General features: G+C 37.4%; 5 protein-coding genes, 3 long non-coding RNA genes and 3 pseudogenes across 29 annotated transcripts; 6 read left to right on the top strand and 5 right to left on the bottom strand.

Moving 5' to 3' along the window:
* The first annotated feature begins 20698 nt into the window (after window positions 1–20698).
* Window positions 20699–92850, top strand: ABCB4 (ATP binding cassette subfamily B member 4). 4 transcript variants are annotated; one of them, XM_074340681.1, is made up of 29 exons: window positions 20898–21030; window positions 21188–21270; window positions 25213–25267; window positions 28463–28613; window positions 34829–34886; window positions 35934–36125; window positions 37220–37391; window positions 39117–39241; window positions 41776–41947; window positions 44043–44156; window positions 45251–45361; window positions 45584–45709; window positions 48651–48854; window positions 49218–49235; window positions 49302–49388; window positions 56738–56899; window positions 61243–61419; window positions 63976–64122; window positions 65845–65949; window positions 66398–66475; window positions 67784–67867; window positions 69112–69315; window positions 73312–73412; window positions 82954–83094; window positions 85908–86064; window positions 87072–87269; window positions 89022–89228; window positions 92005–92151; window positions 92595–92850. In XM_074340681.1, exons 2-29 carry the CDS (start codon window positions 21194–21196, stop codon window positions 92799–92801), a joined length of 3777 nt encoding a protein of 1258 aa, XP_074196782.1. In that variant the 5' UTR covers window positions 20898–21030; window positions 21188–21193; the 3' UTR covers window positions 92802–92850. The 4 variants fall into 4 exon arrangements, with proteins under 4 accessions (XP_019605321.2, XP_019605320.2, XP_074196782.1 ...); XM_019749762.2 differs by having other exon boundaries at window positions 20699–21030; window positions 49218–49388; XM_019749761.2 differs by having other exon boundaries at window positions 20724–20992; window positions 49218–49388.
* Window positions 92851–94815: 1965 nt separating this feature from the next.
* On the bottom strand, window positions 94816–148622 carry CROT (carnitine O-octanoyltransferase). 3 transcript variants are annotated; one of them, XM_019749764.2, is made up of 18 exons: window positions 148414–148622; window positions 147646–147736; window positions 143971–144106; window positions 138342–138466; window positions 136716–136897; window positions 136438–136562; window positions 129578–129686; window positions 120563–120656; window positions 120089–120214; window positions 118475–118576; window positions 109644–109727; window positions 109456–109563; window positions 109099–109229; window positions 102181–102304; window positions 101094–101172; window positions 100909–101002; window positions 100668–100787; window positions 94816–95833 (listed from the first exon to the last, which is right to left on the bottom strand). In XM_019749764.2, the coding sequence occupies exons 3-18, from the start codon at window positions 144083–144085 to the stop codon at window positions 95713–95715; spliced, it is 1839 nt and encodes a 612-aa protein (XP_019605323.2). In that variant the 5' UTR covers window positions 144086–144106; window positions 147646–147736; window positions 148414–148622; the 3' UTR covers window positions 94816–95712. The 3 variants fall into 3 exon arrangements, with proteins under 3 accessions (XP_019605323.2, XP_019605324.2, XP_019605325.2); XM_019749765.2 differs by having other exon boundaries at window positions 148423–148561; XM_019749766.2 differs by having other exon boundaries at window positions 148183–148553.
* A 41246-nt stretch (window positions 148623–189868) lies between these two features.
* Window positions 189869–207956, top strand: TMEM243 (transmembrane protein 243). 9 transcript variants are annotated; one of them, XM_074340678.1, is made up of 6 exons: window positions 189869–190017; window positions 190742–191041; window positions 204962–205012; window positions 206048–206152; window positions 206812–206917; window positions 207356–207486. In XM_074340678.1, exons 2-6 carry the CDS (start codon window positions 190964–190966, stop codon window positions 207394–207396), a joined length of 381 nt encoding a protein of 126 aa, XP_074196779.1. In that variant the 5' UTR covers window positions 189869–190017; window positions 190742–190963; the 3' UTR covers window positions 207397–207486. The 9 variants fall into 9 exon arrangements, with proteins under 9 accessions (XP_074196779.1, XP_019605316.1, XP_074196780.1 ...); XM_074340679.1 differs by having other exon boundaries at window positions 189901–190017; window positions 190745–191041; XM_074340677.1 differs by having other exon boundaries at window positions 189903–190080; window positions 190745–191041.
* DMTF1 (cyclin D binding myb like transcription factor 1) lies at window positions 207781–253032 on the bottom strand. Of its 8 annotated transcripts, XM_074340669.1 has the most exons (19): window positions 252891–253029; window positions 250922–251060; window positions 241733–241855; window positions 240472–240588; window positions 238565–238687; window positions 233528–233622; window positions 229829–229943; window positions 228161–228237; window positions 223496–223653; window positions 222356–222388; window positions 221335–221444; window positions 219249–219477; window positions 217855–218006; window positions 216345–216605; window positions 213509–213594; window positions 210900–211055; window positions 210019–210381; window positions 209316–209460; window positions 207781–209101 (listed from the first exon to the last, which is right to left on the bottom strand). In XM_074340669.1, the coding sequence occupies exons 4-19, from the start codon at window positions 240578–240580 to the stop codon at window positions 208992–208994; spliced, it is 2322 nt and encodes a 773-aa protein (XP_074196770.1). In that variant the 5' UTR covers window positions 240581–240588; window positions 241733–241855; window positions 250922–251060; window positions 252891–253029; the 3' UTR covers window positions 207781–208991. The 8 variants fall into 8 exon arrangements, 7 of the variants coding, with proteins under 7 accessions (XP_074196770.1, XP_019605308.2, XP_019605310.2 ...); XR_012498868.1 differs by lacking the exon at window positions 250922–251060 and having other exon boundaries at window positions 210192–210381; window positions 252891–253032; XM_019749749.2 differs by lacking the exon at window positions 250922–251060 and having other exon boundaries at window positions 252891–253031.
* Window positions 228561–238543, top strand: LOC141573193 (uncharacterized). The gene is made up of 3 exons (XR_012498870.1): window positions 228561–228658; window positions 230743–230945; window positions 234338–238543. It is a non-coding gene; the product is annotated as an uncharacterized LOC141573193 (long non-coding RNA).
* Window positions 228917–229817, top strand: LOC109457095 (fatty acid-binding protein, brain; annotated as a pseudogene).
* A 42-nt stretch (window positions 253033–253074) lies between the features above and the next one.
* LOC109457094 (uncharacterized) lies at window positions 253075–322275 on the top strand. 2 transcript variants are annotated; one of them, XR_012498869.1, is made up of 5 exons: window positions 253075–253225; window positions 256599–256730; window positions 312789–312907; window positions 318045–318120; window positions 320449–322275. It is a non-coding gene; the product is annotated as an uncharacterized LOC109457094 (long non-coding RNA). The 2 variants fall into 2 exon arrangements; XR_002138958.2 differs by lacking the exons at window positions 253075–253225; window positions 256599–256730; window positions 312789–312907 and adding an exon at window positions 291116–291317.
* On the bottom strand, window positions 256072–256272 carry LOC141567014 (U2 spliceosomal RNA; annotated as a pseudogene).
* On the bottom strand, window positions 256159–257810 carry LOC109457099 (PC4 and SFRS1-interacting protein; annotated as a pseudogene).
* LOC141573194 (uncharacterized) lies at window positions 299194–332504 on the bottom strand. Its single transcript, XR_012498871.1, has 3 exons — window positions 331715–332504; window positions 309419–309662; window positions 299194–299599 (listed from the first exon to the last, which is right to left on the bottom strand). It is a non-coding gene; the product is annotated as an uncharacterized LOC141573194 (long non-coding RNA).
* Window positions 332505–332663: 159 nt separating this feature from the next.
* Window positions 332664–501126, top strand: ELAPOR2 (endosome-lysosome associated apoptosis and autophagy regulator family member 2). Its single transcript, XM_019749771.2, has 22 exons — window positions 332664–333016; window positions 419469–419589; window positions 439263–439458; window positions 442479–442626; window positions 445386–445472; window positions 447327–447432; window positions 448476–448628; window positions 449227–449315; window positions 458290–458470; window positions 462302–462430; window positions 466605–466695; window positions 467375–467477; window positions 468630–468767; window positions 470269–470532; window positions 471152–471325; window positions 473440–473629; window positions 474873–474969; window positions 475532–475633; window positions 484538–484664; window positions 489551–489729; window positions 490742–490907; window positions 500511–501126. The coding sequence occupies exons 1-22, from the start codon at window positions 332825–332827 to the stop codon at window positions 500568–500570; spliced, it is 3093 nt and encodes a 1030-aa protein (XP_019605330.1). The 5' UTR covers window positions 332664–332824; the 3' UTR covers window positions 500571–501126.
* Window positions 501127–502019: the final 893 nt, after the last annotated feature.

Here is a 502019-nt window from a genome sequence, read left to right as displayed (position 1 = left end):
AACACAATGAATGAAATAAGAGACCAGCAAACAGAGAGACCATCAACAGCAGAACAGATCAATCAGAAGACAGGAACATTGAAATTATCCTATCAGAAGAGAACAAAGGAGAAAGAATGAAGAAAGCCTACGTGATCTATGGAATACCATCAAAAGAACCAATTTGTGAATTATTGGAGTTCCAGAAGGAGAAGAGAGGGTGGAAAGGTTATTTAAAGAAATAGTGGCTGAGAATTTCCCAAACATGGGGTAAGATTTGGATATCCAAGTTCATGAAGCTCATAGGTTACCTAATAGAATAAATTTAAAGAGATCCTCTCCAAGATACATTATAATAAAATTGTCAAAAATTAAAGACAAAGAAACTTAAAGCAGCAAGAGTGGAGGGAAAGGATATAACTTACAAGGGAACCCCCATAACGCTATTAGTAGATTTCTCAGCAGAAACCTTACAGACCAGGAAAAGGTGGGATGATATATTAAAAAAGAAAAAAAGAAAAGCCAATCAAGAATACTCTGTCCAGAAAAGTTGTGCTTCAGAAATGAAGAACAAAAGCTGAGGGGATTCATCACCACTAGGCCTGCCTTACAAAAAATGCTGAAAGGAGTTCTGCAAGCCTAAATGGAAGGATGCTAATTAGTAGTAACATTAAAACATATGAAAATATACAACACACTGGTAAAGCTAAGTATATAGTCAAATTCAAAATACTTTAATATTGTAATATGGTGGTGTGTTAATCATTTAACTCTAGAATAAAATTTAAAGAACAAGAGTACTAAAAATAAAAATAAGTATAGCTCCAATAATTTGTTAAATATGCAGTATAAAAGAGAGAAACTGTGACATCAAAAACAAAAGGGAGCTATAAAAGGTTAGATTTTTGGTATGAAATCAAAGTTGTTATCAGTGTAAAATAGACTGTTATATCTGTAAGGTGTTTTATGTAAGCCTCATGTTAACCACAAAGCAAAAACTTACAGTAGATTCACAAAACATAAAAAGAAGGGAATCGATGCACACCACTATAGAATATCAATTTACAAAGGAAGGCAACAAGAGAGGAAGAAAGGAACAAGGAAACTGTAGAACAGCAGAGGACAATGAATAAGATGGCACTGGTTAAGTCTTTACCTATGCATAATTACTCCTAAAAGTAATTTGATTAAGTTCTCCAATTAAAAAACATAGAGTAGCTAGATGGATAACAAAGCAAGCCCCAACTATATGCTGCCTACAAGAGACTCACTTCACCTTTAAGGACACACATAGGCTCAAAGTGAAGGAATACAAAAAGATATTCCATGCAAGAAGAAACCAAAGAATCAGAGGTAGCAATACTTATATCAAACAAAATAGGCTTGAAGTCAAAAATGGTGACAAGACAAAGGTTATCATGATAAAGAAGATAACACAATCATGAATAAATATGCACCCCAAAATTGGAGCACCTAAATACAGAGGGTGCCAAAAAAATGTGTACACATTTTAAGAAAGGAAAAATTATTAAAATTATGCTGATAGTAACCACTTTGAGCACTTCCTGTAATTGCAAAAGTCAAATATGACATGTATTCATCTTTTATTGATATATATTGTTACAATTTTAATACAGTTTTCTCCTTTCTTAAACTGTGTATACATTTTTTTGGCATCCTCTGTATATTAAGCAAATACTAAGAGGTCTGAAGGGAGAATTAAACAATAATGCTATATGATAGGGGACTTCAGTATCCCATTTTCAGGAATGGATAGCTCACCCAGACACAAAATCAATAAGCATTGAACTTGAACTGTACTTTAGACCAAACAAATGGATTAACAGACATATAGAGAACATTCCATCCAACAGCAGCAGAATGCACATTCTTGTCAAGCACACATGTAACATTCTCTAGGATAGATCATCTGATGGGTCACAAAACAAGTCTTCGCAAATTTAAGTAGATTGAAGCCAAATATCTTTTCTGACCACAATGATATGAATGTTGAAAATGATAATGGAAGGAAAGCTGAAAAATTCACTAATGTGGAAATTAAACAGTACACTTCTGAACAACCAGTGAGTTAAAGAAAAAAATCAAAGAGGAAATGAAAAATATCTTAAAACAAATGAAAATGGAAACACAACATACTAAAACCTGAGACACAGCAAAAGCAGTTCTAAGAGGGAAGTTTATTAAGATAAATGACTACATTAAGAAACAACAAAGATCTCAAACAAGCATCCTAACATTAGACCTCAAGGAATCATTCAAAAAAAATAAGGTCAAAGTTTGCAGCAGGAAGGATTAGCAAAAATCAGAACAGAAATAAATGAAATAAAGAGTAAGAAAACAATAAGAAAGATCAATGGAACTAAGAGCTGGTTTTTTGAAAAGATAAACAAAATTGAGAAAACTTTAGCTAGACCAAGAAAAACAAAGAAGACTCAAATAAAATCAGAAATTAAAAAAGACATTAGAACTGGTACCACAGACATACAAAGGTCCTTAAGAGACTACTGTGAATAATCACACACCAACAAGTTGGATAATTTAGAAGAAATGGATAAATTCCTAGACACATACACCCTACCAAGACTGAATCATGAAGAGATAGAAAATATGAATAGACCAATATTAAGGAGATTGAATCAGTAATCAAAAACCTCCCAATGAAGAAAAGCCCAGGAGCAGATGATTTCACTGGTGAATTCTACCAAACATTTAAAGAAGAATTAATGCCAATCCTATTCACACTCTCCCAAAAAATTGAAGAGAGAACACTTCCCAACTCATTTTATGCGGCCAACATTGTTCTGATACCAAAGCCAGATAAGGACACTACAAGAAAACTACAGACCAATATCTCTGATGAATATATGCGTTGATGCAGAAAATTCTCAACAAAATACAGCAAGCTGAATTCAACAGCACATTATAAATATCATGCACCATAAACAAGGGGTATTTTTATCCCTGCAATGCAAGGATGGTTCAACATATGCAAATTAATAAATGTGATAATACCACATTAATAGAATGAAAGATAAAAATCATATGGTCATCTCAATAGGTGAAAAAAAATAAGTTGACAAAAATACATCCTTTCATAATAAAAACTCAACAAATTGGGTATAGAGGGAACATACTTTAACACAATAAAGACCATATGTGACAAGCCCACAGCTAACATCATACTCAATAATGAAAGGTGAACAGGAACAAGACAAGGATTCCTGTTCTCACCACTCTATTCAACATAGGACTAGAAGTCTTAGCCAGAACACCCACGCAAGAAAAGTAAACAAAAGGCATTATAATCAGAAAGGAAGAAGTAAAGTTGTCTTTGGAGGTGCTATAGTTAGATAGATAGATAGATAGATAGATAGATAGATAGATAGATAGATAGATAGATAGATAGATAGATAGATAAATATCCTAAAGCTTCCACCAAAAAGTTTTTTCTCTAGCTTATTTCACTTAGCATAATGTCCTTCAGGTTCATCCATGTTATCACAAATGGCAGAATTTCTTTCTTTTTATGGCTGAATAATATTCCTTTGTGTGTGTGTATCACATTTTCTTTATGTATTCATCTGTCGATGGACACAAGTTGTTTCCATATGTTGGCTATTGTGAGTTATGTCACAATGAACATGGTGTTGCTAATTTCATTTCCTTTGGATATACACCCAGAAGTGGGATTGTTGGATCATGTGACAGTTCTATTTTTTATTTTTTTAGTAACCTCTATTCTGTTTTCCACAATGTTAAGCCACCAAATTTATGGTAGTTTGTTACAGTAGCCTTAGGAGACTGACACAAACTTCAAATCAGGGGAGGTAAACAAGATGCTTTTATTTTTTTTTTTAATATGAGGGTAATGAGGCTGTGACTTGGGCTGGTTAGAACAGAGAACAGGTGACTGTGAGAGACATCCATAGTCTAGATGTGAAGGGTAGAGGGATGATGAAAATTGGCTAGGAAAATGCTGCGACATTGCTGGAGATGAGGAACTGTTTTAGGAGGAAGATGATTTGTTCCTGTGGCTTGAAGGTAATGTAATAGTAGAAGGCATTTGGATGTGTGGCCTCAGGTATTCACTGGCTCCCAGTGTGTGCTGTTTGCTTGAGTTAAACTCTTTTATTTTCCTAGTTCCATCCTAGGATTATTCGGCTATGTCCAACTCTTAACAATGATGCCTCTTTCTATTTGGTTCACCAGAATTAACGTCTGAATTTTGGCCAAAATGTGTTTCAATCTGTTTCTTGACACACAAAGCAGCTATTTGTTCCCAGGTTTCAAAAATAAGTCTTTTTTATTCACTTTTCTTACATCTCTGTTTCAGACGCCTGCTCCCAATTGTGAACCTTTTGAGGAAAGAACTGTGTCTTTGCATCACTTTGTTCTTGTGTTGGCAAAATCCTTAGCATATGGTAAAGTTTCAAATAAGTGTTGCTCTTTTGTCAAGTTTTTTATTTAGTATATATCTTCCTCTGGGTCAGTTTTGTTTTATCATAAGTTAACATCTGAAAAGGTCTTTGTTACTGTAAGATATATTATGATGACTCTTATCTAAGGCCATATAATTGTACATAAAATACAGGAAGAGGCACCCATCATGACTATAAGACCTGTGACCCAGCCTTACCCATTCTACAGAATAAAGGGGAAGGCCTTATGGGAACTGTGTCCATAATTGTGTAAAAGGAAAAAATTTGTTCTTAAGAAATTGGAGTAGTTTGCTAAGAGCATTGTAGCAATGTCAGTCTTCAGTTTGATTTTGTCCTATAGTTACTACATGGCATCATTCAGGGAAGCTGGATGAAGAGTACATAGGACTCCATGATTTTTGAAGTGAGTACATAGGACTTACTTCCTGTAGGTCAATAATTATTTCACAACAAAAAGTTAAGAAAAAAAAGAAACAGGAGAATCAGATGGTTAAACTTTATTAAAGCATTTGCTGCTTTTGAAGTGATAATAATTTGGACTGAAATGTGAAAAATGAGAAAGAGTAACCCAGGAAGTGGTGGGAATGGAGAAGACAGGCCCTCCTAGGGAAGGAGGAATAACATTCCAGGTAGAGGAAAGAGCCTATTCAAAGAGCATGTTGTGGTTGGAGCTGGCTGAGCAAGACACAGAGAGGCATGAGACACCTGGTAGGGTAAGCAGGATGCTTGCTTGCCTCTGAGAGCCATGCCTGACAAAATGGAGTTTGGAAAATTTTAAGCTGAGGACCAGATCCTTAACTGTGATGACCCCTCTCTCTCAGAACCCGGCCACCTGCTACAATAAGAGCCCAAGACACGTGGGAAGGCCCCGTGACTTGACTCAACAGAGCTCCCAGCCCATAGCCCGCATCAAGTGCCAGGCACGTGAATGGGTATCTAGCCAATCAAGCCTTCAGATGACGGTGGCCCAACAGCATCTGACAGCACCCTGAAAGGAAATGAGAACCACCCAGCTGAGTTCAGTCAGCCCACAGAACTGTAAGGCATCATAAAAACCGTTGTTCTAAGCCAACTGATAACTAGAACAAGTAGTAGCCCTTCTTAGTCCCAGAGCTTGTAAAGGACTTTCACTTACCTTAACCCTCTTGATCTTCAAAAGTTCCCTTTAGCGGTTAATATCACAAATTTATAAAAAACTCACTCAACTCAACTCCAAAAAAACAAACAACCCAATTAAAAAATGGGCAGAGGACATGAAAAGACATTTTTCTAAAAAGGACATACAGATGACAGACGTATGAAAAAATGCTCAACCTCACTAACCATCAGAGAAATGCAAATAAAAACCACAATGAGATACCACCTCACCCCAGTCAAAATGGCTATCATCAATAATCAACAAACAACAAGTGCTGGTGAGGATGTGGAGAAAAGGGAACCCTTGTGCACCATTGGTGGGATTGCAGATTGGTGCAGCCACTATGGAAATCAGTATGGAGGTATCTCAAAAATCTGAAAATAGAACTACCTTATGATCCAGCAATTCCACTCCTAAGTATCTATCCGGAGAAATCAAAAACTCTAATTCGAAAAAATTTATGCACTCCTATGTTTATTGCAGCACTATACACAATAGCCAAGACATGGAAACAACCGAAATGCCCATCGGTAGATGACTGGATTAAGAAACTGTGGTACATTTATACAATGGAGTATTACGGAGCCATAAAGAAGAAAGAAATCTTACCATTTGCAACAACATGGATGGACCTAGAGAACATTATGTTAAGTGAAATTAGTCAGACAAAGAAAGACAAATACCATATGATCTCACTTATATGTGGAATTTAAAGAAAAGAATAAGTGAATGAACTAATCAGAAACAGTTTTGGAGACATAGAGGAAAAACTGAGGGTTGCCAGATGGGAGAGGGGTGGGGATAAGGGGGAAGGTGAGGGGATTAGAAAACAGTCAGTAACCACAAGATGGCCACAGGGTTTTGAAAATTAATTTGGGGAATGTAATCAATAATGTTGTAAAGATTTTGTAGGGTGTCCGATGGACACTTGTCTCATTAGGGAGACCACCTCAGGGATGATATAGATGCCTGATCACCGCACTGTACACCAGAAGCAGAAGCTGAACAATAATGAATATCAACTACAAGTTTTTATGTGTGTGTGTGTGTGTGTGTGTGTGTGTGTGTGTATGTATGTATATGTATATACTTACAAAATGTAGAGTACAGCATTAGGAATAAAGACAGTGGAAATGTAATGGCTCTGTGCAATGTCAGAGGGGTAGTGGATAGGAGGAGGGGGGTTCACACAGTGTGAGGGACATAAATGATAAACTTCTAAGTATTACTTTGTCTTGTGCACCTGAAACTAATAAAAAAAAATAAAAAATGTAAAAAAGAAAAGAAAACAAAAAAAACGTGAAAACAGCCAGACAATATGTAAACAAATAACAGGGGTTGTTTCAAAAAAACTTTATTTACAAAAACAAGCAGTAAGCCCATCAGCCACTGTTGAATGACTCCTGCTCTAAGCCATATATTTTAATAAAAATGTACAGGATAAACAATTAAAAAAATAAAGGTTCCCTTTAGCTATCTAGGTGGGCGTCTGGTTCACCATTTTACTCCAACACCTCTATCAATTCCTGGCAGATTGAAAGCCCTCAACAAAAATATTTGTTAAAAGGAAGAAAAAGAGATGTGTTGCTCTTTAAAAAAAAAAAAAAAAAGATGAAACAAAATATTTTCAGAGAGCACCTTCTGCAACGATAGTCCTTTGTTCCACTTGGAACTTCTAACACAAAGGTGAAAGACCTCGCCACTGGAGTCTGGAGAAATCGGAATAGCAAAGAGAAAAGCAGGAACGCTTGCGGATATGTGCAAGAGGCAAAGATACATGATGAAATATTTTCACCTGGACTCTTTCAAAAGATCCAGTTTGGGTCATTAGGGAAAGTGACCTTTGAGTTAGAAACTGAACATTTTCACTTTATCCCCTGGGCAGTTAAATTCAAATGTTTTCCCTCTTAATGATTGTCTCTTGGTGTATAGAGACGTACCTAGGTTCTCCAATCAGAAAAACCTGGGTTTCTCTTTTGGCTTCCAGTTTGTTAACATGTATGATTCTTTGGGCAAGTTTCTTATTTACTCCAGGCCTTTATTTCCTAAGTGCCAATTAAGGGATTCCAATAGCTTGAGCACTAAATATTATAAAGTATTTAGGACACTTCTCAATACATAGAATATAAGTAAAAAAAAAAAAAAAAAAGAATGCTTTCACTTCATATTTTTCTTGCTCTTCAATACTACCAATTCTCTTGCGTGAAAAGTTTTAGTTTGTAATTTATTCATTTAACAATTATCTTAAGTGCCTAGTGGACTGGATACTGGGAGCTTGGTAATAAGTCAAGGAGCTCACAGTTTAGGAGACAGGAAATATGTTTAGTAAGGTGTATTGGTTCCTTGATGCAAGACTTCTTGGGGAACCAAGAAGAAAACCCTCACTTCTCCTGAAAGTTGTTTGAGGGTTAAAAAACGCTTCCTGGAGAACTGAGTATGTACTTGTCAAATGGACAGTAGACAAAGGGTATGGATGGGGAGAACAGTGTAGAACAGCATGGAAGGCTAGTATCGGAAATGACTCAGGGTGGTCAGAGTTTCAGGTGTTGGGTGTAGGGAGGAGTGGATGGTGGTCATCACAGGAATGATTCTGGGAAGTCAGGTAGGACCCAAGCCGGAAGGGTAGACTCAGTTTTATTCTTGCAGTGGTTTATTTGAAATAGCGTTGAGCTATACTTTACTTCAGAGTATCCACATTCCTAAAAATGTACCTGTGCAGTGAGATTTTATAAAATAAATAACATTTAACTTTTTATATTCATTATAAAGATGAAAATATAACCCTTTTACAAACTCTATAAGTAAAGGAAGAAAAGAACACAGTTTAGAAACCTAACTGGCAACTCCTGAGCATGTGGGTAAGCCACAAAAGAGTTTCTGTGGCTGTAGCATTTCAACCACAAGAGAGAGGCACAACATCCTAGGATCTTAGGCCAGAAATAACACTATCCTATTTGGGGAGGAAAGGAAAAGGCAAGGTGAGGGAAGGAAGATTTTTTTTCAGTCAAGAGTTAGAGATAACTACTCTCATATTTTGTTGTGATAATCAACCCAGTTAGCAGTTGAGGCTTTCCTATTCGATCAGAATTTGAGTGTGACAGTTTTTCATTTCCAAAAGAGTTCATTGACCCTCTTCAACTCTCTGTTATGCAAAATATGTCTATCAGTGTGGGCAATGACCCCACCACTCCCACTCTTTATAGAGTTTAACTCAATGACTCAGGCAGGATTTATCCATGGATTTTCTACATTGCCTTAGGAAAGTGCCAGTTCCAGCAAAGCTATGGCTGAGACTACCTCAATTATTTGAAAAATCCTATGGCCACAATCTTCTATGTCCTTAAATTAAAAAATGGTATAAAATTTATTTGGGGTCTGAGAGTTGAGGTCTGTAACATGTGCATATAAACAAAATCTGGAGAGAAATATGCCAAAATGGTAATGGTTGTGTTAGAGTGAAAAAAACAATTTTTGGATCCTCTATGAGAACAAATGCTTAAAAGGGTGTTGAAGAGTGTTGAAGGCTAAATACAAAATACTGAATGTTTCACACAATTTGCATTCATGAATTAGTCTTTTGCATATAGTTCCATTCTGAAAGCAAATTTTTTGTGTAGCTGAATTTTTTATCATGCGTTTATTAGGTATTAATAGATGAAATTAAATTTTGAGAATTTGAAATGAACTTGAAATTTATACCAGAAAGGCTGCTTTAGCCAACAATTTTACTAGCTTTGCATGTCAAGGCGAAGGTCATAAATTAGCTATACAGATTCTTTGCACAAAACTCCCATATACTTTCTACACCTCTTCAGGCTTATGTTTCACACTGTATTTTAATTATTTGATTATTTTCCCCTCTGTTCATAGCTATTTCGCATACCTGAAGGTTGGGTCTCTATCTTATTGTCTTTACACAATATCTTGACATAGTAGGTGCTCTCTTCAAAAGTGTTACAAGAATCATGAGTAGACGCAGCAGGGAAGGAACTGGTAGAGTTAAAATATCTTTTGCCAGTTTCCAGATTCTTCTACCTTGAGACAGGTGCCCTTTGTCCTTCCGTATTTATTTGTTACCCTTCTCTCCATACCCCTGTATGCCTTGAGCGGTTGACTTTTGTAGATTTAGCTGAGAGGTGCCTGGGAGACAGTTGTAGGGGATCTGTGCCCTTCTCTACGTGACACTCAATGTAGGTTCTGTTAACTGCTCCCTCACTTCATCATACTGGCCTAGGGAAGGCAATACCCCACCCCCATTTTTGTAGCCCCACCATACTTCACTATCCATTATGGTGTGTCTACTATATACCTTACTTTTGTAGTTACTTCATTAAATCCTCCTTGAATATTCTAATATGAGTATGTATTCCTTTCCTCCTGGGACTTTGACTGATAAAAGCCAGTTTGAATCATTTCAAGAAGAATCCACCATTCTTGGCAAGTGTAAGGGTTGCTTTCTAAAAACCTTCTCAATAACCTCTGTAAGTCTAAATTCCTACTTAATGTATAAAACCTCTTACATATCTCACCACATCCTTATCTGCCTTTTGCCTCAGTCAAATTAAGATCATATCTTTTGTTCCAGGGCTGCACTCTTCACCTCCATTATTTTTTGCATTATTTTCCTGCTCTTAGAATTTTTAGAATTACTTCTCTTATAAGTAGCTTCATGTATACACTTAAAGAGAATACGTATATTGTGTTTTCAACGGGTATTGTGGGGTCTGGGGAAAGGGCGCAAACACAGGTGAACAAATTTTTTTACTTTAGAACTCTCAAATTGTGTGATGTGGATTGTGACCCTCTGAGAGAGCAGCATGGTAACCAGCATCTCTCAAACTTATTTGACCATGGAGCCCTTGTTATCTACTAAGCACCTGCTGGCATTCTGTAGGTCACAGTTGGGAAAGCCTTGTTCTAGGGTTATACTTCTAACCCCGTCCTTCTCTTTCTTCTTAAATATTTATTGAACAAGTGAACAAATATTGACAAAGTTGGTCAGAACTCTAAAAGAAAGGAAGTAGAAGACAGGGTTCCACAATCTTTTCCTTTTAATCCTTTGGTGCCTGCTGTGTCAGAATCTTCAAAGATGTGTGGCGTGGGGTGGGAGGTAGCCACCGCTTCTTGCAAGGTGTAGTCTAAGATACTGATTGACAGTACCTGGCTATTGATTCAGAGGTCTTCCCTAAGCCTTTAAGCCTAAATTAATTGTAGGTGCACTTTCTCCCCTGGGATTTCTGCCTTGATTCCTGAACTAGTTGGGGATGGAAAATGAGTGGGGAAGAAAGAGGGAGCGTAGTATTTATCAGGTGCTTGCAATGTGCCAGGTACAATATTTGGTTCACCCTCATTCCTGAAGAAGCTCACAGTCTAGTGGGTAAGAAAAGATGTAAAAATAAGTATAATTAATGTAGTATAACATACCATAACATAACAGTATAACATAACAGAACACAACATAAGGCTATGTGAATAAATTGCTTATACTCTGGTTTCTTTAACATTGCCTTACACTCTATATACATAATATATATTGTTACGTTAAGGCAAGGTCTATAATTATTGGCATTTGACTTCATATTTTGTTGTTGAGTAAGCTTAAGGCAAGACTGAGACAGCTGTCCACCTATCTTCATGTCTTATGAAGAAAAATATACGGATTTTTATAAGTAGCCAAAATGGACTAGATGTTACTAAGGAGGTGAGAGAGTGTGGTGGAGGAAAATGAGCAGTTAAGTTAGAGAAATCTTTATCTTCTATTGATGAACAAATACAAAGATTGGCTATTTTTATTTTAGAATCTTTCTTTGCCTCTGTACCATATTGAAGAAAATGGATTTAAAGTATTAGGCAGCAACTCTCAAGAAGATGAGATAGATGTATTTTTTTTTCCTATTCCTCCTGCTAAGTACAACTAGAAACACTGAACATTATATATAAAACAAACATAAGAAGAGTGAAAAGTGGCAAGAAGAAGGCAAACCAGCTAAGTACCTTGGAAAACGAAGAATGACATGGTGGTGAGTTCTCCACTTTTGGTTTTGTTTTGTGTTCTCTTGCTTTGTTCTTGCCTCATATATCCCAGACTTCGAGCTGTAGAAGGTGAACACCCAGAAATGCCAATGTGCACAGACAAAAAGGAGCCCCAACAAAAGCATGCTCTCTCTAGTTAAAAAATACAGGAAAGGGGCAGCCTAGCAAGGTAGAAAAACTTTAGAAAATAGCTGCTCTACTCTAGCCAAATATCATAGAAAAAACGGTGACATCGTCTAGACCCATGTCCAAAAAGGCCGAGTGGCAAGCCTTGACTTCCAGCCTTGCTAGGTCATGACAAAGCAGTCTCACAGCCTGTCTCCTGCCACAGTAGTGTCAGAGGAGGCTAAGTAGGGGGCTGATTTTTCACCACCACCACCCCAATAGGAATGAGGCAGCTCTCTCCTTCCCCTTTAGGGTTGTATAAGTGTGTGTGTGGGTACTAGTGGAGAATCAGGACTTTCACCACACAGGGCAGTAGCAAGGACACTTCCCCATGCTTGTGGTCAGTGGAAGCCATGTGGAGAGCTATAAAACTACACTCCTACTCCTCCCTGCCAGGAAGGTATCAGTGGGGACTTAGTGGGGAGCCAGAAGTCCCACCTCTGCCCCTCAGTGATAAGAACTCCCTCCCATCTCAGGTATCAATGGAGACCAAGTGGATATCCTGGACTTCTCCCCCCACATGCAGTAATGAGGTAGTAATGACCACTTTCCCTGCTGAAACAATGTCCAGAAATCAAGGGGGAAAAAAGGTGTAAATAAGATCCAGAATCTCATAGCATAATACTGCAAATGTCCATTTTTCAAATGAATATCACAGTACCAAGATGATTGAGATGTTAGAATTATTTGACAAAAATTTAAAAGCGCACATCATAAACATGCCTCAAAGAGCAACTACAAACATGCTTGAAACAAATGAAAAACATAGCAAATAAATAGAACTTACAAAGATGGACCAATTGGAAATTTTAGAACTGAAAAATACAATTACTAAAATAAACTCAGTGATGGGCTCAACAGCAGACTGGGAGATACAACAATAGAAAATGCTCAATCTGAACAACAGTGAGGATAATAGACTGAAAAAAAAATTAACAGAGCCTCAGGGACCTGTGGAACTACATCAAAAGATTGAACAGTAGTATCATCAGAGTCCCGTAATGAGAGGAGAAAAAGGGTAGAGCTGAAACACTATTTGAAGAAATAGTGGCTGAAAATTTCCTAAATTTGGCAAAATACAGAAAGCCAGATATTTAAGGAAATAAACAACCCCCAAACAGAATAAACTTAAAGAAATCCATGCCAAGACACATTATAATTTGATTTCTGAAAACTAAATATAAAGAAATTCAATCGATAACTAATAACCTTCCAAAACAGAAAGTACCAGGCCCAGTTGGGTTCACTTGTGAATTCTATCAAACATATAAGGAAAAAAATTATGTCAATTCTCTACAATCTCTTTCAGAGGGTATAAGCAGAAAGAATTCTTCCTAACTTGTTATATGAGGGCAGCATTACCCTAATACCAAAACCACACAAAGACATTACAGGAAAACTACAGACCAATATTTCTCATGAAAATAAATGCAGAAATTCTCAGCAAAATATTATCAAATAAAGTCCAATATGTGTACAAAGAATCCAATAATGTGTATAAACTGAGGGGAATGTAAGGCTGGTTCAACATTCAAAAACTAATTAATGTGATCCATGACATCAGCAGGCTGAAAAAGAAAAATCACATGATCAGATCAATAGATGCAGAAAAAGCATTTGACAAAAGCCAACACCCATTTATGATAAAAACTCTCAGTAACCTGGAAATAGAAGGGAACTTCCTCAATTTGGTAAAGAATGTCTACAAAAAACCTACAGTTAACATCATACTTAATGTTGAGAAACTCAAAGCTTTCAAGGAACAAGGCAAAGATGTCCCCTCTCACCACTCCTTTTTAATATTATGCTGAAGATCCTAGCTAATGGAATAAGATAAGAAAAGGAAATATATGGTAGATTGGGAAAGAAAAAATTAACTGTTCACAGATGACATGATGGTCTTTTCAAAAATCAATAAAAAACAAAACTCCTGGAGCAAATAAGCGATTATAACAGGGTTGCAAGATACATGGTGTATACCAGCAATGAACAAATGATATTTGAAATTAGAAACACAGTATCATTCACATTAGCACATCCCAAAATGAAATATTTAGATATAAGTCTAACAAAATATGTACAAAATCTAAATGAGGAAAAATAAAAAGTTCTGGTGAATGAAATCAAAGAAGAACTAAATAAATGGAGAGAGAGTCTATGTTCATGATAGGATACTCAATATTGTCAAGATGTCAGTTCTTTCCAATTTGATCTATAGATTCAGTGCCATCCCAGTCAAAGTCCCAGCAAGTTATTTTGTGGCTGTAGATAAACTGATCCTAAAGTTTATACGAAAAGTCAAAAGACCCAGAATAGATAACACAATATTGAAGAACAAAGTAGAGGACTGACCTTACTCGACTTCAAGACTTACATAAAGCTATAGTAATCAAGACAGTGTGGCCTTGGCAAAAGAATAGACCAATAGATCAAGGGAACAGAATAGAGAGCCCAGAAGTAGACCTACATAAATCTAGTCAATTCATCTTTGACAAAGAAGCAAAGGCAATACAGTGAAGCAAAATATTTTCAAGAAATGGTGCTGGAACAACTAGACATCCACATACAAAAAAAAAAAAAAAATGAATCTAGACACAGACCTTACACCCTTCATAAAAATAACTCAAAATGGATCATATACCTAAATATAAATGCAAAACTACAAAACTTCTAGCAGGTAACATAGGATGACCTTGGATATGGCAATGCCTTTTTAGATACAACACCAGAAGCATGGTCCATGAAAGAAATAATTGATAAGCTGGATTTCATTAATATTAAAAACTTCTGCTCTGCAAAAGATGATGTCAAGAGAATGAGAAGACAAGCTACAGACTGAGAGGAAATATTTGCAAAAGACATGTCTGATAAAATATACAAAGACCTCTTACAACTCAACAATAAGAAAACAAACAACCCGATTAAAACATCAGCCAAAGACCTTATCAGACATTTCACCAAAGTTATGCAGATGGCAAATAAGCATATTCCACATCATATGTCATCAGGTGAGTGGAAATTAAAACAACAATGAGATACAGCTGCACACCTATTAAAATGGCTAGAATCTGGAACACTGAAGAGCATCAAATGTTGGTGAGGATGCGGAGCATTCATTGCTGGTGAGAATACAAAATAGTACAGGTATTTTGGAAGACGGTTTAATAGCTTCTTACAAAGCAAAATATACTTTTACCATACAATCCAGCAATCACACTCATTGGTATTTAACCAAAGGAGTTGAAAATATATGTCCACACAAAAACCTGCACAGGGATATATATATAGCGGCTTATTCATAATTGCCCAAACTTGGAAGCAACCAAGATGTCCTTCAGTAAATGAATTGATAAATAAGCTGTGGTACATCTAGACAATAGAAATTATTCAGTGCTTTAAAAAAAAAGAGTTATCAAGAAATAAAAAGACATGGAGGGACTTCAAATGCATATTACTTAGTGAAAGAAGCCAATCTGAAAAGATTACATACTGTCTAATTCCCACTATGACACTCTGGAAAAGGCAAAACTACAGAGACAGTAAAAAGATTAGTAGTTACAGGAGTTGGGCATTGGGTGGGGAAGTAGGATGAGCAGGGATGAATAAGTGAAACACAGAGGACTTCAGGGCAGTGACAATACGCTGTATGATAGTACAGTGATAAATACATCTCATTACATATTTGTCTAAACCCATAAGATGTACAACACCAAAAGTGAACCTTAATATGAACTATGGACTTCGGGTAATTAAGATGTGTTAATGTAGGTTCATCATTTGTAACAAATGTACCACTTTGATGGGAGATGTTGATAATGGGGGAGGTTATGCATGTGTAGGGGGCAAATCTCTGTACCTTCCACTTACTTTTGCTGTGAACTTAAAGCCTTGGTATTAACAAATATTTTAATCTGTAGCCAAGTACAATATTTTGAAAAGCTATGGTTTTAGAATAACCTTAAAAGTAAATCAACATTAATGGCCTAAAGCACAGTGACCCTCGCTCGTGCTTATTCATTTAATCTCTGACCTTGGCACCCTGCAGTCCTCCCTGTCCATCCAACAGGTCCCATAACCTTCATAGAACACAAGGATTCCATTAGGCAATGTGACCTTGGAACCCTCAGTGTGTCATTACTCTACTGGCAGAAATGATATGACATTGTGATTGATAGCAAACTCTTCCCAACTGCTTCTTTACATTTTTTCATGGCACCTTTGTAAGTCCACCTTGGCTTAAGAGGGTGTAAGGAAGAGTTCATTGGAAAAGAGGGTGCTGAGTCAGCACTACCCTCATCTTCAACATCTTATGAATGCCTTTCAAGGTGCTGGGGCCAAATTAGTTAGGTGAATTTTATAATGAGCCAAAGAAGAGTGAGACCAAAAGAAATGATGTTTTAGGAGAAAATAGGTCAAAGGTGGAAAGCGATTTTTGTTTCGTTGTTTTCAAGTAGTGAGAAGGATTTTTAAAAGTTTAAGAGATAACATGGTTTGAAAGGAAGTAAAGACCGAAGAAATCAAGGTCTATAAACTGGGAAGTAGATGGAAGATTTAGGCAGAGGTTGAAAAGTATTGGTAGCAGAAAATTTGGAAACAGAATGTAGTTAAGTGTAGCCACACACAAATGTAATAGTCAAAGACAGCATTAACTGTCTATCTTCAGAGATGAAAAATCAGAGAATTGTTAGATAGCCCTAAATACAATTTTGTGGAGAAAAGATCATAAAGCATATTATCATCAAGCTAAAGATCAACTAGAGAGCAAATCAAGTCCATTAAACACTCTTCAGGGAAAAACTGTTACCAATTTATATTTAAATATAATGTATTAAATATAACGATATTATTGAATTATATACAATATTATATTAAATGTCGGGGGTGCCAAAAAATGGATACAAGTGGACACTCTGGTCAACATTGCTCAAGCAGTAGTTCACCGTAATCAGAAGTGTCTGGACACTTTGAGCACCTCTTGTAATTGCAGAAGTCAAATGTGACTTGTACTCATCTTTGGTTATCGGTATATATTAAGTATTACAATTTTAATAGTTTTTCTTTTCTTAAAATGTGTATACATTTTTTTTTTGGCTCCCTCTGCATATACTGTATTTCTAAATACTTTGGTAGATGGAGTTTGATCCTTACTTATGGGAAACTCTTTTGCAATATAAATTTTTTATGCTATAGATTAAAACTATTGATTTATTCAGTACATATTTAATGAGCCTTCTTATGCTGTGGGGACTAGATAGGCATGGTCTCTGCCTGGCTGTAGCATAAGAAATCCAAGAAATATGTGGTGTCCTGGAATCCAAATAAAGAAATTGTATTAAGGAAGAGTGAGAGATAAGTTTGTCAACCACTTGAATTTGTCATGTAAGATAAGGACAAAGACCAGACCTTTGGATTTAGTGATGTAAAGGTTATCAATGACCCTTACAAGAGCAGTTTTGTTTGTGTGAAAAGGTCAAACTCCTGATTAGACTGTGTTTAAGGGATAACCGGAGGACAGGAAATGGAGAAAGTGATGGCGATAACTCATTTAAGATGTCCTGCAAAGAGAAGGAGAGAAATGTGATGGCAGTTGGCAGGAAAAGTGGGATCAAGAGAGATTTTTTTAAAAAAAAAGATGGAAAAAGTAACAGAATGTATGTATGCTGACAGGAATGATCCAGCAGGGACGGGAAAATTGATGATGCAGGAAAGAGAGGGTATAATGCCTCCTTGAGAAGACATTCTTGAGGGGATGGGATCTGTAGTCTAAAAGTACAAACAGAAGGACTGGCTGCAAATAGGGGCATAGGTAGTCCATTTAGAGAAACAGGTGGGAAGGCAGAGTATTGGGTGCAGATGCTGGTAAGTGGGCAAATGTCATGGCAGGAGATTATGGCTCCCCTTCAGGACACTTCAATTTTATCAGTGAAATAAGAAGCCCAATACTTCAGCAGAATGTAAAGAAGATAGGGAAAGCATGATCGAAATTTGAGGAAAAAGAAGGTATGAAGTAATTATCTAAGAAAGTGGAAAAATGAATGAACTAAGGAAATAATTTATGACTGTTGTGCAGCAAGTGTTGGGATACACCAGAAAAAAAAAATCTTTGTTCTTATGAATCTTGCATCCCACAGAGTAAACAATAGATAATAAGCATACTTATTACATTAAGTATATAGTCAAGGGCCATTTAGGTTCATGGTGAGACCAATCAGATGGTTTCCTGTTTTTCTTTAGCATGTTCTGCTGTATGGTGGGGGCTTGCAATAAGTTGGATAATTTAAAATAGCCAGGATTGTTGTTTTACCAAGCGAGCCTGATAAGAGAGAGGGCAGGAGGGCTGCAGATGTTTGCAAGATGGGTTATGAAGGAAGAGAGCACATCAAGGAAGTGAAGAACAGTTAAAAGGTGGTAAGATCAGTGGATTGGGGGTGAGTGTGTTTAACCATCTGATACACTTGACCTATCTTCTCCATCCCCATTTTCTGCCCTAGGTAAGTTGTGGCTAAGAACACTGCCTGCGTTGGAATTCTAGCTCCATCCATTACAAGATCTGTTTTTTGTTCCACTTTAATTTTTTTTATCCCTGTCCAAAACATTTTTCCTTAATTACTACAAGTTCATAGTAAAAGCATTGCTATCTAGTATGGCAAATCCCCAAATAATTTCTCAAAAATAAAGGTAAAATAATTTTTCAGGAAAAAAAAAAGCTGAGGAAATTCATCACCAGCTAAAGGTAATACAAAAGAGTATTCTTCATGTAAAGGAAAATGATCCAAGATAGTGGCTCTGAGAAGTGGGAAGAAATAAAGAGCAAGAAAAGGATAAATGTATAGATAAATCTAAATGAATATTGACTATAATAATGTTATCATAAGGATCATAAATAGAGAAAATTAAAGTACTGTCCATGACAACAATAGTATATATGTCAGAGGTGGATAACTGAGGTTTAAGAGTTCTAAAATCCTTGCACTGTCCTGGAAGAGAAAACAATATCAATGATTAGTCAGAGATACATGTCATAATCTCTAGGACAGAGTTAACTATTAAATAGATAATAAAAGAACATATACTTAATAGTTAAGATAAAGGAAACCTAAACAATAAAATTATTTGATTAATCCAAAAGAAGGCAAAAGTTAAGATTTAAGCAGATAGAACTAATGGAACAAGTAGGAAAAGTAAGATAACAGAGTGGTAAAAGGGCATTAATTCTACATCAATGAGAACAAAGCAGAAGTATCTGAATATCCTACCACAAAGAGAAAGTTGAGATTTCTTACAACATGTCATCGAGAAATCTAGTTTATCATAGTGGCTTTAATATGGTTTTTGAATGAATGAATAACCACATGGATGCACCAGGTAGGGTTGTTTCACTGTTGTCAAACAGATAGAAAAGGAGCCCTTGGAATTGGCGCTAACACTGGGAAACACACACCATCACGTAGGTGTGACTCCTGTCTCCACAAGCACCATCTTGCCTGATATTCTTACTTGTGCCCTCAGAGCACTTCTTACAGGGACAGCTTTGTGAACTGACACAGAAAGACAGGCAAACACGTCTTATTCCTGGGTGTTTTTGTTCGTGTTTGTTTTGAGTTCAGAAGCTTCCTACTTCCTCACGTATGTGCCTTTTTTCGCCCCCAAGATTTATTTTGGGGGAGATGGCTGCAAAGGCTGTCATCTACCTATAGGATACTGAGTTTTATAATGTCCTCCAGTCATCACCAAGCTTTCTTTCAAATTAAACAATTCCAATTGCTTTAGTCCCAGAGTATCTTCAAATAGTGATCCGACCACCGGTTAGACTTGTGAAGAGGAGGAATCCTGATTGGTTGAAGAAGAGAATCCTCATGGTTATGGTAGACTGGATAAGGAGAAAAACATTTTGAGGAAAAATACTTAAGTAAATTGATTTCTATCACATAATTCCAGAACATGCCATAGTTTCAATCAACTCCCAGTAGAGTCTTCAAGTCCAGTTCTGCCTAGCTCAAGGTAACAACAGGCGGAGCAGATGGAGCTAAGAGGCACATTTAAGAATGGCAGCACCGCTTACTCCTATTCCAGCCTTTCCTCAATAGCCTCTTCAGATCTTTTAACTGTAATTGCAGTGCCTCCTATGTGCTGGGCACTTTATCCACGTTACGTCTAATGCTAATAACACCGCTGTTTTATGGTTTCAGAGACTGAATCAAGAATCAAACTGAGCAAGGCCAGAGAGCTAGGAAATGGCAGAGGTAAGATTCATACCAGGGTCTGCCCAACACCACCTCCTCTTATACCATGCTCTGCTTGGTGACTAATTGCTCCCGGGTTTAGACCCTTCCTTTTCCAAAGCCTGCAGAGAAATTAATCAGAAGGGATAAGAAAACTGTACAGGAGACCCAAGTGGGTGCTAGGTTTAGAGACTATTTAATATAGGGAGAAGTCCAAGATCAGAGCAAGGACCCAGGGGAGGGCACTGGAGGCCGGACTCTGGTCCTGCTGATGCAGCCCGAGGCGGGTCTTCATAAGGTCTCTGGGCATCTTGTAAAAAACGCGGGTTTTGACTCAGGCGATCTCTAAAGTGCCCTTAGCCCTAAAGGTCTGTCTAAGTATTAAATAGGCACTGACAGCGTTCCTCTTCCCCAAGGACCCTAGCATGTTTGTTCCGGGGCCTGGTTAGCCCCCACCATCCCTGCAGCTAGTTGGGTTCGGTGCCACCGGGACCAGACCTGGGGATGCAGAAGTGGGAATCGAGTCTAGTGCTCTCTTGATTGTCGAGCCTCCAAAAAACGGTCTCCGTAGGGGTTTAAAAAGAAAACTGAGAGCCGAGGAAGTGTGACAGTCACTTTTGGAGGCTCGGGTGGCCCGCAGGCGAATCTCTCCGAGCACCCGTGTCACCAGGCTGATCGCGGGCTTATCGCCCACAGCTGGCGCTGCCGGGCCCGGGCTGGCGCCTCGCCCGGGTGGGCGGTGGCCGTGCCGGGCGCCCCCTCCGGCGAGGACGGCATTCTGGTCCCCTCACCCGCGCCCGGCCCCAGAGCAAGCGCGGCGGGCGGCGGGAGCTGCTCCTGCCGGCCGGGGCCTTCGCCCTGGCGGCTGCGGGAGGCGTCGCTGGGGCCCGACGCGCGCGGGGGGCGGGGGCGAAGCCGCGCGAGCAAAGTCCAGGCCCCTCGGTCGCAGCGCCCGGCGCTCCCAGCGGCTCGGCCAGAGACGTCCGAGGTCCGAGGTGAGGGAGGTCCCCGAGCGCCGGGAAACCACGGGACGGTGAGCGCGTGGTGGGGACAGCGGAACCTCCACCCGGAGCCCCGGGCCCCGCGAGCTGTGCGCACGCCTCGGACCCCTCGGGCGGCCCTGCGAGGCTGGTTGTCCTCCCTGGGCTGGGGCAGGTGCACTTGGACCTGAAGCTGTGGTTTCTCCCTAGGCTGAGATGGATCTTGAGGCGGGAAAGAACGGAACTGTCGGACGGCCCGCGAGAGCAGAAGGTGATCTTGGACGGAACAGCAGGTACATGACCAGGCACCTCTTTTCCGTTATATGCGAAGCAGCGGGGCCAAATTAGGCCTCGGAAAGAAGCTGAGAAAATCTGTTTGATGCCTGTGGCCTTTGTTTTGGAGCTTCTTTGGAGGGTCTTGTTTGAGGTTCTGACCTTTCTCAAGGAATGTTGCTGAGGCCCCTTTAGCAACAGGCTCGGGAACGAGAGGCTGTCTTTGAAAGTGCTCGCTTCCCTTTGTGCGGGGTGACTCGATGAATATCTGTGTTGTATAACATTCCTTGCATTATATAACTCAAAACTTTTACAAATAACTTTCATAAACATCACATGATTTTTCATACTTATAGAGCATCAGACATCTGCTGATGGTTGTGCTTTTAGAACAAGGGTAGTGAAGCAAAAACTCCCTCCTTCCCCTCCTTATTCCTCTTCCTCCTTGTGTTACTCCCTCCCCCTCCTCCCAGCGCCAGGCCCGTGCCGTATTTCTCCTCTCTCCGCGGTGATGTGGAGAGGGGGCCCTAGGGCACCTTAATTCTTCCGCACCCTGCGCTTCCAAATCAGTTTACGTTCAAATGCAAGGGGGAAACATCAGCGCTTCCTTTGCTTGCTCGTCTTTCTCCCCGCGGTGGCTCTTTGGTTTCCGGGGGCCCTTGTGAAGGCACGGTACAGGCCTTAGTAAGAACAGAAATGACCCGTCAATACTGTGTTGTCTTTGTTTCCTCTTTTACTGTGGGAATAGTGAATCATTTTCGCCTTTAGCCTCGAAGAGTTTATGAGGCTGTTATGGTCTCTGAGTTCATACCAGGCCATCCAGAACTAATTGACCTGTGTCATCAAGTGATCACGCAGGGGGACACATTTATCAAGTTCTCCAGTGTGTCCTCAAGCTGCAAGGGGCCTGGTTAGCCAACTGAAATATGCCTATCTGATGATTAAACCGAACCATTCTTTTAGTCTGTTAACTTACTCATACAGTGATATTGCTCTGTTCTTTCCAAATACTATGGCTCTCATTCATAGAAAATTTAGTTTGCCATATAGAATTGGAAAACTGATGGATGGTAGTATTTGTACCAGGAAGATGTGGTATTCATCAGCTGGGATTGACTGTGAAGCTATAAATAGATGGCATTTTCAGGAGGAAGGCTATTTATTGCCCTGGCTGAACATTTGATGAGTGTACAAAGGAGCTATCCCTGCAAAAAAGGCAGTAACACTCCAGAACCTAAGGAAGTTCTCAGAAGTGGAGCTCCCAGCCTGTGTTGGAAAGAAGAAAACATTTCAAAAGAGAAATACAGTATGTTAAGAATACGTAAGATTATGAAATTAAATGTAATGAGACTAATTTTTTTTATAAAAAGCAGACCAAAGCTTATATGTTCAAAGGAAGTGAGACTCACTTCAGTTACCGGGGACAAACGGAGAGTTGGTTATATGCTTACTCCAATCCTGCTGCTATTGCCTGTGGCACATTCTTTTGGACATATTTGGTGACAGATTTTATGTCCTTTGATTTTAGCAAATATTCTAAATAATTTAAAATCAAGTTTAATGAGTAAAACTTTATCACCTACCTGGAAATTTAAGCTAAATTAAGAAAAGAATCTCTGCCCTCCTGGAGTATGGCAGACAGACATAAATAGTACACATACTAAATAAGTAAACTACTCAAATGTTAGAGGGTAATGAATGCTATGGGAAAACATTAATCAAAGCAAAGGAAGTTAGGAGTGCAAGGAGTAAGTAGTTTGCAATTTTAAATAAGATGGTTAAGGTAGGTCTTATTGAGACGGCAATATTTGAGCTCAGGTGTGAAAGAAATGAGAGGAGAGAGCTGTGTGGGTATCTGAAGGGAGAGCATTCCTGGCAGAGATAACTGACAATGTAAAGACCCTGCAATGGGAAAATGTTTAGTGTGTTCACAGAAGAACAGAGAGGCCAGGGTGGCTGGAGCAGAGCGAGCAGGCATGGAAGTGAGAAGGGTGGTCAGAGAGGCAACAAGGAAACAGATCCTGTAGGGCCCCCGAGGCCAATGTACGGTTTTGGCTTTTATTCTGAGAGAAATGGAAATGATTGTAGGCCCTTGAGCAGAGAAGTAGCACGATATAACTTGAGTTTTTAAATGATTACTCTAGCAGTTGTGTTGAGGACAGACTACAGTGGGCATAAATGGAAGTAGGGAGACCTGGACTATTGGGATAACAATAAAAGGGTGAGCAGTGATTGAATTCTAGATGTATTTTCAATGTAGAGCAAACAGGATTTCCTGACACCACTCCTCATAATCCTTCAGAAGAGTGGACTTTACTATTTTTAAATCAATATGTATCTTTTTAGCAAAAGAAGAATTTACAGTGGTTCCTCCCCCACTCCCCTATCCATGGGGAATCTGTTCCAAGACCCCCCTGTGGATGCCTAAAACCTCAAATAGTACAGAACTGTACATATACTTTGTTTTTTTCCCTATACATATAAACTTATGATCAAATTTAATTTGTAAAATGGGCACAGTAAGAGGTTAACAACCATACTACTAATAAAATAGAATAATTATAATAATATACTATAATAAAAGTTATGTGAATATTTCTTGTTCTCTTTCTCGGTCAAAATATCTTATTGTACAGTGCTCACCTTTCCTCTTCCTGTGAGAATGAGAATGTGAGATGGTAAATTGACTTATTAAGTCGAGAACGTTTACCTTTTCACTTAAAGAAAGCACTTTATGGCTTCTCTTTGGCATGTACAAAATGTCAGCATCATGACTCTTGTGCTTTGGGGCCATTATTAAATAAATTAAGGGTGACTTGAACACAAGCACGTGATGCTATGACTGTCGGTCTGATAACTGAGACAGCTGCTAAGTGACTAACAGGTGGGTAGCATCTAGAGTGTGGATGTGCTGGACAAAAGGATGATTCATGTCCTGGATGGGACGCAGTGTGAGATTGCATCACAATATTCAGAACGGCACGCAATTAAAAACTTACGAATTGCTTATTTCTGGAATTTTCTATTTAATATTTTCAGACCACCGTTGACTGTGGGTAACTGAAACAGTGGAAAGTGAAACCGTGGATAAGGGGGGACTGTAATTGATTTGGCAGACATTATTAACATATTCATCTTCCCTCTGTGTGTGAGCTCTGTCAGGTGACCGTTTCTCATTTATCCAAATATCCTTGTAGTACCTTGGACAGTTACCTCAGTTACTCGGTGATTGCCTTGCAGTATTTGTTAAACTGGATAATTTTGACAGTTTGTGGACATTGCTGTTTTATATATGAGGTCTGACAATTAAGTTTGTGAACTTGTTGCAACAATGTTGCTAACCTTTTCTGATATCAGAGGGATTATTCATTATGAATTTGTACCAACTGGACAAACAGTTAACCAAGTTTACTGTTTGGAAGTGCTGAAAAGGCTGCGTGAAAAAGTTAGAGGACCTGAACTTTTTGCCCACAATTCATGGCTCTTGCATCACAATGCACCAGCTCACATAGCAGTGAAGGAGTTTTTAGTCAGGAAGCAAAAAACTGTATTGGAACACCCTCCCTACTCACCTGACCTGGCCCCCAATGACTTCTTTCTTTACCCGAAGGTAAAGGAAATATTGAAAAGATGACATTTTAATGACATTCAGGACATCAATGGCAATACGATGACAGCTCTGATGGACATTGCAGGAAAAGAGTTCCAAAATTGCTTTGAAGGGTGGACTAGGCGCTGGTGTCAGTGCATAGCTTCCCAAGGGGAGTATTTAGAAGGTGACCATAGTGATATTCAGCAATGAGGTATGTAGCACTTTTTCTAGGATGAGTTCGCGAACTTAATTGTCTGACCTCGAATGAAAATATGATAATAGTTGAATATGATAACTACTTAAATTAATATTAATTGACTGGGAAACATTTTGTAATAGCTTCAAATTCAAACAATTATATTTTTCACAGCAACCAAGAGAAGAAAAAGATGAAGAAAGTGAATTTGATTGGACCATTAACATTGGTAAGCTGTGAAATAATAAATGTGAATAATTCTTTCCTTCATTCAAATTTGCTGTCTTGAATCAATAGTTATACAACCAGTACTTTAAGATTGTCTACACACAGTGATAGATTTTCTCTGCTGCACCTGTGCTGTCTTAGGTCGGTTGGTTCATTGTAGTCACGGTCCACATTCTCCCGGTGGATGATAAAAGAGATAGGGATAGGCTGGCTATGAAACAGAGCAGAGCTAACTGGTGTACAGGGAAATTGAAAATACGGCTTGTGTTTGTAGCATCAGACAAATAACCAATTTCAGAAAAATGCATCTCTGCATTTGTTTCACAAAAACTCCACATATTTAGCTTAAAATAAGCTTGCATATAAAGAAAGTGATTGTTAACTATAGACATTTTAAAACAGTTAAGAAATCTGTGTTCACATTTGGCTTCCAAGAGAATTGATTAAATATGGAGTAACGATTAGAGACTTAGTATACGTTCAACACAATTCTCAGGGGCTTTCTGCTCGCACAAGCCAAACTAACATATTTTTGGAAGAAATTTTATCTGTTTTTCATTTGTAATACGTCTCAGAGAGGGGGCCCAGGAAAGTGCTTGCCTACTTTGGGGAAGTATGATGTGTTTCAAACTATGATAGCCATTATTCAACAGCAAAGAAGTTGGTATTGAGTGGCATGTCAGCTGAAATCTTCAGCTTAAGTCAATGGGCAAAAAGACACCAAAATATCCTAGGTCTCAAATATCGCTGCAGATTTCTCATATCACCACAAAGCCCCTATTCATTCCCTTCTCCCTTATTCTTCTGATGTTTTTGTTTAAAAGTCTCAGTAAGCGTTTGTTTTCTTTAATTTAGTGCTTTAGAGAATACATTATAAAACTAAATATGGTTTTAATGCACAGATTTTAAATTGTCTCCTACAGAAAATAAAATACCACAAATCTTAAAGTAAAAGCATGGAAAATTTCATTTGAATTTAAAAGTTAAATTTAAATTAAATTTAACTGTAATCTTTTACAGACCCTAAGTAGATTATTTTTTTTGTGCTGAAAGAGGTTCAGGACAAAACTGTACTCTTTTTTTTGTTGTTGTTTCCTATTCCTCTCTTTTTTATTTTTCAGTTATAGGTGACATACAATGTTATATTAGTTTCAGGTGTACACCATAGTGATTAGACATTTATAAAACTGTACTCTAATGAAAGTTAGAAATGCATTGTTTTGTTGAAAATCACTGAAAACAAATCTAGCTTTACTTAAGATGTTGCTGTGAAATTCATCTAATTTTAAATTTAAGCTTAGAGACAATAAAATTTTATTTAAGTAGTTTGAAAAGCATTTAAAATGTTCCTCAATTTCATGTAAATGTTCCGTAAAGAGAACATTACATGATGACCTGGTCCTGAACTTGTAGCCATAGCTGAGAGACCCTACTGCTCTATTTCCCATCCCCAGGAGCCGCTAAATTGAACCTTGGGGACACCAGTGCCTTTTATAGCAGTTTTAAGGAGGCTTCACCATATGTTCTTGACTTTACCTGCTCCCCTTATTTCATTCCAAGCTCCACCTGGCTTCTGACCCTTTGTCTCTTTTGGCACTCTTGATTGCCCTGTGTGTTTGATGGTGGAATTTGCCCTTCTCATACTGAACTTCTGGAATTCTCTGAGGACAGTTTGCACACATCCCCCCCCCACCCACCATGTGTGTCTGACCTCAGCCTGACCTGGCGTATTGACCACGTCTGACTCAGCTTGAGCTCTCAGGGACCCCACACCGTCAAGTCTGACTCATCACCCATTCTCCTGATGCCTGTTCCTTGTCCCCAAAAGGGGGTTGAGGTGGGGTGAAGAAAACAGGTAGAGGGGAAAGATAAAAAAGAGGGGCGAGATGCACGGAACAGAGGGGAAGGTATAGAAATGGAAAAATAAGATAACTAAGATGTAGTCTGGAAGAAGAGGAAAGAAGAACAAAGAGAGAGCCATAGAACAGTCAATCAGAATGGGGAGAAAAAGTGAGACATTGGAGAAGACTAAAAAGACAGTGAGGGAAAAGTCTCTGTTGTATTATGACGCTGGTCTGTTGTATTATGACTCTTGGGTGTTGTGCACCTCACTGTGGCAGCTGGTGTCCCCCTCTAAGTGACAATACTAAGTACATTTTACATGGATAGTACTAAGATAAGGCCAAGATCCCTGGTGTGGCCCATGAGGCCTTTTCCACCTCTGCCTAAGGTCATCTCCCACACTTTGTACTGAGCACTTCAGGAATCCCACTGTGTGGAGTTACTTGGGCAGTTTGTGTTATTTCTAGTCACCTTGCTGCTCTAAGCCTAAATATCCCCCATTTCCTCTGCATTCCCCAGTTCATCTTCAGCTAACTCCCGCTGTCCTTCAAGATCCTGCAACCAGCATCGTCTCCATGAGCAGAACTTCCCTGAAGGACAGATAGGCACTCCATAATGCTTGTTACACTTCACTACTGGGCTGCCTTCTAAAACCTTGTAAAATGATCCTGGCCTCAAAGCTTATAGGGTCTGTTTCTCCTCTATTTGTCATTCTCCATCTGAAATATTCTGAATGTCATTTTAAAGGATGTGATGTGTGCATACCTAATGTCTACTCCTAGCTGTTGTTGTTGTTGTTGTTGTTGTTGTTTTTAATTGGGGAATATTGGGGAACAGTGTGTTTTTCCAGGACCCATCAGCTCCATGTCAAGTCGTTGTTTTTCAATCTAATTGTGGAGGGCTCAGCTCACTGGCCCATGTGGGAATCGAGCCAGCTTCCTTGGTGTTATGAACACTGCACTCTAACCACTGAGCAAACTGGCCACCCAAACTCCTAGCAGTTCTTGATTTACTACCTCAGGAGCTCTGGAAGATCAAACAATGTTTCTTAGTAGAACAAAGTCTTTATCTGCAATCATTATATGGCAATCATTATATTGCAATCATTCAATCAAATAAGATACTAATTAAACAGAGTCATACTGATTTCTTCACAGAATACAAAATAAGTAGAATCATGAAGTTAATCTGTCAATGTTTTAGATCAAAATTCTTTTTCTTCCCTAATACGTTTATTTGCAACTATTACCAATGTATTGACCTTACATGAAGATCAAAGAACATATAATTGTGAAAAAGAGAAATTCTTTCCCACAAGGTAATATAAGTATTATTTTGTTTCTCCTTTTTTCAGTTTCGGTACTCTGATTGGCAGGATAAATTATTTATGTCCCTGGGCACAATCATGGCCATTGCTCACGGATCAGGTCTCCCCCTCATGATGATAGTATTTGGAGAAATGACTGACAGATTTGTTATTACTGCTGGAAACTTCTCTTTTCCAGGTAAGCATTTCTCTACATTTTGTTAATGCCCAGTAATCCTTTCACCGCTAAAAGATTAGAAACTGATTTTGCTATTTATCGTGTACTTGTTTAGTGATGTAGACATGTGCGTGACTGCAGATATCACAGAAGAAATTGTAAAATTCTCAGATAATTCCTCAAATACTCATTTAAATTTCAAGAAATAGGTGTATGCTGTTTGCCAGGGTAAGGAAATATACAGAACGCTTTGCCTCTAAATAAAGAAGGGAAGTCTCTCTACTTGAGGACAGTGAAACTGTGACAGTGGAACTGTAACAGTATCTATGCAGTGATTACTGGCAAATTTCAAAATATGCCAGTTAGCATGCCAGTGCTTCTTAGCTGTGCTCAGCTTGTAGATCTGTTTCTGGTTTTCTTTTTTCCTCTCCCCACCTTTTTTGTTAAAGTCATAGCCGTTTCATGTCTCTAATTTTTGGAACTTGATATAACACTTTACCAAAGATGAATGGATTCAATATGAGAATGATGTTCTTTGAAATGCACCCAAAGGACTATAGTTACTGAAGGTCCAAAGGAGTCCCATAAGCTAATGCCATCTAAAGAGGAGCTGTGGCCAAATTCCACAGAGAAAGGAGGAGTTGCATGCTTTCTATCTACCAAGCCTGAGGCTTACTTCCTCCCCAGACTTCTTGTGGACACTAAACTGGAGAAGATTGAGTGGCACTTTGTTGGTACACAAATGCTGAAATATAAGGAAACAATACCAATAAAAAATACCAATGCAGCTTTCATAGCAGAAAACTTGAGAAAAAGTGGACCCTATCATTTAGATAATATTCAGTAAGAGTTTTCAATATTCACTGACTGAGAAGTACATATTTTGTTAGCATTGTAGCACTTAAGTGCAATTACCTGAGAGAATACGATTTCATGATTTATACAATAGGGTCTGTTTACATGAAAATTGATAAACATAAATGCCTTTTAGAAATCAAAAGTGTCCTTTGAATAGAAAAAAAACTACAAAAAGAGTTTATTTATTCTCAAGTACTATTGACTCTGAGAAGAACATCTTTATAAGAAAAATAACAAAAATAATAGTAATGTTTCATTGTATTTCTTATCTACTAGGTCCTCTTTCACTTAACCTTCACAAGAACAATCCTACACAGTAGGTAATATTATCCTCTGACATATAAGGAAACTGAGGCTTGGAGAGGATAAATAACTTGTCCAAAGTTACATAGTTGGTGAGGGTTAGGACAGAATTCAAATCTAGGTCTTTCATGCTCGTGACCGTATAAATACAGTATACTGCCAATGTAAATAATTGTGCATTCTCTTTTAAAACAAGGTGTTTGGGAAAGTTTGAAATGTATTACTCATGTTTAACCAGTGACCAAAACTTTAACATAAAAACCATAAAAATAAAATTGGAGTAATATACGATAGTTTAAAAAGACTTTAAGTAAATGAAGGGTAAGAATTTTCTATTTGTTTTCTTTTTACCTTTAGAAGATCTACAGATCTATTATGTGTTAATTTTTTATACACATAAAGTAGAATGATACTCATATTCAGACACATTCATCAAAAATTGGTTTCAATTCAGTGTTTAAAAAATCAGATTAACAGATAAATGGGTAAACAAACTGTGGTATATTATACAATGGAATATTATTCAGCCTTAAAAAAGGAAGGAAATCCTGACACATGCTACAGCATGTGTGAACCTTGAGGACATTATGTATGCTACGTGAAATAAGCCAGTCACAAAAAGACAAATGCTGTATGATTCCACTTCTATGTGTTATCTAGAGTAGTCCAATTCATAGAAACAGAAAATAGAATAGTGGTTACCAGAAACTGAGGGGAGGAGGAAATGGAGAGTGGTTTAATGCATAGAGTTTCAGTTTTGGAACATGAAAAAGTTTTGGAGATTGGTTGTACAGCAATGTAAATATACTATACTTAACACTACTGAACTATACATTAAAAAATGATTAAGATGGTAAATTGTATGTTTATGTGTATTTTATCACCGCTAAACTTTTTAAAAAATCAGATCAAAACAATGCAACATACTAATCACAGATAAGTTAGCACTTGTATCATTTTTATGCCTTGTTTTTAGAATACCAGCTTCTTTTTAACTTGTTTCTAATTACGCAACTGAATTGCTCTGAAGCTGGACGTGGCAGACAGATACCATGTGCTTTGCCCTGGGCCACATTCAATGTCTCTCTGGGGAATGGCATGAGCAAGTCACTTACAAACCTGTGTTTGCTGGAGTACTAAAGTCACCAGAGTTGCTAACTTAGTTTCAGTAGCCTCGAAATTATATGACCCTTGGTTTTCTATAGCCACATTTGTCATTAGGCCTATTGGCCATCTTGGGGGATTTGGAATGGGAAGTCCCTCTAATGTTATTAATTTCCAATGTCCACTCTTTGTTGGTTTGTAAAAGTAATAATCTCATACCTCTTTGGAGGAAACAAAATCTGTAAATGACATACTCACTCTGCATCTAGAGAGTTCATTGATATGTTTAGAGTTGTAGAGTTTAGCAATGATCATGGAGGTTGAGAAAAGACAGAGGAGTTAGCTGTACTTGGCTGAGCTGGAAGGCTCATCTCATAGAGATGATGTTTATTTAGAGTCTATTCTTCAGAATTGTTGGATTCTTGGGCAGCTAGATTTAATAGGAGCCAAATGAGAAGGGAATGTTAGAAGAAAAAATGGTTTAAATTACAAGAGGGTCTGACAATGATTTATTATGAACAGAGCCTGTCCTTGTCAACAGAATAAAGCCACTCCATGACAAGGTCATTCCCTCACAATGACTCAGTTGTGCAGAAACTATGCATAAAACATTCTGCATCCAAAACCTTAAGGGCAGAGTCAGAGGAACAGTTTTCTGCAGAGTATCATGAACTTGATATATTTTATGCCACGTCTATGTGACTGTAATAATCTAGGATATTCTATAGAGAAATGGATATACCTTGCTTGTCCTTGCATTGCCTTGAGGTTGAGAGGCGAAGACGTTTTCCCTGAGCCCCTTGTTACCTTAATTAACTGTCCATACTGCCTAACCTGCCTGGACAAATACTAGCTCTTTGTTTTGTGCTGAATATTTCCATATGACAAAAGGAGTCTTCGGCAGAATTGAGGAAGGCAGACATTGATTTATTTTGGGACTCAAAAGTGACAGCCAGGACACCGGGTGTTATGTCTTTCTAAGTAATCTTTAAGGTATAGAGTTATTATTTAGGCCCTTCACTCACTAGCTGTATGAGTGAAAGTTACTTAACCTCTATAATTCGTACTGTTCTGATCTTTGAAAGGTAATCATAGACTTACTGATAGAATTAAATGGAATGATTTATGTAGAGTGTATGGATCATAGTAAATTACCAGTAAATATTAGGGAAAACTAGCTGTAAGAACATGGAAATGAAACAACCACTCTAAAATTCTGTTTATCTATAAAATGGATGAATCCTATTGAGAGCGCTCTAAAATAAACAGGCAGGTTCAAGAATCCCCCATTTTCTTGTTATGGGAGGCATTCAGGTGGATGAGAGTGTGAGTTCTCCAGCTTCACACCTTTGAATCAAGTGGGGGTATTTTTAGAACTATTATCTCTAGACTCAGTCCGAGGTTCTAACTAATCGTCTTGGGTGGAGCCTGGGCGTCTTTATTTTTTTCAAGTTTACCATGTGATTTTCACAGGCAGATAGCATTGAGAACCCCCAAACCAGACAACTATTTGGAGATTGTTTATGAAATTGACTGAAGCATAATAGGAAGCATCTGAGAAGACCAGGTCTCCACCCTTTCCAGATCTAGAATCCCATGAGATTTTGAAATCTAGAATTCCAGATCTAGAATCCCATAACTTCTGGGAACACATCAACAAACATTTGTCTCACCTTTGTCCCCAGGCAGCAGAAACCCTTGCTTTCCGGAGGGTTCTGGAGCTCCTGACCAAGAACTGGATTGTCATTCTTGGCCTGGGACTCTGAGAAAGGAGCAGGTCAAATTTGGGATGCGCATAAATTCTTATTTCCTAGGAGGGAGTATCAATCTGAATTACAATATCCTCCTTGAGAGAATTTGAAAGTTTGAGGTAGGTGTTGGAGGAGAGTAGAACTCATTTAAGATTTCACCTGATTTCTAAGTTCAAGGAAAAAACTAGCCCTGTACCCATATAACCGGAAGTTTCCCAAGGTTTTGAACAATGATTCCTACAAATACCACAGCTTTAGGATAGCTTATCTGCCTCTAATTCCAGCAGCACAGTTCCAATTTGGCAAAGCAAAGATGCATATTTAGGAACTCAGGAAGGAAATGAGCACACAGAACTGAACCGATAAGAACAGAAGGAAAATAGGGAATGATTCCTCAAGGACCTGATAGCCAACAAAGAGCTAGATTAATAAGCAGAAACACTTTACTGGGAATATCAGTAGAAGTTACTATCCTGAGGGAAAAATTATACCTGGTAATTGATCCTGACAATACTTTAAGTTTTAAATAAATTTCAACCTTACCTCCCTTTGGAAGAAGTAAGGAGGACACAGAGCACTCAGGAAACATGACCTCTGGGTTTATTTATACATGATAAAGGAACAAAGATAGATTAGTTTCTCTCCTAGCATCATGGTAAATGGGAAATACTTACCCTGGAATGTTGTCTCAACAATGCTGTGGCAATATTTTATCCTATTATTTTGTGACTGCAGTATATGAACTATTGCCTTTTTATTTTTTCACTTTGTGTTTTTAAAAAGTGAAAAGTCATTACCACATGAATCAATCAGTATAGTATAGTGTTAGGACACTCAGCCTATTTTGAGTAAGTTACTTTATCTCTCTGCTCCTCAATTTCCTCGTCTGTAAAATGGAGATTTCTGAAACAGTCCTACCTCATAGGGTTGTTGTGAAAATTAAATGAATTACTCCACGTACAAGTTCTGACAATTAAGTTCACGAACTCATCCTAGAAAAAGTGCTACATACCTCATTGCTGAATATCACTACAGTCATGTTCGAAGTACTCCCCTTGGGAAGCTATGCATTGATGCCAGCGCCTAGTTCACCCTTCAAAGCAATTTTGGAACTCTTTTTCTGGAATGGCCATCAGAACTGTCGTTGTATTTTCCTCAATATCCTGAATGTCATCAAAATGTCTTCCTTTCAATATTTCCTTTGTCTTCAGGTAAAGAAAGAAGTCATTGAGGGCTAGGTCAGGTAATTAGGGAGGGTATTCCAATACAGTTATTTGTTTACTGGCTAAAAACTCCCTCACAGACAGTGCCGTGTGAGCTGGTGCACTGTTGTGATGCAAGAGCCAGGAATTGTTTGTGAAAAGTTCAGGTCGTCTAACTTTTTCATGCAGCCTTTTCAGCACTTCCAAATAGTCAACTTGGTTAACTGTTTGTCCAGTTGGTACGAATTCATTGTGAATAATCCTTCTGATATCAAAAAAGGTTAGCAACATCATTGCAAGAATTTCGTGAACTTAATTGTCAGACCTCGTAAAGTGTTCAAAACAGAGTCTGGCATAAAATAAATGCTTAGTAAATGCTAGTTATGAAAACCAGGAGAGGCATACTGACATTTTTATCAAATTAGCTCAAACTAATGGACAGTATATTTTCTTCTAATTAATACTGCTTTAAAACTACAAGAATACAGTTTTGCTAGTAAATAAGACATGGAATACGGGACAATCCACTGACTTGTCTTTGGGCAACTCAGTTTTCTTCCTTGTCTTTAAGTTTTCTTTCTTTACAGTGGGTGTATTTCAGCCTTTCTAGTACTTAGGTCATATGGAAGCATGTAAGGGAAAACACACATATATTAAAATAAAGTGCTTCGAGCCACTAAGACAAAAAGTGTCCCTTAAATCATGTATTTTCTGTTTGGACCATTTGTGTTTTCCTCCTCTGCCTTCTGTAGCTCCTCTCTGCTGCCTTAGGAAGCTGCTTGGCTGAAAGCACTGCACCACTAGGGTGGGGGAAGACCCTGGGAGGCTTATTCCCCCATGTGGATCCCAGATATCCTGCACCTAAACCATTGGGCTCTTTACTTGAATAAAGTGACCAGAGTACACTTGAAAAGTGAAAAGAATAGAGAAAAAAGGTTTTCAAAACCTGGCAATATCTATTAGTAGTTCAACCTTTCAAAAATGTCTTATTTTTGTTTTGTTTTGTTTTTATTTTTAGTGAATTTTACATTGTCAATGATAAATCCAGGCAGAATTCTGGAAGAAGAAATGACTAGGTAATTGGCTAATATATAAATATACTCTTTACCTTTTGTTTTGCTCTTTAACCTATTGTTATGATTTATACCACCCCCCACCCTGCCATTTAAAGTAAGTTGCATACATATGGCCCTTTACTAACAAATACTTCAGTGTGGTTCCTCAGAATAGGATATTCTCTTCATAACCACAGTACAGTTATCAACTTCAGTAAATTTAATATTGATACAATACTATGATCTACTCTACCATCTGTAATCCAATTTTGCCAGCTGGTCCCATAATGTCATTTATGGCATTCCCCCTCCTCTAATAGCCTTCTTAATAGAAATCTCAAAAGCCTGTAACATAATGTTTGTATGTTTATTTATCAATTAATGTTGCTGATATAAATGAGTAACTATTTGTATGCTGAAAAGGTTCTATCTGGAAAAAGTTTGTAAAATTATATGAAAAATTTATTTGAAAACACTGAAAAGGGATTTATTATTTTTAAAGATACTAACTTTCCTCTAATACAGTTAAGCCTTTACTCCAAATTAATTTGAATTCATGATATTTTATCATACTATTTAAAAAGATTTTCAAATTCTGCCAAATAGAAAGAGGCATTTTTTTAGTTCTATGTGTAAACAATATGAGAAAACTTACACTCAGAACCATTTCACGTGCTCAATCTTTGTATTCCTATATTTGCAATATGTGAATAGTAGTAAAAATTTTCAGTAAAAGCTATGCAGTTCTAGGATATTAATTATGAAAGAAGAATAAAATTGTATCTATTAATTGTCAATGTCAGTTTTCAATGATTCATTAACACCACTATTTGTTTTGCAGTTACCCACAAAAATTTATGTTTTCTTTGGCTGATAAGCAAGTAAATAGATTTGCTATTGTCCTCTTGTAATTTAAAAGAAAAAAATTTAATTTCTATTTGTTATAATATCCTACACAATCTTTGTGATAAGTTCAGTAAATTTATTAATTCCCAATTCTGAAAATGACTTCTGAAATATACGAATAAAGGGACATTATTTAAAAGAAACTTTCTAACTGTTTTCCAGATATGCATATTATTACTCAGGATTAGGTGCTGGAGTTCTCGTTGCTGCCTATATACAAGTTTCATTTTGGACTTTGGCAGCCGGCCGACAGATTAGGAAAATTAGGAAAGAGTTTTTTCATGCCATTCTACGACAAGAACTAGGCTGGTTTGACATCAATGACACCACTGAACTCAATACACGGCTAACAGAGTAAGTGTATTCTTAATGTCATACTTTCATAAAGAAGAAATTAACCACTGACAATGTGAAAATGTGTCATGGGAAGATTTTAAGTGAAAAAAAGTTACCAGATTAAGCATATGATACGTATTGGAAATAGACGATCTGACAGCCATTTCTAGCACTTACAGCCTATGCCACAGTGTATTTCACTCATCTGTTAGTTTTTCTCTTCAGTTATACAGTAGGTTTATTTGAGGACTGAGCTCTCACATCTTACATACTTGTTTATCTCTCATGAAGCTCATCACAGGGCCTGACAGGTGTTTACTCAATTAAGGTGGTTGAATGAATGAATAAATGATTGAAAGAATTGACAAAGAGACTTGTCTTCATAACTGTTGGCTTCACTTACTCCACAAATATTTGAGGGCCTACTATGTGCCAAGCACTATTCTAGATGTTCGTGATACACCAGTGACCAAGAGTAAGATCTCTGTCCTCTTGTTGCTTACATTCCAGCAGGGGGAGATAGATGACAAACTTTTTCTTACTGGAGATCCCGGTAACAGTGTAGTGAGCAAATGAGGTGAAAATAAAGGAAAGATCAAGGCATTTAGGACCTGGTTGGCCTCGGAAGGACTTCAGCACTCACTCTTAGTGAAATGGGCAGCCATTGCATGTTTTTGATTGAAGAGTAATCTATTCAGACTTCCAGTTTCAAATGATCACATTGGCTGCTGTATTGAGAATACAGTGGATTCAGAACAGGGCAAGTAGAAGTAAAGAGCTCTTCCCTATTACCATTGTAATGCCCTTCCTAACTTCTGCTTTTAAACAAGTTGACTCATGTTGAAAATGTTAATGCTTCTCTACTAGGATTAACGAATTTAATAGTATCAACTTTAATGATATTAACTTCTTAGGAGCATGAACTAATCCTGAATTTCTTCCTCTGTACAGTATTTAGGTGGGGAAAAATATCAGTCGAGAAGCTAAGACTCTGAAAGAGGCTTGCAGTAGTGTGAATAAGTTTTACCTGTCAATGTGTTTGTTAGATGTCTGCTTCACCTTTCTAACTGAAGACCTCCTGCCTGTAACCAATTAGGTGTGATCTTTTTTAGTGACATCTCCAAAATCAGTGAAGGAATTGGTGACAAGGTTGGAATGTTCTTTCAAGCAGTAGCCACGTTTTTTGCAGGATTCATAGTGGGGTTCATCAGAGGATGGAAGCTCACCCTTGTGATAATGGCCATCAGCCCTATCCTGGGACTCTCTGCAGCTGTTTGGGCAAAGGTGTGTGAAACTTGGGCATTTTCATATGTGGGAACCCATACATCCAAAGTTATATTTGTTGTTGTTGTTGTTGTCATTGTTGGTTTTAAGGAGGGCGCAGCTCACTGTGGCCCATGTGGGGATCGAACCGGCAACCTTGGTGTTATTAGCACCACGTTCTAACCAACTGAGCAAACCAGCCACCCCTCAAGTTATGTTTAATGTGCAGGATTCTAGTACTTGTAGTGGTGCTGATCTGTGTTAAATGTCAGTTGAAGCCACATTTAGAAGCATGTTGCTAATATGGAAGGAAGTTTAATAAGGAAGTTTATTTTTAATGTGTTTCAAAATGTTACATTTTTTGCACTGTTATTATTTCTTTGGGTAAATCTTCGGGTGTAGCAGTTTAAATTATATCTACGGTTATGTCCTTATTTAAGGCAAAACAATTTTAAAATGTAATATTCCTCCAAATGACTGTGTGAATGTAAAATATTAAATAAAGTTTGGATTTTTTCTGTTTATTTTCACTGGTCACCTTGACAGTTAAGTGGCACTCTGCCAATTTTGCCTTACAACAAAATACACATAACCTGTTCTACTTCAGCCAACGCTGCAGAGTTGACAAATTTTACTGGCAATTTTTGCTCATTCTGGGGTTGATGATTTACTTAATAAACTACTTGTATCTCTTTTATTTTGACCCTTCCTTTACCTTTCTCCTGCAATATCTTATTTAGCCATCTTATTACTTAGTAGAATGCCCAGGAGTAGATCTGGAAGTATTATTTTCATAGGAATTAAAAATCGTGACACAATAGAGGAAAGGATGGTTTTATTTTAGTTTATTTTGTAATTAGGAAAAAAAAAAATATCATAGTACAAGGTCAGACAATTAAGTTCGCGAACTCATCCTAGAAAATGTGTTACACACCTCACTGCTGAATATCACTATGGTCACCTTCAAAGTACTCCCGTTGGGAAGCTATGCACTGATACCAGTACCTAGTCCACCTTTCAAAGCAATTTTGGAACTCTTTTTTGGAATGGCCATCAGAGCTGTCGTCGTATTACCCTTGATATAATGAATGTCATCAAAATGTCTTCCTTTCAACATTTCCTTTATCTTCGGGTAAAGAAAGAAATCATTGGGGGTCATATCAGGTGAATAGGGAGGGTGTTCCAATACAATTATTTGTTTACTGGCTAAAAACTCCCTCACAGACAGTGCCATGTGAGCTAGTGCACTGTCGTGATGCAAGAGCCATGAATTGCTGGCGAAAAGTTCAGGTCGTCTAACTTTTCACGCAGCCTTTTCAGCACTTCCAAATGGTAAACTTGGTTAACTGTTTGTCCAGTTGGTACAAATTCATAATGAATAATCCCTCTGGTATCAAAAAAAGGTTAGCAACATCTTTACAACAAGTTTGCGAACTTACTTGTCAGACCTCATAGATGTGGAACTCAAACAGTTCCCAAAAATGCTTTTTAGAGAGTTATGTGTAGCTTTCCTTTCCTTGACTACTCTTGGGGGGACAGGCATCTCATATGAGGGTCGATGAGATCTAGCCTGTGTGGGGGTAGAAGGAGCCATTGGATCTGGTACAGTGAGTGTTGTTTGCTTCATGATTTCAATATTTGGTAAAGGACAGGATTTGGGGGAAAAAAGTAACTTTAAGGGTTGATCAGACTGTCTTTTAACTTTTCTCCCCATATAAAAGTCATGAATATTTCTCTTCTGTCCAGATACTCTCTGCATTTAGTGACAAAGAACTAGCAGCATATGCGAAAGCTGGCGCTGTGGCAGAAGAGGCTCTGGGTGCCATCCGGACCGTGATAGCTTTTGGGGGCCAGGACAAAGAGCTGGAAAGGTCAGGAAGGTTCTTTGTCCACTGGTTCAAAGAACCCACTTTTACATTTTGTTGCTCATTCTTTTGTGGTATGTGTTCACTATTTTCCTTTTCCTACCATTAAAACCTCCCCCAGAAAAGATAGGCACCCTATACTGATGGCTAGAGTTCAATGTCAGACTTTAACACAGGGTTCTTACCCTTTACATTTCATGGACTCCTTTGGCAGTCTGATGAGGCCTGTGGACTTCCTTCTTAGAATAATGATTTCACATACATAAAACAAATCCATTGGATTGCCAAGGAAACAAGTAATATTGAAGTTCAGTTACCAAAATATTTTTAAATTGTGATACAGCAAATATATCTCTCTTATGTTAACATATTAAATAATAAAAGCTAACTATTGGTCTTATAGCTACTGTAATTCCAAAGTAGGGATGTGGGTAAAAGATATTTGAATATATTTGCATCAGTTGTAACATGATGTGAAAATGATCTGGGGTTTCTATGGGCAACAAAGTCGGAGGTACTGTTAATACTACAGAGGTTTGTTGCCTGCATTGATAATGAAAGGAAATGCTAAATTTCAATCAGAAGTTAGTGAAAATAAGTATGTAATCTTTTCCCCATTCAAGTTCCTTGACCTCAGATCCCAAGTCAAGTACCACTGCTCTAAAGAAACTTGATACACAAAAATCTAAGTGCCAGAACAAAGCCCACTGGTAAAGCCTACTCCTTCCACTTTACATAAATGCCCCCAACCAGTTTACTTAAAATAATAACATCCCTAATATAGTCAAAGTATAATTCTGTGTGAAGTATTTTCTTTTGCTATTCTATGGAACTCCTGATCCTGACACCTCTTTGAAATAGAAACTCTTGGAAATTCTCCCGCATGAAAACCAAAGTTTTCCTAATTTCCTCCATTTCATTTTCTATTTTTCTCTTCTTTAAGCCCTCTTCAAAACCCCCATGTGCCTGGTTCTCTAACTTCTCCCTTTTTCTCTCTTACTGCTGCTTCCTGTACACAATAGCCCACACAGACCACACTAACCCTCACTTGGACCTCAGGATGTGAGTGTAATCAGTGCCGCTCCATTAGCTGCAGTAAGCAAGCCGCCTAAGCGAAGGTAATTACAGCATGTCCACCACTGTCACCGGAGCCTTGCATCACGTTGGGGCCGATGTAAATCTCCCTGCAAATGCCTTGAGGCCCAGCCCGGGACTAATCCTAGTGAGGGCCGGCATGCTGTTTGTCTCCCCCAGAGACTCGGCTCTGCTAAATGCGTGCAGAGCCCAACAGTGAGGAAAGTACACTGAAGAGTTGGGTTCTTCAATTAAAAAGACAAACTTTTTGGTGGCAGCAGACATTCTTTACAAACTGATACATGATCAACATCTCATTTGGTTAAACGGAAAAAAAAAAAAGGATGTTGTTTGTTTTATGTTAGAAACAGAAATACCTATTTTATATGGTATTTTCCCAACATCTCATTGTGTATCCATTGGATTTTTTTCCTGAATTTAGGGAGCCTAATTAAATTTTGCACACTCTCTGTGTTTAATGTGGAAAGATAGATTTAGTTTAAATTGATGTAAAAAACATGGTAATTTAACAGAACCATTGTAGACATTGGTACCTTCGTATCAAATCCTAGAAGACAGTAATATGAATTTTAATTACTTTTCAAAAATATGATAGTAGAATAAGCAATATTCAGAAAGAGGTTGAATTCTAAAACAATAATAGCAATAATAATAGCAATAGGCATTATCAGGTTTTGCCAACTATGTGCCAGCGCTGTACTAGCTACTTTCTATAAGTATCTGTCAGCCTCACAATTATCTTGCAAGGTAGGCATTAACTTCATTTTACAGATGATGAAACTAAAATCTAGAAAGACTGAGTAAGAACCCATATCCCACAAGTAGTGACCACTTTATAATCTTGTATCCTGGCTTGACCGTTGAAGGTCAACCTAATACAAAAAACTAAAATGAAACAAAGCAAAAACAAAAACAAAAACCAAACACCCACGCTTAAGTACAAGACCATGTAAAATTCCTGTCCCTCACCCCATGGGGCAATAGTGAAAGGATTTTCTTTTCTCTAGAGAAGAGAAATTGAACTGTGTTAAGAATCTAACTATTTTAAGAGTCCTGAATAGTATTAACATTTTGGTGCCATTCTTGATTGGCTTAGTTTCTCTCCTTCTACCTTGACCTTGATTTGTGATATGATACTGGCCATGAAGGTGATGATGAAGCTCTTCCAAATCCCAGGGGTGAGTTCAGTTCTGGAACAGCTACAGGAACTTTGGTTGTATTGGTGAGGACCAAGGGGGTGGGTCCAGGCCAGTAAAGAGAAGGCCCAAATTGGTTCTAGTCCTGGCTGATCCCAAAATGGTTCAGTTCCCTGAAAGCTGGGTCTCCCCAGGGGTTTCTTACTTTGATGGCTTTGTTCCTTAAACCTCTAACTATACAGGAGGTTAATGTGGCTCAGATTGTGGATTGATTTCTTATTATAACATTTTCCCCTCATTTTCTGATAGGTATCAGAAACATCTAGAAAATGCCAAAAAGATTGGAATTAAAAAAGCTATTTCAGCAAACATTTCCATGGGCATTGCTTTCCTGTTAATATATGGATCATATGCACTGGCCTTCTGGTACGGATCTACTCTAGTTATATCAAAAGAATACACTCTTGGAAATGCAATGACAGTGAGTACTTTTCCTAATATTTATGAAGAATCTGAAAATATTGTTTATCCATCTTCTTTTTCTTTACTTTCATATTCCTCCTTTTTGAAGGATGAGCCATGATTGTAGTATCTTTCCTTTTGGTAAATCTTTGCTCTGTCCTGTGGGCAGAGTTGGCCTTCTCGAATACACAAGGCATAATTATGAGTGTGGGCAAGAAAACAGCATGTTGTAAGACCAATTAAAAAAATGGATATAACGTATAAAAGAAAATAAAAATTGAATGAACTTATGAGTGAACAAATATGGATTGGAGCCATCCTCATTCTGCCCTTGAGTTTCATTATAGAAGAAAGTAAAAAGATTATTCTAGATAGGTCATAGTGTGAGAGAATGTTAAATTTACGTAATATAAAACATCAGCTCTCTGAAATAGAAGATGAAAAGTTATTTCAGTTTGTTTTTGTTTTTCAAAATGAAAATAGCTTTATTTTATGATTATAGAAACAAAATATACTATTTATAAAAAGGATTAGAGTACAATATTTTAAAAATTAGGAGTTACTTGGAATTACTTGTAGTCTAATAATCCATATACATTTAATGATAACTTTTGGTATATATCTTCCAGATCATTTTCTATACATACACGTGTTTTTTTCTTTCAAAAGTGGGATTGTATTATGCATTGCATTTTGTAACCTTGTTTATAAACTAGCAATATTTTGAGACCATTTTTTCCATGTCAGTGACAATCGGAACAACATGTAACCATTCAAATAGCAATTTTTTAAAACCTGCACTTCCTTATCTTTCTAAACAGAAGGTAATGAACACAATTTGGCCCTTTGCTGATGACTTAGAACCATTATGAAAATTAATCACTTCAAAATGTTTTCTAGAGTAGTATCTTCAGACTGCATTGAGGTGTTGAGGGCTATTTGGCTGGATGATGTTTCATAATTGCTATGTCTTTTTTTTCTTCTTCGTATTGTGGTCTCTCTGGTTATCAGTTTGGAAGCTCTCAACCTTTCTTCACTTCCTTGCTTGCTAAATTTAATGAAAAAGGGAGATTGAATCCTGACTTTACCATTCACCTTTTGTAACGAGTGTCTCCTCTCTGGCCTAGTCTCCTTGTTTGTGGTATGTGGACAGTGACATGTCCACAGCAGGACTGGAGAGGGATATCTATGACGCAGGGAGCCCAGCAACGCCCTATGCATAAAGCCTCTAGTGCATTAAGTTTATAACATCTATTTGGGTAGAGACTTTTTTGCTATCTTACTGGTTCTTATCTGTATTGCAGATAGTGGATAGATAATATGAGGGATATTTGAGTTCTGGGTACGTGAAGTGTTATTGCTACTGTCTTCTGAGAAAAGCCGAACTATGTATAGAAGCTTCACTATGCCCAGAGAGAAAGGGGTAATTTCTCTTCACTTATGCTTTCCTCAGTTAAATATGCAAATAAGCAGGATTCTTGAAGCTATAGTCTTGCCTTTTCTATATCATTGTATTTTCCTAGTGAACAATCATATGAAGGGAAATGTGTTAAGTTTTATATACTATAGTACAGAATAATTGTGTAAAGGAATTATTAATCAGTGCACACAGGTGTGATTTATTGTTTTATAATGTATGAAGTGTTACCTTTTATATTGAAAGTCATATCAAAATATGTATATAAAATGGTACTTTTTAAGGAAAATTCCATTGGGTCAAAATCTATCATGTTTCGTCTTGAACATTCTGTGTAATTCAATGCAGTTAGAGAAAATCATATAGGACTGATAATAATACTGATGGAAAATGCTTCCCTGTGGTGGCATTAGCTTCAGAGTAAAAAAAATAGGTTTGAAAATCTTTCCGATTCTGTATAAGTTCAGGAGAAAACAACAGATAGTTTGCCAAGCTAGACAAAAAAATGTTTTTGAGGTTGAAGAAACCCATTTGAGCAATGAAATGCTGTAGTAACCTTGTAAATTTTGCTCTTTGAAAAAAAATAATAATAAGGGGTAAACCTAAACTCAATCTTTTGTATACTGTGTTTCAAACAAACCATATTTAAGATAATATGAATGGGACTTACAACTTTTCCTCCTGTTCTTTTGCTCAGGTCTTTTTCTCAATCCTGATCGGAGCTTTCAGTGTTGGACAGGCTGCTCCATGTATTGATGCTTTTGCCAATGCAAGAGGAGCAGCATGTGTGATCTTTGATATTATAGATAATGTGAGTTATTTATTATTTTAATGCTGAAAAAGTCTCTGGGGCTTGGCTTTAGGTTAAATGTGGCTTTAGGTTAAATATCATGTGAAAATTAATTATATTAAATTAACAATCTCTTCTTAATAAGGAATGAAATAAAATGCCTCTTATTAATATTTCTAAAAGTTTCCCTTTAAAAAATATAATAACATTGATCTCATTTTGGAAAAGTACATATGCACTAGTGTTCTTAGTAGAGTTCAGAGCTAAGATGTTTGTCTTCCTAGTTTTTCTCCCTTTCTCTTTCATTTTGTAGCCAGACTGAGAATATCATGATTTCTATACAGGATGAATGAGTGGAAAAATTATTGTTGGGACCAAAATTGACAGTATGTTTTGCTGTGGGTTGCCCCCTTCAAAAAAAAATTGATCACTGCATGTTTGATATGACTTTGAATCAACTAAATTGAATAAGTTGTACTGACTGCAGTGAAATAAATAAAATAGTTTTGACATACGAAAGTATGCCATTGTGTGTATACAGATAAAATGCAAAGACAAAAGTGAAGTTTGATCGTTTAATCCAAGCAATTCTTCCTGTTTCATTGATCAAAGTCATGAGAAAATTGCTCAGCTTCTGAATATATTGAACATTTACATTGTTACTAAATAATTTGCTCTAACCAATTCTTCAGTCAGTCCTCTCAACCCAATCCACTACATTTATTATTTAGGAATATGCTAATTTTCACTAAATGCTGAAATATCAATTATAGTATTTTTTTGTTATTATACTTGTGTAAACATGCATATCTGACCATTTAAAATATTTATAAGGATATGCCAAAATCTTAAAGTGAAATATTCTGCAAAATGCAATGAATATATTCTTTTAAGGAAATGCCTGTTTTCTGAGAATGAATATTTCCTTAAACACACACACACACACACACACACACACACACACACACACACAATATCTTTACCTTGGGTTCTGTCTCATGTGAGAGAGATTACGTCATTCCAGGTCTTATTTTTGGGATTTGTTGAATCATATTCCTTAAAAATGCAATTGTTCGTTCTGTGATGGAATAGTCATTGAATTTTGTTTTATTTAGAATCCTAAAATTGACAGTTTTTCAGAGAGAGGACACAAACCAGACAACATCAAAGGGAATCTGGAGTTCAATGATGTTCATTTTTCTTATCCAGCTCGAGCTAATGTCAAGGTACTGTAAGTTGTATTTATAGGAATTCCTCATTCAGATTGATTGTATAATCATCTTAAAGAATCTAAAGTCTCTAATCTTTTGATATTTATATGCTTTTTCCTTTAGTGGTTATATTCCCTTACTTGATACTTTTTTTTCAAATTTAAAATTAAATCAAACAACTCCCCTTTTAGGTTTTTGTTTGTGAAGTGTGTTCTTTTTCTCTCTTTGCCCTCACAGATCTTGAAGGGTCTGAACCTGAAGGTTCAGAGCGGGCAGACGGTGGCTCTGGTTGGGAACAGCGGCTGTGGGAAAAGCACAACAGTCCAGCTCATTCAGAGGCTCTATGACCCTGATGAGGGTATGGTAAGTGGGAAGAAACAAGTTCTCCAAAGGGGGAAGCTGGGTATCAATTAGCCCTTTGAAATTGTTTTTTAGTAACAAATTTGCATGTGAATACAATTTTGGTAAAAGGACTGTGGAATTACAATGACTCTGGTTGATGCATTCAAACCCTTCGGCTGGTTTAACAAAAAGATACAAGATGATAAAAGCCAAAGAAGCTAGACAATGTTGTTTTTTGTTCCGACTAAGCTTTCCATCATCACTAAATCACTGGAAAATAGTCATTCAAACCACAGAGAAGATTATTTTCAGTGAGTTATTGGGTTTGGTCAGAAATATTCCATATCGAAATTGTTGACAGCTTGGTAATCAGGAGCACAAGAAATCTTATCACAGTAATTAATTTCATCAGAGACAGTTGAGTTTTCTTAAATGTTGGAATAGCTAAAGAGGAAAGTGGGTTAGTCTCTTAAGAAACTTCTGGGGACAAGGGGAAAGTAATAGCCTAGGGTATATATAATTTTTGCCTCTTAAAAATGTTGTTATAAATTCAAACTTACAGAGAAGTTGCAAGCAGGGAATGCAGATACTCGCTTCACCCAAATTTACTAATTTTTTATATTTCAGCCCACTTGCTTTATTGTCCTCTCTGACTTCTCATGTGTGTGTGTACATAATACACACACACACACACACACACACACACACACACTTTTTTTTCTGAACCTTTGAGAGCAAGTTAAGGACACCAGGCTCCTTGACTCCTACATAGTTCAGAATATATATTTTCTAAGAAGGACATTCTCTTATATGACAAAGCAATGATCAAAATCAGTAATTTAACACTAATACAATACTAGTCCACAGAATATATTCACATTTCTTCAACTGTACCAACTTTGGGACATCGAGTTTACCTGATATTAAAATGCATTATTATGAAAACAGAAGATCACAAGTTGCAAAGAAAAAATTTAAAAAACCATTAAAAAGCATTGAGATAAAACAAAGATTACAGGACTGAATATAAAATTTTCTAGGGTACACAAATTATTTATTTATTTAATAAAATTAATAAACAGTCTTGGAAAAATCTGATATTACTAAGGAGAAACATAGGCCCATCCTCATTTACTAAAGCAAACTCTAGGTTGGTTCAAGTGTAAACATTTTTCTTTATTTAATAAAACAAAAACAACTTAGCAAAGTACTAACCATTGAGGATATCCATTTGAAAATCCTTTTTGTTTTTTTCCCCTTTCTTCCACCTCCCACCTCCACTTCAAGCCCTTGTTTGTCAGTCTAGTTGTGTAGGACATAGCTCCCTGGCCCTGGCCCATGTCATGCCCCACAGCAGCTCATCGCAGCCCAGCTCAAGGGAGAGCTGTTGTTCACAATCTTAGCTGTAGAGGGCGCAGCTCACTGGCCCATGTTGGAATCTGGTGACTTTGACGTTAGGAGCACCACGCTCCAAACACCTGAGCCACTGGGTGGGACCCTTGAAAATATCTTATATTTAAAATTATTAGTGGGCTAACACATTTTCTAAGAACATATACATGTCAGCAGAGAAAGAAGTCTTCAGAAATTCTCTAACATGGAGATATTCATGGTCCACGTCATGATTTAACTATTTTCTACTATTAAAACAGTAGAAGAAATGCCCAGTGGTGTAGTTGATTAATTCAATTTTCCCTTAAAACCGGTCTCTAATAAAAATAGTAAAACTATAGTAAAAGAAAGCAATAAATTGAAATAAATAAATGATTTATGATATGTATGGGAAAACTATTATATTTAATATTTGAGAAATTACAGTTGACCCTTGAACAACACAGGTTTGTTCTATGCAGGTCCATTTATATGCAGATTTTTTCAATAAATAGTGTAAATGTATTTCCTCTTCCTTATGATTTGCCTAATAACATTTTCTTTTCTCTAGACTACTTTATTGTAAGAATACAGTATGTAATACATATAACATATGAAATATGTATTAATTGACTGTTTATGTTAATAATAGGCTATTAGTAGTTAAGGTTTTGGGGAGTCAAAAATTATAGGCAGGTTTTTGACAGTGTAGGGGTTCGGTGCCCGTAACTCCCACATTGTTTAAGGGTCAACTGTAATAAGAATCTAAAATAGGGTATGAATGTGAAAATATTTCTAGAATAAATATAGATTTGTAAAAAGTTTCAAGAAATATTCAGCCTTACATATAAATATATACAAGTGAAAACAAATATAACCTACCACCTCATACCTATTATTAGAAAAAATAGATTAAAACAATAAAACCCAGAGCTAGTAAATTACAATGAAGCAGATGTATTTTATATATTCCTGCTGACATTGTAAATTATTAAAATCTCTTTAGAGGATTGTCTATCCAACCTCTGTTCAGCAAATAATAAATACCACCAGATATTTTTATTTGCCACCAGCAAATAACAAATGCCATATATATATGAAAAAATAAATCATACTTTTCAACCTGGTAATTCTCTACTTCTGCAATGATTGTCCTTCCTTGTTCCTTGAAGGAAACAAATGTCCAGCAGGTAGGAACTGCTAAAGTAAATTATGGTGTGTTACATATAGTAAAACATCATAATGCCATTAAAATAATATGTAGACTATGTAGGTAACTGGACATTTTTATTCAAATTTAACAATGGTAAGCAAAAATAATAGCGTGCCAAAAATATATAACCCAATATCATTTATAGAAAATTATCCATTCATGAAAAAACTATATATGTAAGGTGATAAATATCAAAAGAAAGCATATGCTTTTTATTTTCATTCTTTCACATTGCTGTTTATTTTCAATTCTCATTTCTAACCACTGAAATAAGTTAAATATTAACTAAGACTATTTTCATAACAAATGAAAGAGTCTTGATGCTTTAGATATCAGAAGGTTTGAAATAGTTAATGAAAGTCTTTTTTTTTTTTTCAGATTAACATCGATGGGCAGGATATTAGGACCTTTAATGTAAGGTATCTGAGGGAAATAATTGGAGTGGTGAGTCAGGAGCCAGTGCTATTTTCTACCACAATTGCTGAAAATATTCGTTATGGCCGTGGAAATGTAACTATGGATGAGATAAAGAAAGCTGTCAAAGAAGCCAATGCCTATGAGTTTATCATGAAATTACCACAGGTAAAGGTTTTATTAGTGTTGTTGCCCTCAAAATTAGAATTTCACCTCATGTGACTGAGTTCTTCCTTCAAAGGTTAAGCTAATAATGTTTGAGATGCAAAGTTGTCCAACTTTGCTAGGTAAGACCCTTGAATTATTTATTTGGAGGTTTAAGGAGTATAACTGGGCACATATATCATATACAATTTTATACAAAGTATGAGTCAGTAGTTTTTTAAAAGTCAGTATTCATTTATTTTATTATAACTTATGACTCATTGGGATAGCCAAAAGGAAGCACCATGTTGTCTTCCTGAATTTCGAGATGCCATAGCCTTTTCTACTCAAAATACTTCAAGAGCTCCTCCATGTTTTCTGTTGTAGAAATTTGACACCCTGGTTGGAGATAGAGGGGCCCAGCTGAGTGGCGGACAGAAACAGAGAATCGCCATCGCTCGGGCCCTGGTTCGCAACCCCAAGATCCTTCTGCTGGATGAGGCCACATCAGCCTTGGACTCTGAAAGTGAAGCTGAGGTCCAGGCAGCCCTGGATAAGGTCAGTAGACACTAAATACCTGAAGGACCAGCAAATTGAAACTTTTTGAAAATTCTTGCCAATGCTTTGGGAGTCTACATTGAAAAACATAAACATGAGAGCAAATGAAACTCTCTTGTGGGGCTTTACTGATTTCTCCTTTCTGTTAGGTCACATGGCAGAAATGGGTGGCCCATTAAGTGGCTTGCTTTGACCAAAGTGAAGTAAGCTGAAATCCAGTCCTATGCAAAGAGCCACTTATGTTTGTTTTTTTCTTGCACATAGGCCATGCTTTGATCCAAAGTAGTTGTGTAAAAATGTACCCCAAAAATCTGGTTACCTAAACGCTGTCCTGCTGAAAAACAGTCAAAATACTTGCCTATTCATGAAGGCAAATGGATGCTTTTTGGGAAATAAATCTTAGCTTGTGTGTTTGTCTAACCCTGTAAAAAAGCCACACATTTTAAGGATGCTGAGCTCATGTGCCTTGCTTAGATATTTCTAAATCTCACACTATCATCTTTAAGCTGAAGCATCACAAGAGCCTTATGTTGGGACACTTTTGGTGTCAGTGCAGATGTCATCTCTAATAACAACACCAGAGTATAAAAACTAGAGTCAGATGACACCATATAAATGGATTTCAAACACATAAATATCATAATTATATTTGATTTGAGAAACTTTAGTAATAAAATGTGCAAATTACTTAACAGGTCCTACCCAAACTATCTCTTGTAATTTTAGAGACAAGCTGTATGAACCTCGTTTTCTCAGGAAAATTTATACCTGAATCCTAAGTAAACACAACTGCCATGTGTTCTATAAATTGTATAATTAATCAATGCTTCCTGGTTTATCAGATTGATATTTTGGTTCATCTTATATAATTTAATTTAATGATGATTAATGAGACAATGAAAATTATTCTTCACCAATTCTTACACTTACTTTCTTACTTTCATGTACATAAAGTCTCAATATTAAGGAACCAAGATATAATATACAGGAAACTGGCATTTGGTTGGTTAATTAGAAGTGACTTAAAGAAGAAATCATTAAAAATGTATAAATTAAACAACTAATTTTAACGTAAAATATATAAATGGGCATTCATGTGTCAACATAGACTTTTCAAGCATAAAGTCAGGAGGATAAGATAAATATTTATGGGGGAAAAAAGTCCCATTCAACCTTAGTATCCAGGGCTGAATGCTTTCTAGGATACAAATATTCAATATATTAGCCCTTGCTGTGCTAAAAGAACGGAATTATTAGAGATATTGTTTTTCATAATATGGATCCTACATGTAGCCTTGCGAGGTTTAACTCATATTTGGACAAGTACATCACTCAATTTTAGCAATCTGTGTTCTCTAGGATCATGGCCCACTCTTCAGATGATAACCTTTTGCATATCAATTTTTTAAAAAGCTGATGAATCACTCATCATTTTTTAAAAACCCCATGAAAAGCCATTAGTAGCTTGGGGTGATGGTTAAGAGCATGGGCTTTGGTGCCAGACAGGCTGAGGTTGGAGTCCTGGCTCTGTCCCTTTCTAGCTGCGTGACCTTGGACAAATTAACTAACCTCTCCATGCCTGAGACACTGCAGAAGTAATTTGGGAGAGGGGGAGAAATAATGTCATAGGATGATTGAAAAGACTGAATGAGTTACTGTATGTAAAGTTATTAGTGCATGCTTTGCACACGGGAAACTCTTGATATTCTTAGCTACTATTATTATTATATTGATTACCATTACCATGATTACCATTATTAACTTTATTGCTAAATCAGTTATTTATTGCTGCATAACAAACCATCTCAAATTCAGACATAAAACAAATAAGTCTGTAGATTGGCTGGATGGATGTTCTGCTGTTTTTCACTTGAGCATATGGCTGTATTTACCTGGAAGGCTGACTTAGCTAAAATGATCCAAATGGCCTCCTTCACCTGCTGGTTGTTGGCTGGGCATCTCATGTGGCTTCTGATGCTCGTACTTATATAATAGGCTAACATGGCTTCTTGACACTGTCCAGGCCAGTACCCAGAGGCAGAAGCTATAAGACATCTAGAGGCTTAGACTCCAGAACTCACAAAATGTCACTTTCACCATTTTCTGTTGGTCACAGCAAGTCACAAGACTAGCCCAGATTGAGGGAGGGAGGAGGCAGATTCTGCCTCCTGATGGGTGAGCTGTAAAGTATCTGTGACCATATTCTTTCACAGCACGCCCTCTGCTACAGTTATTTACATTCTCCTACATACAAAATAAATTCACCTCTTCCCACGACCTTCAAAATTTTCATACATGTTGACATCAGGCTTAGAGTTCTGACATCAGGATTGAAGTCCAGTTTCTGAAGATCTGTATGTGGTCCAGATATGGATGAGGTCCTTCATGTTAAGCTCATTTTGATCCAGAGACCTATGAACTAAAGAGATAAGTTATTTTCCACACACACCCAACATATAATGGTGCTGGAGGGGCAGGATAATCATAATAGACATTCTTGTTCAAAAAGGAGAAGAACAGGAAGCACATAGGAGTTACCGTGTTTCCCCGAAAATAAGACCTAGCCAGACAATCAGCTCTAATGTGTCTTTTGGAGCAAAACTTAATATAAGACCTGGTATTATATTATATTATATTATATTATATTATATTATATTATATTATACTCAGTCTTATACTATAGTAAAATAAGACCTGGTATTATATATTATATTATATCATATATCATATCATATATCATATTATATTAAGATCCAGTCTTATAGTAAAATAAAACTGAGTCTTATACTAATTTTTGCTCCAAAAGATGCATTAGAGCTGATTGTCCAACTAGGTCTTATTTTGGGGGAAACATGGTACTAGTCCATAGCAATTCTGAAATGCAGTCAGTTGCATGGTTCCAGTTACCCCACTGCTCCAGGGAAAAGGAATGCTCCTTGATTAATGCCCAATTCTGCCCCCTAATAGTGGGTGCCCCAGTCCATTGTTCTACTTGGTTTTGGGCTCCATGCTCTGGGCTCTTGGATCCTCCTTCTGAGAGGTCTTCCCTTTTCCAAAAGAAATGGCTTGCATCTGCAGCTGAGTAGCTTTCTAATAGAAATTTGGGACTAAGAGGACTCTGTACATTTTGAATTTTCTCAATCTCTTTTAGTCCAAGCTGATAGACTCTCGTAAAGACTTTGTTTGCTTAGAATCTGACAGTGGTTCACTTAAGCCACCAAAGTTACATCCACAATTTTTTTCAGGAGAAGCCTCTCTACTTTGGGCTGCATGTGATACTGCTGTGAGAAAACCCTTACTGAAGGGTCTTAGAAGCCCTTTTGTGTAGCTGAGTGTCTATCAGAATCTGCTTTAAATCTTTCAGATATTTTAACCAAAAAAACCTTATACCCACACCCTGATTTGATCTTTGACCTCATTTCACCGGATGACTAACAGTTCATTTTCCAACCCAGCAAGTACTGGGTCTTCTATGTTGCCTCTAAATTCACCTTGAAAAAAGTGAATCAGATCATCATTCTCTTCCCATACTTTATCATACACAGCCAGTGGAATCCAACTGGCATTTTCAACATTCTGTTTTAGAGATCTCTGGAACCTCCTTAGCTAAATGTACAAGTTCATTAGATAAAATATATTTCTTCCCAGTTACTGAAGGAAACATTTTCCCCCAATTATTCCAAGGTTACATAACACAAGTAGCCTTCTTTCCAAGCTCTAATAGCAATTTCCTTACTTTTCTTCCAGTCTCCAGTAATAATATCTTCACTTCCTTCCCTTCAGCCACTGACAGCCACTCAGATCGCAATCCCAAAGATTTTTGTTACAGTAGCGTTCCAATCTAATCACCAATCTCAATATCAGTGTCTTTAAGCCAGAACTTAGTGGTTTGGCTGATGTGGTTCCTCTGTTGGTTTTGCCTAGTCTCACTCAGGCAGCTACTTTTAGCTCAGGGTTAGCTGAGCTGAAACGTTCAAGATGGCCTCACTCATGTGCCTGGCAGTTGCCTGAGGGAGCTGGGTTCACCTCCATGAGGCTTCTCATCCTCCAATAGACTAGACAAGCTTTCTTTCACTGTGGTTTTAAGGTAGCATTCAAAGATGGCAAACACATAAACTGTAAGGCCTCTTGAAGCCTGGGTTCCAGAAATGACACAAGCGTCAATTTCTTCACATTCTTCTATGATCAAAATAAATCACATGGCCTGCCCAGATTTGAAGAAGTGGAGAAATAGACTCTGTCTGTGGATGGAAGTGGTTGCATAGTGTTTGTAGCCATATTTATACTCTACCATAGTTGCTATGAATAGTTTATAATCTACCTAATTGACTCCATACTTTGCAGAATAGTTAAATTGATATATTTTGCAGACAAACCAGCTTTGAAAGGGAAATCCTTCATTACTGCATCCCCTACACTGATTCTAGTCAGTCAATTGGTCAGACATTCTAAGTTACAAACCAACTTGTTCTAATAATGAAAAGTGGAATTTTGTAATTTATCTTTCCTCTGAAGAGCATAAGAACATACCACTATTATAGCTATTGTTATCCCTCCCTGATTACCTATCATAGAAGAATAATATTTTCCTTTTGGGGATTCTTTATACATTTATCAGTACCTCTCATGTGGCACCAACTTATTGTAGTTAGCTATTTATTTATATGCCTTCTCTTTCCTGAAAGGAATAAACAGCCTAAGAGGCAATATTAATAAATGATTCATATTTGTATCTCTATAACACTTAATCCAGTGCCTTTTGCATAGTAGAGCCTAAATAAATATTACCAGGGTCCAGCTCATTGAGATAATACATGTTTATAGTAAAAAAAAAATTAATGACCATATCACCTTCTGACTTAATAGATAGCAACTATTTATCAAAATAAATAAAAGGTTTTTCAATATCAGATCTTGAATACAAAAGCAAATTTGATATTTTGATTTTCTAGAGAAAGTCAATAACCACAAAGTTTTATGCCTACATGCATTCTCCTACTCATAGTGTTACCATAGAGGAGGGGGGAAGAAAAGAATCAAAAGATAGCCTCCATGGTGATTTTATGAAAGGATTCCAGAAAGTTTCATTTTATGTTTTTTTTCCTCCAGAAGTTCCAGAAGGCTAATGGGTTAGTACTCCCTTTGTTTGGGTTTTTCATCCCTGCACATCTAGTACAAAGTCCAAATTCCTTAATAGTTGGTGTCCTTGAATCTAGGATATTTATTTGTCAATGTCTTGTCATCATTGGGGTGTCTGAGAGATCTGAAATCAAATCCCTACTCTGGCCAAAATTTCTTGGTCAAGGTTCATAGTTACTAACTTTTAAATTCACAAATAATATACTTTGTTTTCCTGCACATTAGTCACTCAATCACATATCTGATTCTAATTCCTCTGGGTTTTTATATTTTCTTTTTTGTATTGACATAGCACCAACCTGTTATTATCACAATGATAACTTAGTCACTGTTAGCAATTCACTCATCACTCTTTGTGTTATGAATATAATTAGATTGATCAAACTCTTTCCCATATGTCTTATCATGCATGAACCAAGCCATGCAACCTCCACATCAGTAAATATTGATGAATGCTTCTTTAGGGCCTATACACTAAAAATCAAAGAATAGTCTTAAATGTTGCCCAGTAGGGCTGTGCTCAAGTCCCTCTTTTTATGGTGTAACTCTTTTATGTTTAAACACAGTTGATTCATCTAGTTATTTTAGAGTAGGAACTGAAGTAGAAACACCACATTATCTTTTTGCAAGTGGCTACGTGATTATCTCAATACCATTGATTATATAATCCATTTTCCCTATTGATAGGTAATGCCATATTTATCATATACTAATTCTTAAATGTTTTATAGCTATATTTCTGGACTCTCTGTTTTGTTCTATTGATCCAACTGACTTTTCATGTGATAGCTTCCCCTGGATTTTACTGTTTTAATTGCTGTAGCTTTTTATGTTTTAATATGTGGTGGAGCTAGTCCACTCTCATCACTTTTTCAGAATTTTAATGACTGCACTTTTTTTTAATTGAGTTATAATTCATATACCATAAAGTTCACCCTTTTAAAATATACAATTTATTGGTTTTTAGTGAGTCACAAGATTTTGCAACCATCACCACTATCTAATTGCAGAATATTTTCATCAACCCAAAAGGAAACCTTGTACCCATTAGCAGTTACTCCCCATCCCACACTCACCTTTGCCTTTGGCAACCACTTATCTGCTTTCTGTCTCTATGGCATTGCCTATTCTGGACATTTCATATAAATCAAACCATAAAATGCATGGTCTTTTGTGACTGGTTTTTTTCATTTAGCATAATGTTTTCAAGGTCATCCATGCTGAAATATGCATCAGAATGCCATTCCTTTTTATGGTGCAGTAATATTCCATTGTATGGAAATAGCACATTTTCTTTATCCTTGGATCAACTAATGAACATTTGGGTTGTTCCCACTTTTTGGCTATTATGAATCTAGCCTCTTGTTTTTAATTTATATGTTTAACTACTTAGGTGAATTAGGCTGTACTCTAATAACCATCCTAATGATGAGGTTTTATTGCCTCAGAGTAGGAGTGGTCTTAAGAAGCTATTAACCTAATAGAGTTAATGAATATCAAAAAGACTAACCATTATTAATGACATAACATGAATAATTTGATGAGCATTTTCATGCCCATTCATAAACCCACCAAGCCAACATGTGAGTTCAGTGAACTACTTAGAGGGGTGATTTTAGAATTTAGCATTCATAAAAAATCATCTGGGGCATTTATTTAAAATCAAAGTTACTGGCCCCACTCCAGAGATTGTGATTCAGATGGTCTTTGAACCGTGCAGATTCCAAGGTACATTTTCACCTAAACTGTCGGCACGCAGTCCCTCAGAATTACAGGTAAAATCAGGCACTTCAAAAGAAACCTGACAGAAGTGCTCTGGAGAAGGCTGTATGTGGCAGCAACTCCTGTAACATGTTTCTGCTCAAATTTCTAGCATGCCATCTAACTCAGAACTAGGGCTCCTCAGACAAGTATGAAAACACTGGAGAAGGGTCAAACCTTCTCTTGTGTTTCTTAAGTAAAAACTGACACTATTTAGGCTCCCAGAGTTATCCTCACACTGAAGGGACTGGCCTCCTGTCTGGTACAGCACGCAAGTCTCACCTTTCATAGATGAATGATGCCTTTGTGCCCTAATCACATCGGCAGGGTAAGCTACTGTCTCATCAATCGCAAACATGTCCCTCCAAGTGCTTATTTGCGCAAGTTGACTGACAGTGCCTCGGCCTTGTAAACCCGCTGCCCCACATGTTTCTCCTGTTCCCCTTTAGGCCAGAGAAGGCAGGACCACCATTGTGATCGCACACCGATTGTCTACAATCCGAAACGCAGATGTCATTGCCGGGTTTGAGAATGGAGCCATCGCAGAGCAAGGAAGCCACAGTGAACTGATGAAGAAGAAAGGGCTGTATTTCAAGCTTGTCACCATGCAGGTATCCCCTTCCCAGGAAGTGTGGAAGTGTGTCTGCTGTTTGCTCCTCAGCACTGGATTCTTCACATTATTAAAAATGTCATGCAGCTAACGCCATATCGAGAAATAAGAAGTATTCAGGAAGATGCCTAAAAGTAGACATTTGAGACTTTAATTCAGAACCAGTGAAGAATCCTGAAAGAGAGAAAGGCAAGAGAGGAGGAAAATAAAGGAAAATGCCCAAAACCCTTTGAACTTATTCCGTAGGACAGAGATTCTTAATTGCCCCGGGGAACGCGTTCAAACAGGTTTCTCCACAGTGATATTAGGGAGGGTCAGAGTGGTGGTAGGAGAAAGTAGGGCAATGCCAGAATCCCTAGTGCTTGGGAGAGGTTCTATGTGATTTTAAATGCTTCCTAGGTGATCCTAATAAAATCAATGGCTCTAGGAAGTGAATACAGGCATACCTCAGAGATATTGCAGGTTCGGTTCCAGACGACCGCAATAAAGTGAGTATCGCAATGAAGCGAGTGGTCATCTTTTTGGTGATGGAGAGTCTTGCCTTCAATTTGTAAAAAATGCACCATCTGTGAAGCATGATAAAGTGATGTGCGAGGAAATGAGGCATGCCTGTAGTTTGTTTTTCTTTAACAAAAAATTTTTTCACTCAAGTTCCTGAAGCAGGTGATATCTATAATTGTTGGTTTTTCTTATTGAACAAGACATTTTATCGTACTTACTCACTTGAGCAAATTTGCAAAATAAATACCCTAAAAAATTTTATCCTATAAGCATGATTCTTATATCTATAAAGGTGTATGCATTTGCTTAGCTATAAGTGTAACTCATATAAACATAAATTTTTTGTTTTTTCCCTTAACATTTCAGATCTACATCATGCAAATACTACCATTTTAATGGTTACTCAGAAGCCCATTATATTAATATGTAATAAATTGTTCAGGCATTTCTCTAAAATTGGATACTAGGTTTGTTTCTAGTATTTCTCTTTTATAAACATCAGCTTTGGAGCACATGTTGGTCAAAAACAAAAGTTGTCAAAAATTGGCTTCGTTTTCTGACAAGTAACTTAACTCCTCTTACGCTGTTTCCACATTTGAAATACTAAACCTACCATGTGAGGTTGTTATAAGGTTAAGAAATAAGGACCTGAATATACTAAGAAAAACACTTCAAAAGGGTGAATTTTACGGTATGTGAATTATGTCTCAATAAGGCTATTTCATTTTTAAAGAGAAGAACCGGACACAAAATAGATGCATGAGAAATGATTGCTATTGAAATTTGCAAAGTCCCCAGAGTGAAAATATCAAATGAAATGATACAAAGTTTTATAATTCTTGCCTCAATTTGCCAGAGAATGTTCTCCAGCAGGAGGGGATTAATCATAGTGTTTTTGCTAATTGCTTCTGTATGGCCTAGCCATCACAGGGTCTCTATAATTTCACATATGTGTGTGTGTGTGTGTGTACGTATATGTATATATATATATGTGTGTGTGTGTGTATATATATGTATATACATATATATGTATATATATGTATATACATATATATATATATATATATAATAAAATGTTCCTTTAATTCAGTTTTAGTTTTCATTTCATTAATGGTTACTAAGACTCTCTGGTTTTGCTATGATGACATGTTAGATCCTCAAATGAGGTAACCACTTTCTCCCTTGGCTGGCCTATTTCTGTGCCCCTGAAACAATGACCTTTCACTCCCCTTGGGACTTAGGCTGGGAGACTGCCAAAGGGATAAGGACAGCTCTGACCTTTCTATATCGTGTTCCCTAAGCTTTCTTTCCAGGAAAAAGTGGTACAATTAAAGACTGAATAGTGGCCTGGTGTGATAGAAAAGGCCTGCCACCAATTAAGCAATGGCTTTGGGTAACCCACTGGGTTTGGGTGTCCTCATTTGTTAAATGAGCAGAGCCTGCACTGAGATGACCACTGACGTTTCTGCCAGCTTCGGCATTCTATGATTCTTAGGCCCTTTGAACTTCACTGTGATACCCACACCTTTCCCACTTGTGGTTTGGGTTTTGCCTTACCTTTCACTTGTTGGTGCTGTTGGAGAGATGGAGGAAAGAGCCACAGTGAGCCTGAGGGTTTACTAAATGCTCAAGCAATTGCTGCTTCCTTTCTCTTCAAACTCCAAAGACCAACCTAGTGTTAATATAACCTCATCTTGGTTTTTGTTTCTAAGCAGGGCAATCACTGCTTTTCCATTAGTTGGCTCTTAGTTGTTTCTTTTAACTGTACGTTAATTTTTTTCAGATTATAAATATAATGCATTATTTTTTAAAATCAAAGCATTTTTAAAAATCCAAACATGAACATCTTAGAAATTTGAAAGTCCCCCATAACCCAAACTTCTGCTGACAGCTATTTGGTATTTGTTTTCCATCTTTGCTAGCCTAGAAGAGTTAAATAGTATCTTCATATTTCCTTAATTATTCATGAGATTGAGCATGTCCATCAGCCATTTGTATTTTTTCCTCTGTGAAAGAATCTTTTCCTATCTTATCTTAGTCCTTTTTTGGGGGGTTGGGTTGTTTATAATATTCTTATTGATTTATAAGAACTTGCATAAAAAGGAAATATGCTTTTCTCTTGAATGTATTGGAAATATATTTTTCTACTTTGTTCTTTCAACTCACTTTGTTGTTTGTTTGGCTAACATAAAAAAAGTTTTGAAAGTGTATGTAAGTAATTACATTTTTTTTCTTCCATGCTTTCAGGATTTGGGGTTATTCTTAGGATATTCACCCATATTTCCTTTCAATATTTATTGTTTTACTTTTTACAATTAAATATTTGAGCCAGCTTAAGTATATTCAAGTGTAAGAATTGAGGGCTATTGGTTTTAAATATACTTTTTATCACCTGGTGAAAAGAGCCATCTTGGCTTTGGAGCTCAATGACGTCAGTACCCACTAAGTGAGAGCTTTAGGTAAGGCGCAAAAAAAATATTATGAAAGAGAGGGGGATGTAATGTTCATTTGATCATAGGAGAAGGCTAAAATTAGAATGGGCTTAATGGAAGAAGTAACTATCCATTGAGATGGACTCCTTAATAGCATGGATGAGATTATAAAAGAAGGAAAAGATAAAGGGAGGTATTCATGAGAGGTGGTACAGTTTGAATTGCCATGAACTAAATTTTTGAGGAGCCAAGCTTGAACATGTGGTGAAGAGCTGTGGAAGATTTTTAAGCTGGGGTGTGATTTGAGCAGAGCTGCCTTTTAGGAAAATGAGTCTGATAGCAGTGTGGGAGTTGATGGACATGAGGATGCAGGGATCAGTTACAAGACTGAGTCTTTAGGTTAGGTTTCGTTGGGATATGATATTATATAAAACAGTTCCAGTTATAAGCAAATAAGGAAGTCCACCAAGCAGAACATACATATCTTTGTAGTGTGGTTCAAGTCACGTGGGCAATATTCAGTTAGATGCTGAAAGTACAAGTGGAAAGCTAGGATAAGGTAATATACAGAGATCATGAGAGTGTACTATAGGTGTAGCAAGGCATTAGCCATAAGATTGGGTAGGGCAGCAGGACCTGACAGGGAAAAGCAAGAACAAGACAGTACTACAAAGACTGAGGTCCTGGACACACCATTAAGATAGGTACTCAGACATAGAGGAAGCAAACAGGGAACCAGATTCAACATTAGACTCTCTAGCAAGATTGGCTTGACATTCTCTCAGCTGGCATTAAGCTAGATACCCTTAAATTACCTTTTCCTCCCCTTTAAGAAGAGAATTGATCCCAAAGCTGGCAATGAGGCTGAGCCTGCAGGTTGGGTCACCTGGGGTAAGGTGTGATTTTAAGTAGCACTAGGAGGAAAAAAGATGATTCTTCTCAGCCAATCAAGGAAAGCAGTTTAATTGCCGCCTGTGGGGGAGTGACCTTGTTTGTAGGTTTAAAAGCGAAACCTTGATAGTGCTTCTCTTTGTTCTTCTTCCCTTTCCTGGTGATCACGCCTTGTTCTCTGGATTTTTAAATATTGAGGAAATTTCTACATACCTGCTGAATGATGAAAAATTGCCCTTTAGTTTTTACAAAATACTTTTATACTCTAATTTTCATATTGTTCAAATTGAATTTAACCTTTCTGTCCTTTTTAACCTTTTAAACTTCCATATGTTGATATGCTTCTTCACAGTTTTCCAGCTAACTTTGATTAAGATGCTGTTGTGGAATCTAAAAGTCTTGACACATGTAATATTGAAAATGGCTTTATGGTTCTAAACTTGGAGTTTACCTAGATCTGGACACACACACACACACACACACACACACACACACACACTTGAACATTGTGTTCTTTCAGACATCAGGAAACCAGATCCAGTCAGAAGAATTTGAAGTTGAACTAAATGATGAAAAAGCTGCCACCGGTATGGCCCCAAATGGCTGGAAATCGCGCTTATGTAGGAATTCTACTCATAAAAGCCTTAGGAATTCACGAAGGTATCAGAATGGCCTTGATGTCGAAACTGATGAACTTGTAAGTTGTTTTCAATTCAATTAAACTTTTTATTGTATACTTTTGCTGTTGAAATTCTTAGCATTGCAAGTATATTGCAGGCACAGATGATTACTATGAGCTACTCTTCTTGAAAAAAGGAAATTTCAGATTTTAAATGTATTTGACAATGAATTAATAAAATCATTTCCAATTTAAAATGGATTTCCAATGGAAAAAAAGGATCCAAAAACTTAGTCTTTGTGCTAGATGCTTAAAATTGAAATTAGATATTTCATTTATCTTTGAGATCCAGAGTTAAATACAGGTATACCTCAGAGATATTGCAGGTTTGGTTCCAGACCACCGGGAATTGTAATCTTTTTAGAGGTGGAGGGTCTTGCGTTCAATTTGTAAAAAAAAAAAAAATGCAACATCGGTGAAGTGTAAAAAAGCAAAGTGCAATAAAATGAGGGATGCCTGTAAGACTAGCCTAAAGAGGCCCTGATATCTGCATACTCTATCAGGTAGGATTACATTTGGTCACCTATACTAGGAAACCCAGAATAATACAGATTTAAGCAAATTAAGAGTTTTATTTCTTTTTCAAATAAAAAAATCTTGGAGGTGAGATAACCAAGGGCTAGAATGGTGGCTCCATAGTGAACAAAGATTCGGGCTCCTTTCATCTTTATTCTCACTATCCTGGCATGGCACTTCCATCTTCAATGATATAAAGTATCTCCTGAAGTTCCAGCCATCACATCCATGTTCCAAGCAGCAGGAAGAAACACAGAGATTTTCTAGAAGTCCCACACAATACTTTTACTTACATGTCATTGACAATAACTTAGTTACATGGCCATACCTAGCTATAAGGGAGGGTACAAAATTGAATCTTTTTGCTGTGTGCATTGCCACTCTGAATTAGATTGGATTTCTCTTGCTTAGAAAAAGAAGAGAATGGCCAGAAACAGCAAAATTGTGCATTCTTTAACTTTTGTTACCTAAAGACTTGGGATATTATTAATTCAAGTTAGGAGAAACTTTTATAATGAAGAGGGAATCCATTCCAAAAAAAGATGTTTTCTTATTTCAAGAAATGGTCTGAGAATACATTTTGATGTTATTTATTGATAAAGGCTGAGTTGATTTTTACTCTTGTGTTATCCTGAAGAAACCAATCTTACTGAGAGTTCATTGAATCTGGTTTTCTCCGACCATAATATTATTTACTGCAGAAATTACAAGGGCTTTCTTAAAGGTTTCAATCTTGGTATATTCATAGAAAGAAGAATATCAATTGTAGTATGTGGAGCTGAGTTATCACAAGTAAGATACAGTTTCCCCCTTTTTGGCTATGGAAGGATCTACTTTTCAATTCCTCATTTACCTTGAGAGTCATGCTGCTAAATCTTTAGAGTCTGGTATTTTCGACATACACTTCTCTTGGAGAAATGCACAGTGAAGAGGGGGAGGCAGAAAATGCCACAATAACATTGTCCTAAGTACCATCATAGTGGCATAAACAGTGTGCCCAAGGGAAGGGAGAAATTAAGTCTTATTAGAGGGACCTGGGAAGACCTGCTTGTGTGAGTTGAACAGCAGCCAGAGAAAGGGCTCATTTATCAAGCTGGAGACCAGGACTTGAGGATAATGTTAATTGGGGGGGGGGGGGGGAACCACCAAAATACGGAGAAAATTGGTGGTTTGAAAAAAGAGGGCTGAGTAGAACCTACTCTTACGTTTTCCGTTTCATAGAGACACAAACATGACCTACTTAAATGACGGCATGGCTATGGGATTCCATAGGCAGCTCTTGTATCCGGTTTAATGTTAAGCGATCTCTATAGTCAGAATAGTTTCCGTTATGTGACCTGAGTCCTTCATGCTTGACCAGACATTGAGTTCAACATTTGCTGAGAATCTGATATGTGCCAGGCATTGGACTAGTTTCTAGGGATATGAAGACGTAGTTTTCACCTTTAAAAAGCTCACAGAGTAGAAAAGAACACATGTAAACAAACAAAAGAATTGAAAAAAAAAACAAGCTAATCTATGTGATAAGAGAAGTCTGCACAGGGAATACTGATAAGAGAAAAGGAGCATAATTTGGTTTTGTGAGTTGAACATGTCACAGAAAAGGCAGCACTGGGCAGGGTTCTGGGGGTGAGGAGACCAGGCCCATGTTCCAAGGGTTCATAATGGTCTCCTACATTTGTAAGGACATTTATCCATCTATGCACAGGTATTGTCTCATTTGAAACCCAACATCATCCCTGACTTGTGTTGGGACTTAAACTCTAGGGTATTTTGTGCCCAGACCCTGCTTCTGCTCACTCTACTGAAGCTGGAATAGAAATGGACTGATCACTCCATGAAGATTGCTTCTTGGGTGAACAGTCATACACAGCTTATGCTGTATAATCACTGAACATCGTTGATGTTTTATAATCTCCTGTCCTTCTCCCTAGTACAAAGGTTACTGTAGACTGGTCATTCTCTGCAGCTGGTTTGCAAGGTCCTTGAGGGTGATGCCATGTCTCTTCTACTCCAGTAACTGTTGCATTATCACCAGTCTATCCCGATATGTTCCAGGATGAAAATGTGCCACCGGTGTCTTTTCTGAAGGTCTTGAAACTGAATAAAACAGAATGGCCCTACTTCGTGGTGGGAACAGTATGTGCCATTGCCAACGGGGCACTTCAGCCAGCATTTTCAGTCATATTCTCAGAGATGATAGCGGTAAGTTTGACGAGATTACTAAACAGCTTGAATTCAATCAGTTCATCATTAAATCAGTTCTCATGCCAATCTTACCACTGGGTCCATCTGGGAGTAAAGCAGCCTCAAAATTAAGCCAAAGTTTTTAATTCCCGTTCGAGGAAAATTGTGAGGCAAAAGCAAAAGTCACCTTTTGAACCATTCGAAGTTATGACACAAATTATAAACTGTAAAATCAATGAAGGAAGCATTCTAACGAGTTGTCTTCATGTGGGTGAAACGGGTGTAAGGCAATTGATCTCCAGTCCATCTGTGGAGAGGAGATGCATGTCTCACAGGAAGGCTGGGAGAGAGTAGAGGAAGGAAGAGTTTAAGTCACAGCATTGACGAGGCCCGGCTCTGGGCACAGACTGGCCTCACTTCTTAATAGTTGTGCAAACTTGGGTGGAATGCTTTCCCTCTCTGCACCTCAGTTTCTTCATCTATAAAATAAAACCACCGCATAGGATGACTGAGGATGAAAAGAGATTATATGGATAACTATTTGGAAAGCATCAAAGAGAACCTCATAGTAAGTAAGTACTCAAAATGTGATAGCCACCAAAATCATTATTTTAGCAATTCTTCCAAGGCTCGGGGAGTCTGAGACTAAGGAAGAAAACTCATACTATCCAATTGTTAAATTCATCGGGGGGATATTTATAGGAAGTTGTCAGAAATATCTAAGGCTCCATAAAACCCAACATTTATATTCTATAACCTTAGTCAAACTCGAACATTATTGGAGAGATTTTCTTGTTAAAGATGAATTATTCTGCATCATGTTAAGAGTTTATTATGCTTGTGACATTGGATATTAGTCTTCAATTAAGACCTCAAGCCAAAAAATAAATAAATTAGAAAGACCCCTCCAAAATGTTTCTAAATTAACAAGTAAAGCAATCTTTGGTTCTTTTGCAATTCAAAAGCTATGTGGACTGTATATTTTTGGGTATCTCCTGTGTGCCAAACACTGTTCTAATTAAATCATTATTTTAGCAATTCTTAAAGAGATATATAACAGGAAACAAAATAAACCAAGTCCTGCTCTCAAACACTGTACTTTCTATTGAGATGGACACACAACTGCAAAGCAAAACAAAACAAAATGCATAGTGTATCAAGGGGGTAACAAGTGTTTTAAAAGCAGGAGGGGGCAATGCAGGGGCTGGAGATGGGGGTGCCGTGTCATGTAGGGTGGTCAGGAGAGGTCTCTCTGGACAGAGGCTGGGGCTGGGCGCAGGGAGGAGTTCAGGCAGAGGGAACAGAGTGCAGAGGAAGAGGGACAAACACCAAAATGTGCAACCACACGCAATCCATGTGCAGTGTTTCAACCTGTGCTCATAACCACATACTGTAGTCCTCAATCCAGAGACAGGAAGTAGAATGGAGGTTCCTAGAAGGCTGGGGGGTGGGGGCGGGGCGGGCAATGGTGAGTCACTGTTTAACAGGTACAGAATTTTGTTTGGGATGATGAAAACGTTTTGGAGGCAGAAGTTTGTCCAACATTGTGAATATACTTGATGCCACTGACTTGTATCCTTAAAAATGGTAAATGTTATGTTAAGCATATTTTACCACAATTAAAAAAAATACATTATCTCAAAGCTTAGTTTTTAAAATGCGATGCTCAACTCACTCTTTATGGGAGGAATAAACAAGGGTCCTGTAATCCAAGTGGGTGTTTTAAATGCTCTTTTGTAGATTTTTGGACCAGGGGATGATGAGGTGAAGCAGCACAAGTGCAACATGATCTCATTGCTGTTTTTAGGTCTGGGAATTATTTCTTTTTTCACGTTCTTCCTTCAGGTAGGTACCTGTGATTTGGACTTCTCGTCAAGTCTAGATTCCATTAGAGGATATAGATTAATTATCTATTAATCAAATTTTAACTATTTATTAATACGGACTGATTAATTATCAAATCTCAGAGTAAAATGAATCGCAAACACAATTGGCCCAGGGCTTTTAAAAAAAATTAAATTAAGTTGAAATTAAAGTTTTGAAAAAGAAATCTATTTAGAGTGGTTGAGAAGCCAGAACTGGACACGTTTAAAGTTTTTGGTTCTATGATTTGATTATATACAAATGATTTAGCCGGGTATGAAGTTTAAGTGGGGACTTTTAATTAGTATTTGGTCACAGACTTGAATAGTTGATTAATATGTAAGTAATGGAAAAATCATTGTGAATGTACCCACTTGTGTCAGAGTACTAGCGATGATCAAAAAGGTCAAGAGATTTTGTTCTCACCCAGGGCTTTACGTTTGGGAAAGCTGGCGAGATTCTCACCACGAGGCTTCGGTCAATGGCTTTTAAAGCAATGCTAAGACAGGTAGGTGTGTGCCTTGGAGAACGCCTTCTGTTAGGATTTCTGTCATTTTAAGCCTTTTCCTGTTCCTGTTGGTGTGCTGTAGTTCATGTTGTTTCACCTTCTCCAGCTCGGGGTATTCATGCATGGACTGTTCAGGGCCCTGCAAATTGTCCCAGCCCTTCAATATCCAAAGACCTCTCAGGGTTTTCATGGGAGCAGACTTCATGTAGGTAGCAGCTGGGCTCACTATGTGACTAACTCTATCCATGTGGATACTACCATTTCAAGAACTCGTATCTCTTCTTTGGAATCGATGCAGGCCCTGGTGAATCATTTGAGGCTCCAGGACACCTTTAAACAAAGGGAAAGGTGGTGGCTAGTGTTCATGTACCACGCTGGTGGTAACTGAGTTTTGCTTCTGTCTTTGTTGAGCTCTGTTTTCACATTAATTCACCGGTTAATTCACTAGTTATTACCTACTATGTCCCAGACAGTGTGCTGGTAGCTGGAACTAAAAAATACATCATCTGTACTCTTGGGAAGTTCAGTCTAGTGCAGGACATGAGGGGAAATATGAAACACAAATTCTCTCCTTTTACAGAAAAGGCTTCATAGAGAGCCAGAATAGTACTCATCTACTCGACAGGAATGGATTACATTCCTGTTCATAAAAGGGCACGTAGCAGGTATCATATTTTAGCAAATCTGAGTTTACAAACGTTTTTCCGGTATCTTTTAAATGGTTGCTATGTAGGGAAAAATATTTTACATATATGAAACTAAAGGGTGCTGTGGATGAGTAGCTTATAATTAAAATCATATCTAAGATACACTCTTTCCTTTTTATTTAAACAAAACAAAAACATGGTGAGAAACCAGGGCTGATTTTCTCATGCCTGGAATTTGTAAGAAAGAGCCACACCCCGCACAGCTCCAGCGCCCTTTAAGAGACATACCACTGTATCTGGAAAGAAGTGTCCGTAGTCCTTGCTGTGAGGATTGAGTGATGGAATGCCCATGTGCTCCCACAATGTCAGGCCAACCTGGCAGGGAGCACAGCCGCCATCTGGATAAGCCCTACCCCACCCCATCAGTGGTTCTGTCCTGGTCACAGCAGAGCAGCACCTGGGCTTGGATCCTGACGGACTCCAAGCGTGAGTGCTCGGGGCTGGGACCAGGGCTCTATGATGCATGTGAGGGCGCCCCTAAACTCCACTCCCCACGTTAAGTGTGGCTCTTTCCTCAGCATTGAGGTGTGGGAGGTTTCATCTGATTTTCTTTGCTTGTTTTAATTTTGAAGTAATTTAAAGGTATATTTTTGTGCCGTAGGACATGAGCTGGTTTGATGACCATAAAAACAGTACTGGTGCACTTTCGACAAGACTCGCATCTGACGCCTCCCAAGTACAAGGAGTATGTAGATTATACTACTATTTTTCTTCAACATAGTTTTAAATAAACGTATGACATTACTGCATCCATTCCGTTGCTTTCAGCTGGAAATAGCAGAAAACTCAAACTGGCCTAAATATTTAATCAAGAGGAAGGGTAAACATCAAGGTTGATAGATCCACTGGCTCAAAAATGTCACAAAGGACCCAGGCTCCCTTTGTGTGGCTGTGAGTGGCTTTCAGTCCTCAGTACTGGCTTCTTCCTAAGGCTTTTTCCCTCATGGACCTACGATGGCTGCAGCAGCAACCGGAGCGACATGCTTCCTTATTTCCCACCCAGGGAAAGAGAGCTCACACCTGTGCTTCAACCACCAAACAAACACCCTTCCCTTAAATCTGATTTGGGCTCATTTGGATCACGTAGCTTACCCTGAACCAATGTGATCATTCATCAAAATTCTTACAGATATAAATGCTCATCTTGGAGAACTTATCCAAAGAATTATCTTAAAAGATGAATTTTTTATATATATATATAAATGTCACTATCAAAAAAGTAGAAAAATCCTAGAGGTAAGAGTAATGAGTAGTGAAGAAAAATGGGATAAAATACATGAAATAAATGAAAACTTGCACTTTGCTTACCAATAACTGAGCCAATAACTGTCTCTGGGAAATGCCAGGCTCTCTCTGGCTTGGGCCCCCACCCCTGGAACTGAGGTCTGTTCCTGTGAAGCTCATGGTGTCCTCACAACACAGGAGAGCAGACAGTCCACTGCAGTGTCCACTCCAACAGCCCTGTTTTCTGAGTGGTACAAATAGTCATGTATGTTGATGTATGCTTTATAGTGGAAGGTCTCTTAGGATAGGTACCCTGTGTAACAGATGATCTCTTGTAGTACGTAACATTCCCCTCTTACATATTTGAAGCAAACGGTCTTTAAAATGACCAGAGTACACTGGGGTTGTTTTTCTCTGTAAACGTTGCTTTGGTGAAGAAGGGCATGTGCCCCAAAGCAGAGCAGCTGATTACTCAGTTCTGTAATGCTGAGCTCAAGTGGGCAGGAAAGGAATGAGAGTTGAAAGACATGAACAAAGGAAAACCTGCAGAGCCCCATGAGTTAAGCATGAGTTTATTGTAATGAAAGGGAACAAATGTGCACGCAGGCTCCAAACACGCTCATCATTCTGACCAGGAAACATAAAGATGCAGCTCATGGATTTGCCACTTCAAACACAACTGCCTCTCTGCTTTTCCTCTTCCAGGCCACAGGGACCAGGTTGGCTTTAATTGCACAGAATACAGCCAACCTTGGAACTGGTATTATCATATCATTTGTCTACGGTTGGCAATTAACACTTTTGCTGCTAGCGGTTGTTCCAATTATTGCTGTGTCAGGAATTGTGGAAATGAAAATGTTGTCTGGAAATGCCAAAAAAGATAAAAAAGAACTGGAAACTGCTGGAAAGGTGGGTCAAATAAGGCTTCAGTTAGTATAAGTGTTCTTTTTAGACATGTGTTTTATTTGAATTATTTACTACCACATGCATGTTTTAATAATTGTGTGTGCTCACTGAATCTAACAATTGTCAACACTGTGCATAAAATAGTTTACTGTATTAACAATGCCTAGAACTTGAACATGGAATCATGTAAAACTTTTAGCCTATGGAAGGCACTGAATGTCCGGTTAGTATAAAGAATTTCCGAATTTCCTAAGTTCCTTTTACCTGTTCCTTCATATCCTGATGCCATTGTTAGGACAAATGTCACCCCTATTTTACAGATGAGGAGTCCTTAAGGCAGAGAATATGAGTTGTTCAAGGTAGGATATTTGCTGGTACTTCAGAATTTTCTTGGCTGTGATTTCTATAATTGAGGGGGGCAGCCACCAGATGGCAGTAATGCTTCCATTTATGGTTCTAACTATATGGCAATAGGGCAAAACACTTAACTTGGGCCTTACTATGTGCCAATTATTGTTCTAAGTATTTATATGCACCAACTCATTGTATTCTTCTCAGTAATACTATAAGGAAGATACTGTGTTTCCCCAAAAATAAGACCTAGCCAAACAATCAGCTCTAATGCGTCTTTTGGAGCAAAAATTAATATAAGACCGAGTCTTATTTTACTATAAAACCAGGTCTTATGCAATATGATATAAGACCAGGTTTTATGCAATATAATATAAGACCCGGTCTTATTTTACTATAATTTTTGCTCCAAAAGATGCATTAGAGCTGATTGGTTAGGTCTTATTTTCGGGGAAACAGGGTACTAATGTTACACCAATTTTATAAATGTGGAACCTGAGAATCAAACAAGTCAAAGGCATGGTTGTCTTTGACTATGCAGCCCTTTTATATCTGTTTAAATGTATATAAATCTATGCAGCTCTTTTATATCTTTTAAATGTATATAAATCTACATATACAGAGGGTGCCAAAAATATATATATACACATTTTAAAAAAGGGAAAAACTATTAAAATTGTAATACTCAATATATACTGATAACAAAAGATAAATGCAAATCATGTACATACATTGTTTTGGTACCCCTGGTATTTTATTTACATGCACATGCATTTAAATGTTTAAATGTAGGTTACAGCCAGGGAATTTTTTACTGTTATTTATGAAAACATTATCCTTTATTGAAACATTCGGAAACGAAGCAGTAAATGAATATAAATTGTGATATAGATTCTATAACACAATGCTTTACAAAGGCCTTTCACAAACATTTCTGCTACTGGCCTTTGCTCCAGTTATGTCAGATGGGGCAGATAGCATCTCCACCTCACAGAGAAGAAAGCATTCAGAGGTTGACTTGCTCCAGATATGTGCATGTAAGGGGTGAGATTAGAATTCCAACCAAGCATATTTCCACTAAACCAATCATATCCAGTGAAATCCTTGCCGTTTCTCTCTCACCCAGCATCAGCTGAGTTCCATGCAGCGCTAGTCTCATCCCCAGGTTTCTATCAGAATTGCTTCCTTCTCGTGTTCACCCTGCATCCTCTCCTGGAGTCAGAGATCTCTAGGACAGTGCATGGTTCCCAGACTTAAGAAGCTTGAGTGTCCAAAGTTCTTGAAGATCCTCTTGGCTCCTGACTGTAGGTACTTTAGGGTATCATTTCCTTGACTTCTGTTTGTCACTACAGGCTGCTGAAAAAACACCCTGTAGTTTTGTTTCCTGTCTCCTTCTGAACCCTGCTTCTTTTCACATTTCAGAAGGGAAAATCGCCAGTAGGTAGAATGAAGATAAATTTTTCTTAGACTAGTTACATGAAAGAAAACACATTGACTCTAGTTAAAATAATAGTCTTAACTCTATTAAAAATGGCTAATAACACTGAAAGTTGCCAGAATTTTGGCAGGAGTAAAGCAGTTAGAATTGAGCAGTAGGGCAAACAAAACACCTTGGGTTACTAGTCTTGGCCTTGCTACTCCAGTGTGTGATACTGGAGAAGGTCCCCAACTTCTCTGATCCTCACTTTCTGCTTTTATGAAATGAGAAATTGTACCAGATAATGTCCCAAGTTCTTTTCAGCTAATAAATACTTTGTCATTCTAGGGATCAAAGAATGAATGACCAGTTTGAAATTAATTTTAGTACGGTACCTACTTGAACCTAATAAAAATTAAAAAAAAACAAAAAAACGAGAGGTTGGAAATTTTAAATGTTCATTATCAGCAATTCAGTGATAGTTCAATATTGTTTACTTAGTCAACTCTTGATTAAAACAGAATAAGGGTTAGAAAGAGGTCTTGGAAAACTCCCCACATCACTGCTTTTTCAAAATGAAAAGTTCTCATTTATTTGGGTACAGATTAATCATGGTTAAAGTACTCTGGGATTTGGGGTATCTTCCCGTTTTCATTTTTCAGAAAGCGTTTGGTAATGAGGGTATTGATTGCTGGCCTGGGAAGGGGGCTGAGGAAGCCGCATAGAAATCCTCTTGACTCAGGCTCTGCCTAATTACTGAGTTTAGGGGCCTGCTGACACTAACCCTCAAAGCAGTTAACCCACGATGAGACAATCAAGAGTTAAATGAAAAGTCATTAATAACTAACTCCTCTTTGTGTAAATTACAAAGCAGGGAGAGCAGAATAGCATCATGGGTTAAGGACATGTACTTGGCATAAGGTAAGGCAGACACGGAATCCATGTTTGCCTACTTATTAACTCCAGAGCTGTAGGCAATTTATTCGACTTCTCTCTGCATCAGTTTCAAATCTGTGAAACAGGACTAATAATATTTACCTCACAGGATTGTTGTGAGACTAAATGAGATCATGTCACTTAAATGAGGTAATACCTGGCACATAGTAAAAGCTCAATAAGTGTTCTCTGATTAGTATTACTGTCAGATTTTTCATTTATAATAAAGATATAAGGTTATTCAGACTAAAGTATCAAAGATCTTGCTTCCATCCTGTTACAGAAGCTGAGACATAAGGTAAAAAGTTGTAGAGCTGGTAAAACAAAAAACTAAAATTAAAATCTTAAGTTCCTTGTGCTAATGATTTAGATGACAACTGTAGATCTAAGATTTAGACTGTCACATTTATCTGTCACGGATAATGAACATTAGTCAAGGGTGGTTTGGCTGTCAGAATTAGAAACTGCTCTGGCTAGGTTGGGTAAAAGGGATGTGGTGTAAAGACACGTAGAAATGCAGGGAATACCCATGAAACGTTTATGTTTCTGGAAAGTTGCTGGCCGTTCTTCTTTTAGAGCCATAAGCTCTGTTGTCTCTGAGAACACATTTGTTCTGTTCCTCAATTACTGTATTTTCGGACCAGCTTCCTACACGTACTCTGGTGACCTTACTCTCTGAATCCACAGTTCTCAGTTCAAGCAGTTGCCTCCAAGTCCAGGAAAGAGAATCTGATTGGCTTAGATCAGTCAGGTGTCTGTCCCTGGTTTAATCAGGGATTTAAGGCTGGGTCATGTTACTTACAATTTGAATCTTTCCAATTACGTGTGAACAGTTTCTCTAGGTAGGGATATGCTTATAAAGGAACTGATTGAAACCTCCAGTGAGTCCTCAGAAATCACTTAACTTAATTCTCTAAGGTCCTACCCTATGATGAAAGCAAAGCCACAGAGGGATGTGACTAAAGCCTGTCAGGTAACTGTTTGGTGGCAGGTCTGGGAATAGAATCAGGCTTCTGATGCTCAGGCCACAATCCTTGCCCTAAGCTGGTCAGTCTCCCTGGAGATACAAAAACTTGCCCACCATACTTGGCACAGTGAGAGGTGCTCTTAAGATGGCCAGTTTTGTCAGAGTTTGTCTTAACACATTGTTATACTTTTGCTTTCAAAACTGAAGGCATTTAAAACCCATCACCAAAACTTTTCAGGATTCTTTTGACAGAGCCCTAAAGTTTATATTTTTCATTATTTCAGAATTAAAAGCCCCATTTCTAATCAAGATCTATTCTACATTACAGATTGCAACAGAGGCAATAGAAAATATCAGGACAGTTGTGTCCTTGACCCAGGAAAGAAAATTTGAATCAATGTATGTCGAAAAGTTGCATGGAGCTTACAGGTAATGAGCATATGATCACTACCAAGTACCTGGTGTTTCCTGTGGCTGAATTATTGTCCCCAAAAGATAATAAAACTCTGCTGCTCCAAACAATGATATGACTTATAAGAATGACAGTTTTTCAATAATTATCTCACTGAAAATAAGTAGCTTTTTGATGATACTGGGCCACAAGATTGGATTTTTACATATCTTGTGAAAACAATAGATTGGGTCTCCAAGAACTGAAAAGTATAGAGGACTAACTGTGCAAATGTTTTTTCACCAGTGCAGGCAATATTTTAAAAAAACAAACCAAAAAATCACACATCTGGGTGATTCAAGATAAACATTCTTTTAGGGAATTGCTCAAACCTTTATTTTCTTTGGATTGTGTAGACTGAACCAAAGGTGAGACTTGTTATTTGGTTAATTACAGTACAGTAGTCCCCCTTTATCAGCAGTTTCGCCTTCCATAGTTTCAGTTACTGAGCCAACCATGGTCTGAAGTATTAAATGGAAAATTCCAGAAATAATCAATTCATATTTTTTTTTTGAAGTATAATTGACTTACAATGTTATATTAGTTTTAGGTGTACAACATAATCATTTGATATTTATATACATTTCTACGTGATCACCATATGTAAATCTAGTTTCCTTTTATTCTATATGCTGTTTGTTATAACATATATTCCATATATTGGCCATGACTTTTTATCTTATAGTTGCAAATTTGTACCCCTTAATCTCTTTCACCTATTTCACCCAGCTCCCCATTCCCTTCCATGTTCCTGGCAACTACCACTTTGTTATCTGTATCTATAAGTCTATTCCTGTTTTTTTGTTTATTTGGTTTGTTGTTCGTTTGTTTTGTTTCTTAGATTCCTCGTAGAAGTGAAATCATATGGTATTTGTCTTTCTCTGTCGGACTTATTTCACTTAGCATAATACCCTCCAGCTTCATCTATGTTGTCACAAATGTCAAGATTTCACTCTTTTTTATAGCTGAGTAATATTCCCGTGTGTGTGTGTGTGTGTGTGTGTGTGTGTGTGTACGTGTGTGTGTGTGTGTACACCACTTCTTCCTTATCCATTCATCTATTGATGGACATCTAGGTTGCTTCCATATATTGGCTATTGTAAATAATGCTTCAGTTAACATAGGTGTGCATATGTCTTCATGAATTAGTGTTTTTTTCATCAGATAAATACCCAGAAGTGGAATTGCTGGGTCGTATGGTAGCTCTATTTTTAATTTTTTGAGTAACCGTCATATTGCTTTCCATAGTGGTTACACCAGTTTACATTCCCACCAACAGTGTACTAGGGTTCCTTTCTCTCCATATCTTCACCAGCACTTGTTATCTTTTGCCTTTTTGATAATAGCCATTCTGACAAGTGTGAGGTGGTACCTCATTGTGGTTTTGATTTGCATTTCCCTGATGATTAGTGATGTTGAGCATCTTTTCATGTGCCTGTTGGCCATTTGTATGTCTCCTTTGGAAAAATGTCTGTTCAGGTCCTTAGCCCATTTTTAAGTAGCATTGTTTGTTTTCTTGTTATTTAGTTGAGTAAGTTCTCGTATACTTGGATAGTAACCATTTATTGGATTAATTTGCAAATATCTTCTCCCATTTGGTAAGTTGCCTTTTCATTTTGTTGATGGTTTCCTTTGTGCTGTGCAAAAGCTTTTTTTTGCTTTTATTTTTCTTTTGGGTTTTGCTTTTGTTGCCCTTACCTATCCAAAAATATATACATATATTGCTAAGAATAATGTCAAAAGCTTACTCCCTATATTTTCTTCTAGGATTTTTATGGTTTCAGGTCTTACATTCAAGTCTTTGATCCATTTTGAGTTTATTTTTCTTTATGGTGTAAGATAGTGATTCAGTTTCATTCTGTTGCATGTCCAATTTTCACATCATTTGTGAAGAGACTATCTTTCCTCCATGGTGTACTCTGCCTGCTTTGCTGTATATTAGTTGACCATATATGTATGGGTTTATTTCTGGACTTTCTATTCTGTTCTATTGATCTATGTGTCTCTTTTTTTGGGCCGGTACCATACTGTTTTGATTACTATGGCTTTGTAGTATATTTTTAAATCAGGCAGCATGATACCTCCAGTTTTATTCTTTCTTGATGTTGCTTTGGCAATCCAGGGTCTTTTATAGTTTCATACAAATTTTATGATTATTTGTACTAGCTCTATAAAAAAAAATGCCATTGATGTTTTGATAGAGATTGCATTGAATCTATATGATGTTTTGGATATAGTCATTTGGACAATACTAATTCTTCCAATCCATGAGCATGGAATATCCTTCCACTTATTTGTGTCATCTTCAATTTCTTTCTTCAATATCTTATAATTTTCAGAGTACAGGTCTTTCACTTCCTTGGTTAAATTTATTCATAGGCACTTTATTCTTTTTGATGCAATTATAAATGAGATTGTTTTCTTAATTTCTCTTTCTAATAGTTTGTTATTGGTGTATAGATATGTAACAGATTTATGAATATAAATTTTGTATCTTGCAACTTTAGTTCATTTATTAGTTCTAGTGATATTTTGGTGGAGTCTTTAGGGTTTTCTATACATAGTACCATGTCATCTGCAAATAATGACTTTCACTTCTTCCTTTCCAATTTGGATGCCTTTTATTTCTTCTTCTTGCCTAATTTCTGTGGCTAGAACTTCCAATACTATGCTGAATAAAAGTAGATAAAGTGTGCATAACTTTTCTTATTGCTGATCTTAGGGAAAAAGCTTCAAGCTTTTCACCATGAGTATGATTTTAGCTGTGAATTCATCCTTATATAGCATTTACTATGTTGAGGTATGCTCCCTCTATACCCACTTTGTTGAGAGTTTTTAATCATTAATGGATGTTGAATTTTGTCAAATGCTTTTACTGCATCCTTCATTTTGTTAATGTGGTGCATTAACGTTGATTAATTGGAGGATGTTAAACCATCCTTGCATCCCTGGAATAAATCCCAATTGTTGAGTTAGATTTGCTAATATTTTGTTGAGGATTTTTGTACCTATGTTTATCAGGGATCCTTGTCTGTAATTTTCTTTTTTCTGTAGTGTCTTTGTCTGGTTTTGGTACCAGGGTAATGCTGGACTTTTAAAATGAGTTTGGAAGTATTTGTTTCCTCTTTGATTTTTTAAAATAGTTTGCGAAGGCTAGGTATTAACTCTTCTTTAAATGTTTGGTAGCATTCACCTGTGAAGCCATGTGGACCTGAATTTTTTTTGTTGGGAGGTTTTGATTACTGATTCAATTTCATTACTAATAATTGGTCCATTAGAAATAGAAATAGGTTTACAATTTCTTCATGATTCAGTCTTGGAAAATTGTGTGTGTGTAGGAATTTATCCATTTATTCTAGATTGTCCAATTTGTTGCCATGTAATTGTGGATACTACTCTCTTATCCTTTGGATTTCTGTGGTATCAGTTGTAATTTCTCCTTTTCATTTCTGATTTTATTTATTTGGGCCCTCTCTTTTTTTTCCTTGATGTGACTGTCTAAGGGTTTATCAGTTTTAGCATTTCAAGGAACCAGCTCTTAGTTTTATTGATCTTTTCTTATGTATTTTAGTCTCTGTTTCATTTATTTCTGATCTGATCTTTATAATTTCCTTCCTTCTACTAACCTTAGGTTTTGTTCTTCTTTTTCTAGTTCCTTTAGATATAAGGTTAGATTGTTTGAGATGTCTCTTGTTTCTTGAAATAGTTCTATATTGCTATGAGCTTCCCTCTTAGAACTGCTTTTGTTTCATTCCAGAGTTTTTGGAAAATTGTGTTTACACTTTCATTTGTCTCAAGGTATTTTTAAAATTTTCTTTTTGATTTCTTCATTAACCCATTGGTTGTTTAGTCTCCATGTGTTTATTTTTCCAGGTTTCTTCTTGTAATTGATTTCCAATTTCCAGTTTCACAACGATTTATTGTGGTTGAAAAAGATGCTTGATATGATTTCAGCTTCTTAAATTTATTAAGACTTATTTGTGGCCTAACATGTGATCTATCCTGGATAATGTTCCATGTGCACTAGAAATGAATGTGTATTCTGCTTTTGGATTGAATAGTCTATATATATATCAATTAAATCCACTTGATCTATTGTGTTGTTTAAAACCAATGGTTCATTATTTATTTTCTGTCTGGATGATCTATCCATTGATGTAAGTGGGGTATTAAAGTACCCTACTATTATTGTGTTGTTGTCAATTTCTCCCTTTATTTCTGTTAATATTTGCTTTATATATTTAGGTGCTCCTATGTTGGGTGCATAAATATTTATAAATGTTATATTCTCTTGTTGGATCAACTCCTTTATCAATATATAATGCTCTTCTTTGTTTTTTGTTACAGTCTTTGTTTTAAAGTCTGTTTTAAAGTCTGTTTGGTCTGATAACAGTATTGCTACCCCAACTTTCATTTCATTTCCATTTGCATGGACTATCTTTTTCCATCCCTCCACTTTCAGTCTGTGTGTATTTTTAGGTTTGAGGTGAGTCTCCTTTGGCAATATATAAATGGGTCTTGTTTTATTTTAATCCATTCAGCCCCCCTATATCTTTTGATTGGAGAATTCAGTCCATTTATATTTCAAGTAATTATAGTTAGGCATATGCTTATTGCCATTTTGTTTATTGTTTTCTGGCTCCTTTTGTAGTTTCTTTTGGTTCCTTCCATCATTATCTCTTCCCTTGATGTTTGATGGCTTTCTTTAGGATTATGTTTACATTCTTTTCTCATTTTCTTTTGTGTATTTACTGTAAGTTTTTCTTTGTGGCTGATGTGAGGTTCACATATAACATCCTATGTATATAACAGTGTCTTTTAAGTTGATACTAACTTAAATTTAAACATATCCCAACACTTTACATTTTTACATTTTTACAACCCCCCCCCCCCAATTTTGTATGTTTATGACACATTTTACATATTATTTTATGTATCCCTTAAAAGTATTGTACTTGAAAATTAAATTTACTACTTTTGTCTTTTACCCTTCATACTTGATATATAAGTGATTGACCTACTACCTTTATTATTTAGTTAGCTTTTCTGGTGTGGTCTTTACTGTTGTATGTTTTTTTCTTATTAATTCCTTTTCTTCTTAGCTTAGAGAAGTCTCTTTAACATTTCTTGTAAAGCTAGTTTAGTGGTTGTGAACTCCTTTAACTTTTGCCTATCTGGGAAACTCTTAATCAATCTTTCAATTCTGAATGATTTTAACCTTGCTGGGTAGAGAATTTTTGGTTGGTAATATTTTTTTTTTTTTTTCATTTCAGTGCTTTGAATATGTCAGGCCACTCCTTTTCAGCTTGTAAAGTTTCTGCTGAAAAATATTACTGATAGTCTTATGGGGTTTCCTTTGTGCACAACAAGTTGTTTTTCTCTTGATGCTTTTAAGACTATCTCTTTATCCTTAACTTTTACCACTTTAATTATAATGTGTCTGTTTCTCTTTTGGTTCATCTTATTTGGAGCTCTCTGGGATTCATGGACCTGGCTATCTGTTTCATTCCACATGTTAGGAAAGTTTTCCGCCAGTATTTTTCAAATTTTTTTCTGGCTCATTCTCTCTCCCTTCTCCTTCTGGAACCCCAGTAATGCTATTAATATTATTTGGCTTGATGTTGTCCCAGAGGTCCCTTAATGATTTTCACATTTTAAAATTAGTTTTTCATTTTGCTGTTTAGTCTGGGTGATTTCCATTGCTTTGTCTTCCAACTCATTGATTTGTGCTTCTGTTTCATCCATTCTCCTATTGAACCCCTCTAGTGTATTCTTCATTTTAATGATAACTTCTATTTGATATTTAATTACATTTGTATATCTTTGTCGAAGTTTTCTCTGTGTTCATCTATTCTTTGCCTGAGATCGGTGAGCATCCTTATGACCATTACTTTGAATTATTTATCAAGTAGATTACTTTTCTCCATATTCTTAAGATCTTTTTTTTTTGTTTACTTTTGCCGTGTTCTTTAATTTGGAACAATTCCTGTGTTCTCATTTTGCTTGATTCTCTGTGTTTGGTCCTATGTATTAGGTAAAATTGTTACCATTCTCAGCCTTGAAGGAGTGGACTTGTGTAGGTGATGATCTTTCTCATTCACCCTTGCTTTTGGTTGTCTCTCAAACCTTTGTGATTGTCTAGTCTGTATGTGTTAGTCTTGATATGCCCCCAATGTTAAGAGTGTATCAAGATCTGTCAGTGCTCCAATGGGAGGAATCTCACTTAGGACCTTGCTTCAGGCTGATTGGAAGCCAGACCCTCAGGCAGCAGCTTTTGTAATATGCAAACTTACACAGTCGTGTGGGACTGCAATCATTGTCTCTGCTGGCCTCCAGGCCAGGAGACCTGGAGGTGTCCAGACATGTGTTCAAGCTCCTTTCAGAAGTCTCATTGAGCTGTAGTGAAAACAACAGGGTGTGCAAGGATGGTGTCTCCCTGTTTTCATTTCCTGGGAACACCTCCTTAGCTTCTTGGTAAGTGGTAAACCTGAAGCTTGTCTCTCAGGCTGAAACTCCAGGCTAAGTAAATAAGCCTTTTCACAGGAAGACTGGGGTTGTGTTTAAGTCTGCTGTTTGTGCAATGCCCTCGGTGTGGCGACCTGCCAAGAACTGTCTTTTGGAGTTTCAAGTTCTCCTGGAGCTCAGTTATGGCAGCCCTCTTGGCCACCAGGGTCAGGTGATCAAGGGGTATGTGGATTTCACCCACCCTCTGGATTTAGCTAGGTAGCTGTAGAATGTAGAGAGTGGGGCTCGCTTGCTGATTTCAGGGAGGCTATGGGAAAACGTCTTGACAGCCCATGCGCATGGACTTTAGCAGTGCAGCTAGAGAGTGCTTTGTTTGTGCCCAAGCAGGCTTTTGGCTGGGTGTGGGAGACTGTTGCAACTGCTTGCCAGCCCCAGCAGGGCAGAGGGGAAAGTTTGCAATTTCTGACACTGGCACACTTTAGCTAAGGAGCAGGAGATTGCTGAACATTCAATCACCCACCCCTTCCAAAGAGCAGGGAAGTGTTGCAATCATTTGCACTCTTCTCTGGTTTCAGCAAGGTAGTGGGATTGTGTCACCACCATTCACCCACTTGAATTAGCAGGTTAGGTAGAACATAATGGTGTCTACCAGCTCTTCTGTCTCCAGGGAACTTTTCAACTGTATCCCTCCCTTCCAGTCAACAGTTTTAGGTTAACAAGTGACTCTCTTTCCCACATAGCCTGGGTACTTTTTCAACTGATGGTTTTGTTTGTTTATTTGTTTGGTCTCAGTGTGAGTAAAACTACACTGAGGTCTTTAAGAGGGGAGCCTATTTCCCAGAATACTTTGGGTCCCTTAGATGTGAACATCAGTCCTGTTGGTTTTCTAAGCCAGATATTTTGGGGACTCATCTCTCCAGTGGAGCTCCTAGGGTTTGGGGTGCCAGATAGGGGCACGAACCTCTTGCTCCTCTCAAAGTACCTGTCTGTTGAGATTGTTCCCTATTGTGTGCCATCACACCAGGGGTGGGATTTTTGTGAGAACATGTATCTGCCTCTCCTACTATCTCGATGTGGTCCTTTTATCTTTAGTGTGGAAAGCAGCAGTTCGTCTAATTTTCATATCATTTTCCAAGGGAAATGATTCATATATGGTTGTAAGTTTGGTGTGTTTTCTGTGGTAGGAGGTGAGTTCAGGATCTTCCTATGCCACCATATCAGACATATCAGACTTCACCTATCTCATAAGTTTTAAATTGAGCCTCCATTCTGAGTAGCGTGATAAAATTTCACGCCATCTTGTTCTATCCCATCCAGGAACCCAGGACATGAATCATCCCTTTGTCCAGCATATCCACAGTGTGTACACTATGTGCCCATTGTCACTTAATAGCCATCTTGGTTATCAGATAGAATGTCTTGGTATTGCAGTGCTTGTGTTCAAGGAACCCTTATTTTACTTAGTGGTAGCCTCAAAACTCAAGAGTAGTGATGCTGGCAATTTGGATATGAGAAGCTGGGAAGTGCTTCCTTTAAGTGAAAAGATGAAAGTTCTTGATTTAATAAGGCATTTTTGTCACCTCACATCATTACAAAAAGAAAGGGGAGTATAATACAATAACACATATTGAGAGAGAGACCACTATTCTATTTTATTACTAATTGTTTTTAATATCTTACAGTGCCTAATTTATAAAATAAATTTTATCATAGATATGTATGTGTAGGGAAAAACAGTGTATATATAGGGTTCGGTACTATCTGTGGTTTCAGGCATCCACTGGGGTTCTTGGGTTGTATCCCCAATGGATAAGGGAGGACTACTGTATTCTATTTGTCCTCTGGATGAGGACCAAATCCAACCTGCTATAAAGACAAAGACACATAGCCTGTTTCACTGGTTTATACTTGAGCAATTTAAGCAACTTCCAGTGGCATAATTTGCCACTTGTTTTCAACAGGGCCAGTTTTTATAAATGAGTATATTTTAGCACTAACAAAGTCAAGTACAACTTAGCTTGCAACTCTGTAGAGTAGAACAATAGTTTGAACACTTTCATATTTGAAAAAGGATAGTTGAAACACTCAATTTACTCCATCTCTTTAGTTATGTATACTTCATGCAGCTACATTTTTCTGTCAATTTGATGTTTGACATATAAGTATATATGTGTCATTACCTGTAACCTTATGATTTATTTTAAACTTCAAAAGAATTAAGGAATAATAGAAAGCTGGAGCTAATTTCTAACTTGATTATAATTTAGATTCAATAGCATTGTAAAATTTTCAGTAATATTAAGTTAAATAGCACATAAGTTAAACCATCCAAATCTGTAATACTTTGAATTTTCACTCTTGGCAAATGCCATCCCTCTAATCTGAGAGTAAATAAATTGTAGTCATTTGGGAGGATTTAGAATAATAAAGAAGCTATAATAATTGAGTAATCCATGAGGTCTAATTAGAAATGGTATAAAAAATTATATTGGTGATGGTGGGGAAAGAACTTCTTGCTCAGGGAAGAACATCTGAGGTGTGTCTATAGAAACCTCAGCGACCCTACTTTTTTTAATCTGAAACATGAATTTTGACATAAAAAACTATAACTAGTCACAGCAAACAAGATAATAATATTAAATAAATCACATTCAGACAATTCAAACTTTAGTCCTAACTTTGACATCTTTGATATTTTTTGACACAACAATCATGTTTATATCATAAGGGTTGAATATCTGGGTTATCAGATATTAACATGTAATAATAACAGCAACTATCATTTGAGCAACCACTATGAGCGAGGTACTATGCTAGACGTTTATGTTGTTAGTTCTCAAAACAATTCTGTATCATACTGGTTATTCCCATTGTACAAATCAGAAAAGTGATATATAGAAAAGTTAAGTCACTTACTCAAATATAACTGGAAGCAGAATAACTGGCAGTCAAGTTAAGCCCAGGTCAACTGGACTTAGAAACTGTGCTCTTTCCACAACTTAGTGCTAAGGGGGGTCAAAGAGATGGTTATGAATATGCTAATTTGCTTTTCAGGAATTCTGTGCGGAAGGCACACATCTATGGAATTACTTTTAGTATTTCACAAGCATTTATGTATTTTTCCTATGCCGGTTGTTTTCGATTTGGTGCCTATCTCATTGTGAATGGACATATGCTCTTCAAAGATGTTATTCTGTAAGTAACTTTAAAAATATTAAGGTTATTAAAAATATTAAGATTATTCTATAATAAGGTTTTAACAAGTCTATGCAAAAATTTAAAGTAGGAAAAAACTCTTGTTCTAAGATGACGTTGGAGAGTTGAATCAACCAACTGATCAACTGATCTTGTCAATATTCCAAGTTGAGTTTAATCATTGAGTGGGCTAAAATTACCTAGCTCATGAAAATAATCATAAACTAAAATTTTAGTAATGCGTTGAACGGTCAGGAAGATGGCAAATTTCCTTATTGTAAAATGATGGCAGAAATAAATCATAATTAGAAAGTTGCTGGTGACCACAGACTCAAAACAGAGGGTCAAGTAGCTTGCTATTTACCTGCAGCCAAAGCTGGCCTTGAAAATAGGATAGGAATGCTTGACTGAAGTCTAGCAAAGGCTCTCTCCATTACCAGGCTTGGTATGACCCTGCCAACATGTGCCTTTTAGCCTCTATTTTCTTGGTTTTCAAGACTAAATGATGGTCTTTCTAATTGATGCATTACTTTTTTCAAACTATGCTAAATGCATTCAATTAGGTTGCAGTCTAGTCTTGCCAAAGGGAAGCCATTCTTTTTAAGGTCACTTGGCATATTTCTGCAATGATGGATTTTAAAGTACTAGTGAACAAAATTTTGTTTTTTGAACAGGGTCAACACAAGGAAAGTGAAAGTGTTTAAGACTCATTCTTTTATTTACATCCAAAATTAAACTAACCATGAGAAAAGTATATCCCGCAGTGCCCCCCAAAAAATGTATACATTTTAAGAGATGTTATCCATGTATTTTCAAAGTTGAATTACAGTAACAATGTGTAGTATGACATTGGCTCAAAAGATGGCGTTAATCAAATGAACGTGTCATTCATTGTATTCCAATTTTAGCAGTTTTTTTCCTTTCTTAAAATGTGTATACATTTTTTTTGGCACCCTTTGTATATTCTCGTATCAATCGATATGCCAGCAGGAAACAAATGGCACTGCAAATGGGGTAACTGAAGAGAGTTTGCTAAAGGGTATATTTACAGAGGTGTGAGAAGTGTTAAGGAAAGCAATACCAAGGGGGGCTGTTAGCACCTCATCAGTTCCCAGCTGGGAAGTGCCGAGACTCTGAACCTAAAGGATAGGAGGAGGGAAAGAGTTCCAGAACACAGTATAGGGGCTTTCTGTCATCTTTGGTGGAAGGATACCAACAACACAACAATCCAACAAGAAGCCAACCAAATAAATACCCTGGCCTCACTCTCCCCCAGGCCTCCCATCCCCTGCTAGTGCCTTTCATTGCCAAACCCCATCAGAAGTCAGAGGACAAGAAAACCTCTTGCTGCAGTCCATGCAAGTCCTCTGACAGACGGGGATAGTACAAAATGGAGGTGGATAGAGTAGAAAGTGGTTTTGGAGGGACAAATGGAAATATTCAGCTCTGGGAATTACAACTTGGAGTATTTCTTATTGTCTAGAAATATTTCACTGAGGAAATTGATCCTGCTTTTTTGTTGTTTCGTTTTTACCATTAAAATGTTGCATTCTAGATAATTGGAAGACAATGTTTTAATCTTTCATACTAAAGCTAGATTACAGGCTGTACACTAAAGTTAGGCAGCTACATATGAGTTGTTCATCACTATTTTAAAATTTAGTTTTTGGTAACAACCTTACCAACTATTTAAGGGTGAGACTATACCCACCATGCCCATCCCCATGTACTTACAACACATTTTAATATCTTAGATTTAGGAAGTTTGGGAGATGAAAAAAATTTTAACTTCTCCATTATTCCGAGATAGAAAATTTCCTCCCCTCCCCTCCGCTTTCTCTGGGGGTAGTAAGTAGCTTTGTGGAGGTGTAGATCCTCAGAAGTTTTAACCCTTCCTAAAAGTTGTTATAATCTATATTCATTCTTTAAAGAATGTATAATTGGAAAATAGACCTTTAGCTTAGGACAATTAATTGTTTTCTCTGTGTAGTATCATTAATTATTTTAATTGTAAGAGGAAAGCTATTTCTAATGAAGACTTACTTTCCTAATAAAAATTCTTTACAGTGATTCTTGTCATTTGCATGGGAATGCGGAAGACACCACAGACTGGAAGTCAGGGCTGTAGATTCAATAGGAAGCATCACTCCTTGTCTGGTGCTGATCAAGTCCCTGAAGCTCTCTGTGCTTCAGTTCCTTCAGCTCTAAAAAGGGTGTATAACTAGTTTTTAAAATTACTTGAGACCACAAGTCAGGTTCAGTTATGAGCCACTTCCTGAAAGAGAACAACTTTGGAAAGTTCCATTAACTCTAGGAAATTAGAGGCTCCCAAAGGACGCCAGAAGGCAGGAGAGTTAAAGAGACACTTGGCAGCGATTTGCCTTTATTCTGGGTTTCTTTTGTTACTGGAATTTCAGGGGAATGTGTATGGGGTGTGGGCATGACTAAGGGATTAAAAAAAGAATCAGTACTGGTTAGCAATATGTCTTTAGACTTTCAGACATATGCAGTTAATTATTCCATGTTTCCCTGAAAATAAGACCTAGACAGACAATCAGCTCTAATGCATCTTTTGGAGCAAAACTTAATATAAGGCCCGGTCTTATTTTAATATAAATTATAGTAAAATAAGACCGGGTCTTATATAATATAATGTAATGTAATGTAGTGTAATGTAATGTAATTAACATAATACTGGCTCTTATATTAATTTTTGCTCCAAAAGACGCATTAGAGCTGATTGTCTAGCTAGGTCTTATTTTTGGGGAAACAGGGTACAAGCTAATTTTTGAATTCCTCTCTTTCTGGTCTAGGGTGTTTTCAGCAATTGTGTTTGGTGCGGTGGCTCTTGGACACGCTAGTTCCTTTGCTCCAGATTATGCTAAAGCCAAGCTGTCTGCAGCCCACTTATTCATGCTGTTTGAAAGACAACCTTTGATTGACAGCTATAGTGAAGAAGGCCTGCGGCCTGTGAGTTTCCTGCTGCCTGATGAGTTCTTGGTTAATTTTTTCCTTAAAGCTTGCTGTCTGCTCGATTATAACTATAGGATAAATTCATAGTGATTACACTGACATTTATTTATCTTTGTGATAGTTACAGGGCTAATATTTGGCCAACTCTTTTGGCATTTTTAAATTTCTTAGAGAGTTTCAAGGATTCTGAAGTTTAGCATATCAAAAGTAAAACAACAACAACAAGAAAATCCAGATGTACTAGCACTGGATAATTTCAGTGAAAGTTGTTAATCATTTCTGCATGAAGCTATATGCAAATAATTCTGTGTTTAAATGCAATGAATGATTTGGCTTTAATCACATTTTGTAATGACTGAGTTACAACTGGTTAAGAGGGCCACTTTATTCACAGTAAGAATAATAATCCTATGCTTCACTATCTCCAAAGTTAACTCAGACTTAAGGTCGGATGTTCTTTGCATGACACCAGCTGCTGCACATTTTAATGCACGAGAAGCAGTGTGAGGAAAGGGCTGGGGACGTACACAATCTTCCCAGGATTTTACCAGGTATTTCACGTAAGGAAATTTCTGTACCTGGTGAATGAGATAAAGAGAGTGAGAAAAGGAGGCTGCCAGGGCCTGAGACAAGGGCTGTCCACTGAGACTGCAGGTAGAAACTGTTCTAAATTCCAAGCCCTTGGGCCTTTGGCCACTGACTTGGCACCCACCTCAAAATCATCATTTGAGAAAGCTAATATTTGTCTTAAACGATCAGAAATCAAGGTTACGTAACGACTCTCTGTACTGTGACTACCTAATCTAACCTATACCCCCATCTCCCTTTTTCATTTTATATAATAACTTGCTATCGATATTGACTGGTACCAGCACTTGTACTGAATATGAGTTTTATGTTTCTCTACTATAGTTTTTGGTAAAGTTTCCTTGAAATAATACTTTTTATTCCAATAATTATGAGACCAATTCTAATAGCAATATTTTTAAAAAAATTTATTTTAGAGTAAGTTTGAAGGAAATGTGACATTTAATGAAGTCATGTTCAACTATCCCACCCGGCCAAACGTGCCCGTGCTTCAGGGGCTGAGCCTGGAGGTGAAGAAGGGCCAGACGCTGGCCCTGGTGGGCCCCAGCGGCTGTGGGAAGAGCACGGTGGTCCAGCTCCTTGAGCGGTTTTATGATCCTATGGCTGGAAAAGTGGTGAGCACACTTTCTTAAATTAGTCACCTGATTTAAGGCTATCTACTTCAAGTGGCTAAACCAATATTCCCATAATGAGAAAAACTGGACAAGACCTGTATTCCTCTTTGATACAATAACCACATTCTATAAACCTCAAACTGTCACCCATAGTCACACAAATATAAGGGAACAAGCGGGTAGAACATCTGGAATTTAGTTCAGAAAACACTGAATGTGAAGGTGACCTCTACACGGTCATGGGCCTTTTGAGCCAGCTTGATCCTAAGTAAACGTGGATCCTGGTTTAAAAGGTAAGCCAAACTCCTGGCAGAATTCTAAGCAGGCTCCCAGGATGGGCAGTGCCTGCTTATGCCCTCCCCATCTCCTTCTGCTTTGCCTTCTCTCTCTAACCCTGAACTCAAGGCTCTCTGACTTTGATCCTGACCTCCAGCCCTTTAGTTGGTTTTCATCATTGATTTTTCTGGTATCTAGCCCCTGGCTCTCTTCCACAAGTGAAGGCTTGGTTCCTCCCTTACTGATAAGGCCTGCCTCTCCAATTATTGGGATGGCATCCACTGACTAAGCCCTGGGAGCCTACGCTGGGAGTAGATAGTCACCAAAGTATTAAACCTTATTTAGTTGTTTCTTTTGGGGAAATCTTATGCTTCCACTATTACAATTACTCTGCAGGTATGAATACAGGCAAACACTCTGTAGGTCTGGTGTACTAATACTATGGTGGGAATTTCTTTCTTTATTGAGAGGTCAAGACTACTTGGACTTGTGTCTGTTCCTTCCCTGGTGACTTTACCTTGCAGGGAGCTGCACGCTCAGTTACTGCTTCACAAGGCTCTTCCGGAAGCATCATGCCCCCTGCTTATAGCAAACAAAAATAAAATACCACCGACAAAACCCTTCTCCCAAAGACACTGCCCTGAGAGCTTGTTCACGTTCCCTTGAACTTTTGTCTTTAGTCTTGTCACAAAGACAAAAGTTTAAGGCTGGGAGTTCTCAGGAGAAAGAGAGGCAGAGGTAGGACAAGAGTAACCAAGTTTCAGAATCTGGGGCTGTGCTACTGATCTGCTTTTTGTTCTGGTATGCCCGCAGGAGGGGGACAGAGTCCTGTTGAAAGAGTGGAAATCATTCAGAGGATAGCATATTTTTTTCCATCCTTTTAACACTTTATTTTGAGATGCAGTTGTAAGAAATAGAGCAGGGGTGTCCAAACTTTTTTCAACGTTTTTCACCAAGGGCCATATGTGGTAAAATACCCAAACAGCCGGCCCACTCACGTGAGGTGAAGTACGTATTGCCTCACCTGGTTTATTTAAGTAAACTAAATATATTTTTGGAATTTGCTGCGGGCCAATTAAAAATGGATTGCGGGCCGCAGTTTGGACACCCCTGGAATAGAGAGATATAATTGCAGGCTTCTGACAGGCACAAGGTACACTTGCCCAGAGGAGGGCAGATAAGGACAAAGACAGGACGTGGAAAGACAGGGCCAAACATGCTACCACTTTGTGCCAGTTACACTAAGAGATAGCTTGAACACCATAAAAATCATTTTGTTGGTTATATTGCCCTCCAACAATGTTAAGTGCTTAAAGGCTATGAGGCTGGGTATTTCACAAACTGCTGATGCCCACATGCAACAAAATCCTCCAATCCTTAATCTAGTAACTTACTGCTTAGTTGTGTTTTTTTTTTGTTTCTTTTTTTTTTTTCCTTTTTAAGCACTTCTTATTGTTTGTGGACTTTGGTTTTCAGATCCTAGATGGTCAAGAAGCAAAGAAACTCAACATCCAGTGGCTCCGAGCCCAACTGGGCATCGTGTCCCAGGAGCCCATCCTGTTTGACTGCAGCATTGCCGAGAACATTGCCTATGGAGACAACAGCCGGGTCGTGTCACGGGAAGAGATTGTGAGTGCAGCCAAAGCAGCCAACATCCATCCTTTCATCGAGACCTTACCACACGTAAGTTAACTGGTACCTTCTTAGGATGAAATCAGAATGTAGTTTTCCTCCACAAAACATTTCCTGAAGTTATACTCTAACAAAGTCTTATAACAGAATATGTCTATTTACTAGCACTGTGGCCTTGGATAAGACACTGAACTTCACGATACCAAGTTTTCTTGTGTCATGTCTATCTCATACAAATGTAGTGAGAGGCAAATAATGTGATGTCAGTGTAGCATCTCTCAGGTTGCAAACTGGTAGTTGTGGGATGCATTCCAACTGCAGCCATGTTTGGTTTATCCCTTATGGTACTTTCATTTTTAATTAAACACTTTATTTTGTTTTACTTTACCTACTTTCCTCCAATGACATCTTGCAAAACAACTATGACACTGACATGGATACAATCCACTGCTCTTCTTCAGATTTCCCCAGTTTTACTTGTGTGCATTTGTATATGTATGTATTTAGTGCTATGCAATTTCACTGCCTGTGTAGACTCATTTATTCATTGTCACAGTCAAGATACAGAACATTTCTATCACCACAAAGATCCCTCATGTTGTCCTTTTAAAGCCACATTCCCACCCTTACTCCCCCCAATCTCTGGCAACTACTAACTGTTCTCCATTTCTTTAATTTTCTACTTTAAGAATGTTATATGAACAGCCATACAGTATATAACCTTTTGAGATTAGCTTTTTTCACTCAGCCTAATTGCCTGAAGTTGCTGTATCAACAGTTCATTCTTTTTTATTGCTGAATAGTATTCCATTGTATGGATGTGCCAGTTTGTTTAACCAGTCACCTGTTGAAGCATACTTAGGTTGTTTCCAGTTTGGGGCTATTAAAAAAATAAAGCTGATATAAATTTTTGTGTGCTGAAACGTTTTAGTGTGAACCTAAGTTTTTATTTCTCTGGGATAAATGTCCTAGTGTGCAATTGTGGGGCCATATGGTAATTGCATGCTTAATTTTCTAAGAAATTGCTAAACTATTTCCCAGAGAGTGGCTGTGTGCCATTTGACATTTCCACCACCAAGTATGAGTGATAGTTTCTCTATCTTTGCCAGCATGTGAGAACTGCACCATTCTCAGAGGTGTAGTGACATCTCAGATTGTTTTGATTTCCTAATGGCAAATGATGTTGAACATCTTTTTATATACTTATTTGCCATCTATATTTCCTCTCTGGTGAGATGTCTCTTCATGTCTATTGCTCATTTTCTATTTGGGTTTTTTTTTCTGTTTTGACAGATTTTTATATATTCTAGTTATTAGTCCTCGGTCAGATATGTAGTGTGCAAATATTTTCTGCCAGTCTGTTGCTTTTTTCCCCCATCCTTTAACAGGACCTTTTACGGAGCCAAAGTTTTTAATTTTGATGAAGTACAATTCATCAGTTTTCTTTTCAGATTGTGCTTTTGGTGTCAAGTGTAAGAATTCTTTGTCTAGCCTCAGGTTCTAAAGACTTTTTTTTTCCCTAAAAGTTTTATGCTTTTATAGTTTATACTAAGTCCATGGTACATTTTTGGTTAATTTTGGTAGAAAGCTGTTTATTTGATTCCTTTGGAGAAGACATGTACTTTCCAGTCTCCAGGGTCCCCAACTCCCTATTACCTCATGGCTACTATGATGGTAGCCAAAGTGCAGTGAAGTCAATACAGACTTGAAAAATATCTAAGGTGAGAGTTCAATGAAATGATTTTCTTCAGCAGCTGATAAACAGGAGTAGTCCAGAAAAGATGACTTGAGATCCCTAAAACTGAGGGCAGGAATCATTCATTTAACATCTGCAGTTCCACTGGATGAAACTGAAATACAGCTTAAATTTATTTTTACTGTTATATCGCTACGATTAGAAGTCACATACACAAAATTTAAAACCGTCCATGTTGGTTAACCTTACAACTCTTAACATAGTCATTGACTTCAACCAAGTATTGATTTGACTGTGAATAGAAAAACTTCAAAGCTTCAGCTTTTAATTTAGCTGACATTGAATTTTAGGACCTTAATTCACATGATGTTCATACACTGAATTCAGTTCACTGTAAACTGAACTGACTCAGTTTGTACTTTTATTAATTCTATGCTTTTTTGGTTTAGAATGTCTCTCAATATCCAGCTCCCAACTTCTCTCCAAAGGTATCTTTACCTCCTCCTTCTCTCACCTTATCTGTACAATTTCTACTTCCTTTTTCTGGTCTTTCATAGCATGTTTTGTATACTACTCATTTGATACTTACTTGACCTTATATTGAATGCTGTATATGTATTCTCTCTTTAGATTATAAATTCCTTCAGGGTAGAAACAAAGCTAAATTCATTTTTTGTATTTCCTACAATTCTGGGCATAACAGGTACTCAGTAAATATTTAAGTGAATGAATGAGTTTAAGAGAATAAACTAGGCTCCATGTGGGTCACATGAATATATGAAACATTTTTAAAAACCTTAAATATTAACATTTAATCTTTTGAGGACTCTAGTAACATCAGGCCAATTGACATTATGGTAATGGTAGGAAAATTCAAAAATTTGTTGCAAAATACCATTGAGAACTAAAGTCACTAGTTTTCTATTTTGATTTTGAAAATGAACAGTCTGTTAAATGGAAAACATTAAACAGACAATTATGTAGTTGCTATAGAAACTTTTTAATGATTCCAAATATTTTTTCCTTATAAATAGAACTGTCAAATGTTAAAAAGTGAAAGTTTATTCAATATAGCATTAATAATTTTTCTGGATTAGAACTTTATTAATTTTATTAATGACTCACTTGCAGAAATATGAAACGAGAGTGGGAGATAAGGGGACTCAGCTCTCAGGAGGTCAGAAACAGAGGATTGCTATTGCCCGGGCCCTCATCAGACAACCTCGAATCCTCTTGTTGGATGAAGCTACATCAGCTCTGGATACTGAAAGTGAAAAAGTATGGCCTTCCACCTAATGTCTCATTTAATCTGTAAAAGAGAAGATTTTGTGTGTGTGTGTGTGTGCGCCATCAACATATTTTGAAAAAATATATAAGCACCGAAAGAAGTAAACAGAACATTAGATAATAGTTATTTTGATGTAGAATATTTTATTCTTTCCAGTATTTTTAGTTTTTCTAAAATGATCACGTATTACTTTTAGAAATTTTAAATACTTATGATGATTAGTGTTAAGAATCTATTTTTGTTATAATTAAAAAGAACATAACTTATGGAATATCCAATTATATAAATACACATGCATAAAGCTGAAGATTCAAAGAGATAAGAAAGGAAATAAGTTTTCTTGCTTGGATGGTAAAATTTTTAAATTTCCTTTAATGTTAAAATTTATTTATATAATTTTTAAGATAAGTCTTCTGTTCTGATTTATCACTAGATTGTCCAAGAAGCCCTGGATAAGGCCCGGGAAGGCCGCACCTGCATTGTGATCGCGCACCGCCTGTCCACCATCCAGAACGCAGACTTGATAGTGGTGTTTCAGAACGGCAGAGTCCAGGAGTGTGGCACCCACCAACAGCTGCTGGCACAGAAAGGCATCTACTTTTCCATGGTCAGCGTCCAGTCTGGGACACAGAACTTATGAACTCTTGTTATATACTAAATCTTAAAAATAAACTCAAATCATTCTCCAACTTTTGCTGACTTGTAAAAGAAGTTTTTAAGTCACGGTAAAATGTTGGTATGTCTTATTCCAGATTAATTTAGAACATCCAATTTGGGCTTTGGTATTACAACATTGGAAACTGCGAAGTTATAAACGACAACTTTCTTGATGAAATGTGAAAACAGCCCAGCTCTTCCTGAGTTATCAGAAACATCAAGAGAAAGAAGGGCAAAGTTCAGGTATAGAAAGCTGTAGAATTAATAGAAGTCACAGAGGGAAAACTCTTATGGTCCTAAATAGTTGGGTAGATGACAGGATGTTTTAGGAACAATTTTCCCAAGTACAAAGGAAAAATAAATCGTTCAAAAGCCTACTCTCTTCCTTGGTAGGTTTCCAAATTTATCCTATTGAGGAATTGAAGTTTTTAAAAATGCCTGTATCCCTGGCTTTATCATCAAAGTCCAAGAGTAACTGAAAATTTCCTTATACAAGGTAACTTTGCAGGCACACATTTGTTCCATAAAACAAGAAAGAGACATATTAAGTATTTCTTCTAAGAAATGTTTAAAACTCATGAATAAAAATTACACATATTATCTCGTTACAAATTGCTCTATTGGAAATATCAACAAAATGCTATTTCTATAGCAGCAGCATTACTTTTTACAAATAATTCTAATTTTCCCAGAATATGAATCCATTTCTCCTACCAAGAGGAAATATGTTTAAAGAGCAAAAAGAAATATCCAAGACAACCTTGGAAGCTAATCACACTGAAGTGTTTTTTTTCCATAATTTATTGCAGCAATATCAATTTTCATTGCTGTGACAAGTTGTTTAGTCAGTAAACTACTCAAACCAAGTCCTTCTATGTGTAATAAACCATATACTATATTACCAAAGAATGTTTCAAATGTGACCATGTGTATCAGCAGATGGCATTTCAGATTAATCAAGAGAAGAACAGGGCAAGGAGTACATTAGCACAGTGACGCAAGGTGAGCAGAATTCAGCCTGCTCTTGTTGCCACACTTGCATGACGGGGATTATGGGGCATCTGCCCCTGAAATTCTGATTCAGTAGGTCTTGGAAGAGGCCCAGGAATCTCCCTGTGAAAAGCAATCCAGGTGATTTTTAACTTCAGGCAATGTAGGGAAAACATGTTAAACCATGAGTAAAAAGAGGCTTCTCTGCAGGAGGTGATCAGTTTCTAAACTACCCAACTCTTTAGATATTATTTAAAAACAATCAACCGAATGATTCTACAGCGCCTGGCAATTTAGTCTACAAAATTGTACTCGTGAGGAATAAGGTCCATAGTTCACATTTCATCTTCCTATTCTGTAGTAACTTAAGGATACATCAAATGCCACAGAAGCCAAATCTGAATGTTTTCACAAAGAAATGGTAAACGAGTCTTATCAAATTCAGAACATATGAAAATTTAAGAAAAGGGACATACACAAACAGTACACTAAATATATTATAATCTTTATGTGGTAGATTGCTACAAAAATAGTCCCCAGTGAAGCATGTCCCCCTGGTGCCCAGTCATTTACATTTACAAAGTCATTTACAAAATGACTTTGCTATTCCTCTTATCAAAAGATAAGACTTATCCCCAACCCCTTAAATCTGGACTGCCCTTGTAACTTGTTTTAACCAACAGAATGCAAAAGCAGTGACATCATGTGACTTCAAAGCCTACGTCTCAAGAGGCCTTGCAACTTCTACGTTTCCCTCTTAGAACACTCCCACTGCCAAGTACATAAGTCTAGGCTAAAATACTGACTGATCAGACACTACGTGGAGAGTCCCAGCCACCAAGTCTCCAGACAGTGTGTGAAGCCATCTTAGATGTACCAGCCTCAGGCCAGCAGCCTGGTGACTGCAACTGCTTGAATAACTCAGGCAAGAGAGCAGCAGAACCATCCAAACGGGCACGATCAAAACTGACACAATCATGAGAAATAATAAATCGTTGACAAGACTATAAGTTCTGGGTGGTTTATTATACAACAATACATAACTGAGATCCGAAAGTATAAGGTCAAACAGGAATGAATCACTTATTCAAACACAAAACAAGAAACTGTATGATTCTGAGAATTTTACTTTCTAAGAGTAAAAATTACAAAATTGAAGAGGAGAAAAAAATCTGTAAAATCCTGAGATTCTGATAGTCAATATCTAATCCTCTTAAAGTCACTGACAACTATTTTTAAATACAAGTGCTTTAATTTTATATTCACAAGACTAATTACAATATAGTATAATGCATTTTGTTAGGGCTTTTTTGTGTCAGAGGGTGTAAACCTCCCTACTACAAATTAAGTCTCCTGTCTGTTCAACAGAAACTTTTGTTTTAATTCTGCTAGGTCACCATTAAATTGTAGTGGTTGTACCCAAACATAGTTGGCTTGTATCCCTGTGTGAACGTGGGAGACACTGATTGCAAGGAAATGAGCATCCAATCGTGTATTTCACACCCTCTGGCAACTAGAAAATGTTAAAGTGCTTGAAAGATACACTCTACAATGATGTTCAGAGAGAGAATTTATAACCAATACAGGTACCAACAAAAATAAATTGAAAAATTAGAGTAAGACTTGCATTGTTAAAAGTTGTAGATTTGCATTGTTGAGGCTTATCTTAAACTTTGCATAGTTCTATATTCACTATATCATAATTCGCATTACTGCTGCATCAGAGGAAGCTCAAAAATATTTCTACTTCCTATGTCTGAATAAATTTAGAGAGCATGATTCTATAAATTTCTATATTTAACAGGTTTCTCTCAAGTCAACATTCCTTCCTATGTCACGTCACCATCTACTCCCAGCACCCAGTTTAAATGATATATTTTGGTTATGTGCTTCATGAGTAGCCTCTAAAGATGAGCAGAGTTCATCAGCTGCATCATGTCATGGAAAGCACGGAAAATCAGCTCAACTAGCTTTTCTGCATCAGTCTCTGGACATGATTTCCAGGCTGAACAGGCCACAACAAACCTGTGAAGCACAAATAATAAATGATTAAGTGATATGCAAAAATCACAACACAAAAAAGGCTCCAAATGGTGACAGTGATATAGCCATGACCTTTCTCCATCTGGCTATTCCTATATGAAATATGAATTATTGATAACATTAGGTAAATGTAACCTGACACAATGGAAAGTAAAGCCATATTATACAAAATGCAAGGAACACCTAATTTACTATGTGACTAGAGACTATGGACAAACAGGAAAAAAATTAGGCAGAGCTCAAGAGTGCTGTGGAATAAGGTCTGATCGTATTAAACAAGCAAAAAACCCACCTCTTCCTAAAAAAGACCTTCCTTCCTAAAGTGCTCTGAATGGAATGAGGTGGAATACAAATTCATGTCATTGTTTGCAATGAAACTTGAACTATTTTAAAAGAAAAATATACATAGCACTTGAAGGGAGTTAGAAAATATATAATAAAATAGAGAAAGAAGAGGTGGAAAAAAGCTATTTCTAGAAAAGCCGGAGAGAAACTCTCTCGGGACCATCTTCCACCATCTCCTACTAGGTCCTCCTGATGAAGAAATCCCCTGGCTGGCAGGTGATAAAAGTGACACCAAAAGCTGAAGGAAACAGGCAAGAACTCTGCTTCCAGTGGGCTCAGAGCAGAAATCGGGCTACTGGCTGCCTTGGAACCCTCCTACTTTCCAGACACTCCAATTTTCTATAGCAAAATATGCACTAAGCTCCAGTTAAAGCCGAAATGTGCAATGTAAAGCTTGTGAACCTTGAATTTTCATATCACAAACTCTGGCCCAGTATACAATGATGAAACTAATGTCTGAGTGGATTATATTTGCTGAAAGAGATACAGGAACCTACAGAAAATCTTGCCTTGTTTTCATCAGTGATTCATCTCACTAGTCATTTTCCAGCTATATTGGGCACATAATTCTCAAATACTTAGCAAAATCTAAATATATTTCTTTGCGAAGATCAACAATTCCTATTTAAGTGTTAAATTTTTTAAAAATTCATTTATCTTTCTAAATTATAGAAATAGCTATCTTCACAAAAGAATGTACACAGATACCACTAACAAAGAAAAAATGTTTTGCTTCATAAGTGAAGAATCCAAGTTATGTTATTTTTGCCTATAAGTTGGTAAAGAATGTTTTATAATCCTTAGAGTTGGCAATGATGTGATGAAATAAGAAAGGATATATATCCTTATTTGTAATAGTGAAAAACTATAAATAGTAGGTAATCCTTAAGACCAGACATTATTCAACCATTAAGAGATCTCAAAGCATATTTAATGGCATTGGGAATCACTCGAAATATTAAGTGAGAAAGAACTTCACAAAAAGGACAGTAAAATAGTCATAATGTGATCTAAATTTTTCAGTATTTTACAAATTTTAAAAAATGAGCATGTAGTATTTAAAACAAAATGTAATTTCAAAAATGACCAATTTTCTTTAAATCATACAATTTTCACATCTCACAATGAATTAAAAGATCCCTTCCAGACAATTTCCATGCATTTCATTTGAAAACTATTTGGGGTATAGCCATAGTAATGACTCATAAATGTATACCTCTAGCCCTAACCTCTTTTCTAAGCTCCACACTCATATGTCCAATTGACTACTGACATATACTCTTGTATATAAATATAATAAATTCCTTACTAGCAGAAATCTCAAAGTCAACATGTACAAAAATTTTTTAAAATCATTTTTAATTTTTCAATTATAGTTGACATACAATATTATATTAGTTTCAGGTGTACAACATAGTGATTATTCACTTATATAACTTCTGAAGTGATTACCCTGATAAGTCTAGTACCCATCTGACACCACACATAGTTATTACAATATTTTTGACTATATTCCTTATGCTATACTTCCATCCCCATGACTACTTTCTAACAGCCAATTTGTACTTCTTAATCCCTTCCGCTTTTTCACCCATACCCACAACCTCCCTTCCATCTGGCAACCATCAACATGTTCTCTGTATCTATGAGTTTCTTTCTGTTACAAACATAATTCTTGATTCTACCCTAACGTGTCTACAAGCCCATTCTCCCCTAATTTTCTCCATCCCAGTAAATGCCACCATCACAATCAGCAATCCATCAGTAAGTCCTACTGGTTCTACCTCCAAAACATATCTCCAATCCCTCCACTTCGCTCCACCTTCATTATCACAACTATGTTGTTCAACTTACCATCTGTGCTTCCTAACTGATTTGCTCATTTCATTCTTGCCCATATCACTGTCTACCTAATTTAGATGCCATTTGGCAGGCCTTTGGTCCTTTTTACATGTAAATAGCACACGTAACATTCATACTTAAAACTGGTAAAATACTTCCCATCATGCTTAGGAGAAAGCCCAAACTCCTTATCGTGTTACAAGGCCCTACGTCAAATAAACAGCCCAACCACATCAGTATCTCCAGGAGTATTATTTTCAAAGCTCTCCAGGTCATTCTAATGTGCACTCAGGGTTGAGAAAACTGCCCTACATGATTTAGCTCTTATCTACCGCTTCTACTACTACCCTCCTACTCAATTGTTAATTTATAGTCATACTGCCTCTTTCTTTTCCTTATAAATGTCAGGCTTATCCCTACCCCAGAACTTGTATACTTATGTTCAACAACGTCACTGTGAAAACATTCCGAGTATACCATATTTACGAGGCATTGTTATAGAGCTGGGGATACAACAGCAAACAAATTGAAAACCTTGTTCTTGTTGGCCTATATTCTAAGAAGGGAGATAGACAACACACAGGTACACACACACTGGTGCTTTTAAGTGTTCAAATGCAGCAGGTCTGTGTGGGAAAGGGAGAAGTGCTACTTTAGATGGCCAGGGAAGGCCTCTCAGGTGATAGCGGATATCTGTATAAAGTAAGGGAGTGCTTCTTGCATATATTTCAAGGAAGAGAGTAGTAGGCCGAGGAAATCATGCCTGTGAATGCCTCGAGGAGGGGTCTTGCTTGGTATGTTCCAGCCACAAGAAGGTCAGTGTGGCTGGAGGAGAGTGAGGCAGTCGGGTAGTTGCAGGAGATAAGGTCAGAGAGGTGAGAGCTAGTTCATGTCAGGTCTCAGACGAAGACTTTGGAGTTTACTGTGAGGGAAATGGGAAGTCTTGGAGGGTTTTGAGTAGAAGAATGATAATGACTTGAGTTATATTTTTAAAAGGACCATCAGGCTGCTGTGTAGAGAATGGTCTGTAGGGAGGAAAGGTGGAAGCAAGAAGACCACGTAGGAACCTGTTACAACAACCAAAGCGGCAGAAGATAGTGGCTTAGCTTGGTGGCAGCATTGGAGACAGCAAGCAGTGATCAGAGTCTGAAGGGCTCTTTTCTTGGCTATTCATCCGCGTAAGTCCTTCTGATCCTTAACAGCTCATCTTCCTTGTCAGTCCTCAGACTCCTTACCTGACCACTCTATATAAAGCAGTGTTCCATCTCCTCACCAGTCAGTTACTCGCTATTACCACATCAACCGCTTATTTTCTTCACAGCTTTCATCACTATTTGAAGTTATCCTATTTGAAGTTATCCTTTTATGCTCAAGTAGAAACTAAAACTCTATTAAGAGGGGGAACTTGTCTCTCTCATGTTCCTAGTACCTGAAACAACCCTTGGCACACTGTAAGTTCTCATTAAGTATTTTCTGAATGAATGATTGGGAATTCTGCCCAGGATCATTAAACATGTTTTCGAAAAGTCAGAGAGCCGAGGTATATCTGGCCAAAACTTTTATCACTGCATGCATTATGGGATCCACTACGTGTCAGGGACTACATTAGAACGCTTACTTATTCTCTGTATATGGTGATCATTTGAGACCTCTGACTCTCTATTATGAGAAAGAATAATAAGATCCATGTTTAAACTTTATCATTCAACCTTTAATCTGTAGATCAATGTACACAAACTACATAATATGGGAATACACAATCCAAGGACTTAGATGCCAACAAATTCGAGTATCACTGGTATAACAGACGATCACACTTGACATGGAAGCAGATGGTAAGATTTTGAAAAAAAATCACTGACTATAAACTCTTTAAAAAAGGAAAAGTATGAAAATAATATATTAGAAACTGAAATATGTCATGCATATTATTCCAATTTTTCACATTCCATTGGAAGTGCCTCCCTCCAAACCTGCTTTCTTCTTATTCACCATAGTACTCAATGTAGCCACGTGACTTTTTTTTTATAAAGCCTCTTATGCTTTGAAAGACCCCTGTGAATAGACTGCCAGACTATGAACGAGGACCAAGCCTTTCTATCAATTCCATATTACCTTGTTCTCCACCCTCTCTTTCCCCTACCAGGTTTTAACATTTTCTCTTTTCCCCCAAAATTAAGTCAAACCCCATACAACTCAAATGAAATGCATCTGAATTGGTAAACCTTTTTTATAATATAAATTAATTTATCTAGTCTCTTGTCTTGGTCTCATGAATGACCACGTATTTAGAGGCTATGAAATTTTAACTGAATTTACCATAAAATACCTTAGGTAAAACAAGTATGTTAATGATTTTCGAGGATGGTGATGATGATATGATTACTGAGTCAATCTTCAATAGTGTTCTGCACAAAACACCTGAAGGACTAATTTGACAAATGTCTCAAAAGTAGGACAGAGATATGTATTTGTATTTACACATTAAACGTCTCAGTGGTAAAAATACTCATTAGCAAGTGATAGATGACAATACAATCAGAATCACAGTGTAGGGAAGACGTTCAAACAACAAAAATGATAGCTTTCTTACTCAACAGCATAGTCGGAATAAAAAGGGCAGCCTTACCTGTCATCTCTGATATTGTAGAAAAATCCCCAGCCATTGTGTACCATGGGAACCACTAATCCGTGGATTCTTAAATAACCAATCAGACTTGTTGACAGAACAAAGTTTCCACCTCCTCCACTGTGTAATACAAAGAAAAGATATTACACTAGGCTTATAGAAGTTTAAATTGTTTCTGAAGAACTTTTAATATTCAGGAAAACATAAACTGGTAAAGTTATAAAACAGTGCATTATATTACCTTTTGGAGAAAAGTGGGTCTGTAAAGAGTTCTGGAACAGGGAGACCTTCCTCTTTTGCTATGAGTGAAAGACCTAAAAGATGACGGTCAAATCCTACAATGAAACCCCAAATCGGCAGTCAGAAAATAAATTTTCAACATGAGAGAATTTTTTTTTTAAGACAGAATAATTCCAATATAAGTACCTTTACCAGTTGAACACTCTTGCATCATTTTATTATGTTTTGCAAAAGCTTGCAACATCTTTCGCTGCCGCTCAAGAAGCTGTATTAAAAACCAAGAGATACGGGATTAAATATATGGTGATGGAAGGAGAACTGACTCTGGGTGGTGAACACACAATGGGATTTATAGATGATGTAATACAGAATGGTGCACCTGAAATCTATGTAATTTTACTAACAATTGTCACCCCAATAAATAAATAAAAAAGAAAAAACAAAAAAACACACCAAGAGATACTTAAATAACTGTCCAGAAACCAGACAAATATAGAAAAGAAAAACCTGAGCTCAAAGTAATTAGTTTGAGTAATCTGGGATAAAAAATGCTTTCTAGATAGACCTTGAGACACATACTTCTGTGTCTTCCTCACTTCTTCCACTGCCTTTTCTTTCCTATACGCCCTGCATCTTGTTTATTTCCTTCTCGGAACTTGTGGGCAGCACTGAAAACAGGAACTTTCTTTATACAAAACAAGTGTAAAGAAAGAAGCAACTATGATTTCAAACTAAAGAATAATTGTACAAAAATGATAATGAGGCAGTTGTATGAAATTAAAATAAATTAACACATACATAACTATGTCTATCAAAACTAAAGAAACAAATGCAATACCAAAATAGCACTGAGAAGGAACTACCCGGTTGTCTAAACATTTCCAAAAGAAAAGTATAAAACAAAACATAAAAACTGTATGAAAACAGGAATCTGTGATTTCAAAAACACATTCAACCACATCAAGAAAAGCTTCCTTTAAAAGGCACTTTGGAAGAGTCTGCATTTTACTGGTGTTATTCTAAAGATAGATCAATAGTGGCAAAATATTCAAGGTATTGAAGATACTTTGACTACAAAATGATACAAATGGGCTTCTTCTCAGACCTTCCCTGTTTCCAAATTCTTTCCAAGAATATACTTCACTGGCAAATGAACTAAAGTATTTTACTGATCCAGGGGAACTGAGATAAAGAAGTTGGTTTATTCAAGGGCCACGTTTCCTTTAGAACAATTTAACAAACTTTGTGAATTTTTTTCTTTTCAAATACTCACACTGGTAGAAGGGTCCTGCATGGACTGGCACCACCTGACTGCTTCTACTGTACATGATCGCACAGTCTCTGTACGGCCATGATAAAAATATCTTGTCATAGCTGTTTCATAGCAGCAACCAGGGCTACAAGAAAAAAATGAAAACAAGAGAACGTATCATAAGAAAGAAAATGCTCTTATGTTATTACAAAGAGAGTTTACCTAATAAAGCTGGTTTGATCAGAGACTAAGTTCTACAATATAGACTACAGTTGAGACTTTCAAAAACAAAGGCCATTTTCAGGATCAAAGAGCACGCAGAACATGGTATAATATGGAATGCTTCAAAGGATTTGTTGCTATCAGTTTACATATATTGGAGTCTGTAGTAGGTAGCCTCTAAGATGCCCCCCAGTGATCCCCACCTCCTGCTATTTATGCCCTGACTTAACCCCTCACTTTGAGTGTGCGATGGACTTAGTGACTTAGTTCTAATGAAAAGAATATGACATATGGGATGTCACTTCTGAAATTAGTGACATCCTGTCTTGTTCACATCTCCTTATGCTGAGGAAAGCCAGCTGTCATACTGGGAGCTGCCCTACAGAGAGACCCAGGTGGCAAGAAACTGAGGGAGGCCTCTTTACAATAGCTTGGGAGCAACTGAACCCTACTAATAATCATGAGTGAGCTTGGACGTCAATCCTCTCTGAGAAGTACCTTCAGATGAGAACACAGAGCTGGCTGATACCCTGACTGCAACCCTGCAGGAGACCTGAAGTCAGAGGCACCCGCTAAGCTGCAACCAGATTCCTGACCAACAGAAAATGTGAGATGACAAATGTTTATTGTTTTTAAGTTTGGGGGCAATTTGTTACACAGCAACAGATAATACAGAGTACTTGGCCTTTAGTTCCTTCACGTAGAACATGAATAGCTGTAGAATGAAGTGAAAGCATGATTTAAGAAGTTCCCCAGAGTGACGACTGTTTTCCTGGGCTGGAGAATGATATAACTATTTTAGATACAAAGCTCTCTTACTTTCCTGGGGGTGGTAATTTAAAGAGAACAAATGGATTAAAAATAAAAGGTTGGAACATGGGCATTAAGAAGACTCAAACAGAGTTATTGAGTCTCGTCTGTTCTGTGTTTCTGTAAGACTGTCTCCCTGAGATGAAATAGTATCCTTTCAAAATATGAAGGAGAAGATGCAAATAAAAATTCAAAAGACTGCTAAAATAACATTCTTTAAAAAATAGATTAAAAATGAAAGTAGTAAGAATGAATGACAAAATATCATTACTCTGCAAACTTTGATGAAATAACAGATCTTGGTAATGATCATCAATGGTTACTAAACCCATTAGATGAAAAACTCAGACAAGAAACTTTATCATAGATATTGGCTGACAACTGAACCCAATCTCAATCTGAAACAATAAAATAGAAAAACAAGAACAAGACTATTTCATTTATTGTTGTAAAAAATAAAAATAACTGATTATTAATCTCAAATCTCTAGATGTAAATACCAGTTTATAGGAAAAACGGGAGAAAGACCAGCATGTTTAACTGGTTTTGTTTTTTACTTAAAAGGTAAATGCATAAAACAATAATATAAATTTAAGTTAATGGGCACACAATGTACAAAAATATAGTCTGTGACAATAATAAATAAAGAGGGCGATTCAGAGATATAAAGAAGCAGAGTGTTTGTATACTATTGAAACAAAGCTGGTATTATTTAAACTAGGTTGTTATAAATTTAAGATATTAACTGTAATCTCCAAGGTAACCACAAAGAAAACAGCTAAAGAATATACAGAAAAAGAAAGAAATGAGTCAAAATGGTACAATGGAAAAAAAAATCAACTAAATACAAAAAAGAGCAGTAATAGAGGAGTTGAGGCACAAAATACATAAGATCTACAAAAAACATAGCTACATGGCAGAAGCAAATACCTCCTTATCAGTAATTATTCTAAATATAAATAGATTAAAACTCTTCAATTAAAGGCAGAGATTGGCAGAATGGATTAAGAAAAACATGGTCAATCTATATGCTGTCTACAGGCGATTCACTTCACATGCACAGACATTAAGAGGTTAAAAGGATGAAAAAAAGATATCCCATGAAAATAGTAACCAAAAGAGTTCGAGTGGCTATATTATTACCAGACAAAATAGAGTTTAAGTCAAAAGGTTAAAAGAGGCAAACAGAGCAGTATATAGTGGAAAAGGTTTAATTCACAGAGAAGATATAACAATTATAAAAATACAAATACCAAACAACAGAGCCCTAAAATATATGAAGCAAACATTGACAGAATTGCAGAGAGAACTAGACAGCTCTACAACAATAGTTGGAGAACTCAATATTCAACTTTCAATTATGGATAGAACATGTAAATAGACGATCAATAGGAAAGAGAGGACTTGAACAATACTAAATAACTAGACGTAACAGACACATCTGGAACATTGCCACTCAACAACAGCAGAATAAAAATTCTTCTCAATGCACACAGAATATTCTTTAGGATAGACTATATGTATATATTAGGCCATGTAAGTCTCAGTAAATTTTAAAAGACTGAAATCATAAAAGTATCTTCTTCAATGGCAATGGAATGAAGCTAGAAATCAATAACAGAAAGAAAAGCTGAAAAATTCTCAAATATGCAGAAATTAAACAACACTTTTAAACAACCAATTGGTCAGGGAGAAATCACAAGGGAAATTAGAAAATGCCTTGAAACAAATGAAAAGGAAAACATAACGTACCAAAACTTATTGGATCAAGCAAAAGCAGCATTCAAAGGAAAATTTATAGTTGTAAAATCTACATTAAAAAGAAGATCTCAAATCATTAAACTAACTGCATACCTTAAAGAACTAAAAAGAACAAGTGCAAACTAGAACCAAACAGAAGAAAATAAGAGTGTAGATAATACAGAAAAATAAAATAGAGAAAGTTAACTAAACCAAAAGTTCATTCTTTGAAAAGGTTGACAAAATTGACACACCTTCAGCTACACTAAGAAAAAAAGGGAGATGACTCCAAATACAAAATTAGCTATAAAAGAGACAGTGTTATTACTGACCTTACAGAAATAAAAAAGATTTTAAGATAATACTGTGAACAACTGTATACTGATAAACTGGATAACCTAGACAAAACAGACATATTCTGAGAAGCACAAAACCTACCAAATATGACTAAAAAAAAAAAAAAGCCACAGAAATCTGACTAGACCTGTAACAAGTAAGGAGATGAATCAGTAATAAAAACCTCTCAATAAAGAAAATCTTGGACCAGATGGCTTCATCGATGAATTCTAACACTGAAAGAATTAACACCAATTCTTCTCAAACTCTTCAAAAAAAAAAAAAAAAAAAAAAAAAAACTGAAGAGGAGGGAACACGTCCTAACTCATAATCAGGCCAGCATTACCCTGACACCAAAACCAGTCAGACACTACAAGAAAAGATACTATAAACCAATATCCCTTGTGAATATAGATGCAAAAATCCTCTACAAATTACTAGCAAACTGTATTCAACAGCATATTAAAAGGATGATACAGCATCACTAAGAGGGATTTATCCCAGAAATGCAAGAGTAGTTCAACAAATGGAAATCAATCAGTGTAAGACATCACATTAACAGAATGAAGGAAAAGGCTTACATGATAATCTCAACTGATACAAAAAAAGCATTTGACAAAATCCAACACTGTTCCATAATAAAAACACTCAATAAACTATGAAGAGAAGGGAACTTCCTCAACATGATAAAGGGCATTTATGAAAGACCCACGGCTAACATCATACTCACTGGTGAAAGACTGAAAATATTCCACCTAAGATGAATAAGAAGAAAGGATGCCTGCTTTTGCCACTTCTGTTCAACATGGAATGGGTTGTTCTAGCCAGAGAAAAAGAAATAGGAAGCATCCAAATTGGAAAGGAAAAAACAAAACTACCTCTCCTCACAGACAACTAATTTTATATTTAGAAAACCCTAAAGAGTCCACACAAAAAATTGTTAGAGGTAATAAAAAAAATTGGAAAGTTTCAAAATACAAAATCAACATATAAAAATCAGTTGTATTTTATATGTTAGCAATGAACAATATGAATAGAAAATTAAGAAAACAATTCCATTTCCAATAGCATCAAACAGAATACTCAGGATTAAATGTAACCAAGGATGTAAAAAGACTTGTACACTGAAAACTACAAAATATTGCTAAAAGAAATTTTAAAACATATAAATAAATGGAAAGTGACCCCATGTTCATGGATTGGAAGACTTAATATGGTTAAGATAACAATACTACACAAAGTGATCTACAGACTCAATGTAATCTCTATCAAAATCCTAACAATGTTTTTGCAAAACAGGAAAAACCCATCCTAAAATCCATATGGAGTCTCAAGGGACCTAGAACAGCCAAAGCTATCTAGAAAAGAAGAACAAAGATGAAGGACTCACTTCCAGGATTCAAAACTTACCTAAGTGAAATAAACCAGATACAAAAGGACAAATATTCTATAATTCCACTTATTGTAAATATCTAGAACAGGCAAATTCACAGAGACAAAAAGTAGATTAGCGGTCACCAGTGGCTGGGGCAGAAGGGGGAATAGGAAGTTATTGCTTAATAGATACAGTTTCTGTTTGGCATGATGAAAAATTTTTGGAAATAGATAATGGTAATAGTTGAACACTGTGAATGTAGTTAATGCCACTGAATTATACGGTTAAAATGGCAAGTTTTATTTTATACATATTTTACCACAATAAAAAAAATAATTGCTTAAGGCAAAAATAGTCACAGTGCATTGTGAGGTTTATAACATGTAGTATAATGTATAACAATAGTAAGAAGAATGGGTAAGTGAAATAGAAGCATTTTGTTTTAAGATGCATACATGATACTTGAAGTGGAAAATATATGAAGGAAGACTGTGATAAGTTAAAGATGTATTTCGTAAATCCTAGTGCAACTACTAAAAAAAAAAGTATAGCTGACAATGGAGATAAAATGGAACCCAAAGAGGGCCACACCAAGACACATCATAATTAAAATGCCAAAGGTTAAAGACAAGGAGAGAATCTTAAAAGCAGCAAGAGAAAGGCAGTTAGTTACCTACAAGGGAGCTCCCAAAGGACTGTCAGCTGATTTCTCAACAGAAAGTTTACAGGCCAGAAGAGATAGGCACGAAATACTCAAAGTGATGAAAAGCAAGGACCTACAACCAAGATTACTCTACCCAGCAAGGCTATCATTTAGAATTGAAGAACAGATGAAGAGCTTCCCAGACAAGAAAAAACTAAAGGAGTTCATAACCACTAAACCAGTATTTACAAGAAATGTTGAAGAGACTTCTTTAAGAAGAAAAAGAAAAATTATGAATAAAGTGGCAATAACTACATATCTATCAACAATGACTTTCAATGTAAATGGATTAAATACTCCAATCAAAAGATAGTGTGGCTGAATGGATAAGAAAACAAGACCCTTACATATGTTGCCTACAAGAGACTCACTTCAGATTGAAAGACACATATAGACAGAAAGTAAAGGGATAGAAAAAGATATTTCATGAAAATGGAAATGAAAAAAGAAAAGCTGGGGTAGCAATACTTATACCAGACAAAATAGACTTTAAAACAAAGGCTATAACGAGAGACAAAAAAGGACCCAGTAATCCCACTTCTGGATATTTATCTGAAGAAACACAAAACACTACTGTGAAGGTACATGTGCATCCATATGTTCATTGCAGCATTAGTCACAATAGCCAAGATATGGAGGCAACCTGGGTGTCCATCAATGAATGAATGGATAAAGAGGAAGTGGTACATACAAATGGCTAATAGGATATTAGCCATAAAAAAATGCAATCTTGCCATCTGCAACAACATGATGGACCTAGAGAGTATTGTGTCAGTGGAGTAAGTCAGACAGAGAAAGACAAATGCTGTATGATTTGTGGAATCTAAAGAACAAAATAAATGAACAAACAAAACAGAAACAAACTCAAATATACAGAGAACATTCTGATGGTTGCTAGATGGGAGCGAGGTTGGGGGACTGGGTGAAAAGGGGGAAGGGATTAAGAAGTACAAATTGGTATTTACAAAATAGTCATGGGGTTGTAAAGTATAGCATAGAGAATATAGTTAATAATATTGTAATAACTATGTATGGTGTCAGATGGGTACTAGATTTATAGGGATGATCACTTCAGAAGTTATATAAATGAATAATCACTATGTTGTACACCTGAAATTAATGTAATATTGTATATCAACTGTAATTGAAAAATAAAAAATATTTTAAAAAACCCATAGAGGCACAAGGAAAAAAACCTATTATTCAAAAGAAGATAAAAAAGAAGGAACAAAAACAGATGTGATAAAGAGAAAATAAATAGCAAGCTGGTAAACTTAAACCCAACCTTACTGACAATTCTATTAAATGTAAATGATTTGAACATCCCAGATATTCTCATACTGGATTAAAACAAGCAAGATCAAGGAGCATCCACTTCTGCTTAGGATGCAAACCGTGACAACATACCATTTCTCCTATCCTAAAAATGAGTAGAGACTACATAATCTACAAATCATACCGCTTCATGACTCCATCTGAAAAATGAGGCTGCAAGAAAACCAAGAGATTTGAATTCCAAAGAATGGTAAAGCCCCTCTAAGAAGAAAGCAGAAACTTCAAAAGTATTAATGAAACATGAAAGACTATGAAAGTATCACATTTTGAAATTTGGCATTCTTTAGAATTACTGTTGATGGAAGTACAAATTCAGATATGATGTCAACTGGGAAAAAAGTAGGAGAAAATACTGGGAGTTAGATTGAAATAGTTATGGAATTAAAAATTCTGAGGATGGAAAATGAACGGTGCTCACCGTCCAAGAAGTCTGTAACAGGCCAGCTGAAGTGCAAGCTGAATAAACGTATCAGGGTGAAGTCTCTTCTTCTTGGTTAGCTTTTTGCCAAAAGATGTAAAGTGACGCACCACAATCTGCAGATCAGATGCCTAACAAAAAGAATTAAACGGGAACAGTGAAATATCACCTAAGGAAAACACCCCAAAGATAACCAACTTATCATTTGCATTAAAGTAATTATCAGACATAAATAAAGGTATTAAAGCTGTTATTTAAAAATGTGTTATGCTGTCATGCTTACATGATAGCCAAATATTTATATGTAGTAGTTAAAAAAGAAAGCATTACTATCTAAGAGAAAAATAAAAAATCTACCTGCTTGAAATACTGGGCTTTAGCATGGCTGATGTCATTTAATATTTTCTCATCCACAGTGAAGATAAGCTCCTCTGGAAGTGGTAGATCCCGTACTTTTTCTGAACCCTGAAAATAGGGAAGAATTAAAAATATCATATCTGTAAAAATACTAGGAGAAAAAGGACAAAATATTTGTTGTAACATACCTTCCACCTTCCTTCATTCTCTAAAATCTTCTCATCAACATAATGGCTGATGTTTACCATAACCATTGCATCATAAGGAGCATGCTAAAATGAAAACACACAAGATTTTGAATACTTTATATCAAGTTAAAACTTGACCCAATATTTTATTTTCACTTTCCCTCCATTCTTAACACATAATAAAGTGCAGCATTCTCAAATGCCTTATCTCCTAATGATAAGATATGGATATACTACAGTATAGTAAGTAACAGCTGTATTTTCTACTAAGAACAAATATTTAAAGTTGAAAGCACCTAATTTGGGTTCTGGAGGTAATGAGGACAGATGTAAAATAAACATGAACCATCTAGAGAAAATATTTGCTATTAGTACTGGAAATCAAAGCAGGTATATGTATGTAATGCTAAGATGTTCTAGAATTATAAAAGTACTCTGGAAAAGCAGATGGGGATGGCAGACTATCTGAAGGCTAAATTGAGGATGGGCATGAACTTCTTTAGGTAAAGACATCAGCCATTAGATGAGTATTAAAAAGCACAAATATTTTGTGCACATGTCTATAAGTGTTCAAAAGTAGCAGAAATAATTCTCAATGTCTAAGGAATGTGGGAAAGATGGGCTGAGTAACATGGTGGTACAGGTTTGATAGCTATATTTAGAGAATGGAACTGCCACTAGTGAATATTTCTATCATTTATTTTTGAAGGATAAACTTTTGCCTTATTTTCTCCACGTTCCTTTGATGACAGCTACATCAATGGGATTTTTTTTTCTCTCTGTGCTACTGCTACCACTTTACATTAAACACAGTGACCATTCATGAACTGAATGTGACACAGCTAGGCTTGGGGAGAAATAAGGAAGGCTTAAGATACAAACCCAGCCCACTTGGGCCCAGGTTCAGAGGGAGTAATTAGATGTCTTAAATATCACCCTAACACGACACAGTTCTGCTGCCCAGTATCATGACCCAATGGAGCCTAAAAGCATAGTACACCGTTACCAACTAGGCAGCAGCCACACATCAGGAATGGCTCATGAGAGAGGTCAGTACATGATGCACGAGCAGCTCATACCACTTAGCAGCAGCAGCACACATAGTAAGACTCACATGTAACTAACAAACCACTTTTCTAACTGCACCTCACAACTGTGTAGTACTTTATTGCTTTACAAAGATTTTTCACAGATATCACATACATTATTTCATTTAAGACAATAGTATTAATCTCTAACCAATTTTTTTTTTTTTTACTGGAACCGGTAAGAAAGAACAAAACTGAAGGATATGCCTCTTCTATCCTTACATCTCCTGGTGGAAGGCTAATAATCAGTTTCAAAGAAAAAACGTTAGGAAGGAGTGACATCAGAAACATGGTGGCGTGAGGCGTGCTCCTTGAAATCTCCCCTGGAAGTTACAACAAATTGAACATCTATAATTCAACAAAGGATCCCCGACACAATACACAAGCACATCTGAACGATCTGTGCATAGAAACATCAGAAGGTGAGCGAATGGGGAGAAGGAGGGAAGGGAGAAGTGCAGAGACGCGGGCCACAGCCTGGAGCTCACTGTGATCCCGGGAGAGTGGGGGACTGAGTCTGCGGGTGCACTTTCTGCGGCCCGAGGTATCAGCATATAATACAGCTGAACCCAGCCATCAGGGCCGAGAACTTGGGGCAGAGACCGAATACAGAAGGGTGAGGACTATGGTTTAAGCCCTCACTGCCAGGCAGAAAACAAAGACACCTCCGTCCACCCTGCCAGTGTTAGCAGTGTCGGATTAAAGAGCAGAATGTCTACAGCCCTGAGAACCGGAGAGTCCTGGAGTGGCAGAAGCACAGTGCGGCTAATTCTAGTGATAGGGAAGGAGCTATAGGGGCAAGACAGCTGTTGGCTAGTAGTTGCCATTGCTCACAGCCACAGACACACCTGTCCCCTCTCCCAGCCCAATAAGGATGGTTCAACATTTCAAATTAATCAATGTGATATATCGCATAAACAAAAGATAAAAATCATATGATTATAACAATAGATGCAGAAAAAGCATTTGACAAGATATAACATCCATTTACGATTAAAACACTTAATGAAATGGATATAGAAGGATAGTACCTTAACAAAATAAAGGCCACATATGACAAACCTTCAACTAATATCAAAATTAATGCTGAAAAACTGAAAGCTTTTCCTCCAAAACCAGGAACAAGACAGGGATGCCCCCTATCACCACTGTTATTCAACATAGTATTGGATGGAAGTCCTTGCCAGAGCAATCAGGCAAGAGGAAGAAATAAAAGGTATCCAAATTGGGAATGAAGAAGTTAAATTGTCACGTTTTGCAGATGACATGATTTTTTATATGGAAAACCCTAAAGACTTCAACCAAAAAAACTATTAGGAATAAAGAAATATAGTAAAGTTGCTGAATACAAAAATCAATGTACAAAAACACACTGCATTCCTATATACTAACAATGAAATTTCAGAAAAAGAAATAAAAAACAAATTCCCTTTGTAATTTCCATTAAAAGAATAAAATACCTAGGAATAAACTTAACAAAAGATGTGAAGGACCTATACATTGAAAACTATAAGACATTCTTAAAAGAAACTGAGAAGACACAAAGAAATGAAAAGATATTCCATGTTCATGGTTTGGAAGAATCAACATAGTTAAAATGGCCACATTACCCAAAGCAATATACAGATTTAATGCTATTCTCATCAAAATCCCAATGGCATTTTTTTCAAGAACTAGAACAAAAAATTATCAGATTTGTATGGAATCACAAAAGACTCCGAATAGCCAAAGAAATCCTAAGAAAAAAGAATAATGCTGGAGGTATCACACTTCTTGACTTCAATTTGTACTACAAAGCAACAATAATCAAAACATCATGGTACTGGCAGAAAAACAGACCCACAGACCAGTGCAATAGAATTGAGAACCCAAAAATAAACCCACATAAATATGGGCAGATAATTTTTGACAAAGAAGCCAAAAACATACAATGGAGGAAAGAAAGCCTCTTTAATAAATGGTGCTGGGAAAATTGGAAAGCCACATGCAAAAGAATGAAACTAGAGTGCTATCTGTCACCATATACCAAAATTAATTCAAAATGGATCAAGGACCTAAATATAAGATCTGAAATAACAAATTGCATAGAAGAAAGCACAGGTACTAAACTTATGGGCCTTGGATTTAGAGAGGATTTTATGAATTTGGTCTCAAAGGCAATGGAAGTAAAAGTAAAAATAAATAAGTGGAACTATATCAAACTAAAAAGCTTCTGCACAGCAAAAGAAACCATCAACAAAACAATGAGGCAACCAACCGAATAGAAGATATTTGCAAACAACACTTACAATAAATGGCTAATATCCAAAATATATAAAGAATTAACTCATACAACTCAATAACAACAAAAAAGCAAACAATCCAATTTAAAAATGGCCAGAGGACCTGAACAGACACTTCTCCCAAGAAGACAAACAAATGGCCAACAAATATATGAAAAAAATGCCCAACTTCACTAGCTATTAGGGAAATGCAAATCAAAACCACAATGAGATATCACCTCACACCTGTTTAAATGGCTATCATCAACAAGACAAGTAATAACAAGTATTGGAGAGGTTGTGAAGAAAGAGGAACCTTCATACACTGTTGGTGAGAATGTAAATTGGTACAGCTACTATGGAAAACAATATGGAGGTTCCTCAAAAAATTAAGAATAGAATTACCATATGACCCAGCAATCCTTCTTCTGGGTATCTATCCCAAAAATCTGAAAACATTTATCCCTAATAAATGTTTTTTTTATGTTCATTGGAGCATTATTTACAGTGGGCAAGACATGGAAACAACTGGCTGTCCTTTGACAAATGATTGGGTAAAGAAGATGTGGTACATATACACAATGGAATACTACTCGGCCATAAGAAGAGATGAAATAGTGCCATTTGCAACAACATGGATGGATCTTGAGATTATTATGTTGAGCGAAATAAATCAGATCAAAAAAGTCAAGAACCATATGACTCACTTACATGTGGGACATAAAACTGAAAGCAACAAAGGAACAAGACAAACAAAGAAACAAAAACTCACAGACAATAGTTTAGTGGTTACCAGAGGGTAAGGGGGGAGAGAGGTGATAGAAGAGGGAAAAGGGGGTCAAAAATAACATATAGTGTGATGTATGACAATTAAGTTCGCGAACTTGCCATCATGAGCTTACATTGGCAGCACTATACAAACAGCTTGGTAAGATTTCATAAACTGGGTATACCAGTATCAGTATCTCACAGCTGTGTTTGTGTTGACGTGGGCAGTGTCTTGCTGAATGGCGTTCATTATTGTTGCAGTGCGTTTTTGTATGCCATCGCAAGAGTGTCTACACTTGAAATAGAGCAACGAACAAACACTAAATTTCTTGTTAAACTTGGCAAAAGTGGAAGTGAAATCAGGGTCATGTTAGTCCAAGTTTATGGGGATAATGCCATGAAGAAAACGGGCAGTGCACAAATGGATTAAACATTTTTCTGAGGGTAGAGAACGCATCACTGATGAAGAGAGAGGTCAGGATAGCCAGCAACAAGAAGAACTGACAAAAACATGGCAAAAATTTGTTGAATTGTGCGTCAAAACCATTGGCGGACTGTGAGAAGCACTGCAGACCAAGTAAACATTGATAGAGAAACAGTTAGGAAAATCTTAACTGAAAATCTTGGCATGAGAAAGCTGTGTGCAAAAATGGACCCAAAGGAGCTCACCAATGAACAAAAGCAAAGGAGAGTCGAAGTTTGCCAAGACCTTTTGAAGAGGCAAGACAATGTTTTGGGCCGTGTTATCACTGGTGATGAAACATGGATGTACCAATATGACCCTGAAACAAAGTATCAAAATGCACAATGGAAGTCAGCCAATTCTCCATGACCAAAAATGTTCCATCAGACCAAATCAAGAGTCAAAACTTAAACTCCCTCACAGACAGTGCCATGTGAGCTGGTGCATTGTCATGATGCAAGAGCCATTAGTTGCTGGCGAAAAGTTCAGGTCCTCTAACTTTTTCATGCAGCCTTTTCAGCACTTCCAGATAGTAAACTTGGTTAACGGTTTGTTCAGTTGGTACAAATTCATGGTGAATTGGAGGGATTATTCACTATGAATTTGTACCAACTGAATAAACCGTTAACCAAGTTTACTATTTGGAAGCACTGAAAGGCTGCATGAAAAAAGTTAGCTGAAAACAACCTGAACTTTTCGCCAACGATTCATGGCTCTTGCATCACGACAATGCACTAGCTCACATGGCACTGTCTGTCAGGGTTTTTAGCCAATAAACAAATAACTGTATTGGAACACCCTCCCTAGTCACCTGATCTGGCCCCCAATCACATCTTTCTTTACTGGAAGATAAACAGAATATTGAAAGGAGGACATTTTGATGACATTCACGCCATCAAGCGTAATAGGACAGCTCTGATGGCCATTCCAGAAAAAGAGTGCCAAAATTGCTATGCACTGGTGTCAGTGCATAGCCTCCCAAGGGGAGTACTTTGAAGGTGTCCACAGTGACATTCAGCAATGAGGTATGTAGCACTTCTTCTACAGTGCGTTTGCGAACTTAAATGTCAGACAATTAAGAAATGTACACTTGATTTCACAGACATGTGGGATATAAAACTGAAAACAACAAAGGAATAAGACAAACAAAGAAACAAAAACTCACTGACACAGACAATAGTGGTTACCAGATGGGAAGGGGGCAAGGAGGTGGTAAATGAGGGTAAAAGGGATCAAATATACGTTGATGGAAGAAGAACTGACTCTGGGTGATGAACACACAATGTGATATATAGATGATGTATTACAGAATTGTACCCCTGAAACCTATGTAACTTTACTAACCATTGTCATCCCAATGAACTTTAATTTAAAAAAAAAAGAACTGTACATTTGAAATCTATATAATTTTACTAACTAATGTCACCACAATAAATAAATCACGAAATAGGAAAAATTCAAATGCCTTCCTCACGCTTTATTTGTTCACGTAAGTTTTACTTTTCTTCTCTTTTCATTTATATAGGGACAATTTGTATAACATACTGTTTAAAAATGTGGACTTTCTGTTCTGAGTCCAAACCCCAGCACTTAACTAGCTGTGCAACTGTGACAAAGTCACTTAATTCCTTAAATAAATGGCCTCATCTGTTAGTGGAGATAATAATACCTACTCTCACATAGCTGCTATGAAAAATGATTTTAATAATCCTTATAAAGTACTTAATACAGAACCTGGCCCACAGCAATAATTAGTAACTGCTGTTATTATTAACAAAAGTTTATTATTATACATCCTTCCTATGTGCCCTTCACAAAGCCCTATAATAAAGCTCATATAGAGAAGACAAACTCATTGACCCCAGGATTTTAAATCCCAAGAGGGAAATGCAATTAATTAGTATCATCACAAAAGTACATGTTCAAGCACCAATGGAAGAGAACAGCAACATGGTTTTGATTTAAGCACAGCTTTGCTTTACAGTATATATGTTTTACTAATGATGTTTTTACATAGGTTAAATTGCATTTTCTGTAATCACCTTAGATTACAAAGGAAACCTACATGGAATTTTAAAATCAGATCACCAAGTAGAGATAATCAGATTGATTTTATAAATATGTGGGTGTTAATGCAGGCACATAAAACATGTCCATACACTTACTACTAGCTGTGCTGAGATGTGTGCTCCTTATGGGACCAACAGTCTTCATTCAGAGAGGGAAGAGATCATTAAAGTTATTTTCATCCTGAATTTGAGCAGACAGCAGGATGTTGGTACTATTAGTAAAAATCAAAGTAATGCAAGGACTTTTTGGGGGAGGGGGGTGGGAATGAGGGAGGAAAGTGAGATGATGAGTTCTTGATGATGAGAGCAACTTACCCTCATGTAACAATATAATATCCAGTTTGAACAATTTAAGACACAGTGAAACACAACTCTCAAGATGAGAATAATAGGTAAAACTGAAAAAGTATAACTGCAAGCAACCTGTATAAAAATGGCCTATGAAACTTAAACCAGGGAAGAAAACAAGCACGGTGAGGGGGGAAGTACGACTAATATTAAGGTCAGTTTTAGAATCAACAGATAGGGAAAGAATATTAAGAGGATGGAGGCAGTGTCAGAGTCTATGAAGAAGAGGGCAATCAACTAAGCAGACACATCAAAGAGAAATGGAGGGCAAAAAACGAGGAGGCAATTAGAACTATTTTACAAATAATAGTTTCCAGGGAATAGTGAGGATATAAACCAGGCTGAGGGGTGAAGAAGAGTAAACAAGGAGTGGAAGAAAAACTGGGCCAATTAACAAGAAATATTCTGACAGCACTGAACTTCAAGGAAGAGCAAAGACAACAAATCTTCAAAATGACTCAAGGCAACCTGTCACTCTGATGGGCTACTATAGCAGACATTAGTTTTATGACCTGCTCATCAACGACTCCACCTTCTTCTGTGATAATAACTATTTTATTTCTCTTGGGGCAACCACCAAATATCTCTGTGACGGTTTGAATAACAGTGATTCTATCCCCTAGGTTCCAAAGTTTGGCATGTGACCCAGACCAGGTGAATCAGAGGAGCTGATTCCCTGGAATGGGCACATGACTCACAACCAATGAGTGTTACTCCCAGGATTTTTGCTGGAGCCACTGGGGGCGGAGGGGGTGGGGGTGGGGGGGAAACGGGAACCTAGCCATTCCATTGGGAAGACTAATCTAGGAAGAGAGCTGTGAAGACATGAGATTGTGGGTACAACAATCACATGGGATATTCTACCTAAAACTAAAGCCAAACATAGGAAAGTAGTACCAAAAAAATGGAAATAGTAATTTCTAATGAAAGCATTTGGACACTGGAAGTCAGCCTTACCCAAAGTTAGCTGCACCCCTATGCCAACAAATACCTTCTTAAGCTAATGCTAGTTTGATTTAGATTTCTATCACCTAAAACTGAATAAATACTAAATGATATAACTATCGAACCCAGGTCAACGTAACAGGTCTTTTTAGTATTTTACAGTCACTAAAAGCTTTCAGAGGAAAGCCTCAAAAACAAAGAAAAAAATCTACCTCATACTACTTTATGCCAAATTATACACTTTATGAAAAGTGTTATAGTGAGATTACAAGCGTGTATAGCAACTCTGCTTAGGTTGATTTTTAAATTTCTTTGGTTTATGGACCTGACTGTCCACTAAAAAATGGCAAGGTAGGGGAAAACCATGGGAGAACAGAAGAGAAAGAAGTTTTTTGTTGTTGTTTTGTTTTTTTTAATCAAAGTAAAAATGGTATTAAGTACCACACATTTTAATATTCATAGTGTAAATAAATAATGTTCCAAAGATCATTTTAGGAAAATAGTTACAAAATTACTAGGTAAATCTAGAAATACACCCACATACATTTCTCTGTGCATAGAACATATACATAACGTTTTATAATATCTTTTAAAATAGATGGTAATTCTCAAGAAACAGGTAACAGTGAATTTTAAAGAGCTTATACTACATAAAAATATACGCAAATTCCACTTTGCAGATATACTCCAAACTGTTATCCTCACTACAGGTGAAAATAACTTGTCGTGTACTCTACTTTCACTGAGAATTCAGTGACTACCTTTTACTATAATGCCATAAAACTATAGAAGTGTTTACTCATACTACCACAGCACAGTATTATAATTTACTGCCATTAAATTAACCTAGAAGATTAAAAGAAAAAAATAACCTCCCTAGTTTACTTACATCACAACTACAGCCAAATAATCCATTAGAAAAGGAAATCAAGTTATAGGATTTGTCACCCCAGCGTACTGTTGGATCTCCAATAAGGATCCTTTCAGTAACCTAAAATAAATATAATATTTCCAAATTAAAAGGATTTTAATATTGTTTTATAAATAATTACATCTTAAAACATATATATATTACATATATATAGCTATATATAATCTCTCTATATATAATAGTAAGTCTCTCTCTCTCTCTCTCTCTCTCTCTCTATATATATATATATATATATACACATGCACACACACACACACACACACACTCATTTTTCCTCTTCAGGAAAGCCAAATTTAATAAATAACAGTTATATTCAAGAGATAATAATTCTGTCCCTTATTTTAGACATTTCTTAAAATCTCAAGAAATCCTACCATAGAAGAGAATGCTGGTACAATATTCATGGATGTTTAGAGAACATAAAATTGAAAGGACAGCCTTTTGCAACTTGAATAGTGTAAGAGGCCTTGATAAGTTCAGACATTAAAGTCTAGTTACAAGAAAACTATTTCAAGAATTAATATCCCACTAAACCTGTTTCTCAAACAGTAGGTTTTGAAAACAAGAAATCAATTTAGTGCATCACAGTAAACATTCTTTACAAAAAGAAAGAATAAAATAAAACATAAATATCAGAATACATCACAGAGAGTAAAAGTAATTACTGTTACTGTTTTGTGAAACTTCTATTATACATGTGTGGACACACTGTGTGTGTGTGTGTGTGTGTGTGTGTGTGTGTGTGTATTTAGTGGACTGCAATCTAAATGTATATCTAACTGTAGACTGCAGTAAAAAGAGTTTCAACAACACTGCATTCAAGCATCTTATTCCTTAAGAAGTTTGGTGATTCTTTTACTAACAACAACAAAAATACAGCTAAAGAGGAAAAGTTGGTTTTTTTAGCTACAAGATTATTCAATCCCATATTATTTTATTCTTATTATTCAATATTGATGAATGCATTATGAAATAATCTAAGTGTTTTTAAAAGACTGTAAGACTTCTACAAATATGTCTACTACTTTTTATTATTTCCCAGGAAATAATATTACCCCAGAGGGGAAAAAAAACTAAGTAATGCCACATTTACCCTTAAATCACTACAGTCAGTGTGTTCAATAAAACCAAATGACAAGATAAATTCCTTAGTTTGATATAATTGTAGAGTGATATAATTCTTAGGACAGACTTCACCTATTAAGGTGTCAAGGCACACTGGTGTGGGTTACCGGTAGGTTCTCATGTTACCTTTGGCACAAGAAGCTCACTTAGCCCAGTGATCTGTGCAAATTTCTTATATGTGCATTCAGTGAAAAGGTTGAGAAACACTGACATGTGATACGCAAACAATAGTCACACTTCTTTAAACAACATACAAGATATATCTAAACGGATATCTAAATGGGGGAAGGATAACCAAGCATTATTGATCTACGTATATGCTTCAATTTGGTACAAGTATATATCATTATAAGAAAAAGTTTTAAGAGCCTGCACATACCAAAAGGTCTTCTCAAGTCTGTGGGAAGAAATTTATGGGAAGAAATACAGAACAAGATAGTTAAATACCTGAGAATAATCTTCTGGCGTTATATGTGGACTGTCATCCTCTATGGAATATACTAGTAAACTGCTCTGAATTTTTTCTAATATAGTCAAGTTCTCTGGATCAAGACTAATTAAATATTCTCGTGCCTAAAGGGCAAGGAGATAATAATTAAATGTTACAAATTAAATATAATACATCCAGAAAAAATCTCAAAATAGTTTGTTAGGAAAAAGGTTCATTAAGAAAAGTGTAAGTTATAGTTAATAATAATAATATATTGCACATTTGAAAGTTGCTGATAGTAGATCTTAAAAGTTTACATCACAAGAAAAAAATTTATAACTATGGTGACAGATGGTAACTAGACTTATTGTGGTGATTATTTTGCAATACTCGTATGTACACAAATATCGAACCATTATGTTGTACACCTGAAAACAATACAATATTATATGTCAATTATACTTCAATTTAAAAAAAAGTATAAGTATAACCTTAGCCCATCGAGTTCGCTCCTCACTAGTTAATGCTGCTATCCCAGGTCCATCAGGTTCACTATGGCACTTCTTGTGGATATATGTCAATTGCCTTAAGGAAGATAAAAAAAGAGGATTCAAAAAGAGAATAGGCAGAATCCTTAGCTATTTTGGCCTTTCATAGGTCATAATTTTTAATCAGTATTTAAATGTTTTGATATACTCGTATTATCCAAAGAAAGGGATCATGATCTCAATACCAATGGATTTATTTCACACCCCACATATTTTTATAAAAAGTGATTATGTGGCCTATTAACATCAAAAGTATACTTGACAATAACTTACATAAATAAATTTGGTGTTTGGCTGATATAATATATATGAGTACTTTCAAAATGTACATACACTTCCAGGATTAAAGTAAATAACCCTTACACAATGGAGAACTTGAATAATATTCTGGTAAATAATCTCACAAATATCATCTTATCTAACTAAAAACTATGTGCATATATATTTAATAGAGAACTTACACTATACCCAATTAATATTTGTGCTTAACAAACATGTATCATACAGTCGATTTTAAATGTTTTCACATGTGCTGTTGTTACTTATAACCATGATACTTTAAAGACTCTGTCAGCTAAGGATAAATTATTTGCCCCCATTACATTATATTTCCAGTCTGATGAGTTTTATGTGTCTTTAAACATGACAGGTAAATAACAGGGTTCTTCCATAAAGAAATACACTTTCAACAGTCAAAAACCCATAGAGGTTTAGTTCCAGCCTTGCTTCCTCATGGCACATGCTAAGATATTACCTCAATTAAAAGCTTCCAAGGGTTTCTTAAAAATTAAGCTGATGTAGCTAAATAAATGGTCAAAAGGCCCCACTGATAGCCATCCCGTTTTTGTAGCTTCTTCATGCAAAACTGGAAAAAATACAATTATTGATTTGCATAATTTCCTCTGTTCCTTAATTATTTCTTTAATACTAATGAAGAAATAAATTCCTTGCTGCAAAAGTCCTCCCTCTTTATTTGAACAATAATGGTGTCCCCTGGAGCACATGAGGGCTTCTTCACCAAACAATAGGCATCAATGGTGGAGCAATTCACCTGGCCTCTTCCTGCTTATTCGTGTTTGCAAACTGATTATGCTTTAATTACAAATAAAGTTTTTACAGACTGTGGTTTTTTGGTGGGCATAGTATCCACATAAATTCTGAATGCTAAAGTAATAAAATATACTCTTTTTTTCTCCATGTGGTACTGGTTGCTACTCTTCCCTTACCACCTAAAAGCACTAGCTTTGACTATGAAATTTTTTCCTGCTCCCTGATATGGCCATTTTCATATTCAGTGGAAAATGACCACCTCATAACAGGTGGTCATTCAGAGAGAAATTACTGGAACAAAATGTGTTAGACCTGAAATGACATTTTAAGTTTGATAATAAAGGTCAGATAATAACTGCCCAAATCTTCACCATTAGGAAGTCCATACTACCTAAAGCAATCTACAGATTCAGTGCAAACCATATCAAAATCCCAATGGCACTTTTCAGAGAAATAGAAAAAAGATCATAAAATTTACAAAAAACTTAAGATAGCAAAAGCAATTTTGAGTAAGAAGAACCAAGTTGGAGACATCACACTTTCTGATTTCAAGGTTAATATATTACAAAGCTACAATAATCAAAGCAGTATGGTACTGGCATAAAAATGGACATACAGACAAACAGAACAGAACAGAGAACTCCAAAATAAATCCACTTATATACAGTCAACTGAGGTTGCTAAGGGTGCCAAGAACACACAATGGGAAAAGGATAGGCTCTTCAATAAACGGTGTTGGGAAAACTGGATTGCCAATACAAAAGAATGAAACTGGACCTGTCTTATACCACAGACAAAAATCAACTCAAAATGGATTAAAGTTTTAAACGTAAGACCTAAAATAATAAAACACCTAGAAGAAAACATGGGGGAAAAGCTTCCGACATTGACCTTGGCAAGTATTTCTTGGACATGACACCAAAAACACAAGCAACTAAAGTAAAACTAAACAGTACATCAAACCAAAAGCTTCTGCACAGTCAAGGAAACAACAAAATTGAAAAGGCAACCCACTGAATACGAGAAAATATTTGCAAACCATATATCTGATAAGAGGTTAATATCCAAAATATATCCAAAATCCCCTACAACTCAATAGCAAAAAACCGAATCTGATTTAAAATATGGGCAAAGGAACTGAACTGACATTTCTCCAAAGATATACGAATGGCCAACAGGTATGTAAAAAAGTATTCAATATCACTAATCATCAAGGAAATGTAAATCAAAACCATAATATAACATGCTTTATTATAAAAAAGACAAGAGCCAGCAAGTGTTGCTGAGGAAGTGGAGAAAAGGGAACCCTTGTGCACTATTGGTGGGAATGTCAATTGGTGTAGCTACTATGGAAAACAGTATGGAGGTTCCTCAAGAAATTAAAAATAGAACTACCTTATGACCCAGCAAATCCATTTCTGGATATTTATCCAAAGAAACTGAAATCAGAATCTTGAAGAGACATCTGTACTCCCTTGTTCACTGCAGCATTATTCACAATAGCCAAGAAGAGGAAGCAACTTAAATATCCATCGACAGATGAATGGATAAACAAATGTGCTTAAAATAAGCAAAAAATCCTGCTGTTTACACTAACATGGATGAACCTGGAGGACATTACACTACACGAAATAAACCAGACACAGAAGGACAAATACTGTTATCCCACTTATCTGAGGTGTCTAAAATAGTCAAACTCCTAGAAGCAGAGTAGAACGGTGGTTGCCAGAGGCTTGGGTAAGGAGGACATTAGTTAAAGGGTACCAAGTTTCAGTTAGATGATTAAGTCCTAGAGAGCTACTGTACAGCACAGTGCCTAGAGTTAACAATACTGTACTGTATTCTTAAAATTTGCTAAGATGGTCAATTTTATGTTAAGTGTTCTTACCATAAAAATTATTAATAATAAACAAAGAGGGTGGGAAATTGTTGGAGGTGATGGCTATGTTTACGGTATAGAATGTGGTGATGGGTTAAGGGGTGTATACTTATCCCCAAACTCATCAAGTTGTACACAATAAATACATACAGCTTTTTGTATGTCAATCATACATCCACAAAGTAGTTTTAAAAAATAAGTTCTCTGCTCAAATAAAACAAGAGGTACAGATTTGGTGACTAGGATAATCTCTCTTTTCCTTTCTTTAATTTGGCTATTTATGCACCTCTTTTTCAGCTATACAGCAATTTTTTGTATTTAAAAGAAAAAAACTTGTATTAACAATATTTATATTTCAGAATCATACATCCTTAAAAATATTTTACACTTGATAGTTCCTCACAATCTGGTTCCACCTTCATTACTTTTCCTTCATTACTTTCCACTCACTCTTTAATTTACTGTAATCTGGTTTTATCCTCCAGTAATTACCTTGAAACTGAGTTTCTGAAAGTTACCAATAGCATCCCATTTAAAAAACAAAAACAAATAAAAAACTAGTAGCTTTATCTCAGTCTGATTTTCCTCATCATAAAGTATTTAACACCCAAGAGTAAATCTTAAAATTATCTTTTGCCTTGGCTTTTGTAGCATTGTTCCGCTGTGGTCTCCCTACCTCACTGATTGCTCAGTTTTCTTCATTGACCATTCATTCTCCTTCCATTGACAATTTTGTGTGTTTCCCCAAATTTCTATCACTGACCTCGCCCAGCCTCGTCTACAATTTCTTCCTTGGTAATTTCATCCACTTCTATAATAGCTTCAACTACCACCTTTATGTAAGGGACAACCAGATCTCTTAACATCAACCCCATTTTCTCTCTAAATTTCTGGTACCAAATTTTCAAATTCTTGTTGATATCTCTACCTCAATTTCTGCTGGCATTTCAAACAAGGTGTACATTTAAAAATTATTTCCCTGTTCCCTTCCCACAAATTAAAAAAATAAACTGATCTTAGAAGACAACACAGGTATAAATCTTCAAGACCTTGGATTACGCAATGGTGTCTTGGATATGATACCAAAAGCACAAGCAACCAGAAGGAAAAAAATAAATAAATTGGACATTGTCAAAATTAAAATGTTTGAGCTTTAAAGGAGGCCATGAAGAAAGTGAAAAGACAACTCAAAAATGGGAGAAAAATATTTGCAAGTTATATATCTAATAAGGGACTCTTATATGGAATATATAAAGAAGTCTTACAACTTAATGAAAAGATAAATAACTCAATTAAAAATTGGCAAAGGGTTTAAGTAGGCATTTCTCCAGTGAAGATATACAAATGGCCAATAAACACATGAAAAGATGTTCAACATCATTGTCGTTATTGAAAAACAAACATAAACCACAATGAGATCTCACTTCACACCCACTAGGATGGCTATAATCAAAAATTCAGATAATAGCAAGTGTTGGTGAGGGTATGGAGAAACTGGAACCCTCATACACTGTTGATGTGAATGTAAAATGGTGGTCATTTTGGAACAGTCTGGCAGTTCCTCAAATGGTTAAACATAAAGTTACGACCCAGCAATTCCACTCCCAGATATTCCAAGAGAAATGAAAACATATGTCCACATAAAAACCTTTACACAGATGTTCATGGAGCATTATACACAGCAGCCAAAAAGTAGAAACCTAAATGTTCATCAACTGATAAATGATTAAATAAAATGTGGCATATCCATTGAATGGAATATTATTCAGTCATAAAAAAGAAAGTACGAATACATGCTACAACATGGATGAAACTAGAAAACATTATGCTAAGTGAAAAAAGCCAAAAACAAAAAAGCCATATAAGATTCCATGTACATGAAATGTCCGGAATAGGCAAATCTATAGAAATACAAAATCAGTTGGTAGTTGCCTAGGGCTGGTGAGGTGGGACTGTTTGGGAGATATGGGAAGTGTCTGCTAATGGATGAGGTAAGAGTTGAGGAGCAACAGGAAGTAACTGTTTATGGGTTCAGGGGTTACTTTTGGGGATGACAAAAATGTTCTAAAATTGATTGTGGAGAGGGTTGCACAGTTCTGTAAATATTATAAAAATACTGAATTGTACATTTTAAAGGGGTAACAAGCATGGTATGTGAATTATATCTCAATAAAGCTATTATTAAAAACTAGAAAAAAGTAATTGAAATGGTTCCTCTTCTTCTGTTGCCTCCTCCTTCTATAACACTATCTGTCTATTATACAAGTTGAAAAACCTCCTTCATATTTAATACTTTACTTTCTTTCTAAATCCAGTCAGCAATTCTTATAGTTTTATCTCCAAAAATTTTCTGTATTTGTCCTATTTTTTAAAGTCCCAACTTCTTATCTCTTTCTTGGATTACTGCAGATTTTAATACATCTCTTTGAGACTCTAACTCACAAAGATTCAGAATCTGACCAATCTACCTTACTCTCCTAATGTGTATCTTACATTTCTAAATAAAATTTCCTAATGCACAGGACTGGGCTGATCACTCAGTCTCTCTCTCTCTCTCTCTCTCTCTCTCTCTCACTTTTCCTTTATATTAAGCAAAGGGAATTAAAAAAAAAAAAGACCTGGTGACCAATCTCTTAGAGCTCCATCTGCATGTAAAAGCATAGAAATAAATTTTAATACCTTATTATCAATATAATAGAGATAAATACAAGGCATATAAAGAACTAAAGGACGCTAACTCCTTGGGGATTAGGGAGAGGAAAGGGAATAGGAAATTAAGAAATAGCTGACCTTGTGGTGACACGTGAATAGAGACATAAAGCCTGAGTAAGAATGCGCACACAGGAGGTAGACAAGGCAGGACAGGGCATTGCAAATAGAAAGCATGAGATGCAAAGATCACAGATAATCTGACGTGTTACAAGATTGCAAGCAGAGAAATGGAGTATGGGATGAACAAGAAGGAAAAGCAGGACATAAGGCTGAAGAGACAGGCAAAGTTTAAATCTAGACCCCTGCTAGGACCTGGGACTGTATTCTAGACCACAAGGAACCATTTTAAAATTTGTATCAAAGGTGAGATACAATCAAATTTGAATTTTAAAGCCCTAAGACTGATGACTATAGAGAATACATGAAGGCAAGAAAACCACCATGGAGGCTGAATTAACAGAGTTAAAAACCTGAAGAAAAAAAAATTTTTTTAAGAGAAAACAGAAATCCCTATTTTTCTGTGAATTCTCTTAATTTTTAAATAGCGATTCAAATTCTCTGTTATTCAAGCAAAACAGGTCACAGTCTGAATTCAGCCCACAGATTACATGTATGCAAGTTCTGGAAGAGTGGCTTTGAGTAATCTAATCAATATGCCTGATCTAACAATGACATGTCCAATTTGGACCAAACAAATTAAAAAATGTAACTGGAACATATACAGATATCCAAGACACAAAAGCAAAAATACCTAAAAGATGGATAAGTTTCCCCACATCAAAATTAACAATGTCTGTACAATTACCAAAATTTTTTTTTAAGTTTACTGAAATAAAATGTTTGTAACACATATGTATAATCGATAAAGGATTAGGGTCCAGAAACATAAACAACTGCTACAGATCAGTAAGACTAGAACAAAGCCAATAAAAAAAACGAAAAACAGGCAAAAGCAACTCAGAGAAAATACAAATGGTTTATAAACATATATAAAAATATTCAATCTCACTAGTAATAGTGTGCCAATTCGAGCAACAATGAAAAAACCATTTTCACGTGTCAGTTCACCAAATGTTTCAAGTTTAGTTATAGCCTGTCAGCAATTATGTGGAGAAGTGGATATTCTCATAAAGTACTGATAGGGAACATTATGTCTCTTTGGATGACAATTTGAGTTAATTTTAAATGTACATATCTTATGATCCAGAAATTTCACTTCCAATATCAAACCACAGATATTTTCTCCGAAATAAAGAGGCATGCTTGAAAATGTTCAGTTACAACAATAAATGGGAATTACCTCAATGCACACTAATTGAGAAATGGTCCAACTACAGTTATGTTCATTTGACAGAATTTTATACAATAGTTAAAAAGAATAAGGTAGATATATCTGCTCCAACATGAAAATATCGTTGTCTTATTATTTACTAAAAGAAGCAAACTGCAGGAAATGACTAAAATAACACTATTTTTTAAATGTGTACAACTATCCCTTCCTCATGGCACATACAAAAACCAATTTTAGGCAGACGGTTAATGTAATTGTGGAAGGCAAAAGAATAAAATTCTATAAATAGCTTCTTGACATTGGATTAGGCAGAATTTTTTTAAAATGGAATAAAAAGTATAATCCATATGGTATAAGATTAATCAACTCGACTAAATTCAAATTAAGAACTTCTAGGGGTGGCTGGATCAGTGGGTTAGAGCGTGAGCTCTCAACAACAAAGTTGCTGGGTTAGATTCCCACAGGGGATGGTGGGCTGCGCCCCCTGCAACTAAAGATTGAAAACAGAGACTGGACTTGGAGCTGAGCTGCATCCTCCATAACTAGATTGAAGGACAATGACTTGGAGCTGATGGGCCCTGGAGAAACACACTGTTCTCCAATATTCCCCAATAAAACAGACATTTAAAAAAAAGAAAAAGAAAAAAAAGAACTTCTATTGATCACAAAGACACCTTTAATAGAATGAAAGGGTTACAAATATCTAGTCTGTGGATTTTAACACATAAAACCAATGAAAATGAATAAAGAATTCCTACAATACTCATACACTAGTGGAAGTGCGTTTTAGCAGTACAAGTATTTTGGAAAACGGGCATTATCCACTGAAGGGAATGTATACATATTCTATGACTCAGCAAGTCCTCTCCTGAGCGTGTTCAGACAGAAATGCAGGCTCATGTGCATCAAAAGACTTGCACAAGGATTTTCACAGCCGCATTTTTTGTACAAATGAAAACTGTAAGCAACCTAAATTATTCCCCTTGGGAAGGAGGGAAAGCACAGTAACTGGGAAGGGTACCACAGGGGTTTCTGGAGTACCGGAAATGTTCTATGTCTTGACCTGGGTGGTGGTTACATGAGTATTTAGCTGTCTACTTCTGCGTGTATTTCTGTACATGTTTGGAACACTTACTAAAAATAATTTAAAATATATATATAGGTACATATGACTCAACATTTATGACAATCTAGGACATTTGAACTGACCAGATATTAATAATATTATACAATTATTTTAGAAGCAGCAAATCATTAGTTATGATAATAGTATTGTACATGTGTATTTTTTTTAATTAAATTTATTGGGGTGACAATTGTTAGTAAAATTACACAGATTTCAGGTGTACGTGTGTATTTTTAAGAGTCCTTATATTTTAGAGATGCATACTAAAATATTTATAGTGAAAGGATATTATGTCTGCAATTTTCTTTAAAATAATCAATGAGGGAGTGAGGGGAGGGGCACAAGGAGGTTGAAACGAGACGATAAATGTATCATTGTTGAAGGCAGGGGATGAGTACATGGAAGAGCTTCATTGTATAATTCCTTCTACATTTTGAAATTTTCCATAATACACTTTAAAAATATAAACATACAATATTACATATATATACCATATACTGCTATATGTACAATCTACTATTTATATGTATATAATACATACTATATATAAAATATAAATATACATATTTTTTAAATCTATATGTGCATGTAAATAGATCTGGAAGGCTAGAATACACCCAACTAGTAACAGTGATAAATTCTGGGTCAGGAAATGAGATTGGTAGTATTTGTAATGTTTTCCTTTTTTCCAAATAGAATATATTCATATACATCTAGTAAAATTAAAAAGTAATTTAAATTAAAAATAAAACATTTTTAAAAATCAGCATATAGAAAATTCTTATTTTTCTGTCACCTTATAAAGAGGCAATTCTGAACATTTATTTTTTCACATTGTTTTTTTAACATTTATTTTAAAAGCTTAAAAACTAACGAGATTCAAGAGAGTAGTCTGAAAACCTGAGAATCTCTGGTGGGGTGATCAAACATCCTTCGTGTATTGCATCCAAGACAAAAACTCGGCCTCGACACAGCACTACAATGTGACTTGGGGAATGCCCTTCACGCTCTGCGAAAAGAAACAGAAAGCACAAGACTCAAATCTCTCAAAGTTAAACAAGAGTAAAGCTGCATATTTACATCTAATAGAAAAAAATCATTCCTCCAGTATTTTGCTTATCATATATGCATCAACTATATCATATGAACAAAAATTGTATCAAGTGATAGAATTTCAGTTATTATGATAAAATACATGCTGTTGAAACCTGTCCATGTGAAACATCTAGAAATCCACAGGTGTTTCAAATATTTGTGCACCCTGAGAATCATATAAATCCCAAACTACTGCAGGGCTTTCTAGTTTTATTTATGGATAGGAATGGGAAGGGGGGAAGGGTAGAGGAGGAACCCTGGAGTAGACGGTTGGAATTAACAAGTTTCTCTTTGGGATTATTTTAATGTTGATTGCTCACTGGATGATTTAATTGCAGTAATATCTAGGTATGATTTCTCAGTAAAATAGTTTTCAGTAGAATAAAGGCACGTACGTAAGCCTGAGTGGCAAGGAGAAAGAATTTTGCCAACCTATAGTTTTACTGAAGGCTCTGATAACACCTGGTAAGCCACTGATAACTGATTCTGTGCTTTCTTTGGTACACCTTAATTCCCCAACATCTATTTGTTTGCTGTAAGGTTCAGACTACTCTGATTTAGCCGCATTTGTCAAATACTAGTCCCTTTGACAAGGGTTTTCCTGTATGACCCCTGCTCCTGCTCTTTCCCTCTAAGAAAGGAAAAAAGAAAAAAATAAAGACATATACTGCCACCAGAAGGCAATTTACTGTCTGATATTATGTATAAGATACTGTGCTAAATGCTCTACACACATCACCTCATGAAATCTATTTATCAGCTATGACGAAGGACCATCTCCTGATAGCACTGCTATTTTTTCCCTTACATCCTATTTCCTTAAGTCCTAGCAGGTGAGGTCTGTGTTTCCCTTATCCCTCATGGCTACTCCCAACCCATTTCTTCTTTCTTCCCCTTCAAAAACCTCCATGTCCTTTTATATTTATCACCACTACCCTTTTTTGCTGCATCTACTTGACCACACCCTATCCAAAATTTAAGGCTGGAAAAAAGAAAATAAGCCTGATGTCAAAATAACCAATAAAAGGATGGGAGGAGGGTAACAGGAGGGTGCTACCTCAGGATGAGCCTAAAAGGGGATATTTGAGCAAAGAACCAAATGAAGTGAAGGAGTGAACCATGGAAATATCTTCAGGAAGAGAGTTCCAGAAGAGGAAACAGTACGTATAAAGGCATTAGGACAAAAGTGAACTGGTTTGCTTAAAGGAAAACAGGTCGGTGCAGTGGCAGCTGACAGAGAAAAGGGTAGAATGGTGGGTAAGGTTGGGACCAGATCATATTGGCCTCAGAAAGGGCTTTAAATTTTAAGTACGACGGGAAGGAAGCCAGTGGAGGGTTTTAGGCAGGAAAGTAATACTGCAATCTAATTAATACTTTAAAAAGTCACTCGAGCTACTATATGGACAAGAGATTATAAGAGGGAAGAGAATATACAAGATCAGTTTAGGAACTAACTGAAGTGATCCAGGTGAGAATGACTGAAGTGACAGGTGATTGTAGCTTTGACTGGGGTGTGCCACTTCAAGGAGACAAGGGGTCTAATTTGTGTTTTTTTCCTTTAAGAGGGAGAGATTACAGATTGGAACATGCTAGCAAAGAGGAAAAACTGGTAATGCAGCACAGAGAGAGAGGATAATCCAGAAGCAAGCAAGGTCCCTGAGCAGGCAAGAGGAGGAGGGCCCAGTGCACCACATAGAAGCGTGTCCTCACACCATATATAAGAAGTCAGGACAGTTCGTCCATTTTGAAAATGGGAAGGCAAAATATATGACTGTGTAATAATGTGTTGCAAGGGGGTTGTAGGATGGGCAAATACTTGAATATGTTCCCTATGACTTCTGTAACAAGTTACCACTAACTTAGCGGTAAATTACCACTAACAACACAAATTTATTGTCTTACAGGTCTGGGGACCAGAAGCCTGAAATGTGCTTTACTGAGCTACAATGAAGGTGTCAGCAGGTCCTTCTGGGGACTCTAGGGGAGAATCTGTTTCCTTCACTTGTCTAGCTTCTTGAGGCTGCCAACAATCCTGGGTTCATGGCCCTGGCCGCCTTCCTCCAAAAGCCATCAAGGGGGAATCACGACGCTCTCAAGCTGCCATCTCTTTAGTTCTCCCTCTGCCCCTTTCTTCCACTTATGAGAACTCTTGTGATTACTTTGGGCCTGCCTGAATAATCCAGAATAATCTCCCCATCTCAAGGTCAATTTATTATCAACCTTAATTTCCTCTGCAACTTTAAGTCCCCTTTTCCACATAACTTAACACATTCAGCAGATTCCAAGGATTAGGAAGTAGACATCTTTGTGGAGGGAGGGCATCATTCTGCCTACCAGATAGGCTGGTAAATTCGGGGATGAAAAGATTGCTTTAAAATTGTTGAGAAGAAGAAGAGAGTTCATTAGCTGAGAATAAGGAAGGAGAAAGGCATGAAACAGTCTTTTCTGGGAGAATATAATCTGAGAAAAGAATATGGCCAGATAGTAAGGTTTTATGATTTTCTCTGGCCATGTACATTGTTAGGTAGGTAACTCTGATGTGTAGAGGTAAAACAGAAGGTTGAAATTTAAACAGTGTTCAGATAAGTGTGCAGTGGGGAGGAAGCGAGGGGGCAAAAACTTCAATATGTATGCAAACGAGTTATACAGTGAAGAACCACAGAAAGAAGTGGAGATTGGGGGTGGGGGAGGGAGGAAGGGAACTGTGAAGAACTGTAGGTAAGTGAATTGCAAGTCATAATGTGGGCAAAGAAACAGCTGAAGTGGATTACTAAAGGAAGTGAGTTGTGAAAAGAAGGTGGAGACCTGACTGAGATACTTACAACTGCAATGTTAGAGGTGATGGGTTTTTTGATAACAAGGTTTCGGGCATGACCATGGGAGTGCGTGGCTGAGAGTGGGAGACGGAGTGGAGATGTACAGATTCCTAGAGAAAGAAAATGAAGAAAAGGAGAGGCCATGGGTCATCTACAACTGGACGCTCAAGTCATCAAGAATGAGACTGAAGTAATAAGGGAAGATAGAGAAACTGGTGCTAAAACAATGAAGGAAAGGGAATGACCAAAAGGAAAGGCACCGGAATAATGACAAACAGTGCAGATATAACCTGATAGCACTTTATTTTTTCCAAGAGTGTAAACTGTAAGGAAGAAGGAAAAATGGAAAGGGTAATGGGAAATACGAAGAACAGGAGGGTCTCCTATATGCCCTCCAGTACCAAAGTATAAGAGAGAGGAAAAAATCCCCATCTGAGATGGTTATGGGGAAAGCAGTGAGCTCAAAGGGTAATCAGGCTTCAGTAACAGTACCTTTAAGAAGGAAACAGGAACTTCCAGAGAAAAGGTTGAAGATATAATAAGTTTTGCTGACTGTGAGCTCCAGAAAAAGGGCTGGGGGAAAGGGTTGGGTGTGGGCCACAGTAGTGGGGAACTTGGACCAAGTTAGGCTATGCACGAATCTGTGATCCACATGACAAGAGATGACATGGAAAGTCTGGGCCAAATGAGGTAAACAGGATGAAAGGCATGAGTGAATTAGTCTTAAAGGTCGCAGGTTCTAACTATTGCCTCCTCATTGAGATTAGCCTCTTAGCCACAGTAGTTTGTATGTTGCCTGCTCCCGCCGCCCCCCTCAGCCCACATAAATTCAACTTTCTCCTTACCCAGGATAGAGTGCAGGGTCCAGCATTATAATTTCCCCCTTGCAAAACCCTTAGATCCTTCACACCCTCTTCCTCTGCACCTGCCCAATTTTTGATGAAAACTACAACACACCATCTAGTCTAACTTTAATTCATAAACATACATCTCAAATGGGCACTCGACACTGTTCAGCTACATTTCCACAGCATGCTTGCTTTTCTCACTTTCCAAAATGAGTATTTCAAACCTCCTTTCTCCTTAAATCTTCCGCCCTAGCTGACTGACCTCAGTTCTTACTTCACCAAAGAAAACACAAAGAATATACAGGATCTCCCTATCTTCCTACAACCAAGTTGGCCAATCTGTCTGCATCTAGAGGCACTTTTTGCGTTCTCTCTCATCCTTGCTCCTGTCAAACACCAATCCCTCCCTCCCTTCTGCTCTTGACCCTCTCAGCTCTTCTCAATGACTTTGGTTCCTTATCTCTTCCCCTTGAAGGTTATTTTTCCCTCCCTCCCATGTCATTTCTATATCACCACCCATCCTTATAAAAAAATAAACAAACAAAAATCTCCCACTGAACACCAAGTATTTTTCCGAAATATTATTTCCATGTTGTCACCAATTCTGTTAGTTTTCATCTTCTCCAGTTGAGGAGTTGCATTCCCCAACTTCCACTAAAACTGATCTTACCAAGGGCAGCCTCTGTCCACATCATATTGACAAATCCAATGGTCATTTGAATTTTTATCTCATTTGACCTCTCCGAAGCATGACATAAAATGCGTCCTTCCCTTGCCTTCTGGGAGAACACTGTCCTTGTTTTCTTCCTATCTACCTTGGTATCTTTTGCGGGCTCCTCATCCTCTAGTCACCAAATACTAAATTTGACTGTGATAAGAATCACAATCATTTTTATCTATTACGTGCTCCAAAAGTAATCTTAGCTAATTTTTTGGCTTTAAAAACGATTGTTATGCCTCTAATGATGATTCCTACATCTTTATCTGCAGTCCTGAATTCTCCCCAGAACTCCCGACTTTGTTTCTGACTGCCTACTTAACATTTCCACTTAGATGTCTAAAAGTCATCTTAAACTTAACATGGCCTAACGGACCGCTTGATTTTCCTCCCTAAATATCTCCTCCCAATCTTTCCCACCTTATGAACCAACACACCTATCTATCCTGTTAGTTATGCAAGCCAAATATCTTGAAATCATCTTGAATTCCTGTTTTTCTCTTAGGTCTCATAACCAATCTATGAATAATTCTGCCCAAATCCAAAATATATCCAGAATCTAATAACTTTTCACCAGCTCCACGCTACCACCTGAGTACAAGTCATTATAAGGGCTCCTTTGGACTGAAACAACTTTCTAACTGGTCTCCCTCCTTCTACACTTGTCTGTCTCCTAAAAATCTGTTCTTCAAACAGCAAGTAGAATGATCTTTAAAACATTAATCTGATCACATCACTCTTTCTCAAAACCCACTAATAGTATCTATTCACATTTTTAATAAAAGCCAAAAACCTGAGTTGGCTTACAAATTACTACTGTATAATTTAGCCTCTAGTCACCTTTCTAATCTGCCCCCCTCCCTCCTGCCTACTTGGCTCCATCCACACTGCCCTTCACACCTGCCAAGTTTATTATGCCCAGGGGATTCCCCCCCACATCACACACAAAACAAAAACAAAAATAAAAAGCCCCAAACTGTATTGGATCATCTTGTCCTTCAGATCCTCAGAGGCCTTCCTTGACTACCTAATCATGTTATTTGAATCTTCTACACAGTATTCGTCACTAACTCGCTTACATTTTTTCATGTTTACTTGTTACCTCAGCTTTATACCTATCTATACCTCTTCACATAGCCATAAGTTCCAGAATATACTAGCCATGACAGCTTAAACCACTGTATCAAGAGGTACACTATATTAATGAATCCCCATTTTACATACTATAACTTAAATGAGTTACCTTATCTAAGGACATACTACTGGGTAATAAAGATTGAATTCAAAACCAGGTCTACTGATATTAGTTCTTAACTGATATGCATATTGTTTCTCTATTGCTATTCTCATATCAGTTTTCTCCTGTTCACCTTTTCCATTCACATTTAGGCATTAAACTTTATGCCATAAATAAACATGTTCCTCAATCCTTTCTTTTAACTCTTTTACTTGCAACATCAAGGTAAATGTGTGGGGGCTTGAAGACATTAACTATGTTTACCATCCTGAGAGGTTTACAGAGAGTAGATCTCTACAGGACAAAAACTCATACCCCTCTCACAACAAGCAAAGTTAGCTAGAGAAATTTTACTTTTAAATAAAATTTTATGTAAGAAATATATCCATTCATAATTACATTCTGCAGTAATTATAAACTGTTACTAAATTTATAAAAAGAAACCATTCCTGAAGTAATGAAACTAGCACTTACTACAAAATAATTTTCCATGCTAGGACACCACGCAGAAATTGCCATTAAACTTGCAGTAAAAACAAAAAACTTTGATGAGTCAGTCTGAACTCATGTGCCTTCAAGGAGATTGGTATCAGGCTCTCACCTCATATAATAGGGAAGAAAAGCATACTCACAGAGAGAAATGGGGCATGACGAGCACATATAAGCAAACGCTCAAAAAGAGAATTCAGATTAAGAAGGAAGAAGGTAGAAACAGAAGGATCCAAATCGTATTCTCCTGATTTCCTAATACTCTGATTCATAATTCTACTCTTTAACTAAAATTCAGACTTTCAAAGGATGCAACATAAGCATCAGGTTTGTGTAGAACCAAGTAAGACACAGTTTAGAAAAGCCATTCCCATGAATCAATTCCAACTAATCAGAATGACTGAAAGACAAGGTTCATAGAAAGCTTTTGATCAGTCAAAATGCAGTAAGAACTACCTTCAGAATAGTATGCTCCATAGTGTCATAGTAGAAACTATAGCAAAACTACCCAAATCTCAGTGACTTTACCAAAGAAAGTACCTGCATTTTCTACTTACCAGTCTTAAAATAATTTATAAGAGAATCTCTAGTAATTCCTGGAACCTTGCAGGTGTTAAACAGCATTCGGAATTGGTTCATATCTAGAGGAGTAGTCCCAACTTTATGAACAGGCACTTTTTCTCTATTAAAACAGCAAAAAAAGTATTTTGATCAAGAAGTCATTAAAAAAACTTACAAACCACCGGATCACAACTTGGTAGCATTCACCCCCAAATAAGTAAATTAAGCTTCTCAACTTTTTGCCACCTGAGACAAATCACGTAAGTATCCTTACTTTCTTAACAACTGCCAGTAATTCATGTTATGCCAAAGACTTATACTTCCTCTTTCCAATTCAGTGCCTTCTTTTGGAGGCCAGTAGTGTTCACAATGGGGCGCAGCACCCGCAAAGTTGACATTCAGTTGTGAGGGTATGCGAACTTCCAGGTAGGCAACATTCAGCCACCACTCCTCCAGCTGGAATAAATGAAGAACATCAGCCTAATGCTATTGATAATATGTGAATGTGTAACAGCTGACAAAAAAAAAAGAAAAAAAAAGAAACAAAAGCTACTGCTTTTTACTTCTTTCTTTTTGAACTGTAGGATCTTAAATATTGTTCAGTTTAACTACATTACCAGAAACATGAACCAAGAAAGCACCTTCAGACAGATTATACTGACCCAACAAAGTACTTAGGTGTGTTTTCTCACAGTACCTGGGGTACAGCAGATATTCAACAAATCCTCACTTAACTACAACAATTATTAAGGGATTTACAATTTTCCTTTTCCAAGCAAAAACTGAAATAGTAAATCAGAAATACAAAAACTTTTCAGTAGGCTTAAAACTAACTTAGGTTTTTCACGCACTGCTTTCTGTGTGTGCCTTTCACAATGTGCACTTGAATTTCACATATAAGTAAGCAGTTTCATCAAATTACCTGGAGTTCTTTTTGAAAAAAATTGACACTATAAATTATAATCAGTCATTCAGAAAAAGATATAAAAAGATACAAGCAGAACAACAACTCCTTTACCTTTACTCTAATTAAAATCACTCAAGGCTCAAGATTGAGAATAAAGGAATCTGAAAGAATAAAATTTTATTATTCCATTATAGGTATCAATGGTTGATCAAAAGATCAGTTTACTTTTTATTTCTAAAACTCAAAGATAATTACAATCATTATTTCTAGACTAAAACAATGATTTTTAACTATAAAAACTCATTCTCTGGTTCATACTATAGAAGTATTAGGTTGGTACAAAAGTAATCACGGTTTAAAGGGTTAAAAACAATTGCAAAAACCGTAATTACTTTTGCACCAACCTAATAGTTAAGCCAAAGAAGCCAAAGAAGATTCTTTGTGGAAATTTACTGGGGTCCTTAACAATTATTATACTAACACCTCAATCTAACTGAAACATAAAATCGCCATAACCATCCTCCACTCCAATTTTGTAATGGCCCTTTTTTTCCCCATACACTGTTCAAATATTTGTAGTGTCACCTATGCATCATGTCTATTCTGGTATGTTTTGGAGTTTCTCAGGCTATGATTACCTGGACAAAATGTTTCTCTTACGCATGGTCTGCAGATCACCTGCATCAGAACCATGTGGAGCAGTTGTTACAATAAGGATTTCTGGGCCTCCATTCCAGAGCAACTGAATCAGAATCACTGGGCCCAGGAAACCTGCATTTCATCACGTTTCCTATATAATAAGAAAGGAGCCCACCCACAACACTCAAAACTCCCCAGAGTTAAGTGATTCATTAATTTTTTAGGGTGATGATAATGAAAATGATGACTGAGAGGATTTTTACAGTAATAATTTTTAAATGAAAATACACATTTTTATTTTTCATTCGTTAAGCATCATCAATTTTCTAATTATAAGTACAATAACATAAATACCCAATTTCTTTTTCCTTTTGCCCTTTCAAGTAATTTCTGGTGCAATTTTTCTCCAATACCATTTTGAAATTTTTGGACAATTTCTTCAGTTTTCTTATATTCTTCTTCATTTGCAAATGGCTTTACTATAAAGAAAAAATAAGCATTAAAGTACTTGGACATAAGTACCACAAATTCACCTCAATCATTATTACTTACACAAATCTTAAGACTTAGTTATATAAAACAATTATGTATGTATTAATTATCACAACAGTCCAATAAATTAGAGTTTACAATATGAAAATAGCTGAAAAGCAACAATACAAAATACTGTAAAAAATACAATAGTAGAAATTATGTAATCTTATAACCATATTCTGAAAAATTATTTTAAAATCATTCTGGATGATGATAGTTAAAATGGCAAAGACAGGATTATCATATAGCTATTAGTCCAATAGGAAAGTAAATCCTGTTTAGCCATGAATAAGAAATTATAGCTTCTTTCCATTAATGTTCAAGCAGAGCCTTGAACATTCTGTATGTAAATACAAAATGTATGTAAATGTAAGTGTAAAGCCTGCCCAGAGCAGTTTTGGGTGCCTTGTGGCCAATAATGGTTTCCTTCAGAAAAAAAGAAAAAAAAAAAAGAAGGTATAGGGTTCCTACTCCATCAACACCAAGTGCTCTGAAAATTAGGCTACAGATGAAAATAAATTTTAGAAATCAAAGGACATTAATAGTTTTTGTTTCATTTGCCTCTTTGAGTCTTATCTTAAAGTCAATTTAAATATCTGTATTCATAAAGAATATAAGTGAAGTGAATAATCAAAAGTAAATAATCAGTGAATTTTTTTAAAAAGACACTACAATTCCAAGGTCAAAGTAAATGAGAAAAAAGAAGAGAGAAAAAGAAGAAATTTTAAAAATCTGAGGGCTTCCATTTAAACAAAGTGATACATACATTTACCTTCACTACTTCTAGAAACTCTCTAAAATGACAGTGATTAAAAAGGGATAAATCCTTAAGGACAAAGAAAATGAAAAGAGAGAAGACAGCAGACAGGTTAAGCTAACATTTTACAAATTAGAAAACACATGGGACAATGGCAACTAACTTTGTAAAATGGAGAAAGTATCTAAAGCCTGGCAAATGGAAGGTAATGAGAGATAGGGTAGAGTTAGGTGCAAACCAATAAGTGAGCCAATTCCTACAGTACAATCCCAGAGAGATTCAAGAATTAAAGATACATAGACTCCCTGAGGCAGGGGGCAAAGTCATGCTGGAAACGGGAGGATTGCTTGAAAGTCTAGAAACAGGGGCACTCCATCCACACTTGCCCCTGTAGATGTCCTTCCCCACTTTAGAAAGCCAGACAACTTTCTCCCAATGCCAGTAGAAACGTGGAGGTTTACTCTCCAGAGAAGTTAAACCAGACAAGAATACCTGGATTCTAGCCCATGTTGAAAAAACAGGGATTATAATGAAAGTACACATCCATAACAATGAGCCGTCTTACTAAGCTCCCAAAACACTAGCAGTAAGGCTTATGCCTCATCAAAACAAACGATGAGAGGCTTTTTCTTTGGAGAAACTAATCAGTCCAAGAGAAAGGAGTACGGGTATTTGGGTAAGCCCTAATGAAACTGTTGCTTTCTTCATTATTACCCTACAAGGCTCATTGAAAGGCCCACTAGTCGCCAAGCTCTATCCATGCACACAGAACTCTCACTCAGCTTTTCAGGTTCTGTCTCAAGTATGAGTGTCTAAGAAGTGCCAGATATTTGAGAAAAGCCTCTCACATGAGATTCAGAGAGCTGAAGGAACAAAGGATTGGTGATATCAAATGGTTAATAAGACCAAAAAGAGAACGGCACTAATAATGAATATACAGCCCAATCTTCAAGAAAGGACATGTCAAGAAGTGCAGTAACTATTGGACCATTGCTCTAATTTCCCACACAAGTAAAGTGATGCTGAAGGTGATGCAACAAAGGCTTCTACCTTATATGGAGCAAGAAATGCCAGCTGTTCAAGCTGGGAATCAGAAAAGGAATAGGCACTGGAGACCTAATTGCAAGCAGTCACTGGATACTGGAGTGCACCAAAGAATTTCAAAAGAAGGTGTGATCAAACAATACAGTGAATGTTTAAATTAAGAAAAAATTATTACAGTAAAAGACACATTGCCATTAATCCCCCTCAAAATACTCCCCATCACTGTGAACACACTTAACCCATAGTTCTTGCCACTTTCTGAAGCAGTTCTAGAAGTCCTCTTTTGTGAATGTCATTAGTTGCGCTGTCATGGCTGCCTCAATGTCCTGAATTGATTCAAAACGTTTACCTTTCATGGTCATTTTGACTTTGGGGAAGAGTCAGAAGTTGCACAGTGCCATATCTGGTGAATAAGGTGGATGAGGACACACTGTAATGTTTTTATTTGACAAAAGTTGCTGTACCAAAAGCGATGTGTGACACAGAGCCTTCCGGTTGTGATCATAAAATACGGTGAATGCTGTTGCTGAGTGCCATCCAACGGAAAGGCAGGGAATTCAACATGGGAAGCAGCATGTGGAACCTTAGTAACAGTGTGTGACAAGTTTCAATTTGTTCAGTGCAGTCAGTCAAGTATGAGCTATGGTTCAGAGAAGGTGTTTTAAAGTGTGCCATAAATCATCCTCCATCGTAACAATGCTCTGTGTCACACATCGCTTCTCATATACAGCAATTTCTGTCCAATAAAAACATTATAGTGTGTCCTCATCCACGTTCTTCACCAGATCTGGCACCGTGCGACTTCTGGCTCTTCCCCAAAATCAAAATGATTCAGGACATGGAGGCAGTCATGACAGCACAACTAAAGATACTCACAAAAGAGGACTTCAAGAACTGTGTCAGAAAGTGGCAAGAACGATGTGATAAGTGTGTTCGAAGCAAGGGGGAGTACTTCAGAGGGATTAATGGCAATGTGTCTTTTACTGTAATAATTTTTTATGTAAACATTAACCATATTGTTTGATCATACCTTGTATGTTTTATAGATTACAGCAAAGCCTTTGACTGCATCAATCATGAAAAGCTATGGGCTGCTCTGAAAGAAATGGGTGTACCTCAGCATTTGATCATCCTGTTGTGTAAACTGTACTGTGAACAGGAAGCCACTGTCAGGGCAGAATATGGAGAAACAGGATGGCTTCCTATAGACAAAGGTGTCAGACAAGGGTACATTTTATCTCCCTATTTGTTTAACCTGTGTGCAGAACGTATCATGAAAAACTGGGCTAGACTCAGAGGAAGAAGGAGTAAAAGCTGCTGGAAGAAATGGCAATAACTTAATATATGCAAAATGACACCATCTTACTGGGAGAAAGTAGTAATGATTTGAAACGACTTCTGATGAAAGTGAAAGAAGAACGTGCCAAAGCAGGACTGCATTTGAACATCACAAAGATAAAAATCTTCTTGACTTTTAGAAGAATATAGAAGAATACACAACTATATTCTATATATACACAACTATAGAAGAATACACAACTTTGACATAGGCAATGAAGACATCAAAATTGTTCAAGATTTTGCTTACCTTGGTTTAGTCATCAATTCAAATGGAGACTGCAGCCAAGAAACCAAGAGAAGGCTGAGACTCAGAAGGGAAGCAATGGAAGAATTAGGAAAGATCATCAAGAGCAACGATGTGTCATTAGAGACCCAGGCTCAGATCACCCACAGCCTTGTATTTCCAGTAACGATGAATGAATGCAAAAGTTGGACAGTGAAGAAGGCTGTTGGAAAAAAACCTGATTCATTTGAAACATGGTGCTGGAGGAGAGCTCTACAAGAACCCTGGACTGCCAGAAAGACTAACAGGTGGGTCTTAAAGCAAATCAAGCCTGAAACGTTGCTGGAGGTAAAAACGACAGAACTAAAGCTGTCCTACCTTGGGCACATCATGAGAAGGCAGGATTCTTTGAAAAAGAAAATAATGCTGGGTTAAATAGAAGAGCAGGAAGAGAGGAAGACCAAATACGAGGTGGACTGACCACATAGAAGAAACCACAGGCATGAGTCTCCAGGAGCTGAGCAGGGCTGTTGAGGACACGACACTGTGGACATCACTCATTTATAAGGTCGCCAGGAGTCAGCGCCGACTCAACAGCAATTAACACACTAATAACTAACATGAAACATTTTTAAATTAAAAGCTTATCCAGAAGGACCTAGATCCAAATAATAGGAGTTCCAAAAAGAAAGAGCAAAGAAAGGAAAACTATCAAAGACACAGTATTTTAAAATTTTCCTAGAACTGAAGAACATGACATTTTAAACTAAAAGAACCAACTGGGTGTTTAGAGAAATATATTTTAAAAACCTACACTCTAAGAGACATCATTGAGAATTCAGAATGTTGGGGATAAAGAAAAAGGTTGTCAAACACATCCAGAGAGTAAAAAACAACAGGTCACACATATAAAGGAGTGAACATCAGAATGACATCAGACTTCAAGAGGAACAAACTGTGACTTCAAAGCTCTTAAGAAATATAATTTCCAACCCAGAATTCTATGCTCAGCCAAACAACTAAGTATGTAGGTAGAATAAATACATTTTCAGGTCTTACGTTCTTTTCTTCTCAGATACCCTTCCTCAAGTGGCTACTAAAGATAGACGGCACCAAAATATGAGAAGAGAAAGAGGAAGACAACCCAGGAAGCAGGAAATCCAACACAGGAGAGAGATGTGAAGAGAAAAGCCAGGATAATGGCTGAAGGAAAGCCCCAGGGTAATAACTGTCTTGCCAGCTCAAGAGAAATGAACACCGATTGGAGCAAGAAGGCAGAGAGCCCGAAGAGAGATGCCTCCAAAAAGAAATGAAACTGAGAGGCTATCTTATGTATTTAAGTATATTCAGGGATTCTCACTGTACTGAAGTGTTTGCAGTGAATTCGTTGTGAATACAAACAAACTAAGCAAATGAAAAATGAGGAAAAACCAAAAAAGTACAGCAAAAATGGTAATGGTTCTCCAAATGGTTCTCTTGTGAATAATTACAAAACTATACACCCTAAATAGTCAGGTAATTTAATTCAGATAAATAATTACTTAAATCAGATGAAACCCTAAATTAAATCAGGTGAATATTAATTTCATCCTAAATGGTGATTTGTACAACTATATTGAGAGAATGAGAGGGAAAATGTGGATACGTTGGATTGCATATATGTTGAGTGTTGGGGGGAGGACCGTTTAGGGGGTTCAGAGCTAACTCCACATATACTTAGGAACTAATTTATAATATCAACAATGAAAAAAATCTAAGAAATAGTAGCACAAGAAGTTTAAATAGTTTAAACCTGGAGATAAACAAGAAATTGACAAAATATTTGAAAATGCTTGCTTGAAAGAGTGGAATTATCAGGAGTTGGGGGATGAGGCAGAAGACTACTACTTTTTATTGTAAGCCTAATAATACTAGCTGTCTTTTCAAACTATGGAAAAATTAACATGAGAAAGAAAATTTGGAACATTTTAAGGATACTTTATCATAAGCCTAGAAGAATAAGAATTAGACTCTCATCAGCTTCTAACAATTTCACAGCTTTCTAAACTGCTAACAATAGTTATAGTAAAAGATTACAAACATACCTGACTCAAGGTACTTCTTTAATGATTCTTCAAGTGAAGGAACAGGCAGTGATGGTAGAGAATCCTGGTACTGAAATGTTCGTTCTTCAGCTGACTTAACCAACTGATTTTCCATGATGAAATCACAATAGGGAAACTAATGGAAAAAAAAAACAGCCCTCACAACTTCAACCTCATAAATATTCTTACATAAGCTAGTTCAAATTCACTAAACAAATATTTAGGGACTACAGCACATCCAGGACTTAGTCCTAGTCCTTAATAAATTCATAAACTTGTCAGAGACAGAACCAATTAAAAAAAAGTGTACACTGAAGGGAAGTAGAGTTTGCTACCCCACAATAAGCCTTTTTTGGGATATTGATTATTTTAAGCTGATTATTTTTAAGAAACAAAAGATTCTTAAAAACCTTTGAACTTCCCTCTAACTGCCTGAAAGAACTCAGCCAGAGGACCTGCTCCAGGAAAGGAGCTATCATCACATATAAGTATAGTTTAACATGAACTAAGTGTGATAGACAGGGAGGAACCTAATAAGGCATTTTAACATAGTCCTCTCTGTCCTATTGTTAAAGATAACCCAGCAAACATTTATTTACCAAACATTTGCTTTCACACCTCCATGTGAATTGCCTTCCTCCCCTCTGAAGTCCCAAATCACCCCCCACCAACTTCTCCTTTGTTCAAGATGGCACACAAACCTTAAGTCCCAGATCTATCCTTAGGTCCCATATCCTTACAGAATTCCCGTATGTACATACATAATAAATTTGGTTATTTTCTCCTGTTAACCTGTCTCATGTCAGTTTGATTACTGGACCAACCAGAAGAATTTAGAATGGTAGAAGAAAAATCATTTTCCCTCCCTCACAATTCAAAGTGCTAAAAGTCAAGGAGTGATTAGTGGCCACTATAATTATCATTTATTGAGTACCTACTATTTGCCAAATATTGCAGTAGGTGTTATAGCAAACGTGTTATCTGCCTGATCTTCATGTTATCTCTTAAAGGTAACATTCACTGCCATTTTACATGTGAAGAAACCAATACTTAGATTTAATAACTTGCTTAAGATCAAACTAACAACTCAAACCTGGATCTATTTGACCACAATCTTCTACACAAAGGCCACATGATATTGGGGGAGGGGACCTGTCGCAACTCAGGGTAGAATTCAGATGTGTACAACAGGATGATGGGCTGAGAGAATTTTGAAGAGCAAAGTATGAAGAGGTACGAACAGTCATCCAACTGTAGAGTTACAGAATATTACAGAATACACAAAATCACTTGACAAGTTGCTGTAACCTAGTTGTGCAGATACTGTGAGGCCTACACAGAATGGTGTCTCGTATCCCAAAGAATTCTTGAACATTTTCACAAATGTATTAATTTTCATCAGAGAAATCAAACTAACCCAAAATATGAATAAGGTGTACAAGTGCTAAATGAAAAATGAGATCTCTCAAAAAAGCCTTTATATTAAATTTTATATTAAAATAGCAATTGAGAAATCAAAGAACAGTAATGTTGAATAAGAATTTCCTGTCCTTTCAATACTACCTTTTAAAATGAACATCAAAGTCAAATAAAATATTCCACTCATAAAAGTTTACAGAATAAAGCATTATCAAAAACAATGGAGTGACAGACTGTTTTCAGCCAATATAATTTTCTCCCTTCTTTCTTAACAAAATCCTGAGTTTTAGTGGGGTTATACAGCCACACAGCTAGATCTTTCCTACTCTCGCTTGGAGATCAGTATGATTTGGGGATGCATGTGACACCTCCCGGTCATGCCCCTATAAAAATCTACATGTGTTCTACCTGTGCTTTCTCTCCTTCTCACTGCCCAGCAGGTAGTACTAACTGGAACAGCACCTTGGACCCATTTATGGAAGACATGTACAGGCATATCTTGGAGATATTGCCAGTTCAGTTCCACACAGCATTAAAGTGAGTATCATAGTAAATCGAGTTGTAATCTTTTTTGCCGGTGCAGGGTCTTGCCTTCAATTTGTACAAAACACACTATCTGTGAAGCACAATAAAACAAAGCAAAATAAAAACAAGCAATGCCTGTATTGAGGTTGTCAGAATCTTCCTACTATCCCTGGACTCCTCCCTGCTGATCCTGTTTCCCCTAAAATAAGACCTAGCCAGACCATCAGCTCTACTGCGTCTTTTGGAGCAAAAATTAATATAAGACCTGGTCTAATAAAATATAATATAATACCGGGTCTTTATAACATAAGGCCGGGTCTTATATTAATTTTTGCTCCGAAAGACGCATTAGAGCTGATGGTCCGGCTAGGTCTTATTTTCGAGGAAACACGGTACAAGGGGGAAAAAAACTAAAAAACAAAATAAAACATTTGTCTTATTCATGCCATTGTATTTTGGGCTTTGTTAAGATAGAAGAGCTTAGCCTATAACACTAATATAAAGAGATAATCAAAAAAATGAGGTACAACAAAGATCTCATAGTTTCTCACTTTCTTCCTGTCTTATGACTTTGGCTGTACTTCACTTCGACCATCGCTATACATGGCTTTAGACCTAATGGAAATGTAGATCTGGATTCAAATACCAACTCTGCCACTTTCTAGCCATGTGTCCCTGGGCAGCTAACTTTAACTGAATTTCCTTATCTGTAGACAGGATAATCATATAATCAGATAGAGCTGTTTTAGGGCTTATAAAAAAATGACTGCAAAAGAACATTATAAAAACAATCTAGTTGAGATGAACGTATTATGCTAGGCAGAGTTTCTATGAATGCCCCCCCTCCAATTCCACCCTCTCTAATCCCCAGAACCTGTGAATATGAGATTATCACTTCCATGATAGTGATAGTGTTATTTTACATAGCACAACTGACCTTAAAAATAGGGAGATTATCCAGGTGAACCTAATCTAATCACCTCAGCCATTAGGAGCAGAAAGTTTTCTCCAGTTGGTGACAGATGAGTGGGGGACATTAAAAGCAAGAAAAGGACTGGAGGTGCTGTCTGGCTTTGAAGATGCAGGTGGTTTTATGGAACTGTGAGAAACCCCAGCTGACAACCAGTAAGGAAATGGGGACTTCAGCCCTGCAACTTCATGGAAATGAATTCTGCCAACAAAGTCAACGATCCTGGAGGTGGATTCTCCCCCAGAGTCTCTAGAAAAGAGCCCAGAACTACAGAAACCTTTATTTCAGTTTTTTGAGATGCTAAGCAGAGTACCCAGCTAAACATACCGAGACTACTGATTTATAGAAGCTGAGATAATACATTTGTGTTTTTTTAACTGTTACATTTGTGATAAATTGTTATGGCAGCAATAGGAAACTAATACATATATATATATAGGAAAGATAAGCTCTTCTCTGTCTTCCTCCCTGCCATTTAATAGACTCTAGGAAACTGAGACCAAGAGTACCAATTCCTTATCCACTGAAGTCTTAACTAACAAAGAGGTGCACATTAAAGATATGAAATGTAAGATTCTTTCATAAAGGATTGCTTTGAATTCTCAACCACAAACATTAAATAACATAATTCCGAAAGAACTTATAGATGCATTAAGATAATGATGATGCTGGGTTTAATTATAGTGGGATTGCTCGGAGCAATAAGATATGGAAAAGAGAATCAAGTAGTATAAGTTAATTAAAAAAAAATTGTCACATACCAGTACACCAAGATGAATTCTTTAGGAACCACGAAGGAGCCTGTTGGTATAATTCTGTTTTGAGATCACAGGGGTCAAAACTAGGCTGTGACTGTGGGAAGAAAGAAACAAGCCTAATTGCCAGGGGAATAAATTAACAAAAACTGTTGAAAGAAGGAGGGAGGGGGCGGGCCGGTGGCTCAAGTGGTTGGAGCCCCGGGCTCCCAACGCTGAGATCCGGGTTGGATTCCCACATGGGCCAGTGAGCTGCGCCCTCTACAGCTAAGACTGTGAACAATGGCTCTCCCTAGAGCTGGGCTGCAGTGCTGCCCTGGGCTGTCCTGCGCTGCCCAGAGCCGCTGTGAGCGGACCACCGGGGTGAGGCGGCAGGGGAAAAAAAAAGGTGGAAGACAGGCAATCTAGAGGTTGGGACGCCCCAAGACTCAAACTTTTGGGAAATCACAGCAAACACACGCAAAAACTCCATCTGCTGGAAAGCTGGATAAAAATTACTATAGCGGACAACAGCACTCCCTTCCATTAGACGAACAAACCCACGGGATACGATGACCCTCCCGGTGCCCCGGTATCTGGCGCGGGAGCCCTGTCCCAGGGCAACAAGGAGTTCAGAGGTCGGCTCTAGAGACAGGCGGCGCAGAGTGGGACAAGAACTCGGAGACTCCTCCCATCAGCCCAAGGGAAGCTCTGCACACTCGAGAGCCCACAAAGTGAAAGGAATCCAACCCAGCACCACGACGGACCAGCCCAGCAGCCCAACGTCAGGGGTACCTCTCTGACCCCCGCAGGCAAGATGCCCTCGCCGAGTCCGGGCACCTCCGCCGTTCTACACGATTTAACTGTTCCACACGACCGCACTTCCCCCAACCTGGGCCGGGCTGGGGAGGGAGGTGGCGCCGCCTCCGCGGGCCGCCGTGGGTTCCCCACTCCGCCACAAGCGACCACCGAGCGGCCCCGCTCACTTAAGGGGGCGGAGGAGCGGGGAATTGGACGGAAAGCCGCGAGGGTCCGGCCCCGCGGTCACCCGGGAGCGGGGGTTGGATGGCAGCTGCGAGGGTCCCGCCCCATACTTGAAGCCGGGGCGGGCCGGGCCTGCGCTCTGTTGGGACCCGGCCCCGCCTGCCACGGCCGGCGCTCGATTCTGGCTGCGGCCCTGGAAGAGGCTGCGGGCTCGCCGGATGAACTGTCCAAACCCTGCCCGGCAGCAGTTAACTCCTTGCTGCATCTGTAGCACAGCGCCCAGGCCCGGGACACGGCTGCGCTCCGCCCATGCAGGTACCTAACTCTCCGGGATGGACGCAGGAACGATGGCTCAGACCCATTTTCACCCAACTGGTGCAACACCACTTTCCCTTCCTGTTTTGGTCCCAGCTGCGGTTTACCAGCCGCTCCTCCTTCCCAGTGCGACCGTTTTTTGCAGCCCCCAAGCAAGAAGTTACACCAACACCTTTTAAAGGAATCTTACTGTTCACCCTATGTCCTGGCAAAAGAACAGTGACCACACTGATACTACCTACTTTGCCTCTCTTTCCCTTCATCCGCTGAGGCCGAAGTTTGCAGCATTCATTCGGTGCCATCTCGTGCCTCCCTACCACAGACAGGTCTTGTCCAAGGTCCTTGAAGTCCACTGGGATGCTCACACTGCCAAGTTGATCTGATGTCTTTTATATCACACCAAGAAATGGAGTTTTTTTAATCAGAGTGGAGCTAACCAAGTTCTAGAGGAAGATCCTAATGTAGTTAATGTAGTTTCACAGGTTAATCTATTTTACATTTACCTTCTGAATTAAAATTTACTGTTTCACTTTAAATACACCCTCCATTTTTTGTGAAAGGAAAAAAAAACCCAGTAGTTTGCAGTGGCTCTGAACTAGATCAAATACAAAGAACTAGATTTCAAATTAACATGTCATTACAGGTCCCAGTCCTTTATCGGTCTTTCCCAATTCCCTTGGTAGTAAAATCTGACCTGAATTGAACTGAGGCTATGTATAACTGAATATTCACTTGGTGTAAATATTCATAAGTTTTCTACAGAAACATTAATGTGTTTGATTACAGTGCAGCTCCAGCCCTTGCTGGATATGTTGCATGATATATGGCAGATACACCTTTCTAGTAAAAGTTCTGAATTCTGAAATATATCAGGCCAAAGGGTTTCAGACAAGGGGTTGTAAATTTGTACTAGTAATTTCTGAAGCGATAAAGAGCTTTTCTTTCAGTAGACAAGTGCTGTGTTGTGGATAATGTTAAAATTGGCTTATTATGTTTAAACAAAATGATAAAAAGCTACTCAAAAACCTTCACTGTCCTTTTTTTTCATTTCTAGTCAATTTTGGTACCTCTTAAAAAGTTTATACATGTTTAATGCCTGTTGGTGGCATGGAGTTTTAGGTCACTTAGCTTCACTGTCTTTCTCCTCGTCTTGATATTTATTTAAAAGAAAACAAGACATTTCTGTAAAGATTTCTGGATTCTTGAAAAAAGATATTGTGGAACTGAATGAATGAGTGGAACAGATTTGAATGTGCAGTGGGAAAAAGGTAATCTTTTAAAATATATTAATAAATAGATGTCCCAGGAATCATAAAAATCACATACGGGGTGTGATCAAACACTATAGGGAATGTTTAAATTAAAAAGAAAAATTACTGCAGTAAAAGACACATTGCCATTAATCCTCCTCAAAATACTCCCCCTTACTTCAAACACACATCCCATCATTCTTGCCACTTTCTAAAGCAGTTCTGGAAGTCCTCTTTTGTGAGTGTCTTTAGTTGTGCTGTCATGGCTGCCTCCATGACCTGAATCATTTTGACTTTGGGGAAGAACCAGAAGTCACATGGTACAAGATGCAGTGACTAAGGTGGAGAAGGGCACACCATAATAGTTTTTTTTTAAAGATTTCATTGGGAAGGGGGAACAGGACTTTATTGGGGAACAGCGTGTACTTCCAGGACTTTTTTCCAAGGCAAGTTGTTGTCCCTTCAATCTTAGTTGTGGAGGGCGCAGCTCAGCTCCAGGTCCAGTTGCTGTTGCTAGTTGCAGGGGGCACAGCCCACCATCCCTTGCGGGACTCGAGGAGTTGAACTGGCAACCTTGTGGTTGAGAGCCCACTGGACCATGTGGGAATCGAACTGGCAGCCTTCGGAGTTAGGAGCAGGAAGCTCCAACTGCCTGAGCCACCGGGCTGGCCCCATAATGTTTTTATTTGACAGAAATTGCTGCACACAAGAGGCAATGTATGACACGGAGCATTGTCATGATGGAGGATGATTTAAATGGCACACTTTAAAACACACCTTCTCTCAACCATAGCTCACACCTGATTGAGTGCATCAAAAAAGTTGAAACTTGTCACATACTATTACTGAGGTTCTATATGCCACTTCCCATATTGAAGATCCCTGTCTTTCCGTTGGATGGCACTCGTCAGCAGCATTCACCATATTTTGTGATCACATCAGAAAGGCTCCATGTTACACATTGATTCTGCAATACGGCAATTTCTGTCAAATGAAAACATTATGGTGTGTCTTCATCCACCTTATTCACCAGATATGGCACCATGCAACTTCTGGCACTTCCCCAAACTCAAATGAACATGAAAGGTAAACATTTTGAATCAATTCACATGGAGGCAGCCACGACAGCACAACTAAAGACACTCATGAAAGAGGACTTTCAGAACTGTTTCAGAAAGTGATAAGAACTATGGGATAAGTGTGTTCGAAACAAGGGGGAAGTATTTTGAGGGGGATTATTGGCAATGTATCTTTTACTGCAATAATTTTTTAAATTTAAACATTCATGTATTTTTTTATCACACCTCGTACAAGTAATTTCTTTTTATTCAAAATGCATACTACATATTTTAATGGAAGATTACAAATTATGTTCTGTTAAGGTTAAATTTGTACTAGTCTGCATTTCTTAGAATAGTGTGTGAGAGTTTTGTCTAGTGAGGAAGATGTTTCAGGTACATGAGTATATTGATAATAAGATATCGTCCCAAGTTTAAAAATAACTGTGAGTCAAAATATTTTTCTGGAGAAATAGTTGTAAGTACTACAAGTGATAAGTTTTTTTTAAATTGCCATAAAAGATCTTCCATTTTTAGTCCTACACAGCTCTTTTTCAGTATGCCCCAAATAGAAAAAGCTCTCATAGACGGGTCTGAATAAGTTCCACCATAAAAAGTATACAAATACTAGAAGTTTACATTCTGATCTGCATAGCTAGCTTACTAATAAGACTTATAACTCTAGGAAGTAATGAGGTGTAGTATAAATGGCTCTAATCTATGGGTCTTTAGATCTTTAACCTACTTTCATTCCAATGTGTAAAATGAACATATTGATGAAATAGTTATGTGATCTTATTTTTAATGGGGGAGAGGGGCCATAGAGAGGTGGTTATTTGGGAGTAAGCCAAAGCAAATTAAAGTATGCTTGATGTGAAGAGGTCAACCTGACATTAAAAATTAGCTCCACTACCAACAGTAGATGAACATAAAAGAATCTCTTTTTAGCACTAATCATTTATTTGGGGTTGCCTCTGATGATATTTACTGTATATAAAATTTTACCACCAAAATCGTATGGAAGAGTTATGACAACTATGTTTTTATATTTCAGAAAAATTTCTTATTACTAAACAGAACGTTATTTTTTTTAATTTAACAGCTTTATCAAGATATAATTTATATGCCATAAAGTTCATCCATTTTAAAGTATATAAATCAGTGGCTTTTACCATATTCACAGGGTTTTGTGCACCATAATCTAATTTTAGAACATTTTAATCATCCCCCAAAAAAACACTGTACCCATTAGCAATCACTCCTCACCCACCACCACCACCACCTCTTCTTTAGAGAAATGTCTGCTCAGATTCTTTACCCATTTTTAAATTGGGTTATTTGTCTTTTTTTGTTGAGTTGTAGGAGTTCTTTATATATTCTGCATACAAATTCCTTATCAGATATATGATTGGCAAATATTTTTCTCCACTCCTGGGGATTGTCTTTTCACTTTCTTGATAGTATCCTTTGAAGCACAAATGTTTTTCATTTTAATGATGGCCTACTGATCAATCTTCTTTTATCATGTGATTTTGGTGTTGTAGCTAAGAAATCATCACCTAAGCCTAAGATCATAAAGACTTACTCTTGTGTTTTCTTCTAAGAGTTTTATAGTTTGGGCTCTTTTATCTATGATCCACTTTAAGTTACTTCATATGTGTGGTGTGAAGTGGGTGTCCAAATTCATTCTTTTGCATCTGGAAATTCAATTGGCTTAACACCATTCGTTGAAAAGACTATTCTTTCCCCATTGAACTGGCTTGGCTCCTTTTTTAAAAGTCAATGGACCATAAATGAAAGAGTTTATTTCTTCATTCTCAACTCTATTTTGTTCATCTATATGTCTGTCCTATGCCAGTACCAGACGCCATATGTCCTTAGGCAAATTATATTATCAAGAATCTAACTTTGAAAAATCATCTGAGAAAATGGTCACCCATGGAATTGTGGATGATGTACCCGACTGTGTTTCATTATGTTTGCTGTCATTTAAACCTGACCTTTTAAAAACAAATTTTGGAATATTTTTCAATTTTAAGTTGTGTTATATATAAAATTAACAATATGAAATGTACCAATAACAATATAAAAAATTTCAGTCTATTAGTAAGCATTAAGTGCTTAGGGGAAAACGCTAGAATGTTGTCACGCTGCATTCCCACGCAGCACGAGTTGTCCCCTCGTGCCTGCCCCTAAAGAAAGAAGAGTCTGTGAGACTGTACCTTTCAGGGACTTTGCTTCACCTTTGTGCTTATACCTCATGTCTCTCTGTTTGGCCCCCAAAAGATGGCTGGTCAGTCAGTGACGGGTAATATTCCTCACAAAGGAACAAACCAAGCCAGGCGCAACCACGCGGGGACCACCAGAAGAATTCACGGGGTCGATAGAGGTGGGCACAGCTCCCCCACTTTCCCCCAGCTAAGGAGAGCTTCTGCCTATGTGGCTATATTCCTTCCCACAACTTGCTTGGGAAGTGAGTCAATGATGTGATAACATCAGTTCTCCTTCCATTCTTATCAATAAGTTTCAGCATAAAGGATTTGTACCTGGGGAGGCACATACCATAATTGTCAAGCATCATGGGACTTTCAATTCCGACTGTTTGCAGGCAAGGGTGATTGATTTGAATCAGTTTTCTGGTATGATGTATGAGACTCACAGACCGTGGAAAAAACAATGCTACTTCCTTGTGTGTATATCAATAAAAGCCACAAGGCAGCCCTATTCAGGGCTCTCAGTCCTTTGAGGCAGGGAGACCCTTTGCTCCCTGTTTCATAACTTTCTTGATTTCTGTTTATTTCTTAACCCTTCGCTGCCCCATTCTCATTCTCTCACTGCCTGTGCTGCGCTGGACACAACATTAGAACCTGAAGATGACTTGTAATTTGTTCCCTTTGTAACACACTGAGAATTTTGTCTTTTAAATATTTGCATTTCGTATTAGTTTATGCCTCATATTCTGATGCATGCCTTATAATATACTTTGCCTATTAAAAATACATGTACGTTTTCTTTGAAGTATATTGGTGTTGCATTATTTAAAATATTTCTGAGTACTTAACTATCATTCTGCTTTTTTTTTCTTTCTATCCTTAGATATCAGAAAGGATACCATAAACCAAACAGGGCATTCCATTTTGGGTTTACACGAAAGGGAAGGTTTCATGTTACTCTGTGCTATTTCATCATGGCACCTTTAACAACTTGCAACTCTTCTGAGCTCCAGTTTTTTGTTTTGTTTAGTTTGGTCTTTGCCTATCAAGCTTGTGACTAAAATTAAATTCTAACACTTAAAATTACCAAGTACTTTTTGAAGGTCCTGTAATAAGGATTCTTATATCAGCCATGAGATGAGATGAAGTCACCCCTTATGTCACACATTCTTGTGAGTGTAGAACTTAAAAAAATGGGGAGCATGAATAATTGGAATTTACCTTTAGTATATACTAAGTAATTGATATTTGTAAAGATCTGAAATGTTGCATGGTCTGAGTACCCTTTGTAATGTCAGAAATATGAAATTATGCTCTATATAGTCTTAGATCAAGCATCACTCATTGTAATTTTATTCTTGAGAATCCTTATATTATTACAAAGTAGTGGCACACAAAGGATGGTTTGATGTTTGTACTGCCATCCTTGATATCAAGAAGCTGAAGGAGGATTTCCATTTCAGCTCCAAAGACCATGCTTGTGTTTTTCCTCCTTGTAATAGCATCCTTTTTCTACCATGTCAAGTTCACCAAACATATAATTAACATACAAGGGACTTGGGATACACATTGTAATAAGATCTCAATTGAAGTGAAGTTAATTAAACACAAAGCCCTTTCTTTATTATTTTTCCAGTCACTGATTACTTTTCTAACACAAACTGATAAGGTTACTGTGCTTCTTTGAAGAGGTAGTTTCATTGTTTTTATTAGAGCCTGGTGGAACCATCTGTTCCTTATTGAAACTTCTTTTTTTTTAATTAAAATTTGTGGGGGGTGACAATTGTTAGTAAAGTTACATAGATTTCAGATGTACAATTCTGTAATACATCATCTATTTATAATATTGTGTGTTTACCACCCATAGTCAGTTTTCCTTCCATCACCATATGTTTGACCCCCTTTACCCTCATCTGCCAGCCTCCTACCCCCTTACCTTCTGGTAACCACTAATTCAGTGGTTACCTTGTTGAAACTTCTAGCAACCACCGAGTTCCCTTATCCTGACATTCCCTGCCTAGCTTTACTTCCGTTACATATTTCCGACATCTTTAAAATATGTAGCATATTTGTAGTGTCTTTTAAGCTTTCTCTTTTCCTAATTCAGAAGATTCTCGAAAGCCATCTGTGTTTTTATTGTTTGTTTGTTTGTTTTTATTTCTCTGTCTTGTTTACTTCTGGGCACATCAACTCTCATGGGCACATAGGATACACATTAGGTGTAGCCAGTCTACTCTAACATGTCTCAAAAGCACTAAGCTGATGTTTATTGGCCTTGAAACATTCAGAGGACATGTTCAGTAAATATTTGTGTTTAAAATCTGGAGCTCAAGACGTTTTATGAGGGTGCAAAGAAAATACAGGTATCCTATGAAATTCCAGGGAATAAAGAGTAGTGAGTTTTTTAAAGGGAGAATTCCACTCTCCACAGCGTTCCCTTGCGTCTCCCTAGCTGGTATCTGTGGTTGTTCCCCACAGTAACTCATTACTGTCCACTGAAGTATTGATTTCCTTACCTAAACTAAGGTGAGGAAAAGTTCTTTGAGTTCGACTGGGACAAACTTAAATCTTCAAAAGGGAAATAATCAGAAATGTTAAGACAAAATGTGTAGAAATGGTCATGCAGAATATAAACATCCTGACTACTAGGTTGGTGCAAAAGTAGTTGCGGTTTAAAAGGTTAAAAATATTAATAATTGCAAAAACCACAATTACTTTTGCACCAACCTAATAAAATCTAGCCACAAATTGGCTTGCCTTGTACTGCTGAGTACCTGTCTCAGCACATTCTAAAATAGTAATTCTCAAAAGGGGGTGATTTTGCCCACCATGGGATATTTGGCAATGTCTGGAAACATTTTTTATTATCACAACTGTAAGTGGGGATGTTATTGGCATTTAGTGTGTAGAAACCAAAGATCCTGCTAAATTTCCTATACAGGACAGCTCCCTACAAAAAAATAATAATTGTCCTGCTTAAAATGTTGACAATGCCGAGGCTGAGAAACCCTGGTCTAAGTGGATGTGTGAGAAGAATGAGTTTCAACCATGCTGTTTGGCCTTCCAGCCCCAAATGATTTTGGTTGGTACTGTTATATATGGGGAACTCTGCCAAACTCCAGGATCAATCTTGAAATCAATTCTAATTCAATGTAACCAGTGTTTATTCAGCCTGATGACCAACTTATTTTTTCCTATTGGTGGGAACTCCAACTCTGATAATTTTCTGTGCAGAGAAAGTAAACCAAATACTTAGTCAATGATTAAAATTTTATTAATTAGGGAGGTGGCTTTCTCTACCTTCTCAGTTCTATTGGATGACTTGGGTGCCCCTAAGAGAAAAATATTGCAGACTTCCATCACTAGTTTTCAAATATCAATAATGTAAAAGTTCTCTTAAAGAAGTCACTAACAGGTCTTTATTTAGCACCTACTGAATGCCTAATATTCTGCAAAAAACTATAGAGGATTTTTTTAAAAGTATCATCTTCACTAGTTTTATGTTAATGTTTTGCCTTCAGCGTATCATTGAGGCCCTCCCAAGGAACAACCACATGAAATTTAAAGTATGCTTTACAAATGTTAAAGATTAATCCATTCATTGCATCACTTACAATGTCTCCTATAATGTCCCACATTAACACTTTCTCTTAGGGTTGAGTTCAGGGACAGTTTTGGAACGGTTCCTCTTTTTTTTTTTTTTGCCCCCCCTCCCCACGCCGCTGTACAAATGTTAAAGATTAATTAGTTCATTGCATCAGTTCTCCTTTCTTTTTTTTTTTGTTGCCCCCCCTCCCCAATTTTTAAGCCATTGTTTCTCAGTCTAGTTGTGTAGGAACACAACTCCCTGGCCCATGCTGGTATCATGAGCCTTGCGCTTCCCCCCCACACAACCCCCCACCCCGCCCCCACCCCTGGCTGAGGCAGTCGCTTGCTGGTTGTTGGTCAGCCACTCACAGCAGCTAACGTTGGCTGCCAGCCGCTCACGATGGCTGCTGGCTACTGACACCAGCTACCGGCCACCAGCCGCTCACTGTAGCACACATGTCAGCACACCGCAAGTCACATTGAGCTCCGGCTGTTCAGTGTTAGGAGCACAGCGCTCCAACTGCTTGAGCCACCGGTCCGCCCAGTTCCTCTTTTCTGACAATAAGATTTAAACAACTTATTGGATTTCCTTGAAGCTACAGCTGCCAGAAACTTGGCAGAATTTCAATCACAGAAACAGTGTCCTTTGTTCTTCCTATGTTTATTTTGTTGTTGTTGTTGTTGAAATCGATTTCAAAAAATCCTGTTTAGTAATAAGAGGGAAGGGTGGGAAAGAAGTTGGAACCAAGAGGTGGAAAAAAGTATATGAAATTAAAGAGTGTAGAAAGAAATGTACATGCCAAAATATTTGGAGAATATGATGTGTCTTTAAAACTGAGTGCTAGGGGATGTGTAATTCATAAATACTAGTGCCACAGCATTTTAAAACATGAGTGAGATTATCATGAGCTCCAAGTCAGAGAAAATTTGGAATAGATGGGCCACAAAGGAAGTGTGTCAATTGGTAAGAAGGGAGGATAGATGGTGCTAATTGATGAAGAGCCTTGATTGCTACAAACCACACACACACAATTTTAAAACTGGAACTATAATCTTCCATTTTGAAAATAAGAGACAGAGATCCCAGGGGGTCTCTCCCCACAGCCAAGAGGGTCGAGAAGGCAGATGTCCTTATTCTTGGCTCTTTCTGCACTACCTTTCAAGATTTCTCTGGGCAAGAAGAAGCCATTGCAGGTGTATAAGCTAGAACGTGTTTTAGAAAGTGTAGCAGAGTGAAGGATACATTGTGAAGAGAGAGAACCACAGAGAAGTCTTTAATTTTCAAGAAGGTATTTATTACTGAAGGGAAAAAGAGAGCTTGCTACCCAGAAAGCCCTCCCAGTGCCCTGCTGCATTATTGTTATAGTTTCTGAATTGCAAAAGGCAAGATCAAAATACAGAAGTCCCTATTTATCAGGACTGGGATCGTTCTAGAAGTGTTATGAATGTTCCATTTAAGTTACATCTGTCCTCTGGGCTGTCTCACCTGACTTGGAAGACAGCTGGTTTCCATTCTTTGATTACATCATATTCAGAACTTAGGCAAATTAGATATTAATAATATAGATTTACACAAAGATAAACTAAGGGTTTTCTTAGGAGCTCTCCAATGTGTTTAATAGACGATTCTGTTAAGTAGCAACCTTTCCAGTGTATAGAATATATGATTCCATGTCATCACCACTTTTCAGGAAAATGAAAGGCACTAAAAGATGCCTTTTCCCACATTTTGGAGAGTGAATTTGAATACTACGAATTTAATGCTTGTGTTTATTATTTGATATAAAATGTTTTTTGAGGAAACATTCCATTTAATCAGGCACTAAGAGAAGAAAGTCAGGGCTCTTCCTTAATGACAGCTTTTCAACTGAGAAATAGAAACTTGACAACTCGGTGAAGTTTTTACAGCAAAACTTTAAACAACCTACTTGCAGGCTGGTACAAATAAAATATTTTTGAAGCACGAAGATTAAAAATATGCTATTATATTAGTGTTTGCAAATGTATCAACTTTTATTCAACATTGTTTTCTTGCTTTATTGAAGCAAATATATTTCATATAAAGTTCTGAGAATGCCTGAGATGTTTCCTGTGTCTCTTCTGGTTTTTGAGACGTATCTGGGTCCACAAAACTTTAGGGCTATGTTTTGTCCACATAGAATCCTGAAGATGAGAATATAATATTCTTGAATAAACAATGAACTTTTATAAGTAGATTTCAGAATAGCCTTAGCGAACCCCGAGATTCCATAGCAGGACCAGTGTAATTCAGATAATGTGGGGTGAGGCAGGGCAATATAGTCACAGCACTCATGGGAAATCGACTTCTGCTGCTAACAGATGTGTTCTTTTTTTTTTTTTAATTTATTGGGGTGACAATTGTTAGTGGAATTACATAGATTTCAGGTGTACAATTCTGTATTACATCATCTATAAATCCAATTGTGTGTTCACCACCCAGAGTCAGTTCTCCTTCCATCACCATATATTTGATCCCCCTTACCTTCAACAGATGTGTTCTTGAGCTAATCATTCAAATCCTAGGTAGACGTCAGCGTTCTCTGGGAAACAAAATGATTGCTGTCTGAGCTCCATGGTCCCTACCTACTTTATAGTTCTAAGAAACTCCCAATAAGCTTTACAAGGTGTCCCAAAACAGGGCTTATTGTAACTGTGCCTCTCACTGGGCAGAAATCCCATGGGTTGTTGGATGGCGTGCGCATGATTTACAATCCATCACGTGACACTTTGTAGGATTCCTTAGACAACCAAATGGGTTCCACCATCTCTTGGGGCTGCTCGCCACTCTTTCTGACATACAAACTCCTGTAGGAAACCTTTCTTAGTATTCCCCTTTTGTTCTTTTTTCGCCTCTTCACCAGCAACCCAGGGTGAATGTACAACCCATTTCCTTGCAGATCTTTTCCATTGCCCATCCCTTTCGAATTACTGTGAACCTTTCTCAGCTGCAATTTCACCATAAAGGCCTGTGCTGCTGAAGCTGGTTAACTGGGACAGTTGATGTGATGGGCACTTTGATGCATTTGTTAACATTGGCCTTAAACTCTACTTTCTTGTTAGCATTTCAAATACTTTGAACTCCACTTTGGTGTACATAAAGTTCATTTCTTTATCTTTTATAAACACTGAGCACAGCTCCTGCCCATGTTCAATACAGATGCAAATCAACAAGTCAGTTCTGTATGTTCCAATTTCCTTTTGGCATAGATGTGACAGCGCATAGATGTGACAGCTCACAGAAGGCGGAAGACCTAAGGCTTTCTTTGTTGTGTTTCATGGTGAAGCCTGTCTATTGTGAAAAATAATCATAGCCTGTCAAGTGTGCATTTGACATTCTGCTTGTATAGATATAAGTGTTGTATTTTGTATCTTTTCATTACTTATACAGTTCTGGACTTAATGCTATCCTTTGCCTTAATATTTGCTTTTAAACAAAAGTTCAACATAGGGCATGTATCATTTTATTAGACACACTTTGCATGTTTCTAACATAATGCCAAGCCAAAGTGGGTGCTGCTTGAATTTTTATATGTGAAAAAAGAAAAAAACATACTGGGCAAGAGCTATTATCTCTGAATTGTAAGAATATAGATTATTTTTATTTCTTTATAGTCTTCTACATTTCCAAATGGCCTAACATAAATAATTTTATACATACATACATATATGTATATTTATGTATATGTATACTATGTACACATATTATATATATATATATATAGGATGTGTATATATATATATATCCACATACATATTTTTGTGGGACCTCAGGATATCATACGGTCTTATGCCTGCCTTCAGAAAGATTATGTGCTATTATCTTTGTAAGAGGACACTCATCAGAAGCCCAGAAATATTAAGTTAATATTAATAATATAATCTAGAATTATACAAATAGGAAAGGATGGAGAAGGAGCAGAAATAAGATTTTTCCAGCTACAAGTTTTGTATTTTTTCAGTTGAAATAAACATGACAGATGAAAGTGTGGAACCACACTTTCCTCCAGCAGTGTGTGTGTTTGTGTGTGTGTGTGCGTGTGTGTGTCCTTCGTGTTAAATCTCTGATATTCCAGAACTTAAAGTGTAGCCTAAGCTTTTGTGTGTGTATGTCTACGGTCTTTAATCAATTTGAAAATGTTTGTCTTTTTTTATATTTAAGAGTGTCTTATACAGTAAAATTAATATATCAGACTGTCAATAATAGTAGTGCTTTAAAGAAAATATAACAAAACATTAACAGCGATTGATTCTGGATTGTTTCTCGGTTTTCGAACGTTTCAGAACTCAAACCGTCTTCCAGAACTGATTACGTTAGAAAACCGAGGTACCACTGTATCTCTTTACAGTTCCTCAAATGCCCAGTGTTTTTTTTTTCCTCCCCACCTTCTCAGCTTTTACATATTCCAATCCCTCCACCTGGAATGGTCTCATTCCTCCTGTTGCCTAATAAATCCTTACTTGTCCTTCAGAGATCATCTTAGATGTTACTACTTCCAGGAAGCCTTCCTAACCCCCTCGGTTCGTTTCCCTTTACATACTATAATCACACTGTATCTCAATGAACACAAGAAATTATTAAGAATTAGTGCTTTCCTTCTCATTTATATTTTCCTATATTTTTCTTTTTAACTTTATTTACTTATTTTTTTCAAGTGTGTTTTTCCAGGACCCATCAGCTCCAAGTCAAGTAGTTGTTTTAATATAGTTTTACAGGATGCAGCTCACAGTGGCCCATGCGTGGATTGAACTGGCAAGCTTTGTGTTATGAGCACCGCACTATAACCAACCGAGCTAACTGGCTACCTGTTTTTCTTATTTTCTATGACTACTTAATAGTTTACCATTAATCAAAACTGATTTCTTTATAAAAGGGGAGATTAATATTCCTAAGTTCATGTTTTATTTCTCAAGTAGGGAGGAAATGTTCTTTTATTTAACAAGGAAAAATATATAGTCAGGGTAAATATAATATTTAACATTATAATTAATTGCTTTAAATTTTTTTTCTATCAGACTCCTTTAATAATCTGTTAAAAGTTATGAAATCTCCCCTTAGAAAAATACAAATATACATATAGAAACAAAATGTTGTAAAAATTTCTGGAGGGTCACAAATCCCCTGAAGTTGATTCATTTAAACCTTCTCAGTATTGCTCAAAGCATGGGCTACAATTTTCATCAGAATACCTGGGATGTGCATATGAAATGCAGATTCCCAGCCTTGCCCAGACTCTGAATTGGAGGAAGGTGTGGAGCTCAGGAATCTGCCTCTTTAACAAGGTAGTCCTGCTCCACCCTCCAGGCAAATGGAATGCACACCAAGTGTGAGAATCTCAGGTCCTAGGTGTCAATTTGAGTGAATTTTGCATACGATATAAGGTAAAGGTCAAACTTCATTCTTTTGCATGTCAATATCTAGTTTTGCCAAAAATATTTATTGAAAAGACTGTTCTTCCCAACTGAATGGTCTTGACACTCTTGTCAAAAATCATTCGACCACATATGTAAAAGTTTGTTTCTAGGCTCTTTATTCTAGTCCATTGGTCTCCATGTCTATCTTCATGCTAGTATCACACTGTTTTCACTACAGTAGCTTTTGTAATAAGTTTTGAAATCTGGGACTGTGAGTCTTCCAAATTTATTTTTTTCTTCATGATTGTTTTGGCTGTTCAGTGTCCCTTGAGATTCCATGTGAATTTCAGGATGAACTTTTCTATTTCTGCAAAATGATCATTGGGATTTTGATAGGAATTACATAAAACTGTAGATCACTTTGGGAAATATTGACATCTTAACAATATTAAGCCTTCCACCCATGTACATGGGGTGCCTTTCCATTTATTTATGTCTTCTTTAATTTCTTTCATTAATGTTTTTTTTTTTAATTTTATTTTATTAAATTTATTGAGAGAGTAATGCTGAGCGAAACAAGTCAGACAGAAAAAGCAGAGAACCATGTGATTTCACTGATATGTGGTATATAAACCAAAAACAACAAAAGAACAAGACAAACAAATGAGAAACAGAAACTCATAGACACAGACAATAGTTTAGTCATTAATGTTTTATAGTTTCTTTGTACATGTCTTTCACCTGCTCGGCTAAGTCTATTCCTAAGTGTTTTATTCTTTTTGATGCTATTATAAATGGAATTGATTTCTTAGTTTCATTTCTGTATTGTTCATTGTCAGTTTATAGAAATGCAGCTGGGTTTGTGTGCTGGTTTTCTATTCTGCAGCTCTTCTGAATTCTCTTATTCTAACAGTTTTTCTTTAGGGTTTTGTACATATAAGATCATGTCATTTATAAGCAGAGATAATTTTTCTTCTTCCTTTCCAATTTGGATGTCTTTAATTTCTTTTTCTTGCCTAATGGTTCTGGCTAGAACTTGCAACATTACATTAAATAGAAATGGTGATATTGGACATCCTTGTATTTTTACTGATTTTGTGGGATGGTCATTTTTAAATTTATGTTTCTTTATTGATATTCTCATTTTGTTCATTTGTTTTCCTGCTTTTCTTACGTTCTTCACCCATGTTTTACTTTAGCTCTTTGAGAATATTTAACAATTTTTTAAAGGTCCTCATCTAGTAAGTCCAATGTCTGGGCTTTCTAAGGAATGGTTTGTGTAGATTTATTTTTCCTTTGAATAGGCCAAACTTTCAATTATTTTGTATATTTTGTGGTGTTTTTTTTTTGAAACAGGATATTTGAATATTATAATGTGGTTACCCTGAAAATCAGATTTTCCTCCTTCCCCAGGGTTTGCTGCTACTTTCTTAAAAATTGAAGTCTGTAGTAGTACTTCTATCTAGTGATATCAAGGATATCAAGAACACTCAATATGGAAAGAAAAGTCTTTTGAACAATTTTTTGGGGCAAAACTAGATATTGACATGCAAAAGAATAAAGTTTGACCTTTATCTTATACTTTTTCCTGACTTCCCCTCCATCCAGAGACTATACTTACTATCGTGTGTGATTACTGCTGTTTCTGTTCCTTAGTCTGGGTCAGCTAGTTTTTTGACAGAGAATTCCTCAATTGCCAGTGCTAAAACAACAAAAACCAATCCAATCTTTGCAGATGGTCTCTGTGCTGGGCACTCCTTCAACACTTGATCAAACTTGGACTAAACCCTAGGTATCAGCCTGAGATAAAAGCTTAAGGTCCTCTCAGATCTTTTCTGAGCGTGCTTGTCCTGCATTGGTGTGGCTTTCCCAATTGCCATGTACACATGAGTGTTTTTGAATGCCCTAATTTCCCAAAGAAATTCTCTCCTGACTTTTTCTCCCCATTCTTAGCCTATCTATTGTATGTCTCTACCACAACATTTTGCTCAAGGTAGATGCAAATTGTTTGCTTGCCATCCAGTGTTAATGAGCAGTGTCTGCTGTTTCTCTAGCCTGGATAAGTTCCCAATTATGTGAAACAGACAAGCATGTTACCTAAATCCTTCAGGTATCTCCCAGACAGGTTAGAACAGAACTGTACAGTAATTGCTGAATAGGTGTGCTCTGCTCCCTCAGAACCAGGGATCAAGGTCCCACTCTGGGAACGTGGGCTACTTCTTCAAGACTACCACTGTCCTGGGGAGGGAATGGGAAACAGGTAAGTAAAAATATCACAAAGCTTTATTATTGTTTTTAAGTTGCCTTTTTCTTTATTCAGATTTGCTTGTTTACTATACACTTTTGACTATTTTCCAGAGTTCTGACGAGGTTGGTTATGACTTTTGATGGTGGATGGGCGCTTAGAGCTGCCTGCTTTGCTATTTTGATGTCACTCCCTAAAGTGACCTTTTTAATCTCTCTCCAGTAATGCTTTTTGCCTTAAGATATATTTATCTTATATTATTATAGCTAAGCCAACTAATAATAGTATCATCATAGTATAACTTTTTCTACCTGTTTCCTTTTCTACCTTTTTTTTTGTCTGTGTGTTTAATATGATTCTTATTAATGGTATACTGTAGAAATAGAAATAGACTCATAGACACAGAGAACAAACTGATGGTTGCTAGATGAGAGGGGGTTTGGAGATGGGATTAGGAAGTACAAATTGGTAGTCACAAAATAGTAATGGAGATGTCAAATACAGTATTGGGAATATAATCAATAATGAATAATGTAAAGACTATGTAGGGTGTCATATTTATTGGGGGATTACTTCATAGATTATGTAAATGCCTAACCACTGATGCTGTACATCTGAAACTAATATAAAATAATACTGAATGTCAACAATAATCATTATATATATATATGAATTCAAGGGATATGAAGTACAGCATAGGGATGTCAGATGGGTAGTAGACTTGGTGGGGTTATCACTTTGTGAGGGGTGTAAATGTCTAATCATTATGTTGTTTTGCACACCTGAAACAAAAAAAAAAGAAAAATGGATTCAGTGAGGAGCAGTTCTGATCTTCTGCTGGCTGTGGGGAAGCGACACCTTCTGGCACACATGGAGTACTGCATGTTAGGTGGCCCTCTCTCTGGTTAGCCTGAGATCAACAGTTCGATCAACTGAGAAAGTGCAATCACTGGCCAAGTTTAACCTCATTGACAGGGTCAAAGGTAAATGAAAGTGTTGATTAGAGAGTTAATAATTTCCACTGCTCTCTTTTACAAGTTCTTAGTGGCCACTGGCCTTTTAGAGAGAGAAACAAAGCCACCTCAAGTACACAAGTCATCTAGAATTATGGGAAATGTTGGCCAGACCCTCCACACCCTCCACTCCATTTATAAGACCAAAAATTCAATGGAGTCTTTGCAACAATGGTCAGTCCAGAACCCTTTCTGAGTGACCCAAGGAGCTGACCAGTTGTTAAAGGGTTACTGCCACTCATATTATTCTATTGAACAACGGAGGAAATAACCCAAACACAATAATGGGGTCTCTAACTTGACAGGAGGAAAGCAGTGTATGGTTATTTAAATGTATCAGTTTGCTAGGGTTGCTATACCACAAACTGGGTGGTTTAAATAATAGAAATATATTGTCTCACAGTTCTGGAGGCTGGAAGTCCTAGATCAAGGTCTGGGCATGACTGGGTCCATCGGAAAGCTGTGCAGGAGACTCTGCTCCATGAATCTCTCCTAGCTTCTGGAGGGGTCTGGAAATCCTTAGTGTTTCTTGGCTTGTAGACACTTCATGCCCATTTTTGCCTTCATGTTCAGATGGTGTTCTCCCTATGTGCATGTATGTTTCTCTACATAGCATTCTTTGATAAGGATTCTAATCATACTAGGTTAGAGACCTACCATTCTCAGTATGACCTGACTTTAATTCATCACATCTGCAAAAACCCTGTTTCCAAATAAGGTCACATTTTCAGGTGCTGGAGTGTTAGTACTTCAATATATGAATGAGAGTGGAGCACACAATTCAACCAGTAACAGTTTGCCCCCTAATCCCCCAAAATTCATGTCCTTCTCACATGCAAAATACAGTGACTCCATTCCAACATTCCCTAAAGTCTTAACCTATTCCAGCATCAAGTCCAAAGTCTCATCTATATCAGGTATGGGTGAGACACAGCATACAATTCATCCTGGGAAAAATTTCTCTCTATCTGTGAACTCTGGAAACCAGACAAGTTCTCTGCTTACAAAAAAAAAAAAAAAAAAAAAAAATGATAATGGGATAGGATAGACATTCCTACTCAAAAAGGGAGAATTAGAGAAGTTACATTTACCAATATCTGTGCTCATGTTTCAGTTTATGTTTGGAAAATACTGGCCATGTCCTTTATCTCACCTGGCATTCTGTACAGCAAGCTCCCTCAATCCTGGAATTTTTGTTTTGCTCTCCTGTTATCCATATACAAATGCTCATCACTCTCTAATTCCTGGATTCCTTTGGATGGATTTAGCATCTTGGAATTTAGTACTATTGCCACCACATCCCTCTCCTGACACACACACATACGCACTCTCATAAATATATACACACAAAACAATCCCACCAAAGCTGCTTCTGTTCAACAAAGTGTTGTTTTAAAAACTGTAAGATTGGCCATGTGTTTATGATTGCAGGAGCTGGGTGATGGATATATGGGGTTTCGTTTCATTTTGTGATTCTCTGTTTTGAATATATTTTGAAATTTCAACAATAAAAATACCTTTTCCTTCGTTTTTAAAAAAGGGGGAGAAATTGGAAAGAAAAATGGGGTCACAGTTTCCAAGAATGTAGGAAACCTAGCACAGAAATTCCATTGGATTTTGAAGCTTGAGAATATAATCCTTTTTGGATGGATGCTCGATCCTCTGGGCCCACTGGGTGGTGGCAGCCCTCTGGAACAGAGGAAGTGGCCCCACCCTCTGGAACTACAGAGGAGTTGGCCCCTTCAGGGGCATTCTTTCCTTTTCTTTTTCTTTCTTTTTTTTTTTAAAGATTTTATTGGGGAAGGGGAACAGGACTTATTGGGGAACAGTGTGTACTTCCAGGCTTTTTTCCAAGTCAAGTTGTTGTTCTTTCGATCTTAAGATAGAATAACACATGTTCACAGCCAAATAGCTCTACTGTGGTTTTCTGACTATAGAATTTCAGGAGTCCAAAAGCTTTCCTTTATTTCTTCCAGCCTCTGTCCCCTTCAGTCCAAGTTTGCAGTATTTCTGCAGAGATGGTGGATCAGAGCCACAAAGCACAAACCTAATCCCTTTCGAACATTCTTGTTATTCTCTCCAGAGCTCACTTTCTCATTTTTTGCAATATAGATAGATAATTTTCTGAATCTTCATGTTCTGGTTCCTTTTTGCTTAAAAATTTCTTCTTCAATTGATTTCTTTCCTCTTGCATGTTACTATAAGTGTTACCGTTGGCAGAAAGAACAGATGGGAGGAAAGGAAGGAGGATGTGAGGGGAGACAAAGGAAAGAGATGAGATCATTCTTAAGAAAAGGTGCAGCTACAGCTAATTGTAATGGGTTATAACACTATTAGCATGGCAGGCAGGGAAAAATCTCCACCCCTTCCCCTGTGTTTGCATGACAATCCCAACAAGGACCAAGTAAAAATAAGGGAATCCCACCTCTGGACTGGAGGGAGCCATCATTGAGGGCAGCCTATAATGCCACCCCTAAAACTTGAATATTTCATTTCATGCCTTCATTCGAATAAAATCCTAAGCCTCTTTGTTCTTCAGCGCAGTTGCCCTCCTCCTGGCCTGCCCACTTCCAATATTTTGGGAGTGTACTGTTTCACTTCTCTTAATAAATCTACTGCTTGTTTGGCTTTGTTCACATGGCTCATTTGGTACATCCTGGAATTCCTTCCTGCGATGAGTCAAGAAACTTTGTTCTTCGGTAACATAAGCAACAAGTGTTACCAGAGTGTCGTGCAGGAGACCCTGCTCACTGCGCCATTTGTCGTGTGAGGCGGCCTGCGGGGCCTCTAGTCCCGCTCCCCACAGAAGAACGCAGGATATGGTGAGGCCAAAAAGGAACACCCACGGAGCCATAGGTAGGGGAGTCATACCACTATGGTCTCACTGGTGGCTAGAGCCACATGATCTGCAACCTGCTGTCCCCTTCTCTGCCTGCCAACCAGCCAACTCACGGACCAACCAACACAGCCTCGGCAGTTATATCAGTGGCTAATTGGCTAACTGGTTACAGCTGATGGCCAATTAGCCACAGCAGATGGCCATCTACTACCCGAGCCAGCACTTTTCCACGTGAGGCCGAGAGCCTGGAAACTAATCTCTGGGACTCTGTCCCCACAAGGAGAGTGGGCCCTCCTTGGGATGGTGTCTAGGTTCTTGGTGTCTCCAGCAAAGAATTGAATGAGATACTGAGGTAAAGTAGTGAAAGAGCAGTTTATTAGAAGAAAAAGCACACTGCAAAGAGGTAGACGCGGGCCCAAGCAGAAGGCACTGGCTCAAGGGCCCATTAGTAGAAGAGAAAGTACATTCTAAAGGGATTGGAGCAGGCCTGAGCAGTAAAGAGTGGCTCAAGGGCCACGACTAAGGAGGTCTTGGTTGTTTTTATCCCTTTTTTCTATAGAATGGGCTGTTCCTTTCCAGGAGTGGGTCCACTTGATTGACACCTGTGATTGACAAGAGGCCATTACCTCATCTTTCTAAACTGCGCATCCTTCCCAGAATTCAGTCTGTTATAATGATATTAATGAACTTCCGGGCAGATGCATGATATTATGATGGTATAATGAGGCCCAGGTGAAATGAAGGTCACTGTGGCCTTTACTGCACATGTGTGAGTGACTGGTTTAGTCTAGTTGGGTATTTTGCACCCATTTGTTTCCTCATGGGGGTAGATAATTATAGTGAAAAGGGGAAGTTTTGGGCAGAGAGGGGAGGTGTTTTGGGCAGTCGCTTTCTGTGGGTTGTGTTGGATGTGCAGGAATGTAGAGACCTGATGCCTGTCTCTACCTTGTTTTCCCCTTGAGAGACGTGATCCCATAAAATCTCTATGGGAAGTTGAGGGACAGGAGGTCTTTTCTTCGGTATCTGCTTCCGCTGGGCAGGGGCGTAGAGCTTTCTCTACCTACTGGGGGTTCACAAAACTCTTGCCTTATCTTAGATGAACGAAAGGGGTGGAGATCTGCCTGGAAGACCGTGTTGGCTTCTTGTTTGGAACTGGCGATCTTGCTGGGGTGTCCTCTGTATCCCCAAGACTCCTGAATGGGGCAAAATTAATTAATTTTAATTAATAAATTTAAAAGTGTTAGCTTAAAGAGCAGAGCTCAAAGCTATTGATGTGAGGTGGCTATGTGATGGAAAATCCATCAGCTCTATGGAGCCTGTGGCCACTTAACTGGTTATTCAGGTGACGTTAGTTGTCCAAGAGCTGGGCCTGGAACAGGTTGGAAAGAATGTTAGGCTTCAATGATTACAGTCAACAAGTATAAATCACAAGTTTCAGGACAATTATCTAAAGCAAGAGGTAGGAGATTTCTATGATCCAGGTTAAAAACAATCTATTGTCTACGATTAAGAAACTGATTTGAAAAAATGATTATAACCAGGGTTTATGGAGTCAGAACACTAGAGAAAACTTAAAGTTTCTATAGTGAAAAGCCCTTTCATTTGGCCTGTATCACAAGGAAAAACCAGGCCATAAAGTCAACACTTTGCTTAGAAATCTCCTCAGCTAAATATCCAAGTCCATTGCTTACAGTGCTACCTTCCACCTTATAGAAGATGAACACAAATCAACTAAATTCTCTGACACTTTATAAAGTGGATCGCCTTTCCTCCAGTTTCCAATAACATGATATCTTATTTCTGTCAGAGACTTCACCAGAAGTGCTATTACTGTTCAACAGTTTCCTCAAGGCAGTGTAGGCTTTTCCTATTAAGCACCTCAAAACTCTACCAGTCTCCACTCATTACCGAGTTCCAAAGCCACTTTCACATTTTTAGGTACAATAAGAGCAACACCCCATTTCCCAGTATCAGAATCTGTGTTAGTTTGCTAGGGCTGCTGTTACACAGTTGTATAAACTGATGGCTTAAACAACAGAAATGTGTTGTTTCTGGAGGCTGGAAGTCTGAGATCAAGATCTCTGCAGCGTTGCTTCCTTCTAAGGGCTCTGCGGTAGATACCTTCATGTTCAGGTAGTGTTCTCCCTGTGTGTATATCTGTCCCTTCACATGGTGTTTTTGAATAAGGATATCAGTCATATTGGATTAGGGGCACATGCTACTCGAGTATGACCTTATATTAACTAATCTGCAATGACTTTATTTGCAAATAAGGTCACATTCAGAGGTACTGGGGGTTAAGACTTCAATATATGAATTTGGTGGGGGAACACAAATCAATTCATAGCATTAAGGAAATATTTACTGTCTTAATCTCTTCTCCAAAAAGTAATAGGTGTCCATGAGAAGTATGCAAGTGTGTGTGTGTGTGTTTTCTAGTAGATTTCATGCTTAAAGCACAGCTATGCCAACAGGTCACCGTGATGATGTTAGATAGGACAAGGGTCTCAAGGTCTGTGCTGTTCTGAATAAATGCTCTTCTTGCTAAATGTTAAAATGCAGCACAGTATTTGGCAGAAGCAGCTGTAACAGGAAGAGGTTGACCAGGAACCAAACCAGGTAAGTGTAGCCAACTGCAAGGAAGAAATCAACTTGTAATTAATCACATAGTGTATATATGGCTAAGCCTCCCTTCCAGGAGACAGAGCTTTGGATGTGAATCTCCTGTCTCTTTTACTTGCTGCAAATAAATAAAATGACCTAATGACAACCACATCTCGTTCTGGAATAGAACACCCCAAGTGGTAAACCTGTCGAGTTTGGTAACAGTGAGAATATTGGGAAGCAAATCAGGACACAGACCCACAGCAGACTGCAGGGCCTACAGCAGCAGCAATCCTTGTCTGCTCCCTACATGTGACCTGAGCACACCATCACTTAAGGGCCCAGCCAAATCAAGTCCTCTGACTCCTCCAGACGGATTAACTTAGGTGAAATACACAGTGGGGATGAGAACGGATCCAGGATTTGTGACTGCACCCTGTAGATACAGGCTGGTTGCCCGAGGGAGATGGTTGAAATTGATCTGGGGGGAAAAATGACAGACCAGACTGTTTGGGATGGGGGGAGAAGCACAGAGGAGGATACCCCCCCCCCACACACACACACCTCTGTGAAAGGCCCTCCACCCTTTGATGCTAACCCTGTAGGACTCGGGCAAAGTCTTAGTCACCAAGAACTCTGGTCTCCTCATTTTGCAAATGAGGAAACAGACCCAAAGAGGAGAAGGATTTGGGCAGGGCTCTGCCTCTAATGACTGCCTTTAGTTAGTGCTTCTAGAACAGAGGTTCCTAAATGTTAAGTGCATCAGGACCACATGAAGGGCTTGTTAAAACCCAAATCACTGGGCCCCATCCCTAGAGTTTCTGGAGCTGGAAAATTTGCAGCCCTGGCAATGCAGATGTTACCGGTCTGGAAGGCCCCAGTTTCAGAACCACTGGTCTAAAGATTAGAAATGAGAAGAAAAAAGAAAACAGAAGGGCAAAGAAACTAAACCTTTAGATTTTTTTTGTTTTAAAATCATGTTGGATGTGCTTTTTAGGTTATAAGGACAGAAACTAAAACTGGTTAACTGAGTCAATAGAGGCCTGCTGTGAGGATATAGAATATTGCATGAATTTAAGACACTGTGAAGCTATCGGTAGAAATTTTTAAAAAGCAGACAATGTCAATACAAAGCAAAGCCACACTGGAAATATCAGGTTCTCCAGCTTCTCCAGGCTTTAAAGTGACCAGAATGTAGTTTAGAGTTGACAGATTATTCAGAATCCAATGAATAACCTGGTTAGCACCTTGCCCCCTGCAGCTGAAGAAAATTTATTTGCCCCCAAATCAAGGTCCTTCTGTCCAGTGCTGTTCGCACCAATAGAATGAAACTGAGTTCAGTAAAGCAGAGAAGAAATTTTATTCTTTGATTAAGGAACGGAGAAAGGGTGAGTTCATGCTCTAACCGCACCTGCTCCCCAGCTGGGAAGGAGTTTTCTGTATTTATAGGCTGTGGTCTGGAGTGATTAAATTCTTTTAAGCATGCATAGTTATCCCTCTGTTGCACTTGGGCCTTTTGTGCACTGTCCATTTTACACACTATGCCTTGTCACTATCTTGGTTTTTGCGCTCGGCACCTTGGTCTTTGCAGTTCCTGTAAATGAAAACAGCTCGAGGCATAGTTTAGGTATTGAGAAATGTTAAGTTCTTTTGGTTGATGTAGTGAAATGTAAACTTGGCTGCACAAGGGAATCAACTGGATAGCTTTAAAATAAATAGATAAATAAATAAATAAACCCGAGACCGAGGTCTCACTGGCAGAGATTGTGCAATAATTGATTTGCTGTGTGGACTGGATATCACTATTTTTGAAAGCTCTTTAGACGAGTCTAATGTGCTTCACTTTTAAGGTGACTCATCACCTGTCTCTGCGTCTGGCAGCTTTTGAAGCTACCAGTCAACCTGTTCATCACCCATTCTGTAGAAAAGTAAGTGGCTCATTACTCAAGTTCCCTGCTGCCTGTGTTCTTCTGGCTTTTTTTTTTTAATCTGTTTTTCCCACTGCCACCTAATTGACTCTCCCCTGAATCTTGGTTTCACGCTTGAAAAAGTCAGTATCTAATTAGTCTACTTAGTTAATTTTTATTGCTATTGGACAAACTCTCACATTTGGCCACCCCATTAGCTATTTTTTAACAGGTGCCCTCCTGCTACTCAACCAACTGCAATGATGATGGTGGGTCATGAAGAGCAAAGTATGGTAACTCCGCAGAAAATAATCCCTTTGACAGAGACAGTAGGTGTAAGATTGCAGATTTAGGAAATAAAAATACTTGAATGTCAAACAAACAATGAATACTTTTTAAAATAAGCATGTCCCATACAGTATTTGGGACATGCTTATACTAAAAACGTACTTATATGCAAATACTGTATGAGATAGAGGTATACTAAAAAAAAAAAAAAATTAAAAAGAACATATATGTATTCGTTGACTGAAATTCAAATTTAACAGGGCATTCTATATTTTATCTGTCAACCCTAAATAGGTTGGAATACCTTTGATAGCTATGGCTTGGCCTAAATAGTATACCCAGTGCTGTGCTAGTAGATGCTTAACATCCAGCTCTCTGGGGAAAACAAGCAAACAAAATACCTAAAAACCTTGATTCTAAGTGATTGCCACTTTGCATGGTGTAAATACTCTCATTGTGGCTGATTTTAAGTTGCCAAGATGATTTCGCTTCAGGCTAAGTTGGGAAGGTATGTGCAAGTAACATCATTATATAGTATATGCACCATCCAGACACAATACAATAAATAACCTCAAGGGTACATAATAAAATGTACTAAAATGATCCATAAATGAGTTTTGAGTATTTGGTATCTTTATTTTAAATACAATTTAATTATAAGCTTTTGTACTTTAATTATTAATAATATAGCCTAGGATATCTCAGCTGAGGTCCTCCGCCCGGCCTGGAGAAGAAAGGCATCCATGCCCCTTTCCAGGCTCCCCAGCCCAGGGTTTTCATGCCAGGGAGAGAAGTCCCCACAATTTATCACTGTGAAAACCAGTGGAGATTGTGGTTGAGTGAGACAAGAGTGGCTGCATTCCCAGGTGACTCTCTTAAAGGACCCATGCACAGACTCATTTGCTGATGGATTCACTCGCTCTGAGTTCCAGCACTGGGGCAGCAGCTCAAAAGTTGCCAGTACATGAGAGGAGGAACTGAGTTGTTTGGCTTCAGGTTGAGAGCTGGAGGGGTGGCTTTCTCCCAGACAGGAGGAGCTCGTGGAAGCCATTGTTCTTTGTTGAGCTCTCCTCCCTCCCGACATGCAGACACAGGTGGTGGCCATATCTGAGTTTCTATCAACATGGGTAACACCATTCGTTCATCCTGATTCCCTGAGACCCCACCCCACCCAACATTCAGGCCCACCCAAGCCAGTTCCAGTGGCTTTTCTGTATAAAGAACTTGTCTTGGCTCATGAGGCAGACTTTGCTAAACTCTCTCAAAGGTACACAAAACCCAAACAACCAGCATCTGGCTTCGTCGTGTCCCATACCTCTGTCTGAGCAGCCCCAAGTCTGGCACTACCAACAGCTGGCCTCGTTCATGGCTTGGCCTCCCAAGATACCTCCAAGCCCAGCTCAGGTGGCAGCCATCTGCAGATTGCTTTATGGATTATGCCAACTGTCCCTGGCCAAAGCACTGGTTTTGGCTGAACTTGGCCTGTCGTGCGGCCCCTCCCATGAGACCCTGGGCCTGGCATCCTTGGTTGCCAGCTTTGGACATAGCTGAAGTATCACCCAGCCACCTCCAGGGATAACACACCAAAAGGGCACATTAGGCAGGCACCAGAGCCCTGCTAAAGCAAATCCTGCTCCGTAGGATCAACCCCTGCACAACAGCTACTCCATTGTAATCATGGCCAGTCCTCACAAGCAATCATCCCGAGGGTCAATCTCTCCCACTGATGCACAAACAGAAACAAAGGCTCAGTTATAACAGGGGGGAACACACAACTTACACAACGGACATACCTGGAGTACCTAGCTGAGGTGACCAGGAACACTGCACCACTGTGTCCCACAGGACACCTACTATATAAGGCCATTCTACTAAGACCAGAGACAGAGCATCCCTACCTAATACATAGAAACAAACACAAAGAGGCAGTGAAAATGGGGAGACAAACAAACATGTCCCAAATAAAAGAACAGAAAAAATCTCCAGAAAAAGAACTAAACAAAATGGAGACAAGCAATCTACCAGACGCAGAGTTCAAAACAATGGTTATAAGGATACTCAATGATCTGACAGAGAACTTCAACATAGAGATAGGAAACATAAAAATGGAGATAGAAAACAAGAAAAAGAACCAGTCAGAAATGAAGACTACAATAACTGAAATGAAGAATACATTACAGGAAATCAACAGTAGATTAGATGAAGCATAGGATCTTATCATTGATTTAGAAGTTAAGGTAGCAGAAAACACCCAAACAGAAAGAACAAAATGAAAAAAGAATCCAAAATGAGAATAGTTTAAGGGGCCTCAGGGACAACATCAAGTGTACTAATATTTGCATCATAGGGGTACTAGAAGGAGAAGAGAGAGAGCAAGGAATTAAAAACTTATTTGAAGACATAATGACAGAAAACTTCCCTAACCTGGTGAAGGAAATAAATGTACAAGCCCAGGAAGTGCAGAGAGTCCCAAACAAGATGAACCCAAAGAAGCCCACACAAAGACACATCATAATTAAAATGCTAAAGGTTAAAGACAAAGGAAAAAAATCTTAAAAGTAGCAAGAAAAATAGCTACAAGGGAGCTCCCATAAGACTATCAGATGATTTATCAACAGAAACTTTGCAGACCAGAAGGAATTGACAGGAAATATTCAAAGTGATGAAAAGCCAGGACCTACAACCAAGATCACTCTACCCAGCAAGGCTATCATTTAGAATTGAAGGACAGATAAAGAGCTTCTCAGACAAGAAAAAGCTAAAGAAGTTTATCACCATCAATCCGGTATTACAAAAAATCATAGAGAAACTTCTTTAAGATGAAAAAAAATACATGAATAATAAAATGGTAATAACTACGTATCTATCAACAATTACTTTAAATGTAAATGTATTAAATGCTCCAATCAAAAGATAGGGTGGGTGAATGGATAAGGAAAAAGACCCTTATATATACTACCTACAAGAGACTCACTTCAGGTCTAAAGACACACACAGTCTGAAAACAAAGGGGTGAGAAAATATATTTCATGAAAATGTAAACAAACAAACAAAACAAAGCTGGAGTAGCCATACTTATACCAGAAAAAATAGACTTTAAAACAAAGGCTATAACAAGAAACAAAGAAGGACCCAGTAAACCCACTTCTGGGTATTTATCCAAAGAAACCCAAATGCTAGCATTCATATGTTAATTGCAGCATTGTTTACAATGGCCAAGATGTGGAGGCAGCCTGGGTGCCTGTGGATGGATGAATGGTTGAAGAGGAAGTGGTACAATGGAATACAATGGAATATTGCTCCGCCAGGGAAGGGAATGGGTTCTTGCTCTCTGTGGCGGCATGGATGGACCTGGAGGGTATTGTGCTGAGTGGAGTATGTCAGACAGCGAAAGACAGATACAATGTGATTTTGCTTATATGTGGAATCTAAAGAACAACAACAACAACAATAAAAATGAACAGAAACAAACTCATAGATACAGAAAACATTTTGATGTTTGCCAGATGGGAGGGGGGTTAGGGGTGTGGGAGAAAAAAGGGGAAGGGATTAAGTACAAATTGGTTGTTATAAAGTTGTTATGGGGATGTAGGGTATAGCATAAGGAATATAGTCAATAATATTGTAATAACATGTATGGTGTCAGATGGGTACTAGATTTGTTGGGGATAATTGATGTCAGGGGGTTGGGACAGGGTGAAAAGATGAAGGGATTAAGAAGTACAAATTGGTAGTTGCAAAATAGTCATGAGGATGTAAAGTAAAGCATAGGTAATATGGTCAATAATATGGTGATAACTATGTATAGTGCCAGGTGGGTACTAGACTAGTCAGGGGGATCATTTCTGAAATTATATGAATGTCTAACCATTATGTTGTACACCTGAAATTAATATAAAATGATACTGAATATCAACTGTAATTGAAAAAAAATGTTTCCCCTTCTTCCACCACCCCCCGCCCCTACTCCGCTTCAAGCTGTTGTTTTTCACTCTAGTTGTATAGGACACAGCTTCCTGGCCCATGCTGGTATTATGGGCCTTGCACTGAGGCAGTCAGTCGCCGGTAGCCCACGGCAGCCCACCCACAGCAACCCAGCTCCAGGGAGAGCCATTGTTCACAATCTTAGCTGTAGAGAGCGCAGTTCACTGGCCCATGTGGGAATCGAACTGGCGACCTTGGCGTTAGGAGCATGGCACTCCAACCACCTGAGCCACCGGGCCAGCCTCATAATTGAAAAATTTTAAAAGGGGTGGAAAAGGTGAAGGGGAATAAGAGGTTCAAATTTCCAGGTATAAAACAAATAAGTCAGGGGGATGTAATGTACAGCATAGGGAATATAGTCAATAATATTGTGACAGAATAGTAAGGTGTCAGATGGTTGTTGGACTTATGGTGATCAATTCTTTAGGTATATAAATGCTGAATAACTATGGTGTACACCCCAAACTAATACAATATTGTATGTTAGCTATATTTTAATAAAAATCTTTAAAAAAATTAATTGCAGAAATCAGATGTGGTGACTGATACTTAATTCAACTGGAATGTATTGGAACCAGTTGTGTGCAGGAGTTGTACTCAGCCAGACTGAAAGATTCAAAAGTGAGAGCCTCACAGGTTAATTGGAAGAGAGTCACATGCAGAAGTAACTGTACATGGAGACACACTCTCATGGTGCTCTACTGGAGGGTCAATATAAGTGACCAGTAAGCACCTGAAAAATTATTCTATCTCACTAGTAATCAAAGACAAGCAAGTTTCCATAATAACAAATGTCATTTTCCCTGACCAAATCGGCAAGGTTTTTATGATGAATAACTATATTGGGATGTGTTCTAGAACTGTGTCTTTCAAACTCTTTTGACATGATCTATATTAAGAATAAACATTTTGCATCAGAATCATGCCCATCCACACAGGTTGGGAGTAAGCTGGCTCCCACCAGTACAGCTGTGCTAGTTGTTTATGATGGGTGTGTATTGCTAAGTCTTGCCAGTTACTAAATTTTTTGAATATCATATACATTTACACACACACACACACAAGTTTCATAAAACAATACTCGATCTTAGAAATGTGATGCACTCTTGCTTTCTGTTCTAATCTGTCCCATTCCATTCCATTCCATTCCATTCCATTCCATTCCATTCCATTCCATTCCATTCCATTCCACTCTATTCCATTCTTAAAACTATGGTTGACAGCCTCTAGTTGATTTCATCATCCTAAATTAATACCCACATGTGAAAACAATTCTAGAAGAATCCATGGTGCTTGTAATACCTAACGGTTCCACAAGAGGGCACCATAATTCTAGTCAGACGTATTTTATACCAAAGGACCTCTCCTGGAGAAGTGGGGAGGACCGGGATGTCTTTTGTAGGACACAACCAAGTGGACCAGGAGTGGGTACTTGACCCAAGGACAGCCAATCTCTTGACCATTAACCTATCTAAAAGCTGGACATAAGAAGTCCTGCCCCTACAGAAACTATCAGTTCATCAGAGTCTCAGTCTCCTGAATCTGAAATGGAAACTGCAGAGATTTAAATGGTTGACAGAGAAAAGGTGAAAATCCATGAAACAGAGAGGCTTGAAGGGTAATAATGGGTTTAATAAGCCAAAGGTTTCTATAAGTTGAAATTATGGGAAAAAAGAAACTGAAAACACAGAAGCTATTAGAAACTGAAAAAGATAAAAAGGGCAGGGAAACCTGTCAACGGAAAGAAGAGAGACCTGCAACATAGATTAAAATGCAGTCACATTCATGGTGGAACCCCTGAGGAAAGATCTCAGGCCCCTGCTGCCAGCATCCAGGGAGCTTCCAGGGCTATAAGGCCTGGTCACACTTAGATCCCCTTTCTAGGAGCCTCATAGATCCCCGTATTCCTCAGTGTCGGGCATCCTTACAGAAAGCTCTTCCTCCTTTCGCTGACGTAGCAGCAACTGAGTCTCTTCTGTTTATTCCTACAAAAGTGCCTAATTGAAACAACAAAAAAGGCAGATATTCCCAGTATGTTAAGTTAAAAAAAGATATCATTTAATAATGTTTCTTCATAATGAATTTTGTTTTAAAATGGTTAATATAAAATCTGAAAGGATATATACATCAAAATATTAGGTAAGTGATGATATTATGAGCATACTTTTTCTTTTTTGTTTTGCCCCAGTAGGCTTTCTCCCCCTATTGTTTAAGAGTAATGCTCACTAAAAAGAAGGAAAGAACTTTAAAAACCAAGACATTTTTAAAGATAACAGTAGAAGGTGGAGGAATGTCCCAAGGGTCACGCAATTTGGGCTGGGCCCAGGAGCCTTGCAAAGTACAGGTGTCTGGGAACTTTCCTCAAAGGAGCCACCCTGCATAAAATCCCAGGGATAGTGCCTTCAAGGAATCCTGGGAAAATGGTGGGTGGCTGACTGTAGCTGAAACAGAGCACCTGAGATCATAAAGGATGCAAAAATTTGAATATGTTTCATGGAGATTGTTTTATTTTTTTAGAATTCTAAAAATGATGTACTTCTTGGTAGATATTTTTAAAGATGTAATTTATATATGTTATATAAAGCATATCCATTACCTAACTTAAAAATAGAAATGACTAATACCTTTGAGACTGTCATATACCCCTCCCTGAACTCATTAAGCTCCCTCCTTTCTAAAAGTACCACTCTTAATTCTGTGTTTAACATTTCCCTTATGGTTTTATTGCAAATGTACACATCCTTAATAATAGTAATAGCTAACATTCTTTCAGTGCTTACTCTTTTTAATACACTAAATTCTTTACATATTTTAACTCTAATTCTCACAACAACCATGAAAGGTAAATATTGTTATTATCTCCATTCAGCAGGTAAAGAAACTGAGGCACGAGAGGTTAAGTGACTTGCTCAAAGTCACACAGCTATTAAGTGGCAGACCCTGGTTTCAAACACAGGCAGTCGGCTCTAGCTTCTATACCCTTACCTATCTACTATACACACTCTTAACAAATATTGTTCTACTTATTTTTGAATCACGTACTAATTGACTTCTACTATCTTAGTTTTGTTTGCTCAGAAGCTTGCTCTGAGATACGGATTCTAACGCAAGTGGTTTATTTGGAAGGTGAACCACTGTACTAGTCAGGATTCTCCAGAGAAATAGGACTAATAGGATATATATAGAGAGACATGTGGTAGGAGATTTATATTTGTTATAGGAATCAGATCACATGGTTGTGGAGGCTTAGCTGTCCCCCCACCTGCCATCTGCGAGCTGGAGAACCAGGAAGGCCGGTGGCGAAATTCAGTCTGAAGGCCTAAGAATCGGGGTCTGAAAGCCCAAGAACCAGGAGTGCCAATGTCCAAGGGGGGGAAGACGGGTGTCTCAGCTCAAGCAGAGAGCAAATTTGCCCTTCCTCCACCTTCTTGTTCTATTCAGTTCCTCCACAGATTGGATGATGCCTACCTTTATTGGTGAGGGCGATCTTTACTCAGTCTACTCACTCAGTTGCTTTCCCAGACCCCTCCCAGACACACCCAGAAATGTTTTACCAGCTCTGAACAACCTTTAGCTCAGTTAAACTGACACATAAAATGAACTGTCATCGTCACAAAAACCCAGTAAGGGGGTGGGGAACTGAGACAGAGAAGGAAAAGCAGCCAAGAAAGAAGCTACCCTGTGAGCAACTGTATCTTAATCACACTGTGTTAATTAAATATATTTAAATTTAAAAATCATGTGGATTCAAGTTCAATATTGGTGTCTGTCATTGTCATTTAAGTTGTCTAAGAAGAAGGAGGGATTATCTGGAGTTGTGACTATACGTGAATAAAACTGTTTTGCCTGCATAACTTGTGTGATGGTTACTTTTATGTGTCAACTAGAGTGGATCGTGGGGTGCCCAGATATTTGGCTAAATATTATTTCTGGGTGTGTCTGTGAGGGTGTTTCCACATGAACTTGGTATTGAATCAGTAGACTCAGTAAAGCAGTTTGTCCTTTCCAGTATGAGTGGGCCTCATCCAACTTATAAAGGACCTGAATAGAACAAAAGAGTAGAGGAAGGAAGAATTCAACCTTTCCTGCCTGATTGAGCTGGGACATCGATCTTTCTCCACCCTTGGCACTCCTGGTGCTCAGGCCTTCAGCTCTGAACTGGAATCTACATCACATCATCTCCCTGGTTCTCAGCCTTTCAGACTTGGATTGAATTATACCACAGGCTTTCCTGGGTCTCCAGCAGCTTGCAGATGGCAGATTATGGGGCTTCTCAACTATCATAATTGTGAGCCAGTTCTTTATAATAAATCCCTCTGTGTCTTTCATATTCTCGTAGGAGAATTAAGTTCACGAACTTTCCACCATGCACTTATATGGTAGAAATTTCGTGAACTTAATTGTCATAACTTTGTGTGTGTGTGTGTGTGTTTCTATGTATAATCATACAAGTAATACAAACAAAAACAGAACCAATTGGTTCTGTTTCTCTAGAGACCCCAACTAATACAACTTGCCAATAGGTTCTAAGCTCAGTGGCAAAAGACTTTCAAAAGTATAATTGAAGTATTAGCCAACTATCTGAACACCCCATGATCCAATCAAGTTGACCCATAAATTGCCGAGAGGTAGCTACTTGAATTAGGTGTAGCATCTAAGGATGACATTGTTGGATGACACTAAAGTTCTGGGTGTCTATTAAAAATTAAGCATCCTTGTTTTGTAGGTAGGTCTCATTCTGTACAGGTTATAGGTTTTCTTCTCTGTACTTTTACTCAATGTCTCTCAGGACCCTTTCAGTTTGGGACAAGTGGTTCTTCTAGGACACTTATCACAGGAGAAAGCTTTGTCAACAATAACTTCTTACAACATCTCCAGTGAAGGAGGAATTGGTTCCCAGTAGAAGCTCCCAGTATTAGTTTTGCAGATTGCTGTAACAAATTACCACTAACCAGGTGGCTTAAAAAAAGAGAATTTTATTCTCACACAATTCTGGAGTCCAGAAGTCCATAAGCAAGGTGTCAGCAGGGTTGTTTCACTCTTGAGGCTGTGAAGGAGAATCCGTTCCATGCCTCTCTCCTAACTTCTAATAGCTGCCAGCAGTCCTTGGCAATCCTTGGCTGTATGACTCCAATCTCTGACCCCAGTCTTCAAATGGACCCTCTTCTCTGTGTTTCTATATGGCCTTATCTTATAAGCGCACTTGTCATTGGATTTAGGGCCCACCCTAATCCAGGATGATCTCATCTTGAGATTTTCACCTTAATTATACCTGCAAAGATCCTTTTTCCAAATAAGGTCACAGTCATAGGTAAACATATCTTTTGGGAGTCCACAATTCAACCCACTGCAGGAGGCAAGAGCAGACATTATTGACAGGAGAAGGTAATTACATTAGATATTCAGAGGATCTGCTCATTATCTCTTTTAGTGAGTGGGATGAAAAAACACCAAGTTGGGTGTTATAGATGAGATTTCTTCCTTTGTGTATTCTGAGAGTTAATACCTTGTCCCTAAATAGAGGCTCAGTAACAGATGTCTGCTCTCACTGGAGGGATAGTCAAGGAACCCAGCCAAGGGGAAGTGGTGCTAGTATTTTCACTGAGGAGAATATAAATGACTCTCTAAGAAGGAAAAATACCGGTATGTGTGCTGTTGGATGGACTGATTGCAGGAGAATTTCTTATCTTAATTGTCAATTATTTAATCTTTTCTTCCCTATCTTAATGTAAAGTTTCCAAAAGTTCTTCCCTGGAAAATAAACACGTCCTGTAATGTTCTATTTGTTTTATTTAAAAAGTCAGATGTAAAAATGGCAAATGTTAGTTTTTTAAATTGCTGCTGTTTTTTGTTTTGTTTTGTTTTGTTTTGTTTTTTTGGTGTTTGTTTTATACTTTTCTGTAATTTTACAATTAAAAAGTTAACTTGATAAATTTTCCATAATCAGCAAGAGACATCATAGATATTTTGTTAAGCAGTATTATTTACTCTTCAGTGTTTCTTTTTCACTATAAGTCTAGATTTCTAAGCAATAAGACAGTGTTTTCCTGTTGAGTTTCCCTTAAAAAAGATTAAAGTGACATTATTCTAAGAAAAGAAGTGTGATTACCCCATTGTTTCGTCTATTTAGAGAACATCGTAAGTACTATGGAAAGAGTGCCTAGAGCAAGGTTAGCAGGTTTGGGCTTGAGTATGTGTGATGCTGTGCTTACAGCACTAAAAATATTTAATTAGCACAGAGAAAATACCTTTGTGTAAAAATTCTTACTCCCCTCATAAAGGCCAAAAATATCCAATGTTACTATATCAAAAGCTAATATAACTACACTGCACCTGTGAACTACATTTGCATTTATTATTTTCTTTCTTTCTCCCCTTTAACTTTAGGCCTTCATTTCTTATGGCCAAAGTCACATTATTTTAGTGCCAGGAGGCATAGCAGCCTTACTTAATATATAGTAACAAACACAGGGAGGCAACCAAAATTAGGAGGCAAAGGGGAAACATTTCCTAAATGAAAGACCAGAACAAAGCTCTAAAAAAATAATTAAACAAAATGGAGACAAGCAATCTACCAGATGCAGAGTTCAAAACTGGTTATAAGGATGGTTATAAGGATGCTCAGTGATCTCAGGCAGAACTTCAACAAAGAGACAGGAAACATTAAAATGAAGATAAAACATAAAAAAGAACAAGTTGGAAATGAAAAATACAATAACCGAAATGAAGAATGCATTAGAGGAAATCAACATAGATTAGATGAAACAGAATATAGAATCAGTGATTTGGAAGATTAAGGTAGCTGAAAACAGAATCAGAGAAGCAAGGAAAAAAAAGAGAACAGTTTAAGGGGCCTCTGAGACAATATCAAGTGTACCAACATTTGCATCATGGGGGTACCAGAAGAAGAGAGAGAGAGCAAGGAAATGAAAACCTATTTGAAAATATAATATGGAAAAATTTTCTAACCTGGTGAAGGAAATAGACATAAAAGCCCAAGAAGTGCAGAGTCCCAAACGAGACGAATGCAAACAGGCCCATACCAATTAAAATGCCAGAGGTTAAAGACAAAAAGAGAATCTTAAAAGCAGCAAGAGAAAAGCAGTTAGTCACCTACACGGGAGCTCCCATAAGACTGTCAGTTGATTTCTCAACAGAAATTTTTCAGGCCAGAAGGGATTGGCAGAATATATTCAAAGTGATGAAAACTGAGGACCTACAACCAAGATTACTCTACCCAGCAAGGCTATCATTTAAAATTGATAAAGAGATAAAGGGCTTCCCAGACATGAAAAAACTAAAGGAGTTCATCACTTGCAAAACAGCATTACAAGAAATGTTAAAGAAACATCTTTAACAAGAAGAAAGACACAAAACCAAAAAAAGGATAAAAAATCATGGATAATAAAATGGCAATAATTACATATCTATCAACAAGTACTTTAAATGTAAACGGATTAAATACTCAAAAGACATAGGGTGGTTGAATGGATAAGAGAACAAGACCCTTCCATATTCTGCCTACAAAAGACTCACTTCAGATTGAAAAACGCTCACAGTCTGAAAGTAAAGGGATAGAAAAATATATTTCATGCAAACGGAAATGAAGAAAAAGCTAAGGAAGTAATAGTTATATCAGACAAAATAGACTTTAAAACAAAGGCTATAAGAGGAAAGAAAGAAGGACCCAGTAATTCCACTGCTGGGTATTGATTCGAAGATACCCAAAACACTAATTCAAAAAGACATATGCATCTTTATGTTCACTGCAGCATTATTTACAATAACCAAGATATGGAAGCAACCTAAGTGTCCATCAATAGATGAATAGATAAAGAAGGAGTGGTACATGTATACAATATTACTCAGCTATAAAGAAGAATGAAACCTTGCCATCTGCAACAACATGGATAGACCCAGAGGGTATTATGCTAAGTGAAATAAGTCAGACAGGGAAAGACAAATACCATATGATTTCACTTATATGTGGAATCTAAAAAAGACAAAATAAATGAATAAACAAAACAAAAAGCAACTCATAGATACAGAGAACATTTGATGGTTGCCAGGTGGGAGAGGTTTTGGAGGAGACGAATAAAAAAGGGGAAGAAATTAAGATGTGCAAATTGCTAGTTACAAAATAGTCATGAGGATGTAATGTACAGTGGTTTTAGAGGATCCTAATAGGGCTGGCTCCCAGGTTTCTTGCTCAGCCCAATAGAAAATAGTCACAGGGATGTAAAGTAAAGCATAGGGAATATAGTCATTAATATTGTAATAACTAGGTATGGTGTCAGATGGCTACTGGATTTATTAGGGTGATCATTACGTAAGTTATATAAATGTCTAATCACTGTGTTGTACATCTGAAACTAATATAATATTGTATGCCAACTGTAATTGAAAAATAAAAAAGTATTTTAAAAATATATCAATATGTTTTCAGCTGTAAGCATGGTAATACCCAAATGAAAGTGACTTACACAATAGAGATTCTCCCATTCAAAACACACACACACACACACACACACACACACACACACAACATACAATAAGAAGTGGCACAGAGATGGGCAATTCACAAGTTTAGACTCTAGTTGGCTTCTCTGGGATGGGCACCTTCATGATCATAAGGTGGTAGAAGTATCTCCAAATATCATGTACTCACATGACAAAGTCTAGAGTGATACCTCTCCTCAGGTGCTTCTCTCCTGTTCTCAGGGAACAAACCTTCCGTAGCACCCCCCCTCCCCAGCACACTTGCCCTAATGACTCATTGGCCTTCTCCCTTACACCCCTCCCCCTACAAGGTTGTGTCAGTGGGTGAACATCTGGTGTTGTTTTGCTTTATATTGGAAGATAGGTTCTGCTTTCAAGGCTAAAGGAGGAGGAGGAAAGATGGCTATATAGACAACGGAGGGTTCCACAGAGGGTATGGAGACAGTGTCGTAGCCAGAGGGAGACATGAGATTAATGCAAGTGTTTTGCTTGTTTGTTGTAACATGGCTGAATCTGAGCATGTTTAAATGCTTTTCATAGAAAAAATACAATCATAATAGTGAGACCCCTCTGATTGTGGGGTGTAAATGAGTTGTAAAACATGAGAGATGGACAGGTATCTCTTCCATTCCAACTGAAGGGAAAGAGAAATGGATGAGGGTGGATATGGGTGAATGTGTAAGTTTGCTGGGGAGTTGAGGGAATTCCCATCTGATGGCTTTGGGTTCTTCTCTGTGAAGTAGGTGACAGTCATCTGCTGAGGGTAAGGGAGAGTTACCCAGGCAACATAGGATTTCCAGCTGGTTTTAAGGGCACAGTTGAGGTTGGCTGCTCTGAATTTAAAATTACTCGAATTGGGAGCATTAATGATTTTCCCCCCCTCTGGCTACAATCAACACCTGGTCATAGGTGTTGAGAAGGCAGAAAGATTAATACTTCAGGGGACTTTCTGCACAAGTGTGACAAAATAAATGGGACAAGGGAACAGGATATGATCAAAAGAGCAATTATAGTGGTAGAGCACATAATCTAATTTGGAAGAGAGAACAGGGGAGTAGACCCATAGGGAGAAAGTCAAGAGACCAAAGGATCAGAGACACTAAAGTGGCCAAAGGACTGATAATGAGTGAGTGAGTGAGTGAATTGGAAGGATTGGAGGATAAGACTTACCAAATGGTCTCTCTGGACATATTGCCAACATGGTGCAATTGTGGGTTGTTGACAAAGTCCAGAATATTGCATTAGAATGAGTGGCTGAAGCACAATGAAGAAAATAAAAAATGAGGAGCTATGGTATTTGGGAGGGTAATCTACATCACCTGTGGCCCAATTTGTAAAAATAGAGGTGTACCAAGGAAATGCTTTTCAAACTTAAATGTGCATATGAATCCCCTAGGGATCTTATTAAAATGCAGAGTATGAGTCAGTAGATCTGGGGCAAGGACTGAAGCTCTGCATTTCTAACAAGTTATTAGGTAATGCTGATTTTGTGGTCCAGAAACCACACTCTGAGTGGTAAGACACTGGATAACCCTGTCACTGATTGCCACATATACCCTCTTCTTTATTTAAGTGATCCTCTACCCCACTCTGCTGGAGGGGGAGAAACTTAGAAGATATGAGGTCAGACAATTAAGTTCGTGAACTCACCCTAGAAAAAGTACTACATACCTCATTGCTGAATATCACTAAAGTCACCTTCGAAGTACTCCCCTTGGGAAGCTATACACTGATGCCAGCACCTAGTTCACCCTTCCAAGCAATTTTGGAACTCTTTTTCTGGAATGTCCATCAGAGCTGTCATTGTATTGCCCTTGATGTCCTGAATGTCATCAAAATGTCTTTCTTTCAATATTTGCTTTATCTTTGGGTAAAGAAATAAGTCTTTGGGGACAAGATCAGGTGAGACAGGAGGGTGTTCTAATACAGTTATTTCTTTACTGGCTAAAAACTCTCTCACAGACAGTGTCATGTGAGCTGGTGCATTGTTGTGATGCAAGAACCATGAATTCTTGGTGAAAGTTCAGGTTGTCTAACTTTTTCACGCAGCCTTTTCGACACTTCCAAATAGTAACCTTGGTTAACTGTTTGTCCAATTGGTACAAACTCATAATGAATAACCTCTGATGTCAAAAAAAGGTTAGCAACATCATTGCAACAAGTTCGCAAACTTAATTGTCAGGCCTCATATATATTCTATCTGGTCCCACCTATTGGCTGGTTGGGGATGGAGGACCTGATGGCAAGTAGAAACCAATCCATAATCTGGACTCACCCAATCAAAATTTTTCATGACAATTTGAACTGAAAAATTAAGGTGGAATCTCCAAAGCAGTGGTGGTCAGTGGTGCTACAAGATCCATTTTCTCTGAGTTTAGCACCAAAAACTAAAGCTAAAGCCATAAGTTGAAGTTTTGGGAAGTAGTAATCATGAAGAAATGGTTCTTAGGAAAAATAATGGAGCAGAGACACGGAATTAATATGAGACAAGAGACTAAGCAGCTCCAGAGTGAGAGGCTCATTACCCCTGACTCAATCTTTCTCCTCAAATACACCCTACAAAAATATCAGGTCTCTCTGTCCGGATTTCTTGACTTTCCTCCTTACCATGGCTAAATCACACTCGTCTTTTGGGGTCTCTTTAGAAGGCTCCTGGAGGAAGCTTCCCCTGCCACCTGAAGCTAGTGGGTGCCCTCCCATGTAGACCATAAGTCTCACTCATCATATTTACGACAACCACCATTTGGATACTTACTTGCCAGGTGTCATATATTCTGTATCTATCTATCTATCTATCTATCTATCTATCTATCTATCTATCTATCTATCATCTATCTATCTAAAACTGGTTGAACTTAGATATTCTAGTTCCATTTATTGTTATTAATCATCACTTTTTATATAAGAAGGACCTAAAAAGAGGTTAGATATCTCACCCAAGATCATACAGCTTGTAGCATCAAAGTTTGAGGATAGATATGATCAACTTCAAAGCTTGTGCTCTTAGAGGTTATATTTGTTCCTTTCTCTAGACTGTAACCACGTGCCTCTATCTTCCACTCCAGCCTGGACACTATTACGTTGCCTGTTTCTTGATCAGTATATTACCCTGCCTGGTGGTTGCCTGGGACACAGCAGGTTCTCAAAAGTATTTGTTGAATGAATGTGAGTGAATCAAGTTATTTGTTGGGCCAATCAACATTGTAATATTAATAGAACCCGGTGCATGATTGTGTAGCATTCCTGTTACAACAAAAAGTCCTAAACAAACAGAAGATCACTTATAAAATATGTAACTAGTAGATCAGATATGCACCACATCCAATTCTACCCAGTGTTGCAAATTATAAATCTGTAGCTATGGGGTTCTTAATCCATCCCTTGTCCTAATACCTTGTCATAAACTGTTGAGAGACCACCTGAATCCCTGCTTGGACGCTAAGTGTTACGTGGCTACATGTGCTAACACAGGCACTCGCTGCACACAAACATTGTCAGAGCTCTACTTCAGTCTAGCAGCTGTAGTGGGCAGGAAAGCTCCTGAAGCTATCGTGGATGCGTTTGTTTCATATACTTATAAATGTCCCCAAATGCAGAGTGACATTACGTTGCTTCTGAGACCTATTCACTTCCACTTCTGTATGCTCTAAAACCCGCAGAAGAGCTCAACATACCAAGCGTTCTCCGTGGCTGCAAACATGCTTAATCAGCACCATCACTAGCAGGATGAGTGGACAAGTTGAAGAAATACCTCGCACACATTATCTCCCCACTGTTTCTGTAAATGACATAGGATCCTTATCACAGATCAAAACAAGATAAGCATACTACCAACCCGAAACCAGATTTATCAATGACCCCGTTCCGTCCTGTTGTGCCGAGACTGGGGTGTTTAAAACAGGCTGGTCGTGTTTAAGATGCTTTCAGACAAATGCAAAGCTGTCTTCAGAAATGCTCTTTGCCCACGTGGATCGCACAGATGCTAATTACTAAGATGCTGAGAAACGTGCAGCCAGGGAGATTGGGCATTCCACGGGGTAATAAACTGGCGCCTCTAGAAATAAAGCTCCGCAGCCAATGCGTCTCTTCGGTACATAGGATTGGCGGCCTCGGCCGTGACGTGACCTGGGCGGGCCAAGTCGGTTTGCGACAGTGGCCGCGGGTCCGGGCCGGAGGATACGAGAGGAGACCCGCAGCGCAGCGCCCTTTTCGCGCGCCAGCTCGCCCCCAGCCGGAAAGGTGTCTTTCTTCCCCAGGCGTCTCGCCCTAACCCCTGAGCCGCGGCACCTAATCCCTGCGCAGGTGTGGACCCGGGACCTGAGGTCCCCTGCTCAGCCAGGACTCCCCAGCGTGCAGGCGGCTGGGGACGCCGAGGTTTGGCCTGCGGGCGCGGGGCGGGCGCTGGGCTTCGCGGGAGGGTGACCAAACTGAAGGGCCGAGGCGGGATTCTCTCCTCTGCTTGTTCTCACCAGGCCGCTAGTGTGGCCACCGCTGCCGCAGCGAGCGCCAGGAGATGCAACACATGAGGGGGATCCAAGTTGCTGGGCCTGAACCCGCAGCGCGGCGGGAGGGCTCCGCGGAGTGCTCGGCTCTCCTTCGGCAACTAACTTTTCTCGTCGCTGGGGAATTGGAGGGGGGTGAAGAGGTGCAGAGGGCTTGGAGCGGGGCTTTGAATGAATTCTTCCAAGAAAACTTTTCCCTCGTGAGCATGAAGGTCTGCGCGCTCACAGTAGAACATTGAGAAGGCCGGGGGTGCGGAGAGGGGTGGGAGTCACGTGTGGCCCGGGGCGAGGGGAAGCCGATTTGCTCTGCGCGCTGCAGTGCCCGGCGGACCGTGCGATCGCGAGCCGGGCGGGCAGAGCGCTGAGATTTGGGGAAGTGGGAGCTGCTCGGGCGGGGTGGGGGAGGGGAGGGTCCCGCGAAGAGGCAGCTACAAGGTGTTGTTTTCTTTCACTTCCTGCAGCAGCTGCTCAAGATGAAGAGGAGAGCGGGGCTTGGGCGGAGCTGCCTGATCCCCCGGGTCTGAACGCCCACCCACCGCCGCTGCCGGGACTTCCCGGACGCTCCAGGGGTTCGGCTATGTGTGTCCGGTGACCTGGCGCCTTGGGGAGCCGAGGACCTGAGACTTAGAGAGGGAATGCTGGCTCGGTTTTGAGTGACTTGGGGAGAGTGAAGACACCCCAAAATGGAGGACTTCTCTACCAGGATCTACGGCACCAGTGTTCTGGACAACAGACCTTTGTTCGGAGAGACGTCGGCCAAGGTGAGAGCGGACCGGGACTCCAAGCCTAGGTGTGTGTGTTTAAGTGTCTGCCTGCCTGCCTGCCTGCCTGCCTGCCTGCCTGCCCTCGCTGCCAGAACCCTGACTGGGTCCTTCTGTGGTCCCTGAAGCTCTTGTAGGAGGAAAGAGCGGGTTCTTCAACCCCACTTTCCTCTGAAGATATTTGCCCTGCTACTCGGCTCCTTTGGGACAGGGTTGGCCAAGATCCTTGAAGGCTGGGAGTGGGGAAAAGTTCAGAAAGTTCTGGGCTGTTGGGGGCCCTTCAGTGGAGTGCGGAAGCCTCTGAGGCGGGGGATGTGGGTAGGGTGTTTGCACTTACGCACCTCCAGATGGAGTGCTAGCTTTCAAAAGGCTTCAGATGTGCACCTGAGCTTTGGTAAAAAAGAGCCAGGCCTAGGAGCTTCTGATATATACAGCCGTTAAGGGTTTCTTGCCGAGGCAGTCAAGCAAAGAAAAAGAGGAGAGGCGTTAAATGACTTTCTTTGTTGGCATCCATTCCAGGAAGTGATCAAAGGGTCTCTGGAGCCAAACAAGCTATCGTGCATTACTTTAAGCTTTTAAAAAGTATGTCTTCTTACAAGCTTAATCATGTGATGTCCTGGGCCAGTCATTGAAGAGAAGTCCTTTTCCGGTCCTCAGCATTATTCTTCTGAGTTGTTTGGCCAAGATTAGCCTGTTTTTGTTTACCTGGAAAGTACCATTGGTAATCTTTGACCGCTGACAAATTGCTTTCAGCCTCTCAGAAAGTAGGGCACACGAGTTCAGAGCTTCTTGGGTTTCTCAGCTTTGGCAGGGACCTGTAGCAGAAAGGATAGACACCCAGGAGTCTGGGGCAGAGCCCTGAATCTGGAAGCTGCCAGCCTGCTGCAAAGGCTACTAATTATTATTAGTATGTTTTAAACTCTCTATTTTGCTTTCCTGTAGAGTGTCTTAATAAGAAAATGTTTTAAGCTTGATCTTTATGAAGATGCACCTTGTTTATCTTGTGGCTGTGCATTATTATCTCAGTCCACAGTGCACCTGGTTTGAGAAGCATGGCTCTAGTCCAGTAGATGTTTCTATTTCTGCTAACATTATTGAGCATTATGTGATAGGCCCAGAGGTCCAAGGAACTCAGCTAGGTGGAGGAAATACATAAACAAATGTGATGCGGTTGGATCTCTGCTATTATGGGACATAGAGGAGGCATGTTGGGGTAAGAGGAGAAACTGGTCACTTTTATTTGGAAGCTTGGGGAAGACCTTAGAGATTGGTTTCCCCAGTTAGTCTCTGGTAGCCTTGGGCTTTCAGATATGAATGTTCATAAACTGAGGGTTGACTAGAAGAGGATCTGAGGTCTAGAGAGTAGCGGCAGCTTGCTACTTGAAGGGGTCACATCCACGGCATCTGGCTGTCCAGCTGTTTTGAGAGCTAAGAGGTTCAATACTCCCCCACATGCCTTGGTTCACAGATTGGTGTTCTGGGTGATGCAGACTTCTGACCTCATTTAACCCAATAGCCTCTGAGCACTGAGGTAGATGACTTGGTAATGGACTTGTTGATTTATATAGACACTTACAAATATTGATGTTTTCTGACTTACCTGGGCCTAAATAGTCAATGACTGTAAGTTTCCTATTGCCTATGATCCATTTGAAACCCATCCAAAAACTTTGCTATTCCAAATGTGTCTCTGTTTATTGCATACATATTTAGTACAAGAGTATATAGCGCTGGCATTACCGAGGCATCTTTAGGCATTATATTAATAACAGTAGATTCAGCTACTCTGAGTTCCCTTGAGCTCCCTCTGTGGAGCTGACAATGATTGGACACAGAAATTGTACAGAATGGAAAAGGAGAAAGACCTCTGGTCTGAGAATGGAGAAAACATCATGTTTCTTATAAATTGAGGTGCCAGACATGAAGAAAGAGGTAGCCATCTTTAAATGATTTTATTTGAGGACCTGAAGTGGGCAAGTCACAGGGATGGGGCCTCAATGCCGTGTTTCCCCGAAAATAAGACCTAGCTGGACAATCAGCTCTAATGCGTCTTTTGGAGCAAAAATTAATATAAGACCTGGTATTATATTATATTATATTTTATATTATACTATACTTCCCCAAGCTTCCCAAATAAAAGTGACCAGTTTCTCCTCTTACTATTCCCACGGAGGACAGTCACTGCCAGAGCAGGGTGGATTCTGGGGGACTCTCAGAAACCCTTCACTGGTGCCTGCATGTAGGTGTTCCCAGTTTGTTCTCTTTCAGATGCCAGGAAATGACACAATAGTCACTTTATAGTGGAAACTTAATATTAGTGAACTATCACTTCTGAGGAGAAAATCAAACAAGGGAAAAACACCCTTCCTGTCATCATCTGACAGATCTTCTGAGCTCTTACATTTGCCTTACAACAACCAACCATATGTAGCCTCTCAATTTTAAATTTAGAAAGAACTAGAGCTTCAGGTCTAGTGCCTAACTTTAAGGAAAAGATGACCGAAACCCACAGAGCAGAGTCTGGAGGGAAGTTGTGTTTGCTAAGTGCCAGGCAACATGCTAGGCTTTCAGCTTTCCCATGTTTGATCGTCGAATTCTTTTACAAGATGGGCATTGTCATTCCTCTTTTACAACTGTGGAAGCTGAACTGTAAAGCAGGCTGCTTGTTCAGTCACACAGCTAGTTCTATGGTAAGGTTTCACCAACTCCTTTCATGAGTTGATAGGATAGTAAATTATGCAGCCTGTGCCATGTACTGCTAAAAGCACTGTAGATACTCACTTACCTATTGCCCTTTCACAGGAAATAGGTGCAGTGGTTCACCCAAAGTCATGGCGTGAGTGCAAGATAGTGGAATCTACTATAGAACAATAAATATGTAACCCAGCAGGCAATCCCCGAGGGTACCTCTGTCTTCAACTGTACTCACACATAATGATTTCAGTTACTGAACTCCAAATTTATTCAATTTTTAGCATATTGAGGAATAACTGTACAGATAGAGTCATAGAGTGAAATGCAAAGCAAAACAGTTCTCTGTCTTTACACAAATACCTAAGTCATAATAGACAAAAAAGGAAAGATGATCATTTTTTCTAAGAAATATGTCCTTCATTCTTTGATACCTTTGGAATCATGTGTTGCTCACAGTGGGCTATCTTACGCCTCCTGGTCAGAATGTCTGGTTGCTTTTTTCATCTGTTTTTATCCATCCTAAGTTCTAGGATGGTTAAGAGAGTACCTCTCTTTCAGGTGAAAAACAAATGTGGCAGTATAGTACATATCTTTCAGATGAAAAACAAATGTGACACAAATGCTACGATAATACAGTATATCTGAGGCTTCTAAGCCTGTGCTATAGCTTAGCACTTTCTAAAGGAGCACACTATCCAAAAGAAATATAATGTGAGCCACATACATGATTGTAAATGTCCTAGTAGCCATATTAAAAAGGTATAAACAGATGGCATTAACTCTATTCAAAATACTATCATCCAATGCATAAATCAAAATACTGTCATTTCATTATATAACCAATATAAAAAATGGAGATATTTTTACATTTTCTTTTCCATACTAAGCTTTTGAAATCCAGTGTGTGTTTTTCACCTACAACCCATCTCAGTTTGGAGTAGCTACATTGCTGGTGCTCAGGATCCACATGCAGCTACTAGTAATGTATTGGATGGCGTGTTTGTAAGCAAGTGAATCATTAGTTACGGTGGTCATAGTCATGTTTGTGAAATGTATTTCTTTACTGTGGGACTTCTCAGAACTTTAGGACGCTAATTTTCACTGGTACTTTAGTTGGAGAGGGTGGGAAAGTAGTGCTTCCTGTACTGTTTGGTGGTGTAGCCTTTTAGCCCTGGCACAATGCCCTACTCAGTTCTTACCTCCCCCTGCCCCCACCAGGAGCGTTAGTGAGACAAGTTTCTACAGAGCACCCTTTGGGAAATGTTACTCTAGGGAACACCTTCCCCTGTTCCTCTCCTGCCCCCTCCTCCCCACCGGGTGAACTAAAACCTAGAGCTAGTCCACCCTCTCTTGCCGATGGCTACCTTTAAAAGTTTGCTTTAGGACAACACAGTTGGTGCCATCTTTGTATGTAATGGACGGGCATTAAGTTATCCTTGGGGCTTGTGAGGTAATCTTGGTTTCTTGATTTGCCGGATCATCTGAAAACAGTTTCAGCCGGTCTAGACTGATGAACCTTGGAGGGGAGGGACAGGATGTCTCTGAGGGGAGAAAGCAGACCAGTATCGCGTGTGTTGCTGATGCAGACAGGAAAAGGAAGAATATCACACTTGGTGCAAGGTCGTGTAAACCAATTTCCAGACCAGCATGTTGGTTTTTGCTGATCACCAAATAAGTGATTCGTCCTCTTAAGACGGGTAATGACAATTCTTGTCCCTCTATTCCTACTGGGATGTGATATAAGACCAGTGAATGATTTTGGGAGAAGTCACATATGTTGAACTCAGATAATATGTGGGGGTCCTCTGTGTAGGGGCAAGGTCGTGGGCCCTGAAGCTCAGGTATTTGGTTCCAAGGCAAAAGCTCCATGTTCTGAAGTATTTTTCCTGTACCTCCTCTCCTCTTCCTGTGAAAAAAGAGAAAAGGCGCAACTAAACAAAAATGGTTAAAAAACAAGGTCTTTTCTGACCTGTAGTCCGAGTCAAGCAATTCAAACTTGGGGCATTTGCCTTCTCCAAATAATAGTGTAAGATTAGAGTGCTGCTGCTGGTCTTTTTGGGGGTGTGCGGGTTACTGCTTTATTGAGAACAAAGCTGTGGTTCAGATTGTTGCCTGCCTGCCGCCTCTCCCCTTCCCAGAGCCCCACAGGCTGTCCTCCCAGGAGTGCAGGCTTCTGGCTTCTTTCCTTTGACAGAGCTTCTGGGTGATCCTCGGAGCCCAACTCCTGTCTCCCTCAAAGGAGGGCTAGTCACCCCAGGGACTGGATCAGTTGTCCCCTGGCCTCTCTTCCAAAACACTTTGGTTGCCGTTTCTTATGCTGGAGAAACAGTTCAGGCTGATAGATGCCATGACTTTTTTCATTCCTTTTCTGATAAGTGTCCTCTCCCCATGCCAAGACCACAGGACTGGCATTTGTATTGTTAGAAAGCTCCTTAGAGGATGCTGGTGTGTAGGGAGGGCTGACACCCCCTGGTCTTAACCAGGCTCTGGGGGACCTCGTCCAGGCTGGCACCTCCCCACGGACCCCTTTCCTTTAGCTGCCTCCTTGCTCTGTCAAATGCTGTTCTCCTTTTTGTATCACCCTCTCTTCTCCAAATATCTGAATTCTGCTCAGTCTACCTCCCTGCCTTAGAAGCTTCCTTATAACCCATCCATGCTTTCCTCCCATGAGCCTGGCGGTCAGAGATGTCCCAGCACTTACTCCTTGTGCTGTGAGGGAGTTATAAAGATCTTGCCTCTTGACCAGAGTATAAGCTCCTTGAACGGAGGAACCAGTGGCCTCATTTCTCTAGACTTCCTAGCAGTAGGCACAATCCCTTGCCCAGTTCTCAAGTCTATGTGTATTAAGTTTAAAGTGAAGTGAGAATTCAGTGTCACCAAGAAGTAACCTGCATTCTCGGGACATGCTGAAGCAGCAGGAGAAGGTGGGGGCTGGTGTTCAGAAACCTGGAATGCTGATGCCAAAACGGGCAGTAGTGCTTCAGGTTCTCCCCTCCTTGCTGAGCGTCAGTAAAAAGGCCAGCAGTAAACATAATGCAGTATTGTATAAAAACACCGAAACGGAGGCCTGGCCTCTCATGAGCGGATGGTCTCCTGAGTTCTCCTCTCTGTAGATGCGGTTTTTGCAGGTCTGTTGATAATAGCCTGGCTCTACTGAATTGAGTCATTTATTTCTTCGGATCAGCCCATAGGCCATGTGTAGGTATAGTGACCATGTTTTCTGAATTGCCATAGGCACATGTGCGTTGTCAGACCTGAGTATCTCTGTGGGAATGATGGAATGCATTTGAAATGGGGGCTGCCCTGGAAATTGGGGTCAGGGCATGGGACCAACTCAGCTCACACTGATCTCTGAGGAGCCTAAGCTCTCATTGGTTAGACGCCCATGAGATGTGGTAGAAAAAATTCTAATACCATATTAGCAACCATTACCAATCTTCTATTAAATATCAGTTACTGTGTTCTTGGTGCTTTCCGTATATCATCTAATGCTTACAGCAAGCCTGCACGCTCTACCCCTGTACAGATACGGAAATTCAGGCTTGAAAGTGAAGTGACTGATGCAAGGCCACAGGCAGGTAAATGGCAGGAGAATAAATCTAAGTCAGGTCTATCAGTCTCCTAACCTCACAGTCCTTGCAGTATGCCTCCCGTTCTGAAGGTCAGCACGTAAAAATTGGGCGCTTCCTGTGGGCACCACCTGTAGGGATCATTTGCCCCTTAACACATGTGGAGTAGGTTTCCTATTTTTACTGTGATCTGATTTCCATAAGTGGTGCTTCAGTGGAAAGAATGTATTTCAAGTGCATGTATCTGAGAAAGAAGCTGGCAGGATGGGTACCCCAAAATACTCACAACGGAAAGATACTGCAGAATATGAATCTGAAATAAGGGAAATGTTTAAAAATGTCTGTCCTTTACTTCTGAGAGAAATGAGGGGAAAGTTGGTGTTCAGGTCTACACGTAGCGCTGGAGATGATCAGGGTGCATCTGAGAGAATTCAGAGTGTGAGAGTTGTAAAGTGTGGGTGTGCCCACGCTCTCATAAATCCTTTCTCATGCGTCCTCCTGGCACCATTCAGTCTGGTGTTCCTTTGCAAGTCTCAGAACAGTAGTACCTGTGACCAGAGAAAAGGTGTCCCCTCGCTCTCCACCCAGTGGATGCTCTCCCTAGGGTTGTCCCTGGTGACGGCTTGATGGGAAGCTCCTGCTTCGTCAGAGCCATTAGTTCTGGAGGAACCAAGTTAAACACACTGGTAAGGCCTGTGGTTTCTTGCTTCAGCTCGGCCCAAACTTTCTCCCGCATTTCACATCCTCTCAGTATGTTTATTCCTCGAGGGCTGCCCCTTAGGCGGTTGACCAGGCCATTTCCAGAGCTTTCCTGACAAGAAGTTATCCACCATGATTTGGAAGAAGGAAAGGAAAACCATTTCTGAGAATTGGCCTTTTATTTACGGTATTGGAACCCTTAAGTGTGATTGAGAAATACAGAACTTTGGACACAGAATTGTAGGATGTGGCTCAAGAGTCTGAATCACTCCTTCCACATTAACTGTGGTAGGAAATGGTGCCCTTTGGACATGTACTACATGCTGAATAGACTGCCTTTCTTCTCTCTCCCTCACAAGAGAAGATAATCACTGTCTTCAGTGACCTGAAGAAAGCGTGGGCTAGGGAGGATGAGTACTGAATTTAAAATGGGATTGAACCCTTTAATTAAAGGATGAGTGAAGTGCCAGGGAGCATGGAGTAAGAGAATAATTCTACCGGGGACATCAGATCAGAGGGCTTTTGAGTCTTAGACCTGGAAGCAAAAGTAAGATGTTTGACAGGAGAAGGTGACTGGGAATCCCAAGCAGGAGGTCCAGCTTGTGTCACGGGTGGGTGCGGGAACGTATAGGAAGTGGCAAGGGAATGTGTGTTCCTGTGTGGCTGGACTAGAACTTGGGAGGCACGGACAGGAAAGGCAGTGCTTGGTTAAAAGCCTTGAATGCTGTGCTAAGCAGTATGATTTCCTTCTGGAGGCTGTAGGTTGTTGCGTGTACACATATGTATTCTTTTATTCAGTTATTAACCATGTTTATATTACATCCCAGGAAATGTGCTATGTGCTGGATGGTATATCTTTTCCCATGGAGCATGTATATACTGCAGGGGAGCCAGAAAGGCGTTAAACAAATCCTTGTTCTTCTTTCCATTCCTTATTAATCTTCAGTCATCCTGGCTGCTGGTTTTTCCTTTTAGTTCTAAAGCTTACTTCCGACTCAGGGCCTTTGCACTTACTTACTGCACTGACTTGTTTGCAATAAATACCCTTCTCCCAGATCCTTGCAATGTCTCATTCATTTTTCTTATAAAGGCCCCTGCTCACATGTCACATCCTCAGACAGAATTTCTTTGAATAAAACTAAGGCCCCCCATCGCCACCCTGGTCACTGAATCCTCATTTACCCTGTTTTATTTTCTTCCTAACTTCGTAACACTTACCATGTCAGGAGGGGAGAATGAAGGCTTGACATCAAAGTTGGAAGCAGGATGGCTGGAAGGCTCTTCTGTGTTGGAGGGAGTTGAAATTTTGGGGCCAGAGATGGACTCCATGAGGGAAGAGATTCAACATAGAAATGAGGCTGGAGATAATTAATGAAGCCAGGGAAGGGGTGCAGGATTGGCAGAGAAGCTGGTCACCTTCTGGTCCTCTTTAGGCCAGAAGGAATGAAAGGGGGAGGAGCTTTCCTCTTTTTTGTGGTATCTTTTATTGTAAGGCTTTCTGCTGGTATATACGCTTCAAGAATGGGATTAGGAGCCTGAGTTGAGGTAGAGCTTCTAACCACTTTCTGGAAAGACACAGGGATAGTCACCCTGAAATAAAAGGCCATGGAAATATAGGGAGGGCCCAAAACACAAATTTGTTGTAAACTCAAAACACAGATTTGTAGTAAACTCCGTGTGTTCTTTCAGTTAGTATTTGAGTATCTAATATATGCTGGCACGGTGGTTGGCAGAGGGAAATGACCAGTGCCACTATCCACCAATACGGTGGCACCTTTGTACGATCAGAAGGTTATGTCCACTCTGGGTAGTGGCAGCGCTCACAGCCATATGGCTTTGTTTTATCTGAATTAGACAAAAGTGCTCCTGCCTCTGGGTGGATGCAGGCCCGTGCGGGTTGCACAGCTGGCAGGGGGCAGCATTGGGCTCGTTTTCAGCCATACAGCCGTGTGCAGTGGCCCAGAGTCCCACAGGGAACAAGGCAGACTGGACCTTAGCCTCCGGGACCTTACGGTGGAGAGGAGGGGACACACGAGTAAACTGGCGGGTAAGTTGGGACAGTTGAAAGGTGTCACAGCAAGGCTTGACACCAGAGCATGGAAGAGGCTGGGGGGCTGAAGGTGACTCGGGACTAGGTTTTCTGAGCGTCACGAGGGGATGAACATACTCACAGGAAGTCTGTGCGTTGCTGAATCTGCTGACTCTGTGGTCAGAGATTGGTAGGGAGCCCTCACGTCAGAGTTTTGGGGTAACAGATTGAGGGGACCTCCTAGTCAGTGGATATGAGTGAAGACCAGATTCAGGGCAGCAGAGGAGGGGCTTGGAGAAAGAGGGATTTGGCAAAGCAGGTGCTGAATACTTGAGGTAACAGAAGAGGACAGGAAGAAGGTGGCACAAGACTGGCCAGGGACATATGTTTCAAAAATAGAGGATGTCTTATTCCACTTGGGCTGCGCTAACAAAAGGCCACAGACTGGGTGTTTGTAAACAACAGACATTTCTTTCTCACTGCTCTGGACGGTGGAAGTCAGACCAGAGTGACTGGGTGAGGGCTGTCTGCTGGGTTGTAGACGCCTCATCGCGTCCTCACATGGTGGCAGAGGCTGGGGAGTTCTCTGGAACCTCCTTTATAAGGGTGTTAATCCCGTTTGTGACCTGGCACCTCCCAAATGCCTCACCTCCTGATATCATCAGTCCGATGGGGAGTGTGGCACGTCAGCCATCCCACCTCCCACCTCACTCTGGGGAACGTAATACCTTCAGCTTTTCTATGGGTCAATATAAGAAACGACTGTGTGTGAAGTAGCTGCGTTTTCTGGGTCCCTGTATTTGCATAGATCCATGCAGCACACTCTTCTTAGACCCAGAAGTTTGCCCCTTCTCCTGGGTCTAAGAGCCTTGAAGGCTCCTTTGCTTTTTGATTGCTGGGGAGTTGGTCTTCTACTCTGGCTCTGGTGCTGACGCTCTAGAGCCATAAATTGGTAAAACAGGAAGGGACCAGATAGCATTTGATTTGCTAGCCCCAAATGGGTTAAGGGATCCTTTTCAAGTCACGTACCTAGCCAGTGGCTGAATGCAGATGAGAGCGTTGCAACGTCTTTAACTCTAGTTTCAGGGTTCATATATATTGGTGTAAGGATTCTTAGACCTTTGAACTGCTCGTTAGGCCTGCATTTTGCAAAGAGCATTAGGTAGGAGACCTTAACCATTACCTGGCTGTATGACCTCAGGCAAATCAGTCTCCTGGAAACTAATAGTTACCTGTTGGTAAATGGAAATAAGGTATTCCTTACTTGTGTCACAGGGTCACCTTCACCCATCCCGGGTATAAATCCTTTACAATGTATTGCCATCTTTTTCTCTTTTCCCATTTCAAAGGAGGATGAAGATGTGACTCCTTTGAGCTCAGGCCCCTTTCCTCTCAGCTCTCAGGAATCTTGCTCACTTATCAGCTATCGCCACGTGCCTGATTTCTTTTTCTAACAGCCCCGCCTTTGTTTTCCCTGGGGTTCTTGTGAAGTTCCTCTTCATGCACCACCTTTTCTTTTCCTTCTTGTTCATCTGTTAGTCGTCTTTCAAGTTTGACTTTCTCTGCTTTTCTCTCCCTGACGGCCCACCGTACTTGAACTTCCTTTCTCCTTAGCGCCCTCTTGTGCTCTGGATAATGTAAACTTCTGGAGGGTAGGGATGGTTTTATTCATTATATTTGCATCTGGAATATAGTGGATAATTTTTTTTCCAGTTTCATTGAAATATAATTGAGATAAATGTTTACATGAATCCATAAATGACTTATGAGGTAATATGTCAGAATCCCTCTCAAAGCTATACTATGTACGTATGTGTATGTTTCTTTATATGTTCATGTGCTCATATGTGCACGTATATGAGTTAAGACTATCTCTCAACCTGGTGCTGAGTGTTTACCTTTGGGAAGGACATCCTGATTCTCTGTCCTCTCTGCAGGTAAGGATCAAGGCTGACTCTGGCCCTGTTAAGCTTTCTCGGGGAGTGAAAATAAGCAGCAACATAAGGTTTAAAGCTCTGGGTGGGGAGCATAGTTTTGGTAGATGGAAATAGGTAATAATAAAATGGGAGGAGACAGAGCTCTAAGAAATTGAAATAACTGAGTTAATAGAGACTTGCTATGGAAGTGAGAGTAACCTGAGTTTGCGTACATTCCATAAATTTTTCTTCATGGACTCTAGTTCTGATTTGGAGTATATTCTAAAACTCCTCTGGAATGCTAACTTACTGGCTCTATAATTATTCTCTATTATCCTTTTTATCGTTGGGGATTGGAGCTGGGCAGCGGCTGAAGCCCTGAAAAACAGTCTCTGGGCCCAGGGAAGGGACTGTACCCTATGGTCTGAACTTCTCAATATTCAAAATAGTTTTGTTTAGACTCTAAACTTTAGACCAATGCTTCTGAAATTTAAATGTGCACACACATCACCTGAAGATCTTGTTAAAAGGCAGATTCTGATTCAGTAGGTGCTGGGGAAAGGCCCAATACTCTGTTTTTCTCACTCTTAGGAGAGACCAGTACGCTGGGCCACAGACCACACTTTGCGTAGCAGGCGTACAGGAGGAGGTCTTCCAGTTACCTCTGCTGTCTTTTTGGCCGGGACTCATGGTTACTTTGACAGTGGAAGGCCTGAAGCCAAGGCCTCGGCTTGGAGAAGGAAAACCCTGTGAGAAACCCTCTGCCATATCCTCAATACTTCATCCCATCTTGGGAGTCCCAGAGACTGTGCGATAACAATAGAGTAACTGATATCCATGAAGGTGTCTTGCAATTCCATTTGGTGAACTGTCTAGAAGGCAAGCAGGAAAGTATTCATTAAAGTTTAGATATATTTCCATGAATGATTAAAACCAGTTGGGCTTGCATGGGTAAGTTCAACAATCTGAAAAAGCTCACTTATGAGGACATCTTCATTCCTGAAGAGAAACACTTCACAGTAGTACTTTGCTGACAGGCTTTTTGAGGGGTCATCTGCCACTTGGTACCTGTCTAGACCAGCAGTTGCTCTTCCAGCTCGGAGTATACATGGATTCTGTTCTGTTGGCATTGAGTCCTGTCTCCATCACTTCCTGGTATTGAGAACTTGCCAAGTTCTCGATTTCCCTGAGCCTGTTTTGCCGTTTGTAAAAGTTATACCATTTCATCCCAGGATATTTTAGAAAAGAGTTACAAAAACTCCTGGCATAGTTACTGTCCCTTTACCATTATTTTTACCTCTCCGCCCTCCCCTGCGCTTTGATCCTGGTTGGCAACTTGCTGTGCTATTCAGAGTAGTGATTCCTCTTGGCTACCTCTCGGCAGAACCTCGTCACTGGCTTCTTTCCATTGGTAAGAGAGCTGTGGTGAGGTATGCAGACCTTCGTAAGCTTTTTCAAATCCCTGGAGCTCCTAGAGATGGGAGCAGGTGTTCTTGACTTTTTGGAATAGACCAGAAGAGCTTAGTTGACCCTCTGTCACAAGGCAAACACAGTGGGGCTGCCACTAATAGATTGTACATATGAGAATACACATTGACGTTAAACACACACTTATTTTGTTTTGTGGGGGAATAATAGATTTGCCCCTGGTTCTCTTTCCAAAAACTGGTCCTTAATTTCAGAATCCTGTGTGCTCTGTAGGCTTCTCTAGCTGAGGCGCTGGTAAGATTTGGTGTAAGCCTTTCTAGTTTAGTTTAGTAAGGGTGTGGCTGGAGTTGCTGCCTTTGTCCTCCATAGCACACCCGATGCAATACTAGCCTTTCCTTCCTCTTCCCTCCCAGTTTTGCCTCCCTCTTAACTTTGGATTCTTATCTTTAAATACAGTTTGGAAATGAGTGTTCAGTGGCTGCTCTGTGCTTGTTCCTGTACCCTTCCCATCTCGGAGCTTTTATTGGCTGTTCCCATACCATATCCTGCCGTTCTCTGTTCACACGTCACCAAAAGCATCTGTAGGACTACTGATTCATTACTCAGCTTTGACTTCTCAGAAATAAGAATACTTGGTATTCTCATTGTCCGTAGTGTTTCCTTGTCAGGTCTTAAACCCTTATGACCTTATTCTGTAAGCTCTGTAAATGACTTCTATCAATCTAGTATTATATATATGTTATTTATATTACTAATAATATTAGTAATATATATAAAGTGTAACATTTTAGACCCTGGAACTGAAACTAAATCTAAGCAGTGACAATGATTTAGGAATCATTTCAGAATCACTTCTCACTTGCTGTGTGACTTTAGGCAAATAATTTAACCAAACATTGGGCCTAAGTTTACCTTAACCCATAAAGTGAGGATTGGGTTAGAGCAGAAGTTTTTCATGCCAGGTTGGTTGGGGTGGAGATGGGAATGCTAAGAAAGTTCAGCGGATAAGGACCCCAGGCTCCCCAATCAATCAAATGATTCTACTTTTGTGTATATATTTTAGACTTTTGCTATTAAATACGTTGGAAAACTAGTGGTCAGATGGTCTGATTCGCCTCCAGCCTTGGCATTCTGCAATCCCTCAAGCAATAGCATCTACTTTGCAATTGCATTAGACAAGGATGCCTGAGCTGTGAGAAATAGGTCCAAACTCATTATGGCACTTGACATCATCTAGTCTGGTTCCTGATGCTTGTAACCAAGGCTGGGCTGGCCACGCGAATGCTCCAGTCCCTTTGCTTCTCATACCATTTCCAGCAGCACATGGATTGTTTGTAAGCCTGCCTTGTCCATTCTATCCTTCTCAGTCTTTGAAAGACGTGTAAAAATGTCCCTCCTGTAGAAATCTTTTCGTTGGTTGTCCCTGTCTCCCTAGAGTACCTTTTCCCACTTGGCCTTTCTGGCAATTGTACGTCTAAGAGAGGGCCAGGATCTTTGTTTCTTCTAATCACCCAATGCCTCGCGTTGTACTTTTCTGAAAGTGCCGTGGATCCATCATGGCTCAAAAACTCTTTTTTTCTTTCAGGATCGAATCATCAATTTAGTTGTTGGCAGCTTAACATCCTTATTGATTCTAGTAAGTATCATTATTTTGTGTGTCACCCAGGCTCTTAGCCAAAGTTTTGAAAACTTGAGTGTTGTGATTCAGCGAACTCTCCAAAAAGTACTTAAATGGGGCCAGTCCAGGAGCATGTGAAGTATTCCAGTCATAGTTAATGCTTTCAATTTTATTACCACTTAAAACTGCAAGTGGTAACTGGAGTAGCTGAACTGATTTTCACCCTCACCACTCTGATTCAATACGTGAGACAGTATGAGTCAAATTAACTTAGTTTTTTGTTTGCCTAGTAAATAAATATGTATATGTCAGTGGCTACCAATAACGCCCTTCTGTACATAATCTTAACTCCCATTTTTCCTGCTAATATTGAGTTTATTTTGTTTTTAAAGCACATTATTCTTTGGTTTAAAAAGATTTGGTCAGCATATAGTAATTTTTCATCCTGTTCTACGGCGTGGTGCTATCACAATAAAGTAAAAACAAAGCTCTATTTTCCACATACTGACAATGACATTGGCACATTTCATTAAATGTAAGAATATTTCAATGAACTTTGTTTCCACGACTTAATAGAAGGAATGGATATATTGCTGTATCTATGGTAGAAACAGAACTCTACAGGGCATTAGAAACCTTTCAGTGTTTTTCATGTTAAGCAAAAAACAGTTTTGGTTTTATTTTTTTGATGGAGTATTCATATTAACAAAAAGGTTAGAATTTTTCCCAATACAATGATTAATCCTGGGAATGAAGCTGAAATGCTTTCTAATCTTTGTTAATGAAGAGTTTATTTTGAGTTTAGTTTTCACTGCTCTATGTCTTGTTGCCTTTTATAAATGAGGAAAAGGTTACAAAGAGGGGGTACTACAAGAAATAACACAAGCATGTTTACAAATATTTTATTAAATGCATTAACATTCCAGAAGGCAAATCTGGTGGCAGGTGTCCTTTTACAATGTGAGGCACTTTGTAATATTACACTGCCTAGACTCCAGTCTAACCAAGTCTTGGAATTGCTTGTGAGGCCTGATGTAATTTCTCTTCATACAGGTAACGCTGATCAGTGCTTTTGTTTTCCCTCAACTACCTCCAAAACCGTTGAATATATTTTTTGCTGTCTGCATCTCTTTGAGTAGTATTACTGCCTGCATACTTGTGAGTACTGTTTAGAATTTAACGTATCTTTGAGGTTTGAAGGTTGCAGTGCCCAGGACAGATTAGCCCTTGGTCTATATGAAAGGTTATGTCTAATTACAACTCCACCCCACCTCCCAAAGATGCCGGAATTCTTAATACTAATTGCAGGGTTTTCTTTTTTTAATCTGAGTTTCTTTCTTTTCTCTTAAATCCCAAAGTTAACCCTAAAGGGAAACTGTTCCCTTGAAAGCTAAAAAACAGAAGGAAAATAATAGTTAAAACACTTAGGTGGTCAAAGAGTTGATGTAATTTACTTAACTCATTTTCCTTCAACGACTACATACAGGCCCCAACAGGGTTTGGGAAGTGCGATTACTGCTCTTAAGCTGCAGTTGTGTTCTTGTCACAAGAATGTTTGCTTTTATTACAAAAAAGCCTTTCTTTTAGGTAAAGAAACAAAGATGGTGGTGGGTTTCAGTTAGTTATTTGCCCAGTTGTCAGTCGGTAGTTAGCTGTTTTATTTCCTTTAAGGAAAAGCAGAATCAAAACCGTAAACCCTTAAAAGCAATTGTCTCGACTCACATCGGGCTTAAATCATAACAATACTGTGCTTATCTGAATTAAAATTAAATGGTGGGATTATCTCCAAGCCTCTAATTTGCTGATTTCTGCTGTAGTCCTATGACCTGAGGGAAGACTACATCCCACTCTGGGAGCCTTTGGAACAAAGCTACCAGAGATGCTCTCCTCCTGTTCCCAGCCTGAAGCCAGGAGTGACTAATAGTGAGCTAGTTTAAACCATATACACACACGTGTGTTGAAGCCCAATTTTGTATTGGCAGTCTGAATGCTATATAAATGTAAAAGTTGGCTTCCCTTCCAGGGCCTCAAAAAATTGTTTCTTTTACTCAAATATATTTAAAATATGTGCAGAAGGTACATATTCTTGGATGGCTTGCCAAATGATTGGTAGATTGTGGTTCTGAACTTACCACAAAGTTAACTGAGAAAACAGGAGTTAAGTATAATCTTGGAGGTGGAAACTCAGTTGGTACTACTTGAATTGTAAAGAATAAGAATTAAATTCTGCCTGCATTAGCCTCAGGAATACAGATAGATTAATGAAGACTGTCTCATTTATGGGAGAAAGAATTAGTTTCATTTTAAATACTTGACCCCACGGCTATTACTTACACTTATATTTAATTCTTCTTCTTTTAGATCTACTGGTATCGACAAGGAGACTTAGAACCGAAATTTAGAAATCTAATTTACTATATTTTATTTTCTATCATCATGTTATGTATATGTGCGAACCTGTACTTCCATGATGTGGGAAAGTGAGACTGCCAAAGAAAATACTTACCAGGTCTCTTCAAAGCTATAAGGACTGTGAATAAGGCTGGGTAAGGTCTGCTGAAGAATCTCCTGCACAAGTCTGACACATGATTTTCATGTTACTTGTAAATCTAAATTCCCTCTTGCAGGGGATATATATCATAGATCACTTTGCTTTTTCTTTAAGGAGCTGATGTTGCACTTAAACATTCCAGCCCTCAGACAGCACAAGTAATTTTCACTTTTGAAATTAAAAATTTTTATAATGTAATTGCATGGCGAAAGGCTATGTAACAAATAATCTTACATTTTAAGACAAATATTCTTTTATTTCTGTTAAACTGAATATACAGTTGTTCCCTAGGCAACCAACTTTTGCTTATAACTACAATTTAATATCACGTTAACAAAACACAGACGGTGAAAAGACAACTTTGATTGTGAAGGTCTAATTACAATAATAAATAAAATAATTTATACAAGGTTTTTTCTTTTTTGTGACTTTTCTGTAGGGGTTATATGCATTAAAGCCCTAAGAGGCTAGTTTTGGTTTAACCTTAGCATAGGAATGACTCGATTTGTTTCCTTTCATTACAGAAGCAAATTTTATTGTTTTAAATTGCCCGAGAGGGAGCAGTTATATCGCACCCTCACCAGCTAATGCACTAAGTGAATGGCAAACTCTGATACCGTCCTTAGCTATTTTCTGGATAATTTATATAGCAAAACATGTAAGAAACAGTTACGGTATAGAATAGGGAACTTTACTTCCTTCCCATTTAATTTTACTTCAAAGTGCTAATTTTGTAAACTGATGAAAGTGGGTTCTGAGGGAGTGAAAATTCTACTTAACTTCTGATGAGTTTTGTTACTACTCTCATCCATATTCCCTTTACAAATAATAAAAATACCTGTAGTGAACGTTCTTAACTGTTAATGCTTTCTATCCAGCTTAAATGAGCTCCCACTGCCAGCAATGGGTAAACCAAAGGTAACTGCCACAGTCACCTAGGACTGTCTCCTCGTGGGCTGGTCAGGTCTGAAACTAACGGTAATCTCTTTGAAGGTGGTGTGGTCACTGGTAAGCTCTAGAGCACGCTGATGTGACTGCTCTGAAACATGAACAGGCCCACTTGAGACCGGACAGACTCCTGACTGACCTTTAGAGATGAACATTACTGCTTTTAAAACAGTAGTTAAGCTTTGGTGATTTTAAACTTTTCTCACTGGCTGACGTGAATGAAATTCCCTGCTGACAAATGGCACCAATCACAGGGATCGCTGTAGTTAAGCTCCCCCCACTCCACTCAGCCACACATGTTCATAAGACTAGACCTCATGATACATTTAAAGGAGGTAAAAAGTCATAGCAGCAACACTGTATGTGGCTTAAGCACTGTAGCTATTTAAAAGCCAGAGCAGAATGGTAAGTTAAGCCTCTTGGGAGTTGCTCCTATTTCTTTGGAGATGTTGTAATTAATAGTGTGGCTTCTTTGCCTGAACTACCTGTAAGAATTACCTAATGACAGTTTACCAAATCCTCAACATCCTTTGAGTCTTCTGAAACAGGACTGCCCAAAGATGATCCAATGATATTTAATTCTTCTCGATGATGCTGGAGTATGGGGTCTGCAATGAGGAAGTTTCAAGTTAGTCTTAAATGTACATATTCTCTAGTCCAGGTCATGAATTTAGAGTAAGTATTCTTCTACCAAAGTGTAAAATTTAACAAGACTAATCTAGGTTGTTGGATGAAGAAAGTCTAAAATAACTGAATTAAATGCCTGCCTGCCCGGTTTCCCCCTTAAGACTTAGTAGGCACGTGACGGAGCGGTAACAGCACCTGTTAGTGTTGTCAAAGGCAAGACAGATTCTGTATCGATGACATCAGATGCCTGGATAAAGCCGTGTGGTGAAGGAACAATAAGGATTGTTTCATCATCAATTGTTTGATCAACTTGTTCTTCTATAGTAGGAGACTCTAAATCCTAAATAAAGATAAAAGGAGAGTGACTCATATTCCTTATTTTCCTTAACATCCAAAACACGTTTAGGTTTGAAAGGACTTAACTTTTAAACATTATCCCATTTTAAAATTAGAATATAAAAGAAAGGTCCTAAAATGGACAAAAGTAATAACTTCATATCTAATGTACTAAATATTAAAAAAGAACTTAAAAGAACCAATTTGGTTATAGGTCCCCTGAACATAGAAATAATTCTGTTTTATTGTGGGGTGAGGTTCCTAAGCTAAACCACAAAGATCGATGACTACCCACCCTCAGGAAATTGCTTCCATGGGTTCCAACAAACATTTCTAAATGTCTTAGAGGTGGAGAGGGAAAGCTTTTAGTGAGAAACAGTAAGACAGCTGGTTGTCTGATACTTGTGAGGTCAGAGGTGGGGGTTTGCACTTTATTTAGTACCTAAGAAAAAAGGAAGGTACCAGAGGATATGACTCCACAAATTATTTCTAGGCTCTTTCCAAACTGTAGGTTTGAGCTCAAGGTGAGAACCCACAGGCTATTCCCTTAAGTGCAACTTACCTCCGTAACATAAGCCCGGGCTAAATGAGAGGGTGATTCCTCCTCTTGTTTAAGATCTTCTGTTCTGACCATAACACTATTCATCAGTTCTGTGCTATTTTGGTCACTGAATTTGGATACATGAGCATCATTAAATGATGTCTCTACAGTCACCTTAGGTTGATGAATTTCACCTGGGAAAGTGTCTGCTTCCAGGGCATCTGGAGGCTCAGGAAAATCAGATGAGTGAATATCACTATCTACTGTCAGTTCTGCTTGGGATATGGAAGCAGTGATGTCCTCTGTGGCGACTGTCTGAATGATGACTCTTGGTGTGTGACACTGCACTGTAACATTGTCACTTGTGTTCAACAAATGTTCTGGCTATAAAATGTTAAAGAAAACAAACAATGGCAAAATGAAAAAGTACCTACCATATTCAAGTTATAGGCAACAAATGACATTTATAGGTGCTAATATGGGCTACTGTTCCCCCCACCTCTCACCTCTGGAAATGTAGTGTTCTTATCACTACTTTTCTAGAAACCCTGTTCTTTTCCCTTCGGGGCCTCTGCTCTCCTAAGGTCCCTATTCCCCTAATATAAGTCCATCACAGGTAAGGAGACACGGGGTGAGGGATTTACCCCAGTGAAGGCAGAGTGACAGACTGTATTTGTTTTGGCTCTTATATTTTGCATCTCCTAATCCTGGTTCCTAACAGACTCAAATACTTGAACTGAGCTAAAAAATCAACTCCCTCCCACCCCCAAAGATACTGTTATTGAAAGCATATAGGTTCTATCATATTATTAAAAACTGGAAAAATGTGGTGACACTTGTCAGTTAGCCAGTCTTCTCTACAAAAACTAGAAAAACCAAGTAACGTCTGTAAGGTGACATACGGATAAAGCATGAACAATGATCTGTTCCGGAGAAGCAGGAGCAGCAGCTGTCAGGGTCACTGTGGGACTAGCAGTCAGAGTTAGGGGAAGGCCTTGGCTTGAGCTTGTCTGAAGTAGGTAGGTGCCTGGAGTGCCAGTGGGCTGTAAATGGAAAGACTAAAGGAGAAAGAAAAACAAGATCAACATAGGTACAGCAGACAACTAAGTAAGGAGACTTCGTAGTACTCCTAAGTTCAGCTTTGCATCCAAAATGGGGACTGACTTTAATTTACTAGCCACAAATGTACTTACCAGTTGAAGGTGCAAATAAGTAATAAAATGAAGGGTATGATATTCTTGACTATTTATCATAGGTCATTACCTGCCCTGAAGGTTTAACAGAGAGGCTAGGCCTTTCTCCTGCTCTTCACTGCCTGTATTTATGTGGTCCGGTCTCAGGTCTTTGTTTCACAGCATCAAGACAGGGTCAAAAGAGCTGCTTTCCAGGCAGTGACCCAGCACACCCATCTGCCCTCGTTACCCTTTCTGTAGCTCACAAAAACTTGCAGTCTCCAAGTTTAAAAAGCTTCACATTTTTGACAAGGCACTGCAGCAGTGTTAACTTGAACAGAATTTTTTTCATAGTATAATTTTAGCAAATATTTAGGGGAAACGTAAGAAACAGCGATTAGCAGTGTCCTGACGGAAAAAAAATTTCTACTTGAAAAGCTGATAAACAGATCTTACATTTATTTTTTGAGACTACGGAAGCATAACAAACTATTCAACACCCGTACACCTTTCACAGCCATTAAGCTTCTATATAATAACTTGAGTTTGGTTTATCCTAACATACTAAAGTAAAAGTAGTTGCACTTAAAATAGAGCTGGAGGTTAAAGGCATTAGCCTGTTCTTTAGTTTGAAGTGATCTGTGGACTTCAGCCACAATGGCTCTCCTGAGTACTAACTCACTGGATCTCGGTTTCCTTATTGCTAAAGTGAGGCTAAGAACTACGTCTCATGGAAAGGGTTGTGAGGATTAGAAATGATTACAGTGGTATCTGGCACACAGTGTGGACTCAATTTCTTTCCTCCATAAAAGTGAAAGCTGATTGTTTTCCTAATGGTTGGTTGTATTTATTAATCACATACGGTCAGGCAGTAAATACTTTACATGTATATTATAATGCATGTACTTTATTTAATGTATGAAATACATTCAATGCTCACATTTTTTTTGAAGCTGAGGCAATATTATCATCCCATATTAAATGAGGACAGAAGTCTCTAAATATTTTATTAGAACCCCGTAAGTAAAAACCCAAACACATACCCTAAATATATATCTACAGTTTATTTGGCCATGGGGAGGGGAAGGTAGTGAAAAAGTGAAGTTCTGTTTTCTACCTGTGAAAAAGGGTTATCTTATACATCCCTATTTTGGAGACCACTGGTGTAGGAAACAGGTTTAAGTAAACTTGTAGTAGAAGTTCCAAGGTTGTTCTCAAAAGAGAACGTTTTGCTGTGTTGGCCATCCTTGGGAGATTTGGCTGTAGAGAAGATAAACTCTTGCACTAATACCACTTGTTTTTCACAGCAAATAAATCTTGACATAATTTAAATAGAAGGTATTTTATATTTTCTTCATGAGAAATGAGGTAGTTCTGGGTTTACCCTATTTTAGAATACAGAGCAAGAAGTGGGACTTAAAATTTTCCATTACCCCCCAAAAGAAACCCCATTCAAATTAGCAGTCATGCCCCATTTCTCCCCCAAACCTCTTAGCATAGACAACGACCATCTGCTTTCTGTCTCTATAGGTTTGACTATTTTGAACGGTTCAAATAAATGGCAGTCATACACTATATGGTATTTTGTGTCTAGTTCCTTTCACGTAGTGTGTTTTCAAGGTTCATCCTTACTGTATGACGGTATATATTAGTACTGCATTCATTGGATTGTCAAATAATCACTTGTGTGGCTATAGCACGTTTTATTTACCCATTTATCAGTGGATGGATGTTTGGGTTGTTTCCACTTTTTGGATATTATGAATGTGAACATTCATGTACAAGTTTTTATGTGAGCATATTTCTCTTAGGTATACCTGGGATTAGAATTGGGTCATATGGTAACTGTATATTTAACCTTTTTAGGGACTGCAAGATTCTTTTCCAAAGTTGCTACACAATTTAGGACTGGGACTTTCAAATTCTGTATCCCCAACGGCTAGAGCAATGTTTAATAAATGAATATTGTTAAATAATCCGTTCCACAACTTTTTCTCAAATAACCAGTGAACCTTTTGCTTATGTATTTGCTTATGACTTAATACAAAGCCATAGCACGTCCTCTACTCATTGGCACTGTCATTTTCATATATTAAAAGAGCATGTAATTGGTTTATATACAGATGAAGAAAAACTAAAATTAATTATAAAAGTGGAAATCTGATTTACATGTCTTCTAACCATCTAGCCTCAAAAACCATGGACACAGTTGTACTTAATGTCAGTCATGTTTTTATATTTCATTTGCTTAGGTGTAACATTTCTAAAACTGATACCAAATGATCTTTCTTATACATAAAAATGGCCAATATCTATCAACTTTGTGAAGTATTACTCACTGGAAGAATTTCAAACGTTTGTAGTGTTCCACTGTTTAGTGTTATTGTTTCTGAGTCAACAGTAGCAGCAGGGGGGTCCGTTGAAGCTGTGGGAAGAACAAGGACAACAATGAATAAAATACTTTGTAAATTTACATTTCCCTGGTACACTCAGTTATTCTGCAGGCAATCCTACATTGAGTAATTTGCCTAGAAACCTGAAGTCATTTACATTTCTTACGTGATACATGAAATCTAATGGATCTGATATGGCATAGATGAGGGGTTGGCAAAGTACGGCCCATAGCCAAATCCAGCCTACCACCAGGTCTTGTAAATAAGGTATTATAGGAGCACAGCTACGCCTGTTCATTTTTGTATTTTCTATGGCTGCTTTTGCACTACAAAGGCAGAATTGAGTAGCTATGAGAGAGACAATGTTTGTTAACCCCTGGAATACATCATAAAATATTTCTAATGCCAGGAAGTAAGAGGAATACATTAAGGCTAACCTGTAAAGAGACAGGGACTTGGTAAAAAATAATTTCCTGGACGTTCTGGTAAGTGGAATAAGATGCCTGGAATGGTGGTCCCAAAACACTAGGTTTTAGTTCTAGTGGCATCATTTCCTAGCAATGTAAATCTTGGCAAATAACTTACTTTACTCCAGAGTAATGTTCAGAGACTTCATCTGTTCTGCCTACCTCATATACCGGGGGTGCCAAAAAAATGCATACACATGATTTGTTTTCATCTTTTGTTACTGGTATATATTGAATATCACCGTTTCAATAGTTCTTTCCTTTCTTAAAATGTGTATACATTTTTTTTTGGCCCCCTCTGTAGTTGTGAGGATCAAAAAACATGAAATAAATGTAAGGATTATTTCAGAAGACCATGTTTGGGAGACTGAACAGCACTTTGGAGATCAGATAGTATAATCTCTTTATGTGTGTTAGCTGAGACTCAGACTTGATCATTGTCTGCTGAAGGTTATGTAGAACTAAGACTTACTAGAAGAAATGTGATCCATTTGGTGTTTTCAGTCACACCTGCAGGTAAATCCATGTGAAAATGACTGGGAATCGACTTTTAATGTGTAGTGTTTTTTGTTTATTATAGTCTAACTATAACACTTCCCAGTTTGAAAGAAATGTGGCACCTTTACCAAAAGAAATACACTTGATTTGTGTTATTTCTCTTACTATTTCATGGATTCTTAAGATCATATCTAGAATAACTTGAAGTGATTACGGATAAGTAACCTAAATCAAGAGTAAGCAAACTATGGTCGCAGACAAATGTGGCTCAAGGCTAACAATGGTTTTATACTTTTAAAAAATTGTTTAAAAATGTAACAGAATTCCAGAGAGACCCATGTGGCCTGCAAAGCCTAACATATTCACATTTACTGTTCTGGCCTGAGAGTTTGCCAACCCCTGACCCTTAATCTAAAGGGAAGAAATGATCATGCGGTTGTAGCCTGAATGTCAACAATAATGGGTGTGTAGTAAAACTCTTACTATACTCACATTTCTTACTGAAATAAAATTATTCTAAATACTTTTAAAAAGCCATGCTGTGAATGAATATTAAGGTATGACTTATAAAATGTTTTGTGTTTTCCCAAAAAGTGTCACCAACCCAATAACCAAGGAAAATTGTAACAATCTCCATGCACAATCAATTTACAGCCAACAGTAGCTCTCATGTTTATGGTAAACAAGTAATTTCAGTGGCTTTGCAATTCTCAAGACTATAAAAACAAACAGTGCCAAAAAAAAGTTCCTCATGCTTTATTACACTGGTAGAAAGCTAAAGCAAATAACCAAATTTAAATTAGAAGTTTAAGAATAAGACAGGCACGACTGATTAGTTTAAATGTCTCTAAGGTAGCTTTGACAGTCATTTCACCTACAGACACATAATGTTAACACTAATAGGTGGCCCAGTGATTCTCAAACGGGATAACAGTATATTTGAAAATCTGTAGGGTATTTCTATTCATCATCATGATTAGAAAGCACGACTGGCATTTTGTGGGTGAGATCAAGGGACACTGAGCATCCTGCAACAAAGACTTGTCCCAATCAAAATGGCAATAACCCCCTGGTTGACAGTAACACACTGTACCACTGGCAATGACCTTTCCATAGGCAAGTCTCATTATGTAGGAAAAAAGAACGGTAAAAATAAGTGAAGAATAAAAAAACAAAAAAATAAGCAAAGGTAAAAATAATAATAATAATATGGTTTTGAGAATTTTGTTCTCCTTTTGTCAGTCTAATGGGAAGAAAGATCACCTTGGCTTAGATAGGAACTACATTTCTCCTTCCTACAATTGCTAGGTTCTCATAATCTCATTAAGCACAAAAAAAGTCAGAGACTAAGGAAAAGTGGTAAACAAAACAGTTCCCATACGAAACTGGCTCCCTGAAGAAAATCTTTTTCAACTTCACCAGAATCCATTTCTTCTATATACCACCTCAAATCCATTCCTAGTTTTTGCTTCTGGTGAATTACTACAAATGATGTGCCACCTTTGGAACTCTATTTTCCTTGCTCAATTGACTGTATTTTAGGTAGCTTTCTATTAACCATTAATTTCTTTAACATCTAGAATGATGATTTAAAATGGTTAATGGCGGGGCAGTTGGTTATCAGTCCTGCCTGTCACACATTCATCTTTTGTGCAAATATTAATTGAGCTAATAAACATAAAATGCCTTATATCTCCTTTAATTTGTCAAACTTGGATAACTTCCTGTCAGCATTCTTGCAAGACTGCAAGGTGTCAGAGCCATTAACCAAATCACATAGGTGGAACAGCAAGGAATCTTGAGGTCTCAGCACTTACAGACATGAGTGATCTGGACCGGGATCTGCAGGGCTGTCATGGGGCCTGGAGAGAGGGATGTATTGTCTTCCAGGCGGGCGACTCTGATCTGAACATGCTGTACGCTGGAATTGGAATTACTGTTTGGAACTCCAGATCCTGATTTATTCTCCAAAAGCGTTGGGTTGTTTTTTTGATTCTCATGTAACTGTTTAAGACCTTTTATTAAGACTGAAGGGAGATGGGTAGACAAAAAGAACATTGATTCTCCGACACCACCATCTAAGCAGCAAGGGAGGTGGGGGGCAAGGAGGGAAAGTATTTGGAATAAATAATTGTATAATGGATGTGAAATCTTACCAAAATAACAATAAAAATATTTTAAAACTACAACCTGTCTGGAAATTTTTGGAAACGTTACCCATCACAACAGATTAAAAACATTCATAACATATTATTGTTCTTGCCACCTAAGATGTATTAAAACAATAGCTGTGTGAGGAAATAGGACATTTTCTGTGTCTTACGGCTTCTTCATAAAATTCTTATTATTTAGGAAAAAGATTGGTAATGCTAAGTAGCTAATTTAATTTTTAAATGAATAGTATAATTTTTTTCCAAAGACTCAGGGCATTTGACTGTGTTAGCCACTGCAAGAGCATAATCAGTTGGCTGTGAGTGTAACTCACAACTCCAGAGCAGCAGCTGATCTTTTCCAAAACAGTAATAGCAAGCACCTTGAGTTTCTGTACAGGAAAGCCAATTCTAGACTTGCCGTCTTGCACTGGTCCTGATAAACTACATCAGTCCTGTCAGGAGATGCTGCAATCTGGCTGGGTTCACGTTACATTAGTATTCATTCACTCTCCTGCGTTTTAACATCAGATTTATAAATAGCTAGTTATCTAAATTTTTAAAACACCACATTTTCATCGAGCCAATGCTTCTCAGCATTTAATTTTCTTTTGGAAAACTAATTGGAGAGCTATATTAAGGGGAATGAGTTTGATTACCTAAATTAAACAAGACTGTACAACTTAGTTTAGTGCCTAAGTGCACAGCAGGTGATGAAGAGAAAACTATGCTATACCTCACTTTTAAGTAAATCCAACTTAAGATCTCCAGATTTTCATAAAAATGAAATTAGAAATGTACAGTTTTTGTTCACTAAGTGAGAATTTCTCTATAAAAACCCTGTTAAGATATTTGAAATTATTCAACTCATAAATGTTGATTTAACTTGTTTAGAAATACGTCTTTGTACATAAAGAAAATATTTATGTAAAATTTAGTTCCTCTGCATAGTTAATGCGAGAGAACAAGAATGTATGTCAATGTGTGTATTTTTATCTTAGGTGCTTCAAAAATTACAAATCACATCAACTCTTATTTTCCAAAGAAATAGGGCAGAAGTTTAAGTGAAAATCTATGATTTTGTATTCCTAGCTGAGGCAAAGAACTTCTAACCTCTAACTCCTGAGGAGTAAATATGATTAAAACAAGGAAAGGACTTTGGCAAATAATACATTACCAGGGAACGAAACATCCTTATGGTTTGCAATTTGCCTTTTGATGGTCCACCATTTACTTCGAAGCCATTGTGGCGAACGGACACTGCTCCATCCCTCCGCTAACAGATCCCAGTTTATGTCATTTTCATCAGCTACATCAAGCTCTGCTATCCTACAGATTACAAAACAAGCATCTGTTAGATGTCAATTTATTTTCGCATAAGAACCCTCTGACTACACATGAGGGCACTGGGGATAACAGGAATGGCAGATTATGTCACCGACATGCTATTAAGTTGTATGGGAAAGGATTCTAGCAGTGCAGACCTGCTTCCAGGGCTAAGAGCTATGAAATGTCACCAATAGCAGCCTTTTGTTAATGGTACAACCAATGGACTGAACCATAAATTATGAACCAGAGGAAGCACTGTGAAGGAAAGGGAGTAGCTAAAGGTGAGACTAGGATAAGAAGAAGTTTCGTTGTATAATGTTCTGCAATGTTTTATAGTGTGTCACAGTAAGTATTTCCCGGATCTGATCTTTTCCATTTGCAAAATGAAAAAGGTTTAGAAATGAGCTAAAAGATGATTAGTTGATAAAAACTATTAAGAACAAAACCCTCAAAATAACGAGACAAAAACAATATTCCAGCAGCAACCAAAAAAACCCCATAAAACCCCAAATACAGAAGACCTGCCCCCCAAATGACTACATTTGGGGTTTTAATGATGTTTGTTTTTTAGTTTTAACTGTTTTTAGCTTTAAATGTGGATTTTGATTTTTAGTAGGGAGTAGCCACAATGATCGCTACTATTCAGTGTCTCAAATATTTTCTTGCTGGTATTTTTGCCTACTTGAGTCACTAAGTCTTAATAGTTAAACTAATTTAAAAAATAAACTTGGGAGTATTATCGTAAAGTTTTTTGGATATGTATGAAACTGAAGTCTCTGATTTGGTCCAGTCTGAAAGTGTGGGGTAACTAGTCTGGGCCCCCTTTTTGGCAATCTTCATACAGTGGCCCAAAATTGAAGGGCATGGAGACTGAACAGCCCCTCGACCCTGAGTATGGCCCCTGGGCTAGGACTGAGGCACATTGGTGGGACAGTGGAAAAGCTGCACTGCCGCTACCTGTGCCATACCTGTTCTGTGGATATAGAGAGGACTTCAGTCTCCATGCTTTCAATCTGGTACTTTGCGTGAGCACTATTATCCACTAAAAAGGAATAAACACAAAACAAAACAAAGAGCTCAATATGAAATACTTAGGATCTCAAACAGTGTCTCTCTACAGAAAAGATGCTTTTTAGACATTAGACATATAAGGAAACCCAAAGACATAAGGAAACCCAAAATCAATCAAGACAACCACAACAATTAAGGAGCTTTTGTCATTAAAAGATTTAGGACACAAACCTGAGGATGAGATTGATTTCATCTTCCTTGGTCCACTCAGTACCTCCACTCTGTTTCCAGTTCAGGTAGTTGAGCCATTTAGAACGACACTGCTTTTCTGAGCGGGTACCCACACGTTCTGCCACAGCTGCCCAAGACACACCCTGTGTGACTATGTCACCTGGCTCAGTGCTTGTCAATTCATGGACCACCTCTGCAAGTCTCTTTTCTTCTTCTTCTGTCCACTTCCCTGAAAGAAGGAAATCATTAAGACTACTACTGCTACCTTCTCAAACTCAGCCCTGTATTTGCAAGGATTGAGGGGAAGTACACTGTAGTACTCAAAAGTGTTTCCAAATGACCGTCAGGTGGGAAACCACATATACCTGGTAAGACAGCTGCATTTTAATAGCCCAGTAAGGTTCTTTCTTAGTACAAAAGAATACAGAATCCTAATAGAAAGCACTGACTGATTCTAGGAAAAACTACTTCAACGGGAAGAGCTTCATCAATGGTTTGATGGACAAAGAAACTCATACTTTTTTCTTAGTCTCACCTAAGACTCCCAACTTCAAGCTGTGATGAATTTTAAGTCTGATACTGGTATTCATGCATATTTTTATTCCAGGTTTTTCTGAACCCATAAACCCACTGATAACATCAAATGTTCCTCTTGGTCTTTTCTTACACAACTTGAGTAGTAAAATAGAAAGAAAAAAAAGAGAACCTTTTTAACCTCTTCCACTTATTACTAATAGCTAGAAACTTCTAGAAAAATTCAAAAAGGGTCTGTTCTTGCTTTGAGGACTTGTTCATTCAACAAACATTTATTGACTCATTATTATGTGCAAGGCACAGGTCCGGATACCATGAATTCAAGACAAAATCCTGATCTCCTTGTTTAGCATGGTAAGAAAGGGAGGGAAAACTCAGACAGTGCTGTCTCGTGGCCTAGTACAAAAGTCCTGATCAGAAACAATACATAGCAGCATGGAAAGGTGACAGGTAGATCAACCCTTCAGGCTGGCAATCAAGGAATGGCACAGTGTTTTTCCAAAGTATGGTAACAAAAGGGGTTCTGTACTCATAGCATCTTACATGCAACTCTGGGGTCCATCCGGAATCTAAATAAAGCTCCCATTCCTGCTTCATTCATTACGTTGTCAATCAACCTCAGAATGACAGCGCTGGTGAAATTTATGTCCTCAGTGCCTTGCAGGTAATAGTGCTGATGGAATAGCTAAGCAGGAAACATTACTGATTCCACTTTAGCAGGGTAGGGCGGTGAGGGCAGAAAATGTATTTCCTGGAAGCTCAAGCTTAACCTGAGAACTATTTTTCTTATTGAAAGACTGGTCCACAGATTGTGGAACCTTCAGAGAACATTCGGGCTAAAAGGGAACTACGAGATCACCTCTTCTAACCTCTTCATTTTACAGAGGAAACTGAGGCTCAGTAAGGTGAAGTGAGAGTTTAGTGGCAGAGCCTAATTCTGTCATGGGTCACAAAAGTTAGGTTTCACAGTATCAGCAGTACATTTGTATACATTAAGAGTTAAATCAGCCTTTGTGGTCTGGCCTTGGGGACTGAAACACCAGTCACTAGTTTTTTCTAGGAAAAATATGTTTTGTGTCTCAAATAAGCAAAATACACACAAATCTTTGGAATACAGCTTCTTCCTGAGTTAGGACCTACCTAGAACTAAAGTTTTTCATAAACCTGAGTTCATAACTATTGTTCAACAGTTAGAAGAGCTTAAATTAAAATTAGTTTCTGTATATATGCCTTAAAAAAAATGCCTGTGTATAATCCTTAAAAATAAATCCTTTCCCAACTGATGCAGTTTTGAATTGCTGCAAAATGGAAACATGCTGGAACTAAAACCTTCGAAACTGGGGAGCTGTGTCCTTGTGAACAATGTCAAATAAAAGCACAAAAATAAAGAATTAGTTGGGTCTATTAAGCTGAAGAAAAAGAAGACTAGAAAATAAAAGCTGAACTAAACTGAGTTACAAATTTCTTTCCAGAACAGAGAGAGAGCAGTCTCTAAAGGGGCAGGAAGCTCAAATGGTGACCCAAACAAAACCAGCAGCAGCACTGACAGTACCTGTGTTGCAAGTATCCTTCATCAGTCGGCACCGATCTTTGACGGAAGATGCACTTCTTCCTAGCGCCGCCCCTATTGTTGCCCAGTCATTGCCATGCTTTATCCGGAGCCTAAAACAAGAGTCTGCCAATCAGCATTGGGTTCAACTGTTTTCTCCCTTCTAATTTCATCATTTATTCTTCATTCTTCTTCTTCCCATTTGACTGGTTTGGAAGTTGTGGGCAGCAATACTTTGAGAGCCAAAGTTTGAAAGTGTGGCCTTTTTTTGGGGTCCACAGTTGTCTGTGGGTGAAAAAAAAACAGGCAGCAATTGCCTTTTTCCTGGGTCAGAGAAGAAATAAGTAACTTGGATATGTGTTCAAAAAAGACCAAATTTCCCCTCAGGTTATTGACACAATCTCCCAGGCAATCCCCAGATTTTCTCCTTTTGAATACTCCTAACAAGCTCTTCTCAGATATTGAAAAAGTTTTTTTCACCAGTCCTTATCATTATACATAGGACCAACCTTCAATTTTTTCATGATCCATACTATCCATTAATCCATATTTTATGGTCCTAACTCAATGAAGCAAAAATGTTTCCTATGAAATAGCCTTTATAAAGCAGAGTCAGCCCAGACATTAAGTGAAACACTGTCAACTCACCATTCTAAACTAAGCCATGTAACACAACCAGGTTTTGATCCTGGTATAATAAGTTTCCCAAATTTAGATTTCAGGCCACCAAGAATGGCCATCCGATCTCTTTTGTAACCTCTACCAGTGATGTAAGGATACATTTCATTGTTAATTGACAATAGGAAGAAACTAAATTGATGGGTATGGCTACTCTGTGCAGGTATAGATCTGACTAAGTTCTTTTTATGGTCAGTCATGCTTAACAGCAGGTTTAAATTATACCAGTCTACCAAAAATCTCTTGACATTTCAAAGTAAAACTTTTAAAACGCAAGACATAAAAAAACAAAACAAAAATTAAAACCCAATTATCAAAATTAATGAATAAAAATTTCAAAACTTACTCCTTGAGCTTTTCAATTTCTTCAGGTGTATATCTAGAAATTTAAAGAAATTTAAAACAAAAGATCAATTAAAACAAAGATGCTAAAAACCTTAATAAAAGTCAGAATTTCACTTAGAGTCAAATGTTAAATCACTTAGCATATTGACAGTATTTTAAAGTAGCCAATTTCAAAGTAGATTAATAAAAATTAATGCTTCTATTTTCTTTTAAAAAACAACAAATATTATGAGGTATAACGAAAGTAAGCACTTTATAATTTTCTCTAGAAAAATTCAACATTTTAAAACATATTTGCTCCTGAGCTGCCTAACTCTTCCTTTATTTCAAAGTTAGGTCCAGGCACTCTAAAATCATAGCTATTCTAAAAGACTTAGCGATGGCACTGTAAACCAGAGCTAAAAATAAAATCTATGGTAAATTCTCACAAGGTACTGAAAAAATTAAAATTCTCTCTATTTCCTCTACCCGTGCATGGACACCTGATATAGTTTAGCTCTAATGTAAAGGCTCTTTCTTTTTTTTCAGTGGGCAGGTATTCAATACAATCAATGCAAAGCTCTTCTTAAAAATGGTATCTAGTGAGCCATAGTATTAGTACCTAAAATTCCCAAAGAGAAACTTAAAAAATATATCAATAACACCATATAATCATTGCACTGAAAATATAATGCCTTCTCATGTTGCCTATGACAGAAATCCATGCACCGTGTATCAAGAAACTTAGTTATTTTCTATTCTGTATTTTTAAAAAGTCACTGAACTAGAAAATGCTATACTATAAAAACGAACAGGGAAAATGTTATCAATGTTAGAGTACTTTCCACACTTCTTAATCTTTAACCACTATTATAGTTTTTAATGTTACTTTCCTACAAAGCAGATTTTGATGAATTAAGTCAGCTAAGTCTTAAATGAAATCTATATAAAGTGATTTAGATTCTAACTTCTAAAAGAGGCCTTATTATAATGAGGTTTCACCATATTCACAACATGGATCTGGAGAAATATAACCCAACAGTAATTCATAGTATAGCTGTATCCAACTAAGGCTTTGATCATAACTATTAAAAAAAAAGAATAGTTCCTTAAGTATTTCCCCTAGTTACATGAAATCATGCAGCATTACAAGTTTTCATACTTTCCCACATGGTTTCTGTCATCATACATGCGAAGCACTCTTCTATAAACTGCAAACAAAGGCCGGTTGAGACCCCATGCTATAGTCCTGTAGAAGTCTTTTCTTTCATCTTTTGACATCTCAAAGATGATTTCTGTAGCATCTTTTATTCCGCGTGCCTAAATGGGTTACATTTCTTTGATTTAGGGATTTCTGATAAAATGCATTATAGATATACTATGTTTTTTAAAAGTTGTGTTTTTTTATGTTAAAGATCGTCAATGGCATTTCGAAAAATAATGTATTGCTAATTCATTAATGAGCAAAGAGCTTCAAAATGTTGCAAGATAATAGTGATACTTCTATGTTCTAAAAATAAGTTATATATAATTCAATAAAGTCAAGTTCTGTCAACTCCTTTAAAATGATAAAAAAATTAAGATCTGAAAGTAGAAGGAAGAAAATCTCAACAAAATTAAAAGAATCAGGAACGAAATAAAAAATAGAAAGGATAAGTAATGCTAAAAATTGGTTCTTTGAAAAGACCCATTGAGATTAATAAAACACAAAACAATAAACTTACGGAAAAAGTTAAAAAAAAAAAAGATAAACCAATATTAGAAATGAAAAATGGAGCCTAAGTAGAGATGCTACAGAGATTAGACAATTAAAAATTGTGAAAATTTTATGGCAATATATTTGTAAACTTACATAGAATGAAAAAATTCCTAGAAAAAGTTGACTTACCAAAACTAACTCAGGCAGAGATATAATATCTAATAAGCACAGACCATCAAGAAAATTTAATCATCTATTAATAATTTTCCCATAATGAAAACCCCCAGCCCAAATGACTTTATAGGTAAATCTTACCAAACAATCAAGAAAAACCTAATTCTGATGTTAAACTATTCCAAAGAAAAAAGAGGGGGCACACTTCCTCATTTGTTTTATTAGGCTAACATACCCCAATAGTAAAAGCAAACAAGAACAGTTTTAGAAAATAATTTTCAGGTCAAGTTCATTAACATAGATGCTCCAAAATTCTTAAAATATTTTAGTGCAGTGAACCCAGCAATGTATAAAAAGAATAATAATCAGTACAAAAAGTAAGCTCATTCCAGGAATACGAGTTTGTTTTAATTTCAGAAAAATTATTAGTGTAATTAATCACATGAGTATATTTATGGGAAAGAACGTAAAATCTCAGTAAATGTAGAAAGAGCATTCATAAAACTCAACATTTATATAACATTCCTAAGCAAGTTAGAATTTGCTGGTAATCTGATAAAAGAAAAAGATATGATAAATATAAAGATTGGAAAAGAAGAATCATTTGCAGATAGTGTTATAGATAAAAACCCAAAATCTATGAAAAAATTACTTGATTTAAAACAGTATTTAGCAAGGCTAGTGGTTACAAAATGAATAATCATTTGCATTTCTATGCAAAGTTCATGAAAATCTTTAAAAGTTCTCATTTGCAACAGCATCAAAATTAAAAGCATTAGGACTAAATCTCAGGCAAGTTATGTAAGTACTTTATGGAGAGGAAAATATAAAACTATCGAAAGACATTAAAGAGGAACTAACTAAAATGGAGAGCTATACAACACTCTCCAATAGGAAGACAGAATATTGTAAAGATGTTAATTCCCCTCAACTTGATGCACAGGTTCAATGCAGTCCCAATAACAGTTCCAAGAGTTTTCTAAATTTACAGTGGAAAAGCAAAGGGCCAAGAACATTAATGAAGAGACTTGTCTCATCAGATATTGGGACTTCTGAACATAGTGATGTTTTGGTACAGGTATCAACAAACAGAACCTGGGGACAAATTAGAAAACCTAGAAACAAATCTATAGAAACTTGATCTAGGACAGAATGAACAATGGAGATTGGGAACAAACTAATATTCCATAATGATGCTGGGACAATTGTCAGCCATACAAAAACAACAACAAAACATTGAACCCCCATCTCACACCAATAGGAAAAAATGAGAGTAAAAGGCAAAACTCTAAAACTTTTATAAAATAATATTTAAGAATATCTTCATGTCCTTGAGGCAGGGGAGGAATTCTTAAACAAGCATGCAAAATATAAAAGTAAAAACACGACAATTTTGGCATTGAAATTAAAAATCTTTTTTCATCATATGTCACCTAGAGAGAAGGAAAAGACACACCAGTAAATTGGGACAAGATATCTCTAACACGACCAAAAAACCATTAATATCAAGCATGAAGAACATCTATAAAAAGAAAAACCACACAGAAAAATTGGTGAAAGACACAAAAATTGGTGAAAGACACAAACAGGAACTTCAAAGAGGAAACACAAATGTCCAATAAGCATATAAAAATATGTAATCAGAGAACTACAAATTAAAAACACAATAAAATACCACCAGATTTGCACAAATAAACAGCAAAAACCAAAAAAACCCAAATGACCATTAATTATGAAATGGGTAAATTACAGTTATGTACATTTGCACAATGAAATAACAGCTAAACAAATCAACAGGACATTGATTCCAAAATCATAATCTCTAACAAAAATTGCATAATATCTAGAGAATGAATCTACTTACATAAATTTCAAAAACAGGTAAAATTACACTGATACGCATTTTATACATTCTTTTGAATATTTAAAATCTGTAACAACATCAAAAAGTTTCTAAACTTTAGAATATTTCCTAAACTTTTGTTTCTGTAGTTTCAATTTTGTAAATGATTAAACTTAAATATTTATTGAGCACCTACGTATATGTGAGGCATTGTGTTGCAGGATGACCACATAGTGAGACTAAAAGATTCTTTCACTGTTTTTGGTTTTTGCCTTTGGCAGTTACTTTCATTTATTCTTTTATCCCAAATATGGAATATATGGCATCTAATTGGTTTAAAAATGGCTCTATAATGTTCTGAGAGAACCACATAATAAAATCCATAGTCAAAAATCAAAACCAAATAAGTTACCTTTTCCCATGATCGGTACATTGTTTTTGGACATTTCCTTTTTCTGCCAATCTTATAATCATTCTCCCAATCTCCCCAAACTAAAGCTCTTTAGTGATTCCAACTCCTCATTTTCCTTCTCCCCCTGCATCCAGTAACCAGGCTTCCTTAGAGAGGACTGCTTATCTGCCAATTCTATTTCCACCAGTGTAGTTTCAGGTCTTTACGACTCTCACCTGGTCAACCGAATGGTCATCTAAAGTCTCAAATTTTAGTCATGGTCCTTCCCTTGGAGATCATCTCCAATCCCTTAGAAAAGAAATCAGGCGCTTAATTCCCAAAGTTCAGTGTTTTTACCACTTGTTACTGCCTTATCTAAACCCATGCCTTTTTGCAGTTTTAACTACAGTGCATGTGACTAGTGGCCAACTTTAAAACTTATGGATACCTTTTCAATGGCCACTGTATTTTTGCTTTTGAAACAATTAGCTTGATGGGAAGGAAGGATCTTTATTCATTAAGAAAGAATTAAAGTTTTTAACTCTTTATAATTTACAAAGCTTAGCTTGGGAAGGATGCAGCTTAAAGTTAAGCTTCAGAATGTGGGGATTCTAGGCAGCTATGTATTTTTAATAATGAAAAATTATAAACCATCTAAGTATCAAACAATGGAATGGTTAAATAAATAAATACTGTATAACTCCCACTCTTAAAGAATGCTAATGGTTTACATTTCAAACATGCTCTATTTGAATTTAACTCTATTTTGGGGATGGCCAACAGTCTCTGGAAGACTTCCATGAGAAGAGCATGAATCTACCCCGATCTCTCACTTCACTAAGGTAGCAGTCTTTCTCATTTCCTAGAGGACAGAGTTCTAATTCTTGGGTCTGGACTTCAAAGCCCCATTTCCAGAGGCTAATTATTTTGGTTCAAGTTAAAAGAGCTAACGTGGTCTGGGTTTGATCTCTGATTTTTTGGTGCTCAGCATTTAGTCATGTGGTTACCTCCAGCACTATTTCAGCCTAAATTCTACCCCTTTTTTAAAGACTCAGCTTAAATCCTTGCTCTTCTAAATATTTTCCATAACTGTCCTAAGCCTAAGAATAGACTCTTCCTCTTTTGATCTCATGCAGAATTTACGTGTCTTACTCACATAGTATAAAACCTTGTATCATTCTTCACCTGTTTTTTAGCATTCCCAAGTGGACTGTTGGCTTTTCAAAATCAAACACTATGTGTTAAGGCAATTCATATCTCCAGTGCCTCAAAAATACTGTGTTCAACAGACATTTAACAAAGAGGATTACTAAACTACCAGAAAATAAGCCTGAATATGAACTGAACTTTTTTTTCAAAAAGACGACTAGTATGATATCATAAATGCATTCAAAGAAGATGCATATTTTACACTTTAGACAATTTATAGGCTGCTTTAAAAGACAGGACTTTAAGATTCTGAGAGGCTATTATTAAGATTTTTGTCTAAACTTCAGGGTGTTAACTGAAGCAATAAAGCTATTTCAAACTGAGAATTCAGATTTGTTTAAAAATATACTATAATCAGATACCTTAAAATTATTCAGTTGCAACATTAGCCAGTCATCCATTACAAAAATTACTGAAATGCTCCTAAGTACATATGATATGCTGCTTTGATATTTTTGCAATTGGCAGTGAACAAATTAGTGAAACAAACAAAAAAAATGCCATAGCATACCTTAAGATAGCGTTCAATATTGTTCATCAAAATATCAATTTCTTCCTTGGACCACATCCCCTGCTTCCATTTATGTCCTTTAAAAGAAGACAAACAATGTTATAGAAAATGTTATTCCTTGAAAGGCATGAAATACTAAATAGATACCTCTCTTATTCTTTCAGCAGTATAGAACTGAGTGCTAAAATGACTTCTAAGTATTAGAAAAGCTCAATTGTGCTGAAAAATTTCTCCAATGAAAAATAAATTTTATGGGCAAAACATGTACAAAGTATTCTAAGGCAAGGTAAACATAATTCACTAGATACCAAGTGAACAGTATATTCTAAATGAGTATTTATTCTACAGTGGTTAAAAACAATCAATTTACTTACTTTTGCTTCCTTTCCTTACTTCACAGGGGCAGATACACAATCCCCCACTTTCTTGCAGCAGCTTCCTAGCAATCCTTATGAACACTATGTGACAGTAAGTCTCTAAGCCACTTATCAGACCCAAGTAAGTAGATCTTTGAAAAGGCTTGACTCCCTACTCCCGCAAGCAGTAACTGTACTCTTTTAAATGCCACCACTGTACAGCTGTTCAAAAGTCAACAGGACAAAATCTACTTCATATCAGAAAAATGATCAATTATTGAAAAACAAATGTTAGAAGGCAGGAGCTGCTATGAGGTGCAAAGGGGTCTTCTGAATTGCAGTGGCAATCGGATCTGAAGGTCCTCGCTCCTGTCTATTTTGTTTTGGAAGCTAATGGGAAAGGGCAAGGAGGGTGGAAGCTTTCTGTGCTACCTGGAAGCTGACGGACAGTCAGAACTTTGATGAATATGTGAAGGCTCTAGGTGTGGGCTTTGCCACTAGACAGGTGGGAAATGTGACTAAACCAACAGTGAGCATCAGTCAGGAGGGGGACAAAGTGGCGATCAGGACTCAAAGAACATTCAAGAACACAGAGATTAGTTTCCATCTGGGAGAAGAGTTTGATGAAACTACTGCAGATGACAGAAACTGTGTGTCTGTCGTCAGCCTACATGGAGACAAACTCACTCATGTACAGAAATGGGATGGCAAAGAAACAAATTTTGTAAGAGAAATTAAGGATGGCAAAATGGTTATGATTTTTACTTTTGGTGATGTGATTGCTGTTCGCCACTATGAGAAAGCACAGAAAGGTTCCTGATCTGGAGCTGGAGCAGCTCTACAATGTTTCTGTTTTCTTAAGTCTCAGTGCTGTCCTATTACAGCATGGCTGATCACTAGTTAGAAGGTTATCCTCTTGGTGCGGAGGTGGAAAATGGTGATTTAAAAACTTGTTACTTTAAGCAACTAGCCCAATTTTGATCTGCAAACTTATGTTTTATAGTTTGCATTAAAATTTTAAGCTACATTTTTTAAATTAAGAAGTGAATACATTTTATAATTTCCACTGGAATGTAAATCAAATTGAAATAAAAATCTTATACCCATGGAAGGAAAAAAAAAAGAAAAACAAATGTTGCTTTCATGGTCTCATTCAGAGTCATTCAGAGCCAAATTCAACGCAATTAGAGAAACTCAATAACTGTAACTACTTAATCACAATTATGAAGGTCCAAATCAAAATCCTAATGACTACAAGCTATTTTTACCTCCATTTTTTCCACTGGACATTAAAATTCACAGTATATCTTACCTTTGTTAGTCAAAGAATCCTTATCTTCTTTAGTTGTAAACCAGGCTTGGCTAACTGCTGAAACCTCCTCATTACCCAAGGGGGATATGTCATCTAGTTGCTCATTCTGTAGAATCTTGAAAAGGTCAAAGTAAAAAAAAGTAGCAGCTTGATTTAATACTCAACCTGATCCATCTCTCTTTGTAATGCTAAGCATTATAAAATTCTAATATGGTAAAATGGGTTTTATTTGTTGTATATATAGTAAAAATATATTCAATTTATTGGAAGACAAATATTTTCTTGCTGTTTTTATTACAGCAGTATGAATACAAAATTATCTTCATTAATAAAATATGACCTTCATTTAAGCAAGTAACTCTGTACTAGTGGCTTGAATTTTATAGAATATTGACTAAGATTCCAGTAAGTATTTAAATCAATATAGGATATCCAGAGCCATCTGTATATCTATATATGAAAAATGAGCTTATACATACGATAAAATGGAAATGCTGGGGTTAAGTGTTACGATTGTTAATGTCTTCACAGGTACTTTGCTGCCTAAATATATAGTCATGTAATCTCGTGTTAAATTTAAAGGATTAACAGGCTAAACCAAAGGACATTATTCCAAAATCATGGTCTGCTTATTGTTTACTGACAGCTTTGTTTTAATCAACCACTAGAGCTGATTCCTACCCTTATTAATGTACCTTCTTTTCAAAGAACTATATGGTACTACTACTACTTATTATTGCAACTAAACTAATCTTTATTAAGAAATATGCAGTTAAAAATAAGCTTTATTGAGACATAATTCACACACCATAAAATTCACCCTTTATACAATTCAGTGTCTTTCAGTATATTTATGCAACTATCACTGGGTACATTTCCAAATACAGACATACCTAACCTTGTGAATTCTGCAGGAACAAAGTTGCTTTTAAGAGTTGGCCTTGGGCTAAAGAGAGCTATAGTGTAAGTGAGGAAGATTTGGCAGCAGTGCTACCGTATCAGCTATGAGCCCATCAGAGGCAGGGCAAGATACGGGGAGAGTCAAATGCCTAGTGATCGCTCACCCTAGTGATCACTCTCTGGACGGAATCAACTACTAAGCTGTGACTGGCTGGAGGTAAGTCTAACTGTTCCTTGAATAAGCAAAAGATGAATTTCTAATTTCAAGAGGAAATGAAACCCATCTCAGTTGGAAAGAGAGAGAAGTTGTCATTAAACAACCAAACCACAATGAGAGGAAAAACCACATCTCTTTATTTTTATATTTGGTGGTAATTAATATATTCTATTAATAAAAGTGTTTTATTTTATTTTATTTTAATCCATGGGCAAAAAGCTAGGAATCACTGAACAAGTATGAAATTTTATAACCATATATTGTGTCGTACATTTTAGATTTTTTCTTTTAAAGATCAAGAGGGCTTTATAAAGCTGAGAATTCAGACAAACTAGATAAATAATGTCGAAGGACTCATTTATATTCTGAAGATCACAATTCTATCACTTTTGACACAGGAGCTATTCGTCAAGAGTGATTCAGAGAGCTATCAAAAGACTTTAATACATACAATATCCACTTTTAAGAAATGTTATGTATGTAGAAAATGCTCTCCTGAGATGATCTTCTCTTACATTTATCAGCTGGTTAAAAGGTTAAATCATCATTTCCCAAAATGAGTCAAAATATACAGCAAAGGCCACTCTATGAATGTCAGGAATAAACAAACCTGTTATGATGATTAATTTCCATCTTTGGACAAATACTTAATGCCTTATGGCTTAAATTTTCCTGAGGGAGAGTTATAATCATTACTTAAGTCATATAATGTTGAACATGTAAACAGCCACCTAATGAAGCAAATGATTATTAAATTTGAACAGTAATATTCAACACTGTCAATAACAAATGAGTTAAGTCAGTATAGCAAGAGACTCAGGTACCTTAAACGGTATCTATACTTATACTTAGTATATAGGTATTAATAAGTTTTACAGTATTTTACTGGTATTTTCCACTATTCTTTTCATAAATCTTTTAAAATTACTCAGTCTTTATTTAGTATGCTGTTGCTTTTTAAATGTAGCCTTTGTGAGTTAGTTGTAGGGTTTCATGTTTATTATATATACAGGTTTAGAAATCTAAAAATAAATATTTCACCCAATGAATACCTCTTACAACCACAAGGTACTATATCTATTTGGAAACATTTTAGTGTTTAATTATTTTTTTAAGCTAGTCCCATCACTGGAATGAGACACAGTACATAAACTAATAAACTATGTGAAATAGCTACAACTGGTTTGAAACAAAAGGACGCTGCAAAGCAGACTATTTGTGAACTTTTAACTATGCTTTCACTCACAACCTAATGTTAATCTTATTAAACATATATTAGAAATTATTAAGTTTTTTCATTTATTAAAATGGTAATAAACCAAGAGGCTAGTATTAAATTATTAACTCATTAGCTCCTTGGAAATAACCCAAACAAAAGAAGCCCAGGATTTCTCTAACTAACATTGCCACTGCTCAATGTTACAACTAGGTTGTAAACCAAATCATATATATGTATACAGTTATTTTTACTGTGCTGCAAAAGGAATGGAAATGAGACTACATAGTGTTTAAATCTGAAGTAAGTTTGACAAGCCCCATTTTGAAGGAAGGATGTCCTTTATTGTTTCAGAGGGCTTAGAAAAAACTCCTGTCCAAATCACCCACTGATATCCAGGACAGAGCATGAGGATTTGGGGCTGTCTCAAAGCTATCTGAAGATATCACAGACTTACTCCTCTAAAAATTCTGTCATTCTGGAACCACTTTGAAGCTCCCTATTGCAAAAGGTTCACAGTGTACCCACCTGAGATGTCCTTAGTCCTTGATGTTACACATCAACTTATAACTACTATACTTAACTGAACAAGGGTCATTGTGATGCTTCACATGAGAAAAATAAGGGTACAATGTCTATTATCTACTTTAAAAATATTTTGTTAAATGAAGAGATGAAGTAAAAGGACAAGCTACTGAAAAGAAAGGCACAATTAACCAGAGATACATTTATAAATAAAACAGATTTAATCTTCAGGTTAGAGAACAAAGAATTCTGATTACTTTGGGCAGAAATAACTTATGAGACAATGAAAGAAGTTCACATAAGAGGAAAACAGTAAGGCTGATTCTTATGCCACCTCTAAACACATGGTAAAACGTATGTGGTCCTACAGGCACCAAAAGGAACTACCATAACTACAACCATTATAACTAAAACCTATTTGAAATGACTGGCTTCCAGTCACATAGAAGAGAGAACACACATAGCCTTTCTAAATCAGTCACTTACAAGTACCTCCTGGGTAAAATTATCTCAAAAAGCTTTATAGCTCAATCAGTATCTTATATAACTGGTAACAAAAATTTAAAGTCATTTAACAGTTCAAGTGAGATCACTCCATATAGATAAAGAATGCACATTCATCATCTGTTTCAACAATGTGAGTCGCTCTATAGGGAATGTATTTTAAAACTCTGTCTTTGCTTACAATTCTGAGACTCATATATGTGGGCACTCAGAAACCTGAATGAAGTAGTCTCAATTTTGTGGTTGCTACTTTGTCAGACAAAAGATGTTTGTGCCATTTTATCACCTAAGGTGTAAAGGATAGCCTCTTGCAGCCAGTAAAAAAGACTTACTATACCTGGATCTGTGTCACAGTTCCCTCAGTAATCTCATCATCTGCCACCTCTGTGGTTGCAGTCATGGTCACCTCAAAGCTCTGATCATTTTCTGAAACTTCAAGAAAAAGAACAATTCAACTCCAGAATAATAATGGCAGGTTCTACTGATTAAAAAAAAAACACAAAAAAAAACCTATGGAAAAAAATGTGACCATCTAATTTCCTAACACATTCTTGGCATGCACACGCACACACATACACAACATTCATCATATACTAAAACACACATGCTTAACAAACATTTATTGTGCACCAAATACATACTGGGAATTGCTTTGGGTAATGTAGAGACAGAAGTGAGCAAAAGAATCAAAAATCCTGTCTATTTGGCGCTTATATCCTAGTGGGTTAGACATAAAATGAACACAATATTATGTTGGATGGTGATAAGTAATAAGGAGAACAAATAAAGTGGAAAGGGAATGTATTATTGGGAGTGGGAGAGCATATTTGAAATTTCAGATAGGAAGCCAGGAAAAGTAACCAAGACTTGAGTCAAAGTGAGGAAGGAAGCTAGTTATGTAGGTATCTTGAGGAAGAGCACTTCAGGCAGAAGGAAAGCCAAGCGCACAGGCTGTGAGATGGGAGCATGCCTGGATTTTCCTAGGAATAGCAAGGAGGGCAGTATGGCCAAAGCAGACTGAACAAAAACAGTAAGATATTTTGTGGGGAATTGTAGGCCACTGTAAAGACTTTGGCTTTAACTCTGACAGGAAAACATTGGAAGATTTATTTAGAGTAGTGATATAATTTGACTTTTATTTTAACAGGATCACTCTGGCTGCTATGGGGAAAACAGTATGAAGGGCAGCAAGCGCTAGAGTGAGATGACTTAAGAAGCCTATTCAATAATCACGATAAGAGATCAGTGGCTTGGATCTGAATGAAGGCAAGTGAAGCTGATGAGAAGTTCAAATAGTGGATATATTTTGATAGTAGAGCCAATAAAATGTGCAGATAAACCAAATATGAAAGAAATGGAAAAGTGAAGCATTATACTGTTTTATGCTTTTTTTTTTTTTTAATTTTATTGGGTTAAGTGTTTTTTTGTTTTTTTTTTTCCCCTGGACCCATCAACTGCAAGTCAAGTCGTCGTCCTTTAATCTAGTTATGGAGGGCACAGTTCAGCTCCAAGTCCAGTCGCCGTTTACAATTAGTTGCAGGGGGTGCAGCCTAACATCCCATGTGGGAATCGAACCAGCAACTTGTTGTTAAGAGCACACGCTCTAACCAACTGAGTTAACCAGCCGCCCCTATTTTACTTTTTTTTTTTTCTAATCTTAGCTACTGAAAAAAATATACTTGCCATTAATGAGATGGGGAACACTGTAGAAGAAGTAAATGTAAGAAATTAGGAAGTTTCGAGAACTCAGTTTTAAACATATTAGTTTGAGATACCTACTTAAACAGCTAGAGTTAAGAGGCTGGGAGTCGTCATCAGAAGCAGGATTTAAAATCATGAATTCTAAGGACGAAGTAAAAACAGAAAACAGAAGTAGTCTAAGAACTCAGTCCTAGGGCACTCCACATCTTTTAGAGATTGGGGAGATATGAACAAGTCAGCATAAGTGACTGGTAAAGAATGGACACAAAAGTAGAAGAAAACTAGAGGAATATGTTCCCTGGAAGGCAAGTGACAAAATGTTTCAGGGAGCAGGGAGTGATAAATATTGTCAAAAGTGTGGATTGATCAAATAAGACAAAGACTGGGAAAAAAAATAAATCACCACTGGATTTAGTAACAAGACGGTCTCTGGAGACCTGGGAAGAACAGTTTTGGAGATGTGATACAGGTGAAAGGCGGACTGAAGAGGATTTAAGGAAGAATGGAAGAGGAAGAAATGAAGACAAGTATAGGCAATTCTTTCATGGTATTCTGCTCTTAAGGACAAAAGAAAAATTGGATGGGAGACAACAGTGGGCTAATGGGACTTTTATATTCTAAAGAATAAACTTCAGTTTGTTTATAAATGCTAATGAGAATAATTTAGATGCCCATCATCTAGAGATGGACAAACTGATGATTCAGAAGAGAAAAGGAAAGAACTGTGCAACAATGTCCCTGAGTAGGCAAAAGGGGTGGGATCTAATAAATCAAAGGGAGGACCTTAGTTAGGAAAAAAGATACAATACATGGATATAGAAACATGTGGGTGTGTATTTGTGATAGTGAAAACTTACAGAAATTATTTTCTGGCTACTTCAACTTTCTCAGTAAAGTAGGAAGCAAGGTATCAGTTGAGAGTAAAAATGGTGGAGGAAATATTGGACGTTTTGGGATGTATGAAGCTGTCGTTTCAAAGTGGGAAAAAGAACACTTCTGGAAAAGTATGGTGTGCCTGGCAGGCAATATCATGAACCCACTTCAAGTTAATGGTCATCAATTTAAAGTGAGACCAGTCACCTGCTTGTGCTGTTTTTCTCCGATCAGGTATAGACATAAACAGGCAGAGAGATTTAACTAGGGTTGTGGTTTCATCAAAGAACATAGAAGTGAGGGAAGGAAAAAAGGACTTGACAGTAACCATGAAACTGAAACTGGGTAAGGAGAAAACAGGATACAGTGGAGAAGGAACAAAGAAAAAATGATAAGATCAATGAATCCCAGTAGGACCAAGGATCACAGGAGTTCAAAAGTATTAGAGGAAGCTGGAAACACAGGAAGTAGTGGTAGGAAAACAAAGTGTGAAGTAGATCACAAATAGACTCCACAGTTAATAGGCAATAGCAAGAGTGGTAATAGGAATGATAAGTGTGGAGGACAACAGGAGTAGGAGGCTAAGGTATTGCAACAATCATCTAAATGAATAACCACCCAGAGTTATAATTGCATAGAGAATGGAGTAAATATGGTGGTAGATGACGGCGAAAAGCAGCTTTCAGTAAATGAGTGAGACTGATGACCATGAGAGGTAAGAGGACTTTTAAGGCTTGGACAGATACAGTTTATCAGTTTTATAAAGCATGTAAAGAAAACCTGAATATTAAAATTAAACTTTATATGTTAAATCTTTAAACATTAATATTCACCTCCACAAAGTCAGCAAATGACTTGCCCATTTAATCAATCCCAGATGACAGTGACAGATATAGGACTTTCTGCTTTTATGTGACTGTTTTTAAATGTGGAAACTTTCCTAAGTTGATTTTATAAACATACTTTTTACAAATCCAGGAACCAAGTAAATACTTGAAGCCCACTTTTCATAAATTCAACCTTATCTTGACTATTAGGCTCCAGAATGCCCTCCATACGTATTTTATTATGGCCCAACATCAAGCAGCTCATGTATTTTTATGTCAACACATTCCTATTATCTTAGCCAGTTAACTGAATATGGTGTAAAGGATTCAGTCTACCATAAGCTAGAATGAAATATCAAGTATAACTTGACCCTATGATCATGATCAAGGCACGCTACTTTACCCAAATGAATTAACCAGTGAAAACAATCATTAAAAAATTCTGGCTTAATAAAATAAATAAGTCCTGGGGATGTAATATACAGCATAGTGACTATAGTTAATAATACTGTTACTATATATTTGAAAGTTGCTAAGAGAGTTGATCTTAAAAGTTCTCAACACAAGAAAAAAATCTGTAACATGTGTGGTGATGGATGTTAACTAGACTTATTGTGGTGATCATTTCATAATATTTACATATACCGTACCATGTTGTACACCTGAAACTGATGTTACATGTAAATTATATCTGAATAAAAAAAAATTCTACCTTAGAAAATATCCATACAGGATTCCATCTATACAGGTAGGCCAATCAAGTTTTAAAATTAAATCACAATGTAATGACAGTCAAATGAGGAAAGAGTTTAAAAAAAAAACTTATGAATCATCATTAGGAGGAAAGATCATTTAGTTAGAAATAGATTGTTTGTATATGTCACAATTGACACAATATTAACTAAAGTCTCATAGTAAAATGATATAAAAGCGTTTCTTTTCTATAAATTTAATAAACAATTAAACTCTAAATACAGAGTATGTATCTACTTGTGAAGACATGATTTTCCATGATGAAAACTTAGTTTCCTCCACTAGATGAAGATGTGATTTTGCTTGATGTGAGTGCAAAATGAAAGCTCTTGGATATGGCAAGACTCTCCATTATGCAGAGTGCCACCAACAGCCAGCCTTGAGCCCCAACCCACTGCCATGGACTAAGACATGTATCCCAGCTTTGTGGGGCCCCCATAGTTCAACAGGAGTCCATACTTTTTGCTAAACAAATCAGAAATATAATCTAATGTTACAGTTGGCGTGTTGTAGTCTTTTGCCAATAGTATTGCACTTGAAATAATATACCTCCTTAGAATCCAGTCTACTCTAAATAATCTTGGAATATAAATATGTTAAAAACATTGTTAGTAAGAATAAACTAATCAGACTACCGTCGAATTTCCATTTGGCTATATATCATATGAAGAGACAGTAGAGCATTGGGATTAAAAGTATGAACTAAGGAACCAGACAGAATGGCTGGGTATGACCTTGGACAAATTATTATACCTCTTCTGCCTCTGTTTCCTCATTTGTAAAATAGGTATAATAATAATCCCTACTCTACAGCATGCTTTCTCAATGAGGGCAAATATGCTTCTGGGGTGTGTGTGTGTGAGAAAACCTTATTCTCTTTATTAACAAAGCAGGGACATACACAGTACATTAAAAAAACAAAAAACAGTGTATCTGTGGTATTAAAACTTCATGGGGTGAGCACGATCTGAAAAAAAAAATGTTTAAAAGAAGGCTCCTGGATGGGGGTGAAGGGACAATTAAGAAAAAATGAAAGGTTGAGAAGATTAAATCAGACAACATATGTAAAAGCATTTATAACCACTCCTGACACATAAATAAGTGCTCATTGTGAAATAAGTGCTCATTGTGTTAGTTAAAAAGTCAAATGCCAATTCAACCTCTGGCAAGCAAATCTTGATTTCAAAAGGGAATTCTGTTCTTAATATACAGTGACTTACGTGGAAGTGCAACAACTGATATGCAAGGAGTAGAATCATCGATACTCTGATCATCCTCAGAAGATAAACAAAGCCTTTTATGTGGAGGTTCAGTACTATCTTCTGAGTCTACTTCATCAGCTTCTAATGAAACAAAAACAAAAACAAAAAAATCTCACAACCTTCAAACCAATGAGGAAAACACAAAATCTTCAAGTAGTGACTGAAAAATTATCTTACCATTTGCTCAGGTAACCAAACCCAGCTGTACCAGTAGGACTCAAAGCAACACTGCCTTCTCTATGTCTAGTGCAAGTACCTCAGTTTCTATTCTTAAGACAAGGAACTATGACAAAGGTACCACTTTTTAAATGTCACACTATTGTACTGTCAACTATCTGGCTTTCCAAATATTTCACATGTAAAGACAAGGGGTGGTTATTTAATTCATTCACAAATATTTACTGAATGCCTATTATGTGCTAAATGATGGGAACAGAATAATGAGACACCGTGACTGTCAAGGAGCTCACAGTGTAGTGGCGATAATGAAACTAACAATTTCAAAACAGTCTAATAAGAGCTATGAAGGAAGAATGAAGAGGCTGTTATGTGAGCACCGAGGAGAGGCATTTAATTTAGACTGGAGGTGAAGGAAGGTTTCCTGGAGGAGGTGTCCTTAACTTGAAAGGGAAACAGAAGCAGGGGGAAATGATTACTACTGGCAGCAGGAGTAACATGTGCAGTGACATTGAGGTATGTAAAGCTTAAGGCAGGTTAGGAAAATAAAAACAGTTGTGAACGGTTGAATATAAATACATGAAATGTGGCAAGAAGTAAGGCTGGAAGAAAAGTGAGATGATGGGAGGCCTGCGTGTCAAATTAAAGAACCTGAATTATATTCTAAAAACTATAGTAAACTTTAAAAAACCTTACGCTGTTGAGTAACATGACTAACGCCATCGACAATTTGAAAGATGAATCTGAGGTGGGAGACCAGTTAAAGGTTATTAGAGCTACCTAGGTGAGAAACTTCAATAAGGATGGGGGACTTGAGACAGAGAGGAAGGAATAGATTCAAGAAACATAATTCAATTAACGAGTATTCATGATGGGATGCATGTGGGAGATGAGAGGAGGATTTATTCCTACCCATATTTATGATCTGGGATACTAGATACGAGTAATGAAATTGGGGAAGGAAAGGAGAACCAGGTCTGGGAATTTTGTGAATGAATTTAGTTTGTGACATGTGAACTTTAAGATGCCTATGAGAAACACAGAGAATTCAGAAGAAAGATAGATGTTGAAATCATTTTTACAGGTAGGTGGTAGTTAAAACCACAAGTTTAAATGAAATAACCCAGGGATTATGTATGGAGTGAAAAGAGAGGGCAGAACCAAAGATGAACAAAAAGAACTTAAAGCAAAATAAATAATAAATTATAAATAAGGAATAGGTAGAGAAATAACGAAAATCACAAGCTTCAAGGCTGTCGAATCTTAATTCACTACACAGGATCACATTAAATCTTATTCAGATAGTCACATAAAATTCTCTAACACAGGTTCTAGCAAAAAAAGGTCATCCATTCGTATTGACATAACTATCTCTACATTTTCTATCATACATATACTCTGGTATCAAACGGTATCAAAGAGGAAGTGTATTATAATTAGTCCATCATCATCTTTGGAGGCTCAACAGATTCTGCTTATAAAATAGACACCCGTAAAGGTTAAAATTTATGATAAATTTAAAAATATACCAAAGTATATTTAAAAAGTATAAAAATAAAAATACAAATTAAGATTAATTCATGATCCAAAAAGACAACCTCCTTTTCTACTGTCCTAGCCTAAACTGTCTATCTGGATGACCGAGATTAAAGGTGAATTATTCCTAATTATGTCAGCTCATTCCCTACCATTCTGAGGGCAATGAAGAATGAGATTCCCGTCTGTGTCCCGAGTCAAAGTCACAGAGTTCACAGTTTCTACTGTTACTGTGTCAGAATCCTCTTCAACTGTGCTCATACTCAAATCTGTACAAGAACAGATTTCAAATTAGGATTTAAAAAATTATTTCCAAAATGAACATAAAGTAACCCCTTATTTCCCCCCACCTCCCTGTGCAAATCCCCCACAATTTGTTTCTTCCTACAGTGTTCTTTAAGTGAAATGGCAATGACAGTTCAGATTTCAAACATTGCTTTTCAAAAGTTTATATCCATTATTAGAATTAGATGTAATAATCGGCAATAATCTGACTGCTATGATTACTGAAAAACTTATAGCATTCACTTTTTAAAATTATTTTTACCAAATTCAATGGAAGAGAATCTGTTCTAAGTTGTGTGTCATGTCTGCAAAACTCTCACCATTTTTCAGTTATTTTTTTTATTAGCAGCTTTGTGACATATTTAAATAGGTGTTTAACTTCTGATTGTTTAGTAAAACTTTCATCAAAATTTTTATCTAAATCTGAGAATTACTTCTCTAAAAGACTTTTTATAAGTATTTAAGCTCTATTATTATGACGAACAGGAACACTAAATAATTCTTCTCAAAGTATTTTTCATAATATTAAACAAGGGCATATACCCATCATTGATGAAATTGCTTTTCCAATAAATATGAAGCTAGGCCTTCTTTTGAAATAGATAACGATTTTTGTTTAAAGTGTCTTTTCCTATTTTACACAGAATACAGTATTCATTGGTTGATGGGGAAATATACTGAATTATAATCAGTGGCCTGGTTGAAGACTTCAGGCTTACCTTATAATATTCTATGAAGGTCTTGCCTCAACACTCAGTTTTGGTTTTGTCCACATACTTTTTACCAACTACATAATACAGAGGACATAAGCCTTGATGTGTATTAAACTAATAACAATATTTATTTGGCTTCTACACCCAAGATATTATTAGTCTGTTCATGTATTTACCTTTTACACAAATGCATTTTCCCTAAGCAGAAAAACTTAAAATGTATTAACATTTACTTGGTGAAGATCCAGTGATTCATTAAAGTTTTACTATACAAATTACTGTTTTAAAAGGACACCATTTATTTTACAATAGTAAAGATGCTATTCCCAAATTAAAGATAAATGAAATCATGATCTAGTTATGATTAAAATTTGCAAATCATGAGGTGAGGTCCTTGGAACAAAGGCAGGCTTACCTAGCAAACAGATGGATCAGCTACAGCCCTTCCCACAGAATCAAGTCGCCTTCCCTTAGCCACCAGCATCACTTTCATGTTATCCAGATTGTTTCTCCCCCATGTTCCTATGACTGCAACACTCTGAAAAAGTAACAGCATTAAACAATAAGGCTTATAAGAACAAACAATTGTGTGCGAGCAGTATGCTTTTGACACTAGCCTCAAACCTCTGTGATGTGTCAACTAGAAGAATGACAAAACCAGAATTCTTCTCAAGTAGACCTTTAGGAAATCAGCATCTAAAAGTATTTCCCAGTGAAGGGCAGAAATGAGATCCTATAATCACTAAGTCAGTGCATAGGCAATTTCTCAACCCAGTGGTTCCTCATCAGGCCATCAAACATTCTTAGAAAAAAAAAAAGGGTGAACTATGCTAGTGGTTCTATGAACTGTAGATCTAGGTAGATGAAACATGACCCAGGGTGTACATCAACCAATACAGTACCATAAATATTACCAGTATTTTTCCTTTATAACAATTAATATCTCTTTATGTAATACCGTATTTCACCTTAAAGCATTAAAAATTATGTAGTATCTGTGAACAACCCTGCCTAGGGATCTGTGGAAAAAAGAAATCATAAACAATCAAGCCAGAAAAGGAAGCTTTTGAATGTAATGTGAAACTTACAAAACTTGAAATGACTGATTTGGAAAGGTTTCTTTCAACAGACTTATCTTCATCCCAATGGGTCAACAACAACAACAAAAAACACACAAAAAAACACAGTAGGGTTTGAGATTCAAGGGGGGTATTTCAGCAAAAGCTAAGGATTAAAATTCCCGTGTGTAGTATTCTAATTAGAACTCCTCTCCAAGATGGTTATATTTGAGAACTGCTTTACATAAATAAGTCTGCAGTGAAAAAGGTACAGATCCTGCTAGGGAAACCTTCAGTCAGCTATTAGATTTCATGTTGTTCTCATTTCTGAATCCATCAAATTATTTTTTTAAAAGCTGGTTTGTAAGTATTACCTACAGTAAAAGATAGAGAAATGAAATGCTAACAACCACCACTAAGTTAAAGGCACACATAAACTTTCCAAAACCAGAGTTCATTTGCTTTGGCACACGTGCGACTATAGTGTAGAAGGAATTTTATATCCTGCTTTTTAGAGTTCATTCATATTGAAGTGTGAGGAAACCAAGTTAGGTATTAACTGAAGTTTTCTGTATCATTTAAAATTAAAATTATACTGCATAAAAATGTGACATTATTTAACAATTACTCTATCACTGGATATTTATGTTGTTCTCAATTTTCCATTTCCTTAAAATATATTGAAACAAACATTTATATGCTCTATTTTCTTAGGTAACATTAGTGAAAATTATTAGATCAAAGAATACGACAAAATGAACTCAAGTCATATTGCAATCTAAATTTATATTGAGGTGTAAACTCTACTCCTGGTAACATTGCCAGTATTTTTATTTAAAAAGAAACCACAAAGCAAAAAACAGTACAACTGCTCATTTGATAGGTGCAAAATGGTTACTGGGTTAGTATTTAATGTCATCTCAGGACCCAACTTAATCTAAAATTTTGGGTAAAATAAATAAAGGTGAATTAGAGAAGACTTGGTGAGATAACAGTACAAGGAAAAAGGAGCTTGAGTTTGAAATAGCTAAAGTACTGGTTTCCTCTACTATCTGAAAATAGAGGGTTCCTATGAAATTTTTTGTAAGGCGAAATGGTGTAAAGTGAAGAAGCAATTACCACTAATTTACATGAAAAAATTTCTGAATGTTCTCAGACCCAAAAAGTAACTTACCAAATCATGCCAAACACAGGCATATCTTATTTTGTTGTGCTTTGCAGATACTACATTTAAAAAAAAACAAACAAAAACGAATTGAAGGCCTGTGGAGACTGCTGAGCAACTCAATTAGCACCATTTTTCCAACAGTACTTGCTCACTTCATATCTGTGTCACATTTTGGTAATCCTTGCCATATTTCAAACTTTTTCATTAGTGTTATATTTGTTATGGTGCTCTGTGATCAGCAATCATTGATGGTACTACTGTAATTATTTTGGGGCACCACGAACTGCCCCATGAGATGGGGAATTTAACTGATAAATGTGTGTTCTGACTGCTCCACCAGCTAGCTGTTCCCCATCTCTCTCCCTCTCCTCAGGGCTTCCCTATTCCAAGACACAACAATATTGAAATTAATAACCCTACAATGGCCTCTAAGTGGTTAAAAGGAAGAGTGGCATGTCTCTCACTTTAAATCAAAAGCTGGAAATGATTAAGGTTCGTAAGGAAAGCATGTCGAAAGACAAGACAGGCTGAAACCTAGGCCTCTTGTGCCCAAGTCAGCCAAGCTGGGAATGAAAAAGAAAAATTCTGGAAGGAAACTAAGAGTGCTACTCCAATGAGCACACAAATGATAAGAAAGCGAAAACAGTCTTATTGCTGATATGGAGAGTGTTTTAGTGGTCTAGATAGGTGATCAAACCAGCCACATTACCTTAAGCCAACGCCTAATCCAGAACAAGGCTCTAACTCTCCTTACGTCTGTGAAGGCTGAGAGAGGTGACGAGGCTGCAGAAGAAAAGTTGGAAGCTAGGAGAGTTTGGTTCACGAGATGAAAAGAAAGAAGGCGTCTCCATAACATAAAAGTGTAAGGTGAAGCAGCAAGTGCTGATGTAGAAGCTGCAGCAAGTTACCCAGAAGGTCTAGTTAATTAACAAAGGAGGAGTAACTAAACAACAGATATTCAATGTACAAGAAACAGCCTTAGTTTGAAAGATGCCCTCCAGGGCTGTCATAGCTAGAGAAGTTAAAGCCTGGCTTCAAAGCTTCAAACGACAGGCTGACTCTCGTTAGAGGTTAATGCAGCTGGTGACTTTTAAGTTGAAGCCACTGCTCACTCACCATTCTGAAAAATCCTACGGCCCTTAGGAATTATGCTCACTGTACTCTGCATGCTACAAGTCAAACAAAGCCTTGGTGACAGCACATCCATTTACAACATGGTGTATTAAATATCTTAAGCCCACCGTTGCGAGTTACTGCTCAGAAAGATTCCTTTCAAATTACTGCTGCTCTTTGACAATTCACTTGGTCACCCAACAGCTCTGATGGAGCTGTACGAGGTTAATGTTGTTTTCATTAATAACACAATATCCATTCTGCAGCTCATGGATCAAGTTTTGACTTTCAAACATTATTTAAGAAACACCGGGGGTGCCCCCCCCCCAATTTATACACATGACTTGTACTCATCTTTTGCTATCGGTATGTATTACAATTTTAATAGTTTTTTCTTTTCTTAAAATGTGTATACACCTTTTTGGCACCCTCTGTATTTTGTAAGGCTATAGCGGTCATAGATAGTGATTCTTCCTCTGATGGGTCTGGGCAGTCAACTGAAAACCTTCTGGAAAGGATTCACCATTCTAGATGCCATTAAGAACACTCATGATTCATGGGAGGAGGTAAAAATATCAACATTAACAGGAGTTTGGAAGAAGTTGATTTTCTCATGAATGACTTTGAGGGGTTCAAGACTTCAGTGGAGAAATGAACTGCAGATGTGGGGGAAATGGCTAGAGGACTAGAATGAAAAGTGCAGCCTGAAGATGTGACTGAATAGCTGCAATCTGATGAAAACATTTGAATGAAGAGCTGCTTCATACTGATGAGTAAAGAAAGTGGTTTGCTGAGATGCAATCTACTCCTGGAGAAGATGCTGTGAAGACTGTTGAAACGACAACAAAGTATTTAGAATATTCATAAACTTAGTTGATAAAGTAGAGGCAGGGTTTCAGAGGATTGACTCCAATTTTGAAAGAAGTTCTGCTGTGGGTAAAATGCTATGAAATGGCATCTCATGCACAGAGAAATTGTTCATGAAAAGTCAATCAATGTGGCAAACCTCATTATCTTATTTTAAGAAATTGACACAGCTACCCCAAGTCTCAGCAACCTGATCAGTCAGCAGCCATCAACATCAAGGGAAGACTCTCCACCAGCAAAAAGATTATGACTCGCTGCAAGTTCAGATGATGGTTAGCCCTTTTTAGCAATCAAGTATTTATAATGGTTTGTACACTTTTTTTTTTTAGATATGATGCTATGAACACATACTAGACTACAGTACAGTGCAAACAACTTTTATACGCACTGGGAAGACTGGAAAAATCTGAGTGACTTGTTTTACTGCAGTGATCTGGAGCTGAACCTGCAGTACCTCCAAAGTATGCCTGTATGTTTATTAGGTCCAGTTTTATGCAAAGTTTAACACCCTTATGAGCTCCTGGGCTTTTCCAACACCTTAGGATACATCTTGCTAATGGACACACAAAATAAATCGAGATAATGCACAGATGCTCACAGTTTGAAGGTATGGTACCTTGGTGCTGAGATGCTACTTTAATTGCCTCAACAGCAAGATGAAGACACACGCCTCCAAGTATGTGACAGCAAGCCAGTGAAAGGATTAAGAGCAAAGCTCCCCCCAAGGTGGGATCTAATTTGGCCTCTTGGAGAGGGGGAAAAAAAGGAGCTGGTATGGCAGAAGCTTTTGAGTAACAAGGCTATCAGCTGACTTTAAGGCTGCAGATAAAGACAGGGGCAAACCACACAAGGCCTTATAAATCCTTCGAGGGTTTTAAGTTTGAAAATATAATTCAGTTTTAAAAGATCACCCAGACTGTAGTATGGAGAACGGATGAGTAAATTAGGAAGACAATCGGTTGTCCAAGAGATGACTGTCACTTGGAATAGGTGGCAGAAATAAGGAGGCTGGACATAAGATATAATTTGGAGACAGTGTTGACAGGATTTGCTGAATGAAGAGGTGATAGAGATTAAGAGATGGGGAGCTATCGCAAGATGATTCCTAGGCTTTTGGCTTCTTAACTGAATTTTGGAGCAGTAAGAATATATTTTATTAAGTATTTTTATCACTACTAGTATTAATGAAGATATAAGGCATCCAAATGAAAATGTCAAGTTGATAGTTGGAAGCTGGGATTCAACAGGCAAGAATTAGACCTATAAACCTGAGTTAATGGCATACTAGTTGTTTTTCAAGATCACCCAGAGAGGTTAGAAAAGACATTCCAGTTATGGAGCACTCTTAACAGTTGAAGTCAAGCGATACATAAACAAGCCAAGGAGACTGAAAAGGACCAGCTAGCAGTACGGGATGAAAACTAAGAGGCACAAGAGTGTTTTTCAAGGAGCATCAAGTAGTCAACTGTGTTAAGTACTGCTGAGAGGGTAACGTGATAGAGAAGTGACTATCTGATCTGGCAATATGAAGAACATTGGTGACCTTAATGTAAGTAGTTTCAGGGGAGTAGTGGGGTCAGAAGCCCTACTGAAATACAGAGAATTAGAAGTAGGGAAGACATACAAACAGGTCTTTTATGAGGTTTAGTTTTCAAGGTAAGTAGAGTTGAGAGCATACTGGCTAATGTAGGGTCAAAACAGATGTTATTCAGACGAGTGTATCTGTATGGATACAACTATCAGTGACTGAGAAACATTGGTGAATAAATCAACTTATGATAGTCAAGTACAAAGTTGAGCATTTTAGTGCCTTGTATTCTAATTAATTATACATGAAACTATACTTAACTTCAGGACAGATTCCCTATTTGGTTTATCATGGAAATGTCAGAAAATATCTCCAAGTCTACCATCAATTTTTTAGCTCTCTTTGGGGCAACTAAGTACACACTGTCAGCCCACTTACATCTTCCCTTTTTTTCTGTAATGAGTTACAGTTATACCACATGTACTATTTTTACATTAACTAGAAATAAAGGGAAAAAAAATTTAATAGCCATTTAATTAGTGAAATGGCACTGGCATGTTTCCATCATTCCACAATACCCTCATAAAATCAAGGAAAGAATACCTGAAATGTGATACAAAACATTCATAATGGAGTACTTGTACATACTCACATTTAAATGAGAAATATCATTGTTTTCACTTATAGCTCCCAATGAACAAGATACTATTTAATGTAGAACAAAAAGAACAACTCTTGGATCTGTCATTTAACATAGATTTTAAAGAAATGAGTCCTTCATCCTACTCCATTCCAGTACTGATGTAAAGCTTTTACTCAATGGATTATTTCAGACAGGTATCTCCATCGAGTCTACATAACTGTTCTGCTTTTCCAGGCAATTAAGTGCAAAATATCTTCTAAAACCTAGGGGGAAAAAAAAATCAAGAACTGACATTTCTCCCTAGTTTTGAGACTAATTTTGCAGATAAATTTGTATCAATTCCCAAACACAGTACAAGTGGGTAAGGGTATAGATTCTATTGGTGGAGATCATGAGAAGCACAGGAACTTTTGCTGACCCTAGATGTTTGGAGTTGTGATTCTACATTGACAGATGGAATCAGACTACATGGTGTGAAATATATTCGGTAATACACTTTTTAAGGGGAAATCAAGCAAGCTACAGAACATACAGCACCAGAATTTTATTAAGGATTGAGAACCATCATATAAGAGGCAAAGTATCTGGCATAATTCAAGCAATAAGACAGCAAGACCACATTTAGTTTTCTGATGTCTTTTTTTCCTGACCCAGTATATAAGAAATTACTCATATTCCTCAGTAATTTTTTTGTGATCGCCCAAGTCTCTCATCATTGTATTAACACACCCACATTTGGTTGTTTTTACAATATCATACTGTCACATCTTTTATGACATTTTTTGCACTTATTTTATCAGGAGCATTTTCCACTACTACTACTTACTATTCCACAGCATTTTTAATGAATACATGTACCAAACCATTAACCCACTACTGAACATTTCTGTTTTGAAGTCTTGCTATTAGAGACTCCATACTGACCACCACCATACTTATCATTCCATATAACTAACGCCTTAGGAAATGCTTGTAAGGGGATTTGTTTAATAATGTATAATAAAGAATCTGAAAGGTGTGTTTTAAGATATTTTTATTTTGAAAGAATGAAACTCTTTGCTAAATAAGAAAGTCTTAGTGACAAAGAACAGGTAACAAATTCCTACATCCTGAACATGGGTTACATAGAGGAATGTCAGAAAACAGACAAAGCCACAGAATAAAATCTTAAATATTGATTTTATTCAAGGTAGGAATGGGGGGACACATCACACTTGAGGTTGAATGCTTTAGACTATGGTCCCAGGCCACCAAGGGATTTGCTCTTCTGTATACTCTATGGAAGTGTGAGAAGCAGATCTATAAATGAACATAAGCATACTGAATCAAGGTACCTAATTAATGCTCATTACGGCTTGGTTTTAAAACAGTAAAAGATGACTGTATACCATAAAAAGTCAGTAAAGATGTTAAAGGAGTTTATTATAATAGACTTTAATTGCTTAAGATGTTGACTTTAATTATCAACTATTGAAAACAATGTCATTATTAAAGAAAATTACTTGGTAGTATGGTTCATTTTAAGGTGCATTTTATGTATGGTTTGGCAATAAAATCTTATTGTTTATTAAAACCGAGAATGTTATTTTTCACCCAGTGCATGATTTAAGAGCTTATAATGTGTACTAGGCTACATTTTAAGATTTCATGAATTCAAAATTGAGCACTTTATGCAAAGCAGCATCAGAAGATCTTTAAAGGGAATACATCAAATTATCAATATAGTCCTCTGATTTACACTGAAGTTGATTTTTAAAAAGCATTTTCTCAACAGACACTAAAATACTCATAAGTAGTACATAAACCTAATGACCATTTCTTTTGCTATATAAAACCTGATTGTAAATAAAGATTAGCTTTGACAACCTAGTGCTTGGAAGAATGGCTGGACAACACAACAGTGTACACAACCAAAAATAACAGGAAAAAAAAAAAGGGATAAGGTTTCCAACAAATAAACAGAAAAAAATCGTTCACAAAGGGTTCTCCAGTGTACTTTTTCTTGACAACTTCTTTCCGGCATTCAGTCACAGAATACAATATCTATTCACAAACTTGAAAAAGGAGACTTGATAAACAGGTTCTTTAATTTAAATTTATCGCTTACCTTTATGGAATCAAAGCAAAAACAAAACCTATTCATGATTTCTATTACAAGAAGTCTCTTCACAAAAGGAAAAAAAAAAATGAAAAAAAGGGAGAAATTATATAAAAGCAAACAAATATAAAATACAGATAGTTATTAAATGTAACACAGCAATAGGTTCAATCACTTTCTCAGGTCATTTCGTATCATTTGGGGATAGAAAAAGCTTTGGAGCTGAAATTGCAAAGCATTTAGAAGTGTACTAATTACTAGGGAATTCCTTTACATGGGAAAATAATGTGCTAAAAATGATAGTGGTAAGAAAAAATTGAATATTAACAGAAAAACTTCATTTTGAGAAGGCAGACTAACATGTCCGTGTTAAGTAGACAGGCTCTGTATATATTTAAAAAGTGGAACTCTTCCTAAACTTTACTGCTGTTCTAAAGTTTTGATGTCTTTGCAACAGATACTTTCAAAACACTTCCAAACCCCCTCAATATTTGAACATAAATGTGCCAGGCTGTGAATCTCTAGGAACACTTGTTTCACATTATCTTATTCATCCTCACAAGTGTTAACAAAAGCCAATGCACTTAAAGAAGCTCGACAAAAGTAACTATTTACAACAAGATGTTATTTTCAGGACATACAAATTTACTACATCATTAATAAAAACTAGGGTCTGTAGATGTTGGATAAATGAAGTAAGCAGAAAAGATAAGCATTACATGAGGATGACAGGGACTAGTTTTGCTGTGCTTATTTTCAGTACTATTAAATTTAACTAACATTACTGATATACTTATCTCTCCTGCTGCCTTGGAGTGAAATGAGATAACCTTTCTCCGTCTTAAAAATAAAAAAGCCTGTATAAAAAGAGAACTTAAAAAAAAAAAAAAAAAGACTAAGGAGGGCACCCACCTTATTTTAATATAATTCTCTACCATAACCATATCCCAGCCATGCTCTTCTTTCAAAGCTCGAATCCTAACTCCAAAACCTTTTTTTGATTGCTTCCCCTCAAAATACTTCTAAAACCTGAACACCCAGAGAAAAATGTATATATAGCATATATTTATTCATACAACTGCTCAAAGTATGGACTTAAAGTTCTAAGTGTGCAATGCCTAGTACTTACTGATTAACTGTTGATGAAGACAGGGCAATAGCATTTTGGCTCCACCATCTAGCTCAACTGCAATCAATTAAAGAGATTCACGCAGAATATGCAGGTCTAGGTCAGTCCCAAAAATCATATTTTGGGGTGAGCCTATCAACTAAAATAGTAAAAAAAATAATTAGCGTGTTTGGTGGCAAATAAAAGCACTTCGTATATGGGAGTTAAAATGAGATAATCACAAAACATGAAATGTACTTTTCCCCATAACTGTAACAAGGAATGCTTTTTCAGAAAGGATCAAGCTGTTTTTCTGTCCCTTGTGAATAAAGGAAAAAAAGTTTATTCTCACATCAGCTGGTTTTTGTTGTTTTGTTTTTTTTAAACCAGATAGCCTGACAATTTTTGTAATGTCAAGAAATGTAATTTTAATTTTTTTCCCTAAATCTTAACCAAATTTCTAAACCTAATGTAGTAAATAAAATCTTATCACTATCACGCCATCACAGTAAAAAGTGTTTGGTGTATTACCACCAGTCTTTAAATGTTAACGTGGTGGTAAACTACTAAAAAAAATTAAAATACAGAACACTAAAAAAGTTATTTGAAACACAAATTTAAAACCAGCTCAAAGAATCTCAAGCAATGGAAAAATATGAAAACCCTTAACTGACAAAGAAAAATAGGTTTTGTTTTTAAAACTTTCAACACAGTGGACCAATACTTTACTTGAATTGGAGCTTAAAAGCTATAAATGGTTGTCTTTCAAGAATTGAAAATGAGGGTATACTTAGCAAAAGATAAAAGATTTCCAAATGGCATTACTCTAAGCTTCCAACACTGATCAGATGGCAATCCTACAGAATATGCACTTGTCGGATCTTCCTACCTCAACCTGCCGCCTCGCCTCCTGTCAGAGAGGTAGACAATGAATCAAGTTAGGAGAAAACCACACCTTGAATTTGAATTTCCAAATTCCATCAGGGAAAGGGAGAGGAGTCCTGACCTACATTTCACAGAATTCTCACCGTCTCCTTATCTACACCAAATATTTTTATTATAAAAACACATGCTGTATCATTCAACCGCATACTAGAACGGCACTTGGCCACCTCTCTCAAATCTACGTCGAAGATTGGGTTAAAACACTCTACGTCCCTGAAGAGATACTCAAACCAAAGTATTTCTTTAAATGGAAAAGAGACTTTAAAATTTAAAACTTCCTCAGAACTTGGCAAATTTTGCCAATCACTATTTGCCGACGCATTGTTCCGTTCTCTGCTCGGTTAGGGCTGTCTCTCCGCGCCCCAGTCCAGGTCTCTCCTTTTAAAAAGAGACTCAGGCTGACAGTTCCGCCAGAAACCCGGATCCCCTCTGCCTGGCACACGAAGAGCTGACCGTGAGGGAACCCAAAATGATGGTTGAAGAATCTAAGACACATACAAGATTACAAAAGAAAAAAAAAATCAAGGGGGATGGGGCGACACTCGCCCCATCTCAGTTCCACCAAAGTCCACCTCCCTTCATTGAACATAATAAAACGGAAAAGGTGCCTAAAAAAATGAAAAGGAAACATCACGAGAAGGCAAGCAAGGTTTCCTTATTCTCCGCATTATCGGGTCCAATTCTTTACCGAAGCTCCGGCCCACCCCACCCCCAGGGGTCCCGGCGCCATTTAGCTCCTCGGAAGCCGCCGCCATTTTCCGCTCCCGTCGAATCACTGCTGTGCCTCGGCGACCGCTCGCTACCCTACTCTGCAGCCTGAGCCACCGCCACAGGCCCGGCCCCGAGAGAGAGGCCCGGGCCTGAGCGTGCGGGGTCGGCAGCTTCAGCGTCACGAAGGCCCAGCTCCGACCCCGCCCGCGGTGCCCGGGGGCCGGCAGCTTGCGCGGGCCGGCGAGAGCAGGCGGGCAGCAAGGGGGCCGGTCAGGCTCCACTGGGCGGAGCGGCCCTGGCGGCGGTTGGGACCTGAAGGTTCCATCGCACTTACTTCCTGTTTTGGGTCCGGGCACTTTGGAAGAACCAGGATGGAGGCTCCAAAAAATACCAGGATGGAGGAAGCAGCCACGGGCAAGAGTGGCTGCAGCTGGAGTGAGCGAGCGCAACCAGCCACCGGAAATGGAGCTACGGCCGCGCCCCGCCCCCCAGCCCCCACACGCTCCCCCTCCCGTTCTCCTTTCCCTTGGGGCGGCCCTGCGCGCCAACTGCTGGCGTCACTTCCGGCGAAGTTGGAGCGCGAAGAAAGATCCTGGGTTATTGAAGCAGCAGCCTGGGTCTGTGTGATGTTGGTTAGTGGTCCGACTCATCTCCTCCTATGAAATCTCGGTACGGACTATCCCGCTGCTGATGTATAAAGGAGGCCCTTTTGGGGGGCCCAATTGTGGTCCTTCTGGCCTTGTGGAAAGTTGGGCTCCACGCTCGGGGCCGAGTTTGATAATGATCCGGGGCTCGGAACGGAGGGAGCTGCGGGGTGGACCGGCTTGAAAGCGGGGCCTGAGTGCAGAAGAAAGACGGGAATTGTGCGTCTGGCCCTTCCCACTTGGTCTGTTTTGCTGTAGGCGCTGGAAGTGAAGTGTTAACCTATTTGGACGTGTAAGGCAATTCTTGGTGAAATGCATCCTGTCTTTGTGTAGTAAGATGCTCCTCTGTAGTGCACAGTCCATCTTAAAGCACTGCTTTTCTAGCTGGGGAGATTTTTAAAGAAGACCAATACTTGGCCCCGCCCCCAGACCAATCTTTAAGAGCGTGAGACCCTGGCAGAGATTTTGTTTTTGGTTTTAGAGCAAGGCTGTGGAAATCGAAAGATGGAGTGGTCTGAACCCTATTACAGCTCTTATGATACTGACTTCCTTTTACTTGTTTATAAAACTAGATTTTTTTGTACTCTGCGTCTTTAGCTGCTGGGATAACAGGAGTTTAGAAGTTAGACTTAACTGATATTATTGCATCCAACAACTATGTGTAGATGCACACTACATTTTTCACAGAAATAAAACACAAAATTTATATGGAACCACAAAATAGCCCAAATAGCTAAAGCAATCTTGAGAAAAATGAACAAAGTTGGAGGCATCATGCGCCCTGATTTCAAACTATATTCCAAAGCTATCGTAATTAAAACAGTATGGTGTCGGCATAAAAGCAGATACAGATCAGTGAGATAGAACAGAGAGCCCAGAAATAAACCCATACATATATAGTCAACCAACTTACTACAAAGAAGCCAAGAATATACAATGGGGAAAGGACAGTCTCTCTTTTTTTAAATAGCAAAGAAGTAATTTATTAGTAGAGATTGATAGAAAAATTCTTTAATCAAAACAAGTTTACATGTTGACACAGCCTAACTAGAATAAAGCTGTCCAAATTTTAATTGTATAAAGAACCAAACAGATACAATAGCAAAAGTTCCCTAAGTTCCATTGTAAGACCTCTCAAAAGTAAAATGCCAATTATTGAAATAATTCAAACATTTCATCTATAGATGAAAACAATTTTCCGAGAGGTCACAACATACAATGCATGTCACACACAAACACTCAAGAATTAAAAGCCTTTTCCCCATATTTATAGTTTCAAAACACAAAGTTTTTTTCAGCTACTAAAAACTGCCAACTGACCTAATAAAAATATCTAAGAAATGTGAAGTTACCCTTAAATTTTGTGTGTTAACCTTGGTTCACTCTAATTTAGTCAATACACATGAATATACAGACTATAAAAAAATACTCCTTTATTTTGTCTACTGCCTCAGAGCACTGTTCCCACTTTCTGCAATCCTGTCATGTGTATGGTACAGAAATAAACATTCCCTTCTGATATAGCCATGTGTGGGGGAAGAGTAAGGAGCGCAGTTTCCAGGCTCTCACCCTCACATGGAAAGGTGCTCACTCGGGTAGTAAATGGCCATCAACTGTGATTGGATGGCCATCAGATGTGGCTAGTTGGCCGTCAGCTGTAACCAGTGAGCCATTGGCCACTAATATAACTGCCATGGCTACGCTAGTAGAAAATGGGGGGCTGGCAAGAAGATGGTGTCTGAACTAGTAAGAGTGGATTGCAGTTGGCACGGCGGATTGCAGCTAGCAAGTGAGGTTGGTTGGTTGGCAGACAGAGACGTGGACGGCAAGTTACAGATCGTGTGGCTCCTGCTTTCTGTGTCTCCAAACCAGCTGCTAGCGAGACTATAGTGGTATGACTCCCCTCTCTATGGCTCCGTGGGTGTTCCTTTTTGCTCTCACCATGTCTTGCGTTCTTATGTGGGGAGCGGGACCAAAGACCCCACATGACACCCTGCATGACACCATGTTTTCAAGTAGGTTAGTTTCCTTATATAGTATTTACTTTTATTTAATGCATACGCATCGTGGATTTTTTTCCAATTAAAAAAATACTACTTAGAGACTTCCTTAATGAGTATGAATTTTTTGAAAATTCAGAACTATCTCAAGAATAAACTTTTATCATTTAGTTTTCAGTTTCAGCTACTAGTGCCTGTAAAAGCTCTTAGATGGCTGAACCTTAAGGACAGAACATTCCTATATACACCCATTCTGTTTTCTGCAGGAAAGTCATGTGACTTCACTGAATTCCCAGCCACAAAATTAAATTACCTTCAAAAGTTAACATGAGTTTTGTACCTTGGAGAATTGTCAGTTTGATGTCAGTTGGATATCTAGTTGTCATGCAAAAAGGCATACAGACCACATTGTTACAAAGCATTAGTATAATATTAGTAGACTGTGAGATTAGATAGGAGGGAGTGAATACTTGTACAGAAGTAACATTTTATCTACCATAAAAATGCGTAACTTCTACAAAACCCACTAACAGTGGAAAGACAGTCTGATAAATCCAATATTTGTTAAAACTATGCATAAAACCCATGGTATTTGGGAAAAGAGGAAAGCTTTATACAAGTATCAGTTTTAAAGATATAATTTTTTTCTACTGTCAATTACACATTAACACACACAAATTGAAAATATGTTACAACCAATGTCTGAAAAAGAAGTTCAACATTTCCTAAATGGATTTTGCCTCACATTTACTGTATAATGTAGCTGTTAATACTGCACAAGTACAATTAAGCAATGCTTAATTACTTTTAAACAAAGATAAAGGGATTTCCTCCCTTAAAACAAGTTTTAAGCATCAAAACCTATGCTTGTAAAAATTTAACTTTCAACAGTCTAAGTATTTCAAATGAAAACCATTACAAACTTCTCAAATATTCTTTATATTCTAGGTATGTCAACCTAGTTATCCAGTGTAGAGTCCTTCAGAGATATTTCAGTCTCTTTTCACTGGATGGCTTTTTCTGATAAGAACAGATACTACACTTGATCTTAGCCAAAAGGCCGAGAAGCGATGGATGGTTTTTCTTACTGCTGGCCTCGCCTTGGCTTTCTTCATTGCCATCTCCCTTATGTTGTGGTTGATTACTTTCTTGAGCATCAGATCCTCCATTTAGAGTCTTTGAACCTGTCTGTTCCTTTTCAAGCTTTTTGTTTGGCCTTTTCTTCCCGTGATCTTGGGTTTTATTTGCTTCCTCATGCTGTATTTGTTCAGCAAGAGATTCATTCAGCATTTATGTGATAAGAGAATCTCCTTCACCAAAGAAAAACATGTTCTTGTTATACAACATTGTAGACTTTTCCATGATAATCTCACTTTGAATCCCCCGTATATTTTTCAGTGTTGCAATCATCACTGTGTGTTTCTGAGCTTGTTGCATTGTGACCTGAAGTGAAGCAAGTTCATCCAAGGCTTCAGTAGATCTGTTCACATCAACATGATCAATTTTGAGTGATTTTTTTTATTTCAGCATGTATCCTTTGAAGTTGAGAATCCATTGATGTTTCTCGTTTCTCCACTTTCTTAAGTTCTGGCTTCTCTCTTCATCTCTGTTCTGCAGCTCAGTGTCTGTTTGTTCCTCCTGCTTGCATTTTCTATTTGTTGCTTCTTTCTCATGTTGGCCTTCCAGCATATTCTTTCTATGAGCAGTCTGAAAATTTCTTCTGCCTTTTCTCTTCTTTCTTTCCTTCTCTACCATCTCCTTCCTCTTCAGAATCAGAGCTTGATGTAACCCTTGTTTTAGCTGGATTTGTTTCCTTTTTGACGCAACTTCTTTCTTCCCCTTTTTTTGTCTTCTTCTTTCTGGTCTTTTTCATCCTTTGTAAGCTGCTTTTTGGGTTGTTTTCCCTTTTACCCCTTTTCCTTACTTTTGTTTTCTTCAGTTACTATGTCACTCTTTGAAGGACAGACCTGTTTTACCATTTTAGGACTACCTCTTAGTTTTGGAATCTTGACTTCTGTAGCTGTAAGTTGTCCTCTTTTAGGATTCACTTTTAGATGAACAGATGCTGTTGTCACTACTCCTGCCTTCTCAGTTTCTACTTGCTTTTCTGCCTTTCTCTCACTTCTGGCAGCTTTTGGAGTGGTTATGTCATTGCTTTAGTCACATCCTCATTGCTGGCTTTTTCTTCATGGTCAGTATCTCCCTTTGAAACACTAGTTTCTTTTTCTTCAACTTCAACATCAAATGATGCATTTGATTATTTAGCTGATGCCTGTTGCCTTGAAAATTTCACTTTTGTATTGTTAATATCTCACATAAACTTTCATTAAAGACTTTTTGTTTATTTGGTTTCCCGTAATTTTCCTTATTTTCTGAGTAAGGAAATACATCTTTTGGGTCTAAAACAGCAGTCTCATGAGTTCCAAAAACGAAAATGGGTAGTTTGTTGGTGGGTGGTTTTATAGCTCTACCTGGAACTCCATCTACTTGAGCTGGCCAATCAGGATAACCTTTCATCTTGGCGAAGATAAGCTCTCCAGGTTTGAAATCGCGAGTCATGTTTTGTGAGGGGCGATGCTGGGATCTGAAGCCCAGGAAAGAAGTGTGGCAGTATTGATGGCAGTGGGATGTGGGAGGACAGGCTGGAGCCAGGGCTCCTAAGACAGCAGGAGTGAGGGATGCCTCAGGGCATCCTGACTTGCCTGTCCTGGCCCAGGTACTAAGGCTGCAGTAGCAGGCCAGCAGCCTCTGCGCACGTCCATGTAAGCTACATGCCCCACCAGCTGCCACAGAGCTGTCTCAATGAAGAGGCATCTCAACGATGCCAAATCGCAATCACATCCATCTAAGGACAGTCTCTTCAATAAATGGTGTTGGGAAAACTGGACCACTGTCTTACATCATACACCAAAATTAACTCAAAATGGATTAAAGACTTTAACATAAGACTTGAAACCATAAAACTTCAGGAAGACAACATAGGCAGTATGCTCCTTTACATAGTTCTTGGTAATAATTTTTTGAATCTGACACCAAAAGCAAAAGCAATAGAAGCAAAATTAGCAAGCGAGACTGCGTCAATCTAAAAAGCTTCTGCATAGCAAAGGAAACCATTAACAAAATGAAAAGGTAACCAGAATGGGAGAAAATATTTGCAAATCATATCTGATAAGGGGCTGATATCCAAAATATATAAAGAATATACAACTCAAAAAAAAAAAAAAAAAAAAGCCAAACAATCCCATTAAAAAATGGACAGAAGATCTGAACAGGCATTTTTCCATAGAAGACATACAGATGGCCAACAGGCACATAAAAAATGCTCAACTTCATTAATGAACAGGGAAATGCAAATAGAAACCGCAATGAGATGATATTGATATTACTTCAAACTTGTTAGAATGTTTATTATCAAAATGACAAGAAATAACCAGTGTTGGCAAGGATGTGGAGAAAAGGGAACCCTTGTGCACTGTTGGTGGGAATGTAAATTGGTACAGCCACTGTTGAAATAGTATGGAGATTATGGAGGTTCCTTTGAAAATTAAAAATAGAACTGTATGACCTAAGAATTCCAGGTTTGAGTATGTGACAAATACAAAACCACTAACTCCAAAGATACATTAGCCTCCAAGTTCAGTGCAGCATTATTTACAATAGCCAAGATGTGGAAATAACCTAAATGTTCATCAATGGATGAATGAATAAAGAAAATGTGGTATATATGTAGAATGGAATATTATTCAGCCAGAAAAAAAAATCTTGCCATTTGCTACAACATGGATGGACCTAGAGGAATAAGTCAGACACTAAGAGGACTTAGTGAAATAAGTCAGACAAAGACATACTGTACGATCTCTTATATGTGAAATCAAAAACAAAAAGCTCATATAGAACAGATTGGTGTTTGTGAGGGTGAACCATTTTTTTCTTTTAATAAAGAAAAAGTAAATTTATAATAACATCTACATATTTTTAATTTGCATAATCAGTTTAAGATTATCCATAAAATAATTTGAATCCTAGGGCAACTTTCTACAGTTACATCCTAGGTTATTCCTACCTCCCTACTTAGTGAACGTGTACCTAGGGAATGCATTAGATTTTTAATATATCCCAGGGTTTACTTAACTAGGAATTAAATATTTTGTAGAAAAATCATGAGAAATAATTCTATCCCAAATAGAAATTTTTATAAAAGTATTTACAACACAGTCATGGTATTTGATGCTTTTGTGAGTTATAATTAACTCGGGCTCCAGGTTTTTTTACAGCAATTTAATGAACTTCACCAGTGATAGAATATAGATGCAATTACCTTTCTTTTACTAAAGGATGATATATTAATATAAAAGTGTTTCAAATACTGAGAGGCAGGTTCTGTTGTCTCATGTCCTGAATGGTATGATTCAGAAAAAAAGGTGTTTGCAAGTGTTTTTGTTCAAAGCAAATGAAAAATACAGTTGCTGAGTGGTCCATTGTCTTCCTACACAGTCTCTATGTCCTATTAATACAGCTGATGGGTATATACTGGAAGGCCTTCCAAAACTTCTGGAGAGTTGATGGGGATTCCTATGCTAGTAGAGGAATGAACAAACTGTCCCTAGTTAGGGCCACATATCAGGCTCTTCCAGGTCCTGTTCTGTCTGGTATTCTTCCTCTAGGCTTTTCTCTGGGGCATATGGCACTCCATCTTATAAGCCTTTTCCTGTCCTCCATTTTGTGTCAGTGTCTCATCTCCATACTTTTAATTTCTCAACCTGGTCACCACCTCTCCATACCCTATTTACTTGTTTTTCTCTTGCAGCAGATCTTTACTGAGTCTATTAAGGGAACATTAGCAAAAGTTGGTTCCTAAAGAGAGTGGAGAACTAAGACTTCAGATAATCCCAGCAAATGAGGATAAAAGTTTTCATATGTCCTTGAAAATTTTATGTTGCAAAACAAAACAGTTAAGTTACATTACTAAAATTGGGAGTATGTCTAAACCCAGATTCAAAGACCTAGCATAGGGAGAATGACAGTATATTAGTAAAGCAACAAATAATTGCCAATTTTCATAGGTTCTATGAAGGATACAAACTGGGTGCTCTGAAAGTGAACTTAGAGAGTTCAGAGCAGAGCTTTCTGAGAAGACATTTGAACACAGACTGAAAAGTGAGAAGAAATCTCCACCATAGGAGATGAGGGGTGGGACAGCATTTGTTCATCTACTGTGGGAGGGTACTTGTGGAAAGCAACTGGCATATATATATATATATATATATATATATATATATATATGTATATATGTATATATGTATATATATATGTATATGTATATGTATATGTATATGTATATGTATATACATATACATATACATATACATATATACATAACATGGTAAGGACACAGTATTTGTAAGTAGGCTCAGTCTCTCACAGATGTTGAGTTTAAGTCTACTCCTCTAAGGCTAGACATTAGCACATGCCAGAGATGCTGGTCTATCTGCCACTCTGCCTTGTCTTATAGCTTCAGCATATGACACAGTACCTTATCTTATCAGACACTTGAATGGTTGTTGAGATCAAAGATAATTGAGTATCTTAAACCAGAAGATCAGGGAGCTAGCCATTTCTATTATTCTTTGGCAGTAGTTACTGACTACAGGAGAGTTTAGTTGTTTTTCAGATAGTGTTCCCTCTTTGGACAACTCTGGAATAAAACAAACAAATGTTACCTTTTATTACTACTCTAGTGGGAGGAGGTTATTTTCACAGATGTCAAAGGTTCGGTGTTACTCTAAACTTCGTTGCCCAAATCTGTTCATCTAGATGCAGAATTTTGAGGATAGAAACATTACGTTTTTCACCAGCAGATGTCCCTATTGTTTAGCAAGATTTTTTTTTTTTTTTTTTTTCCATTTTCTTTCCAGAGTAATAGTAGCTTCAACAGCAGATGGGAAATCTGTGGCCTGAATTTGTCAGTAATACACTATGGTCGACCAATGACAGCTTCAACAATAGTAAAACCAAAGGGATTATGCTTTGAAATCAAAACATGAAAGGTCCTCCAGCATTTAGAGGCTCAGCGCTGATTAGTCCTCTTTTATGCAATGTACATCCAATTCCCTTACTAAAAATATGCAGTGACAAAGAAATGGAACTGTGTAACCTTATGTCTTTCAGGAATTAGCACATTTCTGGTACTCATTCATTCTTTTCATTCAGCAGACCTTCCTGAGCACATACTTTGTGCTGAGTACTATTCTAGGCATAGGGAATGTGGTCAGATCAAGAGAAACAAGATCCCTGCCCTTAAGGCATATATATATTCTAGTGGAGCAGCTTACATTAAAGTAGTGTTTTTCAATGTATCTTTGTACAAAACTCTTGGTTAAAGTACCAGTTTACTAAATTATTGCCCATAAAACTTGCTCATGGTTAACAACTTAATGAGAGATTAAGATAAGATATGAATCAAATCACTTGGTATCATCAGATTAATTTGCAAATATTAGGAAAGATGGACAATGTTAATTGGTCTTGCATTTTGAACAATATCTGATAAATAGTGCTCAATAATGTCAGATATTATTATTTGTCTTTATCCATCAGAAGAACAAAGAATGGAAGGCAGGAAAAGATACCTCAATATAATAAAGGCCATATACACCAAACCCTCAGCCAATATCGTACTCAATGGTGGAAAACTGAAAGTTTTTCCTCTAAGATCAGGAACAAGACAAGTGTACCCCTCTCACCACTATTATTCAACATAGTACTGGAAGTACTAGCCAGAGCAATCAGGCAAGAGAAAGAAATAAAAGGCATCCATATTGGGAATGAAGAAGTCAAATTGTCACTTTTTGCAGACTACATGATTCTTTATATAGAAAACCCTAAGAAACTCCACCAAAAAAAAACTATTAGAAACAATAAATATACAGTAAAATTGTGGGATACAAAAATCAATGGACAAAAACCCATTGCATTCCTATACACTAACAATGAAATTTCAGGAAAAAAAATGAAAAAATCAATTCCTTTTGCAATTGCAGCAAGAAAAATAAAATACCTAGGAATAAACTTAACAAAGGATGTGAAGGACCTGTACTCTGAAAACTACAAGATTACAATTAAAAAGAAATTGAAGAAGACACAAAGAAATGTAAAGGTATTCCATGTTCATGGATTGGAAGAATCAACATACTTAAAATGGCCATATTACCGAAAGCAATATACAGATTGAATGCAATCCCCATCAAAATCCCAATGGCATTTTTTAAAAGAAATGGACCAAAAAAATCATCAGATTTGTATGGAATTACAAAAGACCCTGAATAGCCAAAGCAATCCCGAGAAAAAAGAACAAGGCTGGAGGTACCTCACTCCCTGACTTCACATTATACTACAAAACCACAAGATCAAAACAGCATGGTATTGGCAGAAAAAGAGGCATACAGACTAATGGAATAGAATTTAGAACCCCAAAATAAACCCACATATATATGGGCAAAAAAATTTTTGACAAAGTAGCCAAAAACAAAATGAAGACAAGAATGCCCCTTCAACAAATGGTGCTGGGAAAATTGAAATGCCACATGCAAAAAAGTGCAACTAGACTGCTGTCACCATTCACAAAATTAACTCAAAATTTATAAAAGGCCTAAATATAAGACCTGAAACAATAAACACATAGGAGAAAGCATAGGTACTAAGCTTATGGACCTTGGGTTTAGAGAGGATTTTCTGAATTTGACCTCAAAGGCAAGGGAAGTAAAAACAAAAATAAATGAATGGGACTATATTGAACTAAAAAACTTCTGCACAGCAAAAGAAACCAACAACCAAACAAAGAAGCAACCAACCAAATGGGAGAAGATATTTGCAAACAACCCCCCTGATAAGGGGCTAATATTCAAAATATATAAAGAACTCACACAACTCAACAACAACAACAAAACAATCCAATAAAAAACAGGCAGAGGACCTGAACAGACAAATCTCTCAAGAAGACATACAAACGGCTAATGGATATATGAGAAAATGTTCAACTTCACTAGCTATTAGGGAAATGCAAATCAAAACCACAATAAGATACCTCCTCACACCTGTTAGAATGGCTGTTATTAACAAGACAAATAATAACTGTTGGAGAGGTTGTGGAGAAAAAGGAACCCTCATACGCTGCTGGTGAGAATGTAAATTGCTACAACCACTACGGGAAAAAGTATGGAGGTTTGTCAGAAAGTTAAGAATAGAATTATCATATGACCTAGCAATCCCTCTTCTGGGTATCTACCCAGAAAATCTGAAAATATTTAGTCATAAAGATATATGTATCCCTATGTTCATTGCAGCATTCTTTGCGGTGGCCAAGACACGGAAACAACAGAAGTGTCCTTCAGTCGGTGATTGGATAAAGAAGATGTGGTACACACCGTGTTTCTCCGAAAATAAGACCTAACTGGAAAATAAGCCCTATCACGATTTTTCAGGATTACATCCCCTGAATATAAGCCCTAATGTGTCTTTTGGAGCAAAAATTAATATAAGACCTGGTCTTATTTTCGGGGGAACATGGTATATACAATGGACTATTACTCAGCCATAAGAAAAGATGAAATACTGCCATTTGCAACAATACAGGTGGATCTTGAGATTATTATGCTAAATGAAATAAGTCAGAAGAAGTTGAAAACCATGTGATTTCAGTCATGTGGGATATAAAACTGAAAGCAATAAATGAGCAAGACAAACAAAGGAACAAAAACTCATAGTTTAGTGGTTACCAGAAGGACAGGGAGGAGGGGGAGAAGCAGAAAAGAGTAAATATGGTAACAGAAGGAGATTTGACTTGGGGTGGGGAACACACAATGCAATATATATGTGATGTATTACAGAATTGTACACTTATACAATTGTACACCTATATAATTTTATTAACCAATATCACCACAATGAATTTAATTAAGAAAAGTAAAAGAGAATTTCATTATTTGACTGTTGAGTAGGATTTGCTAGGGCAACAATTCTGTTTCAATGAAGAGGATTGGGATATAAAAATTTTCTTTACCATGTTAAGATTGATATTGAAATAACAATAGCTAACAGGTGGTCTATTTGTAGATTTTTTAAAACTTGTTTTAAACTAATTTTCAAAATGGCAGTCTGTTGCTGATATATATGGAAAGGAATAAGTTCCATTGTTTTAAGTTTTTTGTTTCTCTGTAACTCTTTTTTGTAAACTCTTTCTTGTTTTCATGTTTCTGGGCAAAGTGTATTCTTAATATACATGCAACAGATGCATACCGTGTTTCCCCAAAAATAAGACCTAGACAGACAATCAGCTCTAATGCATCTTTTGGAGCAAAAATTAATATAAGACCTGGTCTTATTTTACTATAAGACCGGGTATAATAATATATAATGTAATATAATATAATATAATATATTATAATATAATATAATATAATATAATATAATATAATGTAATATACATACATAACATACATGATATAATACCGGGTCTTATATTAATTTTTGCTCCAAAAGACACATTAGAGCTGGTTGTCCAGCTAGGTCTTATTTTCGGGGAAACACGGTATAAACACATACAAGCTAAAGATCTTTCTTGACCTGAAGTTGTTAGAGTTAAAATTCAAGCTCAATGGAAAACACTGTTGACTGAGCAAGTTATTCCTCTCAAAAAATTACCTGAAATATCAACCTAGTCTTTTAATAACTACCTAATTTAAGAATATCTACATTATATTAGATATAACCATATTAAATTAAATTGCAGAGTGTAATAACTTTGTTATAATGACTGAATCTTAAGTGAACAGACAGGGTGAAGACCTGTAGTAAATAATTTTAATTTAGTGAAATGGGGAAATGAGAATTAGAAAAGCAGTGTTTCTTGGGCCATCTGTTCAGATTTGAGAATTTTATTATATACAATCATGTTTTATAATTGTAGCTATTGAAGCAGTAATATATTGATGTTAGCAAACCTAAGGTTAGAAAAATATGCAACTCATGCAGTCACAGTATGACTAATTTCTTTTTTCTGTGTCTGTTTGTTTCCTTACTAGAGGTTTACATTTATGCTGAACTTTGGTCTGTGTTGGTTCAACATGATATAGAAGACATACAACTATTACAGCCATAGTCTGAGGGTGAAACTTCTTTCTCTATTTCCATTATAATTGGATAAGCTCTATTTTTGTTGAATAGGAGTCCATTTTCACATGATGCTGCAGTCTTTTCTTTCTTATCCTTTGCCAAAGAGCCATCTGCTATGGAATCATATATTGAGAACACTCTTGATCTTGAGCCTGTAACAAATTTCCATAAGACTCTCCTCTGAGAAGGAACCCATGCTGTTCTACCTTTGTAGACCAATTGCAGGAAAAATACATGATAACAACAATGTCTCATATATAATGTTATAAATAACTGTTATTTGAAAAGGTCGTAGTAAATATAGTACTCTGTAAGCAATCTGTTTTTTCAAATGGGTAAAAGCAAAAAGAAATCTGAAACTTTTGCTGTTAGGCCTTTCCTACTTTGCCCTTCACTGCACCTATATTTTGAATGAAGGATTTAAAAATTATATTTCCCTAGGACAGGTAGCCTTTTAACTGACAGTAGGATGCAACAAATGACCAGGGTTTTCCTACAATCCCCATATTCACGTGGTAGTAAAATCTGATATTATTGATATTATTAGATTTATTTTTATTAAATTTTAAATAAAAAGAAAATGGTTGATTTCACTTGTTTTTATTGTTGTTTAAACAATAAAATGTAAAATTCAATTTCAATGAAAAATTTTAAGTCATAGATCATACACATACAGGTTTATGAGGAATAAATCTGCCATTTCTCCAGTAACAAGCCTCCAGAGTGCTCCTCAGACACTGATAGTTATTTGTTCTACCTCTCTCAGCACATGACCTTTACAGACTTGTAAGCATTAACTCCCTCAGTAGCCTCCTACCCCTAACTTACATGCTCATCTGTGCTCATCCTAAACTCTTTTCCTCCAGTCCTAGAGGTGTTTCTTCTCTTAGTCAAGGCTAATTCCTTCTTAGATGCTTTTGATCTCATCTTCCTCCTAGGATTGTTCTTGTTCCCTCTTTTATGTTTTCATCCACGATAGTCTGGTTTCTGCCTCCAACATGGCCACTGAAATCATTGCTAAATCCAATGAATAATATTCTATTATCATTAAATTAATCTTTCAGCAGCATTTGTTCTTGAAATGACCACCTCTTCCTTCTTTGAATACTCTTTTTCTCTTGATTTTGAGATCGACTACTCTGGAATTCCTCCTACTTCTCCGAACACTTCTTAGCTGGCCTGGCTTTTAAATTTCAGAGTTCTTCATGGTGACCTCCTAGGCCTACATCTCTTTTTCATTCTATCCTCTCTTCCTAAGTGATATCATCTACTCTAATGGCTTGAATTGCTCTCTATACACTGATGACTCCTAAATTTACAACTCTGCTAATCTACGATTCAAATGCCCTGTTGTGTGTGTGACACTTGGCTTAAATGTGGAAGACTTGCCATGTGGAAGACAGCCTTTCCCAAAGATGGCTGCAACAGTATTTCTTATCCCATGCTCTTCATGCAATAAAACTTTGACACCCTTCCCATGAAGAGGTGGAGCTATATGACTCCCCACCCTTGAAACTGGGTAGTTTTTATGGCTATTTTAGCCAATAGAGTATGCAGGAAGTGGTGCTATGTGACTTCTGGAAATAGATCATAAAAGGCCTATCAGCCACCAAGTAAGCAACCACCATGTAGGCAGTTCAGCTGCCATACTGTGAGGAAGCCCAAACTAGCCCATTCAGAAAAACTACATAGAGAGGCCCTGAGACCATATAAAAAGAGAAGGATGACTGGAGAGCCCTTAGCCTCTTCAGCCTCCCCTCCACATTCATTATCCCTTGCTGTATAACAAATTACTCCAAAATGTAGTGGTTTAAAAGAGCAAGTATTTATTACCTCACAGTTTCTGTGGCTCAGAAATTCAGGAGTAGCTTAGCTGGGTGATTTGCTTAGGGACTCTCATGAGGTTGCAATCAAGAGGTCAGCTGGGGCTTCAGTCATCTGAAGGCTTCATTGAGAATGGAAGATCTAGTTGGTTAGACCAAGATGGCTCACATGGTTGTTGGCAAGAGGCTTTATCCCCATTTATTGGCAGGAAGCTTCAGTTCCTACAATGTGGGACTTTCATAGGATTGCTTGAGTGTCCTCACAGCATGGCAACTGACTTTCCCAAGAGCAAGTCATCCAAGAGTGAGAACAAGGAGGAAGCTGCAATGTCTTTTATGACCTAGTTTCAGAGGTTACACATTGTGACTTTTAACTTATTCTGTTCATTAGAAGTGAGACACTAAAGCTGGCCCACACTCAAGGGGATAGGGATTGGGCTTCATCTTTTGAATGGATTTGTGGACACCCTCCATCCATTGTTACAGCTCCAGCCATTACCTGACTATAAAAGGCATGAGAGACCAACAGGTAAGCTGGAACTGCTTATCCCAGCCTTTCCCAAAATCCTGATCCACAGAAACTATGAGCCATAATAAAAAGATTATTATTGTTTTTAAGCCACTGTGTTTAGGAGTGATTATTTTTTCAGCACTAGCTAACCAGAACATGGAATCGTTTGGACTAAACCTGCAAGAAAGTATTCACTTCTCTGAGATCCCCACAAATTTATCTGGGGTTTCTATTCCATTCTCTCCCCACAACCTAGGATTTTGACTCCAAGAAGGGTATGGCAGGCATATGGGGGACCGTTCTCAGGTACCTACTAGCACTTGTCAGCTGTTCAAACTTTGTATTTCCTTTTGGTTGTGTCAACTGCTCTCATATCATCAGATTCTCTTCGTGCTCTGGTCCATGATATGAACCCTGACCTAGGTGGTCCAGGCCCTTTTCTTAGTTTTTAAAGAAAAGTTTTTAGGAAACCCCAAACTTTTTATATCTTCATAGTTTCTGGCTCTCAATTTCAATATTACAGCATAATTTTATAAAAATCCATTCAAAAATTTAATGTACTTTTTTGTTCTAGCCTGTATGTATGTTCTTCCTCTGAGGCAGTGTATCAAAAACTATCAAAGCTGCCTTTTTGGTAGGGGAAGAATAACAGGTATGAGATAGTGCTGAGGGAACAGCAAGCCATTAATAGGTCAAAAATATTATTATAGTAAAGGAATAATTGACATATAGCATTTGTATTAAGTGGTGTTTGATTTTCGTAATTAGTATAAGTTTGCACAAAATATGTATACATGTTATAGTTCATTATTTTACTCTTGTGACAGATTTTGAAAATTTGGAGATATGGAATAGATAGATACCCAGAATTGGAATTCCAATTTACAACTGTACCATAGGTAATGGAGATTGGAGGAAACATGTACCTGGAAATTAACAGTAGTTCTAGGAAACAAGCAACTCATCACAGTACATTCTGAAGACTACAAAGATGCCTCTAAGTCTCAAAAGGCTAGAAGTGGGGTATCCACCTGAGTCCTTTCCAGCAATGGAGAAGACAGTGGTAATAGGGTATAGAAGTGGTAATAAGCATAACACAGGAGATAAAGCTATTAACAAGATTAGGATTTGGGAAATTTTTTATGTGAGAGCTGAAAAAAATTTGTTACATATTTCTTTTTTAAAGATTTTTATTAAAAAGTAACTAACATACAATATTATGTTAGTTTCAGGGGTACACTGTAGTTGTTCAACCTTTGTATACCTAAAGAAGTGATCAACATGATAAATCCAGCAACCATGTGACACCGTACCACGCTATCACAATATTATTGACTATATTCCCCATGCTGTACATTACATCCCCATGACTTATTTGTTTTATACCTGGAAATTTGGACCTTTTATTCCCCTTCACCTTTCTGCCCCCCTTTTAATTTTTCAATTACAGTTGATGTTCAATATTATTTTATATTAATTTCAGGTGTAAAGCACAGTGGTTAGACACTTACATAATTTAAGAAGTGATCCCCCTGACTAGTTTAGCACCCTAACAGCATACATAGTTATTACCGTATCATTGACTATTTTGTAACTACCAATATGTACTTCTTGATCCCTTCACCTTTTTCACCCTGACCCCCAACCCCCTCCCATCAATCTAGTACCATCTGACACCATACATAGTTATTACAATATTATTGACTATATTCCTTATGCTACACCCTACATGCCCATAACTACTTTATAACAACCAATTTGTATTTTTTAATCCTCTCCCTTTTTTCCTCCCACAAAAGGTTTTCTCTATCTATGGGTTTGTTTCTGTTTTATTAATTTTGTTCTTTAGATTCCACATATAAGCAAAATCGCATTGCATCTCTCTTTCTCTCTGAAATTCCACTCAGCACAATACCCTCCAGGTCCATTCATGCCACCGCAGATGGCAAGAACCCATTCCCTTCCATGGCTGAGCAATATTCCATTGTATATATGTACCGGCTCCTCTTTATTCATTCTTCCATCGACGGACACCCAGGCTGCCTCCACATCTTGGCCATTGTAAACAATGCTGCAATGAACATATGGATGCACATGTTCCCTTGAAGCAGCATTTTGTTTTTCTTTAGATAAGTACCTAGAAGTGGGATTGCTGGGTCCTTCTTTTGTCTCTTCTTATAGCCTTTGTTTTAAAGTTTATTTTGTCTGGTGAAAGTATTGCTACTCCAGCTTTTTGTTGTTGTTGTTCCCATTTTCATGAAATATCTTTTTCTATCCCTTTACTTTTGTGTCTTTCAATCTTAAGTGAGGCTGTCATAGGCAGCATATGTAAGGATTTTATTTCCTTATCCATTCATGCTCCCATGTCTTTTGATTGGAGCATTTAATCCATTAACATTGCAAGTAATTGTTGATAGATATGTAGCTATTGACATTTTATTATTCATAAATTTGATTTTTTTTTCCATCTTAAAGAAGTCCTTCTAAAACATTCCTTGTAATACTGGTTTGGTAGTGATGAATTCTTAGCTTTTCCTTGTCTGGGAAGCTCTTTATCTGTCCTTTAATTTTTAGGTGATAGCCTTGCTGGGTGGAGTATTCTTGGTTGTAGGTCCTCAATTTTCATCATTTTGAATATTTCTTGACAATCCCTTCTGGCCTACAAAGATTCTTTTGAAAAATCAGCTCACTGTCTTATGGGAGCTCCCTTGTAGGCAACTAACTGCCTTTCTCTTGATGCTTTTATGAGTCTCTCTTTGTCTTCAACCTTTGCCATTTTAATTATGTGTCTTGGTGTGGGCCTCTTTGGGTTCATCCTGTTTGGGACTCTCTGCACTTCCTGGGCTTGTATATCTATTTCCTTTTCCAGATTAGGAAAGTTTTCAGTTGTTATTTCTTCTAATAGGTTCTCAATCCCTTGCTTTCTCTCTTGTCCTTCTGGCACCCCTATGATGCAAATGTTGTTATGTTTGACTTGATGTTGTCCCAGAGGTCTCTTACACTATCCTCATTTGTTTTTGCATTCTTTTTTCTTTTTGCTGTTCTGATTGGGTGTTTTCTATTACCTTGTCTACCGAATCACTGATGTGATCCTCTGCCCCATCTAATCTGCTGGTGATTCCTTCTAGTGCATTCTTCATTTCAGTTGTTGTATTCTTCACTTCTGACTGGTTCTCTTTTATGTTCTGTGTCCTTCTTTGTGCTTGTGATATCTGTTGTTCTCATTAAGTTCCTTGAGTGTCCTTATAACTAATATTGGGGAACAGTGTGTTTTTCCAGGACCCATCAGCTCCAAGTCAAGTCATTGTTTTCAATCTAGTTGTGGAGGGCACAGCTAAGCTCCAAGTCAAGTCGTTGTTTTCAATTTAATTGTGGAGGGCACAGCTCACTGGCCTATGTGGAAATCAAACCGGAGACCTTGCTGTTATGAGTACTGCGCTGTAAACCCCTGGCCAACCAACCGCCCCAATATAACTGTTGTTTTGAACTCTGTATCTGGTATGTTGCTTGCCTCCATTTCATTTAGTTCTTTTTCTGGAGTTTTCTCCTGTTCTTTTCATTTAGGACACATTTCTTTGTTTTCTCTGTTACATATTACCTTCAACATATTTTAAAATATAGCTGTCACAAGCACTTGCAAACTGCAATATATATAGAAAAAGAATGAGTATAATAGATATTCCCATATTTATTGTATTATTATATTATGAACTATTCATAGAAATTACCTGAATTATACATGTCAGTAATTAGTAACATAGAGATTACCTGAATATCTAGGCAGAAAATTGAAATACCCACCAGTAGCTCAAATAGGACAGTCTTGTGTTTCTTAGTTGACCAGGCATTTTCAACATCTGTTCTCCCACAACTTACATAGGAAGGACAGAACTTACTTGTTCAACGAGGAATTTATTCTAAGAGGGCCTTCTTATATTGTACATGGTTAACATCTAAAAAGTCACTTTCTGTGAAAAATTACATACGGAAGCTTACTTAGGGCTTCTCAATTACTCTTGGTTTAGGTTTATTTGGTTCTAAATAAACTTTCTCCATGAGAACTTTTACTGGTGAAGAGGTCTATTCAGCAATGAATTATTTTGTAATCAGGCATGTTGCAATCTGTCAGAGTGCACAGTTAGTTGTCCATTTGCTGTGCTGTTTCCACCAAAATGATAAACTATAGTCCATTTGGACTTTTTTGGAAAGACAGAAATTGGCCAGTTCCTCCTGTTTCCTTTACTGATATCTCAGTGTCAGCACACAAAATGTGACTCAGAAGAAATTTAGATGAAATTCTTAAAATCTGTGGTGGTTACATTTAGCCTACATTTCAGTTAAGAAAGTGATTCATGCTTCATGTCTATTTTCAGTTTCTAAAACTAACACTATGCTAAGCCTAACTAAAAGCTCTCTCAAATTGCTAACTTTATGCTTCCTATAAGAAGCATAATTAGGAACTCTACACTGATTTAAAAAAAGAAGAAGCCATTTTTTTTTAGTTAAAAAAAACACCACAGCATAATCCTGCATCTAGCACCCTTGTTTGTGTAAAAGTTGTGGGTTTTAAAAGGAATTGTGGCAGTACTCGCATATCAGCTAGGGCCTCCTATCTCCTATCTCATGAAATCAATGTAAGATTTCCTCAAATGGCCAATTCCAAAGTCCAGTTATGTTTGAAGCTTTCCATAGTCTTCCTCAGGGTTTTACACTATCTTGACTCTCTCTTCCTTTATTTCTTGCATCCAGGCATATGCTCTATTTTGCATGGAAGAATCAAGTTTCTTCAGTAACCACAGGCATTCCTGCATTCCAAGAATATAGAGGCTTTATGGGAGAGTTAAAATTTCAGGGAAGAGTCACAGCCTTCCACCATTTTCCTGGCTTCTTTCTTTCCTTTTCTCTCCTACCTCTCAGGAATAAAACCAATTCCTCTTCTTGTCTTATGTATAGCATTTTAGCAGGCTAATGTCTTACTTATGGTAGAGACTACTACTGAATCCCATATTTGTTCTTCCCTTCTTCTATAGTAATATAGTAGAATTTTGAGTGCCAAGAAAACATTACATTTCACTAGCTTCCTGTGCAGCTTGGTATAATTGTATGACTATCACTCTAGCCAATGTGATGTAAGCAGAACTTGTATGTACAACAGCTGGGTTTTTCCCAAAGGAATGAGCCTGCCCTCCTTTTCATGTTTCCCTCTTCCTTCTGGCTGGAATGTGGATGTGGTGGTGATGAACCATCTTGAACTATGCAAATTAGGGCAACAGGAATAATGGAGCCACAAGATGGACTGACACGATGGAGTCCCTATGCCTGTCCTTGATTGATCATGCCCTGAATGTTACATGAGATAGAGGGAAACTTTCATCTTCTTCTTAATCCATTTATATTTTGGGTTTCTGTTTCTGCAGCTGAGTCTATATGCTAATCCATGCAATGCCCTTCAGGCTCTCACTCTTCAAACCAAGGCATTTCTTGAGAATACTATGCACTTTCTAAGAGGAACTCTGGAAAACAAATTTTCTCCCCCTCATTTTATTTATATATGAAACTTTCTGTAGAAGGGAAAGGTGAGTGACATTTCCTTAAGTAGAGATGTGACAGTAAAGGCAGTTCAGGCAGAGGAAATTTCGTGAGGGAAATATTCGGGAAAGTGGAAAGAATTTCTGGGAAATAAACCATGTTATTTAGGTAGAGCATAGGGGAATTCTGGAAAACAAAGCTGGAAATGTGACTTGAGTGGTGTAAAATAATGGAGGGGTGTATCAGTTAGTCTTTGCTGCTATGTTGTGTAAGAAAACACTCCAATCTTTAGTATCTTAAAACAATTATTAGTTCACTACATAATGGGTTGGCAATTGGGCCTGATAGCAGTTGGTCAGTTCTTCTGCTGTTTCACCTGGTTTACTTATTTAACTGAAGTCAGCTGGAAAACAACTGGGATTGGATGGCCTCATTCACGTGTCTAGTTGATAGGCTGATGGCTGGTGGCTGTTCTCCTCCATGTTGTCACTTCAGCTGTCTGGCTTGGGCTTGTTCATATGGCAGCAGTGTTCCAAGTGCAGCAAAGGAGGCAAGACTCAATGTTCATGCACTTTTTAAGCCTCTAGTGGTTTCTCATTAGCAAGTCACTGACCAAGCTCATGTATGAGTTGAAAGGAGACGTCACCTCTTGACAGGGAAAATTGTGAAGTATCAGGGGACAATATTTTGCAATTTTCTAGGTCCTTGGATGCTAAGCTAAGAAATTTATATTTTTCATTGGTAGACAGTGAGGAAGGGCACAGACTTAGAGATCAACTTTAGATGTAGCCAAGAACTGTCTTTTTAAAAAATAGACTTTAATTTTTTAGAACAGTTTTAGATTTATAGAAAAATGGAGAAGATGGTACAGAGTCCCTGTATACCCCATAGTCAGTATCCCTTGTTATTAATGTCTTTCATTAATATGGAATATTATAATTAATGAACCTATATTGATACAATATTATTAGCTAAAGTCCACACTTTATTTAGATTTCTCTAGTGTTTACTTAAGGTACTTTTCCTGTTCCAGAATCCCATCAGGATACCATATTAACATTTAGTTGTGGTGTCTCCTTAGAATCCTCTTGGTTGTGAATTTTTCTCATTTCCTTGTTTTTGATGATCTGTACTGTTTTGAGTAGCTCCAGTCAGATGTTATGTACGACAACCTCTACTGGCATTTGATGTTTTTCTTGTGATTAGACTTAAGTTATGGGTTTTGGGAAGGAAGACCACAGAGGTAAAGGGCCAGTTTCACCATATCATATCAAAAGTACATGCTGTTCACATTCTTCCCACTGTGAATGTGACGCTTGATCACCTGGCTGAGGTACTTTTTGTCAGGGTTCTGACTCTAAAGTTACTCTCCTGCCAACACCTCCACCCCTACCTCCGACATACTCTGTGGAAAGAAGTCACTATGCTCAGCCCACACTTAAGGAGTGGGCGTTATTCTCCCCTTCTTGAGGGTGGAGTGTCTACATAAATTATTTGGATGTACTTTGCATGGGAGATCTATTTCTTCTTCCCCATTTATTAATTTATTCTTTTTTTCTTTTGGATCAGTATGGACTCACAGGTATTTATAACCCATACTTTGGGTTACAATCCAGTACTACTTTTTATTTTGTTGGTCAAATTGTTCCAGCTTTTATGACTAGAAGCTATTTCAGTTGGCTCTTGTGCCTCTTTGATATACTCCCACTAATCATAGCCAAAGTAGCCTAGAAAGCCAGGCTACACAAGTATAGGTGGCAGGTGGCACAAGGCATGGAAAGCAAAAGGGGGAAGTTGCATGAGGACAGCTAAAGGGCAGTGGGAAGTAAGGAAAGACATAACCCTTCTTTCCTCATATGAATTGGAGAAAATAAGAAGTATCTTGTAATAGCGGGTTTCATGGTTAAATATATCAGCAGAGAAAAGCCAGATGTTGACTATATTATCACAACCAAAAAAAATCTTTTAAGAAAAGTTTGAGGATGCAGAGAGTCTTTACAGTTGAACAGAGATGTAATAGAATGCAATGAAAGTAAAGTGTTTGGAGATAGAGGACCTTGGAAGACGGAGGGAAAAAGGTGGAGATTTAGTTTCATGAATCAGAAGTGTACTTATTTATAAGATGTAACCATATCTCAGAATGAGCCCCAGACTAGAGATTTGATAGTTAACTAAATGACTAAAACTGTCTTCTGACAAATGGCAAATTAGTAACTAATAATTGCTTGCTCAAAAAATTATCTGACATAAGAGCGAATGAAGAATTTGATCTGTCAATACTTAGATGAGCTGGTGACAAAAATGGAATATCAAATTAGAACCACGATCTTGCAGCATTCATTTAGAGAATGCTGGAAACACTGGCACTTTAAATATTCATGTGGAAAGGTCCTAATGCAAATGAATTTTTATAGTATGTGAAAAAATTATATAATGATATATGGACTATATCATTATATTTTCTTAGGTTGAGGAGAAGGAAATATAATGGTTTTCTCTTTCTCCCACAATACTCTACATTGCCAAAACATTTTGTTACCCATCCCTCACATTGGGTTTTCATTAGAGGAGAAATGGAAGGTGGAAAGAATGTTCTGAAAAGCAGAGACAGATTTAAATTGAAGAAAAAGAATACTCTCCCTTCTTTTTTTTTTTTTTTTAAAGCCAGTGTTGGGACTGAGATCACTTTTTTATTTTTATTTTTTTTATTGGGGCAGGGGAATAGGACTTTATTGGGGAACAGTGTGTACTTCCAGGACTTTTTTCCAAATCAAGTTGTTATCCTTTCAATCTTAGTTGTGGAGGGCACAGCTCAGCTCCTGGTCCAGTTGCCATTGCTAGTTGCAGGGGGCGCAGCCCACCATGCCTTGTGGGAGTCGAACTGGCAACCTTGTGGTTGAGAGCCCGCGCTCCAACCAACTGAGCCATCTGGGAGGCAGCTCAGCTCAAGTTGCTGTGTTCAATCTTTAGTTGCAGGGGGCGCTGCCCACCACCCCTTGCGGGAGTTGAGGAGTTGAACCAGCAACCTTGTGGTTGAGAGCCGACTGGCCCATGTGGGAGTCGAACTAGCAGCCTTCGGAGTTAGGCGCATGGAGCTCTAACTGCCTGAGCCACCGGCTGGCCCCCTCCCTTACTTCTCATCTCTCACCCTCCCACACCCCCTGCCATCCCCAGCCTCTCCCTACCATCACTGGAGACCTGAATTTGGACAACTGAAACCCAAAGAGATCAAAGATCTCCATGTGCCTGCTTTGAGCAACGCAATGAGAATAGAATCAGAAACTGGATTTAAACTCATCTGTGAAGACAGAAACATCTGATATTTTTGACATAAAGAACTGGAAAACTTAAAAGGACCCAAAATAATGTAACAGAATTGTCTCCCTCAAGGAACAATCTTTATAAATCTGGGACAGAACTTTGAATCTGTTATTTAATGCTGCCTTCTCTTACTTACTGGTTACCTGTCTTTGGACAAGTTAATTCACACTAGGAAGTTTCTTTATTCATAGGGTTTTGAAGACTTAAATATAATCTATGTATATAGGTTTTTCTCCCTAGTTGTGTTTTATTTTTTATTCAAAATAGAACCAATTTTAATTTTAGAGAAAAGTAGAGAGTACAGTATAATTAGCTTTTTTTCATAAGCCATTTGAGAGCAAGTTACTGACATGATGAACCATTACCTGTGAATACATTTCTGTGTATTTAAACTACAGTGACATTTCCTACATAATCATAATCAATGTATTACTACCATCTAATCTTCAGATCTCATTCAGATTTCACCAGTTGTCTCAATATGTCCTTTACAGAAAAAGAATGCAGTCCAGAATCAAGTGTTGCATTTGGTTGTCATCTCTCTTTAGTCCTTTTCAGTATTGAAGAGTTCCTTGGTATTTCCTTGACTTTCATGACCTCCCTTCCTCTCTCCCTCCTCCTTCTCTCCCTCCCTTTTTTCCTTCCTTTCTCTCTCTCTCTCTCTCTCTCTCTCTCTCTCTCTCGCTGAATAATGGATTCTATAGATTGCAAAATAAAATCTAAAAAGTTATTTATAAAATAAATAATTGAATAAGCAAACAAACAAACATCTTATTCCAGGCTCACCTTCTACTTTCTCTGCCCCTGCCCCTTGAATCAGATATTTCTCTACGAAGCTCCAGTTCCCTTTTAATGGAGAGCAGTATTTAGAAATCAAGAATTGGGTGCTGGGTGTAGTCATTATTATTGGAATGCTGCTGTTCCCAGGGCTCTCAGTGGACAGAAATTTATACATGTCTTCCCAGAGAGACATGTAAGAATAGTTATGCAGCTTTATTCACAAAAGCTCAAAGCTGGAAACAGCACGAATGTATACCAACAGGGGAGTGCATGAACATCACCGCATATTCATACACTGGAATACTGTTTAGCACAAATTTAAAAAAGTAGAACAAATGATATATGCTATCACATGGATGAATCTCAAAACCACTGAGATGAAAGAATCCAGATGCAGACGAGAACACTCTCTGAATCCATTTATGTGAAGCTCAAGAACAGGCAAAATTAACCTGTGGCAGTCAACTAGAACAGTGCTTCCCTATGAGGATCAGAATTAAGCAGGAGACACAAAGTAATTTGCTACCATTATGGAAATACTTTATCTCTTAATTGTAGGCACTATACCTGTTGAATTGTACATGTAAGATTTTTACATTTCACTGCATGTTAATTTTAACTTAGTTAAACAACAACAATAAAAATCGTAAGTGGTGGGCTGATCCAGCTCTGCAGAGAGGCTTTTGTGCATTGTCTTGCCCTTTCTTCCTGGCAACCATCATGTAACTTTGAGTATGAATCCCATGTGATATGGATGGCAGAATAAAAAGATAGAGTGTAAGTTCCTCATGACTTTGTAGGACCACATAGCATTCCTGAACTGTGTACCTCCAGAATGTGTGTGTGTATGTGTGTGTGTTTGTGTGTGTGTGAGAGAGAGAGACAGAGACAGAGACAGAGAGCTTGAGATCCTAATGGATTTAAGCCATTATAGTTGAGTCTCAGTTCTAGCACCCCAAACCATTTCCCAACTGATACACTTGCCCTAATCTCTTTTTCTTTCATCTTGTTTGGTTAGGAGTACAGTATTTCTAAACCTAAATGTATCATCAGTCCAGAGGGAGAATTAAGTAGTTATTTCACATGACAGTAATTGCCGGTCCTAAAGCATGTTCCACTGAATACTAATGTTATAAAAAAAATTTCCATCTTTAAATAAATAATATTAGTCTTTTATGTATGACTAATTATAAATTATTGAGAATGGTAAATTCCCACTAGAGGAATACATTCCACTCATTTCTCAAATATTTTTTGGCCTCTGAAGCTTTTTTCCAGTAGTGCATTAGGCTGAATCAGAATATAATTTTGGAAACATCAACCTAGGCCAAGTGTGGGACTTGCAATGAAATCTTAACTGTAAACAACACTTCCCATTGGGATTTTCCATCTTCCCTACCCACCTCTGCTTACTTCAGCAGGGTATGTAACTTGGTTCAATTTGCTGTCATAGATCAGTCATGTACAGAGGGTGCCAAAAATATGTACACACATTTTAAGAAAGGAAGAAATTGTATTAAAGTTGTAATAATATGTACCGATAATGAAAGATCAATATGTCATGTGTGTACTTCTTTTTGGTACCCGTGGTATTTCCTAATTTGGAAGAACTTTAGGAAAGCTGCCTAAGACTGAGAGTATTTGCATTTTTACAGTCCTCCTAGTGCAGTGGTCTGACATCTTTGTCCTGCCTGTTTTGCCCTTCCCTTTCATCCCTTATCCCTGAAGATCTGGGCCTCTGATCTTCCTCTCGCGTCCAGGGCTGCAGCAGTAAATACTGTGTGCGTGCACATCGAAACCCCCACAGACACCATTCATTTCGACAATGATATGGAAGGTGCTCCCTGGAATGTCCAATGGGGCAGCCCTAGTCCTGCTCTGACTCTTTTGGTTCCTGCCTCACCCGTTTTCTGATGGACTCTATGTTCTAGGTTTCACTATTCAAGAATTGTGACTTCTTTCACTTTTCTAGTTTCTAACTCTTCTTGGTTTTCATACTTTTACTTTCACCTTGTATATGTTTTTGACCTTCTGACCTATTGGTCTGGGAACTGACTATGGCTAAAATACACTGGCATTCCACATCCAAATACTAACACTTCTCAATTGTCTTCCTTTCCCTTACAAATGTTCTTTGCCTTAAAACAGTCTTTTGTCCCGATGACACTTTGGAGACATGTCAGGGAAAGCAAAAGAAGGAGGAATGTTTGAAACTCAAGATTACTAAGTGTTGCAAATATTTGGGGGTGAAGGTAAGCTCCTTTCCATCTCTGTAAGACTTTAGATTGACTGTTAAGAACTACAGTTTTAAAAGGATCACAGGACAGAAGAGCAAAATCGTCTCTGAAGAGGAAGAATGGTTGCCCAGCAGGTCTGATAATATATTTAGTAGCTAAAGAAAAAATGTGTCAGGCAGATGGTATGGAGGCCTACGTAGCCCTGAAATTTCAGAGAAGGAAAGGTCACGGGCAGAATCACTGTGCCTAGGGACAGGAGACCTTGGCCTAGACAGAACAGAGAACTGTCACCAATCATTCTAAGATTATGATCACCAAGAACCCTTTCCTTTATAATTTAACTTCCATGCAGTGTCCTTATAGATAAAGAAAGTGTGGGCCATAGCAATGCGTGACAATAAACTCTTTTGCAAATTAATATACTTGAATTTGACTCTGTATATCAATCTTTGTGAGCTGGATTCATGGGACGCTGCATAGTGTATTGACAAATCAGGTTTATGAGCTTTCAAGGCTGACAGCGAAGCCTGCGAAGAATTGACCGGAGTAAGTTTACCCTGTTGGCTGCTGAATGAGTAGCTGGTGGTTCTTCCCTAGTCGTCTTTCCTCCATCACTGCCATGCATGTGAGCACATTTTCTTCAGATTCCTAGTCTATATACTCAGATGAATCACATGTGTCAGTATTAACGGCACACCACTCACTATCCATGTACTTTTACAATCTCCTTCCTGCTTCCATTTTGGGGTGAGTGTATCAACAGGAAACAGACGGACATTATGACCACACAGTAGGTCAAAGAAAGCATTTCCTAACAGGTGTGCTTTGAAAGTTTTGTTTCTTTTTCACTTTTATTTTAATGTAATTGTATTTATTTATTTATTTTAGGAAAAGAGTTCAGGCACCAATTTGTCTGAAATAAGTTTTGGGAGGTTTTCGTTTTCTTTTTTGTTTGTTTTTGTTTTTTGTCTTTCTGGTAAAAGGGAGCTATGTCTGATGATCCCACTCCGTTTTGTCTAGCCCACAGATCCTGAAGTTCATTGTTCCCCTTGATATTAAAAATACTATTCTGAGCAAGGATCTCTGCCAGTAACGATTTAGGTTTGAGGCTTGGGTATTGTCTCACAAAGTTAGGTGAGAAAGTTGTAAATGAATGTGTTTATTTACTTAATTTAGGCAACCTCCCCTGAGTTTTGCTAAATTCCTGATTCTGTATTGATGTGAGAAACCTAGGTAATTTCCTTTTATTCCGGCCTTTCTCCGTGGAAACATCTGAATCAACATGTACAAGTGTTTTGATCACTGGATGTAGATTACACCCAGTCTCTTCAGCACTGTAATCTGTACTGTTTGTACAGTGTCAAAATACTTAGCTTGGCTGTGCTGCCATAGTATTCAGTGACAGTTATGGCCATAATTAAACTGTTTAGGCTTCAGTGTCTCATACATCCAAGTATAAAATAGAGTATTTGGTGGATTAACTCATTGATGATTGTAGCATTATTTGAATTTTTGAAAGGATCACATTTCAATTCACATGGGAAAAAACACTGGGGTTTATCTTCAGAAATGAGTTAAATGAAGTGAAACTCTTAAACGTTAACATGAAAGAAAACAAGTTCATGTGGGAGGGATGGTTGCAAGAATAGATCTACTTCTGATTTTGTTCATGTTGAGAAAGTTGAATTTTCCATGCCGAGTAACAGTCGTTCAGGATAACAAAAAGTCACAAATTATTTTTTTTATGCTAGGATCAAGAAAGCTCATTAGGGCAGAGATTAGACTAGGGCCTGTCCACTGAGCCTTTTTGGCCTGCCCCACGGGCATGTAATTTCCCCTGGAAAGTCATGTTGGCTCAGATGCCAAGCTGTCCATGTTCTGATTCAGAGAAAATTCAAAGAGACAAGACCCTCACTCAAGTACTAATGTTGTGTAGTGTTTCTCAAACCCCAGTACTTTACAAACAAATTCCTTTCAAAGAAATCAATTTTCATGCACTCCCAGTGATGACAAATATTGCTGTATAAATGTAGCCATAAAACTAGATTTAAGCTTCTTATGCATATACATCTTCTGCATTCATAATCCCAAAGTACATTTCAAATTAAATATAAAATTCAATAAAACCAATTTTCAAATTAACAAGACTTAATGAGAAAGATGTGATTCTTTTACTGAAAGTAAATTGTTATTTGCAACATAAATATGGTACTGACCCATAGGTACAGGTCCTTTTGAATTTAGTATGCCTATCGTTTGATCACTTAATTCTTCCTCTACTTTTCTCATTAGAATCAGCTTGCAGCCTCAGATAACATCTCTGCTGGTCTTGGTGAGCTACCTGATGGTGTGACCCCACCCCCACATTCTCATTCCTGAGTGGTCAGAGTTCCTGGTAATCATACAGTTCTCAGGCTCGGGTTGCTATGCTTCTCCATTCACAGTGACAACTGTTAAAGAAACCAAGAGGCACCCAAGTGGATCCCCTAAATTTCACACTTACTCCTCCTTGCTGTGATTGTGTCACAGAGCCCTATGTCTCCTGCTTTTCATGGGCATTTATCTGTGATGAGATGATGACTCCTCTCCATGTCTGCTGGTCAGTTGACACAAGAAGCCCCAAGAGCCCAGGTGGCATCTGTGGCTTTTGGTTCAATAGGATTCTTGCTGTGTTACCTGGCAAGAGTGTGATCCCTGCAGAGCCCAGAGTTAAGAGGCTGGACGGCTTCAAAGCCCCCAGTGTGTCTTTAAGAGTGATGGAAAGTGGGGCTACTTCTGCTTCCACACTTGGTTCCTGAACCCATGTATTCGTTTTACTAAGAACGCAGAAACATGTAAAGATCTCTGATTCAAAACATATATCGTGTCCTAGAAAAATGGTGCCTCATTCTTATAGGATATTGCCTCCAAACTGGTGCTTCAGTTGTGCCTTTAGAAGACTATCTTTTATTAGGCTGATAGCTTCGGGGTGGTGAGTGTGAAATGACTAGTATATCCCATGTTCATGGGCCCACTCTCATGCTTTCTTTCCAGTTAAGTGGGTTCCGTAGTCAGATGCAATGTTGTGTGAGATGCCTATGGATCAGGCATAGCATTGCTGGCTGGTCCTTAAAGGTGGTGGTGGTGGTGGGGGGAAATCGTTGCTGATAACAGGTATCTATTCCTATGAGGAACAATTGCAGGTCCTTTCAGGATGGAAGGGGTCCAACACAGTCAGTTTGCTACCAAGTGGTCAATTGGTCTCAAAAATGAATGCTATATTCTAGGGGCACAGCTTTGGTCTCTGTTGCTGGCAGCCAAGGGTTCACAGGCAACAGTGGGAGACTATGCTTCAGATACTCATGCGTAACCCCAACCTCTGCTGCCTTGTTATATCTATTGGCCAGTCCTGTACTGGCTGCTGACAGAGTCTGGCTTTCTTGACCAATCAATTCATTTTGCCCAAGTTGTTTATTGATTCTTCAATAGTGGGTGCCTTCTGGTGGGTGTTAATATGTGCTACAAAAATCTACAGTCTCTGTATTCACTTCCATCTATCCACATACAAGTATCCTTTCTCGTACATCTTCTGGTACAAAATATAGTATTCTCCAGAAAACTGATGCTGAGATGGAGTTAGAAGTTTAAAGGGATTATTGAGGAGTAATATCTAGGAATGAAAAGAGGAAGAAGCAGGATTGGGCAGGGAGAGCCATTAGACCATGATGCAGAATTGGCAAAGCCTCTGTCAGCCCAGTGGATAGTTATGGAGTAAAGCTAATCTGTGAGAGGAGACTGGCATAGTGTGGACATTGTTAAGCCTTTGTACCACTACCTTTCTCCATCATCATTGCGTTGGGGCCATCCCAAGAAGAGTATGACTTTATTTTGAAACCTGAGATTGGACCCTGATGGAGCCAACAGTTGAAGGCTGTCAGCTTACCACATTCTTTGTGGCTGGCTGACAAATCATTTTTTGAAGGGGGTGTGGTATGAGCAACATTTCTCAGTGTCTGCCACAGTTAGGCAGTTGGATAACTGGGTCTGGAGCACAGATGACTTCTCTGGGCCAAAGATACAAATCTGTGATCCATCTGTATAGTCAGGGCTGGTGCAATAGGGTGTAATCTAACCACTGTGTGTATGTGAAGTTTCCTAGGAAGGAAATGAGACGTGAGGTGGAGAGCATCTAGGACTAATATTGAGGGGATGCCAACATATAATGGCCGTGTAGAAGAGAATAAGCCTGCAATGAAAACACAAAAGGGATTAGTTAGAAAGGTAGAGGATCACAGGGAGTGCAGAGTCAAAAAAATCCAAGGAAAGGGAGTATAATTGGTCCAGCTGTTGAAGGCCTTCAGAGATCAAGTAATGTAATCCAAAGACTGAAAAGTATCAGTTGAATACAGATATGGAGCTCACTGGTGATGATAATGATGGGGCAGAAGCCAAATTCTAGGGGTTGACAAATGTGTGTGGAGGATGAGAAAGTGGCAATAGGAAGCATAGATAAATCTTTTGAGAAATATAAGTTTTAAATATATAGGTTAGTGATATATTAAGAAAATGAAGTCCAAATATATTCGTAACTCTAGATAACAAGCCAAAAGTGTGAACAGGAATAGCAGTTACACTATTACTCTTAAGGGAATTGCATTTCTTTCACATTCAATTCTATATTATCTTAGGTACTTTGAAAATGATCTATCCTGGAACTTTAAATTTTAACTCAAGTATGTAACTAATGTATATAAATCAATGGGAAAGATAAATCCATAAAATAGATGATATAAAGAATAAAGAAAAAGCATTCTATTTCAGCATTTGTATATCTCAGTAAATGTAGCATTATCTGTACATAGTCTTACCTTTCAGAGTAAAATAAAAAAATAATTAAATGGTACCTTCCTGGAAATCCATACAAATAAATTTGTAGCTATTTAAATAGTTCAATATTAAGTCAGACAATTACATTGAAATGAGAACATTTAGTACATTAGAACAATGAGTACATTAGAAAGATTCTATCTGGGTAAGACAAATGACCAAAAAAGAGGCTGCATATAATGAAGAAATAAACAGTAGGATATATTTTTGTTGGCCTTATCTTGTACTTTAGTTTTTTGAAAAAAATGGTAAGAAATAATTTCAGATGTCTTGAAGTATAATATAAGCAACAATTAATCATTACAATGATGGAGCCATGTCCAGCCCCTGAAATGGCAATCTTCAATAAAAATAGCATACTTCCAGGGAAAATATTTAACAAAATGTTTTGATCACCTATGAGACAGACATTATTCTAGTTCTTAGGCATATAAAATAATAAGACAGTATAACTCTATAAGCCATTATCATTTCTAGTATAAGTTTGGATTTATTTGTGTTAACCCATTATTTTTTGCTGCCTTTCATTTTGTGCCCATGGCATTTTCTGGGGACACAGGTACACCGTGAAACTTTACTTGTTTTTGAATAGTAGCAGAAACATTCTTACTTGACACAACTGGGACTGGTAAGTGGTTAGCTAATCAACAATGTGGCTGAAACTCAGAATATTTTCTTAAAATTTTTTCTCTTCATTTTTATTCAGAGAGTCTTCAAAAATTAATATTTTAAATATGTACTTCAAACTTAAAACATAACAATGTATGTTTATTTGCCAAACTTTTGGAATAGAATCATGGCTTTCTTTTTTTTTTTTTTTTTTTGCAAACAGGTCTCATGGTTGGAGTTTTGTAATCTCTTTCAGGCACACAGGCTCTATACACACAAGAGTCATCACTTAGGTCTCACTTTTATTTTTTAAAAATAGGACAGAAAGTTTAAAACACTTGTGAAGCGAATTGAGAAAAAGCTCTTATGTTATTAAAATTTTGTCACCTGTTTTTTGGAGAGTGCCTAACACCTAATTCAATGACAATATTTCTTGGAGAGTCACCTTTATTAAGTCAGTAAAGTGAATGAGACAATATAATTTTATTCTTTTACTTAACATTTATAAATATTTTATTTAGTTTTTATTGAAATAACTTTGCTTTTTCACTTATAGTCCATTGATTTTTTAAAATTTAATTTAACTTTAATTGCTCTCCATAAAATATATTAGAAAGTAAAATTTGCTACTTTACATAAACAGTGTGATACAGTTTGCATGTATTTGAAAATAAAGTCAAATAGCTTTTGGGTTAGCACTAACAAAACAGCGGACAAGCAAGAGCCAAACAAGATGACCCAGGACATCTCTTCATCCCCTGTAGTGTGATTCCACAATTATACCACTATAAGCTGAATTTTGGGATGGAAGTAATCAGCAGTATGGGCCACCAACAGGTGGTACTGACCTTCTCAAGAGAAATACTAAGAGGAAAGATAGGTCTAGTTAAAAGGGGGATATAAAGGCATGTTTTTGAGTTTTATATACTACCAAGTGTTATATTTAACACTGAGCTTACAAAAATGCCAAGATTACATGCTTTCTCTTCAGCGAAAAACATATCCCCCCCAAATTAAAACAAACAAACAACAAATAAATAAAATAATCAGTGACTAAATTTCTACACTATTGTGGCTATCCAGTAGACAATGGGAACATTCTTCAAGGGATAAGTGATTATATCTCCTTCCCTTCTGTATTCAACTTGCAATTCTGTAAGGTGATTTATGTTGGCCACAATTTCCATTTTGGGAATGGGTATCAGATAGGCAGTTCAGTAGTCTTCTCGGCAACAGTGTCTCATGGTTGCAGAACTAGATCTAAGACTGTTTATAGCTTTAGATGTCTTTGAGACAACTTTCATCTACTGTCTCTCAGTTACGTAGGTAGGTTTATTTATGTCTTAAAGTATTATTTTATATTCAAAATGTCTTATTTGATCTGAGGTTAAGGCATACTGTAGAGGCCTTAATCATTCTTTAGTTCGAAATGCCTGCCAATTCTTCAGATAATCCTTGAAACAATCAATTCACCCACTAGAATGTTTCAGTGCACAATAGTTTGAAGATCTTATTTTTCTGTTTAATTCTTTTAGCAGTCCTGTTGATAGAATTTGTTTTAATGATTTAATTTCTCAATGAAGAATGAAGAAATATCCTTCCTGGAGCAAAGATGAGGGAGGAGATATTGAGGCTTTATAGATTCTTTTGTAATTCCTTCAGAAATACTGTCCTCTAGGACACCTGGGCTCCGGTGAAGATGCAGCAACTTGAGAGGTGCCAGAAGCATACAGGAGAGACTGAGTTGTGTGGCTTTGCAGTTGGGGCTGGAAGGACAGCCCCCCATTGTCCCTGTGTGGAGCCCACCTCATGAGTAGCCTATAGGAGGGTTTCATCGTTCCTCAGATTCCATTGATTTTTGTAATATTTATTTGGATTACATATTTATAATAATAAGCAGAACTAAAACAGGTTTGAGCAAACCCAACTGACTTGATGACAACATAATTCAACTGATGGGAGTAGAAGTATGTGAGCACAAAGGAGAAGAGTATTAACCATGATTGTGAAGTGTGACCGCGCCTTAGTAAGTATGTTTTGCAGAAGGAATAGAGAACATTAATTTTCTAGCAGGGCAGTTAAGTGGACGATTGTTGGAAGATATTACTGCAAGTGTTTATTGGGTGGATTCATCATATACCATGTTTCCCCGAAAATAAGACCTAGCCGGACAATCAGCTCTAATGTGTCTTTTGGAGCAAAAATTAATATAAGACCCGGTCTTATTTTGCTATAAGACTGGGTATAATATAATATAATATAATATAATATAATATAATATAATATAATATAATATAGGGTTACATTAATTATTACTCCAAATGACGCATTAGCGCTGATTGTCTGGCTAGGTCTTATTTTCGGGGAAACAGGGTAGCTATGACATTATGGTGTTGAAACATTGTTACATAATATTTCCAATGGAAAAGTTGAGGAGGGTTTCCAGGCATGGTTTTATTAGGGCTCTTCATTCATCAGTGATTCTCTTGGCTTTTCCTTTCTCCATGTCTTGGCTTAATCCTCAGGCTGATTTCCTTTATGGTGGCAAAACAGCTGAAGTTGTAGGCATCCACATACCCCATCAATAAGAAGGACCAAGAGTATCTCTTCAAGTCGCATCAACAGGAGAACAAAGATGCTCTTTTCCCACCATTTCCAGCAAGCATCTCTTGTTACAGTGACCCAAATTGGATCCTGTGCCACTTCCTGGATTAATTAGTGTCACCAGGTGATAGAGTATGCTGTTTGCCTTAAACCCATCAGTGTACGTCTGTGAAACACATGGGGTGAATGGAAGAGGAAGGATATCGGGATGAAAATTATGGTACTATAAGAGGAGGAAGAAAGAAGAAATGTCCACTATAGGATGCAATCCAATTCTGTAAGTCCTTTAACATGTTAATTAAGTTAATAAAATGTTATCCTTGAAATTACAGGCATTATCTTTTAAAGGAGTGGAAACTCATCTAAGATATTTTTCCTTTTATTATAATTATTGATGTAAGGTGGCACTTGTAGTATAGCAGAGATAAATATGTGCATTGCTTTGAATAGTGGGAAAGTATAATTTCATTTAGTGTCTCAGAGAAGAGCATGGCTTAGTGGCTAAGAATATGGGCTCCAGAGACTATTTCTGGATTCATATCCAGAAACATGTACTGCTGTAACATATATTATACTACTTCCATAACCTTAGACAAGTTTCATAATCTGAGACCTCAGTCGCTTCATCTATAAAATATAAAGCATCATATAGTTGGGATTAAATAAAATAATCCATGTAAAACACAGCACAGTTTCTGGCTGCACATAATAAATGTTAGCTATTATTGTCAGGACCTGGTCAGAGTGAGTTACACTCATTACCATCTCATTACCTAGAAGGCGTTTAGAGCTCTTGAATCAGACTTCATGCTACAGCTTTGAATGAAGACTATATAACTTGAAAACCCATCCAGTATATTTGTCTAAGTGAAATGATAAATTTACCAGTAAGTTTTCTTTCTTACAATATAAACCTAAGAATGAAAGAAACTATAAACACATAAAACAACATAATATTGAACAAAAGAAACTGGGCAGAGAAGAGTAGACCCTGTGTGATTCCATTTAGATAAAGTCAGTGTAGGCAGAACCAGTGTATGGTGTTAGAAGACAGGGCACTGATAAGTCTTGGTGAGTAAAGGTTAAGCTACTGGAAGGGGCTTAACCCTTCATGAGAGGAGACTTCTGAGCTGGTAGGTCATGTTCTGTACCTTGATTTGTGTGCTGGCTACCAATTATGTTTACCTACTGAAATTTATTTAGCTGTACACCTATGATTTGTCTACTTTTCTATATTTTTCATACTTATTAAAAGGTTGAAAGTGGACATACATGCCTGGCTTTCTTTGGATCAAGAGATATTATAGATCCTTAACTTTTGTTGAGATTACTAGTTATACAAAGACAAACCAATAGAAACCTATTTTTTTTGGAGAAGATGTGGCCTTACAAGGACAGTCTCTCCCATGATTTCTTGGTATGAAGAGCTGGCCACTGATGTGGGTAATTCATACAGGAGAACAGACGCATCCTGGGAGAGCAGTGACTGAAATAGCAAATGCTTCTTTTTTTGAGGTTTAACCTTATTAGAACCTCTTTAATGCATTGTGTTGGTCCTGATCGAGGACCATTTTCAAAATGTTCTTGAAGTCCCCAAAGTGTTACTAAACATCAGGGAAGGAGGAAATGGTTTTATAATTGAGGACTGGGGGTTTTTGAATGTAGAGCTGGGCACATCACATATCTGCTGTATAATGTGTGGGCCGTGCTGACTTAAGCCAACCCGTGTATTCCACCTTTATGACCACAGTGATTGTTCAGACATGGGTATATAACTGAATCAGAGCAATGATATTTAAGCTGATATTTGCTGAGCTATCTCGTTAAAGGAAAGGTAAAGAAAAACATTCAGTTGTGGAAAATGGCAGAGGAGACATCTCTTTTGTCCTAGATGTTGAGGTATAAGATGTAAAGCAGGTTTTATCGTAGCCATTTTACTGCCGCTGGCAGAGAAACCCTGAAGCTTCCCAGGAAGGCCAGTACACAGACCCTGAGGAAAGGCCTATGTTATGCAAGTCAGAGTGGAGAGAGGGAGAGAAACCGAGTCTTTGCTGACAGATGCCTTTGTTGTAAAAGTGAGTTTGAGTCGATGTCTCTCTCACAGGTAGTTATTGTTAATGAAGTCGACAATTTAATTGTTTTTGAAGAATGTATGTAATATAGTTTTACCTGATTTCACCTGGGTGTAAATGTTGGCATGGGAAGGAGCCAATAAGGAAATGAGTGGTTTGAGTTCCTTAACCCTCATGAGTAGTTCTGCTCTCATTTCTACTTAACATCTACCTCTTCCTCCCACTTAATTTTGAAGGACTTCCTAAGAGTATTGTGTCCTTACATATAACTTATTCTTATATGACTTCCATTGTACTTCATATAGGGACCAAGGCAAAGTTTTGGTCAGTAAAATTTTTGTTGAATAGTGATTATTTATTTTAAAGCAGACCTCAGATTTTCTTTTTAATCACAGAAGAGGTGACTTCTTGTAATCATTTCTTAAGTATCCATAACTTGGAAATCTGTCATCCCTAGGTTCTAACTATATCAACAGAGATCATGAGAAATAATTTCTACTGAGAAGCATGAACGTTACTAACAGTTTGGCTTGTCTCCATTTTTTGGTGCATACTCTCATTCTATTTCCAGTATGTTCATGTTTTCCCAGAATAGCTATGAAACCATGTAATTAGCTTCCAATAAGAATGCTGACACAGCCATTGGCATTAAGTACAGAAAAATTGATCAACTTATTTTAAAGAAAACATTCCAAAAGACTCAGGTCTGCTTCCTAATGCCAGGGAAAGTGTGATCTGTCTATTATTACTATGCTTCTGTGAAATGGCTACTGAAAGTTTTCCCCACACTGCTTCTAAGAACACCTACTCCCAACTGCAGTAAACACTCTGTTGGTCCAGGTTTCTGCATATATACCATGGTGTTCCTATCACAAAGCCAAAGGAGTTGGGTCCGAGGGGTCAGACAAAGTCTATAAAATAACGTATTGAAAGGGGAAAAGTAATCGTTGGTTAGGTAGGTGGTATATGGGGGTAACACTGGGATTCTACCCAATAAATGAAAAAAAAAAAAAGGGAAATGGGATTTTCCTTTGAGATTTGATCTATAAAATTAATATATATTGGATGGGTCAGACATACAAAATACTATCCAGGAAGACAGAAAGACTTACAAATAAAAGTAAGACATGTTGGTTACCTAATTAGTGATGCATGTATGTGGATATTTGTGAGTATGTGCATATATAAAGTGAGACAATCCAATTTTTCTCATCTGAAAAATGCAAATAATGATCATACCCATTTCACAATTGTGAGGCTTTAAATGGAATGAAGCATGTAAAGCACTTAGTACAGTGTCTGCTGCGTGATAAGAGATTAGAGGAGGCAGAGAAGGTAGGAGCGGCGCCAGAGCACACAGCAACCCAATTGCCCTCTTCTCTGCACTGAGGTGTTCCCAGAAACTACTCTAAGTGTTTCATGTGTTTTAACTTCCTTAATCTTGACAACAGGCACTTTTAAGTACTACCTCTAAGGAAGGTACTGTTATCTCTATTTCACAAATTAAGAAACAGACACTACGAAGTTACTTAAGCACAATGTCACCAAGGTTACCGAGTTGGCAAGTGGACCAGCGCTGGAGCCAGGATGGACCTGTGAGTCTGTGCTGTTGGCATCTGTGCAGTCTGAGTGTACCCAGAGCCCACTTTGAGGTTCTGGTGGTTTATAGGGGTTCCTACTTCTTGCCGGGAGGCTTTCTTATCCCAGAGTAGTCATTTCGGGGTTCTTAGTTTGTGAAACTCCTTACATAATCAAATAAATTTCCATAACTATAGATTTACAGGAGACCTCTACATTCTTTAATCTTTCCAACCTGCTTCCAGGCATCTAGTGATTGCGGTTTCTCTTAAGAGCTGTTTAGATTTTCTTGGTTCTTTGTATGCCTAGTAATTTTGGATTTTATCCTGAACATTTTGAACATTATGTTATGAGCCTTGGGTCCTGTAAAAATCCTCTGGAAATTGTTGATTTGTTGTTGCTGTTTCAGCAGGTAGTCAGCCTGGTTAGGTTCAGGCTACAAGTCCTGACTGTCTTCTGTGGGCAGTGGTTCAGTTTTTAAAGTCTTTATTGATGTCTCGGTCGCATCCCCTGTGTGATCCAGTGGGTGCCAGTCTGGGACCTGGGTGTGGTTCTATACTGTAGTTCAGTTCTAAAGTCTTTACGGTGTTGTTTGGGTCTCTTTTGCACATGCATATCTCAGGGGTGAACCTAAGACTTGTGTGAGTTCATACAGGGATGCATAGATCAAAAGATTCCCCCCTAGCTCCCTCCCCCGTGATTTTTTTCAGCTTCCAAGTATCTCTTATCCATCCTCTGACTGGGATAGAAAGTTCGAGTTTCTCTTAGAGTTTTAGTCTCCCCAAACAGTTGTGCACTTCCCATAACTGGGGCACAAGGGCAAGAGAAAAAGGAAATATCCTGGATTTTTCCCCATGCTTTTTGGGGTGGGAGCAGGCCCTTTCTTGAGTCTTCTGGTTGGAGATAAGGACTTTCTCTCAGGGTTTTAGGAGCCTGTATAACCATAAGTGTCACTGCCTTCACACTGGGGTTTGCTTTGGGGAAGATTAAGATAGAGAAAAAGAAAACAAAGAAACAAACACAGATTTCTTTCATGCTGTCAGGAATGCTGTTACCCCATCCTCTGATCAGAAACAGAGTATTTCTCTTGGAGATTTTCATGTCCACGCCTACTGCACAGTTTCAGGATTTGGGGTACCCTCAGTCTAAGTTGGGAAACTCTCTGCAAAAAAGGTGGTTCTTTCAGTTTTGATTTTCTTCCCCAATATGCCTGCCCTTTATTTATTTTCAGAGTCCTCAGATATTGCTTTTTGTATTCTGTTGTAGGAGTTTTAGTTGTAATCAACAGGTGATTTAAGGTGTAGTGGGAGTATATCATCTTAACTAGAACCAGAAACTTCTTAGTTGTCTTGTAAACTGAGATGTGTGACATTCCTGTGTGACCTGATAAATTCAATATGCATTGTTATGTAAGGAACCTTAATCCACTAGAGTTACTTATTCATTGATTCAGTTGTTCACTAAATACTTGAATGCTTACTATGTTCTACATCCTGAAAAATGTGTTGGAATACATTTATAAATAAGTTCCAATTTCTTCCCAAATTTCTCACAGTCTGGTACCAAAGACAGATAAACCAGTAATTGTGGTACAGATTAGGTGCTGTAGTGGATCTTGGATTTTTTCCCCTGGTTTTAAAAAGATTTTTATTAAAATGTAGCTAACATTCATTATTATATGTAATAGTTTCAGGTGTACACCATAGTTATTCAATATTTATATACCTAAAGAAGTGATTACCATAAGTCCAACAACCGTCTGACATGGTACTATTCTGTCACAATATTATTGACTATATTCTGTATGTTGTACATTACATCCCCATGACTTATACCTGGAAATTTGAACCTCTTCACCTTTCCCCATTTTTAAATTTTTCAATTACAGTTAACATTCAATATTGTTTTAAAGTCTATTTTATGTGGTATTGCTATCCCAGCTTTTTAAAACTTTTAATTTCCATTTTTATGAAATGTCTTTTTTCATCCCTTTGCTTTCAGTCCATGTGTTTTTAGATCTGAAGTGAGTCTGTTGTAGGTAGCATATGTAAAGGTCTTGTTTTCTTATCCATTCAGCCACCCTATGTCTTTTGATTGGAACATTTAATCCATTTATATTTAAAGTAATTGTTGATAGAGATATAGTTATTGCCATTTTATTATTCATATATTTTATCTCGTTTTTCTTCTTGAAAAAGTTTCTCTAACATTTCTTGTAATACTAGTTTGGTGTTGATGCACTCGGTTAGCTTTTTGTTGTCTGGGAAACTATGTCTTTCAATTCTAAATGATAGCTTTGCTGCATAGAGTATTCTTGGTTGTAGATCCTTCTTTTTCATCACTTTGAATATTTCCTGCCAATCCCTTCTGGCCTGCAAAGTTTCTGTTAAGAAATCAGCTGAGAGTCTTATGGGAGCTCCCTTGTAGGTAACTGCTTTTATTTTCTTGCTGCTTTTAAGAGTCTCTCTTTGTCTTTAGTCTTTGGTATTTTAATTATGATGTGTCTTAGTGTGGGCCTCTTTAGGTTCACCTTGTTTGGGGCTCTCTGCACTTCCTGGGTTTCAATGTCTATTTCCTTCACCAGATTAGGGAAGTTTTCCATCATTATTTCTTCAAATAATTTCTCAATTCCTTGCTTTCCCTCTTCTCCTTCTGGTATCCCCATGATGCAAATGTTGGTATGCTTGGTGTTGTCCCAGAGTTCCCTTAAACTATCTTCATTTTTTATTGGGGGGGGGATTTTTTTTTCTTTTTGTTATTCTTATCAGGTTTTTTTTGCTACATTATCTTCTAAATCACTGACATGATCCTCTGCTTCATCGAATCTACTGTTGATTCTCTCTAATGTATTTTTTATTTCAGTTATTATAGTCTTCATTTCTGACTGGTTCTTTTTTGTGTTTTCTATCTCCATTTTTATGTCTCCTATCTCTTTGTTAAAGTTCTCACTGAAATCACTGAGCATCCTTATAACCAGCGTTTTCAACTCTGTGTCTTGTAGATTCTTGTCTCCATTTTTTTTCAGTTCTTTTTTCTGGAGCTTTGTTCTGCTCTTTCATTTGGGACATGTTTCTTTGTCTCCCCATTTTGGCTGCCTCTGTGTTTGTTTCTATGTATTAGGTAGGGCTGCTATGTCTCCTGGTATTAGTAGAGTAGCCTTATGTAGTGGATGTCCTGTGGGGCCCAGTGGCACTGTCTTCCTGGTCATCTGAACTGGGTGCTCCAGGTGTATGCCTTGTGTGGGTTGTGTATGCCCTCCTGTTGTAGTTGAGTCTTATTTAGTGTTTGCACATGAATGGGAGGGATTGACTCTTGGGCTGATTGGTTGTGACTACAGTGGAGGAGCTGTTGTGCAGGGGCTGACCCTATGGAGCAGGATTTGCTTTAGCAGGGCTCTGGTGCCTGCTCAATCTGCCCTTAGAGTGTGTCTCCTGCAGAGGCAGCCAGATGGTGCTCCAGGTGGGTCTGAACCAGGTGTACCAGCCCTAGGGTCTCCTGGGAGGGACCCCACCACAGGCCAAGTTCAGCTGCAGCCAGTGCCCATTTCACATCTCTGTCCCTCCGACCAGTCCGGTCTTGAGGTGGCTTCTTCTGTATGTTTTCAGTTGTAGGACTTCTATTCAGCTAGACTTCAGGTGATTTTCAATGATGGTTGTTCTGTAGTTTACTTGTAATTTTGATATAGTCTTGAAAGGAGGCAAGCACAGCGTTTACCTACTCTGACATGTTGTCTGGAAATGCTGATTTTTTTTTTTTTAAAAAAAATGTAGTCCAGAACCTTTGGTTCTAAGGAACAACTAAATGTCTCTATTTCAAAGACATTTCAATGCATGCATATTGAGCAAAATGGAAAGTAAAGTCTTACTTTACTGGGTTACTTGAGAGTGATTTGGAACCTGGATCCATATTTTCCAATCTTTTCTGCCTTCATTACCCCTTGTTTTCTAGATATTATCTGTTGTCTAAGAATTGATCCTCTGAGTTGTACACTTCACAAATATGTTCTTCCAGCAATTGAACTAATGCTGAGCTATAGCTATGAGTTCTAGTTTAGCTTCTCTTCAGGACTTCAGAACACCCCTTGTTTCAGTTTTCTATCACTGCTTTACAAATTATCCCTAAAATTTAGTGGCTTAAAAGAACAAACATTTATTGTCTCACATTTTCTGTGAATCAGAGATGTTAGATGACTCTGGTTTCAAGTCTCTCGTGAGGTTGCAGTTTAGCTATCAGAAGGGGCTGCAGTCTCATCTAAAGCTTGACTAGGAAGGAATACACTTCCAATTTCAATTACATGGTTCTTGGCAGGATTCAGTTCCTTTTGGGATGCTGGACTGAGGGCTTCCATTCTTTGCTGGCTGTTGGTCAGTTCCTTGCTAAATATATCCAGTTACTTGCTATGTCTCTCCAGAAGGCTGCTCTTAACATGACACCTGACTCCCTCCGAGCAACTGTGTGAGAGAGGGAGAGAGAGCTTCCAAGATAGAAGCCACAGTATTTATGTAACCTAATCTCAGATGATAAGCCATCACTTTTGTCATATTATATTTGTTGGAAGCAAGTCACTAAGCCAGCCCACAATCAAGGGAGGGATTAGAAACCTTGACCACCAGGATCAGTGCATTTCTAACTTGCTATAAACAGGACTTTTCTGCCCTAAGTCATGGACTATTATTATAGTCTTTGAATGCTGTCTTGAAGCATCTAAAATTCAGCAGATATTTATCTCTGTCCTTTTTATTTTGTTTACTCATCTTAGCTTTGAGCTACTTCTTTTCCAATAGGTTGGACTCAATCAAACTAGATCTCACTTTTAAAATATCCTGCAGTAATAAAAATAGCCATCTTCCTAAAAAATTTCTACTCTTTGAAAAAGTATGTGAGATATTTAAGACTCCATATTTACACTTGATTAAGATATGCCTTGTCTGCCTGTTGTTTGATTGTTGCTTCTTATTTCCTAATTACTTTTGGGAGAGAGAGGACCTTTTGTCACAGTGGAAAATCTTTTATCACTCAGGATCACTTGGGTAAAATTTTTCAGGCCATGTGATTCTTTCTTAGAGAACTATAAATTAAACATTGTATTATTATTTACATATTAATGCATACCTAAAGATGTGCTTATAGAAATCACAGCAAGGGCATTACCTCCATGGAAAATATACATATTCCATTTCTATTATGTGATCTGCATTAATAGGATTACCTCTAATACAAGATAATTAACAATCCTAACATTTTAGCATTGTATAAATTAGGACAGGAATTCCACTTATGATTTTTCTGCTTAATAAATTTGTGTCTACTTTAGATTTTAATAAATATATCTCATATCCTACAAATATATTCTTTTTTCTTTTTCATATGATTTAATTTTTCCCCAATTCTTGAAAGTTTTCAGCTTAACAATACGAAATTTAGAGTTTCTTTTTACATCTGTTCAGGCAAAATCTACTTGCTACTAAAGTTAACTGAGCGTTATTGACCATATTATTATCACAGTGCTACAGGAGCACATACCAGCTTTGTTGAGAACCATGTGAAATGAAGGTGTGAACATTTTGTGCTGGGGGTTTAAGAGTCTAGAGATAGTCTCTAAAGACAAGAAAAGTCAAATATAATCACTGTACATAGATAATGCCAAAGTCCAAAAATCAATGTCACCTAAATCCTAGAATAAGCTGTATATTTCATTATCCTGTGTCAAAAAGTTTATTCATTGAACAAAATGTATTGAGTACCTATATGTGCCAATTCGGAGCTAAGAATTGTCAATTCCTTCAGAGCTCATAGTACAATAGAGAAAACATAAATGCTAGAAACAGTGCTATCTCCTTTTTTATTTTTTATTTTTAAAAAAGCTTTTTAAGAAAAAGATTTTGTTACCAAATATAGTACACATACGTGTATGTAAACTTTGACCAAAAAACATTCACCACCCTTTAGTAAATAAAGAAAATATTGAGTGTAAATGGTTTAATTATGTGATAACTCTTTAAAATCTTCTCACCAAAGAAGGATATGAACTAGTCATTTTAATTCTTTCCAAATAACATTATCCACAATCTCAGTGCTCTGAAACTGTTATTCCCAGATTAAAGACCATCAGTAGTTCTTTTTTATTCACAGAATATCCCCCAAATGTTTAAACCACAAGTATGAAGCCTCGTGGTCCCAGATGACTTTTCTAACACCATCTTTCATTATTTTATTACTTTCCAGCTTTGACTTTCACAATGAATAGCTGTAACAACACTCTTTTAACCAAACCATTCTCATGCCCTCTGCTGTTTGTCTCCATGCCTTTCCATGTGCTGTTCCTTTTACCTGGTTCTTAACCAGGAGTGATTTTGCCCTTTCCCTCCTCCCCCTACCAGGAACATTTCGCAATGTCTTGAGACTTTTTGGTTGTCACAACTGGAGAGTGCTACTGGCATCTAGCGGGTGGAGGCCAGGGATGCTGCTAACCTCGTACAAGGCACAGCACAGCCCCACCCAAGACAAAGAATTATCTGTTTCAAAACATTCCTAGGCCAAACTTGAGAAAACAGACCCAGACAGTCCTTTCCTTTACTCTGTTCAAATTCTAATCATGAATTTCCTCCATGAAAGCTGGTCTTGATCTTTCCACCAAAATAATCACTCTTTTGACTTTGAAGTTTCCTAGCAAAGTACTTTGGGTACTTAGTACTTATATTTATATATTCAGTTAAGATAATTTTTAGGTTCACAGAGAAAGAGCTGTTTTAGGTTCACAAAAAAATTAAGAGGAAAGTATAGAGATTTTGCATATACCCCTGCTTCTGTATACACATAATTTCTCCCGTTATCAACATCCCCACCACAGCAGTTCATCTGTTACAATAGATGAGCCTCCATTGACACATAACCATCCAAAGTTCATAGTTTACATTAGGGCTCTTGGTGTTGTACATTCTATGGGTTTGGACAAAAGTATAGCGACACGTATTCATTATTATTGTATAATACGGGGTATTTTCACTGCCCTAAAAATCTCTCTTCCCATTCCCTTCCCCCAAACCCCAAGCCTCTGGCAACCACTGATCTTTTTACTGGCTCCATGGTTTTGCCTTTTCCATAATGTCATATAGTTGGAGTCATACAACTATAAGTTATTTAATCTTTCCAAATTGGCTTCTTTTGCTTATAAATGTGTATTTAAGTTACTTCTATATCTTTCCATGGCTTGATAGTGCATTTCTTTTTAGCACTGAATAATATTTCATTGTCTGGATTTAACTACAGTTTATTTATCCATTCACCTCCTGGAGGACATCTTGGTTGCTTCCAAATTTTGGCAATTATGAATAAATAAATGTATCTAAAAGACTAATGAGGGGGACTTCCCAGATATCAGAACATAGTATAAAGTCATTAAAACCAAAGTAATATGGAACTGACATAAGAGTACACAAATTATTCATTCAGACATAGAGCAGGAAACATGAAAATTTAACACATGACAAGAGTACTTCATTTCAGAGAAAATATTTATTTAGTAATTAGTGCTGGCACAACTGATTGTCCATGTATAAGAAAATAAAATTGTGTCCCAATATTTCATATGTACAAAAGTAAATTCCAGTTAAAAGACAAATATAAAAATTAAAATGTTAATAATTTTAATAAAAAGCTAGCGATAACATATAAAATCTAGGGGGAGAGAAAGACCTTAATAATAATTTTAAAAAGAATCCTAGGAGCTATTTTGAAAAATTGATATATCTGAGAATACAAATACTAAAAATTTTGTATGCATTATAAACTGTAAGCAATGCATGCAGACAATCATTAGGTTTGGAACAAATATTTGCAAAGCAGATGCTGGATTTAACAATGGTTAATAACTATAATACATAGACAGCTCTTATTTGACAAGAAAGACAACTCAATAGAAAATAAAGGACATAAATATGCAGTTCACAAGAGCAAATCCAAACAGCCTATAAATATATTAAAAGATGCTTTAATGTACTGGTCGTCATAAAAATTCATACTGAGTTAACATTGACATATTGCTTATAACTTCCAGGCTAGCAAATATTAAAATAAATAAAATCGAAAAGAAGGTAAAACAGTTATTGCAAGCAGGGATACAGGAACCAAAAGTACAGTCATCATGTTGGTAGAAGTGAATTTTCATAGTACCTCTTTGTACCCAATGTCACATTTTTTTTTCTTTCCACTTATATAAACCTTTCATTCTCTTCTCAAAGTCAAAGATCTCTGGGTGATGCTCATTCCTCTCCATCAGGTCTCCTTGTGTTTCCCCAGGCTGAGGTGACATATAAGATAAAATTCAAGTTATTGTATTGGTTTTCAACGCAATCATATGCAATGATTAAGAAGTAGCAGGAAAGATTGTAATATATAAGCTTCCATTTGGAAAGAGACAAAGTGAAAAACACCTAGCTGTCACTGGCCCATAGCAAATATCACACCCTGATCAGCAAGAATGGCAACGATGCTCTCTGGTGTCAAGGAAATTGCTGCCAATAGCAGCCCCTGTTTCTGTTTTCTGGAAAATCTCTTTCGGTCCATTCCATACCCTCTGGTACTTACTGGGGTGGGAGTAGGGGATTCTTCTTGTCCATTACATTTAATGAACATGGATGCGGTGAGCTGCCCAGTTTTAATAGCTCACTTCTAGTTGGTGTGAGTTTGGGGGGACTGAGGATGGCTCTAGAGACTGATTGATGGAACCATCAATTCGATATGGGGATTGCTGATAGAGGAGTAGGGGGCAGACAGGAAAGGACAAGGGATGTATCTGCTGGCTCCGTTTGTGTCTCATCTGTCAAAAGATGTAACCTCCGCCAAACTCGTGAGCTGTGTTTATCTGACACCGATTCTGGGGACCCTAGCCCTTTAGCTCTTCTTCTGAGCTGAGGTAGGGGAAGAGCCAGAGCGTCAGTGGGTCCCTACAGGTCTGGATGGGACACAGTCACTGCAGGAGCTCTGCTATGATGAGAACAGCGTTGTGGCAGGCAGGCCGGCAACTGGTCAGTCCTTCCAGGGAGGCTGAATCAGCTAGCAGTTGGGAGACACTACAAACCACGTGGATAAGTCTGGACATGAGTCATCACTGTCCCCTGTCAGGGAGGCAGAGGGAGGTTGGAGCAGATCCAGTACAACCAGTTGCCACCCACTGAGAAGGCTGCATCTCATACACTCCCCACTCATTTCAGGCATGTGTGAATTCTAAAATGGCTCTAATCATGTACATAATATTCAGTATCTACACAACTGACTTTTTAACGATTTATGCAGGATTTTACGTTTTATCTCTGTTAATTTCATTTTGTTAATTTAACTTAGAATTGGTGAGATGGATAATAGGAGGGAAGCCAGCTAATCTGTAGTTCAGGTAGAAGAGGGAAAGGAGAGGAACAAACTTTTTTTATTTTTAGGGCAAAACTTTTTTTATTAGTAGCCAGGAATCATGCTAGGCTGGCAATTATACTAATTTGGTGGTTTTCATCCTTGGGCATGTATCAGAATCACCTGGCAACTTTGAATCAAATGAAGATGTGCAGGTCTTACCTTACTTCAGTGAGCCTCTGTGTTTCCTATTAACTTTCCCGGTAGTTCCAATACGCACCCAGATTCAGTTCTCTCCGCATTAACTCATTACATCCGAGGTAAATATGCTTTCTCTCTTTACAGAAACCCAAGTTAGGATTCAGAGAGGTTAAGCCATTGCTTCAAAATGGGCTCGAAGAGACAGAGAAACTTAAGAAAGTAATTTCTGCGTGAATTGGTGGGAGTTTAGGACTTTGGGGATCTAGTTAATGTTACTATGACATGTTCTTGCTCACAGGTTGGTGAAGATTGGTGACATTCCAGGTATGCATAGGAAAAGGTACTGCATACTCAACGAAGAAACAAATATCCCCAACATGACCTTCCTATCTTATATTCTCAGTCCACTGTTTTTGTTAAACATTTCAAATATTATATGCACATAGTTAAAAAAAATAAAACAACGAAGAAATTTCTTTCTCAATATGAGGTGTTTTTAATATATTCTGGGGGAGCATGGGGCATGTTTATGCACTTTTTAAGATATGTAAGTCATTTTGGGTCACCCCTCCACCTCAATCCCAGCTTCATTAGTTCGCTACTGTATATGGAATACAATATAAACTCCTTTACACAATCTAAAGACTTTGCGTGATCTAGCCCTGCCTGCTTCTTCAACTTTTCCTGCCAGAATTCACCTCAGTGGCTGTGTTGTCTGAGGGTCTTGCACCGGATGGTTTCTCTGCCTGAAAGACTCTCCCACAATCTTCTCTGGCTTTCAGGTCTTACCTCAGCCTATCTTATGCAGTTTGTCCATTAGTTTGTTTTATTTTCTTTATAGCATTGATGGCTCTCTGAAAGTATCTTATACATATGTTTACTTGTTTACTGTCTTTCTCCTCCACTCACAAGTAAACTCCATGAGAACAAGAACTTTGTGTTGTTTCCATACTATCTGGAAAAGAACAGTGCCTGGTACATAAGAGGGCATAATGCATATTTGTTGAATGACAGAATATACCTCCTTGAGGACACACATATGACCGTACACACACACACACTTTAAGAAATTTATACCAATAGGATCATGCTATCCTGTTTAAAAAAATTAATTATACGTCCAGAAAAACACAGAGATCTATCTAATACTTTTTATGGCTTACAGATGTTCAGGATATAAAATTTAGTTAAAAATAAAAAAGCAGAAGGCAGAACATAATACTATTTTGTGGATGTACTGTGATTTATTTATCTAGTCCCTCACTGATTGATATTTTGGTTGAGTCCAGGAGTTTGCCGTTTCAAAAATGTAGCAATGAATAAAATCATGCTGGTATCTTAGAATACTTTTGTTTCTCTTTCACTTTTAAAATTTTAATATTACAGATGCATTGATATTTGAACAACATTTTATAAGAATCACCATATTATAACTGTTATTGCTGGTGGGAGGAAGATATTATAATTAAAAGTAATACCTACGGATCTTCAAACATCAGTAAGATGATTATTAGGGAGAAAACATTCATTTTACTTTAGCTCCAGACTACTACAAGTGATATTTTATATGTGAGATGTCAATTTTTAAATGAATTTCCTAGAAAAGAAAGAAGTGTTTTCCTTCTTACTCTGACTTTTGAAATAAAAATCAAGAATTGGTTAACTTCTCAAGTGTAAAATTCAGCAAGACCCATGCCTGCTGACCCATGAGGAATTTCAAAAGGCTGGCTAATGCATTATTGATTGTATGTTTTCTAATTAGTTCTTGGAAGTGGGCAGTCCTAGGGGTGGTGTAGAGGGTACAGGGCCTGGGTCAGATCACATTGTGTCTCCTTTCCTGCTCCATTGCTCTTGTTAATCTAGTTCTATTAGGACATGAGCAACACAGACAGCCTTGGTGGCAAAAAGTTTCTAAAAAGGCTATGGCCTAAGGATGGTGCAAGGATGTCAGAGAGAGGCAGTTCCTCCAGCTGAACTTTGTGGATAGGAATAAGATGTACTGTTAGAGAGTGAGTGTTCATATGTAGGACTCAGGCCTAATTAGCCAGCAGCATCAACTTCCGCCTCACCCCAGGGCTGCTTCCTTGAATAGCAAGTCATCTTTCAACAAGAGGAGAGGAAAAATTGAAGGGCAGAGGCCCAGGTCAATTTATCTGATCTACACATCTTAGACCTGTGTTTCTCAAAAGGTTGCCTTTATACTTTAATGTATCCGTACTTATTTTAAAAGCATTCATGTAAACCTAAGCAGGGACTCCCGCCTGCTGCTCCCAACACCAGTCTAATTTTGTCACGTCACTACCCTCTGGGCAGCCACAGATTATGGTAGTGAGAAGCAATGACCAGCTCCCTGAGACCTGGCAGGGCCTGCCTTTCCTTGGTGCCAATTCCAGGTTTATTTACACACCCAGCCCCAAGGAGGAAGGCCAAGAGAGAATCTGTGTGTGCCTTATGCACTTTAAATGCACAGCGAATTTCTGTACTTTCAAGTGTGGCCAAACGAATGTTTTGAGTCTTATCAATCTGCTAGCAATTCCTCTTTCCTTGGGGAGAAGAAGAAAGAGGTTCGTATAAAGTAGGGAGAGTGGCAGATGTGTTTTCTCTTCTATATCTAGATGAAGTTTGAAAAGAGATGTTTTCAAGTAGAAATTCTAAAACTGTTTAAGCAACAGAAGTCTGAAAATAGGCAATATTTTGGACCCACTTTGATCTGTGTTCCTCTCCCTTTTGTCTTTCTGTATTGCTTTTATGACACACACACACACACACACACACATGCACCCCGGGGGTGCCAAAAATACACATGACTTGTTTTCATGTTTTGTTATTGGTATATATTATTACAATTACATTTTTTGGCACCCTCTGTGTGTGTGTGTGTGTGTGTGCGCATATATATATATATATATATATATATATATATATATATATATATATATATGGAGAGAGAGAGAGAGAGATACTTATTATAAGGATTTTGCTCATCTGATTATGGAGACTGGCAAATCCATAATCTGTGGGCTGGCAGGCTAGAGACCCAGGAGAGCCCATGGGGCAAGTGAATTTTAAATCTTCTCTGTCAGAAGATTCCTTCTTGCTTGGGAGGCCAGTCTTTTTGTTCTATTCAGGCCTTCAGTTGATTGAATGAGGCCCATTATGGAGGGAAATCTGCTTTACTCAGTTTAAATGTTAATCACATCCAAAAACACCCTCCAAGTTAACACATAAAATTAACCATCACAGATATTAATTCAAAACAATTTTCTCCCTCACCTCAATATTTAGCTTTAATTGATTATGGTTAGATTTTTTCCCAGAGTCTCCAATGCATATTGCTTTATTGCATAGATTTTTTTCTTTTTTTTAGAGCCCACCTGTCTAACAAGCTCCCAGGTGATTCCGACGCTGTTGGTCTTAGGACCACACTTTGAGTACCAAGGGACACTATTTTATGCTATGCTCCTAGCTTCAGAGGGAAAGAGTGTAGAGCAGAGCCAAGGGAATCTGTCTTTTGAGTTTCAAAAGTTTAGGTCTTTGGGGAAATAGGGAAGAAGTTAGTAAAAAATTTAAAGATTGGAGAAAAGTTGTGATGCAAGGAAAATATCCCTCGGACTGGATTACAAAGAAAATCAGAGGGAGATCAAGGAGAGCTACTGTGTCCCCAAGAAGACCCCTTACCATCTCCCCTGTTGGGAGACTCAAAACTCCAAGAGAAATGTTGGGAACTTGTGGAGAGTCATAAGAATCATTCATGTGGTATAGGTGGGGATTTAGAAAGGAAATTAATCAGCCAGTGTAAGATATGTCTGATAAGCTTTTTTTTTTAATGGTAATGATTTCTGTTGTGCTTACTCTGTGCCAGGGTGCTTTATGTATTTTCTTATTTAATTCTCACAACAATCCCATGAGCCATGGGTAGATACTTCTATTATCCCCATTTTAAGATGACGTTCAGCAAGGTGAGGGGTCTCGTGCCTGTCCCATAGTTAGTAAGTAGGGGCCCCAGGATATATGATGATGAGTTTTTTTATGCGGATTAAGTGAACTGGCATTTATAACACACAACAGTGCCTGACATATAATAAATGCTATATAAATGTTAGCAATCATTATGATTCCTTAATTTTAGATTTTAGATCTTCTCCCAATTCTTTCTCTTCCGCCCACAGAGCTCAAGTTCACACCTTTTTCTAACCCTACTTCTAAGGGAGCGGACAGACCCTGAGCCCTGTGTTCACTCCTTCCCTAGCAGAGCCAATGGAGCCAGGTGGAGAAAAGCTGCTATGTTCAAGTTTGTAAGGAATAAGAAGAGAGGGGAAGCACTTTTTCAGAACCGGGAGGAAAGTGGTGACAAAATTAGGGTGAAGAGATAGAAGAGGAGAGGACTGGAGGAATTGGTGGAGAGAAGGGAGACAGCTCGGGAAGGCAGAGCCCTGTGTTTGGCCTGCTTTCTCCAGAGGCTCCAGTCGGGAGGAGCCTCCCTCTTTCGTGTAGTGCAAAGGAATGAAATAGTTACATTGGAGGCTCTGAGACCAGTCCCATATCCTCACTCCCTAGTTCTCTACATTTGGCACTTTGCACTTGAACCATTGAATAAGAACTGCTTCAACCATCTTGAGGGTCTAGTGGGTATATGTTTTATTTGAGCATAGGTGAAAGAGGAGGTAACTGGAGCAGAGAAGATAGAAGATCCTTTTAATGTGGTCACAGGCAGACCATTAATCATGAAGCACAGGTACCTGATTTCAGCAACAGGCCAGAACAGAGCGTTTCACTGTATCTCCCCCACCCTGAATAACCGAACGCAGGTATACCAGATATATACATAGTGACTGATTTGCATGAACTAATGAATTCTCCTTGTTGTGGAAGCCAATTTGAGTTAGGTTTCTGTCATTTGTAGCCAGGAAGAGTCCTGGTTTGTAGGCCAAATAATTTGGGAACCTAATTGATTTTTTCTGTTTAACTAGAAGGAGAGATTTCCAAGGAACCTGAAGAATCAACGGAGTAGTTGACTTAATTTCCCCGGTTTTATAAGGCAAAAGCTCAGGTGGTGGTCTAGGTGGACTAATTAAAAATGAGAAGATGAAGTCAGGATTTTGACACCCGTGTTATGGAGGGTTTCAGTATTTACAAGTATCGAAAGCTCAAGGTGTAAAGGCTGGGTCAGAACTGAGGATCGAAACCTCTTTTGTTGACCCCCATGGAGGTCTGCCTCCAGCGAGTGCGTGCGCTGATCCTATTGACGTTAGGTTTTCTGGTTCTATGACAATTATTTTTTATTGTATAATACAAAGTTGGCCTTTGCTTTTTTTAACGCTTCAGTCTCCTGAGTTGATTAATATGAGTCTACTCTTGGGAGATGGCAGTGCACCAATTATTTAGCTATTGTCATTTCACTCCAAATTTACCTTTCTCTGGTCTGCTCTGTGATGATGTAGCTGGGACTTTTCTGAACTACATTTCTCAGAATGGTTTGCCTGTTAGGTCCAGCAAGTAGCCGGCCCTACACGGAAACTGGAAATTAGGAGGAGGAGAGAAGGGATTTGTTTTTTTTTTATTCTGTTTACTTGTTATTCCTGTTAGTAAGGCACATCAGCATTTTGTTCTGGTCTCCAGCTTCTTCCAGGTGGTACCTGCACTTACTGTCTCTGGGTTACCTCAGTGTTTCTATTTTGCTCTTTCAGCTTACCAACACCTGTGTAAACAGTTCCTTATATTTAATTCCCTCTTGAAATATTTACTTTGGTATCTGTTTTCCTGACTAGGTCCTAACACGTAGTACTAGGAGGGACCCCAGGAAACAGATCCTGGGATATGTTGAACCAATTCTAGAATTGGATCAATTATGCTCTTGGCCTTGAATACACTGCTTAACTTCTTGACAATAGAAATTAAGTTATGAATAATCCATGTAATGTATTGGTATCATGATTAATTAAATGATCTTTTCTGGTTGAGTGTGATGAAATGTTTGCTAAAGCGTACATCTTGGAGACCAAGTAGCTGTCATACATATCTTTTTGGTAGTAAAGAAAACTACAAAAACTGGAAGGTAGGATAAACTTCTTTTGAATGCACTGGTGAGCTTACTGAGAGAAATTCAGGCCTTTAAATTCTTAGGTAAAGACATTCTGGAAAATTAGAGAGTTTCTGTAGCAGCCCTACAATGATCTCTTTATTTTCTGCATCCACAGAGCTGACTTTGCTGCAGATGGGTCCATAATTTAATTGCGTAGAATGCAGAATTATAACACAAGTTGGATTTATAACCTGCTGATCTCTTATGTGAAAGTTAGGACATTGATTGAGAAAGAGTGAGACCTGGAATGGAGTATCTGTGTGAACTCAGACAAAGCTGAGTCTTGAACCTCTGAGTGTTTCTGAGTTTCCTTTGCCAGTAAAATCAACTCCTCTTGCTGTATCTGAGGAGGCTGGCTTTCCCTTACTCCACGATCCTGTAGTAACCTCACCTAAGGCAATTGCCTTAAAAAGAGATGTGTAGCCTTGACAAGACCCCCCAATACCAACTCTTATGGCCTCTATAACTCAAGTCAGAACAAATACAAGGTATGACTCAGGAGGGTATAGCTGGTGTCAAAAGAATTGTAAAGTTTTGCTTTTACATATGGGCAGAAACCTGGTGAATTTATGTGGGAATGGATTTTCTGGTTATTAGATTAAGATAGATGGAGTATAACATTCGATTAGGCTAAATTTATTGAGATGAGTTCACAGGAAGTCTGGATTTAATATATTAGCTCAAGCAGCTGGAAGTGGCTGTAATAGTTTGCTTGGTTGGTTGAAACATGGACTCAATGGTTGTTTACATTCAATGAGGTTGAGATGCCAGAACTTCTGGGCGTAATGTTGAGGAAGGAATTCAAAGGTTTAGGGTGGAGGGAACTTTGGAGTAGATTAATCATATGCAGTCTCATACTGCCCCACCCTCTCCACTATAACACCAGGCAGGGCCCAGCCATGACTCCCTTCACTAAGGCATTGAGAAATGTATTAGTGAGAAGAGCTCCAGCGTCCATAAAATAACTGCATGACTATAGTGGCTGTTCTCTGGAGGCTAGGGATGATGGAAGCAGAATGCTTTGGCTCACTTTACACAGAAAGACACTTAGGACACCCCAGTTTAAGTTTGTTGGGAGCACAGGTAGAACCAGAATCCAGTATTCTAGTCTGAGACTCCTTTATTAAACGTCATTTGGGCCAAAATCCATGAGATTTTTCTGGTGTGTACTTGAAGACTTAAGGCTGCTTTGATTTTACACATTTGTATTCATGCATACTTATTCTCTCTCTCACACATATGATTTATGGGTAGAAAACAATGAGACAATCCTATAATATACAAAAACAAAAAATTGCAATCCATTGTAGTAACTGCTGCATGCATGTTTGTGATCCTCTCAAGCCATCAAACTTAAAATATTTACTATCTGCCCCTTTATGGGAAAAATTAGTCCACTCCTGCTCTAAAAATAAAAACACTGCAGATAAAGTTTAAGTTCCTTTTTTTAAAATTAGTTTCAGGTGTACAGAACAATGTAATAGACATTTACACCCCTCACAATGTGATAATCCCCCCCTTCAATCTACTACCCGTCTAACATCATATATAGCTGTTACTATGCCTTGACTATATTCCCTATGCTGTACTCTGTGTGTGTATATATATAACTATATAACTGTGTGTATATATATTTAACTATAGTTGACAATCAATATTATTCAGCTTCAGGTATAGTGCAGTGGTCAGGCATCTACACAGTCTGTGAAGTGGTCTCCCGAATAAGTCCAGTGCCCATCTGGCACCTTACATAATCTTTACAACATTGTTGATTATACTCCTCAAACAGTTGCTTTTGATCACCCCCTTTCGGTCAGTACAAATTCAAGAATATTGTATTTTCAGTATTGCATTTTCATGTTTGTGGACTATCTACAGGCTTAAATAATCTACAATTTCTTTGGTCACTAGGAAAGATGGGGCAAATTTCCCAGAAGACAGAGCAGAATGACTGTCTCCTAAAGAAGGTGGTCTACTTGGTTTCCCTTTTCACAGGTGTATTTTAAAAAGTATAATTGCTACAGAGAACTTTCACAGGTCACTGATACAATGCAAAATTGCCTCCTGATAATTAAGGGGTAGCTTTACCTTTTCAATTGTTAAGATTCACTATATTAAAAAAACACACCTCTTTTCTCACTAATATTTTAAGGTCTACTAATTTGTCAAATTTAAAAGTGATACACATTCATTATATAAAATTAGAAAAATATAAAAAAAGTAGAAATAAAAATAACTCTCTAGACCACTCACCTAAAGACAACCATATTAACAATTTGATTTCTTTTGTAGCTTTCATTTTAATTGAAAAATGCTAAATAAATACAAAGAAAAAAATGGATACATTCATAATTTTCTGATTATTTCTAGCTTAGCCTCAGATGTAATATTTATAGAATATTTAGTCAATAAATAATTAGTTATCATCTGCCTCTTTTCTTCTTCTGAAATGTAAGATTGCATGTGTTTTCCAAAAGTCAAGAAACATACCTAGGACAGGCCATTATTTACTAAATTACTGAAGTCATCCTGGAGATGAAGCTGTTTTGATGATTGATTTTTTTTTTCATTATCCCACCGGCTTGACTATTTACTGCGCTGTTTCTTTTTCACCATTCACATTTTAAAAGTCTTTTAGAGAAAGGGAAATGTAGAAAGTCCTTAGGGTCCTCCATTTCAGTGCCTCTTGTCTTCTCTGTGGAGTTCCGCCATCGCTTCTCAGTCAGATTTGCTCCTGACAGAGGAACAAGTGATAACCTGTCAGTCTGAAGACCTATTTCAAACACCTTTTCTCAAGTGATTAAACAAATATGTTGATGACTTCAGCCTTGTTTCCCTCCCCAAAGATTATGTTTAAAAAAAAAATACAGGGAACACTAATGTATTAGTTTCCTTTGGCTGCTGAAACAAATTACCTGAAATTTAGTGACTTAAACAACACAAACCTATAATGGTTCTCCCTAGACTAAAGTCAAGGTGTTGGCAGGGCCGTATTCTTTTCTGGAGTCCCCAGGGGAGCAGCCGTTCTCTTGCTTTTTCTAGTTTCTGGGGTTCTCCCACATCCCCTTTCTATCTTCAAAGCCTGCAACGGCATGTCCAGTCTTTCTTACATCACATCATTCTCACACTGGCACTTCTGACTCTCCCACCTTTAAGGTCCCTCATGATTACATTGGGCCCACCCTGAATAATCCTTAATGGTCTCCCAGACCAAGATCCTTAACTTAATCACAGCTGCAAAGTCCCTTTGGCAGTAAAGTAACGTCCACAGGTTCTGGGGATTAGGACAGGGGCATCCTTCTGGTGGGGTGCATTATTCTGTTTACTACAAATACTTAAACAAGTGTGTAATGTTTGAAATAGGACAGAATCATTGAGGATATACTGTTTTCCTTTTGCTAGTTCTCAATCATACTATTTTTACTACTTCAGCTATTATAGTATAAAATACCCTTCAGGAGTAAAATTACTATGCTTGCTCACTTTTTTCAAGTCTGGCCCAAGACAAAATTGTGAAGCAATTTGTTTGGCCTGTCAATTTTTTCCCCTCCAGTTCTATTTCTTCTTTCCCAGAATTCTGCGCTCTTCTCTTACTCCCAGTCCTAAGCTAATTCTGACAAGATATTTTAAAATAGGAGCTAAAGAAATGACCCTTCTGAGGATACTTTCATATTATCAAAAGGTTTTGAAAATCAAAAGACTTAAAGACACAGAGTGGAGCTGTAAGTTCCAAAATGATCAGTAACAGACTGAAAGTAAATTGTATTCAAGTATTTATTCATTATATGCTATGCTTGTCACTGGGGGGGGGGGGGGGGGGGATTCAAAGATAAATAAAGCTCTGTTGCCGTTTTCCAGGAGTTGATAATCTGGTCGATTTAAAATTCTCATTATTGGATCAGAGGAGTTTCAAATTACCCATGTAGGTTTTAGGACTTTGTAGCTAAAACATTCACAGATGTTAGGGTTTAAAAACTAGACTTTTTCTTATGGAATTGCTATGGACCTATATTTACCAATGGTTGCACATTGACTAATACAATGTGCCAATGAAAGGTAGCCTTAAAGTTTGCTATACCTTCTGATAGCAGAAGTTGGAGAGGAGGGAATGAGACATAGACTTTCAATTGGTCAGTATACAATATCTTCTGGCTTAAATATTCTCTTCTGAATGACTCAGATTCTTAAATTTTAAATTTATTTCCCTTGCTCTATACCTTTCCAAAATAGTATCTTGGTGTGTTTGGGGATGAGGCTTATGTGACTGCATGACCATAGGAGCACAGAGGGGCCTCTGGATTTTAGCTGATCTCTGCTGTTAGAGTAGCTCTGCTGGTTTTCTTCCTGGCCTAGTATCCACTGAAATGCCTGTGTGGTCATTTGGACACTATGCGAGTATATACCCTGGTTCCAGACATATATTTCTAGAGGTGAAGTCTCCACATATTGAGGCATCCCAATCCCAGCGCCAGGTTTTTTCTGATCCTTCAGCTCTCCCAGAACTTCATGCCCCTTTGTCGGGGCATTCGGGAATGTGTGGGTCCCCTGCATCCTTTGTGTGGGCTATAGGACAGGAGCGCTGCTTCAGGCTCATCTGTCTCTCATCAATGCAGCGTTATTGCATCTGCATCATGCTGGGTGAGGCTGTATGTGGTACTCTAACTAGGGCATTAAGTCTTCCAAGCTACCCATGGGTGTTGCTCATAAGATTGCCAGGGGACAGACTCTGAGATGGAGATTTGCATGTAGGAATTTGAGAAAGGCTCCCAGAATCTACATCTGTGGAGGAATGATGAAAGCAGGATTGAACCGAGATGGAATGCAGCGAAGGCTCAGCTGACCCTATGGGGAAATTCTGAAGCTGAAATGAACCCTAAAGTTGTCCCAAATTCAGGCAAGGGTGCTGGGTATGTAAAACCTGTATCGACTAATCACTGGGTAAGAGTTAGTCCCTGCCCCCATGGGTGGAATTCCCTTGGGCAATGAGACTCTCTTTTGCTGAGAGCAGTTCCTGGAGAAATATTTAGCTGTGGACTGTCAGATATCCACACACCCACGAGCTGGGGAAATGAGTGCTTTAGTCTTGAAGGAAGGAGGACCTGGGGGCCACGCCACAGCATCCACTGTCCTGGGGAAGCATTCCGTTAGCCTCTCCTGCCACCCAGTTGACATTCTTGGGATCCCCTTTACCCATCTGGATATGTCTACAGGGTCTTCATTCTCCCAACTCTGTCTAGGTATTCCACCCTGAGAGGGAAAGCGGGAGTATAGGCATTTGATCTTATTTCTCCATTTCCTTGTCATTTCTATTTCTTACACACTCCCTGAGCAGTAAGGTGTGGGCTTTTTCTATTCTCCTCCTCTCTGGACTGCACTTTTTTTTTTTTTTTTTTTTTAGGTTCTAACACATTTTTCAATTTAGATTTCTAAGCATTGGCTAGTTATTTTTGTATTTCTGTCTCTTATGAAAGGAGGGATGACTGTGGAGTGGACTTTTACATCATGTTGTTAAGAATTGTCTAGAGTCTGAGATTTTACCCTGCCTTCAAGCTAGTAAGTCAGCCTGTCACAGTTTCATGGATGCTGGCAGAAGACATGAAACTCCTGAGTCAGAGACTGAGGGCTTTATTACTCATGGCACATCACACAGTGCCCATTGTCCCCAGATTCTTGAATGAGTTCCCTCAAAGAGTGTTGAGGACTACATGGGATGTTTTAGGGGTCAGGCCAGAGAGTGAGGTATATCACCACCCATATTTCTTTGGCCAAAACTAGTTCATGGCCTGACCTAGCCCGCAAAGGATTGGGAAATGTAACCTTCCTATTGTCTCTGTCATATTCCTTAATAAGACTCTCAAAGAATCTGACACTTGACAATATTTATTGATGATCAGCTTGGTGCATATCATTGTATTAGGCACTGTGAAAGTAAAAAGAGCATGAAAAATTCCCAAGCACGGATATAGAAAATGGATTAAGGTAAGTAGTCTTTTTAACTCATTGTGTTTGAATAATAGGTTGTGTCCAAAGCACCATTGTGAGATAGTTGTTTAGAAATTAGGGGCCCATTTAAGCCCTAAAATAATGTATAAATTAAGATGTATGTATCAGATAACATGTTTTCTGGTTTCAAATTCTAGGTGCCCTGATCTCTGGTAGTGGTTGCAGACAGACCTTTATGTTCAACAGCTGAAGCCCCAGAAGAGGGTGGGCCTAAAGCAGTGTAGGAAATTAGGTCTAACAGGTTAATTCTTTAAATAAAAAAACACGCTAAGCAGTATGTTAAGCAGTCAGTGGTGACCTAAAGGAAGATGGGATTGGGACTTGGGATCTGGGTCATGAGAAAACTATGTAAACGAACAGGAAACAAGTGACAGGACGTGATGATTGTTATCAAATAGGCAGGGGCTCTTATAAAAAATAAGAGGGGGGAATGAACTAGCGTGATTATTGAATATATGGTGATGTTAGCTAAAGAAAAGGAAACATAAGTTAGAATGACCATAACCTCTTTTTTATTGCAACAGACTTATAAATATATTTTCAACAGACTTGGTGACCTCGTAATTATGCAATGAAAGCAAATTAAGCAGCTACTTGTCTTCTGAGGTCCAATTTTGTCCCCCAACCCCATTCTTATTTTTAAATGATTCAGATGATCAAGTAGCCTAATGATGGAGGTCGGGAAATGATATTTGTTGAATGTCAATTATATGTTGGGCATCACACAGGCACTTTTTAAAATGTTTATTATTTAATATTTAGAAGGATGCTCGGAGGCAGGCATGATTGTCCCCACTTTTTTAAATTAAAGTTTATTAGGGTGACAATTGTTAGGATTATCTCCATTTTAACAGAAGAGAAAGCTGAAGCCCAGTGAAGTTAAATGACTTGATGAAGGTCACGTAACTAATTGTGGAACTGGAACCAGAAATTAGGTCTTTGGATACGGTTTGTTGTTTTACATTGTAATGCTGACATAAATATAACCGATTATTATCTCCTCTGGTTGATATTGTAAGCATTTTATAAAGCCATATAATGTAGAATAAAAGGTTGCTTACTTGAACTCTAAAAAAGAGGTAAAAGGAAGGAAGGTGAAATACTGAAATGTTGAACTGTATTGATTTTGGCATCAGAGAAAAATATGTGTACCTCTCACTCTGGCATTCACACTCTCATTCTTTTTATCTTTCTTTCTAATTCATATCTGATCAGTTTCTGAAAATGGATTAATGAAAGCTCTGTGGCTCCCAGGAAAGTCATAATGTATTAAATTATTTTGAAATTTCTAGATAAATAGATTGCTTGCCTTGAAATTGTGAACAACCAACAATATTGATAAATGAACACAATTTTATGTAGGTAGTACATGATTTTGTGCTTTGTTATATGAATTGAATCATATTATATGTATTTTCTATATCCAGATTTTTTGTTTAATATTATGTCCTTGGGATTCATCCATGTTGTTTTGTGTAGCTGGAAGTCTTTAATTTTTGCTGTTGTATGTGAAATTCCACTGTATGTATATACCACAATTTGTTTATCCTTTGTATTATTGACAGACACTTTGTTGTTTCCTTTATGTTGTTGTTGTAACCAACAAATATTGGTGTGAACATTCTTTTTCAAGTATCATGCTACACATACGCAAGTGTTTCTGTAGGAGACATATATTCTTGGGAGTATAATTGTTGGGTTATAGGGTGAGTGCATTAATTTTATTAGATAATGGGATAGTGTTTTTCCAGAGTGAATGTTGTACCAACTTATACTCCCAACAGCCATGTAAAAGTTTTCATTTGTTCCATAACCATGTGAGGTGTAATCAAACAATACGGTGAATGTTTAAATTAAAAAATACATGTATTACAGTAAAAGACACATTTCCACCAATCCCCCTCAAAATATACTCCCCCTTGCTTCAAATACACTTATCCCATAGTTCTTGCCACTTTCTGAAGCAGTTCTGGAAGTCCTCTTTGTTGAGTGTCTTTAGTTGCATTGTTGTGGCTGCTTCGATGTCCTGAATCATTTTGACTTTGGGGAAGAGCCAGAAGTTACATGGTGCCAGATCCAGTGAATAAGGTGGGTGAGGACACATCGTAATGTTTTTATTTGACAGAAATTGCCATACCAGAAGTGATGTGTGACACAGGGTATTGTCATGATAGAGGATGAAGTAAAGACACTCATGAAAAAGGACTTCCGGAACTGCTCAAGGCAGTGGCAAGAACGATGGGATAAGTGTGTTTGAAGCAAGGGGGAATATTTTGCGGGTGATTGATGGTAATATGTCTTTTACTGTAATAATTTTTTTATTTAAATATTCTCTATATGTTTTGATCACATCTTGTATCTTACACTTGTTATTGTCACTTTTAATTTTTGCCAGACTGGTAGCTCAGTATAGTTTTAATTTGTATACCCTTGAGTACTAATGAAATTAAGTATCCTTTCTGATGTTTTTTGGTAATTCATGTTTTCACCTCTATTACTTTCCAGGACCTTCACCTATTTTCCATTAGATTATTTGTCTTTTTATCATTGGTTTGGACAAGTGCTTTTTTTTTTAAACATATCTTCTGAATATTAATCATTTGACAGTAGTTTGTGATGCAAATCTTTTCTTTCATTTTATGATTTATCTTTCATTTTTAAAATGGGTTTGTTTTTTAAGCACAAGTGTTAAATTTTAATGTAGTCAAATTCATCATCTTTTCTTATATAATTTGACATGTATCTTAGTTAAAACACTTTCTAACCTAAGGTTGTAAAGATAATTCTCTTACCTCTTCTTCAAAAATGTTTCTTTTTTTTATATACATGATTTTCTTAGTATATATGGTGTGCTATAGGAAAATAATTTTACTTTTTTCAATTGGTTAACCAGTTAGAATTCATACATTCTCCACCAAACTGGGGTACTAACTCTGTCATATATCAAATTCCATGAATTGTATAATCAAACAGCCACTCTCCACTCTTAGATCAAATTCACATTTTATTACATGGTTATGACTAAATGTGCTTTTATTGAAAAATAAAGTGTGGTTAAGGTAGATTAACCCGGTAAGCAGGAAGCAGGAAGGGTGTAAAAGAGAACTGTTGAGGCAGAGAGATCAGTTAGAAGTTTATCACAAGTTCAAGCAAGTGAAGTTCTGAATTATAAAAGTGACATGGTAATGGAAAGGACAAAAAGTGAGAAAATTTGCAGAGGAAGAACTGAATGTATTTAGTAAATAATTGAATATGGAAAGCAAACTAAGGTAAGTGACAAGCATGACTATAACTTTTGAGCATGGATGACTCTGATCTTAGAAAAAAATAAGATTATTTTAGTGTTAAATTTATTATAATTGATGTGGCTATTGGACACTGAGGTAGAGATTTAGGAAGTATTTCTATATAGTAATTAATAAGTCTGTTGGAGGAACTTTTTAATAAACTTTGTTAGTTTCTTCATTCTTATTGTTTCATAAGAATTCTTTATATATTCTGGGAATAAATCCTTCTCTCAGGAATATCTCCTTCCAGATTGTGTCTTTTTATTTGTTTGTTTGTCCTTAATCTTTTTATGCTGTCTTCTGAGGAACAGAAGTTAATTTTTATGTAGTCAATTCTATCAATCATTTCCTTTATGTTTGTACATTTTATTTAAGAAATTTTTCTGTACAGTAATGCCTTGAAATTATTTTCCTATATTGTATTCTAATTATAGTTTAACAGTCACATATAGATATTTAATTCAATTGAAATTGATGGTTGTTTATGGTATCAGATACAATATCATATTTTCCCCTTATTGTCCCATCACCATCTATTGAAAAATCTATTTATCTTTCACAAATTTTTAATACCATCTTGGTTATATATCAAGCGAAAAATGTGTGGGTCCATTTCTAAGCTCTTTATTCTATTTAATGTCTTTAATTGCCAATCTGTGTCAACACTACCTGATTTTAATTTCTATAACTTTGTAATAAATTTTGATATCTAGTGGCGGCAAGTTCTCAAACCTTATGGTTTTTCTACTTCAATAGAATGGTGTCTTGACAACTTTGATCCTTGAACTTAAATTTTAATTTTAGACTGAACATGTTAATTCACACACACACAGACACACACACACACACACACACACACACACACACCTGATGGGACTTTTATTGATACTGCATTGAATTTACGTAACAATTAAAGAATTGTAATCTTTATGATATTGAATCTTTTAGTTCATGATCATGGTATAGCTCTTGATTATTTAGGGTTTTTTTTTTTTTTTTAAATGTATTTCATTACAGTTTTATATTTTTGTCCATAATGGTTTTGCATATTTTTATTAAATTTATTTCTGGGTATTTAATATAAATTTTATTTTAGTTTTAAAAAAATTCATTTCCATCTCATATTGCTGGTGTATAAAATGCAATAGACTTTTACATACTGATTTTGTACTCTGCAAATTTATTGAATGCTTTTCTTCTAGAAATTATCTATAGATCTTGTTGAATTTTCATAACAAAGCATACCACTTGAAAATAATGATATTTTAATTTCTTCTCTTCTATTCTTTCTACTGTTTATTTCCTTTTATTCCCTTTTGGTAATGGCTAGAGACACTAGTACAAAGTTGAATAAAGTAAGCATTCTGGTCATTGTCCTGATCGCAAAGGGAATGTTATTATTATTAAGTATGATTAGTGGTAGTTGTTTTTGTAGCTAGTCTATCAGGTAAAGAAATTCTGCTAATTAAAAAAAAAAGAAAAAGAAAGGCTGACTCATTGGCCTGGGCCAATAGAAAAGGAAAGAGAATGGGAAAGGAGAATCTATTGTATTTTTAATTCCAATTATTATATTTTTAATTTCTAAATGTTCTAGGTAGTTTTGCACTCCATCCCTCTTTTTCTTCTTTCCTTCCTTTTTTTCTCTGTCTTTCTCCCTCTCTCTCTCTTTCTCTCTGTCTCAACCAGTTTTGTCCTTTTAAAATATTGTTATTTCCCCTTATATTTTCAGGGTCCTTTACATTTAATATTTATTATTTGTCTTCTAATTCCAGTATCTGAAGTCTTTATGTGTCTAACTTTGTTGTCTGTTGTTTCTCTCACTCTAGGTGGCTCATTGCCTCAGGCATTTTGTGAGTTTCAACTATGTTTCAACTATGTTCAATTATGTTCAACTAAAAAAACGTAAGTTCATGTTTTTTTGAATTTTATCTGTTCAAAAATTTTCAAGCCTTGTATTGGCAATTTATATCTCCAGTGACTATTTGCATTTGTTTATGCCAAACATTGGGGAACTCTAACAACACATAAACATTGGAAATTAAATTTTCTTGCCTGAGGTTTCTTTTGATATCCCCACGTAGTATGAGATTGGGCTTCAAGCCCAGGTGAGGGTCAGCATGTGGATATGAAGTCCACGGGATGATTTTATGTTTCCTTCTACCTGATGCCACATTCTATAATAGGCAATTTCCCTTGCTGTCCCTTGGATTTATTTCTAGTTCACACATACCTTGAGGGTTTAGGCCTTTGGGGTACCTGATTTATTAAGGCATCTCCTATTAGATTCGTCATCTTGGTCAGGTGCCTCTCAGGATTTATCTCCTGTTACCAGTGACTATAGAAGCTCAAGTTCACCTTCGTGGGTAAATATCCTCAAAGTGAAAGCCAGATTCAAAACTCAGCTTACCTCTCTGGATTCCTATGGGTTTTGAGCATACTAATTTTTTCTAACACATTAATGTATTTAGGAATATTTTTTAATTATTTTCAGTGGGAAGGTTGGTTATAGTGTCCAGTGTGTCATATTACTGGAAAATTAATTTTTTAGACTTTGAAAACAATTTATTCCTGTAATAAATTTAAGATAGGCATGAAAAGAATGAGGGGCTCCTTCATGAATAATAGCTAGCATAAATACAAGATCATAGACTATCCATTTATTCATTTACTCTCTTATACATTTTTACTGGGCAATATGTTATGCAAAGTGCTGTGTTACATGATCAAAGATGCCGAAAAGTATATTGAAAGGCCCTAGAATTTCAAAGATAATTTATATCATTTATAGGTATGAATGATTCATTCAATAAAGAGGGTACAAGCTAAATACTCATACTCAATTGAAGAACTAAAGCAAATCATTGTAAAGAAGGTGATAGTTTATCTCAATCTAGAGGATAGACAGAGGGAGATGAGTGGAAGTTTATTCCAGGTAGAAAACAAAACACATGAACAAAGGTGTTGAGGTAAAAAAACAAAACAAAACAAAACAAAACATGGAATGGCTTTATACAACTGTATGTTTGACTGGATTTTAAGGAAATAGTTAATGATAAGAATGGAAAGCCAGGCTGAGGCCCATGTAAGAAGGGCATGAATTCTAGACTAAGCAATTTGAACTTAAATTAGTAGGGGGACTGAGGGTTATTAATAGATGTATAAATCTCTCAATTTTATACAGTTTAAAGTGTGTCATCTACGGGCTGATAGTAGATTTAAACTCTAGCAATTATAAACAGGGGTAAACGAGCATGGGAGGAAGCATGGGAATGTGAAACAAGTAAAACACTGTTACTGATATGATGACAATGGCTTTTGATGTAGTTTACATAATTCTGATGATGGCTTGATGTAGTTTACATAATTACTTTCTTCTATTGCTTAGAAAAAATTTATTTATGTTCCGAATAGGTTTGAAACTGCATTTTGGTATTTCCTTCCAGGAGCAAGATTCAGTCCTGAGTTGTAACCCTAAGGACACACTATTTAGGAACTAATTTCCCCTCTTATTTTGAGAAATAACTGGGATCGCTCTTGCTCAAACAGTTTTGGTCATTTTATCTTATTTTTTAGATTATGACATTAGCTGAACGTCGCATCACTATAAATTTTGTAGGCCACCTCATTTTATTAATGAGAAAAGGAATCATTAAATGTCAATCAAGATTTGTTGTATCAAAATTCAAGGTCTACTTGATAAATGCCAAGGATCAGAAAATTATTAAAAGGACACTAATAGGCATACTATAAGTGGGTAATGTAATTTTTATTTCTGAAATGGGATAAAAAATGAGAATGTGTGTCTTCTTTACTCGAGTACCAAAACCTCATTAGGTCTGGCCAGCTTCTGGGGAAATGACACAGCTGAGGCTTTCTCAGGCAAAATACATTAACATTACAAATGAAACTCGGTCCGAATTTATCTCAAGGAGCATTTTCTCTCAGAGGTATAGTGAGAATTACATTAGCAGTGCAGTTATTAAGCTCTGTTGAATAATTCCATGTTTTAGAAAAGGAAAGTGACCTTTTGTATCTCTCAGAGGGGTAATAGCTCTACAGAGATATTTAAAATAAAACTAATTGGGACAGGACATCAGATGTACAAAAATATGTGGTGAAATTTGGTATGCAGTTAAAAATATAAAGTATCTTAAACAAAGCATTTCATAATATTTGACAGATGTATGCCTTTATTACTTCCTAATCAAATAACTTTATCTTCTGTTATAGGTTGTGGATGGGGAATAGAGGACAGAAAAATACTGTTGAAAATTCTCAGTTTTGTGATGCTTTCAAATATGGGCACCATTTGTTACTTGAACTTCTTAGTAATTACCATAACTATTGTTTTCTTCAAATATCAGAGTTACATATTTCTAACATTTGACATACTTGAAATCTGAGTGTTTCCTTAAAAGCAATGTCAAAAGAAAAACATGCCCCAATTTCTATGCTTTTTAGTGGTCATTATCTTTGTAAGTGATAATGCAATCATGTGTTGTGGCATTCGGATGCTCAAATTAACTTAATGTTGCCTTAAATGCTTTAAAAGAGATAACACTGTAATATAGAACTGAAAGGAAACATTATTTCATACAAAGAAGGACCATTAAACGCCAAACAATGAAATCAAAGGTGGTAGCAAACTGCCAAATTTATTGAATATAATATGGAGTTTCAAAGCCAGGAAATATTGTGTAATAGATTTGTGGCTTTACAGGATTATTACTCAGGTGCCAAACATTTATCTATCATTTATCTATTTATTACTATATTCATCTATTACTATAATATCTATTACTATATTTATCTATCAAAGGATGACTTTCAATAGAGGGTAATTCACGTACAGTGATGGTTAATTCAATTAAGGAGAAAGTGAAACTATCGGCTTAACCAAATAGGAAATGGGAACAAAACCCAAGAATTATACTGTCAATCTTAAAAATGCCCAAGAGGTCAAGGTAACAAGCATGGAATATAAAAAGCAACATGTTGTCACACTGCCTAATGAAATCAACTCAGAAGATCAAAGTCACCTTAGAAGACTGAGTGGGAAGACACTGGAACTCAAATTTCATTTTAATGATGCAGAATGTGCTATGCCCAATTACATGAATAAAAAATATGGTATCATAGGTAATGAAATAACATATGTCTAATTTAGTGTTTTGTTTCTGAAAACATAATAAATACTTAGAAGTAGAAATGTTAATCACCAAGGTCCAAGATGGATTTACTATTTCTACATTACTTCACACTAATATGATATTCTTTTTTGATAGGGTTAATAAGTTTGAGCTGGGATGACAAATCTATATTTCAGTAGGACACATAACAAACTCACTGGATTCTTATAGACAAAATGGAGAAATATGGCCTACCTCAGATAGTATATTGGAAGTTGAATGACTGTGCTGATACAGTCTGATGACTGATGGCATCTGCAGAGAGGTTTCTAGTGGCTTGTGGATGACGCTTTCCTAAGCCTTCTTCTATGCAGTGTCATTTGTTGGTAATGAACACATAGAAGCCTTCTTAACAAAATTTGAAGTTATAAAAAAATAAAAATACTTTCGATGATCAAATCAGTACCTCTAAAATTGTTGACAGAGTGATGGACTAAATCCAGTAAGATTAATTTTATAAGGGATAAATATAAAATCCTGAACCTGGGAATATAAGGTAAACTTGTTCAGATAAGCTTGTTTTCAATTTCTAACCATGCTGTTATATCTCTTAGAACCTCAGTTTCCCTCTGTGTAAAATGGGAATAATAATTCTAGCTACTTAATAGTCTGAGTAAGGGCTCAGCACAGTTCTGGCACACAGTAAGTGCTCAGTAGGTGTTAGCTAGTTCTTTTCCAGAAATCCTGGGATTGAATCCAAATTCTGTCACTTATTGGGAAAGGTACTTATTCTTTTTAAGCCTCATTTTCCTCACTTGAAAATGGAGATAAAAATAGTACCTGCCTCGTTTCATAGATGGTTGTCCTGAGAATTAAATGAGATGATACACGTGAAGTCCTCTTCGAAGTGTCTGGCACATAGCGAGCTCCTAATGAAGGAATGTTAGCAATTGCAGTGAACGTTAGTGCAACTTCCAGAAAAATGCACCAGGACATTATATTGCAAAAATAGAACTATGGCTTCTCTAGAATAAGGGAAATTATACTTCTACTCAATTATAGACTAAATCCATGCTATTACTTCAGTTTAAATGTATACTTTTAAGAGGAATATACAATTAAATCCTATGAAAAATGATGTAAGGAACTGGGGATGTTTATCCTGGAGAAGAGAAGAGAAGAGGACAGGAGGAAGTCGGCTGAAGGGTTGTCCTTGGAAGAGGAAGGAGGCTTGTCCTATTTGGGGCCCAGAGATAGAATTATGACAATGATAAATTTTTTGCTCCTCTGATGAAGGACTCTCTCACAGTGAGAGCTGTCCAAAGGTAGGAGGGCTGCCTGGGAAGGTAGTCATTTCTCAGTCCTTGAAGTTTTTTTTGTTTTTGTTTTTGTTTTTTAAGTCTGAGAGTCATTTGAGGGAGAGTTGCCGAGAGGATTTGGGGATTTGAGATGAGATTTGGCTCGGTGATCTTTAAAGGCCAGTTTTGTTTCTGAGGTTCGTGATTCTGCAGCTGTTGACTTCTTTACAGTGCTTAACATTGAAAACATTTTAAAAACCCTGCATCCAGTCATCTAGTCTTTTCTCTCAAATTATTTTACTGAAGCATCTTATACTAAGTAAGATGTGCACATCCCTGAACTTTAAGGGCTGAAATTTATTTCCTTCACTATTCTTATCTGAGGTATCTGGGTAAATGGTTTTGCAGAATCTACATGCCAGTCATACTTGCATTTCTTTTAAAATAAGGAAGTTGATAAGGTGGTAAAATAATTGTTGGGTTACAGGATTTCTGATGGCTCAGCTTTAACAGCCAGCAATGCTCCTGTCCCAAGTAATGTCACTACCAATAGACATGCAAATATCGGGTCTATGGTTTACAAACACGCTTGTTGTCATAGCGCATTCTTTGAGCAATGTGTCTCATGGGAAAAAGTTGTATTGATATTTGCTCTCTCATTCAGTATAATATTCTGTTTCCAGGTGGTTTAATTTTTCTTTGATTTTCAGTTCATGGTTCCTGGCCTTAGATAACTATATGTTAAAAAAACAAAACCTCAAGGGCCATTTCTCTGCTTTTATATTGATTAGCAAATATTATAGCAAATATTGATCAGCAAATAAATCATGAGTGGCTTGAAAGAACAATGGAGAAGGAAACCTCTCCAGTGGGTACAACTTTATGGTGAACTTTGCTTGGAAGAAGGGGACACGATATCGGATCCACACCATTTCATGGGTAGCAGCTAAAGTTTTGGCCATATGGTGAAGGAGTTGGAAGGAATAGGATTGCAGGTTTGCTGATAAGGAGGATTGGGGAAGAATTATGTGAGCGAATCTCTTGAAATGGACCCATCATGTGGGAGTATTAATGTCCTATGTGAATTTGTATCAAGTGTCCGTTCAATAACCAGGTGATTCAACCAGATGACTCACTCTGTTGGTAACAGTCAACTTGTTTCCCTTGTGATCTCACTGTGTCAATGAACTCAGAAACAATGGTCCATCATATGAAGATTGCACATCCCTCAATAAAAAATGGGTTGCCTCTCTCCAAGGCTGACTCGGTGCTCCTACCATAGCTGAACGCCCCATCTCCCAGCAGTAAGACACCAATGATGAACTCTTAATATTGTGTGCTAGAATGAGAGAACCAGCCTCCCTCCTGGTGATTATATTGGGCCCCTTCCATTGTAGAGCGAACAATTTTGTCCTCACTGGAATAAACACTTAATCTGGATATGGTTTGTTTTCCTGGGCCACCATGCTGCTTCCGTTGACTTAATACCTTATTTAACATCCTGCCTTATTTACATCATGTTTTCTCACATGATATTGCTTTTAATCAAGAAACCTCTTTCACAGCTAAATAATTAAGGCCAGTGCTCTTGGGGTTCACTGGTATTCCATAAAACCTTCACTCAGATGCATCTGACTTATAGCATAGTAATGAGCTAAAGAACCAATTTACTGTGTCAGATGGGAAATAATACCTTTTGACACCGGGGTATTGTCCTTTAGGATAAAGCATATTCTCTGAACTAGTGACTAATATATGATGCTGTTTCTTCCAAATCAGAACACACTGGCCCAGAAACCGAGGAGTGAAGCAGGGGTGGTGTTTCTCATTCTTTCACTGAATGACCAATGCACAAAATTTTCCTTCCCAAGTCCATTACTTTAGACCCTGCTTGTTTCAAGTTCTTACTATTCAGTGGAGAAACATTCCACCAGGGAGACAATTGAACTGGGAGTTGAGATGTTGAAACTGCCATTTCACCTTTTGGGCTACTCTTGCCAATGGACCAGGAAGCAAAAAAGAGAAAAGTTTACTATGATTTTCTATGATGGAGCTCAGGGATTCCTCTGGAGTGCCTCACAGTATTGTAATATCCAGTGATAAAAGTTAATGGAGATTACAGCAACCCCATACAGTTAGGGCCACCAAGGCTCAGATTACTTAGGGATTAAGCTTTGGAGTACCCCACCAGACAAAGAAGTGTGACCAGCTGAGACGCTGCCTGAGTACAAAGGGAACTCAGAGGAAGAAAGGTATCAATACCAAAGGTAATCTCAGAAGCAATTCCAGAAATGAAAGTTATTGTCCATCATATTTTCTTCCATGTATATAATATATTCATTTTCCTCTTATTTCCCGTTTTTTTCCAAAATTAATAAATATTTAATATCTACCAAACCTAACATCTTGTCAACTTTAGTGGCTGACAACTTTAGTATGTATTGGGTTGCAAATTTTAAGTCAGTAAAATTGACTTTTTGGGGATTACAGTTCTATGGATTGTAATGCAATATATAGATTTGTGTGACCACCATTACAATCAAGATACAATTTCATCACCTCCCCCCTCCCCCACCCCCCGGTCTCCCTTGTGATAGCCTTTTGTAGTCACACTTCTTGATCACCACCCCTAGTTCCTGACAACCACTGATTTGATTTCTATCAGGAAAGTCTTATCTTTTTGAGAATGCCATATAAATGGAGTCATACAGTATGTATGCTTTTTAGACTGGCTTTCTTCCCTCAGCACAATGCCTATGAGATTTATCCATGTTATAATGTGTCAATAGTTCATTCCTTTTTATGGCTGAATAGTAATCCCCTAGTTTTTAGTATGTGGCGGATTGATGGTAATTCACTTTATAATTTATCTGATAGATTTCAGGATATCAAAATGGGATTGTCACTGAGCTAGAAGAGAAATGAACATCCCACAGAGATAGAAGTTTTAATGTAGGAATAAGGGGGTTTATGTATGTTGAGTAGCAAGAGGGTGGACTGCTGCAGAAATTGCAGTTTGACTCACTTATACCCAAACAGTCCCACTTTCAGCGTGCCTTCCTGAACCAAAGACGTGAGACAGCTAAAACATTCCTAAATTCCCTTGTAGATAGATTCTATATTAAAACTAGGCTTTGACAAGGAAATGTACTCACATGAGACTCTGAAGGAGTAAGTGAGCAATGTGAGATGGCAGCTGCATGAGCGTGGATTCATTCTACTGGCTGACATGGCAACAGGGGCTTTTGGTTCTTCTGCTCTAGTAGGTGCAGAGGATTGAATGTTTAGTCTTTAGCATCACATGTGACGAGTGGTATGTGAAGGCTGCAGTGCAGGTTCCACTACAGTGGTCTTGTGGAGAGGGTGGGTAGAGTGTCACTCCCTGCTGTGTTTACCTCTCTGCATATATCCAAGCTTTGTTCATGGCCCTCCAAGGAATTCTGTAAGGTACCCAACACTGTATAATAAATTCCTTTCTCCTTAAACTGGATAAAGTGAATTCTATTATCTGCAACTAATGCTTTGTTTCTCAAATTGAGGATTTGGGGATTTTCCCCCAAGTTCATCTTTGGATACATTTTAGAAACTATTAAATTAATTGTTGTGTATCTGAAATATTTGATATGAACAATAAAAAATTAATTGCCCTTGGGCCGGCCTGGTGGCTCAGGCGGTTAGAGCTCCACGCTCCTAACTCCAAAGGCTGCCAGTTCGATTCCCACATCGGCCAGTGGGCTGTTAACCACAAGTGTGCCAGTTCAATTCCTTGAGTCCCGCAAGGGATGGTGGGCTCTGCCCCCTGCAACTAAGATTGAACACGGCACCTTGAGCTGAGTTGCCGCTGAGCTGCCGGATGGCTCAGTTGGTTGGAGTGCATCCTCTCAACCACAAGGTTGCCGGTTTGATTCCCACAAGGGATGGTGGGCTGTGCCCCCTGCAACTAGCAACGGCAACTGGACCTGGAGCTGAGCTGTGCCCTCCACAACTAAGACTGAAAGGACAACAACTTGACTTGGAAAAAAGTCCTGGAAGTACACACTGTTCCCCAATAAAGTCCTGTTCCCCTTCCCCAATAAAATTAAAAAAAAATTAATTGCCCTCATTTATGGTGATCACATAATGTATTAATTCATGCCACACATATTCACTGAGTGCCTATGTACTAGATCTGGAAATATAGCAATTAAAAGTGAAACCAAAATCTGTTTTCATGGAGCTTCCATGTTAGTGAGGAGAAATAGACAGGTAAAATAGGCCACATGCAAGATGATGAGTGCTAGGGAGAACAGTAAAGCAGGAGATAGAGAGTGTCAGGGATTTTAGAAAGAGTAACCAGGAAGGCCATTACTGGGAAAATGACATTTGAGTAAAGACCCAAAGAAGGAGAATTCTGGGCAGAGGGAACAACAAATACAGAACCCTCAAGTAGGATGAAGAAACGACAAGGAGGCTAGTGTGGCTGGTTTGCAGGAGTGAGGTGCCTCTGGTATCAGGAAGTCAAGTGCAAACAAAGGCACTAACATTTTGTGCTAACAATTGACATAAAAATTATATATATATATATACACATACACACACACATATACACACACACACACACATCATGGGTGCCAAAAGTATACATTTTAAGAGATGTTATTTATGTATTATTTTTTGAAGTTGGATTGAATTATGGTAGCAATGCATGATGTTCACTCAAAAGATGGCGTTAATCAAATCAATGCTGGCGTCATTCATTGTATTACAGTTTTAACACAGTTATTTTCCTTTCTTAAAATGTGTATACATTTTTTTGGCACTGTGTATATGTGTGTGTGTATCTGATTATCAACAAAGTTCAAATACAAAATATAAAAACTATCAGAGAATACTCCTAATCTCCTGAGAAGACATTGGAGACACCCGCACCCTGCACTCCTTTTTGGGGGGTTTTGGATTCCAGTGGAGAAATACTGGTGTGAATAACTTAAGAAGGGAATATTTATAAATAGCTACAAATATACCAATAAGCATGGTGATGCTTTAGTACAGTGACTGATTATGTATATTAACTTCCTTGCACACCAAGCCTACAATGTCAGGTATTTCTAAGCTCTAATTTGAAGCTAAGGGAGATTAGGTAATGTTCCCAACATCATACAGCTGGCAAGTAGTGGCAAAATGCAAGTTTGTCTGACTTCACATTCTTCTTGAATATTTCCACAGACCTTCACAGTAGGTGCAATTCTATATCCAAGTGAAAAATTTTCTCCTTTAACTAAAAATATTTTTATTTTGATTCTTGAAGGAAGTGGAGAGCAAGGGAGATGTAACCCACTGGTGAAAGGCTTTCATGGACTTAGAGAAAGTAAACCAAGATATCCTAATTTAGCTTTTCTTCTATGACCTATTTTCCATTTTTGAATCTTTTTTTTTGTTCTTTTAAAAATCCTCTCCATTTATCCTCCCGAATTCCCCATTCTTCTTCCTCTACAAGTTATTTAAAATATGGTGATCAAATGATGTGGAAAATATATAACATGATAGAATAGCTTAAGTATCATACTCCTTTTTAATACACTCCAGCTTTCTTGTTTTAAAAATTGAACTCATATATATTTTCTGTAACACATTTGAAAATGGGGAAAAGTATAAAGAAATGGAAAAAAAATCACCCATAGCATATTATCCAGAAAATACCATTATCAATCATTTGTTCTGTCCTTCCCATCTTTTTAATAGGATTTAAAACACCTACTTAATATCCTATTGTATGTAATAATTTAAACTTAAATATTTCAAAAATATAGAAAAATATGGAGGGTAGTAAAATTAACCTCCTAAGCGGGTGAACTCTAGAATCACTGCTTGTGTATTATGAAACCCCACACTTCCTCTTGCTGAGCAACTTGTGCCTTTATTTTTCCATCTGTAAAAGGGGGATAATAAGGGTACCTACCTCCTAGGGTTGTTTTGAGGGTTAAATGAACTAGTGCTTAGTAAAGCTTTTAGAACAGTGCTGGGATCTTATTAACTCAATAATTGTTAGCTGTTATAGGTCAATAAGTGTTGGCTATGGTAACTACTACCCCAAACTCCCAAAGAAACAATGTTACATTTTGTCATAGTTGCTTCAGATGTTTCCTTCCTTCTTTCTTTCCTCCCTTCCATCCTTCTTTCCTTTCAGCAATAAAGTATTAGAGGTACAAGTGAAGTCACTTTTACACTCCTTCCCAATCCCATTCTCCTTTCTTTGCCTCTAGGCAATTACTGTCCTGAAATTAATCCACATCCTTTTGTCCATGTTTTATAGCTTTACTATATTGAATGTCTCTATTGTGTATACATTTTGTATCATGATTTTCCCAATTTATCTGAAAGCATTTTCTCAAGAACTTTTCTCTCTGTCAGACACTTTTCATAAAACAATTGTTTGTGTTGGGATAATATACCATTGAATATCATTATTTACGAAGCAGTTTCCCTAGTATTAGCTATTAAGGTCTCATTCATTTTCCTTTACAAATAACACTGGTAAACATTTTTTGTCCTTACATTTTTGATGAGTTCTTCAGGTAGGATTGATTGACATCGAAGGACAGAAACTTCTGAAGTAATTCATAATGATTATAAAAATAATTATAGAAAAATTGCAAATATATCTGTAAAAATGATAGAAAAAACATCCGTATGCCACCATTAAAAGATTATCACTACTAACAAGTTTATTTTCTTCTATTCATATTCCTTCCATAAGGCATACTTAATTCTCCCACCCCCAAGACACACACTATACTTGGGAATATACTGTTTAAGATTTATTTCTATCTTTTTTTTTTATATTAAGATTATACAGTCACATTTCCTAAATTCATTTAGTATTCTTTGGAAAACATAATTTTCAATGTCTATATAATTCTTCCATGTGAAATAACATAATTCATTTAGCCATTCCCCTATTTTGGGGCACTTAGATTATTTCGTTTTTAATTGTATTAAATAATAATGTGTATTCTTGTACAGAAACTTGTACTCTACTTATTAGATCCTTAAATTAGAATCCTAGAAGTAAAAATTACTTGATTAAAGCATAAACATATTAAAGGCTCTTAATATATAAAGTGCTCTCCAGAACTACCTTTTCTCCTGAATTATAACCAACAACATACATTTACCAAAATTATTCTCTTTGCTAATTAGATGCAGGAAACACTTCACATTTTTTTTTTTTCATTTTGACTGTTTAAAACTAATTTTTTAAAAATTTGCTACTTAAATTCATTCAAATTTTTTTTCCTAAGATTAGTGTGCTTAGACAATCTTTAAAAAATTGGGGTTATTTATATCATAATCTGTATTCAGTTAAAAAAGAAAGAACAACACAAATCTATGTGTTTAATATCCCTTGGATATAGCTCTGGTTTTTGTTGATTGTTAATAAAGCTTGATTCCATTTTCAGGTACACACTGCATAAAATAAAGTGCAAATTGATGACCATCTGGACTTTAAACTTTTTAAACCTTCATAGTTGTTCTTCCCTACCCCCAATTCCATTAGGAAATTTCTATTAAAGTAGCTGTTAAAAAATTAGACTTTTAAAGTAAAGTTATTAATGTGATAATCACAAATCATTTGGATAGTCTGCTGTTAGATTCTAAAATGGCAGTTATGAAGGAACTGCAGTTTTCTAGGTATTTTCCTTTCTTTATAAGTCTGTGTGCTAGTTTTGATTACCTAAGGTCAAGATGTTTTCTATAGGTTAGACTCCTATGAGAAATTTATTGACAGTGGCAAATTGTCCCAACCAGGAAAATCTGTAATTGTTGTTTAACGTAGGTGCATTGACTGGGAAAGAAACTGTTTTCAATCCGTTAGTCACATAGTAAGGTTTTACTTAGATGACAAAAATAATAATATAATTTGACTCAAGTTCTAGATGGATTAGAGAATAAAAATATATGTAAAAATAAAATAACAAAATAAGAAAATATAGGCATCTAAATGATCTTGCAAGAGGTACAGGTACATGTATGTGTACAATGAAGGAAGGAATCACAAAAGGAAATGTTGCTGTATTTGTGTACATAAAAATGTCAGTCTTCTGCAAAAACGGTCACCAGAAACAAAGTGAAAAGGAGGACTACAAACGGAGAAAAGTATTTGTGACATATATGGTAAACAAAGGTGTAACACAAAAAACTTATAAAGATTGTTTACATATCAATTAAAAAAAGATGGAACATCAGTAGGAAAATGGCCAAAGAGTGCCAGTGGAAAATTCGCACACACTGACAAGGAAAGGAACTATGTAAATAGTAAATATATATAAAAAATTATTCAGTGTTACTAATTATAAAAATACATTTAAAAATACTAGTAAGATAAGCTTTTTCTCTTCTACCAAAATGGCAAATAGCTGAAGTACTATCTAGAATGTTGTGTACTTATAAACTGCTGGTAACAATTGATATAATAATATTTGGAGGGAATTTGTGCAGTAATTCATCAAAAACTTTAAAAATGCATATCCCAGGTGATCCGATGATTTCCATTTTAGAAAGCATCATAGAAAATTAAAAGGAGATGTATGCACAGAATATGTACCAAGGGTATTATGCTAGAATTATTTATAACATCAGATACTTGAGAAGCAATGCTTAATATCGAACAGTAAATTACATAAATCCAAACAGTAGAAGATATTATACAGTTATTAAAGCTGTGTTGTCAGAGACGTCAATGACTTGAAAAAAAAATTCATGTTGCCACGGAAAAAATTAAAGCAGTTTACAAGTTATAATTCTACTTTTTCAATACACACACACATTTAAGACACCAGGAACGAAATCCCTCAAGATGCTAGTATCATTAATAGTGTCATCTCTGGGCGGTGGGATTCCTAACGATTTTGATATTCTTCCTGATACTCTTCAGTGTTTTCCAAAATGTTTACAAAAAACATGCATTATTGTTATAATCAGAACACACACATACGAGACAGAGAGAAAGAAGAAAACTTCTCACGTTTCATGCGGAAACGTTTATTAAAAGGACATTAGAGAGAGTGCCACAAATTCAAGTCAACTTACATTGAGTCTGTCAGGTAGATTTCTGCAGGCACTCAATTATTAGAAATTTGAGGGGCTCCTTCTGAACAGCAGATTAACTCACCCGTTCACAGACTTTTAGACCAAGAAGGAACCCTTGAGATCTACCCCGATGACGGCATCATGTCCATCTTGGTCACCACTTGGTGTCCACCACGCCGCTTAGGACGTTTTTGAATGAAAGAAAAAAATGAAGACCACCTCCGTCATTGTACAGATGGAGAAGCTGCTGCCTCCAGAAACAAAAGGGCTTGTCTGAGGTTAAACATGTTATCCCCAGAAAATAACAGCAACAGCAGCAATGATCCCGGTTACCACTACTACCAACGCATATCGCATCTACTGCTTCCAAGCACTCTTCAAGTGCTGTATGGACATCAATTTAGTCAACCTCCACGACAAGCCAAGGGTTAGGTATTGTTAGGATTCTCATTCAATAGGTGAGAAAACCGAGTCACAAACACTGCATTTGTAGTTCGTCCCCCTTTCTTCCACGCCATTTCCCGCACAGCCTAATCACCTAAAAATTCGATCTGACAGTACCCAGCTTGGATCCTTACAAAGGGATGTTTCTAGGAAGCATCTGGGGTACTGTGAGACGCGGGCGGTAGGGAGATTTTAAAGACCCGCCGCCGGAAAACAACGTCTTGATGTCCTGTGTTTTATTCTGGCTTCGTCCCTGGAGCGCTCCTTCTGGTGGGCCACAGGGCCTGGGGATCGGAGACATAAACGGGGGACGCTGGCCGCTCTATCGCGTAATGAGCCTCCCACCCCCCGCAGCCGTGAAGCCCCTTAGGACCCGCTCCGCCGGGTCGCAGCCCCCGCCTACGCCACCTGCTCCCCGGCACCCGCGTCCCCGCCCTGCGTCCCGCCCCCGCGCCGCGCCCGCGCCCCGCGGTCCCTCCCTCCCGCGTGACGGGAACACCGGCGCCGGCTGCTGGGGCAGCGAGCGCAGCGGAGCTGTCAGCCCGCGGACGGGCAGGGGGCGAGCGAGCGGCGAGTCGAGCGCGCAGCCCTCGCGGCCCGGGAGCCGGGGTGCGCCCCACCCGGGGAGGCTGCTTTGCTGCCCGCCCACCCACCGACCGCGGCGGGATGGAGGTGCCGCTCCGCGCTCCAGGGCAGGCGCGCAGGAGGGGCCGGGGGAGGCCGCCGGGGGCTCCCCGCCGCGGACTCTCGCCTCCCTGGAGCCCCGCCTGGCTTTGCTGCTGGGTGCTCGCTGGCTGCCAGGCGGCCTGGGCTGGGGACCTGCCCTCCTCCAGCCGCCCGCTTCCTCCTTGCCAGGAGGTGAGCTGCACCTGGTCCTTTACCTGGACTTAGCGGGGGAGGGGGAAGGAGAGAGCGGAAGATGAGGGATGAGGGTGGTGCCTGTTTATTGCTCTCCGTCTTTTTCCTTCCTGGCAGGACCGGGGTTTTCGTTTGTTTCAAGGGATGAAGTTGCCCGCCCCGGAGAGCTGGCCAAGAGAGTGTGTGTGGCTTTGCCGTTTTTTTCGGGTGATGCTTTTCTGTTCGCGCTCCTGTGTTTTGAGGGCTCTGAAGGACTTTGCGGTGCCGTCTTTGGAGTGCCAGGCTTGAGGACCTGAGGCCCAGTGAGAGATTTCGGCAATAAGAGGGGACTGGGGAAACCCCGCCAGTGGGATTTGGGGATCCGTTCCTTCACAGCTTTTCCAGAGAGCTAGATAACTGCCACGGGAGGGTTTCCCGCTCCTTCCCCCCTCCCTCCTTTCTCCACTCCGGGTCTCTACAAACGCCTTCTCCGACTCCCCTGCACTCAGCTTCCTGATGAGGCACTGGGGATATGCTAAGTCAGTGTGTGGTGTCACTTGGCATCCTTCTGGCGAAATATGGATATGAATTAGGAAGAAAAAAGAGTGTGTACTTAGGAAAGAGGCTGGTTGCTGATCTAGAAAATTAGAAAAGACAGAATGAATATGCCCCTTTTTGGGAGGTGTTCATTACCTGGCTGAAGCACTGCCACGGTGCATTTTTATTGCTTGGGATTATATTGTCATACAGCCAAGCTGGATAAATTATGGGTAATGAGAGTTTGTCCTGCTTTTAGGGGAACTGAACTTGGTGTGCCAAAAATTTACAGGGGTGTCATTGGTACTTGTACTGGGTATTTAGTGTTCCAGAAAGTACATCCTCTTAATGAAAATCAATGAGAGGAAGGAAGCAACATTTCTGACCTACTTTGAGTGATTATGTCTGGGAGGATATGAGGAGTGGATACTGTTTTTAGGAAGATTGCTAGGAATCAGGGTGATGGGTCATTTTAATTGATGTAGCAAAAATAGCTTAACTAATAGTCCCTCTGGGAAGAAAGGCCGGACCCTGTTTCTTTGTGTATGATGCTCACTTTTGAGTTTTACCCAGACTTGAATTATAGAACATCTGCCTTCTAGACATCATCTGTTATCCATGGATTTCATCTTCCTCTCCCATAGTACCAGTCCCAGGGCAACCTGAAATGAAGGAGAATAGATCAAAGGCACGTGTGCGAGCACACAGTAGTGTTGAAATTGGGGAAATCAAGGCAAGATCTCAACAAACAGCTGTGCTTAATTTCAGTTTATTAGTATAATTAATAGTTGTTTAATCTGTATTTTTCCACTTTACCATTCACCTGGGAATAATCCATTCTTCCAGTTTCTATTGAAAGCTGATGCTTGGACAGCCTCAGATTGAACAGTTGCAATAGGACGGACTTGAAACCCTGTTTTCAGCCCCAAAGTGAAGAACATATTTCTTTTCTGAAATGAAAAGTCTTAAGCTTCTTGTAATATCAGTTCTTAGTAATGAAGAATCTACTTGAAATGAGTGAAAGTCGGAGCCAGTGGGGGTAACGCTTTTGGTCATGACAAGTAGGCTGACCCTTTCGATGAGCGTGTGTTCTACGCACGTACACCTAGAAAGAATGGAGTGAGAGGCTGGAGTCTAAGACAGGAGTATTGAAATGAAAGGCGGGGAGATGACAGAAGATCTAGAAAAATGATATCCAATTAATCTCAGCTCCTTGTTGCATGCGACTCAACTCCTTGGGGTCCCAAGTTTGAATTTCCCTCTGAAAAGGGGAATAAATAAAATATATAGGAGGATTCTACTGACCCTGCCTGGGGTTGGTTGTGTTTTTAGAAATGATGATGCACAGATCCATGTATATTCCTCCTGATGAGTGAGAAACAGTTGTAAGATGGTTGACTGGGAGTTCGACGTTCTTTTGGAAATAGGAGACGCCAAATGGCCTCCCAGAGGCTGAATCTAGTTCTTGGCATCTGGTCGAACCAGCTGAGCTAATTTATAGAATTGATCATTTATCTCTGACGTCGTTTTTCAGTGGAAAGTGAGAAAGGCAGGTGTTTTTCTGGCTTTGAGGGTATGGGCCTGCGTGTGCTTATGGGTAAGGAGGGGCCTTCCTCCGAGATACAGCTTTGGAAAAGTGGGTCAAACTCCCGTGAACAAAGACATAGCTACAGTAACTATTTTGTGTCTGCTCCTGCCAGTTTATCCTTTTCCTCTCTTTATGAATGGAAAAGAAGGTGAATGCCAAATGTAAGGGACAGCAGCATGTAGTGTGAGAGCAGTTAAAGCGAGGGGGCCTGAGTCTAGGAACTAAAGCCAGCTCAGTAATATGAGAGAATATGGAAGACAGAATATTGAAACACCTGCAGGTAATTCTAAACTTCATTTTCTCCCAGTAGTTTGAGTCTCTCATCACGTATCAGTGTTTTTAGAAAAATAGTCATGTTTAACTAAGTTATATAGACTCTCATTTTCCTTGCCTGGTTTTAGAGAAAAGCAAAGAAAGGAAAAGGATGAGAAGTACAGAAAATTGGCCTGGGAGTAATCTAGTTATGATTGCCTGAGTTCAGGGATAAGGCCCTTCAAAATGACAATTGGGTTATGGGTAAAGTTTCCTGGAGATTTCTGCAGAGGATTGGACTCTGGGGTAAAACTCATAAAATACAGTTTCCTTTATCGAAGTCAATGGATTATAGAGTTGAAAAGGGGAGAAAAATGATGACTTTGGAATGCTTGGCTGGTGATCAAATCAGCATGGTGGAAGCAGAAACACCAACAGGAAGGCTATAGTTTGGGAGACAGAAATAAAAGTCACATCTTTGTGCCAACAGTTGGAGGACAACCATAGGATGTGACTTTAGTAGACACAGTTTTAATAGACACTGTTTAGTAGACAGTGTTTAAATGAAAAAAAAAAAAAAAATGAGGGCTGGACATCAGAAAGTACCTACAGAGTTAATATTCCTCAGCCTTTTTTTGTGAAGGAACTTACACTTGATCTTAGCCAAAAGGCCGAGAAGCGATGTGAAGGAACTTATAAAGGACAGGTATCATTAGGGTTTCTTGGCGTCTGATTTTCACTTGTAAAATGATAGTAATAAAAACTGACCTGCCTATCTTTATTGTGAGGATGAAACGAGATTAATATAAGTGAAAGTGAAAAAAAACACACAAAACTATACATTCAAGAGTTATTACTAGATGAGTAGACCTACATCCTGATATACGGTGAGACTTCAGAGGGTCACAGGATAGGCTTATCCAAAAATTAAATAGAATGGAATTTTTGACTCTGAATAATAGGACTTCATGGGGCTGCCCCTAGGAAGAAAAGATAAAGGCCAACAGACGATTCAGAGTTGGAGTAAGGTATTAGGAGATAGAGTACATGAGAGTAAAAGAGAATAGAACCGAGTGGATATGTTTGCATTATTTAAATTTGGAAAATTAAATCACAAAATAGCTTGATTCTTAGTTCACTGCTCTAAAATTCTACATAATACAATTCTGCTGGTCTCTCTGATCTTAAGTGAATCATGACTTTTTGCAACAGTGTTTATTCCACAAACATTTTTTGAGCTTATACTATGTGTCAGGTAAAATGTCAGATGATGTGAAATTGCTAATTAAAAAATAAAATTTAATTGGGTAAGGAAGAGACAGATTTGTAAACAAACAATTAGAATGAAGTGATTTGGTGCCATAAGACCAGAAAGGGGCAGTCACATCTAGTAAGGAGGATCAGAAAAGGTCCTATAGGGGAAATGAGGGAGACTTGAAAGATGAGTAGGAATTTGCTGAGCAGACAAGGGCGAGATGTGAGTGTGGGCTAGCTTGGGGGGAAAGATATTTCTGGTGCAGAGTGCATTGAAAAAGCGCAGAAATACAAATAATTGGTTATAACTGGAGTACACTGCTCTGAGGAGGTTAATGAGAGATGAGTCTGAGAGGAAAGCAGAAGCCTGATGGTAGGGGACTGCATGTTATGCTAAGAAGCTGGTCTTCGTTTGCTAGTTGATGGGAGCGATAGAAGAATTTAACATCAGGAATAATAAACTATGCTTTAGTTTGGCAACATTGGAGGCCACATTAGAGGGGTGGGAAATAAAAAGAGGTGAGACTTGCTAGGAGCAATTTTAATAGTTCACTGAAGGCTGACGGACTCAAGACGTGGCAATGAAGATGGAGAAAAGGGCAAGATGTTAGAAGACAGATTTGACAGTACGTGGATATGGAGGGTGAGGGGATGAAAGGTTCTGGCTTGGTTAGAGGATGGTGCCTCTAACCTCCAGGAAGAGGAATGTGAGGAAGAGGAGAGAGGGAGCTCGGTTCTGGAGAGGCTGACTTTCAGAGAGCTGTTCAGTAGGCAGCTGGGTCTCAGGCCCTGTTGCTCTGGGCCATGGTCTCGGTCAGTGTGGAGAGGCGGGAGGCATTTGAATGGAAAGCCTGGCTGAAACTGCTGGATTGAATGAGATCATTCAGGGAGTGGCAACAAAGAGGACGAAAGATAGGACTTGGGTTTTATGAACATTACAGGGATGGATGTTTCTACAAAGGAGACATGTGAATAATAGCTAGTATGAGGAAAATGTGAGAGTTATGAGAAAGGGAGAAAAACCTTTGAAGAAGGAAGGGATGGTTGTGTTTTCAGATGCCCAAAGAAACTCAAATAAGATGAGGACTGAAAAGAGAAGACTGAATTTGACAATTAGGCCAGAGTGGTTCCTGTGGAGTGTTGGAGATGGGTTGAGTATTAACTGGGAGGTGAGGCAGAGGTGATAGAATAGAATTTTATATAGTCTCCCTAGATTTGGTAGGAAATTGAGCCTTCCAAGTCCACATAAATCAGAAAACTTGATGATGGCCTTGCCGTCTGTTTCAGACTTTGATGGGTACAGTTGAGAGATAGCCTTTCTGCAGGAAGTTTCTGAGTATCATGGGCCATGGGTGAGGGTGTCAGAGATTCCAAAGCCACACTCTTGCCGAAGGAGTTAGGACTCAGCCTCTGTTCTCAAGCTGTTAACATAATTAATCTTGCCTGCTATGCTCATGGAGGTGAATTTTCCATTTCAAATTCTTATTCTCAGAACCATTTCTCATGTGTTAGGCAAATGTGAGCAAGTATTCACACCATCAATATTTACAATGTAAAACTAAGAGTTGACAGATGCGTGAAGTGTCATATTTTAGCACAAGGATGAAAATAGCAGAGCATAGTATAGGGTGGCATGTTTTCCTATCTTAGTGTGTTCTTCATCAGTGTCTTGGATCTTACAATAATTCTTTGTCGCCAGAAAACACCAGTCACATTTTGGTTGTCTTTTCCTTCTCCATGAAGAAACTATGGATAATACTCGTCCCTTTTCACCTTTCTTAATCTAAGTTATGTGTAATATTTCAATATTGAGACCATCTTTGTTGTGTACTTATGTACCAGGTAGTAGCAGTAAAATGATGAACAAAACCTATGGTCCCTGATCACGTTGAGCTTTATAATCTCATGGGGGCAGAATCATAACAACACCACATGTCATGTAATTACATTTGCCATAGTACTTTTATGGAAAATGACTTTGCAGTGGGAAGGTATAGCCTTTCTAGTATGGGGGATGGGGATCCGGGGAAAAGATGGTTAAGCTAAGACCCAAAGCTGAGTAGGAGTTTGTTGGATTAAGGTCATGGGTGGTAGTGTTAGAACATCTCAGAGAGAGGAAGCCTTGTGGCCTAGATCAATTGCTGTAGCTGATTTAACCCTTCCTGGAGTACCTAAAGACCAGTGCTCTTTTCTCTGGATTCCAGTCATAGCCCATTGTTTACTCTCAGGAATGCATATGCTGTCTGACAAATATTTTGCACACACAGGACCACCCTGTGTGGATGGGTGAGTTGTACCCTGTACAAGGGCACCCAGTCACGGGGGCATGTAAGAACTAGGATCCATCCAGTGCTCAGTGTCCGCATCCGTCCAGAGGAAGGAGTATCTTTTTCTAATTCATGTGCCCAGAGGGGGTACCATTTTCTAAGTCACAGAAGGGTGCCATTTGCTTTACCAGAGGCTCTGAACACGTACACCCCAAGTACATGTTTGGCTCACAGAGGGCAGGGATTTCATCATCTTGTTCAGCAAACAGGGATTAAATATCTAACAAGGCACGTTAGAGGTTTTAAAAATGGGTAAGATATAGGTCCTCTTCTCTGGCAGCACTAATTACTGCCTTGAAAATACTGTATAGTAGAGTGGATGGCTTCCACTTTTTCAATTATAAAAAGGAATTGATCTTTATAATGCATTTAATCCTAATTGACATCTTTTCTCAGTTGTACCAGATTTAAGACTCTGAAATAAAAACCCAGTGATCAGAATATATTGAAGTTTTTTCTCAACTCAGTTTACGTCTCTGGAATTCAAGCTACCATTTATTACTTATTCAAGGCTTTGCTTTTATGGGCTTTTTTTTCTCTAGGTCACTGGTTCTCAGAGTGTGATCCTAGGACTAACAGTGTCAGCATTACCTAGGAACTTGTTAGAAATGCACATTCTTGGGCCGTGTACACACCCCACTGAATCAGAAACCCTGGGGTTGAGGCCCAGTGAGTTGTGTTATAACCAGCTCTCCAGGGATTACGATGCAAGCTGAGGTGGCGAACCGCTGCCCTAGGTATAACGTGAGGAATACAGTCATTAGCTGAAATCCAGGGACCTGTTTCATTGTTAAAATTCCCTCATCTGTAACCCTCACTTCCTTCCTGCTTCTAAAGAGCATCTTAGAAACTCCTAAAACAATCACACCAAATGGAGTATGAGCTCCTCTCTTTACTAGTAGGGGCATCAGCATGTATTTCTCAATTATCTTCTATCCACCAGGGTACAAGGCAAGATGCTGGTGACAGAACAGGATGCAGAGAGTATTGTCATCTCTCTCTAAGAGCTTATAGCCCATAGAAGATGTGAGCATGGGAATTATTAAGTACCTCTCTCTGAGATAGATATTAGAATAGAAAAACATGGCAAAATTAAGAGGTAATGGACAAATGATAAAACATGGTAATAATAATAATATAAACCTTCTTGTTTTCTGATGTTTGTTACTTATGAGGAAGGAGTGTTTTTACATTTTGCTCCAACTGCAAAGCCTCTTCTTGTTATAGTGGAAGTAGTATTGAAGGTAATCAAAGAACTTATTCAAATCTGAGTCCTTCCGCTGGTTTTTGTGACCTTCAGCAAATCAGCCTCTTTGAGTCTTCCTGTGTCTGCAAATGGAGATAGTAACTCCTTCCTTTTCCACATTAGCGTTGCTGTGAGGATCCAGCTACCGTGTTAGAAAATGCCTTGTAAATTTTAATGTTATGCCAGTTATTAGTTTTTATTCTTGTGTAAGTAAAGAACAGTGTTTCTAAGGGGATGGATTGAAGTGTGAAAGGACTGGTATGTGGATGGGAACATTTGTTTACTCATAAAAGTATTTTATAAGATTATTTTTTCTAATTACGGAAGTTGTACATTGTGAAAATTTTAGAACATAAAGAAAGGAAGGTATAGAAAAAGAAATGTCAATCTCTAATTCTTCCACTTAGTGATATCCAGTATTAATGTTTTAGCACATTTCCTACCTATATATACATATTTTTTTCTTTTTAAAAACGAAAGTGAACTCATATTGTATGTAGAAGTTACAACTTTTCCTCTTGTTGTAAGCATTTTCCAATGACATTAACACTTCCTTATGAATATTTTAATATGTAATATATTACAAAATATAGCATTATTTGATTGCATGTCATAGTTTACTTATGAGCCATTTGCTAAATCTATCCGTCATTACTCATCTTTACCTTCCTTATCAGAAACACCAGCCCCAATTGATTGCTCTGTCACCACTGAAACGTTTATCTGGCCAAGCACACCATGCTCTCCTGGTTTTTCTCTTACTCCACTGTGATCCCTCTCTTGGGCTTTGTGGTTCCTCCTCCTTGACATTTACAATGTTGCATTCCAGACCTTAATCCTTGGCCCTCTTATCTTCTCTGTCATCCTCACACTCTTGATAATGTCATCCAGTGTCCTGGCTCTAAATACCATCTACATATGGACAGCTCTGAACTTTCCATCTCTTGGCCAGCACTGAGAATTGTTATTTATTAATCGTTACTAATTTGATGGTGGAAAATGCTATGTCGTTGGTGTAATTTACATTTCTTTAATCACTGCTGAGGGGCAATATTTTTCATGTCACTTAGCTTTTTGTATTTCATTTCTAGTGAATTTTCTGTTTAGGTGTGTTCACTTATTCTTTTCTTTATATATGAGGTCTTCATACAGTACAGATAACATATACATTGAAAATATATTTCCCTTGATTTTTTTGTGTCTACATGGTTTGAGAAAATATAATGCCCAGAGAGAGCAATTAATTATTTAGACTATAAAAATGTATATAACGTATCAAAATAGGAATAAATTTTAATTTTTAAAAACTGATGTTTGGTATATAATATTTTATTAAATTCCTGCAGTAGAAGAAGTCTTTCATGTGTTTGGCTGAGAAAAATACTGAAACAACTGCAAAGTGAACAAGAATTCTTGAGTTTTGATTGACAGTCCTTGTTCTAAGAATGTGTTTTTGAAATTTCAAGACAGCCTTACTTAATTCTCTGTTACTTCTTTTTCAGTGGCCACTCATGTGTTTATTCAGCTAGCATTTAATGAGCTCATATCATGTGGTCTTCTTATAAGAAAATGAATAATACGCAAGTCTGTGATTATAGTACAGATGAATTAAAAAGCACTGTGATGGAATTCTGCACAGGGTTATATAAAAGTACAGAGAAGGGGCAACCAAATCAGACTAAGGAGCCCCGGTCTCAAAGAAAGTGCTATTTGAGCTGAGTTTGGAAAGATTTCCAGGACTGCTTTTCAGGATGCACAGAGGCCAGCATATGTCAGTCAAAGAAAATAGGTTGTATAACTGCACAGAGGAATTAAATCATACGACAATTTCCAGGGCTAGTGTGAAGACACATGGGTGGGAGTGGCAAGAGATGACTGCATTATGAAAAACGCAGAGCGGAGGGTCTTGTGAGGAAAGCTCTGGGTAGCCATTGACATCAAATTAGAAAAATTATTGTTTGTGAGTGGAGGAAGATAAAAGGAGGATCATATTGGAGGCTTGAAGATCCGTTAGGAGACTGTTGCTCCTCCCATGAGGAGAAAAATAAAGAGCTAAGCAAATGGCTGGTGGGAGAGGGATTTTACAGCTGAGTGATACATTTCAGTCTACCACAACTTTTCACTGTGGACTACTGGGCAGGTGCTTTGTCTTTCACTGAGACTGAAAATTTAGGGGGAGGAGGAGGTGGCTGGAAGAGAGGATGAGTTTACTGTTGGCATCCTGAGTTTAAAATGCCCAAGGGACATCCGAACAGTGCTCTCCCAGAGACAGTTAGATGCATGGAAGTGTAACCAAGAGACAACTTGGGAGCCATGAGCACATCGGAGGTAATTGAAGCCATTGGTGTTGATGAAGTCACGTCAGCTCTGAGCACATAGCAAGAGCAATGTGTTGAGGAGAGAGCTCAGGGAAATGCCAGCATTTAAGAAGCAAGCAGAGTGAGAAGTGATTGAGAATGAAACTGAAAAGGCACAGCCAGGAGAGTGACAGCACAGAAACTGGCTGAGGGCTGAAGGGGTCGGTGACCTGTCAGTCTGGAGTATGATATAAACGTGATTCTTGATGTCTGGTAAGGCATTCGAAATGTCATTTCCTTGTGGATTAGATGCACAAGTATATGCTGAATGATGGTAGAACTAGGCAGATTCTTGGCTATTTGAACAAACATACCCTAATGTTATTAATTTAAAGAACTGATGCTAAGCTGGAGGAAGGTCTCCAATGTAATTCCTTTGGTCTTAATATCTAATCTCTGTCCTGTTACTGTTGTACTATTTTAATCAGTGCTTTGGTTTTGAGAAGGCTTAACCACATTTTCTAAAGTCAGAGCGCTGGGCAAGATGCCTAATGAGTTAAAAAGCAGAATTGGGATTCAAATGACGTCCAAAGTCTAGCATAATGGGCAAGTATAATTGTTTTAAATATAGACTGTCCTTTTGGGTTCTGAAATTTAGATGTTCAAGCACAGGATGAGGAAATCTTGCTTAAAACTACTGTTGAAGCCACAGATGTCATGTGGCTGCTAAAAGCAATGATGGGGTGAGGTGGTATCCTAGGTTCTATTAATGTGAGCAGAGTGCTTGGTTCATAGAAAGTAACTTAGGTCAGTAATTCAACTTAGGTGCAGTATTTGAAGAGGGACATTGAAATAAGGAGATGTTGGCTTGAGGTGCAAATTAGAAAGATGAACTATTTGAAAAGTATGTCCAAATAATTGAGAATCAAAGGAATTGAGGATGTTTATTTAGCTCAGAGAAGACTTAATGGGGCCACGATAGTGCTTCACATACATTAAGTGCAGTCATGTAAAAGAGATGTTGGTAAAAGGCTTATTTAGACAGCAAGGCTAGGATTGTGGGTAGTAGAAGAATGCAGAATTTCGTTCATCCAAGATGTCTTGTATCTGTATGGTCCTGTGCTGCTTCTTTAAACTCTGAACGTTGCAGAGTTCTTGTTTTGGACAACCTGCTGGCCTGGGTCACATCTATGGGCACCATGAGTTACGATTTACTGCACTGGGCCTATAAACTATGGTGGATTTAAGGTGCTGTGCAATGAATGTGTATATACATTCCTGCTGTAACAGGTGAGAAGGTAAATCTTTATCCTTGGTGCTTCTGTCCTAGGACACATTCTTTCTTAATCCATCATCCATGACACTATATTTTAAGGTTGCTACCATGTAAACATAACACCATGCCCTTTGGTATTTAACATCCTAAAATGAGAGTGGCAAGTCGTGGCCATTTGAAATGTAAGTTTAATGTAGACTTCTATTTAATAATTATTGGCATATCATTAACGGATACGAGGCAATAACTTGAACCAAAATGACAGGTGCTTAAACAGCACTGATTTTGGTATGCTGGGGAAGTGCTTCCCTATCTAAAGAGCAGATTAATATTAACATTATTTGCTGTAATTTTTTTGTGGTTTCATTTTTTACATTTGATCTTTTTACAATTAAAAATAATATATATGCATTCTAGAAAAATGAAGCAATAAAAACACCCATAATCCCACCAAATAAGCACAGCACTCTTAACATCTTTGCATTTTGTGATAGGAATAATAAATAGAACAATGGCCAGGTACAATTTTAAGGCATTTCATGTATTAACTCATCCTCCAAACTCTAATGAGCTCAGTCCTAACACTTCCAGCATGGTTAAATAACTTGTGAGCTGGCTGCTGCTCCGGTGTCCACACTCTTAACTGACATGCTGTATTGTCTCTATCCCATATATCAAATATCGCTGCATATATTTCATTATGAATATACATGTATGTTTACAAAATGGGAATATTTTGTATGTACTGCGTCGTAATCTACCTTTTTTGGTATTTAACAACATGCTATGAACTTATTCCCACATTTCGGCTAGTCTAGAATTTCATTCAGTGCTTGATATAAGGTAAGCCTCTGACATTATTTTCTGAGTAGCCAGTTTTCAACAATAGTATTTTGAGCAATCCATAATTAATCCTTTCTCCATTGATTTCTTTTCTATACTATCTACTGTGTATGTATATAGTACATATACATTATATAATCTATTGCTTTATGTATAATCTATAGCCATACATATGTATATATACATACATATATATGTGTATATATATATTTTTATGTATATATATATATACACACACACACACACAAGCATTTATTTGATTTATTTTTGGGCTATTTTCTAAACTATTGATTTTTTTTTGGTACCAAAATTGTACAGAGTTTTACAATATGATTTTGCATGCTTGCTTTCTTTCATTCAAAGATTTATTCTCAGCTATTCTCATTCCATTTAGTCTTTGAGTTCAACTTCAGAAAAAAAAATCACAGGAATTTTCTCTTGGATTCTGTTAAGTCTCTTCATTTATTTGGAAAAAATATCATCTTTACAATATTATCTTCACATTTGGAGACATCGTCTGCTTCAGTGTTTGAGGCACTCTATATTTCTCACTTGTACAGTCTTTGTTTTCCTAAGTAATTTTTGTTACTATTTTCTGTGACAGTTTTCCCCTATCATGTTACCTTTTAATTGATTTTTTCCCTGATAGGTTGAAAAGTCATTGATTTTTTGGAAATTAATTGTATGATCTAGTCTCTTTTAGAGCAGTCTTATTAATTCCTCGATTTCCTTCATAACAAGTACCATTCATTGAGTAATTAAATGTGTAAAACACTTTACTTATATTAACTTAAACAATTAACTTATATTAACTTGAACACTTATATTAACTTAAGCACTTATATTAACTTAACTTACTTATATTAACTTAAACACTTATTTCATATTTAAATATATTATATTTTTTACTTATATTAACAGTAATCCTCACAGCAATCTACACCTTTGCTTTTAGAGATGAGGAAACTGAAGATCAAAGGCAATTAATAACTTGCAAAAGATGACAAAGCTAGTGAGCCATAGCTCTTTGTGTCCAGAGACCTCGCTTTCCACTGGACCCCACTGCTTTCCCCTGTGCCTGCACAGAACTGGTCTATACTTACAGCTTTCTACAGCTGCTTCTAAGAGGCTGTGTAGTAAATCTTACTAAGTTCAGCAAGAAGCTACTTATAATTTTTTACCCCTTTTGTCAATCATTTTTAGATTATGCCTTTTCTCAACATAGTAATCCCTTACTCATGTGTTTCAGAAACCTATTGTCTCCTCCAAGGTCGATGTTAGTGTTCCACATGTTTTAACAAAGAGACCTCTCTGGACTGCTTTGTTTTACCCACACACAGGTATGTGCGTGGCCATGACGCTCGGAGGATGCCGTGTCTGTGCAGAGTCCCTAGTTCGATTTCGTTATCTGGCAGACTTTCTTCCCATGCTGTGCTGATCAACCAAGGGGATCTCATTCTGTCTTTACTAGATCTTGATGAGGAGAGTTTTTTCAGAAGAAGAATTTTAGAAAGAGAAGAATTTAGAAGAATTTTTTTTTTTAGAAGAAGAATTGTTTTAGAATTTTAAAGATGCAGAGAGCTGTCTGTGGTTCTTCCACGGGAAGCACATGACTGGCACTGGGCCTAGGGCGTGCTCTACCTCTGTCTTTACGTACCTGTATAGTTCTGGGAGTAAAGGATGAGACGAAGAGGTAAGCAGGAGTGTGGGGTGTTAGTCCGATGACATCTTAATCCAGAAGCCTATCAAACTTCAAAAATAAAAGACCAAAATGAGTTAAAAAAAAGTATGGTATACCAAAGACAATTTGGAATAAAACTCTGTGGATCATAGTTTGGTTATTTTATAACAATTAGTTTGTTTTTGTTTTCTTCCTTATTCCTCTTTCTTTAAAGACTTAGAATTACGTGTGCCAGACATTGTTCTAAGTGTTGTTCTAAGTTTTTTAGACATATTAACCCATTTAAAAATAATCATTTGTTATTAGTCCACTCATTCAAATGTAAATGATATTGCTTTGAACTCTTATTCAGATATTTTATGGAAAGGTTAAATAATTGCCTCAATCTTTTTTTTAAACTTTATTGATGATTAATTGAAGTACAGTAAACTACATATATTTGAAGTAAACAATTTTGTTAGTTTTAACATATTGTATACACTATACTCATGGAACCATCACCATAATCAAGATAGTCATTTCCAATATCCCAAAGGTTTCTTGCTTCCGCTTTGTAACCCAACCCTTCCTGCGCTCTGTTCCGAGGTAGCCACTGGTCTGTGTTCTGTCACTACAGATTCAGTTGCATTTTCTAGAATTTTATATAAATGGAATCACACGGCATGCGTTTTTTCTTTTTTTGGCATGGCTTCTTTTCACTTAGCATAATGATTTGAGATTGATTCACACTGTCGTGTATTCAATAGTTTGTTCCTTTTGATCGCTGAGTAGCATTTCATTGTATGGCTATACCACATATGCCTGTCTATTTTTAACACGATATAGTTCTAATCATAACACTTGATGTTCTTAAGCTCCAATATGATAATGTAATCTAGGAATATCAAGAACTCGTTAGTGAGTACTCCAAACAGGTTGTTTATAAAGTTCAGCAGCAGCAGCGTAAAATATAAATATAAAAGGGACTCCGGGTGTTCTGAGATATTCTGGGAGGTGATTCCATTTTCTGTCTCACTCAATATTTGGTGCTAATTCAGATACATTTTGACTTTCGAAGAGCTAATCATTTAGTTAGTTATGTATGCTTGCTGTTGGATCTACTTCTACTTGCCTGTCTACCTCCCTAGAGGTCATTTCATGATCAATTAATGAACGCATATCTCTCAGAGTGCAAGTGAGAAAAGCAGCTCTCCCACCCCTCAGTCAGAGACTAACATGAGGACTTTTTTTATGTATTAGTCCATGGTGATGAGCGTTTGTGTACTCTGGATAATGAGAAGTCTTTGTGTTTATGTGGAAGGACAATTAAATATGTTCATTATTAGTTGAGATTATATTTTTATAAACATATTCAGCAAGATAGCTAGGTTTAGTTGTGTAGTTGTATTTTTCTTTTTTGTGGGAGGTGATGGGAATTTGGTTGATTAACATGATTGCATTTAGAACAAGGTAAGTACTCTTTTAGACTAATTGTGGTTCTGCAAATTTGGAGGCCTTTTTTTTTTTTTTTTTTTTTGCTCTGGAAAGACATAAAGTACTGGTGGGAACTATGATTGTGAGACTGGCTGACGTGTGACATGTCCCATGTAGGTTTATTTCTTTTGTCACAATAGGTGATGACTTTGACAGGACAGGGAGAATGTGGCTTGCGTGAATTTATAGCACTGAGTTCTGCTTTGTATGGGGTGGACACAGATAAAGACAGTCCTAACCTGACCGTCTTTTCAGCTGTGACTTTCTTCTGACTTTCCGTTAAAAACCAAACTCTTTACCTTTATTTCTTAATTTTTTACTCTCTGTTCAACTCCCTGTAGTCCGGCTTTTATCCCAATCATTTTCTTCAATCTCTTGTTATGGTTAGTAATCGTCTAATTACCAGTGGTTTCTTTTATCCTCATCCTACTCCATTTCTCTACAGCTTGTTTCCAGGCTGCTCTTCTGTTGCTTTCTGAGATGATGAAATTTTGTATCATTCAATCTTATATCCTTATTTCGTTCGTTAGCTACTCTTCTGTTACTTCTTTGTAAACATTGGTTATTCCAGGTTTTTGCTTTTGGTCTTCTCTTTGGTTTGTATATGTCCTCTCTGACTCTTAACCATATTTTTCTTTCTTAATTCTTATATTTCTGTAAATAGAAATAATACATGCTTATTATAAACAATTTGAATAATTTGAACAAGCAAAACAAATGGAAATCACCTGCAATCCCACTATGGAGAACTAGTGTTTACATTTTTCATTTGACTGTTTGTCTTATCTACAACCGTGGTTTAAATAACTCTTAAATCCAATCTCCTGATTCTTCAACAAGTTTCAAAAGCACATTTACAACTCCTTCAAAGACACCTTTGGTACAGTGTCCGGGAATACTTCAAATTAAATCCATCCTGAACCAAATTCATTATATTCTCCTCCATTTTAAACTAGTTTTTCTTGCTTTCATTTTTGATTGTTTATTAGTGGTTAACTTGATTTCATTAGTACTCTTCTCATCTAGAAACTCTACATGGATCCAGTCAGTCATAAAATAAAGTATCTAAGGTCCTTTATCATGTGGTTTCAGGTGACCTTTTTAGCTTTTTCTTTCTGTCCTTTACTCCCTTCCATTTCACCCCGCTTTCTTATTCAGCAATCTAACCACAATTTTCAGTTTCCAGAGTTCATCATGCACTTTCATCCTTCCATGCTTCCCTCATTGCCACATCTGAAAAACCATTTCCTCACTCTCCCTGATGATACAGCTAACCTCTCATTATTGTTCAATACTGAACTCAGTGTCCTTATTTGTGGCTGAGATACCCCTACCCAGGCAAAATGAGTCTGGGGCAAGCACTTCCTACATTTGCTTTATTTTGTCTTGACTAGGGAAGAAGCCCAAAGAAAGGGCTCATTACTGTTGTTTTTAAATGTATGAAAAGCTATCTTTAGAGAATGGACTTCAGGAATATTTCAGGCAATAGACCTGGGACCAATGAGTGGACATGATGGTGAGGAAGATCTTTCCTCAGATTAATGAAGAACTGCAACCTTTAAAGATGTGCAGCAAAGGAAAAGCCTTGCTTTATAAACTAGTTAGTTCTTCATCAATAGAAGTATGTAAGCAAAGAGTAAATGACCATGTGTAATCATTCCTTTAATTATTATTGATCACTTTTCCAACCACTGTGCCAGAGGTACAAAGATGAAAAAAAAAAATCATTTTCTTTGGGAGCTTATAGTCTAATGTAGTGGTTCTCAATCTAGCTGCACATTAGAATCACAGACCAATAATTTATTTTCAGTTCAGCAATCTCTGAGGATAGAGTCTAAGAAACAGGTTCCACTGTGTGGCCAGGGTTAAGAATCATTTGTCTAATGGTTATTTTTTGAAGTGCCGTTTATTTCATATCACTTTATGCCAGGTCGTGTGATGTTCGTTTATTCTTTCAACAAATGTTTATTCAGCTCCTCTTTTGTGTTTGTTCCTGGTCTAGGTACCAGGAATACATCAATGAACAAAAACAGAGAGTTCCTGCTCTTATGGAATTTATAAAATGATAGACTATGCACATACAAATAAATGACAGGTGGTGATGAATCTAAGAAGAAAACTAAGGGAGGTGAGGGGACAGAGGAGGTGTTTATCTAAGAGGTCAGGAAAGGACTTTTGATGCTATGACATTTGAGCAGTGCCTGAATGAAGAGGGATTAATCCATATAGTGATCTGGGGAAAGGGCTCCCGAGCCCATGGAATAGGAAGTGTAAAGTCCTTGAGATGAGCATATGCTTGGCATGTCCATAGAAAAGTGACCCCCTGTGTCTGAAGTGGAATGACTGGAGGGTACGACAGGAGATCATGGGTGGAGGGGGTGTGGCAGATCACATGGCACCTTTGGGGGCATGTTAAAGACTTTGACTTTTATTCTGAATGAGATGAGAGCCATGGAGAGTTTTGAGCACAGAAGTAACATGATATGATTCATATGTAAAAAGATCAATATGGCTGCTGTGTGGAAAACAGATGCTGGAGACATGGGTGAAAACAGATGAGTTAGGTTATTACAGTAATCTAGGTAAGGCATTATGGCAACTTAGATTAAAATTTTGGTGGTGGAGTAGTGAGAAGCAGTTGAATTCTGTATATAAATTATATTTTTGTGTTTTATGTATCATACTAATATATAAAAGTAATTACACACACACACACACACACACACACACACACACACACACACACACCTCCTAGGGAGTGATTTTAGCTGAGAATGAAGTGGTCAAGAACCAAGCACTGGGGCACTCAGGAGAGTGAAGAGAGCTGATGGAAGAGAATGGTCTCCCAGAGGCCAAATGAAGAAAGTGTTGAAGGCGAAGAAAGTGAAGGACTGAATCTATTGTTCATTTAGCTCTCCTGAGAGCAATGTTGAGGATTGATGGTTGGATTTTGTGAAGTAGAGGTCATCAACAATCTTGAAAAGAGCATTTCTTACGGACTGATAGAGGCAAAAACCTGATTTGAGTGGGTTCAGGAGAGAAGGAGAAGAAAGAATGCAGGCACAGTGAGAAAAGGCAATTGTGAGGAGTTTTGCTAGTAAGGGGAGAAGAGAAAAGTGGCCATAGCTGAATGGGATGTGCGAATAGTTACTGGTAATGCTGAGCAAACTCCGCTGTAAGGTTCCTTCCAAATACAAAATTTTGTTCTATGATTAGTGCTTCTGGTTTTATTTTTTATTTATAATAACTTGTTTAAGAATTTCTTAAGACGAGGGGTACTTGCAGTGTTCTATCCTGTTCAACATGAAGCGTTTTTCAAATCAAGTTCAGCCATTTTATTTATATCACATGATTGTTCCTTCTTTCTAGGTTTGGGATATCTTTTTGTAGTAGTTTTTAGGGCTGCCATAACAAAGTACCACAAACTGGGTGGTGTAAAGAGCAGGCATTTATTGTCGTACAGTTTGGGAGGCCGGAAGCCCAAAATCAAGGTATCAGCAGCATTGGTTCCTTTTGAGGAAGGACCTCTTCCATGCTTCTCTCTTTGGCTTGTCCATGGCCATCTTCTCCCATGCCTCTTTGCATCTGTTTTCCCTCTGTGCCTGTCTCTATGTCCAAATTTCCTTCTGTTTGTTAGGACCCCAGCCATTGGATTTCCGCCCACACAAATTACTTCATTTTAATTTGATTACTTCTGTAGAGATTCTATCTCCAGACAAGATTTAAAGTACTGTGGGTTTGGACTTCAACGTATGAATTTTGTGGGCAGCGGGGTGCATAATGTCATTATTTTCCCATAGGCTCTTTTCAGAAGTTTTATTCTAATTAAACATCTTCTGCTCAGGTGGTGTTTAGGAATAGTTATTGTTACTTAATCTAGTTGTTTTGGTGACTTTAGGTGTCACTTTAGAGGATTTGGGCCAGGAGGTGGGCTTTCTGATGTAAAATGAACACTTGCTGAATTGGACATTTCAGTGAACTGTCTTTTTGAAAAGAAATATAAAACAAGTTAGAGAGGTGGTTTTTAAATACTTTATATGAACGTGAGGTCAGACTTTTCTTAGACTTTTCAGTTACTCTTATGTTTAAAATAATAGAGTAAGTAAGCAGGTAGATGCAAACTCTTTCTGGGAAGAAGAAGAGATAAATCAAAGTGTCTTCTCTAGGAAAATGTGTACCTTTTATATATGTATCATCTCCCTGGTTTTATCAAGATGGCAGCACAGCCTGATTCTAAATATAGGCCAACATTTGACTCCAGAATATATCACCATTATTATAGAGGTAAATTAAGTTATTATAAGAAGGTTTTGTTGCACAAAGAAAAACATAGAAATTAGCTCATATTTGTATACGTAGGTGTATGGTCCAAGGAAATGATTTCAGCAAATTTCTGGCTATCCTATTTCCTCCAAATACTTGCTGCTTTTCTAGCAGTGGATTTTAGTTGGAATAGAGGCCATTAAGATGTATCCTCTTAAAACAATTTGTGACTGTAATGGATTCTATTTCAATACTGTTAAAATACTGATCATAACTAATGATTGAAATTGTCAGCACATGAACCCATTAGCGCTAAGTTCTTAGCTCAGTAAGGGAGAAAAATGTAAATTTGATTGTGGAATAGTAAATATTTTGTTGTGGTCTTATAGTATCAAGGCAGAAACAGTGCTTTAAAATGAAGAAAACATCTGTGGTGGTAATTAGTGTTAAACAGAATATTTATTTTTATATTTTTCAAATTACTTTTTGATTTAGAAACCTAACCTGGCCATAAAATAGCCACTGAATGAATATCTTGGACATAACCTTGATTTTTTAAACTTTGTATACTTGGTTTAAATAATTTTCAAAAAATTTTATGTTGTATAACTTTAAAAGAAAACTCTGAATAAGAAAGCTAATTCTTCTTTAATGTAAAAGAGCAGCAGACATATCCTCAGTGGGTTTTCCCACTGATTAATCCTTATATGATTAAGGATTAAGCCTGGCAGTAGTTCAGATACTAACCATATTAAAGCAGACAATTTGTTGCAATGGATTCTTGCACTGGCTCTACAGTTTACCTCATTGTTGACCACGGCTCAATGAAATCCAAATTCAATATTCTTTTGCATTCATGAAATCACAACCCTTCCATCTTCTCCCTTTCCTTTTGCATGTTCAGTGAGTCTGGAAAGGCATCTTTTCTTAGTGCTTTCTCAGTGACGGTACTGATGATATACAAAGAGCATATGGAAGCAGATATATGCGTAGGTCTTGATTTCATGTTTTGGTAGACTGGTTTATTTAAGCAAATACAACAGGAGAACATATTTGTTGAAGGTTTTCCTTTGTACCAGCTGCTGCTCCTTCTCTTTCCTAGGCTGGCTTGCCAGAAATGTACACCTATATTCCTATGCTATTTGACCAAAATTTCCAGTTGGAAATTTTATTTAGTGAATTAATTAACTCCTTGAAAAATGTGATATATGTTCAATGTGTATATTTTAAGAATGTTGAGGCTTTTTGAAGAATTGTGCTCAAATTTGATTTTCTTTGAAATGAAATGTTTTTAATTTCTTAAAATTAGTTAATGATAGAGGCTTAATGTTTTTAAAATATTGTTTACAGAATCAGCTTTAATTTACAACAGCTTAAAAAGCAGAAAGTCTAATTTTAGTAATTCGGAAGAAAAGTTTCATTTTTAATCTCAATTTTTTTGGGGAAAATTAATTGAGAAAGAGATAATATTAAATTGGATATGTATGTACCAAGTGCGGTGGGATGGGCATTGATCAGAGAGTCAAGAGACCCAGATATGGGACTTTTCTTGTGGCTAATTGGCTGTGTGACCTTGGGTGACTTGCTTCCTCTTGAGCTGGATCTTCTCATCTGGAAAAGAAAGAGATTGGTTTAGATAATAGGTAAAGTCTTTTGTAAGATCAACAGTTTATGGCTTTCTTTTTTTAGTTTTATATTTTTAGGGAAATGGGTTGTTTTTGCTTCTTGTTGGATACTTTTTGGATCAAGTTTCTTTCATTCGATATTATGTTTGTTATCTCTATCTGTACCACTGTAAATGTGGTACTTTTTCTCATTCTCATTGTCATACATGACATTATGAGAATATAACACATTTGTTCATTTATTCTGCTTTTGATAGGCTTTAATTTTATTTTTAATTTGGAGCAACTACAAATAACACTGCTCTGAAAAATCCCATTCATGCCTTTTGGAGTACATACATACACATTTTTCATGTGGAATTTTTCATGCCCGGTATAGTCATACTGGGTAGAGACATGTACCTTGATAGTTTCTAGAAAATAAACATTGAATACAAATAGTCAACAAGAAAGTTTAGTGAATGTGGTCTATGCTACTTTTGTTTGACAGACACACACATGCACACTCACATAGACACGTTTGCATTTTTTACCAGGAGATGTCTGGTTCTATCATTCATTTAGTTACCTAAGTCAATTGAGTTTAGACATTTAGCATTATATACTGAATATTCGTCAAGACAAGGTTTGGGGGCATTGGAGTGTCTCAGCCTTCTGTAATCTTGGGTTATAGGACGATACAGAATAACGAGGACTCAATGTTAGCAGTAAATCACATCCATGACAGTCTATAGGAAAAGACTCACAGGTGAGTGACTCACAGGTTAGGTCTGGGTAAAATTTGATTTTCATTTTATCCCTTCTTAGTTAGTTTGTTCATTGACCTATGACCTTACTTCAACTGCTAAAACCTTGTTTTCTTATTTGGATATGATCCTGCCCCACAGGGATGTTTTATAATAATTATTCCTGACTAGAGATATGCTATACTCTCAGATGGAAAGACGCAAATTGTGAAGATGTCTGTGCTTCCCAAATTAATCTATACATTTAAAAGAATCCCCCAGAGTCCATATATAGTCTCCCTCACCCTCTTTGGAGTGTGTCTATTGGAGAGGTAGAGTAGGGAATAAAATCATCCTCAGGTTGGTTCATAAGATAAGTGTTCTGAGACCAACTGGGAAAATTTTGAAAGACAAGTGTGACAGGAGGTACTCCCATAATCTACAAATGGGAGTATAAGCTATTAAATACTTTCTAGAAACAGTTGGGTAATATTGTCGAAACCTTTAAAACATATTCTCATCAAGTATTTTATGTCTACTTCTATAATTACCCTAAGTACATTGGTTAACTGAACAATGATGTACATATAAGATGGTCATTTTATTTATAAGCAATCCAAATTTTTAATAGGTAACTGGTTAAATAAATTGTTTCTTCTATTAAATAGAATGCTGTGGAACCACTAAATGTGGTGTCATTGCAGCGTATTTATTTACCCGAAAGAATTTTATATATTAAGCAGATTATAAAGCATGTTGTCGTGTAGGTGTATAGATTTATGTATTTATTTGGAAAAGTGTGCAACAGCTTTACAGTGGTTAGTCTCTGGGTTGCAAGACTATGGATAATCTCCCTGGTACTTCACACACTTACCTCTATTCCTAATTTTTCTACAAAGCCCATGGAATCTTTGAGTAGAACAAAATAGTTGAAGCACTTCAGAGCCTAGGACTCTGCAGCCAATGTGGTTGGGTTCAAATCCCATTTCAATCACTAACTGTGTAGTCTTGAGCCAGTCATTTTGTTTTTCTGTGCCTTTCTCATGCAAAATAGAGATAATAATAAATAACAATAATAATACCTATCTCATAGAGTTGTGAGGTTTCAATATACTTAATATATGTGAACTTTTTAGAACAATTCATAGTAAGTACCATATTAATGTTAGCTGTTTTTATTTGTGTAATGAAAATAGCGAGTGAGAGACAGATGAACAGAGAGACACATTAGCATATGAAGAATTCACAGGTAGAGGACAGACAGTCTCTTAGAATATCAAGTAATTGAAACAATTTGTTAAACTTTAAAGAGGAATATGACGATGAGATGTTTACTTTTTTTCTTTACTATTTTTTAGTTTTTTAAAAAAAATATTGAGGTGAAATTCACATAACATTAAAATTAACAATTTTAAAGTGAACAGTCAATGGCATTTAGTATATTGACCATGTTGTACAACCACAACATATTTCTATAACTCCAGAGTAACCCATTGGTCAGTTTATGCCCATTTCCCCACTCCCTGTAGCCTTTGCAACAACTAACCTATGGATTTATTTATTCTGGATAGTTTCTATAAATGGAATCATATAATATGTCACGTTTTGTGACTGACTTCTTTGCCTTAGCATGATGTTTGGAGGTTTGTCCATGTTGTAGCATGTATCAGTACTTGATTCCTTTTTGTGGCTAATATTTATTGTATACATATGTCACAATTTGTCTATTCATTCATCCACTGATGGACACTTGGGTTATTTCCACATTTTGGCTATTGTGAAGAATACTGCGATGAATAGATATTTATTTATTTATTTTAAAGATTTTATTGCGGAAGGGGAACAGGACTTTTATTGGGGAACATTGTGTACTTCCAGGACTTTTTTTCCAAGTCAAGTTGTCCTTTCAATCTTAGTTGTGGAGGGTGCCATTCAGCTTCAAGTTGTTGTTCTTTCAGTCATAGTTGTGGTGGGCACAGCTCAGCTCCAGGTCCATTTGCCGTTGCTAGTTGCAGGGGGCACAGCCCACCGTCCCTTGCAGGAGTCAAGCCGACAACCTTGTGGTTGAGAGCCCACGCTCCCACCAACTAAGCCATAGGGAGCTCAGCGGTAGCTCAGCTCAAGGTGCCATGTTCAATCTTAGTTGCAGGGGGCGGAGCCCACCATCCCTTGCAGGACTCGAGGAGTTGAACTGGCAACCTTGTGGTTGAGAGCCCACTGGCCCATGTGGGAATCGAACCGGCAGCCTTCGGAGTTAGGAGCATGGAGCTCTAACCACCCGAGCCACCGGTCCGGCCTAGATACTTATTTTTTATTAAATAAGTTTCTTCTATTAACAGTGGCTTATTATAGAAAATTTATAGAAAATACAGAAATGCAAATAATTCCAACTTAAATTGTGCTATAGGTCTTTTCAGTATGTTTATTTTATTTTTATTTATTTTTCTTTTTTTTTTTAAGTTAAAGTTTATTGGGGTGACAATTGTTTGTAAAGTTACATAGGTTTCAGGTGTACAATTCTGTAATACATCATCTGTATATCACATTGCGTGTTCACCACCCAGTCAGTTCTCTTTCCATCACCATATATTAGACCCCGTTTAACCTCTTCTAGAGCCTCTCCTCCCCCCTTACCCTCTGGTAACCCCTAAACTATTGTCTATATGAGTTTTTGTTCCTTCATTTGTTTGTCTTGTTCTTTTGTTGTTTTCAGTTTTATATACCACATATCAGTGAAATCATATGGTTCTCTACTTTTTCTGTCTGACTTATTTCACTTAGCATTGTAATCACAAGATCCATCCATGTTGTCACAAATGGTGCTATTTCATCTTTTCTTACTGCCGAATAGTATTCCATTGTGTATATATATCACAATTTCTTTCCACCATAAATAAAGCTGCAGTGAACATTGGAGCACATATATTTTTATGGATAAATGTTTTCAGATTTTTTGGGTAGATACCCAGGAGAGGGATTGCTAATTCCCTCTGTGAGGGTCATATGGTAATTCTATTCTTAATTTTTTGAGGCACCTCCACACTGCTTTCCATAGCGGCTGTACCAATCTGCATTCCCACCAACAGTGTATGAGGGTTCCTTTTACTCCACAGCCTCTCCAACACTTGTTACTATTTGTTTTGTTCATGATAGCCATTCTAACTGGGGTGAGGTGATATCTCATTGTGGTTTTTATTTGCATTTCTCTGATGATTAGTGATGTTGAGCATTTTTCCATGTGTCTATTTGCCATTTGTATGTCCTCTTTGGAGAAATTTCTCTTCAAGTCCTGTGCCCATTTTTCAATTGGGTTGTTTTTTTGTTGTTGAGTTGTATGAGCTCCTTGTATATTTTGGATATTAGCCCTTTATTGGAGGCACTGTTTGCAAAAATCTTCTATTCAGTTGGATGCCTCTTTAGTTTGTCAATGGTTTCTTTTGCTGTGCAGAAGCTTTTAAGTTTCATATAGTCCCATTTGTTTATTTTAGCTTTTACTTCCCTTGCCTTTGGAGTCAAATTCATAAAATGCTCTTTGAACCCAAGGTCCATAAGTTTAGTACCTATGTTTTCTTCTATGCAGTTTATTGTGTCAGGTCTTATGCTTAAGTCTTTGATCCATTTTGAATTAATTTTGGTACATGGTGACAGATAGCAGTCCAGTTTCATTCTTTTGCACGTGGCTATCCAATTCTCCCAGCACCATTTAAAGAAGAGGCTGTATTTTCTCCATCGTATGTTTTTGGCTTCTTTGTCAAAAATTATGTGTCCATATTTATATGGGTTTATTTCTGGGTCCTCAGTTCTAGTCCATTGGTCTGTATGCCTGTTTTTCTGCCAATACCATGCTGTTTTGATTATTGTTGCCCTGTAGTACAAGCTAAAGTCAGGGAGTGTGATACCTCCAACATTGTTCTTTTTTCTTAGGATTGCTTTGACTATTCGGGGTCTTTTGTGATTCCATACAAATCTGATGATTTTTTGTTCTATTTCTTTAAAAAATGCCATTGGGATTTTGATGGGGATTGCATTAAATCTGTATATTGCTTTGGGTAATACGGCCATTTTAACTATGTTGATTCTTCCAATCCATGAGCACGGAATGGCTTTCCATTTCTTTGTGTCTTCTTCAATTTCTTTTAAAAACGTCTTATAGTTTCAACATATAGGTCTGTCACATCCTTGGTTAAGTTTATTCCTAGGTATTGTATTCTTTTTGTTGCAATTGCAAAAGGAATTGTTTTTTTAAAAACTTCTTTTTCTGATATTTCATTGTTAGTATATAGGAATGCAATAGACTTTTGTACGTTGATTTTGTAGCGGGCAACTTTACTATATTCGTTGATTGTTTCTAATAGCTTTTTGGTAGAGTCTTTAGGGTTTTCTATATATAGCATCATGTCATCTGCAAAGAGTGACAATTTAACTTCTTCATTCCCAATTTGGATGCCTTTTACTTCTTTCTCTTGCCTGATTGTTCTCGCGAGGACTTCCAGCACTGTGTTGAAAAGCAGAGGTGATAGGGGACAGCCCTGTCGTGTTCCTGAACGTAGAGCAAAGGGCTACAGTTTTTCACTGTTAATTATGATATTAGTTGAGGGTTTGTCATATATAGCGTTTATTATGTTAAGGTATTTTCCTTCTATACCTATTTTATTAAGTGTTTTAATCATAAATGGATGTTGTATTTTGTCAAATGCTTTTTCTGTATCAAGTGATATAATCATATGATTTTTGCCCTTTATTTTGTTTGTGTGATGTATCACATTGATGGATTTGCATATGTTGAATCATCCTCGTGCCCCTGGAATGAACCCCACTTGGTCGTGATGAATAATCTTTTTAATGCATTGCATTCGATTTGCTAGAATTTTGTTTAGGATTTTTACATCTGTATTCATTAGAGATATTGGCCTGTAGTTTTCTTTTTTTGTGTCATCCTTACTAGGTTTTGGTATCAGGGTAATGTTGGCCTCATAAAATGAGTTATGGAGTATTGTCTCCTCTTCAATTTTTTGGAAGAGTTTGAGTAGGACAGGTATTAGATCCTCTTTGGAGGTTTGGTAAAATTTACTAGTGAAGCCATCTGGTCCTGGACTTTTGCTTTTGGGAAGGTTTCAGATGCCTGATTCAATTTCCTTACTGGTGATCGGTCTATTTAGATTTTCCAATTCTTTGTTATTCAGCATAGGAAGGCTATATGTTTCTAAGAACTTGTCCATTTCTTCTAGGTTATTGAATTTAGTGGCATATAGTCCTTCATTGTATTCTTGGATGATCCTTTGTATTTCTGTGGCATCCATGATAACTTCCCCTCTTTCATTTCTGATTTTATTAGTGTCTTTTCTCTTTTAATCTTAGGGAGTCTAGCCAAGGGTTTGTCAATTTTATTAATCTTTTCAAAGAACCAGCTCTTTGTCACATTAATTTTTTCTATTGCCTTTTTGTTCTCTATTTCATTTAGTTCTGCTCTGATTTTTATTATTTCCTGTCTTCTGCTGACCTTGGATTTCATTTGCTCTTCTTTTTCTAGTTCTTTGAGGTGTAACGTGAGGTTATTTATCTGGGATTTTTCTTCTTTCTTGAGATAGGCCTGTAATGATATAAATTTCCCTCTTAAAACTGCTTTCGCTGCATCCCAAAAATTTTGGTAGGATAAATTTTCATTCTCATTTGTTTCTGTGTACCTTTTGATCTCTCCTCTTATTTCTTCTTTGACCCGGTCACTCTTTACAAGTATGTTGTTTAATCTCCACATATTTGTGGTTTTTTCCTGCTTTCTTTTTGCAGTTGATATCCAATTTCAAAGTGCTGTGATCAGAGAATATGCTTGGTATGATTTCAATCTTCTTAAATTTGCTGAGGCTAGTTTTAATGTCCCAATATATGGTCTATCCTTGAGAATGTTCCATGTACACTAGAAAAAAATGTGTAGTCTAATATTCTAAGATAAAGAGCTCTATAAATGTCAATTATGTCCATTTCATGTAATGTGTCCTTTAGGGCTGCTATTTCTTTATGTACGTTCTGTTTGGATGATCTATCCATAGCTGTCAATGATGTATTTAGGTCCCTTACTATAATTGTGTTTTGGTCAATTTCTCCCTTTAGTTCTGTTAGTAGTTGCTTGGTATATTTTGGTGCTCCCTGATTGGTGGCATAAATATTGATGACTGTTATGTCTTGCTGTTGTATAGTCCCCTTTACCATTATGAAATGTCCATCTTTGTCTCTTGTTACCTTTTACACCCTGAAGTCTGTTTCATCTTATATCAGTATGGATACACCTGTTTTTCTCTGGATACCATTTGCTTGGAGTGTCAATTTCCACCCTTTCACTTTGAGTCTGTGTTTGTCTTTGTAGCTGAGATGTGTCTCTTGGAGATAGCATATGGTTGGGTTTAGTTTTTTGAGCCAGTCTGCTACTCTGTGTCTTTTTATTCGTGAGTTCAGTCCATTTACATTTAGGGTGATTATTGATATGTGAGGATTTCCTATCATTCTATCTTTGGTTTTCTGGTAAGACTGTGTCTCCATTGCTTCTTTGCCTTTTTGTTGTTGTCTATTATTATTTCTGTGTGGTGGTATTCTATGATTTTTTCCCTCTGTTTCTTCTTTTGTTACAGTATATATTTCAGTTCTGGATTTTTGTTGAGTGGTTACCATTAAGTTTACATAAAAGAAAGTTTCATATTTAGAGTATTCCATTTTCTTCAGCATGTTTACTTTCCCCATTCCCATATTCCAGTTCAGGCCTTTATTCTTCCCCCTTTTATGTTTTCACTGTCACAGATTATCCCTATTTATGCTGGTCAAATAGCCTCCTTCAGTATTTCTTGTAGTTCAGATCGTGTGTTAGAAAATTCCCTCAGCTTCTGTATGTCTGGAAAGGTCTTTATTCCTCCTTCATATCTAAAGGATATCTTTGCTGGATATATTATTCTTGGCTTATAATTTCTCTCTTTCAGTAGTTTGAATATTTGGTTCCACTCCCTCTGGCGTGTAGAGTTTCTGCTGAAAAATCTGATGGTAATCTAATGGGTTCTCCTTTGTAGGTTACCGTCTTCTTTTCCCTGGCTGCCTTGAGGATTCTTTCTTTGTTGTTGATTTTTGACAGCTTTAATACAATGTGCCTTGGAGAAGGCATGTTGGGGTTGAGGTAATTAGGTGTTCTATTTGTTTCTTGGATTTGATGATCCAGTTCTTTCCACAAGTTTGGGAAGTTCTCGTTGACTATTTGTTTGAAAATACTCTCTGCTCCCTTCTCTCTTTCTTCTCCTTCTGCTATGTCCACTATTCTTATATTGCTCTTTCTGATGGAGTCAGAAAGTTCTTGTAGAGTTCTTTCATTTCTTTTAAGTCTCAAGTCTCTTTCTTCTTCCAGATTTCTGTCATTTCCAGATTTCTATCTTTGATGTTACTGATTCCTCTATCTGGTCAACTGTACTACCTAAGCTGGCTATTTCATTCTTCATTTTTTTTTATTGAGTTCTTAATCTCCAGAAATTCTATTTGGTTCTTTTTAAAATTTTAATCTCTTTGGTTGAGCAAAATTTCTGATTGTGTTTCTGAGTTCATTAAACTGCCTGTCTGTGTTTTCTTGCATTTTGTGGAGTTTTTTAAGAACTGCAACCTTGAATTCTCTGTCGTTTCAGTCACATATTTCCATGTCTTTAAGTTCATTTTCTGGAGACTTTTCACTTTCTTTCTAAGCTTTTTTGTTGCCTTGGTTATTCATGGCAATTAATGATTTATTATTTCTCTTCCTAGACATCTACGGGAGTGGGTTCTACAACAGGTTGATAGAAAGAGGTCTTTCTGTTGTTTTCCAATAGGTGTTGGTAGAATGTTTTATTTTCTCTCCTACTGCAGTCTTTTAGTCTCTCTCACACTGTAGTGTTATGTTTTCTCTGCACTATTCTGGCTTCTCACACAATGAGGGGATTCCTTGGAAGGAGGGCTTCTCCATGTGAACAATTCACCTGGGTCATAGGGCTCCACCTCCATGGGAGGATGTGGAGAGCTTCTGAAGTTCCAAAGCTCTTCCTGCACCAGATTCAGAGCCCGTGTGTTTTAGTAGCTCTGTTTCCTCCTGCAGCAATCCGCCCAGATAGGTAGGGACAGGGGCAGGGTAGGTTGTGAGAGGTGGCCCAGAACAATGGGGGCGACCACCTCCACAGCCGGTCCTGCTTCCATGGCTCCCCTTTGCTGGAAGTAGTTGGGCTGTGAGTCTGTGGCTGTGGACCACAGTTCTCAGAACTGCAAATTTTCTGTTCTTTTGATTTGACACTGCAACTGTTCCACTTCTAGCACCGGGCAGGTGGGGACGGGGCAAGCTCTGGGAGGGTAGGGAGGGGGCGGCTAGTGTCAGTGCCTAAGGCTTCTGTTTTCTGTGGCAGTGACGGCTTAAATCACCGTTTTCAGCCTTCTTCCCTCAGTCTTTGCTCCGAGGTCTGCCGTGAGCGTTGGGTTCAGCCGTGTTATATGCTGCCCCCTAAGCCCTGTGGGCCATAAGCGGAGCCCTAGCTGTCCGAGTTCTTCCCTCTCCCGCAGCTGTGGTAATTCCGGGAAGCAACGAGCTCAGAGCACTGAGCTAGGTCTGCCTCCTGCGCCCGTGCGGCCCCTTCTCCGCACTTCTCCCTTCCCTCCTCCCCTGCTTGTGCGATTCGCCCACCTTTAGATGGTTTCAGTAGTGGGCCTCTTTGTCTTGCCTGTCTGCTTTGCAGCCATTCCTTTGTGGAGTTATAGTTGTTCAATTTGTTGTCAATTCTAGGGGAGATTTCAAGAGTCTCACCTCATGCCACCATTTTTATGACTTTCTCTCAGTAGTTTTAAATGCGTATACATTGTGTGTGTGTGTAAAAACACAACAGTGTGCAGAAACATACTTTTTTAAAAGAGAAAAATTGAGCATCATATACATTATGTTTCATTTCAGTATTTACCATATAATGTTTTTAAATCTTTTCTGATGTCTATAAGTATTCTGGTGCATCATGACTTTTAATAAACAATTTATTGTACCAATCTCTATTGATAAAAGTTTAGCTTTTGACACCGATTTTAAGTAAGCTACAATAAATATCCCTTTATATAAAATAACACAGTTATTTTCTAAGGGTACAATCCTAGGAATAGGCCTGTTTTGTCAGAGTGTATACTTTTAAGGCTTTAGATGTATGCTGCCAAATTTCCTTCCAGAAATATTAGACTAATTTGCATTCCTACCAGCAATATTGGAGTGTCTGTTTTCTCTTTTACTCACTCATTTTAAAATTCATAATCATTATTTTAACAAAAATGTATCTATTTATATTGTATTTTTATTTATTTTCATGTGAAATGTTTTACCATATGTTTGTTGTTTTCTTCCCTTTATGAATGCCTGCTTCGTGACCTTTATTGAGTTTGTATTTTTCTTAATGACTAGAATTTAAGATATATACATATAATGCAGATGTAAGTCTTGACAATTTGTTACAAAAGCTTTTTCCTACTTTGCTGTTTGTCTTCTCATTTTGTCTATGGCATTTTGTCACAGGGGACATATGAGTCTTTATGTAGTGAAATCTATCATTCTTTACTCTTTTTGGTTTCTGAATTTTTCTGTCTTTCTTAGGTGATTGGTATACGTGTTTGATAATGAGCAAAAATCCTATATTGTTTTATATGAACGTGGCTTAAAACATGCCTTTTGTTCACAAATACTGATTGTCTCAGTATTTATTTTGCTATGTAAGAACTTTCTCCAATGACTTAGAAGATACTGCAATGAGCTGAGAGTTTATTGAACCATCAATCTATGATCTTCTGTGCTATTCTTTAGAAACAGACATAGATAACTAGAAAACAAGGACACATCTGGACTTTCTTAGTGTCTATTTCCACAGTGTGTGCTAGAGTCAGAACACATTCCCTTAGTCTTCTCTCCATAGTATCTCCGTGTCCAGAGCCTTTAATCGTGTTGACACTTGATGTACTAAGATCCTCATTCATCAAAGAAAGATTTAATTTTGTTCATCATACTCCATTTACCTGTACAGGAAATTGAACTGGCTCATCTTTGGGGGAAATTGTTTTTACCCTTTGAAAATCATTTAACTAGAACCCATCATTTCTTACACATCCCAATATATTTGTCTTTATTATACATTTGCAAAACATTCTTACACCATAGGGAAACAGATTACATCAATGCTAACGTAAGTAAGCATCTAGCATTTTTTCTTGCATTAAATGTCAGAATTAGAAGTGACCTTTCCGGTGGTATGAAATGGAACATATGATTACTTCAAGCTGAGGATGTTAATGACAAGTCATTTAGCCTTTATCTGCTTGTTTTGTATTTTACTTCTCAATGATGTGTCTCTCTTTTTCTTTGTACAAATTATAATACATGTTTATTATAAAGGAAATCAGGAAATATAAGTAAGCCGAACATGCCAAGATGATTACTGTTTATACCTTTTTATATACCCATTCAGATCCTTTGATATACAAGTATATATGGTCATTCACACATTTTTATATAAATGGAATCATGTTATACTCATCATATAATGAGCATCTTGCCATGCCAGGGATAGATATATACAATTTGAAGTAAGTGTATAGAATTCCACTGTGTGGATCCATCAAAATATATTTCAGTGATTCCCCATTGTTGAGCGTATAGAATGTTTCTATTTTTTACTTTTAGCTATGCAATAAACATTGTTGTAGCTATATCTTTTCTATATCTAGATATTTATCTTTAGATATTTTCTTAGGACAAATTCCCCAAAATGGAATGTGTCCAATTTCTGAGTCTCATAAGTTTTTTTTTTTCTTTGAGAAATGAGATTGTCAAGACTCTAGACATTTACACTAGGAGGATGTCTTTTTGAAGTTAATACATAAAGTGAGATAAAACTTCTTCAGTGTAAAGGCATTTTTATCTTTCTAGTTCTCTTTCTCTCTCTCTGGCAATTCATCTTCCACTAGAATTTATTTTCCAGACAATGGAAAACAAATGCAAGAGGGTCAGTGGGATAGGAATTCTAGAAAATTTGGTTCCTATCTACTATTTCGGAAAGTTGATTTTTTTGGTTACTTTTTGAGGGCAAGTTTTTTGAATATTTGTTTCCATGCCTGGTCTATCTGTTTTGACATTTAGGAAAATTATTACTGTTGGTGTTACTGTTTGCTAATGATGACTCACCTTGTTTGTAACTTCTACGTTCTCTGTTCCATGGACATTAAGAACCTACTTTGTGCAGTTGTTGGGCAAGATTATGGGATACAGAGAAGATATCTGAGGATAGTTATATAATCTGGTGTGGCAGATACTTCAATAGGGTCAATTCTTATATAGTTGACAAAAGCCAATTGGAACAATTAAGTGTAGGTTGTTTGGGCATTGCCTTGTTTTCTATAATTTCTGACTATCTTGTGCCCCTTCCTTGCAAATCTTAAAACTTTCTAACCTAGAACTTTATAATTTTATCAGTGATGGAGAATCTCATTCTGAAAACAAAGACATAGTTTGGGGCTAAAATATTCCTGTACACTAAACCGTAAAATACACAACAGTTGCATTGTCATCAAAGTCTTTGAGAAATGATGGCTATCTCTCTACCTCTTAAAGGTGAACAAAGAAGTTTCTGCCTGTTTGTTTTTGTAGGTTTAGATGAGTTTTGTCTCAGGTTTCAGTATCACAGCTAATCACTGAGCACAGAAAAGATCACGCCGCTAATTTAGGTAAGACTGGAGAGTGTGAAGGGAATTTTACTTTCAGAGAGGTATTTGTTACCTGGAAGGGAAATTGCTGCTATTATTTCCAACACTTCAATTAAAACAACTGGCCAACGCAGGCCTGTAGACTGATAAATAACTCACTTTATGAAAAACTCTTGTGTTAAGAGCTCACTCTGAAATATGAGAGAGATATTCATTATCTTTAGAGAAAAGTTTTCAATTTTGAAGGATTCAAAACAGGAGGCTTTTCAATACAGAGCTTTTTGTAGTTTTTGTTACTGAGGAGTTAAATTGTTTGCGTGTTGAAAAATCTTTAGGCAGAGAATAGGAAAGAGCTAGGATTAAAATTGGTGTCAGATACCTTTTAAAGCTGATACAACATATTTCTGTCCATTGACCTTTTAGATATAGTGTTGCAGTTCACAACCAATTTATCAATTTAATTTGTGGTCCCAGATTTTGATAGAGAATATTGATAATGATTATTTTGATAAAAAGATTAAAGTCAAAAAAGCAGTTTTGCATATATTGCAAAAATATTTACAAAAACATGAAAACCAACCATATAATACACTATATGGTTGTTTCCTGGTAGCAGAAATCTGTCATTCTATTAATAAACATGAATATACGTATTAGTATGTTGTTAATTTATAGTCATAGCAGTTACTTTTTTTCTGCAGTGTACCACTTCTTTTTTCTTTTTTAACAGCTTTATTGATGTATAACTGATATACAAAAAATAGCACATATTTAATGTATACAATTTGATGAGTTTGGACATATGCATACATTTGTTGAACCATCACCAGAATCAAGACAATGAACATATCCAGCACCTCCAAAAGTTTCCTTGCATAGAAGTTACTTTCTAAAGTGAATCAGAGAATGTTTAGTTTATATGATTTTTTTTTAGTGTTTTCTCATGTAAATATAATTTTGTAAGAACTAAGAATGGTCATTACAGTGGGTAAGAGAAAAAGTCTACTAATTTCTTATATTAAATGGTTAATTTGTATAAATCAAGATTTAAATTTTAAAACACCCGTATTTGCTTCACTTCATCCAGCAAAATGTTTTTTTTCCACTTATTTCTTTAACCTTCACATTACTTATAAATCACATTATTGTGATTATGTTTATGAAAAGAGTAGGTACAGTGTGACATTGGTCTGCTTGAAATTCTGGAAATAAATCTGTGTTCAGCCATTACCTTTAGCTTCTTGTAGCTACATCTTACCAAAGTCCAGTATTATTAGATGATTATCTGGAAACGTTGTTTATTTAAACACCAAAGCTTTTTTACCGTATACAGTTAATGTTCATTAATAGTGGTGTTTTTCGTCTGTAAAGGTACAGCAAAAACAGAATTACCTAATAGTGAACCTTTTCTTCTAGGGGAACTACAAGAGCCTTTGGTTACAACCTTTTCCTCAACCAATCAAAATATTACGTTGTTTTATGTGTGTTTCTACTTAAAGTCATCTTATTGAATATATGCTGTTAACTCATTGAAGTAATGGGCATGATAACTCACACCCGAAGGAAGCTTATCTAATACATATTTTCTTCATAATGCACATAACAACCTTTTATGAACTAGACAGAACCTCAATACTATACTGGGGTGCCATTTTAAAGGCTGAAATCACCCACATAAAGCAAAAAATCCCACAAAAAACTTGGCACAAAATGTACAGTGAAAAGGATACACATTTTGTTTGACATCAGCTGGGAACATGCGTGTTGGGCAGCTCCCATTTTGTGCTGCTCTGTGCATGTCCATGAATGATGGCCAATGCCTCATGAGTATGGATTTTGGGGTTACAAATACATTTTAGGGCACAGGAGAAGTTGCAAATATAGAATCTTTAAATAATGAGAATCTACTGTAGCTGTGTTTGGTAGAAAATTTTCTGAAATGAAACAGAATTGAACATAATTTAAACTTACCTTGCTGCTTATAGGCTCATCATTATGAAGGTGGTTTGGAAGATAATCCAACATGAATTGAGAGTCTGTCATTGCTGCTCCCAGCGTGTCTGACTCTGTACCAGTGTCCCTGGTAGTTCACCATTATCTCTTTTACCACCTGCTCCTCTTTCATTCCATCCCAGCTGGGGCTTCTCAATGTGGCACCTTTAGTCATCTAGCACCTTCTTCCCTGTCTTGCTGCTCCTCATCTGCTGTCGCCTGTAACCTGGGAAAAACCCGGAGATTTTAGGAGAAAGCAGAAAACCACACTGATTGAATCATTAAGAATAATTCTTAGAAATGAGTTCAACTTAATACACTTTAATATGAGAGTGAGAGCAGGACTTGAGTACATTACCTTTGCAACAGTCATTTCCCTTCTGACTCAGAGGCTTTTGTTTTGTTAGCATTTTGTTTTCCGTGATGCACAAGATGATTTAGAATGGCCGAGTTTTAGCTATTAGATCAGTGTGGACCGTTACTCCAGCTTGGGTTAGTATCTTGAGCTTTATTCTTTTCTTTTGGGATTGTATATAAGCCTATAGAAAGCAGACTCTTGTTGGTCATTTTTGCATACGTTCCTGCTTATAGGTATATTATCTTCATTTTATGATTGGACACTGAGGTCTAGAAACATAATCACATATCACATTTTTGTTGCAGTGCAGTATCAGTTTAGTGTCATACATTTTCTAAATGCAAAAATAATCATCTAGCTCAGGATAGAGAGACACCATATACTTGAATAAAACTTATCACGTGTAGAAAGTGAAGATCTATACTGTTTAATACTGTAGCCACTAGCCATGTGTGGCTATTGACTACTTGAAAGGTAGCTAATCCAAACTGAGATGTGCTGGAAATCTAAAATACACACCAGATTTAAATGATTTAATACCAATAAAAGAATGTAGTTTCCCATTAACATTTTATATGATTATATGTTTAAATGATATTATGTTAAAATATGTTACTATAATTAATTTTACCTGTTTCTTTTTACTTTTTTAACGTGGCTACTAGAAAACTTAAAATTACAGATGTGACTCACATTTGTAGTTTATATTTCTGTTGGATAATATACAACATACAACTGATATGGATGTTATACTTGATGTTTAAAATGTATACACTCTGTCTCTTGTTTCCCTCTCTGATCTTTCCTCCCTCTTTTGAATATAACTGTAATGTCCTGTTAGGTAGAAAGTAAGAAATATAATATGCTTATTCAACGATCAACTCCCTAGTGACCCACCGACCACACTTCTCATTATAGGTAGTTGTTATGTACTTCTGTGAAAGCTCCCAAGATACCAAATTAGTAAAAGCTGGATAATATGAGACCATATTTTTTATGTGATGAAGTTAAATCAATTGGCATTCTTGAGAATGCACTGAAACTGAAACACTGTATTGAGAATTTGCTAAAAGGAGTTGGAAATAAGTATCAGCACCTTTGCTCAAGTATGAGTTGTTTTGCAATTTGTTGCTGTCAGTAAGAACTGGTATTACCAGAGTGCTCAGCACCATTATGAGTTTCAAAAGGCTGGATGCTATTTTCAGGTATCAGAGGTGGATTCAGTCCAGGAAAGATTCTGTCCTTTATTACTTTGCTTGGTATAGCATGAACCATTTTGATTGTTTACAAACGTGTTATGTGGTATTTTTACATTTTCTAACGCCTTTATTATAAAAACAACACTTTACTCATGTAACTTTGGACAATGTAAAATTATGTTTTGTATATCTAATTTTAATATAATGTCTATCATAATTGAGTCTATATCCAATATTTTACACACACACACACACACACACTCACACACACTATACTAATATATGCTCTTTTAACAGACAATAATTGAGCATGTATAAGGACTTTTAGGCAGCAGTGAAAGTCAATCTCTAATATTTGCTGGTGAATTTAATGTTTGGTACCATGTGATGGAGGAAAAAATGTAATTAAAAGAGAGGACTCATACATTTTCTGACTGTCGAGGAAAACACGGTATATTCTGGCTCAGAAATAATGTTGAGTTAGTGATAATTACAGTGCTCTTTGTGAGTTTTTCCTCAAAGAACTACATTGACTTCTGTCATTTCTTCTGAACATTTTGCCAAACATTGGGTTACTATTTGTTCCATTGTATTAGTTTTAGATTTGGTTAATTTTATTAGGCAAAAAAGTGACTTGGTACAAAATAATTGATAGTTTAATTTCTTATTGATCACAACTGATCAGTTTAGATACTTGATTGTTCTGTTTTTTTCTCTATCCTGGATTAGTGTTCTTTGAAATGTTGCCAAGTTAAAATAGTTGCCAAGTTAGATTCAGCTAGCACTGAGGTCTAAGTCAGTTCTTATGACCTTTTGTGGATTTTTCTGCTTTATTTTATCAGAGGAAGGGGAGATTTTTAAAAAACTTATGTTTTGCCAGTTTTCTTTCTTTGATTGAGTAATTTGATTTTATTAGTATACCCTTTCCACTACACCCTAACCTTCACCCAGGAATATTTGTTCTCAGTTTTTTTAGGAGGCTGGGTTACTGTGTCTTTTAAGTTAGAAAGTTTAGGTTTATTCCTTCCATTAATAAAATATTATAGCTATAGACTAGAAATTATAGGCATGAAGATTAATGGTTTCTGAGTTCTGCTAGCCCTACCCATTCATTGCTTTGTTTTGTTTAAGAATAATAGTTATTACTGAATGCATCTTTGGGACCACAGCTAACCTGTACTGTGCCTTTGTGTGAATTAAAAAGAGGAGGAGGTGCTTTCTCTGGGGGCATAGCTTTCACCAGGGCACGTGCCTTTACCAGTGCAGTGCGGGCTGAATTTTTAAGACCTCACTCATCCCATTCAGGAGGGTATTTTTATGCAGTGTTCAAACTGCCGTCACACAGATTCCCTATTGAGTGTCTTATGTACATTATTTAACTTAATCTTTCAGACATTTCATATCCACCTAAGCATTCAATCCAACTGCTATTACTTATTTTGCTAGAAATCATTTTTATTAAAATTTTTAATTTTTCTATGCACAGATGAGGAAACTGAAATTCTGAGAGGCCACATCTCTTGCACAATCATACCTAGCTGGCAAATGGCAGGGGGGGAAGTCACGCCTAGATTGGTGTTGCTCCAAGTCTGTGCTTTCATCTGTCATCTGCTAATTTCTATGCTAGTTTTATGGCCAGAAGTTAAGAGAAGCTAGACAATCCATAATCACTGGTTGGATGCTGCTGGGCATCAAATTATGGTAAGATGAATGGAATCTATATGAGTCGTCATGCTTTCATGCCTAAAGAGTTTTTTAGGTAGTATCTCACGCAGAATCTTCAGTGGTTTTATATTTATAAACTAGAATAGTACCTGTCTATGAGTTGTGTGGATTATGTGATAATATTATTCCCTAGAGAAATTAAAGATGGTAGCAAAGGAAGGCTCTTCTCTCTTCTACTCTAAGGTTCATCTCTCCTGTCATCTCCTAAAAACAGGAGAAATTCTCAGTGAATTCAAATTTGTAAAGTTCTTGGTGGCCTTCAATAGAAATGTGATAGAAATGTATAATAGTAATATGTTTATTCTTTAGCTTTCCCAAACAAAAGTGAGAGTATGCTTAGCTTTCCCCTATGCAGTCTGTCATTTTAATTCTATGTTAGTATGAACACAGATCAAAGTAAGAGATAATGTTTCCAATAGTATGTTTCTACTTCCTATACTGGAGCTTGATTTTACTCCGTTCATAACCGTAAAATCAGCGTTGCCCTACTTGACTCCCAATTTCAAAGATTTCCAACTGCAAAGCTGGCAAAACTTTTGTCAGGTGGGAAAGTATCAAGAATCTTACTTTTAGTCCCTCCTCTCCCTCTTCCTCCTTAGAAAGAATTTATTTGTTTATAAGAATTAAAACTGGTCATAGAAAAAAAACTGGTTGTAGAACGGTGATATGGAGGAACTATTCAATGTAAATTCTGTGAGGTTTGACAATAGCCACGGTTCTGATTCAAATTTCATCAATTGTTCCAATAGTGACCATTATAGTTATTTTCTCCCCATCCAATAAGTAGTCTAGGATCCCATATTGCATCTTGTTGTCTTTGTCTCTTTTAAGCCTTCTTTAGTCTGGAACAGCTCCTCAGTCTTGTCTTTCTTGATTTTGACATTTCTGAAGAGTGCAGATGTGTTATTCTGTATAATATCCCTGAAATTGGGTGTGTGGGATGTTTCTTTATGATTAAATTGAAGTTATATGTTTTTGACCCAATTAACAGTCATAATATATTATGCCCTTCCCAGTACATTATGTCAGGAGACAAATGATATCAATTTGTCCAGTACTGATGATAACTTTGATCATTTAGGTAAGTCTACCGGGAACTTCCACTATAAAATTACTGTTTTCCCTTTGTAATCAATTAGCAATTTGTGGGTGATACATTTAGACTATAAATATCATGGTCCCATCAAACTTTTACCCACTAGTTCTAGCAAACATCAGTGTATCTTCTATGCTTATTGGTTGATCTTCTATTGAAAAGAAGGCCTTTCCATTACACACACACACACACACACACATATAAAAAACAGTATGGACTGATGGATTCTTATTTTAGTCAATAATTTTGATTATTTATTTTGATGTGCACATTTGGCCATATTCAGCCAATCAAAGGCCCGTCATGCTAGCTACTGTGTTACTTTTACCTGTTTCATATATTTTTTTGAACATTTACTTACTTTCTGACACAGGATATTTTGGGGTTATTGTATACTTTTTCTGCTTTGGCCGTTGAATTAGCCTTTTCTTCTAGGAGCCCTGATTCCTTTAATGGCGGATAGTATTTAGAAACAGATCTGGGAGAGAAGCATGTTTGTTCTACTGGGTGTCTTTATTCCCCCTAGATCTTCTTAGTATACAAACCTAGAAAATGTATGTTTGTGTGCATATACATATATGCACATATACATATATATCCTATTTAATTATGTTTCTGTCCATGTTAAAAACTACAAGTTTATTCTAATTACTTCAATTCCCGTCAAACAACACAGGGTACATTCATGTCTTTCTCCTTTATATATTGTAACCCCCTTCTCCAACAGTGAGAAATCTGGTTTCAGTTATGCTCAATGTATATACTTATTTGCTCAAGTCTAGAATACATAGAAAGTAATTTCAGATTTACTAGCCTATACCACTGCAAAACATAAACCTACTAGCTAGAGTTCAATATTTGTTTACTTTTTTGAGGTTCAGTGTACATACAATCAAGTGCACAAATCCTAAGTGTACAATTTGAGTTTTGACAAATGGATCTGTGTCACACATACCGCTATCAAGACAGAGGGTATTCCCATCACTTAAAAAGCTCTCTTGTATTCCTTTCCAGTTAATCCCCTCTCCAGCCCTGCTGCCAAGAGGCAACAACTTTTCTTACTCTTTTAAAAATAGTTTAATTTTACCAATTCTGGAACTTTATATAAATGGAGCTAAATAGTACCTATTTGTGTGTGTATGTGTGTATGTTTGTGTGTGTATGTGTGTTTCTTTCACTTAGCATTCTGTTTTTGAGATTTATTTACATCATTATGTATTTCAGCAGTTCCTTTTTTATCACTGAGCAGTAATCCTCTGTGTAATTGTTCCACAGTTTATCTGTTTTTCTGTTGATGGACATTTGGATTGGTTCCACTTTTTAGCTATTATAAATAAAGAATGTAACTATTAAAATTTTTGTACAAGTCTTCTTTGTGGACATTTTGCTTATATATTTTGGGAGTAAAATCTTAGGAATAGAGTGGCTGGACTATTGGGTTGGTGTTAATTTAACTGTATGAGAAACTGCCAAACATTTGTTCCAAAATGGTTGTGCTATCTTCACTTCCATCTGTAAGATATGAGTGTTCCAGTTGCTTCACATCCTTGCCAACATTCTGAGTTTTCACTCTACTTAGTTGTAGCTATTGTAACAGGTGTGTAGAAGCACCTCTTTGTCATTTAATTGATGAAAGCACTTTTTTTATGTATGTATTGGTCATTTATATATAAAATATGTATTATATATAAAATACATATTGTATATTATATATAAATTATATTTTATATATGATATATATTATATATTATATATTTGGGAAGTTTCTGTTGAAATGTCCTGATTTTAAATTTGGTTGTTTAAATTATTGACTTGTGTGAGCTCTTTATGTATTCTAAGTGTGAATTCTTTACCAGAGTATGTTTGCAGAGTATTTTCTCCCAGTCTATGACTTGCCTACTCTTTTTTCTTAATGTAATTTGTTGAGCAAGAATTTTAAATTTCAATAAAGTCTAATTTACCTTTTTTCTTTTCTAATTGTTGCATTCTGTATCCTGCCAAAAAAATCTTTACCTACCCCTTGTCATAAAGATATTCTCCAGTTGTCTTCTAAAAGTTCTGTAGTTTTAACTGTAACATTTAGATCTATGATCCATCTTGAATTAATGTTTTTTGTATATAGGTATGACAATAGGGGTTGAGGTTTATTTTTCATGTTGATAATCTATTGTTTTAGCACCATTTGTTGAATGGACTCTTTTTTTCTCCACTGAGTTAGTTTGGCACCATTTTGAAAAATCAGTTGCCATATAAGTGTGAGCTCCCTGAATAATTTTAATTACAGACAGAGCTTTACTTTTCATTGAGTTGTTACTTTATATTTTAAGCAGCATTCATAAAAACTTTCACTCAGCTTTGACCTAAGGAAAATTTGTTGTGGTTTGACCACCCTCTTCATCAAGAGCCAGGATAAGGTGTATGCTTTGACCTGGGGTGAAATCTGTCTCTAGGATCTAGGACATGTACCATTTGCTTTTCTCAACGTCGTCCTTTTGCCAATATAGAAGGCTTCCCGGGTAGTTTCTTTCTCACTTTATTTAGGAAATATAGACTTTAATAATGTAACTAAATCAATCTTTAATTTTTATCAATGCATTATATGCCATGATGCTTATAGTAAATAAATAAAGGCAATTAGCATGCTTCTCTTTTTCCCCCTTTTTTAGGTTCATCTATTCAGTGCATATGTATTGAGCTTCTATTATAGTCTGCTTCACTGTGGGCCCATAGGATAAATGATAAATGGCTTTTTTTGATCACATTTCATAATTCTTTGGCAAGAGTTTAGAGCATAGACAAGACTGAAATTTTTCATAATGGGTACCTGCACCCTGCCCGTAAAATATACACACACATGCGAGTATACTTGCCCTACTCCTTAGAAGACTTAGGAAGCTGCCTTGGAGATCTCATTACTGGTAACTCTGGGCTCTTGTAAAGAGGAATCATAGCTCTCCTTCCTACCACTTACTGTTTAGGATTCATTTTCCAAAGGTTAGCCATTTTTTTTGTAGTCTAATATTTGTCCCTTAGGAAAATACTTAAAACGGTTTAATTTTTCTTAGTTTTTAGACCTTTTGTGCACAGTAGTTTTTAGGGCTTCCTCTCATTAATTGGTTGGCTTTCACGGTAAGAATGCGATGTCTGTAGTTAGGCGTGTAGCTGATGATGTGCCTCCAGTAGCCATCAGCACGTGCCCTTGACTGTGTGTATTAGTTGTCTTGGGTGACTTGTTATCTCTAATCCACTGCACTTGAACAAGAATAACGGCCCATGAGGGAGCAGGCAGGCACAAGCCTCCCAGGTAGAGTTGCTTTCTGCGGCGTCTTGTGTACCAGGGCCTGTCAAAGATGCTTAGAGTTTGTGGGAGCTGCACATGGCTGACAAGACAACAGCATTATGTTTGGAATGTGGACATGGATTGAATTTGTATTAGCTTCTTTTGTACGGCAAAGTGCAAGTACATAATGAAATAAGTAACGTGTGTAAAAGCATTGATTTTTATTTCATACTGGGGCCCAGAGGCCAGGTCTGTTCTCTGCTCTGGTGTTCAATTGGGGGCTGATCTTTAGCCTGCAGCTCTTTTGCATTCATTTTGGAAACAAGCACATCTTTCCTTTGTTGTCCCCACCCGTCCAGGAAAGAGGGACATCTGTTGTCATATCCATTATTTATCTGTGAGAAACAGTTTTAATTATCTGCTCTGCTGCTGGAGGTCTGGCTTGGCTCTCTCCCTTTTGAAAGGATAATAGGACTCGATGCTGTTAATATGTTTTAATTAGTGAGCTCATGGCACAGCCAATGCCTCACACTTAGCTCTTTAGATGGCTTTGTAGATAAGAACCTCTATGGCAAAATGAAAAGCCTGGGAGTGTGCATGCTTCCTTAGAGTCCTGTCCAACTCTCACAGCAGCTGAGCGAAGTGCGTATTTTCTCAACACCATTTTTCCTGTCCGAGCCTGCCAAAGTGGCAGAGACTATTTCCGGATTATTTCATGTGGTTCCTTTGCATTGTACCTAGCCTAGCTTTGGAGGAAAACGCAGCTCTTTTCTCTAGCATGGAACAGCTCATATTCTGAGAGAATGCTTCATTTATTGCTTTATTTTCAGAGCTTCCTTCTTTTTAAAACAAGGCGTTTGAACCATGATGAACTTTCAGGCACTTCTGAGGTATAAGTTTAGGATCGTCAATGAAAGTTGAGATTCTGGAGATTTATAAACCATAGCATCAGAAATCCAGGACCCATGGAAAGTGACCCTTGGCTGGTACTTTGCATTTATAGCTTTGGGAAAAGGGTGGGTTGAGCCGGTCCCTGCAATGTTTGTCTGTCTTTGCCTTTGTAAACATGCAGGGTAGGGCCTTCCAGCATCCCACTTCTTCCTTGTCTTTCTTTGAAAATAAACGGTGGGATTTCTCTCTTGGCATGTTAACCTGTGCTTTTAAAACTTTATAGTTTTTGAAATGCTTTCATTAGTCTATGTCACTCTGTGCAGTTTGCTGGGCAGATGATATTTTTCTCTTTTGAGGAGCATAAACCCAGCCTCTGAGAAATTATGTGACTATCCCAACCTTTATCACTCTGCTGGCACATACTAAGGCTGGAGTTGAGAACCTGTTTCTAACTCCTGACATTAAGGGTATCACATGGTGATGTATAACAACACTAAGAGATGCCCTTCTGGTTCCCTTTTGCTGTGGAGACAGCTCGCAGTTGAGAGCACAAGGAAAGGCATTCTCGTATTTTAGATCAGAGAAACGCCCTGTGTTACCAGTCCCATGAAACAGGCCTTGCTAAGAAAGGACATATCTATAGACCTTGTGTAAATCCCTACTTACCCATCCGTGTAGGAGTAGGAAGCCTCTGGGGAGATCTAGGTTGTGGTGTGGTAATTACCTCTTTCCCTCCTCTTGGAAGGGCCATTCATCATGTTTCCATCACCAAAGCCAAGCTCCCAAAGCCAGGGAGAATGTCTGGTCCAATGTGTAGCATGGGAGGTTTCGAAGGGGTGTGCACACGTTCCCTTCTTACCTGGAGTTACTGTTGGCTGGCAACCCCCAGAAGTGCCCCATGCTGTACTAGAGTGAAGAGCTGGGGCATAGGACACTTAGTTGTTTAGGGGGTGAAGGCATCTCACCCCACCTGCCTGAGTTTCATGACATCCCCCAAACTGGGAGGGTAGGGGGACTGTAGTTTTCTGTGAGAATGTACCTGCTTAGGAGCGACCTGCTTACCACTGGTGGGGTCTAGAGGAGATGCAAAACTCCCCTCTCAGCATCTTGTGTACCTTTGTGGAGGGAACAATGCTTGGTAGCATGCTTTGCATATCCCACGAATTCTTGGGTGGTAGAAGGCTTCAGTATTTACCATTCATGCAGGGTGAACTGACCATGCCAGTGACAACAATTATTTGTCCCTGGCATCAGATCGTGAAGTAGCAATGACCAACAGAATGGGGACTACTGTTGCGTAAGCAAACTCCACCCCATCTTCCCTCCACATCCAAGCTTTCTCCTTGCTGTCCTCAGTAGAATCAGTGTATGGGGCAGGGAGGAAAGAGAGCAGGCACTCCCTCATCTCAGGAGGGAACTAGAACTGTGACAAGTACAATCTGTGTTAGCAGGGACCGGCACCCTAGCTTTGAGTTGCATTGGACTAATTTTTAAACTAGAAGTGACTGGAAACATTATTGGATCTGACTGAGATATCTCTAATTGGCAAATTAGTGTGACCTTTGCCTGGCTGGATGGGATCCTTTCTGGGTTGGTAACATTTAATGAAAAAAGTAGAGCACTGTGTTGAGATCCTTCAGCCAAATCTGGCAGAAAAGATCAGCCTTGACTTGCACCTCTGGTGGATCACAACTTACTCTATTACGTTCAGATGTGCATAGAAAATAAAGCTGCTTTATTTTTCATAACTGAGTCTACTCAATCTGTCTAACAACACCTCTACTGCTTTTGGGATTTAACTTAACCGAGGGAGCTTTAGATACACCTGTCTCACCGTTTGCTTATATATCCTCCTTTTCTCCTCACAATAATTTGGGAGCCTGATGTGGTGTGCTTTCTATTTCTTCCAGTTGGACCAAGTTTTCCTTTATGTCATATCCTGGCAGAAATGATTTTCAGGGAGCCTAATTTATGGAAGACACCAATAAACAATACACTGTTATCCCTGTGACACATGATCTCCTGTAATTCTCCCTCAGTTCTGAGCTATTTTTGTGAAGACTGTTTTCTAGATGCAACTCAGAGAAGTAAAGGAAATCTTCCAGGTCACACATCTAGCAAGAGTCAGAACTGATATTTAAACTCCGCACTCCATTATGTTGCCCCCCTGTTCTCTTCCCCAGAATACGTCTTATTCTGGGTCAGTGCTCTTCACAGGGTACATCAACTTTGCCAGAAATTCAGCCATGAAGCCACTTTTTGATATGGGTCAGCAGAGGATATTTTGTTCTCTTGATTGCAAACATTGCAATGATAGTACTTTTCCTACATTTTTAATTAGCCAAGCTGAAGCTTGTGATGTGGAGCCAATGAGGAAAGTTTATTTACTAATGTATATTCTGTACAATATGTGGAATGCGGCTGTCACTTGCTTAGGCTAATAGCAAAGACAGAGTAATGACAACCGCAGCAGCAAATTAAGTGGCTGGCTCAGAATCCCCAGCCTGTCAGAAATACTGCAGCGCTGAATCAGATGCTGACTCCCGGCCAGTGAATGAATCCAGGCCACTCTTCTTTTCTACACTCCTTCCGGAGTCTCTGGCATGAGTTGTATTGACAGGACACCTTCATGTTTACTGGGAAACGGGTTCAGGAGCTTTTGCTTTCCTGGTTTAGAAAGCCACCCTTCAGTCTGTGGCTTGCGGGCATGGAGGGGTTTGCTTAAACAGCCACTCATGAATCTGCAATTACCCAGGGTGTGCTACTTTCACCTCACACCTTTATTTACAACTGTCTCCTTTCCTGTCTTATTTTTTTTTCAAACATGTAGTTTCCTACCGTGTTTCCCTGAAAATAAGACCTACCGGGACCATCAGCTCTAATGTGTCTTTTGGAGCAAAAATTAATATTAAGACCCAGTCTTATTTTAATGTTAGACTGGGTCTTATATCATATCATATCACATCATCATATCATACCGGGTATAATATAATATAATATAATACCGAGTCTTATATTAATTTTTGCTCTGAAAGATGCCTTAGAGCTGATGGTCCGGCTAGGTCTTATTTTTGGGGAAACATGGTAAGAGTGAGGGCAGCCTTTGTTGATGAGTATTAACCAGGACAGTTTCACAAGCGTGGTGTGATGGCTTGCAGGGATGGTCATCACATGTCACATTGAGCTTTCGATAGTTCATGCAGCATTTTGTCTTGCATATGGACAGTAATGTGTTCTCCGTGGGTTTAATCTGGCTGTGTTGAATGTGTTTTTCCATCAAATTCAGGAAGTTCCATATGGCATTGTTTTTATTCTTGCATCATCTTTACTAGGTGCTGACCTTTAGACCTGAAGTTGGTCTGTTCTGAAAACAAATGAAATATGAATGAGAATCATATCATATTCATAAATCTTTGTTATGAAAGTGCAAAGAATTTATCTTTAGTGTTCAGCATGCCAAATTAGTCTAAACCATAGGGGTTCACATAGAGGAATAGGATCTATTTGATGTAGTCTAGATTCACCCTCTTAAAACACAGGTGAAATGTGGTGCTAAAACTATACTGAATGTTGCTGTCATAGACAGAGCTTGTTATTGCTCCGTTTTCCCTGGGGAGGCTCCATGCTGTAGTAGGTGTGGTTGATAGAGCTGGCTTTGCTGTCCCCAGAAGCTGTTGCATAATTCTAATGAGCAGAGCAGAAAGGAGACCCAGAATTCATGATTTGGGAACTGACCTATTTTTCTACTTTAAGCTATAATTTCAAATCATTTATATTTTTTACTCTTCATTTTATACACCCAATTGATTTTTATAGTTGGGTAATGAAGATGGTAATTGACAGACTATATCGTTTACTAAAATTGGTTAAGAGTTGCCATGGAGAGTTTACCAATGGGGGTATACATTTTTCATTTTAACCATTTCCCTTCTAGCTCTTCTGTTGGAGTGATTAAAACAAACTTTCCCCCAAATGGTAGAAAATCAAAATACTGAATATTCTACAGAAGTTAAGTAGGATTACACACTTGATATTCTTAAGTGGCCACACTGGGGAATGCCAAGGAAAGGGTATTGGTGCCAGTAGCCTTCCTTAGCTGATTTGTTCTTGGACAATATTGACTGGGTAATTTATTAGGTGTCTCTTTTTACCTCCCTTCTGCAACTATAAAATATGGATAATACCAGAAGTGGGAAAAGAGGGTGTGGAAATGAAACTACTTTGGAAATTTTATTGTTTGTTAACCTCATTAATATGTAAATGCATTTAAGAAAATAAAAATTTTTTTAAACCATGAAAGCTCCAGAATACTTCATCAACCACTACGCTCTATTAACTATCACTTTTCTAAATTTATTGCTTGATGTGCTTGTTGCTTATGAGGCATTATAGTTGTCTCAGGTTCTTTGAAAAAATAATCAAGAAAGTATGGAATCCTAAAAAGTATTTGGTAGAGTAAGTTGTAAATTATATCTATATGTCTATATAGATATATACCTATATTTATGTATCATATATATAAATTTTATTTATATATTTACATTTTGTTTATGAGAAATTGATCTAATAAATCAGAATTGCCATGTACTATAAATGTACAGTTTCTATTAATCTGAATACAACCCTAAAAAGTAGATTAGATGAGTGGTTCTCAATGTGTGTGAATTTGTCCCCCAGGGGGACATTTGGCAATGTCTGAGACATTTTTGGCTGTCATGACTTGGGGGAGAGAGGCTTTGCTGCTGGCATTCGGTGGGTAGAGGTCAGGGATGCTGCTAAACATCCTGCAATGCGTGGGGCAGCCCCCAGAGTAAAAAATTATCTGGCCCCAAATGTCGGAACTGCCACATGTTGGGAAACCCTGCACCAGATCCAGATGTAGGAACTCTGGGTTTGAATTCGAGTTCCACCACTCAATAACTGTCCAAATTAGGCCAAAGTGTGTGACTTCTGTAGGCCTCAATTTCTTCTTTGCAGAAATATAGATAACGCTTTATCTGTAATTTTCAGCCCTGTAGTGCAGATCGCTGTGAGCTAATGCATGTTAAAAGGCTTTACAAACTAAAGGAAGGGTATGAACAAATTGTGTGAAATAGAATAAAACAAATTTGAGTTTTTTTATATTATCATTGTTTAACCAGACTACTTTCATGATGAATTCAGAATTTTCTGTGTAATGATCTCTTGAAGGATGGGGCTTGTACTTAGTTTTTCTGTTTTTGTTTTTTAACATCCTCAAGTACAATGCCATGTATATAGAGGCACAGTATATTTTTGTTAATTATTTACATGCTTACTGTGGACCTTCCATTAATGAAAATCTAATCTTTCATTTGTTTGTCCACCCTTGCATAGTGCTGTTTAATTCTATCAGCTCCTAGGTAATGGGTGTAGCTACTCTCCAGTTTGCTGGGAGATGTCAATGACACTCCATGGGTTTTCTATATAAACCCATACGAAAGACTTTCATAAACGGTGATTCAGTACCCCGAGTAAGTGATTAGGTTAAGGTTTCTAGAGCAAATCACTTTGTGGTGCAGCTGTCTAGACGAACAGTTGATTAAGAGACCCCTCTAATACTTGTGGGGATTTGAGTCCCCTGGGATCTAGAATGGACCCAGAGAAATACCGTGTGTCCCTGAAAATAAGACCTAGCTGGACCATCAGCTCTAAAGCGTCTTTTGGAGCAAGAATTAATATAAGACCTGATTTAATATAAGACTGGGTCCTTATAATATAATATAATATAATATAATATAATATAATATAATATAATATATAATATAATAATATATTATATAAATTATATATTATATAATTGTGTATTATATAAAAAAGGGTCATATTAATTTTTGCTCCAAAAGATGCATTAGAGCTGATGCATGGTCTTATTTTCAGGGAAACACAGTACCCTTGGTCATGTGACCATGGTGGGAAGCGGAAAAACTAATGGCAGTTCTTTAGTCAAGTTAGGATTATGCTCATCCTTTGGAGAGGATCTGAATTTCTTAGGTTGATATGAAAGCTCGTCAGCTTCATGGACTATTAATTAAGAATGTTGTTGATGATTCCATGTCTTTTCATGCCCGTTAAACTACTTTTGCCTAAATTTTCCAAATGTTTGGAGAGATAGGTGGGTAAGTAATGTTGGAGTTTTTAATGCTGAACGTTCAAGTCATTCTGGAAACCATTTAAGTCTGGTAGACCCTTACAAGAGACAGAAGAAGAGTTCCTTTGGGCATAAAGCATGAGCAGAGGAGGAGGCTGGCAGCTTCTGAGCTTTTCTTTGGTTAGTTGAAATCAGATTTAAGTGCTAATCTGAAAAATCCTTGGAGTAGGTAGTAGCTTCTCTTTGTGATAAACATCTGCTTTCATTTAAATTTATATATGAATATCACCCACTCAGGGAGGCAGAATATTATTTGTTTATTTAGTCACTTGCCAGCGTCTTTCATTGGACAACACCTTTACAAAAGTTTGTTTGGTACCTTCCCGTCCAGATGCTTTATTCTAAAAACTTAAATACCCGTAGAAAGTATGAAGTATGTAGAAAAACGCAAATTCTTCCTCCACCCCTCCTGTTTATTGATTTAATTTTAGGGATAAATAGCTACTTGTAAAAATTAGTGACAAGCTCAGAGAGAAATTTGTGAAGTCTATAAATGGGTTTTAAAAGGCTCATAAAAATACATGCTTAATTTGTAAAAAGTATAGCTAAAATCGTGATTTTGCTTGAATGTAAATGCAGTTAATATCATACGTAGAATTAAAATTGTTTCAGGATGTATTCAATCAAAACTTCTGAGTTGGTCTCAGGGTTTTGTCCGTTGTAGACTATATCTAGGAAAAAGTAAATTAATATGATGGTGAATTCTGTGGTCAGACACTATTGTGGAAGGATCTCTGAGGGTTTCTGGATCAAGTTAACATTTGAATCAGTAGACTGAATAAAGCAGACTTCTCAACCTAATTTGAGTGGGTCATATCCAATTAGTTGAAAGTCTGCATTGAATGAAAAGGCTGACCCTCCTGTGAGTAGGAGGAAACAACTCCTAGGCAGGAGTCATTGATCTGGGACCTGAGCAAGGCTGCTTTGATCTGGGACATCATTGTTTTCCTGCCTTTGGATTCCAACTGAAACATCAGCTCTTTCTAGCTCCTGAGTCTGCTGCCCTTCTGATTAGAATTGAACCACCAGCTCTCTTGGGTCTCCAGCTTACGGACTGCAGATCTTGGGATTTTTCAGCATCCATAATTGTGTGAGCCAATTCCTTATTATCTATCTCTCTATCTCTCTATCTCTCTATCTCTCTATCTCTCTATCTCTCTATCTCTCTATCTATCTATCTATCTATCTATCTATCTATCTATCTATCTATCATCTATCTCACCTGTTTATCATCTATCTTGTCTGTCTGTCTATCTCTGTGTCTGTGCAAGTATTCTCTATCTATATATCTATCATTTCCTATTGGTTCTGTTTCACTGGAGCACCCTAACACAATTAGTGTTTGTCGGAGGATGGGAAGAGGGAGGAATAAGGAATGACTATTAAGGGATAGTGGGCTTCTTTTTCTTGGTGGTGGGGAGAGGGTTATGAAAATGTTCTGTAATTCATTAGTGGTAATGGTTGCACAACCTTGTGAATATACTAAAAATTGGTGAATATACGTTTAAATTGGTGGATTTTTATGGTATATGAATTATGTTTCAATTTTCAAAAAGTCAGAATATATCTGGAATCCACTAAGCTAGGCCACACCACTTTTCTCTCTTGCCTGAAAAACTGCAGTAGCCCCTTAACTGGTGTCCCTGCTTTCCTGCTTCCACTTCCTCTCTGTGCAGCAACCAGTGTGCTGTTTTAAAAAAAATCAAATTTATGTCAAGTTATCCTCCTACTTCAACCTCTTTAATGGCTTCCTATCACACTGAGGACAAAATCCAAACTCCACTCCATGGTCTACGAGAAGACTATCTTCTGGCCTCTTTACCTCTCATTTCATGTTACTCTTCTCCTGGTTCCCCACACTGTAGTCGGATTCACTTTCTTTTGTTCCTCAAACATTCCACCCCTTAGTAGCCACTGGTGTCTCTGCTGGGAGTGGTCATCCTTGGGCTCCTTCTCTCTCTGACCAGCTCCTTTTCCCCATTGTTGGTTCTATCTTATCCTTCAGGTCATATCATAATTGCCACCTTCCATGCACCTTACCTAAAGTAGGGCACCCTATTTATTTCCAGTATATTTCATAGCCTTAATAATATGATTTTTTATAGGTTGTGTCTAACTAGAATGTAAGTTTTCCAAAGGCCAGGATCTTACTGTCTTGTTCTCCCTCAGTTTCCTCACATTTAGCTCAGGGGCTGGTTTCAATGTAGTTAAGAGTTTGGCCCTGGGAGGCAGATGGCCTAGTTTCCCTACAGTATTATTGTGACCATGTTACTTGTATGTCTTTTTCTGTAACATGGGGACTCTATCTCATGGAATTCTTCGGAAAGTTAAATTAGATAATTCATGTAAACCATTTAGCACCAGGCGTAGCACATTAGTAAGCGCTCAGTAAATTTTAACTGTCATATAATACAAACTTAAAAATTGTTTAAAAATGAATTAATCCATAGAAATAGACTTCTGGGGAAATTACTTTCAATGATCCTTCTATCTGTCAGGTTTATTTGCAAGTTGCATTCTTTTTCTTGAAGCTGACTTCCTTTATAGTCTTCCCTTACCTCATTTCCACCCCCCTGAGGCAAGCCCCTTTATGTTTTTATTATCCTCCCTAAAAGAGGAAAAGAAACCACCAAAGGATTAAGCCTGATGGGCAGCCTGGCCTTACTCATGTTGCTAGCACTAGCATAGAGCACAAAGTAGGCCTCAGCAGACCTAGTTGGTCGCTACACCCATTTACTCTCTCCCATCTTCCTTCTTTCCACCTCCATTTTGTTTATAAGTATACAGTGTGCTCTTGGAAAATATTAATAACTCTATATACAACTCCAGGAATACCTTCTATTAGTCTAAACCAGGAGTCAGCTAGCTACATAAAACCAAATACAGCCCATTTTTTGTAAACATGGTGGAACACAGCAACTCTCACTCATTTGTGTATTGTCTATTAGAGCTACAATGGCTGAGTGAAACAGTTTGCTAATGAACTGTCTAAGTTCGTCATGGAGACCTTTCCCTTGCTAGTGGTTAAAGGTGAGCATGTGATCCGTCCTAGCCAAAGAGAAGTGAGGGGAAGTTTCCTTAACTATAAGAGAGAAAAATTGAAAGAGATGATTTTTTATTCTGTTGCTGGATGTTGTGCTGGGTGGAGTGATACTTGGAACTACTACAATCATCATCTGGCCAGTTTAAGGATGAAGCCAGCCCTGATAGAAAGGAAAAATAGAACCTGAGTCCTTGAGGACATCCTTGAACCATCGAATCAATCAACTTTGAAAAAAACTCCTACCTTGATTTCTTCATGTTATATGACAAAATTCAGTTTTCTTGCTTAAACCAGTTTGAGCAGGCGTTTTCTGTTACTTGCAGCCCACAGTATTCGAACAGACATATTAGTACTTAACATGTTGGAATGAATGAATGAATAAGGTGTGGACCTGGAAGTGTAGCCCATTGGTCATGGAGGAGTTGATTTGTTTCCTTTATATCTGATTTATGGGATGACTGCTGAGTATGCCTGTAAAACTCAGATTTTGTTTTAGTACCAGCTGAAAAGTCAACTTTTTCTTACCACCATTCTTGCTTCCAATTCCTGAGACACCACTTTTTTCTTTTCTTTTTTCTGTATTGGTAGTGAAATTGCCCACCACCCACCCCAAACTCTAACTGCCATCCGAGCTTAATGACTGGGAAATTCCTTAGAAATGGCTTTCTTGTTGTAAGGTTTTAGGAAGCCCTAAAAGGACATTTCACCATATTTTAGACCAGGATTATTTAACCAGTTCGATTTTTAAGAAGCATATGTGTTTGTGGAGCTGTCCCTCAGGGATGTGCAAATTTTATTCATGCTTTGCCACATCTTTTAAGCATTTAAGATGATGGATGAGGACCTTATACTAATTTGATAGCTTTTATCTTGGAATTTCTAAACACTTGATAAATGACTTTGATTTACTCATTGTTATACCTCTTAATTCAAGAGAATGTTTTATGCTTATCTTTGCAACTCTCTGTGTGTTTGGAACAAAGATTGGGCTAATGTGGTTACCTCATTTCTCAAGTGGGCATCTCATTTCTAGGGTAATTCTCCTGCTCTTTTTTATATAAGGTAAAAGGATATGATTGATAATTACCAAAATTATCAATATTCACTGAACATCTCTGCTACTCTAGGCTCAGATGATACAAGGAGGTATAAAACTTAATTCCTGCTTCCACAAGAGATTAAAATTTGGCCAGGAACATAAGATTTGTAATAAGAAAGGGAATCTGAGGAATCCTATCAGTGGTACAGGTGTAAAAGCTCAAGATCAAAGAGATTTTGATTTGGGATAGATTTCATTGACAATTGTTAGGTGAGTTTGTAAGAATTTAGCTGAAGTTATATATAATATATACACACACACATATATGTATATATATACGTATATATGTATGTATATATGTATATACGTATATATACATATATATACATGTGTGTGTATGTATATATATACACACTCACCTCTCTCTCTCTTTCAGAGAGAGAGAGAGAGTGAGAGAGAGAGGTGAATCAATGACTTGTTCATAATAGAGGGGGCAGATGAGCCCAGGGTGCCTTCAGACATTAGTAATTAGATTTGACTGGAATGTTGGAATTGTGTAAAAATTGGATTTTGAGACAGCTTTGAGGGACTATATTATGGAGCAATTGGAATGATGGGCAAGTGGTCTGGACTCTTACCTATTACCGTCTTAAATCCATGATTGTTTCAATCATGCTTTGTAAAAGAAAATGAGAAGCAACAATATAATTCTAATTTAATATAAAAATACAGTTATTAAAATGAGAGATTTATCATTGTTAGTAACTAATTAGTTATCCTCCAAATATTTGAAAGTCCTGTTATTTTAATAACCAAGGTGAATTATTTTCTTCCCTCTTTTGAAATTCTACACTCAGTAGTTACAGTATTGTATTGAAGTAACTCAACATCTCTTGAAGTCCTCCATTTGTTCTAGAGGTCAGGGCCATGTCTCATTCACCGTTATATTCCTAGCGCATATTACATACTAGGGGATCACTGTGTGGTAGTTGAAATGAACTTAGTTCTGGATTCCAGTCACTTCATTTCATAGGGTTTCATTTCTAGTCTCAACAAAGCTTCATAGTTTTTTTGCAGTTGTGGTAGTTTTTAAGACAATAGAGGATCATGGCATTCAGTAATTTAAAAAAATTCAGGTGCTGCTTTCAAATCATTGTAGGATTTCCAAAATTTAACATTCTGAAGTTAGTTTGGATCAAAACATCAGTGAAGACATTAGACTATTTTTTTTCCCAGAATGATATGGTTCTGTCCCCATAGCATCACAAATAGGAGGATTTTCACCTTTTCATTTAATGTGATTAGACAGCCCTTGCTGGGAAAGACAAAGAGCATTTACGAGGGCTTAGTGAAAATTACTTTCTCTAATTTTTCCAAATGAACTTAGGAAATAATGTGGGTCTAATTTCTTTAGTAAAATCTTATGGTAAATCTCCATTTTATTTGGATTTCATCCGGACTGAAGATTCTTTTCTTTTTTTTTTTCTTTCTTTTTTTTAATGTTCATAGCAGCTTTATTCATAATTGACAAAATTTAGAAGCAGTCAAGATCTCCTTCCAAAGGCGAATAGATAAACAAACTGGTATGTCCAGACAATGGAATATTATTCAGCACTAAAAAGAAATGAGCTATCAAGCCATGAAAAGGCACAGAAACTTAAATGCATATTACTAAGTAAAATAAGCCAATCTGAAAAAGCTACATGCTATATGATTCTGAGTATACGACATTCTGGAGAAAGGAAAATTATGGAGATAGTAAAAAGATCAGTGGTTGCCAAGGGTTCAGGGAGGGGTGCTGATGAATAGGCAGAGCGCAGAGGATTTTTAGGGCAGTGGAAATACTTTGTATTGTACCATAATGATGGATACATGCCATTATACATTTCAGACTGAAGATTCTTGAATTAAATATAGGAATAGTAGATTTTAGAAATCTCTTTTATTAGGAACTAATTTTTTTTCCAGTCAGTTTCCTGTTGTCGCAGCAGTTTACTTCCCTTTCCTTCATTGATGACACTATTTTTATTTACACATTGGTTAAAGCATTTGAGGTAATTCTCCCCCAATATTTGTTATTTCTTCTTCCTTAGTGAGAGAAACCTGGGCAGCATGCATAGTTAAAAGACCCCAGGCTTCTTTGAGGCTCATGGCAATGGACCAAGTTTTGGCAAATGACATATAACTAGATGTATTAGATGGAATTTCTAGCAAGGTTTTTTAAAAGGGAGAGGGTGCACATTCTCTCCTCCTTCCCTTTAGTTCTTTTTGCTGACTGTCACGTGAATATAATAGCAAGAGCTTCTTGGATCATGAGGTGACCTGGAGGGTGGGAGTCAAGAGGGATGAAGCAGAAAGCAGGAGCCTCATGACTTCATGGAACCTCCAAGCCAGCTCTGAACTGCGTGTTTCTTGCTTGCTTTTACCAAAGAGAACACAAAACAGAGCTGGGGCACATTTTTCTGTCAACAGTAATTGTGTAATTACATTTATAATCAGGAATATCATGCATGTGTTTTGAAGGTAGAAGATTGTAAATTTTTCTCACTGACCCCGTATATGATGATAGTCACTAGAAAGAAGGAAGTATGGAAGTGAGAACCTATTTCCTGGAAAGAGAGGCTGTGTGGGGGTACTAAACAAAACATTAGACGGGGAGTACCATACCTTGGAATGTTTATCCTGGTCCTATTACTGACCAGCTAGTCAATAACAGTTATATAATAGCATGAAGCGCTTGCTTCTTCAACTATAAAATGAATCATCATCCCCCTCTCAATCACTTGACACAGGCACTTACCAAGTATTGGCTCTGTGCCAACTATGTGCAGGCACTTTGCTAGTCCTTGGGACTTCCATAGCATCTAATCTGCATCTTAACTGTGGTACTCGTTGCCTTCTTTTTTGATATATGGCAGATCTAAATATGATACAATTATAAATAAATCTATCCATGATTACATACATTGACAAGTTAATAATATACACAGTGCTGGTGAGTTTATTTACAGCTCTGGTGAATACATTTCATTTTTTTACGGCAAATATATTCTATAGATGAAAGGAACAAACATTTCCTCTGACAGATGATAGGGTTTCTAAGCTTTGTGGCTATAATAAGTGGTATAGTTAAGGGTTATATTCCAGGGAAATTACATAAAATCTTTGTAGTTAGCAATTGGAGAGCTTATTCCTTATTTGCAAACACTGGAGAAAGGAATATTTTATGATGAGGGTCACAGAGTATATAGATTTAAATTGAAATGAGACCTAACTAGTTCTCTAACTTTTTGTTCATTGGGCTCTAATGGTAGTTGGAAAATAAATAATCTTTAACCATTTTTTTTTAATTCCCTGAGAAGAATAACAGCTATCATAATACTTTGAATTCTTAAGTAACTAGATTTACAAGATTTTTAATTCCTGTGGCTTCTCTTAAAACACTGTTTTGATTTAGAGTTTTTCTTCAAATTTTATCCAAAGCTGAGTCAAAGTTTTGGGGGTTTCTAATTTTGTTCTACAACAATAAGGATGCATTATTTTCCTTATATTTCAATTTTGTAAATTTTCTACTCTGTGGGATCTTAGTTTAAAAAACAAAACTCAGGGCATTTCACTTGAAGCTTGAGTCAAAGAAGCAAGGAACAAATAATAAGTATCAAAAATGGCCAGATTACAGGGGGATAAAGTGTGGGTGAAAATGAAAATCAAATTCATAAAATCCTCTCTAAGACCAAAGTCCATAAGTTTAGTACCTATACTTTCTTCTATGCATTTTATTGTTTCAGGTTTTGTATTTAGGTCTTTGATACATTTTGAGTTAATTTTGGTATATGGTGACAGATAGCAGTCTAGTTTCATTCTTTTGTACGTGGCTTTCCAGTATTCCCAGCACCATTTATTGAAGAGGCTTTCTTTTCTCCACTGTCTGTTTTTGGCTCCTTTATAAAAAATTATCTGCCCATATATATGTGGGTTTATTTCTGGGTTCTCAATTCTTTTCTATTGGTCTGTGTATCTGTTGTTCCAACAGTACCATGCTGTTTTGACTATTGTCACTTTGTAGTATAATTTGAAGTCAGGGAGTGTGATGCCTCCAGCCTTGTTCTTTTTTCTCAGGATTGCTTTGGCTGTTTGGGGTCTTTTGTGATTCCTTACAAATTGATGATTTTTTGGTCTATTTCCTTAAAAAATACCATTGGGATTTTTGATGGGGATTGTATTCAATCTGCATATTGCTTTGGGTAATATGCCCATTTTAAGTATGTTGATTCTTCCAATCCGTGAACATGGAATATCTTTCCATTTCTTTGTGTCTCCTTCACTTTCTTTTAATAATAATCTTGTAGTTTTCAGTGTATACATCTTTAACAGCCTTTGTTAAGTTTATTCCTAGGTATTTTATTAGTTTTGTTGCAATTGCAAAAGGAACTGTTTTTTTTTTTTTTCATGGCTTTTTCTGAAATTTCATTGTTAATATATATGAATGCAATGGATTTTTGTACATTTATTTTATATCCTGTGACTTTATTTTTTTATTCCGAATAGTTTTTTGGTGGAGTCTTTAGGGTTTTCTATATAAAGAATCATGTTGTCAGCAGAAAGTTGCAATTTGACTTCTTCATTCCCAATTTGGATGCTACCTCATACCTGATATGATTGCTAGGATCAACAAGACAAGTAATAACAAGTATTGGAAAGCTTGTGGGGAAAAAGGAACCCTTATATACTGCTGGTGGGAATGTAAATTGGTACAGCCACTGTGGAAAACAGTATGGAGGTTCCTCAAAAAATTAAGAATAGGGACCGATGGGTGGCTCAGTAGGTTAGAGCATGAGTTCTGGGCAATGGGGTTGCCGGTTCGATTCTCACATGGGCCAGCGAGCTGTACCCTCCGCAACTAGAATGAAGTCAATGAGTGCCGTTGAGTTTCCGGGTGGCCAGATGGCTCAGTTGGTTGGAGTGCAGGCTCTCAACCACAATATTGCTGGTTCGACTCCTCCACTCCCTCAGGGATGGTGGGTTCCACCCCCCCCCCCCGTGACTAAGATTGAACATGGCACCCTCCCAGATGGCTCAGTTGGTTGGAGCACCAGCTCTCAACCACAAGGTTGCCAGTTCGACTACCACAAGGGATGTGGGCTGCACCCCCTGCAACTAACAATGGCAATTGTACCTGGAGCTGAGCTGCGCCCTCCACAACTAAAATTGAAAAGGACAACAACTTGACTTGGAAAAGTCCCGGAAACACACACTGTTTCCCAATAAATTCCGGTTCCCCTTCCCCAATAAAATCTTAAAAAGAAAAAAAAAATAAGAATAGAATTATCATATAACCCAACAATACCTCTTTTGGGTATCTACCTCCAAAATTTGAAAACATATATCCATGAAGATGTCTGTACCCCTATGTTCATTGCAGCATTATTCACGGTGGCCAAGACATAGAAACAACCAGAGTGTCCTTCTATAGATGATTGGATGAAGAAGATGTGGTATATATACACAATGGAATACTATTTTGCTGTAAGAAAAGATGAAACACTGCCATTTGCAACAACCTGGATGGATCTTGAGAGTACCATGCTAAGCAAAATAAGTCAGACAGAAAAAGATGAGAACCATATGATTTCACTCATATGTGGGATATAAAACTGAAAGCAACAAAGAAACAAGACAAACAAAAACTCATAGACAGACAACAGTTTAGTGGTTGCCAGAATGACAAGGGGGAGAGGGGGAGGTCGAAAAGCGTAAAAGGGGTGAGATATATGGTGATGGAAGGAGAACTGACTCTGGGTGGTGAACACACAATGGAATATACAGATTATAAGAGAATTGTACACTTTAACCCAATATAATTTTACTAACTAATGTCACCCCAATACAGTTAATAAAAAAGAAAAGAAAATCAACTCTGCCTCATGAATTTCTTTTCAGTCACTTCAGCATAAGTGGTAGTAAGCAACATTGGCAATGGCATGGCAGTTTCTTTTCATTAAATATAAAAGGAAAAAATATTACTTTAAATTGCTGCAAATGTTACTCTAAAAATGATCTGTCTATTCTCGTATGCTTGTGTACATTTACAATTATTTAGAAGACTTTGAAATCAAGTAACAGTCCATAGCATACTGCAGCTCACTGTGCTCACTTGCCGTCTGTCCGATGGCCTGGAGTGAGGAGGTAAGGTAGCCCAAAGCCAGCGTGCAAGAACCTCCTATGTTTTGTATGTGCGCATTTGACTCTCTCCATTATAGCTAAGCAGAAAGATATTTAGAGCCCAGAGCATATAGCTGGCATGATTTGAAAGGGAAATAACGCCAAAATTGATCAAAATTGCATATGGTATTTAAAAAGTATCTACCGTCTATTGGGTTTGTTAATTATGAAAATCACAAAAACAGTTGATTTGGTTAGCCTTCATTTGTTCATTTTTTAAAATAGCATTTCACTATTTATGGAGGGTTTTGTGATTTTAATTTATTTATAGTTGTATAACACTGCATTAAGTTGAGTCAGTTCCTACGTAAATTGCGGGCATGCATGGAAGAATAATGAATTTACTCACCTAGGCTTCCTCTTTGCTTTCTTAAAACTTCAAAGGGAATTTTATTTTTGGGTAAGTGATACATATTTGGTTCATTGTTTCATACAACACAACACATACTGGGGATCAGCTGTGTATAGTTTCAGGCTCCATGACAGGCTCTGAGATATTTATAAAGATAGAGACAGCATTGTCCTTCTTGAGTTGCTTAGATTGTCAGGAGCAAGGGAGACGTGCACATACTGACGTAACAAGAATATGTTATCATTTTGATGCAGACATACTTTTTCAAGCTGTGTTGAAACTGTTTTGTAGTTTTAGTGGCAGTACTTCCATAGTGGTTATTATGATCCAGTGGTTAAATTGTCCTAAGTACTTTTACATATTAATTGATTTCATTTTCACAACAATTCTGTAGAGAAGACATTATTATTACTCCAATAATTGACAAAACGTTAAGCAACCTGCCCATTAATCAAATCAGATCTAGTTTCAGAGATCTGGACTTTTATTAACTCCATAATTCTGCCTCTTGGTTGAAAGAGAAATTACCAATTACGAGTAAATTGTTAGCCAAGAACATAGTCATTAAATATATGGTTTCTTTCAACAATGACCTTAAAATTCAGTGCAAAGGCAAATCAAAACAAACAGTTAAGCGGAAGCAGTTTCACAAAAATGTTAAGGTAGAACTTCACCTTTAAATTTAATTTTTGAGAGGGTGATGGTTTGTTCAGTATCATCTGTGAGTCAGATACTTAACAGTAAATGTAAATATAGGCCATTATTGAAAGATTGTGAAACCTTTATTAAGGCAGTTGTAATTCGATGATGTGATATTGTGGAAGAACTTTGAATACCTTTTTGAGTTCGTTTTGATGAGATTTGGCCTCTCCAATACTGGAGCTCTGGAGTACAGCCTTTGGGGAATCACTGCTCTCCACAGCTCAGCCCGCTTAGGCGTGGAGACTGCCCAGTCTCTGTAGAGCCCGGTGCTGCTCTACGGAATTAGGAGAGAGAGGCTAACTCTGAGTTCTGAAGGTGGTTCTGGAAATTTCAAAGGAAACCCCTATCTTTTTGATATGATTCTGCCTGTGGAGGAGGTGATGGATTAAATGACATTTCAAGATGCCTTTTATCCGTAAGTTCCTATAAGGGATTGACCTAAGTGAAAGGTGTGAATGTTATGTGGACATAGATTTTCAGTCATTGTTATCAAGGGCTCTGCCAGACATGATTGTACTTGAATTAGGTTGCGGACACAAGTTAGTTTTTCTGCTTTGAGGCTGAAACAGCTAATTGGTAATCCTGCCTTATTTGCTTAGTTTAATCACCTAGGTGGGTAGCTGTAATCACAGTTGATTTAGATTTCTTCTTATCAAAACGGGGACTGTAAGAGTTCTTTGTGCTCCTTTGTCTAGGTTCCATACGTGTGGGCTCACCTAAATACTGGTCAGTGATATAAACGTAACGTGAGTGTGGGGCGACGTGAGGATGAGCTTGGCCGTAATGCTGGAGAGCTGCACAGATTCTTCTGAGAATGGTTACTATGGTTGCAAGCATGAACATTTGATTAGTTTCTCTTTATTAATATCGTGTAGAATGTGGGTCCAGTGGGAGATCTACTTTCTAATTATTTGTTTCTGCAACATTCTATTACTATTAGAAAAAATGGTTTATGTCAAATGGCAATATTTCTCATTTTTAAACTGTACGATTGATCTGGATCAGATGAGTGGGGACAGTCCTGCACGATGAAGAGTGTCCCTCCCAGACAGTTGAGAAACATTGATTGATAAATAAAAAAAAAAACATCTTAGATTTGGGTGTTAGACTTATCTCTGAAAGGAAAGGAAGTATAAAAAAAGTTGAACTTATTTGCAACACTTTGGACTCCTGCCATCTAATTTTTAGAAAGTTAGTTCTACTTCTGAGCCTCAGTGTTAGCTGCAGCTTGGTACCATTTACGGTATGGATGCCTTAAGGTACTTTCCCACTGAGAGATTTAGACTTTTCGATTAGATTTATCAGTTGGGCAAAAGTATAAATTCTTCCTCTTCTAATAAGTTACTCAGTACATATTTATCGAGAGCCCATTATTTTTCTAGAGCTATATGTATAAGTATGTACCACGTAACATTTTAGTCAATGACAGACCACATATAGGAGGGTTGTCCTGTAAGATTATGATGGAGCTGAAAAATTCCTATCTCCTGGTGACATTGTAGCCATCTGAGGTTGTAGTGCAATGCAGTACTCATGTGTTTGTGGTGATGCTGGGGGAAACAAACCTACACTGTCAGTCGTATAAAAGTATAGCATATACAGTTATGCACGGTACATAAGGATAACACATAACTTACTGGTTTATGTATTTACTATACTGTACTTTTTATCATTATTTTAGAGTACTCTTTCTACTTGTTGATAAAGTTTGCTGTAAAACAGTATGCTATGTGACGCTGGCAACAGCCTCTTACATCTCGTGTTTATCATGGCTCTTGATCTCATCATTTTCTCTTGTGCTTGGTTTAATCCTGTGTTGTTTTATACATTTAGTGTAGCCTGAATTTACAGGGTTTGCAAAGTCCACAGTAGTGTGCAGTAATGTCCAAGGCCCTCACAGTCACTCACACTCACACTCACTCACTGACTCACCCAGAGCCACTTCCAGTCCTGCAAGCTCCACTCATGGTAAGTGCCCTATACAGGTAGACCATGTTTCTATCTTTTATGCAGTATTTTTTCTTTACCTTTTCTATGTTTAGACATGTTTAGCTACACAAATACTCACCACTGTGTTATAGTTGCCTACAGTACTCAGTATGGGAATGTGTTGTACAGGTTTATATCCTAGGAGCAATAGGCTAGACCATGTAGCGTAGGTGTGTGGTGGGCTGTACCATCTAGGTCTGTGTAAGTGCACTCCATGGTGTTTGCAGAACGATGAAATCACCTAACAACACATTTCTTAGGACATATCCCCATCGTTAAGCGATGGCTAACTGTACTAAGTTCTTGAACCCCAATCAGTTTAGGCATCCGTTAGATCTGTGCACTTGCTGTGCTGACTGAACAGAACCAGCTTCCGCTGCTCGCACAGTGGTGGCTGACTTGCCTCAGGAGCGTTCCCTCCTGTGGCTTGAAGGAAGAACTCAGCAGCATCTTTCTGCCTATGCCATGTGCCTCTTGCCTGAAGCCCTAAGCTTTCCCTGTTGCCACTAAAACACAGTGGGATCTGCTCAGCACTCACATGTGAGTAGCCTGCAAGTTGTGGGGAGTTAACATCCCATGTCGCTGAACTCTGACCAATGAGAAAACGGAGTCGATAGATACATTTTTCTTTCTTCTTGCTGCTGGACTGGCTGTTTGAAGATCCGGTAGCTTCATACAGCTTTCCTGAAGGCATTCAGTGAATCTGAGCTTTCAGTTTATAAGGAAGCTGTGGCTAGCTTGGTGACACACTGTCTTACGTTTGCCTTACTCTCCTTTCCTGCCTCGTTCCTGTGTCACTTGAATTGTCTTCTCAACAAAGTGCTACGTGTCATACAAGCTTTTTCTCAAGATCTGTTTCCTGGGGATCCTGGGCGCATTCTGCTCTGAAAGAGATAACCGTTTGTTGGGTGGGATTACAGGTAAATCACAGTGATATAATGTGATGAGTACAGAGTTATACACAGGAGCTGGGGGTACAAGTGAGGAACAATTATTTCTGGCTGGCTGAGGATGGGTTAGTAAGGGAAGGATACCCAGAAGGAGGTGCTTCCTGAGTTGCGGCTTAAACAATGATTAGGGGTTCATGAGGTACCCAAAGCAGAAAAGGATTCTCCAGGTGGAGGGAATCCTGTAAGTGGCCTAAGACAACTAGGGGCACTTGTTAGAGCTGGAACACGTGGTTTAATGGCAGATGGTGGGAGATACAGCTGGAAGGTAGACAGGGCCATATCATAAATTGTCCTAAATACCCTACTTGAGAGATTAGTGGATTCATGGGGGACAAAAGCCAGATCATAGTCAGTAGAGGGGTATGAGAGACAATAATGGGAGATAGCATAGACTTCTCTTTCACGAAGCGTGGCTGGGTAGAAATGGAAAGGAGCTGAAGGGAGACATGAGATGTAGCAGAGTCCTGGCAGGAAACAGCTCACACAAAAAGTTCAACTGAAAATAATTTAATAAAGAAACTTTATTTGGAGGTGTAGACTGCTCTTAAGGGAACCAACAATGGAGTTACTGGGAACTAGCAAAAGCTGAATGATGATGAATGTCAAATATATATATATATATATATATATATATATATATATATATATATATATATATATATATATATTCATATTCACAGGATGTGGAGTACAGCATAAGAAAGATAGTGGAAGTGTAACAGCTATATACGATGTCAGATGTCAGAGGGGTAATAGATTGGGGGAGGGGGTTATCACTTTGTGAGGGGTATAAATGTCTAACTATTACATTGTTTTGTACACCTGAAAATAATAATAAATTTAAAAAAAGAATAGATCAGAAAGGTGTTCATAGTCCTGAAGGGGCAAGGTGGGGAGGGGGAAATGGTGTAATGGAAGCTCAGTGGCTGTGGAAGGTGGAAGGGAAATAAATGCTTCCATCAGTTCTCTTGTCAGTGCCCCCATTGGATGAACATAACCAGAATCCTCAGGACAAAAGAACTTGAGTGATATAGTCAAGAGAGGTTAGCCTCTCCAGGCTGAAATTGGAGCAAATAACCTTGGAGAATAGCTCTGAGGAGCAAATGATGAATCACCAAAAATCTCATTAGAGATTAAAAAAAAAAGGGGCGGGGAGAGATATGACTAAATTATCGGTTGAGAAGAAAGCCAGAGAGAGGCAGAATAATTAATGAAACAAGTTTGAGGAGAGGATGAGATTTGAAAAACAGAGATACTCATTTTGTAAAGTAGGAAGGATACACTGTTACATGAGACCCAAGGGAAGGAGGCAAGCAGATAAGTAAGTTTGTGCTCACAAAGACACAAACAGAAGAGAGACAATTTGAAGAAATTCCTGCCTGGAGAGCTATTATTTTCTTGTTGAGGTAGGATGCAAGGTTATCTGTTGAGGATAAAGGGACTGAGCTTTTTAGTATATGGCTTGAAAATATTAGTGTTAATTTTAGAATCGTGAGGAGAATGGGAAAGTGAGCTGACTAGGGAAGAAGTACACAAAGCCTGCTGAGAGCGGGTGGGGATCCAGCTGAGATAGGAAGTGCTAAGCACTAAAAGCAGGTAATAAAATAGGGAAGTACCCTATTATGCATGTTAATAAGTAAATTGCTAATGTTAGTATCTGTGATACAGTGAAGAATTTTGTGCTATTTTTGGCTCCTAGCTATGCCTTACACATGCTGCTAGATTTCGGAAATCTTGAGTCTCAGATTTTTCACAACACCATTATTTCCTCAATTCTAAAGCACCATTTATTTTAAAATGCATCAGAGTTTTATAACTTTTTTGAAGTGTGGGAGAAATCTTTACTTTGGTAAATGTACAGTAATAATTTCAACCAACAATAGTATAAATGTAACCACTTAACTATATATTATTCTTTATATCTGTGTGCATGACTGAGTCTGTGCCTTCACCTGAAATATATAAACATTTTTCGGAATTACACTGTCTGTCAGCAGTTTGTGACATCCTAATAGTGGTTATTTCTGGTTGATGGAAATATAGCAGGTATTTGCTTTCTTTGTGTGTTTCTATATTTTCTAAACTTTTCACACTGAACATGCATTGCTTTGCAATAGAAAACAAAACATTAAATATTCAAAACAACATATGAGGAACAAAGACAAAGCTAAATAATTATTAGGTTTATGGTAGAAAATAAAGATATTTTGGAGCAAGAAATGTATGAAGAATTATTTTTAAATTTACTTTGAGGTCACTGATTCCCCCAGACGTGGTGTGGTTTGATGGTACAGAGAGCACAGGGACATACAGGTAGGGATTGAATAAAAGGATTTATGTCTGGCCCAGTTCTGCTTTCTGTGAAATTCAGAGAGGCGTGGTGAGGCATCAGTTTTTATTATGATTTCTGCTTATAAGGTTTTAAGATTTATTGTTAGGTTTTAGGATCTAATAAGGGAACTGTAATGGTCATGATGACGTGCTTTGGAGTCATGCGTGGGTTCTTATCCTGGCTCTGCTATAGATCAGCTGTGTGACATTGGGAGGTTACTTAAACTTTTGCCAGTTTCCTTATTTAGAAAATCTCTACCTCATTAGGTGGTAGACAGCATTGAGATATTCGTAAAGAACTTAGCACAGTGACTGGAATATATTAATCAATAATGAGTAGTAGCTGTCATCACCACCACAGCCAAATTCTACCTGATCTGGGGTTTGAGAGATACATGAGAATGTGTTGGTTTTATAGAATTACCCCGTATCTCAACTGTCAGCACCCAATTTGGCTGCAAGTGACAGCAACCCAGTTCAAATCAGTTTAAGCTCAAAAACAGGGTGTATTTCTGACGTAGCTCAAATAGTTGATTGACATGTGGGGACCTCAGGTCCTTGAGCATCTTTACTTCATGGGGTAATGGTTAAAATAGCTACTTTAAATTCTTTGTTGGATAATTCTGATATCTGTGCACTTTAATGTTATGTTGTCAAGCTCAAGGTACAGAGAACAGATTGGTGGTTGTCAGAGGTGGAGGGTTGGGGTGGGCGAAATGCGTGAAGGTGGTCAAAAGATACAAACTTCCAGCCATAAAATAAATAAATCATGGAGATGGAATGTACAGCATGGTGACTGTAGTTAATAACACTGTATTGTATATGGGAAAGTTGCTAAGTGAGTAGATCTTAAAAGTGCTCATCACAAGAAAGAAAATGTATAACTCTATGGTGATGGATGTTAACTAGACGTATGGTGGTGATCATTTCACAATATGTACGAATATTGACTCATTATATTGTGCACCTGAAACAAATATAATGTTATATAAGAATTACATTTCAATTTAAAAAAATTGTGTTGCGAGACTCTGGGTTCCTTTTAAATCATCTGTAGAGCTTTTTGTTTGTTCATCTTAGGAGGCAGTTGACCTGGTTAGGTTCAGCCGACAGTTCACCTTCTGTGTATGATGGTTCCAGTGTTACCTCAGTTTTCAAAGCTTTTGCCCTTGTTTATTGGGGGTGGGAGGAGTTGTCTGCCCCTCGCTTGAGCCATTCAGGTTTCAGTCAGAGTGGTGGTTTATGCTGCAGTTGAGTTGTCCCCCGACGGTGCTGTGCGTCTTTGATTCTATTCCACACATGCCCAGGTGGAGGGTGAGCCTGGGGCTTGGATGGGTTCAAACACCGAACTGGGAGAGCCCCTTCTTGATTACTCTGGGGTATTTTCTCAGGGACTCTTTTTATATTTCCTCTGGCCAGAAAGACGGATTACTGCTTAATTTTAGCGTCCATGCTTTTCAGCAATTCCACCTGACTAGGGTGAAGTGGCGAGAGAAAGAAGGGAGAAAAAGAATAATAAGGATTTTCTCCCAAACTCGCCACAGCAGGGCCCCCTCCCTTGTTCCGGTTCCTTTATCCAGAGAGACAGGTTTTCTCTTGGGGTCTCAGGTGCTTGCAGTACTGTGATGCCACCAGCACAATTGTACAGATGGTTCTGGCCTTGCAGGCAGGGATGGAAGAGAAAAAAAGAGAACAAAGGAAGTACATGATTTTCCCTCCACCATTATCCAGCTAACAGGGAGCCTTTCCTTAGGCCTCTGGCCAGACAGATGGGATTCTCTTGGGGTTATTGCAGTCTCCACCTACCAGACGGTTCCCTGATTTGGCCGACCTTCAACTCAAAGCCAGGAAGTAAAGGGAGAAAAGAAACCAGCAAACTGACCACCATTGTGCTAGATGTTACTCAAGTGTTGCCTTTCTTCCCCAATCCACCTGCTATTTATTTAGCAGTCTTGTTGTTTGTATTTTGTGCAGCATGGGAAAGAAAAGCTGTAATGTGTTTTCTCCATCTTGGCTGGCACCAGCAAATAGCTTACTAAAATCAACCGGGTGACATGTCTGTATTAGGGCCTGGCGTCCTGTGATTCACTGCCAATCAGAACTTCATGGAATCTTAGAATAGTTTCCCAAAGGGTAATAAGGGCAAGGGGCTGTTACCTGAAGAAATGGGAAAAGGCTGCAAGCCACACAGGGCAACAGGTATCTACTCTTGCTGATTGGAAAGAAAATCTTTTAATATATATTTTAAGTTGTTTTCTAGGAGTGTAGTTATGTCACTAGGTGTTATTAGGATTATAATATTTAAAAAATTTCTGTTAACTTGAGAGATTTTTAGAGGGTCAGTTGAGTGCCAAAGGACTTAAATAACTAGCTTATTTTTATTTAGCTCACAAAATTTGTGAGCAAAACCATGATTTGGATGTCAAAATTTTCAGCCACTTATCACCTGGGCTGTTTCTGTCGACACTCTTTACAAGTAAAGCTCAATGTCAAGTGGCAGTGTTGACAATTATTAGCATTTGAATTTAAATTGTATTTTTATAAATCTTGTCTGTCTGAACTCTGCCAGTAGCTTAGCTGGATTCAAATGTGGAGTTTGCCCTTTCCTAAGCCAACCTGTGAAGTCAGCAAAGTGTGTTGTCAGAACTCCTCCACCTCCTTGTTCTCTTTTTCCCATTTGACTATTCCTACTTTTCTTTATTTACTTTGCAACAGAAGAAGGCTTTTATCTGCCTGCTGGTACAGTACTTAAGCTCTGGGTCTTCTCCCACAGGGTACCTTGTATAGGATTTACCTGACCTGTGTCTTGTGACCTTTGCCCTCAAAGCCTTGCAATGTTGAAGCTCTTCAGAGAAACTAATCTAGATTGAGGTGCTAAGGAATGACAATGGAATAAGCCTTCAGTGTTAAACTTGGAGTTCTTACATGGTACCCTACAAAGTCCTACAAGGTATCTTATCCTGAAGTCAGGAGAAATACAAACTTTTTTTTTTACATCTTGGCAAAGCAACTACCTGAGCTTAGGGAAAGGAATACATTCTCACTGTAGAAAAATTCAAAAATATAAAATCACAAAAGAGAAAATAAAAATCACTATGCTCAACACTCTGTTCACAACTGTAAATCTTTTGTCATACACACCAATAGTCATGTTTCCATGTATTGATTACACATTCACACCCACCCCACACACTTTAAAGGGTTCAGATTTGTTGTTTTATAAGCTTTATATTACACACTTAAATATGTCATAAGTATTTTTTGTCTATATGTCATTGGAATCATTTTGTAACAGACTATATAAAATCCCATGATGAGTGCACAATAATTTATTAACCAGTCCCTTATTGTTGCACATTTAGATTGTTTTCAAGTTTTTACTATTTTAAATAATGCTATGATACAAACCTGTTATGATTTCTTTGGGTTACATGCCTAGAAATGGAAAGGAAATTGTTGTGTATATTTAATACATTTCTGAAACTTTTGATGGAGTTTCTGCTGGTGGTTATTACCAAATTTTGCAGAAGTAAAGGTGCCTTTTCACTTTCAGCCTGATTTATATAGAAAAATTTATAGTTTATATTATATACAGATAAGCTTGCAACCATGTGTAATGACATAACAAGTGGATTTTCAAGGATTTGGTTACACCCCTTTTGGAAAATTGGACTTTTACATACTATTTTCTGTTTTAATTTGGGTTAGGCAAAATGAATGAATGAATGACCTCCACCCAAGAACCTTTTAAGAGGTAGACTGATTCTCCCTACCCTCTCATAGGAAGTTCTATCTTATGATAGTGGTAAATACCTTTCTTGCTGTTCTTCTGTTTGGATGTTGATATATAGTAGAAATCAGTACCGTCTTCAGACCAGGCAAGGGGGCCCCTACCTTGGTCTCTGCTGTAGAGGGCCCCACTTTGGCCTTCCTCTGGCTGTGTTCTTCCTCCTGCCTTGCAGTCTGTTGGTGATGGAGATGTGCCCACTTGGATGTTGTGTCCCCCTTTCCGCTACCCTTTTATACTGTACTCCAGGTAACATGACTTTGGAATTACATTCCAATGGTCCAGGTCTGCTTGCAGGGCGTCATGGGCTTTTCCCAGGTCTGTCCTCCTGGCTATAGACTGTGTGATTGTGGGAGGGACACTGACAGACCTTGGGTGTGCAGCTGGGGCCGCCATTTGTGTGTGAGGAGGCTGTTTGAGGTGCAAGGTGGGTGGAGAAGAGGATGGGGTTCCTCAGTTGATGCTCTTGCCCTTGCCCTGCCCTGCAAATGGCAGGGATGAGCCTGAAAGAGAACCTGTCACACGGTGCTTTATTATTATACAGACTTCCTTATGCTATTCCAGGTATGCGCAGAGATAGCTTCCAGACAGAGAACAAGTCAGGGCCTGGAGACCAGAAAGAGTATAGCGTATTTGATTCCATTGTTTCAATATTTCATACATGAAGAGGTTGAGAAATGAAACTTGGAGAAGCAGGTGGAGAATGAATCAAGAAAGGCCTTTTATGTTATGCTAAGACTATGGACTTTATCCTCAGGCCAGCTGAATGTTGTTGCAGGGCTTTGAGCAGGAATGACATAATTAGAACTGGCTGCAGAGTGTCATGGATGTGGGCAAGAGCAGAGAGGCATGCCAGTGTGGCTATTGGTGGTTGTCACCCAGGCCGCAAAAGATGGTGATTAAAATAGGGCAGTGGTGGTGAGGATGGAGGTAAGGCACTTTCTCTATGATGGAGGGCTGTGCTGTGGATCGATTCAAGTAGGATAATGTTATGAAAATTATTTTGGAAAGCTTACAGGATTATGCAAATGTTGTTAGTGTTATTAATAACAAAAATAGTAATTGTATTGTGGATGAAGGTTACAGTCCGGCTAGTCTCACTTCTAGGGTAAGCAGACGTGAAAACCAGCTGAAATGATAGGGGTAGCGGTCCTAATGTGAGGTGTCGCATCCACGGGGGCTCCTTTGGGAGAGCAAGAAGGTAGCTGTGCAAGTCTTTGGGGATGGCGGTCCAAGTGGAAAGGGGAGCAGTGTTGGAGTTAGGTGGGTGAGGGTTACAGTGTGGATGGGAAGTGTCTTTGAGGTGGAGTTCATGATTCACTATGTAGCTGTTCACATGTCTTCTGTTTTCCGCAAGATGTGGGTCCTTCCGTTTTCTGTGCTTCATCTTCCTGAATCTGTAACTTCTCTAGTTCATTTATTCCAAAGGGTATAATTCTGATCTCTTGTCAACATGTCAAAGGAATTGGAGGGGTCTACATTACATTCAACTAATCTTTCTGTTTGTAGATTTTGTTTACTTTCTGAGATATTTGGTGCCTTCAGTTCTGAGACTTTCTGCAGTTCAAATCAGCTTTCTTCTTGTTATCATCTGCCTATGTAGCCCTTAGCTTTAAGATTTTCTTGCTTTGATGAGTCAACAAAGTTCACTTTATGCTTTCCATCTTCCAAAAAAATTGTTGACCACTGCATCTATTGTTATTTTCACTTACTCTATTTTTGTCACCTTATAGTATTTTTATTTCTTTACACTCTGCTTCTTTTAGATACACCCCTCTTTTGCAGGTTTGAAGGGAGCAGAAACAAACATATATTTAATTCAGCATGTTTAAATGTAATTAGATAATGAAATAATGATTACATGTGTTTAAAGATGTTTGTATGCAAGAGAATACATTTTTTATCTTTTCTATGAGAGTTTTCAAGTTAGTATTTCTAATATTGATATTATTATAGATTGCCTGGCTGCAAGTTTCTTGAGAAAATCTGTTTCTTTCAATTCTTTATGGGTAGATTTGTTTTATTTTTTAAAGATTTTTATTAAAATATAGTTAACATACAATATTATATTAGTTTCAGGGGTACACCATAGTTAGTCAGCATTCATATACCTAAAGAAGTGGTCACCATGATAAGTCCAGCAACCATCCGACACTGTACCACGCTATCACGATACTATTGACTGTATTCCCTACGCTGTACATTACATTCACATGACTTACTTGCTTTATACCTGGAGATTTGAACCTCTTATTTCCCTTCACCTTTTCTCCCCATTTAAAATTTTTTCCATTACAGTTGGCATTCATTATTATTTTATATTTCAGGTGTAAAGCATAGTGGTTAGACATTTATATAATTTAGGAAATGATCCTCCTGACTAGTCTAGTACTCACCTGGCACTATACATAGTTATTACCATATTGTTGATTATATTCCCTATGCTCTACTTTACATCCCCGTGACTGTTTTGTAGCTACCAATTTGTATTTCTTCATCCCTTTATCTTTTTCACCCTGCCTCTCAACCCTTCCATTTATCACCACAATAAATGTAGTACCCATCTGACACTGTACATGATTATTATAATATTATTGACTATATTCTTTATGCTATACCCTACATCCCCATGACTACTGTGTAACAACAATTTTGTACTTCTTAGTCCCTTCCCCTTTTTCACTCACCTCCAACCCTTCTCCCGTCTGGCAACCATCAAAATTTCTCTTTATCTATGAGTTTGTTTCTGTTTTGTTTGTTTGCTTATTTTGTTCTTTAGGTTCCTCATATACATGAAATCACATTGCATCTGTCTTTTTCTGTCTTACACTCCACTCACCACAATATCCTTCAGGTCTATCCATGCTACTGCAGAAGGAGAGAACCCATTCCCATCCATGGCTGAGCAATATTCTATTGTATATATGTACCACCTCCTCTTTATCCTTCCATCCATCGACACACTCCAGGCAGACTCCGTATCTTGAACATTGTAAACAATGCTGTAATGAACATATGGATGCACACATCCCCTTGAAGTAGGGTTTTGGCTTCAGATAAATACCCAGAAGTGGGATTAATAAATCCTTCTTTGTCACTTGTTTTGAAGTCTCTTTTTTCTGGTATATGAGTAAGTATTGCTACCCCAGACTTTTTATGTTTATTTCCATTTTCATGAAATATTTTTTATATTTCTTTATTTTAAGTCTGTGTGTGTTTTTCAATCTGAAGTGAATCTCTTGTAGGCATCATAGGTAAGGGTCTTCTTTTCTTATCCATTCAGGCACCCTATCTTTGATTGGAGCATTTAATCCACTTATATTGAAAGTAATTGTTGATGGATATGCAGTTATTGCCATTTTGTTATTCCTATTTTTGATATATCTATATATTTGGTCTTAAATAAATCCCTCTAAGATTTCTTGTAATTCTGGTTTGGTGTTGATGAACTCTTTTAGTTTTTTGTTTGTTTGTTTGTTTTGTTTTTTATCTGGAAAGCTCTTTATCTGTCCTTTGATTCTAAATGATAGCTTTGCTGTGTAGAGTAATCTTGGTTGTAGGTCCTTGCTTTTCATCACTTTGAATATTTCCTGCCAGTACCTTATGACCTGCAAAGTTTTTGTTGAGAAATCAGCTGGCATTCTTATGGGAACTTCCTTGTAGGTAACTAACTGCTTTTCTCTTGCTGTTTTTAAGATTCTTTCTTTGTCTTTAACCTTTGGCATTTTAATTATGATATACCTTGCTGTAGGCCTCTTTGGGTTCATCTTGTTTGGGACTCTCGGTGCTTTCTGGGCTTGTATATCTATTTCCTTTCCCATGTTAGGGAAGTGTTCTGTCATTATTTCTTCCAATAGGGTTTCAGTTCCTTGCTGTCTCTTCTCCTTCTGGTACCCCTATCATGTGAATGTTGGTACACTTGATGTTGTCCCAGAGGCCCCTTAAAGTATCCTCATTTTTTTGGATTCCTTTTGCTGTTATGTTTTAGTGTTTTCTGCTACCTTATTTTCTAAATTGCTGATTCGATCCTCTGCTTCATCTAATCTGTTGATTCCCTCTAATGTATTTTTCAGTTCAGTTGTAGTCTTTATTTCTGACATGTTCTTTTTTTATGAGTTTTTTCCTCCATTTGTATGTTTCCTATCTCTTTTCTGAATTCTCCCTGAGATCATTCAGCATCTTTATAACTACTGTTTTGAACTCTGTGTCTGGTAGATTGCTTGTGTCCATTTTGTTTAGTTCATTTTGTGGATGTTTATTCTGTTCTATTATTTGGGATATGTTCCTTTTCTCCTCACTTTGGCTGTCTCCCTGCGTTTGTTTCTATATATTAGGTAGGGCTGCTATGTTTCCTGGTCTTAGTAGAGTGGCCTTATTTAGTATGTGTGCTGAGTCTCCGTGGCACAGTTTACCTGGTCACCTGAACTGGGTGCAGCAGGTGTTTCCCTTGTGTGGCTTATGTGAGTCCTTCTCTTGTAGTTGAGCCTTGGTTGCTGTTTGCACGTTAGTGGGAGGGATTGACCCTCAGGCTGATTGGTTGTGAGAACTGGCTGTGAATATAGTGGAGGAGCTGTTGTGCCGGGGCTGACCCTGCAGAGCAGGGTTTGCTTTAGCAGGGCTCTGGTGCCTTCCCAGTGTGCCCTTTGGGTTTGTCATCGTTGGAGGTGGCCGGGTGATGCTCTAACTGTGTATAAAGTTGGACACCGGGCAACTTTAATACACATGCCAGCCCGAGGGCTTCCTGGGAGTGGCCTCAGCCTCAGCCTGTTTCCTGCCTGGAGCTACCTGGCATGACCCAAAAAGCAATCTTCAGATGGCTGCTGTGTGCACTTGGCTTGGAAGTAGCTTGAGAGGCCAGGTCGCACACAAACCAAGGTTGGCTCTTGCTAGCTTAGGGCTAATCAGCAAGAGGTACAGGACATGCCAAAGTCAGATTCTGCTTGTTTGGGTTTTGTGAACCTTTGAGAGATTTTAGGCAAGTTCATAGCATGAGCCAAGGGAAGCCGTTTATACAGTAAAACCACTGGAAGTATCTTGGGTAGGCTCGGAAGTTTGGTGGGGCAGGGTATCAGGGAATCAGGACAAAAGAATGGTGTTAACCATATTTATGGAGACTTGGATATGGCAGCTGCCTGAGTCTACATACCAGGAAGCAGGAGAGCTCAACAAAGAAGCAATGGCTTTGTTCATCTACTCCATCTGGGAGAAAGCTGTCCCTCTAGCCCTCACCCTGCAGCCAGATAATTCAATTCTTCCCTGACAACTTTGGAGCTGCTGCCCCAGGACTGGAGTTCTGAGCAAGTGAGTCTGTCAGTGAGTAAGTTTGTGTTCAGGCCCTCCAAGAGGAGGCTCTGGGACTCCAGCGGCTCTCCTTCTCACTCAGCCACAATCTCCTCTGGTTTTCACAGTCAGAATTTATGGGGGCTTCTCTCCCTTGCACTGAAACCCAGGGCTAGGGAGCCTGGTGTGATGCTGGGACACCTCGATTCTCTCATGGGGGCCCTCTGCAGCCAATGTATCCCTCCTGGTTTTTAATGGTCATACGCAGGCAACCACATGTTCTGCATCTCTGACCCTCCTACCAGTCTCAAGTGGCTTGTTCTATATTTCCTTAGTTGTAGGGCATCAGTTCAGCTAGAGTTCAGGAGATTCTCAATGATGTTTATTCTGTTGTTTAGTTGTAATTTTGATATAGTTGTGAGAGGAGGTAAGCACAGCATTTATCTACTTCACCATCTTGACCGGATCTCTGGGTAGACTTGTTTTAGAATGTTCTTTTTTTTAAACTTTCCCTGACATTGTACGACAGTGAAGGAGGTCGTTGGTTTCCCTTTATCAAGAACAGTCAAAATATGAGATTTAGAGTATAATATCACAAGCCTAGATTTTTCTTTGAAAGATTAAGAGGAACCTGAGTTGCAAAAAGTTAGTTGAGTTGTCCAGGATCTTAAATTTATCACTGACAGAGGTGAGATTGGGATCTAAGCCTGTTGTTCCGAGTTCATTATCTACCCCTTTAGAAGCTTGGATTGAGAGCCATGGAAGGAAAATGGTCTAAGCTGGGTCTTTCCAAGAAACTCTACACAGTTCATTCACATTAAAGTGTAAGCCCCATGAAAGTAGGGTTGTTTTGTTCACTTTAGTATCCCTAGTGTCTGTATGGTGGTAAAGGGGAGGTACTTAATAAATATACAGAGGGTGCCCCAAAAAAATGTGTACACATTTTAAGAAAGGAAAAAAATTGTATTAAAATTGTAATACTCAATATATACTGAAACAAAAGATGACTACCAATCATGTGTATACATTTTTTTGGCATCCCCCGGTATATTACATTACAAATTGAATTGAGTATCTCTAAAACCTTGTTTACAAAGATAGACACTGAACTCAGGTTTAAAGTAATTTTTTCAGAATAATTTATAAAAAGCAATAGTGTCTACAAATGCAGAGAAAAGAATGTGTCATAAATAGATCAGGTACATATTACTTTACTTAGCCACCAAGTTCCCATGGTAACGGCAGGTTCCTTTTATAAGAGAAAAATCTGAATATAAATATCTGCGTAGTGCTACCGTGCTCATGTACTTGATAACGTAGTGTAAGGAAGATTTTATTATAAGTTGCATATGTGTCTGCAGTAAGTATTCTCATGCTTTTGACCTTCCCATGTAGTAGGATGAGTACACTCACTGGAATTGGAGTTGAAATATTTGTGCCATGCTCCGCAGTTTTGTGTTCTCTGCCTTTTTTCTGCTTGCTGTCTTGCTCTCTCCAATAAGGGTACCGAAACACTTTGCTGAGCACTTAAATTCGAGGACCTGTCTCCCCGAGAAATTGCAGTCTCATCATAGAAAAGACGATACTGTTCTCAACCTTTCACATAACTATTCAGAAAGAAAGAAACAGATAAAGAAAAGGAATTACGTTTGTTTCTTTTTGTCCCTCCCCTCTGTGTGTGCTTTCTTAGGTATCAGCACTTTTTCTGTTTTTGAGGCCAGAGGTCTTCTACCACCTTTGCTGCTTTTGATTCTGTACTAGAATTTGTGGTCATCTACTGGGTCTTCATAATTACCTCTGGTCAACTCTTAATTGACTACAGAGGATAGGCAGGGAGCATCAGAGAGCTGATTTTCTCATTGGTGGGCCAGTAATATAAACAAATCTTAGAGTATAGAAGACCAGGCATGGGGTGGCCGGTTAGCTCAGTTGGTTAGAGTGCAGTGCTCCTTACTGTAAGGTTGCCGGTTCTATCCTCACATGGGCCACTGTGAGCTGCGCCCTACACAACTAGATTGGAACAACTACTTGACTTGGAGCTGATGGGTCCTGGAAAAACACACTTAAAATAAGTAAAAGTTTAAAAAAAAAAAAAAAAAAAAAAAGACCAGGCCTCTTCATTTGTTTGTACTTTCATTGGTTCACTTGCTCATTCACTCACCTAGTCACCTCTCTATCCTTCCTTAGGCTAATATATTTCACTGTGTGTCTTTAGGCATATTATCTTCAGACTTGATCTCATTGTTTATCACACCCTGTCAAACCCACTATTTATGAAGGAACTGGTAAGCATTAGAACAGCTACAAACCCTGCCTATTGTTCAGGGCTTTCTCAAAGTCTTTCCAGGTGGTTTCAGCTCACAGAAATTTCTTCTGTCTCTAAAATCATAATAATGTGGAGTCGCATAATGCACATTCTACCTTAGTTTTCTAGAAAACATGGCCTCTGAAATGCAAGCCAGTTAGTTGCTAAGAAATAGGTATCCAATAGAGGGCTTAAGGAAAATTGGTTGTGATGAGTTAATTGAGAAGTGGTACAGCGTTGTGCTTTATGGGAGCATTAAGGAATTTTTACTGGTAAGTTTCACCAGATAGAATTTTTACTTGCACACTGACTCTACTTTGGAGCCCTTATTCTTTATGCTTTCTTATAAAATTATATGTTTTTTTGTGTGTGTCTGTATGTGTGTGTGTCCTGTCTACTCTAACAAAATCATAAATTTATTGAGTGCAGACGCTATGTGTTATATTTATTTTAAATCTCCCCCACAGCACTTAGGCCATAGTGCTTATTTAATAATTAAATGCCACAAAATAAAGAATGATATATATTAATGTTAATATATAAACACAATGTGTAATGATACAGACATAAACCATATATTTGATATATGTTAATGTCAGTATATAAAATAATACATATGTATTGTTAATATAATGTCAAGAAATCTGTATATATGCATACAAGTATTATTTTTATATGTGTTATTTATTTGAAACAATACCTAGCCTATATGTAATTAAACTGTAACAGCTGTCATCATAATTGGAAGATGATACGCTAGGCTTTCTGTGAGCACCATGAAGCTTTTATAGTGTAAATGCCTTTGTGTTTGGGGGGGTTTCAGAGAAAACCAAGGCTGGTCAGTAGTTAAACATGTTTTATTCAGGAACATTTGCAATAGGGGAAAAGAAGCCTCAGTATAGAACTGGGCTCAATTCCAATAAGCATGGAGAAATGGGGATTTATAGGCAAGGAGGGTCAGGAACAGTGGACGGAAAATTACTAAGAGGAAACATCAGGGCTAAGGGAGGAATTTTGTTAAATGACTTGACAGAATTCTTGCTAAAACTGGGTGATGCAAAGATGATCATGGAAGCCGAGAGGTCCAGGCTTCATTGGGAAGAGTTCAGAAGAGCCTGACTAAACATTGGTCAAGGAGAGAGTTTTTGTCAGGGGATACTGTGGGCGTCTAATATTTATTTGAGTGTATCCTTACATTTTGTGTTTTAAGTGTAAGATAAAGCACTTTGTGTTTCTGTTATTAGAGAGTTCGTGCCTATACATTTATTTGTGATCGTGTGTGTGTGTGTGTGTGTGTGTGTGTGTGTGTGTGGTGTGTGGTGTGCCATGATTTCTATTGAGGGATAGTCTTTTCTTAAGTATTTGGTGATGGGGAATAATTATTCTCTATTTCTCTTTGGAGTTTTTCCTGATTCCCACATATTCACAATGTAAGGTTTTTAAGTAATCCCATCATTTAATTATTTGGGTCAGTGTCTTCAGCATTCTTTCATCTGCAGCTATGTCTAAATAACTGCCATCCTTTGAGTGGGTAGGGCCAAGCACTTCTTCATTTATAATTTTGAGACTGTGGCTTATGAGCAGATATTCTGTTGTTTAGAGTGTGCTCTGACTCATATCAATATGTTTGATGATAAACTCTCAGGAGCCCTGAAATGTAGGAAACATTGTCAGGAATTTTCCCCCTTCTCAGGAAAAATTTGAAACATATTGAAATAGGCAGAAAAGATTACTGGGTGCACCTTTCTAAATTACCAGTTTCTAGAGGGGTTTGCACCTTTCTTTGTCGTTGAAGTATTTTACAGAATTGTGAGTTGTAGGAAACTGATAGTAATCCAAGTGGTTCTTACCCATGGAAATGAAAATTCATTGTGTCCTTTTGAAAGCAATTGATTTATTATGCTCTGGATATTTACCATTTCTTCATCTCTTAGTTAATTCATTCCACTTTCCTGATTGCCTATTTATGTGTATTCTTTGAATTCTCATTTGAACTGGTGGATTGACTTGGTAATTAATGACTTAAATAAAATATTTGACATCTGTTAATTTTATATTTGTATGAGAAAAAAATTTACCTTTTCCTTTTAATTGTTCCGTAACACCCAGAAATTCAAAGGATCAGTTTAAGTGCTCAATGTTTACTTAGGTCTGTGGCTAGAGTTTTAGTGTGTTATCTGTAAATCTGAAAACTTAAATGCTGTCATTCTCTCTATTCAGTACCTTGAATACCACTCAGAGTATTTTGGGGACATATATTGTATCTTTAGTGATTTCACTATGTCACACTCTTTCTTAAATCTTTGCTATGGATTTAAAGGTTGCATTCCGAAACAGATTTTTAAGTTATTATTATTTGTTACCAGCCCAGATAAAATAGCCTGTTATGTAATTTAAAATAAAATCCATCTGGCGTGGGTTACAATATAAATCCCTGACTCCAAGTGTTGTCCTATGCATGAGATACGTTTACATTTATGTACTTTAAAATTTAAGTATTTATAAATAAACACATACAAGTTTCCTGATGAAATCCTAAGAATTTTGTAACTTCACAATAGCTGTGGCCCTTTAGAGTTCAAGGGTAATCTAGAGGAGGAAGATAGGGCAAGGAATCTTAAGAAAATTAATTGGCATACAACATCCACCATTAAGTCAGAAAACACAATAATAAGAGGTGTGATCAACAAATATGGTAAATGCTGTTGCCAAGTGCCATCCAATGGAGAGGCAGGGATCTTCAATATGGGAAGCAGCATATCGAACTTTAGTAACAGTGTGTGACAAGTTTTAACTTGTTTGATGCAGTCAGTTGGGTGTGAGCGATGGTTAAAAGAAGGTGTGGTTTCAAGTGTGCCAAAATCATGGATCGCGAAAAACACATTAACACGAAATGGGCAAATGGTTTCATCCTCCATCAGGACAATGCTCCATGTCACACATTGCTTCTGGTACAGCAATTTATTTCAAATAAAAACATTACAGTGTGTCCCCATCCACCTTATTCACCGGATCTGGCACCATGCAACTTCTGGCTCTTCCTCAAAGTCAAAATGACCATGAAAGGAAATGTTTTGAATCAATTGAGGACATCAAGGCAGTCACAACAGCACAACTAAAGACACTCACAAAGAGGACTCCAGAACTGCTTCAGAAAGTGGCAAGCCCGATAGGATAAGTGTGTCAGACGTGAGGGGGAGTATTTTGAGTGGAATTAATGGCAATGTGCCTTTTACTGTAATAATTTTTTAAAACGTAAACATTCACCATATGTGTTGCTCACACCACGTATACTTTTTCCTTCTGTTTATTTCTGGTCTCATAACTGGCAGCCTGAATATCACAGAGGCAGTGGTGGAAGACAGTTTTCTTGAGCTTACCTATTTTATTCAGAGGCCTGCCTTCATTTGAAATCCATGCCCGACTTCTCAGCGTCATTATTTTGCAAGGATGATAAAAATTATATGAATTTTACATATGAGAGCCAAGATCTTCTCAGTGGGATATGGAACTAGGAAAGACTTCCTAATACAAATAACTAGGAATAAGAGAAACAAGAGAGTCATTATGCAAGTACATGGCTGATCAAGGTTATTGTACAATAGGGGACTATGGTGGGCTGAATAATGTCCCCCTTAATCATCTCCCCCAAATATCCAAGTCCTAATCCCTGGAACCTGTAAACCTGATAAGACAGGAAAGGGCTTTGAAGATGTGAGTAACAATCTTGAGATGGGATATTATCTAGGTGGACCCTAAATGCCATGACAAGAGGAAGAGAAAGAAGGCAGTGTATTCACAGAGGCAGAGATTGGAGTGATACGGCCACAAGCCAAAAATTCTGGTGGCCACCAGAAGCTGGAAGAGACAAGGAATGGACTTCCCCCTAGAGCCTCCAGAGTGAACATGGCCTGGCTCATACCTAAGTGATACTGACTTTGGACTTCTGGCCTCCAGAATTGAGAAAGCATACATTTCTGTTGTTTTAAGTTGCTAAATTTGTGATAATTTGTTAACGGCAGTTATAGAACTAATGCAGATTTTGCTACCTGATGGGGGGAGCTGCTGTAACAAATACATAAAAATGTGGAGGTGGCTTTAGAACTTGGTAATGAGCAGAAGCTGGGAGAATTTTAAAGCATATGATAGAAAAAGGTCTAGATTGCCTAGAACAGACTGTTGGTGGAAATATGGATGTTGAAGACTCTGTGAGTGAGGACTCAGGAAGAAGTGAGGAGCACAGTAGAAAATGCCGTATTGACTTAGAGAATATATAAGTTGTAAATGGAATATCGGTAGAAATATTAAAGGTTCTCTTGTTTAGGGCTGAGAAGAAAATGAGGAATATTTCATGGAAATTGGAAGAATGATGATCCTTGTTATATAGTAGCAGAAAGCTTAGCAGAATGTTGTCATATGGTTGTGTGGAAGGCAACACTTGTAAGTGATGAACTTGGATATTTCCAGAGGACATTTACTAGTAAATGTTGAAGGTGTGGCTTGGTTCCTTCTTGCTGCTTGTAGTAAAATGTGAGAGGAAAGAGATAAATTGAGGGGATAGTTGTTAAACAAAAAGGAATTCAAGCTTGATAATTTAGGAAATTCTTAGCCTAGTCAGAGTACAAAAGATGCTAAAATTAGGAGAGCCACTCCTAGGAAAGTTTGATGTGGAGAGAAGGCCAAGAGTGTGACTAGAAAACTTTGCTAGTGCTAGAGAAATTACATGTATGATTTATGTACTTAGATGTACTACTTAACTATCTCAGCAGAAGCCAGGAATGGAGATTATCAAGGAAAGATCTGTGGAAGATCCTCCATCTAATGGCATGAATCCTGTGTTATACAAAGGAGACCCACAACGTTTTTGATAATGTTATATCTGCAAAAATGCTGCCAGCTTGAACTGAAAGGGACAGAGATGGATAAAATGGAGGAAGAGTGTTGGATTCCACAGTTTTATAGGCAAGAAACAGCCCAATAAAACTACTCAACTACATGCATGTTCTATTTAAAAAAAATAAACATAAGAGTGACTCTGAGGTTGGAGCCATAAACTACAGAGGGTTATTCCCAGGCTTTGAAATTTAATGGAATTTGCTTTGCTGGATTTTGAAATTGCTTGGGACTATTGACTTCTTCCACCCTCCCTCTCTTCCTCCTTCCCTCCCTCCCTCCTTTCCTTCCATTTTATCCCTTTTGGAATGAGAACGTCTGTAACTGTTGTTAATGTCCCAAAACATTGTATTTTGGAGGCAGGTAACAGGTCTACAAATGGAGAGGAATTTCAGCCCTGTATTGATCAGAACCAGAGTCTCCCTCATATCTGATTTAAATTATTAGATTTGGGACTTTTGAGCTGATGGGAGTACATAAAGTTTTGGACTTTGAGTGGATGCTGTAAACAGTTGAGACTTTAGAAGATTTTGGGATATGGTGAATATATTTTGCCTGTGGCAAGGACATGGATCTTTGGGGCCAGAGGGTGAACTGTGATAGGCTGAAGAATGCCCTCCCCCCAGAAAAGATATGCATGTCCTCATCCCTGGAACCAATGAATGATTATCGTTTACGGAAAGAGATTTGAAGATGTGAATTAGTTAAGCATTTTGAGATGGGAGAATTATTCTTTATTATCTCAGTGGGCCCTAAATGCAATCAAAAGGATTTACAAGAATGAGGCAGAGGGGGATAAGACAGGAGAGGAGAAGGCAGTGTGACTACAGCAGCAGAGAATGGAGTGATTTATCCGTAAGCCAGTAAATGCTGTCAGCCACCAGAGGCTGGAGGAGGGAAGTAGCTGAGTCTCCCTAGAGCCTCTGGAGGGAATGCAGCCTGGCTAATACCTTCATTTTGGCCCAATGATACTGAATTTGGACTTCTTGTCTCCAATACTGTGAAAGAATAAATTTCTGTTGTCTTTAGTGGCTGAATGAGTGATAATTTGTTGCCGAGGCCATAGAAAACTAATACAGAAAGAGAGAGGAATCAGATTATTTCCCTTATCTGTGTACTCTTGTATTCTCTTTGCATATGAGACATCTCTATGTTAGACTTCTGTAACCATCAGGCTTTTGTATTTGAAATTTTTCTATTTTAAAACATTCTTTCTATTTTAAAACAGTAACCATCTATTCTAAGCATAATGGCCTTATATAAACTGAAAATGCTGGTAAATAAACTGAAGGCTTGACTTCTTGCTCTCAGCTATGCTCTTTACTGGCTGGGTATCTCTGGGTAAATTATTTACCCAGTCTGAGTTTTAGTTGAACAATGGGAATAATATGGACTGTCCAACCACATATTATAAGTATTTAATGATATAAACACATAATGAAAAATACCAGCTAACTAATATAGATATACAATTCTTTAGTGCTCAACTATTAATTATGCTTCCTCTAGCTACATCAAAGTTATGATGAGTATCTTTGCACATAAGTCACTGGCCACATTCGACATTTTTCCTCTTAAATTAGATTCTAGAAGTGAGATTTCAAACTTTTGAATACTTTAAAGCTCTTGATTTATATTGACAAACTTCTCTCCCGGAAGCCTGAACCACTTTACTCTCTCATTGGAAGCACACAAGTGTTTATTTTACTGCACTGTTAACTTTAGAGAGTTTTCAAAAAGTATTTTAAATGTTATACCAACTTAATGAAAATCATTGTTTACATTTATTTGACAAGGTTTAACATTTTTCATTTTTCCTTGACCATTTGTATTAGTCTTTAATGAATTGCTTGTATTCTTTGACTGTATTTCCAAACAATTATTTGTCTTTTTCCTTACTGATTTTTTGAAAGCCAATGTTCTTAAATTCATTAACCTTTGTTGTGTGTTGTTTCTTTACCAGTTTCTTGTTTTGTTATTTACCTTATACTTTAGTTTATAATGACTTTTCATGACTTTTGTGTTTAACATTTATAGGCAGTCAAATTTAGTTAACTTTTATTGTTTATTCCCTACTTTTCCCTTCCCTTCATCTCTTCCTTTCTTTCTTCCCTTCTTCCCTCCCTCTTCTCATCATTCCCTCTGGAAAGCCTTTCCCATTTGGCTGCTTTTAGTGATTCTTTTAGGTATATAGATTTGCCCTTAATTGGCAATGAAGAGATCCAGTCTCTTGTCAAATAACGTCATCTCAAATTATTTGTTGCCAAACTTTGTCAAGAATACCAGTAGAAAAATAATATTCAGAGATGATTGCGTAAAGGGTATATTAAATTTTATTTCTGGGGGAGAGTCTGAATGCAGCATAAAGACCTTTGTTTCCAGCCTGATGATTACACCTTCTCTAATTGACAATCCTTTCTCATTTTATCTTATGTATATGCAGAAATTGAAGCACAGGAAACAGAAACTCAGGTGGTCTGTGCCTTACTATATGTCACCACTAGCTTCTTTCTCTGTATCATCCTCTTTATCCCCATTGTCCTTAATAAGTATAATAATTCTACCATTAATCAAATGCTAACTCAGGGCAGCCTACCATGCCTAACATTTTACATGCATTATCTCAGTTAATTTCCACAACAACCATACAACCTACGACATATTATTATTCAAGTTTTACTAATGAAAAAGACGAATGCTCTGAGAGGTAAAGTGGCTTACTCAATATCACATAGGTTGTACATGGAGGAATGGGATGTGAAATCAAACCCAGATCTTTCTGGTCAGAACCCATTTCTTAACTGGTATTCTTTCCATGTGGACACACACACATACACAGATACCTCCCCGCCTTCCACACCTGATTTCCCGATGGTGATGTGACTTGGTATTTTTGTTCTCTTCTGTCATTGATACAGTGAGGGAGGCAAAAATAGAATGAATTAAGCAGAAGAGCAACATCCAAGATATTGAACTGAATAAATAGGATATGGAGCTGATAATATTTGGGGGGAAGACTTAGAACTTCTCTCGTTCTTTAAAGGCTCCAACGGCATTTTGTCTTTGTGCCTCTGAGTTCAAGCATCTCATGGGTGTTATGTGTTCTGACCAATGGAAGACACTGAAAATTTCAAAGCAATCAAAGGCCAGAGACAACTTAGTTGGTCTTAGTTGGACAATTATAATAATAAATGTCTATTTTACAGTCTGTGATGGATGGTAGCCCGCTATGGTGGGTGTGTCTTGAGCTTGGGAGAACTGCTGAAAAAAACTGGTAGTTTTTTACTAGTATTGGGATGATTGTTACATCTGCTGTTAAATTTTAAACAGAATGAGAATTAGGTCAATGGGGATGGTTCCCTTATTTCTTTCTTTGAAAAACTTGGGACAGTGGCAGCATTTAATATCCTAGTGTTATTTTGCTCTTATATTTGTATCTATCAATTATTTAGAACTCTGCAAGTCTTCAAAAGAAGTAGGAAAGTATGCTGTAGCCTTTTTGGGTGGGTGAAGCCAGAGGTCAGTGGACATGACTTGAGAGCATTGACTGCCCTGCCCCTCATCATATCCTCAGTGCCCCTCACTGCCTGGCACGATGCATTTTTAGTAAAAAAACTGCAGTGTGGATCAAGTGGGGGAAGAATGAGAGTCAACCAGAGAGTCAAGACACAAATCAGGCTTGCAGGCAGATTCGGGGGTGATTGAGAAAGCACAGTTGTCGCTTTAAAATTGGCTCTAACAAAGGCTTCTTTTTGTAATTGTTTGCAGAAAGATTACCACTTTGAATACACAGAATGTGATAGCAGTGGCTCCCGGTGGAGAGTTGCCATTCCGAATTCTGCAGTGGACTGCTCTGGCCTGCCTGACCCAGTGAGAGGCAAAGAATGCAGTAGGTTTTGACTTTCTGACCAATTGTTTTCCTGATTAAATCATAGCCCCGTCATACTAGTCCATGAATTTCATTATAATGACTATGAGAACTTTTCAAAAATGAACATGTAGCACTGATGTCTCGCAGAGCAAAAGCACCCCCCCCTTTTTAAATTAAAGTTTATTGGGGTGACAATTCTTAGTAAAGTTACATAGATTTCAGGTGTACAATTCTATATTACATCATCTGTAAATCCCATTGTGTGTTCACCACCCAGAGTCAGTTCTCCTTCCATCACCGTATATTTGATCCCTTTTACCCTCATCTCCCACCCTCCTTCCCCCTTACCCTCTGGAAACCACCAAACTATTGTCTGAAAAGCACCCCTTTCAACGCTTGGTGCTCCTATATGTCTGTAATGAGACACAGGCAGTATTAAAGGATGTTGTTTTTATTTATTAAAAAAATATGGCACACTGCTTTTTTTTATTTATTAAAGTATAGTTGACATACAATACTATATTAGTTTTAGGTGTACAAAATAGTGATTCTGCATTTATATACCTTATGATGTGATCACCACGATATGTCTGGTAACCATCTGCAACTGTATAAAGTTATTGCCAGACATATTATTGACTATATTCCTTGTGCTGTATATTACATCCCTGTGGCTTATGTACTTTCTAACTGGAAGTTTGTGCCTCTTACTCCCCTTCACCTTTTTCGACCATCCCTTCACCCCCTTCCTTCTGCCAACCATCAGTTAGTTCTATGTACCTATGAGTCTGTTTCTGTTTTGTTCTTTTTATTTGTTTTTGTGTTTTTTAGATTCCACATATAAATGAAAGCATATTATATTTGTCTTTCTCTGTTTGACTTATTTGTTGGCAAGGCTATGGAGAAGTGCTATACTCCTTACGTGAAATAATGGAGGGCAGAGTGGCAGAATTTCTCTTTAATAGATGTCTTTTTTAAATTTAAATTTCTAAAAGTTTAAAAAATTTTAGTAGAATTTACCATCTTAACCATTTTTAAGCGCATAGTTCACTGCCATTAAGTACATTCACCAACATCCATGCACAGAACTCTTTCATCTAGCAATGGATTTCTTTTTTTTCTTTTAAGCCATAGAAATAAGGTAATTTGCCTTTTTCATGTAAACTATAGAGAGATTGTAGAATTGGTGACCATCACATTCAACAGCTTGTCTTTTAGCAGTTAAGCAGGCATGAAGTGCAACATTATGTCAATATATTTATTTTCACTTATAAACTCTACGTTTTTAAATCCTTTAATTTGTCAAGTTACAGGTTCCTGCAGTAGTCTGGGGGTAGACTGGAGTTCAAAGCTGAAAGTAAGACGAAGAGGTTATTTTGATTTTCCTGCAGTCTTCCAAATGGTATTTCTAAAAGCTTAATTCTTTTGTTCCCAAATGAAAGAGCAGATAAGCAAATTAGTAAATGATAGTTAATTCTTTCCTGTTCTTAGAGAAAATGTGTCTCTGTTACTGGCTGGAGGAGTTTTAGAATAGGTGCTGGGTTTACTGTTAAAAGGGAGATGGGAATACAAGAATAGTCTCATGAGGAAAATTAGGGAAGAGAACAATTATTTCTCGATGAGTGATATTAAATGAGTACAGGGAGAACCTGAGAACCCCTAGCCAGGTGAAGAGTTCAGTCTGGGAAGAGTCTTAAGAGGATAGTGGGGTCGGTACAGAAGATGATACAAGGTTGGGTGTATGTACCACCTGTGCAGGGAGAGGGTCAGCTCTGTGAGGAAGGATTGTGAATGATACTTATGGTATTAGCTCGCTGTATGCCTCAATCATCTTCCTAGAAAATCTGTTTATTATTTATCTCTATTTGTTTTTCTCTTTTAGACGGGCTCTGAAACCAGATATGTCTATATTTAAATCCAAGATCTGTCACATTCCGACTATATGATGTGTTCACCACTTTACTCTGACTTTTCTCATCAGTAAAATGGAAACACTGATAGCACCTACCTAGGACGATTGTTGTGAGGATACAATAGGATAATAGTATAAACTCTAGGCACAATGTTTGGCACATAATCAGTACATGAAAAATGGTAGCTATTACTAGCAATGGAAATCTAAGCCACTGAAAAAATGTTCAGTTATTACCATAACTGCCTTCAAGCAGTATTATAATGACTAGTAATGTGGTAAGCACCATGTTGAATGTTATGAATGAACTGAGCTTCTAAGTTACGTAGATCAATTAAGTTTCTTGTGAGTTTTAAAATAACTTGTCTTTACCATAGAAAGACAGAGTCACATAGTCACTTGTGCGCTAACTCCTTGGTTTCCTTGTAAATACCCCTGTCTAGATGAGCTACCTAACCATGGTGAGTACTACTCCTTGTCTAGGTAATGTGCTGGTTCTGGCTAGCCCTGGCTTTTGAGAGCTGATCGTTAGTTGGAAATGAGTCATGGTGGAGTATTTTACACCACGGGAATTGGCAAACACTATAAATCAGGGGCCTCCATTGGCTTAGGAGTTGGTTGTTAAACATTTACCAACATACCACTGATTAAATTTATTGGCCAAACATTCAAAAATATTTTACAGAATTGATGCATGAACAGGAATTATTTCTGTTTGAGTGTTGCCATGGATATTCTTGGCTCATTATTTGCTATAATCTTCCACAGATAGTGTTGTGAATATGACACTCCAAGAATTTTTCTAAAAACTCTAATAATCAAGTCACTATTAGATATTACTTACTTTAAACATGATACTTACCCTAAAAATGACAATAGTTATGTGATGGCTGGGGCATTTTTTATCTTGGCATTTTGTCTGAAATCTGAATTTGCAAGTATTTCTGCATTTATACTCATATCTGCTCTGGAAGCTGTGGCTTCTGATATGTGACTTTGTCTTTCTATGGTAAAGACAAGTTATTTTAAAACTCACAAGAAACTTAATAGAGCTACGTAACTTAGAAGCTCAGTTCATTCATAACATTAAACATGGTGCTTACCACATTACTAGTCATTAAAATTCTGAAGGCAGTTATGGTAATAACTGAACATTTTTTCAGTGGCTTAGATTTCCATTGCTAGTAATAGCTACCATTTTTCATGTACTGATTATGTGCCAAACATTGTGCCTAGAGTTTATACTATTATCTTATTGTATCCTCACAACAATCGTCCCAGGTAGGTGCTATCAATGTTTCCATTTTACTGATGAGAAAAGTCAGAGTAAAGTGGTGAACACATCATATAGTCGGAATGTGACAGATCTTGGATTTAAATACAGACATATCTGGTTTCAGAGCCTGTCTTTTACCCACTGAGTTAGATCATCACTTGAAGATGACAGCCTTGGGGGAGCTTTTAGGGTCCTACGTGGGTGACATAAAGCTCTGTTGGTGGACATCTTCAAGGGGAGATATTAGAAACGCTAGTGCTTCAAGGATAAAAGATGATAACAGTGTTGTCATTCAGGAATGGCATGGTACTTGCCAGACATGCCTGAGGGAGGCCAAGACCTCAGATGGTGGGATGCCCCCAGACTCTAGAATCATCAGTGATGCCCTCATGATATGGCCCAGCAGTTGGGCCATATAAAAGAAAACAAAAAGATGAAATGTGGCAACTTCATGTGAGTAAGAATTACTTAGGGCAATAGTTGTGTGCGACACAATTTCCCTAGATCCTAATGTCTTTCAATGAGGTCAAACCTAGAATTTGGTCTCAGTTGAAATTGTTATAGTTTCTTCAAACTATAATTGGGTAGATCTTTCTTTCTTTCTGAAAAAGAAGCGGTAGAGAGGGCCTTTCCTTAGAAAAGGGATTATAGGAATGTTCCTGTAGCAGTTGTAAATTTTTTGAGAAAATTGATGGGCAAGCTATATTATATCTTTACTTAAAAAAGGAAATTATGTAAAATCTGGCTGCAAGGCTTTTCTGAATGAAATTAATGAGAAGTTAGGTATCTGTTTTTGTCCTGCTTGAACCACGGAGTATATGTGAGCTTGAAGCTTATAGGGCTCAGGAAATGGGATGGAGAGACCCCTCGTTATTAACTGGTACTGGTCCCCACATTGTCCTCTGCTGTGCAGAGCTCCTAGTCTCAGAGGCAGTGCTGCTTGAGCAGGCCACTGAGATCTCTTCTCTCTGCCTGCTGCAGGCTTAGCTACAGGGGACTTTGCTGCTTCTTCCATGCTCTGGTGCTAAGAGTCTTGTGTCGGTGGGCATCACCCACCATTTGAAATCTTCACATCATTTAGGTACAGCTTGCAAGTAACATGCCATTCCCGAACCACAACACTTCTTGTCTCTTTCCAGAACAAGGGCATATAACCCCTGTCCCAATTCCATCTTTTCTCTTCTGTTGGGTCACTTTCATCTTGCACAAGAGTTTCTAAAATCTTCCCTTGACCCTTTGGGGTGCCCTTAACGTTCTTAGATCATCAAACATTATTGTCATTTTGGATCTCTCTCTCTCTCTCTCTCTCTCTCTCTCTCTCTCTCTCTCTCTGTCTCTGTCTCTGTCTCTGTCTCTGTCTCTGTCTCAACAAACTTTTTGTTTCAATCCAAACCTTAGAAATAAAAGCCTGGCTACTAAGAGTGTGGACAGAATTTCTTTACCTATTTCCTTACATATTGTCAGACAAGTCTAGAACACTAAGGGGGAAATAAGCATAAGATATCTCTTCTGTTTGGGAGTATATGCGTGTATCTTCTAGTGTTTACTCCTTCGACTATTTCTCAGTCCATGACTTCAAGTACAACTTAAACACATTATTTTCTAATTGGGAATGCCTATTGAAAATATCTCTAATTCTACATTAGTGTTAGATTAGTCATAGTCTTGTGGGCATTATTTAATCTTGTACTTCACTATTTATATAAACTTCTAATATTTCCTTTTCTTGGATCAAACATGGTATGTTCAGATTAGAAAAAAACCTTGAATATATTTTTTTTCTTTTTCATTGCTTTTCTCAGATGTACTGTTGTCACCCACATTCAATGGGCCTGAAGGACTAAGAGTAAATGGTGACAATTTAGAGTCAACAGCTTTGGGTTTTAGTTTGAAATTGAAAGCAAAAGGATTCTCATAGAAAGTGAGTTGGTTTTAGCTTTCTGGTTTGTGACAGTTAAAAATCCATTTCTTGGGATCATAACTCTTTCAAATGTAGGCTTCTCTCCAGGATTCAATACATAGTTTGTCTCATTTGTGTCAGGAGTTACTGGTGCAGTAGCAGATGAGGCTGGGTAACCTCAGTGCATTGGCCCTGCATGGCAATGGAATGTCGCTCGAACTCTGTTCTGTAAAATACTCATCCCAGGGTTTTCTGTGGTGAAATACCAGCAAGTCTGGAAAAGAATGAATGTAGTGTACATTTTCAAATTAAAATCTCTGAACAACTTACTAAACATTTATAGAACATTGCTGTGTGTTAATTGTATTCTGTTTTAACCAGTTTCCCAAGTGTATTTGATTATTGAACTCTTTCATCCAATGTGTAGTTGGACCCCTTTGGCTAATTTCTACAGATACTGTTTTTGGAAAATATAGATTTAAACACACATGCCAGGCTAATTTAGTAAATGTTTATATGTTGTTACTTATACTATAATTTAAATAATTGTATATAATTTCTTTGTCCTACAAGATTCAGTTGCAACATTACTACTTTGCTGTCCAGCTGAAAACCTCCCATGGTTGGTGGCCAGGTGTGGTATACACCTTGGATTAAATCCCGTATTTACAGCTGACTTGTATGTCTTGGGAAAATTATTTAGTCCACAGCTATTTATTGAGCTTTATTTTATTTACTGAACACATTTATTTAGTTTTTCCTATATTCTTGACAGTAGGAATCCAAAAATAAATGAAAAAAATATTCCTATTTTTCAGGACTTTTCATTCTCTTTTTTTAAATCCAAGTTTATTGGAGTGACAATGGTTAGTAAAGTTACATAGGTTTCAGGTGTATGATTCTGTATTACATCATCTGTATATCTCATTGTATGTTCACCACCCAGAGTCAGTTCTGCTTCTATCACCATGTAGTTGATCCTCTTTACCCTCATCTACCACTCCCCTCCCCCTGACCAGAAGGTAAGGACTTTTCAATCTAATAAGGGAGCAGATGGGTAAATAAATTATTTATAGTATAGGAGCGAAGTGCATGATAGATATGAAGACTTGGGGTGATCTTACTAAGGAGGGAGGGCTGCCTTCTGCTCAGAGGGAGTCAGGAGAGCATCACCGGGAAGCAGGTGTAAGTTTGAAGTTCAGACTGAATTATCCATGCTCTGGCACGTTCACGTGGAAAATTAGGTCCTGATTTAGAGTTGAGGCAGGATTAAGTGCCATACTTAATGGGCCATGCGTGTTCATTTTTTGAGGATCTCTGAGGCGAACGTGAAGGAAGAAGTTCTTTAACTCGATGCAGCACAGTGGCATCTGAGGCATAGGAAACACAGGCAGATGAGCAGATTAGCGGCAGCCCTGGGTTTTCCTGGGTGTCCTGGGAAATCTGCATGGGAGGATGTGAGGGGACAGAGATTCTGGCAGATCTCCTAGGTCCTGTGTGTCACAGCAAAGACTTTGACCTGGAGAGAGCTGTTCACAGGTGTTTAAGGGGCTTAAATGAGGTGATAAATATAATCTACAGTGCCAGGAATTGTAATTATGTGATAATATAACTGAGTAATTATAACAATGAAAAATTATAATAGCCAATCTTTATTTGCTATATGCAAGGCACAGCTGTGAGTGCTTTACATATATTCACTCAAATTCAGTCATCCTAGAAACCTTGCGAAGTCCGTTCTGTATAACCTCAGACAGGTGAAAGGCCCAGCTGGGATTTGAAATCAGGCAGTCTAGCTTGCTGGGTCCATGTTCTTAATCCCTATGGTGTTCTGCCTCTTTGGAATACACTACAGTGTAGGCTGAACAAGTGTTAGTCCCCTTCATGAATGCTTCCCTAACATTTACCTCTTGACAGAAGTGTTATGCAAATTAATATCCCAAATGGGTAAATAGGTTTTTTAAAAGATGGTGTCTAAAGGCTCAGATATATTGCTTTGTGAGTCATTTTAATTGGTTGATTTGTTTGTAGATTTTGTTGTTAATTGTGTATATTTTTCTGAAAGGTAAGAGAACAGTATTCAGAATTTAGGGCATATTTATAGCTATAGCCTCATATACAATGAGAAGTTGCATTTTTTTCTGTGCCTGGAAAAATTTTGGTGCTTGATACGTATAATATGCTTTAATTATTTAACATGTATTAGAAAAATATTGGTGTTTTTTCAATTGTAGAAATTCTTAATTTAGAATAGAGTCCTATTTTATTCTTCCCAAGAGGAGAGGCAATGACATCCTCTCTTGGCTCCTAAAAAAAGCTCCAAACACTGGGGCATTTGTTGATTTGAATAACTTTGGTCTCATCAAATTAGAGACTGACTTTAGTGTTTCATTTCTGTAGGTGAAACGCAGAAATCTAATCAGATTTGTAAAAATTTATTTTATATGTTAAAGGACAGAAACATTTTGTCCTCAATAGGCTTAATTTGGAATGTTGATGCATCAAGTTCCAGGTGGGAAGAGCATTGAAGTTAAATGGGCTCAGCAGCGCACAAGTAGTGGATGAAAGGCAGGAACCAATGAGACTGTTCAAAGAACAGCTCAAAATCCGGCTTTACATCAATTGTAGTGTTTGATGGGAACTATGCTTGAGAGAGCTTCTCTGAAAAAAGTGTTTTCTCAGGCAATAAAAGAACTCAGCCCTGAAAATTGCAGAATCAAGGGCAGAGAGACTCTCAGGAAGTAAAGGGTGCCTGACATTTTCTAAGCAATAAGAAAAGTTCAGGATGGTAAGAATCAAAGTGTTAGGACATAAATGGAAGTTGAGAAAACTGATTTCACAGATGCATTGTTCTTTCTGCCCCCTTTGGTGACCTCATCAAACACTCTGACTGTTTTCCTTCCCCTAACCTTCGCTGTTGTATTTTTTTCCTGTAAGTTTTTGTCATTCATACCTGATAAATTGGAATTGGTCTCCTACCCCAACAAATATTGAAGTCAAGAAGCCACAATAAAATGCATTTGTATTATTTTTAAAGGCACAAACTGCCTTAGTTACCTTTTGCTTATCAGTTTTCCTACCAGGAGCTGGTAATTTTTTTGGGTAGGGTGGGGTGGGGGAGATCTTCTGGCTGATCAGTTCTCTCTAACAAATACAGTGATGATCATATATCCTACCCTGTAGAGCTATGTGAGGACCCATTCATTGGAAAGGATGTTAGAGGTGAGAATTCATTTTCAGAGATGTACAGGCACTACTTTCACTACTCTTCAGAGAACAGTGAATTAGAGAACATTAGCCAGAACTGGTCTGTGTTACTGTACTCTTTCGTATGTCTCCTGGGTCAATTTCATTTTTGTAAAATGAGAGGTGAGATTATTTTTTCTTCCTTGTCTGTCAAAGAATTTCACAAATAAGACCTTAAAATTCACATCTCTGCAGCCTCCAACTTCATCCCCCAGTCTTAATGAAAAATTAAAGATTGTTATTGATAGGAATGGGTTTTAAGAATTTAGTTCTAATAATATTTTTAAATTAAAGTTTATTGGGGTGACAATTGTTAGTAAAGTTACATAGATGTCAGGTGTACAATTCTGTATTACATCATCTATAAATCCCATTGTGTGTTCACCACCCAGAGTCAGTTCTCCTTCCATCACCATATATTTGACCCCATTTACCCTCTTTTAGAACACCCCTTACCCTCTGGTAACCACTAAACTATTGTCTATGTCTATGAGTTTTTGTTTTTTCATTTGTTTGTCTTGTTCTTTTGTTGTTTTCAGTTTTATATGCCACATATCAGTGAAATTATATGGTTCTCTGCTTTTTCTGTCTGACTTATTTCACTTAGCATAATAATCTCAAGATCCATCCATGTTGTTGCAAATGGCACCATTTCATCTTTTCTTATGGCTGAATAGTATTCCATTGTGTATATGTACCACAACTTATTTATCCATTCATTTATTGAAGGACACTTTGGTTATTTCCATGTCTTGGCCACCGTAAATAAAGTTGCACTGAACATTGGAGCACATATGTCTTTATGGATAAATGTTTTCAGTCTTTTTGGGTAGATACCCAGGAGAGGGATTACTGGGTCATATGGTAATTTTTTGAGGGCTCTCCACACTGCCTTCCATAGTGGCTGCACCAATGTTCACTCCCACCAACAGTGTATGAGGGTTCCTTTTTCTCCACAGCCTCTCCAACACTTGTTACTATTTGTCTTGTTGATGATAGCCATTCTAACTGGGGTGAAGTGATATTTCATTGTGGTTTTTATTTGCATTTCTCTGATGATTAGAGATGTTGAGCATTTTTTCATATGTCTGTTTGCCATTTGTATGTCCTCTTTGGAGAAATGTCTCTTCAGGTCCTCTGCCCATTTTTTAATTGGATTGTTTGTTTTTTTGTTGTTGAGTTGTATGAGTTCCTTTTATATTTTGGATATTAGCCCTTTATCGGAGGCTTTGTTTGCAAAAATCTTCTCCCATTTGTTCTAATAATTTTATCGTGCCACTTCAGAGTTTATGTAGTAGTTTGTATGTTACTTCACGTGGCTAAGCAGCACTGATGGAACTAGAACTCATGTCTTTTGACATCTAAAACAGAGAGGTTTTTCTAATGCTATTCTTTTTCACTTCAGATAAGGATAGTGGATTTTTCTCAGCTTAACTGTAATAAAATCTTCTGGTTGCATGGTTCTGTAAAAGTCTATTTATAAGGTAGAGCGTGTAGGGGTCAGGAAGTCTGCTGAATAAAGAATCTGCCTGGAATGACTGTAGAAATGTTGAACTAAGTTAGTCAAGGTCACATACGAGTAGTTGAGGAAATTTGGGTTTTGAATTAGGAGAATTTGTACCAGATAATTTCAAAAGTCCCTTTTATTCATTCTGAAAGCTTTTTATTTTTATTTTAAACAATCTTCCTTCCCTCCTTCCTTCCTTCCTTCCTTCCTTCCTTCCTTCCTTCCTTCCTTCCTTCCTTCCTTCCTTTCTTTCTTTCTTTCTTTCTCTTTCAATTACAGTTCACATTCAATATTATTTTTCATATTAGTTTCAAGTGTATAGCATAGTGGTGAGGCATTTATATAATTTACAAAGTGATCCACCTGGTTAGTCTAGTACCCACCTGGCACTATACGTAGCTGTTGCTACTTTATTGACTGTATTGTCTAGGCTGTACTTTACATCTCCTTGACTGTTTTGTAATTACCAATTTGTGCTTCTTAATGCTATTCCTGTCACATTTCTCACGAGCCCCCCCAACCACCCCTCCCATCTGGCAACCATCAGTTTATTATCTGTATCTATGAATCTGTTTTTGCTTTGTTTGTTTATTTTGTTCTTTAGATTGCATATATAAGTAAGTCACATGGTATTTATCTTTCCCTGTTTGACTTATTTCACTTAGCTTAATACCTTCCAGGTCTATTCATGTTGTCACAAGTGGTAAGACTTCATTCTTTTTTATGGCTGAGTAATATTCCTTTGTATATATGTACCACATCTTCTTTATCTAGTCGTCTATTGATGGTCACTTAGGTTGCTTTGGATAGTCATAAGTATTATTACATATCATGATTTTTTCATTCTATGTCCAAATTATGCCTTATATCCCATAACTTGTGAATTATGTAAATTATAGTGGAGTACCAGTATATTTTTTCAATGCTCATGAATATTTATTCCTCACGGGAACACTGCGGTGTCTGCCACAATTAGAATTTGCAGTGTTACCTTCCATTACCCTCCTTCAGCCTTACATTAAGCATTTTTTTGATATACTCACAATCAGCCCACATTATTACTTTGTGTATTTTGACAAGAAAAAAACACTATCTTATGATAAATAAAATCTTCCCAATTAAAGCAAACAAGGATTCCATTTAGCCAAATAAAAGAATACCTTAATGTGAGTCAGAACATTAGCAAGAAATAACCTTTTTTACTGTACTGTTATGGAGTCTTCCTGCCTCACCTTTGTAAAATAAGAGAGAAAAACTAGTTTTTCTTCTCTAACAATTTCATAAATAAGAACTTAAAAAGATGATGGTCAAGTGTTCTCTTTATCATCAGCAGTGAGGGAGGAAGAAGAGCTGAGATTTGCTGGATTCAGTATGATGTTCAATTTCTCTTAGATGCTATTATCTATTTTCTTTTGTTTTCTGTGAGAAGAATTATGATAATAAATCTGACAGGCACTTGAAGTTTTAATTATATAATAAGGATAGTTGATTGGCTAAATGATTGATGAAGATAAAATTTATCAATTTTGAGACCCACAAACTATGCATTATTTTCTTTGTTTGTATAGCCCTTAATGGTGATGAATAATAATAGTTGTAAGGGTATTCTTATAGAGTCAGTAATAAAGTATCTACAGTCTACAGCTTTAACTTTATTTTATGTATCTTATTTAAATGAAACTGAACAGTAGAAGAAAAGTAGACATATTGGCTTGCTTAATTGTGGACTTGATTTAATTAATAATTTTCCCTAACTATACGTAATTATTTTTTATTTAGCAATTAACTTACGTTAACAGATAAGATAGATTTTGCAGTGAATTTAGCTCAGTGAAATGTAAATTTGATCTATTTTGAGGAAGATAAGTCTAGACTACATGAAAATAGAACATCCATGGTAGAAGGGACTGTTTCTATCTCATTCATCAAAATAGCCGTGGTGTGTAGTGTTTGCTTAGCAACTATTAGGTACTCAAAATATTTGTTATGCTGACAAATTGTACAATCTGGAAGAAATGGATAAATTCCTAGAACATGCAATCTTCCAAGGCTGAATCAAGAAAAAACAGAAAACCTGAACTGACCAACTACTACTAATGAAATTGAATCAGTAATTAACAAGCTCCCAACAAACAAAAGTCCTGGACCAGATGGCTTCACAGGTAAATGTTACCAAACATTCAAAAAAAAATTTAATACCTATTCTTCTCTAACTGTTCCACAAATTTCAAAAGGAAAAGAGGCTCCCAAGCTCATTTTATGAGACCACCATACCCTAATTACAAAACCAGACAAAAACATTACAAAAAAAGAAAACTATTGGCCGCTATCCCTAAAGAACATAGATGCAAAATTTCTCAACCAAATATTAGGAAACCAAATTCAGCAATACATTAAAAATATCATACACCACGATCAAGTGTGATTTATTCCTGGTATGCAAGGTTGGTTCAGTATTCACAAATCAATCAACATGACATACCACAAAACAAAATGAAAAATAAAAATCATATGGTCATATCAATAGATGCAGAAAAAGCATTTGACAAAATCAAACATCCATTTATAATAAAAACTCTCAACAAAGTGGGAATAGCGGGAACATATCTCAACATAATAAAGGTCATATATGACAAACCCACAGCTAATATACTCAGTGGGGAAAAGCCAAAAGCATTCTCCTTAAGATCAGGAACAAGACAAGGATGTCCACTTTCACCACTTTTATTCGGCTTAGTACTGGAAGTCCTAGCCATAGCAATCAGATAAAAAAAAAAAAAAAAAAAAAAAAAAAAGGGCATCCAAACTGGAAAGTAAGAAGTAAAACTGTCATTACTTGCAGATTACATGATGTTATGTATAGGGAACCCCAAAGATTCTGCCAAAAAACTGTTAGAACTGATAAATGAATTTAGTAAAGTAGCAAGATACAAAATTAATATTCAGTAATCAGTTGCATTTTATACACCAATAATGAACTATCAGAAAGAGAAAGTAAGAAAACAATCCCATTTATGATTGCATCACAAAAAATACCTAGGAATAAATTTAACCAAGGAAGTAAAAGACCTGTATTCAGAAAATTATAAGACACTGAAGAGAGAAATTAAAGAAGATACAAATATATGGGAGCATATACTGTGCTCATAGATAGGAAGAATTAGTATAGTTAAAATGTCCATACTACCTAAGGCAATATATAGATTCAATACAATTCCTAACAAATTACTAATGACCAGAACAAATAATCCTAAAACTTATATGGAATCATAAAAGATCCCAAATAGCCACAGTAATCCTGAGAAATAAGAACAAAGCTGGAGGTGTCACAATACCTGATATCAAATATACTGCAAGGCTATAGTAATCAAAACAACATGGTATTGGCATGAAAACAGGCACATAGATCAATGGAACAGAATAGAGAGCCCAGAAATAAATCCATGCCTATATGGTCATTTAATCTATGACAAAGGAAGCAAGAATATACATTGGAGTAAAGATAGTCTAGTCAAGAAATGGTGCTGGGAAAACTGGGTAGACACATGCAAAAAAATGAAACTGGACCACCTTCTTACTCTATATACAAAAATAAACTCAAAATGGATTAAAGACTTAAATATAAGACCTGAAACCATAAAACTCATGGAAGAAAATATAGGAAGTAAACTCTCTTAGTAATATTTTTACTGATATATCTCCTCAGGCAAGGGAAACAAAAGAAAAAATAAATGGGACTACATCAAACTAAAAAGTTTTTTTCACAGCAAAGGAAACCATCAACAAAACAAAAAGGCATTCTACTGAATGGGAGAAGATATTTGCCAATGAGACATGTGATGAGAGGTTAATATCCTAATATCCAAAGTTTATTTAAAAAAAAAACAACTTATACAACTCAACACCAAAAAAACAACCCAATTAAAAAATGGGCAGAGGACATGAATAGACATTTCTCCAAAGAGAACATACAGATAGCCAATAGACATATGGAAAGATGCTCAATGTTACTAATTATCAGAGAAATGCAAATAAAAACCAAAATGAGATACCACCTCGCATCTGTCAGAATGGCCATCAATAAATCAACAAAGTGTAGGCGAGGATGTGGAGAAAATGGAATCCTTGAGCATTGTGGGTAAGATTGCAAATTGGTGCAGCCACTATAGAAAACAGTATGGAGGTTTCTCAATTAAAAATAGAACTACCTTGTGACCCAGCAATTCCACTCCTTGGTATTTAGCCAAAGAAATCCAAAACACTAATTCAAAAAGATATACACACTCCTATGTTTACTGCAGCACTATTTCCAATAGCCAAGATATGGAAACAACCAAAATGCCTGTCAGTAGAGGACTGCATAAAGAAATTATGGTACCTTTATACAATAGAGGATTACTCTGTCATAAAAAAAAATGAAATCTTACCATTTGCAACAACATGGATGGACCTAGAGGGTATTATGCTGAGTGAAATAAGTCACACTGAGAAAGACAAATACCATATGATCTCACTTATATGTGGAATCTAAAGAACAGAATAAATGAACAAACAAAACAGAAATAGACTCATAGACACAAAGAACAAACTGATGGTTACTAGGTGGGAGGGGGCTTGGGGGGCTGGGTGAGAAACATGAAGGGATTAAGAAGCACATATTGGTAGTTACAAAATAGTACCGGGGATGTAAAATACAGTATGGGGAATATAGTCAATAATATTGTAAAATTATTTATAGTGTCAGGGGGCTACTAGACTTAATGGGGGGAACACTTCACAAATTATATAAATGTCTAACCACTATGTTGTACACCTGAAACTAATATAAAATAATATTGAATGTCAACTATAATTAAAAAAAGTAGTCATGGGATATAAAGTATAGCATAGGGAATATAGTCAATAATATTGGAATAACTATGTACAGTGTCAAATGGGTAATAGACTTATTGGAGTTATCACTTTGTGAGGTATATAAATGTCTAATTACTATGTTGTTTTGTACACATGAATCTAATAATAAAAAAGAAATATTTGTTGAATGAATTAATGTAATACACTGTGATTCCAGGTACTTACCTATAATGAGATTGTATAAGGTCACTAATTCATCAACATCTCATTACATAAGTAAATTGAAAATCTTTTTATTACTAGTTATTACTGTTTACTGTTTAGAAGACAAATTTCAGTAATAATTTTGATTTGAACAGAACAATGGATGAATTATGAATAAATGTAATAGATAGCTGTCACCTTTCAAAGCATGAGGTCTCTGGAGGAGGAAAAAGCAAAATCAAGAGGTTCTTGTGGTGAAAGATTAAAAACAGATATTCATTATAGTTAGGCATAAATCATAGATGATAATCAGCATATAAATGATTCAGTTCAGTAACCATTGTTTGGTACATTGTACTGGGTGATTGCATGATCATAGTAATGCTTTGGATTTTCGTGTCACTTTTACTTTCAGAGCAGTTTCCACAGGGTCTCACAGGACCACAGTCAGTTCTATGAGGGAGGAAGCGGAAGTGGTATTCTCATTGCAATGTAAATGAAAGGAGGCACAGAGGGTTAAATTAAGTAAACGGACCCAGCCATTTGGTAGTTGGTGACAGACAGATACAAATGTCTTATTCTATATGTGATTCTTCTCACCTGCATATTTTAACCTGTATAGACTCATAGTAGCAGAAATAGATGCCAGGAAAGAAAAGGCATAAAGCGGAGAAAAAGCAGAGTGTAGCACATGACCTCTTATAGTTTAGACTTTAAGAGATTGGGTGCTTAGGTAAACTATTATGAAATCCCAGGTTAAGCCCACTGTTAAGTGTGTGACTTGAGCAAATAAGGTCTTTCTGTTCTCATACCAGAACTTTGCAGTTTGATTATCTTCAATTCAGTTATTCCAGGGATTTGAGATTGTTAAAGAAAAATATTTATTTTAGCAATGACTAATTGTTCAAATGAAATTTACATTTACAACAGATACAATCTCTATTTACAATAACTGTCATCCTGCTTTTTGTTGAAAGTGTCCTATGTTATACTCTAAATAACTGTGAATGAAAAGAATACAGTCCCTAAGATTATGAAACCCCTTAAAATCCAACTAAAAGCAAAGGCCAAGAAAGCAATGTTAAAGTCGAAAGTGGGTGTGGCTAAGATAGAAGATACCAGAAAAAGGAAAGCTGCTCATTGTTGGTGACACTGGGTGGCAGTGCTGTGTTGACGTAACCTTGTGAAGTAAATTGTGTTTAATAAGAATGTGTGGCTCTTCTCTTCCTTTGACATGTGACTCGAGAGCTGGATTCCAGGATGGGAAAAAATGTTGAGGAGCAGCAAGTGATTCACATACAAAATGCTTTACACTCTTCAGCTCCTTATATTATTAAAGGCCCTAAACCCGTTTTACTAAGTTTGACTACGAAATTTTTCTGAGATGTGGAATCATGAGGCCAGTGGCAGAATTCTTGTTGTCCCAGACTCCTGAATTATATCATTAATAGCTGTAGTTAACGTTTGTTATATGCTTTATGCCAGGTGCACTGCTAAATGCTTGATATGGAATATCTCATTTATTACACTTGGAAATCGATATTATTACCATTTTCCTTTTACAGCAAAAGTATTGAGATTTATAGGATTTAGTAACTTGCTAAAATATTTCGTGACTGTATTTTAGGTATGATATTTTAAAAATTCCACAAGAAATTTGAGGATGGGGAATGGTTATTGCTTAATAATGCACATGAGTATTGTTTAACAGTTTAAGACAGGAAATGAAGAATGGTGTAAAATATAATAATGAATTCAACTGGAATTGTTTGCCATTTTTGCATTGATTATAATAACTGCTTGAATTGAATTTTCTTGGGTCACCAGCTTTGAAATCAGAGCTAAATTTGAATATCAGCTTTGCCACTTGTTAACTGAATATCTTTCTAATTAGGTTGTTTAAATGTACTGTGCCTCAGTTTCCTTATCAGGTAAATGAGCATAATATGTTCCTCCTTCACAGTTCTATTATAAATACCTCAATCCTCATTAATCATGGTGTCCATATTTGTAATTCACCTACTTTATAAAATTTATTTGTAACCCCCATATCAATACATAGTACTTTCAGTCATTTGCAGGTAGATGCAATTCAGTAAAATTTGAATCACCTGATCATGTGGTCCCACCTGAGGTAGAACAAAGTGACATTCTGTCTTCTTATTTCAGTTCTCATACTTTCAACAAGTGTTCATTTCACCATCTATTGAATGCCATGTTTTTTGCATTTTGTGCTTTTTATCAGTGATTTTACTATTTCAAATAGTGCTAAAGTGCTGGCTGGTGATCCTAAGTGTAGGAAGGCTGTGTTGTGCCTTTTGGAGAAAATATAATACATGTGTTAAATAAGCTTAATATAAGTATGATTTATAGTGCTGTTGGCCGTAAGTTCAACGTTAATGAATCAACAGTACATATTAAATATGATGTTTTTGAACTGAAAAAACACATTAAAAGGTTATGTATTGATCTGTTGATGACGCTATGAGCAGAGGTTCTCAGGTGCCTAACCCTGTATTTTCTCCTGAAGCAATGGTTCAGTAGTTGCTAATTTAGTGTTCCCAACTTTATATAACTACTGTGTATAAAATGAATTGAGTGTGTAATACACAATACATTCCCTTTCAACTTCTCAGTGTTGCTTCTGGTCTTAGACAAGGAGACCCCTCTGAAAGAGCTGGGGATATTCTTAATGATTTTAACAGGGCAATGCACACTCTCGGAAATAACACAAACACAATCTTCTCCTTTTTAGCTTCCAGACTCCCTTATAACAACTTGTCACAAAAATATTACATTTTATTAAGTGAAAAATTCGGGTCCAGTTTTGAACCCTAGGCTAAACTGTATTCCAGGATAACTTTATTTTATCAGAAATGAAATATTTTCAACTTAGCAGGCATTGCACTCCCTGTCGCACCTCTTCAACTCTGCCACTGTGGTGGGAAAGCCGCCTTAGACAATATGTAAATGAATGGTGGCGACAGTGTTTCAATATAACTTTATTTGCCAAAGCGGGCAGCTGGCTGGATTTGGCCTGTGAGCTGTAGTTTGCTGATCCTTGATTTAGTGTAATGTTGGTTCTTGGTTTAGGACAGTATTTATCAGTTTACTAGAAGACCTACAAACCATAGAGAGTAAAATAAAAAAATTTCCATAACTGTATTTTTCTGTTGGTAGTACTGGAAGTGATAATACCTGCATGTGGCAAGCATTTATTAACTGCTTGGCACGGTGCTACTCACTTTGCACTATATTTTCTCAGTTTAGCCCTATGACACAGTATATGATTATTATCTCATTTTTCAGAGGTAGAAATGGAGGCCTGGAGATGTGAACTCATTCAAGGTCACAGAATTAGGAAGTGGTACAACCCGGTCCAAGGATGGTTTTGATCTTGCAGCTAGCATGCAAAATTCTTTGCCTAACTTTTACTTATTTTCTGATATTGTACTAATTTGGGGATGTTGATTTCAGAGTTAGAAGTTCGTGGTACAGCGTCTTAAGTGTTTCTGGAAAAAAAAAAGAACATTTCATGGATAAGGACAGGAGTGTGGGTTTTAGCTCTAGTTCTCTAGTTTTTCAAAATTAACTGTATTTTTTTTCTAAGTTTTCAAATGTATTCTAAAGGGGAATCTACCTAAATGTGAGGCTTTGCAGCTTCTATCTCTGCTGGGAGATTTTTTTCCTTTATTGGCTAATTTGAAGGTTTAATTTTGTTCTTGTTTCTATAATATCCTGATTAAAGGATTAGAAAGCCCTTTCCTACATTTGAGTCACTAATACCAGCCTGAGCACAGAGCCACACACTCAGGGATATGGATTTGCATTTGTTGAATGAATAATAACTTAGCAGCAGCACAACCTTCTTTTCTGTGACTGTGTCAACTGTCCTTCACATTGCCCATATCTGCTGGGTACAGTTCTCAGAATTAACAGAGAACTTGACATCAGTAATAAGATGTAGGTTGTGGAAATGACTAGGTTGGAGTTGTGAATATTCAAAATGTGGGCTCGTGGTTTCGGAGTGGAGATACTTGTTTAGCTGTTGCACGTGAAGCACTGCCCTTGGTATTCCCTTTATGTTTAGTTCTCACTCGCTGGATCAAACTTTTATTTGGACTTAGTATTTGACAGCTACAATTAGGAATCCAAATATAATGATCCTTGTTTTCTGGAAACTCAAAGCCTCACATCAACTGAAAAGAGGTCTCTACTCAAATATCTATCTCTATCATCTCTATCTATCATCTCTAGCTCCATCTCCATCTCTATATATTTGTATTTACATCTAATCTATCTATTATCTATCTATATTTATCCATCCATCCATCCATCCATCCATCCATCCATCCATCCATCCGTCCATAGAGAGAGTGCTTTAATGGAGATATTATGAGAAGAGTACTGTGAGAGCACAGAGGGAGGCAAAACTGACTGCTTGGTGGGGGATCTGTTATGAAGAGGGTCATTTTTTGAGTTAGGAATGGGAATTTTCCAAATTGAGTAGGTGAGTTGGTCAGCATTTCTGGAGAAAGAAGACCATAGCAGCAAGAAAGAGGATGAAATATTTTGGGAGTGATAGAAATTTTACTATGGTTGGAAAAGGGTGGGAACAGATTGGGGCCAGATTGTGAACTGCAAGTAGCGATAAGGGAGACTTTGGAAAGCTTTAATCAGGGTGTGACATGACCGGAGCTTTATAAAAACAATTCTGGTGACTTGTGTAAAGGGGAGGAAATGGACGGGGGAATCGGGTGACTGATGGGTTATACATTCTTGTGCCTTCCAGCTTTCTCCTGTGCTTCTGGCGAGTATCTAGAAATGAAGAACCAGGTATGCAGTAAGTGTGGTGAAGGTACCTACTCCTTGGGCAGTGGCATCAAATTTGATGAATGGGATGAATTGCCAGCAGGATTTTCCAACGTTGCGACATTCATGGACACTGTCGTTGGACCTTCTGACACCAGGCCAGTTGGCTGTAAAAAGTAAGAACTGAAAGAAACCTTTGGATCTTGAATCAGTAGTTAAGAAGGGTATAGTTGTTCTTTTCCAGATGGAAGTTGAGGATAATCTTGGCACTAATTGGAATTATACTCGTAGATAGGCTAATTGCAAAGAATCATGTTGTTTTAGACAGTCTTTACAAATAATGTAACTGAATTTTCATGAAGAAAATAATTGTTCTCAGGACATAATAGCTACCATATGCAAAGATGTGATAAAGCTATTACAAAAACAAATTAATTTTATAATCATATACTTATAACTACACTCAAGCCAGTGGTATTTCTACACACGCTTCTCTAATTTTTAGTGGATGATTTCAGATTTTTTTTTCATATGCAAGGAAGACAGTGTAACCTTTATTTAGACACTTCATTATCTCCTGTAAGAGAGAGTGTGCTAAGTACCAGAGGTGGAAAGCTCATTTACTTAATTTCTACCTCAGATAGGAGAATATTAGCTTTGTCTATGATACTGCTAGAGGAATATGAAATTGATTTGAAAAAAAAACCCACACAAAGCAAAATGTTTATCTTTGGGCTGTAACCCTTACTGTTCTCTTTGTATTGACTATGTAACATTGCCTTTCATATGACTATGTTTAGAAGAATTACACTTCAGGCTGCTGGCTACCTTCTGACAAGAGTGGCTTCTCAGGAACTCAAAAGTTTTACCATGAGCTAAGAATGCCAGGAATTATTTAGCTGTGCTAAAAGATATGTTCTCTCCCTCCCTCCTCCCCTCCTTCTGTTTCTTGTCTTCTACTTTCCTTATTTTTAATGTAGATCTGCATGTTTATCCAGATTTATTTTTTCAGCCTATAAAATTTCCTTTATTATTTCTTGTAATGCAGATCTGCTGCTTAAAAACTCTCTCAGCTTTGGTGTACCTAAAATCTTTATCTTTATTTTAACCTCATTTTTGAAGAATATTTTGTTGGACATAGGAGTCACTCATTGCGTTCATCTTTTATTTAACGTTGATTATATTTGTCAGAGCTGCCTTAAATATTTGTCTGCTTATGTTCCCTGTCTTTTTTCTCAGTTAAGAGTCATATTTTCTCATTTCTTTGCTTGTCTAGTAAATGTTTATTGTATCTTAAGCATTATGAATGTTAACATGTAGGGAAAATAGATTAAGTTTTTCTTCGTTTAAAGCAGGGGTGTCCAAACTGCGCCCCAGGGGCCAACTGCAGCTCACAATCCATTTTTTATTAGTCCGCAGCAAATTCCAAAAATATATTTAGTTTACTTAAATAAAACAGGTGAGGCAATATGTACTTCACCTCGAGTGAGTGGCCCAGCTGTTTGTGTATTTTACCACATATGGCCTTTGGTGAAAAACATTGAAAAAAGTTTGGACACCCCTGGTTTAAAGGGTGTTAAATTTTGTTCTGGCAGGCAGTTTTTTTACTGGAAGATCACCTTGATCTTGTCAGATTTTATTATTGTTTTAGGGTGGCCCTGTAGCGGTTTCTCACTTAGTTTTAAGTTATGGCCTTTCTACTAGGGCAGGAGTCAGTCAACTACAGCCCATGAGCCCTCCCTCTGTTTTTGTAAATAAAGTTTTATTGGAACACAGCTGCACTCCTTTATTTATGCGTTGTCAGTGGCTGCATTTAGAGCTACAGTGGCAGAGTTAAGCATTGCAAGAAACCAGATGGTCCACAAAGCCCAAAATATTTACTCTCTGTCCCTTCAAGAAAAATTTTGCCAATACCTGCTCTAGGGCATGGCCCATATTCCTAAGGTGTGGCAATTTTGGAATCTTAAATTGATGTCCAATATGATTACCACATTTTTCCCTCTCTGGCTGGGTTAGAGCTCTAATGACTCCCATTAAAGTGACTTCTCTGATTATGTCTCAGCTTTGTAGTGGCTGCTAGTCCTATAGACCCTAGCCCCAAACCCATGACCTACAGAGAAACTCCATACAGACTCCTGGAGCCCCTGTTTTCTCGGATTCTCACGCCTGTAAATTACAGCCCTTTCAGCTGCCCCAGACACTCATCTCTGCTCCTCAGATCAGTGAGACTGCTGTGCTTTGCTTGGGTGCTGTCTCCTGGTGCCATCGTCTGAACGTGTCCTGAGGAAGGAGGTCAAGGTCAATTTGGGCTTTACCTCATGTGTTTTAATCCCAGGAATCTCAGTCCTGCACTGCCTGTTATCAATGCCTGAAAGTGGTTGATCTATTTTGTTTAGTTTAATAGATGGTTAAAAAGAAAGGGCAAATCCAATACCAGTTAGTCATGTTGGGATATGGAAGTCTCAGTCTTTTATTCATATTTCCTTTTCTGTTATAAAAAAAGAAAAGAATTACCCAAATTTCACTCTTATCATCAAGATAAAAAATTAAATCTGAAGAGGAGGATGTTAGGTTGTGTTGTCATACAGTTTGGTTAGAATTTTTTTTCCCCCAAAAGTTGACACATGACTCATTATTGGTTAATTCTAAGATATGGTTAGATTTACAACCCAAATTTTGGTAACCAGTGCATTTTCTTAAATTTTCATCTGTTTTTTAGATAAAAATTTCACTCAGACTTTACCTCTACTATATACCACGAAACTGTGATCTGTATTTTAGTTAGGTTCAATGGGCTGTTTCTAGAACAATTTCTTCCCTACGAGTATATCAAAGAATCTCCTCATCCTCCTTTCATGTATGTGTATATAAATAGAACTTCAGATGTTGTTTGAGAGAATAATTCTACCCAAGATTATTAGAGTTAGTGGTGGTCTCTTTAGTGATGAATTTTTTGGTGAAAAGTATTAGTTTCATAGCCAGTTGGTCACATAATCTTACCAAGATTTAGGAAGTCATTGCCGTAAGAAATGAACCTTTTCCTAAGAATGGTGTTGGCCTTCAAATTCCACAACAGCTTTTGGTCTTCTCTGCTGTGCCTTGCTAATGGAATTATTTTTGAAATTGAGGTGCATAACTTGTAAACAGAAGAGGTTTCTGAATCCTAACAAAATGCCTCTGGGTTTCCTTTTTGCAGCTCTTCTTGGGTTCCTTGTGGAAATTACATAGAGTCAAATCGTGATGACTGCACTGTGTCTTTGATCTATGCTGTGCACCTTAAGAAGTCGGGTTATGTCTTCTTTGAGTACCAGTATGTCGACAACAACATCTTCTTTGAGTTCTTTGTAAGGCCTTTTATATTCTGAAATTTACTTTTTAAGGAACATTTATTTCCCATAACCAGTAGTTTCCATTACACTTTATGCCTCCTTGTTTTTTCTTTGTGTGTGAACTGAACCTTTTGATATTAAAAGAAAACTTTAATGTTTTCTATATTTTATTTTCTGGTGACTACTATTTCTTTACTTCTGAGATCTTTGGGCTTGTTTTACTTTTGGTTATGATTGTTAGATGACCATTTGCTGTAGACTTTTTGTGTAACAAATATATTTTCTCCAAGATTCATTTTAATTATGATTTTTATAGCTATAGGTGCTATCTTGTTAAAAATATGTCTTCATCTATTTTAGTTTTTGTTTAAAAAGTTATTTCTCTTTGCAATTTCAAATATTTGAATTATTTAAGTGTATTCATGGGCAATATTTCAGAAGGAGAAGTGACTAAATGTTTCTGATTCTGTCAACCAAAGGAATGTAAAGGACAATCTAAAGGAATCAATGGATGTGGGATAGTTGCTGTCTCTGGCAAGAGATTAAATAGCAGTACAGAATACAGGATAAAATAATAGTCTAATATAATAGACTGTTGCCACTAAAATTATTTAATTATTTTATATAAACTATAAAATTATTTTATATAATCTAGCAAATATGTTGTGTCAGTGACTCAAATGCTTGAGGAAATGTTTTCAGATTGACTTTTTATACTAAAAAATGTATGTATTGTGGAGGTAGCTGGGAAACCATCTTATAAACTGTCTCTGTGGTCAAGATTTCAGGAACAAATATACTAACAATTCTAAAACAAACTTATGTTGCTCTTGATAATGGAAATTTCTAAATCATAAATTTTGTAGGAAGAGAGATTTCCCATGAAAGTATGAGCCTTAAATTTGAAGTCAAGAGATTCTAGCTCTAGTCCCATCTCTGCCAATGGCTAGCTGTGTGTTTCGGGGCAATTAAGTTAACTTTTCAGCCCACAACATTCCCTTTTGTAAAGTGAATTGTGTGACAAGACCTTTTCAGGAACCTCCTAGCTCTAATATCCTTTGGTGAGTTTAAGATGTTAAGCAACATTCAAACAGATTTGCTTTTTAAGCTACTTTTTATTTGCAAAACACTTCTCAGAGTGAATGTTTACCTATGTTAGGGGACATTTTGCAATATTATTAAAACTTCAATAAAGTTAAGCAAAACAAGTATATAAGTGTTCAAATAAGCATTTAGTTTTATATTGTCCAGCAAGCTTGGAGAGTTGTCAATAAAAGTACTCTAGAGGCATGGAATTTCATTACTTCTTTTCAATGATGCCTTTGCTCTTTTAGTTATAGACTGAAAAGAAACAGCAAGTTCATGTTCCTTCTTTTGTCGATATTTCAGCTTTATAGGTTGCGACTTACTGACTCAGAGGGTCAGCATTTCACGGTCATCATGCTAATGGTTAATGGAAAGGAAATGTCTCCAGACTGAAAGATGTAGTTGTACCTGTGAACTTGACATAATTCAAAGCAATAAAATATTTGATTTTAGAACTATGTGAGGCTTGCATTCAGTCCTCCCCATTTTTAATGATGAAACTGAAACCTAGAGAGAATAAGTGATTGGACCAAGGTCATACCATTCCTAGATACTTTTAGAATGAATAACAGAACTCAGGTCTCCAGGATGCCAGTAGAATGTCCAATAACAAATCACACCTGATTTCAGGGCAAAAAACGCTTTCAGCTTATTCAAACACTGACCACCATATCTATTTTAAAATGGCTTCACACTTACATTAAAATGGCCATTAAGCTTATAATATAAAGAGGATACTTAAATTTAATTATAGCCAATATCCTCAGTAGCGGAAATTCTCTGATACTTGGATGGCAAAATGATCTATTTTCTAGTTAGGAAGTCTTTAGGAAATCTTTCTGATGGAGAACATTTACATGTTGTTTGTCAAGAGGATGAATGAAGTGGCAAAATGATTTAGAGAAGAAAGAAATCGCCATTTTGGCAGAAATAGTACAGGTGATGAGATCTTACTTTAACCCTACTCTGCTGCTGACTATTGAGCAATACTGTAAAGATGGCCTAACTTTTGATGCTTCTGTCTTTTTTGTAGACCTGGAAAAGTAGTGTCCCAACCCCTAGGCATTTTGAAGAATTTTCGGGAAAGCACAAAGTGTTTGGTGCTAAAGATATTTACTGTAGTCATTTGAAATGGCGTGGCAAATGATTAACTCTTACCTCCAAATCAAAATCTGGGACTTTGACTGTGACCATAGCCACTTACCTACACATTTGGATTAAATCCCGGGGAACTGAATACAGAGCAGACTTCATTTAGTTATTAATTTAAGATTTTACTGCTGCAAATATTATAAAAATACACTTTATTTTTATACCATTGGGCTTGCATGGTGAATGTAAGCTTTGAAAACAATTTGGTAAGTTTGGTAGATTTTTGTAATGATTTTTTTTCTCTTTATGAAATTTTCAGTATTAACTGCTCTCTCCTCCTCTTCCCCTCCCTACTTCTCAGTGAGCTAACCCTTTTCTTAGCATAATGACAATGGTTTACCTAGAACCACTCACTCATGTGCAGTTGTCACTTAGCCTCCGGAGATCTAGATGTGGTTACTTGTTGAGAATTACTCATGGCCATTGTTTAGTATGTATTGAAAGAGGTTCTTGCAGCCTGTCCTGTGTCGAGTAAGACATTTAATTAAAGCCATTATTCAAGCAGATATACTGGGACCATTGTGTTTAATCCACAGATTCAGAACGATCAGTGCCAGGAGATGGACACCACGGCTGACAAGTGGGTCAAACTCACAGACAATGGAGAATGGGGCTCTCACTCTGTAAGTCTCTCTTTGTTCTTCTCCTCTCCCCCACCTCCCCTTTTTCTCATACCTTTTCCCAATCTTTTTTTAAAGTTTATTTTAAGAGAAAAAGGTAAAAAAAAATGTTTTTTAATTTAGACAATTTCCAGTTGGGGAAGATATTGTTCCTAAGTTTCATAGACTCAGGCTCTTTCTAGGTGTTTCTTCCTAGCTTTCTCTTTCTCCTTAGGCCCTTTCCTTTCTCTTTCCCATCATACTCCAACTTTCCTTTTTCGCAAAGGGAGCATTAACAAGAAATAAGGCTAATAAAACTAATATACAAAACCTCTGAGTATGTAAGTCTACATGGGAGAGAGTCAGTGGCTCTCACATTGGAAGAATCCTTGTTTTTTATCTAGCTTTCTCTGCAGTCTCCCCAATAAGTGATTTTCAAGCTTGTCTCATTGGGGACTGTGCTGACTCTATTGTTTGACAGCTCTGATTATTACAACATTCATCATTTTTGGAGCCAAAAACTACTTCCTATCTGTTTGCCACCTATTGGTCAATGTTTTATGCCCTCTGAAAAAAAATGCCTTCGCATTGAGTAAAGTAACTGCTTAATTCTCCACATGATAACTATAAATGCTTGAAGGCAATTATTAGAGAACACAGAATGTATCTATTATTTTTGAGCACTGTCCCTTTGGAGTGAGACATGCATTTAAAATCTAACTCTGGCTTCTAGAATTTGTATTTCTTTAGGCAATTGACTTAATTTCCTTGAGTCTGATTTTTTTCATTTAAGAAATAGGACCAATCTTGCAGGGTGAAATGAGGTGATATATGGGAAAGGCCTGTGCAGTGTCAGCAATATAGACTGAGCTCTATTTCAGTAAGACAGTCCACCCTTGCCTTTGTGTTGTAGCAGATAGGTACCCTATCTTTGGGTGATTAATACAGTGTACCTTTCAGAGTATCTTTTGATGTGTATGCCTGTAAGTGATATTAGTACCACTTGAGATCCATTCACCTAAGCATTCAGTCAGCTAGGCTTTGAAGGTACAAATGACCGTTGGCAACAAATATGCTTTCTTCACTTCTAAAGACTTCATACAAGTGGAAAGAACTTAACACATTACTTCGTTGGCAGGATGAAGTGACTGGATATGTTTAAATTTATACCACTTGAATTTGGCCAGCCACAGATTGCAGAGAAGAATAAGGGGGTCAAAAGAGAAAGCAAGCAACCCTTAAAATTAGATTTCTTGCCTGAATCAGCATGAAATTTCTCAGAAAGGTAGTTTGATTTATAATTACAAAAATGTCCTGGTGGCAAAGGAAGCATATATTACACACAGTGTCATTTAAATTCTGGAGTCATAGAGTTACATCAAGTTATTCTATAGGAAGAGTCCTATTTTCTCTTGTTGCTGTTGCAGTATTGTTTATTAAATAAATTTAAAATGAAGCAAACTCATTCTGTTGCCTTTTTATTTTCAGAGCTCACAGTCTACATTTGAGTAGTGGCATCCAAATAATTTGTAATAGGGCTGAGTCTCTAAAATGAGTCTCTTTTAAATTTAAACCAAGACTTCATGAAAATGGTTTGAAAATCATTTTATCTTTTTGTTCAGACTTGAGGAATTTTTTTCCTTCTTTATAACTGTATTTTTTAAATTGGCGAACTATTTATTTAGTTTTTTTCTTTTTTTTTAGAAAATGTGAAGTTCAGTACAGCTTAGGTATTAACAGTAGACTTAAATTTGTGGGTTCCAGAATTAATGGTGTTTCATTATAATGCAAAGAAAAATGTATGAGGGATTAACTTTCAGGTATGGTCAGTCGTAGCATGGCTTATCTGACCTGAATATCTTGTGTTTTTCTTTACAGGTAATGCTAAAATCTGGTACGAACATATTATATTGGAGAACTACAGGCATCCTTATGGGTTCTAAGGCAATAAAGCCAGTATTGGTAAAAAATATCACAATTGAAGGTATTTCACAGCAATCTGTTTTAGTAGTCACCTATCACATTTTATGTTGAGTTAAAATATTGAAATTGTTGATTTGGTTGACTCAAGGGTTCATGGGACAGGAATTAATATATTAGATATCATAGAGGTCTAGAGACTCTGGTTTTATTCTTGGGTTGTTTGTTTGGGTTTTTTTGGTACTCTTAAACTGAATTATTTAATCTGTATGAAAAAATAAACATGATGACAATTTTAGGTGTCTTTAAATAAAAGAAAAAATCTTTATTAATAAGGGATTATTATTCATTTGAAAAATGTCTATTATGCCATTATCAAGTTTACTCAGGTCACTGCTGTCTCCATAAAAATAACAATAAAAGGAACATCTTGGCCTGACTGTCTCCTAAATCTCTTGTACTTCTTCTGAACCAGCTGAAACTTTGTGGCCCAGGAGAGCAGCCAATAACCCCTGGCATGGTTCATTCTTAGTTAGGGCTACTTATAATTAAAGCAGTGAATCTCCTTTATTAAAGTTCGACTTGTGTTTGAATATTTTAAAAGTGCACTTGTTCCTGTGACACTAACTCATTAGTCATAGGGACATCTACTGACAAAGGCTAGAATTACAAGCCAGAAGACAAGTCCAGGCCTTCTCGAGTCTAATTCTTGCCTGTGACTTACTGAGCAGCAGATAAAAAGCGAACCGGTAGCAACGGAGATCAGAGAATGGTCACTCATGGAATTGGAGGAGACAGAGTTTATCCCACTTCTAAAGTAGTGGGGCTGACTTTCAAGAACCGAGTTTATACATTTACTGTAGTTCTAGCAAATCTCACTCTCTTGTTTAAGTGTTTGCTGTACTAAGTATATTTAATTCAGTATGTATCCCCGTCCCTTGCACACAGTAAATAGTTTCCTGGTGTTGTATGAATGAGATAAAGGATTTGGGTTGAGCTTACTGTCCATAACTCGCTCTCAGTTCTGGTAGAAGCTGCAAAAGGGTGCGGATTTGCTTGTTGTTGTTGGGTCCTCTGTCCCATGCTCTGTCTATCGTTACCTTACAGGAGTGGCATACACATCAGAATGCTTTCCATGCAAACCAGGCACCTTCAGCAACAAACCAGGTTCGTTCACCTGCCAAGTGTGTCCCAGAAACACCTATTCTGAGAAAGGAGCCAAAGAATGCATCAAGTGTGCAGAGGACTCCCAATTTTCAGGTATATCTAGTCTTTGCCAGTTTATACTCTTTGTTATTTTCTTTCTGAATTTATGTTTGTCAAGTGTGTAGTTGTCAGCTGGAAGTCACATATAAGTGCGATGGGAACTGTGGGCCAGATACCAAAGTGCTTAAATACTGAGTGGATAAAAATGACTACTTTTATCCCTTTCTGCATGATTTTTCCTCTGGTCTTTAATTTTTTCTATTCCATACCCCACAGGTAATTGCTTTGGATGTGTTTGCACTAATCTAAAATAAGATTCGTATTGTACTTTTAGATGATTTGTGGGCATAGGCATGTATTTAGGAACTTGTAATTTGTTCCAAATGTACAATTTTAATGATAATAGAATAAATCTAATGTCTTCTTGGAAAGGCTATGATATGTCCCATGTATATCCTGGAAACATTTATTGGTTTTAGAGGAAATAAAAATGTAAGCCTTTATTTTCTTTAGCCCTACCTAGTTCTACCTAAATTTTTCTGGGAAGGTTATTTTTACTTTTCAGTTGTCTTCTTTTTTTGTTTTGATTTTTGCCTGTTGTTAGAGTCACAAAGGAATCGACTCATTTCCCAAATGCATTTTTATGTTGCAGAGGAAGGATCCAGTGAGTGTATGGAGCGCCCTCCCTGTACCACAAAAGACTATTTTCAGATCCATACTCCATGTGATGAAGAAGGAAAGGTATTGGCAGCTTTCAGTGGACTCCATTTCATATTTATTCAACCCTCGTCTCAATTTGAGTAGACTAATTTGTTCATGAGCGAGTAAATGAGCTGATTTATAACCCACGAATGTAAGTAGTACAGAGGAAATGTTAAGAGTTTATGTTCGGAAGTCTGCCTTCCTGGCTCTGATTTTCCAATCTACTAATTAGTGCTGTCAGTTTTTTTATCTGTAAAATGGGGATAATATCAGTACCTATTTCATAAGGCTCCTAAATAAATATGAGATATTCAGTGTAAGGTTCCTAGTGTTACCAGAGATCAGGTTCTTGGTTACGCCTCAAGAAGAAATTCGGGGGCACACTGAACAGGCAAGCAAGCAAGCAAAGGGAACCAAGCCGAGCAATGGATTTACTAAAAGAAAGGAAATAGTACAGCACACACTCAAGACGGTGTGAGAGTGGGCAGGCCCAGAAGAAGAGCAACTGCCCTGAAGAAGAAAGAAACTTAGTATTATATTCAAATGAAGGCATGCAATATTTAGAGGTGGTGTTACAATTGTTCCCAGGGTAGGTCTTTGCTGACCACTCCTTCCCATTGGGAGGAGGGATTTTTGTCCTCATTTGGCCCTTGTCAGAACTGTCATGGTGACACAGGGGGTGGAGATTTTTCCCTGCCCCTGATGCTAAGAGCATTATAATCTATTACAATTAGCTGTAGCTGCACCTTTTCTTAAGCATGATCTCACTTCCTCCTTCCTTTGTTTGCCACACTTCTTCCTCCCTTCTTTCCCCTCTCCCCACCGCCCTGTTCTTTCTGCCTACGGTGACACTAACACAGTGTCTGACACACAGTGAGTGCTCCAAAAATTAATGCAATTTTTAACAGCTACATGTTTTGAGAAGTAACAATATCAGGAGTAGCACAACCTTAAAATGTGTCCTGTGACTCATAGGATGGAAACACAGTATGTCCTCACTTAACATCTTTGATAAGTTCTGAGACTTTTAAGGGAAATGATGTATAATGAAACTAATTTTACCATAGGCTAATTGATATAAACAATATTTAAATTCCTACGGCATGTCATCAACAGTATAATGAAACAATGAAACCACAAAGGATGTCAAATGAAACCACATTATTTGTGAAACTGTTGTATTCTGTACCTTCTCTTTAATTATTTGGTTACTCAGTAGGCTTTGTCAATAAAAGCTATGCAGCCATTGGCTAATTCAGTTATGGCAGTTTACTGTGTAATTGCATTTAGAAAATGCAAAGTAATTACCATATGGAGGGCACTTAGCCAGAGGGAAAATGCACACATGAACTCTGCAGTTGACTTGCTATTCTCTTAATTAAAGTGTTAGCCTACACCAGCCCAAGTCAGTAGGAGAAACTAAGATTAAAGTGGCTACAATGCAGCATTCTTTCTGTATGTTTGCATCTTTGAAATCATGATACTTAATTTCTTGACCTAGTTTGGAAAATAAATATAGATGTCAGTATTGCTATATTTTCTTAATTTTGTATCCTTAGGTTCTAATCGAATATAATTTTTATATGGTTATTTTTCTTACCCTTAGTCCTTAAGTTTTTAAAAAGAATTTACTTTTGAATGCTTAAGACCAAGTTCATTCTAGTATTTACAGTATTTACTAACTAAGAATAATTCAAGGGAAGGCCAGTTTAAATTAGTGGAAAATTTCAATGATTAGAAGTATATCTATAACTTTTTTTAAAAATAAATTTTATTGGAGAATATTGGGGAACAGTGTGTTTCTCCAGGGCCCATCAGCTCCAAGTCGTCCTTCGATCTAGTTGTGGAGGGTGCAGCTCACTGGCCCATGTGGGAATTGAACCGGCAACTCTGTTGTTCAGAGCTTACGCTCTAACCAACTGAGCCATGCTGCCCCCTATATCTATTACTTTTAATAAGAGCAGTAATTCAAACTAACAGCTCTTAAATGACAAGGAGTTATGAACTAAGATCTTGATGGCCCTACAATAATGGCCAAGGAAGGGCTACTTCTACTTAGAAAGTAATGTAGAGAGCCACTAAGGTGGGTTTAAAGTAATTTGGAATCACGTTTCTTTAGGTAAGCTTTTCTTAGCTAAACTTGCCATATTAATAAGTAAAGCTAATTAAAGTTAGTTTATTCTATATAATCATCATTAATTCAGCATTATTGAACCATAGATGAATGAGACCTAATACGTATACAAATGGGTCTTGTTTTTGCTATAATAAAAATATTCAAAAGTCATGTTTTATGTCAATGAGTGGTATGAGAAAATCTAGTTGAACAGGGCCTAAAGGAAGTAAGGCCATATATTACATGTAAAATGCACAGAATACACACATATGCACACACATTTATGTGCCCATGTATGCACCCACAGGCTTGTTATGTACATACATACGCACAAGTTATGTTTCTCTGTTGTTCTGCATGAACTCTGAAAGTGTTCTCGGTATAGAACAAACAATGGCTAGCATGCCACAAACTTGGTGATCTTTTAAAAAATGATCTACGACTTATTTCAGGATAAGTGTTTGTAGCTTCAGGAGTAAACCAAAAGCTAATTAAATAACATATGTAGTGAAAAGTGTAGATCACACACGTGAATTTGAAAGGTTTTTGTTTTTATTTGTTCCAATATTTTCATTTGTTCTGGTTTCATCTTTTCAAAGAGCATTTTATTCGTGTTTGGAATAGTCTGGTGATTTGCTGATGGTTTAGTGATGCTTCCGGGGTTGTTCGATGACGGCGTCTTGGCTCTTTTTGTCCTGTCAGGCTCCCTGTGATCTTATTTTCTCTTTGCTTGTAGAGGATCATCAGGGGAAGTGGCTATTGTGATATCCAGACTTTGAACATTATAATTTATGTGACACAGGAATGTTACAAACTTTTATGTTCATTTTGAAGCTAAGTTATTTTGATCATTTCCTGCCTATAGGGGATGATTTTCAGGAAAATTTTAATTGGTAACTGGAACCATCCTAATCCTAATTAACAGACTCTCACTAACATCATGAAAAATGTGGAAAGCCTACTCATTCATTCATTTATTCAGTGAATTTTACTGAGCACTGGCTATATACAGAGTGCTGGGTGATGAAGGCAGAGCTAAGGAAATACAGAGGAATATAAATGTCTGCAGATTGTACAGCAGTGGTTGTCAAGCTTTAATGTGCATCAGACTCACCTGGAAGTTTCTGTCACTTTTTTTGTTTATTTGTTTGTTCATTTCAGTAGCTCTGGGGCAGGGCCTGTGAATTTACATTTCTAACAAGTTTCTGGGTAATTCTGATTCTGTTGGTCCAGGAGCTTTGCAATTTAAGAACGACTGGTCTTGACGTTAAAGGAAGAGATAGTCAATCGAAGAAAATGAATTATTATTTCCAATTGTGCTTAGAGCTACAGCAGAGAAGTTGAATTTTACAGGGATCTGACGTAGGCTGGGGAGGCTTCTGAGCTGTGTGAAGCCCAAGCAAGGGCCTGGGAGAGAGCATTTCTGGAAGAGGGAGCAGGACGGTAAAAACCTGGCATGGGGGGAGTATGGGGTGTCTGAAGAGCTAAAGGGATATGAGCGCGACTATTGTGTGGCTGTGGGCAGGGAGTTGGTTAGTGCTGGAATTGGCATGGTTTCTTCATAACAGTGAGTTCACTTGACATTTTTATGTATGTTTTCTCTCTTTTCAAAAAATTTCTTAGAGATTACTTTATACGGGTATTCAGGTACACACATATAGCTGTATACAAGTACATGCACAGATTTCATGCTTGAGGTTTAAGCTCCAAAGAATGTTGACCAGTGATAATGGGCAAGTATTCACTAAGAAAAGACATCTCTTAGTATTACATCTCTTAGCATTAGCGAGGCATTTGATAGAGCTTCTCATGATCTGCCTATGGACTGGATAATCGTGGACTAAACGATATGACTGAGTGGACATATGGCTAACGGAAGAACTGTACGTAAAATGTTTGATTTAAAAAATGGATGTTAACCAGAAATATAGTTGATATTAACTAAGAGTACAATTGGTATCATGTATTTGCCATAGGAATATAAATTTAACAAAGAGTTTATACATATCCTAACTCATACCAAGAATGTGAATTCAGATGACTTATTTTCAACATTTCATTTTGAAATTCTTGCATGAAGACATTAGGAATAAGTCAGAATATAAAATTGTAAATCAATAAAGCTGAGAAAAATGATAGAATTGAGAAAGATGCCAGTTTGCTTGAACAGTAAAGTTAAATTAGTAAAATAAAAATTTATTGTGTAAAAGAAAGTCTCAGATGTAAAAGTATTTAGAAAAGAGAAAACATTCCTTGCCAAAAAGATTTCCAAGAGAATCCAAGCTTTAGAAGAGCTGTCTCACCAAATAAAAAGGGCAACAACTTATATCTAAAGGGGAAAATAAACCTCCCAAGAATTCAAAGGATATTTAGTTTTTAATTCAACTGTTCATGGTTGAACAGAAAATCTCTCACTTGTTTATCATAAACCACAAAAGTAGTATACCTGCTTGCAAAAGTCAGGGGGATAAGGTAGTTTTTGTTAGGGAGTCAGCAACTTACAGAAAACGCTTAGTTTTATTTGTTTTGGGTACTAGAAGTAAACAGTAACTTTTTGTTTGTTTGTTTGTTTTATTTCAGGGTAAAATGTGGTGTCCCCCTCACCCTCACCCCCGATTGTGGGATGTGATGCACATATTTCCTTGTAATGGTGCCAAAGCAAAGTGATGGTTTTGCTTCTGCACTTGGAGATAATTATAAAATTCTGTTAATGAATTAAAAAAATACTTTTCAGAATTGGGGTAGGGGGAGGCAGGGCAGGAGTGGCTTGCCTCATGCACGTGGGAAGTTAGTGTAGAACAAACAACTTAAGGACTTTCTCTTGCTCTTCTCACTGATATTCTTGACTCATTTGATTTCCTTCTCAGGCAGGCTCTTTCCTGTGAAAACCACTATCATCCTCACAGCTTTTGATTATAGGAACGTAGACCAAAATTTCAGAAAAGACTGCTTTGCCCTGCTTGAATCATGAGCCCATCTCAGATCACCCTTTCAGTCCAGGAGCTACTCTGGGAGGACAGTTTAGTTTAGTTCACCTGATAATCCCTGTGGTGGGGAAGCCAGACTGTATAACTCCCAGTTCCTTTCAGCATCACACATGTCAGTTCCTGAAGAGAAAAAGATGATGTTTGTTAACCACAATAAAAAGAGTGATTCTGTGCAGGTTTACAGCATGTACTCTTCAATAATATAAATAGATCTGGAAAGATTGTCTTGATATATGGAAATCCCATAGAATTTGGTACATATCTCTTGATACTTACATGGTGATCATAGAAGGTGTGCTAGTGTTTTGGTATCAGATCAATTTATTGCAAATACATGTAAAGATGACCGGTAGGGAAGAAAGTTTTAGAAGGAGCCTTCTTCAGAGGATACATTCGACTTACAATTTATTCATCTCTGAGTCTAGGAAGTTGATGGATCATAGAGGGTTTGCAAGTGTTTTGGTATCAGATTGTCTCGCACTTATCTTTGCCCTTTAATGAATTTCAATATTACAAAGTATTCCAAATACTCAGTGTCTGTAACACAATGCTTCTGAATTATACAGCCGGAGAAAGATATAGGAGACATTAAAAAATTGGGTATGAAGGGATATGGGTTTTAGATCTACCTTTCTTTATGATTCAAGCAAGTCAGATATCCTTGTTTCTTAATTAGAATGATGGGAAAACAACATGGCATTTCTCAGTGACTAGGAATTTCTGCATTTGTTTAAAATAAAAATTTCATGATAGTCTTCTTTGAAATCTTTTTTTTATAAAAAGAAAAAACAGCTTTATTGAGATGTAATGCTCATACCATGTAATTCATCCACATCCACTTAAAGTGTCAATTCAGTGTGTTTAGTATGTTCAACCCAATCTAATTTTAGAATATTTTTTAGCGTAACACCCTGGCTAGAGTGTCCAGTACAATGTTGAATCCTCATGCAATTTAAATCCAGTACAATTTAAAACCCAGTACAACGTTAAATCCCCATGCTGCCTTCTACATAAAGGAAGAGGACCCAGGCTTTCATGTTATTTAGAAAGGGGACAAGGTGGTAACCAGCCACAAGGGAAAAGTGAAAAAAGCAAATGCTTCATAGAAAAGGAATCAAAATGGGTGCTGACATGTAAATAGGTGGGCTGAGAACATGCTCAGAGCAGGCGTGGCTGTTGAGCATGGCTTGGAAGGAGGGGACAAACACATTTGGCAGACTGGTGTGGGCAATTTCAAGAGAAACAAATGAGTGCTCAGTGGGTTGCAACTAGACAGGATGAAGGTTTGGGAGCCGCCTGGAAGCAAGCAGTAGCCTGTCTGCTTGGGACCATCTGAGCTAGAACATCATGGAGCACAGGCAGTTAGGTTGGAGTGGCAATTGGTAGACCCTTTGAAAGCAAATGTAATGGAGCTCTGATGAATTCAGCCAGCCTGCGAAGCCTTGGTGAATGGGTGCAGGACATTTGAAGGAAGAAAGCAGGGAGCCACAAACACATCCAGTCTGAAAAATTTGTCTAAATTTTATTTCCTTATATTGAATTTCCATATAAGAGTCAGCTTTCAATTGATACCAACATGTGTTTCTGTAGCATATTTTATTATGCTTAATATAAGTATAGTTGAACACGACAGTTCTTCTGTAATCTTAATAGCAATCTGGTAGATTTTGCTCTATTAGGGTTTTGGTTTCATAAAACATTTCATAATTTGATATCAACTTGCCAAACAATGAATTGATTGTTGGTTTTTCACCTGCACTGTGAGCCATCTGGTGCTGAGTGTCATTAATATTACTTACTAGCTTTCCCCAGTCAGCCAGACTGGGAAGCATCTGTCCCCATGAGAAGGCAAGGCACAGAATCAATCTGCCATGTGAATCAGGCTTTGTAAACAAAACTTTTACTAGAGAATTTGAGATTTTTAATGTTTAAAGGTGGTTCACATTTTCTAATTTTTAAATATTTATTGTGCTTGGATTGAAAATCAGGTGGTTAGCTGACCTGTCAAAATATATATTTGTATATTTTTAGTCTTTCTAAGCTGATTCTACTTGACTCATGTTGCTTTACCATGTATCAGCTGTGTATGACATTTGGGCAAGTTGTTTAACAGCTCTTACCTGGAGCTTCCTTATTTATAAACTTGAGGATAATAATACCGACCTCCCAAAGTGGCAGGGAAGAGTACACGGTGTGCCCCAAGATCGGTACTCAGAGTGCTATCTCAGAACCACCCCCATTCCCACGTGGGAAACATGTATTCCCACCACTGCAGTAATTCATATATAACTCAGTGCGATTTTAATTAATGTCAAAATAAATAAGCAGATTTATGAATTGAGGATTGGAGATTTGTTTCCTATACTTGTTAAGCCAGAATTTTAAAAAGAACATCCCCCAAATATAATGATGTGTTGTTGTTTTTGTTTGTTTGTGTGTTTTTTTTGCTTAGATTCTCTGAAATTTATTTTGCCTTTCTCAGCGGAGTTGAGAACTCCTTATGGATATAGGGTCTAATTTATTTTTTCAGCTGTTTAGCAAGCTCCAGCAGGAATGGCCACTATTTTATACATGATAAGAGAGAGGCAGATGGGTGAAGTGACTGGTTAAACTGTTTCGTGACATAGGCAATAAAATGAATGTGGAAAGAGAGTGTTGTAAAAATAAAATATATATATATTATTTATAATTCTGTTGAGACAACTACCTTTTAAATCATTTTCTTAAGCATCCTTTTTCAGATAAGGCTGTTTACTCTTCCATCAGAGAATACTTGAGAATAAAATTGAATGGCCTAAAGGGCTTACTATGTTTGATTCTCTATAAACCGGAAATAGCAAGAGAGAATTGGCTTTAATTCTGTTCTCCAGCTTCAGTATTAGACTTATTACAGAAGCTGTTTTAAAGGAGAAAGAATACTTTCTGCAGGTTGTATGTTTAATGAAGAAAGCTTTTAATTTCTTTTTAAAAACTGTATTTAGTTATGAAAGAATCTAATTTTCTCCTTAACCCCCCCTCTGCCCCCGCCACACACACACACACACACACACACACACACACACACACACACACTGATTATATCAATTTTGTTTTTGAAATGATTAACCTATTTAATGTTTTGGTTTCAAAAGAGAATAATTTTACAATCACAGCTTTCTGGGTTTGGCTGAGTTACAGCTATTTTGTTATATTTTGTTTTGTGTGGGGGTGTATGCCTGTGTGAGAGGGAATGAAAGGATAAGGTTTGAAAAGAGTTCCCTCCTTGAGGGTAGAGTCTGTCTTAATTCTGATGTTCGGAGCACATGCAACAAGGCCTAAAAGCCTCAGGAGAAAACATTTTAGCTACAGCTTTTATAGTCTAATATTAGATTATTGGAAAAGTCTCAGAGAACAACTATTAATATTTATGAAATAACAGAATTAAAATGTGAAGCTAGATATATTCTTTAAAAATAATTGTTTTCTTTTGTGAGCACCATATAGAAAGCCTGGTGAAATGTACTGTGATTGAGGAAGAGGAATGAAAAAGATAGTCTCTGCATAGAACTTACGTCGGTTATGGAATAAAGTGAATGAGTGTAGATAGAAGAGTAAGGGCTATACTCACGTTATCTATATTTTAAAGAGGAATTGCATGATGAGGGACATACTATGCATGAAGTAAGGCCACCTGTAGCTCAGGGTAAAACTATTTAGATGTAATTACAGTCATTTTCCCACCAAAGTTTTTTTTATTTTTGTCTCTTTTTGTTATTAATGTTTTAGATTCTCTTCAGTTTAGATTCTCTTCTGAATCTCTTCTATTCTGTCACTGTTTGGACTTTTTCCTAGGCTGTCAACTTAACATTTTTGTTATTGTAAGTTTAGAGCAAGTAAAGGACGTTTTATGACTTGCAAGCTTTTTTTGCAGACACAGATAATGTACAAGTGGATAGAGCCAAAAATCTGCCGGGAGGATCTCACAGACGCTATTAGGTTGCCCCCTTCTGGAGAGAAGAAGGATTGTCCACCTTGCAACCCTGGATTTTATAACAATGGATCATCTTCTTGCCATCCCTGTCCTCCTGGAACGTTTTCAGACGGAACAAAGGGTAGGAAATCAATTGGTCCAATAACTGAACATTTAGCATTATAATCTTGTTGGACTACTGTGATCTTGCTCTAAGTTGATTTTATGCAATAATTCTTTAAAATGCATATTTTTCTTATCTCATGGAAACAAAGTTGAGAGATAAGATAATGGCATCATGAGACGGCAATGGCTTATTTAATATATCATAAGAATGGATTTTTAATGGCGTTCTGTGTGACACACTCTTCATGAGATTACTCTGCCTTTGGGTAGTGATAAGAAAATTCCACCATATTAAGTGATTAAGGATAAGCACTCCTTTTCCAGTGTATGTGTACAAATATATTGATGTAAACCTAAAATATAACATCTTCTAATTCAGCTCTGGAATAATAAATAACATTTTGTGCTGCCATAAGAGCAAAAATTGCTCATATTGATCATATGGCAATTTAAAATAGTCCCTAAGTAACTTGTTTCAAAGTGTAAAGTTGGAAAAATTATAGTACTTACCAAATAAATATAGAAAGTGGTTACAGAATTTGTTTTAATTTTGATGGACAAAGATTACATACATTTTAGATGAAGGTGCCTTACTTGAATCAGCTACGCCATATACTGAATATCTAAAGTCTCTAAGAGATAACATAAAAAGAACTGAAGAGTCAAATTTACTTGGGTTTGAATCCAAATCCTGCAGGCCACCAATAGCGTGATTTATCTACATTATTTAAATCTTTTTAAATAATGTTTTTATTTTATTATTGTAGTTGACATACAATATTATCTTAGTTTCAGGTGTACAACATAGTGAATAGACATTTATATACCTTAGAAAGTGATCACCCTGATAATTCTAGTACCCATCTGACACCATACATAGTTATTACAATATTATTGACTATATTCCTTATGCTGTACTTTACATCCCCATGACTATTTTATAACTACTGATTTGTACCTCTTAAGCCCTTCAACTTTTACACCAATAACCCTAACCTCCCTCCCATCTGGCAACCCTAAAATTGTTCTCGGTATCTATGAGTTTGTTTCTGTTTTCTTTGTTCATTTCTTTTGTTTTTTAGATTCCACATATACCGTGTTTCCCCGAAAATAAGACCTAGCCAGACCATCAGCTCTAATGCGTCTTTTGGAGTAAAAATCAATATAAGACCCAGTCTTATATGATATAAGACAGGGTATAATATAATATAACATAAAATAACATAATGTAATATAAAATATAATATAATATAATACCAGGTGTTTTATAATATAAGACCCGGTCTTATATTAATTTTTGCTCCAAAAGACGCATTAGAGCTGATGGTCCAGCTAGGGCTTATTTTAGGGAAAACACTGTAAATGAAATCATATGGCATTTGTCTTTTTCTGTCTAACTTACTCCACTTAGCACAATACCTTCTAAGTCTATCCACGTTGTTGCAGATGGCAAGATTTCATTCTTTTTTATGCCAGAGTAACATTGCATTGTACATACATACCACCTCTTCTTTTTTCATTCATTCATTGACAAAGACCCAGGCTGCTTCCATAGCTTTGCTATTGTAAACAATGCTGCAATGAACATATGGATGCTCATGTCCATACAAAGTAGTGTTTTGGGTTTCTTTGTATAAACACCCAGAAGGGAGATTACTGGGCCCTTGTTTCTTGTTATAGCCTTTTACAGTCTATTTTGTCTGGTATAAGTATTGCTACCTCAGCTTTTTTTGTGGTTGTTCTTGTTTGTTTCTGTTTTCATGAAATATCTTTTCCTTCTCTTACTTTCAATCTGTGAGTGTCTTTCAATCTGAAGTTTTTTGTAGGCAGCATATGTAAGAGTCTTGTTTTCTTATCCATTCAGCCACCTTATGTCTTTTGATTGGAGCATTCAATCCATTTACATGAAAATTAATTATTGATATATAGTTATTGCCATTGTATTATTCATATATTTTTTTTTTACCTCTTCTTCTTTTTAAAGAAATCCCTTTAACACTTCTTGTAGTACTGGTTTGGTGGTGATGAACTGTTTTAGCTTTTTCTTGTCTGGGAAGCTCTTTATCTGTCCTTTGATTCTAAATGATAGCTTTTCTGGGTAGAGTAATCTTGGTTTTAGGTCCTTCCTTTTCATTACTTTGAATATTTCCTGCCAATCCCTTCTGGCCTGCAGTGTCTTTTGAGAAATTGGGTGACTGTCTTATGGGCCCTCTTTAGTAATAAATGCTTTTCTCTTGCTGCTTTTAAGACTGTTTCTTTGTCTTTAACCTTTGGCATTTTTATTATGATGTGGCTTGATCTGTGTTTGTTTAGGTTCATTTTGTTTGGGACTCCCTGCTCTTCCGGGGCTTGTATGTCTATTTCATTCAGCAGGTTAGGGGAGTTTTCCTTCATTATTTGTTCAAATAGATTTTTAATTTCTTGCTTGCTCTTTTCTTCTGGTACCCCTGTGATGCAAATGTTGGTACACTTGACGTTGTCCTAGAGGCTCCTTAAACAATCCTCATTTTTTGGATTCTTTTTTCTTTTTGCTGTTCTGATTGGGTGTTTTCTGCTACCTTGTCTTTCAAACCACTGATTCTATCCTCTACTTAATCTAATCTACTGTTGATTCTCTTTCATGTATTCTTTATTTTAGTTATTGTATTCTTCACTTCTGACTGTTTTTTTTTTTTTTTTATGTTTTCTATCTCCATTTTTATGTTTCCTATCTCTTTGTTTAAGTTCTCCCTGAGATCACTGAGCATCCTTATAACCACTGTTTTGAACTCTGCATCTGGTAGATTGCTTGTCTCCATTTTGTTTAGTTCTTTTTCTGGAGCTTTGTTCTGTTCTTTCATTTGGGCCATGTTTCTTTGTCTCCCCATTTTAGCTGTCTCCTGTTTTTGCTTCTATGTATTAGGTAGAGCTTCTGTGTCCCCGGGCTTTGTAGAGTGGCCTTATGTAGTAGATGTCCTGTGGAGCCCAGTGGCACAGTTTCCCTGATCATCTGAGCCGGTTGCTCCAGGTGTGTCCCTTGTGTGGGTTGTTTGTGCCCTCCCATTGTAGCTGAACTTTGATTGCTGTTTGCAAATCAATAGGAGGGATTGACCCTCTGGCTGATTGGTTGTGAGGACTGGCTCTGACTACAGTGGAAGAGCTGTTGTGCAGGGGCTGACCCTGTGGAGCAGGATTTGCTTAAGCAGGGCTCTGGTACCTGCCTAGTCTGTCCTTTGCGTTTTTCATTTGTGGAGGTGATTGGGTGGTGCTCTCACAGGGTCTGAAGGGGGCCACTGGATGTGTCTGCCCTGGATTCTCCTGGGACAGTTCCTGGTGCAGGCCAAGTTCAGTCTCAGCCTGTACCTTCCCAGAGCCACTTGGTATGAGTTACAAAGTGATCTGCAGATGGTTTTCAATTGTGCTGGGCTTAGAGATGCCTGGGAGAGGCTGAGTTGCGAACTGAGGCTGGCTGCCACTAATGCCAGACTTGGGACTTCTCGGAAAGAGGTATGGGGCACACCAAGGCCAACTGCTGCTTGTTTGGGGTTTGTGAAAAGAAACAGCAAAACTGTTTTTCCCAGGAGCATTTGAGATCTTGCTCCTTGGCATATTTGGTCAGTTTGGCTGAGGTAAACTCTTATAAAAGTTCAAAAAGGTATATATACATGTGTATAATATATCCAAAATTATTTTTCTTTCCAGGCTGCTTTTGGAAAAGTTATTAATTCTTAAGGGACTTGGTGGCTCAGTATCTCTCCTTCCCATTTCCCTCTTGCTAAGTAAAGATTAGTAGTGCTTGGAGCAAAGCAAGTGGAAGGTGTCCAGATGCAGTTTAATTGTAATTGTTCTTCCCACTTGTCCCCTGTAGAATGTAGACCATGTCCAGCGGGAACGGAGCCTGCACTTGGGTTTGAATATAAATGGTGGAATGTCCTTCCTAGAAACATGAAAACTTCCTGCTTCAATGTTGGAAATTCAAAGTGTGATGCAATGAATGGTGAGTTCAGAATCAACCTACATGATGTATTTTGGCAGCAGACTCTCAGACTCAGCTCTCTAAAAACATACTAAATATGGGTAAGAGGAACTTTAATCTTATTTGTCTATTTGCCCGTTTTTCAGCCCTCACACAAAAATAACAAATGTGGTGTTACAGCCAGATGACTTTCCTATAAGAATGTAAACTATTTTGCATTTTTTGGAGTTAGTTTTGAAGTACATATCGAGGACCACCATTTAAGGTTATAAATACCAGAAAAAAATACCACGGGAAGTAAGGAAACCTATGTTGTTTGCTATTTTGAAGAGCAGTGTGACAGCATTTGTCCCTGGGTTGGTTTAGTCTGGTTCTGCACTGAGACATGAGGAGGGGTTAAATCATCTCTACCTCTCTTTGCCTATGAAGTCTGTTACCCTGATTATAAAATATTGATGCACCCCACTTACTGAAAACTTGAAAACATGGCAGAGTTCTATAGGATGGTTGCTAAATTCTATTTATTCTTACATTTTAAATTCTTAGAGAGCCTAGCAGTTAGTTATTCTGAAATATTTGTTGGTTGACTGAATGACAATATCTATGTATATATTTTAAACTTGACTCTAGAAATAGCTGGTATAAATACTAGGGTTTTACATCAAAATACATCCCTTACTTTCATAAACTTAGCATTTTTTAATCAGGTCACTGTTTTCAATATTGTATTTGATCATTGTAAAAAAAATGCTTTTTAACTGCATCTGTTTTAAATCAGTACCTATCCAAAATAAATAGTCTTCGGATGTAGGAAATGAGGTATACACATGAGTCTGGGGATTGACAAATAATTGGTCCTTGAATAATGTTGGTTAAACAGATGTGTGGAAAAAAACCTCAATTTATATTGAACATTATGAAATGTTCTTCTTTATTGACCAGTAATTCCACTTGTAGGAATTTATCCTAAGGGAAAAGAAAAAATATATATAATAGTTATTATCTGACCATGATGGTTTATGTTCTAAAAAGATCCTATGATTGAATTCTAGGTTGAGGAAGTTAAAGCATTGGAAAAATAAGATTTGAATGACTCTATGAAAACATCAGTACGTGTGTGAGCACATGCATTCACTTACTAGTAAAGATTACCTGAAACTTTCATTGAAATTTTTAGAGAATTTACTTTTTATTTTTTTTAAGATTTTATTGGGGAACAGTGTGTGTATTTCCAGGACTTTTTTCCAAGTCAAGTTGTTGTCCTTTCAATCTTAGTTGTGAAGGGTGCCGTTCAGCTTCAAGTTGTTGTCCTTTCAGTCTTAGTTGTGGGGGGGGCGCAGCTCAGCTCCAGGTCCAGTTGCCATTGCTAGTTGCAGGGGGTGCAGCCCACCATCCCGTGTGCGAGTCAAACCGGCAACCTTACGGTTGAGAGAATGCACTCCAACCAATTGAGCCATCCGGGAGCTCAGTGGCAGCTCAGCTCAAGGTGCCCTGTTCAATCTCAGTTGCAGGGGATGGAACCCACCATCCCTTGTGGGACTCAAGGAATTGAACTGTCAACCTTGTAGTTGAGAGCCCACTGGCCCATGTGGGAATCGAACCGACAGCCTTCGGAGTTAGGAGCATGGAGCTCTAACTGCCTGAGCCACCAGGCACTGTTAATCTAAGTTTCATAATAATACTTGGTTTACCCACTTGCTTACTCATTCACTTAGAAGTAATAATTTAAATAGAACAATTTTCCAAAATGTTCAATTATTAATTTGAAAAGTATACATATCTGTACTATTAGTATGTGATGTTGAAATAGCAAACGATAATGTGTAAAATAAAAAGAGAAAAGGTGATGTATATTTTTGTGAATGGGAGGTTCAGTAACCAACCTTGAGGGGAGCAGCACTCAAAGGAATGGGGGTCAAAGAAAGAGGCCCAGGGCAGCCTGTCTCATGAGGTAGTCGTGGTCATGGAGTGAAAGTGGATGTGCTTCGGCCACTATGTCTGTTTGACTTGGAGTACCTTGAGATTGCTGTATTCTCAGTTTGGGTTTCACACAATGGCGGAACAGGTATGTAGAAGTAAATCTTCATGTACTGGAATTTTGCCTACGAGGAATTCAAAGTTGAAGACAAGTTACCATTTATTTATGAAGATGTTCATTGAACATTATAATAACAAACATGGAAATAATGTAAATATCCAGCAACAGGATAATGTTTACAAAAGTTACACCATGCTAATTGGATGAAATATTATGCAGTTATTAAAAATGACAGCCATATGGAAGGTTTGGCAGGTTTCAAGAATTTTGAATGTACCCATTCTTCAACCCAATAATTCTACTTCTGTGAATTTATACCAAATAAAAAATGTGAGGTAAAGAAAGAAATTATGCACAAAGTTAGAAATCAAGGTGTTGACAGGGTCCTGTTCCTTCTGAAGCCTCTAGGGGGAAGATCCTTTCTTGCTTCTAACTTCTTGTAGCTCTGGGCATTCCTGGGCCTGTGGGAGCATAACTCCAATCTCTGCCTCCATCTTCGCATGGCCATCTTATCTTGTGTCAATGTGTCTTTGTGTCTTCACATGGTGTTCTACCTGTGTGTGTGTCCAAATTTCCCTCTCCTTGTAAGGACACCAGTCATATTGGATGAAGATTCACCCTAAAGACCTCACTTTAACTTGGTTGTATCTGCAAAGCTTCTACTTCCAAATAACAAAGTTCATGCACAGGTCCTGGGGGTTAGGACTTCATATCTTTTTTTTTTTTTTTTTGGGGGGGGGCACAAGTCAACCTTTAACAATAGGCAATGTTCAAAACATGAGAAATGTTTGTTTCCTCTTGCAAGGTTTCAGTCTTCTCTAAACTTAGCTTCTTACCATCCATGCACTACTTTCTTTTCTTTGGCCTTCTCTGCTGATCTGTCTCTCCTCTTGATGTTTTTGAACACTAGGAAGGGACCATAGGAAAACTTTTGTTAAGTCCTCCCTTTCTTGGCATAGATGCTCTCCATGTGGGAACATTCCTCTTCCTCTGATCCCAACCCCAAGTTTGTAGTCTCTCTAAACGTAAATGCCTTTACATTACTTACACCGCCGTTAAGGGCCTTGCGCCCTACTGGATCCGACTGTTTTCTAGCTGTTCAGCTCTTAACATTAAGAGTTGATTCCTGCTTGTCTCTCTGTCTACCCACATGAACCTTTAGGCAGTAGAACAATGAATTGGCATTTCTCTCATAAGAAAGTAGATGAGTGCATATTATTTTGAGGACTAGCTTGATTTATGTGAATTCAACACATTGCTTTTCTACAAACTGCTGTTTATAACATTTCACAAATTGCCAAATCATGAATCTAACACTGATATTAATCCCTTCCTCAGTTTCTGTCTTATACCTATTGCAATAGCAGATGTTGACATTGTCTTTTAGAGATGGAAGTGTGAGTGGTAGGTCTGTGCCATTAATTAATAACCTTACTTGATGCTGTGAGGGGGATGCTTCTCCTTTCCTCATTTTATTGTGGTCATTTCAGTCTATGGTGTGTTGATAGTTTCTGTGCAGAGCACAGACCTCCCATCTCCTACACATTTCTCTATCACCCCACACTGTTGGCAAGAGTTCATCTCTGTCATATTCTTCTGATTCCTCAATGAGGGTGGGCCCAGTTTTGTCTTTCTATTCCTAATATGTATCATGGTTCTTAGCACTCAATGAATGCCACTGAATGAATGAATAAGTGAATGAATGCAGAACAGGGGTTAAATTAGGGAACAACAATACAGGAAACTGTAAGAAAGCACTCCAGACCTCAAATCTTCTTCATTAAGTAATTTGAAGTTTCTATTTCCCATTGGTTACCTGGAAACTAAGATTTTCCACTGGATAAAGACCATCTGTTTTAGTTAAAAAAAAGATAATCAGGCCTCAGTGAGAAAACTGTTATTAATTTTCACATTAAACAACTTTTATGCAAAAATATACATTATTTGGGGAATCATATGGCGCCCTTGTATCTAGGAGTCTACCTTTATGTGCAATTTTCAGCTGCAATTTAGAAATAGGGAATACTTTTGGAGTATTTCTAACTTTGAACATAAGCACTAATGGTCTTTTTTCATTTTTTTCCCCTTATTTAAAAAGATTGCTAGAAATCATTAGTGGAATTTTTTATTAATAAATATGACCTTTATCATTTTCAGGTTGGGAGGTGGCTGGAGATCATATCCAAAGTGGGGCTGGAGGTTCTGATAATGATTACCTGATCTTAAACATGCAAATCCCAGGATTTAAGTAAGGAAAACCAATTCTGATTCCTTTCTGTAAGAATCCTCATGCCTGTTTCCCTATAGAAATAGATGAAGTAGGACTGCCTTTATGAAATAGGTTGATATTGTGATGTACTTAGCAAGTAATAAGTAAGATAATGTATTATATTTAAGAATATCTGTAGAATCAGTGATTGAGAAACTGTAACTATTAATTTTATATTACTTAGATGAAGCTGAAAGTTTTTGACAATAGTCTATCCAAATGTAATAATAATTATGATTCTTGGATGCTTAATGAAGAATTCTTAGGTCAAGTTACTTGCAGTAGTATCTTGTGGTATATATATTTATTTTTCTCTTAGGTCTACCTGTCAATTAGTATGTTACACATTTTAAAATTCTAGTTTGCTTTAGTCCTCCATATTGAAATTTCCCAGTAGGTATCTTTTTCTTGCTTTAAGATGTGTGGCACCATTTATACTAGGACACTCAAGCATATTAACATGGTTATGTAGGCTCTGTATTAGAACTAAGAGTATGGCCATGTGGAGATTAAGTGAGGAAGGAATTGGGTTGGGGGGAGCAATAGATTAGAGAAAGAGAAAAGCATGGCTTTCAGCTTAACAAAAAAAGTAGCAATTTAGTTCCAGATTGTTTTTTAGAACATTTCACAAATATTGTAATTTTAATCTCTCAAATAGACCACCAACATCTATGACTGGAGCTATGGGTTCTGAACTGGGAAGAATAACATTTGTCTTTGAGACCATCTGTTCTGCTGACTGTGTTCTCTACTTTATGGTGGTAAGTGAAAAAATGGCTTTCAAAGTTAGATTTCTAAGCTTAGTGTTGTCTTTTAAGTGTGAATTTATTTATGCATGTTGAGATAAGGACATCATTTCTCTTCCTGGTCTTAGGCCTTCCAAAAAGTGGCATGTCTGATGATTTGGTTGTTGGGTAATGTGGGGAATTCTATAATGTATGACAGGTACATTCTGTTATGCTTATCTATGGAGTGAACTCAAGACACATATTTTTATAGCATATTTGATTACTTTATAACATGTTTAACTTCTATGTTTATATCATACAAAGAAAGAGACATGTCTTAAGCTCATGCTACCATATTGTCAACATCACAGATAACTAACAGAAGCCCACCCAAAATTCTTAAGTCATCTATTAGGGTTTCTGTAGGTTTGACTAATAGAAAATTCAGGGTTAATCTTGGTTTACATTTCAAATAAATTAGATGTGTATTACAGTATTTGGTTGATTTATTATATTTGCTTTCTGACCATGTTAATGACAGCATATGAGTTTGAATGTCACACATTGATGTGATATTCTAAATATTGAATTAAGCTAAGGAAATCAGAAATAAAATATTACACAAATTCATCCCATTGGAATTCAAATATAGAATATTTCATGAACATGAACTAACATTCTTATTATCTGCAATTGGGTATGCCTGCAAGCTGCAAGTATAAATCAGGGAGAACTTAGAATTTCTGTGCATAAGCTGCCTATCAGAATCTCTCAAGGCAAAAGATAAAAATGGAAAGCCTTTCCATTTTATGAGAATCCTAGAAGTTTACTGGGAGAAGTTTAGTGTGAGGAATAATGTTTCCCTAAGTATATTTCCTAAGCTAGAGCTAGACCACACACACACACACACACACACACACCCCACCCTTAAACAAGCTATGATTTGAGACCTCTTTCAGGTTATATTAACAATGTGGTTGATATATTGTAATTACTAAGCTAGTGAGTGCTTGTATAGACTTGAAGGGTCGTTATGAGAGTTGTAGGGTTACATGCTCAGCAGATAAATATTTATTAACCCTATAGGGTTGTTAGTAAATACAAACACATTTTTGTAATATATACACACGTCTATTAATACTGAGTTTGTGCTTTTTTGTATATCTTTTTTCTACTGTATTTTAGGATATTAATAGTAGAAGTACCAACGTGGTGGAATCTTGGGGTGGAACCAAAGAAAAACAAGCTTACACCCACATCATCTTCAAGAATGCAACCTTTACATTTACATGGGCATTCCAGAGAACGAACCAGGGTCAAGATGTAAGTTCTAGGCACTTTTATTTTTTAAACACAGAAATGATGCCCCCATTGGAGATTCATGCAAAATGATCACTGAAATCTCCTGGAGGAAGGACAGCTTTTTACTAATGTGGAATCCAGCTTTCGGTTATGGAGTTGGTTGGTACAAAAATGGTATTTTAGGGGGAGTTTGTTTTTTGAGAGCAAGATTGTATGAAATGGAATAACACAGTGTATCTTTGAATTGTTCTGAACAAGTATAGCTCTGATAGCTTAAGAGAAAGAAAATCTAATTTTGTAGTTATTTTGAAACTTACTTTTAAAGCTTTTTGAGACTCTGCAAAGGCTGGTGACTTTCTTCCTCTTCATCTGAATGATCTGACATTTGTCCAGAAACCATTCACTGATGTTGGTTTATTATTTCATTACGGTAATGTCTCCTTTTATAACTGGGAGAGTGTGTATAGACACATGATCAGAGTAACACAAAATTATTTACTCTCTTTTACTTTTCCTGCTAAAATAGATCTTAATCCTCCCCTAAGTAAATTCCACTGTATATTTCAATAGTAGCAGGACTGTTATTTTCGTGGGTCTCCATAGCTGTGACCTTCTCAAGGTGAGAACAAGGTAAACCATCAGTGCAGAAATAGCCTGAAAGCTGTAGTGGCAAATGTACAGCATTTTCTCTTTTCTCTTCAGGCTTTCACTGGGGAACCCATTCCCCAGATTTTACTTCCTTCCAATTGTGATTGACCAGTGTTCCGATTACCATCAGTGGGGCAGGAACATGCAGTGGAATGCTTCCTTGCCTTCCTTTTGTCTTTGCCCCCAAGAGCGTTAAGCAGTCCAGCGTAAGGCTGCTCTATACTGATAGCGTGATGCCCACCACTTGATGAGAACTGGACCTTAATGGACCCAGTGTCTCAAGAAGGTAAAGTATAGGAAGATCCAGATTCTTGCTCTCCATTCTATATCTTTTCAGTAGAAACCAGAGAATATTGGTTAGAGAAGGTACTAGAGAGAGTGACGAAGGCCCAAAGAAGTGGTATGATTGCATCAGCGTTACAGTTAGTGTTGGGGGAGGACCAGAGTCCTGGTCTTCCAAGGCTATCCAGGGCTTCCACCTGCCACACGGTCAACATCCTATTGTAGCATGAGATTTGGGCTTATATTTGAATAAATCCATGATGGGAGATAAAGTTGCTTCTCTATTAAACCATACCAATTCTTCCAGATATAAAGTCTATAAATATGCCTGAGTTTGTACCAATTATGACATATCTCATGGTGATTATGGCAAATCTGCTAGAACTCCACTTCTGTGGAAATTAGTTTCTAGTGTTAAGATTTAAGGTTTTTAAGGAAAAAAAGAACCCAAAAGGTATAATATTAATCCACTGTCAATGTTACACTCTACGGCTGTAACACTCGGCTTCTTTCGGTGATATCAACATAAAGCAATCTGGTTTATGCAAGTCAGCCCCAAAGCAGAAGTCATTGCTTTCTGCTCTCTTTTTAGAATAGACGGTTCATCAATGACGTGGTGAAGATTTATTCTGTCACTGCCACTAATGCAGTTGATGGGGTGGCGTCCTCGTGCCGTGCCTGTGCCCTTGGGTCTGAACAGTCGGGCTCATCGTGTGTCCCCTGCCCCCCAGGCCACTACATTGAGAAAGAAACCAACCAGTGCAAGGAGTGCCCACCTGACACCTACCTGTCCATACATCAGGTCTATGGCATAGAGGCTTGTGTTCCATGTGGGCCTGGGAGTAGAAGCACTCAGGTGAGTCTGGATCTCATCCCCAGGAAAGCACATTTTAGTAGAGGAACTCAAAAGTTCCCTTAAACGTTTCTCCAGGAGCTATGAGGTTCGTAGTCATAGTTATAAATGACTTCTTCAACACCCAAATAAGAATGCTTTCCAAAAATATTAAAACTGATTTCTTGTGATTCTGTTAAGACCGAGCAAGTAAACGACCTCTATAGGTTGGCTGTAGGCGTCTGTGTAGAGCAGCAAGTGTATCTTATACCATTTTAAGGGCAAAGTTTGATGCTATGTTATGGGTGAAGAAGAAAGTAGTCTTACAGTATATTTAAATGAACATAACAGGGACTTTTGGCTATTTATTAAAAATACGTTTGTATAAGGAACCAACCTTGGAATAACTATTCTTATTTTAAAAACTTTCGCATCTTCTAACCTTTGCCTAAGAAAATCTAGTTAGCATTTAGAAAGTCTCTGTATTAGTATGGTAAAATACATTAGAACTAAGATAAAATTACTGAAATAGATTTTAAACCTAGAAACATTTTTGAAAAACATTTTATGTAGCAGCTAATACTTTCTTTTTCTTTCCTGCTATGTTGTTATTGTTTTTACATTCCTTAATCTTTAATCAAAGGACCACTCGGTTTGCTATAGTGACTGCTTTTTCTACCACGAGAAAGAAAATCAGAGTTTGCACTATGACTTCAGCAACCTTAGCAGCGTGGGCTCGTTAATGAATGGCCCCAGCTTTACCTCCAAAGGCACAAAATACTTCCATTTCTTCAATATTAGTTTATGTGGGCACGAGGTGAGTTATGGCTGTCAAGGTGAGATGGAACTGCATTTCAGCTTTGATTGAGTTGATATTTTCTTTGTTGATGGCCCAGTAAAATCTCTATGGAAACTAATAAACACATGTCAGAAACTGAGCTTTGTTGTGTAAATCCTCTGTTGCCTCCTAGCATGCTTTCTTTCACCAGGGGCAACCTTGTCTAGTTCTCAGTCCATCTAAGCATTCATCCCGTCTTTTGAATCCCAAAGCTTGGAGCTATGGTGTAAGTGCTTTGACGATCTTTCAGTTTTGTAAAAGTGGGTCAGACTTGTCAGTCAATCCCACCTACTCTTTTAGACAGGCAGTTACGGTTTGAGAATGTTTTACTATTGTTTATGTTGTCCATTTGAAGAAGAGAAAAACTTCTAAGAGGAAGTTTGTCAAAAAATGAAAAGGTGGTAAGCAGAGGACAAGTGTCAGTTGGTACTACCAATGAATAATGGGATTTTATTTTCTGTGGTAAGAAACAAAACCTTAATTGATACTGGTAATGGGGAGAGTCACAGGACTAGATGTCCAATATTTTTATGGGCATACAAGGTTGGGGTTGGGACATGAGTATATATAGTCACCATTAGCAAAGGTGAAAATATAATAAGATCTTCCCTCCATATCTCTTTCCATATTAAACCTTATATCTCCAATGGTCTTTATTATGACATGCTGTGCCAAACTTTGACAAAAGAGATAAAAAGAGATCTGATGGCCACAGAAGTTTTAAAATAAAAAGAGCTATTCAATTTACAGGTTATGACATTCATCTTGTTCTGATTTTAGATGGGGTGATCTAACACATTCACTTGATTGTTCACTCAATAAGTAAATATATGTTAGATGCCTGTTATGTTAAATACTGTGTCAAACAGTGAGAAATATTAATTCTATTATATATCACACTTTTCACTCTTATTCCTATATTACCACTGTCTTTCTTCCATCTTCTCTGTTTTTCTCTTCTGTCTTCTTCTTTCCCTTTCTTTCCTTTATATTCTTGTTCCTTTCCTTTTACTGTTGTTTTCCTTTTTTCTTTATTCAGTACTTTCTTTCTGATCTTTTCCATTGTTTCTCTCCTTCTGGCTTCAACAAGTTATTTTATGCATAGTAAACATATGTTGCACCTGTGTTGGGTGAAAAGGCTTAGTGGAGAGAGAAAATTTCATAGGTTAGGATTGCCAGCTGCATTAAAAAGAAAAATCTGTATTCTTTTCGTTATACCCATCTGTGCACACTCCACATCTAAGACCAATCAAATAGTGTTTCTATTTTCCTTTATACATTTCTTAGTATTAGGTTGGTGCAAAAGTAATTGCAGTTTTTGCAGTTATTTTTAACCTTTTAAACCACAATTACTTTTGCACCAACCTAATAGAAATTAAAGAGCATGCTATAGTCATTTGCAGTGGGACTATTGTATATTTCAACATACTGTATTTAAACTCTTAAAATTTTTATAAATTGTGTCTTCCAACTACCCTACAAATGATTAGAAAAGTAAACCCCTATATTCCCTTCAACTTACCGTGTCGTTGAGAGCAGATACACATCACTGAATCTAAGAGTAGGTGAACAAAGACATGTGTAATGACTAACTTTAGAATTTAGACGCATCCTAAGACTTTGCTGCATTAGGGCTTTTGTGCTTTCTTCATCAGCCTTCACATTACCTTTTTGCCATGTATAGGCCTATGCAGGAGAAGGAAGAGCAAGCATTTTCCTTGGCATTAAAACCTTCATCAGCAGTTTTCTGGTCTCTTTCATATGCATTTTTGTCCTACAAATGGAAGATTTCATCAGAGACTTTTATTTCCTTAAGTTAGATGGCTTTCATCCAGCGCAGTGATGCTTGTGCTTGGAGGAGCGGTGCAACCTTGAACTAGTGCACGCATTAAAACATCAGTGACCCCCAACCCTGGTTACACATTGGCATTGCCTCAAGAGCTTTTAGAAAATCCTGGTGCCTTGGCCCCACACCAGATCAAATCAGAATAGCGGTGAGGAGGGAACCACTGCCCTATGAGAGTCACTAGATAGCTGAGTCCAGGTCAGACCATGACCTTCAATAAAACCTCTTTATGACTTCGTCCTCCTAGGGGAAGAAGATGGCTCTCTGTACCAACAATATAACCGACTTCACAGTAAAGGAAATGCTGGCAGGGTCAGATGATTACACAAATCTAGTAGGAGCATTTGTATGCCAGTCAACTATTATTCCTTCTGAAAGTAAGGGTTTCCGAGCAGCCTTATCGTCACAATCCATCATTCTGGCAGACACTTTTGTAGGTAAGCTTAATTTGTTTCATATATGCATGCATGCATTTTCCCCTAAAATTATGATGCTGATAACTTGTCATTGCATTGGTTTACCATAGATGGTTAAAGTCCACAGGTAATTCTGTATCATCACTTTGTAACATGGGTAAAAACCGCCTATAAGTGAGGTCTATTAATCAACCTCAGTGAGTATAAGAAGCTTCTGAATTCATGTGTTAACTCATATGTGATGTGATGTTTTCTGAGGATCTGTGCCTTTCATGAGATTCTCTAGGAGTTTAAAAGGCAAAATAATTTTAAACACCAAGACTGTAAACCAAAGAGGAACAGTAAACACAATATAAACCTAATTCATAATATCTGTCACCAGTTTGCATTATCTTTCTTCACACCAGAAATAAGTCGGTGACAAGTAGCAAGAATGAATGTATTGAGTTTTAGTCCCTATCTGCTCCTTTTATCTCTATGGTGTCAAAAGCATAGAAAAGTTTTTAAGAAGAATTAGTAATTCGTAGGGATCAAGTTCATTAGACTTTCTGGGGTGGGGATTAGGAATCTAACAAGATGTATAACAAATCCGACGATTGAACAAGCTTCTTAGATGATTCGAATGTGCAGCCAGATTTGAGAACCACTGCTATAGACTCCAGAGGAATTTAGCTTCATTTTTCAGCACCAAGGTCAGTTACTGAGCTTGTACGCAGCGTCAGAACTGTGTCAGAAGCAAGGATTGCTGTTGCTTGCATTTTGGCTCTGCCATCATTGTGCCTAGGAGGGAAAAAAGCCTTATTTTTAGATTAAGCAGACTTTAGAGTTATTTCCTAGAAATTATTAGGGCACGGCAATTTTTGCTTTGTCAAATATGCCTATAATAATCTGAATGAAAAGCTGTATTAGCAAAGTAGACAAGTTCATTTGACAAAAACTCACCAGAGGCTGAGAATTATTAGTAGGTTGTTGAAATGTTAGAAATGGGGGTACTTTAGAGATCGTCTAAATGATTACATGCATTTTATAGATTCAGGACCTAAGACCCAGCAAAGTAAAGTGACTTAAACAAAATTACAAACTAGGGAGTAGAATCTTTTTTTTTTTTTTTCTGGAGACTTTGGAAAATTTCATATTGTTATCATCACTGTATTAATTTAGTACACAGCATCAAAGTACAGCTATTTTGTATTTAGATGTACAGAGGCTAAATAAACCTAATTTCCTCATATTGCTTAATAGTGTCTTTTTTATTGTTATCTAGGAGTGACAGTTGAAACCACATTGCAAAATGTTCATATAAAAGAAGATATGTTCCCAGTTCCACCAAGCCAAATACCAGATGTACATTTCTTTTATAAGTAAGTGAAGATGCTGTTTCTCTTGACAGGTGTTTTAATCAAAAGGATGTCACTTCAGGGTGCCCGGCATAGTAGCTTATAATTAATAGATAGTTAGTAATTGATTTTCTTAAATGAAATACTTAGTAAAAGTAGGAAACATGGACTATTTTGAAAGCCTTGTATAATTTCTCTCATATATATAATCTTTTAAATTAGGCAAAAAACAGACTCTATTTTACTATCTAGGCAGTAATTATTTGAAATTCACACATCAAAACATCAGCCTGAGTAAATTTGACATTTTTCCCTTTAAAAGTTGGTTTGATTATAATTTAGATTATAGTTATAAAAGCTTTGCTGAAGATCTTAATAGCTTATTATTTTACCTGGGAAAACAGTTAACTTTTCATAGTCAGTGAAGTAAATGAGCTCAGTTTGCATTAAAATTCTAAATTAGTGAACTTTGATACATTCGTCTTTTTCATTTTTATGGAGCATAGGAGCAATGATACACAGGATATTTTTGTTTTTGTAATCGGTGTCATATCTGTTTTGTAAAATGACATTTGCTTTATAATAGATCTTCTACAACGACAACATCTTGTGTTAATGGCCGATCAACTGCTGTGAAAATGAGATGTAATCCTACAAAACCGGGTGCTGGAGTGATTTCAGTCCCCAGGTATTCTTATTTCTAACTGATTGTTGCACGTTTGTATTTATTATGAGGAAGCAGAACTCTGAAGAATCTTATTATTTTAAAGCGCATTCTTTCTGGATGTAAAGCAGAGCGAGAACAGATGAGTCTATAGATTTTTGTTGTAGGTATATGCTGAGGGTCTATTAAGAGGACTAGGTCCTTGCCCAATCTTTGTAGTCTCTCCTTAATGACATATTCTCATGCTGTTTGCCTGAATCTCTAAACCACTTGAAAAATTATTTAAGTAATGTTGAGACTTTATTTCCTTGAGAGCTGGATTAGGAACTTTCCTGAGTTATAGTTCTTCATCAACAATTAACTATCAAGGTGATCTAGATTAAATAATCTAACCTTTGAGTCATAGTTTCTTTCTGTGTAAGGGGATGAGGCTCAGGGTAGATAATTTGTATGATCCATTTCCATCACTTGAGTTTTCTGATTAATGGTGGTGAAATCACCAAGATAGAGTCTGACCTGTAGAATGCATAATACCATTCATTTGTATTGTCGTTGTGGCAACAGTTGTCTACATTCTAGGTCTGATTAATACAGTCCACTTTGGGTGAGAACTTCGGGTAGGAGAAAATAAACAATTTCATGGACTCAAAAGATCTGTCAACTAAATACTGCTTTCATGCCATGAGTGACAAATGTCTCCTGATTTTTATTTTTCATACTCATTGTTCAATATGTAGATTACTTATTTCTAATTTTTTTTAGGGCTAAGGTGCCTTTGGATCATAATTTGATTTGCAGATTTTTCTCCATCAAGCTAGCAAAAGTTTACATTTTTTGAAGGAAATGATTAACTAAACTTTGTTTTTGATAGTTTTTGAGAGATTTTAAGTTATCCTGCTTATTTCACATCAGGATTGGAAATCAGTGGTCTAAGCACTGTTTCAATTACTTGGGCGTCTTAAAAACAATTACACTGGTAACCCAGGATTTGTGACTTACTTCTGGGCATAAAGGCACACTCGCATTCACCTCTTACCAACTATTTCTCTGGTTCTCACAGATCTATGAATTAATTTTTCTTTTCACCTTTTTAAGGTGAGAAAAGAATGTGATGAGAGGGGTACATAATAAAAGGTAATAGACATCAGTAAAATAAACAGAGAGACCCTGAGGATAAAGGGCGTCAGGTGGAGGAGGATCCCCGTCCAGCGTCCACACTTAAGGACAAGGCAGCAAACCACACTTTCTTTATGAGGTGTGTTTAGAGATTCTTTCATCATTCTCCGATGTCCCACCACAGAGCTTTGAGTTCAGATGCTTGTTCTATTTACTGTAGCACTTCTGAGGTCCTTTTTTTTTCTCGACCTAGCGACTAACCTCTCTGGGTCTAGCCTCTAGGAATCTGCCTGGATGACTTCTGAAGCCTCCTCCAGAACTCTGATTGAAACAAACAATGTTACTAAGAGACTAGGTCTGCCCTTTAGAAAATATATCACTAACTCTCCCAAGAGATTTTTAAAGTAATAACAATGAAAAATAATCTCTTAATGTTAAATGATGGCATCTAGAAACTGATCTTTTTCCTCTGGCGAAGAGGGAGAAGTTTCTCCTTTGACCTCTAGCAGTTTTTTCTACTTAGGGCACTTCACTGGATTTGCAAGAGTTTCTCAAGATCACCTCAGCAGATTACCTTTGGGTGTCTGTTTTAAAATCATTTTCTAGACCTTCTTAAAATCTCAAGAATCTCTGAGTATTCAGCACAGGAATGTTTTTAAAAACACAAGGCAATTCTGATACATATTAAAATTTGAGAAACACTGGTCTTAAGCCTTGTTTTGGAGATTTGGCTTGTTTTTCTCTGAGCCAGATTCTCAAACTTTGTTCTGCATTTTAGTTTTCTGAAAAGCTAATTTAAAACATCATAGTCTACGGGGTGGATTTCTTCACCCAAATTTTGATAAAACTTTATTTGTAATTGTGATGCACACTGAAGTTTGAGGACCACTCCTCTAGGGAACTGCTTGAACCCCACAACCTCAGTGTGGGTTCTTTCTTGAGTCAGTTTTCCATCAGTGCACAAGGGGGAGCTCTGGGATCAGAACATGAGGAACAGCAGCTTGTCCTGTAATAATTAGAATTATTTTATCTATAAGGCCGAATAAAGATTTACCGTTTCCTACTAACAGTAAAGAAATGTTAACAAAGGCAGATACTTACGCTACTTTTGAAGAGGACTTAATTTGCATTAAAAAAATTTTTTATTGAGGAATATTGGGGAACAGTGTGTTTTTCCCGAACCCATCAGCTCCATATCAAGTCGTTGTTTTCAATCTAGTTGTAGGGGGCGCAGCTCAGCTCCAAGTCAAGTTGCTGTTTTCAATCTAGTTGTAGAGGGCGCAGCTCACTGGCCCATGTGGGAATCAAACCAGTAACCTCAGAACGTGTTATGAGCACCGTGCTCCAACCACTGAACCAACCGGCCACTCTTAATTTGCGTTTTTGAGGGAGCTTTAAATTCTTCAATAGAAAGGAGGATGGTAACCAGGCAGTTTGCCTTGAGATGTCTCAGATGTTGATCAAGGAGTCAAAGAAGGGAAACTTTGGCACCTCAGAAGGGATGCTACCCCTAGGTAGCGTCTTGGCCAAGGATCTTGGCACACCAGGCGAAGGCAACTTTGGCAGTAGTAACATTGCTTGGGGCTCTGTGTCGTGGTAACTGAGGAAAGTGTCACAAGACCCCCAGCCCTGGGAAAATGAGAAAGTCTTAACAGACAGTGAATGGGGCAGGGGCAAAGGGGATATGTGTGTTCTTTGTGTATCTCATGTGAAATTTAGAGAGAGTAGCAACTTATGTGGGTCTTCTACTAATCTGCAATTGGAAACTCCAGCCTGTCTGTTTGGTCTGGCAAATGCAGTTGGTTTCTAATTCCACACAGTGTCTAGAGGATGTGAGACATTTTCGATGAAACTTAGCATGATTTCTGTGACAGATGAAATCTGAGAGCTGGAGTGTATTTTTGAGATTATCTAGTGCAGTTTGGCCAAAGAATAAATTGCTAACACAATAGACCACTAATATCCCTAAATAGATGCCCCACCAGCCTCTGCCTTAAAAGCTTTCCAAAGCCTCTAATCATGATCCTAGGTAGTTAGAGGAATTGAAGCTTCTCCTTTCATTAGCAATAATTAGACCTGAGCATTGTGTCCAAAGTGCTTTTTCAAAAATGAGAACTCTCTGTTAGTGACAAGGTTATAAAAAGCCTTATTAGAAAACAGAGGGAACCATTTTTAATCTGATAATAGAGATATCATAGCACATTAGAGAGCCTTAAGACAAACCTGTTTATTATACACAGTAGGAAACACTGAGGACCCAGGTCGTATAGCTCCAGAGTGGCGCAGTCAAGATGCAGTGATTTCCTGACTCTGTCTGTTGCTCTTTTCATGCCATCATACTTTCATCTTTTCATTTTTTTCTCCCTCCAGTTCTTTATAGGCAGAGATTTGCAAAGAAGCACTAAGCAGAAGCAAATACCACATTTATCCAGGGATAACTTAGCTGATCTGCATGTTATTTGTACCTTCTTTTAAATGAGTCATCTGTCCTCAAATACAGTCTTCTTTATTAATGCTAGGAGTTAGAAGAAAAATCACCATCCTCTCTCTCTCAAACACAACTTATGAGTATATTTAACTGCTTGAGTAGTTTATAAATTAGACTAAAATAATTTTGTCAAAACCTCCTTCAAATTCCAAATTCATCTTCATTATAAGTGTAGCCTCTGAGAATATTCTTTCATGAAAGGAATATTTCACAGTTCTGTCCTGCTAGCGTTCAGAGGTTGAACATGCCAGGGTTTATTGCACAGGCTCTGATTTAGAGTCTCTCTATCAAAGTCATTGGATGCTAGGATAGTGTTTGCATTTGTCTTTGGGGAAAGACTGTTAAAGCCAAAAGTCTATCCATTTTAAGTTGTTAAGAGCCAGAGAATAATTATTGGTTAAATGAGTTCCTTGTTTTCTTTTTCCTCTGCACTATTTATGGACAAATAATAGGTATGTAAGTCTGTGTAAATTGCAAAGGCAGTGGAACTGGAAAGATTAAAACCAAATATGTCCTTATAGCATTAAAAAGGAAGGAGGCATATATAAAAGCATTATGAGCATAAGTGAAAATAACTAAAACCTGTTCTGATCAAGAAATGGAAAATCTCAAACACAGAATTGTTAAAATTATATAATTCAAACACTATTGAGTAATCTTAGGACATGATATAAAAATATCACAAAAGAGTCATAAAATTTTAGGATCAATTTTGAAATAGGGTTGCTAAAACTTTGACAGGTATTTATTTCCCTGAAGAAGATACAGAGTCTACAGATACCAAAGGAGAAGGGAGTGTCGGTTAATGTAGTTTGTCCAGATACTGACTTTTGGTTATTAACCTGGGGTAGAATGTTTAGAAAGGGAGGTTTTTGCAGACTGGGAGAATTTTATATCCTTGGATCCAAGAGCTGTGGGTCAAACTCACAATGTGATATATGGATAATGTATTACAGAACTGTACACTTGAAACCTCTGCAATTTTACTAACCATTGTCACCCCAATACGTTTTAATTAAAAAAAAATCTTATGTTCAAATTCAGTCAAAAGGAATTTATACTCTTCAGCCTTGGGGCAAATAAAGTTGGAACAAGATGCAGCAGCATTTTATGGTCCCCACACAAGAGGAGTTTCTGCCAATGGCAAGGCATCCTCAGCAGAGAAAGGCTGACCTTCCTGAGGTGCCAAAGCTGAGGACAGTCACTAGCAGCAGGTCAGAGGGCATTGCCCATGCCAGGGGATGTCAGTCTTCAGACCCTGAGACTGGCAACCTCAAGAAACCCACAAAAGCCCCACATTAAGAAGCTCAGCAACATTAGTGCCCTGACACCGAATGAGAAATGTTCTGAGCACACAAGACTCTGGCTCCCCTGCCCCAATCTCCTGACACTAACTTAGGAAGGGTCAGAAACCTACTGACAACGTAGATGAATTAGTTTAAACTGTGGATTTGAATGAAGCTTAGGCAAAACAATTTTACATTGCTTTATCAACGATCCAAACAATTAATAATAGGTTGAGTAGTAGATCATAATAATTCCAAAGAAAACAATATTCTCCATGAAATTCACAGTATGAACCAAGTAGATCCTGCCCTAGGCAACATGATTCATTTAAAAGAGGAGAGGACACGAATAATTCCATCCACTCTCCCTGGGGAAAATATATTCTAATGTGATTTCCTCAAAAAATATTAAACATTTTTATTAAACATTGCCAGTACCACGGGTTGGTCAGGCAATCCCACAAGCAAAATAAGAAACTGGCAAGTCTCTTCCACATTTACCAACAAAACCAAATCCAAGTCCACCTGGTTGTCCTTTGAATCGGTGGTGGTTTCTCTATCTAGAATTTACAGCACATCTGGTCGTCCTATAGGAGCCTAGCCTCAAATGCCCCAGCTATCCATGACCTTGCCCTGTGTCTTTCAACATTTGCTCTCTGCTTTCCATGGTGATTGTGTGGATCAAAAGTTATAAAAGAAGCACAATTAGTGACCCCTCTAAAAAGCTAGGGGCAGAGGGTGAAGATGGTGGGGACACAGGTCATCAAATGGAAAAGTGTTTCACAAAGTTGGCGATACAGGGCAGGGTTGATTTATCTTACTATTTGCTTTTTGTTCTTCTGTTAGAAGGAAAAATATTTTTTGGGTTTTTTTCTCTTGCATCTTTTAAAAAATTTTCATTTTCTTTATAAGCACTATTGAAATGATTACTGCTTCATACATTCTTGTTTCACAAGGAACGCCTGATTCAAACTGTGAAACTCATGTTTATAACAAAGAACCAAATCTGAATGTTCCACATCTCACATGACTCATTGGGTTAAAAGAATTAAAGAACTGATACTGAGCTAAACTGCTTTTAACCTAAGTTTTAAAACGTGAAGTCTACCAAGGAAAGACACTGAAACATTGTAGTATTTTGACACCTAATGGCAGCTTTGTAAATTGCATCGATATCTTGATATTTTTTTCTATTCCTGCAACTCTCCCAGTTCTTGAGAAAGTAATGTACATTGTTAACAGTGTTTTATATTTTGCAGTGCTTTAAACTTTCCCAAATTGTTCTCTTATTTTAGCCTTTATAACTACTTTATGAAGGCAGTATAGCAGACATACTGCTTTGAACAAGTTACAGAAATGAGATGGTGGGGAGGGGCGTTGAGTCACTTACGGAAAAACAGAGTCATTTGAAAGCCCACTTAGAATTGTAACCCAAGACTTCTCTCTAGAGCTTTCTGCAACTTTGATTAATTTTCTCCTTTTCTTTGTTATTTGTTGGGTTTTTCTTCTCAAGTTTTAGCAGACTTACTTTACCAAGATAAACAGGCTCCTCCTTAAAGCTTCCGTGTGTTGGAAAGATAAAATAGAAAATAATTTGGGGAGATTTGAGCAGGAAAGCAGATTGGTAATGTTTGCTAATTAATCATAAGAATGTAATTATTTTTAAAGTTGCAAATCGTTAAGCAAATAATTATATTCTTGAAGAATTTTTCTAATTGGTTACCCATTTTTTTTTTTTTCAAAAGTAATTTTGAGTTGCTTTTACTGATCTGGAAGGTGGAAATTGGGAATATTTTTTTAAGTTGACATAGTTTTCATTTATCTTTTTAAAAGGGTAAATGTTTCCTAGAATGTATTTATTACTCCTTTGTTACAGAGAAATTAAGACAGGTAAGAGTTAAGGCATTTTTCCCAGAGTCACTGTTTACCATTGTTCTTGGATCTGACAATACTAGGCCTCTGTTTCTGAAGCTTGTTGTAAAGAACTTTGCTTTTATTTACATCCCACCCATGTCCACTTAGTCTGCAGCACTGTACAGACACTTTGGAAAGATTAGTATGTGAGAATGCACTCAAGTTTTAAGCACTTAGAATTTCTAGGGTAACTTGTAATATACGAGTATTTAGTTAACTAAGAATATGAAATGTTACCTTTCTGGTAGACTGAAAATTATAGTTATGTCATTTGAAGTTAAAACTTAAAGAGAGATGTTTTTGGGATTCTCCCTATTATTGTGTGTTTATCTTCTTGCTATTAAATGTTTCAGTACTCCTGTACTCACTATCAACAATGTCGGAAGGAGGTTTCCAGGGCAATGCCCTGTATTTCCATGGCTTGACTTAAGGGAAGTATAGTGGACAATTTAAGGGAACAATGTTTTCCTCGTTTTAATGAATTCATGAACAAAACAGTCATTCCCATTACAATTTTTGCAAAGAGCTTCTCGTGTCAATCAGTAAGGATTCTGTACACAGTAGCAGCAGGTTAATTTTTGGGCCATGCTGTGTTTACCCTTCCCTAAAATTAAAGAGGCAAGTTGACATAGTAGGCCCTCCCACCAGACAGCAGAGTTTCAGAAAGCCTCCATTCAGGCGCTGAATGGCGGTTGCTCCAGTGTGCTTCTGCACTGGTGCCTAAGCCCCATCCATCATTGCTGAGCGGCGAAGGTAAGCACAGCTCAAAAGAAGGTGTCAGGCCTAGGAAACCCAGGATTGAAAAATCATTTGCTTCACTGAGCTGTGCATTGACCTGATGGTGGTTTTGTTTGTCTTTTCATGTTAGCCGATTTTGTTGTCATGCCTTTTCCCACCCTCTGTGGACCATGGTCCTGTGCATCATTCCGCTCCCTAAAGCACCTCGCCTGAGTACGTTACCTTAAACAGAAATCGCAACCACCCTTTATCACCTACTGCCTGCCTGTACGGCCATTGCTCTCACTACCTTGCTCTTGAAGCTCCAGCCACAAGAGCTTGTAATTTCTTTCCAATTCATCTACCGTTTCATCCCTCTAGGAGGAATTGTTTCTTCCCTTCTATGCTGGCTAACTCCTACTATTCTAAAATATTCTAGACTTGGTTTAAGCATCACTTCCACTAAGAAACCTTCCCGGAGCTTTTTTGGTCATTATCTGTGCTTGTCTCTCCTTTAAATTTAAAAAAAAGAAAAAGAAAGAAAGCTTTATAGAGATATAATTCTCATACCATTATAATTCACTCATTTAAAGCATACAATTCATTGGTTATTGTGTATTCAGATATGTGCAACCATTACCATAATCAATTTTAGAACTTTTTCATCATCTCAAACAGAAACCCCATACCCTTTAGCTATCACCTCCCTAGGCTCTAGCCCCCTTCCTGTCCCTAAGCAACCACTAACCTACTTTCTGTTTATATAGATTTCCCTATTATGGGCTTTAATATGAATAACATCATATAATATATGGAATTTTTGTTTGGCTTCTTTTACTTGGCATAATAGTTTTGAGGTTTAGCCAAGTTGATGCATGTGTTAGCACTGTATTCCTTTTTATGGCTCAGTAATAGTCCATTGTATGCATATAGCACATTTCGCTTATCTATTTATCTGTTGATGGACATTTGGGTTGTTTCCACATTTTTGGCTGTTGTAAAGAATGCTGCTATGAACATTCATGTACAGGTTTCTGTATATACATATGTGTTCATTTCTCTTGGTACTTACCTGGAAGTGGAATTGCTGGATCATACGGCAACTCCTGTTTAATTGTCTGAGGAACTGCCAGATTCATCTGAAGAGCTTCATCATTTTATGTTCCCATCAGCAGTGTGTAAGGTTTCCAATTTCCTCACATCATTGCAACACTTATTATTTGTCTTTTTGATTCTAGCCATTCTAGTAGGTGCAAAGTGGTAATCTCATTGTGTTTTTGTCTCCTTTAAATTATTTTTTTCATGTATGTTGTTTCCCAGTATGCAGTTTGCTCTCAAATATTGATTGGACTCAATTAAATGTGTGGCAAAAGCTGTCATTATTGTTGTTTTTGTTTTTTATTTCAGCAAGTGTCCAGCAGGCACCTGTGATGGATGTGCCTTCTATTTCCTGTGGGAAAGTTCTGAAGCTTGCCCTCTGTGCACAGAGCATGACTTTCATGAGATTGAGGGAGCTTGTAAGAGAGGATTTCAGGTGAGGAGCAAACCTATCGAAGCAGAACTGTATTATCGAAGATATAATTCTTTAGTCCAGCATCACGTTTACATCAAGAACCTCAGACTCAGAAGCAGGGCTAAAGGTTACATTTAAGTTAACGTGACATTAATGTGCATTTTAAATCAAGTGTGGTAGCTAAAGTCCCATATGCTGGGGTAGCTAAAGATGTGCATCTGGTTGGGAAAATGAATTGTGGCAAAGGAGTTGTAGTCTATGAGTACATCTGTATTATAAAGAAATGATATCATTAAAGCAAGGTAAGATGATACAATGAAGTGATAGGTGTAATTAAGCTTGGGATGGTATAACTGACTCAGCACATGAAGCATAGCTAAAGAGGAAAGCAAATACACACACACACACACACACACACACACACACACACCCATACCCATATATAAAATCAAGATCCTACTCTACATTGGCTCTGCAATCATGTATGCTTATTTGTATTTTTAAATACAGTTAGAATTCCACTCTACATATTTTTTGTTTTCTTTTTATATTTAATATATTTCCCTTGTCATTAAAATTTTTTTCAAACATGACTTTTTGTTATTGACAAATATTCTATTTTATAAACACACACACATACATATGTACATACATCATGAGGGATTTAATAATTCCCCTGTTGGACATTTAAAAAAAATTGGGAACACTCTTTTTGTAAATAACTTTGTAATGAACATCCTTGTTGGAAATTCGATGATTTCCTTAGAATTTATTACTAGAAATAAATTAACTGGATTCAGGAGATGGACATTTTTAACTGGATTCAGGAGATGGACATATCACTAAAATAATTGCTTTGGTTGCATCAGTTCTATAACACTAGTAGTGTTGGAGAGCACCTACTTCCCTGCACCCCCTTTCAGTCATCCCATATGAAAAACACAAACGTTTCCTCCTTCAGACCACTTGCAAATTACATTGAAATGACAGTGAAGAAGCACAGATGAGAATAAGCCAGTACCAGTGTGGAACCATATTGGTGAGTGGGCATCAGAGGATCAGAGATTCCAATGGTATTACTGAGAGCGGGAGGTAGATGGGATAGGACAGATCTTCAGGTCAGCACGGAGTGGGCAACATGCTGGAGTGCTGACTGCATAAGGGGATCAGAGGGAACCTGTTTTGCCCAGGAAAGTCTTAAAGATCTTATGATTAACAGGTTGGAGGGCAGGAGCCCAAGAAGAAATCAGAATGCCTCCACCCAGTTTCATGCATTCAGCGTATTTGGAAGCAGTAGTGTTCACCTTAGGGAAAATAAAACAACAAACAGCAGTCCAGTTCTCTAAGTTGGTATTTTTCAAACTAATGACAGTGAACCTGTGGTAAGAAATATGTTGTACAGCAAACCTAGCACACAGGTACAAACTCAGACATATAGAGATTTAGCCTAAATTGTTTCATGGGACAATACTTATTTTCATATTTTATGATAAAGTATAACATTAATATACAATATTTTTATTAATAATTTAATAAAAATGGACAAGTCACTAAATAATCAACACTAAAACAAAAATCAGGAAAAGTTTTAATTAATTAATCAACTGTGCTTACCTATAGGTAGGGCATTCCGGTTTAGAGCATTCAGAGACAATGCTGCCTACACATCTAGTGCACTGTTGAGCCATTTTCTTTTTAACATTTTAAAGTAGGTCAAGGATGAAAATTCCAGGTTCACCAAAAATGGTGTCTTTTAAATCCTCATAATAATAATGATATACTTTTTGTGCTACACTATGGAAATTCATCTTTACCCTTTCTCTAAAATAATGATACATACTATCTTATAATCATTTTTTTAGAGTAAATGAAAAACTGAAATGCATTTCCTTCTTTGGCCACCAAATTCAACTCAAGAGTTTTGAAAAGCTAAACTACCTTTTATTCAAATGTTCTTTAATGTTTCATATTTCTCTTCTTGAAGGTAACGATTAGAAGTTTAAAATAGTGAGGTTGCAACAATTTTCTAGTTTTATCTCATTCAAACTGTCTTCATTGAAAAAGTTCTGTTCAGCATGTTATAAGAATGTTAGAGACAGATAGTTACCAGGTGATTCTTTTTACATAATTGTTTTGACCTTGAGAATAATATCTTTCGGAACACTTTGATGTGTTTGACGTGTTGAATTACACAATTTCGCCTTTATAGTTCCAACTTAATTTGAGAAATACCAAAATCAGTTAAATATGCTCTTCTGTTATACTTGGATGTCAATTTTGAAAATACAGAGGGTGTCAAAAAAATGTGTACACATTTTAAAATTGTAATGCTCAATATATCCCAATAACAAAAGATAAATACAAGTCACGTTTGACTTCTGCAATTACAAGAGGTGCTCAAAGTGGATACTGTCTGGACACTGCCAGTGTCCAGACACTTCTGATTATGGTGAACTACTGCTTGAGCAATGTTGTCCAAAATGTCCACTTACATATATTTTTTGGGCTCCCTGGTATTTGCCAAATGAAGCTGAGCTTCAGTTAGAAAATTATGAATGCCTTTCCTAAGCTCATACACCGTGCTTAATATATCCTGTGCAACAACCAACAAATGGGTGTGATGTAGTAAGTGCATATATTTACCTCCAATCTCTGAATAAAATATTTTTAAAAATCTGTTCTTCAATGAGATTCATATAATGCAAATGACACTTTCCACTGTGTTTTCTGTTATGTCCACGAACAAGGGTGGATTTCTTTGTATGCCAAAGCCTTATGATAAAAAAAAAGACAGTGATTGCAAAATATTGCTATGGATATCTTTTAATTTTTAAATAATAACGTTTTATTTCTATTCTACTTCCTGCTCCATTCTTTACGGTTTTTCATTTTATGTTTACTGAGAGTGCACTTCCCCAATTCTGTAAACATATCTACTCCAGATGTGTATCAAGTTAAAATTACACACCACAATTCCTCCACATGCAGCTGATATAAGCTAGAAGAGCTATCACATCGCTTGTGATAAAAGTGCTCTTATCAAATTGGATCTCAAAAATCTATACCAGCTTCTAAGTATGTATTAAACATTACTTCTAAATGTCAGATAGTGTAAAGATTTGGAGAGATACTGTGTAATCACTAAGAGGGGCGTTTTTCAATTTATCATCAAATTTATCTCACCCTGTTCACAAAATATCCTGACATGCTGGAAGAATAAGTTTTTCAGCTGCAGTGTCAACCATTTTCTTGTTTGCCAATGACATGGGATGGAATGAAAGGATAAGACTTTCTAATTAATAGAATGGCTAAGAAATTTATCAAATGACTAAGTTATAGAATGACTAAGAAATTCTGTCAATAGCTTCATTTCTTTTTGTTTAACAATTTGAGCAGCTTATTGAAAAGTTAAGCAGACTTGGTTTATAAGTATCTTTTTAATTTTGAAGTTTTAATGGTTTGTTTATAGGATTGTCATTAGACATTAGCGCTTACCATTTTTACTGGGTGTTAGACATTGATAAAACCATATAAACTCTTTACAGTCTTTTTTTAATTGGAATGCACTTCAGATGAATTCAACATTTGCTGAGTTAACATTTATCTCTTTATTGTCATTATTGACTCTTAGAGATGCAGCAATTCAACTTGAATATGCATCTTCATTTCTCACCTCGTCTTTCTCGTAAAAATAATGTGACCCATTTTTAAAGTAATTTATTCACACTGAGTTTAATGAAAATGTTTCAATTATCATGTACTAAAAATATTCTCAATTTTAATGTCCTTTTTAAAAAACATGCTGGAAGTTCTTATCCAGAACTTGGTTGCCACTTTTCCTCAGAGTTAATAAATATGATTCTCCTGCACCTCAATCACTTCATGACTAATGTCAAAACTATGTGTGTGTGTGTGTGTGTGTGTGTGTGTGTGTGTTTACAAAATAAAATTAAAATTATGGTGTTATCATTCTGTTAGGGTGTTGATAGTTGATAGAGTGACCATCATATACTGGAAAATTTAATGAGACACCATAAGCAAAAAATTTAATGCCCCATGTCACTTAATGTCAGTGGATATAATCATCACGCACATTGCTATGGTACTGGTCACTGCATATGTTGAAATATTTTAGGAACCATGCACTGGATTCTGATTTGTGTTTCTAATCTGTTTTATTTGATCTATTTATTTTTGAAAATTGCTGGTTGAGACCCAGTATGTTGGTTTTATTATTCACTGTGTAGAACTTGTACTTTGAAAAACATCGCCCTACTAAAATTGACTCATCTAGTTTGAGAGGCAGAGTTAAGAACCCCGTGTGGGTGGTGATGACCCAGAATGATGCCTTCCTTATTTTGGCATGGAGAAGGGGGGTGCAGTCTGTGTGCTTCCCCCCAGACCAGTCACCAAAGCCTGCAGTCATGTTGCACTTACGTGTCCTGGGTCCAGAGTGCTTTTCTGCTCAGAGAAGAGGCTTGTTGGGGAAATGGACCTCCATGATGGGTAGCTGAAACCCATTCCAATCAATTGTATTAAACAACTAAGTTTTCATTTAAAAACATGATTAGAAAGTCGGGATCATCAGAAATTTGAGGAAAAAAGCCCAAATTATGTGTCCAGATGGAGTCATTTTTATTCAACTTCCTCAGCATGTAGCAGGCCTTCTGATCTTATAATCCGTGGTTTTATTTGGTTTCGTTGTATTTTCATTCATCATTTTCTTATTCACGCTCTTTGATCCCTCTTCTATATCATCTGTTTGGCTTCTAAATCTCTGGAACTTCTATTAGATGAATGCTGAAAAATCCTCTATGCCTACTATGAATAAAGGGTTAGCAAAACCCTTCTCCTTCTGAGTCTCATTTCTCATCTCATCTGTGTGTGTGTGTTTTTTTCCCCCAAAGGAAACCTTATATGTGTGGAATGAACCTAAATGGTGCATTAAAGGAATTTCTTTGCCTGAGAAAAAGTTATCAACCTGCGAAACAGTTGACTTTTGGCTAAAAGTGGGAGCAGGTGTGGGAGCTTTCACAGCTGTTTTGTTGGTGGCTCTAACTTGCTATTTCTGGAAAAAGAATCAGAAGTAAGTAACCTCACTGGAGTGACCATATAAGAATTGAAGGATCTCTTTTGTTGTGAAAATTTTAGACTTAATCATTATATCCAATAGTTTCTCTCAGAGACACAGGGAGTTTCTCCTAGTGAAGGAGTTGTAGGAAAGGCCTTTTAGAAAACAAATGAAAGTGATTATTATTCTGGTAATAGAGAGATCATAGAACATTAGAGATTATTGAATTAGACCTATTTATTACAAAACAAAGAAAAATGAAGGCAGGTTACTAAGGTCTAAGATTGGAAGGCAGATTTTCTCTCTGTTTATTTTTCTTTTCATGACAACATGATGTCTTCTTTCCTCATCTTTTCTTTTTCAGTTTCTTGTGGGCAGGTATTTGCAAAGAAACAAATTGATTGTACAGGCAGATATCACCTTTATTTACTACAGGGCTCCAAGAATCTGGAGTTGAATATTGAGTCTACCTCCTGATTATTTATTGATGTGTTACATGATTGACTTTTTAAAAATGATTTACATGTCAGTGGGGCTGTGAAAGTTCTATATTTACAGGATAATTGGAATATCTGAGGTGCTGAATAGAAAGGAATGAGTGAGATAGAAAAACTTTAAAGACTAAATCAATTGCCTGTATGGTAGTCTTATCCTTTATGAACTGATCTTAGGAACACTGTATAGTGAATTAGCTCCTAAATATTTATAAATTAAGAAAAGGCATTCAGACCTCAGGGTTCCGCTTTGTTTTTCAAAAGTCCATAATTGGACAATTTAGCCAATGTAAAATAAGTGATAGAATTAACTATATTGCACTGATTCTCTGAAATCCTGGGAAAAAATTTGTGTGTAGATGGTAGATATATGAGAACAAATAGTGAGATGGCTGTAGGTGAGGGAAATTTGTTGGTAGAACAACTATACTACAAGATGATTTAATGACCTGATGTATGACTGCCTAAAATAGGTATTGATTTATATTAAACCACCACTTTATTTATCTATTTACTTATTTACCACTACTTAGACTGGAGTACAAGTATTCCAAATTAGTAATGACAACTAACTCAAAAGAGTGTGAACTCCCAGCTGCAGACAGCTGTGCTATCATGGAAGGAGAAGACAATGAAGAGGAAGTTGTATATTCCAATAAACAGTCACTACTGGGAAAGCTCAAGTCCTTGGCAACAAAGGTGAGAACAGAATTTTAACCTGGTATGACTATTTATCCATCGGGGGCCATGTTAACCTAATAGTAGTATTCATGCAAACCCTGTCGTTCAGCATATCTGTATCTGTCGGTATTTATCCAACAGAAATACTCTTAGAAGTACATAAGGATGTAAATACAAGAATATTCACTGCAGCATTGTTTTTGCTGGTTAACCAAATAGAAATAACCTTAAACACCATCAATATGGAGTTAGATGAGAAATTTTCATACATCGAATGATTGCTCGATGCAGCTATTAAAGATAGAAATAGCTATTCCAATAGGTCCGAGATAAAATAAAAACAACGCATAGACTATGACATTTCTAGTAAATATTCATTTATGTTAGTATTTGCATAGAAAACTACAATAGTAGCTGCTTTGGGGGAGTTTTGAACTAATGGATGTCTTTATTCTTTGAAGTAATACATTTTTGTCATGTTTGACTTTTCACAAAGGTAATGTATTATAATAAAAGATCTCATGTTTGTTCAAAATTTAAAAACATTTATAGCAAGATTGCTTCATGTACAGAAAATAAAAGTTATATAAGCTGCTGAGATATTAAACGTATCTTATCAGATGCCATCACATATGTTGGCTTTGAAATGATTACTGTATCCAAACAGATAGCCTGAAGCCTTAAATATTATTTGTAAACACATTTTATTGACATTCTTCTCTATTGACTTAGAAGATGAGAAATCATCATTTTATCCACTCAGGATTAAAAATATAATCAAACAGAGGAAAGAAAATGCATTTCAAGTGGTTTTCAGAAGGAAGGACAAGTAGCAAAGGGTTATATTTATTGAGAGTGTTTAGTAACCATTTCCTTTTACTCTCCTAATTTAAGCACATCAATATATCATAGAGGATCACTTAAAAATAAAGTGAATATGCCATATTCCCCTTCTACTAATGGTTAATTTTTCTTTTCTCAATATGGTAGTTTAGGAAGGATACTGTTGCTATGGAATCGTGAATGTACAGTGATTGTCAAGATCTGACGTTTTACCCTACTTTCAGTCTAACAAGTGAGCCTGCCAGTTTCATGGACACTTTAGAAGATATGAGATTCCTTTTCAGAGACAAAGGACAGTGGAGCACTCACAGCAGAAGCACTAGCCAGAGTATCAGCATTTACACAAGTTCCCAAAGCCCCACTTTCCACAGGGCTATGTGAAAAGGGATAGAAGACTCTTGCACACACAGTGACTTGCATTACAAAAAGACAACCCTAAGCCTTGGGAACCTGAATCTTTTAGAATGGACAGTAAGCATCCCTGTCCTTTGTTCCAAAGGGAGACATTGTTGTTATTATACTAAACAGGCAGCGTGCCTGTTCATTGCTTCAGAGGGAGACACTATTTCCAAGACTGTAAGCAAGCCTGCTCTTTGCTCTGGAAGGAGATAATATCTTCCAAGGCTGCTTTCTATACAAATGTCCTTTGGACATTGCTGCTTTCTATACAAATGTCCAAAAGATAGTCTAAACAAAGGCAGATGAGAGTCTCACTCATAAGATGTGCAGAAATACAAGAGAACCATGGAGAATTGTCGCCCAAAAATACCAAAACCTCGTTTCTATACCATCTCAGCTTCTGGTGAATTTTCCCATTAGTATAGCACTCCATTGACCACTCTGATTAACTGACTGAGGCTGGAATCAAATCTGGTCAATTTACTTCATACAGCACTTAAGTAAAGCTACTACCAACAGAATCTCAAACAGCAAAATGAGGCCAACCTATATTGTTAACCTCAATCATAACCCGAGGTATTCAGACCTAACTATCTGAACAAATCCCATAAGCCATCAGGATCCCCCTTTGGAAACTATGTGGCTTTCTCTTTAAGTCCCAGTACTGAGCTGTCTCTTCAACCTGAGACCTATCAACTGGCACCGAGATCTTTCCTCCAGAAGATTCGGGTGGAAGAGTCAAGAGAGTTTTCAAAAATTGCAGAGACCCAATGTCTCTCCCACTTTTGTCTACTTGGGCCATGGTAGGGGAACTTGGTGAGCAGTGTACTCAATCAAATGGTCATTATCCTTTTGATCTAGAGTGATGCCAATCTAACAAGACAATCCAGGTAGGATTTTAGTAGTTGCACATACTTTGTCTTGGTCCTCAAGGAGGAAGTATAGGGCACTTATATTGTCCATAACAACATGTAGACAGTGAGTTGACGCTGACCTGAATACCTCCAAAGGCTGAAGTGGTGGCATTCATTACTTTAGCTGAAGTCAGAGACAATTTTCGCACCACCTTTTCTAATTGAATAACTGCCCATAGGTTGAGCATAAATCACAAGTCAGTTATTCCTCTAGGAACCTCCTTTCAGTAACCAAAAGTAGTCTTATTTTGGAAAGATCCACGATCTACTGGGAATGTTTCCATAAATAGTCAAATTATGACTACTCCTAGAGTGCAAGTGTAAGCCACCATGTTTTTAGGAGGTAAGCAAGGTAATGGCTGACTTCTACATAAGTATAGTCCTTGAGGTAAACATGGTATCTCTGGAGAGGAAGTATTATTTGCAATTGTTGGGGGCACCAAGTAAGTTAAGCAGTACACGTTAACAGTGCCTGCAGCCTCCTTGCTGCAGGGTTCCCAATTCACCTTAAACAATTGTGTCTCTTCCTTGTCTTAGGGGAGATTGCCTTAGGGCAGTCAGTCCAATTTCCCCTGCTTGTCCACACCACAAACTGTGTGGTATTTGTCCACCTCCTGGAATGAGCAACGACTATGCGAATGGAGGTATTGATTGTTGTTATTCTTGGGCAGGAGCTGGGGCCATTCCCTGCTGTTTTTGTTAGATTTCTCAGTAGGTTTAAGGAGAATGGCAACCAAATTGTGGTTAGAGCATCTGCTGGGTGTGGTAGGCCCAGTTGTCACTTAAGTTTAAGGTACTTAAAACAGTTTGAGAGAGGAACCCTAAGGCATTTTCCTTCCTAGGAAGGTGACAGGTGGCTCTGAAAAACGAACGATGATTGATGTCCCTCCATCTTTCGTACCTCTCAGGGTCTAAGGCATCTCCTCCCCACGTACCTTATTATGACACTGCATTGTTGCTCTCCTTCCACTGCCACAAAATCAATGTGTCCCATTTCAGTAGCTGCAACTTCGCCTTATTTCTACTCATCCCCTACTGGCACCTAAACCTATGTTCCAAACATTCAGGTGTAAGAGGAACAGGGCATTTTGAAAAACGTATGGGCACCCTATGTGTCCCCCACCTTTGTCCGTGTAGGCCTAGGGGGCTTGATGACCAGTGTACTCAACCAAGTGGTCATTATCCTTTTGATTTAGGATCATGACAGTCCAACAGAACAATACAAGTGGCTAACCAAGAATTATATTTGAATCTTCTAGGCTCCTTTTTGGCGGGGCTACCACCAGGCATCCTGAGGATTGCTGGTTGGGGTAAATAAAGACACATCATGCCCAGAAGTAGTCAGAGAAGAATCCTGGATTTTCATGAGTGCATATAACCTTAAGTAGTATCAATCGATTATCTCTCTCCCAGCTCCCATTTCCATTTGCTATGTTGGGCAGCATGATGGATCCATACAGCATTGGTGTGACAATCTGTGTGGTCTTTATCAGATGCTTAATTCCATTTGGTCTTTTCAGAGGATGGGTCCTTACTGTGGGCATCTACATGAGCGACTAAGATGATCTGATTGGCACCTGAGATCTGTTTCCAGAGTTAGTTGTATGAAAGAAGGGTGACTAATATACCAGTCTATGGTTTTCCAAGTGGCAGGCCAAAGACTTAGCAATAGCATAGGTCAGTAAAAATGGAACAAGGCTTATCAAGAGATGCTTGGCCGCAGCTATGAGAATGGCTTTGGGTTCTGCCCACTGAGCTGAGCAATCTTGTAGGTTTTCAGTTTTTCATACCTGGTGCTTGGATTAGGCAGCTAGAGCAGCCAGTGGCCACCATTGAGTTTTAGCTCAACCAAACCATCAATGAATCAGGCCCAGGAATGTAATATAGCATCAATGAATTGAGGGCTCCATGGAGCTAGTGGCATTTTGGTATGTGAGGAAAGGGATAAAGTGTCCCTCAAAGGGAATGCTGATATATTTTCATGTAAGGCTTAGGTGTTGCCTGGGCCAGACCAGCTGTGTTCTGGAATATCTCCTTTATATTTGACAAGTAAAGCTTATTGTGCCCTTCCTACCTTGTTGGCCCACCAGCCTTGTTGGCTGTCAGGCTATAGGGTCACAAGGTGGAAATGGAAATGGCGTTCAGTTTTGACAGGAGCTTATTAACAAGCTAATAGCTGCTTTTTAAAAGAGTAGCCATGTCAAGGAGATGACATGTATAAAACCCCAAAGGATGTCTCTAGGTGAAGGCTACTTCCCATTGCCAGAATCTCTAACTGGCAAAATCATTAATCACAGTGAATTGTATCACAAAGTGGTCATTAGGATTGTGAGATCACAAAGGTATAGAATGGGACTCAGATTGCTGGACAGCTCTTAACATAGCCTGTTGATTTGGGCCCAAGTCATAAAACACTACTTTATGGGTTAGCTGATAAAAAAAAAGAGCAAGTAGAATACTCAAGTGAAGCTGTACTGTCTCCAACAGCAGAGTCCAGTGAGGCACTGGTTGTTATTCTTTGCCTGCTGGCTAGAATTAGCACTGAAAATCTGCCCCCATAGTCTCAAGAAATGTTACTTAGTTTGCAGGTCCCTGGATTTTGTGGGGGTTGATCAGCCATCTCTTCAGGCAGAAATCTGATAACATAGGCAAAGCTGTTCAGACTGAGGCTTCTGACTAGACACCAACAGGACATCAGTTATATAGTGACAACTTTGGGTGTCAGAAGTGATATTTGTACAGCCTTGACCCACAAATATGTTGCAGATGGCAGAGGAGTTAGGACCCCTGGGGTGTCCCATTAGCCCTTCTGTGCCTGTGCCTGCTTTTGATCAGAGGACTCTCCTCTGGCACTTAGGATACAAGGAAGCATACATGGTCGATTCCTACTATATGTTTAGGCAAAGAAGCAACAACAACAGCATCTTGAATGGGCACATAGAACCCCTCACACAAGGTCACATTATCTTCCCTTCCTCACTTCGAACATGGCTTAAACCCCATTTGTTGTATTTGCATGTCCTTTTGTCAATTTAAGCTTGACTCACATATTGTAGTTCTTTTTTTTATTAAGGAATCCACCTATTTCTTGCTCCAATGTCACAACTTTTCAGTAATGACTGGTTTTAAAATAAATGGTCAGGAAAATTTCCAGGGTGAGGATAATCATACTAACTTACCAAGATTCCTCCAGATCAGTTTCTCATTCTCCAGTGACCTTCTTCCACCTTGTAAACGCAATCTGGGGCAGTAAGAACTCAAATACTAATCAGTGCCGCACTAAGTATTCCTATGGGAATTTGTTGCAGGGAAATTTCCCAGAGAAAGCCAAATCTCTGTCACTGTAGTCAGGACCCACTATAAAATCTCTGTCATCTCTGCATGGATCTGAAGTTGGCATGACAGATTGCAAGAGGGGTTGAACCCTAAGATAGCTTAGCTGTTGCAGTTCTCACTTAACCATCATTGAGTCCTGACACAGTCATCTCCAAATAAACCAGCCAAAATGCTAACAATTCACCTAGTTTCTACCCATAAGTGGATTCCATTTTTGTTTCAGTGCTCATTGTAAGTGCATGTGTCTTTAACTTGTCAGAGAGGAGGTGAAGCTTTCTTTTCTGATCAGGATGAATTTTAGTATTAATGGTTCCCATGGGGCACACCTGAAGCTGATTGCCTGATTGGTGAGGAAGTCCTTCCCAAAGGAGAATTAACAACATCCAGGCCACCATTTAGGCACTTGAACTGTGAACTCTTTGAACCCACTTCTCAGTACTCAGCCTTCAAGCAGGTCCCCCGTTCCTCTTTATTTCCAGGAAATAAAGTGGAGGACCCTTTTACTGTCTTGTTGACCATACAGTTTAGTCAACATGTTTGCTACCAATTCTCATGGACTTCCCTCAAATGTTATTAAGCAGTGTGTGGGCCTCTCATCCTTCCTTTTCCAGAAAGACACCTCTCTGTCAATTTCACATTCTCATCAGCAAAGCAGTGAAGAACTGTGGAAATTATGAAATCTCAGTCTACCCGCTAGCCAACAGATTAACCTGCTATAGTTTCATGGACACTTCGGAACTTGTAAAGCTCCTCGGTCAGAGACAAAATGCAGTTCATTACTCAGAGCAATAGTAGTAGCCAAAATGTCCCTGTTTGCTTTGGTTATTGTACACACAGTGGATTACATTATAGAAGAGGAGCCCTTAGCTTGGGGAACCTGGGCAGTAAGTACATTTGCCATTTGCTTCATGGGGAGAGACACTATCCAGTTTTCAGGACTGTAAGCAAACTTTTCCTTTGTTCTCGCAGGAGACATTATCCATCCAATGCTTTTGGGTGTATAAATGTCTTTGAGAAGCTTAGCTAGGAAAAAGGACTGTGTCTTCCTCAATAGACATGCAGAAACATGCGACCCATGGAGAATTATATGCCATCATCATCCGCTTGGACTTCTCAACTAGTTAGATTTTGTGATGCCGTATTTGTAAGGGTGTTGTCTTATAATGAAATAAGCATTTAGATGCCAGGGAGGATTTTTAAGAGAAAGTGACCTCTAAGCTGAATCTAAAAGAATTACATGGGAATTACTCAGGGGAGAGTGTGTGTTAAGAATGACATAAAACTTTTAAGTGTTTCCTCATATTGTAGTACATCCTCTGTTATTATTTTATAGCTAGAGAGTTAAAAGCTTAAAAAGGTTCTTGGAAACAATCACAGGAAAGAAAATGAGGGATAGAGTTTTTCTCTCTGAGAAGGTTCACTGTACATTTTGTTCTAAATAGCAATTTTAGTCAATATAATAATTTAAAACAATTTTAATGAAAAAATTAAATATCAGAAAAGATGAAAAAATTATACAGTGGTATAGCCATATACTTAGGACCTAAGTTTTACTGTATTTACTTTATTGCATATCTCTACATATCTCCATACCTCTATCCATTTATGAATACATTTCAAGGTAAGTTACAGACTTTAATACATTTTCCCTCTAAGTACTTCAGGATACATATAATTAATGAGATAATTTAACATTTTCATTTTTTAGGGTAAAGTGTTTACATAGAGTGAAATGCACACATCACAAATACATAATTTGATGAATTTTGAAAAATGCATATACCTGTAACCACAAATCCTATTAAGATATAAACATTAGTTTCACCCTTAAAGTAAACTCATGTGCTTTTGCATGCATCAATCCCCATTGTCATCCCCCAAAGGAAACTACTGTAATGACCTTTTAAATGATAGATTCGTTTTATCTGTTTTAGACTTCACATAATTGTAATTACATAATATATTTTGTAATATATTTTGTGTAAGTTTTCTTTCATTCAGAAAAATGTTTCTGAGGTTCATTTACTTTATATTAATCAGTACTGGATTCCTTTCTATTCTGGAGTGGTATTCTATTTTATGGACATGCCAAAATTTATCTGTTCTCCTCTTGATGGATACTTGTGCTATTTCCGGTATTTGGCTATAAATAAATCTGCTGTGAATATCATTGCACAAGTCTTATTGTATGTCCTATTTAAAAAGAATTGTTATGCATGGTTTCATGGTACAAAAATGTTTATAAGTTTCTTAACTGCTGTGTCATGTAAAGTTTGCTTTATCTTAAGAATTCTTATTTATGTTCTAAAGACCATGTCTTATTTGGTATTTCCCAATGCACTGGACTTGTGGGGTTTTATTTATAGATTTACCTTTCTTGACTTTTCTCAGCTATCTTTAAAAACACTTTTACTTTCATTTTTACACTTTATTTATTTCACAGTCATTTATGGGACAGTCTGTGTTAGATACTCTGCCAGGTCTTGGTGATATATTAAATTAGACACAGTGTCTTATCTCAAAGACAATCTAATTTATAAGTGGAGGACACATACATGTCACTCACACACACATATGTATCATGTATGTCCCACTATATCAGTGATAGGAGCAAAATCCCCTGTGAACACAGAGTACATAGCAACTAAAGCCCTATGAGGCTAACATGATTTTATAAAGGGGTTTCGATGTTTTACTTTAAACATTACCTTGAGGATAATCAACAAGTCTCTGCCTCCCCTCCCCTGTTCACAGGAACATGTGAATCAAATCTTCTCAAGGAAAGGCCACAAAAGTCTCAGATTTCCTGTTACTTCATGGCCGATACCCTAAAGCTCTTTCTTGTATGAGCTTCTTGAGGGCACACATTTTGTATCCCAAACGACTAATCCTATTCCTGCAAAACAATGGGTGCTTAATAAATATTTGAATTATCAGTGGTTGTTCCAAAAAAATCAAGTCTGGGAAACATGAGACTTCAGGCAAGCTCTTACAGAGCCAGTGAGTTAAAGCGCTGAGATTTGCAGTCTGCTCTCCCAGGGACTTGTCATCTCAGCAGAAGCTGGGAAAAAGCACTATGTTGGTGTTCATGCTGTGATTTTTTTCTTTCTTTCTATAATCCTGTCCCTTAGCCGTTAAGCTTGTCTGAAGTCTTGGACTTCTCCACTCAAATGAGAAAAAACACAAAAGCAACCTTATTCTTCCTGGCAGATACTCAGTGTCAATGTCCTATCACTTTGTCATTTTTACTTCTCTGCTTTCGACACATATCCATTTGCACCTATGACTGGTCTGCTTCCTATTCCCTCTATTCTTAAAATGATCCTAGCTCTCTTCAGCTGTATTCTCGTCAACAGCATAGTCCCTCCCTCCCCCCTACCCCCCATGTACTTCCAGCAGCCTTCGGAAAGCTTTTTTCTAACTTTTACAGTGAAAACATAGGAAGAAATTGCACCACTTATTTTTCTTTATTCTAATGAAGAAAAATTTATTTTAATAGGCTACATTTTGAATGTATTATATAGAAAACACCAGTAATGATATATTTGAGTTAAATTTTTGATTTATTATTGAGGATGACTTGTTTTTAATCTTTGGCATATGTGTACCCAAAAGATTTTCCTAAAACATATCAGTGAACACAAATGATCTTGTCTTATTGATTGGTATTTACCTTATTTATCTCTGCCAGCCTTTTCCTTATTATTTATCCTATGTGATCTTGAGACTATTTAGTTTCTGTCAGTTCTATTTTGTCCACAATTTACCTGGCAAGGTCATCTATTTCAGCACCCAGGTCAGATATCCCCTCAGGAAGGCCTCAGTGGTTTCTTAGCAAGCATCACAGCTACATCTTTTGGTGTCTATTGCAATCATGTGTTTGTTTGCGAAGATACCAAAATTTTTTGCATTGTCTGTCTTATCTCTTGGACATCAAAAGCATCCTTCAGGGTAGGCATGCTATCTGTTTTATAGCTGACACCTTTATTTAAATGTGAAATCCTAATTAGTAGTGGCAGGTACATAGATTACAATGACTGCCAGAACTTTCCTTCTGGACACATAAGATCCTAAAATCTTACTGGAATTTTAGTGAGTTGATTTTGTTTTAATATTTTTTTCTTCGTAGGAAAAAGAAGACCGTTTTGAATCCGTTCAACTGAAATCCTCACGACCCCCAAATATATGAAAAGACAGCTCTGTAGCCTTCAGACTAATGAACACAGAAACCTGCTCTCTCGTTTTCCAGGACCGTAGTTTAGAGCCTGTCCTCTTACCCAGCACGTTGGTTATGTCACAGAGGAGGGCCTTGCCGCTGAAAAGGGAAGGAGGTTGAAATGTTTGATTGCCTTATCACATGGTCAAGTATCTTGCCAAAAATAGGAAAGCAAATGGTTTGAGTCTCAACTGAAGATGAAGCTCAACTCAGGAAGAGATTTATCTGTATATACACATAACCGCAAACCAAGGTTAAGCCCACCAGTGCACTGTTGATGCATGCCATATAGTTAATGGGTAACTTTGATTCTTTATAACGTCTACGTAAAAACTGTGCTTTGGAGGGCAGATGTTAGCATATGCATTGTGATCCCATTTTGTCTTTTCTTTGTTTATATTTTGGGGAAGATTTGAAAAATTTTTAAAGGTATAGTTATTTTTCCCATTATTTATTTTCCTGGCAGACCTTAAAACATCTTTTCTATTAAAAATGCTAATAAAGACAATAAACTTTTCATTTTTCCATAGGTTATCTTTCTTGATTTCAGAAGCCTACATAAGTAGTAGTTTTTTAGGAAGAGTCAGAAGTAGTTTGGGTTATCTACACTTATAATCCCCTTTGAAATTCCATTCTTGTTGGAGCTGGTAAGTGAGCTTAACTGAAAGTATTGAAGGAATCTTAATAAAAAATAAAAAAATAAAAAAGGCAAGGAGGAACCTTGACTTTCCATTAATACAAACAAGTGATACTATCACACGAGTCAAATGGCTTAAAACAGTTTATGCAATGCTTGAAGAAAAATTGAAAATGAGTGGGAAAGTTTTTTTTTTCATGAGATCACTTTGCAAAATCATGAAGACGAAAGTGGGATAACTTGTGTACAAGTACAGATAACTGTACAAAGGTATTGGGATAATTTTGTGGTTTCCAGAAAATGGCAGTGGGATATTTGCCCTATGTCAAACATCAAAGGTTATATGGTTATTATTCTGCTACAAGATTTTGAGGGTTATGACTTCCATGGAAGTTTTTCTTTTTAAGTCACTAAGGCAGGAATTCAATTTTGGAAAACTGCATATAATTGTATTCATAATAAGAATGTGGTTGTACCATAAGCAGTTATGAAATAAGTGTTGTTCTTATTAAAAAATGATCCAGATAATTGTGATATCTCCTGTGACAGGTTACTAGTCTTAGCACGTCTTAAATATTATTTGTTGAAAGCAGTTTGAATGAAGTTGGATTTGAGCGATTTTATGTAAACCCTAATTGTTTTAGAACTGAGACAGGGGAGTTTCCTGGCCATTGATGATCTAAGGTGCTCTGGTTTGTTTCCAGTAAACAGTAGTCTTTATAGATCTTAATGTAGATTTTTAAAAAGACTGGTGGTTGGCTGAGAGAAGCAGAGCATACGGGCAG

This window comes from Rhinolophus sinicus, linkage group LG09 (assembly GCF_036562045.2).
Source record: "Rhinolophus sinicus isolate RSC01 linkage group LG09, ASM3656204v1, whole genome shotgun sequence".
Lineage (NCBI taxonomy): Eukaryota > Metazoa > Chordata > Mammalia > Chiroptera > Rhinolophidae > Rhinolophus > Rhinolophus sinicus.
The sequence above is the reverse complement of the archived record's forward strand: the minus strand, read 5'-3'. Positions and strand labels throughout refer to the sequence as shown.

What these genes read in the sequence shown, in the direction of transcription:
- ABCB4 (XM_019749762.2), top strand. Translation starts at nt 21,194, where the DNA reads ATGGATCTTGAGGCGGGAAAGAACGGAACTGTCGGACGGCCCGCGAGA. An exon ending in TCCAGGCAGCCCTGGATAAG is followed by an intron (nt 49,389 to 56,737) that starts GTCAGTAGACAC and finishes GTTCCCCTTTAG; the next exon opens with GCCAGAGAAGGCAGGACCAC. An exon ending in TCAAGCTTGTCACCATGCAG is followed by an intron (nt 56,900 to 61,242) that starts GTATCCCCTTCC and finishes GTGTTCTTTCAG; the next exon opens with ACATCAGGAAACCAGATCCA.
- CROT (XM_019749764.2), bottom strand. Translation starts at nt 144,085, where the DNA reads ATGGAAAATCAGTTGGTTAAGTCAGCTGAAGAACGAACATTTCAGTAC. An exon ending in AAAGAAGTACCTTGAGTCAG is followed by an intron (nt 138,467 to 143,970) that starts GTATGTTTGTAA and finishes TTTTCTTTATAG; the next exon opens with TAAAGCCATTTGCAAATGAA. An exon ending in AGAGTGTTCAACTGGTAAAG is followed by an intron (nt 101,003 to 101,093) that starts GTACTTATATTG and finishes GTTTCATTGTAG; the next exon opens with GATTTGACCGTCATCTTTTA.
- TMEM243 (XM_074340678.1), top strand. Translation starts at nt 190,964, where the DNA reads ATGGAGGACTTCTCTACCAGGATCTACGGCACCAGTGTTCTGGACAAC. An exon ending in TAACATCCTTATTGATTCTA is followed by an intron (nt 205,013 to 206,047) that starts GTAAGTATCATT and finishes CTCTTCATACAG; the next exon opens with GTAACGCTGATCAGTGCTTT. An exon ending in GAAGCCAGGAGTGACTAATA is followed by an intron (nt 206,918 to 207,355) that starts GTGAGCTAGTTT and finishes TTCTTCTTTTAG; the next exon opens with ATCTACTGGTATCGACAAGG.
- DMTF1 (XM_019749749.2), bottom strand. Translation starts at nt 240,580, where the DNA reads ATGAGCACAGTTGAAGAGGATTCTGACACAGTAACAGTAGAAACTGTG. An exon ending in ATATTGAACGCTATCTTAAG is followed by an intron (nt 223,654 to 228,160) that starts GTATGCTATGGC and finishes TAACCCATTTAG; the next exon opens with GCACGCGGAATAAAAGATGC. An exon ending in AAACGTTTGAAATTCTTCCA is followed by an intron (nt 211,056 to 213,508) that starts GTGAGTAATACT and finishes TTTCTCCTTTAG; the next exon opens with TCTTTCCATTTACAGCCCAC.
- ELAPOR2 (XM_019749771.2), top strand. Translation starts at nt 332,825, where the DNA reads ATGGAGGTGCCGCTCCGCGCTCCAGGGCAGGCGCGCAGGAGGGGCCGG. An exon ending in CGCTTCCTCCTTGCCAGGAG is followed by an intron (nt 333,017 to 419,468) that starts GTGAGCTGCACC and finishes AATTGTTTGCAG; the next exon opens with AAAGATTACCACTTTGAATA. An exon ending in ATGCAAATCCCAGGATTTAA is followed by an intron (nt 466,696 to 467,374) that starts GTAAGGAAAACC and finishes TCTCTCAAATAG; the next exon opens with ACCACCAACATCTATGACTG.